Source organism: Lactuca sativa, chromosome 4 (genome assembly GCF_002870075.4).
Source record: "Lactuca sativa cultivar Salinas chromosome 4, Lsat_Salinas_v11, whole genome shotgun sequence".
Lineage (NCBI taxonomy): Eukaryota > Viridiplantae > Streptophyta > Magnoliopsida > Asterales > Asteraceae > Lactuca > Lactuca sativa.
In genome coordinates, this window is record NC_056626.2 from 211712546 (window position 1) to 212289261 (window position 576716).

General features: G+C 38.5%; 1 protein-coding gene and 1 long non-coding RNA gene across 5 annotated transcripts; both read right to left on the reverse strand.

The window, feature by feature from the left end:
* Positions 1–205326: 205326 nt before the first annotated feature.
* On the reverse strand, positions 205327–207579 carry LOC111902083 (uncharacterized). Of its 4 annotated transcripts, XR_002853672.2 has the most exons (4): positions 206690–207560; positions 206201–206236; positions 205684–205769; positions 205327–205618 (listed from the first exon to the last, which is right to left on the reverse strand). It is a non-coding gene; the product is annotated as an uncharacterized LOC111902083 (long non-coding RNA). The 4 variants fall into 4 exon arrangements; XR_002853671.3 differs by having other exon boundaries at positions 205684–206236; positions 206690–207565; XR_002853670.2 differs by having other exon boundaries at positions 205327–205769; positions 206690–207559.
* A 41214-nt stretch (positions 207580–248793) lies between these two features.
* Positions 248794–249869, reverse strand: LOC111902085 (protein SOB FIVE-LIKE 3). The gene is made up of 2 exons (XM_023897958.3): positions 249830–249869; positions 248794–249469 (listed from the first exon to the last, which is right to left on the reverse strand). The coding sequence occupies exons 1-2, from the start codon at positions 249838–249840 to the stop codon at positions 249010–249012; spliced, it is 471 nt and encodes a 156-aa protein (XP_023753726.1). The 5' UTR covers positions 249841–249869; the 3' UTR covers positions 248794–249009.
* Positions 249870–576716: the final 326847 nt, after the last annotated feature.

Below are 576716 nucleotides of genomic sequence, written 5' to 3' on the forward strand. Positions count from 1 at the left end.
AATGTGATTTTATGACGCACCCAAGGAGTGGTGCCACCCTCATTTTTTTTGTCAAAAACAAAAGATCATTTTATTGATTTTCTCAAACAATTTTTTTTTATATTATATTCCATATGTTATATTACACTCGTTTTAAAATGTTTAAAAAAGAAAAAAAAAAAAAACATATGACCAATCAACGGTCAATTGGAATGTCAATAGGAAGAGAGCAGCGCTCCTTTGGAGTGTCACAGTGCGGTCTCTGTCATAGCTATGAATTTGAAGCCTTCTAACATTTAACAATGATAAAAAATGTAAACCAACAATAGGAAAGCATGTAAGATGCTTATTCATTAACAACCAAATCTCAATCAAACACATCATACATGCACTGCAAATAGTCAACAAATAATTGAGAACCCTAGAAATCCTTGTTTAAATCCATTTTGGACTAGGATTTCCTTATTGGGCCCAATGGGCCAATAAGCTACCAATTGGACTATCTTGGGCTTAGAACTCTTGAATGGGCTCTAATTAGACCCACTTTCATTTATTTTAATATTTTGGGCCATATTGGGCCTAGAATGAAACAAAATATTTAAATGGACCGTATTGGGCTATAATTAACCTAATTTAGCTCTAATAGGTCATAAAAAAAAAATCATATTTATATTTATTTGGGCCAAACATCACTCAACATAACCATGAAATGGGCTTAAGCATACAAGGCCCAATCCTTTTCTTTTCCCCTCTCCATTCTCGACCCAAGCCCAACCAAAGAAGGAGAGTTGACTTTTCCTATGCCACCTCACATTTATCCATAGGTTTCCCATGCACCATCTCATGTTTTCATGCAAATTAACTCAAAAACCTTTCTTCTCTCCTTTCTCTTTTGCTCTCAGCCGAACCCAAGCACACACACACATTTCACTCACAATTCTCTCAAAAAAACTCTCTCCACTCCTCTCCATATTTTCGAGATTAAGGAAGCTTTCAAGGAGATTTAACCCATAAACACATCATCTAAGGTAAGTTGATGTTAGATCCATAATCTAGCTATTTCCTTTAATTCAAGAATCATCTCTTAATTCATTCAAACTCATGATCTTGCACCTTAGAAGCATCTAAGTTCGAGATCCTCCAAGAAAGGTTGCTAGGATCGAATTTTTCTTCATCTTCTCCACCAAAAACCGAAACCACACTCAAGGTGAGTTTCATACCCCTTCCTTTTTGGTTGTTATGAGTTTTATGGGGGAGAATACAAGTAAATGTGTAGATCTATGTGTAAATGTATGCTATGTGAGATTTGATGCATGTATGTGTGTGATATCATGTGTTTTGTAATGAATATGTTATCAAAAAGTGTGTAAAAACTGAGATCTAAGTCATGAGAAAGGAAATAAACATAACTTAAGTTATTATACACTAATCAAGTCAATAAAAATAGTTTATGAGGTTAGGATGAACACATCCTAACATAAAACACATTTTAGGACTTAAAATGTCAAAAATACAAAACTTAGGGTACAAACCGACAAATTTATAGTTTCTGTAGGGTCAAAAGGTTCCAAACAGTTTCTATAATAATTTTTCTGAACAACAACATTTTTAAGGGACTTAAAGTGTAAATTTTGAACCTAATGGGCTAGATTTGGGCTTTTCGGCCCAATAAGCCTCAAAATGCGAGATTTATAAGTTTGAGGGGCTGAAAATGCAATTTTCTGTAAAACAGGGGATTTGAAGTGAGATAAAACCATTTCAAAGGTCAAAAATGCTTTTCTAATTCAAAAAGGATCAAAAATGTAAACATTTTCTATTTTAGGCCAAGACTATAAAAGTTGCGAAACTGGGGATTTTAACCGAGAAAACATCATTCTAGAAGGGCTAAAGCTGTTTACAAAATAAATTTTGGGTTAAAAATGTCTTTTTAACAAGTTTATGATACAAAAGTGTCAAAAAAATGTTTTAAGGACTAAAAATGAAATTCTTTTATATAAAGGACTAAAAGTGTTATTTTTATAAAAGAAAGGTTGTGAAAAGGTAAAAATCTTACTTTTAAACAAATTAATTCATTAAGACGAAATACAAGATCCACGACTACCGACGAAACAGAAAAACAAATACACTCTCAACAACAAATATCGTTACAAAACGATTGATTCGGTCTTGAATCAATAACAAAACAAAAATCAATAACCCAAGTAATTCGTTAAACACGCGACAACTATGATGAGTCAACATACAAACTTTGGGCTTGAAAGTTTCAAATCGTGCTTGTTGGGCATTGCTAGCCCAATAACATGATTTTTGGGCCCGAAGGGAACGCGCTTATGTGTTAATGGGCCTCCTATGACCCAATTCCATGTAAAAGGACTTTCAATAGCTCTATTGTGCTATTGGGCCCTAGTGGTCCATTAGTACTGCTAGTGAGGTCGAGAAGTCAAATGCGAGCTGGGCCAAGTGTCTTTCGCATTCCCGATAGCCCGGAATAACTCATGGAAGTAAGAGAGGGCTTCGTACCCTCCTTTTCTCCTCGGTTGACCGGCTTATGAGAATTCAAGTACACAGATTCGTGGCGTTAATCAAGAGAAGTCAGGGTGGTTGGATTATGTGAGCAGTATGGACGACGCCTTAAGGATCGTTCGTAACCTGTAGTTATAAACTAGTCATTTTCATTAATGTGTGATTGTAACAACTCACAAACCCTAATTAATCCAATGTCACCTGGGTAATCAAAAACATTCGTCGTATCGGTATAAAAATAAACAAGTCATGTAATTTACGTATTGGGAAAACATCGGGTTTTCCCGGGAAGTTCAACATTTTCACCTATGTGATGTATACAAAGTTCAACAATTATACATGTTTTCAAAATCGACAAGCATATTTACGGATCTTCACACTTTTTATAAACAAATACTCTTTTCAGAAAATATCGGATTTTCTGGGTTTTTCAAACTTCACAAAAATCATTTTTCCATAACATTACTTATGAACTCACCAACATTTCATATGTTGACGTTTTTCAAAATAACTTGTATTCTCAGGTAACAGGTAAGCCGAAGAATAAGTATCATGAAATGTCATGGTGTTTTGCTTAAATTATCTATCAGACAGTTTTATGTTATGGAATTGTAATGTCTAAGGCAATGTACCGAATGTAAACAATATCAGTTGTAATATTCCAATGCATGGTGTTGAATTATGTTATGATTCATGTATATTCATTGTGATGGTATTCAATTCGAGTCACAAGAGCCCTCAGACGTTTCCACCGTCCGATTCGGGGGTGTGACAGTCTCTACCACACCAAAACGCAGGGAGGGGGCGATATTTCAAGCTGATGTGGCAAGGAAGTGCATCCTCTACTGCACCCACTCCCTCAAGCCTACTTCCAAAGTCAATTAAGAAAAGAATAGTCATTCACAAAGAAAATAACCCTAGCTGAACATCTGAGTCATGGAAAGTATTTTTTTTTATTTTTCTTTATTTGTGTTACATTCAGGGGTCTATTAGGTATGTAAGTAATGGTGATTGGTGAAACTAGTTATTTTGACATGAGTTGAGCATTAATTTTGTCAAAATGTCATCATATATTGTAACAACCCAAAATCACGACTAAAAATTTTCTTTTAAATCATTACTAAAACTGGATTTATAAAACGTATCATAAGTCAAACATAACTTTCGAGTATTAAATTCAAAACATAATATCATTATCAGAGTCAAACATTCCCAGGCTAACTGACTATGGTGTGTGCTCTGCAATCTTCCCGAGCTCCTCTAATGAAAACCGAGTACCTGAAACCAAAACTGAAAACCGTAAGCACGAAGCTTAGTGAGCTCCCCCAATCTACCACATATCACACAAAACATATAAAGCACATATTGGGCCTTGCCCACTGCATCGGACCGAAGTCCGGACTAACGGGGCCTTGCCCCCTACATCGAACCGAAGTCCGAAGCTGACATCGGACCGAAGTCCGAAGCTAACTGACTGGGGCCTTGCCCCCTCCATCGGACCGAAGTCCGAAGCTGACTATCTGGGACCTTGTCCCCTCCATCGGACCGAAGTCCGAAGCTGACATCGGACCGAAGTCCGAAGCTAACTGACCGGGGCCTTGCCCCCTCCATCGGACCGAAGTCCGAAGCTGACTATCTGGGACCTTGTCCCCTCCATCGGACCGAAGTCCGAAGCTAACTGACTACAGCATATCATATAAACTCACATATACTGCATGCTACATCGGGCCGTAGCCCGGAACACATAACACATAATTCCTGTTTGAGCCACGAAGGCATCAAACATACTAACTACTGTATCCGATCAACATCCGAAACTACTGCTAGCTAAACGGGTCGGCATTGTGGCCTTAGACCCGTTCCTACTGAAAGGAAACTCACCTGAACTGCTGAGCCCTGCTGATAAACCTCTGGCTGCAACTCGACAAACCCATGAACCGCTGTTCCTCCAGCTCTCCGAGCTATCAATATACATATAACACTTAGTCTGACAGTCAACTAAGTCAACTCTGGTCAAAGTCAACCTTCCAGGTCAACCCTACTCGCCGAGTCTTCCTAAAGACTCGCCGAGTTCACAAGCTTAGGGACTTTCTTATTCGCGACCCGACTCGCCGAGTCAGTCCATGACTCGCCGAGTCCAACTAGTTCCAAGTCCTGTCCTGCCCAACTCGCTGAGTCACCACCCGACTCACTGATTCGAGTCTCAACTCAAAAGGGTTTAGGGTTTCGCGACCTGACTCCCGAGTCCAAGAACAGACTCGCCGAGTCCAAGACAATCTTCAACCAACTCGTCGAGTTGTTCATCCAACTCGCCGAGTCCATGCCTAACTTCAACCGACTCGACGAGCTGTTCATCCTACTCGTCGAGTTCCTCCTCATCTTCAAGCTACTCGCCGAGTCCACTCGAAGGACTCGCCGAGTCTATCCAGTCCTCAATCCATGCAGTGGCTTTTCGAGCCAAACAGAACTTCCAACTCATAGATCCATACTTCTAGGGCCTATTTCCCACGTAAAGTGGCAAACTTTACGTGTAGGTTGAGAGATCTATGCTCAAAACACACTAAACTAGGGTTTATGGCAAACATGCTTCTTCAACATACCAAGGGCTGATACTTTAGGGGATTCAAGACCAAAACCAACATGGATCTGAGGTAGCAACCTCAGATCTGAACCTCCAACTCGAATTGGTTACAAATCATACCAATAATGACCAAAACTCACACATAAGAATAGATCTAGATGCAAAGGGAGTCCAATCAACAGCTTATTACCTCCAATGGATCTTAAATGTCTTCTCAATCTCGGATCTACAGCCCCTTCTTGCTCTTCCAAGGCTTTTCTTCCTTCTCCAAGCTTATAGCTCTCTCTTTGATGCAAAAATCTAGCTCAAAAACGGATATGGCGGCTAGGGTTGATGTTCTGGGGGTAAAGAGGCACTAAAGGAACCCTAGGAAAAAGAATGAGACGCTTAAATAGGCCCCAAGTCCCGGATTTAGGGTTTTCCTCATTCAGACCCAACTCGTCGAGTCTCCTTGGCCGACTCGCCGAGTCGGTCGCTAACACCTCACCCGGTTCCCGCTCGGACTCGCCGAGTCCCTCCTTGGACTCGCCGAGTCTTTCCTTAAAATTGAGGTCTTCTTTCTTTTCTTGACTTTCCAAACTTTGGGGTGTTACAACTCTCCCCCACTTAAACTAAACTTCGTCCTCGAAGTTTGCTGTGATCAACTGCCTGCGAACTGCCTCCAACTCATTGTCTGGAAAATCCCTCACCCTTTTGCCCATCACTCCGGCCACTCACAGTGCCGATCACTACCGATAGAACATACTAAATCCTTCTCTTTCCCATAATCTCCTCAACGTTACTTCCTCCGACTGAAAATCCTGCTGCCTCCCATCCGCCTATCGGATGTACTGAGACTACTCTGGTCTAACCAATCTCCCTCTATCTGAGTTACCGGACTCCCACCGGTCACTACACTCCATCGCAAACTCCTAGTCTCTTCCAGCGACTCCTAAAGATACTTCGATTATCTATAACTGTTCTATCCATCCTGCCGCTCATACTGAAACGATGCTGCTGGAACCAGCTTGCTTTTATCCCACCTGATTACTCATCTCCTACTTACTCGAGCCTTTCCTCCTGAATGAAAGCTACCTGCCTAGCCATCCCTACAAATCACTTATACTCGGCGAAAGGCTCAACTGATCCTGCTGAGAGGGACTTGCCAATTCCAAATCAACCAACTATACCGTCAGCACTTGCATTCCAACGCAAAAACAATATTGACCCAGAACCCTGAAACCTTCCAAACACTGAACTGCCTGCAATACTGAACATGCCTGAAACACTAAACTGCCTGAAACGCTGAACCGACTGAGACGCTGAACGGCCTGAAACACTGAACTGACTGAAACACTGAGCTACCTGAGACACTGAACTCCAACCCAACTGTGGAGTCAAGGGACTCCTCACTTAGTCGCTTCCACGACTTCTGAGTGAAATCTTCCTCTAGGACTAGTTTCCACTGGTTATCCTGTCACTGTGGCTCTAGCAACCTTCCGATCCAACCGATCGGATCCATACGTCACATCCTGACATCATCAATTCCCCGACAAAAAATCATGATGGCTCTCAGACTGACGGTAGCCCGCAACATACCCGAACCCCCAACGGTCCACTGCTACTCTGATCTCATAACTGATGTGACGATCTATAGCCCAAATTGCTGACTTAGCCATAACTGATCTATTTGGGAAATCCGAAATCTAACCCGTGGATTCCCATATCCTCACTGCTGCACCCGAACTGGTGAGTACTACTGCTTTCCCGCGTCTAACACGCGCTCATGCTACCTACAAATAAAAGACTGCGACTACGCTCGCGGACTTACAACTCTCTAATGCTACCTGGCTGCTAGTGAATGCTACGGCTACCCCCGCAGACTTACGACACCACTACTACCATCTGACTGCTAGTGAATGCTACGGCTACTCCCGCAGACTTACAACACTACTACTGCCATCTGACTGCTAGTGAATGCTACGGCTACCCCCGCAGACTTACAACACTACTACTGCTATCTGACTGCTAGTGAATGCTACGGCTACCCCCGCAGACTTACAACACTACTACTATTTCAAGAACATCCTGACTATCCCTAGTCCCGCTAGTGATTCCTCATCTCGATTTCTAAAAAAACAGTCCTTAGACTTTGAATTCTGCATCATCCTCGACACCTTATATCCTTGATATACTTAGCGCTTCGTCGAGGAATCCTTCGGCTTGGTTCCCAAACCAACCGTCCACCAATCCCGATACAAGAAGCTATTGTTGGGAAGTTTCCAACCTCCCAACTCCTGAATCTACGCAACCTGCATGCTGCCCCAGACACTGGCTACTAATACGAAAACATCTCTTGTTACCCGTTCTCAGGATCTTCATTCCGACTCTCATGCGTCCGACAGGTGGTCCTCCAATCCTGGATTCCCAGCCAGCTTCTAACCATCTCGATTACATGAACTAACTGCTGGGAAAAGTTCTCGAACTCCCAATTCTGAACTTCTCAATCCATCCATCACTGGGCTACTACCATTTCTTCTCAGAGGCCGCACACTCATTCTGAGTCTACGAGACTCTTATCCATGTATCCCCGGAGGGTTCTCCCCCACTTCGATCCTGCTTACCCCTTGCTGCTTCACACTCAAAAGAGATCCCGATCTTTGCTGCCATTCTATAATCATTCTGCTAAGGAGCCCAAGCCTGCCATAGCTAGGGATCTAACCAATCCATCCCAACACTAACCACTCCGAACTAGCGAAACGAACCATATCTCTCCCAACCATGCTATAGTTACTGCATCCTCCGAAACCTTCTCCATAAGAGCACATCCCCTAACTACCAACCAATTATCCGATGTAACACCGTGATTTCCAAAAACAAAATTTTCATTTAAATAATCAATTTAATATTAAAAACACTTGTTTAAAATCTTATTCACATTCGAATTACAAAACATAGTTTAATTTTCATTATAATAGAAGACCAGGATCCTCCAAAACACAACTCTTTCTTCGGTGTGTACAATCGAACCGTTGCCATCCCGCGTTACTGTAAGAACCTGAAACAACATAACATAACAATGTAAGCACGAAGCTTAGTGATTTTCCCCAATATACCTTACGCACATACGCCTTCCGGCCCGGACCTTTCGGTCCACATAACATTGCCTTCCGGCCCGGACCTTTCGGTCCACATAACATCGCCTTCCGGCCCGGACCTTTCAGTCCACAATATATATCGCCTTCCGGCCCATAAGATAATTGCCTTCCGGCCCATACACATATATAACACATAATACAAATACTCTAACACATAAAGCACATATATCATATATCATACCTGACCTTTTTGTCACATAATACCTTGCCTTCCGGCCCATATATAAGCATGTATATCACGCGTAGCAGCTAACTTTCCATTTATAGCATATAAACATAACACATAACACACTTGACCTTCCGGTCACACAATCAAACCCTTCCGGGTGAAGTATAGTGAGAAGACTCACCTCGCGGACACTGGAAGATAGCAACTCCTAAAATCCCTTGCACTTGATCCTCCGAGCTACAAGCTCCCTGTAACATCATATATCCCTTATTAATACTTCTATCTTCCACGTTAACTGACCCTAAGAAATCACACCAGTCAACTCTGGTCAACAGTCCATTGTCAGCTCGACTGGACTCGGCGAGTTCCCTGGCGACTCGGCGAGTCTGGTCGTCCTTCAATCCTCTAAGATTCCCCTTCTACTCGTCGAGTATCCTCTTTGACTCGACGAGTCACTCCTGGAAGAATCGCGGGGTCACCCCGACTCCACTCGCCGAGTCTGAAGAACAACTCGGCGAGTCCCAGTGAATCTTCAAGCTACTCGCCGAGTCTGATCATCCGACTCGGCGAGTCCACGCCATGCAGTCGATCAAACTGCTTCCTGAGATACATATTTTCCCGAATATACAAACATAGGACCTTCTGGACCTCTAAGGGTCCTAATACAGGGTTATAAACGCCGGATAACAACACAACAATCCATCTAATCTCCAAATGGGTTTCACAAACCCTAAATCCATGCACACATTCACATAACAGAAAATAATCCGAAAGGTTACCTGAATCATGCACTCTCAGTGTCCCCAAGCCTCAAAACGTGATTCCCTTGCTGTCCCAATAGCCAAAACCTTCTCCTTCTTGGACAATAACTTCCTCAAATCACCAATGATCTTCAATCCTTGTTCTGGATGCCCACAACCGATTTAGGGTCCTTCTCAGTCGGCCAAAAGGCGAACAATGGAGGCATAAGATCCCTTATATACGTCCCAAACTGAACGGCTAGGGTTTTCCACTGAACAGCGTCGACTCGCCAAGTCCATATCTGGACTCGTCGAGTCCAGTCGTGAACCCGCGACCAAATCTGCGACCCTACTCGGCGAGTCTGGCTCCAACTCGCCGAGTCTCCCCTTTAAAGCACCCCAAAATGCAATTTAACAATACTTGAGATTTTGGGCTGTTACAATTCTCCCCCACTAGAATTAGACTTCGCCCTCGAAGTCTCACTCTGAAAATAGTTCTGGATGCTGTTCCCGCATCACACGTTTCGGCTTCCCTAAACACTTCCGATATCTTCCGAGGTCGCTACTGAACCAATACCAGAGGTACCTCCTTGTTCCTCAGAACCTTGATCTTTCGATCTCCGACGGCCACTGGCCTCTCGACGTAACACAGGCTCGCATCCACCTAATCGTTATCTAGTAGAACCACTGCTGACTCATCCGCTATACACCTCTTCAACTGCGACACATACCAGTGTCATGGATCCGTCCCAATTCCGTTGACAGCTCCAAACGATAGGCCACCCTTCCTACCTTCGCACCTTCACGAAAAGACCCAACATACCGGGGCCCCCCATTTACCCCTCTTCCTAATCGAAGCACCCCGTCAGAAATACGAAGTCGCTGACCTGAATCACATACTCGTAACGGCGTCTGCCTGCATAACTTTCCTGTTAACTCTAGACGATCACTAACTCTCTTTAACCTGCTGAGTCTGCTTTGCCAACTAAAGTACGAACTCTGAACTGCTCATCACTCTCTGTAATCGGAAATTACCCAAGATACACTCTGCTCCAAATCTCAACGATCTCTCAATCCATAAGGGTTAGGAAACCCTGAACCACCGAATCCCCGATCCAAAGCCCACTTTGCCCATTCCGGACCGACTGAGAGATCCATTCTCCCTCTCAGATCAACTCTCACAAGTTCCCTCTTGCCATCACACACACACATACTGAACTAGTCCCAACATTCGCAGGTTGAAAAACCCGATACACTGATGATATCCTTGAACATCTCCCAAGACGAACCACTAATATCCGTCCTATACCCTGATCAGAATCACACTGAGAATTCAAGATTCTCTATTCCCTTGCATCCTTTCTGAGTCTCGTCCGTCACCCCAACCCGGATGGGTTCCTACTTCACTGCCGCAAACGCGATGCTCGAAACCATACTTGAAATACTCTAACCATAACTCTGCTCTGCAGCTTTCACTTTCGTGAACTTGCACCCCCTTCGGAGTTACATACCCTCCTATTTTCCTTTTCCACGGAACTCTCTTGAACATAATGTCACTCCAACCGGTGCCACGGTGCTCGCCCCAAGCGACACCACCCTTTTTGCGTAACTGCTATTCACATACTCTGGTTCTCATTGCAGGAGCTCTCAATCCCCATGCACTCTCTCCACTCATCAAAATCACTGCCTCCGCTAAACAAGATCAATAACCCGGGGCCAGACCTTCCAATGCAATCACACTGCAACATACGCGATCCGCAAATCTCAAACTAATCCAGCAATACCAACAGAGTCTCCAGTATGACTGGACCGACTCTCATAACACATACTAGCCACTCGAGGCTATATCTTTGTGGGTCCGTACACCCAAACTCTGCGAACCCTCAGGTTCTAACCCTGGGAACCTTCCGGTTCCAGCTCTAGAAACATGCACAACATAATCCCGTGGGATTAATGCAGTACAACCCATCTCGTACCTCAAACATACCAATACTCTGATCGCAAAATTCCGATTACTTACTCAAGCTTGATCCCGACCTCCTCTCAGGCCTCCACAATCAAATGCCCTAGGTCTGTATCTCGCCCCGCATACTCAACACTCGCTCTCGTCGGCCTATACTTTGCGCTGACAAACACTGCTGAATCCCAACAGCTAAGCACCCTTACATACTCATCGATCTCTCGGAGGATTTTACAATTCTCCCCCACTAAAGCACTGACTAACTGCCACCGATCGTCATTAACGACCTTTCAGAACCATCCTGCACAAAGAGAACATTTACCCACTGACTGCTTCCCACAAGCGTAAGCAACCCTCAGCAGAACACATCTCCTCCCTGATCAATCCGCTCAAAAGAATCCGATCTTTCAATTATCCACTCCACAACTGCAGATGCTACCCGTCATTCAACCCAGTGCCGCATCTCCACTACCAACCCCCACGAACGATGACCAATGGAATTCCCAAGCAATAACCCATAACCAAACTCACAATCTGCCCAAAGGATGAACACCACATTGAAAACCGCACAAGACTACTGACACTAAAACACCAATTATAACCATACCCAGCCATCAGGGAATAACGAATGCCAAAGCGAAAACCTGAAGCACCAATCCATAACCATGCCAGACCCGCGAAACAACGAATACCGCATCGAAATCCATACAAGATACCAGCACAAACAATACGCCAAATCAATGCCAGACAATTAAGACATCATGAAAGCATCATACCCGCAGCTGTCTCCGGCACTGCTCCGTCTCCCTCTGTCGCACGCAGATAAACACGACCCTGAGCCCTATGGGGCTCCGCTTCATCCTGTCCTCCTCAAATCCCGAATTGGCACTGACCGCCAACTATCCCGTGCACAGTGCCCCTCCTTTCCGCACTTGCGGCATGCACCACTGGGCCAACAAGCTCCGGTGCCATCTCTCTCACACTTCCCACAAGTGTGACCGCTCCGATCCCCCATTCTAACGTCTACGGTCATGGACCGTTTCGGCGCCGACTGCGACTGCATCGGGGCCTGCATCATCTCACGCTACTGCAACTCAACCTCTAACTCACGCCACATGGCGGCCTCCTGCGATACCAACACGGTCTCGCGTCTCTGCGCAGACACGAACTGTCTGATACCCCCCCTCTTGAGCATACTCGGATATCGGGACATCTGAGCCTGCTCCGAAGCGAACTCAGGGCAAAACATCGCCCTCTCAATAAACATCCCGGTGCTCTCAGTCACCGACTCCAAATCCTGCCTCAGCTTAAAGAACTTCCGAGCCAATTTCTCCTTTTCGTCCCGCGGAACATAGCGAGTACTGAACATCCCTCTGAATTGATCCCATGAAAACGCAGCCCTCTGCGCATCGGAAAATGACCTCGTGGTCAATCTCCACCAATCCTTCGCCCCGAGCCTCAACAGGTTCAGAGCACACCCCACCCTCTGATCAGCAGGGCATAAACTCGTGGAGAAACACCCCTCCATGTCTGATAACCATATCATAGCAACAATCGAGTCCTGAACTCCATCGAATGTGGGAGGCTTCGCATAATAGAAGTCCCGATACTGAAAACCCCGACTAGCCCCTTTCTTTTCCGTTGCTACAGCCGCTGTAACCGCCGCGGCAGCCGTCTCTGCGAAAGCCGCATATCGCTCATCAAACTACTTCAATCATAGTGGTCCTGATCGACCCAACCAATTCTGGCGACTCAGCCCGCAACAATGCAGCAACCTCATCACGCCGGATCTCGCGAATCCTCGCATCCCGCTCGCTCGCGCTCGTCCGATCGATAACCGGATAACAAGATAGCCACAAGCATCATCCACTACGAACCATGGTACTCATCCCATGACATCCCTCCTCAACATGCTTCGGTGTATGGTACCTGAACCATAGCACCACTCCTCAATCTGCTCCAATGTATAGCACTCGAACCACAACATCTATCTCAAACTGTTCCGATGTATGGTGCCCTGACCATAACATCACTCTGTATCCGTTCCGATGTATGGTATTCGAACCATAACATCACTCCTCAATCTGTTCCTTAGGACCTTCAGAATGCCCCCTGTATCAAGTATGGGTCCTCTGCTTTCAGTAGTACGGGCCCATACTACCTGCCACATCTACCTATACTTTCCACACGGACCATCCCAGAGTTCCTAAGTAGCTGATAAACCTGCTCTTTCACCCCATCTCATCGCGCGTGCTCGCTTTCCAGCGAAATTCTCTACTCTACCAGCGCACTCATCTGGCTAGGTTTACTCCCTAGTCCCTTCCGCTGTCCTCCCACTTCTTTGTTATCAGCTGCTGAAGAGTTCCTAATGATGCCAGCCCTCTACCTCCTGAGTATCGTCATACACACTTGGTAGCTGACTCCCATCATCGATAACTCCACAAAGCACAAAGCAAGCAGCATTCGAGCATTGAAGCATACATAGGACTCCCCATCTGTGGTAGCTCCACCTTCTCGGCTCATCCTCGGAAGTACCTCTGTACCCCGTAGCTTTACCCCTTGTGCGTTCTAACTAGATACCCTCACTCATCACATACACACAAAAGCATAACGCACATATAACAGCAAACCCTAGACTAAGGCATCACAAATCAGGCCACTCTAGTCCTAAGATGTGAAATACCTAGCCTGTCTCTAGCATGCAATAATGTCTCATAAAGTGCATAATAGACATTTCATAATACAAAAGTAAGGGTATTTTGGGAAATCACCGTTTGGCTCTGGCTGATTGTACACACTGCTCTTTCTTGCTTTCTCTTTGAACTCTTATTCACTTTTAGAAAACCATTTATTTGGAAAACTTTTTCTTACTTCCTCAGTTTGAGTCCAGATTTACCCGTAGGTGCGTCCGAATCCCTCAAACCAAGGCTCTGATACCAATTTGTAACACCGTGATTTCCAAAAACAAAATTTTCATTTAAATAATCAATTTAATATTAAAAACACTTGTTTAAAATCTTATTCACATTCGAATTACAAAACATAGTTTAATTTTCATTATAATAGAAGACCAGGATCCTCCAAAACACAACTCTTTCTTCGGTGTGTACAATCGAACCGTTGCCATCCCGCGTTACTGTAAGAACCTGAAACAACATAACATAACAACGTAAGCACGAAGCTTAGTGAGTTTCCCCAATATACCTTACGCACATACGCCTTCCGGCCCGGACCTTTCGGTCCACATAACATTGCCTTCCGGCCCGGACCTTTCGGTCCACATAACATCGCCTTCCGGCTCGGACCTTTCGGTCCACAATATATATCGCCTTCCGGCCCATAAGATAATTGCCTTCCGGCCCATACACATATATAACACATAATACAAATACTCTAACACATAAAGCACATATATCATATATCATACCTGACCTTTTTGTCACATAATACCTTGCCTTCCGGCCCATATATAAGCATGTATATCACGCGTAGCAGCTAACTTTCCATTTATAGCATATAAACATAACACATAACACACTTGACCTTCCGGTCACACAATCAAACCCTTCCGGGTGAAGTATAGTGAGAAGACTCACCTCGCGGACACTGGAAGATAGCAACTCCTAAAATCCCTTGCACTTGATCCTCCGAGCTACAAGCTCCCTGTAACATCATATATCCCTTATTAATACTTCTATCTTCCACGTTAACTGACCCTAAGAAATCACACCAGTCAACTCTGGTCAACAGTCCATTGTCAGCTCGACTGGACTCGGCGAGTTCCCTGGCGACTCGGCGAGTCTGGTCGTCCTTCAATCCTCTAAGATTCCCCTTCTACTCGTCGAGTATCCTCTTTGACTCGATGAGTCACTCCTGGAAGAATCGCGGGGTCACCCCGACTCCACTCGCCGAGTCTGAAGAACAACTCGGCGAGTCCCAGTGAATCTTCAAGCTACTCGCCGAGTCTGATCATCCGACTCGGCGAGTCCACGCCATGCAGTCGATCAAACTGCTTCCTGAGATACATATTTTCCCGAATATACAAACATAGGACCTTCTGGACCTCTAAGGGTCCTAATACAGGGTTATAAACGCCGGATAACAACACAACAATCCATCTAATCTCCAAATGGGTTTCACAAACCCTAAATCCATGCACACATTCACATAACAGAAAATAATCCGAAAGGTTACCTGAATCATGCACTCTCAGTGTCCCCAAGCCTCAAAACGTGATTCCCTTGCTGTCCCAATAGCCAAAACCTTCTCCTTCTTGGACAATAACTTCCTCAAATCACCAATGATCTTCAATCCTTGTTCTGGATGCCCACAACCGATTTAGGGTCCTTCTCAGTCGGCCAAAAGGCGAACAATGGAGGCATAAGATCCCTTATATACGTCCCAAACTGAACGGCTAGGGTTTTCCACTGAACAGCGTCGACTCGCCGAGTCCATATCTGGACTCGTCGAGTCCAGTCGTGAACCCGCGACCAAATCTGCGACCCTACTCGGCGAGTCTGGCTCCAACTCGCCGAGTCTCCCCTTTAAAGCACCCCAAAATGCAATTTAACAATACTTGAGATTTTGGGCTGTTACATCCGAGGTATGCAAATGGCATATAACATAATCACAAGCAAGCCACACTATAACACAATACTTATACCACAATTTGATGCAGAACCATAACAATATAATCATGACATAAGCTGACAGAAAAACAAAAGTTACGTACCTTCATTACTCAGTGCTGCTCGAATCCCTGTTGAAATCTACCGGAAAACTCGGCTCTGAGCCGTAGGCACCCTTGCCGGGCCTCGACAACTGCTGGCGGTACTCGAAGCCCCAAGGGCAGGAGCTGGCACCTGCTCTGCTGGATACAAACTCGGACAGTGGCCCTTCTTGTGGCCCCTCTGACTGCAATGGAAACATAACGGATCAAGCCCCTGGGCGATGGTAACAACACAGTCTCTGCTAAAATGACCAATCTGGCCGCACTTGAAACACCCAGCATCGCCACCACTCCTACGCCTACACACACCCATGTGCGTCCTTCCGCACTTCCCGCATCGACTGCGGCTCTGATAGTTCCTCGTCCTCAAATCTGGACCCTTGGGCCTCTTACCCGAACCTGTGGCTACCTGAGTCTCATCAATTTTCCTTTTCCCTTCTGACTCCCTGCCCGACTCTCGCTCCTGCGTTACCCCAACGGCAACGCCTGCTAACTGAACAACAGATGTCAGATCCTGAAGCCTCGCTATCAATCTATCAGTGATCCTCACGACCATGTCGGGCAGATCCTCGTGAATGGCTCGCGAAACTTCCTCAACTATCCAATCATGCAATGGTCTCTCTTGGAGACAAAATTCCCCACTCACCCCTGCCCCCTGATGGCAGGAACTAGAAATAGGATCTCCCTCCTTGATGGATCCCTGAACTCCATAAGATTCGGGACCTAGACGAGCCCCAATCTGTCCTGAAACTAACCCGGCCTTAAAGGCCTCAAGATGACTGTCCATGAGCTCCACAATGGCCTCTCTAACCGAACCGAAAATCACTGGAGTCTGATCAATGATGTTGCGCGTAATCTCTGCGGAAATGAAATCCCTCATTTGATCATCAAGCTGCCCGGCTCTGAAGCCCGAGCCAGACCCCTCCTCGACACCTGAACTGCTAACTGGTATCTCGCGCAACGTCACCATGCTGAAAATATAACAAAATCCTGATCAATTTACATACTACCGCTGAGGAATTTCTCACTCACTACCCCATTCCTGGTTTCGTCTTGGCCCCTCTTGAATCGAGTACGGATCCTCTGCTTTCAGTAGTATGGGCCCCTACTACCTTCCACATCTATCCATACTTTCCTCAAGAGTTACCTCAACTCCACACAGTCCCCTTTACTCTTCTACTGATCTCTGCTACTCTCATCCTAGGCTTGCCCTAGGGAACCTCTGACTCTACCCACACAGTCCTCAGCTGCTGAAGGCCTCCTAGTAATGCCAATTAGTCACCACCTGAATACCATCACATGTAACGAGGCTCAGATAATCCTTCAAGTAAAAGACTCGCCCCTACAACGGTTGGACTCAGACAAGAGCTGCGCAATAGGGCCAAATCCAACACTCTGAGATTATTCAACCCTGATCACATGTGATGCGATGTATTCACCTAATGGCTAACTCCCATCACTCAGAGTCCCACAAAGCACAAAGCAAGCAGCATTCGGATAAAGGAAACGTACTCAGGCAAAACAATTCTCATAACAAGAAACTGCACTAGCATACAATGCTAAGCTCATGCTATCAGGCATAACCTACACAGGCTATCCTACTGCTGTCTACTCAATACTAGCATGCAATTCTCATAAAGCTGAACACATAAAGCAGGCACATAAGGCATCATTCTAGATCCTTAGTCCTATTCTAGCATGCGGTTCTACTGAAGCTGGAACTGAAACTGAAACTGAAACTGTTACTGAAACTGATAATCATAATATAACTTGTATGGGTAAATTGGGAGTACTTACTTGAGCTCGGCTGATTGCATGCACCACACCCTATTCTCTTTTCAAAACTCTTTTTGCTTTTTCTAAAACTCTTTTCTTTACATTTTTCTAAAATTGTTTTCTTTTCTCAAAAATTCTTTTGTAGCTACGATTTTTCTTTTGAAAACTATATACCACTTCCTTAGTTTGAGTTCAGACACACTCGGGAGTGCGCCCGAATCCCTCAAACCAAGGCTCTGATACCAACTTGTAACAACCCAAAATCACGACTAAAAATTTTCTTTTAAATCATTACTAAAACTGGATTTATAAAACGTATCATAAGTCAAACATAACTTTCGAGTATTAAATTCAAAACGTAATATCATTATCAGAGTCAAACATTCCCAGGCTAACTGACTATGGTGTGTGCTCTGCAATCTTCCCGAGCTCCTCTAATGAAAACCGAGTACCTGAAACCAAAACTGAAAACCGTAAGCACGAAGCTTAGTGAGCTCCCCCAATCTACCACATATCACACAAAACATATAAAGCACATATTGGGCCTTGCCCACTGCATCGGACCGAAGTCCGGACTAACGGGGCCTTGCCCCCTACATCGAACCGAAGTCCGAAGCTGACATCGGACCGAAGTCCGAAGCTAACTGACTGGGGCCTTGCCCCCTCCATCGGACCGAAGTCCGAAGCTGACTATCTGGGACCTTGTCCCCTCCATCGGACCGAAGTCCGAAGCTGACATCGGACCGAAGTCCGAAGCTAACTGACCGGGGCCTTGCCCCCTCCATCGGACCGAAGTCCGAAGCGGACTATCTGGGACCTTGTCCCCTCCATCGGACCGAAGTCCGAAGCTAACTGACTACAGCATATCATATAAACTCACATATACTGCATGCTACATCGGGCCGTAGCCCGGAACACATAACACAAATTCCTGTTTGAGCCACGAAGGCATCAAACATACTAACTACTGTATCCGATCAACATCCGAAACTACTGCTAGCTAAACGGGCCGGCATTGTGGCCTTAGACCCGTTCCTACTGAAAGGAAACTCACCTGAACTGCTGAGCCCTGCTGATAAACCTCTGGCTGCAACTCGACAAACCCCTGAACCGCTGTTCCTCCAGCTCTCCGAGCTATCAATATACATATAACACTTAGTCTGACAGTCAACTAAGTCAACTCTGGTCAAAGTCAACCTTCCAGGTCAACCCTACTCGCCGAGTCTTCCTAAAGACTCGCCGAGTTCACAAGCTTAGGGACTTTCTTATTCGCGACCCGACTCGCCGAGTCAGTCCATGACTCGCCGAGTCCAACTAGTTCCAAGTCCTGTCCTGCCCAACTCGCTGAGTCACCACCCGACTCACTGATTCGAGTCTCAACTCAAAAGGGTTTAGGGTTTCGCGACCTGACTCGCCGAGTCCAAGAACAGACTCGCCAAGTCCAAGACAATCTTCAACCAACTCGTCGAGTTGTTCATCCAACTCGCCGAGTCCATGCCTAACTTCAACCGACTCGACGAGCTGTTCATCCTACTCGTCGAGTTCCTCCTCATCTTCAAGCTACTCGCCGAGTCCACTCGAAGGACTCGCCGAGTCTATCCAGTCCTCAATCCATGCAGTGGCTTTTCGAGCCAAACAGAACTTCCAACTCATAGATCCATACTTCTAGGGCCTATTTCCCACGTAAAGTGGCAAACTTTACGTGTAGGTTGAGAGATCTATGCTCAAAACACACTAAACTAGGGTTTATGGCAAACATGCTTCTTCAACATACCAAGGGCTGATACTTTAGGGGATTCAAGACCAAAACCAACATGGATCTGAGGTAGCAACCTCAGATCTGAACCTCCAACTCGAATTGGTTACAAATCATACCAATAATGACCAAAACTCACACATAAGAATAGATCTAGATGCAAAGGGAGTCCAATCAACAGCTTATTACCTCCAATGGATCTTAAATGTCTTCTCAATCTCGGATCTACAGCCCCTTCTTGCTCTTCCAAGGCTTTTCTTCCTTCTCCAAGCTTATAGCTCTCTCTTTGATGCAAAAATCTAGCTCAAAAACGGATATGGCGGCTAGGGTTGATGTTCTGGGGGTAAAGAGGCACTAAAGGAACCCTAGGAAAAAGAATGAGACGCTTAAATAGGCCCCAAGTCCCGGATTTAGGGTTTTCCTCATTCAGACCCAACTCGTCGAGTCTCCTTGGCCGACTCGCCGAGTCGGTCGCTAACACCTCACCCGGTTCCCGCTCGGACTCGCCGAGTCCCTCCTTGGACTCGCCGAGTCTTTCCTTAAAATTGAGGTCTTCTTTCTTTTCTTGACTTTCCAAACTTTGGGGTGTTACATATATTACTTCGTTTTTTTTAATTCTTAAGAAATTAGTTTTTTAATAATTGATTTGTTTTAGGGGGGGAATGACACAAATGCCTACAAAGTTTATAAGCTTGGTCAATTCAGTCCCTAAAGTTTTTGTCGGGCTTTATGGGGGTATAAACTAAGATACGACCGGCTATTTGAGTCTCTTTCAACCTGTAATAGTCGGTTCACCATGCGACATTGACCATTTAAACCAAAAAAAACTCACTCTAGGCCCATATAAAGCCAAAAAAAGTTTCGAGATCAAATATTTATGCCACAACATTGAAGTGATTTGGTAGCTTTACTTCACATGAGCAGGTCATCAAGAAATGCGGAGATGATCGGCCTCTTCACAACCCTAGAAGCCACAAGAAACGATATGATCCACAATGGAAGAATCCATAAGAACGCCACCTTCATAATATTCTCCCCTGAAATGCGTAAAATAACTTGAATCAGGAAAATTCACCACATCAAAGTTTATACATAGCCGATAAAATGATGATTGATTTTCCAATAGAGCGAGACGGGACTTCAGTTTTATCAATTATTTATTCACAATTCGCTCGAAGCTTCTTCTCCACATCCTATTCCGTTCTCCTAATCGAATTCGACAAAATTGAATCAAACAACAATTTTTCTTGGTCAGATTCATGTTCACACTGGTGATCCAAGTTCACAACACAAAAGCACAAATTTCAAATTGGAAAATGGAAACCTAAAATGCAGAACAAAATTTTTGTTATCGTTAATTCCATTATCAGGTTTCTTCTTCTCCCAAATCACTTCGATCTTGTGGCATAAACATTTGATCCGTGAACTTATTTTTTTGGCATTATAGTGGCACAATGTTAATTTTTTTGGTCTAAATGGTCACTATCACATGTGAACCGACTATTACAGGTTGAAAGGTTCTAAAAGAGCATGTCGTATCCTAGTTTATACCCCCATAAAGCCCGACAAAAACTTTAGGGTCTGAATCGGTCAACCCAAAAAACTTTGTAGGGCATTTGTGTCATTTCCCCTTTGTTTCACAATCAAATGTAACTGTTTATAAGCCCTTCAAATAATATTTGACTTGTTTTTTTTTATTATTGAGGTAATTACAAAACTAGCCAAAATCCTTAATTATTTATTAGTTTTTAGCCAAAAATTAGCATTTATCCAAAAAAAGGCCTATAACACCGTAAATGATTATATGGTCTATGGTCAATGGTCTGTTGACTACAGTCAACGGCTGGGTTGACTACTCTTTGTGCTCGTTGAGCTACTGTTTGGTGGGTCGTCTACTTGGTGGTTGTCGAGGCCAAAAAAATAAATAATCCTAAAGCTTTTACACTAAAATAGTGTATATTGGTAAATGGGTAAAGGGGTTGACTCCACAGAGATTTACGCAATGTAGCCTCTTTGTAAAAGTAAAATGGGGGTTTTAGTCTTTTGGTGTTTTTTTTAAAGAAACTAAAATTTCACTAAGATATGGGAATTGCAAGTAAACAAGTAAAGAGATTTATTTAAATCGAGAAGAGAAAGATGGTTGATATTGGCATTCACCACATGGACAACTAGTTAACTTATCATTAGATGCTATGATGCAATACTTGTGATTTCATTCAACTTAGATTTACTAATTTATAAACATAAATCACCTCAAATCTTCTTTGTTATTATAATGGCTAGAGAAGCTCATAACACATTTCCTTAATCAACGTCACAAATTTAATGTGTAACGCCCTGTTTCGAATCATTTCCCATTTCAGGGTGGTGATCAGGATTGGGTATTAGCAGGATTAGGACCCTTGAAGAATTGAGATTTGGGCTCATTTGGAGGTGGATGATGTAATTTGGACGATCCAGGTGTCCGGTTTGTGTTTTGGGGCCAAAGGGTATTTTGGTGATATGTCAACTCAGGATTTTATGGAAATTAGATGTTTGTTCAGGAAATGGTAAGGCAGTTTCGAGTTGATTAAAGCATAGAGCTTCTCATTACCTTTTTATGAATATATGGATCGTCGGAATCGGATTTATAACGAAGAATTTATGGCCTTTGGAGTGCTTAAGGGTTTAAGAGGAAACCCTAGTATGTGGGGCGTATCTAGGGAGTACACAGGGTGTACTGATGTGAAGGGTGGTACGTGAGGCATAATGCAGTGTACGCTTAACGTACTGCAAGGGTTGGATTAGGGGTGCGAGACCTCGTACGTTGGGCGTATGACGAGTACGCGGGGCGTACGAGGGGTAAATGAAAACCCTAATTTATGATGTTGTACCATATATAACCACATTAAGTCTTTTGGGTTGGCCTCTCTACCAGCCTCCAAGTCCCCAAAACCCTATAAATTGTTCCTTAGCGTCCATGGTGGTGTTTTTGAGCTCATTATGTGCATCTTGGTGTTTTTGGATCATTTTCAAGAAGATGGAGTTTGGTGAAAGGTTATGGATCAAGGAAGAGCTTATGGATCCTGATTCTCTACTTTATTTCCTGCTAGTTTGAGGTAAAAAGCTATGAATTTGTTCATTGTTGGCTTAGGTATATTATGTATGAGTTTTGGTTTATTTTGTCCCCAAGAATGAGATATAATGGTTTGGTACCACTCCAAGAGCTATGAGCTGCCACTCTTAGTGTTTCTAAGGTTCTAGATTCATAAAGTTGTCTCCTTTAGGGTTTGGAATCCCTCATGCATGAGATTGTATTCATTTGGTGAAAGTACAATGTTATATCTTGAAGTTGGGTTCTTTTGGGGCATGCAAAGTCACCAAGTCAGTGACTTTATGATTCTAGACACTTGTTTGGACACAGATCTATGGTTTGGACTTCTGGACTTAAGCAATAAGTGGTTAAGAAGGATTTTGGCTTAATGGATGAGTACGTTGGGCGTACAAGGCTGCACGTGCAGCGTACAAGCCAAATAGCATGTACGTTTAGCATACAACTGAGTACACCCCGCGTACTCTGTTAGGTGGGATCTTGCTTATTGGGCTTCGAGTTTGGGCTTGGGTGTTTGAGTTCTTAATGGGCCAACTGAGTACAAGTGTTTTGGACTAGAAAAAATGGTTGGACTTTAGGGTAAGAACCATGTAAGGGGTTTGGGCCCAATTTGGAAAATTGGGCCATATTTGGGCCTTTCAGATTGTGAGTTTGGGCCTTAGTCTTGGACCCAGCTAAGTTAGGTGTAAAATGGTCTTTTTACCCCAAGTATGGATTTATGGTTATAGATTGGGACCCAAATGTTAATTGGATGTTGTTTTGATATTGACCGTTCGGCGATTTGTCAGCCAACAGCCATGGATCATTTGTGTGATTCGGCAGTACGAGATGAGTCTCTTGATTGGTTTAGCGGGTCGAAGGTACCAATGTCGGCCCATGGATTTTATGTTAGAATGATAGATGTCCACGTAACTCTTGCATGCGTTATGAGATTGTATGCTTACCGGGCAAGGCCCGATGCTAGGCGAGGCCTGATGAGTATATTGTATGCTAGTTATTTGTATCTGTTTTATGCTTACCGAGTGAGGCCCAATACTGGGCGGGGCTCGATGAATGTATGGTATGTTATAGTTTTTATGATTATCGCATGGGCTAGTAAGGTTATATGTTGATATGATGATATGGTTATATCATTATGTGTGTATCGGGCGGGGCCTAATGTCAAGCGGGGCCTGGTGATTGCGAGATTTGTAATCCGAGTGGGCTTGATGTCGGGAGGGGCTCGAGGCTGAGTGGGACTCGTGACCAGGAAAGGCCCGATGGAGGGCGGGGGACCAATATGTGATTTATGTGTAATGACCCGGAAATCTTTTGTTAGCAACGTTAGACTTCATTTACTCAAATATTTGTTAAAGTAAAATAATTTCGATTTAGAAATAAGTTAAATAAAAATGGTGAATATGAATTAATTAATATTTTACAATTTATATAATTAAATTAAATTATATGAATCAAATGTTTAAATGTTTAATATAAGGGAGGGTTAGAATTAATTCAAACAAAATTAAAAGGAGTAATGTAAACAAAGGAGAAAAGATTAAGGGTATGTTTGGGTTAACTTTTTTATGTCAAAAGTGATTTTTAAGAAAAGTGCTTTATTAGCTTATGACTTTTAGAAAAAACTGGCTTTAAAAAGTGTTTGGATGCGAAAAGCTGCTTTTTCAGGAGTAAAATGGTTAAAAAGCTAAAAAGCTAGGATTTCCAGCTTTTTGAAAGCTTTACTTTTTTTTATCCAAAAAGGTTTTAAAAGACGCTTCTTAAATAGAAAAACAATTTTTTAGCTTATTAGCTTTTTAAAAAGCTAAAAAGCTAATAAGTTTTTTTTTTTAAAAAACTATCCCAAACACACACTAAGGATTAATATTGTAGTTTGGAATTTAAAATCAATTCAATGCTTCCGTTTCTTTACATATGTTTCCGTTAATATTGTAATATATGAACGTTTCCTTTACAATGAAAAAAAAAAGAAAAAATTGCAAAAATGGTACCTGTGGTTTGTCAATTTCTTTGGGTAAGATCCCTAAAAAAAGTTTATTAGCAAAAAAGGTCCCTATTTGATGGTTTTGTTATAGTTTTGGTCCCTACCTTGTTAAGTTTAACAACATAACTCTTAACTTTTGGCAAATCACTGATTTACCCCTAGGACCATTTCTACAGTTTTATCTTTTTACCAAACTAGAAGGACCAATTATGCAATTTTTCTTTTTCATTTTATTGAATATTAATTCTTTTAATTACTTTCTTTAAAACTTTTTTCTTATTGTATTATTTTTTTTATTGAATTATTATATATTAATAAATATTATTTTTAATATATTATATTTATATACAATAAATATTACTTTTTCTATTATTTTTTTAAATATTTTTTTTGAATTTCTTCTTTATTGCATTAATTCTTTTTTATTGGATTATTATATATTAATAAATATTTTTTTAGTATATAATATTTATCTATTAGTATGTATTACTTTATTGAATTATTAACTTCATTTAATTGATATTGCGTTAATTATTTTTATTGGATTATTAATTTCAATTTATTATTTTTTTATAATAAATAATATTATTTTTTTGTTTCTTTTAATTTCTTTCTTTATTGTTTTAAATAAAAATAGCAGGAAATCTCACCCACATCACATTTCCTAATTTATTTTAAATACTTGGAAAATAATATATTTTGGACAACATCACCACACCCACCCACCTTTCCTAATTTATTTTAAATATTTGGAAGATAACATATTTTGAACAACACCACCAACATCACTTAGTCACAACAAAACACTATTGGGGCGTCTCCAACCCTGTTACTATATATATATATATATATATATATATATATATATATATATATATATAGGGTTAGGTTATTTTGTTTTTACTATCTATTGTGTGCATGTATAATTGATTCTGGACCAATCATTTTAGTTATTTTAAGAAAATAATTAATGCATATTACATGTTGAAGATATAATGGATATCAATTACATCTTCAACATTTAATATGCATTAATTACTTTCTTAAAATAACTAAAATGATTAGTCTAGAATTAATTATACATGCACACAATAGATAGTGAAAACATTTAACCTAACTCTCTCTCTCTCTCTCTCTCTATATATATATATATATATATATATATATATATATATATATATATATATAGTAATTATTCACGAAGTGAGATCATTATGTGTATTTTAGTTTTTGTATATTCACATGTATCTAAATTTATTATATATTTCAATAAACTTATGATTTTGACATATATAATTTCCCTAAAACTATTTCTACATGAAATATGCAAAAGTGTCGCGTCCCATCATTGAAAATTGGTCGGACAACCGACAATAACCTTCATCGATTGTTCGACGAAAACCCCATCAACTTGTTACACGCAATGTCGCCTATAACCACCTAAGACAATCTCATAACAATCCGTCGAAATCTTCTATATCTGCCATTAAGCTGACTATATTCTGCTACAACCGCCAGGAGGTCCGATCCAAACACTCCTGGTCAACTCCTCCATTCGTTGCTTTTTACCACCTTGTGTTGTCGTATCATCTTGCTGGAAATCATCGATCATCGACTACAGTCAACCATTCTCGACGAAAACTACACCAATCGACTACCTACACAATGTGCACTATATCCCAGAAAGCATATAGTCGACCATTCATTACAGATACCACCATCGATAACGTTAATGTTAGATCGAGGGTTTTCAAACCACCATAACCACTACAGGTGGTGGCAAGGTTATAGAACTCGTTATTCGGTACTCGCTCGACCGACCGCAGAGTAGCGAATACTCAGATTTGGTAATTAATATTGAAATATTTTTAGGGAAATTCTGTATGTCAAAATCATAAGTTTATTGAAATAAATAACAAATTTAGATACATGTGAATACACAAAAACTAAAATACACACGATGATCTCACTTCGTTAATAATTACTGAAATTATATATATATATATATATATATATATATATATATATATATATATATATATATATATATATATATATATATATATATATATATATAGTAACAGGGATAGAGATGACCCGATAGTGTTTTGTTGTGACTGAGTGATGGTGGTGGTGTTGTCCAAAATATGTTATCTTCCAAATATTTAAAATAAATTAGGAAAGGTGGGGTGAGTGAGATTTTTTGGTATTTTTATTTAAAACAATAAAGAAAAAAATTAAAAGAAAATATAAATAATTAAAAAGAATATTATTTAATATAAATAAAAATAACAAATTTAAATTTATAATCCAATAGAAAGAATTAACGCAATAACAAATTAATTAAATCAAATTAATAATCCAATAAAGTAATACTTACTAATAGATAAATATTATATGTTAAAAATAATATTTATTAATATATAATAATCCAATAAAAAAGAATTAATACAATAAAGAAAAATTTTAAAAAAATTAATAATAAAAAAAGTAATATTATTAATATATAAATATAATATATTAAAAATAATATTTATTAATATATAATAATCCAATAAAAAAAATAATACAATAAGAAAAAAATTTAAAAAAAATAATTAAAAGAATTAATATACAACAATTCAATAAAATGAAAAAGAAAAACTGCATAATTAGTCCTTATAGTTTGGTAAAAAGATAAAACTGCAGAAATGGTCCTATGAGTAAATCTGTCATTTGCCAAAAGTTAACAGTAATGCTGTTAAACTTAACGAGGTAGGGACCAAAACCACACCAAGACCACCAAATAGGGATCTTTTTTGCTAAGAAAGTTTTTTTTGGACCTTACCCAAAAAAATTGACAAACCACAGGGACCATTTTTGCAATTTTATGCAAAAAAGATAAATTAATATTTAAAAGGCTTAAAGTAACAATGATACATAAATTACCCCCTTAATTTGTGGAATAATTAGCGAAAGTATAACTCTTACGAGTTTTTTAATGTGATAAGATATTATGCAAGATATACATGTAAAGGGGATAGAAATGATTCAATTAAAAGTAAAAGGGTACGTAGATTTTGAATAAGTGTCCTAGTTCAGGCACCAAAATTGTAATTTTATTAAAAGAAGTTATAAACTTATGTTAGAAACGTACGAAGCTCCGGTGTTTCATTTCGGCTTCCACCCAATCACGTAACGGCTTAATTATATCTACTTATGCGATTTCAGTAGGGCTTGAGAGGGGTTGGAGATGGACGACTAAACCATAAGTAGCATTGTGTATTCTGGAAATTTAAGTACCAAGTAAGGGAGAGGGTACTACATAAAGGAGAAAGGAGACGGTTGTGGTGGCTTAATGTGCGATGGAGAACAACAACGAGAAACTAACTCCGGTGAGAACGAACGTAGGTTTGTTAGGGTTTCGGCCGTTATTTTACACAAGTGACGTGAAGGGAAAAGAGCAATTAGATTTGTTGTCAAGAAGATGATTTATGCATGGTTCTAGTGGGGGTCGGGGCTGCGACTCCGTCGAGGTTGTTTTTCCGGCGGCTACCTGTGTATCCGATTAGCATCATCTTTTGTTGATTAGTCTTTGTGAATTGAGAAACAGTGGTTAGGGAGTGTTTCAACAAAGCTAATGTTCCGGTAGCAAGCTAGTGTTCCGGCAGGAGTCTTTAAGGCAGTGGATCTGAAGGGCTTTCCAGTAACACATCATTGGGGGGTTATGGGTTGTTATGGACTTATGGTAGCCAGATTAAAGATATGTACTGGTGGTGTTTTTAAATGGCATATTCAAGTATATATCCATACATTTAGATGGTAGTCATAATAGTGTTTAAATTGACTAGTTAAGTTACATATTATATGTATGGGTATCGTATATTGTCCTGTGTACAAATTAATGAGGATGAGATTTATTAGATGATTTCAATTGATAAGTAATTAACAACGATAAGAATAGTATAACTTCGGTGGGATGAAGTTTTAATGACTTTAGTAGCCTAAATTTATGTATGGTTTAAATTACGGCAAGAAATATTTTTAAATATAATAATAACGGCAAATCGTCGATCCTCAAACCCAAAACGTTTGAGACATCGCTCAAAAAGACGATAGGATTAGAAAGAAGTGTAATTGAATGAAAATCATAATAAAATCGAAACATACAACAACTTACCGAAATTTCTTACGCCACAGGGTACGGGCGGTGGAGACGTTGTTGGAGAAGATGATGTAATTTAGTGGTGGCGGACGAAACGTGCCTGAAATACGTCAACAGATTCTTCGAGTTGTCGGCAATCTTATGAAATCAAAACGATGTATGGGTTGCAGGAACGAAAACGGATTCTATGAGTTGCCGGCACTCTTATGGAATCAAAATGATGTAGGTGTTGCAGGAACGTCACGTTTGTAGGGAAAACAGGGACCACATGTTTAATATTATCGAAATGATGTGGTTGAAATCTAAATAGCATAAAAGATACTGTTCTTAAACACAATGCCTTTTAATATATAAGTATAATAATAAATTAAGTTTAGGTTATTAAATTATAATCACAAGACTTTGATTATGAATTTGGAATCACTTAGCGATATGTTGTATATGTGTTGTATTAGGGGAGGTCGTGATAAAAGCAAGTGTTTATGAGATTTGAAGTGTGGAAAGGGTGCTTGTTTGACAAAGGTGAGTCAATTTATGGTTTTAAAAATACATTGTTAGGAGTATCTCATATCTTAGATGGATTGAGATGAACCTAGTTATCTAGGATGCATGTGCCCCTTTTGATGATTGATTGTTATGCCATTAATATTAAAAAGTTTTATGTGTAATGATATCTAGGGTGTTGCATGCTAGACTCCTCCTTGTTTATTGTAAGATGTAAGTTAGGGTCATGCTAGATTAAGTGAAGTGTATGAACATTATGTGATGTGAGCATATTAATTCTTGTTTGAAAATATTTGTTTAAAAAGTTTTAGGACAAGCATGCTACTGTTGTATCAACTTCATTGATGTGTTGTGTATGGAAATAGTGTGTGATGTAAAATGTAATGACTTCATGAAATTACATGTTTGCATGAAAATAACCCTTAAGGAGGTAATATGTTAATAAAAGAATATTCATAATAATTACATGATTAATTGAAAGGGTAAAAGTGTAACTCCTTATTTAATTAATCATTATTAAATTAAAAAGGGGAACACATTAGCGGGGCGAAGGGTAGAAACCTAGACATAGGTATATACCCAATCCGGATATTATGATGGCCTAGTGGGTTGAAAGATACCTATAGGAAAAAGAGCTTAAGCCAACTTTGACGCCGATTGGTTTTTCTAGACAACCACTCGGGACATGGTCTTGGTGCACCTTGGTATATCGGGACTGGAGTGATGTTGGTCAAGCGGTGGGACCAGCACAAACATCACGTGGGATTTGGGAGGTGTATCTGTTGGTATTGGCACCGCTCGTACCAATCTTGAACGACAATGCATGTATACGTATGTGCACAGTAGTAGCGAATGCAACACACCAGGAGCAATGATTACAGGTGAGAGTCGCGCCTCACTTAGTGCATTGGGTCGTGCCGGTCACGTTAGTAGCGAACGGGGTCTTGCTTTGGGGGTTTTTTACGGTGAATAAATAGACCCTAAATAAGAGGTAATACTTTAATAATTATAGCGATGAGCGGTGAGTAATTATTAATGTAAAGCGGAGAAACATAATGTTATATAATAATATTCAAGTGGTGAATTGATAAGATTAAATTAGTCACAACGTGTTGAGGAGAGTAACTAATAAAATAAGCTTTAACTGAAGAACTAAAATAAACTGTGCTAAACCTGTGTTTGTTATGAGGTGTGATGTTGTATGTCTTGCTAGTGAGTCTTTGACTATGTGTGGATGTTTTGTGTGAATCTATCTATGATATGTGTGTTCCCTTGACACTGTACTATATTGAATCACTTAGCGTATGCTAACACTTGTTCTTTTCTTGTTGGTTTTTTGTGCATTGGAACATGTAGCTTGACATGATGACTTGGTGAGGATGGGAACTATTGGGTAGTTTTATTTAGTATCTATAGTTATGATACCATCTGGACATGTTGGTTTTCATCATTATGTTTTGTGAACTTTAATTTTAATGGGTTTGTTTTGACATGAAAGTAACATTTGTGATGTTTTTGAAATAATCTTAAAAGTCTTCCGCAATGTATTCTGTTAAATGAATGTTTTAAAAAATTAAAAATTTGGGTGAAAAATCACGATGTTACATTATATATGTGTGGTATGAGGTATCTTGGGGAACTCACTAAGCTTTATGGTTATGGTTTCTAGTTTATGTTTCAGGTACTTCAGTTTTCGAATGGAAGAGCTCAAGATGATTGTAGAGCACACACCACGTATTTCCGCATTTTGTGATTTACTTTGATTAGATGATGTTTTGATAAATATTTATGGCTTTGGTTTTATGGAAACAATATGTATTTATGATTTATTAATCTAAGAACGAAAATTTTATGCCATTATTTGTGGGACGTTGCAAGTTGGTATCAGAGCCTTGGCTTGAGGGATTCGGACATACTCTCGGGTGTATCTGAACTCAAACAGAGGATTTGGTATAAAATTTCAAAAATGAAAGAAAAATGATTTAAAAAGGGAAACACAACTTTTCTAATACAAGAAAAGGTGTGGTGCATGCAATCAGCCGAGCTCAAGATAGTTTTCCTAAATTACCTATACATGTTATCTGATATTATTTGATCTGTGAATCTGTGAATCGCATGCTAGATTGGGCTAAGGATCTGATCAATTTTTGCATGATAGAATGTTAGGATAAATGCCTTTGTATGCCTATTGTATAAGCTTGTAGACTTGCATGCTAGTTCTGATTAGCTAGTGATAGGTTGGATTGTATGTGATGCCTGAACTCAAACTGAGGATTTGGTAAAGCTTTTCAAAAATGAAAGAAAAATGATTTAAAAAGGGAAAAGCAAGTTTTCTAATACAAGAAAAGGTGTGGTACATGCAATCAGCCAAGCTCAACTAAGTTTTCCTAAGTTACCCATACATGTTATTTGATATTCTTTGATCTGTGAATTTATGAATCGCATGCTAGATAGGGCTAAGGATCTGATCAATTTTTGCACGATAAAATGTTAAGATAGATGCCTTTGTATGCCTATTATGTGAGCTTGTAGACTTGCATGCTAGTTCTGATTATTCAGTGATAGGTTGGCATGTATGTGATGCCTGGTAGCCTAAAAAGCATGGGATGTTAGATTGGGTATGATTTGTATGCGTAAGGAAATCAGTAGCGGGAGTGGGAGCTTCTAGTATGGGTTGTAGTATGTGGGATTGGATGCTTGTGGTTATTATGTGGATTGGAGTCTTACCACACGAATGTTGCTTGCTTTGTGCTTTGTGGAACTCATAAGTGATGTGAGTTAGCTATTAAGTGAATATGTCAATTCACATGTGGCAAAGGTTGGATAATCTTAGAGTGACAAATTTGACCCTATAGTGCAGCTCTTGTTTGAGTCTAACCGTTGTGGGGATGAGTCTGTTACTCGAAGGATTCTCTAAGCTTTGTTGCATGTGATTGTGTTCATGAGGTAGCTAACCGACATTATGAGGAGTTCTTCAGCAGCTGATGGCAGAGTGAGATCGGGAACCTAGGAAAGCCTAGGGATTGCTTCAGTGGGTTTTGTTGCGTTGGGCAGCGAGTGTTTGGTTTATGGATTTGAAAAGGTGACTTAGAGGATTTAGGAGGATTCTTGAGGAAAGTATGGATAGGTGTGGAAGGTAGTATTGGGCCCATACTACTAAAAGCCTAGGATCCATACTCGAATCGGGGAGAGTCTTGGAGAATCTAGGAAGCCTGTGGGATGATGATTCTTGGGTATATTCAGATCTTTTACATGTTGTTTCAGTATGGTGTTGAGCACTCGGGAATGGGGTTCAGGTGCTGGTTCCGGATCAGGAGCAGGTACTGAGCTGATCGATGCGCGGATGCGGGAGTTCATCTTATCGGAGATTACTTGCGGTATTTTTGAATGGACCCCGGTGGTCTGTGGTTCAGCCAAGGAAGTTTTTGGAGCTCTTGGATGGTCATCTCGGGGCCTTTCGGCCTGGGGCTGTAATAGGCAGTTTGGGGCTCATATGGAGCGCAAAGCTTGTGGATCCCTAGAATCCTTCAGGAAGGAGGAACCTATTGTTAGTTCTTGTTTTTTTGGGATCAGAATGGAGTTTTGCACCATGTCATCAGGATGTTTGGGGTAACTCTAGAGGAGGACGTCATGATTCCTTTTGAGGCTTTTGCGGGTATGTTATCTTCTGTTTTCTTTTGGGTTATCATGAATTTGTATTGCTTTGGATTTTTTCTTGGGTTTGGGTAATTTATATCTCGAGTTGGTTCTCTGCTATTGTATGGGTTATCAAGGATTGTTATATGCCATTCTACATGCCGAAAGTCTTCAATGAATCTTTAGAGGGTCGTATCTTGTTGAGCGGGTTTCAACATGTTCAGTTGTTGATCCGGGTCTTTATCGGGATCAATTCAAGGGTATTTCTTGGAGGATCTTTGGTTAGGGTTAGTGGGTTAGTTCTCCAATGAAGTTAGTGTAAGTCCCCAATCTGTTTGCGTATCAATCAGATCCGTTTGATGGTGCGGAATCCCAATCAAACGGATGATGCCAGATCAAAATAGAAGAGAAGGAGAAGAAGAATAACTTGAATCTATGATGTATTGAAGATATGAATGAAGCTCCTTACAATAGATTCACACACACACACACACTCTCTTCTTCTCTCTTGTTTCTCTCTCTAGAACACACCTTTGAATACACACACTTAAGCTCATTTTTCGTACACCCACATGCACTCCTTACCCTATGTATATGAGACATGGTCCGTGAACAGGTTCACGGCCGTAAACTTGTTCACGTCCTTAAACACAGCCGTAAACTCATAAAACATTACAGAAAAATACAATTGCCTATAAAAGCAAAGTATAAACCATAATTTTGACCCAACAATCTCCCCCTTGGTTTATAGCTTTCTTTTTTTATTGACCCAACAACCTCCCCCTAAAAAGTAGGTGGCTTTTCTTGTCAATCTTCATCAAGAGCTTTGCTTCAACATTAATCTTCAAATTATTCACAACTTCAAGATGAACTTGATGAATCTTCAACGAATGACTTCATCTTGAGCAGTTGGCATTTTCAAGATGAACTTGATGAATCACCACATATATATATATATATATATATATATATATATATATATATATATATATATATATATATATGGTGATGTAAAGAGACCAAATATGGATTCTACTCGGGGACAACCACCGGTGCTTCATCCTAACGATCGAAACATGATCAAGTATGATCCTCTCAGTGCATAGACTGCATGGTAAGAACATCCATTTCTATTGTATATCCTATAGTTGTTAGTATTGCATGCATAATTCTTCATGAAAACTAACCTGTCAATCATCACTTACCCCTTTAAGCTCCAACAGTTGATCCGAAGTATGAAGTCCTCAACCGTGGCCTAGTGGTCCCGGTTTGATGTGTGAGATAACAAACAAGATCCTGGACCAATAATGATACAATAAGTATGAACCTGTTCAATGACATCCAAGGGGGTGAGAAGAAAACAAATTACAAAAATGCATGCATGCTAACATCCTAATTAAATGTCATGCTAAATTAAAAGAAGAAAAGAAGTAAATAGATTTTTTTTAGAGTTTTATAAAAAATGAATGCAAATTAAAGACTCATAACGCCAGTGTTTCAGGTAATTTCCATTTTAGCATTTTTTCTTAAAAAGTTTGCAAAGTTGGTCCCTAGGCTGAGCGTACGGGTCAGGTACGTCGAGTGTAGGACTTTGCATGTGATTGTGGAATCTCTCACGTACGATGGGCATATGTTTGTGTATGCTGAGCGTATGCAAGTAGGGGAAAAACCCTAATTTTTAAGGTTTGGACCCTATTTAAAGATCCTTATTGTCTCTAACCTTCTTACCCATTAGCCTCCATCTCTCTTAGCCTCCATTTCAAACCCAAATCCTTTTATGTGAAGTTTTGAAGCTTTGGAGTAACGTTTAGTGTTCTTGGTGGTGAAGGAAGACCCTAGGAGTTGTGGTATTGATCTGAAGCTTGTTGGATCCATAATCTCCTCACCTTGGTGTATCATCTCGAGGTATAAAGTTCATACCTTGGAGCTTTCCTCCCTAGATCTTGTTTAAGCTTTGTTTTGTGTTCTTTTGGTACCAAAACCTTAATCTTTGTATGTCACACCCCAAAACCAGAACGGCGGAAACGTTCGGGGGTGGAGGACATCATGTCAAGTATCACGAGATATGTATATGGTAAGCAAGTAATGAACAACCATTTCATTTAGAAAGAAGGTGTTTACAATGTGTGTGTTCACAAAACATAGAAGTCATAAACAAATAACAAAACAAGACTTGAAGCTGGAATGCTCCATCTTCTAAATTCCCAGCACGAGCACCTGTCTAATAGTCTCCTGAGAATACAAGTTATTTGAAAGAGTTGATCAGCAATTAAGCTGGTGAGTTCATAAGATTTTAGTGATGTGAGTAAGCTGTAAAATGTGGTTGAAAATGTATATGCACAAGTGATGTAAGCTGTAAGTTCTGTTTTGAAATCTTCTCCAATTCCTCTAGAAAATCCTATATTTCTTACTTTAATGGAAGTTAAGTAAAATGACACTACAAGCCTTTCTATGCGTACTAAGTGGGTACAAGTTATATATACTTAGAGTAAATAAACAATTGATTGTGCGCATCTGCCCTAAACTCACAACCCAACGGGGAACAACAAGTAAGGCGGATAGCACACATTCCATTGGTTGTAAGATCGTTGTCATATATAACCTTGGTGTATTCACTTGTTACTCATGGAGTTATTTGTAATGGTTCCTTTATATCTAATGGAGAGTTCTTTTAAGAAAACCTATATTTCTTATAGTAAAATAATGACTACGATGATTACTTTTATAATAGCTTTGTTTATACTGCTATATATAATCTAATATCGGGTAGATAGTTAATTGGGGGAATCTGCCCTAAGCCCACATCCAACGGGAACAAGACGTCGGGGGAAAACACACATTTAGCTATCTATCGGATATTAGTTATATATATATATATATATATATATATATATATAAACATGATGTATAAACTAAGGTGTTATAGAGTTTACTCACTTAAAGTCTCTAAAATTGTACTGGCTTAATAAAATGGATTAAGCCTTTTTATGGGAAATCTCTAGTTTTGTCTACCAAATATACTGTCTTTGATAAGTAAGTTTTGTACTAGAATAACTGTGCGTTGACTCTGTGTCCTATGACCTGATCCATACCTGGTACCCTTATGATGACTTAATGTATACTAAGCATAGATAAATATAGATTCTGGCAGATAATAGATTGGGTGACCTCGGTGCAAGCCCACATCCAACGGGAATAGGAATTACAGCGAAGAGCACACATCCTATTAGCTGTTGGAATCTACTAGCATATATGTATCCTATAGCGTATACATTAAGGAATCATAAAGTTAGCATCATGATCCTAACCTTTAATCGTAGCCTTCTACCATGGCATCTTCTGTTCTGAGTTAAACCCAAATGTTCCTTTGTCAAATGTAGAAGTATATTCTCCCTAGTTTATAACTATCTCGACTAGAAAATAGATCAACTTTCAAGTGTTACCGACACTTTATGAAAGTAATAGGAGAAGTAAGTACACAGATTTCGTTTATAATGACCCGCGGATGTACTAATAACCTAAAAACATAATTGTTTTATTACGATCATAATGTGAAAGCTAGACCCTTACTAAATGCTCTCAATGTAAAGAGATTGATGGAACCAAACGCGACCCCATCAATTCCTTGCAAGCCGTCTAATTCACATTAATGTTATATGATCATGTATACCCAATATAACTATCACTAATGTGTTAGTGATTCATTGGTATAATTAGATCCTATCTGTGTGTTATCAAGCTATAGCAACCTAACTTGTTTGTTATGTTCTGTTCTGGTATTGTTTGATTCTCTTCACTGTTTGTTCTGTTATGGTATTGTTTGATTCTCTTCACTGTTTGTTCTGTTATGGTATTGTTTGATTCTCATCACTATTTGTTCTGTTGTGGTATTGTTTCTTTGTGTGCTTCATTGTACTAGAAGTAATTAATTGCATTCTCCTAAACTATACCTATAATATTTTACTAATGCTCTACTTGGACTGTTACTGAAATGACTCATCTCTCTACTAAGTTATGCTTTTACTTTAATAACGAAGCTTTGTATAACTATAAAGTAACATAACTTTAAAACGAGTTTGAAATGTGTTGACAACTTATAAATAACATAAGTAACATTTTGAAGGATGTTTAACAACAAATATTTACACAATTATCATCGTGTTCAACCTGTATTCCCCCTTAAAACAGTTAAAATAGTTAAATGATTCATTACGGGGTATGAACTCACCTGATGTGGGTGATTCAAACGGGTATGCGTGTAAGGATGAGAAGTTCCACGAATGAAGTCCCATGACACAATAAGTCCTAAATGATATATAATGACACATATTGGCATGAATATAGTGTTTATAACAACTATATGAAAGGTAACACCTACCGGGTCTAGGAAAGACCTTGACCAAGTGTTGGAATAACATGTGATTCAACATAGGAAGGTATAAAGGCACTCTCATGAGTTTACTACCATGGGTTTACGGACCAAGGGAGTTTACGGCCGTAAACTCATGGTTACTCATGTATGAATGCAAGTTTGAAGGCTAGGGAATGATTTAGGGACTTTAGCTCTACTCTAGGATGAGGAAGACCACCTTCTTTGGAGTTTTTGAGGAGTTCACGGCCCAAATGAGTTTACAACCGTAAAATCATGGCTATTTATGTTTATGAGGGTCCTAAAGGTCAAAATGAAGCATCCTAAATTCAATTCTAAGCCTTAGGAAGTGTTTGTGGCATCAAAACACCCCTAACTTGAGTTTACGGCCCATGGACCACTTTGACAAGTGTTTGCGGCCGTAAATGATGGGTTTTAGCCATATGAGCATTCCTATGTGCACATACAAACCCTAATGCTTGGATCTAGGTTTCTCTAATTGAACATGCATTGAATCCAAGACTTCTAATGACAATTCTAGTATAATAACATAAGAAATCAGATTCAGATGATTACCTTGAATCACTTGCTTGAATCTTCGTGTTCTTGGAGCTTTAGAGTCACAAGTGTCACTCCTCTAATGGCTTACAAACACCAACTTAGCAAGAGGATGATTAGAGAGAGAGGGGAGGGAGCTAGAAATCGGCCAGGGTTCTTCCAAAGGCAAGAGTGCCGATTTCATTGACCCCTTGGGTCTATTTATACTTGTAAGGCTCCTAGGGTTTCAACCTTAAACCATAATTGGATAACTTAAGCCCTAATCAATCCAATACCCTAATGATAAGCCTTGGACGATTTCAAGGTCTATCCTAAGCCCCAAAACCGTCCCCCTTATCCATAAGGGATTATAGCCCAAAGTACAACTATCATACAATTGACAGTTTTTGCCCTTCTATTTAATTAATCTCTTTAAGTCACCAAATTAATTCCTAATTAATTTATGACTTATATTAATGGAATAATAATATTATTATTCCTTATATTATTCTCATAATATATTAATAATATTTCTTCTCTCATTATAAATCATCCTGTCAAGTTGCTATGGTGAAGGCAACCCAAAAGGACCATGCTTAATCGGGTCAAATACTTTCCTAATATAGTTGCAGCCTTAGACACTATTCCAACAGTCTCCCACTTAGATAAGTCTAGTAACTATATACAAGTATAATCCGATTAGCAATCGTAGCTCTCAAAGACGCTGTCAAACTCTGATCTTATCAATATGTCCTTTAGATAAGGGATCGTACTATCCTCTGTTTAGATATCATGCTGACAATTCTATGGAACCAATTTGTCCAGCAATTGGTTTCTCGATCTTAGATTTATTCGACATAGAACTTAATCGAACACATCAATTTAGTTCTGTCTGGGCCCGACACATAAGTCAAATCAAATCATCGAGCGGCCGAGATATCGCTTTTACCCTCTTAGGATAAAAGTAACAGATAAACTTCGACTTATATGCATTTACTTATTCATTAATCAACTATACACAACAATGCGTTTTATAACATCAAGTTACTGATGCGGTTTCGCATTATCAATGTACAACCAATTAACAAATAACAAACCATATATCTAGGTTTTAAGACCACATGATATTATCGTCTTGCGATCACCCTTTTTTTTATCATATTCCATAAGGTGATTCTAGCAAGCGCGGGTTTGTTCCAATGCTCAAAACTAGTTCATAAGCACTCATGAATGTTGCAGCAAACTTTTGCTATGTTTAATACCATTTAGACAATCTACACACCAATTCATGACAATCTTCATTCATACCTACTCCCAGCATATGAACGATTGTGGACAATTTGAATAATTCGATTATTCTTAATAAATTCAATTATTCTGGAAGTCAAAACATGCAAAGTGAAACAATAGTTAAACAATTAACATAAGATAGTGACATTACTCATAAATAATACTCCTTTATTTAATCATCAAATGTTAATTACATTTATCTACTACACGTTTCTAATACCATGTAATCTATGCTAATATCATTCTTCAGCCCAATACTCCTAACATGCTGCAAGTGCTTAACCCTGCTCTGTCCCTTCGTAAGCGGATCTGCTGGGTTATCTTCTGATGATATCCTCTTAACCACGAGTTGTCATTCTTTTACTCGATGTCTAATAAAGTGATATTTTCTGTCGATATGTCGAGATCTACCATGATCCCTCGGTTCCTTGGTTAAGGCAACCGCTCCTTCATTATCACAGAAAATCTCCATGGGCTCCTTTATGGCGGGTACAACTCCAAGATCACCGATGAAGTTCTTCAACCATATTGCCTCTTTCGATGCTTTTCTCGCTGCAATGTACTCTGATTCGCACGTTGAATCAGCGAAGGTTTCTTGCTTGGAACTTTTCCAAGTCACTGCTCCTCCATTTAGGGTAAAGACCCAGCCCGACTGCGAACGGTAGTTGTCCCTGTCGGTCTAAAAGCTGGCGTCACTATACCCTCGCACCTTCAAGTCATCACTCCCTCCGAGGACTAAAAACCATTCCTTCGTCCTCCGAAGGTACTTAAGGATATTCTTGACCGTAATCCAATGGGCTCTGCCAGGGTTCCCTTGATATCTACTAACCATGCTCAAAGCAAAGGCTACATCAGGGCGAGTACATGTCATAACATACATGATTGAGCCAACTGCGGAAGCGTATGGAACTCGACTCATTTCTGCTATTTCAACTTCGGTACTCGGACTCTGAGTCTTACTCAACTTGCATTACTTTGTATCGTTAATTCTCCCTTCTTCGAGTTTTCCATACTAAAACGTCTCTTATTTCGTTCTCTCACTATCCTTATTCCTAGAATATAGGAAGCCTCTCCGAGGTCCTTCATAGCGAAGCACTTCCCAAGCCAGGACTTAACCTCCTGCATAGTCGGGACGTCATTTCCTATGAGTAGTATGTCATTGACATACAAAACGAGGAAGCTTACTATACTCCCACTGGCTTTGACATATACACATGATTCATCTTCGCTTCGTACAAATCCAAACTCTTTGACTTTCTCATCGAAGCAAAGATTCCATCTGCGAGACGCTTGCTTAAGTCCATAAATGGACTTCTCAAGCTTACACACTCTATTCGGATGCTTCGGATCAACAAAAACCTCTGGCTAAGCCATGTAAACATCCCCAACCAACTTCCCATTAAGGAAAGCGGTCTTGACATCCATTTGCCAAATCTCATAATCATGAAATGCGGCAATTGCTAGCATCACTCTAATAGATTTTATCTTCGCAACTGGTGAGAAGGTCTCATCATAGTCAACTCCGGGAGTTTGAGTAAAGACCTTCGCAACCAATTGCGCCTTATATGTGTGTACGTTTCCATCCACGTCGGTCTTCTTCTTGAAGATCCATTTGCACCCAACAGTATTACGTCCGGGCACATTATCAACCAAATTCCAAACTTGGTTGTCATACATGGATTGGATCTCGCTGTCCATTGCCTCTTTCCATTTCGCAGACTCTAGGCCTGCCATGGCTTCCTTATAGCTATTAGGTTCATCTAGATTTATTAGTGTACTATCACTAATATACGTGTCCCCTTTGGTAGTAATATGAAAACCATAAAACTGGGGTTGAACTCTAACTCTTTCGAAACGTCTAAGAGGTAATGACACGTCAATCGGTTCAACCGGAGTTTCCTCCTCGGGTTGAGTGCCAGTGGTAGAGGTTCCTTCATCAATCGACTCTTGAATCTCTTCAAGCTCGATTTGCCTCCCACTGTCTCCTTGGCTTATGAGTTCTCGCTCTCGGAAAAATCCTCTCCTCGCAACAAAGACAACATTGTCCTTCGGTCTATAGAAGAGATATCCAAAGGATTTCTGCGGGTAGCCGATGAAAATACATCGCTCAGTACGAGTTTTGAGCTTGTCGTGAGTATCTCGTCTTACGAAAGCCTCACAACCCCAAACCTTGATATGTGCTAACGAGGGAGCTTTCCCTGTCCACATCTCGTGAGGTGTTTTGGCAACCTTCTTAGTAGGGACTCGGTTAAGGATATGGGCGACAATCTCTAAGGTATACCCCCAGAACGAGATAGATAGTGAAGCACGACTCATCATAGAGCGGACCATGTCTAACAAGGTTCGATTACACCTTTCTGCCACACCATTCAATTGTGGTGTCCTAGGTGGCGTCAATTGTGAAACTATTCCACACTCCTTGAGATAGTCGTGGAATTCAAGACTTAGGTACTCTCCTCCTCGATCGGATCGAAGCATCTTGATTTTCCTGCCCAATTGATTCTCCACTTCATTCTTGAACTCTTTGAACTTTTCAAACGTTTTTGACTTTTGCTTGATTAAATAGATATACCCATATCTACTATAGTCATCGGTAAAAGTCACATAGAAGCGGTTCCCATCCTTTGTGGTTGATCTAAACGGTCCACATACATTGGTATGTATGAGGTCCAATAGACCCTCACCCCTCTCACATGTGCTAGTGAAGGGTGACTTGGTCATCTTTCCAAGTAAACAAGACTCGCATGTGTCATCTTCCCTAAGGTCGAATGACTCCAACACTCCATCCTTTTGGAGTTGGGCTATGCGCTTCTTGTTGACATGTCCAAGACGACAATGCCACAAGGATGCTCTATCCATACTATTGGAAGAATCCATGCATAAAACATCATTTCCTAGGTTATCTACAATCATAACAGTTTCATAAATTCAATTACATGGTATTGCTTCAAAATATAAGACACCATTTAGATAACCATAAATATAACCATTCTCATTATTAAAAGAAAATCTAAATCCTTGTCTAAACAAACCATGAAATGAAATGATGTTTCTTGCCATTTCTGGCGAATAGCAACAATTGTTCAAATCTAAACATAAACCATTCCTAAGCACTAGAGAATACACTCCAATCTTGGTCACAGGCGACGATCTTCTATTCCCCATGATTAGATTTATTCTTCCATGCTCCACATCCATATTTCTTTTTAGTCCCTGCAATTCAGAACAAATGTGGTAACCACACCCGGTATCTAGTACCCAAGAAATAGCATGAGATAAATCATTAGATTTAATTGTGTATATACCTACGAAAGATGGCTTGATCTTTCATTCCCTGATGGCTTGCAGGTATTCTGGGCAGCTTCTCTTCCAATGCCCTATTTTGTGGCAATGATGGCACTCTGCCTCCTTTGGGTTAGGGTTGGGCTTAGCGGGATCAACTTTAGTCCCACTAGAAGAGGAACCATCTCGGGACTTTCCCTTGCGGTGGCTCTTAGACGGAGCCTTCCTCTTCTTACCCCTACCTTGACCAATTGCTAAAACAGGACCAGCTGGTGGATTGGGAGTTGGTGCAACAGACTTGTCCTTGAGGTTGCTCTCAGCAACCCTAAGGAGACCTTGGAGCTTACTTAGGGTGATCTCTTCTTTGTTCATGTGGTAGGTCATCCTATATTGATTGTAACACAGAGGCAAGGAGTGAAGCACCATGTCGATAGGCAAGTCTTCCCTAAAGTCAACATTTAACTTGCGAAGACGATCGACATACCTTTGCATCTTTTGCTGGTGCACGGTTAGAGATTCTCCATGAACCATTTTAGCGGAGATCATGTTAGTGAAGATCTCGTAACGTTCCTGCCTCACGTTTTGGTGGTATCTCTCCAACAAGTCTTGGTGCATTTTGTACGGATACATGTCCTCGTAGGATTTTTGGAATTCGGTGTTCATTGTGGCTATCATGATGCAATGAACCTTCGTCGCATCACGTTCATGAGTCTCAAAAGCAGTCATTTCAGCCGGAGTAGTGATTTCTGGGTTGATCTTCTCGAGCTTCTCATCGAGGACATACTCCTTGTCCTCGTAGCGAGCAATCGTGCGAATGTATCTTATCCATTCGCTAAAGTTTGTCCCATCGAAAGTCACTTTTTGGCAAAGGCTCATCAATGTGAACGAGCTAGCAACAGCGTTGTTCGCGTTCGACATCTACAAATAGAAAGGACAAAGATATATTAGAATTTGAATCCCTAATTATCACCCAATAAGAAAAAATTAGGGCTAGGATCCAACAACAATCTTTACATATTAGAAAAGGGATGCCGTGATCTAACATGCAAACAATTTGAAGGTAAGTGAATGACGATTCACTAATTCTCCACCATGAAAACATAACTTTAAGTTCTAAATGTATTGAGAATTCCTAGGTTTCGATGAGATTCATTGAACTTTTCAATGGCATGTTTAAATCTCGATATGCCCCTCTTGTTTATGACTGGGATACCGAGGATCACAAAGTGGGTGTGAATTACCATGCAAATTCACATGGTGCCTTCATTGTAACAATCACCTATTCGATGTGCCGGTAAACCACACACGCTCCATCGAACTATGATAAACAATGAATCACCCTTTGCCACCTATGCTTAGAACCAATTAGTGTGCCGGTAAACCACACACGCTCCACTAACTTCTTAGCAAGGGTGCAAAGTGCAATTTCATGGGATTGCATCAATTCACTTTTCCTAAAGTAACTAGGATTGGGAATTTTTGAAAAAACATGTAGTTACTTTGTATTTCATATTATACTTTTAATGAGGAGATGAGGTTTCCCTATCCTACCCGTTCGGCTAACGACCCTCCACCGATCAAGCAAGCGGTGAGTGTGAGTGTACACCCATTAAGCGCCATTTTATAGGCCGCAACCTTATACCCACCTTATAGACCAGTTTCGTGAATGAGGCCTACTAACGGTAAGACTAACATTTTTAGTTATACATATATATACATATTAATCTTGTAATATTATATTAGTATAGGGTTGAATTTTAAACTTGTAAAATTCTAGGGTTTGAAATTTAAATTGTCTAAATTAAACTTTTAATCACAAAACATAAATTTCAAAACTTGAGGGCAAGTTTTAAACTTTTCAAAACATGGGGGATCAAATAACAAATAATCCAAATTAACATTTAATCACATAATTATCCATATTTGATTTATTTAATTATTTCTTGCAAAACAATTTACCAAATTAATTAAAATAATTAATCAATTATCACATAAGGAAATTAATATTTAATTAATTGATAAATATCTTCAATTAGGTCAAGAATATACTCAAATATATCATAAATCGGATTTATATTGACCTATTAAGATTATGGTAAGTATCCAAAAGATAAATAGCAAGAAATCCTAAAATTAGCTCTTTCTGACGCTCGAACTCGCCGAGTACCACAATAGACTCGCCGAGTTGAGGCCTACTCGCCGAGTCAACTATGGAACTCGCCGAGTTCATCAGGCAGAATGACAAAATTCAAATTTTGCAAGCAACAAACAAGCAACCAATGCATCAATTCAATAGAAACCAATCAAGGCTCTGATACCACTGATGGGTTTTAGCCATATGAGCATTCCTATGTGCACATACAAACCCTAATGCTTGGATCTAGGTTTCTCTAATTGAACATGCATTGAATCCAAGACTTCTAATGACAATTCTAGTATAATAACATAAGAAATCAGATTCAGATGATTACCTTGAATCACTTGCTTGAATCTTCGTGTTCTTGGAGCTTTAGAGTCACAAGTGTCACTCCTCTAATGGCTTACAAACACCAACTTAGCAAGAGGATGATTAGAGAGAGAGGGGAGGGAGCTAGAAATCGGCCAGGGTTCTTCCAAAGGCAAGAGTGCCGATTTCATTGACCCCTTGGGTCTATTTATACTTGTAAGGCTCCTAGGGTTTCACCCTTAAACCCTAATTGGATAACTTAAGCCCTAATCAATCCAATACCCTAATGATAAGCCTTGGACGATTTCAAGGTCTATCCTAAGCCCCAAAACCGCCCCCTTATCCATAAGGGATTATAGCCCAAAGTACAACTATCATACAATTGACAGTTTATGCCTTTCTATTTAATTAATCTGTTTAAGTCACCAAATTAATTCCTAATTAATTTATGACTTATATTAATCAAATAATAATATTATTATTCCTTATATTATTCTCATAATATATTAATAATATTTCTTCTCTCATTATTAATCATCCTGTCAAGTTGCTATGGTGAAGGTAACCCAAAAGGACCATGCTTAATCGGGTCAAATACTTTCCTAATATAGTTGCAGTCTTAGACACTATTCCAACAGTAAACACCTATGGGTGTTGGTATTTTGGTTGCTTTGAGTCCTAAACACATCAAGGTAAAGTGCTAGGCTAGTCTCTTGGCTTAAGGAAGGCATTTAGGGCATTTTAACACCATAAAATGGAGTTCACGGCCCAAGAACATCCTTGGCCGTGAACTCACTTCTAGCCCTTGTTTCTTAATGATTTTGAGGTTTAAACAATCATGGGTAGTCTCTAGGTTCAGCTCCAAGGTTTAGAGGGTCATTGGGCACACTTTGGCCCTCAAATTTAGTGTTCACGGTCCAAGAATATCTTGGACCGTGAACACTATTTCCTTGGTGTTTTTGGCTGATTTTCATGTTATCTAGGCATATATTACACTCTAATACACTCTAGGGTTGAAGTACTTACAATTGGGGGTGATCGGGTGAAGTTCCTTGAGAGAGAAATAGGCTTTTTCTCTAGTTGGAAATGTAACAAATGAATAAATATGGTTAAGAACCATATATATACCCCTAGGGTTTTTGGCAGAAAATAATTTATTCAGGCATTGAACTCTAATATCAACGAGTTTTGGAAAAACAGAGTTGCACAATACCGTAGTGCATCCTCTCTCCTGATGTCTCCTTAAGTGTAAATCCTGAAATACTCAAACTTATCCCAAAAGCTTGAAAGTTAGTAGAACGGATTTGACTTCGGTTGCTGTGGATGATTTTACAGAATGGAAACTTTTGGGTTGTCACATCATCCCCCCGTTAGAATGAATTTTATCCCGAAATTAGCTCTCTTAACATTACTACGGGGGTTGAGCTCTTCTGCTTTGTAGAATACTCACTCGTAGACTTGGCAACTTTGCCCTGGTTTTCTTGATTGGATTCATACTTGGTCCGTCTATCATTACCTCGTGTATACAAGCCATATATGATTAAGATTAGTAGGAATGTCGGATGTGCGAATCTGCCCCAGGTCCACAACTCGACGGGAAACAGGAGATAGGGCGGAAACACACATACTTGATCTGCGTAATCATACTCATATACTACTCTTGCGCATACATTCAAAAATAATAGGCGGTCTGTATTCGTCCATAGCCTCTATGCTCGAACTTGGTTTGCTGGACGAGTGGTATTTTGTGACGGTCTGCGGACGTCTGATGATAAGGCTTCGAAGGACAAAGTACTCTTCGCACGAGTACTTCGGGGGTTTAGAATGTCAAAGATAAAATTTTTGATTCAGGTCGGACTTTTGATATGAATGATGAAAGTTTTGAGAACTTGCCGATCGAGGCGATAAAAACATATGAACTCAGTATGGTGAGTACCACGCCAACTCATGATGAAAGAAAACAACGGACTCTATACCGAACAAAGTTTTGGTCAAATGAAAGAAATGTATGATAAAAGACGATGTATCCCTGGTATGCTTGGTACTATACTCCTAGTATGTTCAACAATGTACTCCTTGTAACTGTTCTCGAGTTTCCTATTTTCTATTTTGAAATTAACACTCCTATGTATCGTACCGCTATGTGCGCATACATACAAATAAAAGTGCTTTACTTACTGAAGGGATACTTTTATACCATGATCCCCCATGGTACCACTACCATTGTCCGTCATATACAAGTTGTGAATACTTAAGAAGAGCCAGGCAGTCGACTGAGCATCTCTGCCTCAAATTCTCGATCAATTAAGGAAAGGGGACCTAAACGGAGTCACTCACTCTAAGTCTGCAACATCTCAGTTGCGTACAACCCTGATGTATATGGTGAGTCATAATAGCTTCTCTAAGGGATCTTTTAGTTCTCTTGAATACTACGACCTATTTCAACATGTGAGTTGTTATAGTTACTTTTAAGTGTCATCCCCAAATTTTAATCTTATATGAATATAAATTAATTTTAAATGAAATTACTATTTTGAAAACGTACCACTACTCAACGACGACTCCGGGGTAGATTCTCATGCGGTGATCATCAGAATACGTCCATCCGCTCCTGAGTTCTTCATTATTGGGCAGTCCCTCTGATTGTGTCCATTCTCACCACAGCCATAACAGGCTTGGTTTTCTTCAGCTCCGAGGACTTGGGAGATTGGTTGAGCTGGTGCCTTGCAGTAACAGGCCGTGTGTCCCTTTCTGTGGCAGTTCGGGCACTGTATTTCCCGGCACACTCCAGTGTGGTGAAAGTTGCATTTTCCACACTTCGGAAGGTTTCCAGCATAACGACTGGCAGATGCTGAAACAGTAGGCGTCGTTGCGGCGTACATAGTACCCGCTTGTTGCTCTTGCGGGGTGTCTTGTGTTGTTCGCTTCTTCTTTCTCTTGTTCCCCGACTTCTGATTATAGTCCTCTGCCCTCGATGAATCGGGAATAGGGACTTTTATGCTGTGGCGGACTCCATGATCGACGAGTCGCTGAGCAAAGCATTTAGCACTATCGAACGTGGCTGGGTTAGAAGATAGCACATTTCTTTGGGTCGGAGCAGTTAGACCCCAAATGTACCTTTCTATCTTCTTGCTCTCCGAGGTAATCATCTCCGGGCATAGAGCTTCTAGTTCAATGAACGGTCCGTGTACGTCACTATGTCTGAGCCGACCATAGTGAGATCCCATAGCTCTTGTTCTAGCTTTTGAATCTCGCCTAATGGGCAATATTCTTCCCGCATTAACTCTTTTAGGCTTTCCCAACCTATTGAGTTTGCCACTGATAGGGTTAGTGACTTAACATGGCTGTTCCACCATGTTAGAGCCTTGCCATCGAAGGTGCAAGCAACAAACTTCACTTTGCTTCCTTCTGGGCATAAACAGATTTCAAAAACCGACTCTGTTTTCTCGAACCATTGCAGGAGGGCAATGACTCCTTCAGTCCCTTTAAAGGACAATGGTTGGCATCTGGTGAAGTCCTTGTAGGAGAACTCTCCCCAGCACACAGGGACCTCACCTTGAGTAGAATCAGTAGGCATTTCACCTCCACTTGTACTGGTGGGGTGATATTGAGCCATGGCTGTTGCCACAGCCGCGACCATTGCAGCGTACACAAGCCGAAAGCTAAAAAGACAAGGTTATCCTAATTCTGGATGTATCGGGTCCTGACTTCCACAGGGTTCTAGGAACAATTCATAAATGAGTCTATACCAAATAAACTCTATGAATTTGAAATAACTATCCTCGAATGAATATCTGTTTCCTGAATAACTGTTACCAGCTGCATGTAAGAAAATAATTCTAACACATGTAATGTGAGCAGTGTTTCTACTCGCTTGATAAATTAACCTAATTAATATTTATTTATGTGACGCGTAAGACGTTTTGGTTACTTCGGCTGATTTCCTTGAATTTGTCCTTGTTCCTCCTGAACTCTTCGGTTGTCTACTATGAGGAAGTGGTTACGTTTATCTGGGCTTGTCGTGCGAGAATGAAAGTGACTAAAGAATCTATGAGTTTTAAGGTGACTTTATGGGGTGATCCTTATGGAATCCTCCTATAATTATACAAGATACACCAATTTGTATTGTATATAATCGAAGATCAAATAGACCTTCGAATAATTGATCCCACCTCAACACTACTTCCTTAAGAGGAATGGATAGTGAAGCGTCGGTCACAAATTCTATGTCTACAAGATCTTGATTATATATAAAACTTTATGAATATACCCTGTAAGATTATAGACCTATCCGCAAGGGTCTTTTAAGTTATCACATATGTTATTTATCTGGACTAAACTACTCCTATAGTATCCTAACGTAATGTACTTGGTATGTTCTGAACTTGTTATCGCGCTATCGTATCATAGAATACTCCCATAGTACTCTAACTCTAACTGTACTTATTCTGGTGCTCTCTTGACTGGTGTTTCGGTAAGTTTTAACTCTGTTGCAACACCACATCATTCCCAAACACATGTCGGTCACATATCGAATGAATATAGTTGATCAGGCTATATTGATTCTAGCTATGATTACATAACTGTTCGGGTTGACGACAGTGCCCAACCTTTAAATACTTTTAGTTCTGTTCTCCTCGTGACCCTAGTTCTATTATGTACATGTATGAGCAAGTAGGTATATTTTTATAACTTGTAGTTATACTCTAAAATATATCATTATCCAGAGCACTCAAGCCCCATTGTATTTATAGACGTATATCTTTTATCGGTTGATATACTTAGTTCATTATAAACAATGCTCTGATACTAATCTGTCACACCACAAAACCGGAACGGCGGAAATGCTCGGGGGTGGAGGACGTCATGTCAAGTATCACGAGATATGTATATGGTAAGCAAGTAATGAACAACCATTTCATTTAGAAAGAAAGTGTTTACAATGTGTGTGCTCACAAAACATAGAAGTCATAAACAAATAACAAAACAAGACTTGAAGTTATAATGCTCCATCTTCTAAATTCCCAGCACGAGCACCTGTCTAATAGTCTCCTGAGAATACAAGTTATTTGAAAGAGTTGATCAACAATTAAGCTGGTGAGTTCATAAGATTTTAGTGATGTGAGTAAGCTATAAAATGTGGTTGAAAATGTATATACACAAGTGATGTAAGCTGTAAGTTCTGTTTTGAAATGTTCGCCTGTTCCTCTAGAAAATGCTATATTTCCTACTTTAATGGAAGTTAAGTAAAATGACACTACAAGCCTTTCTATGCGTACTAAGTGGGTACAAGTTATATATACTTACAGTAAATAAACAATCGATTGTGCGCATCTGCCCTAAACTCACAACCCAACGGGGAAGAGCAAGTAAGGCAGATAGCACACATTCCATTGGTTGTTAGATCGTTGTCATATATAACCTTGGTGTATTAACTTGTTACTCATGGAGTTATTTGTAATGATTCCTTTATATCTAATGGAGAGTTCTTTTAAGAAAACCTATATTTCTTATAGTAAAATAATGACTACGGTGATTACTTTTATAATAGCTTTGTTTATACTGCTATATATAATCTGATATCGGGTAGATAGTTAATTGGGGGAATCTGCCCTAAGCCCACATCCAACGGGAACAGGACGTCGGGGGAAAACACACATTTAGCTATCTATCGGATATTAGTTTTATATATAAACATGGTGTATAAACTAAGGTGTTATAGAGTTAACTCACTTAAAGTCTCTAAAACTGTACTGGCTTAATAAAATGGATTAAGCCTTTTTGTGGAAAATCTCTAGTTTTGTCTACCAAATATACTGTCTTTGATAAGTAAGTTTTGTACTAGAATAACTGTGCGTTGACTCTATGTCCTATGACCTGATCCATACCTGGTACCCTTATGATGACTTAATGTATACTAAGCATAGATAAATATAGATTCGGGTAGATAATAGATTGGGTGACCTCGGTGCAAGCCCACATCCAACGGGAACAGGAATTAAAGCGAAGAGCACACATCCTATTAGCTGTTGGAATCTACTAGCATATATGTATCCTATAGCGTATACATTAAGGAATCATAAAGTTAGAATCATGATCCTAACCTTTAATCGTAGCCTTCTACCAAGGCATCTTTTGTTCTGAGTTAAACCCGACTGTTCCTTTGTCAAATGTAGAAGTATATTCTCCCTAGTTTATAACTATCTCGACTAGAAAATAGATCAACTTTCAAGTGTTACCGACACTTTATGAAAGTAATAGGAGAAATAAGTACACAGATTTCGTTTATAATGACCTGCGGATGTACTAATAACCTAAAAACATAATTGTTTTATTACGGTCATAATGTGAAAGCTAGACCCTTACTAAACGCTCTCAATGTAAAGAGATTGATGGAACCAAACGCGACCCCAACAATTCCTTGCAAGCCGTGTAATTCACATTAATGTTATATGATCATGTATACCCAATATAACTATCACTAATGTGTTAGTGATTCATTGGTATAATTAGATCCTGTCTGTGTGTTATCAAGCTATAGCAACCTAACTTTTTTGTTATGTTATGTTCTGGTATTGTTTTATTCTCTTCACTATTTGTTATGTTATGGTATTGTTTGATTCTCTTCACTGTTTGTTCTGTTATGGTATTGTTTGATTCTCATCACTATTTGTTCTGTTGTGGTATTGTTTCTTTGTGTGCTTCATTGTACTAGAAGTAATTAATTGCATTCTCTTAAACTATACCTATAATATTTTACTAATGCTCTACTTGGACTGTTACTGAAATGACTCATCTCTCTACTAAGTTATGCTTTTACTTTAATAACGGAGCTTTGTATAACTATAAAGTAACATAACTTTAAAACGAGTTTGAAATGTGTTGACAACTTATAAATAACATAAGTAACATTTTGAAGGATGTTTAACAACAAATATTTACACAATTATCATTGTGTTCAACCTGTATTCCCCCTTAAAACAGTTAAAATAGTTAAATGATTCATTACGGGGTATGAACTCACCTGATGTGGGTGATTCAAACGGGTATGCGTGTAAGGATGAGAAGTTCCACGAATGAAGTCCCATGACACAATAAGTCCTAAATGATATATAATGACACATATTGGCATGAATATAGTGTTTATAACAACTATATGAAAGGTAACACCTTCCGGGTCTAGGAAAGACCTTGACCAAGTGTTGGAATAACATGTGATTCAACATAGGAAGGTATAAAGGCACTCTCATGAGTTTAGTACCATGGGTTTACGGACCAAGGGAGTTTATGGCCGTAAACTCATGGTTACTCATGTATGAATGCAAGTTTGAAGGCTAGGGAATGATTTAGGGACTTTAGCTCTACTCTAGGATGAGGAAGACCACCTTCTTTGGAGTTTTTGAGGAGTTCACGGCCCAAATGAGTTTACAACCGTAAACTCATGGCCATTTATGTTTATGAGGGTCCTAAAGGTCAAAATGAAGCATCCTAAATTCAAGTCTAAGCCTTAGGAAGTGTTTGTGGCATCAAAACACCCCTAACTTGAGTTTACGGCCCATGGACCACTTTGACAAGTGTTTGCGGCCGTAAAGACCTATGGGTGTTAGTATTTTGGTTGCTTTGAGTCCTAAGCACATCAAGGTAAAGTGCTAGGCTAGTCTCTTGGCTTAAGGAAGGCATTTAGGGCATTTTGGCACCATAAAATGGAGTTCACGGCCCATGAACATCCTTGGCCGTGAACTCACTTATAACCCTTGTTTCTTAATGATTTTGAGGTTTAAATAATCATGGGTAGTCTGTAGGTTCAGTTCCAAGGTTTGGAGGGTCATTGGGCACACTTTGGCCCTCAAATTTAATGTTCACGGTCTTAGAAGATCTTGGACCGTGAACACCATTTCCTTGGTGTTTTTGGCTGATTTTCATGTTATCTAGGCATATATTACACTCTAATACACTCTAGGGTTGAAGTACTTACAATTGGGGGTGATCGGGTGAAGATCCTTGAGAGAGAAATCGGCTTTTCTCTAGTTGGAAATGTAACAAATGAATAAATATGGTTAAGAACCATATATATACTCCTTGGGTTTTTGGCAGAAAATATTTTATTCAGGCATTGAAATCTAATATCAAGGAGTTTTGGAAAAATAGAGTTGCACAAAAACCCTAGTGCATCCTCTCTCTTGATATCTCCTTAAGTGTAAATCCTGAAATACTCAAACTTATCCCAAAAGTTTGAAAGTTAGCAGAACGGATTTGACTTCGGTTGTTGTGGATGATTTTACAGAATGGAAACTTTTGGGTTGTCACATTGTAAGTATGGAATACTCGAGAGCTTTTAAGCTGTCCTTTCATATGTTTTAGGGTGTGTTAGGTCATAAAAATCCAAGCTTGGACCTTGGTATTCTTCCACACAAGAGTTATGGTATCTTAGATGGCTAAAGGAGTTAGAGTTTTGTTGTTGGATTCATTGTAGCCATGAAAAAGCATAAAGGTTTCAACTTTATGGCTTTAGACGTCTTATTAGACTTGGATATGAAAATTTGACATTAGATCTTAAGGCATCAAGTCATCAAAAGAGGGTTTAGGTTTCAGGGCGTACTTTGGCATACACTGAGCGTAGTGGGCTGAGACCCTATAAACTCCCATTGCAAGGTCACACAATATGTTGGGTGTAGGGTGGGAACATCAGTCGTACTCCCAGAAACCCATTGGGCTATTTTGGGGCCTTGTGTCATTAGGAGTTTTGTGCTTGGATTAGATGGGTAATGTATGGAAGGGGGAAATGGTATTTTTCCCTTGATATGTTAAAGGATGATTAGACCGTTGATTTTGGATTAAAACCATGATTATTAATTAGGATTGTAATTGGGTTATGTTTAGTGTGAGGAGTCGTGTTAGTAGTAGCTCGAGTGAGCGATTCTATTATCTCCAGTTAGAGGTGAGTCTTCTTACCACACTAGTGGGTCGAATGCACCAAGGTCGGCCTATTGATTTGTATGTGTAGGATGTGTACAATTATGATTATTTGCTTATGTGATTGTATGATATATATACATGGAGCCAATTTGGGCTTGGATTCATTATGGACTCGGGGTTGAAACGGACCCGACATAACATTTGTGACACATAGGGTTGATACGAACCTGACATAGACACGTACTGTTATATTTGTGTGTCTTGTGTATGTGGTATTTTGGGGAAGCTTACTAAGCATTATGCTTAAAAATATGTTTTTGGTTTCAGGTACTTTCGGTACAAAATGGAAGATCCCAACTTGATGGCACAACATCATCTTCTCATGATTTACGCATTATATGATCTCTTCTACTTTGATATTTGTGATAAGTTGTATTTTGGATATTTTCGAGATATGTTTTGCTTGGATTGATGAACTGAAAAATGAATTTTTTACTTATGGTTTTTGGGTCGTTATAAGAATAATATGCAACCTAACTAAAAATGCATGAAAATGAAAGAGTAAAAGGAAATACCCCAACCCAAGCTTAAGAACAAGCATTGTCCTCAATGCTCTAGGTAAGGGTAAAAGTAACCTATATGGGAGGGTCGGGAGGATAAGAGGGGTGTTGATCAAAGTGCCCCTCCCTGTTCTGTCAGTCCCAAATTTATTGATTTTGAAGGCAAAGCTTATTAAAGTTTTCAAAAAAATCGACCGGGAAAGATTGTGGAAGCTATGAGGATGATGGTTTGACATCCATGGATACGCATTCATCATCAAATTCGGGATCGAAATCGTGTTGTAAAGGAGCTCTTATGTGCAACGTCTTGCGGTTGAAAGTGTCAAAATTTGCGAGCCTCTTATCGGTCGGAAGAATACAGTTCATGTTCGAATAGGTGGTGATCCAATAGTATTCATTGGCAAAGTGCGAAGTGATTTGGCATATCTTGGTTAAGCAAGGTATGTCTAACAAACAAGAACCTCGAAGCAGACAATAAGGTGGAGAAGTGATGTTGTGGTTAAGACCTTTTGCTAAAATGGTGACCATGCCACTGATGTAGATGTATCTTGCGATTTGTGCCCTAATCTCAAAGCATTTTTTGAAGAAATAAGATGAGAAGTTAGAACAGGGACCATCCCTTCTGGTTATACACCAAAGGAAAAATGAGTTCGGTTTTTTGTAATTTGGCTGACCTTCTATCGGGAAAAGATCCAGGAAACCAAAATTCGATGAGCGATCCAGATACAAGGATGTGTAATATTGTTCACTTGGTCTTGTCCCGAGGTGAAAGAATACCATCCCATGAGATCATGACAAAATTCATCCTCTTTAAACTCAGGTTGGTAAGGCGTGGTGCAAAAGTGAGTGCCCTATCTAGGAGTTCTCATAATGGTGTTCACCTTTTCAAAAGAGACCTCGAATGATTGGCCAAGATTCTAAAATTGGGTTGTTTTCTTGTCATTGTCACGATTCATGGAAGTAAGGAACTCACGAGTAGGGCACTCAAAGGTCTTGACTTAGAGAAATAGTAAGTCTCCCTAACTAATGTTTTCAAATAAGGCAGTGACACCATTTAATACCCCTAATGATAAATATATGTCATGACAAATGAATCTGGATGGTTTGATCTATCTTTATGAAAGGGCTTGATAGGCTTCATCATGTTTCTTGTTAGAGAATTTTGGGCCACTAGGTTCTTTTTTCCCGACTCTTTTTTTGTGTTAGGCACTAGGTGTTTTTGTGATTTCTACATGTGCAAAGGGTTTCTGAAAGAGATCTATACCAACCAAAACAAGCCTATGTATGATTCAAGACAAATAATCATATAGACAAGATATACTGAATTCCTAAGTTTTTGAAAAATTAAACACATATTCAAGATAAGAGAATGAAAAGGAATGGATGTGTCAACTCCATTGTGAGCTCGAATTTGGAATTCTGAAACTGGATCTGTCAAGTCGCTCAGAATCTGAAAAATGATCTGAAATCTACAACCCTATGCTTGAGTCTTACTTAAAGGTGCAACACAACGAATTCTCCGTTAAAAGCTGAGATTAGCGACGGTTCGTTTTTTGGTAAAAGATTTTGGTTAGTTTTCGGAAAACTTTTCAGTAAGGCTCGTAGAGGAATGTGAGTAGAGCACAACTCCGGTTTTGGAATTGGAAATGGTGGTCGGAATAGGCCAAAAAGTGTCCGAGAAGGAGGCGAAGGGGGATGGGTGACGATGGTAGCTCCTTTAATGGATCGGGGGTTTTTTGGCGGGGTTTTTAGAGGAAAAGAAAAAGAGAAGACTGGCAGTGGTTTCGTTGAAATCCGACTAGTAGAATTCCAGAAAAACGCGTTTTTCAGGCGAAATGGGTTGTGGAGGATGCTTTGGGAGAGAGAGAATAGAGGAGGATGGTAGGGCTAGCTGTGTTGTTCTAGCGGGGGGGGGGGGGGGGGGGGGGGCTTCATGAAATGATTAAGTTAAGTTAAGGCGGTCAATCTTGATCAAACTAATTAGTCAACTGAGTCCAAATTAGTCTAGCGTTGGTCAACACGGTCACATAACGCTCCGCGCGGTCTAGCATGACGTTAAACGGTCTTGTATGGGCTGACTTGGAATGATGCATGGTCTCATATGAGTCATTTCACAATTCCTCAAACTCTTGAGGTTGAAGCTTCCTATGTCTCCCCGCTTCATCAATGATGAAATTGCATTGTTTGACCACCGAAAATGAATGGTGCTGTAGTTCGATGGGAATATGACATGGCTTTCCAAAAACCAATCTAACTGGAGAAATGCCTATCAGGGTCTTTTAAGTGGTCCAGTAAGCCCATAAGGCATCATCAACTTAAACTCTAATCCTTTCTTGTTGGATTCACTGTTTTCTCGAGGATAGACTTGATTTCCCAGTTTGAAACCTCCGCTTGTCCATTCGTTTGGGATGATACATGGTAGAGATATGATGAGTCACATTGTACCTCTTCAATAGAGCCTTCATCCTCTTATTGAAAAAATGTGTCCCTCTATCACTAATTAAGGCCCCGAGCACACCAAATCTCACAAAGATATTATAATTTAAAAACTTGACAACCTTTTGGCATCACCCGGTCTTGTGGCTTTGGCTTCAACCCATTTAGAAATATAGTCAACTACGAGCAAGATGTAAATATTGCCAAATGGGATGGGAAACATGCCCATAAAATCAATCCCCCATACGTCAAGAACTTCACAAATAAGGTTGGATTTTGTGGCATTTGATTCTTTTGAGAAATATTCCTCGTCCTTTGGCACCGTTCACAACTTTTATAAAACAAATAGCAATCACATGTCATGGTTGACCAATATAAACCACATTCAATAACGTTTCTCAAAGTTCCATTAGGTCTAAAGTGTTCCCCACAAGCAAGTTCATGACAAAATTACACAATGGATTGATACTCTTGTTGGGTACACATCTCCTAATGATTTGATAAGGACAATGTTTCCACAAATAAGGTTCATCCTATATATAGTATTTTGCATCATTTTTCAAATTATCTTTTTGAGCACATGTAAATGTGTCGAGATACCTTTTTGTGACCAAAAAGCTAACGATATCAATATACCAAAGAATAGATTGAGTAAGGGAAAAAAGATGCTCATTTGGAAACTCATCTCGCAATGGGAAAGGAGTTTCACTTGAAATGATCCAACTTAGATGGTCGGCGACAAGGTTTTCGCATCTAATCTTGTCCAAAATCTCTAAATAAAATTCTTATAATAGTAAGATCCAACATATGAGTTTTGTCTTCACATCTTTCTTTGTTATCAATTACTTGAGAGCCGCATGATCTTAATACAATATAACTTTGGTACCAAGTAGATATTGCCTAAACTTCTCCAAAGTGAACACTATGGCCAATAGATCCTTCTTTGTGGTATAGTAGTTGCTTTGAGAATTGTCTAGTGTCCTTGATGCATAGTCGATCACATGAGAGGCTATTCCATTCTTTTCCCCCAAAACGGCGCCTATAACATAATTGCTTGCATCACACAGGATCTCAGAATGGAGATCCCAATTTGGTGCTTGTATGATGGAGAGGGATGTAATCAACTCTTTGAGCTTGTCAAAAGCCTCTTTGCACGCCTCATTGAACTCGCAACGAACTTCCTTTTGCAAGAGTTGGCACATTGGTCTTGTTATCTTTGACACAATGTGACCTAGAATGAGACCTTGAATCACCATAAAATGGCATTTTCAAATTTTAAAACCAAATTTGTTTCAATGCATCTTTTCAAAATCTTTGTGAGATTGTTTAAACACTCTTGAAAGGAGTTTTCGTATACCATACGATACAAACTTCAATTATGTTTTCGACATATTCCAAGAAAATGTTAAACATACAACATTAGAAAGTAGTCGGGGCATTAAATAATGCGCATGGCACTCTACGGTATGAAAAAGTGCCAAATAGACATGTAAATGTTGTCTTTTGTTGGTCTTCTAGTGCCACGGGGATTTGGTGAAAACTGGAATACCCATCTAGACAAAAATAATGATATTTCCCAGCCAACCTTTTTAACATTTTATCAATGAAGGGTAATGGAAAATGGTCTTTTCTCTTGCTTGCATTAAGCTTTCGGTAGTCAATACATACCCTACACCCATTTTACATACGAGTGGGGACCATAATACCTTTGTTGTTCTCGACCACCGTGATTCCCGTCTTCTTTGGTAACACTTACACTAGGCTCACTCACTTGTTATCCGAAATTGGATAGATCTTCCCCGCATCAAGAAGCTTCAGTATCTGTTTCTTCATAACTTCCATCATGGGTGGATTCAGTCTTCTTTGTGCATATCGGCTTGGCTTGCAATCATCCTCCATCAAAATTTTATGCATACAAGTGGAGAGACTCAATCCTTTGATATCTCAATCATCCAACCCATAACCTCTTTGTGTTACTTTAACACTTGGAGGAGTTAGTATTCTTCAAATTCGGTTAAAATTATAATCGAAAGAGTCTCGCTCTTTCCCAAATAAACATACTTCAAGTGTTAAGGTAAGACTTTTAATTCCAATTCTGATGGTTAAACAATGGAAGGTGGCAACTTCGTGTGAGTTTGGGGCAACTCAATGTCCTTGACATCGAATTGTGTAGTTTTCTTTACCTCCAAATTGTTAACCAACTTTTCAACTTTGGGATCTAGAAAATAGAGCTTCAATTTATTGGTTAGTTTCCCACAATGAAACCCTTTTCCTACAATCATCTCCAACATGTCACCATTTTTCAACTCAAATAATTCTTGGGTCAGTGGTTCAACAACATCAACAAAATATAAAGATGAGACATCACTAGGATATCTCATTGCATCATAAATATTAAATCTTATTGTTTCACCATCAAATTCCAATTTTAAATTACCCGCATACACATCAATTATGTCCTAGCTATTTTCAAAAATGGTCTTCCAAGCAAGATTAGAGCCGATTTGGAGGAAACTTGTTCCTCTAAATCAATCACATAGAAATCCTTCAGGAAGACCAATTGATTCACTTGCCCCAAAACATCTTCTAAGACACCCCTAAGAAAAACACTTAATTTATCCACAAGTGAAATTATGACACCATTTTCATTTAAAGGACCAACATTTAACGATTCGTATATCGAATAGGGCATGACATTAATAGAAGCACCAAGATCAAGCATGACACTACTAAAATTAACATCCGCTATCTTTAAAGTAATCGTAAGCATTCCCGGTTCTTTGCATTTAAGTGTGAGTTTTCCTTGTAAAATCGCAGATGCGTTTTCATTCATTGAAATCTTTTCATTCCCTTTCAATTTTCTTTTATTTGTGCAAAGTTCCTTCTAAAATTTTTCATATCTAGGGATTTGCTTGATTTCATCAAGTAATGGAATGTTTACCTCCACCTTTCAGAAGGTGTCCAGGATCTATTTTTCCTCTACATTCTTCTTTGAAGTAGCAAGTCGGTAGGAGAATGGTGGTTGAGTGGCTATTGGAGTGACTATAGGGGTAGTCTTCTTTGGAACACTAGGTTGTGCATCATTCTTGACAGTGGGATCTTCAATGGGAGTGATCTCTATTTCTTCCTCATCTACCCTTGAATTCTTCTTAGAGCTACTCTGTCCGTTTTGTTTACCACTCCTCAAGGTAACCACATTAACATTTTGGTCCTTTTCGGTTTGAGAAGGTAGTTTTCCAAGGGAATCCAACTTGATCAAGGATGTAACTATATCCCCACTTGTTCTTCAATGTTGGAGATACTAGTTCTTGTATCTTTTTGGAATTGTTGGGTGCTAGTGGCGAGAGACTTGGCAATATCTTCAAGAGACATTCTGAAGCTACTAGGTTGGAATTGAGGAGGTTGTTGGTGATGATGTCAGGGTGTGGTTTGGATTCATAATGGGGTTGTGGATGTTAATAATAGGGTTGTTGTGGTGGGTAGGAATGTCTAACCAATACATTTTGAGGCAATGGTCTTGGGTTGTTGCTCATATTAGTATTAGGCTTCTAACTTGAGTTATAAGCATTTTGATAACTGGGTGGCTAGTTGTGGTAGTTTTGAAATTCTCTCGTGGCATTTACCTGTTCCACATCTTCTTGAAGAATGAGACACATATGCGTGAGATGTCGCATTGTTGCACAAATTCCACATACCACCACTTGTGGAGTACCTCCTATGGCTAACTTTTGAACAACGAATGTCAAATCTTTAAGTTGTGCCTATAAAATTGATGTCATCACTTCATTAGACTTTTGATGTGTGTCTCTCTTCATGTCTTGGAGGGGTACAAAGTGTTAAGAATTTGTGGCTATAGTGTTGAAGAGTTGTCTTTGTAATGTCACACCTTATGATCTGATGAGTCAAACACTACGTTGACCATCAGTGCCAGTGCCAGTGTCAGTATGATCAGCGTCAGCGTGAACCCAATGATCGTAGTGATTTTTGTATATTAGGAAGTTATACATTATATATATATATATAATATTTGATTCGTAATCTTAGTGATTAGGATCAGACCTTTACTTAGATAGGTATACATCCCCTAAATAGTGGGATCTTTGTTATTTGTAATCATATATAATGTACTATTAGGGTCAAAGCCTAATAGATCTTTGTGCCGGCTTTGTGACATTGTTCTCTTTGTGAGAACCCTCTTTTTTAGTGAAAGTATATTTGTGATTATATGTGTTCTTTAGTTTTTTGTTTAATCTTTTATTTGTTTGTTTGTTCTTTGTTATTCACACTTGAGTGTATCCGATTAATACAAGCTTTCAATTGGTATCAGAGCTAGTTTACGATACGCTCAAGTTAGCATGTCGATATCTTTTAACCCCAAATCGTATGTTGTTGGAAATATCCCTCTTTTCGATGAACTCAACTTTGTTATGTGGAAATCAAAGGCTATGGATGTCCTTCAACTATGGACTATGATATGCTTGATGTCATTAACAAGGGTCTCATTGTCTTTATGCATCTATTCTCCAATGATAATGCATTTGGTAGTGGACCAAAGGAGAAGTCTCTGCTGGGATGCAACATATAAGAGACAATTTTTAAATCTCAATGTGAAGGCGAGGATTGCTATTAGAAATTCTCTTCTATATCATGTATATCGTTTGGTTCAAAATGGCTCAACTGCACAAGAGATGATGAACACCTTATCAGCCGCTTTCTACAGAGAAGGACTTTCTGATGATGAAGTTAGTAAAGGTAAGTGTCTCATGGCTCAAATCATCGAGTCTCATGCTGAAGAACTAAGGGACAACCTCGGTACTTTTGATGCTGATCTTTCTCTAGCCACTAAGGACTCTAAGTCTCAGGACTGGGACTCAACCTCCATGTATCAAGTAAAGAATTTTGTTAACTACTCCTCTACTGAAAAAACTGACATGTTTGATCATCTACGTTTTGATCTTTCTATTTCCAATAAAGAAAAATCTTCTCTCAAAATTGATTTGGAAAATCTTAAAGAAAAACTTTCTTTTTCTGAGAACTCCCTTTCTCTCTTAAAAAAGGAAAACTCTTGTATCTCACTAACCAATATTTTTTTGATGCTGAAAAAGAAAAAACTATCTATCATGCAAGAAGCATTAAGCTTATTTTAAGTAACTGGTCTTTTTCCCAATGTAATGTCTCGAGAATTATTAATGATCAAATTCCTGACCTATGTGAGAAAATCCTTGGTGGTGATATTGAAGGTATTATTTCCTTAAAAAAAGTTAAGACTAAACACACTTTTTATAACGCTGATAGTCTCGAGAAAGATTTTAAAACTAGAGTTTTGAGTACCTATTACATAAATCAAACTCTGATTGATACACGTTGTACTACCAACTCAAATGGCAATACCAAATGTATATCTCTTTTATCTGCTCTTCACCCTTCTATTCAACCTCCTCATCATGAGTATGTTTTGTCCTCCACTAAGATCTTGCTAAAATTTTCCATCTTCGATGTGAAGCTCATTCTATAAACGAAATTCTCAGCATGTTTCCTCAGTGCTTCGTTAGTAATTTTGAATATGTAGGCCAGTCAAAGCTCTCTACATTAGATGATTCATCCATCTCATATGTCCTATGAATAAGTGACATCTTAGCACACCATCGATGACACTCCTTGGCTGAGAACTAAAGCAAAAGTTTTCAAATATAATGATCAAAATTCCTCAAGTTCTATTCTCAAAAGAAATCAAAGCTCTAATGTTAAAAGAAAGAATTTTGGAACAAGAGTTTGTTATCGGTGTGGTGAGGCTTTTCACAGAGTCAACGAGTTTACATTTGAAGAATGCTCTGTTCGTGCTGAGCACATTATGACTCGAAATAATAAATGGATCAAAAGGTAAACTCATTAAATCGTCTCCCTGATGCCTGTTATCATATTTTCTCTTAAGTGACCTATTGCAAAATGGGCCAGTGTATACTAATTGTAAATTTTATTTTTTTAGGTTAAAAAACATATTTGGTACTTAGATAGTGGTAGGTTAAAACATATGAAAGGATTCAAGTCACTTCTGGATGAATTTCTATAAAAGGATGGTCTAACTGTTATATACAAAGACAATGGAAAGGGAGCTACAAAGGGACATGACAGTATTAAATGCAATTATGTTGTATTCAACTATGTTTCATATGTAAAAGGTCTTCAGTATAATCTCATCTCAATCAGCCAACTGTGTGATGTTGATTATGAAGTTCATTTCAACAAGAAGGAAAGAAAAGTTGTTGATTAAAAGAATGTCATTGTGCTAACAGCAAATTGATAGATTGGTATCTATGTTCTGGACATGTTTTATGCTGAAAACTCTCTTCGACGCTACTTCTTCTCTCATGCTCAATCTCATATGAACTGGTTGTGGCACAAGAGACTATCTCACTTGAGCTTCAAGAACATATCAAACATTTATGGGAATCAGCTTGTGCGAGGAATTCCTAAGATGCATTTTGTTAAAGATATACTCTGTACAACATGTGAAAAAGGAAAGAAAACCAAGTCATACTTGAGGCCAAAGTCCTGTTCCACCATCACCAAAACCTTTCATTTCCTCCATATGGATCTATTTGGACCGATCCCAATTAAGTCAAGATCTTGAAAGAAGTTAATCCTTGTCATCCTATATGAATATTCAAGATTTACATGGGTGATATTTTTGAGAAAGAAAGTCACGTTGTTGATGAAATCATATCACTCATCAAGCAGTGGGAAGTTCTTTATGACCATAAAGTCAAGCAATTATGTAGTGATTATGGCATCGAATTCAGAAATTCCTCCCTAGAAGAGTTTTGCTCAAATTCAGGAATTTCTCAAAATTTCTACTGTTAGAGCCCCCAACAAAAAGGCATTGCTTAAGGAAAAAATTGGAATCTCATTGAATTTGGGCGAACTATAGTTGTTGAAGTTGGTCTTCCTCTATCCTTTTGGGCTGAAGCTGTCAACACAACTTGTTACACTCAAAACTGTTCCATCATTATAAAGCGTCATGGGAAAACCGCCTATGAGATGCTTAAGGGGAGAAAACCTGACATTTCTTACTTTCCTGTGTTTGGATGTGTCTGCTACATTTTGAATCAAAGAGATCAGCGATAAAAGTTCAAAGCTAAAGTTAATGCAAGAGTGCTTCTTGGGTACTCTAGTGTGTCAAAGGCTTTCAAGGTATTCAATATTTCAAGGAAAACCATTGAGGAAAGTACTCATGTCACATTCAATGAAGATTTATTCATTCATGATCGAATTGATCACCCATCTTCCATTCTAAGTGAGCTCACTCTCAGTCCATCACACCATGTTCTTGAGTTTTTGCTAAATATCACTAAGCCCGGTGTTCCTAATATGGATCAAATTGTCAATTCCCATCCTGACTCTAAAAAAGATGAGCCATTCAACTCATTTTAGGAAGATTTAGTTTCGAATAATATGAATGAAAATACTAATCCTAGAATTCTTTGAGATCATCCTGAGTCTCAAATCATTTAAGATGCCAATTCTAGGATTCTCACTCGTAGTAGAGTCAACAGTTACTTTTGCATGTTTGTGAACCTTTTCTTGATAATTGAACCAAAGAATGTTGCTGATGCTCTCAAGGAAACTAAATGGATCAAAGCTATGCAAGATGAGTTGAATGAGTTTGAACGTCATCTGGTATGGACTGTAGTTCCTAGGCCTCAAGGAAGGACTATTATTGGTACTCTCTGGGTGTTAAGGAACAAGGTGGATGAAGATGTAATTGTTATTAGAAAGAAGGCAAGACTTGTGACCAAAGGATTGAGTTAGCTGGAAGGTTTGGACTATGACGAAACCTGCTCCCCTATTGCTAGACTTGAAGCAAATCGTTTGTTCCTATCTTTTTCTTCATTCATTCAAAGTCTATCAAATGGATGTAAAGACTGCCTTCTTATATGGGGATCTTCAAGAAGATTTTTTTTTCTAAAATAACCTCCACGGTTTGAAAGCGAAGAATTTCCCAATCATGTATATCGTCTTGATAAAGTTGTCTATGGTTTGAAGCAGACACATAGGCATGGTATGGCACACTGGCTAGTTACCTTCTAGAGAGTGGATACAAACAAGGAAAATGGACAACACTTTGTTCATCAAGTTGTAAGGATCTTACATAATCCTTGCTCAAGTGTATGTTGATGATATCATGTTTGGATTTGTTGATGAAAAGTTGAGTTATGACTTCTCTGAGGTTATGGCCAATAGACTTGAAATGAGTATGATGGGTAAACTAACTTTCATTTTAGGTTTGCAGGTCAAACAACTCACTAATGGAATCTTTTTCTGTCAAGCTAAATACACTGAAGAGATATTGAAGAAGTTTGGATTTTCTGATAGCAAACCGACGAAGACTCCAATGTCTTGATTAGCGTCTATCTCCGCTGATCCAACTGGTGCTGATGTCAATGTAACCCTGTATTGAAGAATGATAAGATAAGTGATCTATCTTACATCCATTCGCCCTGACGTTATGTTTGCCACCATATTGTGTGCTCGATATGAAGCCTATCCTAAGGAATCTCATCTTCTCTCTGTAAAAGGATCTTTCATTACTTGAAACATACACCCAATCTTGGGTTATGGTATCCTCGTTATTTTGAGTTGAAGATGGTAGGATACACTGACTTAGATCATGGTAGGTGTGGCATTGATCAATAAAGTACTTCAGGAGGAGCTCAAATTTTGGGAAATAGACTGTTGAGTTGGTCTAACATGAAGCAAACATTAGTGGCTTGTTCTACCGTTGAAGCTAAATATGTAGCTATTGGAAGATGTTGTGCTCAAATTCTTTGGATTCAAAACCAACTCTTAGATTATGGTTTCAATTTCTCAAAGACTCCCATTTGTTGTGACAACACCAATGCCATGCAAATGACAAAAAATTTGGTGCATCACTATAAAACCAAGCACATTGACATTCGTCATCACTTCATTAGGGACATAGTTAAGAAGGGCAAAGTGGAACTATTCTACATCCCATCCACTTATCAATTAGCTGACATTTTCACTAAGGAATTGGATGAGAAGACCCTGAATTAATTGATTGCTGATCTCGGGATGATTTCAATGACTTAAATTTTTTAGCTTGCTTTGAAACACCTTGCTTTTATTTTCTTTCTTAAATACTAAAACACAAAAACAAGTAATTTATTTATCTTGCTTTCAATAAAGAAGCATACATAGCTTGCTTACTTTTCGTATATAATGTTTACAAGTGCTCTCTTTTCTCTGTATTCTCTCTTTCAGGTTTATCAATATTTTATCTATAGTTGATCTGCATCTCTTCCTTCTGGATTTAGAAAGAGTTGGGTCGTTCATGATGTTCTGAATGCTCTGGTTGTTAAGGAGAATGTTCGCATCATGTATTTATCTCATTGATAATACCCTCTTTCTCCTCCACTCACTGTTATGGATGTAAAAAGCCACCATCAATACATTGAGTCATAGTTTCATCTACCGACTCATAATATGATAAAACCTCAAGTGCCCTTGTGTTGATCTTGTCAACTCGATGGTTACACATATTAGATCCCATTAACTTGTTGGTTACAAAGATTGGTTCTTATTCTTCTAGGTTGGAATCTATCTACAATACTTTAATGGTTAAAGGCGTGTTCTCTCTTTTCATGTTGTGAACTGTGTTTTTATGTAGATGTATTTGATCTTCCTAGTGTTTTCTTTTATATACAATTTTTAGGGGGGGGGGGATTTCTCGAAGAAAGGAAATTGTTCATGAGCTTGAAAATCAAAATCTTTTCTAGCATTAGTTTTATGATTCTCCTGAAACAGGCTATGTACTGGTCTTCTGAAAAAGTTGTTTATTCCTTTTTAACTAGTCATTTATTGACTATCCCTTACATTCTTATCCTTTTACCAATTTTTTTTGTCTTGTACCATATTAAATGAGTTGATAGTGAATTTGAAATTCTTGACTGAAACTTTACTTCATGATATAGAAGATGAACCACTTCTTGTTGATAAGTTTACATTGTTTATGATTCATGCTGATTTGACCTCAACGTGATTGAAACATTCCATTCTTTTCTTAGACACTTCTTGATAAAACTTAACGATTCACTGAGATATACCACCCATTGATAAACGTTTGAAACTCTGTGCCGATGGTTAGTCAATGTATCATAGCCCGTAGGTATCACATGCACTGATCCCTTCTTGCCATTTAATTCTTCTTAAAAGCATCATGATTCAACATAACATGCCATACGTTGATGAAATCTTGAAAAATTTGTGTCGAAGGTTAGACTATGTACCATAGCTTATCACACGCATCAATCCATTCTTGCCTTACTTTCTTCTTTAGAATTTTATGATTCAACATATGAAACTAGACGCTGATGATAATTCTAAAACTCTGTGCTAATGGGTATATCACGTCCCATGATGTATTACACGCACCTACCCATTCCCTCCTAATAAATCTTTTATTATAGGAGTTGATGATTCACTATATTAGCCATACACTTATAAAACTTCAACACTCAATGTCGATGGGTACATTCCATATTAGAATGTATTACATGCATCATCCCACTCTCTCCCTTGATTATTTTAATAAAAGAAGATGATGATTCAACGTATTAAACAATATGCTGATGATACTTCACAATAATATGTCAATGAATGATAGTTCAAACCCATGTTTTCAGGAGGCATCACGATCTCACTCCATTGACAGGTGCAATGTTGATTCGCTGATAGCATAACTTTGATACACTGATCATTTCTGCTAGTACAACAATGATGCTGATATCCAAAAGGGGGACAAATACTTGCATACCATATTCATATTCTCAAGGGTAGATACCCTAGATACCCTTCATTTGCTCAAGGAGAGATACTTTCATAACATATTCATATTCTCATGGGGAGATACCCTAGATATCCTTCGTTCTCTCAGGGGGGAGATATGCTCATTTGTTTCTAGGAAAATATCTCTAAATGAAGATTAGACTCTATTGTCAAATATAAGAAATTATATACAAGAAAGGAAGTTTTTATTTTTAGCAGGAGCAAATTTTGAAGAACTTTTTGAAGATTATTTTTGACATTATCAATTAGGGGGGGATTATAAGGTCACACCTTATAATATGATGAGTCAAACACTACACGTTGACCACCTGTGCCAGTGCCATCGTCAGCATGAACCCAATGATCTTAGTGATCTTTGTACATTAGGAAGTCATATATTGTATATATAAAATATATATCTAATCCGTAATCTAAGTAATTAGGATCAAACCTTTACTTAGATAGGTATACATCCCCTAAATAGTAGTATCTTCGTTATTTGTAATCGTATATAATGTACTATTAGGGCCAAATACTAATAGCACAAATGAAAAGGGGAATGCCCTTAATTTGATTTGGTCATCAGTTGACCCTTGTGGCTTCATGGTAGTACAAATGATGTGGGACATCTTTAAGCGTTTATATGTGTCTTTATTTTCCAATCCACGAAAAGTTGGAAGGTGATGAACTAAGCTTGACTTCAATTCTGAGCCTCCTTCCAAAACGGGGTAATTAATACGATTGGTGTTTGTGTGACATTGGTTTCCATCATTTGTCTCAAGGTTCTCTCAGGAGCTTCTTCTCCTTTCTCCATTGAATTTTGGTTTATGATAGGTGGATTTTGTTGTAGTGGTGGTGTTTCGGGAATCTCTTGGCGAGGGTCAGGGCTAGAATTGGGATCTACTTCGGTATCGGCGTCACTAAAGAAAGCAGTTTCAACCTCCAGGTCCACGTTAGGGTTAGAAGTTTGACCACGTGCTATTATCCTTTCCTTTTTCCGAACGCCTTGCTTCTTTTTCAATTTCTAGATTGTAAATCAAGTACCTGTACGTTGAGATTTGGGCATAGAGAAACAAATTGATTAAAAATAAACAAATCCACAGAAACGGCGCCAAAATTTGGTGGTCATCGAGGCCAAAATAATAAATAACCTTAAAGCTTGTACATTAAAATAGCGGATAATGGTTAAGGGGTCAAATTGTAATGCCCGCGTTTCCTGTAAAGATTAGTCATAGTCTGTAATCACTGTGGTCAACTATTATAACCTTTATATGAATGAATAAGAAAGGACTATTCACGTATTTATGTGCTTATGTCCTTTATATGATACTTTATGCAAATTGTATAAGTATTTATTAATAGTATAAATAAGATTAAAATACGTCTAAAAGATAAAAGATACTTAGGACAAATAATCTTAAGCTAGTTTTGATATATGTTATAAGGAATCCATAGATATAAGGAGCGTTCAAATCCGACTTCATATGAAGAAGTTATGCTTCTTCGAAGTTTCGTGATTAAGCCGACACGACTTTGCGTATCTTAAAAAGTGAAATTTTGATCAATCAATTTTTAGCTTAAGTAATCTAAACGAAAGTCGTAGTAGTCTTTCAACCAAGAGCGTGCATATAGAGAACCTCTAAATCTGACTTCGTGAGAGGAAGTTATGAGTTTTCTAAGATTCAGGATAACAATATTCAACTCAGAAATCAAATTTTAGATCGGTCGAGTTTTAGCCAAAACAATCTAAACAAGAGTTGAAGATCTCGTTAATTGGTGTCCAACGGGATAAATTCTATTGAAAACAGACACAATAAGAGAGAGTTATGCATTTTATAAGAGATTTAACTATCTAAGCCTGTCTGGAAAAAAAAAAGTCAAATTAACCGACAGATTCTAAATCAAAGTTGTATTATCGGGGATATAAAGAACGTCAAAAACATATTTTGTATGAAGAAGTTATGCAGTTTTAAAAATCTGAAATTTGAACGTGCGCGTACGTCGTGCATAGCTTGTGCCCGAAGCTAGCCACACCGCCCCACCCAAATCAGGAAGCGTATAAGCTAACCAGTGGGCTAACGTCAGCCTAGAGCGTGACGCACAAGCCTAGGGTGTGTGGTGCGTCGTTTTTCGCCTATAAATACTCCACTTTGTATATACTTTCATTTCCACACCCCTACACACTTTCTCTATCAAGAAATCTTAATTTTATAGCATTTATCCTTCATTTGTGTCCTGGCACGAAGCCATGCGACACCCCTAAATGAGTAGTATCCTTTGAGTAAGAGATCCCGAGTCAGTATTCTACCCTCTTAGCTCCTGGTTCTCATCAATTGTACTCTATAAGTAAGCAACATTTACACTGCTTTCGTATAAATTACGATTATAATTATAAGTTGTTGCTAGGAACTTATAATTAAGATTTATCAATGATCCAAAGTCGTTATACTAATTGATCTACTTAGGGGAGAGGTACCTAGAATGGTTATGTCAGCTTGGTAGTTAGATCCTTACTTGATAGATCTTGAACTAGACTTTGGCATTGTTGAGGAATCTAAATTCATAGGATAATAGTTCCATAAGATATGAATTAGACTAAGACCTTACGTTATATATATCTAGGTCTTTTGGAAAAGGTGTAAGGAAATGCTTTACCTGATTCACCAATCACCAGATACCTTGTCAGGTGAGTGTGTAGTTACCATCAATAACATAGTATTAAACTAAAAGTATTATTTAAGATACATTAAATTTTTACATGTATCATCTGTGTTAAGTGTTACTTGTATAAATATGATAATACTATTGGATTAGAAAATGTATTGGACATTGATTTCCCTTAGTATAAGTCTAGATTAGTTATATTAGACTTGTAAAAAGGTGTTTAGTTCCCAAGAAGTTGGACATTAGATAGGTTTCATTTTGGGTAGAGTGTATGATTATATAGCGGAGTGTTGTATTCCTCCTCTTTCTTGGATGACCAGAAATGGTGGGTCCAGATCAGACAACTGTCAAGTATGTATGGGTCATCGACCAGAGTAGATGACAACACTTGACTATTCTAGGTGGTCTAGTGAATTACATTGCTAGCATGGTCTTATAACCCATGGACATTGTTGGGATTAAAACCCTAATTGTGATTTGATGAACAAGATGCGGAAAATAAGAACAAACACAAATAATGAAGATTATGTCGAATGATCACTCGATTTATTGAAATATGAGGAATAAATTACACTTAAAGCATAGACTAAAGAATCTAACACTACATAAGAAACCTCACGTGGCGGCTACATTTTGCCTCACACTCTTAACCCTAATTGTGAATAATACATGACTATTTATAGGGAAAAGACAAGTCTTGGGCTTTTAACATATAATTCATCAAAGGGGCCCATTGACATCATACATGGAGTGCTTTGAAACCCTACAATCTCCCCCTCAAAGTATGGAATGGATGACAATGCTTTAACTTCCAAAACAAGCATCTAGCAAATAAAAAGATCTGCAACGAGGAATATATGAAGCAATCCACGAATCTTGATTCTTCAATAGTCTTCAAACATGAGCTCTAGGATATATAAATCAAGCACTGAAGTAATGTCTTTAAACTTCATTTTCGAATGTAATCCCAAAGAATCTTCATGAAAACCAAACCCGCCATAAAAACCCATTTCAGAACAAAGAAACTGAATCACTTCTTGTCTTTGAAGAGCTCCCCCTCCAAGTCACAACGATCTTCAAATAAGCTAATGATATAAGCCATCAAAAATATCATGTAACAACCCAAACTTTAAGATTCGTAACGCCACTTGATCGAGAAAATACAAGAAGTCGGAGATATAACAAGTCCTTAGCAGAGCTCGATGAAAAACTTCCGCTGTAAAGGATACTTCTCTGTAAAAGCTTTAGCAGAGCTCGATGAAGAACTTCTGCTGTAAAAGCTACCTTCATAATTCTACCACAAGCTTTATCAAAAATCTTCAACTTTGAAAAGTCACAAATCTAATTTCGAATGGCCATACCAAATTCTCCCCTGATTTATAATCAAAAACATGATTATAAAGCCTTCAAATGGTCATGAGAATGATCTTGAATGGATAAAAATTTACTAAGCTCCCCCGTGACAAAATGATATTAACGATGAAGTATAAAATCCGAAAAAGTCGTGAAAATTTGACGTTATCACGAAAAACGACTTTCCGAACCGCCAAGACTTGATGAAATCCATAATTTTCTGTTCACGAAAAAATATGTGCAATAAAAAAAATCCAAAATTGTTCACCAGCCCTTAAATTTGCAATATTGTCGAAAAAACAGGCTGAAACTATCACACTGCTGAAAGTCAGGGACTAAAAATGTAACTCTGCATCAATTTCTCTTTGATTTGTAACGGTTTCTGGAAATGGACCAAAACAGCCAAGGTGTAAAAACAACATGGACCAAAAGAGTCAAATCGTTGAATTTGCAGGGTCCAAAAATGAAACTTTAATATCTTCTTCCCAATTCATCATTGATTGAACGAACACAGTTCTTTTACCAAAACCGTCGAATCCAATCGATCTATAATAATGGTACCAATTACGAAACCTTCGCAGAAAAAAAATATTGTTCCAATCGTTTTCGTTCCGAACCCTTCGTAATTCTAAGCATCAGTTCGTTCCAAATCAATCCATCCATTTACACTTCCGATTGCGAGCCATATTACGATTGTGAATTCGATGATGCCAAACACCGAATCAATCATTCGTTCCGAGCACACCGGTACAAACACGAATCCAGGTCCAGATTTCCTGTGCGATCGCAAATCATCGTTGGTGAGATTGTTCGTACCATGAGATACACCATTTTAATTTTGACTTTTCATGGTTTGACCCTCCAAATCGAATACAATCCAGCTCAATTGACCACCATTCCGACTGAGTTTTCACCTAGATAGCGAAATCCTTCAACAATTATTGATTATAATAGATGCTGTTACACACCACAACCCTTAATCAATGATACCCCATATCATCTTTAATCTTAACAAAGCGATATAATCAGGAATCCAAATTGATATCCGATGAATGAATATACCGACGTAGATCGAACACAAAACCAGATAAATTCAAAATAGATCTTGATAAAGGGCTTGATTATGGGAATCGACTCAAGAACAGAAGAAAAAGGATTTTCAGGAACGAAAATCACAAAATCAATATTAGACGATAGCAGTGAGTAGATTCAAGAATGGGATATATGGGCTTAACCACTAGTTGAACAGTGCACAAAAATTTTAACTGACCCAAGTTACAGAAACAAGATTGGATTGGAATCAATATTGATAAAACGAAATAAGATTCGATTATATGGCCTCAAACGGGATCTATTGATCTCAAGACAAATTAATTAGATCGAAAGAACAGAAAAATACCACCATGAACAGCAGAATACACCATAAATCTTCATGAACAGTAGCTTGAACATAATTTTGATTCCAAAACTCAAAACACCAAAATCTTCAATAGCTTGTGCAGAAAAATCATCAAATCAAGAACCGATACTTCAAAAATCAACAGATCTTCAAAGACCCGCTCTGATACCACTTGTTGGGATTAAAACCCTAATTGTGATTTGATGAACAAGATGCGGAAAATAAGAACAAACACAAATAATGAAGATTATGTTGAATGATCACTCGATTTATTGAAATATGAGGAATAAATTACACTTAAAGCATAGACTAAAGAATCTAACACTACATAAGAAACCTCACGTGGCGGCTACATTTTGCCTCACACTCTTAACCCTAATTGTGAATAATACATGACTATTTATAGGGAAAAGACAAGTCTTGGGCTTTTAACCTAGAATTCATCAAAGGGGCCCATTGACATCATCCATGGAGTGCTTTGAAACCCTACAGACATAGATAAAAAGGGATACCATATTTATCAAATCTCTGAATATTGGTTGTCTTTATATGACTTACACAGACCAAGGACTCCTTTAGCAGTGTAGTTAAAGAGTTGCCTAAACGATTTACCAGGTTTGGTGATTCCTCCATATAATGGTTTCTTTAGGATATATGAGGATCGGTTGGGTTGGGTATTTGGCATTTGGTCAGATTATATATATATATATATATATATATATATATATATATATATATATATATATATATATAGGCTTAAGTTATTTTGTTTTTACTAAGTATTATGTGTTCCAGAATACACAGATCTGGACCAATGGATGAAATTAATCAATGGACATGATTTGAGAGTGTATGATATTACAATGAGATAACATGTACCATATAATCACACAAATTTTAGCAAAATGATATTTTGTACAATTAACTACATTTATAAAAGGAAATTTTCGGAGTTTTAGGGATAATTAATTCTCCTAATTTAAAAAATCTGAATTTTTTTAATTATTTCAATTTTAATTCTAACATAATTTGTAAACATAACCGATTTTCTTATGTCGGAATATTTTTTGTTAGAAAGATGTTCTTTTAGAATTTTATTCTATTAGAATATTATTGAAGAATAACAAAATTCTTGAATCCAAGGTTGAAAAATAACAACATTCTAATATATTCTTATACATCCGAACTTAAATACAAATTCATACATATTCTTAGAGACTAAAAGCCTTATACATTTTAATATAATTATACATATATTCTAAAAGAATATCAACAAAAATGAATAAAATTTATAAAAAATAACCACATTCTTAAATTGTGAGTATGATCAAACTTTATTCATTCTTCAAGTTATTCCTATTAGGTCTTCAACGCATTCTTCCGGCCATTCCTATCACAAATACAACAAAAACTAATAATGCTTAAAAACATGTTAGTTGCAATTAACTATCACTTTATATATTATGGTAGAATGTATAGAATATGATAGGATTCATAGAATACATTCTGGCAGAACACATAGATTTTATTCTGGCATAATACATTCTGACAGAATACATAGAATACATTCAAAAGTATCGTATTTACTGCTAGTATAATTTTAGATTCCAAATATACAATAACGAGTGACAATAGAAATTGGAATTCAAAATCACAAATTGAACCAAAATAATACACAGACAAATTAATTACCTTTTTAAACAATTACATTAAACATGTGTTGCTAGTAATTTTGACAGAATGCATACCATAAGGTTAAATTCTTTAGATTCTCTTTCAGGCATTTCTACAAACACTTGTTAGACATTATCATCAAACAAGCCAAATTTAGAACAATTAAGTATCTAGAACAAATGGAAAATCAAGAACAATCAAGTATCAAGAACAAATGAAAATCAAAAACAATCTATCATTATTTAAGTCAGATTCTAAATTACAAAGTCAACTTGAATGATGGATATTTAAAATTAAAGAATAAATGAGAGCACAGTGGGTATACTAGTGAAATTGGAAATCAACAGGAAGGATAATCAGAAATCAATGAATCGAAAATCAGTGAATAAATCAAATGGAAAATTCATGTGAAGAATCGTAAATCAGTAGAATTTAGAGGAAGAATTGCTAGCAATCAAGAAGTAAATGAATTAAAAATCAAAGAAACTTACGTTGGTGGTAGCGACCAACCTTCAAACCATCGATTCAGCAGTTGAACTTCACCAACAAATTACAAAGTGAACTTGAATGGTGGTTCAATTTTGATGTCAGTGGTGATTTTTGGAGCGTGAAGATGAATTCCATAGAAAGAGAAAAAGAATCGGCTAGGATTTTTTTCAACAAATTTTGACTTTGACATGCCATATTTAAAGGAATAATAAACATATTAATTATCGACCATAATTAAATATGCAAAGATTATTATAATACCCTTAAATGTTTTACTTAATTATTTATTTTTTTCCCTAAATTCCTATTAGTGCATTCATGCACACAATAGTTGCTAGAAACATTTGAACCTAGATCTCTCTCTCTCTCTCTCTCTCTCTATATATATATATATATATATATATATATATATATATATATATATACATTATTGTTTGCAGGAATGATATTAATTATTATCATTAAATTATTATGCGCTTGAAAACCCTATGCATCTCACCAGGTTTTCCTAAAACTGACCCACTCATTTTATGCCTCATAGGTAGCAGATGTAAGACTCTCGAAGTCTAGTTAGGATGTTGAGTGGAATAAAGATATGTGCTTGTAATAAGTAGTTTCAGGACCTTTTAATATTTAGACTGTAATATACGTTTGATATGAACGATGGCATCCTTAAAGTTTTTAATTAAATGAAATAGCTTCTGTTCTCTCACACATGTTTTGGTTAACTAGGAATTTCAGCATCTCAATTTATTAAAGCGTAAAGAAAATATTTTAGTTGGTTCAAAAATACCCTTAAATGATTTATTTAATTATTTATTTTTTTTCTAAATTCCTATTAGCGCATTCATGCACACAATAGTTGCTAGAAACATTTGAACCTAGCTCTCTCTCTCTCTCTCTCTCTCTCTCTCCTCTCTCTCTCTCTCTCTCTATATATATATATATATATATATATATATATATATATATACATATATATACACACACACACATTATTGTTTGCAGGAATGATATTAATTATTATCATTAAATTATTATGCGCTTGAAAACCCTATGCATCTTACCTGGTTTTCCTAAAACTGACCCACTCATTTTATGCATCATAGGTAGCAGATGTAAGACTCTCGAAGTCTAGTTAGGAAGTTGAGTGGAATAAAGATATGTGCTTGTAATAAGTAGTTTCAGGACCTTTTAATATTTACACTGTAATATATGTTTGATATGAACGATGGCATCCTTAATGTTTTTAATTAAATAAAATAGATTCTATTATCTCACAAATGTTTTGGTTAACTAGGAATTTCCGCATCTCAATTTATTAAAGCGTAAAGAAAATATTTTAATTGGTTCAAAAATGGGGGATGTCAAAGTTGGTATGAGAGCATTAGTTTAAGCAAACTAGAAATTTAGGAAAATTCTAGAGTTAAACTTAGAAGCTAAGTATGATTGGTGACGTGTGTGATAGATTACATTAGGATAGATACCTTAGTTTTTTAAGACTTTAGCATTAGCATATTATAGAAAGATGCTTTAACTGCTAAATATGTGCAAAATGTGTTTGTATGTGTGTGTGTGTGTGTGTATATATATATATATATATATATATATATATATATATATATATATATATATAAGTATATATCGGCGTATTAAAATACTCACCTCTATGACTATAAAACGTTATGATGATCACTAGGAGCGGATGAGTCTTCAATAACGAAGGAGGTCCAACACCTTAGAACATCGAAGCAACTGTTTTTCAAATCCCGATAAATGATGCTAGAGCAATGAAGCAAGAAATTCTATACAAGCAATGACGTGAGTTTAGGGATCTCTTAGCTCAAGAACTAACTAATGCTAGAGGATGAGCGCTAGTGATCAATGAGCTAGTAGTTGTTGTGCAAGTCAACACCATACAGATTCCTTCTGAACCAAAAATGGTTCAAGAAGGAAATAATGATGACTCAGAAAGTTATTAGAGACGAAAGCAACTAAAGGTCCAGAGAAATGATGAACCCAGAGGCTACTATAAGTATAAGGAGTTCACTACTTGCAAGGCATCATCATTGAACAGAAAAGGGGGTCTAGTGGGAGTAATGGACTGGATTTCAGAAATGGAGCTGGCGTTTATCAAATGTGGTTCTACAGGGAAGCTACAAAACACCTATACTGTAAGGCAATTCAAGGGTACAACACTTCATCGGGGGAATACATTGGAAATGATGTTGAATCCCAATAAGCCAATACAGCTGACATAGGACAAACTCTTAACCCACTTTAAGAGAAAGTTATGTTCGGCTGAGAGCATGTTGGAATTGAAGAATCAATTCCTGGCTTTAAATAAGGGAAGCATGAAGCTGGATGAATACACCAATTCTTTCATGAAGAAATGGAGTTTACAGTGTGTGTGGTCCTTAACGAGTTGACCGAGATTGATAGATATGCAAAGGGATTTCCATGTGAGTATACGGTGCTAGTTATACAGGGACGTACTTTCTAGGTGGCCGTCTGGGCTGCAAAATCTATGGAAGTAATGACTAAGAAAAGGTGAGATAGCAGAAGTCGGTGAAAAGAGGAAAGCAGAGGAAGCAACAACAACAAGAAGAAGTTCTCAAGGTCAATCAACAAGCCTGGAAGCAACCAAGAAGGGAAGTGGTGTGACCAGTGCAAGAGGCCCGGGCATATTTTTACAAATTTCCCAATCAAATGAAAGTTTGTTTTAATTATGGAGAGGAGGGGTGCATGAAGGCAGAGTGCCCAAAGGTTGAGAAACAAATCCCAAGGATCATGCCACCAAAGCCCAAGGGCCGAAGCTATCAGATGACCCTCAATGAAGCAAAAGAAGAGACCAATGTTACTTCAGGTACATTCTTAGATAATCAAATTCCTGCAAATATATTATTCAACTCTGGAGAAGATCATTCATTTATATCGCACAAATTTGGTAGGAAAATTAGGTCATCTCCACTTAGACTAAGTACCCCTATCTTAGTAGAAGTAGATGGTGGTAGGATTGTATATCTTAGCAATAGGTTAGAGGTCATAACCATTAACTTCGTAGGAAATGATTTTCATTAAGAGCTTTTGCCTTTTGAGTTGAGTGAGTTTGACGTAATTCTCGGCATTGATTGGTTGGGAGAAAACCTGACAGACATCTTATGTGGAAGGAGGATGGTACGTATTAATCCCACTTGGAGAAATCCATTCGTGGTTTATGGTGATAAGAGTAGATAGAGATCTGGAATCATCACGATGATGAAGGCCATAAGATGCCTATCCAAGGGATGTTCAACATTCTTGGCATACGTGATAGACGTAAAGAAGGAGAAGAGGGGGAGGACTGATATACCTGTGGTGCGAGATTTTCTTGAGTTTTTTCCAGATGAATTACAAAGATTTCCACCAGAGAGACATGTAGAATTGATAAGCGATTTATTGCCTGGTATGATGCCAATTGCGAAAGCACCATATATTTTAGCACCTACCGAGATGAAATAGTTAATGACAAAACTCTGGTAGTTGTTGGAAAAAGGTTTTATAAGACCTAGTTCATCACCCTATGGTGCTCTAGTACTCTTTGTAAAGAAGAAAGATGATATAATGAGAATGTGTATTGACTATAGAGAGTTAAATAAAGCTACAATAAAAAATAAGTATCCTTCACCTAGGATAGATGACTTGTTCGATCAATTGTGGGGTGCAACTGTCTTCTCCAATATTGAATTGAGGTCAGGCTATCATTAGTTGAAGATTAGGGAATAAGATATGGAGAAGACTGATGGGTTTTGAGCATTCTATCACTCCTATGATGTACATGCAACCCTAGAAACCTTGGATCTATGTTTGACTAAGATACATGCAAATAATTATTTTTCTAAGGTTCTTATCCTATCTAGCATGGCATGGGGAACTTGAATCATATAAAGCTAGTAGAATTACTTACCTTGTAGTTGTAGTTGAGTGCTTGGAGTTTTAGAGCCTAGCACCAATAGTGTGGATGAGTCAAATGGAAATCACAAATCACCACAAACTTTGGAACTTTGAGAGAATAGTAACAACCTTCTTGAAATCGGCCCTCTTAGTATACTCACCACAACTAGTGTCATTTCAAGAACCAAAGCCTCCTTTATATAGTGTGGTGGATTAGGGTTACATCCATGTAAACCCTAATACCCATGTCTTTTCATTTCCATGAGATCCATGGGTTGAAGCTCCATGGAGTATCCATGGACTTTCCATGCAAACCTAGCCCATTCCAAATAAGCATTAGCCCACACTATATAAATACAAGAGCCCATATTTAATTAGTCATACTTTTGATCTCTAAATTAATTCTAGATTAATTATAGATCAATACTAATTAAATAATATGATTTTATATTAATATATTAGAACTTATAATATATTAATAAATCATAACTTATACTATTCTCAAAAGATTATCCATAAATTGTTCGGGTGAAGTGCAACCCAGATGGACCATGCTGGGTCGGGTCAAGTACATACCAAATATAGTTATGGACTTAGACACTATATCCAACAGTCTCCTACTTGGATAAGTCTAATAACTATAGTTGCAAGTATGACTTCAAGAACCAATCATCAATCGTAGCTCTTTAAACTCTATTGAACTATGAAGCGCCATTTTAGATAAGTGATCATATAATCCTCTATTCTAGATATCAGCCGGACAAATACATGGAACATGGTCTTGCTTATTGTCCAGCATTTGTTTGCCGATTTCCGATTTGTTTGACATAGAACTTAACTGAACACATCAATTTAGTTCTAACCGGGCCCGATACAAAGGTCAAAACAAAATCATCGAAGGGACCATATATCGTTTCTAATCCTAGAAGGAACATATAAACTTCGACTCATATGTTTGCTCTACTACTTGTTAAATTACACAAAAAAGCACGATTTACAACATCGAGTTACCAATGCGTTTTCATGCAATCAATGCATAACCAACTCATATGTAACAGATCATATCTCTAGGTTTGAAGACTTATATGATATTACCGTGTCACGATCACTCGAGATAAATTCCATGAAGTGATACAAGTGAGCGTGGGTTGAATCCAATACTCAGAACTTATGAGCACTCATGAGTGTTGTAGCCCCGCTTTGTCCAACATCTTAGACCTCTACAAGCCAACCCATGACAATCTTGAGTCATATCTACTTCCAACATATGACTGACTGTGGAGAGTTTGTATGATATAAACCATAACATAATTATTCTGGAAGTCAAAACATGTAAAAAGAAATAATTGTAAACGATTGACAAGAGATAGCAACACTTAACTCATAAATAACAACTTTTATTTATCATCAAATGTCAATTACATTTTACAAATTTCAAGATTATCTAACTACTAAAACTAATATCATCCTTCAGCCCTATGCTCCGAGCATGCTGGTGATGCTTAACCCGAGTCAGTCCCTTCGTTAGGGGATCTGCTGGGTTCTCATCCGATGATACCCTCTTTGCCACGAGGATTCCTTTTTCTATTTGATGTCTAATGAAGTGATATTTTTTTTATCAATGTGTTTGGATCTCCCTTGATCTCTTGGTTCCTTGGCTAAGGCAACTGCACTATTGTTGTCACAGAAAATCTCCATAGGCTCCTTTATAGCTGGTACAACTCCAAGGTCTCCGATGAAGTTCTTTAGCCATATAGCCTCCTTTGCTGCCTCGCTTGCTGCTATATACTCTAAATCACAAGTGGAATCAGCCACTGTCTCCTACTTGGAACTTTTCCAAGTAATTTCTCCTCCGTTTAGGGTAAAGACCCAGTCTGACTGAGAGCGGAAATTATCCCTGTCAGTATGAAAGGTAGCATCACTATACCCTACAACTCTCAAGTCATCACTCCCACCAAGGGTAAGGAACCAGTCCTTAGTCCTTCACAGGTACTTGAGAATATTCTTTACCGCTGTCCAGTGAGCCTTGCCAGGATTTCCCTGATATCCGCTGACCATGCTTAAAGCAAAGGCAACATCAGGGCGAGTACAAGTCATAGCATACATGATCGAGCCTACAGCAGAGGCGTATGGTACTCGACTCATCTCAGCTATCTCAGTCTCTGTACTGGGACTATGAGTTTTACTCAGTCTGGCATTACACTGGATAGTTAACTCACCTTTCTTGGAGTTATGCATGTTGAACCTTTTCAACACTTTGTCCACATAGGTGCTTTGACTAAGTACAATTAGTCTTTTACTCCTGTTTCTTAAAATCCTTATCCATAGGATATATGCATCTTCTCCAAGGTCCTTCATAGCGAAACACTTCCCAAGCCAGGACTTTACTTCCTGTAAGATTGGGATGTCATTTCTGATGAGTAGTATGTCATCCACATACAATACCAAAAAGCTAAGTATACTCCCACTAGCCTTGACATATACACACGATTCATCCTCACTCCTCGAAAAGCCAAACTCTTTGACTTTCTCATCAAAGAAAAGATTCCATCTCTGTGGTGCTTGTTTCAATCCGTAGATAGATTTCTCAAGCTTACACACTCTATTAGGGTACTCTGTACTGACAAAACCCTCTTTCTGAACCATGTAAACATCTACATCCAACTTTCCATTAAGGAAAGCGGTTTTAACATCCATTTGCCATATTTCATAGTCATGGAATGCAGCAATGGCTAACAGAACCCTAATAGACTTAATGTTGGCCACTGGTGAAAAGGTCTCATCATAATAAACTCCCGGAGTTTGAAAATAACCATTTGCAACCAGTTGTGCCTTGTAAGTATGTACATTTCGATCCATGTCGGTCTTCTTCTTGAAGATCCATTTGCACCCAAATATCTTACGATCAGGTACATTGTCAACCAAGTTCAAAACTTGATTGTCATACAAGATCGTGTCTCGCTGTCCATAGAATCTTAGCATTTGGCAGCCTCAGGGCCTGCCATGGCTTTCGTGTAGCTGTTAGGCTCATCCAGATTTACCAATGTGTTATCACTGATAAGTGTTTCACCTTCTGCAGTAATATGGAAACCATAATAATGCTCCGATGCATTCCTAACTCTGGTGGAACGCCTCAGAGGTATAGATTCTTCAGTCGACTCAACAGGAGTTTCCTCCTCAGGTTAAGGGCTAAGGTTTGAGGTTGCTTCACCACTTAACTCTTGAATTTCCTCAATGTCAATTTGCCTCCCACTGTCTCCTTGGCTTATAAATTCTCTCTCTCGAAAGAATCCTCTTCTCCTACAAAGACCACATTATCACTGGGTTTGTAGAAGATGTAGCCAAAGGATTTCTGTGGGTAGCCGATGAAAATACACCTTTCGCTTCGGGGTTCGAGCTTATCATGAGTCTCGCGTCTCACAAAAGCCTCGCAACCCCAAATCTTGATGTGGTCTAGATTGGGAACTTTTCCAGTCCACACCTCGTGAGGTGTTATGGCAACCTTCTTTTTAAGGACTAGATTAAGGATATGGGCGACAGTATCTAAGGAATACCCCCAAAATGAGATTGGTAGCGAAGCTCGACTCATCATTGAATGAACCATGTCCAACAAGGTCCGATTGCGCCTCTCAGCTACACCATTCAACTGTGGTGTCCTAGGAGGTGTCAATTGTGAGACAATCCCAAATTCCTTAAGATAGTCAAGGAACTCAATACTAAGATACTCACCACCACGATCGTATTGAAGCATCTTAATGTTACTGCCCAACTGATTCTCCATTTCTTGCTTAAACTCTTTGAATTTCTCAAAGGTTTCTGACTTATGCTTGATTAAGTAAACATATCCATATCTACTAAAATCATCAGTAAAAGTCACATAGAAGCGATTAACATCTCTTGTGGTAGTTCTGAAGGGTCCACACACATCCGTGTGTATGAGGTCCAACAAAACTTCACCCCTAGCACAAGTCCCAGTAAAAGGTGACTTTTTCATTTTACCAAGCAAGTAAGATTCACAACTATCATCTGAGTTTAGGTCAAATGACTCCAAGACTCCATCCATTTGGAGTTGGCCTATGTGTTTCTTGCTTACATGTCCAAGACGACAATGCCATAAAGATGCTTTATCTAAGGTAGTGGAAGTGTCAATACACAATACATTATTTCCTAGATTATCTACAACATATATACAGTTTCATACACAGCATCACAAGGTAATGCTTTAAAATAAAGAACATTATTAAAGAAAGCATCAATACTACCATTAGTATTATCAAAATAAAAGGTAAAACCTTGTTTATACAATGCATGAAAGGAAATAACATTTCTTGCCATTTCTGGCGAATAATAACATTTATTCAAATCTAATGTAAACCCACTATTTAGCACCAAGGAATAAACTCCTATCTTGGTGACAGGTGAAGCTTTCCTGTTTCGCATGATCAAGTTTATCTTTCGCTGCTCCACATTCTCACTTCTTCTTAGTCCCTACAAATCAGAACATATGTGAATACCACAACCGATATCAAGGATCTCAAGACTTAGAATGAGGTGAGTTATTAGACAATATAGTGTATATACCTGCATGGTTGGGTTTTACTTTCCCATCCTTCAAATTTTGCTGGTACTTTGGGCAATTTCGCTTCCAGTGCGACTTTTCATGGCAATAGAAGCATTCAACCTCATTAGGGTTAGCAGAAGGAGTGACAAAACCTTTCTTGGTTTTGCTTGAAGAGGAGCCTTCAAGGGTCTTACCCTTGGTACCCTTAGAAGGGTTCTTTCTCTTCTTCCCTTTGCCATGCCCGATTGCCAAGACATTGGCCGAAGTTGGAGTAGGAGTAGGCGTGGTAACAACCGACTTACCCTTTAGACCACTTTCGGCGGTCTTCAAGAGTCCTTGAAGTTTTCTAAGGGTGACTTCTTCCTTGTTCATGTGATATGTCATGCGAAATTGATCATAACACGATGGTATGGAGTGCAAAATGATGTCTATTGCTAACTCCTTAGGGAAGTTCACAATCAGCTTCATTAGACGGTCCAAATACCTTTGCATTTTCCACATGTGGCCCGTGATAGGTTCACCATCCTTCATTCGGGTTGTCATTGTTGGATTAGTGTCTAAGTCCATAACTATTTTGGTATGTACTTGACCCGATGGTGCATGGTCCTTTTGGGTTGCCTTCATCAAAGCAACTTGATAGGATGAATAATGGAGAGAAAGGATTAAATATGATTTATTAATATATTATGAGAATAATATATTAAAGGAGAAATCATATTGCTTAATTAATATTAGTCAAGAATTAATAAGAATTAAGTTTGTGACTAAAAGACATTAATTAAACTAAGGGACTAGAACTGTCAATTGTATGATAGTTGAATATTGAGTTAATGGACTCCATATTAAAGGGGTGGACGAATTCTATGGGAAACCTATTAGAAATCGTTCCAAGACCTTTAAGGAAGGAGCCCATGGGTTGCTTAGGGCTTAAGCATCCAAATTAGGGTTTCCTAGTTAGATAACCGTAATAGCCTCACTATTTAAAGAACCCTTATGCCCCGAAAACGTGGACAAGCTTCTGATGGGTTTTAGCTATAACAACATCCTATGTGCTCATACAAACCCTAATGCTCGGTTCTAGGTTTCTCTATTGTACATGCAAGTTATCCAAGACTATAAACCCTAGATCTAGTATATGATAATCAATATAACATATAAATTAGGGTTTAGATCATACCTTGATTGTTATGTAGCAATAACAATCTCAAATCCTCCTTCTAATGACTTTAGAAAGCTTAGAGTCTCAAATGTCACTCCTCTAATGGTTCACAGACACCAAGAGCAAGAGGATGAAGAACAGAAGAGAAGGAGGCTGCCCAAAACGTGTGGAAACCCTAGAAGGAAACTTTTTCACGTTTTTGGGGCATAAGGGTTCTTTAAATAGTGAGGCTATTAGGGTTATCTAACAAGGAAACCCTAATTTGGATGCTTAAGCCCTAACCAACCCATGGGCTCCTTCCTTAAAGGCCTTGGAACGATTTCTAATGAGTTTCCCATAGAATTCGTCCACCCCTTTATTATGGAGTTCATTAGCTCAATATTCAACTATCATACAATTGACAGTTCTAGTCCCTTAGTTTAATTAATGTCTTTTAGTCACAAACTTAATTCTTATTAATTCTTGACTAATATTAATTAAACAATATGATTTCTCCTTTAATATATTATTCTCATAATATATTAATAAATCATATTTAATCCTTTCTCTCTATTATTCATCCTATCAAGTTGCTTTGGTGAAGGAAACCCAAAAGGCCCATGCACCATCGGGTCAAGTACATACCAAAATAGTTATGGACTTAGACACTAATCCAACAGTCTCCCACTTGGATAAGTCTAATAACTATTATGCGTGTGACTTCAGATCCTGATCCGCAATCGTAGCTTTCCAAAGCCGTTGTCAACTCTGTTCCTATCCGATACGCGTGTCCTTTAGATAAGGGATCATATAATCCTCCATTCTAGATATCGTATAAGACATGATTTCTAATTTTTATTTCTCTATTATTTCTCGACTTCTGATTTATGACGACTGACTAATTGAACAAATCAAATTAGCCCTAGCCCGGCCGAGCATTTACGTTTGTCATCACTAAATCATCGAGGGGCCCAAAGATATCGCTTTTATCCTACTTTGGATAAAAGGAAGGGATAAAGTTTGATTCAATGCTCGCTTGCACTCACTCACCGAATCACACACAACAATATGTTTTATGACACCAAGTTACTCGTGCGTTTACATATTATCAATGTGCAACCGATTTGCAAGATACAACTCACACATCTCGGTTTCAAGAATATAAGATGTTATCGTCTCACCAATCACTCGTGATACAATTCATGGAGTGATCCAAGTGAGCGTGGGTTTAATCCAATGCTCAAATCATATTCATAAGCACTCATGAACGTTGCAGCAAACATTTGCTTATGTCTAATACTCTTTAGACATTCCACACACCAATTCATGACAGTCTTCCTTCATACCTACTTCCAACATATGAACGACTGTGGCCTGTTCGAATAATTTGACTGTTCTCAACCAATTAAATTATTCAGGAAGTCAAAACATGCAAAGTGAAACACAAGAATAATACTAATCCCATATGGCCTCAAACCTTTGAGCATAAATAAAACACCTTTTATTTATCACCATATCGATTACTCATTATTTGTTGTTTCGGGTAATCAAATTCTTACTCGAATTATTACTACACTTGTCCCATGCTCCTAGCATGCACACAATGTATACCTATGGTTCTTACTTTGTGAAATATATCAAATTGAACACATTTCCATTCATACTCATTTCACAACTCCAAATCCTTTTCACAAGTGAAAGAATATCAAATTCTTGCCACTTATGGAATATGTTAGATTCTAACATTTTATGCAACGATCCTTTTGTAATGTCACTGCACTAAAGTCACAATGACTATTACCAATGAAATTACAAAGTCCTCTATCGGAGATTGTTACAATACAATTCCTTAGATATGATGTCTCTCACTCAAAGTACATTCCTTTGAACATCCTTTTGCATAAAAGTTTCTAATCTAGACATAGATTTTCAATATTCAATTCCCAATATGGACATGTTTCCATATTTTCCATATGACAACTCATTCTTAATAGAATCTTATCTATTCATAATAATGTCGATATGGTCCATCCAATACTATACTTCCAACTACTCACAAGCGACCAATCCTCGGCGAACTTTGGATTGTCCTTTGATAGTTGTTTAATTATCTTAGTCAAAACTGATTCTTGTCCTTTTTCCCTCTAAATGCGCCAGACATTTGGAAAATTTTAGAATGGTCAAATATTATAGCATTTGCAATCGATCCTATACCCGAAGCGTATGGTACACGATGCATAATGTCTTACATAAAGATTTGATACTTTATCAATCTTCTGCCATAATATTTTATGTGCTACGTTCTCAAAATTCGAACTATGAAGAGGATTGCCGTAATGATAATCGAAATTTGAGAACACACTATGTATGCTTGACTAAATTTATTAACATTCCACAACCTATGCCTTTAGATTTGAAATGAAGCATAATTTTCTCTCCCTTAATTATAGCAAAGCAACTATTCAACCCTTACAACTTTGCAAGGTATGACTCTTGTTGTCTACAATTAATATTGCTAACTTGCAATACTTGCCTTAATAATCATACAATCATAACATTTATGCTCCCACTATCAAGATGATTATTATAAACATAACACTTATGCTCCCACTAGCTTTAACATGTATTCAGAAACCATCTTAACTTCCAGAAAAACAATGCCTATTAAATTTCTTTAAGTTCATATTTCTAATACCCAATGCTTTGATAATCTTTTATCAAGGCTTCTTAAACTTATACACCTTTTCCATAGATAGCTCATATGTGTGTCGAAACAATTTAGACTAATTGTCAAATCTCACAATTCGAATCATGGAAAGGGATACCGTAACCATAATCGAATTCGAGAATACAATTTCACAATCACTATCTTCTTAAAATATTTATTGGTGAAAGAATTTCCTCACAGTCATTTTCATGAAGGAGGGAATCTTATGACACTTAGATTTTAATGGTGTATGTGTTCCTATCCATGTGAATTTGTTAAAACCAAAGTTTACGACAAATTCAAACTCATATGGATCGAACTTTCTTAATCTTGATTTCTTTGTCTTATGGTAACACAACTGCCCACCATGTCTTACAAGTAGTTACGCAGCTCACCTTTTCCTATCAATGTACTTTTCATTGATCAAGGTCCTTGCCTTTTATGCATTCGAATGAGAACTCATAGAACTCACATGCATAATTAACTTAATTGGAACGACACAGAAACAAAATAATGTCAACACGATAGGTTGTAAACCTCAACTCGTGTGCTAGTGATGATCGATAAGGTCTATTTCGATTTGTTCTTGAAACCTTTCAAGACAATTAAGACTCCCACTGATTCCTTGACATATAAGATTCTCTTGTCAATAAACATTTCTTGACAAACAAATATTCAAAAGTTAGTGTAGTTTTTATCAAAACACTTCATAAATTGGTCCTAGTTGGTCTTTGTCTTATCCGAGACATCACAACTTTCCATATTTGATGAATGTTATAAACCTTCCTAATACTTGTCACTCAATGTCACAATCTTAACTCTAAGACTTGTTTTGGAACGAAGTATGATTGACTTCTTGATTTTAACCATTTCTTCAATTCTTGATTCCTCTTCGTAGACATACAATTGCACTAAGACTCATTTAGAGGACCCATTGAGATATGGTTCTTAATCATTAAGACATATCATAAAGCATAAAAGGTACTCTCCCTTCTTCTTAGAATAGAGAAACTTTTATCTTTCTACCTACTTGATTCTTCTTATTCATTCTGCTATTGATTTAAACTCTTTCAATCAATTCAGAATTACGCTTAATCTTATAAGTATAATCATATTTACTAAACCTTCAGTAAATCACGACGAATATCTTTGTTATTCTTGTGGTGGAACCAGCACACAACTTTGTGTACTCGATCTCCTAGTCCTTCACTTGCACTTTGTCAATGAATTAGTCTAATTTCCAAATTTCTCATTCATCGTGCAACCAAGTTGCATGATTCCAAGTTTCTGTCCAATTGAAACTTGGGCGATGAGAAACCTTCCCTATTCGGTAAATTTTCGACATTTCCACAAATAACATAATTAAGAATCAAATCCATTATTGCTAATAATAGAAACATTCTAACATCAATTTTTCATACACGCCATTGCAAGGATAAATCAAAATTTATTTTATTGCGGAAAAAATTTGTCCTTACAATGCAATTCTTTGAAAAACTATGCTAATACATCTTTCTTAGCAATCTAATTCTAACTCTAAGTAGCAGCTCAAGAATCTAATCTTCATGTAATGCAATTGAAATCCATTCCTTCACGGTTAGATTCTGCTCACTTCTTCCCTTAAGCTTCCTCTCTTTTCTTCGATCCTACAAAACATCAATTGTAATCTTATCACATTATGTATTAAGAATCTAGAATAGGAGCTTAAAAGAGTTAGTTAATAGATTTTACCTAAAGCAGAGCCATACGTTTTGACTCTCCCATCTCTTAGATCTCTTAGGTAAATAGGGCAGCTTCGTCTCCAATGCCCCTTCTCTTGGCAATAAAAGCAAATTGACTCTTTTGGAACAGTACATGGAATTACTTCAGATATTGCCTTTCTCTTATGATCAAACTCTTTGATCATGGCATGTCTTTTGTTGCCATTAACTATATCCATAGAGGTCTGGAAGGCATATTCACCAATCAACTTTGCTTCTCCATTGCACCAAACCATTGCTGATTTAGCAGCAATAAGCAAATAAGTGAGATCTATAAGGGTCACGTCGTAGTTCATCATATAGTACTCTCTTACGAACTCACTATACAAGTTAGGAAGTGACTGAAGAACCCAGTCAACAGCCATCTCCTCACAGACAACGGATCCCAACATTCTTAACCTGTCAATGTGTGACTTCATCCCTAGGACGTGTGCACACACTGACTTTCCTTCTTTATGTTTACTTGCCAAAAGGGCTTGAGTGAGCTTGAACTTTTCAAGCCTTCGAACTTGTGGGTTAGGGAGAATTATGGGAGGAGGTGGAGGAAGTGAAGCATGATTTCTTGTTCCTCGATCGAATCGTGGAATATCCTCTTTATATGGAAAGCTTGTTCCACGAGATTTGGGAATACCATAGTTGTCATACTTTGACATCTACAAAACGGGAGAAAAATAAATTCAAGTCAGTTGATTGATTGAGTCCTTAATAAATCACCCAAATGAGATATTAAGGCTACGACCCAACACAATACGCTACAACCTAGAAAAGGGATGTCGTAACATAGTTGCAGAATATTTGAAGGTAAGTGAATGACGATTCACTAATTTCCACCATGAAAAACGAAAAAGAAATTTCAGTTTTGAATTTATGAAAACTCCTAGATCCTTTGAGATTCATTGAACATTCAATGGCATGTTTAAGTCTCGATATGCCCCTCTAGTTTGTGACTGGGATGCCGAGGATCACAAAGCGGGTGTGAATAAGCATGCAAACTTACATGGTGCCCTCACATGTTACAGTCACTTATTCGATGTGCCGGTAATCCACACACGCTCCACCGAACTATGACAAACATTGAGTCACCCTTTGCTACCTTTGCTTAGAACCATTTAGTGTGTCGGTAAACCACACACGCTCCACTAACATCTTCGCAAGGGTACAAAGTGTAATTTCATGGAATTGCATCAATTCACTTTTGCCTAAGTAACTAAGATTGAGAATTTTGTAAAACATTTAGTTACTTTTGTACTTCATTGTACTTATAATGGAAGGTTCTGTCCTATCCTACCCGTTCGGCTAACGACCCTCTACTAGTCAAGAGTGCGGTGGGTAAGAGTGGATACCCATTCAATTGCCATTTTATAGGTAATTTCCTTAAACACCCCTTATAGGCGAGCTTCGTGAATGAGGCCTACTAATGGTAAGACTAACTTTTACATACATATATATAATGTTAGACTTTTAATGTTATATATAGTATATGGTGTATTTTACACTTTTAAAACATTAGGTGGTCAAATTTAACAATTATACTTTTAATTCAATTAAATTTTAAACCAAAACTTTATGGATTTATTAAATCTCTTTTAATTATACACCTTAATTAATTAATAAAACCATAAGGGTGTGATTTGAACTTTTCAAAACAATACTAGGGTTTTAGAATTTGACATTCTTAAATTAAACCTTTTAATCAACTTTTAAATTCCAAAACATGAGGGCAAGTTTTGAAACATTTCAAAACATTAGGGTTTAGAATTTAAATATACATCAAAATCAAACTTTTAATCAAAATTTAAATTCTAAAACTTGAGGGCAAGTTTTGAAAACTTTTCAAAACATTAGGGTTTCAACTATTTAAATTTCAAAAAAAAAACCTTTTAGTTCAAATTTAAACTATAAAACCTAAAGGGGAAAATTGAAACCTTTTCATAACACAAGGATCAAATAACAAATAATATAAATTAAACCATTAATCTTATCATTATCTATATTTGACCTAATTTCAATTTCTCGCAAAATAAGTTACCCAATTAATACAAATAATCAAACTTTATCATATAAGGAAGTTATTATCTAATCAATTGGTAATTATCTTTTGTTTAATCAAGGATATACTCATAAATATGTATAAAATCGGATTTTAATGACCTAAAACAGATAAGGCAAGTATCCATGAGTAAAACAGCAAGAAATCCCGAAATCCCCTCTTTCTGACGCTCGAACTCGCCGAGTACCCCTATGGACTCGCCGAGTAGGGGCCTACTCGCCGAGTCCACAATGGGACTCGCCGAGTCCACAATGGGACTCGCCGAGTCCAACATGCAGGCTCACAAAAATCGAATTTTTCAAGTATGAATAATTAACAAGGCATCAATACAATAGAAACCAATCAAGGCTCTGATACCACTGATGGGTTTTAGCTATAAGAACATCCTATGTGCTCATACAAACCCTTATGCTTGGATCTAGGTTTTTCTATTGTACATGCAAGTTATCCAAGACTATAAACCCTAGATCTAGTATATGATAATCAATATAACATATAAATTAGGGTTTAGATCATACCTTGATTGTTATGTAGCAATAACAATCTCAAATCCTCCTTGTAATGACTTTAGAAAGCTTAGAGTCACAAATGTCACTCCTCAAATTCCTTCTAGGGTTTCCACACGTTTTGGGCAGCCTCCTTCTCTTCTCTTCTTCATCCTCTTGCTCTTGGTGTTTGTGAACCATTAGAGGATTGACATTTGTGACTCTAAGCTTTCTAAATTCATTACAAGGAAGATTTGAGATTGTTATTGCTACATAACAATCAAGGTATGATCTAAACCCTAATTAATATGTTATATTGATTATATAATGCTAGATCTAGGTTTTATAGTATTGGATAACTTGCATGTACAATAGAGAAACCTAGATCCAAGCATTAAGGTTTGTATGAGCACATAGGATGTTCTTATGATCAAAACCCATCAGTTATCATGGAGGAGATTATTGTTGGAATAGTGTCTAAGCCCGTAACTATATTTGGTATGTACTTGACCCGGTTGTGCATGGTCCTTTTGGGTTGCCTTCTCCAAAGCAACTTGACAAGGTAATTTAAGGAGAAAGAGAGAATATTATGATTTATTAATATATTATAAGAATAATATATTAAAGGAGAAATCATATTTATTTAATTAGTATTGGTCATAAATTAATTAGGAATTAATTTGGTGACCAAAAGAGATTAATTGAATAAAGGGGTATAAACTGTCAAATGTATGATAGTTGTGTTTTGGGTTAAGGAAACCTAATGGACTTAAGGGGAACAAAATTATGATGGGTATCCATCATATTTTCATCCAAGGCCTTATTCCAGAAGGTTCCTTGGGCTGCTTGGTGGCTAAGGTATCCATTAGGGTTTAGACTAAAACCCTAGTAGCCTGTAACTATAAATAAGACCCCTAGGGCATTGAAATCGGCTACCACTTGATTCTAAGAGAAACCTAGGCCGATTTCTAGCTTCTCTAACCCTTTCTCATATTACCTTATTGCTTGTGGGGTTTGTGAACCATTAGAGGAGTTGCATTTGTGACTCTAAGCTCAAGAGAAGAAGAGAAGAAGATCTAAGCCAACATTTGAAGAGGTAAACATCTAGATCTGATTCTATATGTTGTTTTTTTGTTATTTGTATGCTAGATTAGGGTTTGTAAGTCTTGGAATCAAAGCATGTTCAATAGAGAAACCTAGATCCAAGCATTAGGGTTTGTATGAGCACATAGGAATGTTCTTATGCATAAAACCCATCAGTGGTATCAGAGCCTTGATTGGTTTCAGTTGTATGTGATGCTTAACTGTTTTGTTTGCTAAAAATCGAGTTTTCTGCCTCTACCCGACTCAACTCGGCGAGTCAGTATCTGGACTCGGCAAGTTGGCCCCTACTCAGCGAGTTCAGTGCTGACTCGGCGAGTTCGAGCGTCAGACAGAGGGTATTTCAGGATTTAGCTGCTGTTTTGACTTGGATTTAATGCCTAATTCGTTTTTTGAAGTTAAAATCCGATTTTTATCTTAAATTAATGATTATCCTTGCCAAAACAATAGATAATTTCAAATCTTTTGAATATTGGTTATTTATATGATAAATATGGATTATTTTAAATTATTTGGTAATTATCTAATGACTAAAATAAGATTAGGTCAAATATAGATAATTATGAAATTAATTGTTTAATTGAATTATTTGTTATTTGATCCCTTATGTTTTGAAATGTTCAAAACTTGCCCTCAAGTTTTGAAATTTGAATTTTGTGATTAAAGGTTTAATTTTGAATAATTTAAATTTCAAACCCTTAGAATTTTACAAGTTTAAAATTCAACCCTATACTATTATATATAATTACAAGCTTAATATATATATATATATATATATATATATATATATATATATATATATATATATATGTATATATATATATATATACATATATATATATATATATATATATATATATATATATATATATAACTTAAAATGCTAGTCTTACCGTTAGTACGTCTCATTCACGAAGCCAGTCTATAAGGTGGGTATAAGGTTGCTGCCTATAAAATGGCGCTTAATGGGTGTACACTCACACCTACCGCTTGCTTGACTGGTGGAGGCTCGTTAGCCGAATGGGTAGGATAGGGCAACCCTCTCCTCATTAAAAGTATAATGTAAGATACAAAGTAACTACATGTTTTTCAAATTCCCAATCTTAGTTACTTTAGGGTAAAATGTGAAAATGATACTAATCCATGGAATTACACTTGGTACCCTTGTCAAACGCTGATGGAGCGCGTGTGGTTAACCGGCATGTCAATTTGGGGATGACATTGGTAGCGAAGGGTGACTCGATGTTTGTCATAGATCAATGGAGCGTGTGTGGTTTACCGGCACATTGATTAGGTGATAGAGACATTGAGTGCACCATGTTGATTCGTATGGTTATTCACAATTTGTTTGCGATCCTCGGTATCCCAGTCGCAAATTCGAAATGCATATCGAGATTTAAACATGTTATTGAAGAGTTCAATGAATCTCAAAGATCTAGGAGTTTTCAATACATTTAAAACCTAAATTGCTTTTTCGTTTTTCATGGTGAGAATTAGTGAATCGTAATTCACTTACCTTCAACTTGTTTACTTTTAGAGTACGGCATCCCTTTCTAAGTTGTAAATAACGTTGTTGGATCCTAGCCCTAATTTCTCATTTGGGTGTTTAATTAGGGATTCATTTCTAATCAAACTTTGTTCATTTCCTTTTTCAGATGTCTGCAAACAACAACAACAACAATGCTTATGGGTCATTCTCGTTGATGAACTTGTGTCAGAAAGTGACATTTGATGGTTCAAACTTCAATGAGTGGATGAGGTATATTTGCATGATCACACACTACGAGGACAAAAAATATGTCCTCGATGAAAAGCTTGAAAAGATCATCCCAGATGTTGCTACTCCTGAAGAGTTGGCTACCTTTGATGCCCACGAGCGTGATGCTATGAAAGTTCACTACATCATGCTGGCCACCATGAACCTCGAACTCCAAAAGTCCTATTAGGACATGTATCCATATGAAATGCATCAGGATTTGCTGGATAGGTATCACCAGAGTGCGAGGCAAGAGCGCTATGAGATCATTACTAACATGATCACTGCTAAGATGGGGAGTGGAGAATCCCTAACCTCTCATTTGCAGAAAATGTAGAGGTATGTTGATCGTCTTCTCAAACTTAATGTTAAGTTTGATGAGGATTTGGCTATCGGCATAATCTTCCACTCCTTGCCCTCCTGCTACAACCAGTTTACCACATGAACAAAGAGGAGGTCTCCCTGAGCAAGCTCCAAGGACTCTTGAGGACTGCTGAGAGCAACCTCAAGGACAAATCCGTTGCACCTTCCCCTGCTGTGGCCACTCCTGTGATGGCAATAGGTCAAGGAAAGGGTAAAAAGAGGAAGGCTCCATCTAAGAGCCACCATAAGGGAAAGCCCCAAGATGGTTCGTCCTCAAGTGGGACCAAAGCTAGCCCTGCTAAACCCTCTTCTGATCCCAAAGAAGCAGAGTGCTTCTATTGCCACCAAAAGGTCCACTGGAAGCGAAGCTGCCCACAATATCTGCAAGACATAAGAGATGGGAAGATTAAGCCCACCTTTGCAGGTATGTATTCTATTAAATCTAATAACTCAACATTTGCTACTTCATGGGTTCTTGATACAGGGTGTGGTTACCACATTTGTTCTGATATGCAGGGCCTAAAAAGAAGTAGGGAGGTGGAACATTGGAAGACGAACCTGATTATGGGAAACAGAAGATCGTCGCCTGTGACCAAAGTCGGTGTTTATTCTTTAGTGTTGAGTAATGGGTTAGGGATAGATTTAGACAATTGCTGTTATTCGCCAGATATGCCAAGAAACATTATTTCATTTGACGGGTTGTTTAGACAAGGTTTCAGACATTCTTTTGATAATAGTAATGGTTCTATTAACGTTTATTTCAATGGTGTCTTTTATTTCAATGCATTACCTTGTAATGGGATTTATGAATCTGTGATGATTGTTGATAATCTAAGAAATGTTTTGAATATTGATTCGTCTTCTAGTCTAGACAAAGCATGCTTGTGGCATTGTCGCCTTGGCCATGTCAACAAGGAACGCATAGCCCAACTCCAAAAGGATGGAGTGTTGGAGTCATTCGACCTTAGGGACGATGACACGTGTGAATCTTGTTTACTTGGGAAGATGACCAAGTCACCCTTTACTGGAACTTGTGAAAGAGGTGAGGGTTTATTGGATCTAATACACACCGATGTGTGTGGGCCCTTTAGATCCACTACAAAGGGATGCTTGCCGCTTCTACGTGACTTTTACAGATGATTATAGCAGATATGGATATATCTACTTAATCAAGCGAAAGTCGGAAACCTTTAAAAAGTTCAAAGATTTTAAGAATGAAGTGGAGAATCAGCTGGGCAGGAAAACCAAGATGCTTCAGTCAGACCGAGGAGGAGAGTACTTAAGTCTTGAGTTTCACGACTATCTAAAAGAATGCGGAATTGTTTCGCAATTGACGCCTCCGAGGACGCCACAATTGAATGGTTTGGCTGAGAGACATAATCGGACCTTGTTGGAAATTTTTTGTTCTATGATGAGTCAGGCTTCGTTACTAATAGCTTTCTGGGGGTATGCCTTAGAGACTACCGCCCATATCCTTAACTTAGTTCCCACCAAGAAGGTTTCCAAGACTCCTGACGAGATGTCGACAGGGAAGGCTCCCTCATTGGCACATATCAAGGTTTGGGGTTGTGAGGCTTTCGTATGACGAGAGACTCACAACAAGCTAGAACCTCGTAGTGAGACGTGTTATTTCATCGGCTATCCGCATAAGTCTTTTGGCTACCTTTTCTGTAGACCGAGTGACAATGTTGTCTTCGTTGCTAGAAGAGGAGTTTTCCGAGAAAGGGAATTGATAAGCCAAGAAGACAGTGGGAGGCAAATTGAACTTGAAGAGATTCAAGATCAAAGCGATGAAGGAGCCTCTAACTCTAGCACTCAACTTGAGGAGGAAACTCCTGTTGAACCTGTCGACGAGTCCTTACCTCTTCGACGTTCCACTAGGGCTAGTGTTCCACCCCAGTTGTACGGATTTCATATTACTACTGAAGGGGATACATTTATTAGTGATAGTACTGTTGGATTAATTTCTAAGTCCATAACTATAATTGGTAAGACTTGACCCGACCCGGCATGGTCCATTTGGGTTGCATGGCATCATGCATTTGGATAGACTATAATGAGAGAAATAACACTTAAAGTTTGTTAATATATTATAAGTTCTAATATATTAATAAGGTTATTTAATTAGTATTGATCAAGAATTAATTTGGAATTAATTAAGTGATCAAAAGTAAACTAATTAAATATATGGGTTGATTGTGTAAATCATTCATTCTTATATATGTGGGCTTGTGATCCAAGATTCCTTATGTTGGACTAAGTCCATGGGGTGACCCATGGATACTCCATGGAGGTTAAAATCCATGGATCATAAGGAATTGGTAAAGTCATGAGTTACATGGTGTAACCCTAATAGCCACCATATAAAAGGATCCCATGGCTCAAGAAATCTGCACTAGCGTGTGTGTGAGGGCTAAACGATTTCATGGAGTGTTCAAGTTTCTCTCAAGTTATTCCAAGTGTATTTGGTGTTGTGTGAACCATTTGAGGTGTCACACTTGAGGCACTTGGCACTCAAGCTTCATGAAGACTTTCTGCATGAAAGAGGTATGTATTCTATCTTGTTATATGCATTGTTTTGTATGCTAGATTAGGATAATACCTTGGATGTTCATATTTGCATTTATAATAGAGAAGACATAGATCCAAGGTATTTAGGGTTGCATGTACACTTAGGAGTGTTAGAATGCTCATAACCCAACAATGGTATCAGAGCCACGGGTTGTTTTCTGTTATATTGATGCAAATATTTTATTTTCAAAGTTGAAAAAAAAGGAAAAAAAACATGAAGTTTGTCAAATTTTAAGATAATTACTTGTTCATGTGAAAAACTAATTATTTGTGAAATTTGAATAATTTGATTTATGAGTTGAATTAGGTCAAATATAATAAAAGATAAAATGATATGATTATTTTATTAGTTTTAAAAGTTTGATCTAAAAAGTTTTATTTTTTGAAACCTCCATATGTTATGGATATGAAAAGGTTTTAAAAAAAATTGATTCAAAGTTTTTATGGAGTTACAAAATTTGGTGTTAATGTTGTAAAGGATTCCATAACTTAAGAATAAGTTATGGATCACCAAAAGTTTTTTGTGTTACCTTGTTTTATGAGTGAATTTAGATTAATGAATAAAATTATGTGATGGTTGGTTTTAATCCAAATTAATCTAAAAGAAGTTCATAAAATGTGTTTATATAATTTATAAGTCACATTTATGAATCTTAAAACTCATAAAACTTGCCATAGGTTACAAAATGAAGAGTCTTTTTCCTCATTAAATTGTTTTATGACTCCATAACTTGTCCTCAAGTTATGGATGTTCAAGAGTCACTTCATTAAAGTTTTTAAAACAATAATTAAACTCATAAGTTATGAAAATCCAAGAGTTTTGAATAGTTTCAAAACTTTCCCTCAAGTTTGGGAATTTGTAAACTTTTCCCCAAGAATACTTTAATTCCAAGTTAGCCCTTAGAATTTTAAAAGTTAAAATTCAACCCTTATACTTTATAATATTATAAGTTAATAATATTTATATATATGTATAAGAGTAAAGTCAGTCTTACCGTTAGTAGGCCTCATTCACGAAGCCGGTCTATAAGGGGGGTATAAGGTTACTGCCTATAAAATGGCAGTTTAATGGGTGTCCACTCTCACCCACCGCTTCCTTGACCGGTGGAGGGTCGTTAGCCGAACGGGTAGGACAAGGACTAGAATTCTCCCTTCATTAAAAGTATTAATAATAAATACTAAGTAACTAAACTCTTATTATAGGGCTGAAGTTTTATTTTGATGTTGCGTCTTTTGGGCTCGTTAGTTTAGCCTTGTATTCTCCGGTTTGGGCCTGTCCAACCGAGAGCCTTTTATGTATTGTATATAAGTTAAATGCTTGCATGCATATTAGGTTAAGATTAAGATTGTTGAGATTATCGACATAGCGATTCATCCAGAGTATAAAATTTTCTTTAATCGTACTTTTAATCTTCTAATCCTCTACAGTTGATGTTCTTAATCGAGCTCTTCTGAGGATTTTATTTAATCATTCGACACGTTTGATTCAAGCTGTTTTGTTCTTATTATTGCGTTCTTGTTGTTTTACATTCATATACTTGTTCAAGATCTAATCGATCTTCATAGATTAAAAGTTGTTTTTAATCCCTTCAATTGGTATCAGAGCAGGAGGCTGTGTAATCGATACACATCTTTTCTGTCAAAAAGATTTCCATTAGGGTTTTCCGCAATCATTGATATTTATTGAGCCGTCATCTTAATTGACGTATCTTAATATTTATTGTTTTCCCCTAATCTGTTTTATTACAAGTTTGATCTTTGAACAGGTTTTTACGATCATAATGGACGCAACGCAATCAAACCCTATTAATATTTCCAACAGCATCGGTTCGACGACAAAGATTCCAATCTTATACACCCATGACTATGAAGTATGGGTGCATCATTTTGAAGATTACGTGATTGGATCTGAGGACAATGGTTATCTCATCTGGGAAGCCATCATCAATGGACCGTTTTCTCATTCTGCAACATCAAGAATCATTAAGATGCAAAAAGAGTACAACGATCTGCTTAAGGACGTGAAGGATATTGCACAAGACGAGAAAGACAAATTCCAGTGTAATATTAAGGCGTTAAGGTTGATCAGATTCGCCCTTCAGTCCGACACATTCAGACTGGTCAGCTCATGTACTACGGCGAAGGAAGTATGGGATAGACTTCGCGAACTGTATTCCACAGACGAAGATCTTGAACATTCTATCCAAACCTTGCTTCTATCTGAGTTTGGAGAATTCAGGCAAGGGGCCGAAGAAACGGTGACCCAGACGTTTGATCGCTTCAATCATCTTCTCAGCAAGATGATCAAACACGACATTGAAAGGAAGCTCATCGAACAGAAGGTTACTTTCTTGAACGGACTGAGATCTGAATGGAGAGCAGTGGTTTCCACAGTCAAAGCCCATGAGCAGTTTAAATCATACTCTTTGGCGAAACTGGTGGGTATTCTAAAGTCCCAAGAGAAGATTGTGGTTCAAGAGAAGAACGTTGTTTCTAGTCTTGGTTCGTTGGCCCTCCTATCTAAAAGTAAAGTTGTGATGGAGGATGAAGAGCTCAACTTGGAGGAATATGACCTCACAACTGAGGATTATGCCATGATGGTATCTAATCCTAAGAGGTTCATAAAGAAGAGATTCCCCAGCAACAAAAACCGAAACTGGCAGGGGAGTTACAGCTCTGAAAAGGTGAACAATGAACCGAAGGCTGAGGAGCCCAAGAAGGAACCGAAGGCAGATGGAGATTCCGGAGTAAGCTGTTTCTACTGTGGTGGCAAGAACCACTATGCTAAGGACTGTGTTCTTAAGAAAATGGCTGAAAAGGACGATGAAAATGATGTGGAAGCCGTGCTGCAGAAGAGATTGGATGAGTTGAGAAAGAAGAAGTCTACCGCTAACCCTTCTATTAATGCTCTTATTGTGCAGGGTTCGGTTAATGACGATGAGTTCGGTAACACAGAAGTTTGGTCTACTGACTCAGAAGACGAAGAAGTGAGAAAGCCTACCCATGGAAAATCTTATGTGGCTAAGGAGGAAAGAAGTGGTGGAAAATGCTTCATGGTGACTGGCGTATCTCAAATGAGGGGATACAACACCGATGGAGGAAGCGATGGACCGAAGGTACAGGAGGATATGTGCTTTGCGGCCAAACCACTCAGCCAGCAGTTCAATGAGCTCGATGAACTGATAAAGAAGGTACAATCTGTTTTTATTTCATCTAAAGTACCACCATCCTCATATGAGAAAGAACTAAAAAATGTTAATACAAGAATTTCTCATTTAGATAGTAGCTTAACTCAAACTCGAGTCACCAATTCTAACCTGACTGATCAATTAAGCAGGGTGGCGTCGAAGAGTGAGGAGCGGCGAATGTGGATTGAGTTAAAAGAGTCGGAATTAGTTAAAGTTAAAGACGAAAACATTAATTTGCAGAGAGACAATTTGAAATTGTTAAAACAACGAAATGTTTTTTTGTTTAATAGCTAAACGTTTATATTCCAATATTACTCAACTTCACTTGGATTGTGAGATAGGCCAAAAGATCCATCGCATGATTTTGCCCTTCCTAGAATTTAAGGAGGATGAAATCGATGCCGAAGCCTACAATTGTGAGAGTGTGATATCGTCTGATGATGTCAATCCGACCTACATGTATGGACTGGACAAAATTGAGTCCTTCATTAAATCCAAAGACCACAAGGACATGCTCAAAAATCTTTTGGACGAAAATGACAGACTGAAACTGAGAACCGAAACCATGCAAAAATTTGACTCTCTAAACGCCAACGTAAGCTCAGAAAACAAAATTGATGTTGAAAATGCATCTGAGCTTAACGAGGACGAAAACATGAGTGAAATTTCTGTAGAGGACACAGTTGACTACTCAGAGTTTGTTAAAAGCGAAACTGAAAACCACAAAAACCTAATTTCTGAAAACTCTGTGGAGTTCGCTCGATTGTCCCAACAAAAGTCCCCGAAATTAATAGAAAAAGCAGTTGTGTATCAAAAGGTCAGGACCACTCCGAATCAAGTATACAAAGTGACTGGAGTAACCGAACATCAAACAGCTGAGCTCAAAGATATTGTAAACGAAGACAATGCAGATGGCTGTGATGAGTACTTCTGGGAAGCTCCAATAGATAATGGAAACGAAACCGTTGGTCTATCTGAAAGAACCTCCTGGATGAGAAAAGGGAGATACATACCTGAACCATTGAATAAGCCCGATAATTTCAGTGAGCCAAGCACCAGTGGTACGAAAGATATTCCTCAGGAGGATGGGAGATCAGCAAAAGAAGACACTCCTTCCACTTCCTCAGCTCAAAGTGAAATCTCTTTAGACATTCCTTCTACTCCCTCAGTGCAAACTGAATCTTTTTCGGATACTCCTTCTGCTACCTCGGCTCAAAGTAAAACTCCTAAAGTTCAAAAGGAACCAGCCAAGGAGACAACAAAAACGAAAGCGAATGTTCATCATCAACCTAAGCAGATGAGGGATAAGAAGATAGAAAGGAACCAAAGATACAGGAAAAACCTTTCTGAAAGGAAACAATTCTGGCATTCCCAGAATGCATACTACTCACACCAAGACAAGAATTTGAAGTATGAAAACAATCCTGTAAGAAAGCCTGAAAGTTCCAACAACCAAAAGCCAAGGTTCGGTTCACAAGAAAATACCAACCGAAAACCAAGGTTCGGTTCACAAGAAGATACCAACCGAAGGCAAAGGTTCGGTTCTGAAAAGGACTTCAATCGAAACCAAAGGTTCGGTTCCAAGAACAACTCCAACCGAACACAGAGGTTCGGCTCTGAAGTGAAGAGAGAACAAGACTCGAAGGTCTGCCCCTCCAATAATCAAAAGCAAAAGGGTCACCTAGAGTCGCCAGCCAGGATGTCCTCTCCATCCAAAACCTCTCATACTAACTCTTCTCGTTCTTCTAATTCTTCTACTTCCACCAATTCATCTCCATCGTGCTCTAAAGCTAATCCCGCTTGTTCTCAAAAACTTCATTCATCAGCTGAACAGAAGGGAAAGCAGAAGGTCGATGAATCCAAACCAGTGTCCAAAACGAACACACCCAATCCTAACAAAATAAAAGTCTTTACCATTAAAAAGAAAGATGAAACAACTCTAATAAAACGAACATATCTAGTTGACATCTCTCTTACTATTCCCGTTCCCATGAAAAGCTCACATGGACCCAAGAAACTTTGGGTTCCTAAATCTGCTTAATTTTTGCAGGTTATAAGTGACGAGCAGTTTGACGAAGAATGGTACATCGACAGTGGCTGCTCGCGTCACATGACAGGGAGGAAAGAGGAGCTCAGGGAATACAGATCTCTTGCAAATGGTGGCAACGTTAAGTTTGGAAATAACTCTTTCGGCACCATAAAGGGATACGGTAAGATAACGAATGGTGACTTTACAATAAGGAAGGTGGCTTATGTGGAAGGACTCCAACACAACCTCATCAGTGTATCTCAGCTTGTTGGAGGTACAGGTCTCAAAGTCTCATTCGATGATGAAGGTTCTGAAATCATAGAGAAAAAGACAAAGAAAGTGATTCTAAAGTCAGAGCGAAAGGGTGAAATGTTTCCTCTGAACATGAAACCCATCAAAGGAAACCCAGTCATATGTTTGCTATCAAAAGCTCAATCCGACGAAAGCTGGTTGTGGCACTGAAGACTCTCTCATCTCAATTTCAAAGATATCAACCGACTTGTCACTGGAGGTCATGTTAGAGGTCTTCCATTGCTCAAGTTCGACAGAGAGCATTTGTGTGCTGCATGCGAAATGGGAAAGCAGAGTCGTCAAAGTCACCCATCCATAATCAACACAAAAGTTGTTGAACCACTCGAATTGCTTCATATCGATTTGTGTGGTCCTTCATCTATCGAAAGCATCGGTGGTAGCAAGTATATTCTTGTCATCATTGATGACTTTTCACGATTTACATGGGTGTTCTTTCTAAAACTCAAATCTGAAGCGACTCAAAGCTGAAAGTGTTTATCAAGCAAATTGAAGTCCAGCTCAAGAAGGTCGTTCGCAACATCAGGAGCGACAATGGTCTTGAATTCAAGAACAGGGAGTTTGAAGAGTTTCTTGCAGAAAAGGGAATTAGTCATAATTTCTCAGCTCCCTACACACCACAACAGAACGACATAGTTGAAAGACGAAACCGATCCTTGTGTGAAGCTGCCCGAACTATGCTAAGTTTCGCTTCCTTACCTCTTTATTTTTGGGCTGACGCTATATCTGCTGCTTGTTTCACACAAAACAGGTCCTATCTCAACAAGCGATTCACACTCACACCATATGAGATAATAAACAACAGAAAGCCCAATGTGAAATTTTTCCATGTGTTTGGCTCAAGGTGTTTCATCTTTAACTCTAAAGAACACCACAACAAGTTTGATGTCAAAGCCGACGAGGGAATCTTTCTGGGTTACTCACTCACATCCAAGGTGTACAGGGTCCTAAACAAACGTTCAAGAAGGATTGAAGAGACATACTATGTGACCTTTGACGATAGCTATGTCAAGAAGCTACAAGCCATAGAAGAAACTGCCGGGGAAATCTTTCCTCAAACTGGTCAAGTCACAGTCTCAATCGCCAATTTATACGAGAATTTTCTGGACCTCTCTACGAACCGGAAAAAGCTTCTCTCTCAGAAGCAGGTGCATCTGACAACAAAGTTGATCATATGAAGCAAATTGTCGACGATGCTGCAAGTAGAATGCATGAAGGAGATTCGCCCACTGATGAATCTCCATCCAACAGTGCTTCAGTCGAGGGGGAGCCAAGTTCTCATGTCGAGGGGGAGCCAAGCTCACATGTCCAGGGGGAGCCAAGCTCTACAACTCCAACCGAAGGTGCCTCTCCAACCGAAGATACCCCTCCAAACGAAGGTGCTTCAACGCCTGAAAGTCCAGCACCACAAGAAACACCTGAACCTCATGTTTCTCAAAACTCATCAATTGAGGGGGAGCATGATGATATGACGCTTGATTACGATAGCCTATCTGAGACAGAAGAAATGATCAATGCTGAACTAGACCCAACCTTTGATCCGAATTACCCTCCTCTTACCAAATGGACCAGAGATCATCCTATCTCTCAAGTAGTTGGTGATGTATCTGAAAAGGTTCTGACCAGATCTCAACTGAAGGCAAAACAGACATCCTTATTTTCAAAGGTTGAGTTTTGTATGTTCAACTCATTCGTATCAAAAGTTGAACCGAAGATAGTGAACACTGCCCTCGATCACTCTGATTGGGTTCAAGCAATGCAAGACGAACTGAACGAGTTTGAAAGGAACCAAGTCTGGCGCCTCATTCCAACTCCTCCAGATGCTTCGGTTGTTGGTCTTAAATGGGTTTTTAGGAACAAGATGGACAAGGAAGGTAATGTCATAAGGAACAAGGCTCGTCTGGTGGTCAAGGGATACTGTTAGGAGGAAGGAATAGACTACGAAGAGACTTTCGCTCCAGTAGCTAGGCTAGAATCTGTTAGAATATTCCTGGCCTATGCTGCTCACAAAAACTTTGAGGTTTTCCAAATGGATGTCAAGTGTGCATTTCTCAATGGAGAACTCGAAGAAACTGTGTATGTGGAGCAACCTCCTGGGTTCGTGAACGAAAAGTATCCAAATCATTGCTATATTCTGGATAAAGCTGTGTACGGCCTCAAACAAGCTCCGAGAGCCTGGTATGAAACGCTTGCAAAATTTTTAAACATGTCTAAATTTAAACAAGGTTCGGTTGACCCAACCTTCTTTCGCAAAAAGGAAGGTAACCACCTTATGATAGTTCAAATTTATGTCGATGACATCCTCTTTGGCTCCACGAATCCCAGCTTAACAGCTGAATTCAGAAAGTTGATGGAGACTAAGTTTGAAATGAGCTCAATGGGTCCTATTAATTTTTTCCTTGGTTTAAACATAAGACAGGGACCCGAAGGCATCTTTATCAATCAGGAAGCTTACACAAAGACTCTCCTAGCGAAGTTTGTCATGATGGGAGACTCAAAAGTCAAAGTCCCAATGGCATTCGGCGCCAAGCTTACCCCTTCATTAGACAAACCGGCTGTCGATATCACGCTCTATCGTCAAATGATAGGCTCACTGATGTATCTAACAGCTAGCAGGCCTGATATCATGTTTTCTGTGTGTTATTGTTCTCGATTTCAGGCTAACCCACGCGAACCTCACATGCTGGCCGTGAAGAACATCCTACGCTATCTCAAGCGAACCACCTCCTTAGGTCTATGGTATCCATCCAACTCAGGCTTCTTCGTTCAAGCCTATTCTGATGCTGACCTTAGAGGACGTGGACTCGACAGAAAAAGCACAACTGGTGGCTGTCAATTCCTTGATGGGAAATTGGTCAGCTGGCAATCCAAGAAACAAACGTGTGTGTCGCTATCTACTGCCGAAGCGGAATACATTGCCGCTGCATCCTGCACATCCCAAGTGATTTGGATCCAGAGTCAACTTCGAGACTATGGACTCAATATGAAGAAGATCCCACTATATTGTGACTCTGAAAGTGCAATTAGGATCTGTCATAACCCAGTGCAACACTCTAAAACCAAACACATAGCACTGAGGTATCACTTCATCAAAGATCATGTGGAAGATGGAAATGTCGAAGTTCACTTCGTAAGAACCACTGATCAACTGGCTGACGTCTTTACCAAAGCTCTTCCAGAAGCATCATTCAATAAAATATTGCAAGGGATAGGAATGATGGAATCAGAGTCAGTACCTCACACTACCTCTCAACCTCAAACGTAAGAAGCGAAACCAACCGAACGTTCGGGTTCGGTTCAACCATCTGACTCGCTCATTACTTCAAAGGTAGTTTTTCTGTGTTGAATATTTCTTGTACAATTTTGTTTTCTTTGTGTTAAAAGTATTTATTTCTTGTATATCTAAATTCCTTCGTTTCTTAAATTTTCCAAAACCGAAACCTCCAGAAGGTTCGGGTTCGGTTTTCCAAAATTTTCCTGAACCGAAACCAACCGAAGGTTCGGGTTCGGTTATTCAAAATTTCGTGGAACCGAAACCAACCGAAGGTTCGTGTTCAGTTTTTCAAAATTTTCTAGAACTGAAACCAACCGAACGTTCGGGTTCGGTTTTTCATTTTTTTCTTCTTCCTAAGTTTTTTTTAGGTCTCATTTTTATTTTAACTTTTTTTTTATTTTCTTTTTATTTATTTTTATTATAAATTTCAAAAACTCCAAAAATATTTTTTTTTGTGCTCATTCGTTTATGGGGATATATTTGATGACTTACTTAAGTGTCGCTAGAAGCATGCTGCTGTATGTGTCCCAAGCCTCATAAGATTTTGAATAATAGCCTTCATGACCTGGTATACACAAACCTTGTTTTCCCAATAAGGCTAACTCCTTTATTCTAATCGTGAGCTACCTCACTCTCTTCTCACATGAGTTAAGAGTTTCCTGCTTGGTCCTTATTTTCGTAGCAGAGGTACTATGTTTTCTTACACCATCCCTATTTCACTTCTCCATTACATTCGTTTCATCACTGTAACCCTTGAGACTCTCAGAAACTACCACTGAGGTTTATGGTTACACAACATCTGTGTTTATGATCTCAGTTTCGTGCCACTACGAGCTGAGTGAAACCCAAAATTCAACACCAACGAATTGACGGTGACCAATTAATTTGATCAAGTTTTCACCAATAAATTGACGAATGTATCTTCAAGGAATCTCAAATTTTCTTTTGGGTGATTCCAATGAAATTGTTACTCACCATAACATTTCTTCCCAAGGGATCCAGTTTTAAATTTTTATCTGAGATTTCATATTAATCTAAGCCACTATAAAATCAACTCCTACCTACTTGTTCAACAGACTACACCGGTCTCACAAGTACTTTGTTCACTTTCGTTCTTATATCAAGAATTGAATTGATGACTCAAAGCGAAACCACCCTTTATAAGCCTAATTAAAAGAAGCCTTTCAACATTTATTAATAAATGTTTGATCGTAATTCAACGGGATTCCACACTAACACTTTAAGGTCTCTCTTGACCTTGAAGGAAGAGATTCGTGCCCGGGATCATAAGTTTTGTGTCATTATTGGCATCACAAAATATCCTTAAAAGAGTTGCTTTATTTCTTTTTCTTTTACACTCTTTGCACGAAAATCCTTGATTTTCCCAAATTCCGTTGCTAATTATTTACAGGCTGGATTCTACTTTCGTGGTTAATTAAGGAGCTGTGGTCAAAAACAATCCACGTGGCAATTTAATTCAAAAATGGCGTTTAAAAGGGATAAGACGAAAGGTTGCTGACGCGGCGGGAGATTAAAAGGATTGAATTTCAAACGACAGTAAAAAGTGGGCGCGTGTGAAGGTGAAACGGCCGCGCTTTTACTGACACTTATGGACGCGTGTGCGATTACCAAGCGTCCTCACTCTGGTATTAAAGGCGCGTGTGGAAATGGAAACGGTTTCTCTCTCTGAAACGGCGCTTGTTGGGTAGCGTGATCCTAGGAATCTGACACTCTCTCTCCTACGTGATCATCGCATAAAAGATATGAAACGATTTTTCTCTCTCTAATTCCTCACTATAAAAGGCAGTCTACAACACCATTTACCTTTTTACTGCCTCCAGATTTTCTAAAGAGCAAAAACCTCCAAAGCGCTTCACTGTTCTTCTTCTTCTCCAACCTGCAACAATGGCTGAATCTTCTTCCGTCCATGCTACTTCTCAGATTCTTCCCATTCGACCCCAACAATGCCTGGTCATTGATCTGAACCCACTGGCGTATGATTCCTATATGTCGCCGGTCATAGAATGCCTCAAGTACTCCCAGCTTGCTCCTGCATTGTCAAGAATTGAAACGGTGCCAATGGTGGCCTTATCTCAGGTCTATGCGACGGCTTACTACGACAAGGCCGTCGACCGGGTATTCTTTGAGGTGGAAGAACACAAGACTTCGATTTCTCGCCCCCGTTTCTGCACTATGTTAGGGTTTGCTGCTGACCCATCGAGAGTTCACCCGGAGATGATTCCGGTTGGGATGTTGTACAACATGTTTTACAACATGGGCTACACAGAGGTTCTCACCTCCGTCGCCAAGTTTAAGAAGTCCCGCCTACCGCCCCAGTGGAATGGGTTATTTACAGTTCTCTTCAAGGGACTGTCAGAGAGGAGCTCAGGATCTGACGGTGCAAGTCGTCTTTTCCTTTCGATAATGTATGGGGTGTACAACGGGATAAACCTGGATTATGGGTTTGTCCTATGGCAACAGCTGATTCAGAGCCTCTCTTCCTCATCCCGACACTCTGAGGTGTCGTTGGCCCGGTTCTGGATCTTGATCACAAGATGGTCCATGGACAAGTTCAATGTTCCAACAGCCGATGGTGCATCGATGTCTTCTATTGGTACGTTTCATACCAAGAAGATCATTGTATCCGATGCATCAAAATTCTCATTCATTGGCTCTATCGCGGAGTCGATGTATGCCGATGTGCCCGCCGATAGCAGACTGATCAGGACGATCAAGGAGTTTAGGCCAACTGGTCCGAGGGAACTGACACCGGACATGCTGCGATCGATTCATGATGCCGATAATGATGGGTTTTGAGCATTCTAACACTTCCTAAGTGTACATGCAACCCTAATAACCTTGGATCTATGTTTGTCTAATTTGTCATGCAAAGTTGAATTCCAAGGTTATATCCTATCTAGCATACATGGGGAACAATTTTAACATAAAGTATAGATAGAATAACTTACCTTGTTGTTGCTTGTGTTCCTTGAAACCTTGTGAGCCTAGCACCTCAAGTGGTGATGCCTCAAATGCTTCACACAACACCAAATGCTCTTGGAAGAACTTATGAGAGAATACACACTCTTCAAAATCGGCCAAGCCCCCTTATTCCTTAGTGTGTAACCGATTTGGGAGGAGATCATATTACTTATATAGTGTTGACACATCTAGGGTTAAACCCTAATGTGTCATGACTCTTCATTTCCATGACCCATGGGTTTGTAACTCCCATGGAGCATCCATGGAGCATCCTATGGGTGGAACCCAACTTGATGATCCATGGAGCCTTTTAGCCCACTATACAAGATATGGATGATTTACTTAATCAACCCATATATTTAATTAGTTATCTTTTGATCACTTAATTAATTCTAATTTAATTCTTGATCAAACTAATCAAATAATATTATTAATATATTAGAACTTATAATATATTAATAATCTCCAAACGTTATTTCTCTCATTTAGTTTATCCAATTGCATGGTGCCATGCAACCCAAATGGACCATGCCGGGTCGGGTCAAGTACATACCAGAAATAGTTATGGACTTAGACACCTTATCCAACAGTCTCCCACTTGGATAAGTCTAGTAACTATTACTGCAAGTATGACTTCAGGAACCGATCGACAATCGTAGCTCTTTACAAGGTTTCTCGAAACTTGAGAAGACGATGGTACGCCATTTAAGATAAGTGATCATATAATCCTCTGTTCTAGATATCAGTCGGACAAATACATGGAACAATGTCTTACTTATTGTCCAACATTTGTTTCCCGATTTCCGATTTGTTTGACAAAGAACTTTATTGAACACATCAATCTAGTTCTGACCGGGCCCGGTACATAGGTCAAAACAAAATCATCGAGGGGCCCAGATATCAGCTTCTAATCCAAGAAGGAACAGATAAACTTCGACTCATATGTTTGTTCTACTACTCATTGAATTACACATAAGAGCACGATTTTATAACATCGAGTTACCAATGCGTTTTTCGTACAATTAATGCATAACCAACTCATAAGTAACAAATCATATCTCTAGGTTTAAAGACTTATATGATATTACCGTCTCACGATCACTCGAGATAGAATTCCATGAAGTGATTCCAGTGAGCGTGGGTTGAGTCCAATGCTCAGAACTTATGAGCACTCATGATTGTCGTAGCCTTGTCCCAGACCTCTACAACCAAACATGACAGTCTTGATTCATACCTACTTCCGACATATGACCGACTGTGGAGGTTTGAATAATATGTTATACCAAACAAAATTATTCTGGAAGTCAAAACATGCAAAAGAAATATAGTAAACGATCGACAAGAGATAGCAACACTTTACTCATAAATAAAACACTTTTATTCATCATCAAATGTCAATTACACTTTACAAATTTCGAGATTATCTAACTACTAAATCTAATATCATCCTTCAGCCCTATACTCCGAGCATGCTGGAGACGCTTAACCCGAGTCAGTCCCTTCATGAGGGGATCTGCCGGATTCTCATCTGATGATACCCTCTTTGCCACGAGGAGTCCTTCTTCGATCCGGTGTCTGATGAAATGGTATTTTCTGTCGATGTGTCTGGATCTCCCGTGATCCCTTGGTTCCTTGGCTAAGGCAACAGCACTTTCACTATCACAGAAAATTTCCATCGGCTCTTTAATAGCTGGTACAACTCCAAGGTCTCCAATGAAGTTCCTCAGCCATAACGCCTCCTTTGCCGCTTCGCTAGCTGCAATATACTATGATTCACAAGTAGAATCTGCCACTGTCTCTTGCTTGGAACTCTTCCAAGAAATTGCTCCTCCATTTAGGGTAAAGACCCAGCCCGACTGAGAGCGGAAGTTATCCCTATCAGTCTGGAAGCTAGCATCACTATACCCTACAACTCTCAAGTCATCACTCCCACCGAGGGTAAGGACCCAGTCCTTAGTCCTTCGTAGGTACTTGAGAATATTCTTTACCGCAATCCAGTGTGCCTTGCCAGGGTTCCCCTGAAACCTGCTAACCATGCTCAAGGCAAAGGCTACATCAGGTCGAGTACACGTCATAGCATACATGATCGAACCTACAGCCGAAGCATAAGGTAATCGACTCATTTCTGCTATCTCAGCCTCAGTGCTAGGGCTTTGTGTCTTACTCAGCTTGGTGCTACTCTGGATGGGCAACTCTCCTTTCTTGGAGTTTTGCATTCTGAATCTCTTCAGAATCTTCTCCAAGTAGGTACTTTGACTAAGTCCAATTAATCTTTTACTCCGATCTCTCAAGATCCTTATCCCCAAAATATAGGCAGCTTCACCAAGGTCCTTCATAGCGAAACACTTTCCAAGCCAGGACTTTACTTCCTGCAAGGTTGGAATGTCGTTTCCTATGAGTAGTATGTCATCCACATACAATACCAAAAAGCTAACTATACTCCCACTAGCCTTGACATATACACAAGATTCATCTTCACTCCTAGAAAAGCCAAATTCCTTGACCTTTTCATCAAAGCAAAGATTCCATCTGCGAGGTGCTTGCTGTAATCCATAAATGGATTTCTCAAGCTTACACACTCTATTAGGGTACTCGTTACTGACAAAACCCTCTGGCTGACTCATGTAAACATCTTCAGCCAACTTTCCATTAAGGAAAGCGGTTTTGACATCCATTTGCCAAATTTCATAGTCATGAAATGCGGCTATAGCTAACAGAACCCGAATAGACTTAATCTTGGCTACCGGAGAAAAGGTCTCATCATAGTCCACTCCAGGAATTTGAGAAGCCCTTTGCAACCAGCCTAGCCTTATAAGTGTGTACTTTACCATCCATGTCGGTCTTCTTTTTGAAGACCCATTTGCACCCTACAGTCTTTCGACCTGGTACATTCTCAACCAAGTTCCAAACTTGATTGTCATACATGGATTGTATCTCGCTATCCATAGCCTCTTTCCATTTAGCAGACTCGGGGCCTGCCATGGCTTCCTCGTAGCTGTTAGGGTCATCTTGACTTACTAGTGTCTCATCACTAATAAGTGTCTCACCTTCTGCAGTAATATGGAATCCATAGTAATGCTCAGGTGCACTCCTAACTCTCGTGGAACGCCTCAGAGGTACAGATTCGTCAATTGGCTCAACAGGAGTTTCCTCCTCAAGTTGAGGGCTAGAGTTTGAAGTTCCTTCACCACTTGACTCTTGAATTTCTTCAAGATCAACTTGCCTCCCACTGTCTCCTTGGCTTATAAACTCTCTCTCTCGAAAGACTCCTCTTCTTGCTACAAAGACCACATTGTCACTAGGTCTGTAGAAGAGGTAACCAAAGGAATGTTGTGGGTAGCCGATGAAAATACACCTCTCGCTTCGGGGTTCGAGCTTATCATGAGTCTCGCGTCTCACGAAAGCCTCGCAGCCCCAAATCTTGATGTGGTCTAGTTTAGGTACTTTACCAGTCCACATCTCGTGAGGAGTTTTGGCAACTTTCTTTGTAGGGACTAGATTGAGGATATGGGCGGCAGTCTCTAAGGCATACCCCCAGAATGAGATTGGTAGCGAAGCTCGACTCATCATGGAACGAACCATGTCCAACAAGGTTCGATTACGCCTCTCAGCCACACCATTCAATTGCGGTGTCCTGGGAGGTGTCAATTGTGAGACAATCCCACATTCCTTTAGATAGTCGAGGAACTCTGAACTAAGATACTCACCACCTCGATCGGATCGAAGCGTCTTAATGTTCCTGCCCAATTGATTCTCGACTTCCTGTTTAAATTCCTTAAACTTCTCGAAAGTCTCTGACTTATGCTTGATTAAGTAGACATATCCATATCTACTGTAATCATCGGTAAAAGTCAAATAATAACGATTAGCATCTCTAGTGGCATGTTTGAATGGTCCACACACATCTGTGTGTATAAGGTCCAACAAACCTTCACCCCTTTCACATGAGCCTGTGAAGGGTGACTTTGTCATTTTTCCAAGTAAGCATGATTCGCAACTATCATTTGACTTTAGGTCAAACGACTCCAAGACTCCATCCTTTTGGAGTTGGCCTATGCGTTTCTTGCTTATATGTCCAAGACGACAATGCCATAATGATGCTTTATCCAAGTTATTATTATTAGAATCAATACACAAAACATTATTTCCTAAGTTATCTACAATAGATACAGCTTCATACACACCATCACAAGGTAATGCTTTAAAATAAAGTACATTATTAAAGAAAGCATTAATCGAACCAACTTCATTATCAAACGAAAAGGTGAAACCTTGTTTGTACAATGCATGAAAGGAAATAATATTTCTTGCCATTTCTGGCGAATAACAACATTTATTCAAATCTAAATTTAACCCACTACTTAGCGATAAAGTATAAACTCCAATCTTGGTGACAGGTGTAACTTTCCTATTCCCCATGATTAAGTTTATTCTTCCTTGCTCCACATTCTCACTTCTTCCTAGTCCCTGCAAGTCACAACAAATATGAATTCCGCAACCTGTATCAAGGACCCAAGATTTCGAATGGGGTGAGTTATTAGAAATGATAGTGTAAATACCTGCATGGTTGGGTTTGACTTTCCCATCCTTTACATCTTGCTGGTACTTTGGGCAGTTCCGCTTCCAATGAGCTTTTTCGTGACAATAGAAGCATTCAGCCTCTTTTGGGTCAGAAGAAGGAGTAATGAAACCTTTCTTGGTTCCACTTGAAGAAGAGCCATCAAGGGTCCGAGCCTTGGTACCCTTTGAAGATCTCTTTCTCTTCCTCCCCCGACTCTGCCCGATTGCCAAGACCGGAGTTGTTTCTGGAGTAGGAGTGATAGCAACTGACTTCCCCTTAAGACCTGTTTCTGCGGTCTTGAGAAGTCCCTGAAGTTTGCTGAGGGTGACCTCTTCCTTGTTCATGTGATATGTCATGCGGAATTGATCATAGCACGATGGTAAGGAGTGCAAAATGATATCTATTGCAAGCTCCTCAGGGAAGTTCACATTGAGCTTCAGCAACCGATCCACATACCTTTGCATTTTCTGCATGTGGCTCGTGACGGACTCTCCGTCCTTCATCATGGTCGTTATCATGGAGCAGATGACTCCGTACCTCTCTTGTCGTGCACTTTGATGGTATCTTTCCATCAAATCTTGGTGCATTTCATAAGGGTAGAAGTCTTCATAAGACTTTTGGAGTTCAGCTGTCATGGTGGCTAACATGATGCAAGCCACCTTGGTTGCATCTCTTTCATGAGTATGAAAGTCAGCGATCTCCTGGGGAGTTGCAGTGGACTCGTCAATTTCCTTAAGCTCCTTGTCAAGGACATATTCTTTGTCCTCGTAGCGGGTAATCATCCTGATGTTTCTGATCCACTTATTCAAGTTGGATCCATCAAAGGTGACTTTCCCACACAGACTCATAAGAGTAAAGGAGCCATTAGGATTCGAGCCAGAAGCATTAGTTGAAGACATCTGAAAAGAAGAACAAGTTTAGTTTAGATTTAAGAGAGTCCTTAATAAAACACCCAAATGTAATATTAAGGCTAGGATCCAATCACAATATAATATAACTTAGAAGAGGTATGCCGTAATCTAAGCTATACCATATTTGAAAGGTAGGTGAATGACGATTCACCAATTTCCACCACGAAAACCGAAATATTAAATATTTAGTTTTTATTGGTTTTAGAAATTCCTAGATTCTTTGAGATCCAATGAACTTTTCAAAGGCATGTTTCAATCTCGGGAGTGCCCTCCAGGTTTTGTGACTGGGATGCCGAGGATCACAAAACGAGGTGTGAAGTAACCATGCAAATCACTTGGTACCCTTAAAGTTTATCACTCAATCGATGTGCCGGTAAACCACACACGCTCCACCGATACTATAATAAACCTTAAGTCACCCTTTACCTACCTTGTTAAGTGCAAGTTAGTGTGCCGGTTAACCACACACGCTCCACCAACGACTCAGACAAAGTGTAAAGTGTAATTTCATGGATTAGCACCTTATTCACATTTTTCCTAAAGTAACTAAGATTGGGAATTTAATAAACATTTAGTTACTTTATATATTCATCATACTTTGAATGAGAATTTATAAGTCCTTGTCTTACCCGTTCGGCTAACGACCCTCCACCAGTCAAGCAAGCGGTGGGTGAGAATATACACCCATTAAGTCACCATTTTATAGGCAACAACCTTATACCCACCTTATAGACCGGCTTCGTGAATGAGGCGTACTAGCGGTAAGACGACTTGTTCTTATACATATATATATATATAATTATTAAATCATCATAATATAAGTATAAGGGTTGAATTTTAACTTTTAAAATTCTAGGGGTTGGAACTAAAGTTTTAACTTAACTTTACTTGTTCCAAAACTTGAGGGCAAGTTTTGTAACTTTCAAAACTTTTCATTTCTTGTAACTTATGAGTTTAATAGAGTCATAAAATGAAGACTCTTCATTTTTATAACTCTTGTGTTTTCTTAATGGTTTTAACTCAAGTGTGACTCTTGGTTTTCCATAACTTAAGGATAAGTTATGGACTCCATTAAAACACATTATGATCAAGAATTAAACTACCAAATAGGTTACAAATAATTCCTATGATCATCTAAAACATCATAAGAACAAGAACATGAATATGAACATAATCAAAAATTACATAAAACTTTGTAATTTTTGATAACTAGTTGTTGTAAATGAATTAGCAAAACATTACACCACCAAAAACAAGTTTATATTTACTAAAACAGTTTAGGGTAATGTTTCTAATTCATTTTCCAGCAACTGAATCGAAATTCTGCACTCATTCGACCCTACTCGCCGAGTGCATGAACATGACTCGCCGAGTTGGTTGAAGATACTCATGGACTCGACGAGTCCCCCCTATGGACTCGACGAGTCCGATCGCAGACAGCAAATTTTCGATCCTGTTTTCAACTTTTAAGCACAAATAAGAACAAACAAGCCTAGGCTCTGATACCACTGATGGGTTTTGAGCATTCTAACACTTCCTAAGTGTACATGCAACCCTAATAACCTTGGATCTATGTTTGTCTAATTTGTCATGCAAAGTTGAATTCCAAGGTTATATCCTATCTAGCATACATGGGGAACAATTTTAACATAAAGTATAGATAGAATAACTTACCTTGTTGTTGCTTGTGTTCCTTGAAACCTTGTGAGCCTAGCACCTCAAGTGGTGATGCCTCAAATGCTTCACACAACACCAAATGCTCTTGGAAGAACTTATGAGAGAATACACACTCTTCAAAATCGGCCAAGCCCCCTTATTCCTTAGTGTGTAACCGATTTGGGAGGAGATCATATTACTTATATAGTGTTGACACATCTAGGTTTAAACCCTAATGTGTCATGACTCTTCATTTCCATGACCCATGGGTTTGTAACTCCCATGGAGCATCCATGGAGCATCCTATGGGTGGAACCCAACTTGATGATCCATGGAGCCTTTTAGCCCACTATACAAGATATGGATGATTTACTTAATCAACCCATATATTTAATTAGTTATCTTTTGATCACTTAATTAATTCTAATTTAATTCTTGATCAAACTAATCAAATAATATTATTAATATATTAGAACTTATAATATATTAATAATCTCCAAACGTTATTTCTCTCATTTAGTTTATCCAATTGCATGGTGCCATGCAACCCAAATGGACCATGCCGGGTCGGGTCAAGTACATACCAGAAATAGTTATGGACTTAGACACCTTATCCAACAGATAAACCAGTGGCCAGGGGCAAAAAGGCAGAGAAGGGGAAGCAAGTGTCCAAAGCTCCAAAGGGACCTTCTCCCAAGAAGCGAAAACAACCGAAGGCTGCTTCACCCCCACAGCCGAAAAGGAGGAAGACCCAACAGAAGCGAAAGCTCTTTATTCCCTCCTCTTCAAGCGAATCCGAAGGTGGGAGTTCGGACTCTGAAGGATCACAAGGAGACGAATCTCCTCAACGAGGCAACACACCACCTCGGTCCCCAACCCCAGAGATGGAACTTCATCAATCTCCTATTCCTTCACCTCCACCAACAATTCCTATTTCCATTCCCACCATAAACCCCACTATTCCCCCAACCTCTATCCCTATACCTCCACCCATATTCACCACATCAACCGAAACACCACCAGTTACCGAAATCCCTTCAGTAACCGAACCTCCACAAACCGAAACTCAACCCCCACAAACTGAAACTAACCCCCCACCCACTCAACCTGAACCAACCAAACCAATAACACCCCCAGCTTCACCACCACCTCAATCTCCAGAAGACGCCTCCGATGGCGGTGATCAATACCTTGGTGGTGATCACATGAACTTCGATTCGGTCTACTATAGTCCGTTTCAAGTTCAGAGTGATGAGGAGGATGATGCTCCAGTGACAAGGAAGCATCTTTGCGAGCTTAACGAGAAGGTTGATCAACTTCTCGCCTCCTCTTCCAACCTGCAGTCATCTTTGTCTGAAGCTGCCCTTCAGAAGATCATTGACGCCTTCTCCAGGGCTCAACATGATTCCGTGGCCTCAGCAACTGCTGCTATCGATGCCTCCACCCGAGCCTGTGAGGCAGCAACCGAAAAAGTCGATAAACTATTTAATGACGCTACTGTCCTGCTGCAGTCTTTGCAGGAGAGCGCCGAAGCCACTAAGACAACTCTGGAACCAGTTGTTCAACAATTGGCCCAGTTTGTCTCGACGGAGCTGTCTTCGTTCGCTACTCTCAGACAACATCTTAGCGATGACAACTCGGCTCTACGAGCCTCCATCGATGCCCGCCTGGCAAAGCTACAAGAGGATCTTGCAGCTGAAAATTCTCTGATGGACGTCTTGGCGAGCAAGACTACTGCCCTAAAGGTCAAGAGCACGCAACTTTCCAAATCCGAACAACAATTGGAAGCTCTTCCATCCGAAAGGGAGGTCATAAAGACGTGTGTTTCGGATGTCAACGCAGCTCTATCAAACATCCTGGAAGCACACGACCCCATCCTTAACCACTCAGTGAGGCGCACCCTCGCTGAAAAGCTCTCTCCGGCCATGGACCTTTTAAGCAAGATTGAAGGCCTACCGAGTTTCGTGTCCATTCCGAAACAAGGGGGAGATGAGAAGAAAGGATCGAAACCACCTCCTTCCTCCAAAGCTACTCACACAACCGAACCAACCCCAACTGGTTATGCCTCGGGTTCGGGTGTGAAGAACAAGGGCAAAAACATAGCAGAGGGAGGAGATGAAGATGAAGATGAAGACAAGGAGACCATTGTGGACATGTTAAAAAGAAAGAACAGTCGCAATGCTGAAGACGATGCCAGTCGTGTGGCGCGTGAGGCTGAAGAAGCCGAACGAAAGCAAAAAGAAGCCCACGATCTCCTTGAGAGCCGAAAGTTGCTCTTCCCTGCCTGGACCAGGGATCGTTTGATAAAAGAGGCCATAGAGACTCCAAGCATACTATGGCTCGAGCCGGTTATATCATTCGACTGCAACAACTCTATCGATTCGCAGTTTGATATGCCGCTGACTCGAAAGGCGTTCATCTTCCACGTCTTCTCTAACATTTTTGAAGTCCCGCATCCGAACGATGAGCTTGACAGGGAGCTTATTGACTTCTACCTAGAGGCCGCTCGCCCTCAATACCTTACATGGAGCGCCCAGAAGATTGTTAATGTTCGGGTGTTGAAGCCTTATGTCGTGGGGAGATTCACAAACGTTAAGCTCAAGCTCATCCGAGGATCTGCAAGAACTGCCCACATCATCTCCCTGGCGGATCTGCCCAATCTGAATCCTCATGATTGGATTGTCTTGTACAATATGCTTTTGACTGATGAAACCGAATATGGTCCCATCATAGACCATGTCAAAAGGATGTTGGCCTGCTATATCATGGAGGTTGCCCAAATGGATCAGGAGGTCGCCACAGTTTTTAAGAAGAAACCGAAAGTCGCACCTGTGGGATCGGCCAGTGATCTAAATCAAATGCAAATGGGTAAGATAGATCCGAGGCGAAACTCAGTCATGTTCACTAGAGCCGAAGGACAGAAATGTCTGTTCGCTTTAGCTGACAAGCACCTTTACACCACAACTTGCTTGGAGCACGTCTTATCAATCATCAAGCGGTGTAAGGAGAATTCGGCTGATGACATCAAGTACTTCAATGATATGATCAATTGGTACATCCGGTTTAGACATACCATCCTCTCCATAACCAAGTGTCTGTTTAGCACCGTGAAGAAGAAGGTACCAGCTTCAGCTGCCGGCCCAAGTAAGAAGTGAAGGTCTCGCTCCAAATTGATGCAAAGGGGGAGATTGTAGGGCTGAAGTTTTATTTTGATGTTGCGTCTTTTGGGCTCGTTAGTTTAGCCTTGTATTCTCCGGTTTGGGCCTGTCCAACCGAGAGCCTTTTATGTATTGTATATAAGTTAAATGCTTGCATGCATATTAGGTTAAGATTAAGATTGCTGAGATTATCGACATAGCGATTCATCCAGAGTATAAAATTTTCTTTAATCGTACTTGTAATCTTCTAATCCTCTACAGTTGATGTTCTTAATCGAGCTCTTCTGAGGATTTTATTTAATCATTCGACACGTTTGATTCAAGCTGTTTTGTTCTTATTATTGCGTTCTTGTTGTTTTACATTCATATACTTGTTCAAGATCTAATCGATCTTCATAGATTAAAAGTTGTTTTTAATTCCTTCACTTATAAATACCCAATCTTAGTTACTTAGTAAAATGTGAATAAGGTGCTAATCCATGAAATTACGCTTTGCACTTTGTTTAAGTCGGTTAGTGGAGCGTGTGTGGTTAACCGGCACACTAACTCGTATTTAACAAGGTAGGCAAAGGGTAACTTAATGTTTATCATAGTATCGATGGAGCGTGTGTGGTTAACCGACACATCGATTGAGGGGTAAACACTTAAGGGTACCAAGTAATTTTCATGGTTATTTCACACCTTGTTTTGTGATCCTCGGCATCCCAGTCGCAAAACCTGAAGGGCACACTCGAGATTGAAACATGCCATTGAACAGTTCAATGAATCTCAAAGATCTAGGAGTTTCAAAACCAATTAAAACCTAATAATACATTTCATTTATCTTGGTGGAAATTGGTGAATCGTCATTCACCTACCTTCAAATATTTTATAACTTGGATTACGACATCCCTCTTCTAAGTTATAAAATAGTTTGTTGGATCCTAGCCTTAATATTTCATATTGGGTGTTATATTAAGGACTTTAGATCAACTATCATGGATATGTCCCCAAAAGATGTATGGTTTAGACATTTATGATCTTTCCAAATCTATTGAAACAAGCTTTCCTAAATGAAGATGATGTCCCATGGAAATCATACTTCTTTCACCTCCTCCAATTATTCTCCCTAACCCACAAGTTCAAGGTCACTCAAGCCCTATTGGCAAGGCAAGGTCTAGGTGTGATCATATCTTGGTGATGTAGTCACATATTAACAAGCCGGGAGAGTTGGGTGTCAAAGTCTTGAGAAAGTTGGTGGCTCAATCACTTTCTAAGTCACATAGTGACTTTCAGTGGAACTCCTATGAAACAACTATGACAAGACCCTTAATGATCTTATCTATTTGCTAAGATCAACTTCCTAAAACTTGATGGACATTGACAATGGTGACACCGGATATCCAGTAAAGCTCACTCTTCCCAATGGAAAGGGATCGGCCATAGTCAACTCGGTTGACCAAATGGTAAAGAGAAAGGCTAGGTCTGTGATAGTCCCATGTTCCATTACCAAAGCGTCCATATGTTGAATTGCCAAAGGAAAGGGCATTGGTTGCGAAGCTGGCAATTTACCTAAGGGTGTTAAAGTCAATAAGTTTGACTCTACTTAAGGTAAAGTCCACTATCTAACTCTGCTAAGTTTTTATTCTGAGATTCTTGATACATGATGTGACTTGGTCACATGTTGATGTTTTAAGAATCAACGAAAAGTAAAGAAACTTAAAGAAAGAATATGCTTAATCTGATCGCATAGATGGACTTCTATCGCATAGTTTGAAGATCGGATTCTTGGGCTACTTCTTAGGAGTTATGATATTTTGCTTAGGAATAGATAACAACAAGTTTTCATATGGATTGTAAGGATAAGTTTTTCCGCAAAGTTTTTAAAATAAAAGGAAATTTTAGATTTTATTTATTTTAAAATATCCTTACAATGGCATTTGGTGAAAATCTTTGTTGCTTATAAGATTTCATTAATAGCAAGAGTGGAAATACGAAATTGATTCTGTCATTTGTGGTAATGTCTAAATTTACCAAATAAGGAAAGATTCTCATCACCCAAGCTTCAATTGGACCGGAACTTGGAATCATGCAAGTTGTATAGCATGATGAATGAGAACTTTCGAGTATTGGAAAATTAAGACTAATTACTTGTTCACATGGATGTTGAGTCAAGTGAAGGACTAAGGGATTGAGTACACATTCTTGTGCACTGGTCAAGTCCACCACAAAAGATCGATAAGATTATTCGTCATAGTTTACTAAAGCTCAGTAAATATGATTATACTTACAAGCTTAAGTGTAAATTTGAGGCATTGGAAAAGGTTCCAATGTAAGGCAGAGCAAATAAGAAGAATCAACTTAGGCAGAAAGATAAAAGTTTCTCAAATATGAAAAGATGGGAGAGTACTTTAGTATCAGTTTTGTGATCATCTTAATGATTAATAAACCATAGCACAATTATTTCTCTAAGGGAATCTTAGTGCATTCTTATGACTAAGAAGAGGAACTTGAATTGTTGAAATGGTTAAATCAAGGAGATGAGTCATACTTCGTTCCAAAAAAAATTCTTAGAGTTATACTCTAAGATTGAACTTGAGTGACATGTCTTAGAGAAGGTTTAAAACACTTGTCAAATGTAAGAGTAAAAGTTTTCTACTCTTGTACATTTGAAATTGGTAAGTTGTGATGTTTTGGATAAAACAAAGTCCAACTAAGGCCAATTGTGTGAAGTGTTTGTCTTGATTAGAATCCACACTATCTCTTGAATATCTGACAAGAGAGTCTTATATGTCAAGAGGACAGTGAGATTCTTAAAGGTCTTGAAATTCTGAAGAACTAATCAAGAATAAAACTTGAAGTTCTTCACTAGCACACGACTTGAGGTTTATAAGCTATCATGTTGACATATTTTGTGCCCATTCCAGTTAAAGTTGGTTTTGCATAAGAGTTCTTAGATTTCTCAATTGGTTGCACAACAACTTGGAAGCAATGGCAGGCCCTTGAGCTGCCAGGTGGCAAGAAATTATGATTGAGTTCAATCCATATGAGTTTAGATTTGTCATTATCCTTGTTTTGTGATTATGGTTTTGACAAATTCATATGGGTAGGAACTCATACACCATAAAAATCTAAGTGTCATAAGGTTTCTCTCCGATTCATGAAAATGATGGTGAGGAAACACTTTCACTAAGTAGATTTTAGCTAGATAGCAATTGCGATATTTGCATTCTCAAAGTCGTTAGTGGAGCGTGTGTCGTTAACCGGCACACTAACCTGGACTTGTGAGAAGCGGCAAAAAGGTCTAACCATTATTATTATGGAATCCCTCTTCATAATTGTTTAGACACACCTATGAGCTATCTAAGGGAAGGTGTATAATTCTGATAAAGTTTTATCAAAACAATCTAGTATTAGGAATCTGAACTTTGGTAAGAAAGTCAATGAAGTATTGATTTCTAGAAGTCCAACTGATTTCTGAGTACATGTCAAAGCTAGTGGGAGCATAAGTGTTATGCTAATAATCATCATGTTAGTGGGAGCATGATAATTATGATAAGTATTGCAAGTTAGCAATGTTAATTATAGAAAACAAAAAGTTTCAATTGGGAAAAAGTTGTTTTGCTATAATTAAGGGAGAGGAAATTATACTTCATCTCAAATCTAAAAGCTTAGATTGAGGTTTTAATTGTATTTAGTCAAGGATATATATATATATATATATATATATATATATATATATATATATATATATATATATATATATATGAATTTCATGTTGGAATGGCTCAACATAAGGAAATTTTGTATATGGGTCCATTATTTGCGTTCTAAAATTCGATTATGCTTATGGCGTCCCTTTTCATAATTTGAATTATGAGAACTTGGCAAATAGAAATGGAAATGTTATAGCAAAAGACTAGTTTAGTCTTTATGTGAGACATCATGAATCGTGTCGCATATGCTTCGGAAATAGGATCGATTACATGTGCTATATTCATCCTTTCTAAAATTTTCCAAATGCCTGGGGCGTTTAGAAGGGAAAAGGTCTAGAATTGGATATGACTAAAAGGATTAATCAATCGTCGAGGACAATCTAAGTTTTACCAAAGATTGGGTGCTCAAGGACAGTTGGAAGTATAGTGATAATTCTGGAAGGACCATATTGACATAATCTGTAAGGAGGCAACTCTTGTTTAGAAGTGATAGTCAAAATGAATCTGGAAATGTTTCAAAGTTAAAATTATTCAATTTGTGTAAGATTAGGAAACTTAATGCAAGAAGGATGTTTCCAAGGAGCTGATCTCCTTTGGAATGCTCTGTAATGATTGTTGTCATGTCTTTCCAACTTTGTGCATAATCATTACAAGAAGATCAATGCATATAAGTTTAGAATCTAACAAATTTCAGTAAATGCCATGAATTTGGAATTCTTGCATTTGCAGTAAGGATTTGGGACTGTGAAAGAGGATCATTGGAGTTATGTTCAATTGATCTAATTCACAAAGTGAAGATCATAGACAAACATAGTATGCATAATTGGTGTATGGCATGACTAGTGTTTAGAAAACATAGTGTACATGCTTGGAGCATGGGACAACTATTGTTTAAAATTCAAGAATAAAGTTGATAGCTGAAACAGTATACAATGAATAATGTGTAATCATATGGTGATATATAAAAGGTGTTTTGTTTATGCTCATAGGTTTTGATACCATATTGGATTCAATTATTCTTGTGTTTCATTTTGCATGTTTTGACTTCCCGAATAAACTAGGTTATTCTTCCGGAATGACTAAGTTATTCAAACCATCCACAGTCGGTCATATGTTGGAACTAGATATGAATTAAGGCTGTTATGGGTTTGCTTGTAAAGGTCTAAGGTGTTGGACAAAGGGCTACAACACTCATGAGTGCTCATAAGTTCTGAGTATTGGATTCAACCCATGCTCATTGGAATCACTTCATGGATTTTATCACGGGTGATCATGAGACAATAATATCTTATATTCTTCAAACCTAGAGATATGAGTTGTTACTATGAGTTGATAGTACATTGATTGCATGAAAACGCATTGGTAACTCGATGTTATAAAACGTGCCTTTGTGTATGATTTAACAAGTAATAGAACAAGCCATATGAGTCGAAGTGTATCCATTCCTTTTACCTACGGGATAAAAGCGATATCTGTTGGCCCCTCGATGATTTGATGATTGCAAATGGAAGTGCTCGGCCAGGCCAGGACTGATTTGATTTGTTCAATTAGTCAGTCGTCATAAATCGGAAATCGGGAAACAACAAATGGACAGAGAGAATGATTATAATCCATGTCTCAGTCCATATGATATCTAGAATGGAGGAATATATGATCCCTTATCTAATGGAAAAGTTCATCTACAAGGTCAGAGTTCGACAGAAGCTTTTGAGAGCTACGATTGTTGATCGGTTCCTGAAGTCATACGCAATAATAGTTTTAGACTTATCAAAGTGGGAGACTGTTGGATTAATGTCTAAGTCCATAACTATAATTGGTAAGACTTGACCCGACCCGACATGGTCCATTTGGGTTGCATGACATCATGTATTTGGATAGACTATAATGAGAGAAATAACACTTAAAGTTTGTTAATATATTATAAGTTCTAATATATTAATAAGGTTATTTAATTAGTATTGATCAAGAATTAATTTGGAATTAATTAAGTGATCAAAAGGAAACTAATTAAATATATGGGTTCATTGTGTAAATCATTCATTCTTATATATGTGGGCATGTGATCCAAGATTCCTTATGTTGGACTAAGTCCATGGGGTGATCCATGGATACTCCATGGAGGTTAAAATCCATGGACCATAAGGAATTGGTAAAGTCATGAGTTACATGGTGTAACCCTAATAGCCACCATATAAAAGGATCCCATGGCTCAAGAAATCGTGCACTAGCGTGTGTGTGAGAGCTAAACGATTTCATGGAGTGTTCAAGTTTCTCTCAAGTTATTCCAAGTGTATTTGGTTTTGTGTGAACCATTTGAGGTGTCACACTTGAGGCACTTGGCAGTCAAGGTTCGTGAAGACTTTCTACATCAAATAGGTATGTATTCTATCTTGTTATATTCATTGTCTTGTATGCTAGATTAGGATAATACCTTGGATGTTCATATTTGCATGTATAATAGAGAAAACATAGATCCAAGGTAGTTAGGGTTGCATGTACACTTAGGAGTGTTAGAATGCTCATAACCCAACAAGTATACTAGTAAATTTGGATGAACCTAGCAACTATAAGGAAGCCATGGCAGGCCCGTAGTCTACTAAATGGAAAGAGGCGATGGACAGCGAGATTCAGTGCAAGTACGATAACCAAGTTTGGAATTTGGTTGATAATGTACCGGGTCGCAAGACAGTTGAGTGCAAGTGGATCTTCAAGAAGAAGACGGACATCGATGGGAAAGTGCATACTTATAAAGCGCGATAGCTGCGTTTCATGATTATGAAATACAGCAGATGGACGTGAAAACCGCTTTCCTTAATGGAAAGTTGGCTGAGGATGTTTACATGAATTAGCCAGAGGGTTTTGTCAATGTGAAGCATCCAAATAGAGTATGCAAGCTTGATAAATCCATTTATGGATTGAAACAAGCGTCTCGCAGATGGAATCTTTGTTTTGACGAGAAGGTTAAAGAGTTTGGATTTTTGCGAAGCAAAGATGAATCTTGTGGGTATGTCAAAGCCAGTGGGAGTATAGTGAGCTTCCTCGTATTGTATGTCGATGATATACTGCTCATAGGAAACGATGTCCCAACCTTGCAGGAGGTCAAGGCCTGGCTTGGGAAATGTTTCGCTATGAAGGACCTCAGAGAGGCTGCATATATTCTGGGAATAAGAATAGTAAGAAACAGGGAAAAGAGACTAATAGGAATCAGTCAGGATGCATACTTGGATAAGGTACTAAAGCGTTTTAGTATGGAAAATTCCAAGAAAGGGGAGTTGCCAATCCAAAGCAAAACCAAGTTGAGTAAGACTCAGAGGCCGAGTACAGAGGCAGAGATAGCTGATATGAGCCGAGTACCTTACGTTTCCGCGGTAGGCTCTATCATGTACACTATGACTTGTACTCACCCTGATGTGGCCTTCGCTTTGAGCATGGTCAACAGATATCAAGGGAACCCTAGTAGAGCTCATTGGATTGCAGTCAAGAATATTCTTAAGTACCTTCGGAGGACCAAGGAATGGTTTTTAGTCCTCGGTGGGAGTGATGAATTAAGGGTACAAGGGTACAATGACGCTAGTTTTCAGACGGATTGGGATAATTTTCGATCGCAGTCGGGCTGGGTCTTTACCCTAAATGGAGGAGCAGTGACTTGGAAAAGTTCCAAGCAAGAGGTCGTAGTTGATTCAATGTGTGAATCATAGTATATTGCGGCGAGTGAAGCGTCAAAGGAGGCTATATGGTTGAAGAACTTCATTTGAGACCTTGGAGTTGTGCCATCCATAAAGGAGCCGATGAAATTTTCTTTGATAATGAAGGGGCAGTTGCCTTGACCAAGGAACCGAGAGATCATGGTAGATCTCGACATATTGACAGAAAATACCATTTTATCAGACATTGGGTAGAAGAGGGACTCCTTGTTGTAAAGAGGGTATCATCAGAAGAAAACCCAGCAGATCCCCTTACGAAGGGACTGAGTAGGGTCAAACACTTGCAGCACGCTAGGAGCATTGGGCTGAAGGATGATATCAGTTTGGATTAGATAGGAAACGTGTAATAGATAGTTTGTACTTGACATTTGATGAATAAATAAAATTGTGTTATTTATGAGTAAAGCTACTATCTTGTGTTGGTTATTTATCTATTGTTTCCATTTTGCATGTTTTGACTTCCTGAATGATAGGATTGTAACAACCCGAAGTTGTTCATCATCGATAACCCGTACTACCCGTAAAGATTCGTCGTTTGTCAATCGTTCCGTTTTCATTTTGGGTTGAATAATTTAAATTTATATGTTTTTATAAATCCAATGAGTGTCCAAATCCTTTAGGAACTCATGAAATTAGCCCAAAATATTTATTTCATAAGTTTTAGAAACGTCCCCGCCGGGTGACGGAAACTTAATCGGGTGCGACCTAAAGCCCCGTTTAAGGTCGGTATCGGGTAGAATTCCATAGTGTCCAAGTTTTAGGACCTATATAAACGTGTTTAAACATTCATTTGAAGCTTTTTCTTCCTCTCTCTACTCTCTCTCTCTCTCTAACCTCTCTCCTAAATCCAAGTTTAAGGGTCCAAAACTCAATTTTAAGGCCTCAAATCTCTAAGGTACCTTTCTAAACTCATTGTATAGCATATTTGGCCTTCAAATTCGGGATTAATACATGAATTAAGACCATGTAGATGAGTTTACGGCCCTGGAAGGAGCTTGGGCCGTAAACACATATTTAGTGGGTTTTTATGCCTTTAAACCCCTCCTAAACAATTTTGGGACTTAGATATGGCTAGATGGCTTTAAGGAATGAACCTAGAATGCATTAAACTATCATTTAGAGACTTGTATAGGAGTTTACGGCCAAGGATGGTGTTTAGGCCGTAAACTCATAATAATAGGGTTTTTAAGCCCTTAAACCCTTCCTAAACCTCAACAAGACATGGATATGACTTCTAGATTAATTGCTTTAGCCTTGGAACACTTTAAACATAAATTTTGGGGGATTTATATGAGTTTGCGGCCAAGGCATGTGCTTGGGCCGTAAACTCCTCCAACTTGGGTGTAAATTCATTTTCAAGGAGTTAGAAAGCCATCCAACACCACCAAAAGCCTTGGAATAAATCATAGAACCAACCAAAAATAGTTTAGGGGCTTTAAACACAACCAAACTCATCATTTGAGAATTTATGGCCATAGCATGTGTTCCATGGCCGTAAACTCCTAAAAGCATGTCCAAAGTCCCTCAAAAATCCATACAAGACTAGGAAAAATCATTAGAATCACATGTGATTGATTAAAGGACCAAAACATTAAGGATTCTATGTATGGGGGAGTTTATGGCCGTAAACTCCATGTTTACAGCCGTAAACTCCAATAAATGGTCCCTATGTGTGTTATAATCTATTCCAAAGTCAAAAACCAAAGTCTAGCATTTTTCCCTAGTCATATGAAGCCATTTAACAACCATAAACCACCCACCATGAGTTTACGGCCGTAAACTCATGGGGAATGGGTGTTATGGCCGAAAACTCTTGTATGAGTTTATTCATGGGGAGTAAACTCAAGTTCCAAGTCCCTAGTGCCATTACACGTCCTTAAACGCCACCCGGGTCCCTCCAAACACTCGTAATGGAGTGTTTTCGTGACTAAAAGTGCTTGTCCCTAACAAATAATCAATATAAGTCCTAATTAGATACAAATGTGTATCTTTACATTATACTTAGGAACCTCGTGCGTTTGAAAGCCCCGGACCAACGTTTAACATCCGAAATCGTCACGTTTCTCGTTCGGTGAGTTCATACCCCTACGCTTTTTCCGTGTTTTTCAATGTTTTCAGGGGGGAGGGGGAATACAAGCAAACTATAACTATTTTCAAAACTTAACATTGATGTGTTTCAAATAATATCTGGCAAATTTATAAATACTTTTACTCCTTATGTATTATGCTAAGCATAAGGAATGATTTATCAACTACAACTAAATGAATTTTAGTTAAGGAAATAACCAAATTAATCAAATTATTATGGGAATAATTTGGGGTTCTTTAGTTCTCGTTTTATCATGTACTGATATGTCTATAAAGTTATTAGATAAACTATGTCTGATTCAGTTTATCTCTGTATCATTTGAATGTATTGCCAGATAGTTTCATTGTATGTATCTATATTCACTGTATTATGTTTCATAATCTTTTGTATGTTTGATATCGTATGAGAACCCTGTGAATAGTTTAGTACTAGTTGTGAGTTAGTCACTACCCTTTATGGATGATCAGTAAATCCCCCCCCCCCCCCCCGGAAGTGTAACCAGAGTCTCCTGGAGGGAGAGCGAGGAATTTGTGAATATATCTATTCGGGACTGACAATCCCACACCTTAACTGATAGCTACAGTTAGGTGGGCACGCCTGGGGTGACAAATTCTGGATATCGTCCGACGTCTGACAAACGTCAAGGAGGTCTCGTTGTCGTATCAGCATGGTTACCCGACTCACAATATGTATTAATATAAGTTTATTCACAACTTCGATTTTAGAATTTATATCTAGTCCGGGATGGTAGTCCCATGGTTTTCAGTCTATTGAACTTGTGCGGGATGGTAATCCCATGACTTTATCCAATTATCTTATATCTAGTTCGGGATAGTGATCTCATGGTTTTATCAAACAATCTTATATCTAGTTCGGGATAGTAGTCCCATGGGTTTTAATCTAAAAATTTCAAGTATATCAAACTATCTTGTAACTAGTTCGGGATGATAGTCCCAAGGTTTTCAAACTACTTTCTATCCATAATTCGTGTTTATTATAGTATTTCATATCTAATTCGGGATAGAAATCCCATGCTTCTTAATATATATTTTTGTGTATTAAACTATACTCTGTGTTATTAAATCAATCTTGCATTTAGGAAAATATGGGATTTTCCTGGATTGAACATATATCACGCAATTGAACTGTAACGAAAGATAACCAAACTAACTTTACATAAGAAAATATGAGATTTTCTTGGATAACAAACCTTTTCGGAAAACTAAAGGAATCCGATATATTTTCATAACACAAAACCGCTTATGAACTCACCAGCTTTATGCTGATTTTCAAACCGCTTGTATTCTCAGGTCCACATTAGACATGTACCCGGTGATCTCTTTTGGTGAAGACGGAGTGCGTAGAAGACTCGTCTCGTTTTGTTCATATGATATATGTATAACTCTTGTACAATTTACTTTTGAAACAAATGTAAACTTTCAAATATATCTAATGTAATGGTTGTTTACTATGACTACTATGTACATTGGATTTGATACTCAACGTGGAGTCAACCCCGGAAATGTTTCCGCCATTGGTTTTCGGGGTGTGACAAGGATTATTCAAAAATGTCCACAATCGGTCATATTTTGGAAGTAGATATGAATGAAGACTGTCATGAATTATTTGTAGACTGTCTAAAAGGTTTTGGACATAGCAAAGGTTTGATGCAAAGTTCATGAGTGCTTATGAGTATGATTTGAGCATTAGAATAAACCCGAGTATGTTGTATCACTTCGTGGTATTTTACCATTAAATGATGGCAAAGCGATAACATCATATAGTCTTAAAACTTAGAGATATGGTTGTTGTTTGCTGTTGGTTATACATTGATAATGTGTAAACGCATCATTAACTTGATGTTATAAAATGCATTATTGTGTGTGATCCAGTTAGTGAATAATGGATGCATACGAGTCGAAGTTGATATGTTCCTTTTGTTCTATAAGAATAAAAGTGATATCTTGGCCACTTGGTGATTTTTTTGACTTATGTGCCGGGCCCGGTCAGAATAAAGTTGATGTGTTCAACTAAATTCTATGTCAAACAAATCGGAAATCAAGGAACAAATGTTGGACAACAAGCATTGTCAGCATGATATCTAGAACAGAGGATTGTACGATCCCTTATCTAAAGGACAAGTTGATCAGAGTTGACAGTGAAGTATAAGAGCTACGATTGCTAATTGGATTCTGAAGTCGTATGTGAGATATAATCACTAGACTTATCCAAGTGGGAGACTGTTGGAATAGTGTCTAAGCCCGTAACTATATTTGGTATGTACTTGACCCGGTTATGCATGGTCCTTTTGGGTTGCCTTCTCCAAAGCAACTTGACAAGGTAATTTAAGGAGAAAGAGAGAATATTATGATTTATTAATATATTATAAGAATAATATATTAAAGGAGAAATCATATTTATTTAATTCGTATTGGTCATAAATTAATTAGGAATTAATTTGGTGACCAAAAGAGATTAATTGAATAAAGGGGTATAAACTGCCAAATGTATGATAGTTGAGTTTTGGGTTAAGGAAACCTAATGGACTTAAGGGGAACGAAATTATGATGGGTATCCATCATATTTTCGTCCAAGGCCTTAATCTAGAAGGTTCCATGGGCTGCTTGGTGGCTAAGCTGTCCATTAGGGTTTAAACTGAAACCCTAGTAGCCTGTAACTATAAATAAGACCCCTAGGGCATTGAAATCGGCTACCACTTGATTCTAAGAGAACCCTAGGCCAATTTCTAGCTTCTCTCACCCTCTCTCATATTACCTTCTTGCTTGTGGGGTTTGTGAACCATTAGAGGAGTTGCATTTGTGACTCTAAGCTCAAGAGAAGAAGAGAAGAAGATCTATGCCAACATTTGAAAAGGTAAACATCTAGATCTGATTCTATATGTTGTTTTTTTGTTATTTGTATGCTAGATTAGGGTTTGGAAGTCTTGGAATCAAAGCATGTTCAATAGAGAAACCTAGATCCAAGCATTAGGGTTTGTATGAGCACATAGGAATGTTCTTATACATAAAACCCATCAATTATTTCATATCGCTCTTGACGAGCACTTTGACGGTAGCGGTCCATCAAGTCCTGGTGCATCTCAAAAGGATAGTAGTCCTTATAGGACTTTTGGAGCTTAGCTGTCATTGTGGCCATCAGGATGCGTGCCACTTTTGTAGCATTTCTTTCATGTACCTCATATTCAACAAGCTCTTCAGGAGTAGCAGTTTGCTCAGGTACCTTCAGCTCCTTGTCGAGAACATATTCGTTGTTCTCATACCGAGTAACCATCCAGATGTTTCTAATCCAATCTATAAAGTTGGATCCATCAAAGATGACTCTCCCACAAAGATTCATGAGAGAGAAGGAGCCAGTAGGGTTTGAGCCAAAAGCATTGTTATTGGAAGACATCTGAAAGGAAGAGGGAATAGATTAGATTAGATATAGAGATAGTCCTTAATAAAACACCCAAATGTAATATTTAGGTTAGGACCCATAACAATATTTTATAACTTAGAGGAGGGATGTCGTAATCTAAGCTATAAGATATTTGAAGGTAGGTGAATGACGATTCACCAATTTCCACCATGAAAAACGAAATGTTTAATTAGGTTTTAATTGGTTTAGAAACTCCTAGATTCTTTGAGATTCATTGAACTTTCTTCAATGGCATGTTTCAATCTCGAGTGTGCCCTTCAAGTTTTGTGACTGGAATGCCGAGGATCACAAAACAAGGTGTGAAGTAACCATTCAAATTACTTGGTACCCTTAATGTATTACCCCTCAATCGATGTGCCGGATAACCACACACGCTCCATCGATACTATGATAAACATTAATTCACCCTTTGCCTACCTTGACAAGTACAAGTTAGTGTGCCGGTTAACCACACACGCTCCACTAACGACTTAATCAAAGTGCAAAGTGTAATTTCATGGAATAGCACCTTATTCACATTTTTCCTAAAGTAACTAAGATTGGGAATTTAACAAGGTTTAGTTACTTTAGTGTTATCATTATACTTTTAATTAGAATTTATAAGTCCTTGTCCTACGCATTCGGCTAACGACCTTCGACCAATCAAGGAAGCGGTGGGTGAGAGTGGACACCCATTAAGTTTCCATTTTATAGGCAACAACCTTATACCCCCCTTATAGACCGGCTTCGTGAATGAGGTGTACTAGTGGTAAGACGACTTGATCTTATACATACATACATATACATATATATATATATATATATATATATATATATATATATATATATATATATATATTATTAATTTATAATATTATAAAGTATAAGGGTTGAATTTAACTTTTAAAATTCTAGGGGTTGGAACTAAAGTTTTAATCATGACACTTTACTTGTTCCAAAACTTGAGGGAAAGTTTTCTAAACTTTCTAAACTTTTCATTTCTTATAACTTATGAATTTAATTGAGTATTAAAAATGATGACTCTTCATTTTTCTAACTCTTGTGTCCTTTTAATGATTTTTATTAAAGTATGACCTTTGGTTTTCCATAACTTGAGGACAAGTTATGGACTCCATTAAAACACATAATGACCATGAATTAAACTACCAAGTAGGTTACAAACAATTCCTATGATCATCTAATCTTCATAAGTTCAAGAACATGAATATGAACATTTCAAGAATCATAAATTACTCATAAAACTTGTAATTTAGATAATAGCCATTGTAAATGGATTAGCATAAACATTACACCATCTAAAACAAGTTTTATAACAAGTTTTAGGGTAATGTTTCTGGTCCATTTCCAGCAGCAAAACTCGAAAAACTGGACACTGCAGCCTCTACTCGTCGAGTGCATGAACATACTCAATGAGTAGCATGGATTTCTTCATGGACTCGTTGAGTCCCCCCATGGACTCGGCGAGTTCATACGAGCAGTGAGCAAAAAATTCGATTTTCAGGCTATTTGCATCAAGTATCAAGTAAACAAACTAGGCTATGATACCACTGATGGGTTATGAGCATTCTAACACTCCTACGGTGTACATGCAACCGTAGAAACCTTGGATCTATGTTTGACTAAGATACATGCAAATAATTATTTTTCCAACGTGCTTATCCTATCTAGCATGGCATGGGGAACTTGAATTACATAAAGCTAGTAGAATTACTTACCTTGTAGTTGGAGTTGATTGCTTGGAGTTTTAGAGCCTAAAACCAATAGTGTGGATGCCTCAAATGGAAATTACAAATCACCACAAACTTTGGAACTTTGAGAGAATAGTAACAACCTTCTTGAAATCGGCCCTCTTAGTATACTCACAACTAGTGTCATTTCAAGAACCAAAGCCTCCTTTATATAGTGTGGTGGATTAGGGTTACATCCATGTAAACCCTAGTACCCATGTCTTTTCATTTCCATGATATCCATGGGTTAAAGCTCCATGGAGTATCCATGGACTTTCCATGCAAGCCTAGCCCATTCCAAATAAGCATTAGCCCACACTATATAAATACAAGAGCCCATATTTAATTAGTCATACTTTTGATCTCTAAATTAATTCTAGATTAATTATAGATCAATACTAATTAAATAATATGATTTTATATTAATATATTAGAACTAATAATATATTAATAAATCATAACTTGTACTATTCTCAAAAGATTATCCATAAATTGTTCGGGTGAAGTGCAACCCAAATGGACCATGCCGGGTCGGGTCAAGTACATACCAAATATAGTTATGGACTTAGACACTATATCTAACAAAGACAACCTAGAACAAGGTATGGTCACTATGAATTCTTTGTTATGTTATTCGGGCTAACAAACACTTCATCGACATTCATGGATATGATGCATCGAGTTTGTAAACCTTTTCTCGATAAATCAGTAATAGTGTTCATTGATAATATCTTGATTTACTCCAAAAACAATCAAGATCATGGTAAACATCTCCAAGAGGTACTAGAAGTCTTAAAATGGGAGAATCGTTTTGCAAAATTTTCCAAGGGTGACTTTTGGATACGGGAGATACAATTCTTGTGTCATATAGTTAACCAGGAAGGCATTATTGTTGACCCAACAAAGATAGAGTTGTGATGAAATGGGAGACGCCAAAGAGTCTGATAGAAATTCATAGTTTTCTAGGATTGGCAAGCTACTATCGAAGATTCATCAAAAATTTCTCTTCTATCGAGACTCCATTGACATCTTTGACCAAAAAGGGAGTTTCCTATAATTGGAGCGAGAAGCAAGAAAAAGCTTTTGGTGAATTGAAGAAGAGGTTGTGTGAAGTACCAATCCTTGTCCTACCAGAAGGAACTAATAAATTTGCAGTTTTCATTGATGACCCTAATATTGGATTGGGATGTGTCCTTACCCAAAGAGATAAAGTGGTAGATTATGCCTCTAGACAATTGAAGCCTATGAGCAGAATTATCCAACTCATGATCTAAAGCTTGCAACAATGGATTTTCCCTAAAGATTTGGAGACGCTATCTTTACGGAACCAAATGTAAACTCTATACGGATCATAAAACCCTTCAATATCTATTTGGTTAGAAAGAATTAAACATGAGACAAAGGCGATTGATGGAGCTACTCATTGACTACAATTGTGAGATACTTTACCACCTATGTAAAGCAAATATCATAGATAAAGCCTTATGTGGCAACCGAGAGGTTTCTAGCACTGATCACTATTAGTAAAGAGTAGGAAAAAGATGTAATAGCTTAGTATTGTAATGTTAGATTTTAGAGATAATAAAAATCAAATGTGTCATTGCATTTATTGGTTAAAATGACTATTAGGATCAAAAATTAGTGTCTAAAGAGTTGTATCGTTTTCTAAGTTGGTTAACATATTTGGAAAGTACTCGTTAATGTGATCTCAAGGATATAAGATTCATAAAAATCCGACTCCAAAGGATAGAGTTATGAATTTTATAAAAATAAAATTCTACTGCATAATTAAAATTAATTATGTCAAAACGGTACTTAGAGATTGGTTGAGTTTTGACTAAAAGTTCAAAAAGGAGATTCGTAGTACTCCTTAAGATATACACTTTAAGACAAAGAGTTCCGAAAATGGGGTCCATATGAGAGAGATATGATTTTTGTAAAATGATTTCTTTTACTACCGTTAGGCACAAAAATGAAACTCAAAACTTGCTGAAGCAACCTAAAGTAAAGTTATAGCACCAATTGAGATCATCACATAGATATAAAGAGGGCTAAGATTAGAGCTCGCATGAAAAAGTTATGATTTTTGCAAAATCTTTTCGTGTGCCGAAGGTGAGCGTCTATGCCCATCGCGCACCTGACAACGGATTCGAGTAGAATACAAGTGACGTGCCCAATTTGAGAAGTGACATGCGACCTTCTCTGGATGGATCCACCGATGATCATGCACGACGTGCCCATATAATTATGGCGTACGCACCCCAAATCCATGACTATAAATAGAAGGCACTGTAAAGCTCATTTCTCACAACCTCTACAACTCTCTCTCTCTCTCTCTCTCTCTCTCTCTCTCTCTCTTTGCATATCGAAGTTGTTGCCGTTAGGAGCGGTCCTCGGAGTCCCGAGTCTGATTCAACCCAATACCAACGATCTCATGCAACTACGGTGAGTTCACAACCCCAATTTCACTATTTTAAATGTTTTACGGGAGAATACATGTTTATCAAATTATATTCATATATGTAAATATCAATCATTTTATAAAGCTTAAAACCTTAGGATAATGTAGCTTTAGATACTATACCTAGTTGTAAGCTATGATACTTTACCTAAGAGTTATGATGCCCTATGGTCTAGGAAGAGATAATACCTAGAGGTTATACTGACCAAATTCCCTACGATAACATAGTACCTAGAAGTAATATTGGTCAAATATAGGGATATGCACCGTACCTAATGGTTACTCTGCCCAAATATCATGTTTTCAAAATAACCTTAATTGGGTATATAGATATGTATTGCAATATATATATATATATATATATGTGTGTGTGTGTGTGTGTGTGTATGTGTGTGTGTATATATATATATATATATATATATATATATATATATATATATATATCACTGTTGTAAAAATCCTGACTAGGTGCCGTTTAATCTCCGATTAATCCCTAGGCGCTACTTGACCGATTAGAGGGCGCCTAGCGATTAATCTCTGCATACATAATGAGTGAAACATTATAAAACAATGAAATTTTAACACTTTGAAGAAGTTATCTCAATGGAAACTATTTGAGGCATGATTAGTGTTGTATTAATCATATTAACCTATTTTGTTATCAGATTAGTGGTATTTACGAACTTTGATATGGTATTAGTCGTATTTATTTTTTTAAAATTCAACAAATTAGAAATTAATGGTACCCAATTAATCCCCCGATTAATCTCCGCCTAGCCAATTAATCCCTTGACCCCAGTCTACCGACTAGCTAACGTCGAGCGTTTTTTGCAACCTTGATATATATAGACACACACAAAATAATTATGAGATCTAAAAGATATAATTATCAAATATAAAATTAAAAAGGGTGTATATTATGATAATTATAGGAAATCACTAAGATAAGAGATAAAAGATAAAAGATAAAAGATAAAAACACCTAAGGCTAATGCATTAGTGATGTGTTAATATCACCCTTAGCCTGATTAAATTCGGCTACCCCGATACCTATAATCGGTAATCTTGTAAGAGCTAGAAAGATATGTATAGATATATACAGAGAATGACACCCCCAATTGCGATTGCTAGCTACAATCCTGGCATAATAACTTTCTTATTAATCACTATTCAACATCCGATGAAGCACCGTGGTGGGGAAATCACTAGTCAAAGAACATCGATTATGGGGGCTCGTGGTAATACATTACAAACACCATAGAAATCAGACTACCATTAGGGATGCCTTAGAATGGTAGATAAAATACGTTAAAATTAGTTAGATATCCTACAAAGATGGTAAACTAGGATTAACAGAACATCCTAAAAGATAATAAGATATGATCGTTAGATATCCTACAAAGGTAGTATGCTAGGAGTGATAAAATACTTTAAGAAAGGTTATTCTAAAAGAAAAAGGATTCTTAAATTCATATACCCAAATAAACTATAAAATATGTGCACTCACCAACATTGTGTTGACGTTTTCAAAAATACATGTATTCTCAGTGAGATGAGTGTGAAGGATAGTCGTGCCAAGGAGGAGGTTTTCAAGGAAGCTTGTTGGAGTACTTTAGTTTTGTCTGTTTATCATCTCTAGTAATTTTTAGGATGTGTGCTTGACTTTAGAACAATATAATCCCAAATAATTTATAATAAATAATAATAATGTTTGCGATATACTTTTGTGTTATGTTATATATATATATATATATATATATATATATATATATATATATATATATATATATATATATATATGCCTCGATCCAATTTCCCCACATTCACACCACCTGAAGTTTCCGCCGCTGACTGGGGGTTTGGCACCTTAAGTAGAAAAATGATTTCAGAAGGGAAAAGAGCTAGACCGTTGAAGATTGAAGTGATCTCAATGAATGTGGAGAAGATCAAGGAATATCAGACAAGGACTTTAGCAGAAGTTGATAAGAAGGAAGAACTTCTATGCAAGATGTTTCTATTTGAACAAGATAAGAAAGGGTTGAAGACGCTTAAGAATCTCATTTGGGTGCCTAAGATGGGTGGTACACAAGATCCTCTTATGGAAGAATCTCATAAGACCATGTATTCCATACACTCAGTCAGCACCCAAATGTATTTGGATTTTAAACCTTATTATTGGTGGCCGAAAATGATGGTCGATATGGCAACTTATGTAACAGAGTCCATAACTCGTGCAAGAGTAAATACACAACATCAGAAGCCATGCGGGGATTGATTTGGAACCCGTACCGGAACCCACAGGGAAGCGGGATGATGTTACTATGAATTTTATAACAGAGTTGCAAAAAACAAAGATAGGTCATAACATGATCTGGGTTGTAGTAGCCTGATTTACGAAGAGTGCACATTTCATAGCCGCATGGGAGAATTGGTCTATAGAGATGTTGGAAGAGACCTATGAAGAGGAAATTTTGAGGATGCATGGAGTAACCTTATCTAACTGTCAAATAGGGTCAGTCAATTCACTTCCAGATTCTGGAAGAGTTTGCAGGAAGCAATGGGCACAAAGTTGTTCTTAAGTACTTCCTATCATCCATAAACGAACGGATAGAGTAAGAGAACAATCCAAACCTTGGAAGATATGTTGCAAGCATGTGCCTTAGAGTTTCCTGGTAGCTGCGACAACTACCCATCACTGGCCAAATTTTCCTACAATAATAGTTATCACTCATGCATCAAGATTCCTCCTTTATGAAGCATTGTAGGAAAGGAAGCTCCATAATCTTAACCTAGTTTTAGTACGCATTAAAAGGATTTCATAGATATAAGGAGCGTTCAAATCCGACTTCATATGAAGAAGTTATGCTTCTTTGAAGTTTCACAATTAAATCGGCACGGCTCTACGTATCGTAAAAAAGTGAAATTTTGATAAATCACTTTTTAGCTTAAGTAATCTAAACATCTTACTAGGCATTAAAACATGAGCATGCATATAGAGAACGTCTAAATCTGACTTCGTGAGAGGAAGTTATGATTTTTCTAAGATTCGGCGTAGCAGTATTCAGCTCAGAAATCGAATGTTAGGTCGGTCGATTTTCAGAAAAAACAATCTAAAGAAGAGTTAAAGATCTCGTTAATAGAAGTCCAACGATATAAATTCTGTCAAAAACAGACACCGTATGAGAGAGTTATCCATTTTATATGGGTTTTAACAGTTTAAGCATGTTTGGAAAAATAAAGTCCAAAATTATCCAACGAAGTCTAAACAAAAGTTATAGGTCTCATCGAGAGCTTTTCGGGGATATAATGAACATCAAAAATGGAGTTGGAATGAAGAAGTAATTCAATTTGAAAATCTGAAATTCGGCACGCACGCTCACGCCGCGTATAGCTTGCCCCCGAAGCTAGCCACATTACTTCACCCAAATTCGGACACGTGTCAGCTAACCAGTGCACCAATGTCAACCTAGTGCACTCCTCGCAAGCGTAGGGTGTGCGGATGTCACACCCCAAAACCGGAACAACGAAAACGTTCTGGGGCGGAGGATGTCATGTATAGTATCACAACAATGCATAATAGTAAACAAGCAACAACATCATACATTGTTATAATAGTATAATTTTAATACAAGTGTGTTCTATGTATAGTTTATAAGACAACAAAAATGAATAATCAAAATAAAGACGAGTCTTGAAAGCTCCGTCTTCTCAAAACCTGGTCGTCAGTACTTGTCTACTGGTGACCTGATAATACAAGTTATTTTGAAAGAGTAGATCATCATTAAAGTTGGTGAGTTCATGAGTATTATAGTTTCATTGATTGTATGAAAGTATTTGAAAATGTTTGATGTAAATGTTTGTAAGTGTTTGTAGTAAATGTTTGTATCTCCTAGAAAATCCTATATTTTCTACTAAAAAGTAGCCTTCTACCAAGGCCTGAATGTTTTGTATGTTGTTTGTTTGTAAAAGTGTGTATCTTTCCCAAGTGTGACTATCATTACCAAAATATAGTTTACATTACCGTTTATGTGAGAAGATCATAATGTGAATGCAATGGGAAAATAATGATGTACTGTAGTATTGTATATAAGTAACTACCAATGCACTAACTACCTTAAACCAGTTCGTTAATTAAGGTAAAATGTGATGAGGTTGTAACCATACTTGATTGACTAGTAAAATACGACGATCAAATACGTCGAAATGGTATGACATTCGTCACCCATAGACCTGCAGGTCCCACTGTAGCTAGCCACAAGGTGTAGGATGGTCAGTCCTGTATAGATCTATACACAAACTCATGCTCTCTGTTGAGCGAAGTTTTATTTGATGTTGCGTCTTTTGGGCTCGTTAGATTAGCCTTGTATTCTCTGGTTTGGGCCTGTCCAACCGAGAGCCTTTTATGTATAGTATTTAAGTTAATGCTTGCATGCATATTAGGTTAAGATTTAAGATTCAAGATTCTAGAGATTATCGATATAGCGATTGATCAAGAGTACAATATTTTTCTGTAATCGTTCTTGTAATCTTCTAATCCTTTACAGTTGATGTTCTTAATCGAGCTCTTCTAAGGATTTTATTTAATCATTCGACACGTTTGATTCAAGCTGTTTTGTTCTTATTATTGCGTTTTTGCTGTTTCATATTCATACACTTGTTCAAGATCTAATCGATCTTCATAGATTAAAAGTTGTTTTAATCCCATCAATTGGTATCAGAACAGGAGGCTGTGTAATCGATACACATCTTTTCTGTGAAAAAGATTTCCATTAGGGTTTTCCGCAATCATCGATATTTATTGAGCCGTCATCTTAATTGACGTATCTTAGTATTTATTGTTTTGCCCTAATCTGCTTTATTACAAGTCTGATCTTTGAACAGGTTATTACGATCATAATGGACGCGACGCAATCAAACCCTATTAATATTTCCAACAGCATCGGTTCGACGACAAAGATTCCAATCTTATACACCCATGACTATGAAGTATGGGCGCATCATTTTGAAGATTACGTGATTGGATCGGAGGACAATGGTTTTCTCATATGGGAAGCCATCATCAATGGACCATTTTCTCATTCTGCTACATCCAGAATAATTAAGACGCAAAAAGAGTACAACGATCTGCTCAAGGACGTGACGAATATTGCGCAAGATGAAAAAGATAAATTCCAGTGCAATATTAAGGCGCTAAGGTTGATCAGATTCGCCCTTCAGTCCGACACATTCAGACTGGTCAGTTCATGCACTACGGCGAAGGAAGTGTGGGATAGACTTCGCGAACTGTATTCCACAGACGAAGATCTTGAACATTCTATCCAAACCTTGCTTCTATCTGAGTTTGGAGAATTCAGGCAAGGGGCCGAAGAAACGGTGACCCAGACGTTTGATCGCTTCAATCATCTTCTCAGCAAGATGATCAAACACGACATTGAAAGGAAGCTCATCGAACAGAAGGTTACTTTCTTGAACGGACTGAGATCTGAATGGAGAGCAGTAGTTTCCACAGTCAAAGCCCATGAACAGTTTAAATCATACTCTTTGGCGAAACTGGTGGGTATTCTAAAGTCCCAAGAGAAGATTGTGGTTCAAGAGAAGAACGTTGTGTCTAGTCTTGGTTCGTTGGCCCTCCTATCTAAAAGTAAAGCCGTGATGGAGGATGAAGAGCTCAACTTGGAAGAATATGACCTCACAACTGAGGATTATGCCATGATGGTATCCAATCCTAAGAGGTTCATAAAGAAGAGATTCCCCAGCACCAAAAACCAAAACTGGCAGGGGAGTTACAGCTCTGAAAAAGCGAACAATGAACCAAAGGCTGAGGAGCCCAAGAAGGAACCGAAGGCAGATGGCGATTCCGGAGTAAGCTGTTTCTACTGTGGGGGCAAGAACCACTATGCTAAGGACTATGTTCTTAAGAAGATGGCTGAAAAGGACGATGGAAAGGATGAGGAAGCCGTGCTGCAGAAGAGATTGGATGAGTTGAGAAAGAAGAAGTCTACCGCTAACCCTTCTATTAATGCTCTTATTGTGCAGGGTTCGGTTAATGACGATGAGTTCGGTAGCACCGAAGTTTGGTCTACTGACTCAGAAGACGAAGAAGTGAGGAAGCCTACTCATGGAAAGGCTTATATGGCTAAGGAGGAAAGCAGTGGTGGAAAATGCTTCATGGTGTCTGGCATATCTCAAATGAGGGGATACAATACCGATGGAGGAAGCAATGGACCGAAGGTGCAGGAGGATATGTGCTTTACGGCCAAACCACTCAGCCAACAGTTCAATGAGCTCGATGAACTGATAAAGAAGGTACAATCTGTTTTTATTTCATCTAAAGTACCATCATCCTCATATGAGAAAGAACTAAAAAATGTTAATACAAGAATTTCTCATTTAGATAGTAGCTTAACTCAAACTCGAGTCACCAATTCTAACCTGACTGATCAATTAAGCAGGGTGGCGTCGAAGAGTGAGGAGCGGCGTATGTGGATTGAGTTAAAAGAGTCGGAATTAGTTAAAGTTAAAGACGAAAACATTTATTTGCAGAGAGACAATTTGAAATTGTTAAAACAACGAAATGTTTTTTGTTTAATAGCTAAACGTTTATATTCCAATATTACTCAACTTCACTTGGACTGTGAGATAGGCCAAAAGATCCATCGCATGATTTTGCCCTTCCTAGAATTTAAAGAGGATGAAATCGATGCCGAAGCCTACAATTGTGAGAGTGTGATATCGTCTGATGATGTCAACCCAACCTACAAAATTGGACTGGACAAAATTGAGTCCTTCATTAAATCCAAAGACCACAAGGACATGCTCAAAAATCTTTTGGATGAAAATGACAGACTTAAACTGAGAACCGAAACCATACAAAAGTTTGACTCTCTAAACGCCAAAGTAAACTCAGAAAATAAAATCGATGTTGAAAATGCATCTGAGCTTAACAAGGAAGAAAACATGAGTGAAATTTCTATAGAGGATACGGTTGACTGCTCAGAATTTGCTAAAAGCGAAACTGAAAACCACAAAAATCTTATTTCTAAAAATTCTGTGGAATTCGCTAGATTGTCCCAACAAAAGTCCCCGAAATTAGTTGAAAAAGCTGTTGTGTATCAAAAGGTCAGGACCACTCCGAATCAGGTATACAAGGTGACCGGAGTAACCGAACATCAAACAGCTGAACTCACGGCTATTGTTAACGAAGACAATGCTGATGGCTGTGATGAGTTCTTCTGGGAAGCTCCTATCGATAATGGAAACGAAACCGTTGGCCTATCTGAAAGAACCTCCTGGATGAAGAAAGGGAGATACATACCTGAACCCTTGAACAAACCTGATAATTTCAGTGAACCAAGTACAAGTGGTACAAAAGATATTCCTAAAGAGGTTGATAGTTCAGCAAAAGAAGACATTCCTTCAACGCCAACAGCTCGAAGTGAAACTTCATCAGATACTCCTTCCACTTCCTCAGGGCAAACTGAATCTTCTTCAGATATTCCCTCTGCTCCCACGGCTCAAAGAAAAACTCCTGAAGTTCAAAAGGAACCAGCCAAGGTGACATCAAAAACGAAAGCGAACGTTCATCATCAACCTAAGCAGATGAGGGATAAAAAGATAGAAAGGAACCTAAGATACAGGAAAAACCTTTCTGAAAGGAAACAATTCTGGCACTCCCAGAATGCATACTATTCACACAAAGACAAGAATCTGAAGTATGAAAACAACAACCGAAAGCCAAGGTTCGGTTCGTAAGAAAACAACAACCAAGAAAACAACAACTGAAAGTCAAGGTTCAGTTCACAAGAAGATACCAACCGAAAGTCAAGGTTCGGTTCACAAGAGGATTTCAACCGAAACCAAAGGTTCGGTTCCAAGAACAACTCCAACCGAACGCAGAGGTTCGGCTCTAAAGTCAAAAGAGAACAAGACTCGAAGGTCAGCCCCTCTAATGATCAAAAGCAAAAGGGTCACCTTGAATCATCAGCCAGGAAGTCCTCCCCATCCAAATTCTCTCGTTCTAATTCTTCTCGTTCTTCTACTTCTACTCATTCATCTCCATCTTGCTCTAAAGCTAATCCCGCTTTTCCTCAAAAACCTCATTCATCAGCTGAACAGAAGGGAAAGCAAAAGGTCGATGAATCCAAACCTGAGTCCAAAGCGAACAAACCCAATCTTAACAAAATAAAAGTCTTCACCATTAAAAAGAAAGATGAAACAACTCTAATTAAAAGAACATATCTAGTTGACATCTCTCTTACTATTCCCGTTCCCATGAAAACCTCACATGGACCCAAGAAACTTTGGGTTCCTAAATCTGCTTAATTTTTGCAGGTTATAAGTGACGAGCAGTTTGACGAAGAATGGTACATCGACAGTGGCTGCTCGCGTCACATGACAGGGAGGAAAGAGGAGCTCAGGGAATACAGATCTCTTGCAAATGGTGGTAACGTTAAGTTTGGAAATAACTCTTTCGGCACCATAAAGGGATATGGGATGATAACGAATGGTGATTTTACCGTAAGGAAGGTGGCCTATGTGGAAGGACTTCAACACAACCTCATCAGTGTATCTCAGCTTGTTGGAGGTACAGGTCTCAAAGTTTCATTCGATGATGAAGGTTCTGAAATCATAGAGAAAAAGACAAAGAAAGTGATTCTGAAGTCAGAGCGAAAGGGTGAAATGTTTCCTCTAAACATGAAACCCATCAAAGGAAACCCAGCCATATGTCTGCTATCAAAAGCTCAATCCGACGAAAGCTGGTTGTGGCACAGAAGACTCTCTCATCTCAATTTCAAAGATATCAACCGACTTGTCACTGGAGGTCATGTTAGGGGTCTTCCATTGCTCAAGTTTGACAGAGAGCATTTATGTGCTGCATGCGAAATGGGAAAGCAGAGTCGTCAAAGTCACCCATCCGTAATTAACAAAAAAGTTGTTGAACCACTCGAATTGCTTCATATCGATTTGTGTGGTCCTTCATCTATTGAAAGCATCGGTGGTAGCAAGTACATTCTTGTTATCGTTGATGACTTCTCTCGATTTACATGGGTGTTCTTTCTAAAGCTCAAATCTGAAGCGACTCAAAAGCTGAAAGTGTTTATCAAGCAAATTGAAGTCCAGCTCAAGAAGGTCGTTCGAAACATCAGGAGCGACAATGGTCTCGAATTCAAGAACAGGGAGTTTGAAGAGTTTCTTGCAGAAAAGGGAATTAGTCATAATTTCTCAGCTCCCTACACACCACAGCAGAACGGAATAGTCGAAAGACGAAACCGATCTCTGTGTGAAGCTGCCCGAACTATGTTAAGTTTCGCTTCCTTACCTCTTTATTTTTGGGCTGACGCTATTTCTGCTGCTTGTTATACACAAAACAGGTCCTATCTCAACAAGCGATTCACGCTCACACCATATGAGATATTAAACAACAGGAAGCCCAATGTGAAATTTTTCCATGTTTTTGGCTCAAGGTGTTTCATCTTTAACTCTAAAGAACACCGCAACAAGTTTGATGTCAAAGCCGACGAGGGAATTTTTCTGGGTTACTCACTCACATCCAAGGCATACAGGGTCCTAAACAAACTTTCAAGAAGGATTGAAGAGACATACTATGTGACCTTCGACGATAACTATATCAAGAAGCTACAGGCCATAGATGACACTGCTAGGGAAATCTTTCCTCAAACTGGCCAAGTCACAGTCTCAATCGCCAATTTGTACGAGAATTTTCTGGAACTCTTTGACGAACCGGAAAAAGCTTCTCTCTCAGAAGCAGGTGCAGCTGACAACAAAATAGATCATATGAAGCAAATTGTCGAAGATGCTGCAAGAAGAATGCATGAAGGAGAATCGTCCACTGCTGAATCTCCAACCAACAATGCTTCAGTCGAGGGGGAGCCAAGTTCTCATGTCGAGGGGGAGCCAAGCTCTACTACTTCAACCGAAGGTCCTTCACCAACCGAAGGTAACTCTCCAACCGAAGATGCCCCTCCAAACGAAGGTGCTTCAATGCCTGAAAGTCCAGCACCGCAAGAAACCCCTGAACCTCATGTTTCTCAAGACTCATCAATTGAGGGGGAGCATGATGATATGACGCTTGATTTCGATAGCCCATCTGAGCCAGAAGAGATGATCAACGCTGAACTAGATCCAACCTTCGATCCGATTTACCCTCCTCTTACCAAATGGACTAGAGATCATCCCATCTCTCAAGTAGTTGGTGATGTATCTGAAAAGGTTCTGACCCGCTCTCAACTGAAGGCAAAACAAACATCCTTATTTTCAAAGGTTGAGTTTTGTATGTTTAACTCATTCGTATCAAAAGTTGAACCGAAGACAGTGAACACTGCCCTCGATCACTCTGATTGGGTTCAAGCAATGCAAGACGAACTGAACGAATTTGAAAGAAACAAAGTCTGGCGCCTCATTCCAACTCCTCCAGATGCTTCGGTTGTTGGTCTTAAATGGGTTTTTAGAAACAAAATGGACAAGGAAGGTAATGTCATAAGGAACAAGGCTCGTCTGGTGGTCAAGGGATACTGTCAGGAGGAAGGAATAGATTACGAAGAGACATTCGCTCCAGTAGCTAGGCTAGAATCGGTTAGAATATTTCTGGCCTATGCTGCTCACAAAAACTTTGAGGTTTTCCAAATGGACGTCAAGTGCGCATTTCTAAATGGAGAACTTGAAGAAACTGTGTATGTGGAGCAACCTCCTGGGTTCGTGAACGAAAAGTATCCAAATCATTGCTATATTCTGGATAAAGCTGTGTACGGCCTTAAACAAGCTCCGAGAGCCTGGTATGAAACGCTTACAAAATTTTTAAAGATGTCCAAATTCAAACAAGGTTCGGTTGACCCAACCTTCTTTCACAAAAAGGAAGGTAACCACCTTATGATAGTTCAAATTTATGTCGATGACATCATCTTTGGCTCTACGAATCCCAGCTTAACCGCTGAATTCAGAAAGTTGATGGAGACTAAGTTTGAAATGAGCTCAATGGGTCCTATTAACTTTTTCCTTGGTTTAAATATAAGACAGGGACCCGAAGGCATCTTTATCAATCAGGAAGCTTACACGAAGACTCTCCTAGCGAAGTTTGGCATGATGGGAGACTCAAAAGTCAAAGTCCCAATGGCATTCGGCACCAAACTTACCCCTTCACTAGATAAACCGGCTGTCGACATCACGCTCTATCGTCAAATGAGAGGCTCATTGATGTATCTAACTGCTAGCAGGCCTGATATCATGTTTTCTGTGTGTTATTGTGCTCGATTTCAGGCTAACCCTCGTGAACCTCACATGCTGGCAGTGAAGAACATCCTACGCTATCTCAAGCGAACCGCCTCCTTAGGTCTATGGTATCCATCCAATTCAGGCTTCTTCGTTCAAGCCTATTCTGATGCTGACCTTGGAGGATGTGGACTCGACCGCAAAAGCACAACTGGTGGCTGTCAATTTCTTGATGGGAAGTTGGTCAGCTGGCAATCCAAGAAACAAACATGTGTGTCGCTGTCTACTGCCGAAGCGGAATACATTGCCGCTGCATCCTGCACATCACAAGTGATTTGGATCCAGAGTCAACTTCGAGACTATGGACTCAATATGAAGAAGATCCCTCTATATTGTGACTCTGAAAGTGCAATTAGGATCTGTCATAACCCAGTGCAACACTCTAAAACCAAACACATAGCACTGAGGTATCACTTCATCAAAGATCATGTGGAAGATGGAAATGTCGAAGTTCACTTCGTAAGAACCACTGATCAACTGGCTGACGTCTTCACCAAAGCTCTTCCAGAAGCATCGTTCAATAAAATATTGCAAGGGCTAGGAATGATGGAATCAGAGTCCGTACCTCACACTACCTCTCAACCTCAAACGTAAGAAGCGAAACCAACCGAACGTTCGGGTTCGGTTCAACCATCTCACTCGCTCATTACTTCAAAGGTAGTTTTTCTGTGTTGTATATTTCTTGTGCAAAATTTGTTTTTCTTTGTGTAAAAAGTTTTTCCATATTGCATATCTAAACTCCTTGGTTTCTTAAAAATTTTCCAAAACCGAAACCTCCAGAAGGTTCGGGTTCGGTTTTTCAAAATTTTCCAGAACCGAAACCAACCGAAGGTTCGGGTTCAGTTTTTCAACTTTTTCCAACCGAAACCAACCGAACGTTCGGGTTCGGTTTTTCAATTTTTCCAAAGTTTTTTTTAAATCGTATTTTTTTTTCTTTTCAATCTTTTATATTTTTTTAAGTGTTATTTTTTTATCTTCTTTTTATTTTTTTTAAAATATCAAAACTCCAAAAATAATTTTTTTTTTCCTTTTCGTGTGCTCATTTGTTTATGGGATTATATTTGATGAGTTACCTAAGTGTCCCTAGAAGCATGCTGCTGTATGTGTCCCAAGCCTCATAAGATTTTGAATAATAGCCTTCATGACCTGGTATACACAAACCTTGTCTTCCCAATAAGGCTAACTCATTTATTCTAATCGTGAGCTACCTCACTCTCTTCTCACATGAGTTCAGAGTCTCCTGCTTGGTCCTTATGTTCGCAGCAGAGGTACTATGTCTTCTTTCACCATCCACATTACACTTCTCCATAATGTTCGTTTCATCACTATAACCCTTGAGACTCTCAGAAACTACCACTGAGGTTTATGGTTACACAACATCTGTGTTTATGATCTTAGTTTCGTGCCACTACGAGCTGAGTGAAACCCAAAATTCAACACCAACGAATTGACGGTGACCAATTAACTTGATAAAGTTTTCACCAATGAATTGACGAATGTACCTTCATGAAATCTCAATTTTTTTTTCTTTTTGCGTGATTCCAATGAAATTGTTACACACCATAACATTTCTTCCCACGGGATCCAGTTTTAAATTTTTATCTGAGATTTCATATTAATCCAAGCCACTACAAAATCATCTCAAACCTACTTGTTCAACAGACTACACTGGTCTCACAAGTACTTTGTTCACGTTCGTTCTTATATCAAGAATTGACATGTTGAATCAAAGCGAAACCACCCTTAATTAGCCTTATTAAAAGAAGCCTATCAACATTTCTAAATAAATGTTTGATCGTCATTCAACGGGATTCCACACTAACACTTTGGGGTCTCTCTTGACCTTGAAGGAAGAGATTCGTGCCCGGGATCATCAGTTTCGTGTCATTATTGACATCACAGATAATCCTAAAAAGAGTTGCTTTATTTCTTTATTTTTTACACTCTTTGCACGAAAATCCTAGATTTTCAAAAATTCCGTTACTGATTATTTTACAGGCTGGATAATTACTGGATGGTTACAAATGAAGTTGTGGTCAAAAATTAGCCACGTGGATCATTAATTGGAAACAACCGTTTAAAAGGGGTAAAGACAAAAAGTTGCTGACTCGGCGGAAGTTAAATGGATAGAAATTCAAACGACGGTAAAAAGGAGGGCGCGTGAATTTGAAGCGGCCGGGCTTTTTCTGACACTTTTGGACGCGTGTGCAGTATTGAAGCGTCATCAATCTGGCATTAATGGCGCATATGGAAATGGAAACGGTTTTTCTCTCTGAACCGGCGCTTATTGGGCGGCGTGATCCTAGGAATCTGACACTCTCTCTCCTACGTGATCATCGCACGTCCCAACTGTCACCAATCAGTCACTCCAAAAACCCGTTTCGTATTTCCATAAGAGATTTGAAACGATTTTTCTCTCTCCTATCACCTACTATAAAAACCCATCAACACCACCTTTTACCTCTTTACTGCCCCCATAATTTCCAAAGCAAAAATACTTCCAAACTCTCTCCCGGTCATCTTCTTCTCCCAACCTGCAACAATGGCTGAATCTTCATCTGTTCATGCAACTTCTCAGATTCTTCCCATCCGACCTCAGCAACGCCTGGTGATTGATCTCAACCCACTGGCGTATGATTCCTATATGTCGCCGGTCATCGAGTGTCTCAAATACTCCCAGCTTGCTCCTGCACTGTCACGGATTGAAACGGTGCCAATGGTGGCCTTATCTCAGGTCTACGCAACGGCTTACTACGACAAGGCCGTCGACAGGGTATTCTTCGAAGTGGCGGAACACAAGACGTCGATTTCTCGCCCCCGCTTCTGCTCCATGCTTGGGTTTGCTGCTGACCCATCGCGAGTTCACCCGGAGACGATTCCGGTTGGTATGTTGTACAACATGTTCTACAACATGGGCTACACGGAAGTTCTCACCTCCGTTGCAAGGTTCAAGAAGTCCTGCCTACCGCCCCAGTGGAATGGGTTATTTACAGTTCTCTTCAAGGGACTGTCAGAGAGGAGCTCAGGATCGGACGGGGCCAGTCGTCTTTTCCTGTCGATTATGTATGGGGTGTACAACGGGATAAATCTGGACTATGGGTTTGTCCTTTGGCAACAACTGATTCAGAGCCTCTGTTCCTCTTCCCGACACTCTGAGGTGTCGCTGGCCCGGTTCTGGATCTTGATCACAAGATGGGCCATGGACAAGTTTAACGTTCCAACAGCCAACGGGGCACCGATGTCTTCTATTGGTACGTTTCATACCAAGAAGATCATCGTATCCGATGCTTCCAAATTTTCATTCATTGGCTCTATCCCGGAGTCGATGTATGCTGATGTGCCCGCTGATAGCAGATTGATCAGAACGATCAAGGAGTTTCGCCAAACTGGTCCGAGGGAACTGACACCGGACATGCTGCGATCAATTCATGATGCCGACAAACCGGTGGCCAGGGGCAAAAAGGCAGACAAGGGGAAGCAAGTGTCCAAAGCTCCAAAGGGACCTTCCCCAAAGAAGCGAAAACAACAGAAAGCTGCTTCATCTCCACAACCGAAAAGGAGGAAAACCTAACCGAAGCGAAGGCTCCTTATTCCCTCCTCTTCAAGCGAATCCGAAGGTGGGAGTTCGGACTCTGAGGGCTCACAAGGAGACGAATCTCCTCAACGAGGAAACACACCCCCTCGGTCCCCAACCCCGGAGATGGAACTTCACCAATCCCCAGTTCCTTCCCCTCCACCCACAATACCTATTTCCATTCCCACCATAAACCCCACTATACCCCCAACCTCATTCCCTATACCCCCACCCATATTCACCACATCAACCGAAACACCACCTGTAACCGAAACCCCTCCTGTAACCGAACCTCCACAAACCGAAACCCATACACCACCACCACCCGAAACTAACCCCCCACCCACTCAACCTGAACCAACCAAACCCATAACACCCCCAGCTTCACCACCACCTCAATCTCTAGAAGACGCCTCCGATGGCGATGATCAATATCTTGGTGGTGATCACATGAACTTTGATTCGGTCTACTATAGTCCGTTTCAAGTTCAGAGTGATGAGGAGGATGATGCTCCAGTGACAAAGAAGCATCTTCGCGAGCTTAACGAGAAGGTTGATCAACTTCTCACCTCCTCTCCCAACCAGCAGTCCTCTTTGTATGAAGCTGCCCTTCAGAAGATAGTTGATGCCTTCTCCAGGGCTCAACATGATTCAATGGCCTCAGCAACTGCTGCGATAGACGCCTCCACCCGAGCCTGTGAGGCAGCGACCGAAAAAGTTGATAAACTATTCTCCGACGCTTCTGACCTGCTGAAGTCTCTGCAGGAAAGCGCCGACGCCACAAAGACAACTCTGGAACCGATTGTTCAGCAATTGGCCAAGTTCGTCTCGACGGAGTTGACTTCGTTCGCTACCCTCCGACAAAATATCAGCGACGACAACTCGGCACTCCGTGCCTCCATCGATGTCCGTCTGGCAAAGCTACAAGAGAATCTTGCGGCAGAGAACTCTCTGATGGAGTTCTGGCGAGTAAAACAACTGCCCTAAAGGTCAAGAGCACGCAGCTTTCCAACTCTCAAGAACAATTGGAAGCTCTTCGATTCGAGAGGGAAGTCATAAAGACGTGTGTTTCGGATGTCCACGCCGCTCTATCCAACATCCTGGAAGCACACGACCCCATCCTTAATCATTCGGTGAGGCGCACCCTCGCTGAAAAGCTCTCCCCGGCCATGGACCTCTTAAGCAAGATTGAAGGCCTACCAAGTTTCGTGTCCATTCCGAAACAAGGGGGAGATGAGAAGAAAGGATCGAAACCACCTCCTTCCTCCAAAGCTACTCACACCACCGAACCACCCCCAACTGGTCATGCCTCGGGTTCGGGTGTGAAGAACAACGGCAAAAACATAGCAGAGGGAGGAGATGAAGATGAAGATGAAGATGAAGAAAAGGAGACCATTGCCGACTTGTTGAAACGGAAAAACAGTCGCAATGCTGAAGGCGATGCCAATCGTGTGGCGCGTGAGGCTGAAGAAGCTGAACGAAAGCAAAAAGAAGCCCACGATCTCCTTGTGAGCCGAAAGCTGCTCTTCCCTGCCTGGACCAGGGATCGTTTGATAAAAGAGGCCATAGAGACTCCAAGCATACTATGGCTCGAGCCGGTGATATCGTTCGACTGCAACAACACCATCGATTCGCAGTTCGATATGCCACTGAATCGAAAGGCGTTCATCTTCCACGCCTTCTCCAACATTTTTGAAGTCCCGCATCCGAACGATGAGCTTGACAGGGAGCTCATTGACTTCTACCTGGAGGCCGCTTGCCCTCAATACCTTACATGGAGCGCCCAGAAGATTGTCAATGTTCGGGTGATGAAGCCGTTTGCTGTGGGGAGATTTACAAACGTCAAGTTCAAGCTTATCCGAGGATCTGCAAGAACTGCTCACCTCATCACCCTGGCGGATCTACCGAATCTGAATCCTCATGACTGGATAGTCTTGTACAATATCCTGCTGACAAACGAAGCCGAATATGGTCCCATCTTAGACCATGTCAAAAGGATGTTGGCTTGCTACATCATGGAGGTTGCCCAAATGGATCAGGAGGTCGCCACGGTTTTCAAGAAGAAACCGAAAGTAGCACCAGTGGGATCGGCCAGTGATCTAAACACAATGCAAATGGGCAAGATAGATCCAAGGCGAAACTCTGTGATGTTCACCAGAGCCGAAGGACAGAAATATCTATTCGCTTTAGCAGACAAGCACCTTTACACCACAACCTGCTTGGAACACGTCTTATCAATCATCAAGCGGTGTAAAGACAATTCGGCTGATGACATCAAGTACTTCAATGATATGATCAATTGGTACATCCGGTTTAGACAGACCATCCTTTCAATAACCAAGTGTCAGTTTAGCACCGTGAAGAAGAAGGTACCAGCTTCAGCTGCCGGCCCAAGTAAGAAGTGAAGGTCTCGCTCCAAATTGACGCAAAGGGGGAGATTGTTAAGCTGAAGTCTTATTTGATGTTGCGTCTTTTGGGCTCGTTAGATTAGCCTTGTATTCTCCAGTTTGGTCCTGTCCAACCGAGAGCCTTTTATGTATAGTATTTAAGTTAATGCTTGCATGCATATTAGGTTAAGATTTAAGATTCAAGATTCTAGAGATTATCGATATAGCGATTGATCAAGAGTACAATATTTTTCTGTAATCGTTCTTGTAATCTTCTAATCCTTTACAGTTGATGTTCTTAATCGAGCTCTTCTAAGGATTTTATTTAATCATTCGACACGTTTGATTCAAGCTGTTTTGTTCTTATTATTGCGTTTTTGCTGTTTCATATTCATACACTTGTTCAAGATCTAATCGATCTTCATAGATTAAAAGTTGTTTTAATCCCATCACTCTCCCTCTAGGAGACTCTAGTTACAAAACATGCCACAACAGTAGATTGCCATGCCATGAAGTAGTGGCTCACATTAATGTTATACTATTCTAGTGTTTGTATAGTATGCTCTAGCGTATTGTATGTTCTCTCTGTTCTAGTGTATAGTACGTTCTCTTTGTATAGTGTAGTGTATGCTCTCTTAGTTTCTCATCATAGTATGTTCTTTCTGTTTCTCATAATAGTAAGTTTGTATTGACTCATGAATGAACTGACTCTTGTATGTATCATTGTACTAGAGTAGTGAGTAGTAAACCTATAAACTATACCTATTATAGTTTACTAGTAATGTTGTTTGAATAATTGAGTATGTTTGTACACCTTTGCCACCCAAGGGTGCTGAACTGATGTAAGAACTTTTATATCTATACATATATACATAATAAATAACTAAGATTCAAACGACACTCGGACAAACAACCGGATACGCTAAGTCCGCAACCAAACATTGAACATGAAATAAAGTGACTTATCAGTCCTAAGTCCTTTCAACCTTACTTATATAACTATATCCATATAGACCCGATTTTGACAATAAATTTAAGTTCAAAAGAGTTTAACATATAAAAGAGTTTTAACCATTTGAATGGTAACATATGACTTGATGTTAGTTTATAAAATGTTTTGAAGAGTTTGTTTGATAAAACATTTGAAGTATAAGAAAGTCCACTTGTTTGATAGTTATTAATCACATGTGATTGATATAACAACTATAATGTTATCAACTTGTATTCCCCACCCCCCCCCCCCCCCTAAAAGCATTTAAAATCATTTAAAAGGTAGATTAAGGGGTATGAACTCATCCGTAGTGAGTCATACGAATGTAAGTTCGATATAGGATGTTAAGTGTCAAGTGAAGCCTCGAGCACAAACGGATCCTATTAAGCATATAATGATACATATATCGATATAATTAGTGTTTATACAACTAATCATTCAAGAAAACCGCCCTAGGAACTAGGAAACACTTCGATTGAAGTGTTAGAAGTACCAAGGATTTCATAAAATGGGTTTATGGCCACACTAGTGTGTGTACGACCAAGTGGTGTACGACCACTTGTGTGTACAGCCACATGTGTGTATGGCCATGGAGTGTACGGCTGTACACTCCTTGAAGAACATGCCCAAATGGTGGTCTAAGGCTCTATCTAGCATCCTCTAAGTGTCCTTGATCTTGTGTTTGAAGTATAACATGAGTTTGAGGCCAAAAATACACTAAAAAGGGGGTGTACGGCCATATGATGGGTGTACGGTCGTACACTCTTTGTGTTGATACATTACAAGATGTTTTAAGGCTAAAAAAGAAGTGATTCACAAGCCTAACTAGAAGATGGAAGAGATGTTTTAAGGCTAGAAAAGAAGTGAAAAGTGATAAAAAAAAATTGCTAAGTCCCACATATATATGTGAGACTGTACGGCCGTACACCCATGTGTACGGCTGTACACTCCTCATGAAGGAGTGTTTGGCCCTTTTGAAATGTGTTGAACTTAAGGAACTCAATTCTAAACCCTAACTCTGAAGGTACTAGGCTTAGAACACTCAAACAGACTTCAAACAATGCTAAAAGATAGAAGAAACGAGTTTGACTTTGATTGAATTGAACGATTGTACAAGATAGAAGTTTCGGGTTGTCAGATCATCCCCCCATTAGAGAGATGTCCGTCTCGAAATTAGAGTTTAAATACTTAAGCTATTACAAATAACTAAACGAAAAGATGAGGATCTTTCAGTTTCATTTGGTCCTCGCGCTCCCAAGTGAATTCAGATCCTCGCTTGGCATTCCAACGAACCTTCACTATTGGGATATGGCTTTGCTTACTTTGCTTGACCTCTCGGTCCATGGTCTCTACTGGTTCTTCCACAAAGTTGAAGCTCTCGTTGATCTCGATCTCGTCGTGTGGGATTACAAGAGTCTCATCGGACAGACACTTTTTCAAGTTCGAGACGTGGAAGGTAGAATGTACGTTACTGAGTTCATGAGGTAGTTTGAGTTTGTAAGCTACATGGCCAATTATAGAGGGAATTTCGAAAGGTCCTATCTGTCTTGGATTTAGCTTTCCACTCTTTCCGAAGCATATCAAGCCCTTCCAGGGTGAGACTTTCAATAGAACGCGGTCTCCCACCTGGAATTCCAAAGGTTTCCTTTTCTTGTCTGCGTAGCTTTTCTGTCGGTCTCTAGAGGCTTTCAGTCGTTCACGAATCTGAACGATCTTCTCTGTCGTTTCCCGAATGATTTTCGGACCTGTGAGAGTGCTGTCAGGAACTCCTCCCTTTAGCTAACTGGGTGTTGCCCACCTCAGCCCATCACAGAAGGGATCTGCACTTACGGCCATAGAGGGCTTCAAATGGAGCAGCCTTTATACTCGTGTGATAACTATTATTGTAGGAGAACTCGACAAGGGTTAGATGAATATCCCATGGCTTTCCAAAGTCAATCACACATGCTCGCAACATATCTTCCAAAGTTTGAATAGGTCTCTCACTTTGTCTGTCAGTTTTCGGATGGTCGGCTATACTCATGTCCAACCTAGTCCCAAGGGAACTTTGTAGCGACTTCTAGAACCTCGAAGTGAATCTACTATCTCTATCAGAGATAATGGATATGGGAACACCATGCAGTCGTACGATCTCCCTAATGTATGTTCTAGTGAGTTTCTCCATCTTGTCAGTTTCTTTGATAGGCAGAAAGTGTGCGGACTTTTTTAACCTGTCTACGATCACCCATATGGTACCGAGACCACCCGTTGTCTTGGGCAACTTGGTTATGAAGTCCATTGTGATCCACTCCTACTTTTGTTCATGTATCTGTAGTTGTTGAAGTAACCCTGGTGGTTTCTGGTATTCAACCTTAACCTTGGCACAAGTTTGGCACTTGCTCACGAAGGTAGCAATCTTTGCTTTCATGTTAGGCCACCAGTATAACTTTTTAAGATCCAGATACATCTTATATGAACCTGGATGGACGGAATATCAAGTGTTGTGAGCCTCAGTCATGACCAAGTCTCTGACACCACCGTGTTTCGGTGTCTAGATCCGATCCATGAGATATAAGGCTCTGCCACCCTTGACTTCCAAGTTCCTATCCATCCCTCTCGGGGATTCACCCGCCACATTTTTAGGTTTTAAGGCTTCGAGTTGAGCCTCCCTAATTTGTGTTGATAGATGTGAATGGATAGTCGTGGTCAATGATTTGACTCTACGACCAGAGTATTTTTCTGACTTAAGGCATCAGCTACTATGTTGGCTTTACCGGGATGATAACGAATTTCGCATTCATAGTCATTGAGTAGTTCGACCCACCATCTTTGTCTCATATTGAGCTCCTTCTGGTCTAATATATGTTGAAGGCTTTTGTGGTCTATATAGATAGTGCTTTTCGTACCGTACAGGTAGTATCTCCAGATCTTCAGAGAAAACACCACCGCTCCTAACTCAAGATCATGTGTGGTATAGTTGACCTCGTGTGTCTTTAGCTGTCTTGAGGAATAGGCAATGACCTTACCTCATTGCATCAGAACACAGCCAAACCCTTGGTTGGATGCATCGCAATACACCACGAAGTCTTCTATCCCTTCTGAGAGGGATAGTATCGGTGTGGTGCATAAGGCTCGTTTTAGCATTTGAAATGCCTTATCTTGTTTCTCTTCCCAGTCAAAGGCCACGCCCTTCTGGTTCAAGGTTGCAAGCGGTTTCGCAATCCGAGAGAAGTTCTGAATGAACCTGTGTTAGTAGCCAGCGAACCCTAGAAATTGACGAATTTATGTAGGCGTCTTCGGTGCTGACCAGTTCTCAATGGCTTTGATTTTGGAAGGGTCCACGTGAATTTGCTCTTCACTAACAACGTGACCCAAGAACTCAACTCTTTGAAACCAAAACTCGCATTTAGAGAACTTAGCATAAAGCTTCTCTGATCGCAGTGTTTCTAAGACCTAACTTAGATGTTGACTATGCTCCTCCTTACTACGAGAGTAGATAAGTATGTCATCGATGAATACAATGACGAACTGATCTAAGTATGGACGGAACACCCTATTCATTAAGTCTATGAATTCTGCAGGCACAATGGTTAATCCGAACGACATCACTACAAACTCATAGTGTCCATAATGAGTTTGGAAGGCAGTCTTCGGAACATCCTCCTCAAGCACTTGTAATTGGTGATATCCGGATCTCAGATCTATCTTTAAAAAGTAATTCGCCCCTTGTAGTTGGTTGAACAAATCGTCTATGCGAACGGTTAGCTTGTTTAGTTCTCTATAGTCGATGAACATATGAAATGATCCGTCTTTCTTCTTCATGAACAAGACCGGTGCTCCCTAGGGTGAGAAGCTCGGTCTAATAAAGCTCTTGCTGAGAAGCTCGTTAAGTTGACCGGATAGTTCTTGCATCTCTGCTGGTGCTAGACGATAGGGCGATTTGGCTACTGGGGTAGCCCCTGGAACTAAGTCGATTCTGAACTCGACTTGACGCTGTGGAGGTAATCCTGGTAGTTCTTATGGAAAGATGTCGGGAAAATCACGTACCACTCGGATGTTCTTTATTTCCTTCGCCTCTTGGCTTGTATTTACAAATGAGCAAGAATGCATGACATTCCTTTCGGAATTTCTTCCGGGCTTGAATACTCGAAATGATACAAAGCTTCGTGCCAGGTTTTTCACCTTAGACAACTAGAGTTTTGCTAGACCGCAGATTAAGGCAAACGGCCTTTTCATAACACATGATGTCGTCACGATGTAGACTCAACCAATCCATGCCGATAATGACATTGAAAATTTTAATTGAGACCGGCATGAGGTCGATTGAAAATGATTGGTTATCTAGAGTTAGACTACATCCTATGTATATACTGCTAGTGCTCTCAGTCTTTCCGTTAGCCATTTCTACAGTGAACAGTTCTTTAAGTGCACGTGATTGTTGCTTAAGTAAGTGAGTAAATTTTTGGCTAACGAAACTCCTCTCCGCTCCACTATCAAACAATATGCATGCATATGAGTTATCGAGGAGAAATGTACCAGCGACCACTATGGGGTCGGCAACCGCTTCCTCGTGGCCTGTAGCCAAAACCCTTCCCACTCCGCCAGCGTTCCCTGCCTTCGGGCAATTCCTTTTGTAGTGACCCACCTCGCCACATCCGTAGCAAGCCTGACCTACACCAACATTGGGGACTTGGGTTATTGGACTTACCGGAGCCTTGCAGAAATGGACATTGTGCCCTTTCCTGTTGCAGTTAGTGCACTGCATTTCCCAGTAGGTTCCGTTATGATGGAAGTTGCACTTGTTGCACTTGGGCAAGCTCCCAGCTAACTGCTTCATCGGCGCAGTAGCAGTAGATGTTATCGCATCATTAACAGCCTCGATTTGCTGCTTTTAGGCAGAGTTCTGCGCCGCATTTTTCTCATTATTACCCCAAAACTTCCGCTTGTTGTCAGCGACTTTGGAGGGTTCTGGGATGGACAGGGTTGTTGTTGTAGTTGGGGTGCGGACTCCATGATCAATGAGCCGCTATGCCCGTCGCTTGGCACTATCGAAGGTAGTGGGGTTTGAAGCTAGGCCATTCCCCTGAAATGGAGGCACCAACCCCCAAATATACCTCTCAACTTTCTTTCCTTCAGTAGGGACCATTCCTGGACATAGTGCTACCAGATCGCTGAATCTGGCAGTATAGGACACTATGTCGGAGCCCTTCATGGTCAGGCTCCAAAGTTCTTGTTCAAGCTTCTGAACTTCGCCCCTCAGGTAGTATTCCTCGATCGTGAGATCCTTAAGAGCTTCCCATCCCATGACATTTGCCACTATTAGAGTTAGTGACTTGACATGGCTATTCCACCATGTCAAGGCTCGGTCCGCGAAGGTGCAAACAACAAATTTAACTTTGTTCCCTTTCGGACAGGAATAGATCTCAAAGATCGATTCCGTTTTCTCGAACCATTGCGAGAGGGCAATGATTCTGCCAGTCCCATTGAAAGACCTAGGATTGCAATTAGTGAAGTCCTTATACGAGCACTCCCTAGAGCGCACTGGAGCATCATCTTGATTGGAATGCACAGTTGTTCCACTCCTGCTAGTTCCACTAGAACTAAACTGAGCTAGGGCTGTAATAACAGCCGCATTCACCGCAGCTTGGATTGCTGCCGGGTTGTATTGTGGAGGAGGTGGAGGTTGTGTAGAAGTTATCGAAGGATTACGCCTTGTCACTCTTCGAGGAGGCATAGTTCGACTAAAATTTTACAAAGCTGAAGATGATAGTAAGAATCAATTGCAAGTATAATGAGAGTGGTTCATGGACTAACTCTCCATAGTCCAACAAAACAAATGAGAGTCTGATTGATATAAAGATTTAGTAATAGGAACATTGAAGTACTTGGATATGGATTTCCTACAAGATCAGATGACTATCAATAATATTGGCATTAATGATGTAACAAGTTTGGGAAGAAATGACCTAGAAGTAGGTCTTACATCAACCAAAAATAGGTAAATTTTGACAGTAGAGAGACCTAACAACAGTACTAGAAAGTAAGGAATATCACAGGGAAGAGTGCTACATAGAGCATAGTTACGAAAGCTATTCCTTAAACCAAAAGAAAGGACGAGTAAAGCATCTTCTACCGACGACGGGTACCCCTCGGGCGAATCCTCAAGTCAGCCAGCTGATGCCATACATCAAGGAGGTGTCGCTCATAAACCCTTTGCGTACCTGGAGCTCTATGACTTCAGCCCGAGTTGCAGCCAGTTCCAGTTGCAGAACCTCATTGTCTCTCTCAGATCTCTCACGAGCATCTTCCAGATAAAGAAAGCTGATTGTATTAATTGGCGCATTGGTATCAAACTCCATGATTCGGTTGATGGTTGTCCTACCCTGCTCTTCATTATGAGTAACCCTGCGGACCAGAATGGGCAGGATTCTGTCGGTTGAGCCTCCCTCTCTCAGGTTGTAGAAGCTTCGGTCTCCATTGTATGGCATAGGCTAACTCTGCTCCTAACTCCAAGCACCCAAGTATTCTGCCCACAGAGGCATCGGACCTTGAAAAGCCAGATGAGGGTTAGGATTTGGGATTGGAGCCACCAGAGGCAAATCATTGACTTCTGGCTTGGAGTCAGAATCCACAGGAAAGTTCTTTGCGAAGTCATCATCCAAGGGGATTGGATGATTCTCTCCTGGCTCGTTATCGAGCCATTCATCATTGCCTTGGTTGGGGAAGTACGGGTCGCCAGGGAGATTGAATCCATCCATGATATCTAAGCGAGAAAAGGGATGAAAGAGATAGTTCAATACTTGCATACTTGCATAGTGCATGCCAGTTACATGAAAGTAAAATAGGATAGACCTTCGAATAAGTGACCCTAACTCCAAATCCACAACCAAACAAGGAATAGGAAATAAAGCAAAGATCACATATTCTAAGTATATGACACCTTAGTCACATATAACCTTAGCATATCCACCAAGCAACTATTTGCCTACTAATAAAGACCTTTAGTTCTCAAATAAGTAATTAAATTAACACAAAATACTCCTATAGTATTTTAATCTAATGTTTTCATTGTAGTAGTGTTAGTAAGTTTTTAGACTTATTGCAACACCACAACCACTCCTAAGCACATGCTAATCCCTTCTCGGAAAGATATAGTTGATCGGGCTATATCACTCCCAGCTCTGAATATATGTCCGCAAGCCTACTCGTGCTGTCCAACAACCGCAACACTTTTATTCTGTCCTAGTGACATTGATTTTAGTATGAATGCAGGTGTGTATACTTCGGTTAAATATTTTATTATTAAAAAGTATAACTCTTGGTCAGAGTATTTTAATCCCGTTGTGTTTAGAGTTTGTATATCTTTTATGGGTTGATATACTCAATTCACTATAAACAAATCTCTGATACCAATCTGTCACACCCCAAAACCGGAACGGTGGAAACGTTCTGGGGCGGAGGACGTCATGTATAGTATCACAACAATTCATAATAGTAAACAAGCAACAACATCATCCATTGTTATAATAGTATAATTTTAATACAAGTGTTGTCACACCCCAAAACCATGAACGGAGGAAACGTTCTGGGGTGGAGGACATCATGTACGGTATCACAACAATGAATAGTAGTAAACAAGCAACAAAATCATCCATTGCATTAATAATATAATTTCATACATGTGTGTTATGTCAAGTTATATAGACACCAAAATATACATATCAAAATAAAAGATGAGTCTTGAACGAACTCCATCTTCTCAAAAGCCTGGCACCTGTACCTGTCTATTGGTGACCTGAGAATACAAGCTATTTTGAAAGCGAGTATCAGCTTAAAGCTAGTGAGATCATAAGTATATTAATGCCTGTGTTTGTATGAAAGCATTTGTAAGATATTTTGTATAATGTTTTGTAAAATGTTTGAACTCTCCTAGAAAACCCTATGCTTCCTACTAATGGTAGCCTTCTACCAAGGCATCTAGTGTCTGTGTGTATGTCTCTTGTAAGAGCGTGTATTTTCCCAAATCTGACTATCATTAACCAAAAATATAGTTTTTGCATTACCGTGCATCGTGTGAATATTCACGAAGTGAATGTAATGGGAATAATATCATAGTACTGTAGTATTTGTAATAAGTGACCACTGTTGTACTAACTACCTTAAAAACAAAAGGTGTTCAAAGAAACATATGATCGACATGTATCCTGCTACCGACTCTAGTAAAACGACGATGTAAGACGCCGTAAGAAATGACATTCGGCACCCGTAGACTTGCAAGTCCCACTGTAGCGAGCAACAAGGTGTAGGATAGTCAATCCAGTATAGATCTATACGCAAACTCATACGCTCCCCAATTAAGGAGATTCGGGATAAAAAACGGTCATGGCAGGAAGTGCCATGACCCATCTAATGGTTCACATAACTCCATGAATGTACATGTAATGAATGTGCTAACTGAAAAGTGTACTCTTTCTCTGTCTAGCCTATATGTACTGAAATGTTCTGCGTGTGCTAGCTGTAATGTATGTTCTCTCTCTATCTAGCATGTATAGTAATGTATTGACTCATGAATGAACTGACTCATTGTATGTTTTCATTGTTCTAGTAATAGTATTAGTATCCTCCTGTGCTACCCCTATGGTAGCTTACTAGTGATATAACTGGTACGTATGAACATGGAAGTATACCCTTGCTACCCAAGGGTATTGAATGGACTGGAAGAACCTTTATGTCTATATATATGTATACATAATATATAACAAATATTCAGACGACCTTCGGATGGATAACCGATGCCCTACAACCACATCCCAACGAGGAAAAGGAGATAAAGCGAGTTGGCCTTCCTAAGCCCTTTAAACATTGCTTATATAACTATACATACATAGTCATGCACTTGATAATAAGTATAACAGAGTTTAAGTAATAGTATTTGATAAGTAAAAGAGTTTGTAAAACAGTTTGAAGCAAAACAGTTTGATAAACAGTTTGAACAATAAGAAAACCACTAGCTTTGTAGTTATTAAACACATGTGATTAATGTAATAACTATAAGTATTTCACTTGTATTCCCCTCCCCCCCCCCCCCCCATAAAAGCATTTTAAAAACATTTAAACCATTGATTAGGGGTATGAACTCACCTGTAGTGAGTGGTACGGATGAACTGAAGATGTAGGATTGCTAGTTAACATATAATATCACACTCTATGATCCTAGTTAACATATAATATCACATATATATATATATATCCAATTAGTGTTTAAACAAGTAATAAACAAATTCAAGACACCCTAGGACATGCTAAACACCTTATACAAGTGTTATAAGTCCCAAGGATTGCATCTAAGTGTTGTAGGGAAAGGCTAGTGTGTTTGGGGTTCAAGGAAAATCCATTAGGGAGTTTACGGTTTTGTGGTCATAACCAAAAGGGTTTACAGTCGTAAACCCTTAGGTTTACGGTCGTAATATCACCCACTTGTTGACCATTTGATGTTTGAAGCTTTAAGAGTCCCTAGAAGCTTTTCTACTTGATGTATGTGACCATGCTACGTACTAGGGCACCATTTCACTCCTAATTGGAGTTTACGGTCCCTATACCATTTTCCTTTGGGTTTACTACCGTAAACCCACAAGGTTTATGGTATTTGGGGCTTTTCAAGTCCTTAGCTCATCAAGGTAATAGTCTAGGTTAGATTCTAGGCATAAGGAATAAATATGAGACATTTATACACCTTTTGGGGTGTTTACGGTTTTGGGAGATCCCCAAACCGTAAACACATATAAATGAGTGATTTTTGTGCTTTTTGTGTGATAAACTCATCAAGGAAGGATCTAGACAAGTCCCTAAGGAATTGTGAAGCATCTAGGCACCCTAAGGCACCCTTTGGCACCATAACTTGGCGTTTACGGTTCAAGAACTTCTTGAACCGTGAACACCTTGTTCTTGGTGTTCTAGGGACATTTCCTAGATATTAAGATGTATATCAAGCTTTAAAAGACTCTAGTATAGAAGTACTTACTTTGTGGAAGCTTGAAATGAGCTAAAAGTCCAAGAACACTAGTGCGTGCTTGGTGTTCTTGGTGAAAAGGAAGAATCAACCTTTTTGGAATGATTTCATGGTTCGAAGTGTTTTAAAACACTAGATCTAAGCATATAATCACTTAAGGAAGCTAGAAACACTTACTAGATTGAAGATCTTGAAAATCTTTTGGATGATACTTGAGAGAGAATGGGTTTTGGATCTTGAGAAGTTTTGGAAAAAGTGAAAATAATGACAAGATCATATATATATATATATATATATATATATATATATATATATATATACTCTCAGATTTAGGGTTTTTGTCAGAAAATATTTTATTCAAGCAGTAAACTCTAATTTCTTAGAGTTTTCGAATAACTGCATTGAACAATAACCCTAGTGCATCCTCTCTCCTGTTATCACTAAAGTGTGAAATCCTGAAATACTCAAACTTACTCTAAAAAGTCTGAAAATTGACAGCAACTCTTCTGACTTCTATTGACTTGATATGTTTGTACAAAATAGAAATTTCGGGTTGTCACAAGTGTGTTCTGTGTATATTTTATAAGATACCAAAAATGAATAATCAAAATAAAGACGAGTCTTGAAAGCTCCGTCTTCTCAAAATCTGGTCCTCAGTACCGGTCTACTGGTGACCTGATAATACAAGTTATTTTGAAAGAGTAGATTAGCATTAAAGTTGGTGAGTTCAAAAGTATTTTAGTGTCATTGATTGTATGAAAGTGTTTGAAAATGTTTGATGTAAATGTTTGTAAGTGTTTGTAGTGAATGTTTGTACCTCCTAGAAAATCCTATATTTTCTACTAAAAAGCAGCCTTCTACCAAGGCCCAAATGTTCTCTATGTTGTTTGTTTGTAAAAGTGTGAATCTTTCCCAAGTATGAATATCATTACCAAAATATAGTTTACATTACCGTTTATGTGAGAAGATCATAATGTGTATGTAATGGGAAAATAACGATGAACTGTAGTATTGTATATAACTAACTACCAATGCACTAACTATCTTAAACCAGTTCGTTAATTAAGGTAAAATGTGATGATGTTGGAACCATACTTGATTAACTAGTAAAACACGACGATCAAAGACGTCGAAATGGTTTGACATTCGTCACTCGTAGACCTGCAGGTCCCACTGTAGCTAGCAGCAAGGTGTAGGATGCTCAGTCCTGTATAGATCTATACACAAACTCACGCTCTCCCTCTAGGAGACTCTGGTTACAAAACGTGCCACAACAGTAGATTGACATGCCATGAAGTAGTGGCTCACATTAATGTTATAGTATTCTAGTGTTTATATAGTATGTTCTAGTGTATTGTATGTTCTCTCTGTTCTAGTGTATAGTATGTTCTCTTTGTATAATGTAGTGTATGTTCTCTTAGTTTCTCATCATAGTATCTTCTTTCTGTTTCTCATAATAGTAAGTTTGTATTGACTCATGAATGAACTGACTCTTGTATGTATCATTGTACTAGAAGTAGTGAGTACTAAACCTATAAAATATACCTATTATAGTTTACTAGTAATGTTGTTTGAATGACTGAGTATGTTTGTACACCTTTGCTACCCAAGGGTGCTGAACTGATGTAAGAACTTTTATATCTATACATATATACATAATATATAACTAAGATTCAAACGACACTCAGACAAACAACCGGATACCCTAAGTCCACAACCTAACATGGAACAAGAAATAAAGTGAGTTATCAGTCCTAAGTCCATTCAACCTTACTTATATAACTATATATATAAATATATATATATATATATATATATATATATATATATATATATATATAGAGAGAGAGAGAGAGAGACCTGAGTTTTATAATATATATAAGTACAAAAGAGTTTAATAAAGAGTTTAACATATAAAAGAGTTTTAACCATTTGAATGGTAACAAATGACTTGATGTCAGTTTATAAAATGCTTTGAAGAGTTTGTTTGATAAAACAGTTGAAGTATAAGAAAGTCCACTTGTTTGATAGTTATTAATCACATGTGATTGATATAACAACTATAATGTTATCAAGTTGTATCCCCCCCCCCCCATAAAAGCATTTAAAATCATTCAAAAGGTAGATTAAGGGGTATGAACTCACCTGTAGTGAGTGATATGAATGTAAGTTCGATATAGGATGCTAAGTGTCAAGTGAAGCCTCGAGCACAAACGGATCCTATTAAGCATATAATGATATATATATGGATATAATTAGTGTTTATACAAGTAATCATGCAAGAAAACCACCCTAGGAACTAGGAAACACTTAGATTGAAGTGTTAGAAGTACCAAGGATTGCATAAAATGGGTTTATGGCCACACTAGTGTGTGTACGGCCAAGTGGTGTACGACCACTTGTGTGTACAGCCACATGTGTGTGTGGCCATGGAGTGTACGGCTATAAACTCCTTGAAGAACATGCCCAAAAGGTGGTCTAAGGCTCTATCTAGCATCCTCTAAGTGTCCTTGATCTTGTGTTTGAAGTATAACATGAGTTTGAGGCCAAAAATACACTAAACAAGGGGTGTATGACCATATGATGGGTGTACGGCCATACACTCTTTGTGTTGATGCATTACAAGATGTTTTAAGGCTACAAAAGAAGTGATTCACAAGCTTAACTAGAAGATGGAAGAGATACTTACGAATTAGAAGCCTTTAGGGGTGTTTAAGGTCGAAGAACTACTGTTTGTTCTTAGTGTTCTTGGTGTTCTTGAAGATCTAACCAAAAGAATTAATTTCAAGGATGAAATCATGGATCTTCACTAGATAGTGTAATGAATCAACTAATCAATGGAAGTAACACTAACATTTTGAAGATCTAGGTGAAAAACCCGCTGATAGTTGAGAGAGAATCAATTTCTTGGCTTGAATGAGTGAAAAGTAATTAAAATGGCTAAGTCCCACATATATATGTGAGAGTGTACGGCCAGAAGGGGGGTGTACGGATGTACACTCCTCATGAAGGAGTGTTTGGTCCTTTTGAAATGTGTTGAACTTAAGGAACTCAATTCTAAACCCTAACTTTGAAGGTACTAGGCTTAGAACACTCAAACAGACTTCAAACATTGCTAAAAGATAGCAGAAACGAGTCTGACTTTGATTGAATTGAACGGTTGTACAAGATAGAAATTTTGGGTTGTCACAGCGGAGCACATCTTTTTTCGCCTATAAATACTCCGCTTCTTATATGTATTCACATCCACACCCTACTCACTTTCTCTCTCGAGAAATCTTACCTTTTTGCCATTTTCCTTCTTTTCTAGCATGCGTCAAAGCCCTAAGGTACCTCTAAGTACTTAACTAAGTAGTAGCCTTCGAGTAGGAGATCCTTAGTCAGTATTCTGCCCATTTAGATCCTGGTTCTCATGAATAGTACTCTGTAAGTGAGCTACACTTACTTTGCTTCCGTATAAATTACGTTTATAATTATAAGTTGTTTCTAGGAACTTATAATTAAGATTTATTAATGATAAAAGTTGTTATATTGATTGATATACTTACGAGAGAGGTGCCTAGATTGGTCACGTTGACTTGGTTTTTGGATTTCAGAAAGGCTATATGCCAAAATGGTCCTACCTCCCAATTGTCCTTCATGGCAGATAGCAGTGCAAATGAGTCAAGCTACTAGTGAGCTACTCGGGATCGGCTCGTTAAAAGCTCGAGTGAAAACCAATATTAATTGAGCCCGAGCCGAGCTCAAGCTTAATATTAAGCTCACTTATTAAACGAGCTCGAGCTTAAGCCAATGTAATGTAACATCCCAAGTTCGGAAGCAAGAGTTTAGGGGTGTAATGTATAAATGGAAAAGTAGACTCGGCGAGTTGGAGCTTTAACTCGTCGAGTCGGAACGTGTGTTGGACACGTGATACGTGACCTGAATCGCCGAGTCGGTGGTTGGACTCAATGAGTCAGTGTTGGGAAGATAAAACCCTAAATCTTAGGGTTTGCACCCTATTTAAAGGACCTTATGTCCTCCCCTCAGCCTCCTTGTTACCCTTGAGAGTCAGTAAACCCTAAAATCGAGTGTGAGCCATTAGTGAGAGTTTTGGAGCTTTGGAAGGTGATTCTAGTTAAGGAAACTTGTAGATCAAGAGGCTAGCATCAAGGAAATCGTGTAGATCCAGAATCTACTTCATCTTGGGCACATTTCTGAGGTAACAAGTCGTTACCTTGAGCTTTACCCTTCTAGATATTTTCATGGATGATGATTTCGGGTTTTTTAGCATGTTTGGAATCCATTTCGGGTTTTGGGACTAGATCTGGGGTTGCAACTTGAGATCTAGACTTACCTTGGTCCATGGAGGCATAAAGTATCAGCCTTTTTGCTCATTTGAGAGCATTCTTGTCTTGAACCTTCTTTCTAGCTTGTGTTGAGCATATATTGACTTGCATGCACGTAAAGTTGGAAACTTTACTTGTGAAATTAGCCCTAGGAGTCCAGATCTATGAGTTGGAAGCAGTGAGATGGTCTGAAATTATCTAAATAGGGATGACTTAAGTAGACTTGGCGAGTCTGTTCTTGGAATAGACGAGTTGGGTCGTAAACCATAACCCATCTGGTTATAATGCGGATCAGAGAGTTGAGTCGAATCAGTGAGTTGGACAGGCTAGGACTCGAATTGAAGGGTTCGACGAGTCATGGAGTGACTCAGTGAGTCGAGTCGCAAATTGTGGGGTTTCTGAGTTCATGAACTCGGCGAGTCCCTAGGTTGACTCAGCGAGTAGGGTCAACCAGGAAGGTTGACTTTGATCAGGACTGTGACTTTGACCGAGAGTTGACCAGTTTGACTTCAAAGGGTATTTTGGTAACTTGGGCTCTGATGGTTATGGTTTCAATGAAGTTTTATGCGGTGGTGTTCGTGACGGTGGTCGGGAGTTTTGATCTCATCACTTCAGATCGACATTTCTAGGTGAGTTATCCTCACTATATCGACAGGGTCTAAGGCACCAAGGCCGGCCCTTTTCTCGGATTGTGTACTGGTACTTGCTTGCTACGTTTATTGATCTTTTAGATCTGCTTCCTGGTAGTTAGGGCGGTATTGTGTTGAGTGACTTGGTTTAGGTCGGTTTCCTGGTATATAGGATGATGCTATGTTTAATGACCTGGTTTAGGTCGGTATCCTGGTTAGGATGTTGTTATGCTATATGATCTGTTAGATCGGTTTGTTTATATTTGGACTGTTACATGATTATCTGTTATGTGCACATGATTGATTGGTATGGGCTTGGGTTGTGGTAGGCCCTACTTCGTGCTGTAGGCCAACATACCTAGGGCGGACCGGGTAGACTGTAGACCCAGAAGGGTACATAGTCAGGTCGAAGGCCCGACAAGCGGTCCGGATAGGCTGAAGGCCCCGCGAGGGTGGTCCAGACGTGTCGAGCCTTGGAGGGTGGGCAGATAGACTGAAGGCCTGGTGCGGGCGGTCTAGTCATATTGAAGACTCAAAGAGTGGACTAGGTGGACTAAAGGCCTGGTGTGGGCGGACCAGTCACTCTGTAGACTCTAGATGCATGGTTGTTCTATGTTTTTTTATGATATGTTATGGTTATATGTGGTTGGTATTTTGGGGGTAACTCACTAAGCTTTCGAGCTTACATTTATCGATTATTGTTTCAGGTTCGGCGGATGACCGCGAGAAGGCGAAGGAGTGATCATACACTTCCCTCGATTTATGATTATGATGTCTGGGAACTCTAATATGAAACTATTTTGGAAACCTTTTGTAATAACTATTGGTATTTTACATGTTTTTGAAAGGTAGTATGGGCCCGTACTACTGAAAGCACAGGACCCATACGCGTAGCAAGGTAGTCACAACCCCTAGGGTTTTTGGTTGGGAGTTTTTTCTCAGATTGTTTAAGGAGTATCTGATGTTTTCGACATGTTTTCAGTATGGTGGTTACACGAAAATTTGTGACTGGATCTGGATCTAGATCAGGATCAGGAAAGGGCAGTCAGGAGGTACCAACGGCGCCCGAGACTATCGGCCAGATGAGATAGATGCCAGGATCTGGTAAATCCTGCATGATAAGTGTAACAACCCAATATTTCGACTCTATGTAATGACCTAAAAAGTCAAGTATTGTAGCTACTTTTGAAATAATGAAATTAACTTCAAAAATAAAATGTGCAAAAGTCTCTATATGGATGTCTATTATGCTAGATAATGTGTCAAGGTTTATAGAAATACTAAGAACACTAAAATCCGAGTTATAACGAAGAAGTTATGACCATTCTAAGATTTCCGACAAAATCGGCAACACCGATTAAACGAAAAACATGAAGTTTCAATACAATAGTTTTTAGCCTTAAGTATCTAAATGAAAGTTGTCGATAACATTAAACCGTGAGCGTACATAAAAAGAACGTCCAAATCTTACTTCGTATGAGGAAATTATGATTTTTCCTAGATTCGGATATAGCAGTAGACAACTAAAAACTCGAAATAGATCTCAAGAGACTTTTGACCGAAACAACCTAAATGAGAATCGAAGGTCTCAACAATAGTAGCGCAACGGCTAAAGTCTGACGAAAACGGACATCGGATGAAGAAGTTATGGAGTTTACACGGACTTTTTGTGTCCCGGCCCGTTAAAAATAAATAATTAAAAAATAAAGTCAAAATTTGCCGATGAAGTCTAAATGAGATTTGTAGATCATATTTTCAGTTACGCGTGCATATAAAGATCGTCGAAAACGGAGCTCGTACGCCAAAGTTATGGAGTTCGGGGTCCAAAATCCGAGGCTGTCAGGCCTGCCACGACGTGGCACAGTTTGTCGCGACCTGGTGAGTGACTGAGGGCGTCTAATCAATGGAATGGATAAGACTTGACCACCACGACGTGGCCAACCCTTTGCCACGACGTGGCACCCAAAAATCCACCCTATAAATAGAACTCCTGGGGTGCCGGGTTTAGGTGCTCCATTCTTCCATCTGTCATGCTGAAACTCTGCGGTTAAGCTCCCGAAGCCCCGGTTTTCACACCCAAGTTCTGAAGGAAGGTTCTACACTCCCGAGACTCCCGAGATTCCCGAGATTCCCGAGAATCCCAAGAAAATCGACTTTCACAAGCCGAAGTTCTGCTCGATTTTCATCTCGTTTTCTCCAATCAATCAATTGAGTTCATACCCCTATAAACTACACTTTCAAATGTTTATCAATGCTTTTTATACACTTTTAGGGGGGGGGGGAATACAAGTAAACACACGGTTATTATCGTGTGTAACATAAAGTTTCACTATATACTCTTTTCTATCAAGTGAATCATATGTGATTCATAACTACTACATGAGAACTTTTTTATCAATATATATTAACGACAACATCTTGTCTTTTGGAAATAAAACATGTTTATATATATATATATATATATATATATATATATATATATATATATATATATATGCGAATCAAACCCTTTATTTATACTTTAAGTATATGCGATCATTTATGTCACCTTAATTGTTATACTTTACATAACAAATGAGCATTACACTAGGATTTACTATATGAACGAAACACACACTTTGAATAACTATAATAGGTATAGTTTACGAGGAAATCATGAACATTTACATATAGAAACACTATATCAAAGAGATACTTTCATATACAAGAACAAATGGACATTTTCATACGTAAATCTGTTTTATACTAAGTTTTGTGAGACATTTCATGTACTTTCGAGTATGCATTTTAAGTCCTGTATTATATACCATAATCCTTTGTAGGGGGAGCGTGATACTTGTGTATAGATCTATACGGGATTGACAATCCCGCACCTAAGCTGTTAGCTACAGCTATGTCGGCAGGCCTGAGGTGACAAACGTCATAACATTTCAACACCTGAAGAACGTTGTTACAGGCAGTCTGGGTCATTAGTATGGTTATAAAATTCACATGGAGTATTAAGAACTTATTGATTTACAGGGTTATCAAATGCCTTAGTGATTTTATACTTACACAAATCTACTACTCTAGGCATGAAAAACACGATTGCATTTCAATTTTGGAACTTTTAAACTACCACACACTTATGAATGGACATTGGATTTATAAAGGCAAACCTTCAAAACAGTCGAGTCTTTGAGGAAGACTACTTTTATACTAGTAGGATATATTGGATTTTCTAGGAGTTTTTCGAACATCTATAAACAAATTTCATTTGATTTTATCCAAACATTGTCACTAAATACTTATGAACTCACCAGCTTAAATGTTGACCTACTCTTTCAAAACTACTTGTATTTCTCGGGGATTCAGTAATACAGGTAAACTATTGCTTTTTGAAGAAGGGACGTTGTGGCGTTAGTTTATTTTCATTTTGACAACATATTGTAATTGATATTTTGGAACATGTAATACCTACAGATGATGTAACTTTTTCAATTATATATATGTTGGTTGTGTTTGCTTTCTTTACTATCTATTCAACTGTTTCGATACGACATGAAGTCATCCGCCCTCGAATGATTCCGCCATTCTGGTTTGGGGATGTGACAGATTGGTATCAGAGCATTGTTTATAGTGAACTAAGTATATCGAACCACATAAGATATACAAACTATAAATGCAAAGGGACTCGAAGTCTCTGACAAAACGTTTTTACACATAAAACCTTGTTTCATTTAATTTAGATTGTTTTGGGTCGTAAAAGTACAATTACATGCATACAACAATAGTTTAATCGACATGCTTAGTTTTACATTTTTCATCGACATGCTTAGTTTTACATGTTAAATACTATAGGAGTATTTGGTACATGCAATAGTTTAATCAACATGCTTAGTTTTACATGTTTCAAGTTTTGTTCAATTCCTATAACCCTATTCTCGTATACTCAAATGGCTGGATTCATTCCACACGGAGACCCCTACTATCTCAACCAAGGTAACGGGGGATGGGTCGAAGAAGATCCCGAAGAGTATGAAGAACCTATAGAATTGGATGAAGGGGATGACTCTGGGACAGACTCAGAACCAGAGGTAATCAACCCAACAGCCGCTCAACCTCCTGCTGTTAGGAGAAACTTTCAGGGACCGACTCCCGTTTGGGGAAGTCACCTCCACCATTGGAGCCAGCAATAAGGGATATGTCCTCCTTATGACGTGTGTCGAGAATTCTACGATGTCCGCGGTGGAGGTTCAGCCGATCGATCACTCCCAGTCATGGTGGGCAAGCTAGCCAACAAGTCCTATCAATCCGGGGTTCAAGCGAGCTGGATTCATGAGGTCAACGTGGAAGTACAGGTGCACACTTCCGACATCCGCCGACTGGATAGGTTGCAGGATGACACCCAACTCCGCTCCGACACATTCCAAGCACAAATGATTGCAGCCCTCTCTGAGATGAGGGAACAGCAAGCCGCCTTCAATAGGCGTCTTATGGAGGCAAAGCAATCAGATGCGGAGTCAAGCTCCAAGCGCAACCTACGTCCCAAGTAGTGCTTGCTGACTCCCAAAATATTGATATAGAATAGGACCATCGGCTAAAAGTCTTACTTTCATTAATTTCCTGTAATCGGAGACCTTTAGAAAGGTCAAAATTTTCTAACTTCTGATGTAACGCAACCATATGTTTAATATATATATATATAGGGCATATCTCTTTCATGTGTTAAATCTGTGCATTTCAGTCGAGTTCATGAGTTTGTTTAGTTATTTTTTTAACTCCATTGGTAAATCAAACTCAAGCCCTGCATTGGTCAAACCAAATTCTCGAACTATTAAAGATAGTTAACTCATTGTCATTCAACTCTCAACCACCAAAACTTATGATCTTTTATTTTAATTCCTTATCAGCACAATGCCGCCCCGTAGATCTACACGTCGTGTCAACAATGAACCACCTCCACCACCACCCCCTCCCACGACGGAAAATGTCACTTTGATAGCTGCTGTAACGGCTGCAGTAACAGCGGCAATGGCCCAAATAAGTAACAATGGTTCTGGTGGGGGAGTAAATATTTCTACGAATGGCCAACGTCCAGGTCGTTCGGGGGATTGTACATACAAGGATTTCATGAATAGCAAACCCATTTCTTTTAATGGGACTGGAGGGATAATGGCTCTATCACAGTGGATAGAGAAAACTCAAGCAGTTTTCGAGATTTGTTCTTGTCCGGAAGGGAATAAAGTGAAGTTCGATGCCTTTACTTTCTCTGAGAGAGCTCTGACATGGTGGAATGGCCATGTCAATTCACTAACACTAGTAGTGGCTAACTCTATGGGCTGGGAGAATCTAAAACAAATATTACTGCAAGAGTACTGTCCACGGGGAGAATTACAAAAGCTCGAACAGGAACTTTGGGGCCTTACTATGGTAGGCTCGGACATCACGACCTATACCAATAGGTATAGTGATTTGGCAATCCTTTGCCCAGGGATGGTTGCTCTAGAGAGCAAGAAAATCGAAAGATACATCTGGAGACTGTCACCCCAGATTCGAGGAAGTGTTCTAGCTTCCAAACCAATCACCTTCGATAGCGCCAAGCAGTTGGCACAAGCTCTCGTGTACCATGGGGTCTGCCAAAACTTCGCAACCACCGCACCGGAGCAACCTAGAGGAAGCAACAACAACAAAGACAATACCAACAACAACAACAAGAAGAAGAGGTTCTGGAACAAAAGGAAGAGTCAACCTTCACAAGAACCTTCCAAGAAACAACAGATTGTGGCAATCCATGCCGCTACTGCCCCCACTGCTGCTCCTGTTACCCCCACACCAGTAAAGCGATATGTTGGGAACTTCCCGAAGTACAGCAAGTGCAATTTCCACCACAATGGAAATTGTCGGGAGATGCACTACAACAACTGCAACCAGAAGGGGCACACTGCCCGTTTCTGTAAGGCACCGGCACGACCAATCACCCAAGTCCCTGGGGTCGGTGTGGGCCAGACGTGTTATGGTTGTGGTGAGACTGGACACTACAAGAGGGACTGTCCTAAGGCAAGGAATGCTGGCGGCATGGGACGAGTGCTGGCAATAGGGCAGAACGAAGCGATAGCTGATCCCACGGTGGTTACGGGTACGTTTCTTCTCAATAAAGTTTATGCATGCATACTCTTTGATTGTGGTGCGGAGAGGAGTTTCGTGAGTCATAAATTCAAGCACGTACTAAAACAGAACCCTAAAACACTCAATAAGATATTTACAGCAGAAATGGCAAACGGTAGAACAGAAAGCACGAACAATATGTACATAGGCTGCACACTAACTCTAAACGAACACTCATTTCAAATCGATCTAATGTCGATCACTATAAAGAGCTTTGATGTCATCATCGGTATGGATTGGTTAAGCCTACACCATGCTGATATACTTTGTCACGAAAGGGCCGTTCGCCTAAATCTGCCAAACGTCGAAACTCTTGTCATTTATGGTGACAAACCCAGTACCAATTTACAAATCATCTCTTGCGTCAAAACCCAAAAATACCTACGTAAAGAGTACCATGCCTTCTTAGCCTACATGGTAGATAAGGAAAAAGAAACGAAAGGCATCAGAGACATTCCAGAAGTCTGCAATTTTCCCGATGTCTTCCCTAAAGATCTTCCTGGAGTTCCACCAAAACGTCAAGTCGAGTTCGGAATTGAATTAATTCCCGGAGCTACACCAGTAGCCAAGTCGCCATACCGTCTAGCACCGGCAGAGATGCAAGAGCTATCCAGCCAACTAAGCGAACTACTCAACAAAGGGTTCATCAGGCCGAGCTTCTCACCTTGGGGATCACCAGTCTTGTTCGTAAAGAAGAAGGATGGATCTTTCCGCATGTGCATCGATTACCGGGAACTCAACAAGCTCACTATCAAGAACCGATATCCGTTACCACACATTGACGACTTATTCGACCAACTCCAAGGAGAGAGTTATTTCTCAAAGATCGACTTAAGATCCGGGTACCACCAACTACGAGTCTTGGAAGGAGATGTTCCCAAAACAGCTTTTCGAACTCGTTATGGTCACTACGAGTTTTTAGTGATTCCCTTTGGATTAACAAATGCACCGGCGGTGTTCATGGACTTAATGAACCGAGTATGTCGTTCATTCTTGGACAAGTTGGTGATCGTATTCATCGGCGATATACTCATTTTTTCAAAGACTAAAGAGGATCATGGTCAACACCTCTGACAAGTCTTGGAAACGTTAAGAAAAGAGAAGCTATACCCAAAATTCTCCAAGTGCGAATTTTGGATTTGGAAGGTAGATTTCCTAGGTCACGTGGTTAGCAAAGAGGGAATACACGTGGACCCTTCCAAAATCAAAGCAATCGAGAACTAGTCAGCTCCAAGAACCCCAACAGAAATTCGACAATTCTTGGGCCTTGCTGGCTACTACCGAAGGTTCATACAGAACTTCTCGAAGATTGCGAAACCACTTACCACCCTGACCCAAAAGGGTGTTACTTTCGATTGGAAAGAAAGACAAGACGCTGCATTCCAAACACTGAAGCAAGCTCTATGCAGCGCACCTATTTTGTCCTTGCCAGAAGCAACAGAAGACTTCGTGGTCTACTGTGATGCATCTAATCAAGGTCTTGGATGCGTACTAATGCAACGAGGTAAGTTCATAGCTTACGCCTCAAGACAACTCAAGACACACGAAGTCAACTACACTACCCATGATCTTGAACTAGGAGCAATCGTTTTCGCGCTAAAGATCTGGAGACACTATCTTTATGGCACGAAATGCACGATCTTCACCGATCATAAAAGCCTCCAGCACATTCTCAACCAAAAAGAACTCAACATGAGGCAGAGATGATGGGTTGAACTACTGAATGACTATGAATGCTATATTCACTATCACCCAGAAAAAGCGAATGTAGTAGCTGATGCTCTTAGTCAAAAAGAATACTTAGTTCACCGAGTGAAATCCTTAACCATGACGATCCATTCACATCTATCCACACAAATCAAGGAAGCTCAGAGGGAAGCCTTGAAAACAGAGAATATGGCAGGTGAAGCCCTAAGAGGAATGGACAAGAATCTTGAAGTCAAGGGTGACGGAGTTCGTTACTTCATGGATCGAATCTGGACACTGAACTTTGGTGGCTTCAGAGATGTGGTCATGAACGAGGCGCATAAGACTCGATACTCCGTGCATCCAGGTTCGGACAAGATGTATCTGGACCTCAAGAAACTGTATTGGTGGCCGAACATGAAAGCAGAGATAGCTACCTATGTGGGCAAGTGTCTGACTTGCGCCAAAGTCAAAGTAGAGTACCAAAAACCATCAGGATTACTACAACAACCCGAAATACCCAAGTGGAAGTGGGAACGGATAACCATGGATTTCATAACCAAATTACCCAAAACAGCAGGTGAGCTAGACACCATCTGGGTAATTGTCGATAGGTTAACAAAATTTGCACACTTTCTACCCATAAAGGAAACCAATAAGATGGAGAAGCTAACTCGAACTTACATCCGAGAGATTGTACGACTGCACGGTGTACCAATATCCATTATCTCCGACACAGATAGTAGGTTCACCTCACGATTCTAGCAATCGTTACAAAAATCCCTAGGAATGAGGCTCAACATGAGTACTGCTTACCATCCACAAACTGACGGTCAAAGTGAGAGGACCATACAAACCCTAGAAGATATGCTAAGAGCTTGTGTAATCGATTTTGGTAAAGCATGGGATACCCATTTACCACTAATTGAATTTTCGTACAACAATAGCAAAGAGAGGACCTGAATAAACCTGGGAACGCGAGGTGGAATGCAAAGCGAGGACCTGAATACACCTGGGAACTTTTCGTGTCCCGGCCCGTTAAAAATAAATAATTCAAAATAAATTCAAAATTTTCCAATGAAGTCTAAACGAGAGTTGTAGATCATATTTTCAGCTACGCGTGCATATAAAGAATGTCGAAAACGGAGCTCGTACCCAAACGTTATGGATTTTACAAGTTCGGGGTCCAAAATCTGAGGTTGTCAGGCCTGCCACGACGTGGCACAGTTTGCCGCGACCCAGTGAGTGACTGAGGGCGTCTAATCAATAGAAGGAATAAGACTTGACCACCATGATGTGGCCAACCCTTTGCCACGACGTGGCACCTAAAATTCCACCCTATAAATAGAACTCTTGGGGTGTCGGGTTTAGGTGCTCCATTCTTCCATCTCTCGTGCTGAAACTCTGCGGTTAAGCTCCCGAAGCCCCGGTTTTCACACTCAAGTTCCGAAGGAAGGTTCTACACTCCCGAGACTCCCGATATTCCCGAGATTACCGAGAATCCCGAGAAAATCGACTTTCACAAGCCGAAGTTCTGCTCGATTTTCATCTCGTTTTCTCCAATCAATCAAGTGAGTTCATACCCCTACAAACTACACTTTCAAATGTTTATCAATGATTTTTATACACTTTTAAGGGGGGGAAATAGAAGTAAACACACGGTTATTATCGTGTGTAACATAAAGTTTCACTATATACTCTTTTCTATCAAGTGAATCATATGTGATTCATAACTACTACGTGAGAACTTTTGTATGCAATATATATTCACGATAACATCTTGTCTTTTGGAAATAAAACATGTTTATATATATATATATATATATATATATATATATATATATATATATATATATATATATATATATATATATATGCGAATCAAACCCTTTATTTATACTTTAAGTATATGTGATCATTTATGCCACCTTAAATGTTATACTTTACATAACAAATGAGCATTACACTAGGATTTACTATATGAACGAAACACACACTTTGAATAACTATAATAGGTATAGTTTACGAGGAAATCATGAACATTTACATACTAAAAACACTATATCAAAGAGATACTTTCATATACAAGAACAAATGGACATTTTCATACGTAAATCTGTTTTATACTAAGTTTTGTGAGACATTTCACGTACTTTCGAGTATGCATTTTAAGTCATGTATTATATACCATAATCCCTTGTAGGGGAAGCGTGATACTTGTGTATAGATCTATACGGGATTGACAATCCCGCACCTAAGCTGTTAGCTACAGCTAGGCCAGCAGGCCTGAGGTGACAAACGTCATAACATTTCAACGCCTGAAGAACGTTGTTACAGGCAGTCTGGGTCATTAGTATGGTTATAAAACTCACATGGAATATTAAAAACTTATTGATTTACAGGGTTATCAAATGCGTTAGTGACTTTATACTTACTCAAATCTAATACTCTAGGCATGAAAAACACGATTGCATTTCAGTTTTGGAACTTTTAAACTACCACACACTTATGAATGGACATTTGATTTCTAAAGGCAAACCTTCAAAATAGTTGAGTCTTTGCGGAAGACTACTTTTATACTAGTTGGAAATATTGGATTTTCTAGGAGTTTTCCGAACATCTAAAAACAAATTTCATTTGATTTTATCCAAACAATGTCACTAAATACTTATGAACTCACCAGCTTAAATGCTGACCTAGTCTTTCAAAACTACTTGTATTTCTCAGGGATTCAGTAATACACGTAAACTACTGCTTTTTGAAGAAGGGACGTTGTGGCGTTAGTTTATTTTCATTTTGACAACATATTGTAATTGATATTTTGGAGCATGTAATACCTACAAATGATGTAACTTTTTCAATTATGTATATGTTGGTTGTGTTTGCTTTCTTTACTATGTATTCAACTGTTTCGATGCTACATGAAGTCATCCGCCCTCGAACGATTCTGCCGTTCTGGTTTGGGGGTGTGACAATAAGGTTGCTGCTATGTTCCGGGCTCAGTTGTCAGAGATGTTTGGGTCTATCAAGACCGCTATGGTGGAGTATTTAGATGATCGTTATGCAGCCCTTACTGAGGCGGCTGTCGTGGCAGCCACAACAGCTGTATCAGCGGCAGGGTTGGGATCTGGCCGAGTTTTTCAGTATCGATATTTCGAAAACATGAAGCCCCCGACATTTGATGGTACCCAGGATCCGATCTTGGCCATGAGGTGGCTATCTGACATGGAGGGATGTTTCTTCACATGTTCTTGTATCGCTGACCAGAAGGTCAGGTGTGCTCTGAACCTGCTGAGGTCTGAAGCAAAGGATTGGTGGACGTTCATTACTGGATCATATTCGGATGAGCGGCATGTTGGGGTTACTTGGGATCGATTTCGGGATATGTTCTGTACCCGTTACGTCCCGTAAGTTGAGTGGGAGAGGCTAGCGCAAAAGTTCTTGTATCTGTATCAGGATTCAGAGTCGGTCAAAGAGATCACTCGCATGTTTACTGAGAGGGCGATGTTCTACCTCGAGTTTGCTTCAGAGCAGGCTCAGATGACCCGATATCTGAGTATGATCACGATAGATATTAGGCAGTTCGTGTCCATGCAGAGATGTGATACCTTGCTGAAGTTGCAGGAGGCCGCCAGGCTGCGTGAACTAGAGTTTGAGTTACAGTTGCGAGAGCAGAGACAGGCACCAGTGCAGTCACAGTCAGCACCAAAGCGGTCCACGACCGTGGATTCTATGGTTGGAGGACAGAGCGGCCACACTTGTGAGAAGTGTGGGAAGGGTCATACCGGAGTTTGTAAGTCCGGAAGCGCATGCCGCAAGTGTGGGAAGGAGGGGCACTATGCGAGGGATTGTCGCCAAGTGGCCCCGATTCAGGACATGAGGATTTGTTATCATTGCCATCAGGTTGGTCATATGAGGACCAACTGTCCACAGCTGGTTACAAGACTGGTGTAGGATCCAGCGCCGGCTACATTGAGGATTACTGGCGGGGGTCAGGGTGGAGCAGAGCCTCCGAGGGCTCAGGGACGTGCCTTCCAGCTTACAGCAGTGGAGACCAGGACAACACCGAATGGGACTGCTGGTATGTTTCCATCTTTTATCTTATTGATTATGATGATATTGTGAATTCTCTTCCATCCCTTTATGCATATGTCATAGCAACATAGGAGAGTTGAGGAATTTAGGATCGAGGGGTTATAGACAGTTAGTATCCAAGGGTGTTGGTGATCGGAAGTTAGGATCTCTATTCCAAGGCTAGTAGTTGTAAATTGGAGATACAAAAGAGTTCAGATGATATTTGGGTTTCTTTTGAAGATCGGTTGCACCATGTTAGAAAAGTTGTTTTGCGGAGGTTGTTGTTAATCGATCCATAGATAAGGATGATAATACCCAGTATGGACGGATAAGTTGTGTTGATTTCTCCATCAGCAGGTGGTAGCTAATGTCCCAAGTGGGGGAGAATTGGAAATTCTCGGATGAAGTAATAGTCATTGAAGGTTTTGTCAGCTTCTGGAGGATATATATATATATATATATATATATATATATATATATATATATATATATATAGTACTTTGGATATGCATGCTGGTTGCTTAGCACATATGGTAGATGCACGGGTTAGGGTTGGATTGCGGATGCTTGGGTAGGTGGACAATCGTCATGAGGCCTAGGGTTAGGCCGAGGTTATGGTCCGCGGAATGGATTCGAAGTTCGGAACCCTAAGTGGGTGAGAACAGCTTGCTTGGTCAGGGTCACCGAGAAGGGGTGGGCCCAGGGTGATGCTCAATAGTTCAAAGCGGTCCCGATAGACTGAGGGCCGGTGGGGCGTACCAGTCAGGCCGAAGGCTCGGAGAATGATCCAGACAGGCTGAAGGCCCGGAGAGGCGATCCAGACATGTTGAAGGTTCTGAGAGTGGTCCAGATAGGATGAAGGCCTGGTAAGGCGGTCCAGTCATAGTGAAGACTGTGTATGTGTTGGTAAACATGTATGCGGTGGTTGAGTATGCTGCTATGCTATAACAATCAGTAGGTCTGACCCCAAGTATCGATCATGGTAATGGAGTTTGCTGAAGGCTGTGTATGGGCTTTGTTATTTGTATGATCGGATTCTGAGTATATATGTGTTATGAGGTAGCAACATGTTCCGTAAATGGATGGCATGGGGTGAGGTTTCAGCACTATGAGACTGGATGGTGTTTGGTTAGGCCTTTTAGGGCAATGGATGAGGTAAGTATCTCCAGGATGAAGTGTTGGACATCGGGAGTGTCGACAGCGGTGTCGATAGGTTATCAGAAGCATTTTAGTTAGGGGCAGTGGGCATTAAGATTATGATAGTTATGTCCCTTTTAGGAGTACATTCGGTTGGATGTCTGTTGAAATTGTGGAAATATTCTCGGTTGTGTCGAATCAGAGGAGTTTGAAGGAGATGCAAGGATAGATCCTTGGATTCCAAGTATGGTTGTAGACATAGGTTATGTATGTAGTGGTATTCCAATCTAGGGCATTCCATCATGAGGATGACTAGACCCTATGATTGATTGGACCTGATGTGTTTGGTATTCCAGCCCGAGGCTGATTGGGCCAAGTATGAGTGTTTATGTGAATAAGTTGGTTGTTCATGAGAGTTGTTCGGAAGCTGAAGGATGTGTCATCCTGTCAGCACGGAAAGGATTAGATTCAGTAGGAGAACTGGATGAGTTTCCAATAATGCAAGTTAGCCGAGTTGTCGTCAGTTTTGACAGGAGAAAGATAGCTTAGTGCTATGGCAGAGCCCAGTGGGTTATAGTAGTATTCACCTCTCGCAATTCCAAAAGTATGTGTGTGTCGGTAAGGTGACAGTATCATCGGGTGGTACTTAGACCGAGGTGTGCGGTTATTAATGAGACGCGGCCGGTGGACGGTTTGCAGTGACAGGTAGGAATCCTGCATAGAAAGGTGTTGCTGTAGAAAAGACGCGGTAGTAGTGCCCGAAGAGAATTAGGACTGTTGAGAGAGCGGAGGCTGCAATGTAGGAGTGATATCCGAAATTGTGTGTTACACCAGGCTTCGAGGACGAAGCCTAATTTAAGTGGGGGAATTGTAATATCCCAAGTTCGGAAGCAAGAGTTCAGGGGTGTAACGTGTAAATGGAAACATAGACTCGGCGAGTTGGAGCTTTAACTCGTCGAGTCGGAACGTGTGTTGGGTATGTGATACGTGACCTGACTCGTCGAGTCGGCGGCTGGACTCGATGAGTCAGTGTTGGGAAGAGAAAACCCTAAATCTTAGGGTTTGCACCCTATTTAAAGGACCTTATGTCCTCCCCTCAGCCTCCTTGTTACCCTTGAGAATCAGTAAACCCTAAAATCGAGTGTGAGCAATTTGGTGAGAGTTTTTAAGCTTTGGAAGGTGATTCTAGTAAAGGAAACTTGTAGATCCAGAGGCTAGCGTCAAGGAACTCGTGTAGATCCAGAATCTACTTCATCTTGGGCACATTTCTGAGGTAACAAGTTGTTACCTTGAGCTTTACCCTTCTAGACATTTTCATGGATGATGATTTGGGGTTTTTTTAGCATGTTTGGAATCCATTTCGGGTTTTGAGACTAGATCTGGGGTTGCAACTTCAGATCTAGACTTATCTTGGTCCATGGAGGCATAAAGTATTAGCCTTTTTGCTCATTTTGAGAGCATTCTTGTCTTGAACCATCTTTCTAGCTTTTGTTTAGCCTATATTGCCTTGCATGCAAGTAAAGTTGGAAACTTTACGTGTGAAACTAGCCCTAGGAGTCCAGATCTATGAGTTGGAAGCAGTGAGATGGTTTGAAATCATCTGAATATGGATGACTTAAGTAGACTCAGCGATTCAATTCTTGGACTCGACGAGTTGGGTCGCAAACCCTAACCTATCTGGTTATAATGCGGATCAGAGAGTTGAGTGGACTCAGTGAGTTGGATAGCCTAGGACTCGGATTGAAGGGCTCGACGAGTCATGGGGTGACTCGGCGAGTCCCTAGGTTGACTCGGCGAGTAGGGTCAACCAGGAAGGTTGACTTTGACCAGGACTGTGACTTTGACCGACAGTTGACCTGTTTGACTTCAAAGGGTATGTTGGTAACTTGGGCTCTGATGGTTATGGTTTTAATGAAGTTTTAGGCGGTGGTGTTCGTGGTGGTGGTCGGGAGTTTTGATCTCATCTCTTCATATCAGCATTTCGAGGTGAGTTATCCTCACTATATCGACAAGGTCTAAGGCACCAAGGCTGGCCCTTTTCTCAGATTGTGTACTGGTACTTTCTTGCTATGCTTATTGATCTTTTATATCTGCGTCCTGGTAGTTAGGGCGATATTGTGTTGAGTGACCTAGTTTAGGTCGGTATCTTGGTATATAGGATGATGCTATGTTTAGTGACCCGGTTTAGGTCGGTATCCTGGTTAGGATGTTGTTATGCTATATGATCTGTTAGATCGTTTTGTTTATATATGGATTATTATATGATTATCTGTTATGTAATCATGATAGATTGGTATGGGGGTTGGGTTGAGGCAGATCCTGCTTCGTGCTATAGGCCAACATACCCAGGGCGGACCGGGTAGACTACAGACCCAGAAGGGTACATAGTTAGGGCGAAGGACCGACGAGTGGTATGGATAGGCTGAAGGCCCCGCAAGGGTGGTCTAGACGTGCCGAGGCTCAGAGAGTGGGCCAGATAGACTAAAGGCCCGGTGCGGGCGGTCTAGTCATACTGAAGACTCAGAGAGTGGACCAGGTGGACTGAAGACCCAGTGCGGGCGGACAAGTCACTCTGTAAACTCTAGATGCATGGTTGTTCTATGTTTTTTGTATGATATGTTATGGTTATATGTGGTTGGTATTTTGGGGGTAACTCACTAAGCTTTCGAGCTTACATTTATCGATTATTGTTTCAGGTTCGGCGAATGACCGCGAGAAGGCAAAGGAGTGATCGTACACTTCCCTCGATTTATGATTATGATGTCTGGGAACTCTGATATGAAACTATTTTGGAAACCTTTTGTAATAACTATTGGTATTTTACATGTTTTTGAAAGTTTAAATTTTGTATGAATTTTATGGGTGTTACATGTAACTACAATCGATTAGGCTTGCAAGCCTAAACAAACTTTTATATAATATAATTTATTATTATTTTTATAAATTAAAATAAAAAACATATTTGGGGAACTATGAATTTACGATATTAATAAACAAGCTTTTTAACGAGCTCTAGCCGAGCTTAAGCTTATTTAGGCACGTCGAACAAAAAACAAGTCGAGCCCGAGCTGTAGCCGAGCTTGTATAATTATTTACGAGCTCGAGTCGAGCTCAGTACAAGAAAGCTCGAATCGAGCCTAAATTGAGCCTCGTATAACTTAAACAAGCCCGAGCCAAGCCTGACCAAGCTCGGGCTCGGCTCGGCTCATTTTTACCCCTACTGGCTGATCCTTATTTGATAGATCTTGAAGTAGACTTTAGGGTTGTTGAGGAATCTAAACCCCTAGGATAATAGTTCCATTAAATATAAAATTAGACTAATACTTAGCGTTAGCGTTATATATATTTACACACACACACACACACACACACACACATATATATATATATATATATATATATATATATATATATATATACATATATATGGTCTTTTAGAAAAGGTGTAAGGCGAAGCTCTGCCTGATTCACCAATCACCAGACACCTTGTCAGGTGAGTACGTAGTTACTATCAAGAACATAATATTAAATTAAAAGTATTATTTTAGCGACATTAAATGTTTAGATGTATTATCAGTGTTAAGTGCTACTTGTATAAATATGATAGTACTATTGGATTAGGATGTATATTAGACATAAATTGCCTCTAGTATAAGTCTATATTAGTTATATTAGACTTGAAAAAAGGTGTTTATTTCCCAATATGTTGGACATTAGATAGGTATGAAGGGTATAGTGTGAGATAAGATAATGGAGTGTCGTATTCCTCTTCTTTCTTTGGGTTCAGATCATACAACTAGCAATTATGTTTGGGTCATCGACCAAAGTAGAAGACAACACTTGATTATTCTAGGCAGACTAGTGAATTACGTTGCTAGCATGGACTTATAACCCATGGACGTAGATAAAATGGGATACCATATTTATCTAATCTCTGAACATTGGTTGCCTTTATATGACTTACAATGACCAAGGACTCCCCTAGCAATGTAGTAAAACAGTTGCCCGAACGATTTATCTGGTTGGGTGATTCCTCTTGATAATCATTGTTTTAGGATCTGTGAGGATCGGTTGTTTTGGGTATTTTGTCTTAGTTCAGGTTATATATATATATATATATATATATATATATATATATATATATATATATATATAATTTGACATCATTGTTTGTAGGAATGATATTAATTATTATCATTAAATTATTATGGGCTTGAAAACCCTATGCATCTCACCAGGTTTTCCTAAACCTGACCCACTCATTTTATGCATCATAGGTAGCAGATATAAGGTTGTCAAAGTCTAGTTAAGATGTTGAGTGGAATAAAGAGATGTGTCTGTAATAAGTAGTTTTAGGACCTTTTAATATTTACACTATAATATATGTTATGATATTAATGATGGTCTCTTCAAAATATTTAAATAAATGAAATAACTTTTGTTATCTCACAAATATTTTGCTTAACTGAGAATTTCCGCAACTTAATTTATTAAAGCATAAGTAAAAATGTTTTAATTGGTTCTGAATCATGGGGGATGTCACCCAAATCCATGAAGATTGGTTCAATTTGTTACTCAATTTAAACATCTTTGTAAAAGACTTGTAAAATGACAATAAATGTGAAATGGGGGTTGTAGTCTTTTGTGTTTTAAAGAAACTAAAATTACACTAAGATATCGGATTGGAAAGCAAACAAGTAAAGAGTTTAATTTTAATCAAGAAGAGAAAGATGGTTGATATTGGCATTTACCACATAGACAACTAGTTAACTTATCATTAGATGTTATGATGCAATACTTATGATTTTATTTAACTTAGCTATTGCAATTTATAGGCATAAATCACCTTAACTCTTCTTTGTTATTAAAATGGCTAGAGAAGCTAACACATTTCCTTAATCAAAGTCACAAATTTAATGAAGCATGTGATTTTGTGAAAATCAATTAGCATTAAGTTTTAAGAGTGACCAAGTCCAAAAGGTAATCAAATGCTTACATTACCATTGTGGAGTAATTATTTCCATGGCCTATTTGAAATGAAAACAAACACATAAACCATTTTTTGCTTGCTAATTAGAAGATCTATTGCTTAACCAAAAATTTAGCCAACTAATTAATCATTCATTCATCAAAATTCATGATTAAAGATAAACAAACATAAAAAAATGTTTAACTAGAAAATACTTCCATAAACTTCAAGCACAAGTTCATAAAAAATCTTCAAAATAACTAATCATCCATGGATTAAACCACATCAACCAAAATGAACATAGCCTAACATGGCTAAGCTTAAACAAAAGAAAAAGAGTTTAGAAGGACCAAACATTCAATAAGAATCTAGATGAAAATATGATGTTTTCTTCATGTTCTTTCCACCTTTATGAGCTCAAAAAATCCAGAGAAAAAGATCAAATATCTTATCCAATAATGCTCCACAATCTCCCACCAAACTACCTTGAAATACCCAAAAAAGTTGAAAACCCAAAAATGCCCCTGTAGAAGCCAAGCGGCCGGGTGAGCTGCAATATAAAATCTCACGCATCCTCGTTAGATGTGTTAATCAAGAAAACTTTGCTTGTCTCCCTTTGTCTTTAGTCTTCTTTGTCATTTTGTTTTGACTTCTTTGACTGATCCTAGAGGCCCATTTACATCATTAAGTAGCCTAAAACAAGTATAATGTATTTTTATTACCATCAAAAGCCCAAATAAAACAACCATAACCAATAATCCATAATCTATAAATCTTCATCTTTCAATCATCCAAGGCCCAAGCTTCTTGCATATAATCTTCAAAGCAAACTCCAATGACATCAACCTTCAATCCAACTCTCCTGGATAAGCTCCAACAATCCCGATCATTCGCTTGAACTTCTTTCGTTTTTCGAATCTCCATGTATGCTTCGCTCCATTTCTCCAAATATATGCAATAAAGCTAAAAAACTAGAAAGTGCCCGATATAGATATAAAATAGTGAAAAAGAAACAAATGAATGAAGATTAACGAAAAATAAAATAAAATATGCTGAAACAAACTATAAAAAAGTAAATAAAATGAAACTATCACTACTTTTTCAGGCCCATCCGCCCAGATATATAATATCGTAATTTTTAGTATTTTTCATTTTGTGTGTGTGTGTTTTAAGTTTGAAATTCTCTCTTAGTGGAGCCTTCAAAAAACAACCACGTACTACTCAGAAATCATGACCTTTTCTTTGTTTTCTTGTTTAGTATGAAAATTAGTAGATGCATCTTTTTTTTGGAAAAAAAAACAAAAATAAATAAATTAAATAAAATTTTAGGTTCCTAGAAAACCTACAGTGTACAAGCTTTCAATCCAGAAAACATGCATTAAATACTTGTACACCTTAGATTTCTTTTGAACCTACGTATTTTGTAATTGTTGCTGTTTTTTTTTTTTTTTTTGTAGCTTGTAAAAATGTCATATACAATGCATTGTTGTAATTTTTGTTACAAAAAAAAAAGGTAACCATAGGTTTCTTAAAAGCCTACGGTTTACAAGCAATCAATGCACACTTTATGCATTGAGTGCTTGTATACAGTAGACCATTTAGGCTAAAGAGTAGACCATTTATTTTTATTTATTTATTTATTTTGAAACAAAAAATCTAATCTTTTTCTAAACTACTCCTTAAGTCCACATATGTCCACGACGGGATTTGAACCCTTAACCTCAAGGAGGGGAAGGAAACACCGGATACCGTTGGCCTAGAAGCCCTTTGGTGAGTAGACAATTTATGGTCTACGGTTTGGGAAAGAGTAGACGAGTCAGAGGATACCATAGACCATTGTTCTACGGTTTTGTTTTGCAAAATGAAAAAAAAATCTTAAAGATATATCTCAAAACCCTAGACCATTTAGTCGGAAAAGTAGAAAAATTTATTGGCATACGGGTTTGATGGCTATTTCGGGCTAAGTCTTAAATTTTGGCTAAAAATAGAACAATCATTAGAGAATTTAGCTAGATTAGTAATTGCCCCTTGATTATTTATGTTAAAGATCAGCGGATGCAGGGTTTCATACTAGGTGTGACAAAGAAAAACAATCGCCTAAAGTGACATAATTTCTATTATGTAGTTGCACATTTTTTTAAGTGCTGACACAATAGTAGGAAAAAAATTTCAAATTTTTTTACACTACGTACACGGAAACCAAGTGTTACCGGAGCCACCGTAAGATCATAGGAGTGTACAAACTTTCTTATGGACTTGTGGGTAAAAGTTGTCACCTTTTTGTTCAATTAAATTTTTTATCTTTTAATTTTTTTTAATCTATATAAATTCTTAGGTATTATGGTTTTGAGTTGTGGTGATTCGTGTTAAAAGATATTTGACAGAATTTCGTTGGCTTTCATTTTAGGAAGTCACGTGTGGTAGAAAATAGCAGCATCGGTGCATGTTATATATATATATATATATATATATATATATATATATATATATATATATATATATATATATATATAGTTTCCCTAGAACCCGTAAACCAAACGAGGGCCATTAGATTAAAATAATAGAAGGCTGAGATGTTTTGCGGCATTGTTGTAAATATATGAAAAGAATTAAACACGGGGGTATGATACAGAAATTAATCTAAGGGCATTTATGGTACTGAAAATCATTCCCCCCAAATCAATCGATTCCCTCTTTCTCTCCCAAATCCCCTGATCATCTCAACATCCCTATTTCTCTCATAACTTCATCGTTGTTTGTTCCCCAATCCAGAACCAGTGTCCGATTTATCAATGGTCTTATCTGTCTACCATCTCCCTTATTAATTGAATCGAGGAAGGTGAACGTCAAAGCTCTCTCTCTCTCTCTCTCTCTCTCTCTCTCTCTCTCTCTCTCTCTCTCTCTCTCTCTCTCTCTCCAAAACCAACATTGCATCTTCGTATTATCAATGATCTCTTCCTTTTCTCCTTCTATAATGCCTTCTAATCCCGACAAAATTCTGGTGGCGTGGGCAAACTAGACGATGCTTCTAAGATAGGCATGTGTTCAGAGATCTATAATTGATCTATAATTGAGGAAAAAGTGGTCCAATCTGTTGCATGTATAGTCCTAGTTTTTATATCCGAGATCAGTTTCCTAAGTCAAATCGACTTGATTAAGAATGTCGATCTCCTGAGTTCTTTGACGAAATCATTCTACCAGTTTATGGAATCATGTCGTTGTAAAAATGGTCAAATCTATTGCGTACACGGTTCTTTGATTTTACAAGGGAGGAGTTAACGGTAGAAGCTCGTGAAGCTGCAATGTGGTTTAAGACTGTTGAAAGCTATCTGCCTTTGCGTAAGTTGTTTAAATTTGTATATATTTTTGTTTTCTATTTTTGCTCCTTTTTTGTGCCTGATTGTTAGTAGTAATTATAGTTTTTAGGTGATGTTTACACCAATAGATCATAATCATTATTGGAGATGTTTAATTTTTTTTTATAAGTATCATCTATAGGAGATTCTCAATGTTCATGATTATTGGAGATCTCTAGACGACTCTTTCATTGCATTTGTTAAAAACAATCACCTCTGTCATATAGACCTTTTTAATCTATAGGCAGGTGGCTGGTTGGAGCTTTTATTATTCTTTTATTTGAGCTCTTCACCTTGATGGATTTTCAACTGTTCAGAGTTGGAAAATATCTTTTTTTTTAGAACACAACGTGTTTGTTGAAATGCTTCAAAGGATGTTTTCACCCTTTACCTTTGTTAATTGTGCTTCTGTATTGGTAATTTCATCCCACTGACTATGGTTCTTGTGACCTACCACATGAGGATATTTCCAAACCAAATGATTGGCAAGATTTTGCTAACCAGCTAATCACTAAAGATGATGCTACAACGCCAAATTAGGGAAATATTTGTTAACTATTAGAAGTTAACTTGGAAATCCACATTTACTTTCTCTGTTAAGTCGTGCTTTATGTCATAAGTAAAGAAGAACTGGTTTGTAAGATAGTTTAGGAAGATTAAATATATAGCTTAATGTTTGATTTTGGAATATGAATCTTTTGGCACAAAAACTAAATGTAAAAAACCATTCATTGCTTTTGTATAACTTTAGCTCAATGTTTAAATTTGTTCATTTGTTCTTAACAGGAACTAGTGAAACACAAGATGGAAATAGCACACTGAAAAGAAAGAGGGGAAGACCGCAAAACTTACAATTTCAAACACCAAATGGTTCATTATAAGGTGTTATTAAACTTGTTATTCTCTTTTTAGAGCTTTAATCATCTAGCAAACAAAAATATTTTTTGGCTGGTTGGAGCTTTTATTATTCTTTTATTTGAGCTCTTCACCTTGATGGATTTTCAACCGTCCGGAGTTGGAAAATATCTTTTGTTTTTTTAGAACACAACGTGTTTGTTGAAATGCTTTAGAGGATGTTTTCACCCTTTACCTTTGTTAATTGTGCTTCTGTATTGCTAATTTCATCCCACTGACTATGGTTCTTGTGACCTGCCACCTGAGGATATTTCCAAACCAAGTGATTGGCAAGATTTTGCTAACTAGCTAATCACTAAAGATGATGCTACAACGCAAAATTAGGGAAATATTTGTTAACTATTAGAAGTTAACATGGAAATCCATGTTTACTTTCTCTGTTAAGTCGTGCTTTATGTCATAAGTAAAGAAGAAGTGGTTTGTAAGATAGTTCAGGAAGATTAAATATATAGCTTAATGTTTGATTTTGGAATCTGATTCTTTTGGCACAAAAACTAAATGTAAAAAAATTGATTGATTCTGTATAACTTTAGCTCAATTTTTAAATTTGTTCATTTGTTCTTAACAGGAACTAGTGAAACACAAGATGGAAATAGCACACTGAAAAGAAAGAGGGGAAGACCACAAAACTTACAATTTTCAAACGCCAAATGGTTCATTAGAAGGTGTGATTAAACTTGTTATTCTCTTTTTAGAGCTTTAATCATCTAGCAAACAAAAATATTTATGATGCTTTATTGGGCTTAATGGGAATGCGACTTAATCTGGTAAACATTATATGAGTATTTCTTTTATACTTAATGTAGAAAGAGGTTATAATAAAGAAAATTCGGTAAAGGAGGCTTTCCACTTTAAGTCCCCAATGTTTTATGAATTTCGCCTTATTACTGTTTCCTTTATTTTTGCGTTTAATTTCCCCAATATAGTCCTCTTTTGGCACATAGACTTTTTTATCTAGCATTATATGGTTATAAATGAGAGTATTTGGATGGATTACAAGGTGTGTATTCTGATATAGCTCGAGATTTTGATTGTGCATTTGATTTTTGTTACCAGGTAGCTTGTGGGATTCATGTTTTAGAATTGTTATGTTAGCAGCCAGGAAGCATCAACTCTTGTAGCTTAATTTCCATGGCTATTTGTAAGTCTCACTTTTCTTTATGTTATTGCATTAGAAATTACAAAATTAAGTGATTTTATTTTTCTAGATATAGAAAAATAAGTGAGATATCAAATATTTTATAGAGATAAATCCACCTAAAATTCTTATTTTTATATATTCAAATATTGTATATTCACATGTGAATATAATGTGGTATATTCACATGTTAACCTAAAATTATTATTTTTACTACCAGAGCTATATGTTTGATTGCTTTATTGAAACAATCATCTTGTTTCCTGTTTGCTCATAGTAAGTTACTTATTTGATCATCTTTAAAAGCACTAAATTTTAGTTTATATGTAAATCACACTTGAATCATATATGAATTACATGTGATTCACATGTAAATAACATGTAATTCACATATGAATTACATGTGATTCACATGTAATTCACATATGAATATCACATGTAAATTACATGTAATTCACATATGAATCACATGTAAATCACGAGTGAGCACATATGAATTACATGTTATTCACATGTAACTCGTATATGAATCACATGTGATTCACATGTAAATCACATGTAATTCACATATGAATTACATGTGATTCACATGTAAATTACATGTAATTCACATGTAAATCATGAGTGAACACATATGAATTACATGTGATTCACATGTAATTCACATATGAATTACATGTGATTCACATGTAATTTACATATGAATTACATGTGATTCACATGTAAGTCACATGTAATTCACATATGATTGACATGTAAATCACAAGTGAATCACATATGAATTAGAAAGGATTCACATGTAAATTACAAGTGAATCACATATGAATTACGTCTATATGCACACATGCATTTTGTGTGGGCGTTCTTTGCTAATTTTTTAATTTTTTTTGTGAATTTCACATTTGAATCTTACAAGATACAGTCACATGTAAATATCACATTATATAATCACATGTGAATCTTACATAATATATACATAATATATATATATATATATATATATATATGTGTGTGTGTGTGTGTGTGTGTGTTCTTGCATTAATCAGTTTTTTTATTTTCTTGTAGATTTGAAAGAATTTATGAAAAATATTGAAGAGGTGAAAAGTGATAAATTGAAGAAAATATATAAATATTCACACGAAGAAATGAAAAGGCTTTGAAACTTTGTAGCATTTTTTGTTTTCTATATTTAATTTTGTATCGAATAAAATACTTGTATAATTGTGTTTATAGATTAGTAATAAAAAAGATTTTTTTATGATTTAGTTATGAATATTATAGTATAAGAAATATGCATATATGCACTTGAAAATATATGTATATACACCTAAAATGTTGATTTTTTTGGTTAAAAAAATTATATTTGTTTTTTTTTTTTTTGAAATTATCTAGGTTTTCTTTTTCTCTTTTTTTATAATTTACTTTTTTAAAAACATTGCAGTTTTTTAAAAAATAAAATAAAATTTTTAAAGTTTTTTTTTTAAATTCATGTTTTTTAAAAAAAATTTAAAAATCTGCATTTAAAAAAATACGAAAATTACTATTTTTTTTTTAAAAAAAATCCAAAAATTAAATTACTTATGTTAAATTTTAGATATTTTTATTAATATCCCTTAATGAGTTAATTTTGATTTAACGCTACACCTTTAGTTCTTGGGTTCTCGTGAAATTATGAGTTCTCAACGGATATATATATATATATATATATATATATATATATATATATATATATATATATATATATATATATATATATATATATATATATATATATATATATATATATATATATATATATATATATATATATATATATATATATATATATATAAACTACTAAGGAACCAACCAGTCAAGAAATGAACTGAAATATAACAAACACATGGCGTGCATGTCATACATATCCCAAATCTCTATTCCTAATAAAAAAAACTCCTATAGATGTCACATGACTATTTTCTATGCCTCTATTTTGACGCATGACAGCGTCTCCTAAACCCTCCCTCTAATTCACACTAATTCCTTCCTCCATTCACTTCAATTGGTTCCTACTAAATAAATCAAAATTCGATAAAGGTTAATTGTAGCCCTGATTTTTTTTTTATCAAATTATTGGATTGTGCTATTTGAAATAACATTCAAATTTCATGTTTTTTTTTTGGAAAAATTAGTAATTTCCGTTCAAATTGTTTGGAAACAATAGCAATTGTCGTTCAAGTTGTTTGGTTACTAATCTTATTTTGAATCTTTTCAAGATTTCAATAAATCCCAAAAAATCATCATTCTAAAATCAAAATTCTAAAAATAAATATTTGTGAGTACATTTATATTTCATATCAGTAACACGTCTTCGTTCTAATTGTCGGATTTTATTATGCTTTCTTATCTTCAAGAATACGATTTCTGCAGAGGAGACATCATAACAAATCGGGGTAGTTCATCTTCATAAACGAATAATTATAAGCTTTTTTTGAAATTAAACTCAACATTTCTGCTTATTAGTAGTTTTTCTTATCTGTTTATTTAAACACATTCTACTTGACTCAATAGATATCGACTTCAGTTTCTTGATAAATAAAGTCATGAGAAGATCCTACATTGAATCCATAACTCCTTTTTCTACAAAATTTAAGAAAGTAAGATGCTTTTAAAACAAAAAATTAAAGTTGAAGTATATGTTTCAATAATGTGTATGACACTAACTATAAAATGTAAATATGATGTAGAAAACAAATTGAATGTAAAAGAACTTACTTATGTTTTATATTTGTTCGTGTAAACTGAATGTATAAAGGGTAAAACTGTAATTTGCATATGTTTATGTTATTGTGTATGTATATGTTTCTGTTTTTGGTATATGTATCCCACTATTATACCATTTTGTTACTAAATGAATAGATTTAGTAGTAACGGTATAACTTTCAAAGTTTTTTTTTAAATATTCATTTTTTAACATCGTACTTTCATACAAAAGCTATATTTTTATAGTGTTTCAATACACAAGGAGATCGATGAAATCATTCAATTTAGAGAAAAGTTGGTTATTTTTTTTTTAAATATACTCCAACTTTGGAAATGGGTAAAATTAGCAACCTACTTTGGAAAGCATCTTAATAAAACATATTTACAAATTTTAACCAAACTACGTTGCTGTTTTTAGGTTTATTTTCTTACTTTTCTTAAAAAAATATTCATTTTTATTTTATCTTTTGGTTATTTTTTCGGTTACATATAATAGTTAAATGACATTAGTATAATATTCATATGCTTATATTGTAGCGTTATATTAATTTTTAACCTTTTATATACGTATTTCTAACTACAACCTTATAGCTTTTATAACATATTAAAAGGAATCGTACCTAAATCTCCGTACTTTGTTGAGTACATTTCCAAACTTGCAACACTTGACTCAATAAACATAATCAACCAATATTATTACGTAGTTTTCCACCGAGTTTTTGACTTAAATGGTGTTTTTTAAAATTTTATTTACCAAATAGGTAGTTTTAAAAATATTTACCAAATGGGTATATTTTTAAAATTTTATATTTTTTAATTATTCAGTTTTTACTGTTTTATTTTAATACATATATTTTTAATTTTTTTTAAAACATTTTGCTATTATTGATTATCAAATATTTTTACAAACACTTATATTCTTATCTTTTCAATCTCGTCTCGTATTATAATAACCACCATTCTACCATGTCTTTTTGTGATTATAACCATCATGCTACCGTGTCTTCTATCATAATATATATAGGCATACAAGTTGCAACAAATAGATTGTTTATCTAAAAAGTTCAAAATCCATATAGATTTCCAGAAACAAAGAACAAATAATGAAATGTTTTTTTATTATTCTTTTTACTATAAATCACAAAACTCATACATTTTATACATATTTTGCACTTGATACAAATCTATAAACAATTGTACAAACACTGAACACTCAAAACTCTTGTACAATACTATAATACATTCATCATATAACCTCAAGACATTCCAATCACTCAAACATAAAATATATATGATCCAACAGGATTAGCTGCAACAATCATGTTAGTTCCCATATGCTTCACCCCAAAGATTTCAGAAGTGATTGTAGACATCAAAGACCACTGTGATCCATAACAAATCCCTACAACCACTGAATTGAAGTGATTCCATCTTCTTCTTCTTTTGCTATCAACAGACTCGCGAAAACAAAAAACACAATAATAGACTTCAGACTAGTTCCACTACTCATCCAAATCCTCAGCTCTAATACATGAACCAAACTAAGTTTCAAACAACCCCAATTTGATTTTCTTTTTGTATAGAATGCACATTCTCATGACCCAATTTTAGCATGAAAAACGATGTAAATTTTGGCAAAAAAAACATTGCAAAATTTAGCAATAAGAAGTGTTCCAAGGCTGTTCTTCGACTCCAGAAGGCCATTCAAAAGCACATTCTCATGATCCAAGCAAAAAAACGAAGTTAAAGATTAAGTAACTAACCCGATCAGAATTTCGTATTCTGAAATCCGTTATAATCAGAAGCCCGTTATAATCAGAAACTCGTATTCAGATGGATTGAAGATGAAAGTTCCAAAATTCGTATTCAATAAACCTAATCAAGTCAGAATATATATAAACTTCAAAAATCGAACCTGAAAAGTAAAAAATCGAACCTAAAATCAGAAAATCCAACCCTGTGGCCGAAGGTGGAGTGCCGGCATCGATGTGGCTAAAGGTTGACTCGTCGGCATCGCCTTCATATGGTGTGGCCGGCTGGAGCAGTGGCCGTAGATGGAGGTGCGGCCAAAGATGAGGCGCTTTTCGTCAGTACCTTCCCGTTTTGCAACGTCGTTAGGTAAGAGAGTATAAGGCACGATAGGTTTTTTTAAATTAAATGGCTAAATCACCCCTTTTGGTAAATATGTTGAAAACTATACCTGGGTAATTATTTTTTTCAAAAACACCTTCCTGGTCAAAAACTCGTTTTCCACCCTAAAAACAATAAAAATAGAGTTTTGTCATATTGATTGTTTCCTGTAAAAACTTATGAGTATACATCGTATAAAAATTTATGAGTTTACATTGTTATCCAATAAAACTTCATGGTTAAGGCAGATGAGAAAAGTGGTAATTGCAATTGTGTTGATGACTACACATGCAACCACTAGATGTAACTGGATATCATATGTTTAACCATTAATATAACTAATGTTTCTCAATGATCCAATAAAATCTATGATTATGTTCTATGATGCACATACATATTTGTACATAGCACATGGAATCGTACCTGATTCTCTATACTTTGTTAAATGCATTTCCAAACTTGCTCCACTTGAGTAAATAACCGTAATCAACCAATATGATTATGCAACTTTCCTCCCTAAAAAACAACAAAAAATAGAGATGAGTTGTTGTGTCACTAATTGTTTCCTGTAAAAACTTATGAGTATACATTATCATATAAAAACTTATGAGTTTTCATTGTTATCCAATAAAACTCCATGGTTACCAAAGATGAGAAAACTGGTAGTTGCAAATGTGGTGATGATTGCACATGCAACCACTAGATGTAACTAGACATCATATCCAAAAACTCTATAGTTATATTTTATGATGTCGATATATATATATGTACATGACTCATGGAGTAATAGTATACATGAGAGCAATTACTGTTTTGGTCCTTATTTCATAATAATAACATTAACTATATATTGTTGAAAATAACAAAACATTTCAGATCGCCCTTTGTAACAAAACATTTCAATTTTTATAGAATTGAACTTTAAACTAACACCTAGATTAAATTTGTATCGATTCTAAGTAATCACTCCAAGAATGTAACATTGTTGAAATAAAAAAAGAGGAAACCTATTGAAAATGAAATTAAATAAGGAGAGAATCTCTAAATCTTCTACAAAAAAGCAAAAAACAAATGATTTTACCTTTTATCATTTTGCCCAAACTTCATAAGTTCGATAATATGTCATGTGTACCGCAACTTCAAAGCAAAATCACAATAACAACAACGCCATCTCCACCATTTTATCTTCGTAAAAAATTCGATAGCCTTATGTTGCTTTATCTAGAGTAAAGAGAGGATAAAGATTGAAGTTATTGATTTTAATTAAGGATTGTTATTTGACAAATAAAACTTCCAATGTTGTTTACAAAGAAGTATTTCAAAATCTATGTTATAACATTATGTTTATTTTACTTATCAAATTAATTTATGATTACGTACAATTGAGAATCCAATGCTTTTTTTTTACAATTGTTACTTTTTTTCTATATAAATTTTTTAATCATATCCACCGTGGTTTTTATGGGTTATAACCTAGTATGAATTATAACCAACTAAACAGGAAGGACACAATCATATATTGAAACCATATATATGGGCAATGCATAGACATATGAATAGAAAATAAGCCTTCAGTAAGCATGGAGACTTACATGATTTGTTGGAGAAAATGAGTGATGGGGTTTATGAGAGTTTTGTCGCTTTCCACTAACAATGGCGGTGAACAAAGAAGGCACAATAGGATGGTGATGATGGGGAGCGATGACAGACAATTTTAATGACTAGGAAGAGTAGATGACGTGAAACAGAGGCGGTAGGGGAGACATTGGTTAAGGGGAAAGTAGGAAAACTAAAAAGCAAATGAACAATCGCACAAACATAGTAAAAGTTTCTCACAAACCACATTTGCAATTTAATATATATATATATATATATATATATATATATATATATATATATATATATATATATATATATATAGAGAGAGAGAGAGAGAGAGAGAGAGAGAGAGTTAGGTTTATATATAAACCTTAATTATTAATTATTGTGTGAATGTGTGAACCAATGAGAATTTAGAAAAACAATAAATGATTAATTAAATAAGTAAAAGGTAATTTTGGAAGTTTAAATATAATTATTTACTAACCAAAAAATGAAGTCATATATTTTCGTTAAATCATGGTTTCGGTTACAAGCATGCAAGAATACTAATTACTTTTTTGTTATTTATTAACTACTGTTTTTTATTGTATAGACCATGTTAAATTATTCTTCAAACCATTTGCAGTTAATTTTTTTTCTAGAATGTTAATATTATTCTTAAAGAATATTAGTTGTGGTCACTGTTAATGGATATTGATCCAAAAAAGTTGAAACATAAAGAATTTTAGGCCTTGTATTCTTCAAGAATTATTGAATTCTCAAAGAATTCTTCAATTATAACAAATTAATCATGTTACAGACTTTTTTATTCAAACTATTATTTTCCATAATATATGTTGTACTATACCTTATTCCTTAAGAATACACAAACACTAATAAACAAAATTGAAATACAAGAACGAAGGTAGCACTCATTATAAAAGAATATACTCCAATTGATGGTATTAAAAAAATTAATCATGCTAAATGATGAAATTATTCTTAAAGAATTTAAATATGCAGAATATATTATATCGTATTTTTAAAGAACGCATGGATAATATTAAACTTCTCTTTTTACAAAAATTAAATGTGGTTGCAATCGGTTACAGAAATTCATTTAATACATTCCTTATTGAGAATTAATCAAAATATAAATTATGTCTTTATTATAATTATTTTTAATTTCTTATTAAAAAGAAATGTTTATGTGTGTTGTGTTCCATTGTAATTATGGTATACCATATAATCTTAGCCATATACACATCTAAATCTAATGGTCCAAAATTTGTCATACACTCACACAATATATATCATTCACATTTAATCCTAACCCTATATATATATATATATATATATATATATATATATATATATATATATATATATATATATATATATATATATGTATATATGGCTAGGTTATAATATGGATGATAAGTATTGTGTGGATATAGGGATTAATGTGGACCAATAGTTTAAAATACGTATTCTAATAGAATACATATTCTGATTGAATGAACATTTTGAAAAATAACAAAATTTTGAACCGTGAGTTGAAGAATAATAACAAAAATTACATTAATTCTATAGAATACGGGTAATAATTATTAAGAATTAAATTTATTGTTAAAGAATAAAACTAAAAAAACTTTCAAAATCCGGAAAGAAAACATCAAAATCTAACAAAGACACTAATCCGTTCTAAAAGAATAATGTTGCTTAGAATCACTTTGAATTTTGTGGTCCGTTCTTCAAGCATCAACTTCTGTGAAAACAAAACCAAATTGTAGTTTAGAATCCAATAATGCATTAGCAAATGAAAAATTAAAAAACTAAATTCCTTTGGAAAAATATGCAGACTTGTGAATTGCACCTAAACCAATAACCAAGTATTGTAGAACATGCATAAATCAATAAGAAAATATCCATATTCCATTCCAATAGAATTGAAATTCGTGATTCCATTCCAATAGAATTGAAATTCAAGATTCAATTGCCGTATCCATTCTGTTGGAATTAACTCATAAGTTTTACTTCACCTGATCATTATGTAAAACAAAATTCAAATATTTAATTACCTCACCTCATATTATTCATACAGTAGTATAGATTCTACAAACAAATCCATTATCACATTACCAGTTGTCAATTAAGCTTGCAAAAGGTAAAAACCAATAAATCATATAACATATTACTCAAAAAAACAATAAGGCTTCAAGTATATGAAGCTAAGACTTTCAGCGAATAATTCAAATATCAATATATTGAATGGTCAAAAGAACAATACAGTTTTATTACCTTAATCTAAGAAGTTTCCGGTAAAAAGGCAGTGCATCCTCAAAATTGAAGTAATTTGAAATTGATTGTTATGAGAATCAAAAGTGGACGTGGTGGTGGAATTGTAAAAAGAAAAAAAAGATTTCTATTAATCTATACTTTGTGCGTCAATGTCTTGTTCCCAATATAACAATTGAAACACCATAAATCAATTTCAAACTAAACTCATACAAACACAATCGAAACTAAGATTTTAATTGAAATCCAGGCAGAACTTCAAAGGAACACTTACCGTATCCAATCAAAACCCAGAAGTAGAGCAATGCCAATATAAATTGATATTCCTTTCAATAAACATGTAAATCCAATCAACGCAAATATAAATTGCAAAAACCATATTGTTCAACCTTGATTGCGGCCTTGCAGGTCACAATCTTTGAGGGAAATCGATGACATATATGATGGTGTTGACGAACGTTAGTAGGCTATTCGGGATCGGAAAAGGGGTAGAACTCATTGATCGATAGTTACAGAAGAACAATTTGTGAATTGAATTCACAAATCAAGAACCTTGAATTGAAATCCTTAAGAAATCGTCTTAGATTCAGTCTCGATTCAGAGTTTCAAGATTGTCGATGTAATATTTCTTTTCCATAAGGTCGGTCGATCGAAGCAGGAGGGATATGACCGAAGGTTTGATAGGGTTTTAAATAAAGTAATTTGCCTAAATTAAAGGGTAGATGATTTAATTAAATACTTAATTAAATTAAATAATATTTGGCCCATATTAATCCCTACATCCACACAATATTTGTTCATCCACATTTGAACCTACCGCACTCTCTCTCTCTCTCTCTCTCTCTCTCTCTCTCTCTCTATATATATATATATATATATATATATATATATATATATATATATATATATATATACTAGTCATTTACCCGTGCAAAGCAGTGGACGACAAATAGTTTGTTTCGACGATTAGTTTATACACTAACCATGATCACTGTCTTATCACTCTAGTAATGTACATGTGCGATGCGGTAGCCATTTATAATATCTTTTGGCGATTAGTTTTCATGCATCGAGTAGATTTCTTTTAAGGCATATATTGAGTTAGAAAACAAAGTACTTGTTGTATGGGTTAAGTTAATACTTTGTGGTTTTTTTGGTAAAATAAGAATATGTTGTGTTTTAGGCAAAAAAAAAACACTTTTATCATTGTATTTCGTGTTTTTTTGTGATCACAATCCAAATAAGAAAAAATGGTTTTTATAATCGCATAATTCGGTTTTTTTTGTGTTTTGAAAAAATAAAAAGTTTATTTCTGAATTAAAAAAAGATGAATGACATGGACCATTTGCTATTCATATATATTTTTAATGGCATGGTTTTTAGGTTAAAATATATGTTTTTTTAACCTCCTAGAAATGTACCATTTTTTTAGGGTGATCATAATACCTAGAAAATTCAAACCAAAAACAAATCTAATGGTTACCATAATAACCAGAAAATCCGAACCAAAACAAATTTAATGGTTACAACCGGCTCATTATAACAAAACCGTCGTTTAAACTAGGGATGAGATTTAGAACCGGAACAGGAATCGGACCGGAACCGGAACCGTTAGAACCGGAATATGTAGAACTGGGTCCGGTTCCGGGTTTAAAAATTGGCTTTATCCGGGTTCCGGGTAATCCGGGTTTGGGTCCATCGGGTCCGGGTAAACCGGGTCTAAAAACCGGAACCGATTTTTGGAACCAGAACCACTTTTAGGGCCGGAACCGGTTTTTGTGAAACGTTTAAAAGATGCATATCTTATTTGTTTCAACTCCAATTGACATAAGGTTTTTTCCAACATGTAGTTTAGAGTTTGTACATGATTCTAGACTATAAATTTTTCATTTTTAGTTTTATATTCGTTGACTTATAGTCCTCCAAAGTCGAGATATCAAAGCTGGAAGTTTTTAGTTTTTCAGTTTTTTTATATTCGGTGAAAGTTTTAACACATACATATATAATTCGTTTGAAGTCGGATTGACATGTGGTTCCAACTTCTAGTTTACAGTTTGTACATGAGTTTAGACTATAATTTTGTCATTTTTGGTTTAATATTCAATGATTTATAGTCCTCCGAAGTCGGGATATCAAAACTGAAAATTTTCAACTTTTCAGCTATTTGTTTTTGTACTTTGTATTATGTGAAAATATTAATACAAACATATCTCATTCGTTTTAAAGTCGGATTGACATGCAGGTTTTACTAGAGTGTATTTTAGAGTTTGTACATAATTTTAGACTATAATTTTGTTAATTTTGGTTTCGTATTCAATGAGTTACAGTCCCCCAAAGTTGGTATATCAATATGAAAATTTTTAAAGTTCAACCCACTAAGTAGTAAGTAATTACCAAAAAATTCTGGTTTTTCCGGGTTTTCCGGTTCTAAACCCACTTTATCCGGTTCCAACCTACCCACTTTGATGTTTCCGAGTTTTCCGGTTCTAAACCCACTTTACCCGGAACCATACCCGGAACCGAACAGGAACCGGTTCCTATATACTGGTCCGGTTTCCAGTTCTATAAAATCCCGTTAACCGGTTCCAGGTTTTCCGGGTCCGGGTCATCCGGTCCGGGTTTGGACCCACTTTCATCCCTAGTTTAAACTGACAATTTTGTTTCTCTTTTTGTTAATTGATATGTAATAGTTCAGTTACGATTTTATTAGGAATCCGAACCATTATAAATCAAACCAATAAAATTGACATTTAACATACGACTACAATTAACATACGAACCACTATAAACCGAACCAATAAAATTGCTTATATATAAAAAGTTATTAGGGTCTAGTCCAATTAAAAATTTACAAATAATCCACTGGTGTCCGTGAGTAACATACGACTACAATTGACATTTGACACTTTGTCGGCACACTGTAGATAAATTTACTTCAAATATATTTCTTCAAAGTTTCAAGAGTTGTTTTAAACTTTTCATATAATTCACAATTAGTGTTTGCCACTTTTCCTTATTCATTGAATGAGAAGAAATTAGAAGGAATTATTCAAGAATTGTTCCTTATTCATGATTCAAGAATATTTACTCTTTAATTTTGAGATTGGGTGCAAGTGGTTGCTTCAATCAGATTGAAGTACATTTTGCATTTTTTTCTAAACATTTATGTTATTTTTCAAAGTTATCAACTATGTAGAATTTTCATATTTTTGGAAAGCACCAGTTTCATTCATAGCAACATAGTGAACATACTTGGTAAAGACTAAAGTGCATCCAATATGCACCTGATGCAGTTGGGTATTTGGGTATTTGGATCAAAGGGGCATCTGTAATACTGGGGACAAAAAATTAATTTGTAAATCAACTTCTAAGAGGCTATTTATCAGAAAAAAGAAAAAAAAAAAAACTTGTCACCTAAATTTTAAAATCTTAAACCTTGTTTTTTTTTCTCACAATATACAATCACTCATTCCAGTCCAATCCATTTTTGCACAATATCACACCCAATTGATTATGATATTCACACACATACATATCCAAACATACACTCACATACTTTACAACACATTGACTTCACATTTAAGTGTTATGTTTTCATCTTTAGAAGGGGATTATCTCTCTATCTTGCATGACTCAATCAACTCCAGAACTTGCCCAAACACCACAAGCCTTAGTGTCAACCATGGTGTCTATAGAAGAAAGAAATAAATGTTACAGGTTTATATATGTTATAGAATGATGCCCGCTTTCATACCTTGACTGTGCTTCTAAAGAATTGACTTCCATTTTTATTTTATATTGTAGTCTCCATGCCATCAAATTCTTATTTAAAATCAATCACTGCAATGGTAAGGTAGAATTAATGACTATTGGTTTCAAAGAGCATGTTCAAACTGCATTTGTTTCATTCCTAAAGCTTGATACGTCGCCATTACTAACGGTACAAAAGAATGGCTTGTAGATGTTACACATTAGCTTTGTTGAATTTTAATTAAATCTTGATAAATATCAAGACCCTAGAAATATTGAATCAACAAATTTTGAACTAATCCTAATAAGATTTAGTTCATATAAATGGTTAAGAAACCCAAATATATTCATAAATATGTCAAGGGTTCCATTTAACGGTTTTACATATTCTTTTATCCTAACCAATAACCCATCTACAACTCAAAAAAAAAAAAATAGACCTGATTCCATCATTTGTGTACATACCTTTTTTTCTTGTGTATAACAAGAATCTTAAATAACAAAAAATAATAATAATGTACCTCCTAAATTATATTCAAGGCTTTCATTGCAACAACCTGAAACAACAAAAAAGGAATGGTGAATATAATATACCATTGTTAGAAACATTGTTAATGATAGCAAGTTGTAAGTATCAGGATATACATCCCCATGGTAATTTGTTGGGATCCCAGTCATGTCATAATAAATAGAACTGGCTTTGTGAAATATCATCAGCAGCAAATCAAAACATTAACTTCAATTGATTCCATAATAAAAAAACAAACAAATCCTAAAAAGAAAGTACAAAACTTAAACCAGTATAAAGGGGATATGAAGAATCTAAGAGAGGAGAAGTGGTTGGGTACAACGGCTTCTGATTGATTGTAGTGAGTGATGGTGGTGGTGTAGAGGAGAAGGGGATACGAATACGATGAGTTTTAGGGGAAGAAACCCTATGTATCTACCTAACAATCAAAATATTTCAACCTCTAGGTTAAGGATCTAGAAGCTCTCGGAAGTCAGATAACCTGAATATTTGCATTTGAATAGTCGATCCCAACTAAAGTTTGTTTCTATCTTGTAATCTCACAAATACACCCAAATCTGTTATAAGATGCTTCAAGTTTCCTGTTATTTAATAAAAAGTGAAAATATAAAGGTAATAATAAAAATCATCAATACTTCTTTTACATAACAACTAAGAATACATTTCATATTTAAATTGATTGCATATGAAAAGGAAAGGGAAAATGGGGGTTTAACCTGCATCTGTTGGAGACGAACATGATTCAGGAAATAATGAAAAGGGGATAAAATGGAGGAAATAGCAACTCACAACAGATTGGCGATGGTGGCGACAAATGCTTTCTCCAACTCCATCTCTCTTGATTTATCTTCTCTGCGATCGAATGAGAGAGAAGAGAAGGAGGGTGATTCTAGATCCACCAATGGGGTTGGGTTGACGGTGGATGGTGGTGATGGTTATGGCGGAAACACCAACACTACCTCACATACCTAAGAATCCAAAGAAGAGAGAAACAGGGTAAAGGTTGACAAGGGATAGTGGTGGTGAATGGTTTTGATGGTCGTGGTGGCTAGCGGTTGTGAGGGTTTTTGGAGAGTAGCAATTGGAAGAGATGAAGGTCGTGACAGTGATTGTGGATTGTGGAGACGTTGAAGGAGGTGGTGGATTGTGGCGACCCATGGAGATTGTGTGTGTGAAATTAGGGAGAGGAAGATCAGAGGTGGTGTGTTGAGGCTAGGGTTTATTAGATTGAAGATGAGAATTTGGAGAGATAGAGGGTTTTCGATTTTGAAATTGAGATCCAAGAATGAAGAAAACGGAAAGGTTGGATGTACGGATATTTGGCGAGATCTCGGTAGTCAAACAGACTCGATCAGGGGATTAAGGGATTGGGTCAAAATATGCATTAGGTAATTGTATATTAGGCTTACTAAGTTTAAAACTTGTGGAAACCACGATTAAGAAAGAAAAATAATATATATAATTCAAAATCTTAAGGGCTAATCAAATATTTAAAAAAATTATTCACTATAAAGATAGAAACTTTGTTAGTTAGTTTATAATTTTGTTTTAAAATAAATATATACACCGTTATGAATATCCAATTTACGTTTTGCAAGTGTCGATATTTCATAAAAGCACGAGTTTGTATGATACAATATATATATATTTTTGTATACTGACGTATTTTGTGGAATCTATTATTTAATACTAATATTTAACAAATTCCACAAAATACGTCAGTATACAAAAATATATATCTAATAGATTCCACAAAATACGTCAGTATACAAAAATATATATCGTATCATACAAACTCATGCTTTTTGTATAGTGATGTATTTGAAAGTTTAGTTTGATGTATTTTTGTATACTGATGTATTTTAGGGACATTGATTGAAAATTTTGTTTATCTAAAAACTCTAAAAAGATATAATGAAAAATAAAACCAAGAAACCTGCGTAATTTATTTTATTTTTTATTTTTCTTGCAATATGATGTATTAAAACTCTAAAAAATATATAATGAAAAATAATTGCTTAAACTTGTGTTGGTTGTGTTGGTTTGGTTAGGTTATAGAAGCACAATCTAAATACCCAAATAAACAATTTGGTAGTCATAACTCATAAGTAGGCGAGTTTCTCAATTACAAATTATAAATGTCTATTTGATATTAGGATCCAATAGGATTTTATAATATAACGAATAAAAAAACTCAATTACTTTTTTTAGGCACGTTGATACAAAAATATTAAAATTCTTAGAGTCTAGATGCCAAAAATTTGTTTCAAAAATTAATAAATTAAATTTACACAATATATATATATATATATATATATATATATATATATATATATATATATATATATATATATGGTTACAGAAGTTGGATAAATTACTCATTTTTTAAGTTTTACTACTTTTTCCACTATCTTCATAACAAAAAGGCTAAACCTTTGTGGTCTAGTAAAATTCAATTGAATAGTTGCAAAGCCATGAAAGTAGACTGAAAATTTTATTGGATCATTAAATAAACATATAGACTATCGGTTCCCGGTGCCTCCATTTTGAATTTTAGAACTTCATTCGATCAGTCTACTTTCAAAAGCTATAGTTTCAGCAAGAACTTTGAGCCACTTTTAATATGCCCCAGTAAGCAGGTAGCTTGACAACCAGACACAAAAGAGCTATCCCCCAAGTGTAATAACTTTAATTGTGATGTCAAACTATGGTTGTTTAAAGATTCTAAGACCCATAAACAAAATACCACAAGTTAGATAATGAAAACCATAGAGATCTTAAAAGCACAAACTAAACTTTCAAATATAAGGTTAAATGTAAGAAATGACAACACTGTTTCATTTACATGTATTCAAACATCTTAATTTTAGATCTTTATATGCCATTGGATGTAATTAAGGAAACATAGTAGCATGTCTTATCAGGAAGCTTTTTTGACCGGATACGAACGTATATTGCTATTTCTTGGAAAAACTTGCCAATATTTTACTGTTACTCTTACGAATATTATTCTGGACTTCCAGAACTCAATAAAAAGTTGGTAACAAACTAAAATATGGTTATAAAAATAAAAATAAAAAATGATTTTGATTATAAAATAGATAAAAAAAAATCATCTCATCACATAGATAACTCATTACCTTTTTGCATGAAATGTCAATGTACTTTTCGTATTCTACCAAAATAGGCAATGTACTTGTTTAGCAACATGAAATATAGTTGACAAAGTAAACTAATATTAAAACTTTAGAAAACATAAAAAAAATCATAGAAATATGAAAATCATTGCAACCACCAATATGAGGATACTTGCAACGCTTGTCCTCCAAACCACAACCTCCTTGTTTTTTCACAACTTACCATCTGGTCAACTCTGTCATGTCGTCAATATGTTTGACATTAGAAGTAAAACCAGACAAAATGCAAATTAGAAGCAAAATTTGGTAATTGATAATAAAACAAACAGACAAATTGACAATTTCATGACATGAGATGCTATAACAACCAACTTTTTAAGGGTAATTTTTATTTTTAGAATGACAACAAGTTATAAAAAAAAACCTCCCATATTCAAATAGGAGACAACCTCTCATATTCAAACAACACCAATAAGAGCTCCTAAAACTAAGCACAGTAAGACAAAACAAACCCCCAAAGTGTAAAATGGACGAAACAATTAGACCAAAGATGAAACTCTAGAAATCAGAGCACCATCGGATGAATTTTTTTGTGAGGATTAAACATACCGGAAAATCTCCAAAAAATAGAAACATCTATAAAAATCTTAGCCATGATATCTAAAAGTAACAGAGTATATAAGTTCCATAAGAATGACCTCCTTTTTGGCCATATGTTCTATGACAAAAATACCCCTGATGCTCAAAAAATATTTAAAAATAAGTCCAGATGAGACTTCAAATAGTCATATCCATCTAAACTATTCATTAAAAATAACCAATAGTATCAATAAAGATAATAAAAAATATTTTTTTTTTTTGGAAATTGTCATTTGTAAGGTCAGTTTTTGTCCCTCCCATTTTGTCAAACCTTAAGATCTAACAGAAATAACCATCATAGACACATGTATAAATTAAGAGACACAAATGATGAAAACATGAGAGTTAATATATGGTAGCAGTCTTGAACACAGGAAAATGAAAGCATAGTTTAATGATGCTTACAGACTTAAACCTCAATAACACAAGTGAGCAAGAAATTCCTTACTAAATAAATAGTTACTTGATAAGGGACATTCTTTTCATCTCAATGATTAGTTTTCTGAACATATGCTACTTTGCTATTCTTGGAATGAAGCATTCCTCATCATATGCAATAGCTACATTGAAATAAAGAAATAAATTATTTTGTTGTACAGAAAAACCCCTAAGTTTTCATCCTTCTAACTCAATGAAATCAATGTAGATGAATTGCTTTCATCTCAATAAAATCAAAACTAAAAAATTTAAAACAGAGTAAACTAAACTCACCAAAATTAGAAGAGAATGATTTATATTGCCACTCTGTTGCATCAAGAACCTGTATAAATAGAAAAAAAAAGATTTTCTTATGCTGTTGATTTCCAAGATCAGATTAGCTTTTCAAATAAATAATTTTATCACAGAACAATACATATAATGTTTAAATGTTCTTAAAATGGACAAATCCTATTACCCATCTCGTTGTTTCCCATTGTACAGATTAATCAAAAAACTGATTATAAATTTACAATAGACAAATGAGATGATGATTTATATATTCTTTAAGAATCAAATTTTAATACCTTTGTATACGGCTTTTTAACATACATCTTTCCCAACCAAGTTCTTTCAAATACTATGCATACTTGACAATCAATTCAGTGAATTCACCCACCGAACCTATACATCATTAAAAGAGCAGTAAAATCGCAAACCCAAAATCTTGGAATTTCATAGACTCATATTCAATGATTAAAGCAATATGAATATAGAATCAAAAAACTAAATAAGAATGGAACATGATTATGTAAAACACATCTACACCGAAAGAAAAAATAGGAAAAAATATAACAAATGAAACACACTTCAATCGATCTCAATCAGACTCTCTGTAACCATTCAGTGATTCCAAAAAACGAAACCTTTAATTGGATTCTATATGACCATTCACCCAGAAAAAAAAAACAAACTTTCATGAAATCAGTTCGTGTGGGAGTTAGATATCCAGACAAACCTTTACTCCTTGTGTAAACTTGCAAAAAAGGTGAAAAAAAAAGTTGCGACTGCCTGAGCTCTTTGGGTTGAGAAAGATAGAAACCTGGAGATATAGAGAAAGGGAGAGGAAATAGCTGAGGGTGGTTGTGGAGGAGAAGGCAGCGGCCATCAAAAGCAATAACTGGCACAATAGCTCTCGATTTAGATAGAAACCTGGTGGATTTGAAAGGGATTGCAGAGATTTTTGGGTGAGCATTCGATTTCGATCGATAGACATCGAAGAGAATCAAACCTTGAAATGTGATTAGGTTTTCATGTGTGAGTAAATTGTGGAGATATTAGGGAACCATTTTAAAGTAGCGAATCTATGATTAATTATTGCTGTAAAATCGAAAACTGTTTTAAATAGATGAATGGATAATCAATACAAGGATTTGAATATCTTTATTGAATTCAAAATAGAGTTTGATTTTTTTTTGCAGATCATGATCCTTTGAGCAGTGGTATTTTCGAAATTTCACTTAGACATTTGAGCGGGAAAAATTGATTGGGGAAGGCTAATAGATTGACACCGGCAATTTGATACTTATTTATTAGATTAGGGGTTAAGCTCGACTTAAAATTTATTATTATTTTATTTATAATTAATTGTAATTTAGGCTTTGAGACTTGAACGTCTTAAAAGAATATTATTATTATTATGAATTTATTTATAGAAATAGTCAGATTTCTTTTATAAGATAGTAAAGATATATATAAAGTTAGCATTTTTCCTTGAACCTCATGCATTTGAAACTCCCAAGACATCACATTCATTTGAAACTCCCATGACTTTTTAATTTCTTTCTAATAATGATTATAAGTTGGTTAATAATGTTTAATAAATATCAAACTTAAAGTGTAATCATATATAAACTAAATTTCAATATTAACATAATATCTTTAATTTTATTTATAAAGTTATGTCTTTAACTTTTAACATATTATACTTTATTTATTAATTTTAAAATGTTGTTGTATGTAAACGATTATCATTTTAATGCTATAACTTTTGAATAGTTTGTATAAAATACTTAAATAGTTAATTTAAATATAACATTACATGGTCAACTTAAATATAAATTTTAGTTCAACTTAAACAACGCAAAGAATATTTTATAAATAGTTAAATGTGACAAATTGTAGTGTCTTTCTAATAATGATTATAAGTTGGTTAATAAAGATAAATAAATATCAAACCTAAAGCATAATCAGAAATAAACTAAATTTTAATATTAAAATAATATCTTTACTTCTACTTATAAAGTTATATCTTTTATTTGTAACATATTATACATTATTTATTAGATTTATTATGTTGTTATATGTAAACCATTATTATTTTAAAACTACAACTTTTGAACAGTTTGGATAAAATACTTAAATTGTTAATTTAAATATAACATTACATGGACAACTTAAAAATAAATTTCAGTTTCACTTAAAAAACCCAAGTAATATTTTGTTAATAGTTAAAAGTGATAAATTGTAGTGCTAAATGCAAAAAACTAAATTGTAATCTCAATTTAACTAAAATATTTCCTAAAGATATTTTTATAATCATTTAAATTTTCAAATAAATAGCTTAAAATAACTTAGAATAACAATAGTTAAAACTAACTTTATATAAACGATTTATTGTTACCTTTAAAACAAAAAACAATTTTTAATGTTTTAAATAATTACAATGATAGAAATTAAAACATTAAACAAATACATTTAAACCATATATTTTTTTTATTTTCATTTATGAGTAACCCGCGAGTAGTGGTCTTTCAAACGATTGAGATTATGTAGTTTTAATAGATGTATATATTATAATATACTTCAAAATAATCATATATTATATCAATTTCGTATACGAATTATTATATCAAATTTAACAACGTTATTGTTATATTTAAGAAAACATATATTTATAAAGATTTTAACTATACATATGTTTCTGCGCAACGTGTGGTTCACATAGTATATATATATGGGGGGGGGGGGGGGGGGGGGTGATTCTTCCACAGATAAATTTTTATTCATCCACTGATAATTATACTTATTGACAATTATACCCTCATTAAATAATACCTTCATTATAATTGCACCTTTTTTTGTTACCAAACCTGCGTCTACTCACCTTTCTCCGTCTCTTTCCTGGCTGTATTGAGGCTCTAAACCTATGGCTTGATCAGACCCTGTTGCAGTGTTGCTGGGTAATTTAGGTGGTTGTTAGGGTGAATTTGCGTTTGTTGGACAATATTACCCTCAAGAAATAAATCTATGATTTGCAAAGGTCGATATAGCACTAGTGTTGTTTGGATCTTGGAAGCCTGGTTTTGCTTGGAAGTCTTTCATATAAATCAATTAACTGTGTGACTTTTTGGTGAAGCTACCTTTCTACACTGCTATTTGATGTTTAGCAATCGAACTTGGTTGTCTTTTTGGGTGTTCCTCCTAAGATAATTGGGTTGTATTTTTTGTTTCGGTTAATTTGTTTGGTTCCCGTTAGGGTTTGCTTTATATTAAATCAAATTTTGCTGTTAAAAAAATAAAATAGATTATACTCCATTGCGGTGATGGTTTGATCGAAGAAGTGTTTACAAAGAAATTCATATGGGTTTTCCATGGCTTAAAGAAAACCAATAACATCTTCAAATCGTGAAGGGTAGAGGTAACCGATTTGAGAGTCTTTTTAGTTTTTGTTGTTTGGTAGAATAAGAGAATGTTACATAACCTGATGGAGAAGAGATCCATGTGCGTGAGAGAGGGGGGAGAGGGGAAGGGGGGTTGTGAGTGGACGTAGGTTTTGGAAACAAAAAATGGCTCATTCTCTTTCTTCAATAATTATAATTAAAACAGAGAATTAACACAAGGGTATACTCGTCAATGTATATAAACTTCAATGGATGTATAAAAATTTGTCTGTGGAAAAATCACCTATGGATGAGTTCAATATAAAACCATATTTTCACCATTAGATATATTTAAGACCATAAGGGCATGATGGTAAACTAAAAAATTAATTTTAAAAAACAAATAACAGTTTATTAATGATACTCTTAAATTATAGCATTTAATTTAATCTATCACAACAAAATAGGAATAACAAATTCAAGCATCAATCATTAAAAGAAATGTAATTGAATGAATCAACAAAATGTAAGCATCCAACATAAAAAAAATTTATGATACGACTAAACATTGACTATTAATGTTCATAGATAAACATTAGAAATATATAAGTATTCATTAATGTTCATATATATATATATATATATATATATATATATATATATATATATATATATATATATATATATATATATATATATATATATATATATATATATATATATATATATATATATATATATGTGTGTGTGTGTGTGTGTTATGATCTGATATGAATAAATTTTCAGTACCAAAGATGTATTAACTTATGATGTTAGATATGAATAAATGTCCATAAATTGGCAATGTTCATAAGTGAACATGTATGAATATCAACTATATATATTTTCTCATGTTATGTTCACTCTCTAAACCATTGAAACTAAAAATTAAAAATTCAAACTTGAAAATATCTACTATGCAAAACGGCCTCATTAATACCCCCCCTATAAACAGCAAATCATATATGTTCATAAATGAACAATAAAAAAAAACATAAATCAGATGAAGAAATCAATTACTCTTTTAAAATAGAACATAAACAAGCATATTAACATGAGTAGGCTACCAAACGTTAATAAATGAGCATGAACATATGCCCATAGTTTGCTGCGTTTTCTTGTCGTTGGGTTGGCAAGGGAGGTTAACAGCTCCAAAGGTGTTTCTTTTCATTTAAATCAATGTTTTTCTTTTAGGTTTTTCCCTGTTTTTTTGCTGCCCGTTCGATCAATGTTCTGCTTCGTTTTTTTGTTTGTGGCTGGAATAAGGGGGGTTTTGTGAATTCCTATGAAATTAAATTATGTAGTTATTTTTCAACCAAAAGTTACTGGAATTGAATTCTAATTTTGGTAAAAAAGAACCAAAATCCTCAGCCCATTAAAGCTCAAATTGGGTGGCACCTACATAATTAAGTACAAATGCATTCTATTATAATCTACGTAGTGTACAATAAAAAAAATATAGTTGATGTTAGGGAAAGTCCAAAAAATCGCAATGTTTATTGAATGGATCACATGGAGATATTGACAAAATTTAATAATTGACAATATCAAGAAAAATCAAGGGGTTGAATGATTTTACATAGAAAGATTTTTCTGTTGGTTTCATTCCACCAATATGTTCCTTTTGCTTTAAATCAACAAAATCCAAGTTTGAAGTTTGAAAATATAGATTCATATATTTTAAAAGATTTACCTGCTTGATGAATTGACTAACAGGAAGTCAAACGGAACCACAAAAAACATAAGTTACAAATTAATGAAATAAAAATAAAATTTAAAAGCACAGTAACAGGAAAAAATCACATAAAAAAAACCATGAAGGGTAAATCGGTCCAAAAAATTAGTTTGATTTGGGCCAGCAATTGGGTCACTTGCCACCTAACTTAGTCATTGCTATTCCGCAAAATATTTTGGGCTGTTTATTTTTGGACATGTTGCCACAATGTAGAAAAATAAGAAATTGTAGACTTACAACTTTTACATATAAGTATATTAGGTGTGAGGGTATTTAAAAAAAATTAAATATAAACTTTTAAATATTTGAATATATATATATATATATATATATATATATATATATATATATATATATATATATATATATATATAATAGGCGTGAAACCCATGTATTATATGAGTTTATTTACAAAAAATAAATATAAAATTTTAAACATTTGACAAGTTTGAATTTATAAAAAAATGAGAAAAAAATATATAATTATGAAAATTAAAGTATTTTTTATTATAAATTTAAATAAATAAACAAATGAAACTAATAAGGTTTTAATTTAGTAGTTTTAAAATTAGAAGGAAAGTCTATTAATAAAATTAATATGTATTTATAATTATATTTTAATATTATGTGGAATTTCATAAAATAAAGAAACCATAAAATGACATATGGAAAAATAAAATAAAATGAAAATAATAAGAAAAAACAATATGACATAATGCATTAGAAGATGACAAGTGGCAAAATTATTTTTATTTATTAGATAGAATGATTCAACATTTTTTTTTTCATTTTTTCTTTTAATGTAATACTAGACGTGAGACTCGTGTAGTAAATAGCAAATCATACTTATCATTTCTGTGTTAATGCAAGGAATGAATTCATAATCTACTCTACGGATATAAATAATAATAATAAAAGATTTATATAACGTAAATACTAATTAACTATAGTATGAAATAAAAATATAGATGAGCTACATATCTTACAACCAAGGTTGCAAAAAACGTTCGACGTTAGCTAGTCGGTGGACTTGGGTCAATGGATTAATCGGCTAGGCGGAGATTAATCGGGGGATTAATCGGGTACCGTTAATAGCTAATTTGTTGAATTTTAAAAAAAATAAATATGACTAATATCATATCAAAGTTCATAAATACCACTAATATGATAACAATATAGGTTAATATGATTAATACAACACTAATCATGCCTCAAATAATTTCCATTGAGATAAAACTACTTCAAAATGTTAAAATTTCATCGTTTTATAATGTTTCACTTATTATGTATGTAGAGATTAATCGCTAGACGCTCTCTAATCGGTCGAGTAGCGCCTAGGGATTAATCGGGATTTTTACAACAGTGCTTACAACTAAAGATGTATGCATAATAATTAATAGCCCCGTCTATATATACACATCAAATAAACTAATGGGATGAATAAGTGATAAATATATGAAAGATTAAACAATAAGCATGTTTAAAGTGAAATTCCAAAATAAATACGGTTGAAATGACGAACAAGTAATTATACCTATAATAATAAAAATTTATTGAGATATTTTAAATAATTTTCTTGAATCACAAATTCATAAAAACTTTTGTTAATACAACATTATATATCCTACTGATAAGTTTATCGTAATAGTCAAAAATTAATATTTTAATTCAATCTCTCTTAATCAAATTGCAAGGTTATAACATGTGTACTATATCCTCACTGATAAATAAATAACTTTTTTGCCACATGACATGTTCTCCTTCAATTTGACAAATGTCAATTTATGGTAATTTTGAATTAATTTTTTCCACATGTCATTTTATGAGTTTTTCTATTTTATTAAATTCCTTATAATATTTTAATATAATAATTGCAACAAATATAGTAATAAATGGATATATCAATTATATTAATGAACTTACCTTCTAATTTCAAATAATTTAAATTAAAGTTTATTGGTTTCTTTTGTTTATTCATTTAAATTATTTGTTTAAATTTAAAAGATAAAAAAACATTTCAATTTTAATAATTCATTATTTTTCTTATTTTTCTTATATAGTCAAAGTTCTCAATTATTTATACCTTCATATTTAACCATTTAAAAAAAACACATGTAATACATGGGGTCTCACAACTAATAGTTTATAAAGTAAAATAACATAGACTATAAAAATCATAATAAATAATCATAAATTTACGAACAATAATAAATTTTAACACACATATTTTAAAGATTATTACATAAACATTAAAAATAATAAAAATATTGTTTTGAAAGAAGAATATTCAATTAATTATAAAAAGACATATATAAATATATATTTCAAAACCAAGGACAAACAGTAAATAAGTTTATAAATACTATCCTTCAACTATGTTATTATATAAAATAAATAAAAGAAAAAAGTGGTGATTATAACTTAGTTGGAGCATCCGAAAGAAAAGAAAATGATTTTGATAAATTGCAAATAATTATAAATCAAGTATTAATAACATAAAAAAAATGGCATTTAATTATTAATTTTTGTTTTGAATAGTATATTAGTTTGAATGAAAAAAATTGATTTTGAGTAAGTAATTATCGCCTTGGATGTCAATTTAACAACATCTATTTTGAACCTATAAGGAAAGTGATTTTAAAACTGAAAGATATTTATTACATTTACATTTATTTACATGAATAATAAACAAAATGATATCAATAACAATAAAATGATACGTGCGAAAAATTTAATTGAATTTAATTAAAAAAAGAAAAAAAAATCATAAATGGTCATTGTGATTACCTAAAATACGAAGTTTAGTCCCCGTGGTTTAAAAACCTCATAGATGGTCCCCGTGTTTTCAAAACTTTTGATGTTTGGTCCTTTTTGTTAACTCCGTTAGATTTCTACCGTTAAATGAAGGGTATTTCCGTCATTTAACTATCCAGGGACCTTTTATGAGGGTTTTTTTTAAATAATAAAATTTAATATCCAATGGTTCTCTCTCTCTCTCTCTCAATTATACATGCTTCAGGTCACGTTTTGAAGCTCGATCAAACCCAATAAAACCAAAAATAGTTTGTACAAAAGCAGAACATCGAATGTAAATCGATATCTCAAGCCAAAACTAAATTTGAAATCAAGTTTGTCAAATCTAGCTTCAACTTAAGAATGAATCTAGTTTGCAAAAATAGTTCTTGGAAATACTAAAAAAATCGATTTTGCTGACATATTCTTCATCTCTAACCTGTGGAATATTTGTTTCATCTCCAAAATCTTGTTCTCCATATAGAAACATATTGCATCTATTTTTCATCTCCAAAAACATGTTCTCTATATCCAAAACTAGTTTCCAATTAAGTTGCAGACCAAATACACATGACCCCTTACCTTTGAATTTAAGATATGAAACAAACCCATTTGAGACACTTAGAGAAAAAGACAAGACGATTGAGGGTCTGGTGTCGTCTCAAGCTTTAATGTCGGTTACAGTGAAGATCTCAGAGCCCGCAACGGAGCCAGGTCCAAGGTAAATTAGATCAAACCACATGAGACACTTTCGCATCTTGTTTTTGCACTATTTCTTGAGCTCAATGATTTCAGTGACATCGGTGGATCGAACAGGACAGAGGAAAATCGTCATCATTGTAGTTCTAAAAGCTTAATTACACACCGGAGCCACCGTCTTGGGTTCTGAAACCCTAAATCGGAGTCACATAGACATTGAAGATAATAGGTCTTAAAGAAGAAGCTACACTAAAATGAAAACCTAAATCAGAATTGGAATATGAAGAGAGTCGTGTGATGTTGAAATTGGCGATGATAACCTACTTGAGGCGGTGGTTGGCATATTGTGGTGGATGGAGAAAAAGAAATTAAGTAGAGAGAGTAGATGGGAAAGGATTTCAACGGGAAGCAATGGCAAAACGAGAGAGAGAGAGAGAGAGAGAGAGAGAGATATCAATTGGATATTAAATTTAATTATTTTTTCTTTTTAAATAAAATAAAATAAAAGATAACCTCATAAAAGGTCCCTGGATAGTTAAAGGACGGAAATACCCTTCATTTAACGGTAGAAAGCTAACAGAGTTAGCAAAAAGGACTAAACATCAAAAGTTTTGAAAACACAAGGACCATCTATGAGGTTTTTAAACCACAGGGACTAAACTTTAGATTTTGGGTAACCACATGGACCATTTATGATGTTTTTTCTTAAAAATAACATTTGACGAAATCAATAACAATAAAACATGTGACAATAAGATTTTCATTCACTAGTATAGATGTGTCACATAGTATCCTATATATGTTTATAATTTTTAGAGATTTTTATTTTTATATTTTGGGTTATATATATATATATATATATATATATATATATATATATATATATATATATATATATATATATATATATATATATATATATATTCATGATTGCTAATTTTATGGAAAATTAAATTTAAAAGCTTTTGATTTTTTATAGAAAAGGAAAAAAAAAGTTATGGTTTAAAAATGAAATGGGCAAGAAAATAAACTAAACAACCAATAATATTAAGACACATGGCTAAAAAAAGGAGGGGGGGGGGGGGGGTAGGGGAGGGTTGATATCTCTTAGAGCGAACGATGTGGGCAACCCCCACCTTCGTTTTTGTCGCGTGGCTTGACACAAATGTCGTGGTCACGGCTAAACACCGCCCCTATATTGTTTTCGTCCGTTGATTTAGTTGCCCTCCATTGCCCACATAATGACATGTAATGCCGGTGAATGGTCAAAAATATGACTGTTGGTGAATGGTCATTAGGTAAAAAAATAACTTATTATTTATTTATTTATTTATTATTTTAGATATAATTTTCTCTCATTTTACACATAATTTTTAAACACACAATCTTCTCTCATCTTCATACTTCTTTCAACTTAAAAAAATCACTTTTCCATTTAACCAAATATTAAGCAAAACCTAAACACCCCGCCTCCAAACACAAACACATTCGTCCCAGGGTTCACACAATACGAGAGTTATATGAACCTACTCAACTCAAACTCACCACAAATACTGCTTCAAGGGAACTTTCTTAATCCTAACTCACCCAATGCAATTTCCTACATCCCTTACATGCAACAAAAACCAAATATTCAACAAAACCTTTTCAGTGGTTTCTCTTCCATGTAACTAATAACCACACAAGCGCCACCCACACAACCAACACCAGAAATTGTTCCTGAAACACAAGCGGGAGGTTGCCGCAAAATGGATAGGGAAAACGAAAGGGAAGGCAGCCTCCGAAAGTGAAAAAGAACCTCACTTATGGTGGACACCGGAGGAGGAGTACGCGTTGGCGGTGGTGTGGTGTGGGACTTCAAAGAGTTCAACCGTAGGAAATGATATGTGAAGATTTGGGTTTTGAGAATTTATGCTTTTGAGTTTGAAAAAATATGAGAGATTATCAGGCAAGACCCAAAATGGAATAAAGTGCTAACAGCATCAGATGTACAATCAAAGAGGTCTCACAATTCTAGTTCGTTTGACGTTTCTATCGCACGAACTAACACCGAACTCAACGCTGACACAGATGACATCCCCGACGACATCGAAGAGATCTCGCCCATGCCGACCTATCTGGCATCACAAAGCAAATCATGTTTAACGTCACGCTTACGAAACTGGTAGAAGGGCATAAGTGTTGGCGGAAATGAATCCAAAGTTCGATGTAACACCCTGCTTTTATATGTGTCAGTGGTATTGGGCTTCTCGTTGCCCTCGCATGAATGTGAAGTAATTTGGGAGCGGGTTTAGATTAGAAGAGTTGAGGTGTTGTGAAGTTGAACGTTGTTCATAGCCCTTTTGTGTAATGAGAAGGAGATGGCCCCATGCATGCATGGCATGCATGCAAGATGTTGTCTTTGAAAGGTGGTTGGGTACGCCCAACGTAAGTTGGACGTACGCCCAGCGTAAGAGTAGGATTGGCCGAGTGAGTACGCCCCGCGTACCAGGGAGGTACGCCCCGCGTACTCACAGAAATCCCAAACCCTATTTTTAGGGTCAGCCACTATATAAGGAATAAGATGGTTCACCCCTCAGCCTCCTTACACTCATCTTCAACCTCAGAGAAACCCTAAATCTCTTATTTCCTCCATATTTGAGTGTGTTTGATCTTGGAAAGCTCTTATTGGCAAAAGAAAGGCTTGAAGGAGAAAAGGGAAGTTGTCAAGGAAGGAGAGGGACGATTGGAGCTTGTAGATCTGAAGAGATACCATCCTTTGGAGCTTGTCTGAGGTATAAAGCTTCTTGCTTGACCTTCATATTGTATAGATCTATGTATTTTGAAGCTTTATCTCCATTCTTGTCCTAAAAGTCTTCATCTTGTTGCATAGTCCGATTTGGTCAAGTGTAGATGTCCTTTTAGACCTTTGGAGAGGTCTTGAGTGATAAAAATGAGGTCCCAAGGGCTGTAGTTATTTCATGTATGAGTTATGTGGGTCTTAATGGATTAAGACCTTGGATTAAGAGCTTAATGACGTCCCAAGTGATAAAGTCTGAGACTTTATGAGTTCCAATCATGTTTGGCCTATGGATCTGGAGTTTGGGCTTAAGAGCTTAAGCCATTAAGCCATTATGTGGATTTGTTGAGCATAAGGGTTACGCCCCACGTAGCCTTAGAGTACGCCCCGCGTAGCGGGCCGATGCCCCGTTTCCCCTTGCGAGTCGTTGTTGTACGCGCCGCGTACCAAGGAGGGTACGCCCAACGTACTCCTCCTGTTGGACTTTCATATTTGGGCTTCGAGTTTGGGCCGTTAGTGGACAGTTGGGTGTTGGGCCATGTCTAGGAATTTATGGACAAAGTGTTTTGGGCCCAATTATTTTTATGGACCTTGGTTCTAGGCCCATTTGGTGAAGTGGGCCCAATTTGGTAAATTGGGCCAATGTTGGACTTAGAATGAGGATTTGGATTTTGGTCTTGGTCCGATATGTGGAAGCATGCTTGACCTAATGTTTAATTGTTATGATGGTTAGTTCGGGATTTGCGGTGAGTTGGTGGTTCAAGAGTCTGCTTCCTCAGTTTAGAGTATCGGCATTCGCGAGGTGAGTTATCCTCACTATATCGACAGGGTCTACGGCACCAAGGACGGCCCTTTATCGGCTTGAGATCCGGGTATTTGTTGTTATGTTGTTATTGCTATGTTTGCATCCTGGTAGTTAGGATGGTATGTGTTAGAGACCTGGGTGAGGTCGGTATTCTATGCTATAGGGAGGTGCTATGCTAGTGACCGTTTAGGTCGGTGTTCCTGGTTAGAGGGGTTGATATGTTATGTGATATGCTTGATCAGTTTGTTGACTGTTATCTGTTATATGCCTGTATGTTATGTGCACATGGTTGTTTGGATTGGAGATGGGTTGAGGCGGGTCCTGCTTTGTGCTGTAGGCCAAGATACCTAGGGCGGACCGGTTGTCCCGAAGGCCCAGCGAGCGGTCTGGATAGGTTGTAGGCCCCAAGAGGGCGGACCAGACGTGCCGAGGCTCGGAGAGTGGACCAGATAGACTGAAGGCCCGGTGCGGGCGGACCAGTCACACTGTAGACTCAGAGAGTGGACCAGGTGGATTGAAGGCCCGGTGCGGGCGGACCAACCACACTGCAGACTGGATGTACACGGCTAGACACGGAGGGTAGACTGAAGGCCGATACGGCGGGCCAGTCATACAGTAGACCCGATATGCATGGTTGTTCTATGTTTGTTATGTTATGTGTGATATTCATGGACCGGAAGGCAATATGTTCTGGACCGGAAGGTCGTAGCCTGGAAGGGCGTATAGGGGGTTGGTATTTTGGGGGTAACTCACTAAGCTTTCGGGCTTACAGTTGTGGTTTTATGCTTTTCAGGTTCTTCAGGAGACCGTGGCAAGGCGAAGGCGTGATCGTACCGCTCCTCATGTTTTTGGTCATGATGTGATTCTGGGAATACTTTAATTAATTTGTATTGAAAACCTTTTTGTAGTGATTTTAATGAAATCGAATTGTTTTGAAAAATTTAAAATTGGTTGTATTTTTCGGTCGTTACAAGTTGGTATTAGAGCCTTGGTTTCAGTGAATTGGAGGAACATTCGTGTGACTCCAGTCTCAAATCGAGGAGAGTTTTCAAAAGAGTATTTAAAATGGTTTTCAAAATGAGTAAGGGAGGACGCAGAGGTACGATCAGCCGGAGCCAGTAAGTAACCCCAAAATACCATGCATATTAATTGTTTTTGAGCTTTGATAGAACAGCATGCTAGTGATAGGCTAGGGATCTTCAGGAATTCATGATAATGTTGCCTGATTTGTGATGCCTGTAGCCTAGGGTTCCTTATGGGAGATTTTCAGTGTTCCTCTAGTGGTGAGGGTTGAGCGTTGTTATGCATGTTCTCTAGGGTGTTGTGGTAGTACTTCATACAAATATGGGTAGGTGTAGAAGGTAGTATGGGCCCGTACTACTGAAAGCACAGGACCCATACGCGTATCAGGGAAACCATGATCTTTAGGGTTGGGTGGAGAGAGTTGGATCCCAGAATGGTGGGAAGAGTCTGAGATTTTGTGTGGTGTTTCTTTTCAGTATGGAGATTCCGAGGCATGATGAGAGTGGATCCGGGTCAGGATCGGGAGCTGGAGAGAGAGTTTCGGGCGGATCGGTGCCGCCCGAGGTTATACGTCAGATGAGCACGAGCGAGTTGGATGCGAGGATTCGTGAGATCCTGCGTGATGAGATTGTTGAGTTGTTCCGGGCGGAGTTGCCAGAGTTGTTTGGGTCGATTAAGACCGCCATGGTTGAGTATTTTGATGAGCGCTATGTGGCTCTCGCAGAGACGGCTGCCGCGGCAGCTACAGCGGCTGTAGCAGCGGCAGGGGGAGGAGCTAGTCGCGGTTTTCAGTATCGGGACTTTGATAAGACGAAGCCTCCCACATTCGATGGAGTTCAGGATCCGATTGTTTCTATGAGGTGGTTGTCAGATGTGGATGGGTGTTTCTTCACGTGTTCATACCCTGCTGATCAGAGGGTGAGGTGTGCTCTGAACCTGTTGAGGCTCGGGGCGAAGGATTGGTGGAGATTGACCACGGGGTCATATTCGGATGCGCAGAGGGCTGCGGTTTCGTGGGATCAGTTCAGAGAAATGTTCAGCACTCGTTATGTTCCGCAAGTTGAGAGGGAGAGATTGGCTCATGAGTTCCTTGAGCTGAAGCAGGATTCGGAGTCAGTGACTGAGATCACCAGGATGTTCACTGAGAGGGCGATGTTTTTCCCTGAGTTTGCTTCGGAGCAGGCTCAGATGTATCGATATCTAAGTATGCTCAAGAGGGATATCAGACAGTTTGTGTCTACCCAAAGGTGCGAGACCTTGTTGGAGTTGCAGGAGGCCGCTAGGCGGCGTGAGTTAGAGATTGAGTTGCAGTTACGTGAGCTGAGGCAGGCTCCGATGCAGTCGCAGTCGGCGCCGAAACGGTCCAAGACCGTTGATGTTAGGGTGGGGGACCTGAGCAACCACACTTGTGGAAAGTGTGGGAGGAGTCACGCCGGAGTTTGTAGGTCCGGTGGTGCATGCCGCAAGTGCGGAAAGGAGGGGCATTATGCGAGGGATTGTCGGCAGTCAGCGCCAGTTCGGGATTTGAGGATTTGCTATCTTTTTCATCAGGTTGGACATTTGAGGGCCAACTGTCCACAACTTGCTGCAGGATCGGTGCAGGCTCCAGCACCGGCCACTTTGAGGATCACAGGTGGAGGCCAGGGTGGAGCGGAGCCCCCAAGGGCTCAGGGTCGTTCTTTTCAGCTTGTAGCAGAGTAGGTCGGGGTAGTGTCAGAGACAGCTGCGGGTATGTTTCTTTCTTGATGTCTTGTTATCTTGTGATTATAGTGGTGTATAGTTTTGTGCTGGTATTAGTGTGGTTTTCGATGCGGTATTCGTCACTTTGCGGGTTGTGGTTTTGGTTATGGGTTATTGTTTTGGGAATTCGTCGATTGTCTTCTATGAGAGTTTTAGTGGGAATTCGTCAGGTTGGACATTTGAGGGTCAACTGTCCACAGCTTTCTGCAGGACCGGTGCAGGCTCCAGCACCGGCCACTTTGAGAATTTCAGGTGAGGGTCAGGGTGTAGCGGAGCCCCTAGGGGCTCAGGGTCGTGCTTATCAGCTTGCGGCAGAGGAGGTCAGAGCAGTGCCGGATGCAGCTGCGGGTATGTTTCTTTCTTGATGTCTTGTTATCTTGCGATTATTGCGGTGTATTGTTTGTGCTGGTATCTTTGTGTGGATTTCGATGTGGTATTCGTCGTTTTGCGGGTTTGGCATGGTTATGGATTCGTGTTTCGGGTTTTTGTCTTGGTATCCGTTGTTCCCTGAGGGTTTGGTATGATTATAGTTTGGTGTTTTGTGCTATCGTTGGTTATCGTTCGTGAGGGTTATTAGTGGAGATGCGGCATTGGATTGAATGTCGGGTAGCATCTACATTTGTGGAAGGGATAATTGGAGATCGGAGTCTTTTTGGAGCGGATTGATCAGTGAGGAGATGTGTTTTGTTGAGGGTTGCTTATGCTTGTGGGAAGCAGTCAGTGTGTAAGTGTTCTCTTTGTGCGGGGTTGTTCTGGAAGGTCGTTAATGGCGACCGGTGGTTGTTAGTCAGTGCTTTAAGTGGGGGAGAATTGGAGAATTCTCCGGGAGATCGATGAGTATTTGAGGGTGCTTAGCTGTTGGAATTCAGCAGTGTTTTGTCAGCCCAGAGTATAGGCTGATAGGAGCGAGTGTCGGGCATGCGGGGCGGGATGCAAACCTAGGGCATTTGTTTGTGGAGGCCTGGAAGCAGGCCGGGATCAAGTTTGAGTAGGTAACCGAGGTCATGTGATCAGAGTATTTGTATGCTTTATGTACGTGATGTGTTGTACTGCATTAATTCTATGGGATTTATGTTGTGCATGTTTATAGAGTTGGAACCGGAAGGTTCCCAGAGTTAGAACCTGAGGGTTCACAGAGTTTGGGTGTACGGACCCATAGAGATATAGCCTCGAGTGGCTAATATGTGTTATGTGAGTCGGTCCAGTCATACTGGAGACTCTGCTGGTATTGTTGGATCAGTTTGAGATTGCGGATTGTGTGTGTGCAGTGTGATTGCATTAGAAGGTTTGGCCCCGGGTAGTGATCTTGTTTAGTTGAGGTAGTGCATGGGCTTGAGGGTCCCTGCGAGGAGAGTCAGAGTAAGTGTGTTGGATGGATAGCGGACAAGCTAAGAGTGGTGTAGCGTCGGGCGAGCGTCGTGGCATTTGTCGGAGTGACATCGTGGCCGGGTGGATTCCTCGGTAATGGAAGAGGGAGAGGTATGAGGCGTGTAACTCCGAGAGGGAGTGCAAGTTCACGGAAGTGAAAGCGGCAGAGCAGAGTTATGATTAGAGCAATTCGAGTATGGTTATTGAGTAGCATGTTTGCGGCAGTGGATTAGAAACTCATCCGGTTTGGAATGTCTGCTGAGGTCGCGGAGGGAAATCCGCAAGTGTAGAGCCAAGAGGCTCGGAAGGGATGCAGGGAGAGAGAGAGTCTTGAACTCTCAGTGTGATGCTGATCAGGGTATGGGGTGTATATTAGTGGTTCATCCTGGGGGATGTTTGAGGGTATTATCAGTGTATCAGGTTTTCCCAACCTGAGGGTGTTAGAGCTAGTTCAGCATGTGTATGGGGTTGCATGGGGAGAACTCGTGAGAGTTGCTCTGAGATTGAGAATGGGTCTCTCAGTCGTCCCGGAATGGATAGAGTGGGATTTGGATCGGGGATCCGATGGTTCATGGATTTCTAACCCTTATGGGTCGAGTGATTGTTGAGATTTGGAGCAGAGTTGCATCTTGGGTAATTCTCAGTTATTGAGAATGATGATCAGGGGTACAGTCGGTGCCCGGTTCGAGACGGTGGTCAGGACATCGTGAAGGAGGGGAAAGTGTGTTTGAGCTTCGATAAGTATGCCTTGAGGGACCTGGTTCGGTTAAGGCCAGGTGGAGCGTTGTGGGAGTATCCTTGGAGTTGAGTTGCTGTAGGCTTCGAGGGCGAAGCCTAATATAAGTAGGGGAGAATTGTAACATCCCGAAATATCAAGGGTAGAGTGAAGGGCTAAAAGAGTAAGTTTGTGGAAGAGTGAATCGGCGAGTAGAGTCGCGGCTGGGACGCGTGTTAAGTAGCCGACTCGGCGAGTCGGTAAGGAGGACTCGGCGAGTAGGCGCTGAGTGGAGAAAACCCTAATTCCCGGGGCTGAGCCCTATATAAAGAACATAACAGCCCACTCTCAGCCTCCTTATTCATCTCCAAGTCCAGAAACCCTTAGCCTTCGTGTGTGAGTGATCATATCTCAATTGGGAGCTTGAAGGAGATGATTATTGAAGGAATTTTGAGAGATTGAAGGCTTGGAGCAAGGGGCTTTGCTTGGATTCGAGTTACATTGCAGTTGGGGCGTCCATTGGAGGTAATATCTCGTTCTTGGGCTATTGTTATGTTGTTTCTTCATTTTGGGGTTTGTGGGATCTTGCCTATGGATGTAATTGGAAGTCTAGAGGTTAGATCTGAGGTTGCTACCTCAGATCTGGAATGGAGAAGAATCAGAGAGCATGAAAGTCCCTGTGTTGGAGTGTTTAGTGAAGCTTACATGTCCCAAACCCTTAACCAAAGTGCAAAAAGCCTAGATCTCGTTGGATTCACGTAAATTTTGCCATTTTACGTGATGAAGGGGTTGTAGGAAGATAGATCTATGTTTTGGATCAATTGCATGGCTTGGAGTGCTTCTATATGGATTCAGACCGGTGGAACTCGGCGAGTCACATGGGTGTACTCAACGAGTTGTTTGAAGATAAGCTGGGACTCGGCGAGTTGGAAGAACAACTCGGCGAGTTGGATGAAGATGGCCTGGAACTCGGCGAGTTGTATGAACAACTCGGCGAGTAGGTTGAAGATAGCCATAGACTCGGCGAGTCTGTTCTTGGACTCGGTGAGTCTTGTCGAAGACTTCCGATATTCTTTGGTTGAGTCGAGAATCGGTGAGTTGTGTGCGAGAGGATTCAGAAGTTGTGGGACTCGGCGAGTCTCGGGGTGACTCGGCGAGTTAGGTCACGGATTGAGTGAAGTTCTGAGTAAGGGAACTTGGCGAGTCATCGGGTTGACTCGGCGAGTAGGGTCAGTTAGGGGTTGACTTTGACCTTGTATTTGACCAAGGGTTGACCAGTAGTTTCCAGGGGTATTTTGGTAATTGTTGATTATTGTTTGAGTTCAGTGCATTGGAGACTGTCCAGAGGTGGAGATAGTATCAGTGATCGGAGCAGCTTGAGTTATCTGTTCAGTCGGCAGTTTCGAGGTGAGTTATCCTCACTATATCGACAGGGTCTACGACACCAAGGCCGACCCTTTATCGGATGGAAATCCGGGTAGTGTTTGTTGTTATAATATTGCGAAATATGGGCCGGAAGGCATTACGTTATGGGCCGGAAGGCATTATATGTTGTGGGCCGGAAGGCATTGCGATATGGACCGGAAGGTCATGGCCTGGAAAGGCGTATGTGTGTAATTAGTATGTTGACTGATTCGTAGGGCGATGTTATGCTAGTGACCGGTTAGGCCGGTATCTTGGTTAGGGTAATGATATGTTATGTGATCTGTTGATCGAATTGCTGACTGTGATATGTTGTATGATTATATGTTATGTGCACAGTTGCTTGGTCTGGGGTTTGACCCAATATGTATGGCTGTTCTATGATCTGTTATGTTATGTGGGCATTTTATGTTATGGGCCGGAAGGCGATGTGTTATGGACCGGAAGGCAATATGTTATGGGCCGGAAGGCGATATGTTTTGGACCGGAAGGTCGTGGCCTGGAAGGGCGTATTTGTGGTTGGTATTTTTGGGGGTATCTCACTAAGCTTTCGGGCTTACAGTTGTGGTTTTATGTTTTCAGGTTCTCAGGAGTCTGTGGCAAGGCAAAGGCGTGATCGTACCGTTCCCCGCGTTGGTGTTTTATGATTTGAACCTGGGAAAAATACTCTGTTAAATAATGTATTGAAAACCTTTTTGTAACAACGTTATTAAAATGGGTGGTTTTTGAAAAGTTTTAATTGTTTTGAAATTTTGGTCGTTACAAGTTGGTATCAGAGCCTTGGTTTGAGTGAATTGGAGGAACACTCGTGTAACTCCAGTCTCAAATCGAGGAAGGTTTTAAAAGAGAAATTAAAATGGTTTTCAAATTAAGTAAAAGGGGGACGTGGAGGTACGATCAGCCGGAGCCAGTAAGTAACCCCTAATTTACCATTCATGACACTTGTTTTATTGAGCTTTGATAGAACAGCATGCTAGAGTTAGGCTAGGGATCTTCAGGATTTCATGATAATGTTGCCTGATTTGTGATGCCTGTAGCCTAGGGTCCCTTAGGGGAGATTCTCAGTGTTCCTCTAGTGGTGAGGGTTGATCGTTGTTATGCATGTTCTCTAGGGTATTGTGGTAGTACTTCATACAAATATGGGTAGGTGTGGAAGGTAGTATGGGCCCGTACTACTGAAAGCACAGGACCCATATGCGTATCAGGGAAACCATGATCTCTAGGGTGGGTTGAGAGAGTTGGATCCCAGGTTTGTGGGATGAGTCTGAGATTTGGTATGGTGTTTTTCAGTATGGAGATTCCGAGGCATGATGAGAGTGGATCCGGATCAGGATCGGGAGCTGGAGAGAGAGTTCCGGGTGGATCGGTGCCGTCTGAGGTTATCGATCAGATGAGCACGAGCGAGTTGGATGCGAGGATTCATGAGATCCTGCGTGATGAGATTGCTGAGTTGTTCCGGGCTGAGTTGCCGGAGTTGTTTGGGTCGATCAAGACCGCCATGGTTGAGTATTTTGATGAGCGCTATGCGACTCTCACAGAGACGGCTGCCGCGGCGGCTACATCGGCTGTAGCATCGGCAGGGGGAGGAGCTAGTCAGGGTTTTCAGTATCAGGACTTCTATTATACGAAGCCTCCCACATTCGATGGAGTTCAGGACCCGATTGTTGCTATGAGATGGTTATCAGACGTGGAGGGGTGTTTCTTCACGTGTTTATGCCCTGCTGATCAGAGGGTGAGGTGTGCTCTGAACCTGTTGAGGCTCGGGGCGAAGGATTGGTGGAGGTTGACCACGGGGTCATATTCAGATGTGCAGAGGGCTGCGATATCATGGGATCAGTTCAGAGAGATGTTCAGCACTCGCTATGTTCTGCAGGGTGAGAGGGAGAGATTGGCTCAGGAGTTCCTTGAGCTGAAGCAGGATTCGGAGTCGGTAACTGAGATCACCAGGATGTTCACTGAGGGGGCGATGTTTTGCCCTAAGTTTGCTTCGGAGCAGGCTCAGATGTCCCGATATCTGAGTATGCTCAAGGGGGATAACAGACAGTTCGTGTCTGTGCAGAGGTGCGAGACCTTGTTGGAGTTGCAGGAGGCCGCCAGGCGGCGTGAGTTAGAGGTTGAGTTGCAGTTGCGTGAGCTGAGGCAGGCTCCGATGCAGTCGCAGCCGGCGTCGAAACGGTCCAAGACCGTTGATGTTAGAGTGGGGGATCGGAGCGGCCACACTTGTGGGAAGTGTGGGAGGGGTCACACCGGAGTTTGTTGGTTCGGTGGTGCATGCCGCAAGTGCGGAAATGAGGGGAACTATGCTCGGGATTGTCGGCAATCAGTGCCGGTTCGGGATTTGAGGATTTGTTATCATAGTCGTCAGGTTGGACATTTGAGGGTCAACTGTCCACAGCTTTCTGCAGGACCGGTGCAGGCTCCAGCACCGACCACTTTGAGAATTTCAGGTGAGGTTCAGGGTGTAGCGGAGCCCCTAGGGGCTCAGGGTCGCGCTTATCAGCTTGCGGCAGAGGAGGTCAGAGCAGTGCCGGATGCAGCTGCAGGTATGTTTCCCTTTTTGTTACGAAAGAAGGTTGGGTCAACCGAACCTTGTTTAAATTTGGACATTTTTAAGAATCGAGTATGGGTTTCATACCATGCTCTGGGAGCCTGCTTCAGGACATATACTGCCTTGTCCAAAATGTAGCAGTGATCTGGATACTTCTTGTTCACGAAGCCTGGCGGTTGCTTTACATACACCGTTTCTTCAAGTTCTCAATATAGAAAGGCACACTTCACCTCCATCTGATAAACTTCGAAATTTTTGTGTGCAACATAAGCAAGAAAGATTTGACCTGATTCTAATCTTGCAACTAGAGCGAAGGTCTCTTCATAATCTATGCCTTCTTTTTGATAGTAGCCTTTCACAACCAACCGATCCTTGTTGCGAATCACGTTTCCTTCCTTGTCCATCTTATTCCTGAAAACCCACTTGAGACCGACAACTGAAGCATCCTTTGGAGATGGAATTAGTCGCCAAACTTTGTTTCTTTCAAACTCGTTCAGCTCATCTTGCATGGCTTGAACCCGATCAGAGTGATCAAGAGCTGTATTCACCGTTTTTGGTTCAACTTTGGAGACGAAGGAGTTGAACATGTAAAATTCTACTTGAGAGAATAATGCAGCTTGTTTTGCTTTCAGCTGTGATTGATTTAAGATCTTTTCAGATGATTCTCCAATAATTTGACTTTTAGGATGATCTTTGGTCCATTTGATGAGAAGAGGGTAATTTGGATCACAAGAGGGATCCAGTTATGTATTTATTTCTTCTTCAAGTTCTGATAGAATCATCATTAGTATTTGCATTCTCCCCCTCGAACGATGATGATGATGATGGATTCTCCCCCTGGAATGATGAATCTTGATTATTTGGAGGAGATGAACCCTCCCCCTGGATATAAGGACTATCACTGGAAGGTTCGCTTGAGTCAGGCTGTTTGGCTGCTTTCAGTTGTTCTTCCGCCATCTTCTTTGCAGCATCGTCAATGATTCACTTCAGATTGTCGACCTGGTTATCTTTAGCCTTGGATTCGGAATTAAAAGCTCTCTCTGGTTCATCGAAAAGCAGCATGTATTGCTCGAAAAGATTTGAAATAGGCACCGCCACTTGACCGGACTTTGGAAAGATTTCTTGCATAACACCTTCAGTTGCCTTCAATTTCTTGACATAGTTGTCGTTGAAAGTGACATAGTAGGTTTCTTCAATTTTCTTTGAACGTTTATTCAGAACCCTATATGCCTTTAAGTTCAAGGAGTAGCCCAAAAATATCCCTTCATCAGCCTTGGCATCACACTTGTTTCAGTTCTCCTTTGAGTTGAAGATGAAGCATCTTGAACTGAACACGTGAAAGAACTTCACATTTGGCTTTCGATTGTTCAAGATTTCATAATGAGTGATTGAGAAGCGCTTGTTAAGATATGATCTATTATGCGTGTAGCAAGTAGCAGCAATAGCATCAGCCCAGAAATACAAAGGTAAGGAAGCGAAGTTCAGCATAGTTCGGGCTGCTTCGCACAGAGAACGATTTCGCCTTTCAACGATTCCTTTCTGTTGTGGAGTATATAGAGCAGAAAAGTTGTGACTTGTTCCCTTCTCTACTAGAAAGTCTTCAAAATCCTTGTTCTTGAATTCCAAGCCATTTTCGCTTCTCACGTTACGAACCACTTTTTGTAATTGAACCTCTACTTGCTTTATAAAGAGTTTGAGCTTGGGAGTGGCCTCTGATTTATGCTTCAAGAAAAATACCCATGTGAAGCGAGAGAAATCGTCTACAATAACCAATGCTTTCGATTGAGGAAGGACCACACAAATCGATGTGTAGTAGCTCTAGTGGTTCTATCACCTTTGTGTTGATTATAGAAGGATGAGTTTGTCGACTTTGCTTTCCCATTTCACAAGTTGCACACAGATGTTCTTTGTCAAATATGAGTACTGGAAGACCTCGAATGTGATCTCCAAGCACTAGCTTGTTGATATCTTTGAAATTGAGATGTGAGATCCTTCGATGCCATAACCAGCTTTCGTCTGAGTGTGCCTTCGTTAGCAGGCAAATAGCTGGTTTCCCTCGAATTGGATTGAGATTTAGAGGGTACATTTCTCCCTTTCGCTTCGACTTCAGTAGAATATTATTTGACTCTTTTTCAACAATTTATGAGCCTTCGTCATCAAAGGAGACTTTCAGTCCGGTACCAACCACCAGTTGTGAGACACTAATTAGGTTGTGCTGCAATCCTTCAACGTATGCTACCTTTCTTATTGAGAAATCACCATTTGTAATCATACCATAGCCTTTGATTATTCCAAACGAATTATTGGCATATTTCATCGTTCCACCATCCTTGAGGGACCGAAACTCCCTCAGTTCTTGCCTTCTTCCTATCATGTGACGCGAGCAACCACTGTTAATGTACCGTTCTTCATCGAACTGCTCGTCACGAATAACCTGCAAAATATCAAGCAGATTTAGGGACCCAAAGCTTCTTGGGTCCTTGTGAGCATTTTACAGTACTGGGAATAGTAAGAGAAACATCAACCATATAAGTTTTTTTTATTAGTGTTGTTTCATCTTTTCTTTTTATAGTAAAAACTTTGATTTTATTTGACTTGGACTCATTTGATTTAGATGAAGGATTTGTGGTTTTGACGTCTGCATGCTTTCGGGTCTCTTTCGGGCGTCTTTCGTGTTCTGGACAGAGCTTTCCTTTCCCTTTTGAATCTTTTGTTGAGTGAGAACGAGAATAAGAAGAAGGAGATTTAGAGGCAAAGTTAGACCTTTGGTTATTGCTCTTCCTTGGTTGAGAAAGGAAACTGCTTTCTCTTCGATTCTTCAGACAAGTGGACTTGGGACCGAACCCATCCTTTTGGTTGCTTACATGTTGAGGACCGAAAACGTCCTTTCGGCTGTCATTGCCGCGGGGACCGAAATTACCCTGTCAGTCTGTTTTACTATGGGGACTGAAAGTGCCCTTTCGGTTGTTGATCACCTGATGCCCGAAACTTTTCTTTCGGTTGTTGTGACTTTGTGAACCGAACCTTTTCCTTTGGTTGTTTTCGTAGTAGTAGCCAAAATCCTTGTTTCAGTTGTTGTTGCCATGTAAGGGAGATTGTTTTCGTGAAGTGGAATTGGCTCTTGTTTCTTCTTGCGACTTGTTTGTCTTTTCATACCCAACGTAATGAGGATTCTGTAATTGCCAAAATTGTTTCCACTTTGTGAGATTCTTCTTGTATCTCAAGTTACGTTTGTGCTTTCGTTCTGCCACTTGTTTTGGATTTTGTGAATGTTGGCCTTTTTCTTTGGTACTTGAGCATGACTTTCGCTCTTTAGCAAACATGTCTCAGTTGATGACATGACTGGTTCGCCTGAAGATGTTTTGGTACCACTTGTACTTGGCACATCGAATCGTGTAGGTTCATTAAGTGGTTCTGCCACATACCTACTCTTCACTCTCCATGATGTTTTCTGAGAAAGACCTTCTGTTTCATTGGCGTTACCAATCGGTGCCGACCAGAAAAACTCATCACATCCATCAGCATTATCTTCGTTAACTAACGCTGTGAGTTCGGCTGTTTGATGTTCAGTTACTCCAATAACTTTATAGAACTGATTAGGAGTAGTTTGGACCTTTTGAAATACAACTGCTTTTTCGTTAAGCACGTTGGCCTTTTCTTTGGATATACGAGCAAACTCATCTGAATTTTCAGAAATGAAATTTTTATTAGTTTCGGGTTCGCTCTTGACAAATTCAGAACAATCCACCTCATCCTCTACAGAGATTTCACTCATGTCATCATCCTCATTAAGTTCAGATGCATTTTCAAAATCAATTTTATTTTCTGAACTTAACTTGGCATTCGACGAGTCAAATTTCTGTACAGTTTCGGTTCTCAGTTTTAGTTTGTCGTTTTCATCCAACAGATTTTTGAGCATGTCCTTATGGTCTTTTGACTTTATGTAGGACTCTCTTTTGTCAAGACCAATTTTGTAGGCAGGAGATATTTCATCAGAAGATATAACATTTTCACAGTTGTAAGCTTCGGTATCGACTTCATCCTGCTTTAACTCAAGCAAGGGTAAAATCATGCGATGTATATTCTTTCCTATTTCACAATCGAGATGTAACTGAGTGATATTAAAATATAGTCTTTTAGCAATCAAACAAAAAACATTTCGTTGTTTTAAAAGCTTAAGATTGTCTCGTTGCAAATAGATTGACTCATCCCTAGACTTAATTAATTCCTTCTCCTTTTACTTAATCCATATTCTCCTTTCCTCACTCTTCGACGATACCCTGCTAATTTGAATAGTCAGGTTAGAGTTTGTGACACGAGTTTGGGTAAGACTACTAATTAAACTAGTAAATTTAGATTTTAATCCATTTAGTTCCTTTTCATAGTTTGTAATGGGTATTTTCGGAGAAATGAGAATATTTTGTACCTTCTTGATCAACTCATCACATTCGTTGATCTGTGCACTAACATGTTTCGCAGCGAAACATCTGTCCTCTCGCTCCTTCTCGTCATCCAGTCCACCATCTGTTGTGTATCCTCGCATTTGTGACACACCATCTGTCACCATCAAACATCTTCCCGCAACCTTTTCTTCTTTCACCAGCAGAGCCTTACCATGAGTGGGTTTTGTTCTCCTCTGTGAGAGCATCGAAACATTGTATATTTTATCTAGGCTCGGATACCACTGATGGGTTTTGAGCACTATAACAATCCTATGGTGCACATACAACCCCAATGCTTTGGATCTATGTTTTCTCAAGTTATACATGAAATTTTCATTTATCCATAGCATGAACCCTAACTATCATACAATTTAGAGATTTACGTCATAAAACAAGTTAGATGAATACCTCTTGGTTATAGCTTGTAGAATTTGGCCTTTCAAGAGCTTAGTACCTCAAATGTGATACCTCAAATAAGTCATAAACACCAAGAACAATGGAGGATTATGAGAGAGAGTTTAGGAGGCACCAAAATCGGCTAGGGTTGCTTCTTGGAAGTCTTGGCCGATTTTAGGAGTGTTAGGGGTTACATTTATGGTGTGTAATTCCTAGGGTTTCAACTTGTAAACCCTAATTCATTCACTTAGGCCTTTAATACAATAACTCATTTGATAGCCTTTTGGACTAACTCTTCATGGACTCTCACATAGATTTAGTCCATCCCTAATCAACATGGATCATTAGCCCAAACTCTATGTATCAATGATTTACTTAATCAATCCTCATTAATATAATCAGTCTCTTTTGATCACTAAATTAATTCCAAATTAATTCCTGACCAATAGCAATTAAGTAGTATGACTTCTCAATTAATATATTATTCTTATAATATATTAATAAATCACAAATAACCTCTTTCTCAAATATCCATCCTATCAAATTGCTCTCGTAAAGGCAACCCAAAAGGACCATGTTACTAACGGGTCAAGTGCATACCAATTATAGTTATGGGCTTAGACGCCTAATCCAACAATGTTATATCTGTTTTATATATAAAGTTTCGTTTGTAGTTCTAGTTATCTGTTTGAATAATATTTTCTGAATGACTGTAAAAATTAGAACATCAACTCATCCCCTTGTTGTGAACGAGAATGATACCACTCCTGCGCCAAACATCATGGCTAATCATGCTAAGAGACCAGAGAAGTTTTCGGGTCTTAACTTCAACATATGGCGACATAATATGTTTTTCTAATTAACCACACGTAACTTGGCTTGGTTCCTTATAGAAATGCTCCCCAAGTTGCTTAGGGAGAAGCCAATGCTCAATTTGTGAGCATAGTGGACGCTTGGAAGCACTTCAAATTTATATGATGCAACTACATGTTGAATGGGCAAACTGATGCACTTTACAATGTCTACTGAAAAGTTACAATGACTATGGAGTTATGGGAATCTTTATAATGAATGTATAAGACTACAGATGTTGGAACCAAGAAGCATGTTGTTCCAAAATTCTTGGAATTCAAAATGATTGATTCAAAATCTGTTATGAGTGATGTCCAAGATCTTCAAGAAATTATACATGATAAGATTTCAGATGGGATGGTTCTTAATGAGTCTTTCCAAGTTGCATCGATAATCGAAATGCTTCCTCCCAGGTGGATAAACTTTAAGAACTAACTTAAGCATAAATGAAAGGATTTGATCCTAAAGAAGGTTGTGGTGCGTCTTCGCATTGAAGAAGACAATCAGATGGCCTTGAAGTAAGGTGGTGGTGTTGAATCTTCAAAGGTTCATGTTGTGGAAGTTGCTCAAGCTTCCAAGAACAAAGGCAAGGGAGCAAACAATGGAAAGGGAAAGGGTAAAAACATAGGCCCTAAATCTGGAAACTTCAAGAAGAAGTTCAAGTGCTACAAGTATGGCCAAATGGTCACAAAGCTTTAGAATGCCCACAAACTAAGCGGGATAATCCTCATCAAGAAAACATGGTGAAATATGATATGCAATTGGTAGCCATGATTATGGATCTTACAACCATGGTCTCGAAGGTGAAAATGTTGCACAAATTAATATAATGGTGGATCGATATTAGAGCTACTAGTCATGTGTGTCATGACAAGATCAATTTCAACACATACAAGGATGTTGATAATGATGAGAAGCTCTACATGGGAAATGCAGCCAACACATATATCAAAGGTGATGTCGATGTTGTTCTAAAAATGTTATCCGGGAAAAGTTAAAGCTTAGGGATGTTTTGGATGTTCCAGAACTTTGTAAGCATCTCGTGTCGGGATGGTTATTCAATATGTTTGGTTTTAAAATTTTGTTTGACTTGGACTAGTTTGATTTGTCCAAAAGTCATATGTTTGTGGGAAAAGGATATGCCATGAATCACATGTTCAAATTAAATGTAATGGTGACAAACAAAATGAATGAAGCGGTTACTAGTTATACTTATATGCTTGAGTTTTCAAATGTTTGGAAAGGCCATTTAGGACATGTAAATTGTAATTCTATTCGTCATTTGGTTAAACTAATCTACATACCAAAATTTGACATTGATTTAATAACAAATGTCCCATATGTGTTGAAGCCAAACTTACCGGATCATCTTTCCAAACGGTTGAAAGAAACAATGAACCTCTTGATTTAATTCATACTGCTATGTGTGATTTATATCCTATTCCTACTATAGTTGGCAACAAATAATTCATCATATTCATCGATGATAGCACAACATATTGCTACATATAATTACTTAAGAGTGAATATGAAGCAATTGACAAGTTTGTCTTGTATAAAAATGAAGTTCAGAATCAACTCAACAAGAAAAGCAAGGTGGTTAAAAGTGACAGGGGTGGAGAATATGTTTCTTCATTTGTTAAATTTTGTTCTCAAAATGGAATTTGTAATGATTTCAAAGCACCCTATTCACCTCAACAAAATGGTATTGTTGAGAAAATAATTGTACCTTGAAATGGTGAATGTCATGCTAATTAGTTCTTGTTTAATCCAGAACATGCGAGAGAAGCAATTTTGTGTTCTAACTATCTTTTGAATAAGATACATTGAAAGGAAAAGAATGAAACACCATATGAATTTTGGGTGGGAAGGAAACCATCATATAAATACTTACGATTATGGGGGTTCCTAGCTAAAGTTGTTGTACCACCACCTAAGGTACAAAATCAAGGACCTAAAATAGTGGATTGCGTATTCATTACGTATGCACAAAATAGTAGTGCTTATTGATTACTTGTGCATGATTCTAAGAATCCTGAAATACACAAGAATATAATAATGGAATCAAGGAGTGCTTCATTCTTTGAAAATGTGTTTCCTTGTTTGTATAAGGAGGCTGAAAATACATCTTCACTGGATAAGGATGTTGTTCAATAAGATTAGCTAGTTTAACACGATGAGGAAGAAATAGAACCTAGAAGAAGTAAATGGGCTAGAGTTGAAAAATCATTTGGTCAGGAATTCTACACATCTATATTTGAAAGTGAACACAAAATCTATCATTAGGGCAATCAATTATTCTCAGGGACCAGATTGGAAAGAAGCCATCAAAAGTGAGATAGATTCTATCTTACAAAACCATACGTGGGAACGAGAGGATTACCTCCAGGTTGTAAGCCACTTGGTTACCGTTGGATCATTAAGAGAAAGATGAAAGCTAATGGTAGTATTGATAAATACAAGGAAAGGTTGGTAATCAAAGGATATAGAAAAAAAGGAAAGTCTAAACTAAGTTGATGCATATTCTCTAGTAACACAAATAACATCCGTTAGATTGGTGCTTGCCATTGCAACTATTAAAAATCTGCAAGTTCACCAAATGGATGTGCAAATTGCTTTTTCTAAAAGGAGATTTAGACGAAGAAATCTAAATGGAGCAACCTAAAAGATTTGTTGTCTCAAGAAAAAGAATTAAAATGTTTATAAAGTTGTTAAGTCTTTGTATGGCTTAAAGCAATCTCCAGAGCAGTGACATCAAAATTTGACCAAGCCATGTTGGAAATTAGATTTAGAATAAATGAGTGTGACAAGTGTGTCTATGTGAAAAACACTAGTCATGGTTATGTCATCGTATGTTTATATGCTGATGATATGCTCATCATTGTAATTGACAATAAGATAATAATATAAACTAAGGATATGTTCAGATCTATGTTTGACGTGAAAGACAGGGTTATAGCTAATGCGATTCATGGATTCAAGATCACAAGAACACTAGATGACGTGATATTAAGTCAAACACATTATATGGTTAAGATTCTAAAAATTGAAGGGAGAGTGTTGTACAAGTGGAATTTTCAAGAATAATTTGTAGTCTGATGTATCTAATGATATATACTATACTTGACTTTGCATATGCTATATGTAGGCTAAGTAGATATCTTTGTAACGTCCCAAAAATACCAACAAAAATTTTCATTTTTAAAACATCAAATCCATACAACCATTTGTTCAAATCCAATCAATGAAAAATGTATTTTTCAAACATCAGAGTAATACAATAACAATCAGTGCGAACGGAGAAGCCATCAGGGAACGCTGTGCAATTAAGTCGGTCTCTTCCCTATTGAACTGGATGTATCAAGAAATGTTTAAACCACAAAAACATAAGCACAAAGTTAGCGAGTTCCCCAAAATACCACAGGCCATACATATCAGTATACCCAACCCTAACGGATGTTATGATCTAACCATAATTTTACAATCATTCCAAGATTATAGCCCGACCATAACCTTTTTGCCATGATCCAACCATGGTCTTCCATGCAAGTCACAAAGACAAACAAGTGTTGTGATCTAACCAAAGTCTTTATACAAGTGTTGTGATCCAACCACAATCTTTCGTATAGATGTAATCCAACCATAGTATTTCATACAAGTGTTGTGATTCAACCACACACTTTCATACAAGTGATGTGATGCAACCACAGTCTTTCATGCGAGAGTCACAGAGACAATCTAGCAATCTACATAATATAGTGAGAAGACTCACCTTGTCGACACAGTCCCTAGCTAAAATCTTTCATAGCCAATGATTGGGTGCTAAACATTTCAAAGGTCCAAAATATGCTTAAGAGAATGATGAGGAGGTTTCCTTGCTTGCTTAAAACACTAGAACACCTTCTTCTTCTTCTTCTTCTTCTTCAATCTACTAAAAGTACCAAAATGAGCCAATAATCACCAAGAGGGATTAAGGTTAGGGTTTCAGAGGTTTGAGAGTCATGGAGGTTGAGGAGGATGCGCTAATCCCTGGGGCATGTTGCAAAAATATAAGAGAAACCCTAAAATCATGGGTTTTGTCTAGAACAAGTGCCACACCGTGGTACTCATCGGATAGAAGCGTTTCATTTAAGTCATGCCATGTCGTGGGTATCCATCCACCATGTTGTGGCATGGAGTTTTTTTCCCAAAAACTCTATCTTTGATCCTGGTAAGTCTTAAGTTAAACAACTACGGAAAACGGGTGTGTGACAACCGTCAATTTTCGGCCAAGTCAAAGTCAACAAAAGTCAACAAGTCAAACCGGTCAACCCAATTTGTCGTGAGTACTAGAGTTTACGTTGCATAACTTCTAAACAACTCTCTATTCTAATGAGAGATCATAAATCGAAAAGTGCGTTCACCTAAATCTCCTTAACCTAAAACGGTGGTACGTGGAGAGCCAAACCGATAAAACAATGTTACATACTCACCGGGAGTATGCAAGATCCCTAATCAAGGCTTAACGGGGTTTAAAGACCTTGCAGTGCGTAGCCGGACACTCAAAAAGGTCACCAATGAAATCTCTCCCACATATCTCTAAGTATGTGAAACCTCTCCCACATATCTCTAAGTATGTGAAACCTCTCCCACATATCTCTAAGTATGTGAAACCTCTCCCACATATCTCTAAGTATGTGAAACCTCTCCCACATATCTCTAAGTATGTGAAACCTCTCCCACATATCTCTAAGTATGTGAAACCTCTCCCACATATCTCTAAGTATGTGAAACCTCTCCCACATATCTCTAAGTATGTGAAACCTCTCCCACATATCTCTAAGTATGTGAAATCTCTCCCAAATCTCCCTAAGTATGTGAAATCTCTCCCAAATCTCTCTCCGTATGTGAAATCTCTCCCAAATCTCTCTCTGTATGTGAAATCTCTCCAAGTATGTCAAATCTCTCCCAAATCTCCCTAAGTATGTGAAATCTCTCCCAAATCTCCCTAAGTATGTGAAATCTCTCCCAAATCTCTCTCCGTATGTGAAATCTCTCCCAAATCTCTCTCTGTATGTGAAATCTCTCCAAGTATGTCAAATCTCTCCCAAATCTCCCTAAGTATGTGAAATCTCTCCCAAATCTCCCTAAGTATGTGAAATCTCTCCCAAATCTCTCTCCGTATGTGAAATCTCTCCCAAATCTCTCTCTGTATGTGAAATCTCTCCAAGTATGTCAAATCTCTCCCAAATCTCTCTAAGTATGTGAAATCTCTCTCACGTATCTCTTTGTATGTGAAATCTCTCCAAGTACGTCAAATCTCTCCCAAATCTCTCTGAGAACGAGGAATCTCTCTCAAATCTCTCTCGAAATCTCTCCCCGACTTTCTATAATCACTCGGGGCATCCCGACCCTCGAAATTGGCGAAAAATAGCCCAAAAACGGAAGTCTACGCGAAAAACGGACCTTAGGAACCGAAACCCCTCTTAAAGAACCGAAAGTACTATTCATGAGGGTCTGAACCGAAAGTACTGTTCATGAGCCGAACCGAAGCTGCTGACCCATGAAACGAACCGAAACCACTGTTCATCCGAGCCGAACCGCGCATAGAAGGAAGGTCCGAACCGATCGTCGCATGAGAGGAAGAACCGAACCCGAAGGTACTGTTCATTACTGTTCACAACAGTACCTTCGGTTCTAGCCTGACCTCGGACCGAACCTTGCCTTCGCGTCGGACTGCCTCCCTTCGGACCGAACCCTCGCTTCCCTTCTCGCTTCCGGTTCAGCCTCTCGCTTCCGACTCAGCAGCAGCAAGGACCGAGCCTCGGCCTAGGGACCGAACCTCGGCCTAGGACCGAGAGGTCTCGCTGGGAAGCACTTTTCTCCCGGTTTTCAACCAAATTTGCGTTTTAAGCCCGTTTTTAATTATTTTAACGCGGGATTTTCACCCAAAATCATAATTTAACATAATAAACCCTAAATATTCACAATTTAATCATAAATTCATAAAAATCCCTATTTAAATAATAAAAGCAAGTGGGTAAAAGTACAAAGAGGTGGAGTGTTGACTTTGCTTTACTTTATGACACAAGCAACCACTCCCACACCCACTCTATGACCAGCCATACCTCCCCACCATACCTTGTACCTTTTACTCCCTTTCACAAGTAACTCCCACGTTTTTGAGAGCTGGATATTCATCCTCTCTCCTCATTTTCTCTCATTTGTTCTCATTTCACAAGAAGATCAAACTCCTTTCTCTCTCACTTTCTCTCTCTAGAAACCCGAGATTCAAGGGCTGATCTTGAGAGTTTCCTCCACCTTTGGTAAGCATAATCCATTTCCTTTAAGATTATCTCAATTATTTCCACTCAAATCATGGGTATCTTACACAAACTCCATTATATTTGTGTTAGAGCTTCGAATCTTCAAGCGATTCTTCAAGTGTTCTTGGGTTGAACACTTCTCTTCTTCAATATTTATCTACTGAAATCCCACAAGGTGAGTTCATACCCCTACATTCTCATGTTTTCTCAAGTTTTTAGGGGGGGAATACAAGTTAAAACATTAAGAACATAACTACATCTTTCTAACAGCTTTCATCAGAAAAGTTCAACTCCATTCACGGACTGTTTTGGACATCTTAAACATTTTTGTTTTCAAAACTGTTTTAGGTGCATATAGTTCCACTTCTTAGCTTTAAAATGACTACTTGCACATCTCCATAAGATTTTTCTACAATTTATGGTGATTTTTACAAAACTGCCTATCATTTCAAACACCAATCCGGACCAGTCTGTGATTATGGACTTTTTCACCTAAGTTACAGGTCATTAAAAATCATGATAAAAATTATGAGTAAACTAGACACATTTTTGGGACTCCCAGAATTTACGGATTTAGTTTTCGACTTCGTATGATTTTTCTATGAATTTTCAAAAACAGTGTAGAAAGGCTGAAAATTTGTTAACAGCTTGTAATTTTTATAACACTTTGTATTATGTTGAGCAAAGTGAATAATGTCAAGTTCTAAATATTGAATGTGTTACCTTGTTAGTATATCATCATACTGAAGTATAGGCATATATGATAAGATTATTCATTTATTTGGAACAAGTACATTAAACCATAATGAGCATAGTTTATGAATTTATAACATTAAAGCATTCATAGAAGAATTTTTACATATTACAAACGTTTTGGATAAACTATAATAGGTATAGTTTATGTACCATTACCTCTTAAACTTATTTATCAAAGGTTTTCCGTTTAGTTCACGTAAATCTGTTAATGAATAAATTTGTGAGTCATTCCCTTCGGGTTACTTCCAAAGTAACCAATTTATAAGTCCTGTATTGTAACCAGAGTCTCCAGGAGGGAGAGCGTGACAGTTGTATATAGATCTATATTGGGTTTGACACCCCACACCTTGCTGCTAGCTACAGTTGGACCTGCAGGTCTACGGGTGACAAGTGTCATTTCAGTTCTACGACGCCTGAAGAACGTCGTTTTCAGGCCATCTAGGTCATAGTATGGTTATGATAGCTCACATGTGGTATTAACAATCATAAGATTTACGGGTTCTAACTTTAAATCAGCGAGTTATAGCTATTTAGCTCACTGAAATTACTTTAAGTATAGAAAAATACTTGTACGCCTTCATATCAAAAAGGGTTTTATGCCGATTTAAAATCGCTTTTATATCTTTAAGTATGACATATAGTTGTTCATTTTCGGTCCTGGTATTTAGGACTACATAACTTTTGTAAGGAAAATATTGGATTTTCTTGGTATCATACATCTCTTTACAAAGATCGATTTTCAAACTCTTACTGTCAAAAGCTTATGAACTCACCAACCTTTGTGTTGACACTTTTCAAAACTACTTGTATTCTCAGGAATTCAGTGAAAACAGGAAACCAACAACGTTTTGAGGATGGGACGATAAATCGTCGAACAGTTCACTTTGTATCGTAATGTAATTGATTTGAATCATGTAAACATATACTTTGGTGAAACTTTTTCAATTATATTTATGATGGTTGTATTTACTTTGAGCACTATTATACTCGTTGTTGTGATACTTTACATGAAGTCCTCCACCCCCGGACGTTTCCGCCATCCTTGGTTTGGGGGTGTGACAGGGTGTTACAACTCTCCCCCACTTAAACTAGATTGTGTAACATCATGATGTTATGGTATTTCTAATTTTGACTCAATAATTTTATTTATGCTACATTTTTGGTCCCTAAGTTAAGAAAGAGTGAAAAAGGGGGCCCAAAGTGGCATTTTGGTGAAAATTGAGATGGGATGAGTACGATGTGCATAGATGTGTGTACAATAAACGTACTAAGGTGTGCCTTAGTACGCTAGTCGTATACTTCGGACGTAGGGCATACGTGGAATGCATGAAAACCCTAAGTTTAGGTCTTTGGATCATATTTAAGCAACCTTATGGACTCATATCCTCTTCTTACCTAGCCTCTATCTGTGATAACCACCTTCAAGCAACCCTAGAGCAAGAGAGAGCAATTTTGAGCATTTAAGAGAGTTTTGCAGTGGTTTTGAAGAGAGAAGAAGATTGTGAGAAGATCTTGGAGTTGAGAGCACCTTGATTTCTACTTAGTTTGCAATATCTTGAATGCATAAAGCTTGCATATTAACACTCCATCTTGTAGATTTAGGTTTTTGCTCTTTAATGACACTTTTTGGTCCCAAAATGATGATTCATGAACATAGCATGTTCTTGACCCATTGAGTTGTCCTTTCAGACCCTTAGAAGGGTCTTGAGTCATAAAAATGGAACCCAAGTGGTTGGTTTTGCTCCATGCATAATTTAGAAGGTGTTAATGGATTAAGAAGTTGAGATAAGCACTTAATGAACATGCAAAGTCATAAATTTGGAAAGTTTATGACTCTTGAGAGTATTTTAGCCACATATCTGAACAATGGGCATGAGTGCTTAAGCCATTAAGCACTTACTGAGTTTTAGCACTTTTGGGAGTATGCCCCGCGTATTTGGAGTACGCCTTGCGTACGAGGTCAACCACCTCGATGGTGGTCAACATGTGAGTACGCCCAACGTACCTTTAGAGTACGCCTCGCGTACTCATTCTGTGGTGACTCGGGCGGGTTAACTGAGCTGACTCAGTTGGTTTGACCAGTTTGACTTTGACTTTGACCAAGTTTGATTATGTTCGACTTAGGGGTATTTTGGGAACTTTGTGCTTTTGAGTGATATTGGTGATTTGGATGGTATCATAGCCATAACACAAGTCGATATGTTCGATAGAGATGTTGAACCCCATAAATGGGGGGGGGGGGGGGGGAGGGAGGGGGGTTAGAACAGTTACCCTCGTTGAATGGAAATGAGAACTAAGAATTCACCTATTAAGAGGTGTAGATACCTTCTGTAACACAACATGTTTTAAGTTTGTGAGGAAAAAATATCCCATGATAACTCTACATTTAAAGAGGCCAAACAATTTCAGGATGGGTGACCCTATTGTGAAGTCTTTCTGCTGATATGCAAAAAAGGACAATATTGTTGTACATGTAGTAGGGTATGTTACAAATGTTAGCAAAGCTAATGCACGAGTCAATTTGTCGATGATAATATCAAATACTGCAATGGGTAGGTCGAAGGTGGGGGACTACATACACATCTCGGTTGAAAATGAGAACTAAGCAATTCTTATAAGACTGGGTTATCTTTTATATGAAGCAATGTGTTTTAAAGCCTTGAGGGAAACATATCACATGAGAACTATATTGTTAAGGAGGCACGAACGAAGCAATTTCAAGATGGGTAAGATGACCCTCTAGAATGTTTTCTTGCCGATTGGCTTGAGCTGATAATATAATGATATGTGCCTTGTGGGAAGTTACATAAATAACTAAAAAATTAGGTGTACACATAAATTTAATTAAAACTCCATGTCGACATAAAACAGTCCAACAACCTAATGATAAACATTTAAAGAAAATATCGTATCAATAATTACATTAATACTTTAGCTTTTTAAAACATTAGATATATATCCTGCCGTCCTAAATAATTCAATGATTTTAATATTTTCATATCAATTATAATCGTCCATATAATAAAATACATAGATTAGATGGAGGAAATGAAGTATAGACCACAAGATATAGCCAAAATTAAAGCGTTTAATTAGTCTAAACAATATCTTGTTTTTATTTTTTTGTTTGCATTATTACGACAAGCATCGTACCATGTTACCAAAATTTCTTTTGATAAAATATAAATAATATAAAGCACTTACACACATGCATACATTGTACTTAGTGGCATGAGAAAAGATTTTCCTGAAATAATTTCTTTTTAATAAAACTAAATACATCTCATAATTCTATCCATTACTTAGCGCATACAAATATTTAAATATGAAATCACAAAAATAGTTTCATGAATATATAAAAAAGACATTAACTTTAAGTAGAACTTATCATCATTACAGAAATCATACATATACGATTCCATGACATGGTTCTGGAATTTAGGTTCATTTATATAACAATTTTTTGTTTCAAGAACATCCAAATCAACATTAGATTGTCTATGTGGGTCTCATTACATATAAACAGATAACAGTTACGTACACGTATACAGTAAAATGTTAGATTAATTAACGATCTTATAAATCACAAAATTGGATTAGCAAACAATATAAATTAGGGGAAATTAAGGAATGGAGCATGTGCAGCCGTCATGTGTAATCTATCTGTGAAGTTGGGTGTTTGAGCTGTGGCTATGGTGGCTTATAATTAGACCTTTCCTTCTTCCTTCCTCCTCCTTCCTTCGTGTCATGTGCTTTTACCAACTTTACAAGTGTTCCATTCTACTAACTCACGTTTCTCTAATTGTAAGGTACAACTCATTGATGCATATGTTAGATTCTCCAAACGAAAACAACGAAAACGATATATATCTTCTTCGTTTTTCTTTTTGAGAAGATAAAACTATAAATGGGAGCTTAATCATAATAAAGTATGACACGTTTTTAAGTTATTATAAATATGCTTCAACTATATATAGGATAATCTATTTTTTGTGAATATATCAAGACTCCTTAATTGAAGGTATCGCTTTTAAAGTTGATGTGATATTCGTTTGAATAATGATCATTTGACATGTAGGTTAGAATTAAGTAAACTTAATGAGTGGACCATGTTGATGTTCTTCCATCAACGAATCATTTTTTGGTAATCCAAGTTTCAATTCGTATTTAAGATTTAATTTGGATTTTATGATGTAACTCCATTCATGCACATGTGAGCAAAATATATGTACATTTTGTTTTATATGATTTTGAAAAGAAACATATATAAGTGGTATACACAAATAAAACATGAAATGAAATGAATAAGAAAATAATTAAACATACGACATATGATGGATATTTCATTAGATGTACAGAAACCATACACACAAAAAATAACAGTATGATTCCCTGGTATTAATCGATTCTTTCTAGAACAACTTCATTTCAAAAGCTTTAACTAGCTACCTGCCGGTGGTTACCACCGCCAACCACCACCACCACCAACCACAAAAGAACGAAAACAAGATCGGAAAACTGTGTTTTCTTTACTTTCTTTTACTCATAAACCAAGCCCTATTGCCACTTTGAACAGTAGTAATCACACCTCTCTTTTCATTCTCGTCTTTTTTCCTGGTTTCTTCATACCCACCTTTCTTCTTCCCTGCTGATTTCTTGTTCTTCTTGCTTGAACCCTTGTAGTTTTCTTGTTTATGATTCTCGTCACCTTCATCTTCCTGTGCATCCCATGGTTGTTGAAGGTGCAGATGACTTGGGCCAGATGAAGCATCGGAAGTCATTGAATCATCTGTATCTTCATCTTCTATCTTCACAGTACCCTTCTTCCTGCCACCACAAGTACCACGTGCATCATACACAGCACCACCGTCACCACCGTCGTCGTCATCCATGGAGGAACCAATGTACATTGTCCACCCAGATTCACTGCTCTGACATTCTTCTGTTCCATCTCCATATATTTTGGAAGATGACTCCATTTTTCTCTCCCTGTTAATTTCAACAATATAGTCAACCCAATAGATTAACCAACAAAGACAGAAGAGAAAGAAAGAAAGAAAAAAAAAGAAAGAACACTAAGATAACAAGAGTTTATTCTCATCTATACATCATTATATATAAGTACAAACCAATTAGCTGGATCTTAGCCACCCCCAACCCCACCCACCTCCCACACACACAAAGAACAAAGAACAGACATACCTTTATGAAGTTGGATAAAAAACCCTAGTAAATAATAGCAAGCTTTATAGTTTAATTTCCTCTATTTTATTGTCAAATAATATTAAATTCCAACTCCTAAACCTATCTAGCAATCTAAATAAGGTCATAATTCCTCTGAAATTTTACCTGTTTACCATCGCCAGAGACAGCTACAAGCTGTCAAAAAAAAAAAAAAATCTTCAATAATATATATATATATATATATATATATATATATATATATATATATATATATATATATATTAAAAAGAAAAGCAAAAGGCACAATTAACACAAGTTTCTTGAATCTTGATAGAAGAGGGAGGTGGGTTGTTCAGTGAATATCCAATCATCTTTACTATTACCCTGCATTTTCATTTAATACAAAGGTGAAAGCTAGCTTTTTTATGACTAAATAAATGCATATACAGATGAACATCATGTATACATACAGACTCTATGTGTTTTGATGTGACAAAGAGTATGTGCATGTGACCCTTTTAAAAAACTTTCTTCTTAAATGTCTTTGAGAACGACGTCTTTCATTAATTATCCTTCATGGGTTCCAAAACGGATGCAAGACACATTATTATTTGGATTTAAAGTATACCATTCACGTAATTAATTTTATTGTGAATCCCTCTCATACATACCAATATAAACGTGTATGTATGTAATTTTCTACGTATATAACTATCTCGATGACTAACAATATGTGTTAGGCATCTTTTATGCGATCTAAGCATATATAGGTCATCAAAATGCTATATAATATATGTAGAATGTGACCGCAATATATATAACCAAAATAAAACAAAATATGCATTTCAGCAGGGATAAAGGGTCAAATTAGGCATTGTGATATTAAGGGACCAAAAGAAGCGTGATAGTACATGGGAAAAGCGACAAAAGAAATTATCATCGTATGTATATATCTTCTTCTCTCATTTATGGTTCTACAAATTTTCTGAATCAAAAAAATAATATTAAAAGAAAATACTCAGACACATCGAGTAGTATTTTTTTTCCCAAGGTCAGTGTGAACGTATACAAAAAGAGTAGGCAATAAACATGGCTAAGACACATGTAGACAATACCAAATTACTAATATATACGTGTTGTTTTTTTGTCATCTTCGTCTTATTACAAGTAATAACTATCAACTCTTCTTGCACATTGCTTGAAATTTGTTTATTTTTACTTATTTCGTCACCTCATTCCGCGTTACACATCATATCTTCAATAGTTCCAATGCTGTAAACAAATAACTGTTCTATATCAGAAATATTATTTGGCATGGTAGAAATTGAATGAGAGAGGAGGTAGTTTCAAGTGGAAGATATTAGAGCATAGCTAAGAGGAGAAGACTCACTCTGTCTTTTCCCTCTGCATCCTTCATCATGTCTCTTTCCAAAGAATTTAATGAAGACAGCTCCCTTTTACCTTTGTTTCGACTTCAAAAGTAATTTCTTAAAAAACCCTTATCCAAGTATTCTTAAATTGTTTATATATATATATATATATATATATATATATATATATATATATATATATATATATATATATATATATATAAAGAGAGAGAGAGAGAGGTTACATGATATTTTCAAAAAAATCTTAAGATTCAAAGCTAACCACATATTTATGATTTGCCACTCTAAACGTCTAACGTTTCGACACAAAGAGAGATTTTGTAATCATATATGATTATGTAGCACTGTAGACTCCTTTTTCGCCTACCATCTACCCCACCGCCACAAATGCTAGAGCTACCATCATCACCTCTGCCACCCAACCGACACCACCACTGCTATCTTCGTCACTTATATCACCATCACCACTGCTACTACCACCTCCTCTGCCACAAACCACCATAATCATATATGATTAATCACTTTGTGAACAAACATATATGTGTAATCATTTATCATTAGGCATATATTGTAACATTCCGTTTTCAGTTATAAATTATGATGCTTAAAACTTGTGGAATTTTGTGGCCATGATGTGGTGGCGAGGATCACCATGACAAGACAACCAGTTTTGGTCCGCGAACATTTTAAGTAGCCACGATGTAGCGTCATACCTGACACAAATCCTAATGCTTCAGACCCTATTTAAAGGATTTGATTGCTAGGGGTTGTCCACCCTCGGCCTCCAACACTTCTCTATATGCATAAGATCAAACCTTAGCCTTCTTTCAAGATTTTAAGCTCACTTTGATGTTTTGGTGACCTTTGAAGGCAGAAGAATAAGATTTCTCGTGCAAGGATCCATCAAGCAACTCATCTCCACGTTTGTGATCATTTTCTGCACCATTGTAAGTCTTCAAGACTTAATCTTTATGGTTCATTTCTAGTAGATCTAAGAAAGTTAGCATATACTAGTTTATTGTTGATTTTTGAATGGATAGGTGTAATAAAGTTAGCAACTTTATGATTCACCAAGGTTGCTAGAGTATAATATCTTCTGGATCTAGAAGCTGAAAGTGTTTTGAAAGCCATGCATAAGTTTTAGGTAATTTTAATTATTATTTGACCTTGTTGGAGTGGAGGACATGCATGGGTCATGCATGTTCATAAAGTTTGGGTTTGTATGAACTTTTAGGGTCCAAAGAATCTTTTTGGAAAGCTTCAACAAAGGGCTTAGCAGATTAAGAGCTTAATCAAATATGTCCTCTTCAGCCAGAAAGAACGATGTGGCATGTTGCTCCCCACAACGTGGTGAGGAGAGTTTCACAACTGTTTGTTTAAGTATCTGAAACGACCCAAAATACGACCCAAAATTTTTTGTTTTTAATATAATCAAAACTGTAATCAGAGCATCATATAATAAAACCATGCGTGATGTATTCCAAAACAAAATAAAATACTGTGCGGAAAACTGTATCATACTACATCAGATCAAACAACTAAATCAATCCCAGGCTAAACCTGAGGCGGTGGTGTGTGCGATGCCATCATCCCGAGCTCTTCCCTTTGCTTGCGGAAGTACCTGAAACCAAAACTGAAACTGTAAGCACGAAGCTTAGTGAGCTCCCCCAAAATACCACATACCATACAATAGCATATAACACATATTGGGCCTTGCCCACTGCATCGGGCCGAAGCCCGGAAACTGCATCGGACCGAAATCCGGAACTGACTGGGACCTTGTCCCCTGCATCGGACCAAAGTCCGGAACTAACTGCATCGGACCGAAGTCCGGAACTAACTGCATCGGACCGAAGTCCGGAACTAACTGGGATCTTGTCCCCTGCATCGGACCGGAGTCCGGAACTAACTGACTGAACATATCATAGCATATCAACTAGCATGAACACATATTCTGCATACTACATCGAGCCGTAGCCCGGAACACATAACACGTAACACATAAAACATAGCACATAAATCCTGTCTGAGCCACGAAGGCATCAAACATACTAGCTGCTACATCGGACCGAAGTCCGGAAACTACTGCTAACTGGACGGGCCGACATTGCGGCCTTAGACCCGTCCCTACTTGAAGGAAACTCACCTCGTAAACTGGCGGCTGAGTGTGTGTCTCTGAAAGCTACCGGCTGCTGCTCCTGAATCTCCTCGGCTACAAGCCCATGAACACACTCAATCAAATACTAAACACTGCACTTGGGGTAAAATGACTCTTTTACCCTTGGTCAAAGTCAACTTACTTTTGGGGCTGACTCGCCGAGTTGGGTCACCCAACTCGCCGAGTCCTACTCTCACTTCTCAGTTCTACCCGCTGCTACTCGTCGAGTGTGGCATCGACTCGACGAGAACCCTCTTGATCCAAGAACTCAGACAATCTTCATCCGACTCGCCGAGCCGTATGAACAAACTCGACGAGTTGTTCATGATCCTAAGAAGATTGCCTTGGACTCGCCGAGTTGCATGAACAACTCGCCGAGTCCCTCCATTACTGAGTCTACCTCAACTCGCTGAGTCCACTCTCTAACTTACTGGATTCACTCGACACTGATCAAAATGAAGGACTCGGGAACTCGCGACCCAACTCGCCGAGTCGTTCTTCCCGACTCGCCGAGTTGCCGCCATGCAACTGATTTTTACTCGATTTTGTTTGAATCCAACGCATACAATTGATAGATCTGAGTCCAATAAGCTGATTTACCACGTAAAGTTTCCAACTTTACGTGCACAACCTCATGAATAAGGGAAATAAGGCTAAAAGATGCATAAAATGGGTAGATCTATGATTAATATGCAAAGTAACTCCAAAAAGACAGAAGATATGGGCTCTACAACACCCCAACATTCAGATCCAAAGGTATTTCGACTTATTAAGACATTCATGCAAACATAAGGCTTGGAACAAACATCAAATAGCTCTTAGAAGAGCTCTAATGGAAGTTTAAAGCATATAACAAGAAGGGAACTCCGAAAATACCTCAATAAACTCAGATTTGCCCTTGGATCTTTGCACTACAACTCGTTTCCTTGCTTCTTTCTTCTTCTCCTTCTTCACACCTTCACAAAATGGCACCAAATCACTTATAAGCTCTCAAGGGAGGATTAGGGTTTTCTCACTGTGTTCTCAGGGTGAGGGAGGCGAGAATGGGGCTATAAGGTGGTTTAAATAGTGGGCAACCCGGGGATTTAGGGTTTCACCCAGACGGATGGACTCGCCGAGTCCAGAATATGGACTCGCCGAGTCCCCGGCTCACGCGTGCTCGTAGCCGCGACCCTACTCGGCGAGTCAGGCTATGAACTCGCCGAGTTCCTCTTGCAAAACTCACAACAATTACCAATAAATGAACATACCGGGAACGGGTCGTTACAATTCTCCCCCACTTGACTCAGACTTCGTCCTCGAAGTCTGCTACGGCTGGATGTGCAAATAACTCAGGGTAGTGCTCTCTCATCTCCTCCTCAGCCTCCCACGTCCACTCAGACCCCTTCCGGTGCTGCCACTGCACCTTTACTAACTGAATTTCCTTGTTCCTCAAGGTCTTGGTCTTCCGGTCCAGAATCGCGACCGGTCTCTCAATATAATTCAGGCTACTATCAACCTGAATATCCTCTAGGGGAACGACTGCTGATTCATCCACCAAACACTTCCTCAACTGGGACACATGGAAAGTGTTGTGGATCTGACTAAGCTCTTCAGGAAGATCTAACCGATAAGCAACCCGACCCACCCGGGCCAAAACCCTGAAAGGACCAATAAATCTGGGGCCCAACTTGCCCCTCTTCCGGAACCTGATGACACCCTTCCAAGGTGAGACTTTCAGAAGGACCATATCTCCCACCTGGAACTCCAAGTCCGAACGCCTCCTATCGGCGTAGCTCTTCTGCCGACTCTGAGCAGTTTGCAGTCTACTACGGACCTGCTGGATCAACTCAGTCGTCTTGAGCACCACCTCTGTGCTCCCAATGACTCGCTGACCGACCTCGCCCCAACAAATCGGGGTCCTACACTTCCTCCCATACAGCATCTCAAAGGGAGGTCGGTCAATGCTCGCATGGTAACTGTTGTTATAAGAGAATTCCGCTAACGGAAGATACGTATCCCAACTGCCACCGAAATCTAGGACACATGCCCTGAGCATGTCCTCTAGAGTCTGAATCGTCCTCTCGCTCTGCCCGTCTGTCTGAGGGTGGAAAGCGGTGCTGAAATGGAGACGAGTACCCATCTCGTCGTGAAACCGCTTCCAAAATCTGGATGTGAAACGGACATCTCGGTCAGACACCACTGATACCGGCACTCCATGACGTGCCACGATCTCACGCACATAGATATCGGCTAACTTCTCCGCCGATATACTCTCCTGGATCGGGATAAAATGGGCACTCTTCGTCAACCGATCCACTACTACCCATATCGAGTCCACTCCACGTGCGGTCCGGGGAAGCTTGGTGACAAAATCCATGGTAATGTCCTCCCATTTCCACACGGGAATGTCTAACGGCTGCATCCTGCCGTGAGGTCTCTGGTGCTCCGCCTTGACCTTCCGGCAGGTCAGGCATCTCTCGACGTACCAGGCGACGTCCCGCTTCATGCAGGGCCACCAATACTCAGGTCGAAGATCTCGATACATCTTTGTCGCTCCTGGGTGGATAGAAAATCGAGACTTATGAGCCTCGTCCATCAATACTGCCGTACCCCACCCCAGTACGGTACCCATACCCTACCATGAAGCGTCAACAAACCCCGACCGTCGTACTCAAATGAAGCTACTCGGCCTACTATCCTTTCACACTTCTGCCTCTCCTCCTTGAGGCCCTCCATCTGAGCCTCCTTGATCCGCTCCAACAGTGGAGTGATCACTGTCATCCTCATACACAGGTCCCTGATAGGGGCCGCTGACACCTTGCGGCTTAGGGCGTCGGCCACCACGTTGGCCTTCCTTGGATGATAAAGGATCTCACAGTCATAGTCCTTCAGCACGTCCAACCACCTCCTTTGCCTCATATTCAAACTCGGCTGATCCATAAGATACCTCAAACTCTTATGATCTGTGTATATAGTACAACGGACCCCATAAAGGTAATGCCTCCAAATCTTGAGGGCAAACACAACTGCCCCCAGCTCCAAATCATGGGTAGGATAATTAGCCTCGCGAGGCTTCAACTGTCTCGAGGCATAAGCTATCACATGGCCTCGCTGCATCAGAACTGCTCCCAAACCTGTGATCGAGGCATCACAATAGACTACAAAGTCCTCTACTCCCTCTGGCAAGGTAAGGATCGGAGCCTCGCACAATCTCTGCCTGAGGGTCTCGAATGCTGTCTGCTGCTCCGGACCCCAACGAAATACCACTGATTTCTTGGTCAGTCGGGTGAGCGGCATTGCTATCTTGGACAAATCCTGAATAAATCTCCGATAATACCCTGCCAACCCTAGGAAGCTCCGAATCTCAGATGGAGACTTCGGGACTTCCCACTGCATCACGGCCTCTATCTTGGCCGGATCTACCAGAATACCCTTCTGGTTTACGAGGTGACCAAGGAACTGCACCTCGCGCAACCAGAACTCACATTTGGAGAACTTTGCGAAAAGTCTCTCCCTCCTCAAAACCTCTAGCACCTCCCGCAGGTGCTCCTCGTGCTGCTCCTGCGTCTTGGAATACACCAAGATGTCATCTATGAACACTATCACTGACCGATCCAGCATCGGCCTACACACGCGGTTCATGAGATCCATGAACGCGGCTGGGGCATTGGTGAGCCCAAATGGCATCACCACAAACTCGTAATGACCATACCTGGTCCTGAAAGCAGTCTTCTGCACATCCTCATCTCTAACCCGCATCTGATGATATCCGGAGCGTAGATCGATCTTGGAGAACCAAGACGCTCCCTGAAGCTGATCAAACAAATCATCTATCCTCGGGAGTGGGTAACGGTTCTTCACCGTTACCTTATTCAGCTCCCGATAATCAATACACATACGATGCGACCCATCCTTCTTTCTCACAAACAGGATTGGCGCTCCCCAAGGCGAACTGCTCGGCCGAATGAAACCCTTGTCTAACAGCTCCTGCAGCTGTGTAGACAACTCCTGCATCTCAGGGGGGGCTAGTCGATACGGTGCCTTGGCTATCGGAGCCGCACCAGGGACGAGGTCGATCCGGAACTCGACCTGTCTCTCAGGAGGTATCCCCGGCAAATCCTCAGGAAACACATCCGGGTAGTCTCGAACAATAGGAACATCATCCACTGTCGACTTGCCCTTCTCCCGGGCATCCAAAATGTAGGCTACAAAACCGGCGCAACCCTGCTGAACATAGCGCCTCGCCCTAGCGGCGGAACAAAAGGTCGGTCCTCGCTGTGGCCTCTCGCCCTGAATCACCAACTCTCCCCCACTGGGAGTGCGAACCCTCACTAACTGAAGCTCGCAATCAATCACCGCCCCATTGGGGCTTAGCCAATCCATACCCACAATAACCTTATTCCCTCGCAGGGGAATAGGTACCAAATCCACCGAAAACTGCTCATCAAATAACTGAAGAGAACACCCTCTGTGCACTCTGCCGACCCTCACGGTCCTATCATCCGCTATCTCAACCTCTAATGGACAATCCAGCTCCCCTGGAGCTCTACTGAACCTCTTGCTAAGCGCAAGAGATACGAATGATCGGGTAGCCCCCGAATCGAATAATACCAAAGCAGAAATGCCGTTCACAGAGAACGACCCTGAATAAAACATACAACCATAAGCAACATTTAATCAATAATAATAAAGAGATAAAAGGGAAGATACATACCCGTCACCACATCAGGAGTCGCTCGCGCCTCCTCTGCTGTCATCTGAAACGCCCTACTCTTCGCCACTGGCGCATCAGCTCGGCCCTGCCGGCCATCTGTAATCCTCAAGGTAGCAGGGGCAGGTGCAGCCACCTTCCCTGCTGAAGCTAAACTCGGACACTGGGACTTTTTATGTCCCCTCTGATTGCACTGAAAGCAAATCAGATCTGATGCTGCGACGGCAGTAGCAGGGGCCGTACAATCCCTACTCAAGTGCCCAATCCGACCGCACTTGTAGCAGCCGGAACTCCCTGCCTTGCACGCTCCCTCGTGCAATCTCCCACACTTGCCACATCGACCGTGGCTCTGCTGACTCCTAGATCTGTGATCCGAAACCTTGGGCTTTTTGCCCGAACTGCCTGAACCCGAAACCGCCTCCGGTTTCCTCTTCTTCTCCATCTCAAGATCAATCTCCCTCTCCCGAGCTCTAGCAATCATATCTTCCAGCGTTTTACAGCTGGACCGGCTCACAAACTGGCGGATATCGCTCCGCAACATCTCATGATAACGGGCCTTCTTCATTTCGTCATCAGCTACATACTGAGGAACGAGAAGAGCCCTCTCCCTGAACTTGGCGGTGATCTCCGCCATTGTCTCTGTAGTCTGGGTGAGGTCCTGAAACTCCCTAGCTAGCTGTTGCACCTCAATGACCGGTGCAAACTCCGCCCTGAACCTGGTAGAGAAATCAGCCCAGGTCATGGCGTCCAATGCTGCATCATCCCCAATGGCATGCCCGACCTCCTCCCACCAATCTCGTGCCCTGTCCTTCAGAAGACAGGATGCCAATCTGACCTTGTCCCCCTCGGGACATCTGCTAGTACGGAAAGCGTTGGCCACATCTGCCAACCATCTGGTGCTCGCTATGGGGTCCCGCGCCCCATGATAGTCCGGGGCTCCACATGCCCTGAACTCCCTGAAGGTAAGGGTGCGCGACCCCATCATGGCCGCCACCTCGGCACGGAAGGTGCCCAGTCTCTCATCCATCAGCTCTAGAATCCCCTCCTTGATCGAACCGAAGATCACAGGAGTCTGCTCTATAATGATGCGCGTAATCTCCGAAGAAAGAAACTCTCGGGTCTGCTCATCCATGCGCTCATTCCCCGAGCCTGAACCTGATCCCTCCCCGGCACCTCCGCTGCCGGCTGCTGGTCTCGAACGCAAAACCACCATTCTGAAACACATCACAATTACATCAGAAAACAGAAATATCTTGAGGGATCATTGATACTACAACTAGCTCTCTGGTCTTGTCTCAGCCTTTCTTGATTCGAGTACGGATCCTCTGCTTCCAGTAGTACGGGCCCATACTACCTTCCACATCTATCCGTACTTTCTTCAAGAACTGCCATGACTCCACCAAGTCACTTCTACTACTACTGATCTCTGCTACTCTCGTCCTAGGCTTGCCCCAGGGAAACCTCAGACTTAACTCAACTAGTCCTCAGCTGCTGCAGGTCTCCTTATAATGCTAATTAACCATCACCTGAACACCATCACATGTGACGAAGATCAGATAATCCTTCAAGTAAAAGACCCGTCCCTATAACGGTTGGACTCAAACAAGAGCTGCGCAATAGGGTCAGTTCCAGCACTCTGGGATTATTTAACCCTGATCACATATGGTGTAACGTGTTCACTTAATGGTTAACTTCCATCACTCAGAACTCCCACAAAGCATGAAGCAAGCAGCATTCGGAATAAGGGAACATACTTAGGCAAAACTATTCTCAAAACGAGAAACTGATCTAGCATAAGATGCTAAGCTCCTGCTATCAGGCATAACCTAATCAGGCTATCCTACTGCTGTCTACTCAGTACTAGCATGCAATACTCATAAAGCTGTAACACATAAGCAGGCACATAAGGCATTCTCCTAAATCCTTAGTCCTATACTAGCATGCTGTTCTACTAAAACTGAAATTGAACAAATAACTTGTATGGGTAATTTGGGAGTACTTACTTGAGCTCGGCTGATCGCATGCACCACACCCTTATCTTGTTTAAAAATTTCTTTCTTTTTAAGTGCTTTCATAATTCTTTTAGAAAACATTTTACTTTTAGAAATCTTTTTTTTTCCCTTAGTTTGAGTTCAGATACACCCGGAAGTGTATCCGAATCCCTCAAACCAGGGCTCTGATACCAACTTGAAACGACCCAAAATACGACCCAAAAATTTTTGTTTTTAATATAATCAAAACTGTAATCAGAGCATCATATAATAAAACCGTGCGTGATGTACTCCAAAACATAATAAAATACTGTGCGGAAAACTGTATCATACTACATCAGATCAAACAACTAAATCAATCCCAGGCTAAAGCTGAGGCGGTGGTGTGTGCGATGCCATCATCCCGAGCTCTTCCCTTTGCTTGCGGAAGTACCTGAAACCAAAACTGAAACTGTAAGCACGAAGCTTAGTGAGCTCCCCCAAAATACCACATACCATACAATAGCATATAACACATATTGGGCCTTGCCCACTGCATCGGGCCGAAGCCCGGAAACTGCATCGGACCGAAATCCGGAACTGACTGGGACCTTGTCCCCTGCATCGGACCGAAGTCCGAAACTAACTGCATCGGACCGAAGTCCGGAACTAACTGCATCGGACCGAAGTCCGGAACTAACTGGGACCTTGTCCCCTGCATCGGACCGGAGTCCGGAAATAACTGACTGAACATATCATAGCATATCAACTAGCATGAACACATATTCTGCATACTACATCGAGCCGTAGCCCGGAACACATAACACGTAACACATAAAACATAGCACATAAATCCTGTCTGAGCCACGAAGGCATCAAACATACTAGCTGCTACATCGGACCGAAGTCCGGAAACTACTGCTAACTGGACGGGCCGGCATTGCGGCCTTAGACCCGTCCCTACTTGAAGGAAACTCACCTCGTAAACTGGCGGCTGAGTGTGTGTCTCTGAAAGCTACCGGCTGCTGCTCCTGAATCTCCTCGGCTACAAACCCATGAACACACTCAATCAAATACTAAACACTGCACTTGGGGTAAAATGACTCTTTTACCCTTGGTCAAAGTCAACTTACTTTTGGGGCTGACTCGCCGAGTTGGGTCACCCAACTCGCCGAGTCCTACTCTCACTTCTCAGTTCTACCCGCTGCTACTCGTCGAGTGTGGCATCGACTCGACAAGTACCCTCTTGATCCAAGAACTCAGACAATCTTCATCCGACTCGCCGAGCCGTATGAACAAACTCGACGAGTTGTTCATGATCCTAAGAAGATTGCCTTGGACTCGCCGAGTTGCATGAACAACTCGCCGAGTCCCTCCATTACTGAGTCTACCCTCAACTCGCTGAGTCCACTCTCTAACTTACTGGATTCACTCGACACTGATCAAAATGAAGGACTCGGGAACTCGCGACCCAACTCGCCGAGTCGTTCTTCCCGACTCGCCGAGTTGCCGCCATGCAACTGATTTTTACTCGATTTTGTTTGAATCCAACGCATACAATTGATAGATCTGAGTCCAATAAGCTGATTTACCACGTAAAGTTTCCAACTTTACGTGCACAACCTCATGAATAAGGGAAATAAGGCTAAAAGATGCATAAAATGGGTAGATCTATGATTAATATGCAAAGTAACTCCAAAAAGACAGAAGATATGGGCTCTACAACACCCCAACATTCAGATCCAAAGGTATTTCGACTTATTAAGACATTCATGCAAACATAAGGCTTGGAACAAACATCAAATAGCTCTTAGAAGAGCTCTAATGGAAGTTTAAAGCATATAACAAGAAGGGAACTCCGAAAATACCTCAATAAACTCAGATTTGCCCTTGGATCTTTGCACTACAACTCGTTTCCTTGCTTCTTTCTTCTTCTCCTTCTTCACACCTTCACAAAATGGCACCAAATCACTTATAAGCTCTCAAGGGAGGATTAGGGTTTTCTCACTGTGTTCTCAGGGTGAGGGAGGCGAGAATGGGGCTATAAGGTGGTTTAAATAGTGGGCAACCCGGGGATTTAGGGTTTCACCCAGACGGATGGACTCGCCGAGTCCAGAATATGGACTCGCCGAGTCCCCGGCTCACGCGTGCTCGCAGCCGCGACCCTACTCGGCGAGTCAGGCTATGAACTCGCCGAGTTCCTCTTGCAAAACTCACAACAATTACCAATAAATGAACATACTGGGAACGGGTCGTTACAGTATCTCTCACGGTGTGGTTGTATGTTTTCCACGACATGGTGGTGGAGTTGGTCGCGAATGTGTTGAAAAGCTACGATGTGGCCGGTGGTTGGCCACGACGTGATGACCGTTGACCGTTGAATTTTTTACCTGAGTGACGCTTAGTCAAATCACTCGTTTTAGACAGTAGACTAAGGTTTTGGCTTTAGGTGTTTCATTAGGTAGTGTGTAGCACCAGTGTCTTGAAGGTAAGATCTTTGGTTTTGTCAACTTCGAGTGTGAGATGAATCTTCTCAATATACTATATATGATGCTAGTTGTCTTGTGACTTTTGAATAAAATACTAGGATACGACCCCCTTACAAATGTATAAACAACCAGGATTTAGACCTTGGCAATTGCATGGAAGAACAAGATCTGGCCTCTAGCACTTGCATGAATGACCATGATTTAGCCCATGGTAGGAAGTGATTGTAATACTACGATTTGGCCCACAACATTCACTTGGGGTTGGAATAGACCCGTGATATCATATATGACATGTCGTTTTTTGGGGAACTCAATAAGATTTCTACTTACCATTTTATATTAAAATATTTCAGATACTTCTGGTTCCAAAGGAAAAGGTTCTGCTTGATCACTGTATCACCTAGAAATTTCTATTCTATCTATTTTTATGACTTACTATGATGTTTTGAGAATACTTTATACTCATATTATCTTTTGGAATAATTAAATGAATTATTTTGGTTGATGAAAAAATGAAAATTTTATCTTGTATTTTTGGGACATTACACACACACACAAACGCACACACACACACACACACACACATATATATATATGTATATATATATATATATATATATATATATATATATATATATACCTTACGGACATACAATAATTTATGATTACATATTATCTTGTCGCGACGGTATGCTGAAGTGTTAAAGCGACAATGATAAATATATGGTTGAGCTTGAATCACAAGATCTATACTTTATTTTAAATCCTAATGAAACCGTCCCATATATATATATATATATATATATATATATATATATATATATATATATATATATATATATATATACTACTTTAAAATCTCATTAATACATGGTTTCCAAATCTATAAAACATATGATAGAAAAAATTATAGTTAATAATTAACCATATTTAAATACTTGGATTTACGGTGGTAAGTATGTGATTGTTATATATATATATATATATATATATATATATATATATATATATATATATATATATATATATATGTTACATGATACAGTTACAAATAAAAAAGATTATTATTTCATTCATGATTATTAGGAATGCATGTGTGACATCCCCAACTTTTCAAAGCCAAACCGAAGTTTTTTTCGATGCTTTCAAAACCATGGTGTCTTAGTTAGTGGAAAGTCTTGATTAATAAATCATTTTTTAGTGTTGATCTTGTTTTAAGATAACTAAACCTTAAGGATATCATAATCAATACATAACATAATAAAATATAAAGTTACATCGGTATTGATTTAAGGTGGTAAGTATGTGATTGTTATATATATTTGTTACATGATACGGTTACAAATAAAAAAGATTATTATTTAATTCATGATTATTAGGAATGCATGTGTGACATCCCCAACTTTTCAAAGCCAAATCGAAGTTTTTTTTTTATGCTTTCAAAACCTTGGTGTCTTAGTTAGTGGAAAGTCTTGTTTAATAAATCCTTTTTTAGTGCTGATGTTGTTTTAAGATAACTAAACCTTAAGGATGTCGTATTCAATACACAACATAATAAAATATAAAATTACATCGGTATTAAATCTTTAATAACTCATTATTTCTCTTCAAGTTCCAGTAACCTTAGTTGTTTTACATGCGATGCATATAAATTGAGTATGTCAACTTTGGGAGGTTTGTGAGACACATAGGTAAACCTAGCAATGGAGCATGTTTTAAACCTGATGTGATGCAAACCTGTAAAAAATATATGTGTTTGGAGCATAGTTTTTGATTTGTTTATCCGTTAACGATCCATACCCGCTAGCCCTTTTATTTGAAATGGATGGGTATGGATTATCATCGATCTGCTCCATTTATCACCCACCCCATATATATATATATATATATATATATATATATATATATATATATATATATATATATATATATATATATATAGTTAACGATCCATACCCGCTAGCCCTTTTATTTGAAATGCATGAGTATGGATTATCATCGATTTGCTCCATTTATCACCCACCCCATATATATATATATATATATATATATATATATATATATATATATATATATATATATATATATATATATATATATAATGTCGCTTAACATTTAATTTTAATTCCAATCGAAATTCCAAAGACAAAATTGCTTTTACACAAGACTTGAGGGGTCGATTTCTAGATTTTCAGTATGCTACCAAGAATCATGATATAATTTCATTTATATTTAATCAAGCATTCACCAATTTCATTTATAAATCGATAAAGTCATTTATCAATTGGAAGAAAGTTTGCAAATTTTATTCTCTATCATTGCAATCAAGAGTCTAAAATCAATCGGAAATTGCTACAATAGTGATTTAAAATTCTACTTGAAAGCTCTTGAATACGTAATGCATTTTCTAAATCTATCATTTATTTTATTTAACAATAGTTATTTTAAATATTAGGCTATAATAGACATTTTTATTTAAGAGTTGTAATTTTAAGAATTAAGTAAAATGTGTTTGATTATTAAAAAAACCTATTGGTTATAGGGTAGGTTTCGATATCTATTGGTTTGGTGACTATTGAATGAAATACTAGGATAAGACCCCCTTATAACTGTATAAACAACCAGGATTTGGACCTTGGCAATTGCATGGAAGAACAAGATCTGGCGTCTAGCACTTGCATGAATGACCATGATTTAGCCCATGGTAGGAAGTGATTGTAAGACTACGATTTGGCCCACAACATTCACTTGGGGTTGGAATACACCCGTGATATCATATATGACATGTCGTTTTTTGGGGAACTTAATAAGATTTGTACTTACCATTTTATATTCAAATATTTCAGATACTTCTAGTTCCAAAGGAAAAGTTCCTGCTTGATCACTGTATCGCCTAGAAATTTCTATTCTATCTATTTTTATGACTTACTATGATGTTTTGAGAATACTTTATACTCTTATTATCTTATGGAATAATTAAATGAATTATTTTGGTTGATGAAAAAATGAAATTTTTATCTTGTATTTTTGGGACATTACACACACACACAAACACACACACACACAGACACACACACACACACACACACATATATATATATATATATATATATATATAATTATACCTACCTTTCGGACATATTATAATTTATGATTACATATTATCTTATCGCGACGGTATGCTAAAGTGTTAAAGCGACAATGATAAATATATGGTTGAGCTTGAATCACAAGATCTATACTTTATTTTAAATCCTAATGAAACCGTCCCATATATATATATATATATATATATATATATATATATATATATATATATATATATATATATATATATATATATATATATATATATATATATATACTACTTTAAAGTCTCATTAATACATGGTTTCCAAATCTATAAAACATATGATAGAAAAAATTATAGTTAATAATTAACCATATTTACATACTTGGATTTACAGTGGCAAATATGTGATTGTTATATATATTTGTTATATGATACAGTTACAAATAAAAAAGATTATTATTTAATTCATGATTATTAGGAATGCATGTGTGACATCCCCAACTTTTCAAACTCAAATCGAAGTTTCTTTTGATGCTTTCATAACCATGGTGTCTTAGTTAGTGGAACGTCGTGTTTAATAAATCCTTTTTTAGTGTTGATGTTGTTTTAAGATAACTAAACCTTAAGGATGTCATAGTCAATACATAACATAATAAAATATAAAGTTACATCGGTATTGATTTACGGTGGTAAGTATGTGATTGTTATATATATTTGTTACATGATACGGTTACAAATAAAAAAGATTATTATTTAATTCATGATTATTAGGAATGCATGTGTGACATCCCCAACTTTTCAAAGCCAAATCAAAGTTTTTTTTGATGCTTTCAAAAGCATGGTGTCTTAGTTAGTGGAAAGTCATGTTTAATAAATCCTTTTTTAGTCCTGATGTTGTTTTAAGATAACTAAACCTTAAGGATGTCGTAATCAATACATAACATAATAAAATATAAAGTTATATCGGTATTGTATCTTTAATAACTCATTATTTCTCTTCAAGTTCAAGTAACCTTAGTTGTTTTACATGCGATGCATATAAATTGAGTATGTCAACTTTGGGAACTTTGTGAGACACATAGGTAAACCTAGAAATGGAGCAGGTTTTATCCCTGATGCGATGCAAACCTATAAAAAATATATGGGTTTGGAGCATAGTTTTTGATTTGTTTACCTGTTAACGACCCATACCCGTTAGCCCTTTTATTTGAAATGGATGGGTATGGATTATCATCGATCTGCTCCATTTATCACCCACCACATATATATATATATATATATATATATATATATATATATATATATATATATATTATGTCGCTTAACATTTTATTTTAATCCAATCGAAATTCCAAAGAGAAAACTGTTTTTACACAAGACTTGAGGGGTCGATTTCTAGATTTTCAGTATGCTACCAAGAATCATGATATAATTTGATTTATATTTCATCAAGCATTCACCAATTTCATTTATAAATCGATAAAGTCATTTATCAATCGGAAGAAAGTTTGCAAATTTTATTCTCTATCACTGCAATCAAGAGTCTAAAATCAATCGGAAGTTGCTACAATAGTGATTTTTAATTCTACTTAAAAGCTCTCGAATACGTAATGCATTTTCTAAATCTGTCATTTATTTTATTTAACAATAGTTATTTTAAATATTTGGCTATAATAGACATTTTTCTTTAAGAGTTGTAATTTTAAGAATTAAGTAAAATGTGTTTGATTATTAAAAAAACCTACTGGTTATAGGGTAGGTTTCAATATCTATTGATTCGGTGGATAAGGGTATTGTTTTGTTATTCAAAACCTTGTAGGTTAGGGAGGGTTTTTGGATCAGATTTTCAAATTTATTAAAAAGTTTTGGATCATTGTTGATTCACTCCAAACCCATCCCCATTGCCAGTTCTACACATGAGTTTGTCAATCCCATGATATTATTATGTTAAAAATACATAAATAGTAATCATGCAAAACCAACTGTTACAAAAAAATAGAGATACATCATACACCATAGATATTTATAAGATACTATAACCCTGTTACCCGTTCCGTTGATTCTCACATGTTGATCCTAAAACAATGATCATATGGGATTTATCCTGATGAATCACTATAAGAAACAAGTAGACCATACTTCTTTAAAGATTTCTTGGAAAGTATAAGTCATTAAAGGAAAACCTTTTGGAGGATAGAATACAAAAACATTGACGTGAATGAATATACCAAAAGGAAAATAGTGGTTGTCATCTTACTCCGGAAGATGACCCAAACATACCTACTGGTTGCTTGATACAGACCTACCATTTCTGGTTGTATAAAGGAATACAAATGTAGTACTCCAGTATGTAACTCGTACCTCAACGAGTAATAGTTCCATAAAAAAAAGCTTTACTATTTGTTCCAAATCTGACACACACCTCTAGTATGATACTACCAACTTATTTAACTTACTTTGAAGTAAGAATCCTTTATAATTCTTAGCACAAAAACAAACAGTAAGCATTCAGTAATCATTTAATCTTTTAAGTAGTCAATACATTTGTTTTGATTATGTTCATGAAACTAATGATACATTCACATGCAAGGTATACATTTAATCTTTTAAATATTCAATACTTGTATTAAGATTATGATAATGAAAGTAGTCATGCAATCACTCTACAAGCTATATATATATATATATATATATATATATATATATATATATATATATATATATATATATATATATATATATATATATATATATATATATATATATATATAGCACATAATACAACTAGTAAGCTTGCAACATATATTTAATCTTTTAAATAATAGATACTTTTATTAAAAGCATGCTCTTGAAATTAACTACGCACTCACTTGATTAAAGATGGAAGATTTATTTTTATGTTAACTCCCCGCATAAAATTTTTGTTTTTCCTTTAAATTGACCTAAATATAAATATTACAAAGTCTAAGCATTTGTTTTTATTACATAGACTATATTAAGAATATATTAGATTCCTCATTAATCCCAATGAATACTAAGTTCTATAAAATAAGGAATGACCAGATAAAATCATATTGAAGGTAGGATTCCTTTGGTATATATATATATATATATATATATATATATATATATATATATATATATATATATATATATAGTTTGGAAATCCACTTTAAATATGTAACGCCCTATTCTGCATCGTTTCCTATTGCAGGGTGGTGACCAAAGACCGAGTATCATCCAGCTTAGGGCCATTGAGGTAAGGAGATTTAGAACCATTTGGGTGTGCATAATTTAATTTGGATGATCTGGGAGCTCGATTTGTGTTTTGGAGCCAAGGGGTATTTCGGTAAAGTGCCAGTTTGGGCTTTTATTGAATTTGGATTTTGTTTGTGAAGTTTTAAGGAAAGTATGAGTTAATAGAAGTGTAGATCTTCCCATTACCTCTTCGTGGATATAAGGATCATCGAAAACAGACTTATAACGAAGAAGTTATGGCCTTCCGAAGTTTGGTGATTTTGGGGTTTAATCGAGTACACGGGGCGTACTAGTGAGAAGACTAGTATGCTGGGTATAAATGGTGTATGATGGGAATAATGAGTAGTATCATCGTGGGTGCTCTAGGAAGGACGTTGGGCGTACCAAAAGTATGTTGGGCATACTCCAGTCTGACCCAAACCCTAATTTAGGGTCTTGGACCCTATTTAAGCTCCTTAACTCATCGCCATACCCTATTATCTTTTGCCTCGATCCCTCTAAACCCTATAAATGAAACCATAGCCCCCATTTGAGCAGTTTTTGAGCTTTTAGTGGTATTTCATGCATTTTAGAGATCTTTAAAGAAGAAGGAGCTTATTGGAGAAGTGTGGGATTGCTTAAAGCTTTTTGATCTAGGCTTGTTGCATCTTGATCTACATTTTGGAGGTATAAAATATCTATCTTGATGACTTTAGGTGTTAGATCTAGTTTAAGGAGTAATTTGGGTTCTTTTTGGTCCTCAGAGTCATCCTTGTAAGTATAAGCTACTTCAAAAGTTTACAATGAGCGATGTTGGCCTTTGGGATGTCCCTTGTTCATAAAAATGTCATCTTGATGAGTTATTGTGAGGCATGCATGAGTTTGGTTCATTATTATGGATTTTATTAAGGTTTTGCTCCCATTAAGCCTTGAAAAGGAGTAAAGTTGCCAACTTTACGGGTTAATACATCTCATTAGGGTCATATCCAAGTTTGGAAGTCATTGTCTTAGCCACTAAGAGCTTATTTTGAATTTTTGGACCCTGGAGGAGTATGTTTAGCGTACGCAAGTGTACTGTAAGGTCCCTAAACGGATCTTTACCAATGATCAAGCAATCACACAACCAAATAGAATAATAAACAAGGTAGAAACAGAATTGAAACAAGCTTGCACACGCTTATATTGCATAAAACGTCTGGTACAACTTGCTCTCTATGATCGTGAACTCTTGTGGCATCAACAACCATTAATGACCTAAAAACCCCTATATATAGTGGACTTGGTCCGAACACTGGGTTTACGGACATAAACAGGCTGACGGTCGTAAACTCACTAATGGGTCGTAAACTAACAAACATTCTACCAAAACTGCATAAAGATTCAAAAGAACTTATTACAATGAAACCCTAGACCAAACCACTAACTAGAACCTTCAATCTCCCCTTTGGTTTGGTGCTAGCTTGAGCTCAGTCTTTTTCGACCACCAGTACATCCGACTTCCCCATCGCTCCATTCCCTATCCGTTTGTTAAAGATCTACACAACAATAGCTGTAAAGTCTTTGGCAGCTAGCTCAAAGATGTCTTCTGCAACTTTAATATGATGATGGCTCAGCTGATGTATATCCCACTTTGCAAACTGAAGCATGTCTCTTTTATCGTACAATCGGATGCATCCCTTCTCAATTTTGATGACAGCAGATGCAGTGGTTTCATCAAACACCCAGTACAACATAGTTCGCAGAGATCCATCTGGATGATCCTGAAGGATAGGAATCTGCTTCACTTGCTTGGTAGCTACCCACATCACATCTCGAAGAGGTTGATTGGTTTTAGGATCAATCATACTTGGGTATACTTTAATAATAGACTCTCCAGTCTTCATTGAAGGAAAATCCTTGAGTACTTGATCCTCCAAGAAATGTTTGAACTGTGTAGCCTGGGGATTTTGACAGGGATTGGCAAAAGGAGCCTGTGACAATTCTGAAAGATCAACCTTGGTCCTGGAGTTGAAGTCATGATCATCTTTATATAGTTCAGTGGTCCCACTCTTTCGTCTCACGAGCCACATGTTTAAGGTGTCGTGAAATCCCCATGAGATGAACCCTGACCTATCATCATAAACATTCTTGAAGAGATTCTCTCCAATATCTGTAAAGGTGATGGTGGGCTGATCCGCAGGAGCATTCTGATCCGAGCTCCTTTTAAACAAGTATTGACCTTTCTCAGCAGATTTATCTAGTTTGGCACGTTTTAAGGCCATAACACTTGGAGCTTGAGCTGGCTCTTCTTCAAACCTATCAACAATATGTGATGTTGGAGCAGATGTCACAATGTGATGAGCTTGGATGTGCAGATTGATCCGTAACTCATCAGCGGATGTCTTGAACTTGTCACCAAGTTCCTCTTCTAACTTCTTCTTCTTCAAATCAAAGTAACTTGAAGTCAGGAGATTAAAATGCTCTTGTAAGTCAGAAATCTGCTTGGTCTTCAAAGCTTTATCCTCTTCAAGATCAGAAACTTGAATCTTCATATTTATATTCTCGCTCAAAAGATCATTAACTTGGATACCGAGCTCTATGTTCTTTTGATCAAGCAAATTCACCCTTTTCTGAAGCTCATCAATGACTGGATTATCTTCTACTGAATGACCTTCTCTAAAAGAAATTCCTTTAGCTCTAGAAGAAGGTATTGAAGTTTGTTCCTGAGCTAGATGCATGGCGAGCCGTACAGAGGCATCATCAACCTCAAAGGTGGTGCTTGAGCAGAAGAGCCACCAACCTCAAAGGTGGTGCTTGCACCTTCACTAAAAGGTTTTGATGAGACAATAGTAGGGGTAGTTGTTGGTGTAATTGGCAACCCTTGAGATAGATCAGAATCCAGAAGTCCATGTCTTCTTCTCTTTAAAGGAGGTCGTAAGGTCTGGATTGTTGCATCACTCTAAAGTGGTTCAGTGGTAGGTGAAACAACATCAAGGGGTGGAATCCCTGACACTGTCACCATTGGAGTTGTCGTATCAACCACTTGATTGGTAGTAATAGGTGTTGACTCAAGAATGTCATCGGAGTCCCTTGTCTTCGTTGCTGGATGAGCAACATCATTGATGTTGTCAAGTGGCGTGTTGAGATTGACATTTGACAAAAAGTCTTCATTACTTCCAAAATTTGTCGGAATCTCATCTTTATTAAAGCTTGTAAGATCAAGGTCTTCATACAGACCAGTCTCAGTCATGATCTTTGAAGACCGTTCATTATAGTCACTTTGGACTTAGACTGATTACAGATCATGCTACTTAGGTACAGAAACATTGGGAGCAACTATCTCTTCTCTTTCCTGATCTGACACAGTGATCACATCGTTTTTTGAAATCACTTTTTCTGAGGAAGTAGGCTCAGAGGATATTTTGTTAGAGGATCCATGAGACTCGGATGCCTCATTTGGCTCAACAAATCTTCGGAATTTTACAAGCGAATAGAGTCCTTGGAAGACGACTTTTCCCTTGCGATTTTCCATGATGCGCCCAACAGTGTGAGGACCTAAGGACTTCATGTCAAGGGTATCTCCTTCCTTGACCATCTCAGGAAATTGTCTGTTGATGAATAACTGAATGAACCTGGGATATACCAAGAAAGTATCCCGGGTTATAGCGTTGATGTTGACCACGAACTCGTCCAGGATAAACCTCAAAAGTTTAACCCTATCCCTGCATCAAGAGAAACGATGGCTCCAGTGTTTGTCAAATAGATTTCATCCACACCAGACCTCCTGCCAGAAATGCAGCTCACGAACACATGAGCCAGGAACCTCCAGTATGGTGGCAAAAGCTTCTTCATAGTAGGAGGGGAGTCACCTTCATACCCCCATCTTCTTCAGAATCTTCTAGGCGTCCTCTATCTCGATCTCGGTGGGAAAACTAGGTAAATCATTGATTTGCAATGTTTCTCTAACGAACTGCACAGTGATCACAACCTTGCATCCCTTAATAATCGCATCCACAGTGACTGCTCCATCGTCATCTCTTTTCATCTTAGCAGTCTGCCAGAACTCCTTTATGATGTTCTAATAGACCACAATGTTCATGGTGATAGCAGAGGCTAGGCAGCATTGTCTCAGATCGTGAAGCATTGGCCTGAATTCTCCATGTGCAACTGCGAGACCTGCCAAAACAATCACCAAGTTGTGAATGTCTGCGAATTTTAAGCTTACCATTTGATCTGCACTAAAACAGGCCAAGTAAGAAAATAAAGATATTTGAGCAAATAATATTTCAATCGATTAAAATTTAGCCGAAAAGAAAATTAATTATTTTGTCCAAACTTGAGTTCACGGTCAACCAGGAGTGTACGGTCAACCTGGAGTTTAGGACCATAAACCCGTGGCAGTAAGCTTAGGGCCGCAAACGGAGTTTACGGCCGTAAACTCCTTGGGCATAAGCTTGGGCCGTAAGCTCCGACGGACCAAATTTTCGTCGATTTTAGGCTCAAAACTCAACGATTTCGTGAAACAAATACATATCCATGGTCAGAATCTTACTACCTTTGAGATGAACCGAACAATTTCACAGAAAAAACAAATTTTTTTCGAAGATGAGAGAAAAAGAGAGAGGATTTGCGGCCGGAAGCTGAAAAATGAAGAATAGAAAGGATTTCCGGCTGTAAACTCTCTTTTATACCCTTGACAATTTTACCTGCTGTCCACACAGTGTAAGACACAATCCAAATTTCAAATATTTTTCAAAAATAAAACTTTGAGGGTTTAAAAATTAAAAGTAACACTAAAATTAAAAAAAATAAAAATTTCTAAAAATTTAAAAATTTAAGAACTTTGACAATTTAAAAATATAATAAAAATTAAAATTAAGATTAAAAAAATTAACATAGACAAAAATAAAAATAATAAATAAAAAATAAAAATAACAAATAAAATTAAATAAAATAAAATTAAAATAAAATAATTTCCAAAATTTAAAAATTAAAATTTTGATAATTATAAAATAAAATTAAAATGAAATAAAAACAAAAATAAAAGAAAATAAAATTAAAATAAAATAAACTAAACTCATCTGAACAATCACCGAATATAATTTTCTGACGTACATGTCTATGTCTGGTCGATCGCCGATATTGTGGTCCACTTAAACATAATATTTTTTGATAAAATTTGAACAAGCTAATAAAGACAAGACCTTTTTGATTCTATATTCTTAAATAAATTTCCTAGGGACCATTTATCTAACGACGACCAGAGATATTGTTGTCCACCTAAATTGAGCAGCGAGATCCACAGACAATCTGTAAGTGTTCAGTTTTAATTGTACTAAAACATGTTTCCTGTTTCCTGATATGCTCCAGTAATCAAGAACTTCCAGAATACTCCTTACATCGGGTTAGCAAACAATTATTAAGAGAGATGATAGATTTAGAATGCATATGCGATACACCCAGGTCGGATCTCTTCTAATCACGCAGAGGATGAAACATATGACATACTGAAGTTTTAGAGGGATTGAGAAAAAGAATGATGCATATACTATGTACCAGGTCGGATTGTAAGTCACACAAAGGAGACAGTGTATGGCTAACAGAAAGAAAAAATTGCATAGAGAGAAGATGCAGAGAGATAGAATTGCATATGTTACAGTCCAGGTCGTATCTCTCGATCACGCAGAGGATCCAACATATGACTAACAGACAGAAAGAAAGAAAATAACCTTCTACAAACCTAATTTATCGGAATTCCCCAATCACCCCATAAATACCGGAATTAAGGACAAAATCCACACATCAAGGAAAAGTTAATCCACAGTTCTAGATACGGGTTCTTTTAATGTGACCAGTAGATTTCCATGTATATCTCCCTGCTCAACCTATTCGAGTTTCGTATTGTCAGGCTAAACGGATCTAAGTAGTTCAAGATTTGTCAAGTCCTTGAATTCCTTAAGTTCAAATCTTCCTAGTGAAGTCCATTTAAAATCTTTCGTGCCTACCAGCGCATCGAACACAGAGCGTAGACAATTTAATTTTGGTACGTTATGTAGATTCAGATTGCCTGTTATCACTTGATAATATCACTTCCCAACACATCACCTACGAACAAGACTATCATTAACATATTCTTGATTTTCTGATTTTTATTGTTTTTGGATATTTTGAAATTTTCAATTTTTGTTTGGTTTTTGTTTATTCCCCCCCCCTAAATTTGTGCATGGGTGAGAATGAAATCACTAAAATACGCAAATTTAAACTAATCTAGCCAAAAAATAGAAGATAAGAATAAAGAAAATAAAAATAAAAAACTTAAAATAAGTAAAAATGGAAAAATAAAATTAATCCTCAAAACGAATCATTTTCAAAAATCCCACAAGCACATCGAATAGAGCTTTGTTAAAAGGCTTGGTGAACAGATCCGCCACATTATTAGCAGTGGGAACATGTTCCAGCCGGATGAGTGAACGTTCATAACAGTCTCTGATAAAATGAATTTTGATATCAGTGTGCTTGGTTTTGGAATGTTGGACAAGATTTTTAGCAATTTGAATCGCAACCTCATTATCACAGTAAATAGGGGTTTCTAAATAATTCAAACCGTAATCCAACAGTTGATGTTGGATCCGGATAACTTGAGAGTAACAAGCAGACGCAGCAACATATTCCGCTTCAGTTGTTGAAGTTGAGATGGTGTGTTGCTTCTTGCATTGCCACGACACCAGCCTATCTCCAAGATATTAACACCCTCTTAAAGTAGATTTCAAGTCAAGCTCACAGCCTCCATAATTACTGTCAGCAAAAGCATATAAATAAAATTCTGAATTTTTCAGATACCAAAGACCCAATTTTGGGCTGCCTTTGATATATCGAAAAATTCTTTTGACACCAATAAGATGTGAAAATTTAGGATTAGCCTGATAACGTGCGCATTGACAAACGGCAAGCATGATGTCTGGATGGCTTGCAGTAAGATACATCAACGATCCGATCATCGATCTATAGTGTGTCTGATCTACGGATTCGCCATCAGTATCTGGAGTCAGCAGAGGTCTTTCGGCGTTGGCGTCGATGCAGGTTTAGCGTCTTGAAACCTGAACTTCTCAAGAATATCCTCCACATACTTAGCTTGATGTAGTAGAATTCAGGTTGAACTTTGTTTGACCGGAAGCCCCAGAAACATGGTCATCTCATTCAACGAACTCATCTCAAACCTCTTCTTCATGACGCCTTCAAAGTCTTTGCATAGCTGCGGACTGGTAGACCCGAAGATAATGTCGTCAACATAGATCTGAACAAGAATCTGATCATTACCAACATGATTGATAAACAAACTTTGATTGATAGTGCCACGAGAGTATCCATGCTCGACAAATGCTTTGTGAGAGTTGCATACCATGCTCGAGGAGCTTTATGCAACCTATACAATGCTTTGTCCAACTTGTAGACATGATTAGGAAACTTCAAGTTAACGAACCCAGGGGGCTAATCAACGTAGATTTCTTCCTTCACTTTGCCATACAAGAAAGCTGTCTTGACGTCCATTTGATAAACTGTGAAGTTCATGTACAAAGCATATGCAAGGAAGATACGAATAGCCTCCAAGCGAGCTACTGGAGCATAAAACTCAGTATAATAAAGACCCTCGACTTGTCGTAACCGCGAACCACCAATCTAGCTTTATTTGGCACTATAACCCAAAAATCATCCTGCTTGTTTCGATAGACCCAACGTGTGTCAAGAGACTTTTGCCCTTTGGTAACTCAACTAATTTCCAAACCCCAAGCTTTTCAAATTGATTTAGCTCTTCATGCATAACATCTACCTAGCTGGCTTCATTTAGAGCCATTTCAACATTCTTGGGCTCTATTTGTGAAATAAAGTAAGAATAGAGACATGTATTGACATCTCCACTCTGACTTCTGGTTTTAACTCCATCGCCCAGCTGACCAATGATGTTCTCGATCGGATGACTTGTTGAATTCTTGAGGGTATCTCCTGGCTGATATCATTAAGTGAGATGGGAAGATTGTGAATATTAACACCTCCATCATTTGCTAATTGTTCCACATTAGATGACTCTGCTACAAACTCATTAGAAATGTATTTAGGAAAGAGTAGTTCCATAAAAGTTGGAAGTGACATAGGAAGCATCTCTAGACATGAACTCTCTTTCAATAGGAGTAAGAGGTGTAGCATTAGCATTAAGAGTATCATTTTGAACTGGAGTTTTTACTCTATCAGGTGGTACAGATGACTCCCCCTTAGGTGAAGCAGAGGACTCCCCCTCAAATGGTGAAGAGGATACCGTTAGGGGTCTGTAGACAACTTCTTCGTCTTCATCTTTAGAAACATTCTTCGAACCAGAGGAAGACCCAGATAAACTAACTGAAGACACATTTATAGACTTGAAAAGCAATGTGTAATCAAATAACTAGTCCGGACCCACTCGAGCATCCGTTTCATCTCCTCCAACCAGTACACATCATAGGATTCCACAATCTGCTTCGTCTTCTTATTGTAGACCCTATATGTGGTGCGTGCAACATACCCTATGAAGTAACAATCATCGGCTTTGGCATTAAACTTTGGGTTGGACTCTAGGTGAAGAAGGGTGCAAGGGCAGTCATATACATGGAAATGACTGACTGATGGCTTGTGACCATATAGAATCTCATACGGTGTCTTCATATGAGCTTTGTTGATAAACACACGATTCTGAACGTAGCAAGCAGTGTTAATCGCCTTAGCCCAAAAGAAAACCAGTAACTAGGAGTTACACAGCATCGTCCTTGCAGCGTCTTTTAAAGTTCTATTTCACCTTTCAGCAACACCATGTTGTTGAGCTGTGTGAGTGGAGCTGTATTGATGCATAATCCCTTTTTCTATGCAAAAATGATTTGGAATAGAATTCTTGAGCTCTGTTCCGTTTTTGGTACGAAGCGCCTTCACTCGATTATTGGTTTGGTTCTCAATCAACACTATGAACTTCTTTATTAGATATGCAACCACAAATTTGTTGGATAAGAAGAAAACCTACATAAAACGAGAGAAATCATCAATCCGAACCAGTCAGTACTAACTTCTGTTGACGCTTAGGACGTTGATTGGGCAGAACAAGTCCATATGCAATAATTAGAGCACATGACTGATTGAGTTAACCTGTTTTGGCAGGTGTGCTTTTCTATGATGTTTACACTAGGCACATGACACACACTTCTCAAACGTTATAAAATCACTAATAGTTAAACCACAGACCATCTCATTCTTTGCAAGACGATTTAGGTTTTTGGTGTTAGCATGACCGAGTCTTCGGTGCCACAGCATTGTGTTTTGTTCTAAGACCTGTGAAAAGAGGCAAGTAACTTGTTTGAGAATGTTGCTATTCATATCAATAATGTAAGCATTTCCATCCCTCTTAGATTTGACAAGAATCCATTATTCCGGGATGACAATTCCTGGCTTGAGAATCATACATTCCTTTTCAGTGAAATGTGTAGAATAACCTTTGTCGCATATCTGAGACACACCCAACAAACTATGCTTTAACTCGGGAGCAAAGTTGACATTCTTGGAACTTAACACTCCATTTGTAACGGTTCCCCTCTGAATGATCTTCCACCTTCTCCACCCGCAAAGGAAACATATCCCCCATTAAAAGATTGAATGTTGTTCAGTTGGGAGATGTCTCCTGTCATATGCCTGGAGCAGCTGCTGTCGAGAACCAAGGTTTGACGACATTCCTCCGCAACTGTCCCTGCAAATTGTGTGGGATCATTCATATTTGGGAACCCAGGTCATCACTTTCCCAAGTTCATCCTTCACTTTTTCAGATTTATCATTATTGACTAACTTTTCAGAGGATGTCGATGATGGATTGGAATTTATTTTAGGCATCCATTGGTAATTAGGTTTCCTAACAGTCACCGATGGTTTTGAAATAGGTTTCTTATCAGTTTGCATTGAACACTTGGGTTTTCTACCAGAAGTGGTTGAAGACCGAGAGCTGGTCCTTGACGAAACCGATCTTGGCGGAGCCGAGTTCGGTTTTGGCAAACTGTTTGGGACTTTGTTATGAAAAACCTTTTTATTATTTTGAAAACTGCCCTTTTTCTACTACAATCATCCTTCCAATCATCATTCCGAGACCAAACTCTAGAGGACTTTCTAGTTAAAGACCTTCCTCTAAATTCATTCTCTCCTCTTTGTGACGTATAATGTACCAACATTCTATTTAGATAATTCCTAGCTATATGACCACCAATACCACAATTAAAACAAATTTGTTTGTTATTATTAAAACTTGTACAACCTTTTTCAGATTTATTTTCCATACCGACACCCTTACTTTTCTCACATGAACATGAACAAGAAGCAGGTTGTGAGATAAGTGAGGGTGTATCAGATGGAGTGACTTGTGGAAATGGGGAGTTTTTATTAGAATCATTACAAGCATCAGAATTATCAAACATCTCATCAAACACTTCGAAACAATTCAAACCAATATCAGCAGGTGCAAAAAAATCACAAAAAACATTGTCACTTTTAACATCAGAAAAAATAAAGTCTTTATTTAAAACTAAAACCTCAGGTTCATATTCAGTTGTGATTGAAAGGAAGAGGCACTTTAGCGTTGCCTTGCCATAAACCATGAAAGATTCATTGGCAATCTCCTCATCAGAGACAAGGTGATACTGATAATTTTGACTGAAAGGAGGAGGCACTTTATCGTATCCCAAACCCTTTTTCTGGTTTTGTTTAAACTGCAGGAAATGGTCAATCATGTTGGCAACTACCTCGCTTGATACATCATATTTTTTAAAATCAAAGTTTTCATTATCAAATTTATTTTTTAATGTATCAATCCCAACAATTAACTCAACATTCTGTCTCTTGATATAATCATAGTTTTCACATTTATTACTGTAGTCTTCCTGAAGTCTCCTAAAGTCCATTATTTTTGTCTCTAATCGGGCTTTTAAGGGTTTTTATCCTTTTCTATGTTGAAAACCCTCATATCTAAGGTCCTCTACTTCTCTACGTAATGATTCTATTTCCTCACGAAGAATTTTAACGTAATCAATACAAGCTTGAGAACAAGAAGGAAAACTTACCTCATTTTTCTTCAGTTAAGAAGTAGAAGATACCATCAACGCAAACTGAAGCTCCATCAACTTTTCTTAGGCAGCAACACTGTTCACTGAAGCTTCATCCTTAACTTGGGCCAATTGAGCATTTTCAGGTTTTGAAATGTTCAGGGCCTGAATCTGGTCCTCCCAGTCAAATGACTGAGCAACCATAGCTTTCTCACTGTTGACCTGAGCACCTCCCCGATTGTTTCCCACTGCAGCCATTGTCCGGTCAGTGTTTAATCTTCTATCCGGCTTCGCGCACTCACAAGCAAAATGACCTGGCTCGTGACAGTTGAAACAATGCAACTTCCCCTTGCTAAACCCCGCCTTTTTATTAGCACTCATCCCCTAGTTATTCTTCCCTGTCTTCTTAGCAAACTGCTTTGCCCTGAACACTGCCATGGCAATTTTCCATGTAATATCCATTTCTTCCACATCTTCTGGATGAATCTGATCTAGATCAGCAAATGACAATTGTGGTTAAAGATCTCCAGCTATAAGAGCATTGTAGCAATTAACAAGTCCTGTGGCGAGAGCAAGATTTTCATCCCTTTCTTTAGAATTTGAAGAAGAATCCACATTTGAGGAAGGAGCAACTTGAGGAGCAACAGACGATTGGTTCTAAGAAAAAGGCATGGATGATGTAGCAGGAATTGAAGTAGCTGATGAAGTGGAAAAAGGTTGAGTCTGAGCTGGTTGAGCAGCAAAAGATTGACCTGGAGAGGAAAAGGTGAGAGATGAATGAGCATTGTTAGAGGAAATCCCAAGATTTGCAGTTGAATACGAATTCACATGGTTAATCTCTCGCTGTTTATCATCAATATCACAAGCCTTGATGATTGCCATTTATTTCAGCAAGAGTAAGGCGATTTACATCCTTGGTCTTCTTAATGACAGCTACATTCATGTCCCATGACTTTGGAAGAGCATTCAGTAGCTTTTTATTTATTTCGGACATGGTCAAGAAAGATCCCGGCTATACTAATCTCAGTGGTGAGAGTTGTGAATCGCTGCAACTGTGCCTCTAGGGTTTCTCCAGGAATATAGTTGAACATGTAAAACCTTTGACGCATCATATCCTGGCGGCTTTCCTTCATGTCTTCATTACCTTCTTATACCTCAATCAGGGCTTCCCACAAAGACTTAGCTGAAGTATACTCTCTGAAACCTTGAGCTATATCAGGAGATAAATCCATGGTTAGAGTGGCCAAAGCCCTTCCCTGTTCTTCCACTTTTTCAAAATCTTCATCTGTGTAGTTTTCAACTGCTTTGTCAATTACTTTCCCTACAATAGTGGTGGTTATTCTGACAGGATTCTTGATGATGCTTCTCATAATCTTGAAGTCCTTCATTTTAATATATTTTTCAATCCGGTATTTGCATTTAGGAAAACCATCTACAGACAACAGTCTTGGAATGCGTGTAGCGGTGCCCATGACAGAATCTAGCTCATGATGATGTGTTTGGCTTTGAGAATCCATTGATTATAAAAATTTTAAAGCAAAAAATTTAAAACAAAACTTATCAAAATTGAGTTTCCGGTCAACACTTGAGTTTACGGTCGAAGTAGGGTTTACAGCCGAAAACTCAATTTACGGTCGAGAGTTTACGGTCTGGATTTTTACGGCCGTAAACTCAGTTTACGTTCGGGAGTTTTCAGTTTTTGAGGTTTAGATTACAGTTATTGAATATGCTTCGTTTACATTCTAAGAACAATGTTTACGGTCTAAGAATGCTCTTGAGTTTGCGGCCGTAAACAAAGTTTCATGTCGTAATCTCTTGGCAGTAAGCTCCCAGAAGTTCACGAAAACACGTTTTTGGATTAGACTTGATTCCCTTTAGCAGTAAAACACCAATTCCAATCTCAAACAGTGAGGAATACGGCCAAAAACTCGATTGCAAGATGCTTTGACACTGGTCCTTGCTCTGATACCAATTGTAAGGTCCTGAAACGGATCTTTACTAATGATCAAGCAATCACACAATCAAATAGAATAAGAAACAAGGTAGAAATAGAATTGAAACAAGCTTGCACACGCTTATATTGCATAAAACATCTGGTACAACTTGCTCTCTCTGACCGTGAACTCTTGTGGCATCATCAACCATTAATTATCTAAACAACCCCTATAAATAGTGGACTTGGGCCGGACATTGGGTTTACGGCCGTAAATAGGCTTACGACCGTAAACTCACTAATGGGCCGTAAACTAACAAACAACCTACCAAAACTGCATAAAGACTCGAAAGAACTTATTACAATGAAAGCCTAGAGCAAACCATTAACTAGACACTTCATGTACGCTCAACGTCATGCTATTTTTGTGCATCAGGGACTTGTACCCTGTGCTTATAGGGTGAGTACGCAGGACATACCATTATGGTACGTGGGGCATACTCCGCAGCTAGTCAATTTGGGCTTCTTGAGGTTTGGGTCTTGTTGGTCCATTGGGCTTCTGACATTGTGCTATGGATGGACTTAGGGTTTTCTTGGAAGTAGGTCCTGTAAGACCCAAAATAGTTTGCTTAATCATATATCAATCAAACTATCTAAAGAATGTGGAATATAAATCAAATAGTGATCCAAGAACACACAAATAACTGTTAATGCACACAATTTTATTGAAAGAAACCGTCTGGTACACAAGAATACTCTTAACAGCCGAATATCACAAATATTGAACAACAAGAACATGTAAATAGCTGAAAACTATGTACATATCAAGTACAAAGCCTTAACAACCCGAAGCCTAATCTGACCGAAATCACCATAGTGATTTCGGTCCCAAAAACCGAAAACCCAATAAACCTACTAACATAAATATTTCTAATCCCAAACACAATAATAAACAATAAGCCCAACATAAACCATTCAAATATGACCCAACAATATCCCTTTGTTTTATTGCTGGCTGACTTCAAGGCTTCTCCACTGGATGCACGTCCGCATGATCATACGCCCCAGCCCATAGCTTCCGGTGAATGCTTTTGCGACAACTTTAAATAATTTGTAATGCCCGTGTTTCTAGACTATGCATTAATATTGATGTAATAGTCTAGGTTAACCTTTATAACTTATTTTGGAATAATAGAAATGCATTATTTGAGTATTATGTGTTTTATGTTTAATTATTGTGACTTAATTGAATTAAGGATAAAATAAGCGTTAAATTAAAATATTAGATAAACCTAGTATCTATGAAGGAAGTTGTAGTGGTCGTAACAAGGGTTCCAGATATATAAAGAATGTCGAAATCCGAGTTAAAACGAAGAAGTTATGACCTGTCGAAGTTTCGCGACAGAACCGGTACGACACTGCGTGACATAGATAGTGAATTTACGATAGAATGGTTTTTAGCCTTAATATCTAAACAAAAGTCGTAGAATAAGTTAAACCGAGAGCGTGCATAAAAAGAAAGTCTAAATATGACTTAGTATGAGGAAGTTATGATTTTTCTAAGTTTCGACTTAGCGGCATGCAACTCGAATCTCGAAATTGAGATTGAGTGAATTTTGGCCGAAACAATCTGAACAAGAATCGAAGATCTCATCAATCGTAATGCAACGGTAAAAAGACAGACGAAAACGTACATCAGATGAAGAAGTTATGAATTTCTAACGGAGTTTTCATGTCCCGGCCTACTAAAAATATAATATTAAAGATAAAGTCAAAATTAGCCGACGGAGTCTAAATGAAAGTTGTAGAGTATTGCCTCACCTACGCGTGGATATAAAGAACTGATGGGTTTTGAGCATTCTAACACTTCCTAAGTATACATGCAACCCTAATAACCTTGGATCTATGTTTGTCTAATTATCATGCAAAGTTGATTTCCAAGGCTATGATCCTATCTAGCATACATGGGGAACAATTTTAACTTAAATAATAGATAGAATTACATACCTTGTTGTTGTAAATGTTCCTTGAAACCTTGTGAGCCTAGCACCCCAAGTGTGATGCCTCAAAGGCTTCACACAACACCAAATGCTATGGAGTAAACTTGGAGAGAAAGTGTAACACACTAAAATCGGCTCTAGCCCTCTTGTTTCTTGTCTAACCGATTTTGGGAGAACACATGAGCTTCATATAGTGTTGACACATCTAGGGTTACACCATGTAAACCCTAATGTGTCATGACTCTTCATTTCCATGACCCATGGGTTTGTAACTCCCATGGAGCATCTAATGGGTTTAACCCAACTTGATTATCCATGGATCCTCTTAGCCCACTATATAAGTTATGGATGATTTACATAATCAACCCATATATTTAATTAGTTATCTTTTTGATCACTTAATTAATTCTAAAATTAATTCTTGATCAAACTAATTAAATAATATTATTAATATATTAGAACTTATAATATATTAATAACCACAAGTGTTATTTCTCTCATTTAGTCTATCCAATTGCATGGTGCCATGCAACCCAAATGGACCATGTCGGGTCGGGTCAAGTACATACCAGAAATAGTTATGGACTTAGACACCTTATCCAACAGTCTCCCACTTGGATAAGTCTAATAACTATAACTGCAAGTATGACTTCAGGAACCGATCGGCAATCATAGCTCTTTTCAAGGTTTCTCGGAACTGAGAAGATGATGGTACGCCATTTCAGATAAGGGATCATATAATCCTCTTTTCTAGATATCAACCGGACAAATACATGGAACATAGTCTTGCTATTGCCCAACTCTTTGTTTCCCGATTTCTGATTTGTTTGACATAGAACTTAATTGAACACATCAACTTAGTTCTGACCGGGCCCGGTACGTGGGTCAAAACAAAATCATGGAGGGGCCCAGATATCAGCTTCTAATCCAAGAAGGAACAGATAAACTTCGAGTCATATGCTTGTTCTACTACTTGTTAAATTACACACAAACACACGTTTTATAACATCGAGTTACCAATGCGGTTTCGCACGTTCAATGTATAGCTAACTCATAGTTAACAAGTCATATCTCTAGGTTTTAAGACTTATATGATATTACCGTCTCACGATCACTCGAGATAAATTCCATGAAGTGATACCAGCGAGTGTGGGCTGAATCCAATACTCAAAACTTATGAGCACTCATGAGTGTTGAGGCCATGTCCAACATCTTAGACCTCTACAACCAACTCATGACAGTCTTATTTCATATCTACTTCCAACATATGACTGACTGTGGATAATTTGAATAATATGTAAAACAACATAAGTATTATGGAAGTCAAAACATGCAAAAGAAATAATAGTAAACGATTGACAAAAGATAGTAACACTTTACTCATAAATGAACACAACTTTTATTCATCATCGAATGTCAATTACATTTTACAAATTTCAAAATTATCTAACTACTAAGACTAATATCATCCTTCAGCCCTAAGCTCCTAGCATGCTGGAGATGCTTAACCCTACCCAGTCCCTTCGTGAGGGGATCTGCCGGGTTCTCATCCGATGATACCCTCTTTGCCACGAGAAGTCCTTCTTCTATACAATGTCTGATGAAATGATATTTTCTGTCAATGTGTCTGGATCTCCCGTGATCCCTTGGTTCCTTTGCTAAGGCAACTGCACTTTCACTGTCATAGAAAATCTCTATAGGCTTCGATATAGCTGGTACAACTCCAAGGTCTCCAATGAAGTTCTTTAGCCACATAGCCTCTTTTGCCGCTTCGCTTGCTGCTATATACTCTGATTCGCAAGTTGAATCAGCCATTGTCTCCTGCACGGAATTGCTCCTCCGTTTAAGGTAAAGACCCAGCCCGACTGAGAGCAGAAATTATCCCTATCAGTCTGGAAGCTAGCATCACTATACCCTACAACTCTCAAGTCACTACTTCCACCGAGGGTAAGGACCCAGTCCTTAGTCCTCCGTAGGTACTTGAGAATGTTCTTTACCGCTGTCCAATGAGCCTTACTAGGATTCCCCTAATACCTGCTAACCATGCTTAAAGCAAAGGCTACATCAGGACGAGTACAGGTCATAGCATACATGATCGAGCCTACTGCCGAAGCACAAGGTATCCGACTCATTTCTGCTATCTCATCCTCAGTATCCAGGCTCTGAGTCTTACTCAGTCTAGTGTTACTCTGGATGGGTAACTCTCCTTTCTTGTAATCTTGCATGCTGAATCTCTTTAGTACCTTATCCAAGTATGTACTCTGACTAAGTCCAATTATTCTTTTACTCTGGTTTCTCAAGATCCTTATCCCTAGAATATAGGCAACTTCTCCTAGGTCCTTCATAGCAAAACACTTCCCAAGCCAGGACTTAACTTCCTCCAGAGTTGGGATGTCATTTCCTATGAGTAGTATGTCATCCACATACAAAACCAAAAAACTAACTATACTCCCACTAGCCTTGACATATACACAAGATTCATCTTCACTCATAGAGAAGCCAAACTCTTTGACCTTCTCATCAAATCAAAGATTCCATCTGCGAGGTGCTTTCTTTAATCCATAGATGGATTTCTCAAGCTTACACACTATATTAGGGTACTCAGTGCTGACAAAACCCTCTGGCTGATTTATGTAAACATCCTTAGCCAACTTTCCGTTAAGGAAAGTGGTTTTGACATCCATTTTCCATATTTCATAGTCATGAAATGCAACTATGGCTAGCAATACCCTAATAGACTTAATCTTGGCTACTGGTGAAAAGGTCTCATCATAATCAACTCCTGGAGTTTGAGAAAAGCTCTTTGCAACCAGTCGTGCCTTATAAGTGTGTACATTACCATCCATGTCGGTCTTCTTCTTGAAGATCCATTTGCACCTTACAGTCTTACGACCTGGTACATTCTCAACCAAGTTCCAAACTTGATTGTCATACATGGATTGTATCTCGCTATCCATTCCCTCTTTCCATTTAGCAGACTCAGGGCCTTCCATGGCTTCCGCATAGCTGTTAGGTTCATCCAGACCTACTAGTGTCTCATCACTAATAAGTGTCTCACCTTCTGCAGTAATATGGAAACCATAGTAATGCTCAGGTACACTCCTAACCCTTGTGGAACGCCTCAGAGGTGCATCTGGAGGTATAATTGGATCAACAGGAGGTTCCTCCTCTTGTTGACTGCTAGGTTTTGAGGTTCCTTCACCACTTGACTCTTGAAGTTCTTCAAGGTCAATTAGCCTCCCACTGTCTCCTTGGCTTATGAACTTTCTCTCTCTCTCGAATGACAACCCTCCTTGCTACAAAGACCACATTCTCATTAGGTCTGTAGAAGAGGTAACCAAAGGATTTTTGTGGGTAGCCGATGAAAATACACTGCTCACTTCGAGGTTCGAGCTTGTCATGAGTCTCACGTCTCACGAAAGTCTCGCAACCCCAAACTTTGATGTGGGCTAGACTAGGAACTTTTCCAGTCCACATCTCGTGAGGTGTTTTGGCAACCTTCTTTGTAGGGACCAGATTTAGGATATGGGTGGCAGTCTCTAAGGCATACCCCAAAATGAGATTGGTAGCGTAGCTCGACTCATCATGGAACGAACCATGTCCAACAAGGTTCGATTACGCCTCTCAGCTACACCATTCAACTGTGGTGTCCTGGGAGGTGTCAATTGTGAGACAATCCCACATTCCCTAAGATAGTTGAGGAACTCTGAACTAAGATACTCACCACCTCGATCGGATCAAAGCATCTTAATGTTCCTGCCCAATTGATTCTCGACTTCCTGTTTAAATTCCTTAAAATTTTCGAATGTCTCTGACTTATGCTTGATTAAGTAGACATATCCATATCTACTATAATCATCCGTAAAAGTCACGTAATAACGATTAGCATCCCTTGTGGCATGTTTGAAGGGTCCACACACATCCGTGTGAACAAGATCCAACAAACCTTCACCCCTCTCACACGAACCAGTGAAGGGTGACTTTGTCATTTTTCCAAGCAAGCATGATTCACAACTATCATCTGACCATAAGTCAAATGACTCCAAGACTCCATCCTTTTAGAGTTGGCCTATGCGTTTGTTGCTTATATGCCCAAGACAACAATTCCATAATGATGCTTTATCCAAGTTATTACTATTAGAAGAATCAATACACAATACATTATTTCCTAGGTTATCGAAAACAGACACAGCTTCATACACACCATCACAAGGTAATGCTTTAAAATAAAACACATTATTAAAGAAAGCATTTATTCCACCAGTTTCAATATCAAAAGAAAAGGTAAAACCTTTTTTTATAAAAAGCATGAAGGGAAATACCATTTCTTGCCATTTCTGGCGAGTAACAACATTTATTCAAATCTAAAGTAAATGCACTACTAAGCAACAAATTATAAACTCCAATCTTGGTGACAGGTGAAACTTTCCTATTCCCCATGATTAAGTTTATCTTTCCATGCTCCACATTCTCACTTCTTCTTAGTCCCTGCATTTTAGAACAAATATGAATACCGCAATTGGTATCAAGGACCCAAGAGTTAGAATAGAGTGAATTATTAGATGAGATAGTGTAAATACCTGCATGGTTGGGTTTAACTTTCCCATCCTTCAAATCTTGCTGGTACTTTGGGTAGTTACGCTTCCAGTGTGCCTTTTCGTAGCAGTAGAAGCATTCAACCTCTTTGGGATCAGAAGAAGGTGTAACGAAACCTTTCTTGGTTCCGCTAGAAGAGGAGCCATCAAGGGTCTTACCCTTGGTACCCTTCGAAGGGTTCTTTCTCTTCTTCCCTCTACCTTTCCCGATTGCCAGGACAAGTGCTGAGTTTGGAGTAGTAGCAAGAGTGGTCCCAACCGACTTACCTTTAAGACCTGATTCTGCGGTCTTTAGGAGTCCCTGAAGTTTGCTAAGTGGAACTTCCTCCTTATTCATGTGGTATGTCATGCGGAATTGATCATAACATGAAGGTAAGGAGTGCAAAATAATATCTATTGCTAACTCCTCAGGGAAGTTCACATTCAACTTCATCAATCGATCCACATACCTTTGCATTTTCTTCATGTGGCTTGTGATGGGTTCGCCATCTTTCATTCGGGTTGTGATCATAGAGGAGATGATTTCATATCGCTTTTGACGAGCACTTTGATGGTAGCGGTTCATCAAATCCTGGTGCATCTCAAAAGGATAGTAGTCCTCATAGGACTTTTGGAGCTCGGCTGTCATGGTGGCCATCATGATACATGCCACTTTGGTAGCATCTCTTTCATGTGCCTCATATTCAGCAAACTCCTCAGGAGTAGCAGTTGGCTCAGGCACCTTGAGTTCCTTGTCAAGAACATATTCCTTGTTCTCGTAACGAGTGACCATCTTGATGTTTCTGATCCAATCAGTAAAGTTAGATCCATCAAAGATGACTCTCCCATAAAGGTTCATGAGAGAGAAGGATCTTGTAGGGTTTGAGCCAGGAGTAGCATTGTTGGAAGACATCTGAAAAGAAGGAAAAATTTTAGTTTAGATATTGGGATAGTCCTTAATAAAACACCCAAATGTAGGATTAAGGCTAGGATCCAATCACAATATATTATAACCTAGAAGAGGGATGCCGTAATCCAAGTTATAACATATATGAAAGGTAGGTGAATGACGATTCACCAATTTCCACCATAAAAACGAAATATAAATTATTCGGTTTTATTTGGCTTTTAGAAATTCCTAGATTCTTTGAGATTCATTGAACTTTTCAATGGCATGTTTCAATCTCGAGTGTGCCCTTCATGTTTTGTGACTGGGATACCGAGGATCACAAAACAAGGTGTGAAGTAACCATGCAAATTACTTGGTACCCTTAATGTTTTTTCACTTAATCGTAGTGCCGGTAAACCACACGCGCTCCTTCCGACCTCATGAAAAATTTAAGTCACCCTTTGCGTTCCTTGTTAAGTCCAAGTTAGTGTGCCGGTAAACCACACACGCTCCACCAATGACTTAGACGAGGTGCAAAGTGTAATTTCATGGATTATCACCTTATTCACATTTTCCTAAAGTAACTAAGATTGAGAATTTATAAAACATTTAGTTACTTTATAATAATCATTATACTTTTAATGAGAATTTTTAAGTCCTTGTCTTACCCGTTCGGCTAACGACCCTCCACCAGTCAAGCAAGCGGTGGGTGAGAGTGGACACCCGTTAAGTTGCCATTTTATAGGCAACAACCTTATACCCACCTTATAGACCGACTTCGTGAATGAGGCGTACTAGCGGTAAGACGACTTTGATCTTATACATACATATATATATATATATATATATATATATATATATATTATTAATAACTTTATAATATTATAAGTATAAGGGTAGAATTTTAACTTTTAAAAATCTAAGGGTTGGAACTAAAGTTTTAATCAAGACTTTACTTGTTCCAAAACTTGAGGGCAAGTTTTGTAAACTTTCAAAACTTTTCATTTCTTGTAACTTATGAGTTAAATAGAGTAATAAAAATGAAGACTCTTCATTTTTCTAACTCTTGTGTTCTTTTAATGGTTTTAATTCAAGTGCGACTCTTGGTTTTTCATAACTTGCGGACAAGTTATGGACTCCATTAAAACACATTATGATCAAGAATTAAACTACCAAGTAGGTTACAAGTAATTCCTATGATCATCTAAATTCATAAGATCAAGAACATGAATGTTCATATCAAAGTTTCAAGATCATATGAACACATATAATCATGAAAAATTGATATTAGGCATTGTAAATGGATTAGAACAAACATTACTCCATCTAAAACAAGTTTTATAACACCAAAACAATTTAGGGTAATGTTTCTAGTCCATTTCCAACAGCAAAAGTCGAAAATCTGCACTCTGTCGCTCCTACTCTCCGAGTGCATGAACCTACTCGGCGAGTAGGTTGAAGATACACGTGAACTCGGCGAGTCCCCCAATGGACTCGGCGAGTTCATCAGGTAGACAACAAGTTTTTCGACTTTTTTTCAACTTTTTAGCACAAATAACAAACAAAAAAGCCTAGGCTCTGATACCACTGATGGGTTTTGAGCATTTTAACACTTCCTAAGTGTACATGCAACCCTAATAACCTTGGATCTATGTTTGTCTAATTATCATGCAAAGTTGATTTCCAAGGCTATGATGCTATCTAGCATACATGGGGAACAATTTTAACTTAAATAATAGATAGAATTACATACCTTATTGTTGTAAATGTTCCTTGAAACCTTGTGAGCTTAGCACCCCAAGTGAGATGCCTCAAATACTTCACACAACACCAAATGCTATGCAGTAAACTTGGAGAGAAAGTGTAACACACCAAAATCAGCTCTAGCCCTCTTGTTTCTTGTCTAACCGATTTTGGGAGAACACATGAGCTTTATATAGTGTTGACACATCTAGGGTTACACCGTTTAAACGCTAATGTGTCATGACTCTTCATTTCCATGACCCATGGGTTTGTAACTCCCATGGAGCCTCCATGGAGCATCCAATGGGTTTAACCCAACTTGATTATCCATGGATACTCTTAGCCCACTATATAAGTTATGGATGATATACACCCATACATTTAATTAGTTATCTTTTTGATCACTTAATTAATTCTAAAATTAATTCTTGATCAAACTAATTAAATAATATTATTAATATATTAGAACTTATAATATATTAATAACCACAAGTGTTATTTCTCTCATTTAGTCTATCCAATTGCATGGTGACATGCAACCCAAATGGACCATGCCGGGTCGGGTCAAGTACATACCAGAAATAGTTATGGACTTAGACACCTTATCCAACAAGAACGTCAAAAGCGGAGCTCATATGCGGAAGTTACGTATTTTGAAATTTGACAAATTGGAGTACGCCCAACATACAGGAGTACGCGTAGCGTACCCGTGTTCATGGGCTGAGTTGGGCCATGTCACCCTACTCCATCACTTGAGTGCCTTGGTGTGACAAACCGAAATTTTCTATCATGTACAGTCAAATACTTTATTAAAAGTCAAACTTATTGCTGTTATCTTTTAGCATAATTAGGAGTTTATTTGAGCGTTATGAGCCTTGTACACTTAAGGGATAAGTGTCGGGGTTTATTTGCTGAAGCAATAGCCCAAAGATCGAGCCTTAAACCACTTGTTAAGGATTTCACAGCCACCTCAATGGAGTTTACGACTGTAAACTCCATAAGGGCCATAAACTCCTCCTATAAGGTGAAGTTCTGACCATTTGTTTCATTCCTCGCTTTTCCTTGGCTGAAATCCTCTCTACTATCATCCCGATCTTCGTCCCCGATCTTCAAATCTCGTAAGTTTTTTGTCTTAACAAGTGATATCTTACATTAACTAGTAGTCTTACATGATTTCATCCATGAAATCATTCCATTTGTGTAGATTCAAGTTTCACCAAGAACACCAAGAACACACTAGTGTTCTTGGCCAAAAACGACCATTCAAGCTCCTAGATCATAAATACTCTTGTTCTAACTCATTGTACACTAGGTTTAACATTTTTAGGGCTTAGAAATCATAAGAAAACACATGATTCAGGGATTTTACGGCCAAGGCATGTTCTTGGGCCGTAAACCCCTTTTAAGGGTACAAATGACACCCTAACACCTTAGTAAGCCTTAGAACTTAGCATAGAACCTTACACCATTGAACTAGGAACTTCAATACACGAAATGGTACTTCAAGCCATGAGTTTACGGCCGTAAACTCATGCGGAAGTGGTCCCCAGGCCATAAGCACCATACAAGGCCATTCTTGGACCTTAAACCCACCCAACCTCTTGTTTAAGCCTTTAAACACTTAACCACTTAAGTCATTATATCTTTGAGCCTCATTTGGAGACCTAATTTAGAGTTTACGGCCAGGAGTAAACTCCCCTGGGCCGTAAACTCCAACAATCATGGTCTATGGACCATAAACTCCCTTATAAGGCCTTGCACTCCTTTGTTGCAACCCAATAGCCGCCTAACACTTTAACCAAAGTGTTTTCCACACATTAGGATGCTTATACTTGTCTAAATAGTCTTTAAATCACTGATTATATATACATATGTCTTCATATGTTATTAGGATCATTGTGTGTGTTTAAGTCTTCACTTGACACCAAGCACTTGTCCGACACTACCATCCGATCCACTCACTTCAGGTGAGTTCATACCCCTTTAATTAACTTTTTTAAATGTTTCTAAATGTTTATAAATGATTTATGGGGGATGAGGGATACAAGTTGAATCATGCTAGTTGTTATATCAATCGCATGTGATTAATAACTAGCATGCAAATGGATTTACTATACGTTAACTGTTTTACCAAACAAATTTATTCAAATGACTTTCATAAATGTTTTTACATGTGAAAACTCTTTATCAAACTGCTTTACATACTGTATGTTTCCTTTCAAACTTTGTTACAAATGTGTTTCAAACAAAGGTTTTCCTTATACTTAAACCATCTTATCGAATAAAATACTTTCAAATCGTTTTATAAACTGACATCAAGTCATCGTTTCTTAGTATTAAAATTTTCAAAGGTTTTACAAAACTTCTTTTATACTTTTATATTGTCAAATGCATGCCTAGATATTTATAGTTATATAAATAATGTTTAAAGGACTTAGGACGGCTAGCTCGCTTTATTTCCTTTTCCTCGTTGGGATGTGGTTTTAGGGCATCGATTGCTCGTCCGAATGTCATCTAAATATTAGTTATATATCATGTATAAATATATAGACATAAAAGTTCCCTCAGTCAGTTCAGTACCTTTGGGTAGCAAAGGCATACTTCCGGTTATACACGTACATTACTAGTAACTATAATAGGCATAGTTATGAGATACTACTTACCATTCCAAGTACAAGGAATCACACAAGAGTTAGTTCATTGATGAGTCTATACTAATACATTACATGTTACATGAATACGTTTACATAGATACGCTTACATGAATACGTTTACATATATACGCTTACATGAATACGTTTAGATAGATACACTTACATGAATACGTTTACATAGATACGCTTACATGAATACGTTTACATAGATACGCTTACATGAATATGTTTACATATATAAGCTTACATGAATACATTTACCTAGATACGCTTACATGAATACGCTTACATAAATACGATTACAATACACCATAACATAACATACATAACAAGGTACTATAGCATGGAACAATTTCAGGATCTAACTATACCAATGAATCACTAATGCATTGTGATAGTTATATTGGGTATACATGATCATAGTAATGTGGATGTTCGCGGATTGCAGTCATTGCAGGGGTCGCGTGTGGTTCCCATAATCTCTTGACAAGGGAGCGTTTAGTATGGGATCTAGCCATCACATTATGCCTTAACCCTCAATTAAGGCAAAATTAGTACAATAGTAGTCACTTATTACAAATACTACAGTAATTACACTGTATATACGACAAATACAAAAGGATGTAAAACTCCAGTTAATATATTATTAATACCTTTACTATGTGTCATATTCACATAATTGATGAGGTAGATTATATTTGAATAATAATAGTCGCACACTCGGGTCTTGGTAGAAGGCTACTAAACAGTCGGGTCTTGGTAGAAGGCTACTTTCAAAACAGTTAGTTCTTGGTAGAAGGCTACTTTTTTATACTAGTAGGAAATATGGAATTTTTCTAGGGTTTTCAAACGTTTACAATTACTTACAAACATTTTCACACTTATACAAACTTTTCTCCAAATGTTTACAAGTCTTTACTTTGTAGTTTTACAAATCAAAGACACATAAATACTTATGAATTCACCAGATTATTGGCTGATACTCGCTTTCAAAATAACTTGTATTCTCAGGTCATAAATAGACAGGTACGATGACCAGGTTTTGTGAAGACGGAGCAGTCGGGACTCGTCTTTTATTTTGAACATTCATTATGTTGTTTATGATATGAAAGAACACACATGTATTTAAAATTATACTATTAATGTAATGGATGATGTTGTTGCTTGTTTACTACATTACATTGTTGTGATACATTACATGACGTCCTCCGCCCTCGAACGTTTCCGCCGTTCTCAGTTTTGGGGTGTGACACTCGGGTCCGAAGCTTTGATGTATCCGATCTGATCCACTTCATACGCCCAACGTACCTGTCTACAAAGCAGTACGCCCAACATACCTGGTGTATGCCCCGCGTACATGTCGACGAGCCAGTACGCCAGCATACGAGGATGTGCGCCCAACATAAATCGAGGGTTCAACCCCTATAAATAGAACTCGAGGGCTGTCGGATTTTGTTGCTAATTTTCATTTGCCTTACCCCATAAACTTTCTTTCTACGTGCAAGTTATACCCCTCAAGCCCCGATATTTTCCCGACACTCGAAGCAAGTCCCGACGCTCCGAAGATCCCGAGAAGAAAAGAATTTCCTAGCCAAAGATCTGCCCACGAGAAGCCCGGTGTGTGAAGATATGCCGGATTCATCAAAGAGTATTACGATAAGAGCTGTAGTGTTGTCCGATAATCGTCTTATCAGGTGAGTGCATAGTCTCTTTCGTAAACACGATTTTAATACAAGTATTGTTTGAATGTATTAAGTATATGTCTTGAGTGAGTGTATATTCATTTTTCTTCTAACACATAAATACAAAGTATTCTATATAAAATACGTGCTATGTGTTTATATATTATTTGTTTATTTGAGATAAGTGTTGAATGAATGTTTTATACATGTTTTAAGCTATATATGTATTTTTATCTACAAATATGTTAGGTGAAACATGGGTAGATAGTTGATGTGTGATTAAATAAAATGATGAGAGGCCTCGATGTTTTTGCAGATTCAGTCATCTAGCGGAGCTTAGACGACGACCACAGACTTTTCTAGACAGTCTAGTGGAACGTTGGCAGGCTTGCCACCTATAGGTGTTAATGAACATGAGTGTTCATTTGCTATACTCCATCCCTCACATGGTTGCCTTGTTTGACATATATTGCTGAGGAACCCCCGCAACATGTGTTGTCGCCCCGATGAAAACCCTTACGCTAGGTCCCTTATGATAGTTGTTTTAGGGACGTAAAGTGAGGATAACGAGAATGGGTAATCGGGTTATTGTTGTTTGATGAAATTAATAAATTTATTTATTGTGGGTTTAAATCCCTATATGCTCACCAGGATCCCAAGCCTGACCCACTCAGTTTTCTTCGTATTACAGGTAATGGCACCCGAGTGTAAGTTGGATGACTTATCAAGAAATTTTGGTAAATCTTATTGTATCATATTTCATTTTGGGAACAAATTCCACAACTCTTTTAATCAAATGATTACTCTGAAATTATTTTAAAAGCATAAATTAAACCGGTCTTTTTTGGCCGTGAATTTGGGTGTTGAGAGAAAAACTTTGAGACACACTTGAACAAACGTTAGAACAAGTATATTGTAGAATAGTTAATCTCAAAGGATCAAAAGCTCAACAATAATATTAAGAATTAGAAGTTAGAGAGTTAATTGCGAAAAAGTAAGGAATTGTAAATGACAACAATTGTTATATAAGGTATACACATAAGCAGATTCATAATGAGGGATGCATTCAAACCAAGTTAATAAGTGAGATCAAAATTAGTGATTAAGTCACAATAGACATGCTCCGAAGAGATATGATGATTGATTATGTTAGTAACAAGATTGAATAAGTAAGATAGAAAGAGAATTTAGAGATGTTTATTAAAAATAGATGAAATGTTTTCTATATGTCGTCGTGTTCGAATTACATGAGAATATGCTCTATTTATAAAGACTCAAAAGATAGCAGATTTACAACTGTAAGAGTAGCCATGCAAGGCATACGGGACAATAGAGTGTTTTACTATAAAGACAATATAATCTAAGTAAAGATAATGACTGTGGTGCTTGAAGACTTAGGATGATGATTGACGAAGAGACTGCTTGACTGCGGTGGCTTGGAGGCTGTGGTAGCTGATGTTCAAGAGGGTCACTTATTTTTTGCTTCAACAATTTCCCCCTAAGTGACATCTTTAACTTTGATCAGCTATCAAGTTTAAGGAACTTGATCAAGATCCACCAAAATTTCCTGATGTTCTCCAACCAGTTAATTCTTCTAAGTATTTCAAACTTGACCTCTGCGGTGGTATGCTTGGATTTTTCCACTGCGTTTTTGCAGATCTCATGTTGCTTTCTGGTGAGACGATGCATGGCAGTCATAGAGATGAAGTATTTGACATTTTCTGTATTTGCCTTGAAAATGACTCCTAGATCAGGATAATTGGTTGCACCCAAAGTTCTTTCTTCAAAGCCTTCGGTAGGCATCGATGTGGGATCAAGCGGTGGCAGATCGACAATCATGGAGATGGTGGGGTGAATGTCTGCGTCGATCTTGGCAAAGTCACAGACTGTTTCCTTAAGAAAGGTACTAGCCCTTTCAAGTGCAATCTTCATCTTCGGATGATTCTCTGACTTGTGCCGAAACACCTTGGCGATGAGAAAAATTTCTTCAGGGTTCATGCATGGAAAATCAGCCTGGGTGCGGATGTAGTCGTGTTCCCTCCTGGTTACGGTGTACTGGATGAACTTAGCCTTCCTGAACTTCCGGATCTTGTAATTTTTAACAGCGAATGGTCTATCGTTAGACCATATATGTTCGACGGGAGAGGCATGCTTAGCATAGAATTGGCTAAGTCTCTCAAATTCCATCGGAAGTCTTTTCTCGTCAGGAAGGCTATGGTCGAACTGCTCAAATACAGTGAAGTATCTGGCATTTGGTGAGATTGGGACATCCCAGTAACCATCTGAGGGGGTTTCCACATAGGTAAGATGAGGGACGTAGTCATCATCAAGTAGTCTTCTATGGGATTGACCCAAGAGTTTATTAAGGATTCATCTATGACCGTGTCGAATCCACAAAGTCTCCATACTTCTTTAGCAAGATTGGCTACTCTTCAATCACTTTTTCTTTGAGCAGTGGCAGGAGAGTCGTTTGTGCTAGGAGAAGACATATACTCCTCGAGATTTTTGAAGTGTGGGGAGTCTCTAGTTTTTCACGGGTATTTTCAATATGAGCAGGGGAGTTGTGAGGTGGAGTGTGATGAGATGGTTGCGGTGAGGGTTGTTTTTCTTGTTGCGGTGAGGGTTGAGGTGTGGGAATTTTTCCAGTAGAGACTGGGGGAGTTTGATGGTGTGAGATGGATTGGTTGGAATGGACTTCTTCACTTCCCCCTCTTGAGGAGTTCAGACCCGGAGCCTCCTCAAGCCATTGACGAAGGCCATCTGCCTTGTCGAACACCATTTGAAATTGTGCTTCGAGGGCTTCTGCCAAATGTTAATTATTGAGAATGGAGGGATTGAAGAGTAGTTTATGGATCTCCTTGGTGAGTTGGAGAATCTTCGGACCATGGAAGTTGGCAGATAGTGATCGTTGCATTCTGTTGATCGTTGTGTGGAGAACGGAGATTGCGGACTCATAAGCAGTATGAGTTTCAGCAATCAACTTCTCTGAGTGTGATGCTTGATCCGCAATGGCTGATTGAAGATCGGTTTTGATTGTAGTAACATCAGAAATGAGCCGTTCCGCAGCAGCCATGAATTCCTTATGTTCAGCTTATTGATTATTGTCAAGTGGTCTGATCCCTATTTCGACTTTCAGATAGATACGCTCAGCAGCTAATCTCTCTTTGGTTTCCAGTCTTTCTATTCTTTCCATCTAGGACTGCGGTCCAGGAAGGTCTTCTGGTTGCGGTTGATTTGGCTTGACCGCAGCTAAGATTTGATCAACCTTAGCCTAAAGACTGAGAAATTCCTTCCTTTTCACTACTTGCTTCTTCTTCTTCTTCTTTTCCTTTGGCTTAGTAGTGGAGTGATGAGAACCATTGGATTCTTCATCTTAATCAAACATCATCAGATCGTCATCAGAAGGAGAGGGCTTGTTTACCTCTTGTGGTTCACCATAATCGAAGCCAAAAATGGGAGCAGAGCTCACTTCGATTTCAGGTTCGTCATCTTGTGAACCTGCAGCAGTGGGAGAGGGGGGGAGGTGGAGCTTGAGAAGCAAGTTGAGCAACAACAGCTTCCTTGGCTTTCTGAACTGTTCCGACCATTACAGTCATCCAGTCAGGAACCTTGAGTATGGTGGCTACGGTATTGGCATTGTTAATAGCATCTGCCCAATACTTGGCTACAACTTGAGTCTCTTGTTCTTTGAGCTGTTGTTGCTTAACTTGCTGATCCTTGCGAGCTTGAAATGCCCTACGAAAAGCAGCACATTTCTTGGCTCCAGCCTCGTTAGAGGGTTGATGTTTGCTCCAAGAATCATTCGAATCTTCACCGTCAATTCCTGTAAATCGCACCAAGGTGTACCTTGGGTTCACGGATCCTTACACATTTATGCTAACTGTGCCTAAAACACCTGATTGTAATGAAATCAGAGTAGGATTTTCTGAGCATCCTCGGTCTCCTTGACGCGTAGTCAAGTTTGGCCTCGGCTCAGTTCTTGCATGGGCGGAAGAAGTGCCCTGCAGATGGGAGTGTGTTTGTAGTGTTTGGGTAACGTTCAACAGGGTGGAGTTCAACTCCTCAGGTGAACAAACATGCAGTTGGGAAGCCCTAGAGACTTTAGGGTGAGGACTAGTATCATCCCTTTGGGAATCTACTAGGGGGGAGTCTCCTCTTTGCTGTGATTCAGACTCACTTTCTGAGTCTGAAACGAAAAAGATAGTGGTGTTGAATGGATGTGCAGGCATCCCAAGGACTACCGGAGCCTGTGGAGAAGCTGAGGTATCGGTCCGGTCATGCATTTGGCTAGTGGGATCAGGTTTTCATTTCGTGAGGATAGAGATAGGTTGGTTATCCTCTTCAGAGTCACTGCTAGAGTCATGGTGACTTGGTTCAACAGTTTTGGCTGCGGGTGGAGTTTTTCTTTTCTTTAAGGGTTTGGAGGTTTTGGGAGCATCCTTTTTAGGAGTTCCAGATTTCTTTGAATGGCGGGGGCCATGAAGGGAAGGGAACCTTGGTTTTATGTCTTTGAGAGTGAGAGACGTTTGAGAGAGTTGTTGAAGAAGGGACTATGGAACCTTCAGTGTTTAAGGCTGCGAAGTGGAGGGGTAGGAAGGTATGGGTTAACACCTTCCGTAGCCTCTATGTGACCTGAGACATCAGTATTCTCGAGACCAAGGGTAGAAAGAATGTGTGTAGGGAGTCTACGGATGGGACCAAAAATAATTTGATTAGAGGAAGGGTTGTAACTTTTTAGATCTTTGGTGACGAAGATGTTAATGTCATCACCCATGTCGATCTTTGCATCCGCATGCAAATCAGATATGCAGAGAAACCAAAATCTGGCAAAAGTAAGCTCGGATGGATTTTGCCTTGGGCTTTCCTTGGGAATGTATTGCGGAAAGTGATCCCAAAGAATCTGATCGTAGTTCACATCGTGGCATGTGTAGATGCTCTAAACCAGTTCCAAAAGTTTTAGGCCCATGTTATTCGTGCCTCCGGTTCTGTCGCACAGACTGCGGATGATAAAAATAACAGACAAACTACCAGACCGCAGGCAGTTGATTCTTCTTGAACTCACCAATGCCTTTGATCGGCTTTTGATAGCCCATCTGATATAGCGCTGAGGTGATGTCCGCCATTAATGGTGTGAAAAACTTGACGAAGGGATGAATCAGAAGGTTAATGGCTGAAAGAAACTTTTCTTTGGATAGAATGACCAAATAATCGTTAATGAGATTTAGATGAACCTCTTGAGGGTTATCAATTGGTAGATAGGTAGAGAAAGCACATTTATAAAGAGTGGAGAGTGGAACAATGTCTGCGAATGCATCGAATAGTCTAAATAGAGGATGATTGTTCAAGAACTTGATCATCATTTTGTTGGAGCATTGTATGTGGGTTGATCATCGAAAACAACTCTAAAATTGCTCGAGGCAACTATGGGAGAATCTGAACCAGTTGGGTTCACTGATCCAGAGGCTTTTGTTGTTTCTTGGAAGCGCCGGATTTCACCATTGTTGAGTTGATAAGAGCTTGAAGAATGCAGTGAGGGATTAACGGTTTTGAGAGCGTAAAAGGTTCTTTGTGGAGAAGAAAAGGGTTTTATAGTGGTTTATTGGAGCGGGAAACGTTTACGTTTTTGACCTAAGTGAAATTGGGTAAAAACGTTTGGGTTTAACTTTGGATGAGCATCTTTAATCTTAACCACAAATTGACAAAAAGGGATAAAGATTGAAATTGGGATTAACCAGAAAAAGAACTGCATTTAATGAAATGTTAGATGTTGAATCACGTCTTGAGAAATTGTGGAGGGGGTGAGAAAAATCTATTGGATAAAGTAGAAGTTGTAACGGATGTGATGGTTTCGGGTAAGAAGAAAAGACATTTTAGAGGATTTGATTTGGAAAATCATTTATCTTGTCATCATACCTAAAATAGGTCTGACACAAGGTATTTGGAAGAAAAGAATGTGACAGTTTCTCAAAGGAATGTTTTTTATTTAATGTTCATTAAATAGCACATTATATTTTTTGTTTTTCAAAAAGAAATGAACTGTCTGTAAAACAATGAATGTGACTGCGGATGAACACATCATTGCGGATGGTTTCTTTGGCATTGCGAATGACTGCAGTGGGAGAAACTGAGAAGAGCACTTATACAAAAGTTAGTAACAATAAACAATAAAGACCCATGAAAGGTAGATATAACATATGGTTGTAGTACATTGACTGCGGTACACACGATGTACCAAAACCATCTGTTATAACTGTCTTTCATCCAGAACCATAATGGAGACCAAGAAGATCTGCGGTACCTATCAATTCAATAAGAATTGGAGGTCCGGATTCATCATCCCTAACATTTGTAAGAACGCATTGAGTTTGGTAGAGTCGAGTGCTTTTGTAAAGACATCATCAATCTCTTCATGAGTAGGGACAAAGATGAGTTCGACGTTACCTTTCAGAATGTGGTCTTCGATTAAATCATACTGTAGTTCAATATGTTTCGTCTTGGAGTGTTGAATAGGATTATGAGAAATTGCTATGACACTTTGAGAATCACAGTAGATTGGTATCCACACATTCTGTATCCATAGTCTAATAGTTGTGTCTTCATCCATAGAACTTGAGAACCACAACTGGATGTTGCCAAATATTCTGCTTCTGCGGTAGACAAAGAAACACAACTTTGTTTTCTTGAGGACCAGCTGACAAGTCTACCTCCCAAAAATTGACATCCACCAGATGTAATTTTTCGATCATGTTTGCATCCAGCATGATCCGCATCGGTAAAAGCTTGCAGACTGAAATCATTGTCTACGGGGTACCATAAACCAAGAGATTTGCTTCCTTTCAGGTACCGGAGAATTTGTTTGGCTGCGGTCATGTGTGACACTTTTGGGTCAGCCTGATACCTTGCACATACACCAGTAGCAAAGACAATGTCCGGTCGGCTTGCGGTGAGGTACATAAGAGAGCTAATGATACCTCTATAAGTCTTGTGATCCACATATTTGCCAGAGGGATCAGCAGAGATCTTATATCCGAAGGCCATAGGGACCTTAGCCGAGGAGCAATTGTCCATAGAGTATTTCATCAAAAGTTCAGTGGTGTACTTCTCTTGATGAATGAAAATCCCTTGCTGAATTTGCTTGACTTGAAGGCCTAGAAAGAAGTTAATCTCTCTATTCATGCTCATTTGAAATTTGTTTGTCATGGGCTTAGCAAAATCAGTCACCATTCCTTGATTAGAAGATCCAAAGATGATATCATCCACGTATATTTGTACAAGCATAAGGTGGTCACCGTTTTCTTTTCTAAACAACGTGGGATCAATCACTCCTCTTTTGTAGCCTGAAGAGACTAAAAATTCAGAAAGAGTCTCGTACCAAGCTCTTGGAGCTTGCTTTAGACCGTAGACTGCCTTTTGAGGCTTGTAGCAGTGGTCAGGGAATTCAATGTTTTCAAAACTGGAAGGTTGTTGAAAATAGACATCTTCTTTCAATTCCCCATTGAGAAAGGCACTTTTAACATCCATTTGGTGTACCTTGATGTTTTTGTGGGCAACATATGCTAAAAAGATTCGAATTTCTTCTATTCTAGCCACCGGGGAATATGTTTCATCGTAGTCAACACCTTCCAGTTGACTATACCCTTTTGCAACTAGTCTTGCCTTATTTATGATAACCGCACCAAATTCATCTAACTTGTTCTTGAACACCCATCTTGTTCCAAAAATAGTATGGCCTTGCGATATGGGAACAAGTTGCCATACTTTGTTTCTTTCGAATTCTTCCAGTTCTTCTTGCAATGCAAAAATCCAATCAGGTTCTAATAATGCTTCTTTGATCGATCGTGGCTCGACTACGGACATAAAAGCTGCGTAGTGACAATCGTCAGATAAGTCTTTGGCAGATCGAGTCTGGATACCTACGGATGGGTTGTTAATTATTTGACCTGGTGGGTGGTCCTTTGTCCATATGTGAAGACGAGGCATCAGATGGTCATCGGCTGCGGTAGAAGGAATGTTTTCAATATCATAGGTTTCTTCGGATGGGGAGGGCAGTTCCCCCTGGATTTGAGAACATCCTGCATAGTTATCTTGGCTTGTTGGAGCGAGAATGAAATTTTGAGCAGCTTGGAGAGGTTCCCCCTGGATTGCTGACGGGAGTTCCTTTGGAACCTGAGAAGGTTCCCCCTGGACTGCTGATGGGAGAGAAATGATTCTTGAATCGGTTCGAGTGTCATTGGTCTCTATGATTTCATCATCCGAATCCAAAGATACGTTTGATGGTAGTGATCTTTTAGGGAGAGGAGCTTGAGAATCATCAAATATTGGAACCTCGATGGTTGTTGCTTGATCCGGAGTAGAGCTTTCGCCCTTAGCCGGAGAGGTGAAAGTATGGAGAGATGCTACTTCGGATAGAGATGGTCCAGAAAAATCAGCATGTTGTTGTTGAGCAGTCGGTGACACAAGAACTTCGGATTGTTTAGCAGTTTCAACAAGGTCGAAAAGATCATCATAATTGACTTCAACCAGGTTTAGAGGACCTGTAGAAGCAAGAATATCACTTTCCATGATGGCAGGGGTTTCAATAGATGGAGGGTGTTGCGGATGTAAGAGTCATCAAACTTCACATCAAAACTTTCAATGATAAGCCTCATACGTCTGATAAGAACCCGATAAACAACCTTGTTTGTTGAGTAGCCAAGAAAAATGCCTTCATCGGACTTCGGTGCAAATTTGTTAAGCTGATCTCTGTTATTGATCACAAAACATCTACACCCAAAGATGTGAAAGAAACGAACATTTGGTTTCCGGTTGTTGAGACCCTCATATGGTGTTTTATTAAGGCGTTTGTACACAATGCTTCGGTTTTGAACAAAGCATGTAGTTGCTACGGCTTCAGCCCAGAAGTAAAGAGGAAGGTGTGCGGAGTTGATCATGGATCTAGCAGCTTCAACTAGAGTACGGTTTCTTCTTTGTACTATGCCATTTTGCTGAGGTGTATAAGGAGCTGAAAAATTATGGGAGATACCTTTTGACACCAAGAAGTTGTTGAGAGGATGGTTAGTGAATTCAGTGCCATTATCACCATGGATGCATCTTACAGGCAGTTTAATTTGAAGTTCTATCTCTTTGATGAAGTTGATGAGAATCTGTGGTGTTTCTAATTTGAGTATGATGAAGAATACCCAAGTGAAGCGAGTGAAGTCATCAACTATAACCAGTATGTACTTTTTATGATGAAGACTGGCTATGGTTGATGGACCGTAGAGATCAATGTGTAGAAGTTCAAGTGGTTCAGATATTGAAGAGTCAATCACCATGGGATGACTTGCTTTGGACTGCTTACCACATTCACAAGTAGGACATAGAGTGTCATTGCTGTACTTGAGAATGGGTAATCCTCTGACCAGCTCTCCAGTAACCAAGGTGTTGATATACTTGTAGTTGAGATGAGCGAGCTTGCGGTGCCATAACCAGCTAACTTCGGATACATATTTGGAGAGAAAACACAACTGTTGTTTTCCGATGATAACAGAGACATCCAGAGGATACATGGTACCCTCGGATCGTGACTTGATCAAGCAGGTACTTCTATCACTCGTCATAACGTAACAGAATTGATCATCAAACTCAACTCGACGGCCTGCCTTACATAGTTGGCCAACACTGATGAGATTGTGTTTAAGGATTTCTACATAAGCAAACTTCTAAATTGAAAAGTTCCCCATAGTGAGTACGTCGTAACCTTAGATGATTCCATTCGCATTGTTGCCAAATGTAACATTTCCACCATTGCATATAGGCCGGAAATCCCGAAGGTATTCTAACCTTCCGGTCATGTGTAAGGAGCAGGCACTGTCGATCAACCATTCTTCTTCTTGATCCTCCTTGCACAAAGCCTACAAAATTTAAGTGGTTAATTTGGGTACCCAAGCGAGTTTGGAGCCCATAGTAGCTCAAGAAGTTTCAAAAGATGCATGATGTGAGGTTGTAGGGACAGGTTTCAAGTCAACTTTCAAGCCTAGTCCTGGGTGTTTGAGATTTTTTGGAGTTTTGTGTGATTGAGGATAGCTACGAGTCTTTTGAAAACGATTAGATTTGTCATGAGAGAAGATCTTTTGACACTGACATTGACACGTGAACTTTGTATCATTTACCCTGACATTTGGCTTGATCTGTGGATTTGAGGATGAAACATGCTTTCGTGCAGTCCGAGGATTGTAAGATTTGACCTTTTTGTTTGTGTGTTTTGAAAAGGTGTTTTTTGCAGGTCTTGCAGGTGTGTAAGCACATGCAGGCATTTTGTGATGTGATTTCTTAGGCTCTTGAAGTGACCTTTTGAGTGTCGGAGTTGGCAAAATTCCTTTCCAATTTTGAGTGTTTGAAAATGACTTTAGAAGGATTGGAGTAGGTAGAATACATTTCCATTTTGGATTATGTAATGAATAGACCTAAAAACCATTTGATCGAAAAGACTTATCCTTTGAGTCAGGTGATTTCTGAACAATTTTTAAAACAATGAACTCCTTCCTTTTTGTTTTCATGGAAATAGTTGATTTGAAGTGATAATTTGAGAAAACAAGTTTTTCTGGACTGTTTGACATGGTACATTTAGCAAATTTCTTTTGTTTTGAATAAATTTCTCGTTGCTTGCCTTGGGAACGAAATTCTTCTTTTAAAACTCTTTTTGCTTCGGTTTTAGGAGAACCGCAGTTAGTGACATTCAGTTGCGGTTTCCTTAAATCCTTTGAAAATTTCGAAAAACAGGGACTAGATTCATCCGAACTGGAGAAATCAGGGCTTTGAGAGCATTGACCAACTTCAAAATTTTCGTTTGGAAATTCATGATTAATTGGTTCAATAGTCACAGAAATTTTGACTATGGTCTGCGGTGTATTGCTTTGAACAACCACAAAGTTAGTCTTGGTGGACACGTTTGTGGCACATTTGATACTAGGTAATGGGACAAATTGAGGTTCATGACTGCGGTTAGGAGTACTGCGCTCAGACTGAAGGGATGGAAAGTCCAATGTGACTTCAAGACTTTCTACAACAATTTCCTCATCAGCTACGGTTGATGTTTGAGAATTTGAGTGAATTATGTTATCATCATCATTAGAAAATTCTAGAAGAATTTCCTCGATAACACAGTTATTACTCAGATCATGAAGTTTACCAAAATGAGTTGGATATCTTCAGGAAAAGTTTTGTCATTGACCGGAAACAAAAAGTTGTGGTCTGGAGGGACGTAGGGACGTTCCGGGGTGAACCGGGGTGAGGAGTACGTTACGGTTGGATATCCATTGGACCAACACCAATTGAAAGTGTTATCAACATTCCCAATATTAACTAGATTCTCAATGGCCTCAATTTCATTAAAAAGCTTTTCAATTAAAATATTTAAGCGTACAATTTCACTCTGTGTTAAATCTCTCTGATTTAAAGCTATCTCTAGTTGTGTTTCACTTAACATTCTACCATCTTTTTCTAGCATAAAGTCCTTCTCTATTGTTGCTATTTTGAGTCTCTTATTATCCAAACGTCCTCTAACATGGAACATGTCCTGCGAAGTGATGTTCTTCTTATCTAAGGCTTTATTGTAGTCTGTAAGGATGGCTGCACATGTGTCATTGAGTGTGTCCAAGTAAGGTTGACAGTCATGCATGCTATAATTTAAAGTTTGAATCATAAGTTTTACCTGTTCCACAATGCTGAGAGTTCCATCATTCCCCATATAGCAATGGTTCTTCTTTAGCATGGTTGAGCAGTCTTCACCAACAGTTGCCATCATACAGATCTTTCCTTCTCCTTTACTGTGGTCGTCTTCATCTTCGTCTCCGGATGACCACACTTGATGATTCCTTTTCAGTTGAGCAACATAAGCTTTTCCCTTTTCTTTGTCTTCCAGTTCTTGAGCCATTCTGAGATAAAAGGCTCTATCTTTCACTACGTTCGCCTTGTAGTCCTTGGAAAAATGGTTTTCCTTGTTACACTTGTGACATATAACAATATCACTTTTGTCTTCTAAAGAAGTACCGGAGTCAGTTGATTGAGACTGCGGTGGTACATCTTTAGACTGTGTTTGCTGAGACTACGGAGGGAGCGGATTCTTGGTGGAACGAAGGTGATTGTTTTGAAAGTTGCCGTTAAAAGGTGGTCGGTTGTACTGTTGATTTTTACGAAATGAAGGTGGTAAGCGATTAAATTTTTGACTGACAAGGGAAATGGCATTCTGAAACTCTTCTTCATCGTCATATTCTGAATCTGCTTCATATGACTGCAGTGGTGAGTCATACGAGGTGGGATATGTTTGAGTGTGAGGTGATTGTGCTACAAGAGTAAGTGGACCTCCGAAGTCTGAACAGTCCTTGAGAACAGTGGACTCTTGAGCTTGCAATTCTCCATAGAGCTTATAGAGAGACAACGAGTGAATCTTCCTATCTCCCTAAACAATCATTTTGGCTGTCGTCCAATGTCCTCCTAATCCATTAAGGAACTGTAGATTTGTTTCATGATTGCTGTGGACAGTGTCAACATTGGACAGTTTTGTGACAATCAAGTTGAATCTTTTAAAGGAGTCTTACAAACTTTCACCGGTGTGAGCTTTGAACTTGTTGAACTCACTGAGTGCAATTGTAAGCTTCTTGTCTTGAGCTTGCTCTGAGCCTTCATACAAGTTTTTGAGAACATCACAGATCTCTTTTGCTGATTTTCAATTTATGATGATGTCGAAGTTGTTAGGAGCAACTCCACATGAGATTTCATAAAAGGCAATGGCATCATTTTCCATCTTGTCGAGATCATCCTTGGTGGGACAGTTCAAGGCTGGTTGACCTCCTCCTAGCCTTGCTATGGCTCCGTTAGTTAGTACTGGTGTAAGGACTGGGACATGTGGTCCTTCTTCAATAGATCGCCTTACATCTCTGCCAAGTCTTCTGAGATATCTTTCCATCCTTTATGACCAGTGATGATATTCATTTGCAACCAGTATTAGGGCTCGATTTGAACCACCAACACTGTTGGAAACATTCAGTGATAACTATTGTGCCATGTTTTGAAGTTTTTTTTGTTGATATTTTTTAATAAATGAGCTTCATTGGTATTGAAGGCTCTTCGACAAATCAGAGTTCCGATTTTCAAAAAGCAACCACTATGGCTCCGATACCAATTGTTGAGAGAAAAACTTTGAGACACACTTGAACAAACGTTAGAACAAGTATATAGCGGAATAGTTAATCTCGAAGGATCAAAAGCTCAATAATAATATTAAGAATTAGAAGTTAGAGAGTTAGTTGCGGAAAAGTAAAGAAATGTAAATGACAACAATTGTTATATCAAGTATACACATAAGCAGATTCATAACGAGGAATGCATTCAAACCAAGTTAATAAGTGAGATCAAACTTAGTGATTAAGTCACAATAGACTTGCTCCGAAGAGATATGATGATTAATTATGTGAGTAAGAAGATTGGATAAGTAAGATTGAAAAAGAATTCAGAGATGTGTATTAGAAAATAGATGAGATGTTTTTTGTATCTCACCGTGTTTGAATTACATGAGAATGTGCTCTATTTATAGATACTCAAAAGATAGTAGATTTACAACTCTAAGAGTAGCCATGCAAGTCATACTGGACAATAGAGTGTTTTACTATAAAGACAATATAATCTAAGTAAAGATAGTGACTGCGGTGCTTGAAGACTTCGGATGATGATTGATGAAGAGACTGCTTGACTGCGGTGGGTTGGAGGCTGCGGTAGCTAAAGTTCTAGAGGGTCACTTATTTTTTGCTTCAACATTGGGGATGTCACAGTTCGTTTCAGAGCATTAGTTTAAGCGAACTAGGAATTTGTAGGATTTTTGGACTTAAACTTAGAATGCTAAGTGAAGATTAAGAGATAAGTGTCTGTCATATTTTAGACACGAGCATTAGTTTATTTTAGGAAAGATGCCTAAAATGGTTTTGTGTGCTAAATGTTATATGTTTGCCATATATGATATTATTTTTTCAGATCTACGGTTTGTTGCCAACCGGATCTGGAGACCTTATGTGCTTAGGATTCTAAGCATATGATTATAGTATTAGAACTAGCATGTAAATGTTTCGAAGTGATAAGGAAGATTTAATTATGTATCGTGACTGAGGATCTAAATTCACCTTATTCGGTCTATAGATCAAAAATGTCAAGAACTAGAAGTTGAGTTGGAAACGCAAATGGAAACAAGAATCAACCACCTATGATTGAGCAAGTGGCTGTTGCAGCAGCAACACCTGAGCCAATGACAATGGTTGGGGTACAAGCGATGATCCATATGATGTTGGATCGTCAAATGGAAGAAACTAGACGTCCGATTCAGCTGAATCGTGAAGAAATTTCAATTCCGATTGAACAGCCTGAGTTAAATGGTGGGCAGTAGGAAGGAGGTAAGTTTAGTGGGATTGTTGGTCAAGCCAACCCACCATTAGTTAGACAAAACAACCAAGAGGGAGTAATTGATGGATTTGGATGAAAGTACAAATATTTTCTGACTTGCAAACCATCGACCTTCACTGGAAAGGAAGATTCGATCGGAGTCATGGATTCCTCCCTCTAACAGCTATGGGAGTCTTTTGAGAGACTCCAACATCTGCCTTGTTTCACTTTTTTCCATGGGTAAGGGGTAAGATTTAATTTATTTCTTTTGAAAATGTCTCCAGAATCCAAAGGCTCATTAAAACTGTCATCAACTACGTAAACCGATGGATCATGATCCTTGGATGGAGAAGGTTGAATTCGATGAGTGGACTCTATGGTTGTGACTTTTCTCTTCCTTAAAGCACCAACGCCCTTTGATACAACATTTGAGGGAGTTTATTTGATAGCTAGGGATTTAACCCTTTTTGGCTTGGGCTACGGGGCTTGGACTTTGGTTAGATGTGGGGGGCTTAGCGGGGTAGAGCGGTATGGGGCAATACCACTCGTATGCACAATATGGTAAACCAACAGAAGAGTAGTGAGTCTAATAGACTCAAGAATGTCCTTGAGAAGACGTCGAATGGGACCAAAGAAAGATTGATCTTTAGAAGGATTTTACCTTTTGAGATCTCTTGCAGAGAAGAGATTAGTGTCATTGCCAAGGCTGAGGTATGCATCTTTGTGAAGATCGACCAAATACAGGGACCAAAATCTTGTAGATGTTAGTTCCATCATCCCTTCCTTTGGGGTCCCCTTGCTGAGTTATTGGAGAAAATCCTCCCAGAGAATGTTGCCACAGTTTACCAGGTTTCTAGTGAAGATGCTCCACACTATGTCGAGAAGTGGCTTGCCCATGTTGTCTGTACCACCTGTCCTTTTGGACAGACACCTGATCATATACTGGCAAACGTTTTGCCAAATAGCAGGCAATCTTCTTTTCTTGAATGCAGCTACCCCTTTCAGTTTAGCTTGATAACCCATCTGGTATAAGGATGTGAAGATATCGTTGGTGCTGGGAGAGTAGAACTTAGTTTATGGTAGAACTATTATATTGATGGCTTCTAGAATTTTTTCCTTGGTTAGAACATCCAGGGAATCATTAATCAAATGAAGATGAACTTCTTGCAGTTTGTTCAAAGGCCTAAATGCAGAGAAGGCACATTTGGACAAGATTGCGTGGGGAAAGACTTCTGTGAAGGAGTCAAACGCAGAAAACAGTGGGTGAGTGGGAAGTAACTTGATCATAATCCTAATAAAGTCTTTATAGCTTTCACGATCATCAAAAATGCCTTTGTAGTTCCCTGCTGCGAGGCAAGGAGTGTGATCCTTGATAGTTGATCCAAATCTGCTAGGTTTAGTAGAGCAAGAAGCTTTAGATTGTTTCTTTGAGACTCTGATTTCACCATTGTTTCTAAAAGGTTTTGAAGAACTTGTACGAAAAGGGTTTTTGTTGGCAGATGAAGAAGAAGAATATCGTCGGTGAGAGTTTAGAAGGTGTAAAGCTTTCTTGGGGAAGAAAAAGGGTTTTTATACTTCCGGATATCAAAAGTGATTAATACTAGTTTAATTATAGCTGTTGAAAAACCGTTGGGTTTTTATCTTTATCGGTTAAAAAATAAATCAAAAATGTTTACTGGGAAAAGAGGAAACATTAACTGCTATTGCAGTGCATGATGATGCATCCGACAATCGTGGGGTGAAAATGGTTTCATCCGTTGAATAAAGTGGGGGAGTGGAACAGATGTGACCTCAAATAGTTTCTTAATGGGTTAGGCTAAGGAAAATGGGATTTTCATAAAATATTTCTTTTTAAGGAAAATCAACATGTTTATCCTATACCCAAAAATAGGCCTGATTAAGAAAAGTCACTTGAAGAGAAAACGTTTTTATGTGCGACAAATTAAATGAAGAATAAAACATTTTTCTTTTGAAATATTGAAGTTCCAGATTCATTAAATAGCACATAATGAAACTTAATATGTCTGATTCAAGATGGCTTTAGGTTGTGGGATGAGTCTGCGAGAGATGATACTTTAGAGCATCTAGAACACAAAGGTTAGAAATACAAATAATAAATAGACCAGAGGAGTAAACAGATCATAAAGGGTCTTTGGTATACAGAGCATACTGAGGAGCAACTTATGAAGTATGCACTACATCAGTTATTCTACAAATAGATAAGGTAAGTAAAATGCTTCAAAAGTTTTGTTTAAAAGAAAAGAAGCCAATTTAATTAAACCCGAAGATCATGAGATCTTCATTCGTTATCCATTCAATAAGAATTGATGTTCTGGATTCATCATTCCTAACATTTCTTAAAATTAATTAACATTTGTGGTTTTAAGTGCTTTTATGAAAACATCACCTATTTCCTCGTGAGATGGAACGAAGATTAGTTCAATATTCCCTTTGAGGATGTGGTCCTTGATGAAGTGATAACATAGTATTATGTGTTTCATCTTTGAGTGATTAATAGGATTGTGTGAAATGGCTATTGCATTTTCTGAATCACAATAGATGGGTACGCATAACATCCATACTCAGAGTCCATAAGCCGAGTTTTCATCTAGAGGTCCTAAGGGTAGTAACTAGCTGCAGCAACATATTCAGCCTCTATGGTGGAGAGTGGAACACAATTTCATTTCCTTTAAGACCAACTCACTAATATTCCACCTAGAAATTGGCATCCTCCCAATGTGCTCTTTCTATCATATTTGCACATTGCATAGTCTCTATTAGTGAAACCCTTCAGACTGATGTCGTTTCCTATTGTATACAAGAGACGTAAGGCTTTGATCAGTTTAAGATATCTGAATATCTACTTGACTGATTTCAAGTTTGATTCTTTGGGATCAACTTGGTATCTAGCACATAAGCCCATGCCGATGACTAAATCTAGTCTACATGCGGTGAGGTACATCAATGAACCAATTATTACTCGGTATATTTTATGATCAACTGAGTCTCTAGTAGGGTCAGCTGAGATCTTATCTAAAGGCCATGGGGACCTTTGCTAAGGAGCAGTTGTCCATTTATAATTTCCTCGAATTTCAATCATATATTTTCTTGATGGATGAAGATTCCTAGAGAGACCAACTTGAATTGAAGACTTAGAAAGAAATTAATCTCTTAATTGATATTCATTTGAAATTTGTTGGTCATAAGCATTGCAAAATCATCCACCATTCCTTGATTAGTTGAGCCGAAGATAATATCATCCACAGAGAGTTGCATGAGCATTAGGTGTTTGCGATTTAATCTTCTGAAAAGAGTGGTATCAATTACACTTTTTTTGTACCCGTAGTCGACAAGAAACTCTAAAAGAGTCTCATACCAAGCTCTTGGTGCCTATTTTAAACCGCAGACCACCTTCTCCAGCTTATAACAATGGTTGGGAAAATCTAAATTTTCGAAGCTTAGAGGTTGCTGAAGATACACTTATTCTAATTCTCCATTGAGGAAAGAAATTTTCACATCCATTTGATGAACTTTGATGTCCTTATGAGCTACATACACAAGAAAAATATGTATGGCCTCCATCCCAGCAACCGTGCATATGTTTAATCATAATCAACACCATGAAGTTGACTATATCCTTTGGCAACCATACGAGCTTTGTTACAGATCACCACACCCGATTCATCAAGTTTTTCTTGTAGACCCATCGGGTCCCAACTATAGTATGGCCTTTGGGCTTTGGTACCAGTTTCCAAACCTTGTTCCTTTCAAACTCTGCCAGTTCCTCTTGCATTTCCATAATCCAGTCCAGCTACAGAGGAGCTTCTTCCATGGTTTTGGGCTTGGTTGATGACATAAACTTTGCATAGTGACAAAGATTAGTTAAATTGGAAGAAAACCAATTAGTATACCTTCAGATGGAATCTAGATGATCTGGCCGTGTGGGTGGTCTTTTGTCTAGATATGTAGATGAGATTATTGATGTTCAAAAGCTGCCTTAGAGGGAATATCCTCTACTTCAGCGAGTCTTCGTGTCTGTTTGTTGAAGGTTGTTTCCCCTCAGTTTGTGAGCATCCTGCAGATGAGTCTTGGACTGTTAGGATTGGTTCACTAGCTAAATTGGAAGGTTATGGGTTTTGAGCATCTAACATCCTTAAGGTGCACATACAACCCTAGAAGCCATCGAACTAAGTTTTCTCTATTATACATGCAAAATGATTTCCAAAGCTTTAACATATCTAGCATGCAATCCTAGGTACATGAATAACAAAAATTCTAGATAGAATTACATACCTTTTCGTTGTAATGAGTAGCTTGGAGTTTATGAGCCCAACACCAATAATGTGGATGCCTCATGTGGTGTCACAAATCACCAAAAGTAGTTGGAAGCTCTTGAGAGAATTAGAACACTATAGAAATCGGCTCACCCTTATGCTCACACACACTAGTGCAAATTCTTGAACCAAAGGCTCCTTTATCTATGGATGATTAGGGTTACATGCATGCAAACCCTAATACCTATGACTCTTCATTTACATGGGTTAAAAGCTCCATGGACTATCTATAGACCTCATATACTCTTAGCCCATCCTAAATAAATCTAAGCCCAATCCATATATATATATATATATATATATATATATATATATATATATATATATATATATATATATATATATAAGTCCATATTTAAGTAGCTCCATTTTGATCACTAAATTAATTCTTGATCAATACTAATTTAATAATTATTATTTCATATTAATATATTATCACTAATAATATATTAATGTATCATAAACATCTTATTCTCAAAAGCATAACCATACAAGTTGTTAGGAAAAGTGGAACCCAAATGGACCAGGCCGGGTCGGGTCAAGTTGATAGCAAATACAATTACGGACTTAGAAACTTTATCCAACAGAAAGTTCCCCTGGACTGATAATGGATCTCCTGGGACTGATGACGGTTCTCCCTAAATCGAAGATTGAGTTGCTATCCTTGGATTCTCTTCGGTATCAATATTTTCAACTTTTTCATCCTTTGAATCTTTGGAGATGGTAGACTGATTGGTCACTTTGTAGACAAGTACTAGAGCAACATCTTCAAGTGCTAGAACCTCGATGGTTTCGATTTCTAAAGGATTTGATTTTTCCCCCTGAACCGGCGAGGTGGAAGTATTGAATAAGGATCCTTTAGAAGTGGTTGGTCCAAATACTTCTAAATGTTGTTGTTGTGCTACTGGAGACACTAATATCTCTGAAATACGTGAAGTCTCTACGGGCTCAAACATGTCGTCATAGTTACTTCAACTAAGTTTAAGGGTCCTGATGATGGCGGGATATGATTTTCCAAGAAGATGCATCCATCAGATTGTGGTGCAAATTTGTTGAGATGATCCTTATTGTTGACCACAAAACACCTGCAACCAAAACTTTGAAAGAAATGTACATTGGGTTTTCTGTCGTTAAGACCTTCATATGGAGTTTTGTTGAGGCTTGCAAATGATACTTCGATGTTGAACAAAACATGCAGTTGACACAACTTCAACCCAAAAGTAGCGAGGTTAGTTGGCATTGTTGAACATTGATTTTCCAACTTCGACCAACATTCTATTCCTCCTCTTCAATACTCCATTTTATTGTGGTGTGTATGGTGTCGAGAAGTTATGGCTAATTCCTTTTGATACTAAAAAGCTATTCAACAACTCATTAGTGAACTCAATACCATTGTGACTTCTTATCCGTTTGACAGGAAACTTGATCTATAACTCTATCTCTTTGATGAAGTCGCCTAGAATCTATAGTGTGTTTGACTTTAGTTTCATGAAGAATACCTAAGTGAAAAGAGTGTAGTCATCAACTATAACCATAATGTAATTTTTATGATGAAGATTGGATAATGTTGAAGGACCGCAAAGGTCTGTATGAAGAAGCTCCAAAGGTTGAACAATTAAAGAATCAACTATCAGAGGATGACTTCCTTTGGTTTTTTTACCACACTCACATGATGGGCACAAAGTATCATTGTTGAATTTTAGAATCGGTAGTCCTCGGACTAGCTCTCCAGTCACCAAATTGTTGATGTATCTGAAATTGAGATGTGCAAGCTTTCGATGCCATAACCAACTGAACTCTGACACAACTTCTGAAAAGAAACATAAATGTGGTTTGATGATGATTAGAAAAACATCTAGTAGGTACAATGTCCCTTGAGCTCCAGACTTGATCAAGAACTTATTTTTGTCATATGTGATGATGGAGCACTACTTATTGTCAAAGTCTACCTGGTAACCAACTTTACACAATCGACCAACACTGATTAGCTTGTGTTTTGAACCCTCTACATAAGCTACTCATTAAATATAGAAGCGACCAGTAGTTAACACACCATATCCCCTTATTATGCCATTTGCATTATTCCCAAAGGTGACATGTCTGGCACCACTAATCGGCCTGAAGTCACGAAGGTAGTCTAAGTTTCCTGTCATGTGTAAGGAGAAGGCACTATCAATTAACCATTATTCCTCAAGGTCCTCCTTGCACATTTCCGACATCACTAGTTGGTTAGTTTGGGAACACAAACTAGTTTCGGGCCCGAGGTAACAAGTGAAATGTTCTTAACAAAAGTCGGCATGTGGGAATGATGAAGAGATTTCTTTTTCCATATTTGTTTGTGTCCATGATGTTTTACATTCTTTTTGACACTTTGATTTGGGATTGAAGGTGTATCTTTTGATATTGGATAGAAACAATAGGTGAGGTTCTTTTCATTAATCCACAGACCATACTTGGTCAATGATCTGGAGGGTGTGGATTGGTTCGTTTGACTGGTCCTTAGGTTGTGCTTTACAGAAGTGTCCGATGTGATTGAAGAGGACTTATTAAAGGACCTAGAGATAGGTTTTGACTTCCTAATTGATTGATGGGATTTTGAAGAGTGTGGAGTGTTCAAAATACATTTCCTTTTTGGTTCTTTTTAGGAAGTTTGTGACAAGGATTTGACCTTGTTGTGAGTGGGTACAATGTAGTTGTTTTCGAAGTATTTAGTCACTGAACATGTTTTTTGACAAGATCCATTGATTGTGGTGTCATTTTAAATTTTTTTTTGCAGTGGTAAATTTTTCGAAATTCCATTTGTTTGAAAATTTGGCCTGAGTGTTGAAAGATTTGTTTCAAGACTCAGCTTCCTGCTTTTCTAGTCGAGATCTGACTTCATTCTTCAGAGCCAATTTTGCCTCAAATTTTGGTGTGACAACATCATAAGCATTTACTTGGGTTTTTTTTAAAGTTCTTTGATCTAGGCATTGACCCGGGGTTTGAATCATCAAAACTATAGAGTTCATGATTTTGGGAGCACTGCCCAAACTCAACATAGTTAATGGGCAGTTCGTGTATGAATGACTGAAGAGTTGATGTGGACTTGAATGGGGTCTGTGGGATGTCATTAGTTGTTTATAAGGGATGAAGTACCACATAGTAGGTTAATAGAAGATCTTTGTTGGGACTAGTCTTGGTTTTAGGTTCTTCCATAACTATTTCCTCGTCCACTACAAAGCTGCACTGAGAACTGGGACTAATCCTACTGATGACAAGAAAGAAAATTTCAGAGTTTTGCAAGGATTCTGGATGAATTTCCTTGATCACAAAATTGTTACTGAGGTCATGAAGTCTAACGAACTGGCATTGAATGTCTCCCGGAATAGTCTTGTCATTGACTGGATAATGAAAGGCCCAGTCTGGTGGGACCAAAGGACGTTCGACATCAAATTGAGGAAGAGAGTTCTATTTGGTAAAGTACCCATTTGACCATCCCCAATTATATGTGTTATCAACAGTCCCATTATTAACTAAGTTTTCAGTGACCTCACTTTCATTAAACAACTTTTCAATTAAACGATTCAGACATAAAATTTATTTACAGGCTAAATCCCATTGATTGAAAGCAACTTCTAACTGAGTCTCACTAAGTAACCTAACATCCTTTTCTAACAACAAATCTCTTTCAAACATTATGACCTTCAACTTCTTGTCTTCTAGTCTTCCTCTCATTTGATACAACTCTTGGGTTGCTAAGTTATTTTCATCAAAGGCTTTGTTGTAGCCTATAAGGATGGAAACACACGTTTTGTTATGTCTTTCTAGTTGAGGTTCACAATGATGCATGCTAAAATTATTAGACCGAATCATAAGTTTTACCTGTTCAATGATGTTGAGGGTCCCTTCCCTTGCCATGTAGAAGTAATTCTACTTCAGGTTCGTTGATCCATGTTCTTCACTTGATACCAGCATGCATATCTTTCCTCTCTTCCTTTTGTTGTCAGTTTCCTTGCCTTCATCACCCAAATACCATGCCTGATGATCCCTACGAACTTGAGCTACACATACTTTTGCTTTTTCTTTCTCCTATTTTCCATCTCCTGAGTTGTTCTAAGATAGAAAGCTTTGACTTTCACCACATTGGATTTATAGTCTCTTGCAAAGTGATTTTCTCTGTGGCATTTGTGGAAGACAAGAACTCCATCTTTGTTGTCTTTGGTAGTAATACTAGAGTCTGGTGATTTGTTAGTCTGCGATATTTCCTTATGATTGGAAATTATTTGAGAAGCATTCTGAGGCTGAGGTTGGTGATGAGGGTTTCTGGCATACCGTTGATGATTTTTCTGTGGGTTGAAGTTTCATTTAAAAGGTGGTTTAGTGAACTGTTGGTTTTTATGAAAAGTTGGTGGTGGGAGTCGATTAAATTGTTGAGTGACAAGGGCTATGGCATTTTGGAATTCTTCCTCATTATATAGTTCTACATATGCTTCATTGATTGTAGAGAGTTTTCATATGGATGCTGATATTATTCTCAGGGATAGGGATGCTGATGTGCTTGGAGGGCATACTGAGGAGTTTGAGCCTTTCAAGCTAGTGATCCACCCATATTTGAACATTATTTTAACACCATGGATCCTTGAGCCTGAAGTTCACCGTAGAGTTTGAACAATGAAAGAGTCTGGATCTTCCTATCTCCTTGAACTATTATTTTTGCAGTCGTCCAATGTCTTCCTAACCTATTTAGAAACTGCATTTTGATTTTGTGGTTGCTTCTAACGGTACCAGTATTTGAGGGTTTGGTGATTATGAGGTTGAATGTCTTATAGGAGTCATCCAGACTTTCAACACATAGAGCTTTGAAGTTGGTGAACCTGTTGGGAGTAGTAGTGAGCTTCTTGTCTTGAGCTTGTTTAGACATTTGGTAGAGATTTTTTAGTACATCCTAAATCTCTTTGGCAGATTCACATTTGATGATGATGTCAAAGTTGTCTAGAGAAATGCTACATGAAATTTCATAGAAGGTAATTGCATCTTTCTCCAACCTTTCAAGATCATCCTTGGTAGGTCTGTTCATGGCCGCTGGATCACGTCCAAGTCTTGTCGGGGCACCATCAGCTGCAATGGGAGTGCGAAAAGGGACATTAGGTCCTCATTCTATAGATCTCCAAACAGCTCTTCCAATTCTCTTTAAATATCTTTCGATTCCTTAGGACCAATGATGATATTCAATTGCAACAGGTATTGGAGCTCTATTACAACCTCACCCACGGTTTGAAATGTTTAAAGAATAAGCTTATGCCATTGTTCCTTGTTTTAATGAGCTTTAGTGGTATAGAAGGCCTTTTAAATCAGAGTTTTTAAAGAAAATGCTTCGAATTTTCTGAAAGTAGTTAAAAGGAAACCACTTTGTCTCTGAAACCAATTGTTGAGAGAAGAACTTAATAAAAGTTAGTAACAGGATAATATATTGCGGAATAATAAGTTAATCTCAATGGATCTTTGTTAGCTCAACAATAATAGTTAGATTGTAGGAAAGTAAGGAAAGTAAATAGCAACAAGTGTCACACCCCAAAACCGGAACGACGGAAACGTTCTGGGGTGGATGGCGTCATGTCAAGTATCACAACATATGTAGTATAGTAAATCAAAGTACAACAACCATTGATGGTAACGCTCAACATCCGAAGACTTTTATTCTTGTTCTTCTTGTGATACTTGTGTTTGAGTGTTTAGGTTCTGGATGTTCTTATACATTGGTAAAATATGGTTATATTTTAAAGTAAAATTCTTGGTCAGAGTGTTTTATCCCTATGTATTTATAGGCTGTATATCTTTTATGAATTGATATACTTAGCTCACTATAAAAAATGCTTTGATACCAATCTGTTACACCCCAAAACCGGAACGACAGAAACGTTCTGGGGTGGATGACGTCATGTCAAGTATCACAACATATGTAGTATAGTAAATCAAAGTACAACAACTATTGCATTAATAGTAATAGTTTTACATGGTTTACATTACAATACATCAAAGTAATACAAGTAATAGTCTATGTGCAGCTTGGTACTAAGCTATCTTCATCAAAGGCTCCTGAGATGTACCTGTCTAATGCTGACCTGAGAATACAAGTTATTTGAAAAGCGAGTATCAACATTTTTACAAATACTGGTGAGTTCATAAGCATTTAGTGACATTTTATACAAATAACTTTATATAAGTAGTAGCTTTCAAGTATACAGTGAAATAGAGTCCTTTCCAGAAAATCCTATATTTTCTAATTAAAAAGCAGTCTTCTACCAAGACTGGTCAGAGTTATGTGGTAAAAAGTAGTTTTCCCTTAAACACTTTCATTATCCAAATACGGGATTTGCTTTTTAAGAAAGTCGGAGAATATCAGGGAAAATAACATACGCCTCAGCAATGAGGACTGCTGACTAAGGCAAAAAGAATCATAGACTCCAGGAGAGTATCGAATGAACGGTATGCCTGGCTTAGTCTAACAAAAGGAGACACAGACCCCAGACAATATCAAATGAAAGATACATCTAGCAGGGTCTAAAAACAGTGAACACAGACCCCAACCAGTATCAAATGAAAGATACAGCTAGCACGGTCTAAAACAGTGAATACAGACCCTAGCCAGTATCAAATGATAGATATAGCTTGTAAGGCCCAATATAGTGGAGATAGACCCTAGACAGTATCAAATGAAAGATACAGCTAGTAAGGTCCAATACAGTAGAGACAGACCCTAGACAGTATCAAATGAAAGATACAGCTAGTAAGGTCCAATACAGTGAACACAGTGTATATAGTAAATACTGTGTATAAAACCCGTTACCTTAAAGCCATGAATTATAAGGTAACCCCAAGATACTCGTAACCATACTGATAGACACTAGATAATCTTGACGCCGTGCAAGCGTTGATATAAATATGACATTTTTCACCCCTTGGCTTGATAGGCCGTGGACTGTAGCTAGCAGTCAGGGTGCAGGGGTGTCAATCCCGTATAGATCTATACAAACAATGTCCGCTCTCCCTACAAGAGACTTTGGATACCAACTCGACAACGGAGAAGGCCGTGTACTGAGGATGTATCTCGTGTAGTGAGATTTAATGTAAAATACTGGACTAACGATAGAGACTCACAACTGAACTGACTAATGTAAACCTATATGTCTATGCTTGTATACATAATATATAGCTAATGATCAAACGATCTTCAGACGGACATCCGATCCCCACAGACCACATCTCAACGAAGAAAAGGAAATAGGGCGAACAAACCTTCCTAAGTCCTTTAAACATTATATATATATATATATATATATATATATATATATATATATATATATATATATATATATATATATATATATATCTATAAAAGCACAGGCATACCTTTAACAAATAGGAACGTATCGTGAAGTAGAAGCGTATCGTGAAGTATAAGCGGATCGTGAAGTAAAAGCGTTTCGTTAAGTATAAGCGTATCGTGAAGTAAAAGCGTATCGTGAAGTATAAGCGTATCATGAAGTATAAGTGTATCGTGAAGTATAAGCGTATCGTGAAGTAGGAGTGTTAACAAGTATAAGTGAAGTAGAAGCGTTACAAGTATAAGTGAAGTATAAGCGTTAGAAGTATAAGTGAAGTAAAAGTGATAACAAGTATAAGCGTATCACGAAGTGAAAGCGTTATCAAGTAGGAGTTTAAACTAAGTAGAAGTGAAGCAGTGGTATCTTAGCCAAGTAGGAGTATAAAAACATAGACGAAAACGTTGGAAAACCTTTATACATTAAGAAAATCACGACTTGGTATTCCTTTGTAAAATAAGTTTGAAAATATTTAAAAATCCTTTGAAAACCTTTCATAAACGAGTTTAAAATGAAACTTTGATTTAACATTATAAGTAAAAGCTGAGCAAGTAACGATGTTTTAGAAAAACATTTTCAGTATCACTCTCGGCAAAACAGTTAACAGTGTAGTAAATCCTTGTGCATGCGGGTTATCAATCACATGTGATTGATACGATAACTGGCATGTTTAACTTGTATTCCCCCTATAAAACTTGTAAAAACATTTAAAAGGTTCATTCAGGGATATGAACTCACCTGGTGTAAGTGGATCCGTCGAAGGTGCCGGTTGGGTGCTCGGTGTCAAGTAAAGACTTGAACACAATTAGTGACCTATTAACATATGACAACATATGTTTACATACAATTAGTATATATAATACAAATTAAACAAGTATACGCATCCTAAAGTGTGGAAAACACTTTGATTAAGTGTTTGGGGTGTCCTGGGTAACATCTAAGGGCTTGAATGGCTTAGGAATGGAGTTTACTCTCCAAGAGTAAACACTATATATAGAGTTCACGGCCCTGGGACAATCCCCCATGAGTTTACGGTCGTAAACTATGGTGAGGGTGTTCTAGGATGCTTAAACGCCTTATATAAACTGTGGAATTTTGCTAGGTCCAAATTTAAAGTGTATGAATGGATTTAAGGCACCTAAATGGACCAAATGGGAGTTTACAGCCCTAAACAAGGGAGTTTACGGCCATAAGCTCCTATGGACATATTCCTTGGGTGTTTTAAGGGCTTAAATGATAGAGGGTAAATTCCTAAGCATTTTTCCAAGTCAAATGGGGAGTTTAGGGCACCATTTAACCCCTTTATAGGAGTTTACGACCCAAGTACCATTTCATGAGGGGTTTACGGCCGTGAATTCCGTATGGAGTTGTTTTAATCATGCTTAAGGCCCCTAACTTGTTGGTGGTTGATTCTAGAATTCAATCTAAGGCTATTGGTGTGTTTAAGTGGCTTTTAAACACTCAAATATGAGTTTACTCCCCATAAAGAGGAGTTTACGGCCCAAGTATATTCTTGGGCAGTAAACTCATGTTTACTCCCCAAAATGCTAGTTCAAGGTGTTCTAAATCCGATTCCATAAGCCTACAAGTGATATCTAAGCCTTAGGGACACTTTGGAGGGGTTTTGGGGCTTAAAAACCCCATTAAACGGTGTTCACGGTCCAAGAGTGTTCTTGGGCCGTAAACACATGATTTTGTCCCTATTTTATGTTTTAAACACGAATTTGCATGCCAGATAAGCTATACTACAAGTTAGGATAGTTTACCTACTCGTTTGGGGCTCGAAACTGACGATTTTGGCTCGAAAACTAAGTTGTAGAGAGAGAGAGAGTATAGAGAGAGAGTGAAAAGGGTGGAATTGAAGTCCACTCCCCTCTTATATAGGGGTTTGAGTTGGGCTCAGTGGAAATCTACCTGATACTACCGTTAAACAGGGCTTTTTGGTCGCGCCCGATTAAACGGTCAAATTTTGACTTGGTTGTAACTGAACATTTTTAAGGGCATGTTGTGGGTGTTTCTAATTTGTTTTAACCCTTACCAAGTCATTATAAAAGTCTTAAATTAATTAACCTCTTCCAATAGGTTTAACGGACGAATAAATAAGCGAGGCTTATTAACGGAAGGAGGTTAAAAATGACGGAATAAATTTCGGGTTGTCACAACAAGTTATATCGATAAGCATTAAACAAGTAGACACTTAGTTGAATCGTAACATGGTTTGCATGCAAACACAAGTTAGTAAATGATGAACAACATAAGTGAATAGGTACTCGGATATAGTATCAATAAGATAACTTTAGATAGTATAGAGATGAATATATTTTCTATTGATAAGCTCAGAATTGGTAGGTAAACGTGAAGTGGAACACTCTATTTATAGAGGCCTAAATGTTACACGAAAATAATAAACAATTACAAAGCAGCTGAATTCGGTGACCCTTAAGAGTACATTGGATAATACTAAGTTTACAAGAAAAGTCGGTAAATGTAACTTGTTGCAGTCTTCATGTTACATACGTCTACGAGTTTTCTTCTTGTCTCCGGGCTTCCATAAGATAACAAACAGTCTTCAGTATCCACCTCTCCAGTTCACACGAGCATTTGTGTCTTCAGGTTCATTTTAGCTTCTGAGGATTACTTTCTTGTATCAACAAGGTTAGCTCATCGTCTAACACTTTTGTTTTCCTTTAAACCAACCAAAATGAAAATATTAGTAAGTGTTAGCATTTGTGTGTATTATTAGATACTATATTAACAATTTATTAGATTCCTCATTAATCCCAAGGAATACCAAGTCCTATCAAATAAGTAATGACCAGTTAAGATCATATTGGAGTTAGGATCCATTTGATATGTATATATATATATATATATATATATATATATATATATATATACACACACACACACACACACACACTTTTTAGAAATCTAATTTGAACACGTCACTAAGATATTCTGTAGACACAAATCCTATAATTAGATTAATCAATACTATAACTTCAATTAGTGATGAGAATCTTATTTATAGGTTCATCACAATGAAAATGAACAAAATATAAGTTACACTTAAAAGAATAGTTATTGCGAGTCAACATACAAGGTTTTCTAGCGAAAATTCAAAAACTTTGCAAGGAGAAATTTGATGTTGAATGCTTCTTTTGTCGAGCTTTTGAACTCTATAATGTCTAGCTATTGTTAGGGCCAGGATCGTTGAAATATTCAGGATCCTCAGCCACCTCTGGATCTCGTATATCACCGTTATTATTTTTATTAATATTTATAGCAATCATATTTCATCCATAACTAGCACGTGTGCAAAAGTAGTCAAGGGAAGACCAATTCTCAACAAAGAATCATCTCAACTATGCTAAAGACCCGGAATGCTTGGTCAAATAATGTTCGTGAAGCTGGTCATAGAGGATCCCATAAATATCGGACATCTTGTTGGCTAGTTTAGAGTATAAATTGACACTTGTAGCCTGCACACAACACACTGTTTTTTTACTAGAAGCTTACTCTACGAGATTAATCACATGTTCATACTCAAATATTATCTATAAAAAATATTTTACATCAATAAAATCATCAAGGCAGGTGATCATTATCACTTCTCAAGGTTTTATACCGGAGATCCTAGCAAGGATCAAGGGATTTCCTTGTAAACCATTGTGTCACTTTCTTTTATCATTTGCTATTATATAATCTGAACATCATAGCCTCTCATTCATTTTGGTTGATTATTACTTGTGTAATTTTTCACCACAACAATTTGGTGCCCACCGTGGGGCCGTGGTGTTCAAAATCTTCGAAAAAATGTTGTCTACACAGCCGATCGTCTCTTCGTCCTCTGCTCCTTCCATTCCAAAAAAAAAGCTACCACCTCCTCCCAGTGGCCCCCCTACTCAGAGGAAAATGCCCGACACTTCCAAGAAAAGAACCCCCTCGATCGCCAATCTAGAAATTTTAGGATCCTCATGGGTCCACGATCTGACTGCCACAGTCACTGCAGTTGAGCTTTTCGCTATGATGAGGAAAATGACACAGCAGGTGACCCAATAGCAGGAGGAAAATAGAGGGCTGGTAAAAAAGTGGAGAGGATGAAGGTGGAATTTCAGAAATCCCAGGAAACAACTCCCACAGTTGTGCAACTAAGGATCCTAGACTTCAATAATGTAGGATCCTCAGAAAATCGCCAAAAGAACACAGTTCCTACCACTATGGCATCACCCTGGGGGACAACTACGGACAGGGGAGGTCCTAGTAACTTCTTAAACAACAATATTATTAATACTAACTATACTAACGTTGATGCAGGAATAAACCCAAACATGGCCAGGGAACTTCAGCAGTTGAGACAAATGATCTCAAGTGTACCCGGGGAGGTCCAACGTGTACTGGAAGCGTCTCCAACAAGTCAAAATATATCTAGATTCTCCCCCGCAATAGCCGGTACTGAAGTTCCTAAGTGCTTCTGAACTCCTAGCATGAAGCCATACGATGGAACTACGGATCCTGAGGAGCACATAGCGCAATATCGAGAAAGGATGGACATCATTCCTATCCCAGGACACTATAAGCAACCTTGCCTATGCAAAGGATTTGCTTCAAACCATACAAGATCAACTCTCAAATGGATGCTAAACGTTCGCCCATACTCTATTACTTCTTTTGCACACTTACTCAACATTTTCAAAAAGCAGTTTTGTTGCAGCAGAACCATCAAAAAGATGACTAGTGATCTCTATCTAGTGGTCCAAGATCCTAAGGAAAGACTTAGGGATTTCGTTAACAGGTTAGGCCGGGAAGCTCTAAGCATCCCTAACATCGACATGGCTACTGCTGTAGACGCATTCAAGATGAGACTAAGGAAGGACTTACCCTTCTATGAAGACCTTGTGATGACCCCATGCAAAATATTATACGAAGTCAGGTGCTGAGTGTTAAGGTTCATAAGGATCGAAGAGGACAAATAAATACATAAGAGAAGCAACCCCTAAAGTTAATATGAGAACCCCAACAGGAAAGCCAAATCCTCAAACCAAAGATCTTACAAATTGAGGCCATATTCCATACCGGATCATCACAGGGTTAATGCCCTTGATGATGATGAAGAAGAGAAGTTTCCAAAGATCAATGACTATTGTTTTTTTGTGGATGTTTCAAGTGTAATTTATGTTATGAAGGATCTTGGAGACAAAGAAAGCTGTCCAACGAGGGACAACAAGTCCACCACTTGGAAAGACAAGTCCAAATGGTGTGCTTACCACGAAGACTTTGCCCACATGATGAAAGAATGCATAGCCCTTAGAAAAGAAATCAGCTACCTCCTTAGTAAGGGACACCTCAAAGAGATGCTCCGAAGAAAAAAAAGAAAGATCAAAGGAGAACAGGTATGATGGTCACAGGATCCTTGAGAAACCAGGATCTCTACCCTCTAACGCTAAGATAATTAACGTTATCTTAGGCGGATCTAACATCTGTGGTACTTCTTATTCGTAGGCGAAAAGACACATCAAGGTCTCTAAAATAGAAGAGGATGATAGACCACAGAAGAATCCTTGTTGACAGACTCGTGATAACACTATACATGGCTAAACATTTTGTCAGAAGGATCCTTGTTGACGGAGGATCCTTGGTCAATATCATACTGCTAGACGCACTAAAAAGGATGAACATCCCACAATCAGAAATAATCAAGAGATCCTCATTCCTCATTGTATTTAGTGGGGAAACAAAACACACGATTGGGGAAATGAAGCTACCAATATACATAGAAGGGGTAATCTCTATAAAAATTTATGTGTTACTGACACCTTATCATTTTATAATGTGATACTAGGTAGACCATGGATCCACGAGATGAAAGCGGTTACATCAACATGCCATCGGTGTGTAAAGTTTCCTACTCCATGTGGAACAGTGAAGATCATGGGAGATCAACAAGAATAGAAAGAATGTTATAAGACCTCTATGAAATTTATGACCAAACTTCAACAAGCATAGTAATTCAGGTAGGGGGAACAACACATCCTGGAAATGAAGGAACAAAATGTGAAGGAAGTGACCTTGGGCATCGAGGATCCTGAAGCTAAAATCCTCATAGGGTGCTCGTTTCCTAAGCAGATCAAGCAGGATCTATTGAATTTCCTAATAACCAGAAGCAATACATTCGCATGGAAACACGAAGATATGATAGGTATAGACAAGAGTGTTATCACTCACAAACTTAATATTGATCCTTCTTTCAGACCAATACATCAAAAGAGAAGGAAGTGTGCACCTGAAAGGAATCAGATCATCCAAAAAGAAGTAGAGGAGCTCCTAGAGATAGGAATGATCAAGGAGTTAAAGTTCCCAAGGTGGTTAGCTAACAAGGTTGTCGTATAAAAGAAAAACGGAAATGGAGAGTGTGTGTAGACTACATAGATCTTAACAAGTCTTTTCCTAAGGATCCTTTCCCTCTACCACATATTGACTCTATGATAGATGCGACAGCTTGCCATGAACTCCTGACCTTCATGGATGCTTCAACAGGATTCCAAAAAATCCAAATGGAACCATCAGACCAAGAAGATACAATGCTCATAAGACTAACATGTATATATTGTTACTCCACAATGCCTTTTGGTTTGAAAAATCTAGGTGAAACATATCAAAGTTTGGTGAATCGGATGTTTAAAGACAAGCTGGGGGACATCATGGAATTCTATATCGATGACATGGTGGTGAAGTTAATGAAAGATGAAGATCATCTCAGAGATCTTAAACAAGCATTTGGCTTCCTAGAAGAATACAATATGAAGTTAAATCCACTCAAATGCCACTTGGGAATGAAGTGGGGAAAGTTCCTTGGGTATGTGGTAACCAAGAGAGGAATTGAAGCAAACCCGAAACAGATCAAATCGATCATTGAGCTAAAATCCCCATCTTCAACATAAGACATCCAACTGCTATCTGGAAGGGTAGCGGTACTCAACAAGTTTATCTCAATATGCTAAGAAATATGTAAACTCTTCTACGACATCTTGAAGAAAAACAAAAGGTTCAAATGGACAGAAGATCACGAAAACGCCTTTCAGGAGCTCAAAAAATGCTTGAGTTCCACATCATTACTGGTAATGCCCATAGACGGGGAACCACTCTTCCTCTACCTCTCGATATCCTTAAACACAGTAAGTGCTATCTTGGCTAAGGATCTTAACGGAGACCTACATCCTATCTACTATGTAAGTAAAAGTCTCCTGGATCCTGAAACCAAGTACTCTCACCTGGAAAAATTAATTCTTGCCGTAGTAACTGCTTCTTCTAAATTAAGACTTTATTTCAAAACATACAATATACATGTAAAAACTAATTATCCTGTTAAGAATGTCATGAGAAAACCAGAAATGTAAGGATGGATGGAAAAATGGACGGTGAAGTTACGCACGTTTGACATCAGATATGGACCAAGATCTGCCATAAAACCACAAGCATTAATAGACTTTGTGGCTGACTTTAGTAATGATCTTTAAAAAGAATTAGACATGGAATCTAAGCAAATCCTAGAAGATGAACACCTAAGAAAATGGACATTGTTCACATACGGAGCTTCTAATAAAAAAGGAATAGGGCTAGAGATCATACTAAAGTCGGCACAGGGGGACATCATACCCCAGGCAGTTAGTTGTGAATTCAACACTACAAATAATGAAGCAGAATACGAAACACTCATCATGGGACTACAATTAGCTAAGGATCTTCAAATCAGGGATCCTCAGGTATTTGTTGTTTCTTTATTACTAGCCTGCAACATTAATGGATCTGATGCAGTGAAAGGTGAAAGATTAGCAATATATCTACAGATCATCAAAAAATTTGCTTCTAATTTCGAAAACATTAGCATATCCCAAGTTCCCAGAGAATAAAACACAAAAGCAGATGCATTTTCCAATTTAGGATCCTCCCTTAGAATCCCACCAGAGACGAAGATTCCTATAACCCATATAATAACTCGAGCCACATAAACCCTCTCCGAAAAATCAGAAGATCCTAAACATCCGAAAAGTGTAGCAGCTATTGAAGATCCTGACCCTATGATTCCTCCTCAAAGGGACCTCGATGAATAGGATCCTTGAAGAAGTCTGTGATCTTCGACCCAACCCATTATGGAGTATCTCCCAAATGGTACGATCTCGATAGAAGAAAAAAGTTAAAGAGCTTTCAGGACGAGAGTCTCAAGATTCGTGTTAATCCTAGGTAAACTTTACAAAAAATCTATGGCAGGTCCATACCTTAGATGCTTGGAAGACCCTAAAGCTGCAGAAAGGATATACATGAATGAGATTGTGGCAATCACAACGGGGGCAAATCCTTATGCTCCATATTACTAAGAAAAGGATAATACTGGCAAACCATGAAGAAAGATTCCTTTCTACATGCTCAACAGTGTGATGGGGGATGGATATAGTAGGAAAATTACATGTGGCCCCGATAGGAAAAGCCTTCGTGCTGGTAATGACTGATTACCTCTCCAAATGCATCAAAGATGAAGCCTTCGTTCAAGTAAGAGACAACGAGGTAGTATCATTTATTAAACGTAATATCTTGACCAGGTTCAGGATCCCGACTAAAGTCATATGCGAAAATGGATACCAATTATAAGAAAAAGGACAAGAGACTTTTGCACAAGCTAGGGAATGAAAATGATAATGTCCATTCATGTTCATCCCCAAGCTAATGGCCAAGTGGAATCTAGCAACAAAATCATAGTAAAAAATTTGAAGAAAAGGCTAGACCACTTCCAAAGTAGCCACAGGTTAGACCCCCTATTCGTTGGTGTTTGGGACAACAGTAGTAATCCCTACTGAAGTAGTGATCGCAACAACAAGATAGTTGTTGCAACACCAAGAGATTAACGACAGGATCCTAGCACTGGATCTTGACACTATTGACCAACTTAAGGATCTTGCCAAAATACGCATTGATGCTCATCAACAAAGGATTACCAAGGCTTACAACAAGAACACAAGAATAAGAAGGTTTAAAATAGGAGACTTGGTATTAAGGAAAACATTCCAAAACACCAAGGATCCTAGTGCAGAAAAATTAGCTCCTAAATGGGAAGAACCACATCTTATTGATTTTGAAGCAGGAAAGGAGCATATTGGCTAGAAACAATTGAAGGAGACATTCTGCGAAGATCCTAGAAATATGTACACCTCAAACCATACTACATGTAAGTAGGGGCGACTAATCCACAACAACACCAAGGTACACAATCTCTTTACCTTAAAATTTTCTTCTTTACTTATTTTATCCTCGAATACATCACTAACTTAAGGATCAGAGGGGCATTAGCTAGACTAATGCCCACCCTAGCTGACGTTTGCTATGCAGAACAACATACAATTAAGGATCCTTAACACTGAAGATCCTGAAACATAAGGATCCTTCAGATTGAATACACTGATACACAAGGATCTTGACACGTGAATATCTTAACACCATAATACTTGATAAACTCCATTATATTTAACAGTGTAATCTACAGACTATCATATACACAGGCTAGAGACTGATCATCTCTCCTACGCTTAAGGGTACTTAATCCCCTCTACGGTTTAAAGAGGTAATTACGTATTTCGCACTAAATAAGGTTTTTATACCTCGCTTGGACGCATGATATCTGACTGTGGGATGCAGGTAAAGCGATCATTTCATGATTCAGTGGCTTGGAAATCCTTTTATCTTTGAACATAATTTGAGATCCTTAAGGTTTATACAATTTTTATGTTATAAAAAAATTGGGATCCTACCCCAGCGATAACTTAAGGTTTATAACATTTTCATGTTATCAAAAAATTAGGATCTTGCCCCAGAAGCTATAGAAGGCCTATAACATCTTCATGTTATCACACATTAGGAATTTTCCCCAGAGAATACACTTGAATCATAAAATTTTCATGTTATCATAAGGCATAAACTATATCACAAGCTAGGATCCTCCCCACATATATAATATTAATGTGTTATCTATTGAACCTATGGTGTTGCACGATAATTTTGTCAGAATCTATAACCTAAACAGGTTATCCTAAGGAGGTATTTTCCTTGTATGATCTAGGATTCTCATCTTTAAGAATCCTCGTGCTTAAGGATCGTTGCCCTTAAGGATCCTCATCGACCCTCATTAGTAAAGAGCCTCATTATGAGCAATGAACCAAAGTTCTCTCCTAAGCTGAGATTTATCCTCAGATAATTTCAAGACTTACAAAGCATAAGAAAAAACTTGGAGATAATCAGGTTCCATCTATCCTTATTCTCTAAGAAATTTAGATAAATTTTAAGCGTCATGAACCTTCCAGAATCCTAATTATTTAAGGATTTTAATATCATAACAGCCGTGTAGAGAAATCATGAGTGGTATATAAAAGGTAAATGCTACCATACCATTCAAAAGAAGAATGGGTTGACTATCAACCCATCCAAAAGGTTAATTGTCTTACATCACTAACAAAAATAAAAACTATTTAAACCAAATTTTTGCAGGCCTAGACCTTAGTATGGTCATCATCATCCGCGTTCTTCGGTCAACAACAACATAGGATCCTGATTGGAAATAACAAGCTTATCGGTCAGTTTAGCCAATGCCTCGAGCCATTCGTCCACGTCCCAGGAACTTGCGGTTTCTAGATCCTCAACCAGCTTAATCTTAGCCTACAGAATTGCTACCACATCACTTTTGTTTGCATCAACAATCACCTCCTCAAGATTCGCGAGATGCTCTTCCTCCTTTTCGACTTTCTGTATACTTAACGACTCTACCCTATTGAGAAGATCCCCATTGCTGACACTCTACGTCTTCTCCTGCTCCTTTAGAAAAAACTCGACTTTATCTACATGGACCCTGAGGTCGTTGGTGACGTGGGAAACATGAGCGAAGATCTGAAAGAAACATAAACATCAACATGAAAGAAAAGAACACGTATCATAGATTAATATAAATTATTCCTATGCGCAGAACACTTACAGCTTGGGACAATGAGTACAACTTCCCGAGAGTATCCTCGATGATGAGGTTCTCTAGGATGAAGTCTATAGCCTCATAAGTCTTTCATTTTCAGGATCCTGAAGCCTTAACATTAAGATCTTTATGATATCTCTTGGGAAGAGGAAGAATAGCACCTTTTTCCTATTTGACTTTAATCGAACCACTGGTCATATCATCTTCAAGATATCCTAAACCACAGAGGGCCTTGGATCGAGTAGTCTTAGAACCTGCCAGAGATCCCTGTTAAATTAGGATCCTCTAAAAGACACATCCACGAAAAATAATATTACCAGTGGCCATAGAAGTAGTAGTGGAGGAACCTTCTGGAAGACTGGAGTATTCAAGCTTGAACGACCACTAAAGTGCAGGAAGTGTATGAAATTTGGAAATCTTATTCTCAGAGTCACCAACGACAATAATAAGCTCCTCAAACCTGAACGCTGCATCAAAACCAACAAAATAAGTGAAGTAAATTTTAGGATCCTTGAAATATAATTTATTTCCTACCCTTTTAATCCATGTTTTTGGCAGGGAATCCCCATCAGGAATCGAGTCACGTCTCACGAAGAAATATTTTTCTTTCCAAGCGCCATCATTTTGCTACGATTTCAGAATGAGGTGGGGTTTGTTTGTCTTAACTCTTAATAGGAAACAGGAAGAACCGAAAGTAGAGAGATCATAGATGGAGGCCAACTCAGGTAAACCACTATTCATATTCTTGGACTGATTCAAGAGATTATCCAAAAGAGGATCCTCCAAACTACGATCATAGTTTGGATATAGGAGATTTGGGTATACAGAAAAAATCATGAATATTACTAGTAAAAGGATAAGTTAAACCTAGAGTGAATGGGTATTCAGGAAAACAAACCCACGATAAAGACACGAAATCAGGTTGAACGATAGCCTCAAAAGGACAAAAAACCACATCAGAAAGAAAATCCCCAATGGCTTTCAAAAATTCCATGTCTTCATTGTCAAAGGAGAAAAATTCATCATATGTTAAGATTGCATGATCACTTAAATCATTCTCGGAGGATGTGACAATACTGACTCGAGAGAAACTAGTTTTCTTAGCCATCACAAGGAAAATCGAAACAATAGCAGAAAAATTAAAATGAAAAAGGATCACCTTCACAATGAGATGATGGCGACTTGGAAGAGTAAAAACAGGAGTTACCGGAAGCCCTCATTTAAACCCACGTTGTAATTCACCAAGTTTGGTCCTTATAGACCATTTTGCTATTAAAAGAATATTGACTACAAAATCAATTTTTGATATTTCAAGGATAAAATCTCAATGTACATTCTCTCTCTAACTCTAACCATTTATTTACAACCAGTCACAACTCTTAATTCTTTTCCACTACTAATATTTCTCTTACTACTATCCATAATTGTTAATAGCATTTTTTTATCCTCAACTAATAGTATTTCTCTTACACTTAGTCATAACTATAAGCTATCAATACTCACTCCTTTTAACTCATCATCCACTCATTAATCACATAATTCAAAATTTTACTCTAAAATAACTCAATACAATATTGTTTTACAATACTAATAATAACTACAACATATATCAATTAAATAAACTCTCAACTCTTAACTGAACTTTGTATATACAAGAAATAATGTATTATATGATAATTAATAATTTTTTGATTCATAATGATATCAACCTTCTGATGATATCATATCTTCATCAATTAACTCACATAGGTTTTTAACTCATTTTTCTTTATACTCTACCAAATGCTCGTCTTCTTTCAATATGCATGGCTCTTCCTTCAATTTTATATCTTACATCATTTCATTCAGTCTATTTATTACTCTAGTTGTATTTCCCATACTAAATTCAACTTACTCTTTCTTAAATATTTTTCTTGTCTCTTACAAGTTTAAACAGCCCACATATTTATATTTAGACACCTCATGTGTCTTAATTCATCTAACTCTTTGGTAGTGACCGACTTTAAAAACTAAGGAAAAAGGTCCCGAAAATTAAAAATCGATACTTCTCTTTTAAAGTGTGGTCACTTCACCACTTCTAATTTAATATATCTACTCATTCAATAACTCTAACTCTAACTCAATTATATCTATTTCTTCTTTTGGTGGCTTTATCTCTAGCAACCAAAAATTTCTTATCTCATTTCCATTTAACATGTTTAATACATGCTTCTCAATTCTATTAAACACTATAAATTATTAGTTATACTAATTAGAAACAAGTCATCTCGTATTTAATCTGTATATACTATAATCACACAATACATAAAAATATTATAAATAATAAGTTATTTCACTCATTCAAAGATATCAGAGGTGTCACGAGGCAACTCTATTTGTGTCACGATGTACTAAATATCTTGCAACATATAACTCTACTATTACAATTGTACTCTTTACAGTTTAATCTCGTTATCCAAATAAATTTTAGATATCTACAACATTGTAACACCCCAAATTTCAAGGCCGAAAATTTCATTTTTAAATAAATTATAACATAAAAACCAACATTATAAAAACATTCATAATGATATCTCATGTCGCAACCAATGTCTCAATAATCCAAGACATGTCACCATAAAAACCATTTTGTCAAAAGTGAAATAAACCAAAGTACATTCCCAGGAAACACCATGCGTAAAACATGTGTGTGTGTAATGCACTGCTATACCGCCGACTGCTTCCCTTAGACGAAGAGGTACCTGAAACCAAAACTGAAACTGTAAGCACAAAGCTTAGTGAGTTCCCCCATCATACCCATATCACATAATCATTAGTATCTTTCAACTGGTAACCGGGAACTACCCTCCCCTACGGTATCTTTCAACCGGTAGCTGGGAGCTACCCTCCCCTTCGGTATCTTTCAACCGGTAACCGGGAACTATCCTCCCTTTAGTATCTTTCAACCGGTAACTCGGAGCTACTCTCCCCATCGGTATCTTTCAACCGGTATCCGGGAACAAACCTCCCCTTCGGTATCTTTCAACCGGTACCTGGGGACTATTTCACCCCTATCCCTATCACATATTACAGGTCATAAACATATTGGTTTCATAATAACATACATAAGCATACTGAGTCACATAATTACATATCATTATCGTACTACTATACATACATGGGTTTAATCCACCCCTTCGATATCTTTGAATCGGTAATCATCCTCAGTATCTTTCAACCGGTAACTACGGCTAGTTTACCCTACTACTACTTAACACATACTCAACACATATATAACAACCAGACAATTATCACATAGATAACCGTCTCGACCATAATCACCTACTGGTGGGCCAACATTGGTGCCTTAGACCCACCCCTACTAGAAGGTAACTCACCTCGTAAGGCTGACTGCTGAAAAGTTGATCCACAGATGTCTGACTGTTGCTCCGGTGATCCTCTAGCTATAATCCCCATAAAACACTTAGTCAGGCATTGATAACTGTTCCTAGGGTAAAATGACTATTTTACCGGTGACCAAGTCAAAGTCAAAGTCAACTTCCAGTTGACCTAACTCGCCGAGTTGGGCCTCCAACTCGTCGAGTCCTTACCCTTCATCTATCCTTCTTCACGCCTCTACTCGTCGAGTTTAGCAATGACTCAATGAGTTCTCCTTCTAAAACAACCTTGAATGAACCTTCATCCGACTCGCCGAGTTGTATGAACAACTCATCGAGTTCATCCTCGTTCTACAAACAAGTGTTGTCCTTGACTCGTCAAGTTGTATGAACAAATCGTCGAGCTCATCTTCAATAGTTGGGAGATTGCCTTGGACTCGCCGAGTCTGCTCATGCTCTCGTCGAATCCTATGAACTCCAGGTCTATGGCTAAGTCCAATGCGTTGGGTCACTCCTCGGACCCTTCTAAGGCCATTCTAACACTCATTGGGTTCCTTTGAAGCATAACAGAAAAAGGAAGTCAAGCCTCAGACTCGCTGAGTCCCAAGAACAACTCGCCGAGTCGAGGTTGTCCAACTCTCATTTCTCGATTTCTGATGTACAACATTGGTCCAAATGATAGATCTAGGCTCCTAAGACCGATCTATCATGTAAAGTTACGAACTTCACGTGCATGCATGGGATTATGAGCTAAAAGGACCCTAAAAGATGCTCTTGAGTTGCCTCGGGCTTCCCATGGGTGCAAAGGCAGTCCCTTTCTGCCTTCTAACCCTTTAATGAGCCTAGATATGAAAACTTAACCCCCACCATGCTTCCAATCATGGTTGGTCACCAAGAATGGCTTATAAACGCCCTAAATCTCCCCAAAAAGGGATCTAATACAAGAAGGAGCAACGTGACAACTTTATACCTTCCAAGGACTGTAGATGATGCACAAGTTTGACTCCTCTGGCCAATCTCTTGGTTCCTCAAGCTTCTCCTTCCTTCTTGCCACCACAAACCACTAAGTATCACTAAAAAGGCCTTAGATCTTCACCATGGACGATTAGGGTTTGATGTGGGGGGGGGGGGTTCTGAGAACATAAGTGGTGAGAGAGGATGAATAAGACGTTTAAATAGGGTGCAAACCCTTGGATTAGGGTTTTCTCCATCCATAGTCTGCTCGTCGAATCATGCAGCCAACTCGACGAGTCTGCCACTTAACCCCTGGGTCCAAGTCGCTACTACCGGACGAGTTGGGCAATCAACTCGCCGAATCTTAGTCCAAATTATGAAAAATACTTGAACGAAATACATACCAGGAACCGGGTGCTACAAACATATTCTCACTAATGTTATTTTATGGATATCAAAATTTATTCACACATTCATGGAAATGACTAAATCAAATTTTTAGTCATATTTGTCTCTCAATGTGACTAACACATAAAATTCACATAATAGTAAGCAACAACTTTATAATGTTGATAACTCATTTATAATGATAATAGTTTGAACTACTCATGCCATCATTCTAAATTAACAAAATTCATAAGTGGGTTTACAACCACTATAGGTACCATTATAATCATCACGAGATACCCATTATGTGACATCAATTCTCTCGTTACTCAATATAAAAAGAAACTCAACATGTGATATATTTAATAACTCTACACCATTATATACAATCTCGACTCTTTATTATCAATATATATATATATATATATATATATATATATATATATATATATATATATATATATATATATATATATATATATATATAAGAACAATACTTAACTCTTTACACTATATAGCTATAATATAGTTATTTTACACTTACTCAAAAATATTTTACCATAAAATATTCTTTATATGGTTTACCATACTCATTCTTTCTATTAACAAAATATTGTCAGAAGGAGCTTGTATTGTGACTCACCATACTCAATTATATTTTTAGTTAAAGAAACTCTCACTCTTATTACTCAACTCTTAACTTCATGAAATCATTTACTAATAATTTAACACATGATCACTTCAAAATTCTCTATTTACACATTAACTTAAACTCGAATACATGCCCTGGCCTGATCCTAGCTGTGCTAAGATCTTCTCGCCATAATTAATCATATAACAATCTACTTTCAATTCACGTCGTGGAAAACTGCATCCCATAGTGATAGTTCAAAGTACGTTACCCTATTTACTCACTATTTTTAACAACGTTGTGGTATACTCATAACCGTGTCTTGGTAATCCAGTTAAATTGCGGTATCATTCTCTCCATGTATTGATTTCTAAAACACAACTATAACATCCTATTTATGACCACATCATGATCACTTTCCTTTCATGTTGTCGTTAGCAATCTACATTGCTATTTTTCAATTAAACCACACCGTGTACCTCTGGTCACTGCTCCATGTATCCATAGTCAGCGCTCCACGTATCTTTAGTTACAATGCCATATATACCACTGTAGATCTCGCAATCATGCTATGCAATCTTTCTCCATAATGCTCCATGAGATTATTTATAAGGAAATATATATATATATACATATATATATATATATATGTATGTATGAATGTATGTATGTATGTATGTATGTATGTATATATCTGAGTTCCCTATATGTCAATTAATTGGTTAACTCATACTTATCAGTTTAGATCAATTATCATCTCTACTTTATGGTTTAGGATTAGAAATTTAGTATAAGAACCTAATTCTTTTAAACCACAGCTCTGATACCAACTTGTTACACCTGAATTCTTAAAGCATCGTACACCAAAAAAGTTTCACTTTTTATTTAATGAAAGACATTTGTGTACTCTTACATTAACAATCCAATACAAGTAGTTATCAACAAGTTCAAAGAAAATAAATACAATGATCCGAGTCGGATATTCCAATCTGTTTATTTTTGTGCTGGCTTATATAAATTTTCCTGCAAAACACACATCAAAAAGAGGATAACCTACAAAGAGCTTATTGAGTAATAATTATAACTTAACTATTTTCTTTAATTATAGTATAAAATACGATGATCCGAGTACCTTTTCAATCTAAATTATATATATATATATATATATATATATATATATATATATATATATATATATATATATATATATATGAGTATAAATTTATTTAAATAAAACTTTAGCTCTTTTGTATTATGTTTAGCAAAAGGGTATCTTTCCCTAATATTTTATTACTGTTTATACAAAATATTGCATAACATAGGTTTTCATTACATACAGAACATACATATAAACTATAATAGGTATAGTTTAGGGAACTTACATACTATTTTACTAAATCAGATAACAGTACGAGAACAAACATATAAACTATAATAGGTGTTGTTTATGGAACATATATACATGGTTTTCACTATGGAAAGGATAACTCGTACGATTTATCATTACTAAATGGATTTTGATTATTCTAAATGTAAGAGTCAATATAGCTTTGTGAGACATACCTTCATGTACTTATCTAAGTGCCAACGAAAGATCTGATTTTTTTACCAGAGTCTCCTGAAGGTAGAGCTTGAATTTGTGTATATATCTATATGGGACTGACAATCATGCACCTAAACTTTTAGCTTCAATTTGGCCAGTTGGCCTGGGGTGAAAAATGTCATAACTATTCCGATGCATGATGAACGTCGTATCCGGCCATCATAGGTCATCAGACATGGTTATAAAAGCTCATAATTTGGTATTAACAATACGATTAGTGTATGAGTACATAAACGACGGTACGTAGTTTATATAATAATAAAAATACAATACAAGACTTTACAGTACAACTGGTGAATCCAGGAACATACCTTCGAACTAGTAAGAAATCATGGACCCTTATTGCTAATTCTATGATATATTAGTTTATACATCAAATTTATACATAAATAATATCATATAGGAAGCGGAATGTGTGATTCCACCTCATTTCCTGTTCGTTGTTTGGTTGTGGGCTTAGGGTAGAATCACAAAATCGATTGTCTATTCGATCTTTTTTATATATAACTTGTATACACTAAGTAATCATAGGAGGAACATATATGAGTGATACTACTGATGAAGTGATAATCGAGTTTTAAACAAATCAGACTAACAGAAATGTAATAAGAACAGAAGAAGTAAATATAATCTAGTTTCAGCTCAATTATAATTTCAACTGTTTACAGAGAGAAAAATAGACAAGTTCTGTAAAGACTCTTATCTAACTCTAAGTAATGTCCTTATTTATAAGAGATGTGAAAGTATACAAAAATACTAAGGCATAGTGTCACACCCCCAAACCTGAACGCCGGAAACGTTCGGGGGCGGATGACTTCATGTGGTAACGTAACAAATGAATACATAATAAAGAAATCAATACAACCATCATATATATAATTGAAAGTTTACATTTGTCAAAAGTTACATGTTCAAAACTCAATTACAATATGATGTCAAAAATACGAGATTAAACTGGCGCCGCAGCATCTCTTCTTCAAAAGTATATTAATACCTGAAATTACTGAATCCCTGGGACATACAAGAAATTTTGAAAGAGTAGATCAGCATTTAAGCTGGTGAATTTCATAAGTATTTAAGTGACAATGTTTGAATGAGATGAAATGTTTTATCTTTGTTTATTTGTGTTTAGAAAATCCTATATTTTCTACTAGTATAAAAGTAGTCTTCACTCAAGACCAATGTTTGTTTCCAAAATGTATGTATATGTAAAATAACCAATGAGTTTGAAAACCTTGTAAATCAATGCATTTTTAATACCCCTTGTGAGTTTTATAACCATACTATTGACTCTGAATGCCTATACACAACGTTCTTCAGGCGTTGGAATGTTATGACGTTTGTCACCCCAAACGGTGGACTGCAGCTAACAGTCAGGGCGCGGGTTTGTCAAGCCCGTATAGATCTATACACAAACACCATGCTCCCCCTCCAAGGGATTCTGGTATATAATACAGGACTTGAAATGTGTACTCGAACGTACATGAAGTTAGTGTCTCACAAATCCGTGGTATAAAAACAGATCTACTTGTTAAAATGTTACATTTGTTCTTGTACACGAAAGTGAACTTCTTGAAATATGTGATTCTACTACATAAGAGTTAGAAATTTGTTTCGTAAAACTATACCTATTATAGTTTCCAAAAAGCATGTCTTGTTTGTTTAGAAACATTGAGAAAAGGAATCGCTTGTTTATGAAAGTATAGATTTTTGGGTGTAGAGTCTAGGATAGACAAGAAAAATCTAAGAATAGTTTAGTTTATACATGCATTACAACAACATTATATTTTTAAAAGGTAAAATGCTATGGTGACATATGTTATATATATACATATACACATATATATATAAGTTCCTTTAAATGTTTATAAATCGCATGTGATTTGAATATATAACAGTATATAAAAGAATTTCTTTATGTAACGCACGATAATACTCGTGTGTTTTACTTGTAATCCCCCCCTTGAAAGCATATAAAAGTATTTAGAATAATTAAAAAGGTTGATTAAGGGGTCTGAAACTCACTTGAAAGTTTGAAGATAGCGAGATGGAAAACCGGGGAGAGTTTCGTCTCGGGAAACGGATTTTCCTCGGGATTCTCGGGAATCTCGGGAGTAGAATCGACCTTCGGGACTTGAGCCAAAAAGACCAGAGCTTCGGGTTTGAACGGACACGGAAAACGAGGCAAAGTTGAGAGAGAGAGAAGAGAAATGAACCCTTTCTTTGGAAACCCTCGCATCCTATTTATAGTAAGGCTGGTCTGCCTCGGTACGCGGGGCGTACGCTCGTACGCGCTGCGTACGCGCACGTCATGCATGACCGATGCCTCGACTGCCTCGGTTCGGATGGGACGGGTTGTTGGGTTCTCGGGTCGGATGGGACGGGTTGCTGGGGAGGTGGGTCGGATGGGACGTCGGGTCGGACGGGTCGGATGGATCGGATTCCTCGGATATGGCGACGTGGACGATCCGAGGCCAAGCCTTACGAGTACGCAGGTCGTACAGAGGTACGCGGCGCGTACCCGGATGAGGAAGCGGACTCCCCTTCGGATAATGTCCGAATTTTGAATTAAATAATTAACTAATTTATTTAATAGACTTCCAAAATTCATATCTTCTTCATACAAACTCCGTTTTCGATGGTCTTTATATCCCCACGTAGGTGAGACTACGCTCTACAACTTTCGTTTAGACTCCGTCGGCAAATTCCAAAATTTTATTTTTATTATTTATTAAAAATCCATCGTGTTTAAGGAATTTCTTAGAAAATTCATAACTTCTTTATCTGATGTCGGTTTTTGCCAGACTTTTTACCGCTGGAATACCATTGTCGAGATTTTCGATTCTCGTTTAGGTCATTCCGGCCAAAAGTCGCTCGATCTCCGATTCGAGTTTTTAGCTGTCTGTTGCTAAGCCGAACTTGGAAAAATCACATCTTCGCTATATGAAGTCGGATTTGGGCGTTCTTTTCACGTACGATTATGTTTCAAAGATATTTAAACATAGAAGGAAATTAAACAGAACTATTTGTACGTTTTAATATGAAAGTAAATTTTTATTACTTAGAAGTGGTTACAATACTTGACCCATTTTGGTCCTTACAAGGAGTTGAAATATCGGGTCGTCACATCATCCCCCCGTTAGAGAGAATTTCGTCCCGAAATTAAAAGTAGTAAAGATACTAGTGAACATGAAAGAGATGAGGGTACTTTTGCTTCATCTGATCTTCGCGTTCCCATGTGAATTCAGGTCCCTGCTTGGCGTTCCAGCGAACCTTCACGATGGGTATGCGACTTTGTTTTGTTTGTTTGACCTCTCGATCCATGATTTCTACTGGTTCTTCCACAAAGTTGAGGCTCTCGTTGATCTCGATCTCGTCGAGTGGAATAACAAGAGTCTCGTCGGACAGACACTTTTTCAAGTTTGAGACGTGGAAGGTTGGATGGATGTTACTAAGTTCGCGCGGTAGGTTAAGCTTGTAAGCCACAGGGCCGATTCTGGCAAGAATCTCGAAAGGCCCTATGTATCTTGGATTTAGTTTCCCACGCTTTCCAAATCGTATTAAACCCTTCCACGGTGAGACCTTTACTAAGACGTGGTCTCCTACCTGGAATTCTAAAGGTTTCCTCCTTTGGTCAGCGTAGCTTTTCTGTCGGTCTCTTAAGGCCTTCAATCGTTCACGAATCTGAACGATCTTCTCTGTTGTTTCACGTATGATCTCCGGACCTGTGAGTGTGCTTTCAGGAACTCTTCCTCTAGCTAACTGGGTATCGCCAACTTCAGTCCAGCACAGAGGGGATCTGCACTTTCGACCATAGAGGGCTTCAAACGGAGCAGCCTTTATGCTTGTATGATAACTATTGTTGTATGAAAATTCGACAAGGGGTAAATGAATATCCCATGCCTTACCAAAGTCAATCACGCAGGCTCTCAGCATGTCTTCTAAAGTTTGTATTGTTCTCTCACTTTGTCCGTCTGTCTGTGGGTGGTAGGCTGTACTCATGTCTAGCCTAGTTCCCAGGGAACTTTGTAGTGACTGCCAGAATCTTGAAGTGAATCTACTATCTCGATCGGAGATAATGGATATTGGAACACCATGCAGTCGCACTACTTCCCTTAAGTAAGTTCTTGTAAGCTTCTCCATTTTGTCAGTCTCTTTGATGGGTAGGAAATGTGCGGATTTGGTCAATCTGTCGACAATGACCCATATGGTATCGAGTCCACCTGTCGTCTTGGGTAACTTGGTTATGAAGTCCATAGTAATCCGCTCCCATTTCCATTCCGGTATCTCTGGTTGTTGTACTAGTCCTGGCGGTTTCTGATACTCGACCTTAACCTTAGCGCAAGTAAGACATTTACTCACGAAGGTAGCAATTTCTGCTTTCATGTTAGGCTACCAGTATAGTTTCTTAAGATCCAGATACATTTTATCTGAACCCGGGTGAACGGAATATCTTGAATTGTGAGCCTCGGTCATGACTACGTTTCTGAAACCACCATGATTTGGGGTCCAGATTCGGTCCATGAGATAGTAGGCTCCGCCACCCTTGACTTCTAAATTCTTCTCCATTCCTCACAGGGATTCACCCGCCACATTTTCAGGTTGCAAAGCTTCCATTTGTGCTTCTTTAATTTGTGTGGATAGGTGGGAATGGATAGTCATGGTCAGAGATTTGACCCTCCGACCAGTGTATTCCTTTCGACTGAGGGCGTCGGCTACTACGTTGGCCTTGCCAGGATGATAACGAATTTCGCATTCGTAGTCATTCAGTAACTCAACCCATCGTCGTTGTCGCATGTTGAGTTCCTTCTGATCGAAAATGTGTTGAAGGCTCTTGTGATCGGTGAATATAGTACTCTTTGTTCCGTATAAGTAGTGCCTCCAGATCTTCAGAGCAAATACCACTGCTCCTAACTCGAGGTCGTGTGTCGTATAGTTCACTTCGTGTGTCTTAAGCTGTCGGGAGGCATAAGCGATAACCTTCCCTCTCTGCATAAGAACACAACCAAGTCCTTGATTTGAAGCATCGCAATACACTACGAAGTCTTCTATCCCTTCGGGGAGGGATAGTATCGGTGCGGTGCACAAGGCCTGTTTTAGTGTCTGGAATGCCTTCTCTTGTTTCGCTTCCCAGTCAAAGGCCACTCCTTTTTGGGTTAATGAAGTAAGAGGTTTCGCAATGCTCGAAAAGTTCTTTATGAATCTGCGATAGTAGCCAGCTAGACCTAGAAATTGACGAATTTTTGTAGGTGTCTTTGGTGCCAACCAGTTCTCAATAGCCTTAATTTTGGAAGGGTCCACGTGTATACCTTTCTCGCTAACAACGTGACCTAAAAATTCGACTCTTCGAATCCAAAATTCGCATTTAGAGAACTTCGCATAGAGTTTCTCCGTTCGCAGTGTTTCTAGGACTTTCCGTAGGTGTTGACTATGCTCTTCCTCACTTCGAGAGTAGATAAGTATATCATCGATAAAGACGATGACGAACTGATCCAAGTAAGGGCGGCATACCCTATTCATTAGGTCCATAAATACTGCTGGTGCATTGGTTAATCCGAACGGCATCACCACGAATTCGTAGTGTCCATAACGAGTTCGGAAGGCTGTCTTTGGAATGTCCCCCTCTAGAACTCGTAATTGGTGATATCCGGATCGCAGGTCTATTTTGGAGAAGTAGTTCGCCCCTTGAAGTTGATCGAATAGGTCGTCGATACGGGGTAGAGGATAGCGGTTCTTGACAGTAAGTTTGTTCAGCTCTCTGTAGTCGATGCACATACGGAACGATCCGTCTTTCTTCTTTACAAACAAGACCGGTGCTCCCCAAGGTGAGAAACTTGGTCTTATGAATCCTTTGTGAAGGAGTTCATTAAGTTGACAGGAAAGTTCCTGCATCTCTGCTGGTGCAAGACGATAAGGCGACTTCGCTACTGGGGTAGCTCCTGGAATTAAGTCGATTCTAAACTCGACTTGGCGTTGCGGTGGTAATCCTGGCAGTTCTTCTGGAAAGATATCGGGAAAGTCGCGTACTATCGAGATGCTCTTGATGTCCTTCAGTTCTTGACTTGTATCGACGATGTGCGCTAGGAATGCTCGACAATCCTTCCGCAAGCACTTTCGAGCTTGGATGCACGAAATGATGCGAAGGTTTGTACTAGATTTGTCGCCGTAGACAACTAATGTTTCGTTGTTAGGGAGGTTAAGACGGACTGCTTTCTCAAAGCACATGATGTCGGCGCGAAGAAGACTCAACCAATCCATGCCGATGATGACGTCGAAACTTTTAATTTGAACCGGCATGAGATTGATTGGGAAAGAATGGCCGTCTAATGTTAACGTACAGCCCATGTATATGCAATTTGTGTTTTCGGTTTTTCCATTGGCCATCTCTACAGTGAATGATTTTTCTAACTTGCTAGGTTTAGGTTTAAGTAAATGAATAAAGTTTTGACTCACGAAGCTTCTCTCCGCTCCACTATCGAATAATATGCATGCGTATGAATTATCGAGAAGGAACGTACCAGCAACTATAGTTGGGTCAGCTACAGCTTCGTCGTGGCCTATTGCCAAAACTCGTCCCACACCTCCGGTGCCTGCTGCCTTAGGACAGTTTCTCTTGTAGTGGCCCACCTCGCCACAACCGTAGCAAGCCTGCCCTACACCCGCACCGGGAACTTGAGTGATCGGCTTCGCGGGTTCCTTGCAGAAACGGGCTGTGTGTCCTTTCCTGCTGCAGTTGGCGCACTGCATATCTCGACAAGGTCCATGGTGGTGGTAATTGCATTTGGTGCATTTTGGGAGGTTGCCTATATAGGGCTTTGTTGGATAGGTGTTTGTAGGGGCTGTAGCAGGTACAGTGGCAGCATTTACTGACACCAGCTGTTTCTTTGCGGATTCTTGGGAAGACCCACCCTTCCCTTTAATCCATGCTCTCTTCCTGCCATTGTTGTTGTTGTTGCTGTTGTTGTTGTTGTTGTAGTTGTTGTTGTTGTTTCCTTTCTGTGGTGCTGGTGCAGCAGTGGTTGAGTTCTGATGACCTCCGTAGTCGATCAGAGATTGTGCCAGTTCCTTAGCACTTTCAAAGGTGTCAGGTTTAGAAGCTAACACGCTTGATCGCATTTGGGGCGTCAGTCCCCAGATGTACCTTTCTATCTTCTTGCTCTCAGGAGCAATCATATCTGGACAAAGGATTGCCAGCTCGCAGAATCTATTGGTATAAGTAGCGATGTCGGTACCCACCATTCCGAGAGTCCATAGCTCGTGTTCAAGCTTTTGAATTTCCCCCCGTGGGCAGTATTCTCTCATCATCATGGCCTTCAAGCTCTCCCAGCTTATGGAGTTTGCCACGATTAGGGTAAGTACTTTAACGTGGCCATTCCACCAAGTTAAAGCTTTATCGAGAAGGGTGAAAGTTGCAAATTTGACCTTGCTGTGCTCGGGGCAGGAGCAGATTTCAAAGACTGCCTCCGTCCTTTCAATCCACTGCCTCAGGGCCATCACACCACCAGTACCATAAAACATTCGGGGCTTGGCATTAGTGAAGTCCTTATAAGTGCATTCTCGAGGTGGTCCATGACTCTCGCCATGGTTGGATAGGTGTGTGCCAGATCCCGAGCCATTAGTACTCGAGTTATTGATCTGTGACATGGCAGCTGCCACCGCTGCGGTAACTGCTGCTTGAAACATTACAGCATCAAATTGGGGTGGTGGAGGTGGTGGTTGTATAGGTGCTTCCTCACCGTTGTTTCGCCTTGGATTCCTACGCGGAGGCATCCTTCAACTATAGATTGAAAAGACAAGGATAAGAATTTCATAGAATGGAAAAATGTATGTGTCTCATGAACTAAATCGCTATAGATCAACAATAGATGATAGTATGAGTCTTCAAATAGAAGAATGAAGGTTATTTGTAAGACTGAAGGTATGAAACAAGTATTTGGGTTCACAAAGACTATTCAAGGTTCAAACGAAATACTCAACATAGTAGTAATAGTGCCACTTATATTAATATAAAAGTTGTTACAACGATCATGAAAATTTGACCCCTATAAGGGTCTCCGATTACAAAGTTCGAGAAATTTAAAGACTTTTAGCCGAGGTCCTAAGCTATAACAAAATTTGAGTCCTTGACAAGCACTACTTGCGTCGAAGGTTGCGCTTGGAGCTTGACTCCGCATCTGATTGCTTTGACACCATTAGACGCCTATCGAAAGCGGCTTGTTGTTCCCTTAGTTCGGCGAGGGCTGCAATCATTTGCGCTTGAAACGCTTCGGTTTGGAATTGAGCGTTGTCTTGCATCTTGTCCAGCCTACGGATGTTAGAAGTGTGAAACTGCACTTCCACGTTGATATCCCGGAGTCGGCTAGCTTGTACTCCAGACTGATAGGACTGATTGGCTAACTTACCCACCATTACCGGGAGTGCTCGATCAGCCGAACCTCCGCCGCGGACATCATAGAAGTCCCGGCACATGCCGTAGGGAGGGCGTAGGTTTTGCTGTTGGCTCCAGTGGTGGAGGTGACTTCCCCAAACGGGAGTCGGTCCTTGAAAGTTCCTTACGAAGGCGGGAGGTTGAATGGGTGGTGGATCGATAACTTCCGGCTCTGAGTCGGTACCGGAGTCATCACCCACTTCTATGGGTTCCTCGTCCTCTTCGGGATCATCTTCGATCCATCCTCCGTTGCCTTGGTTGGGAAAGTAGGGGTCGCCAGGGTGGTGAAATCCAGCCATTTGACTGTACGAGAAATAGGGTTATAAGAATTGAGTAAAGCCGGAACATGTAAAACATGTAAGTTAAAATAGTTTAGATAGCAAATACTCCTATAGTATTTAAGTGCTTGTGTTTGATTCTTGTAATGGTTTGGTAAGTTTTGACTTGTTGCTTACTACGATCATTCCTCGATATACGTTGGTCCAATCTTGGGCAAATATAGTTGATCACGCTATATTTCTCCAAAATCTGATTACATATATCGAGTCCCAATCGTAGTGTCAACTTGTCTAAATACTTGTATAGTTGTATAACATGAAAATAGTTCATGGTATGCATGTATTTGTACTTAAATGAACTACCAATTTAAGTTGAACGAAATGCTGCTTAAGTGTAAAAAAAGAAAATTTGTTTTGTCAGAGAGTATTAGTCCCTTAAGCATTTATAGTTTGTATATCTTATGTGGTTCGATATACTTAGTTCACTATAAACATTGCTCTGATACCAATCTGTCACACCCCCAAACCTGAACGGCGGAAACGTTCGGGGGCGGATGACTTCATGTGGTAACGTAACAAATGAATACATAGTAAAGAAAGCAATACAACCATCATATATATAATTGAAAGTTTACATTTGTCAAAAGTTACATGTTCAAAACTCAATTACAATATGATGTCAAAAATACGAGATTAAACTGGCGCCGCAGCATCTCTTCTTCAAAAGTATATTAGTACCTGAAATTACTGAATCCCTGGGACATACAATAAATTTTGAAAGAGTAGATCAGCATTTAAGCTGGTGAATTTCATAAGTATTTAAGTGAAAATGTTTGAATGAGATGAAATGTTTTATCTTTGTTTATTTGTGTTTAGAAAATCCTATATTTTCTACTAGTATAAAAGTAGTCTTCACTCAAGACCAATGTTTGTTTCCAAAATGTATGTATATGTAAAATAACCAATGAGTTTGAAAACCTTGTAAATCAATGGATTTTTAATACCCCTTGTGAGTTTTATAACCATACTATTGACTCTGAATGCCTATACACAACGTTCTTCAGGCGTTGGAATGTTATGACGTTTGTCACCCCAAACGGTGGACTGCAGCTAACAGTCAGGGCGCGGGTTTGTCAAGCCCGTATAGATCTATACACAAACACCATGCTCCCCCTCCAAGGGATTTTGGTATATAATACAGGACTTGAAATGTGTACTCGAACGTACATGAAGTTAGTGTCTCACAAATCCGTGGTATAAAAACAGATCTACTTGTTAAAATGTTACGTTTGTTCTTGTACACGAAAGTGAACTTCTTGAAATATGTGATTCTACTACATAGGAGTTAGAAATTTGTTTCGTAAAACTATACCTATTATAGTTTCCAAAAAGCGTGTCTTGTTTGTTTAGAAACATTGAGAAAAGGAATCGCTTGTTTATGAAAGTATAGATTTTTGGGTGTAGAGTCTAGGATAGACAAGAAAAATCTAAGAATAGTTTAGTTTATACATGCATTACAACAACATTATATTTTTAAAAGGTAAAATGCTATGGTGACATATGTTATATATATACATATACACATATATATATATATATATATATATATATATATATATATATATATATATATATATATATATATATATATATATATATATAAGTTCCTTTAAATGTTTATAAATCGCATGTGATTTGAATATATAACAGTATATAAAAGAATTTCTTTATGTAACGCACGATAATACTCGTGTGTTTTACTTGTAATCCCCCCCTTGAAAGCATATAAAAGTATTTAGAATAATTAAAAAGGTTGATTAAGGGGTATGAAACTCACTTGAAAGTTTGAAGATAGCGAGATGGAAAACCGGGCAGAGTTTCGTCTCGGGAAACGGATTTTCCTCGGGATTCTCGGGAATCTCGGGAGTAGAATCGACCTTCGGGACTTGAGCCAAAAAGACCAGAGCTTCGGGTTTGAACGGACACGGAAAATGAGGCAAAGTTGAGAGAGAGAGAAGAGAAATGAACCCTTTCTTTGGAAACCCTCGCATCCTATTTATAGTAAGGCTGGTCTGCCTCGGTACGCGGGGCGTACGCTCGTACGCGCTGCGTACGCGCACGTCATGCATGACCGAAGCCTCGACTGCCTTGGTTCGGATGGGACGGGTTGTTGGGTTCTCGGGTCGGATGGGACGGGTTGCTGGGGAGGTGGGTCGGATGGGACGTCGGGTCGGACGGGTCGGATGGATCGGATTCCTCGGATATGGCGACGTGGACGATCCGAGGCCAAGCCTTACGAGTACGCAGGGCGTACAGAGGTACGCGGCGCGTACCCGGATGAGGAAGCGGACTCCCCTTCGGATAATGTCCGAATTTTGAATTAAATAATTAACTAATTTATTTAATAGACTTCCAAAATTCATATCTTCTTCATACAAACTCCGTTTTCGATGGTCTTTATATCCCCACGTAGGTGAGACTACGCTCTACAACTTTCGTTTAGACTCTGTCGGCAAATTCCAAAATTTTATTTTTATTATTTATTAAAAATCCATCGTGTTTAAGGAATTTCTTAGAAAATTCATAACTTCTTTATCTGATGTCGGTTTTTGCCAGACTTTTTACCGCTGGAATACCATTGTCGAGACTTTCGATTCTCGTTTAGGTCATTCCGGCCAAAAGTCGCTCGATCTCTGATTCGAGTTTTTAGCTGTCTGTTGCTAAGCCGAACTTGGAAAAATCACATCTTCGCTATATGAAGTCGGATTTGGGCGTTCTTTTCACGTACGATTATGTTTCAAAGATATTTAAACATAGAAGGAAATTAAATAGAACTATTTGTACGTTTTAATATGAAAGTAAATTTTTATTACTTAGAAGTGGTTACAATACTTGACCCATTTTGGTGCTTACAAGGAGTTGAAATATCGGGTCGTCACACATAGGCATTAGGCTTCATACAAAAGACACCTTAGCAAATATATTACAAAATATATGAAGGGAATGATAAACATACTTCGACTCTTTACAACATTTCGACCCTAACAATCCCCCCCTTTGTAAACAAGTCGAATCCTCTCAGTTCGTGAGTATTTGTATAGCAAACATCATCACACTTTGTATTTCCGTGTACCGAGAAATAATTTTCATTAACTCCTTCGTATCCTTTTCATTATTCTTCTTGCAGTTATTCATACGAACTATAAAGTTTGTATACTGGGACGTTGTGTACCTTTCTACTTCACAGGCTTGGAACAAAAACCATTTAGCCTTCCCACTCTTATCTTTTCCTACAAAGACCATTCCAAAAGGATTTAAGCAGATCTCCCCATCTGCATACTTCTTCAACTCTGATTGAGACTTAGTTGGCTCCATGGGAGCTTTCACTTCTAAACCCTTCGCAGAAGCTAACACAACATCAGTAAGTGCTAAACACTCATAATAATTGTCTATGAATATCTTGATTTAAGCAACTCCAAGTCCAAAAACCTCTAGATCAGTTTCTCGAAGATACAAAGCATTTTTGTCTTTTAAGAGCAATGAACTTGTATAAACTCATACAAGTTCATCAATGGAAAGTCAGCCACAGAAAAATCACAAACTTGCCCATTTGTTCATGCCACATAAAACCTAAGATTCTGCATTGTGTCTTCGAATAGAACATCCTTCTTGATGTTGATAACCTTCTTTATTTTTATCAAGGACCATATTTGCTTAGAAGCTTTCCCAAGAACAACATGCAATCGAAGTTTCATGTACTTATATTCATTTTTATTCTTCAACTTCTCTGAAATCTTGAACTGAGGCATGAAGAACATCATTTCGTTAATTGGGAAATCAAGTTGGCGCATATCTGCATTGTAGGGTTTCAAAGCACTCCATGGATGATGGCAATGGGCCCATTTGATGAATTCTAGGTTAAAAGCCCAAGACTTGTCTTTTCCCTATAAATAGTCATGTATTATTCACAATTAGGGTTAAGAGTGAGGCAAAATGTAGCTGCCACGTGAGGTTTTTTATGTAGTGTTAGATTCTTTAGTCTATGCTGAAAGTGTAATTTATTCCTCATATTTGAATAAATCGAGTGATCATTTGACCTAATCTTCATATTTGTATTTGTTCTTATTTTCCGCATCTTGTTCATCAAATCTTAATTAGGGTTTTAATCCCAACAAGTGGTATCAGAGCAGGTCTTTGAAGATCTATTGATTTTTGAAGTATCGGTTCTTGATTTGATGTTTTTCTAAACAAGATTTTGAAGATTTTTGATGTTTTGGCGGTATGGAATCAACATTTTTGTTCGATCTACTGTTCATGGGGATTTATGTTGTTCATCTACTGTTCATCTGGTATTTTTTTTAATTTGATTCATTTTTCTGTTCATATTTGATCAGATCGTTTGCTAAATCCCAAATCAATTGATCTTATTCCTTTATTTTAAATCGGATCAGTTTCGTATTCAATTTTGTTTTGTCCCAATAATTCATCCATCACTGTTCATGAAGCGTGATAATCCAGTTTTCATTCTTTGGCCCTTATGTTATATCGGGTTTCTGTACGCTTGAATTCTTGTTTATCAAATCCGATAATCGACGATTTCTCAGAGAGTATGGCTTATCGTCATTTATAAATCAACGATTCCCATTTTCTTTTACTGTTCTTCAACGGTGGTTTTGTCCCTTTGTCATGTTCTTTGTAATCGTGGATTGCAGTCAATAAAGCTTATCTATAATTGTCAAAACTATTGCTCATCCATTCCAAAGTCGATTACCGTGAATAAAGCCATTATCGAGATCAATTTTTATTTATCAATTGATTCCATGATTTCATAAAGGTCGAATCTTGTTTCCAATTAAACTTGACATGAAGGGTTCATTATTAAGAATCAATTCTGGGAAGCTGCTGATTCGTTATCAGGTTTCAAGATCTGAGAACGAACCACTTGGATGTTAATGGGAAGACGGTTTGGTCTGATTGCGACTGGGAAGGACTTCAATTGGGAAGAAGTTTGATGGATTGTAGTTGGTGTAATGGTCCTGCAAGCAGAATGGTTTTTGCGTATCTGTTCGCTTTTGCAGGTCAATTCTCAAGGTCGAAATTGGTATTGCAAACACTTTGGTGCAAGCAAACTCACTGAGAACGAAAGAAATCGGAATTGGTATTCAATTGGGATGAACAATGGTCATTGAAAAGTCAAAATTGACTGTGAACGGGGTTGAACTTTCTTTGAATCTCACTGTGCTTTCCACGAAAAACGAACCTGTGACGAACGTTCGCTTTCGGATGTGTAATGTGAACGAATGAATTGCAAATCAAAATTCAACCAGGGGGAATATGATTGTGTACTTGCTCGCAATTGGATCTCAAAATCAAAAAGTCAAAATTTGACTGCAATTCGCATCGGGGTCGTGAACGACTGATTTGGAACGAATGTTCTTACCTGCAAAAATTATCGGATTCATAGCTCCCTCAAACATCAGAAAAAGCAAACCTGGAACGAACTTGAGGTCGTTTATTAGTGGTTGGAGCGAACGAAGGAAGGACCGAAAGCGAAAGGTGATTCGCCTGATGAAGCTCGGAACGAACCTGAGATTCACTTTCGGTCCGTGTCCATTTGAAATTAGAGCGAAAGGAACGAATCTGCATTCACTTTGGGCTGTATTCGACCGAATCGGAAGCGAACCTATGATTGGGTTCGTTTATTAGCCTTGGAACAAAAGAGGGGAAAGCGAACCTGTGATTCGGTTTGGCTAAGGTTTCGCTTTTGTCATGAAATTGGATTCTGATGCTCGGAACGAAAGTGTAAATTCGGGGGTTATTGATTTCTTGGGTTTGTTATTTGATCGTGGGTTGTGTCGTTGTGCTCTTTCATCTACGTCTAAATGGGGAAGAAGATAGTAAAGTTTAATTTTTGGTCCCTGCAACTTTAGCGCATTGGCACTTTTGGTCCCTGTTATTTTCACAGCTTGGTGATTATGGACCATTTTCAGATTTCGTCACAAATAAAGGGGGTATTGATGCAGAATTACATTTTCAGTCCCAGAATTTCTACAAAGTGACAATTTCAGCCATGTATTCCGAAAAGTTTACAAATTTAAGGGCAGGTGAACAGTTTTGAATTCTTTAACGCACACATTTCTTCGTGAACAGAAAAATAAAGATTCCATCAAGTCTTGGCGGTTCGGAAAGTCGTTTTTCGTGATAACGTCAAACTTTCACGATTTTTTTCGGATTTTATACATTATTGTGTATATCATTTTGTCACGGGGGAGCATGGTAAACTTTTATCCATTCAAGATCATTCTCATGACCATTTGAAGGCTTTATAATCATGTTTTTGATTATAAATCGGGGGAGAATTCGGTATGACCATTCGAAATTGGATTTGTGACTTTTCAAAGTTGAAGTTTTTTTTGATAAAGCTTGTGGTAGAATCATGAAGGTAGCTTTTACAGCAGAAGTTCTTCATCGAGCTCTGCTAAAGCTTTTACAGAGAAGTATCCTTTACAGCGGAAGTTCTTTATCGAGCTCTGCTAAGGACTTGTTATATCTCCGACTTCTTGTATTTTCTCGATCAAGTGGCGTTACGAATCTTATAGTTTGGGTTGTTACATGATATTTTTTGATGGCTTATATCATTAGCTTATTTGAAGATCATTGTGACTTGGAGGGGGAGCTCTTCAAAGACAAGAAGTGATTCGGTTTCTTTGTTCTGAAATGGGTTTTTATGGCGGGTTTGGTTTTCATGAAGATTCTTTGGGATTACATTCGAAAATGAAGTTTAAAGACATTACTTCAGTGCTTGATTTATATATCCTAGAGCCCGTGTTTGAAGACTATTGAAGAATCAAGATTCGTGGATTGCTTCATATATTCCTCGTTGCAGATCTTTTTATTTGCTAGATGCTTGTTTTGGAAGTTAAAGCATTGTCATCCATTCCATACTTTGAGGGGGAGATTGTAGGGTTTCAAAGCACTCCATGGATGATGGCAATGGGCCCATTTGATGAATTCTAGGTTAAAAGCCCAAGACTTGTCTTTTCCCTATAAATAGTCATGTATTATTCACAATTAGGGTTAAGAGTGAGGCAAAATGTAGCCGCCACGTGAGATTTTTTATGTAGTGTTAGATTGTTTAGTCTATGCTGAAAGTGTAATTTATTCCTCATATTTGAATAAATCGAGTGATCATTCGACCTAATCTTCATATTTGTATTTGTTCTTATTTTCTGCATCTTGTTCATCAAATCTTAATTAGGGTTTTAATCCCAACATGCATTCGTAACCATGTAGCTTTGCTTTGGTTTCTTCTCAAAAGCATACATGGGGTTATACGCCACTTTCGCTTCAATGGTCTCATAGTTATAATGTTTCGTGGGATCTGATTTGTTCATTCCATGAGGATCATTTGCACGTTGCCTCATAATGCTTTGAACAACTCTTAATTTCTCAATTTCAGCTTCAACTTAAACTTTCTTCTCCTCTTTTGGTTTTTCAACCTCAATTGTTTTCCCTTTGTTAGAAGAAATATTAATGGCTTCCTTTTTCTTTTCCTTCGAAATGCTACCACCTTCAACAGAAGAACCAATCACAATTCCTTTTGAAATTGTCCTTGTTATTGGCATTGAGGTTACAACAGTTGAAGTAGCTGGCCCTGCAGATGAAATGATCGGTTTTGTTGATGGAAGTTTTGAATAAATAATTTTTCCAATAACCTTAGCATCTTCATGCGAAGCTTCAGCACCATCCTTCGCATGCGAATATTCACCAACCTTCTTCTCTCCCCCTTGCACCCCTCTAAAAATAGGAGGGGAATTGGTTGGTAATAAAATTGAAATCCATGATAAAGGAGCTAACTGTTTGTGAAGGATTGCTTCGAATTGAGTGAACCTTTGTGACAAAAACTCATAAATGATTAACGAAGAAGAGCTTGACTTCGTGAGGAACCCTTTCAACTCGATTAACTGAGAAGTGATCTCAATTAAATTTTTCGCTTCTTGAGTTTGACAAGTTAGTAAGCTGAGGACTAATGGCTTCGTATAATGTCACATATTTTGTTACAACATCAACAATTATGTCAACTTTTTGATGTAACGAAGCATTGTATTTTTGCACCCCCTCAATCTCCTTAGCCATTTCTGCACGAAGTTCCTGAAGTTTAAAATTAACATCTTCTCTGACTTTCTTAACATCAAGAACGAACAACGTATGTCTTTCTTTTGCCACATTCTTCAAGTATTCGACAACCCCCACAAACATCGAACCAAAAGAATTCATCCGCAACTCACTATTTTGATCTGTATGGTCCACTTTCTCTAAGATTCGTGACTCTGAATCTTTTATTCTACCAGACACTTTACGCACCATTCTAGCATCAAACGCTTTGAACAAACCATCAATTCCCAACCCTGAAACATAACTACTTCCCCCCATATCGGCTTGAGACTAAATAATAGAATTTAACCTTTTATTCAGAATTTTAAATTGCTTCATCGACATAAGCATATGGTCAGGAAAGTTTCCTTCGTCCTCATCAAATTCTAAAGTTTTGAAAGTTCCTCCAAAACCTCCGTCTTCATTCTCAGATTCTTCCATGGGTTTTGATGAATAAGTTGATTAGGATAACAAACTAGTGGTGAAAGGTTGATTGAGATTGTTTTCAAAAGTAGGTGACTCAATGGATGAAGTATTGGGTATGATATATGAAAGTAAAGAAATAAGGGCACTAGTGACAGTTTCGATAGGAAAGACAATAGGAGTACCTTGGGAAGATTTTGTTGCTTCTTGATGCAAATCTCCTTCACCCATGTTGACATTTACATCCGTACTAGATACGTGTGTAGCAATGTCTGAAGTTCGTACCTCCTCATGAAATGACTTGGCAGACGCATGTTTGGGTGGTATGACTGTAGTCTTCTTAGGAGATGAAGTTTTCATAACTAGAGTTGCTTCGGGAGTTTCAGGCACTTCGAATTCTTCAGAAGACTCTGTTGGTATAACAAGATTTCTTGGATTAGTCTTCTTCTTATTCTTCTTCTTAGAAATTTGTTTTGCCGTGTCTTCAACTTTTCGTTTCTTAGATGAAGGGGAAATAGGAACTGGAACTTCACGGATAAGAACTCCTTGATGATTAATATGAGGTTTTCGAATAACATTGGAAGTTGGAGATCTTTGCGAACCACTATATCTCTTCTTAAGTCTTCGAAAAACACCAAACTTGTATGGAATAGTGAATAGAGCTTGTTTAACATCAACAGGTTCAACTGGCTATATCAAAACATTCGAAACTTGATCTTTTGGCTTCGCATGTTCCTTTGGGGACTTTGTTTTCTTTGGTTCGTGAACTGCTTTCTCAGGAATAATGGTGACATTCTTCTTTGACTTTCTGGATTTCTTTGAGGAACCTGCATCTTCTTTGTTCAAGAACATCCCAATTACAATCCTAGAATCAACAGTCTTCATATATTCCATTAACACAGAATTTGTCAAATCAACATGCTTTAACATTGCATCAGGAATTCTTGCAATGTGTGTAAATATTTCAGCATCATCGGAAACCTCCTTAGGAAAACGATATTTCATAAATTCAGCAGTTTCATCATCAGCAGACACCTGAATCCCTTCTTTATCATAGAAATACCAAAGAATGAGGCTCCAATACCTTGCACACGAAATACCTTTCACAACTTAACATTCGTGTTTTCTACACCCTTCTAAAATTCCTTCCGCAACTGTGTAGAGTAGTCCACAGGAATATCGTAGTAGACACCTGCTACCATGGCATACACTTCCATCCTTCCTTTTTCAAGACCAAAACTGCGACCAGTAAAACAGCATAAAAAGATTCAAAATAGAAAATTCTAGATCGTTGGAAGACCAGACTTCTTAAAATCACTTCTCTTGGTGAGTGGGGGTTGATGACCCATCTCATTAAACATATGGTTGACTTGGTCAAAAGAAAGAGCAATATATGGTGGTGAGTTAGGAATTTCCAGAATCTGACAAAACAATTTGTTCGTCAAATGAACCTTCTTGTCATTCACTAGATTAAATGCAATGACATCTAGGGATTTCCTATAGGTTGCAGTGGATCCTGCTTGTGAAAGCCAGTATAGAGGAATTGCAAAAGAGTTGAACATGGCTGTTGAAAGAACACAACTTTTAAGAGCAACCACCAACATCTTCAAATCATCAGAATAAAGTGATACGTCTTCTTTGACCTAATAGTTGGTTCCTTGGATCTTCATGATCGGTTGAGAAGTAATGTCTTCTGTGGTTTGGGATGGTACATCAACATCAATAGGATTAGCCATGATTAGGGTTTTGAAAGCTTCTGAAGCACAAATTGATTTTGCAGAGAGAATTTGGGAATTTTTCTTTTGAAAGTGTAAACTGATAAACAACCCTTGAATCCCCTTTTATATGTAACCTTGAAGTTTGAATTTGAAGCGGGATATGCATTAATGAAATACAACGTGGCACCTTGAAACTCACACCATATGCCGATAAAGTAGCCATGCGTGAAAAAGTAACTGTCACTTCTCCTTGAGTACCAGAAAGAATACGAGACCTCACATCAAACAACTTGTTTATTTCTCCCAATAGAACTTTAATCGACACCAACCTTTGGATAGAGGTAATGCTCTTTCACTTTTGGGATTTAAAGCGAAGTCATGTGCCAGACTTTTGAAATCATCAGCCTGAGTTTGTATTACTCAGAACCTCAAGGATTTCTTGAGTGCAGTGTGCCAAAAAGAATAAGATAGGAATCTAATTAACGAAAATTTTGGATTCGGTGATGTCGAAAAAATAAAATTTCGACACAAAGGCAGTATAACCCCGGGTAAAGGTTGCTTCGTTAATAATCAAAAGAGATGAACAACAGCTTGTGTAGTTTCCCTTGAATTACAATAGAATACTTATCAAGAAGTATCGAAGGGCTTCTTTTTCAAGGCTTCGTGGTTGGCTTTACAAAGTTCGTTACATTTCAACCTAAACATAAGGTGAGTAATTGAAACATAAATCACTTATTTGATCAGTGTAATCAGTGACAAGTACGCTTTGGATTGATTTTGAAAGTGACTCAGAAATCAAATGAAACTCACACGGAAATCATATTCATGAAAAAAAAATTATGCTGGATCCTGTTGGTTAACAAATATCGTGGGTTTCGATAATTTGATCAACATCACTCATAAGAAATGAATATGATTTTGAGTTTCGAAAATGGGTATTGAAACAAATGTTTCTTTAAAATCTGGAACATAGTTCCCCATCAATTCTTTAAAAGGATCAATTTTGGATTTCACTTTCATCACGGCCTCATGATGTTAGATCATTAACAGGAATTTTTAACATGTCTAGATCTTGACGGGTTGTATCAAAGACCTCTTGGACACATGTCTTCGTGTGTGTAAGTATAAGAAATTTGTAGAAGAAAAAGATTGGTTTGAGAAATGACTTGTACCTTTGTTATGTTCTGACATGCAGGAACATGCTTCTAGGGACGCCCTAACTAGTGTAAAGTTTTCGAAAATTTACCTGGCCCTAGAACTGCAAGCATCTATCCAATACAAATCATCATTGATATATGCCATAAAACAGTAAAACAAACAAAGAAAAATATTTTTGTTGATTTTGAATTTTTCTAAATTCAAAGACAAAACAAATGAAAATATTTTTGTAGTTTTTTAATTTTTCTAAAATAAAAGACAAAACAAATGAAAATATTTTTGTGGTTGAATTTTTCAAAAAAAATTTACAGACTAATGAAATATTGTTACAAACACACGAAAAGTATGACAAACTAATTAAATTTTGACAAACTAACGAAACTTTTGTCAAATTAACAAAATTTTGTCAACTAATGAAATGTTACATATTGTCAAATGCTAAGGAGGTTACCTCTATTCGCTGAATGAAATCCCTTTGTTATTTTATTCAGCACCTCTGAATCGACACCTTTTAACCCTTATACCTTGTTCCTGGAACAAAATTGTTGAGATTAAAACCTTTAATCGAAGATCGATTAGATCTTGAACAAGTATATGAATATAAAACAGTAAGAACACAATGATAAGAACAAGAAAAGATTGAATCAAACGTGTCAAATGATTAAACAAAATCCTCAGAAGAGCTCGATTAAGAACATCAACTGTAGAGGATTGGAAGATTACAAGAACGATTAAAGAAAACTGTTGTACTCTAGATGAATTGCTATATCGATAATCTCTATAATCGTTAACCTAATATGCATGCAAGCATTAACTTATATACGATACATAAAAGGATCACGGTTGGACAGGCCCAAACCGGATTGTACAAGGCTAAACTAACGAGCCCAAAAGACGCAACATCAAAATAATCTTCAGCCCAACAATCTCCCCCTTTGCGTCAATTTGGAGCGAGACCTTCACTTTTTACTTGGGCCGGCAGCTGAAGCTGGTACCTTCTTCTTCACGGTGTTAAACAGACATTTGGTTATGGAAAGAATGGTCTGTCTAAACCGGATGTACCAATTGATCATATCATTGAAGTACTTGATGTCATCAGCCGAGTTCTCTTTACACCGCTTGATAATTGATAAGACGTGCTCCAAGCAAGCTGTGGTGTAAAGATGCTTGTCAGCTAAAGCGAAGAGACATTTCTGTCCTTCGGCTCTAGTGAACATTACAGAGTTTCGCCTCGGATCAATCTTGCCCATTTGCATTTGCTTTAGATCACTGGCCGATCCCACAGGTGCTATCTTCGGTTTCTTCTTAAAAACTATGGCGACCTCCTGATCCATTAGGGCAACCTCCATGATGTAGCAGGCCAACATCCTTTTGACATGGTCTATGATGGGACCATATTCGGCTTCATCTGTCAGAAGGATATTGTACAGAACAATCCAGTCATGAGGATTCAGATTCGGCAGATCCGCCAGGGAGATAAGATGAGCAGTTCTTGCTGATCCACGAATGAGCTTGAACTTAACGTTTGTGAATCTCCCCACGGCATAAGGCTTCAGCACCCGAACGTTAACAATCTTCTGGGCGCTCCAGGTGAGGTATTGAGGGCGAGCAGCCTCCAAATAGAAGTCAATGAGCTCCCTATCAAGCTCATCGTTCGGATGCGGGACTTCGAATATGTTAGAGAAGGCGTGGAAGATGAACGCCTTTCGAGTCAGCGGCATATCAAATTGCGAATCGACAGTGTTGTTGCAGTCGAATGATATAACCGGCTCGAGCCATAATATGCTTGGAGTTTCTATGGCCTCTTTAATCATACGTTCCCTGGTCCAGGCAGGGAAGAGCGTCTTTCGGCTCTCAAGGAGATCGTGGGCTTCCTTTTGTTTGCGTTCGGCTTCTTCAGCCTCTCGCGCCACACGACTGGCATCATCGTCAGCATTACGACTGTTCTTTCACTTTAACATGTCAGCAATGGTCTCCTTGTCTTCATCTTCATCTTCATCATCATCTCCTCCCTCAGCTATGTTTTTGCCCTTGTTCTTCACACCCGAACCCGAAGAATGGCCAGTTGGAGGTGGTTCGGTTGTGTGAGTAGCTTTGGAGGAAGGAGGTGGTTTCAATCCGGTTTGCTCATCTCCCCCTTGTTTCGGAATGGACACGAAACTCGGTAGGCCTTCGATTTTGCTGAGAAGGTCCATGGCCGGAGAGAGCTTTTCAGCGAGGGTACGCCTCACCGAATGGTTTAGGATGGGGTCGTGTGCTTCCAGGAGGTTTGATAATACTGCGTGGACATCCGAAACACACGTTTTGATCACTTCCCGTTCGGATCGAAGAGCTTCCAGTTGTTCTTGAGAATTGGATAGTTGTGTGCTCTTGACCTTTAGGGTGGTTGTTTTACTCGCCAAGACGTCCATCAGAGAGTTCTCAGCTGCAAGATCCTCTTGTAGCTTAGCCAGGCGGGCATCGATGGAGGCACGAAGTGCCGAGTTGTCATCGCTTATATGTTGGCGGAGGGTAGCGAACGAAGTCAACTCCGTTGAGACGAACTTGGCCAATTGTTGAACAATTGGTTCCAGAGTTGTCTTGGTGGCGTCGGCGCTTTCCTGCAAGGACTTCAGCAGGACAGAAGCGTCGGAGAATAGTTTATCGACTTTTTTGGTCGCAGCCTCACAGGCTCTGGTGGAGGCATCAATCGCAGCAGTTGCTGAGGCCACCGAATCGTGTTGAGCCCTGGAGAAGGCGTCAACAATTTTCTGAAGGGCAGCTTCAGAAAGAGAGGACTGCTGGTTGGAAGAGGAGGCGAGAAGTAGATCAACCTTCTCGTTAAGCTCTTTGAGATGCTTCTTCGTCACTGGAGCATCATCCTCCTCATCACTCTGAACTTGAAACGAACTATAGTAGACCGAATCGAAGTTCATGTGATCACCACCAAGGTATTGGTTTTCGCCATCGGAGGCGTCCTCTGGAGATGGAGGGGGTGGTGAAGCTGGGGGTGTTGTGGGGTTTGTAGGTTCAGGTTGTGTGGGTGTGGGATTAGTTTCGGGTGGTGGTTGAGTATGGGTAGGTTCGGTTGTATGGGTTTCAGTTTGTGGTTCGGTTACAGGTGGGGTTTCGGTAACTGGTGGTGTTTCGGTTGATGTGGTGAAAATGGGTGGTGGTATAGGGAAAGAGGTTGGGGGAATAGTGGTGTTGGGGATTATGGTCGGAATGGAAGTAGGAATAGTTGGTGGAGGGGAAGAAACCGGGGATTGGTGAAGTTCCATCTCTGGGGTTGGGGATCGAGGTGGTGTGTTGCCTCGTTGAGGAGATTCGTCTCCTTGAGAGTCTCCAAAATCAGAACTCCCTCCCTCAGAGTCGCTGGAAGAAGAGGGAATAGTAAGCTTTCGCTTCGGTTGTGTCTTCCTCCTCTTTGGCTGTAGGGACGGAGCAGCCTTCGGTTGTTTCCTCTTTTTGGGAGAAGGTCCCTTTGGAGCTTTGGACACTTGCTTCCCTTTGTCACCCTTTTTGCCCCTGTTGGTCAGTTTGTCAGCATCATGGATCGATCTGAGCATATCCGGTGTCAGTTCCCTGGGACCAGTTGGCCTGAACTCCTTGATCGTTCGGATCAGTCTGCTGTCAGAGGGCACGTCTGCATACATTGTCTCCGGGATGGAGCCAATGAAGGAAAATTTCGATGCATCTGAGACGACGATCTTCTTGGTATGGAACGTACCAACAGAAGACATCGATGCACCATCAGCAGTGGGAACATTGAACTTGTCCATGGCCCATCTTGTAATCAAGATCCAGAACCGGGCCAACGACACCTCAGAGTGTCGTGATGATGAAGAGAGGCTCTGGATGAGCTGTTGCCATAGGACCAACCCATAATACAGGTTAATCCCGTTGTAGACCCCGTACATTATCGATAGGAAAAGACGACTGGCACCGTCAGACCCTGAGCTCCTTTCCGACAAGCCCTTGAAAAGGACTGTAAAGAGGCCATTCCATTGTGGCGGCAGGCAAGACTTCTTAAACTTAGCGACAGAGGTGAGAGCCTCTGTGTATCCCATGTTGTAAAATATAGTATACAGAAAACCAACCGGAATAGTCTCCGGGTTAAGTCTCGATGGGTCAGCAGCAAACCCTAGCATAGTGTAGAAACGGGGGCGAGATATGGAAGTCTTGTGTTCTGCAACTTCGAAGAACACCCGGTCGACTGCCTTGTCGTAGTAAGCAGTCGCATAAACCTGCGATAGAGCCACCATCGGCACGGTTTCAATTCTGGAAAGTGCTGGAGCAAGTTGAGAGTACTTCAAACATTCGATGACCGGCGACATATAGGAGTCGTACGCCAGTGAGTTAAGATCAATGACCAGACATTGCTGAGGACGGATGGGGAGGATCTGAGAAGTAGCATGAACGGAAGAAGATTCAGCCATTGTTGCAGGTTGGAGAAGAGGATGAACAGTAGACGGTTGATGAGTTTTTGCTCTTGAGAAATTTCGGAGGCAGTAAAGAGGTAAAAGGTTTTGTGGACTGCCTTTTATAGTGAGGGATTGGAGAGAGAAAGATCGTTTCAAATCTTCTATGCAATGATCACGTAGGAGAGAGATTGTCAGAATCCTAGGATCAAGCTACCCAACAAGCACCGTTTCAGAAGAAAATCGCTTCAAATCCGCACGCGCCATTAATTGCCACAGAGATGACGCTTGGATTTCGCACACGCGTCCATAAGTGTCAGTAAAAGCGCGGCCGTTTCAAATTCACACGCGCCTTCCTTTTTACCGTCGTTTCAATTTCTATCCCTTTAACTCCCGCCGAGTCAGCAACCTTTCGTCTTATCCTTTTTAAACGGCATCTTTTTGAATTAAACGCCCACGTGGATTATTTCTGACCACAGCACCATAATTACAGCCTGTAAATAATTAGTAACGGATTTTTGGAAAATCAAGGATTTTCGTGCAAAGAGTGTAAAAGAAAAGGAAATAAAGCAACTCTTTTAAGGATAGTCTGTGATGTCAATAATGACACGAAACTGATGATCCCGGGCATGAATCGCTTCCTTCAAGGTCAAGAGAGACCTCAAAGTGTTAGTGTGGAATCCCGTTGAATTACGATCAAACACTTGTTAATAAATGTTGAAAGGCTTCTTTTTAATTAGGCTAATTAATGGTGGTTTCGCTTTGATTCATCAATTCTATTCTTGAAATAAGAAAGAAAGTGAACAAAGTACTTGTGAGACCGGTGTAGTCTGTTGAACAAGTAGGTAGGAATTTATTTTGTATTGGCTTGGAGTAATATAAAATCTCAAAAAAAAATTGGATCCCTTGGGAAGAAATGTTATGGTGTGTAACAATTTCATAGGAATCACGCAAAAGAAAATTTGAGATTTTATAAGGGTACATTCGTTAATTCTTTGGTGAAAGCTTGAGCAAATTAATTGTTCACCGTCAATTCTTTGGTGTTGAATTTTGGGTTTCACTCAGCTCGTAGTGGCACGAAACTAAGATCATAAACACAGATGTTGTGTAACCATAAACCTCAGTGGTAGTTTCTGAGAGTCTCAAGGGTTACGTTGATGAAACGAATGTAATGGAGAAGTGTAATGGGGATGGTGTAAGAAAACATGGTACCTCTGCTGCGAAAATAAGGACCAAGCAGGAAACTCTTAACTCATGTGAGAAGAGAGTGAGGTAGCTCGCGATTAGAATAAATGTGTTAGCCTTATTGGGAAGACAAGGTTTGTGTATACCAGGTCATGAAGGCTATTATTCAAAATCTTATGAGGCTTGGGACGCATACAGCAGCATGCTTCTAGGGACACTTAAGTAATTCATCAATGATATCCCCATAATCAAACAAACACACAAGAAAAAGTAACTAAAAAAATATTTTTGGTGTTTTTGAAATATGAAAGAAATTAAAAAAAATTAAAAGAAGTTAAAAACAAGTAGAAAGAAAGAGAAAAAAAACGTATAAAAAACTTTGGGAAAAAATTGAAAAACCGAACCCGAACGTTCGGTTGGTCTCGGTTCCAGAAAATTTTGAAAAAAAAAAACGAACCCGAGCGTTCGGTTGGTTTCGGTTCAGGAAAATTTTGAAAAATCGAACCCGAGCATTCGGTTGGTTTCGGTTCAGGAAAATTTTGAAAAACCGAACCCGAACCTTCGGTTGGTTTCGGTTCAATAAAATTTTGGAAAACCGAACCCGAACCTTCGTTAGGTTTCGGTTTTGAAAAATTTTAAGAAACCAAGAACTTTCGACACGCAAATTGGAAAAAGTTTTTACACAAAGAAAAACAATTTTGTACAAGAAATATACAACAGAGAAAAACTACCTTTGAAGTAATGAGCGAGTCAGATGGTTGAACCGAACCTGAACGTTCGGTTGGTTTCGCTTCTTACATTTGAAGTTGAGAGGTAGTGTGAGGTACTGACTCTGATTCCATCATACCTAGCCCTTGCAAGATTTTATTGAATGATGCTTCAGGAAGAGCTTTGGTAAAGACGTCAGCCAGTTGATCAGTGGTTCTTACGAAGTGAACTTCGACATTACCATCTTCCACATGATCTTTGATGAAATGATACCTTAGTGCTATGTGTTTGGTTTTAGAGTGTTGCACTGGGTTATGACAGATCCTAATTGCACTTTCAGAGTCACAATATAGTGGGATCTTCTTCATATTGAGTCCATAGTCTCGAAGTTGACTTTGGATCCAAATCACTTGTGATGTGCAGGATGCAGCGGCTATGTATTCCGCTTCGGCAGTAGACAACGACACACACGTTTGTTTCTTGGATTGCCAGCTGACCAACTTCCCGTCAAGGAATTGACAGCCACCAGTTGTGCTTTTTCTGTCAAGTCCACATCCTCCAAGGTCAGCATTAGAATAGGCTTGAACGAAGAAGCCTGAGCTGGATGGATACCATAGACCTAAGGAGGTGGTTCGCTTGAGATAGCGTAAGATGTTCTTTACTGCCAGCATGTGAGGTTCGCGTGGGTTAGCCTGAAATCGAGCACAATAACACACAGAAAACATGATATCAGGCCTGCTAGTAGTTAGATACATCAGTGAGCCTATCATTTGACGATAGAGCGTGATATCGACAGCCAGTTTGTCTAGAGAAGGGGTAAGCTTGGTGCCAAATGCCATTGGGACTTTGACTCTTGAGTCTCGCATCATTCCAAACTTCGTTAGGAGAGTCTTCGTGTAAGCTTCCTGATTGATAAAGATGCCTTCGGGTCCCTATCTTATCTTTAAACCAAGGAAAAAGTTAATAGGACCCATTGAGCTCATTTCAAACTTAGTCTCCATCAACTTTCTGAATTCAGCTGTTAAGCTGGGATTCGTGCAGCCAAAGATGATGTCATCGACATAAATTTGAACTATCATAAGGTGGTTACCTTCCTTTTTGCGAAAGAAGGTTGGGTCATCCGAACCTTGTTTAAATTTGGACATCTTTAAAAATTTTGTAAGCGTTTCATACCAGGCCCTCGGAGCTTGTTTGAGGCCGTACACAGCTTTATCCAGAATATAGCAATGATTTGGATACTTTTCGTTCACGAACCCCGGTGGTTGCTCCACATACACAGTTTCTTCGAGTTCTCGATTGAGAAATGCACACTTGACGTCCATTTGGAAAACCTCAAAGTTTTTGTGAGCAGCATAGGCCAGAAATATTCTAACAGATTTTAGCCTAGCTACTGGAGCGAACGTATCTTCGTAATCTATCCCTTCCTCCTGACAGTATCCCTTTACAACCAGACGAGCCTTGTTCCTTATTACATTACCTTCCTTATCCATTTTGTTCCTGAAGACCCACTTGAGACCAACAACCAAAGCATCTGGTGGAGTTGGAATGAGGCGCCAGACTTGGTTCCTTTCAAATTCGTTCAGTTCGTCTTGCATTGCTTGAACCCAATCTGAGTGATCGAGGGCAGTGTTAACTGTCTTCGGTTCAACTTTTGATACGAATGAGTTAAACATACAAAACTCAACCTTTGAAAATAAGGATGTATGTTTTGCCTTCAGTTGTGATCGGGTCAGAACCTTTTCTGATACTTCACCAACTACTTGATAGATAGGATGATCTCTGGTCCATTTTGTAAGAGGAGGGTAATTCGGATCAAAGGTTGGATCTAGTTCAACATTGATCATCTCCTCTGGTTCAGATTGGCTATCGTAATCAAGCGTCATATCATCATGCTCCCCCTCAATTGATGAGCTTTGAGAAACATGAGGTTCAGGGGTTTCTTGTGGTGCTGGACATTCAGGCGTTGAAGGACCTTCGGTTAGAGAGGTACCTTCGGTTGGAGAAGCACCTTCGGTTGGAGAAGCACCTTCGGTTGGCTCCCCCTGGACTTGTGAGCTTGGCTCCCCCTCGACATGAGAACTTGGCTCCCCCTCGACGAAAGCATTGTTGGATGGAGAGTCATTGGTGGGCGATTCTCCTTCATGCATTCTTCTTGCAGCATCTTCGACAATTCGCTTCATATGATCAACTTTGTTGTCAGCTGCACTTGGTTCTGAGAGAGAAGCTTTTGCCAGTTCATCAAAGAGTTCCAGAAATTTCTCATACAAATTGGCGATCAAGACTGTGACTTGACCAGTTTGAGGAAAGATTTCCCCGGCAGTGTCTTCTTTGGCTTGTAGCTTCTTGACATAGTTATCGTCAAAGGTCACATAGTATGTCTCTTCAATCTTTCTCGAACGATTGTTTAGGACCCTGTACGCCTTGGATGTGAGCGAGTAACCCAGAAAAATTCCCTCGTCGGCTTTGACATCAAACTTGTTGCGGTGTTCTTTAGAGTTAAAGATAAAACACCTTGAGCCGAACACATGGAAAAATTTCACGTTGGGCTTTCTGTTGTTTAGAATCTCATATGGTGTGAGCGTGAATCGCTTATTGAGATAGGACCTGTTCTGTGTAAAACAAGCAGCAGAAATAGCGTCAACGCAAAAATAAAGTGGTAAGGAAGCGAAACTTAGCATAGTTCGGGCAGCTTCACACAACGATCGGTTTCGTCTTTCGACTATTCCGTTCTGTTGTGGTGTGTAGGGAGCTGAGAAATTGTGACTAATTCCCTTTTCTGCAAGAAACTCTTCAAACTCCCTATTCTTGAATTCAAGACCATTGTCGCTCCTGATGTTGCGAACAACCTTCTTGAGCTGTACTTCAATTTGCTTGATAAACACTTTCAACTTTTGAGTCGCTTCAGATTTGAGATTTAGAAAGAACACCCATGTAAATCGTGAAAAGTCATCAACAATAACAAGAATATACTTGCTACCACCGATGCTTTCGATAGATGAAGGACCACACAAATCGATATGAAGTAATTCGAGTGGTTCAACAACTTTTGTGTTGATTACAGATGGGTGACTTTGACGATGCTGCTTCCCCATTTCGCATGCAGCACACAAATGCTCTCTGTCGAACTTGAGCAATGGAAGGCCCCTAACGTGACCTCCAGTGACAAGTCGGTTGATATCTTTAAAGTTGAGATGAGAGAGTCTTCGGTGCCACAACCAGCTTTCGTCGGATTGAGCTTTAGATAACAGGCATATGGCTGGGTTTCCTTTTATAGGTTTCATGTTTAGAGGAAACATTTCACCCTTTCGCTCTGACTTAAGAATCACTTTCTTTGTCTTTTTCTCTATGATTTCAGAACCTTCATCATCGAATGAGACTTTGAGACCTGTACCTCCAACAAGCTGAGATACACTGATGAGGTTGTGTTATAGTCCTTCCACATAGGCAACCTTCCTTATTGTAAAGTCACCATTTGTTATCATCCCGTATCCCTTTATGGTGCCGAAAGAATTATTTCCAAACTTGAGTTGCCACCATTTGCAAGATATCTATATTCCCTAAGCTACTCTTTCCTCCCTGTCATATGACGTGAGCAGCCACTAGCGATGTACCATTCTTCGTCGAACTGCTCGTCACTTATAACCTGCAAAAATTAAGCAGATTTAGGAACCCAAAGTTTCTTGGGTCCACGTGAGCTTTTCATGGGAACAGGAATAGTAAGAGTGATGTCAACTAGATATGTTCGTTTTATAAGAGTTGTTTCATCTTTCCTTTTAATTGTAAACACTTTTATCTTATTAGGATTGGATGTGTTTGGTTTGGACTCTGGTTTAGATTCATTGATCTTCTGTTTGCACTTTTGTTCAGCGGATGGATGAGATTTTTGAGAACGAACAGAATTAGCTTTAGAGCTAGATGGAGAAGAATTGGTGGAAGTAGAAGAATCAGAAGAATTAGAAGAAGATGGTTCAGTTGATGAATTGGAAGAAGTAGAAAAAGTGGGTTTAGATGAAGAAGACTTCTTGGCTGCAGACTCTAGGTGATCCTTTTGCTTTTGATCGTTGGAAGGACTGACCTTAGAGTTTTGATCATTTTTGACTTCAGAACCAAGCCTTTGCTTTCGGTTGGAATCGTCTTGTGAACCGAACCTTGGCTTTCGGTTGAAGTCTTTCTCAGAACCGAACGTTTGCTTTCGGTTGGTGTTTGCTTGTGAACCGAACCTTGGCTTTCGGTTATTGTGATTTTCAGGCTTTCCAACAGGATTGTTTTCATACTTCAGATTTTTATCTTGGTGTGAGAAGTATGCATTCTGGGATTGCCAGAATTGTTTCCTTTCAGAGAGGTTCTTCCTGTATCTTTGGTTCCTTTCTCTCTTCTTATTCCTCATCTGCTTTGGTTGATGATGAACGTTAGCTTTCGTTTTCAGTTTCTCCTTGGCTGGTTCCTTTTGAACTGAAGGACTTTCACTTTGTGCCGAAGGAGCAGAGGGAGTGTATGAAGGAGTGTCACTTTGAGATGAGGGAGTAGAGGGAGCGTCTTCTTTTGTCGAACTTTCATCCCCTTGAGGAATATCTTTCGTACCACTGGTGCTAGGGTCATTGAAGTTATCCGGCTTATTCAAGGGTTCAGGTATGTATCTTCCTTTACTCATCCAGGAGGTTCTTTCAGATAAGCCAACAGTTTCGTTTGCATTATCTATTGGAGCTTCCCAGAAGTACTCATCACAGCCATCAGCATTGTCTTCGTTCACAATAGCTGTGAGTTCGACTGTTTGATGTTCGGTTACTCCAATCACCTTGTATACTTGATTCGGAGTGGTCCTGACCTTTTGATACACAACGGCTTTCTCTACTAGTTTCGGGGACTTTTGCTGGGACAATCGAGCGAACTCCATAGAATTTTCAAAAATGAGTTTTTTGTGGTTTTCAGGTTCGCTTTTAACAAATTCTGAGCAGTCAACCGTGTCCTCTACAGAAATTTCACTCATGTTGTCGTCCTCGTTAAGCTCAGATGAATTTTCAACATTGATTTTGTTTTCTGAGCTTACGTTGGCGTTTAAAGAGTCAAATTTTTGCATGGTTTCGGTTCTCAGTTTGAGTCTGTCATTTTCATCTAAAAGATTTTTGAGCATGTCCTTGTGGTCCTTGGATTTAATGAAGGACTCAATTTTGTCCAGTCCATACATATAGGTCGGATTGACATCATCAAACGATATTACACTCTTACAATTGTAGGCTTCTGCATCGATTTCATCCTCCTTAAACTCTAGGAATGGCAAAATCATGCGATGGATCTTTTGGCCTATTTCACAATCTAGGTGAAGCTGAGTAATATTAGAATACAGACGTTTAGCAATTAAACAAAAAACATTCCGTTGTTTCAACAATTTTAAATTGTCTCTTTGCAAATAAATGTTTTCGTCTTTAACTTTAACTAATTCCGACTCTTTTAACTCGATCCATATTCTCCGCTCCTCACTCTTCGACGCCACCCTGCTTAATTGATCAGTTAGGTTAGAATTGGTGACTCGAGTTTGAGTTAAGCTACTATCTAAATGAGAAATTCTTGTATTAACGTTTTTTAGTTCTTTCTCATATGAGGATGGTGGCACTTTAGATGAAATAAAAACCGATTGTACCTTCTTTATCAGTTCGTCGAGCTCATTGAACTGCTGGCTGAGGGGTTTGGCCGTAAAGCACATGTCTTCCTGCACCTTCGGTCCATCGCTTCCACCATCGGTGTTGTATCCTCTCATTTGAGATACGTCAGTCACCATGAAGCATTTTCCTCCACTGCTTTCCTCCTTAGCCACATAAGCCTTTCCATGGGTAGGCTTCCTCACTTCATCGTCTTCTGAGTCAGTAGACCAAACTTCAGTGCTACCGAACTCGTCATCATTAACCGAACCCTGCACAATAAGAGCATTAATAGAAGGGTTAGCGGTAGACTTCTTCTTTCTCAACTCATCCAGTCTCTTCTGCAACACAGCTTCCTCATCATTTCCATTGTCCTTTTCAGCCATCTTCTTAAGAACACAGTCCTTAGCATAGTGGTTCTTCCCACCACAGTAGAAACAGCTTACTCCGGAATCGCCATCCACCTTCGGTTCCTTTTTGGGCTCCTCAGCCTTCGGTTCATTGTTCACCTTTTCAGAGCTGTAACTCCCCTGCCAGTTTCGGTTTTTGTTGCTGGGGAATCTCTTCTTTATGAATCTCTTAGGATTGGACACCATCATGGCATAATCCTCAGACGTGAGGTCATACTCCTCCAGGTTGAGGTCTTCATCCTCCATCACAACTTTACTTTTGGATAGGAGGGCCAACGAACCTAGACTAGAAACGAAATCCTTCTCTTGTACCACGATCTTCTCTTGGGACTTTAGAATACCCACCAGTTTCACCAAAGAGTATGATTTAAACTGCTCATGGGCTTTGACTGTGGAAACCACTGCTCTCCATTCTGACCTTAGTCCATTCAAGAAAGTAACCTTCTGTTCGATAAGCTTCCTTTCAATATCGTGTTTGATCATCTTGCTGAGAAGATGATTGAAGCGATCAAACGTCTGGGTCACCGTTTCTTCGGTCCCTTGCCTAAATTCTCCAAACTCAGATATAAGCAAAGTTTGAATAGAATGTTCAAGATCTTCGTCTGTAGAATACAGTTCGCGAAGTCTATCCCAAACTTCCTTCGCCGTCGTGCATGAGCTGACCAATCTGAATGTGTCGGATTGAAGGGCGAATCTGAATAACCTTAACGCCTTAATATTGCACTGGAATTTGTCTTTTTCATCTTGTGCAATGTCTTTCACGTCCTTTAACAGATCATTGTACTCCTTTTGTGTCTTAATGATTCTAGACGTAGCAGAATGAGAAAACGGTCCATTGATGATGGCTTCCCATATGAGGTACCCATTATCCTCCGATCCAATCACGTAGTCTTCAAAATGATGCGCCCATACTTCATAGTCATGGGTGTATAAGATTGGAATCTTTGTCGTCGAACCGATGCTGTTGGAAATATTAATAGGGTTTGATTGCGTCGTGTCCATTATGATCGTAAAAACTTGTTCAAAGATCAGACTTGTAATAAAGCAAATTAGGGCAAAACAATAAATATCAAGATACGTCAATAATGAGATGACGGCTCAATAAATATCGATAGTTGCGGAAAAACCCTAATGGAAATCTTTTTCACAGAAAAGATGTGTATCGATTACACAGCCTCCTGCTCTGATACCAATTGTTGAGATTAAAACCTTTAATCTATGAAGATCGATTAGATCTTGAACAAGTATATGAATATAAAACAGTAAGAACACAATGATAAGAACAAGAAAAGATTGAATCAAACGTGTCGAATGATTAAACAAAATCCTCAGAAGAGCTCGATTAAGAACATCAACTGTAGATGGATTGGAAGATTACAAGAACGATTAAAGAAAACTGTTGTACTCTAGATGAATCGCTATATCGATAATCTCTATAATCGTTAACCTAATATGCATGCAAGCATTAACTTATATACGATACATAAAAGGATCACGGTTAGACCGGCCCAAACCGGATTGTACAAGGCTAAACTAACGAGCCCAAAAGACGCAACATCAAAATAATCTTCAGCCCAACAAGAATTCCCTTCGATCATTCCAAGTCCTCCTAAAATTCTCATAGGTGATTTTTCATCTAATGGTTTCGTGAAAATATCAACCAGTTGATCAATACTTTTTACGAAATGCACTTCAATATTTCCATCCTCCACATGATCTTTTATAAAATGATAACGAAGAGCAATGTGCTTGGTCTGCGAATGTTGCACTGGATTATTACAAATACGTATTGCACTTTGAGAATCACAATACAATGGAAATTTCTTCATATTAATTGCATAATCACACAATTGACTTTGAATCCAAATTATTTATGATGTGCAAGCTGTAGCCGCAACATATTCTGCTTCTGCTGTGGAAATCAAAACACCAGTTTTCTTTTCGATTGCATGCTCACCAATTTTCCATCAAGTAATTGACATCCTCCACTTGTGCTTTTTCGATCCAGATTGCAACCTTCGAAATCAGCATCTCAGAAATCTTGAATGATGAAACCAGTTTTCGAAGGATGCCCCAATTTCCTAATGAAATTGAGCCTTTGAGATAACAAAAAATATTCTTAACTACAGTGAGATGTGGTTCTTGTGGATTTGCCTGGTACCTGGCACAATTACAAACAAAGAACATAATATCAGGTTAACTTACCATGAGGTAAAGTAACGAACCTATCAGGCTTCTGTAAAGAGTTAAATCAATAGCAGGTTTATCTAACGAAGGTGTAAGCCTTTTTTCTGTTTCCATTGGTACTCGTAAATTTGTGCAATTCATCAATCCAAACTTTTCCAGCTGATTCTTTGTATATTTTTCTTGATTGATAAAAATTCCTTCTCTGCTTTAACGAATATTTAGACCAAGAAAATTATTAATTTTTCCCATCATACTCATCTCAAATTTGCTTTTCATCGGATTTTCGAATTCATTTGATAACGCAAAGTCAGTAGAGCCAAAAATAATATCATCGACATAAATTTAAACAAGCATCAGATGATTCCCAACTTTCTTTCAAAATAATGTGGCGTCAACTGATCCTTGTTTAAACTTTGACTGTTTTAAGAAAGACATAAGTGTTGCCTACCAGGCTGTTGGTGCTTGTTTTAACCCATAAACTGCTTTATCTAAAATATAAACATGATTAGGATATTTTTCATTTATAAAACCTGGAAGTTGTTCAACATACATTGTTTCTTTGAGTTCGCCATTCAAAAAAGCACACTTCACTTCCATTTGATAAACATCGAAATCTTTGTGAGCTGCATAAGCTAAAAATATTCGAACAGCCTCGAGTCTTGCGACAGGGGCAAAGGTTTCTTCATGATCGATACCTTCTTGTTGCGAATAACCTTTAAAGACTAATCGTGCCTTATTCCGTACAAGCTTTCCATCCTTTTCGGTTTTATTTTTGAAAATTCATTTTAACCCGGCAATTGAAACATCTTCAGGTTTAGGAATTAATCTCCAAACCTTGTTTCGTTTAAACTCAACCAATTCAGATTGCAGTGCAACAACCCAATCAGAGTGTTCCATTGCATCCTTAACTGTCTTTGGTTCAAATTTAGAAATAAAAACATTGAACATACAATATTCTTGATGAGTATTCAGTACTTCATTCTTTGCACGAAGTCGAGCTCTTGTTAAGACTCCATCTTGTGGATTCCAAATAACTTGTTCCTTCGGATGATCTCTTGTCCATTTTTCGAGTGGTGGATATGCTGGATCAAAATACAAATGTGCATATTTGTATAATTCTTCATTTTCAGATCCTGCAACAAAAAAATTATCATTAATTTCATGAAATATATCATTTTGATCAAGACTGATCGTATCATTGTCATTATGATTTTGTTGCAACCCTTCAACTGGATGCTCCCCCTAAACATCTTCATTCATTCTTCCATTCTCCCCTTGAAAGAATCCTTCCCCTGAATCTGAGTATTCGAATCCAAGTGCTCCCCCTCCACTTGATTATTAAGCATACTTTCGCCAATTCTTTAGCATTCATAGTCCTATCAGGAACACCAAAAATTAAATCATAATACAAATCAGATGAACTCACAATTTCATACTCATCATTTGATTCATTAATAATCAGCTTTTGTTCAAAACGTTTGTCAACTTGCTTGACATAAAAGTCATCAAAAGTAAGATTGAATGTCTCTTCGACTTTTCGTGTGCGCTGATTTAACACTCTGTAGGCAACCGAATTTTGTGAATATCCCAAAAATATTCCTTCGTCAGCCTTAGCTTGAAATTTCGAAAGATTATCCTTGAGATTCATGATAAAGCACCTACAACTAAACACATGAAATAATTAACATTTGGTTTTTTATTATTAATAAGTTCATATGGGGTGATGTTAAAATGTCTATGAAGAAAAGAACAATCCTGAGTAAAACATGCTTTTGACACTACTTTGGCCCAAAAATATTGAGGAAGATTCGCATGTGTCAACATTGTTTTGGCTGCTTCGCAAAGTGACCTATTCCTTCATTCAACTACACCATTTTGTTGTGGTGTATATGGTGATGAAAAATTATGCAAAATTCCTTTCTTAACTAAGTACGAATCCAACATTTTATTTTTGAACTCAGAGCCATTATCACTTTTGACTTTTCAAACATTCTTTTTCAAACAGTTCTCAATTTTCTTGATAAAATCAATCATTGTTTGAGCAACTTCAGATTTTAATATGAGAAAATACACCTAAGTAAATTGAGAAAAATCATCAACAATAACCAAAATGTACCGTTTCATATTGAATGTTTCAATAGTTGATGGTCCACAAAGTTCAATATGAAGTAATTCCAATGGTTCCGCAATTTTCGAATCGATCACAATTGGATGTCCTTTCCGATGTTGTTTCCCTTGTTCACAAGCTGCACATAAGGTATCATTATAAAATTTTAAAACTGGTAAGCCTCGAACAAGATCATCAATTACCAACTTATTTAAATTTCAAAAATTTAAATGTGATAAATGACGATGCCATAACTAGCTAAAATTAGATGTAGCATTCGAAAGTAAACAAATTGATGGTTTCCCAACAATCGGTTTCATATCAATAGTAAACATGTCGCCAAAGCGTTTTGATTTTAGTAACACTTCGTTCATTTCAATCTTTGAGATTATACTTCCTTCTTCGTTAAACACAACTTGATTGCCAGTGCGCACATCAAGTTGTGAAACACTTATCAAATTATGTTTAAGACCTTTGACATAAGCAACACGATTTACAATGAATTTTCCATTCGTTACTTTATTGTATCCTTTGACTTGACATTTGTGATTGTTTCTGAACTTCGTAACTCTAGCATTTTCCAAACTTCGAAAATCTCTCAAATTTTCCTTTCGACCAGTCATGTGACGTGAGCAAACACTATTGATATACCATTTCTCATCATATTGCTCGTCACATAGAACCTGCGATCAATGAAAGAATTTAGGTACCCAAAACTGTTTGGGTCCTTGGAAATTAGTTGTAAAAATATAATGAAATGCAAAACTTTTAACCCAATCACAAACTTTAGTTTTGAGACCATCAATTAAGTCCACATCACTAGGCAAAGGAACCGAAACATAAGTTTTCGATAGTTTGGGATTGTTACTGACATAAGCCTTCGTCTTCTTAGGTTGTGTCTCAACATGCTTTTCTTTCAAAACCGGTTTCCAAGTCTTTACTGAAACATTCGAATCTTTTGACGATGAACTTTCAATTGACGAAGTATTCAGATACTTCTCATACGCTTCTTCGATTTGTTGTTGAGAGTAATTCTTTGATTGATACATTCGTCCTTTTCCTTCAAGCCAATGATCAATGTTTTTCTCTCGAGACAACCCTTATGTGTATGAAACTTTTAAGGTTGGTTTAATCGAACGATTTGGAAAATTCGATTTTTGTGGAATAAAATAAACATTGGATTTTGGAGGAAATGTTTGAGCATCTTTACCATCAACCTCGTTTTTATCATTTGTACTTGGAAAATGTTATTTTGAAAACGTTTTGATTGATTTGGAAATGATTTTGGTTTTAAGTTCTGATTTTGAGAAAATCTTTGTTGCGGATGATATGAAAAACAATTTCCAACATTTTGATTTTGAAATTTCTTTGAAGAATTATTAACATTTGAAGAAAATAACGTCTTTTGAACTTTTAAAAACTTTTTTTGTGAATTGAATTCAGACTTTGATTTCTTTCTTTGAGTTGAATTTTTCTTGTTGTCTGAATAGTATGATAATACGAATACTTGTTCTTCACAAATTTAGTGTTTGTGTTTGCAGATGTTTTCGATGTCAAATCTTTTTGTTTCATTCGAGACTCAATGGGTTGCCAGAAAATCTTCTTTCGCGCTTGTCTTTTTGAAATTTTATTTTGTTTTGTAACCTTGTCAATTTGTTCTTTAAATTCTTGTGAATTTAATTTGACAACTGGTTCAGTCTCCACAATAACCTCTTTTGTAACTACTTTCACAACCCACTTTCGTTGAGGTTTTTGTCTTTGAAAAACGTACAAATTCTTTGTTAATGTGTTTTCGATAGTGTTTTGATTTGCAAAGAATCCTTCTTCTGTTGTTTTCTTATTGTCTTCTTCAACTAATTTCTTGAACTCCAGTTTGAGATTCTCAACATTTCCAGTAGTAACAAATACTTGATTTGGGAATATAACATCATCAGTGCACTTTATATTTGGATACATCACAGTGTTTGTTTCCAGAAAATGAGCACCTTTTTTTGACAGCACTTTGTCGAATTTTTCTCTATCCCCATACACTTGATCTACACTATATGTGGAAGTACATTTCCTTTTTAATCTTTGATTGAAGAGATGTTTTTGTACAAATTGTCTTTATCATTTTTCAGTGTCAATCTTAACATTCGAATCCTTACATATTTCTTTTCCTTTAGATTTTGATGCAACATTAATGACAGACAACTGAGAACAGTCAACATCCTCAATATCGCTAATTTCACTAATATTATCAGAAATATCTTCAATATCAGCAGAATTAGAATGAGAATCAGATGTCAAATTCTTAGTCTTTTTCAAAATTTTGATTTGTTCACATTTAGTCAAAGTTTCATTTACAATGTTAACTAATTCATTTGTATCAAGACATTCATCAATTTTGAGAATTCCATATGCATATCTATCATCAAGAACTTTGTCAAACTCAACAATATTTTTCTCACAATCATACGAAAGATTCTTAACATTCTCTATTTCATATGCTAGAAAAGGCAATAATTTTCTATGTTGTTTCTTGCTAATTTCACACAAATGATGTAATGCAGTTAATTTGCCATAAAGTCTTTTAGCAGAATTACAGTAAATATTACGTTGAGCTAACAATAGTTTTACATGACTAGTAAGAGAATCCCTATCACACATGATTCTTGCAACCTGCAATTCTAAACAAGCTATCTTGGCAATTTTCGTATCTAACTACTTTAGAGTCTCTAACAACTGTGTGCTTAATTTCTTAACTTCGTTACAAGCAGACACCACAAGTGAATCAAAGTAAGCAATAGTATCATCAAAAGCAACAATTTGTGAATCATATGCACTCAAAGGAAATTTAAAAGATTCAATTATAGAACATACCTTAGTTGTCATTGGAGACTTAATAGCAGATTTTGATGCAAAACATCGACTCATCAAATCTTCGTCCGAATCTTTCTCTAGCTTCGCATACATGGCACCACGCGTAGGATTATGCATTTCTTCATCATCTGATCCCGAAGACCACATCTGATAAGTGTCATCATCGTCCTGTTCACCTCTAGCCACCAAATACATATTCTTCGCCTTAACTCTCACTTCCTCTAGTCTCCCAGTATAGTACTCTTCATCCTTCACTTTGTTCTTTCTTTCATCATTCTTACGAAGAATGCAATCATTTGCTAGAAGATTTGCTCCATTGCAGTAATGGCAATCCACACTCAAATCTCATTTCCATTTCCTCTCATTCTTATCCTCAACTACTTTTCCATCATTCTTCTCAAACTTCTTTTTCTCTTCTACAACATTTTTTTTCACCAAACTTCCTTTTCCCTCACTTTGTTTCACTTTTGAATTAAACGGTTTCTTGAAAAACTTTTTGACTCGGTTTTTCGAGTAAAATGCTATTGCCTCATCATCCGAATTTATGATAAACCCCTCTTTATCATCAGAATCACCTTTTCAGATACCTTACAGACAAGAGCTAGTGGACCTCCCAGACCGTGCTTCGACTCTTCAGCTATTTCATTCACCTCATTTTCGTGTGTTTTTAATTGATTGTACAAATCGTTTAAAGAAGATGTGTAGAAACTCGGTTGATTTTTTCACCGTCATGCTAGGAATCCTCCACTCCTTACAATGTCCCATAATAAATGTAAGATTGAACTCCATAGCAGACCATGTGATTCCATATCGATTGCACCGATAAATCAGCTCATTTAGGCGAGCATAGTAAACTTCAATTGTTACACTCTACTTTTGTCTGAATTCTTTCAGTTCCACAAGTCATTGCTTTACTGAATTGATTTTCATCTTCTTGTTTCCCTCATATTTCTCGTTGAGAGTATTCCAGATTTCCTTTGCACTATTACACCCACGCACGTAATTGTAAACCACAGGATGTGTTATACATATCAATTCTCTCATACTACACTTTTCGATTTTTTTAAACTTGTGGATTGTTCATCAACAGTAGCAGTGGAATTTGAAGATTCGATGTTTTGAACATTCAATGGAGGTTGAGCAGTTCCTAAAATACAATTCCAGAGTTCTTCATCCAAGCCATTCAGATAATCCTCCACGCGATCAGCCAATCGGTCATAATACTCCCGAATTAACGTAGGAATCTTTGTGGAAGATCCTAAAAACTGAGAGAAAGAAGTAATTGTGTTCATGTTGAAGTTTGCCATTATTGTACTGATGAGAATTTTTCTGAAAACTTGAAGAAATTTGAATATGATTGAATGAATTGAACAGAATGTCAAAATCAAACACTCGATTATGCAAATCAAATGCAAAATCAAATCAAAACTGATGATCAGAGATTATTTTCTGAATTTAATAGTGCGGGAACTTTTGAATCAAACTTTACGATTCAAAAATAAAAGATTCAACTGAAAATCAGGCCGCAGTTATACCAATTGATGAAGTGATAATCGATATTTAAACAAATCAAAGTAACATAAATATAATAAGAGCACGTGAAGTAAATATAATCTGGTTTCCACTCAATTATACTTTCAACTATTTTATAGAGAGAAAAATAGACAAGTTCTGTAAAGACTCTTATCTAACTCTAAGTAATGTCCCTATTTAGAGGTGTCGTGAAAGTATACAAAAATACTAATGCATAGACATTAGGCTTCGTACAAAAGACACCTTAACAAATATATTACAAAAGATACGAATGGAATGATAAACATACTTCGTCTCTTTACAACATTTCGACCCTAACAACTACTACGTACTGGTATAGGACACTATTTTCTAACACAGAATTTCGAATTCCAAGAAACATTAATTTTATGGTTTTATGTGGGTTAAAACTACATCATACTGTTTCAGTGTACAATAACATTTACACAATTGGGTCTTTAGATATTAAGACTACAATACATTTACAACATGAAATATAGGATTTTATGGAGGAACACACTAATGTATTCAAAGAACAAAGAACATATCTTCTCATATAAAATACTTATGAACTCACTAAATTAAATTTTGTTACACTTTCAAAATCACTTGGATTCTCAGGAAACCAGTAGACAGTTACACTCGCAGGTTTTGAGAAGACGGAGCATCATACTGACATATCTTATAGTTTTTTCTTTATAGTACCAACGTAATGGTGGTTGCTTTGATTACTCTAGTTCAATTGTTGTGATATTGTACATGACGTCATCTGCCCCCGAACGTTTCCGCTATTCCAATTTGGGTGTGTGACAAATTGGTATCAGTGGATTGTTTATAGTGAACTATGTATATCAACCTATATAAGATATAAAACAATAAGTACAATGGGGATAAAAACACTCTTACCAGGATATATGCTTTTAAAATATAACAATATTTTTATAAAAGTATACACACATACATACTAGAGCAGTATCACAAGAAGAACAATGCAAAAGTATTTAAAAAGTTGAACAACACGAGTAGGCCTAGAGATATATAATTAGTTCTGGAAAGAATATAGCATGATCAGCTATGTTTATCCGAGAGGTGATTAACAAATGCCAATGAATGGTCGTGGTGTTGCAACAGGTCTAAAACTTTCCAACTCTACATGCAAAGGAACACTACAACCAAACATAAAATTTAAAATACTATAGGAGTATTTTACGATACTATACAATAACAAGTCTAAAAACTTATTGACTTCGTATACCAAGAAAATGCTAGAATCAAACATAAAGTTAAAATACAATAAGAGTATTTTCAGGTACTATAAATAACTTATGTTAAAAGTAAAAGACCCTTACTGGTAGTTCTATAATTGTTGAGTGGATACGCTAAGGTTATACATAATTAAGATTTTATAGACTTATAATTTGTGATTTTTGCTCTACTCCTGTTGATTGTTTGGTTGTGGTCCTAGAGTAGGATCACTTATTTGAAGATCTACTTGATCTTAATTATATATAACTGGTATGCACTACGTAATTATAGGAGGACCCAATAAGGAGCTCCCCATAAAAATTTATTTTTTTTATTAGAAATGTTTTATTAATCTCATAGATTGTTTAGACACCCCTACTCTCGTGTAAACAACCTATTTCGATATCAAAACCCCACTACAACAATCAGTGGAAGATTTGAGGAAGAAACAGAAAGGGTTAATGAGGAGGATTCTAAGGAGGGATCAAACGAAGAGAAAGGAACATGAGATATTGTTAATGAACCTTACCCCACTGGGAGCAAACTAGAGAGCCCGCTCGGACATTTGGGTCCAGATTAGAGCAATCATAGGAACGATAACACCATAGGAATTCCAGGAGAAAACCAATCTTTACAATTGAAACTAGGGCAATCATAGCCAAGACAAAGAGTAGAAGAGACTATTCGCGAATCATGTGAGGAGGCCGAGTTCCTTATACGTCACACTAATAACTAATCAACTAATATAACCTAGTGAGTTAGTGATTACGCTACTCACACTATGTGTTAGGCTTATTGCCTTTTTCGTAACAATGAATACTAGTAAAACAAGTCACATGATTTCATTAAAGGTGGTCACTATTAAAAATTCATAAGTTTATTTTATATAGACCTTTGTTATTAATTTTTTGCAAAACACTATAAAAGTCGAAACATGATACGCACAGAACCAAGATAACAGAGTTCGATAGACACTCGACTTATAGCCACTACTAAAAGACTTACCACAATTTCATCTTTTAAACCATATAGCAGAAAGATGTCGCCTCATAGATATATCAGGCATAACAACAACACGTCAACAAATCCACCACCGCCTTCACCACCACAGTACGATCTTGCTGTCTTTCAAGTTGATGTAACAACCATAGTAACATTCACCGTGACTCAAATCGACACAAGTGGTACCAGTGGGACGGGTAGAGGTGCCAACCCATCTAACCATGGAGGAATCCACGGACACCCGAGGGAGTGTACCTAAAAAGACTTCAATAACTGCAAACCTAAATACTTTAATGGTAGCGGGGGAGTCATTGATCTAATGTAATGGTTCGAGAAAACGGAGTCAGTTTTTTAGATTTGCTCATGCCCAAAAGGGAGCCAGATAAAGTTTGTTGCATGTACCTTCTTTGACAGAGCCCTTACATGGTGGATGTAACAATGTAAATTTTCAAAACAATTTTTCATTTTTAAAACATACACATACTCATAAAGTATTGTCAAAACATATTGTATCAATTGTTTTCATCACAAAACTGTTGGGTTTTGAGCAATCTAACACTTCCTAAGTGTGCATGCAACCCTAATAAACCTTGGATCTATGTTTTCTACTAAAATACATGCAAATAATAACTTCCAAGGTTTCTTCCTAACTAGCATAGCATAAGGATTATGAATCATAAAAGTACTAGTAGAAATACATACCTTTTGATGGTGGTTGATTGCTTGGAGTTTAAGAGCCTAGCACCAATAATGTGAATGCCTCAAATGGAATCACAAATGACGACAAACACTTGGAAAACTTTGAGAGAGTAGTATACTTTCTTATGAAATCGGCCACCACTAAGTCTCACACAACTAGTGCCACTAGTGGCTATTTCATGCAACATAAGCATGCTTATATAGTGTACATGATTAGGGTGAAACCCTAATAACCCATGACCTTTCCTTTTCCAAGGATCCATGGATTAAAAGCTCCATGGATCATCCATGGACTTCCATACAAGTCTAGCCCATTAACAAATGAGTGTTAGCCCACACTATATAAAACAAATAGCCCACAATCTAATTAGTCTTCCTTTTAATCTCTAAATTAATTCATAATTAATTTAAGACTAAGACTAATTTAAATAACATGACTTCATATTAATATATTATAACTTATAATATATTAATAAATCGTAAGTATACAATTCTCATAAAATTATCCATAAATCGTTTGGGTGAAGTGCAACCCAAATGGACCATGCCGGGTCGGGTCAAGTATGTACCAAATAAGTTATGGACTTAGACACCTTATCCAACAGACTCCCACTTGGATAAGTCTAATAACTATATTTGCGTATGTTTCTTCAGGAACCAACCAGCAATCGTAGCTCTCGAAAACTCTGTTGAACTATGAAGCGCCATTTTAGATAAGTGATCGTATAATCCTCTGTTATCATGATATCAGCCGGACAAATACATGGAACAACGTCGTACTTATTGTCCAGCAGTTTGTTTCCCGATTTTCGATTTGTTTGACAAAGAACTTAATCGAACACATCAATTTAGTTCTGACCGGCCGGTACGTAGGTCACAACAAAATCATCGAGGGGCCCAAATATCGCTTCTATTTCTAGAAGGAACAGATAAACATCGACTCATCTGCTTGTTCTACTACTTGTTGAATTGCACACAAAGGCACGTTTTATAACATCAAGTTACTGATGCGTTTACGTGCAATCAATGCACAACCAACTCATAGGTAACCACTCATATCTCTAGGTTTGAAGATTTATATGATATTACCGTCTCACGATCACTTGAGATAAATTCCATGAAGTGATACAAGTGAGCGTGGGTTTATTGCAATACTCATAACTTATGAGCACTCATGAATGTTGTAGCAACCATTGCTATGACTAAACCCATTTAGCCATCTACAAACTCGATTCATGACAGTCTTGATTCATACCTACTTCCAACATATGAACGACTGTGGAGTGTTTAAATAACTTAGTCATTCGGAAAGAATAACCTAGCTATTTTGGAAGTCAAAACATGCAAAGTGAAACACAATAATAATCGAATCCAATATGGTCTCAGAACCCTTTTGAATATAAATAGAACCACCTTTTATTTATCACCATATTGATTACACATTATTCATTGTATAATGTTTCAAACAATCAACTTACGACTCGAATAAAAAACAACAGTCGTCCCATGCTCCTAGCATGTACACTTTGTTTTTCTAAACAATAGTTATGCCATACTCCAAGTATGCACACTATGTTTGTCTATGATCCTTACATTGTGATGTAGATCAATTAAACATGATTCCAATGATACTCATTTCACAATCCCAAATCCTTATTGTAAATGTGAGAATCCCTGATTCCTATCATTTACCAAAAAATCTGTTAGATTTTAAAGTTTTATGCAATGTTCCTCTTGTAATGATTATGCACAAAGTCACCAAAACCTTGTCACCAGTCATTACAGAGTATTCCAAAGAAGGTCAACTTCTATGGAATGGAAGTCTCATATTCAAAGTACATTGCTTTGCACATCCTTCTTGCATTAAGGTTTTCTAATCTTACATAAATTGAATAACTTCCACCTATGGAGACATTTCCATAGTCCCATTTTGAATATCACTTCCGAACAAGAGTTACTTCTTTTCAGAATATGTCAATATGGTCCTTTCCGACAACTTACATCATACTTCCAACTTTCCCTGAGCAACCAATCTTTGGCGAACCTCAGATTGTCCTCGACAATTGCTTAATCACTTTAGTCATATCCAGTTCTAGACTTTTCCCTTCTCAATGCCTTAAGCATTTGGAAAATTTAGAAAAGATGAATATTATAGCACATGCAATCGATCCTATATCCGAAGCATATGGGACATGATTCATGATGTTTGACATAAAGACATGATACTAGACAAGTCTTTTGCTACAATATTTTTTTATTTGCCATATTTTCAAAATTTAACTATGAAGAGGGATGTTGTAGTCATAATTGAATTTTGAGAGCGCAATATATATAGAATTTCTTCAAGTTGAACCATTCAGACATAAAATTCATATATATATGTCCTTGACTAAATATGATTAAAATCTCAATCTAAGCTTCTAGAATTGAAATGAAGTATAATTTCCTCTCCCTTAATTATAGCAAAACAACTTTTCAACCCCTGCAACTTCACGAATTGAAACTTTGTTTTCTATAATTAACATTGCTAACTTGTAACACTAAACGTAATAATCATGCTCCCACTAACATGATGATTATCAGCATAACACTTATGCTCCCACTAGCTCTGACATATTTCTAGAAATTTGCTAGACTTCTGAAATTTAGATTCATACACGCTTTCTTAGATAGCTCACATGTGTGTCTAAACAATTTTCAGAACTATGAAAAGGGATGCCGTAATCATAGTCTCAATTTCTTAGGCATTTGCCATTTCTCACAAGTCCATTTTAGTGTGCCAGTGAACCACACGCGCTCCACTAACGACTTTTGAAAATGCAAATAACATAATTGATATTTATGTAAAATCTACTTAGTGAAAGCGTTTCCTCACCATCATTTTCATGAATCGGAGAGAAACCTTATGACACTTAGATTTTATAGTGTATGAGTTCCTATCCATGTGAATTTGTCAAAACCATAATCACAAGATAAGGTTAGTGACAAATTCAGCCTTACATGGATTAAACTTGTTCAGTCTTAGTTTCTTGTCACCTTGGTAGCACAAGGCCCACCAATGGTTCCAAGTTGAACTCTGATAACTCACATGCAAATTCAACTTATTTGAAGTAGGTACAGAAATAAGAATTATGTCAACACGATAGGTTGCAAACCTTAAGTTGTGTGCTAGTGATAAATTACAGGTTTTACTCTTGATTAAATCTTGAAACTTTTTCAGGATCTTTAAGGCTCCCACTGTCCCCTTGACATATAAGTTTCCCCAGTCAAGAACCATTCCTTGACAAAACAAATATTCAAGTGACAATGCGGATTCTTATCAAGACTAACACTTCACACAATTGGTCTTATTTGGTCCTTGTCTCATCCAAGACATCACAACTTACCAATCTCAAATGTACAAGAGTAGAAAACATTTTACTCTTACATTTGACTAGTGTTAATAAATCTTCCTTTATGTCACTCTAAGAATTGTTTTGGAACGAAGTATGACTCATCTTCTCGATCTTAACCAATCCAACAATTCATGACCTCTCTTCTTAGCCATAACAATGCACTAAGACGTCCTTAGAGTATGAATTTGTGATATGGTTTCATAATCATTAAGATGATCATGAAATACGATACTAAAGTACTCTCCCATCCTTTCAGATTTGAGAAACTTTTATCTTTCTGCCTAATTTGATTCTTCACATTTGTTTTGTCATACATTGTAATCTTTCCAATGTTATAGAATTATACTTAACCTCATAAGTATAATCATATTTACTAATCTTTAGTAAGTCATGACAAATCAATCTTTGTGGAGGACCTTGACCAGCGCACACCCAGTGTACCTAATTCCTTAGTCCTTCAATTGACTTACATATACATGTGATCAAAGAATTAGTCTTAATTTTCAAAGATGAAAATTCTCATTCATCATACAATACAACTTGTATGATTTCAAGTTTCTATCCAATTGAAACTTGGGTGATGAAAAACATTCTTCATTTGGTAAATTCGGACACTACCACAAATGAAAGAATCAAATCCATTTTCTAATATTGCCATTACTGGAAACATATAAGCAACAATTTTCCACAGATGCCATTGTAAGGATATTTTTAAAATAAATAACATTAAAACCCTTTTTTTATTTTAAAACTTTGCGGAAAAACTTATCCTTACAATCCACATTAAAACCTTGTTGTTATCTATTCATAAGCAATATATTATAACTCTTAAGCAGCAGCTCAAAATTCTGATTGCCGAACCATGCGATCGAAACACACCTTTGCAATCAGAATCAACATATACTTACTTTAAGCATCCTATTTGATTCTTAAAAACATCAACATGTGACCAATTCACATTATGTAATAAGAATCTCCAAATAGTAACTTAATAGAGTTAGACAGTGGACTTTACCCGAAGTAGAGTCAAACCTCTTGACTTGATCAACCTTCTGACCTTTTAGGCAGCTTCGCAACCAATGCCCCTTCCTTTGGCAACAAAACACATGGACCCTTTGGTAATGGCACATGAGACTATCTCAGAATTTGCCTTTCTCTTTACTATTTGGTCAACCGAGTTGACTATAGCCGATCCCTTTCCATTGGGAAGAGAAATCTTTTTCTAGATATCCAACGCTACCTTTGTCAATGTCCATGTAGACTTGGGAAGTTGTTCTTGTAATAAAATGTGCTTAACTGGTGCTCCAAATCATTGTTGATTCCACAACACCAAGCAAATAGCTAACATCATTAAGGGTCATGTCATAGTCTGCCTCATAGTAGTCCCAAAGAGACTCACTATGTTACTAAGAAGGTGATTGAACATCCAACTTTCACGAGACTTTGACACCCAACTCTCCCGGCTTGTCAATATGTGGCTTTATCTCCAAGATGTGAGCACACATATACTATGCTTGCCAATAGGGATTGAGTGACTTTAAACTTTTCAAGAACTTGTGGGTGAGGGAGAATAATTGGAGGAGGTGGAGGAAGTGAAGCATGATGTTGAGGGTCACCATCTTCAAGAGATTTGGGAAGATCATAGTTGTCTGAACCAGACATCTATAATGGGAGAAAATCAAGTTAGTTGATTCAAAGTCCTTAATATAACACCCAATATGAAATATTAAGGCTAGGACCCAACACAATATTTTATAATTTGGAAGAGGGATGCCGTAATCCAAGGTATAAAATATTTGAAGGTAGGCGAATGACGATTCACCAATTTCCACCATGAAAAACGAAATAATTTATTAGGTTTTAATTGGATTTGAAATTCCTAGATCTTTTGAGATTCATTGAACTTTTCAATGGCATGTTTCAATCTCGAGTGTGCCCTCTCAAATTTTGGGACTGGGATGCCGAGGATCACAAAACAAGGTGTGAATAACCATACCAATTCACTTGGTACCCTTAATATTATCACCCAATCAATGTGCCGGTTAACCACACACGCTCCATTGATCTATGACAAACATTAAGTCACCCTTCGTGATCCTTACTAGTCCAAGTTAGTGTGCCGGTTAACCACACACGCTCCACCAACGACTTGGTAAGGTACAAAGTGTGAATTCCATGGGCTAGCACCAAATTCACATTTTTCCTAAAGTAACTAAGATTGGGAATTAAATAAAAATATTTAGTTACTTTATAATAATCATTATACTTTTAATGAGAATTTAAAGTCATTGTCCTACCCGTTCGGCTAACGACCCTCCACCGATCAAGCAAGCGGTGGGTGAGAGTGGACACCCATTAAGTCACCATTTTATAGGCAACAACCTTATACCCGACTTATAGACCGACTTCATGAATGAGGCCTACTAACGGTAAAACGACTTGTTCTTATACATATATATATAATAATTAACCATTAATCTTATAATACTATAAGGGTAGAATTTTAACATTTAAAACTTCTAGGGTGTGGAATTAAAGTTTGTGTGAGACTTTACAAATTCCTAAACTTGAGTGCAAGTTTTGAACAATTCATAAACTTTTGGATATTCATAACTTATGTGTTTTAATTAAGTGTTTAAAACTTTTAATGAAGAGTCTCTTGGAAATCCATAACTTGAGGACAAGTTATGGAGTCCATAAAACATTTATGGGAAAAACTCTTCAAGAAAATGTAACCTACAACTTCTTAAAAAACATTTAAAAGAAAACCTCTTGGAATTCCATAACTTGAGGACAAATTATGAATTCCATTGAAACACATTAAGATCAAGAATTAACTAACATACAATTTGCAAATAATTCCTATGATCTAACAAAACTCATATGAACATGAACATCCACATCAACAATTTCAAGAATAATATGAACACATATAAACTTGAAATTTTGATTATAACTTTGAAATTGGTCCACCATGTAACGCCTGTGTTTCCGGGCTTGCCATTTTTAGCAATGTAATAGTCTAGGTTGACCTTTGTAACCCGTTTTGAAATAATAATAATGTATTATTTGAGTATTATGTGTTTTGTGCTTAATTGCTTAATTATGTGGTTTGATTAATTAAGAATAAAAATAAGCATCGAAATTTAAGTTTAAAATAAACTTGATATCATTGGATAAAGTTGTAGTGGTCGAAACGAGGATTCCGAAGATATAAAGAATGCCGAAATCCGAGTCATAACGAAGAAGTTACGGCAAAACCGGCACGACACCGGGAAGCGTAAATAGTGAATTTAAGATAGAGCGAGATTTAGCCTTATCAATCTAAACAAAAGTTGTAGAATATGTTAAGATAAGAGCGTCAATAAAAAGAACGCCCAAATCTGACTTCGTATGAGGAAGTTATGATTTTTCTAAGATTCGGCTTAGCAGTGCACGGCCCGAAACTTGAATTTTAGTTCGAGCGGTTTTTGGCTTACGCGACCTAAATGAGAGTTGAAGGTCTCATTAATAGGAACTCAACGGTAAAAATATGGACGAAAACGGAGTTCGTATGAAGGAGTTACGAATTCTTCGCGGTCGTTTAACAGTCTAAACTCCTCCTACTGTTAAATTTGAGATCGGTCAAGATTTAGCCGACGGAGTCTAAACGAAAGTTGTAGATCTTGATTTTACCTACGCGTGGATATAAAGAACGTCAAAAACGGAGCTCGTATGCGAAAGTTATGATTTTTCTAAGTTCGAAGGCTAACACGCGATAGGGGTGACGTGGCTCCACCCAGAGTTTGACACGTGGCACCAGCAGAAAGCCGCCACATGGGCCAACTCGGCGAGTAGGTGTTCCCTACTCGGCGAGTAGGGGCCAACTCGGCGAGTAGGTGTCCCCTACTCGGCGAGTCCATCAGATATTTTCACTATAAATAGGATGCGAGGGTTCAGGGTTTATTTGCTCATTTCTTCTCGTCTTTGCGCCGAAGCTCTGCATTTTTACACCCCGAAGCCCCGGTATCATACTCTAGCCCCGAGGCAAGTCCCGAGATCCCGAAGATCCCGAGAAGCGCGGTTTCCGAGTCGAAGCTCTGCCCGCGAGAAGTCGATTTTTGTGAAGATCTTCCAGATCTGCTGAGGAATACTACTCCTATAAGCCGTAGTGCTGTCCGATCATCTTCTGATCAAGTGAGTGTGTAGTTATTTTCTTCTAATGCAATAATACGAAGTATTTTATATAAAAATACGTGCTATGTGTATATATTTGGTTGTGTTATGTGTGAATGAGTATTCACTCTCTTCTATCTTATAGATCTGCTTATTTCTTTATGAGATACGTGTTATGTGTGTGTGTGCCTCATCTGTTATGTGATATATGTGTTGATTAAAGCATGCTATACAGGTTTTCTTTAAACTATGTATACAAATGTATATTTTTATCTACTAATATGTTGGGTAGAACATGGGTAGACAGTTGGTGTGTAATAAACAGATGAGAGGCCTCGTTGTTGTTTGATTGAGTCATCTAGCGGAGTTTAGATGACGACCACTGGCTATTCTAGACAGTCTTGTGGAAACATTAGCAGGTTCGCCACCTGTAGGTGTTAATGAACTTGGGTGTTCATTCGCTGTACTCCATCCCCCTCATGGTTGCCTTATTTGACTTATATTGCTGAGGTACCCCCGAAGCATGTGTTGTCGCCCCGATGAAATATTCTTAGACTAGGTCCCTTATGTTAGTTGTTTTAGGGACATTAAAGTGAGAATAACGGGAATGGGTAATTGGGTTATTGTTGGTTGGTGAAAATTAAATATGATTATTTATTGTGGGTTGAAAACCCTATATGCTCACCAGGCTCCCAAGCCTGACCCACTCAGTTTTAAATTGTATTACAGGTAGTGGCGGAAGGGCATGAGATGGATGAACCATCAAGTTGTTTTGTTTACAAGTCTGCATATGTTTATATTTGTTATATGACTTGTAATGTATTCGTTTATGCTTATTGGTCTGTATCGGAACATGACACCCCGAGTTTTGATTATAATGAAAATACATTTCTTTTATGAAATGCTTCGATAAACAATGTTTTATCATGTTTTGTTTTTGGGAACAAATTCCGCAACTCTTTCAAATCAAAAGGATTTACTCTGAAAATATTTAAAAGCATAAATTAAAATCGGTCTTTTCTGGCCGAGATTTTGGGGATGTCACAGTTGGTATCAGAGCATTAGTTTAAGCGAACTAGGAATTTGTTGGATTTCTAGACTTAAACTTAGAATGCTAAGTGAAGTTTTGAGATGTGTGTCTGTTGTGATTTAGACACGAGCACTAGTTTATTTTAGGAAAGTTGCCTAAAATGCTTTATGTGCTAAATGTTATATGTTGCCAGATATGATATTATTTGTTCGGATCTATGGTCTGTTGCCGACCGGATCTAGAAACCTTATGTGTGTAGGATTCTAAGCGTACGTCTACGATATTAGAACTAGCATGTAAACGTTTCAGAGTGATAAGGATGATTTGATTATCTACCATGATTGAGGATCTAATTTCACCTTATTCGGTGTGTAGATCAAAATGGTGAGAACAAGAAGTGGAGTTGGAAATGCTGACGAAAACAGGAATCAACCACCAGTGATTGAGCCAATACCTGTCGTAGCAGCAGCACCTGAGCCAATAACCATGGCTGGTGTGCAATTGATGATTCAGACGATGTTGGATCGTCAGATGGATGAAACTAGACGGTTGCTTCAACAAAATCGTGAAGAACTGTCGATTCGTGTGGAAGAGCCTGAATTAAATGAAGGGCACTCGGAAGGTGGAAACTTCAGTGGGTCTATTGGTCAAGCCAACCCACCGATAGTTAGGCAAGATAACCATGAAGGAAGGAATGATGGAATGGGATGCAAGTACAAGGACTTTTTGACTTGCAAACCATCGACCTTCAATGGAAAGGAGGATCCGATTGGGGTTATGGATTGGATCTCCGAAATGGAGTTAGCCTTTATGACATGTGGCTGTAGAGGCAAGTTGCAGACTATCTATGCCGTGCGACAATTCCGAGGTGGAGCTGTTCGATAGTGGAACACTCTAGGGAAGACCTTAAGCCCTAACGAGCCACTGCAATTGTCATGGGCAGAGTTCTTGGTGCAGTTTAAGCGCAAGTTCTGCTCGGCTCAAAATCTGTTGGAGTTGGAGAATAAGTTTTTGACATTGACGAAAGGTAGCATGTCAGTTGATGAGTACACCAATAACTTCACCGATAAGATGGAGTTTGCCTTGCGTATCGTTCCAGACGAGTTGACAAAGGTGGACCGGTATGCGAAGGGACTTCCATGGGAGTATGAGGTGCCAGTACGTCAGGCACTTACTCTAGAGGCAGCTATCTGGGCTGCCAAGTCTGTGGAGAACATGATCAAAGGGAGAACCACCGTCAAGGTTGAGGTTGGTGAGAAAAGGAAGTTTGAAGGAACATCTGGTTCCAGTAAGAAGAGTAAATTTTCGAAATTTGATTCGAAAAAGTTTGGAGGAAAAGGAGGCGAAGCAAAGTGGTGTGATAAGTGTAAGAAAAAGCACTTTGGGAAATGTAGCGAGGATGTGACCTGCTACAAGTGTGGAAATGTTGGACATTTTGCCAATGAATGTCCAAACAACAAAAGGATGTGTTTTGGTTGTAATGAAGAGGGGCATATTTTGAAAGACTGTCCGAAGAAGAAGGAGGCAGCAAAGCCCAACATTCCACCAAAGCCGAAGGCGAGGGCCTTCCAGATGACACTTGAGGCTGCTAAAGATGAAGCTGATGTCGCTTCACGTACCTTTCTCGTAAACGAATTACCTGCTCATATATTGTTTGATTCTGGAGCCAACTACTCCTTTATTTCGCATGAGTTTGGTAGAAAGCTAGCTTTGCCTATTGATAGACTAGATGATGCTTTATTAGTCGAAGTAGCTAGTGGCAAGTTTGTACCTGTTAGTCATCGTATGAAAAGAATCTTAATTGATCTGAATGGGAATAAGTTTCACGAGGCGTTATTGCCTATCGAACTTAATGGTTTCGACATCGTCTTGGGAATGGATTGGCTTAGCGCCAATGATGCCGAAATTTTGTGCAAAAAGAAGATAGTTAAAGTAAACCCGCCTGGAAAAGATTCGTTTATGGTGTATGGGGACAAACGCAGAGTGAATTCTGGAATCATTTCTCTAATGAAAGCCAGAAAGTGTTTGACCAAGGGATGTACATCATATTTAGCATTTGTGATTGATGCTAAGAAGGAAAAGAAGGTGATGCAGAGCATTCCAGTGGTGTGTGATTTTCCAGAAGTGTTCCCCGAGGATCTTCCTGGATTACCACCTGATAGACAAGTGGAGTTCAGAATAGACTTGTTACCAGGAACCACGCCAATTGCAAAAGCACCTTATCGATTAGCACCGACGGAGATGAAGGAGCTGATGATGCAACTTCAGGAGTTGTTGGACAAAGGTTTCATTAGACCTAGTTCATCGCCCTGGGGAGCTCCGGTGTTATTTGTAAAGAAGAAAGATGGAAGTATGAGAATGTGCATCGATTACAGAGAGCTGAACAAGGCAACAATAAAGAATAGATATTCGTTGCCAAGGATTGATGACCTGTTTGATCAATTGCAAGGTTCGAGCTATTTCTCGAAGATCGATCTTAGGTCAGGATATCATCAGCTAAAGGTAAGAGAGCAAGATATCGAGAAGACTGCGTTCAGAACTAGATATGGACACTACGAGTTCTTGGTTATGTCGTTTGGACTAACCAATGCTCCAGCAGCGTTCATGGATTTGATGAATAGGGTTTGTAATCCTTTCCTTGATAAATCCGTGATAGTGTTCATAGACGACATTCTGATCTACTCGAAAAGCCAGGAGGAGCATGGCAGGCACTTGCGAGAAGTGTTAGAAGTTTTAAAGAAGGAGAAGCTTTATGCGAAGTTCTCCAAATGTGATTTTTGGATTCGTGAGGTCCAATTCTTGGGTCACGTGGTCAACCAAGAAGGGATAATGGTTGATCCAGCGAAGATCGAAGCTGTGACGAAGTGGGAACAACCGAAAAGTCCCACGGAGATTCGAAGCTTTTTAGGATTAGCCGGATATTACCGAAGGTTTATCCAAGGTTTTTCTTCGATTGCTACTCCATTAACAGCTTTGACCCACAAAGGAGCTACTTATGCTTGGAGTGAGAAGCATAAAGAAGCATTCGAGAAGTTAAAGAAGAAGCTATGCGAGGCACCGATACTTTCTCTACCCGATGGAGTTGAAGACTTCGCTGTTTATAGCGACGCGTCTGGTGTTGGATTGGGTTGTGTTTTGACCCAAAGAGAAAAGGTGATAGCATATGCGTCTCGACAGTTGAAAGAGCATGAAAAGAATTACCCGACTCATGATTTGGAGTTGGCAGCGGTAGTTTTCGCTCTGAAGATATGGAGGCATTACCTCTATGGCACGAAGTGCAAACTTTTCACTGATCATAAGAGTCTCCAATACCTCTTTAATCAGAAAGAATTGAATATGAGGCAACGACGCTGGCTAGAATTACTTAAAGACTACGACTGCGAGATACTTTACCACCCCGGTAAAGCTAATGTTGTTGCTGATGCCCTCAGTCGGAAGGTCAATCTTGAAAGGAAAAGGCCAAGAGCGTTGAAAATTGAAGTTGTCTCGACTATTGTGGAAAGTATAAGGAAAGCTCAAGAGGAGGCTTCTGAGAAAAATGACCGAAAGGAGGAACGTTTGGGTAAAACGTTGGTGTTTGGTACTAACGGTCATGGACTGAAGGTATTCCAAGATCGTATTTGGGTACCTAAGTCAGGAGGAATCAGAGATCTTCTGATGGAAGAAGCTCACAAAACCATGTACTCAATTCATCCGGGTAGCACTAAAATGTATAGGGACCTGAAACCCTACTACTGGTGGCCGACGATGAAGCTTGATGTTGCAAAGTATGTGGCCGAGTGTGTGACTTGTGCGAGAGTCAAGACACAACATCAGAAACCGTACGGGAGTTTAGAACCTTTGCCTGTGCCTATGGGTAAGTGGGAAGACATTGCTATGGATTTTGTCACTAAACTGCCCAGAACAAAGAATGGTCACGACATGATTTGGGTGGTCGTTGATCGATTCACTAAGAGTGCGCATTTCATAGCGGCCAGGGAGAAATGGTCTATGGAAAAGCTTGCGAATTCTTACGTAAAGGAAATTGTGAGGCTTCATGGTGTTCCGTTAACGATTGTATCTGATCGTGATAGCCGTTTCACCTCAAGGTTTTGGAAAAGTCTACAAGAGGAAATGGGTACCAAGTTATGTTTAAGCACAGCTTACCATCCGCAGACTGATGGTCAGAGTGAAAGAACAATACAAACACTTGAAGATATGCTGAGAGCATGTACCTTGGAATTCCTAGGTAATTGGGATGAACATTTACCGTTGGTAGAATTTTCCTATAATAATAGTTTTCACTCGAGCATTAAGATGGCACCGTACCAAGCTTTGTATGGACAGAAGTGTCGTACGCCGTCTTGTTGGCTTGAGGCTGGGGAAAAGCAGTTTATGGGACCGGAGTTGGTTCATCAAACTGCTGAAAAGTTGAAAATAATTAGGGAAAGAATGTTAGCGGCTCAGGATCGTCAAAAGAGCTATGCTGACAAGAAGCGAAGACCGATGACTTTTGAGGTTGGAGATTCGGTTTTGCTTAAAGTCTCGCCGTGGAAGGGACTTATAAGATTTGGTAAGAGGGGAAAGTTGAGTCCAAGGTTTATTGGACCGTTTAAAGTCCTTCAGAGGATTGGGAACCAAGCTTACAAGCTCGAATTACCCGAAGAACTGAGTGGAATTCACAACACCTTTCATGTGTGTTATTTGAGGAAGTTCACGGGAGAAGTTCCCGATATAATTCCAATTTCGGAATTGAGAATTGATGAGAACAAAAGGTTGATTGAAGAACCAGAGGCAATTGTTGACCGAAAGACTAAGAAGTTGCGACGCAAAATGGTTGGGTTAGTGCTTGTCCGATGGAAACACACGAACGGGCCGAATCTCACCTGGGAGACGGAGAGTGACATGTTGAGTCGCTATCCGCATTTGTTTGTTGATGTGTGATTCCGGGGACGGAATCATTCTAAGGTGGAGAGAATTGTAACGCCTGTGTTTCCGGGCTTGCCATTTTTAGCAATGTAATAGTCTAGGTTGACCTTTGTAACCCGTTTTGAAATAATAATAATGTATTATTTGAGTATTATGTGTTTTGTGCTTAATTGCTTAATTATGTGGTTTGATTAATTAAGAATAAAAATAAGCATCGAAATTTAAGTTTAAAATAAACTTGATATCATTGGATAAAGTTGTAGTGGTCGAAACGAGGATTCCGAAGATATAAAGAATGCTGAAATCCGAGTCATAACGAAGAAGTTATGACCTGTCGAAGTTTTACGGCAAAACCGGCACGACACCGGGAAGCGTAAATAGTGAATTTAAGATAGAGCGAGATTTAGCCTTATCAATCTAAACAAAAGTTGTAGAATATGTTAAGATAAGAGCGTCAATAAAAAGAACGCCCAAATCTGACTTCGTATGAGGAAGTTATGATTTTTCTAAGATTCGGCTTAGCAGTGCACGGCCCGAAACTTGAATTTTAGTTCGAGCGGTTTTTGGCTTACGCGACCTAAATGAGAGTTGAAGGTCTCATTAATAGGAACTCAACGGTAAAAATATGGACGAAAACGGAGTTCGTATGAAGGAGTTACGAATTCTTCGCGGTCGTTTAACAGTCTAAACTCCTCCTACTGTTAAATTTGAGATCGGTCAAGATTTAGCCGACGGAGTCTAAACGAAAGTTGTAGATCTTGATTTTACCTACGCGTGGATATAAAGAACGTCAAAAACGGAGCTCGTATGCGAAAGTTATGATTTTTCTAAGTTCGAAGGCTAACGCGCGATAGGGGTGACGTGGCTCCACCCAGAGTTTGACACGTGGCACCAGCAGAAAGCCGCCACATGGGCCAACTCGGCGAGTAGGTGTTCCCTACTCGGCGAGTAGGGGCCAACTCGGCGAGTAGGTGTCCCCTACTCGGCGAGTCCAACAGATATTTTCACTATAAATAGGATGCGAGGGTTCAGGGTTTATTTGCTCATTTCTTCTCGTCTTTGCGCCGAAGCTCTGCATTTTTACACCCCGAAGCCCCGGTATCATACTCTAGCCCCGAGGCAAGTCCCGAGATCCCGAAGATCCCGAGAAGCGCGGTTTCCGAGTCGAAGCTCTGCCCGCGAGAAGTCGATTTTTGTGAAGATCTTCCAGATCTGCTGAGGAATACTACTCCTATAAGCCGTAGTGCTGTCCGATCATCTTCTGATCAAGTGAGTGTGTAGTTATTTTCTTCTAATGCAATAATACGAAGTATTTTATATAAAAATACGTGCTATGTGTATATATTTGGTTGTGTTATGTGTGAATGAGTATTCACTCTCTTCTATCTTATAGATCTGCTTATTTCTTTATGAGATACGTGTTATGTGTGTGTGTGCCTCATCTGTTATGTGATATATGTGTTGATTAAAGCATGCTATACAGGTTTTCTTTAAACTATGTATACAAATGTATATTTTTATCTACTAATATGTTGGGTAGAACATGGGTAGACAGTTGGTGTGTAATAAACAGATGAGAGGCCTCGTTGTTGTTTGATTGAGTCATCTAGCGGAGTTTAGATGACGACCACTGGCTATTCTAGACAGTCTTGTGGAAACATTAGCAGGTTCGCCACCTGTAGGTGTTAATGAACTTGGGTGTTCATTCGCTGTACTCCATCCCCCTCATGGTTGCCTTATTTGACTTATATTGCTGAGGTACCCCCGAAGCATGTGTTGTCGCCCCGATGAAATATTCTTAGACTAGGTCCCTTATGTTAGTTGTTTTAGGGACATTAAAGTGAGAATAACGGGAATGGGTAATTGGGTTATTGTTGGTTGGTGAAAATTAAATATGATTATTTATTGTGGGTTGAAAACCCTATATGCTCACCAGGCTCCCAAGCCTGACCCACTCAGTTTTAAATTGTATTACAGGTAGTGGCGGAAGGGCATGAGATGGATGAACCATCAAGTTGTTTTGTTTACAAGTCTGCATATGTTTATATTTGTTATATGACTTGTAATGTATTCGTTTATGCTTATTGGTCTGTATCGGAACATGACACCCCGAGTTTTGATTATAATGAAAATACATTTCTTTTATGAAATGCTTCGATAAACAATGTTTTATCATGTTTTGTTTTTGGGAACAAATTCCGCAACTCTTTCAAATCAAAAGGATTTACTCTGAAAATATTTAAAAGCATAAATGAAAATCGGTCTTTTCTGGCCGAGATTTTGGGGATGTCACACACCATCATCATTACCACATCAAAAACAGGTTTTATGAGTCCAAAACAGTTTAAGGTAATGATTCTAGACCAATTCCAGCACCAAAACTCGAAGATATGCTGTCTGGGGGTCCAACTCGTCGAGTGCATGAACCAACTCGTCGAGTTGGATGAGTTTTGCCTTGGACTCGGCGAGTCAGCTGTGCAGACAGCATAAAATCTTCGATTTTCAGCACTTTGCATCAAGTATTCAAATAAGCAAGCCTAGTCTCTGATACCACTGTTGGGTTTTGAGCAATCTAACACTTCCTAAGTGTGCATGCAACCCTAATAAACCTTGGATCTATGTTTTCTTCTAAAATAGCATAAGGATTATGAATCATAAAAGTACTAGTAGAAATACATACCTTTTGATGGTGGTTGATTGCTTGGAGTTTAAGAGCCTAACACCAATAATGTGAATGCCTCAAATGGAATCACAAATCACCACAAACACTTGGAAAACTTTCAGAGAGTAGTATACTTTCTTATGAAATCGGCCACCACTAAGTCTCACACAACTAGTGCCACTAGTGGCTATTTCATGCAACATAAGCATGCTTATATAGTGTACATGACTAGGGTGAAACCCTAATAACCCATGACCTTTCCTTTTGCAAGGATCCATGGGTTAAAAGCTCCATGGATCATCCATGGACTTCCATACAAGTCTAGCCCATTAACAAATGAGTGTTAGCCCACAATATATAAAACCAATAGCCCACAATCTAATTAGTCTTCCTTTTAATCTCTAAATTAATTCATAATTAATTAAATACTAAGATTAATTTAAATAACATGACTTCATATTAATATATTATAACTTAAAATATATTAATAAATCGTAAGTATACAATTCTTATAAAACTATCCATAAATCGTTTGGGTGAAGTGCAACCCAAATGGACTATGCCGGGTCGGGTCAAGTATGTACCAAATAAGTTATGGACTTAGACACCTTATCCAACAGACTCCCACTTGGATAAGTCTAATAACTATATTTGCGTATGTTTCTTCAGGAACCAACCAGCAATCGTAGCTCTCGAAAACTCTGTTGAACTATGAAGCGCCATTTTAGATAAGTGATCGTATAATCCTCTGTTATCATGATATCAGCCGGACAAATACATGGAACAACGTCGTACTTATTGTCCAGCAGTTTGTTTCCCGATTTTCGATTTGTTTGACAAAGAACTTAATCGAACACATCAATTTAGTTCTGACCGGCCGGTACGTAGGTCACAACAAAATCATCGAGGGGCCCAAATATCGCTTCTATTTCTAGAAGGAACGGATAAACATCGACTCATCTGCTTGTTCTACTACTTGTTGAATTGCACACAAAGGCACGTTTTATAACATCAAGTTACTGATGCGTTTACGTGCAATCAATGCACAACCAACTCATAGGTAACCACTCATATCTCTAGGTTTGAAGATTTATATGATATTACCGTCTCACGATCACTTGAGATAAATTCCATGAAGTGATACAAGTGAGCGTGGGTTTATTGCAATACTCATAACTTATGAGCACTCATGAATGTTGTAGCAACCATTGCTATGACTAAACCCATTTAGCCATCTACAAACTCGATTCATGACAATCTTGATTCATACCTACTTCCAACATATGAACGACTGTGGAGTGTTTAAATAACTTAGTCATTCGGAAAGAATAACCTAGCTATTTTGGAAGTCAAAACATGCAAAGTGAAACACAATAATAATCGAATCCAATATGGTCTCAGAACCCTTTTGAATATAAATAGAACCACCTTTTATTTATCACCATATTGATTACACATTATTCATTGTATAATGTTTCAAACAATCAACTTACGACTCGAATAAAAAACAACAGTCGTCCCATGCTCCTAGCATGTACACTTTGTTTTTCTAAACAATAGTTATGCCATACTCCAAGTATGCACACTATGTTTGTCTATGATCCTTACATTGTGATGTAGATCAATTGAACATGATTCCAATGATACTCATTTCACAATCCCAAATCCTTATTGTAAATGTGAGAATCCCTGATTCCTATCATTTACCAAAAAATCTGTTAGATTTTAAAGTTTTATGCAATGTTCCTCTTGTAATGATTATGCACAAAGTCACCAAAACCTTGTCACCAGTCATTACAGAGTATTCCAAAGAAGGTCAACTTCTATGGAATGGAAGTCTCATATTCAAAGTACATTGCTTTGCACATCCTTCTTGCATTAAGGTTTTCTAATCTTACATAAATTGAATAACTTCCACCTATGGAGACATTTCCATAGTCCCATTTTGAATATCACTTCCGAACAAGAGTTACTTCTTTTCAGAATATGTCAATATAGTCCTTTCCGACAACTTACATCATACTTCCAACTTTCCCTGAGCAACCAATCTTTGGCGAACCTCAGATTGTCCTCGACAATTGCTTAATCACTTTAGTCATATCCAGTTCTAGACTTTTCCCTTCTCAATGCCTTAAGCATTTGGAAAATTTAGAAAAGATGAATATTATAGCACAAGCAATCGATCCTATATCCGATGCATATGGGACACTATTCATGATGTTTGACATAAAGACATGATACTAGACAAGTCTTTTGCTACAATATTTTTTATTTGCCATGTTTTCAAAATTTAACTATGAAGAGGGATGCCGTAATCATAATCGAATTTTGAAAACACAATATATATAGAATTTCTTCAAGTAGAACCATTCCAACATAAAATTCATATATATATTCTTGACTAAATATGATTAAAATCTCAATCTAAGCTTTAGAATTGGAATGAAGTATAATTTCCTCTCCCTTAATTATAGCAAAACAAATTTTCAACCCTTGCAACTTCACGAATTGAAACTTTGTTTTCTATAATTAACATTGCTAACTTGCAACACTAAACGTAATAATCATGCTCCCACTAACATGATGATTATCAGTATAACACTTATGCTCCCACTAGCTCTGACATATTTCCAGAAATTTGCTGGACTTCTGAAATTTAGATTCATACACCCTTTCTTAGATAGCTCACATGTGTGTCTAAACAATTTTCAGAACTATGAAAAGGGATACCGTAATCATAGTCTTAATTGTTTAGACCGTTGCCATTTCTCACAAGTCCATGTTAGTGTGCCGGTGAACCACACGCGCTCCACTAACGACTTTTGAAAAGGAAAATAACACAATTGCTATCTACTTAAAATCTACTTAGTGAAAGCATTTCCTCACCATCATTTTCATGAATCAGAGAGAAACCTTATGACAGTTCGATTTTATAGTGTATGAGTTCTTATCCATGTGAATTTGTCAAAACCATAATCACAAGATAAGGTCAGTGACAAATTCAGCCTTACATGGATTAAACTTGTTCAATTTTAGTTTCTAGTCTACTTGGTAGCACAAGGCCCACCAATGCTTCCAAGTTGAACTCTGATAACTCACATGCAAATTCAACTTATTTGAAGTAGGTACAGAAATAAGAATTATGTCAACACGATAGGTTGCAAACCTTAAGTCGTGTGCTAGTGATAAATTATAGGTTTTACTCTTGATTAAATCTTGAAACTCTTTCAGGATCTTTAAGGCTCCCACTGTCCCCTTGACATATAAGTTTCCCTAGTCAAGAACCATTCCTTGATAAAACAAATATTCAAAGAATAGTGTGGATTCTTATCAAGACTAACACTTCACACAATTGGTCTTAGTTCGTCTTTGTCTCATCCAAGACATCACAACTTACCAATCTCAAATGTACAAGAATAGAAAACATTTTACTCTTACATTTGACTAGTGTTAATAAATCTTCCTTTATGTCACTCAAAGTTACAATCTTGGAGTATGACTCTAAGAATTGTTTTGGAACGAAGTATGACTCATCTTCTCGATCTTAACCAATCCAACAATTCATGACCTCTCTTCTTAGCCATAACAATGCACTAAGATGTCCTTAGAGTATGAATTTGTGATATGGTTTCATAATCATTAAGATGATCATGAAATACGATACTAAAGTACTCTCCTATCCTTTCAGATTTGAGAAACTTTTATCTTTCTGCCTAATTTGATTCTTCTCATTTGTTTTGTCATACATTGTAACCTTTCCAATGTTATACAATTATACTTAACCTCATAAGTATAATCATATTTACTAATCTTTAGTAAATCATGACAAATCAATCTTTGTGGTGGACCTTGACCAGAGCACACCCAGTGTACGTAATTCCTTAGTCCTTCAATTGACTCACATATACATGTGATCAAAGAATTAGTCTTAATTTTGAAAGATGAAAATTTTCATTCATCATACAATACAACTTGTATGATTCCAAGTTTCTGTCTAATTGAAACTTGGGTGATGAAAAACTTTCTTCATTTGGTAAATTCAGACACTACCACAAATGAAAGAATCAAATCCACTTTCCAATATTGCTATTACTGGAAACATATAAGCAACAATTTTCCACAGATGCCATTGTAAGGATATTTTTAAAATAAATAAAATTAAAACCCTTTTTTTCTTTTATTTTAAAACTTTGCAGAAAAACTTATCCTTACAATCCACATGAAAACCTTGTTGTTATCTATTCATAAGCAATATATTATAACTCTTAAGCAACAGCTCAAAAATTCTGATTACTGAACCATGCGACCGAAACCCACCTTCGCAATCAGAATCAACATATACTTACTTTAAGCTTCCTATCTTTTCTTTGATTCTTAAAAACATCAGCATGTGACCCATTCACATTATGTAATAAGAATCTCCAAATAGGAACTTAATAGAGTTAGATAGTGGACTTTACCCGAAGTAGAGTCAAACCTCTTGACTTGATCAACCTTATGACCTTTCAAGTGAATAGGGCAGCTTCGCAACCAATGCCCCTTCCTTTGGCAACAAAACACATGGACCCTTTGGTAATGGCACATGAGACTATCTCAGACTTAGTCTTTCTCTTTACCATTTGGTCAACCGATTGACTATGGCCGATCCCTTTCCATTGGGAAGAGAAATCCTTTTCTAGATATCCAATGCTACCATTGTCAATATCCATTTAAGACTTGGGAAGTTGTTCTTTTAATCAAATTTGCTTTACTGGTGTTCCAAATCAATGCTGATTCCACAACACCAAGCAAATAGATAACATCATTAAGGGTCATGTCATAGTCTGTCTCATAGTAGTCCCAAAGAGACTCACTATGTTACTAAGAAAGTGATTGAACATCCAACTTTCACGAGACTTTGACACCCAAATCTCCCAGCTTGTCAATATGTGACTTTATCTACAAGATGTGAGCACACATAGACTATGCTTGCCAATAGGGATTGAGAGACTTTAAACTTTTCAAGAACTTGTGGGTCAGGGAGAATAATTGGAGGAGGTGGAGGAAGTGAAGCATGATGTTGAGGGACACCATCTTCAAGAGATTTGGGAAGAGCATAGTTGTCTGAACCAGACATCTATAATGGGAGAAAATCAAGTTAGTTGATTCAAAGTCCTTAACATAACACCCAATATGAAATATTAAGGCTAGGACCCAACACAATATTTTATAATTTGGAAGAGGGATGCCGTAATCCAAGGTATAAAATATTTGAAGGTAGGCGAATGACGATTCACCAATTTCCACCATGAAAAACGAAATGATTTATTAGGTTTTAATTGGATTTGAAATTCCTAGATCTTTTGAGATTCATTGAACTTTTCAATGGCATGTTTCAATCTCGAGTGTGCCCTCTCAAATTTTGTGATTGGGATGCCGAGGATCACAAAACAAGGTGTGAATAACCATACCAATTCACTTGGTACCCTTAATATTATCACCCAATCAATGTGCCGGTTAACCACACACGCTCCATTGATCTATGAAAAACATTAAGTCACCCTTCGTGATCCTTACTAGTCCAAGTTAGTGTGCCGGTTAACCACACACGCTCCACCAACGACTTGGTAAGGTACAAAGTGTGAATTCCATAGGCTAGCACCAAATTCACAGTTTTCCTAAAGTAACTAAGATTGGGAATTAAATAAAACATTTAGTTACTTTATAATAATCATTATACTTTTAATGAGAATTTAAAGTCATTGTCCTACCCGTTCGGCTAACGACCCCCCACCAGTCAAGCAAGCGGTGGATGAGAGTGGACACCCATTAAGTTGCCATTTTATAGGCAACAACCTTATACCCACCTTATAGACCGACTTCGTGAATGAGGCCTACTAACGGTAAAACGACTTGTTCTTATACATACATACATACATATATATATATATATATATATATATATATATATATATAATAATTAACCATTAATGTTATAAATAGTATAAGTGTTGAATTTTAACTATTAAAATTCTAAGGGTTGGAATTAAAGTTTATTAAAGTGTGTGAAACTTTACAAATTCCAAAACTTGAGGGCAAGTTTTGTAACTATCCAAAACTTTTCATTTCATAACTTATGATTTAAAGGTTCATAAAAATGAAGACTCTTCATTTTCATGTAACTTATGTGTTTTAAGTGTGTGTTAAAGAAAAGTGACCTTTGGATATCCATAACTTGAGGACAAATTATGGACTCCATTAAAACACATAAATGATCAAGAATTAATTCTAAACAATTCAACAAATAATTCCTATCATCTTCTAAATTCATAAGAACATGAACATGATTATCAAAGTTTCAATAATTATATGAACACATACAAAGCATGAAATTTTGATATATGCTATTGTAAATGGATTAGAACAACCATTACACCAACTAAAATAATTTTTAAAACATCAAAACAGTTTAGGGTAAAGTTTCAAGTCCATTTCCAACAGCAAAAGTCGAAAATCTACATTCTGAACCTTCTACTCACCGAGTGCACGAACCTACTCGGCGAGTAGGATGAATTTTGCCTTGGACTCGTCGAGTCCCTTCATGGACTCGGCGAGTCAGCTGTGCAGACAGCATAAAATCTTCGATTTTCAGCAATTTGCATCAAGTATTCAAACAAGCAAGCCTAGTCTCTGATACCACTGTTGGGTTTTGAGCAATCTAACACTTCCTAAGTGTGCATGCAACCCTAATAAACCTTGGATCTATGTTTGTCTAAATACATGCAAAATAATAATTTTCCAAGGTTCATAACCTATCTAACATGGCATCCGGTACTTTTAAACATAAAAGAATTAGATGAGATTTCATACATTTTGATGATGAGTTTGATTTCTAGGGAGTTTGAGGGCCAAGCACCAATAGTGTGAATGCCTCAAATGGAATCACAAATCACCACAAACTCTTGGAAAACTTTGAGAGAGTGTATACACACATATAAAGTCGGCCAGTCACAAAGTCTCACACAACTAGTGCCACTAGAGGCTATTTCATGCAACATAAGCATGCTTATATAGTGTGCATGGTTAGGGTGAAACCCTAATAACCCATGACCTTTCCTTTTCCAAGGATCCATGGGTTAAAAGATCCATGGATCATCCATGGACTTCCATACAAGCCTAACCCATTAAAAAATGAGTGTTAGCCCACACCATATAAAACCAATAGCCCACAATCTAATTAGTCTTCCTTTTAATCTCTAAATTAATTCATAATTAATTTAAGACTAAGACCAATTAAATAACATGACTTCATATTAATATCTTATAACTTATAATATATTAATAATCATATGTGTATAACTCTCATAAAATTATCCATCAATAGTTTGGATGAAATGCAACCCAAATGGACCATGCTGGGTCGGGTCAACTATATACCAAATAAGTTATGGTCTTAGACACCTTATCCAGCAAGAAGACCCGGAGGAAGACCCAGAGGAAATCGAAGAGGAGGTCGACGAAGAACTCGAAGGGGAAATCGAAGAAGAATTCGAAGTCGAAGTCGGTGAGGAATTCGAAGTCGACGAAGAGGTCGAGGAAATTACTAGTGGAACAGATTCCGAGCCGGAAGTAATCGACCATCCCATCCCTCATCCTCCCGAAATCAGACCATATCAACCAGTACCCATTCCCATGTGGGGAAGTCACCTCTACTACTGGAGCCGCCAGCAAGGTGTACGCCCTCCCTTCGGCATGTGTTGAAATTTTTACAATGTCAGTGGGGGAGGCTCAGCTGATCGAGCACTTCCTGTTATTGTTGGCGCCATAGCTACCAAGAAGTACCAGACGGACAAGCATGCAACCAGAGTTCGCGAGATCAATGCTGTTACTCAAGGTAACGCCGCAGACATCCGCCGTTTGGATGGACTACATGAGAATACCCAAATCTACATAGGGACGCTTCAGAACCAAATGATAACGGCACTAGCAGAAATAAGAGAGATGAAGGAACAACAAGCAGATCTCGAGAGGCGCCTGATGGGAGTGAAACAGTCGGATGCCGAATCTAGCTCCAAACATGCAACACTCCGCAAGTAGAGCTTGCTAAAACCCCCAACAATTTTGTTATAAATAGGACTTCGGATAAAAGTTTTTCCCTTATTTCCTTTTGTATCTGTAATCGGAGACCTCTAGGTAGGTCAAATTTTCGAAACAAGAAGCGTAATGTAACACACCTCAGGTGTGACCTATATATATGAATATGAAGTACTACTTTGTATACCTCTCGGAACTTATGGGATTAACTAAAAATTTCTATACTTACCTTGAAACCATAAACTAAAGTCAAAACAAATTACAAGTTACAACTAACACACGATTGTCAAAACATTAGAAACTTATGGTATTCATTCTTATTTTCTCTACTAGAACATGCCTCCTCGTAGATCAACACGTAGAAACTCAACTTCAACACCACCTCCACCACCTCCTCCAATTATGGATGACGTTATGTTCCAAACTGCTGTAACCGTTGCTGTAACCGCAGTGATGGCTCAAATGAGAAACAACGGATCGGGAGGAGGAACAAACAGCTTTACAAATGGCCAAGGTCAAGGCCGTTCAAGGGTATGCACTTACAAAGACTTCACCAACGGAAAACCTATTCCTTTTTATGGGACTGGGGGAGTATTGGCTCTATTTCAATGGATAGAGAAAACAAAAGTTGTAATCGAAATTTGTGCATGCCCTTGAGAAAGCAAAGTAAAGTTTGCTGATTTTACTTTCTCTGAACGAGCCCTGACATGGTGGAATGGCCACGTCAACACACTAACCCTAGTGGTGGCGAACTCCATGGGTTGGGAAAACTTGAAACGAATGCTCCTTCGAGAATACTGCCCAAGAGGCGAGAAAGTATGATCTTCCCAACCCATGAAAGAATCAAATCCACTTTCCAATATTGCTATTACTGGAAACATATAAGCAACAATTTTGCATAGATGCCATTGTAAGGATATTTTTAAAATAAATAAAATTAAAACCCTTTTTTTTCTTTTATTTTAAAAATTTGCGGAAAAACTTATCCTTACAATCCACATGAAAACCTTTTTGTTATCTATTCATAAGCAATATATTATAACTCTTAAGCAACAACTCAAAAATTCTGATTACCAAACCATGTGACCGAAACCCACCTTCGCAATCAGAATCAACATATACTTACTTTAAGCTTCCTATCTTTTCTTTGATTCTTAAAAACATCAGCATGTGACCCATTCACATTATGTAATAAGAATCTCCAAATAGGAACTTAATAGAGTTAGATAGTGGACTTTACCCGAAGTAGAGTCAAACCTCTTGACTTGATCAACCTTATGACCTTTCAGGTGAATAGGGCAGCTTCGCAACCAACGCCCCTTCCTTTGGCAACAAAACACATGGACCCTTTGGTAATGGCACATGAGACTATCTCAGACTTAGTCTTTCTCTTTACCATTTGGTCAACCGAGTTGACTATAGCCGATCCCTTTCCATTGGGAAGAGAAATCCTTTTCTAGATATCCAATGCTACCATTGTCAATGTCCATTTAAGACTTGGGAAGTTGTTCTTTTAATCAAAGTTTCTTTACTGGTGTTCCAAATCATTGCTAGTTCCACAACACCAAGCAAATAGATAACATCATTAAGGGTCATGTCATAGTCTGTCTCATGGTAGTCCCAAAGAGACTCACTATGTTACTAAGAAAGTGATTGAACATCCAACTTTCACGAGACTTTGACACCCAACTCTCCCAGCTTGTCAATATGTGACTTTATCTCCAAGATGTGAGGACACATAGACTATGCTTGCCAATAGGGATTGAGTGACTTTAAACTTTTCAAGAACTTGTGGGTCAGGGAGAATAATTGGAGGATGTGGAGGAAGTGAAGCATGATGTTGAGGGACTCCATCTTCAAGAGATTTGGGAAGATCATAGTTGTCTGAACCAGACATCTTTAATGGGAGAAAATCAAGTTAGTTGATTCAAAGTCCTTAACATAACACCCAATATGAAATATTAAGGCAAGGACCCAACACAATATTTTATAATTTGGAAGAGGGATGCCGTAATCCAAGGTATAAAATATTTGAAGGTAGGCGAATGACGATTCACCAATTTCCACCATGAAAAACGAAATGATTTATTAGGTTTTAATTGGATTTGAAATTCCTAGATCTTTTGAGATTCATTGAACTTTTCAATGGCATGTTTCAATCTCGAGTGTGCCCTCTCAAATTTTGTGATTGGGATGCCGAGGATCACAAAACAAGGTGTGAATAACCATACCAATTCACTTGGTACCCTTAATATTATCACCCAATCAATGTGCCGGTTAACCACACACGCTCCATTGATCTATGAAAAACATTAAGTCACCCTTCGTGATCCTTACTAGTCCAAGTTAGTGTGCCGGTTAACCACACACGCTCCACCAACGACTTGGTAAGGTACAAAGTGTGAATTTCATAGGCTAGCACCAAATTCACATTTTTCCTAAAGTAACTATGATTGGGAATTAAATAAAACATTTAGTTACTTTATAATAATCATTATACTTTTAATGAGAATTTAAATTCATTGTCCTACCCGTTCGGTTAACAACCCTCCACCAGTCAAGCAAACGGTGGGTGAGAGTGGACACCTATTAAGTTGCCATTTTATAGGCAACAACCTTATACCCACCATATCGACCGGCTTCGTGAATGAGGCCTACTAACGGTAAAACGACTTGTTCTTATACATATATATATATATATATATATATATATATATATATATATATATATATATATATAATAATAATAATAATAATAATTAACCATTAATGTTATAAATAGTATAAGTGTTGAATTTTAACTATTAAAATTCTAAGGGTTGGAATTAAAGTTTATTAAAGTGTGTGAAACTTTACAAATTCCAAAACTTGAGGGCAAGTTTTGTAACTATCCAAAACTTTTCATTTCATAACTTATGATTTAAAGGTTCATAAAAATGAAGACTCTTCATTTTCATGTAACTTATGTGTTTTAAGTGTGTGTTAAAGAAAAGTGACCTTTGGATATCCATAACTTGAGGACAAATTATGGACTCCATTAAAACACATAAATGATCAAGAATTAATTCTAAACAATTCAACAAATAATTCCTATCATCTTCTAAATTCATAAGAACATGAACATGATTATCAAAGTTTCAATAATTATATGAACACATACAAAGCATGAAATTTTGATATATGCTATTGTAAATGGATTAGAACAACCATTACACCAACTAAAATAATTTTTAAAACATCAAAACAGTTTAGGGTAAAGTTTCAAGTCCATTTCCAACAGCAAAAGTCGAAAATCTACATTCTGAACCTTCTACTCACCGAGTGCACGAACCTACTCGGCGAGTAGGATGAATTTTGCCTTGGACTCGTCGAGTCCCTTCATGGACTCGGCGAGTCAGCTGTGCAGACAGCATAAAATCTTCGATTTTCAGCAATTTGCATCAAGTATTCAAACAAGCAAGCCTAGTCTCTGATACCACTGTTGGGTTTTGAGCAATCTAACACTTCCTAAGTGTGCATGCAACCCTAATAAACCTTGGATCTATGTTTGTCTAAATACATGCAAAATAATAATTTTCCAAGGTTCATAACCTATCTAACATGGCATCGGGTACTTTTAAACATAAAAGAATTAGATGAGATTTCATACATTTTGATGATGAGTTTGATTTCTAGGGAGTTTTGAGGGCCAAGCACCAATAGTGTGAATGCCTCAAATGGAATCACAAATCACCACAAACTCTTGGAAAACTTTGAGAGAGTGTATACACACATATAAAGTCGGCCAGTCACAAAGTCTCACACAACTAGTGCCACTAGAGGCTATTTCATGCAACATAAGCATGCTTATATAGTGTGCATGGTTAGGGTGAAACCCTAATAACCCATGACCTTTCCTTTTCCAAGGATCCATGGGTTAAAAGATCCATGGATCATCCATGGACTTTCATACAAGCCTAACCCATTAAAAAATGAGTGTTAGCCCACACCATATAAAACCAATAGCCCACAATCTAATTAGTCTTCCTTTTAATCTCTAAATTAATTCATAATTAATTTAAGACTAAGACCAATTAAATAACATGACTTCATATTAATATATTATAACTTATAATATATTAATAATCATATGTGTATAACTCTCATAAAATTATCCATAAATAGTTTGGATGAAATGCAACCTAAATGGACCATGCCGGGTCGGGTCAACTATATACCAAATAAGTTATGGACTTAGACACCTTATCCAACACGAAGACCCGGAGGAAGACCCAGAGGAAATCGAAGAGGAGGTCGACGAAGAACTCGAAGGGGAAATCGAAGAAGAATTCGAAGTCGACGAAGAGGTCGAGGAAATTGCAAGTGGAACAGACTCCGAGCCGGAAGTAATCGACCATCACATCCCTCATCCTCCCGAAATCAGACCATATCAACTGGGACCCATTCCCATGTGGGGAAGTCACCTCTACTAATGGAGCCGCCAGCAAGGTGTACGCCCTCCCTTCGGCATGTGTCGAGATTTTTACAATGTCAGTGGGGGAGGCTCAGCTGATCGAGCACTTCCTGTTATTGTGGGCGCCATAGCTACCAAGAAGTACCAGACGGACAAGCATGTAACTAGAGTTCACGAGATCAATGCTGCTACTCAAGGTAATGCCGCAGACATCCGCCGTTTGGAAGGACTACATGAGAATACCCAAATCTACATAGGGACGCTTCAGAACCAAATGATAACGGCACTAGTAGAAATAAGAGAGATGAAGGAACAACAAGCAGATCTCGAGAGGCGCCTGATAGGAGTGAAACAGTCGGATGTCGAATCTAGCTCCAAACATGCAACACACCGCAAGTAGAGCTTGCTCAAACCCCAACAATTTTGTTATAAAATAGGACATCGGATAAAAGTTTTCCCCTTATTTCCTTTTGTATCTGTAATTGGAGACCTCTAGGTAGGTTAAATTTTCCAAACAAGAAACGTAATGTAACACACCTCAGGTGTGACCTATATATATGAATATGAAGTACTACTTTGTATACCTCTCAGAACTTATGGGATTAACTAAAAATTTCTATACTTACCTTGAAACCATAAACTAAAGTCAAAACAAATTACAAGATACAACTAACACACGATTGTCAAAACATTAGAAACTTATAGTATTCATTCTTATTTTCTCTACCAGAACATGCCTCCTCGTAGATCAACACGTAGAAACTCAACTTCAACACCACCTCCTCCAATTATGGATGACGTTATGTTCCAAACTGCTGTAACCGCTGCTGTAACCGCAACGATGGCTCAAATGAGCAACAACGGATCAGGAGGAGGAACAAACAGCTTTACAAATGGCCAAGGTCAAGGCCGTTCACGGGTATGCACTTACAAAGACTTCACCAACGGAAAACCTATTCCCTTTTATGGGACTGGGGGAGTATTGGCTCTATTTCAATGGATAGAGAAAACAAAAGCTGTAATCGAAAGTTGCGCATGCCCTGAAGAAAGCAAAGTAAAGTTTGCTACTTTTACCTTCTCTAAACGAGCCCTGACATGGTGGAATGGCCACATCAGGACACTAACCCTAGTGGTGGTGAACTCCATGGGTTGGGAAAACTTGAAACAAATGCTCCTTCGAGAATACTGCCCAAGAGGCGAGATTCAGAAGCTTGAACAGGAACTGTGGAGCCTTTCGATGGTAGGCTCGGACATCGCAGGTTACACCAACAGATTCAGTGACTTAATAACACTTTGCCCAGGAATATTGATCATGGAAAGCCAAAAGGTCGAGAGATATATCTAGGGACTATCACCCCAACTTCGAGGAAGTGCGTTAGCTTCCAAACCCATGACCTTCGACAGTGCCAAGGAACTGGCGCAATCTCTCGTTGATCATGGTGTCTGTCAAGGAGTCACAGCTATCATGGCTGAACCAACCAAAGGGAACATCAACAACGAGATCAATTCCATCAACAACAACAAGAAGAAATTCTGGAACAAGAGAACCTTCAAAGAAACAAATGGTTGCGGTTCATGCTACTATTGCTCCCACCACAACTCTTGCTACCCCTGCGCCAAGAAAACCATATGCAGGGAACCTGCCCAAGTGCAGCAAATGCAACTACCATCACCACGATATTTGCTGCGAGATGCACTATAAGAACTGCGACAGGAAAGGGCACACAGCCCGTTTCTGTAAAGCACCAGCACGACCAGTCACTCAAGTTCCTGGTACTGGGTTAAGTCAGGCATGTTACGGGTGTGGAGAAACTGGGCACTTCATGAACGACTGCCCCAAGACGAGGAATGTTGGCGGTGTTGGGAGTGTACTAGCAATAGGTCAAAATGAAGCAATAGCCGACCCAACGGTGGTTACGGGTTTGTTTATCCTCAACAACATTTATGCATGCATACTCTTTGACTGCGGTGCGGAGAGAAGTTTTATGGGTCATAAATTCAAACACTTACTTAATCAAAGACCCCAACCACTCAATAAAATATTCACTGTAGAAATGGCTAACGGTAAAACGGAAAGCACAAGCGATATGTACGTAGGGTGCACATTAAATTTAGATGAACACTTATTTCAAATCGACCTAATGCCCATTTCGATAAGAAGTTTCGATGTCATCATCGGTATGGACGGGTTGAGCCTTCACCATGCCGATATACTTTTTCACGAAAGGGTCGTTCGCCTCAATCTGCCAAACGGCCAAAACTCTTGTTATTTAAGGTGACAAACCTAGTTCAAGTTTACAAATCATCTCCTGTGTTAAGGCACAAAATTAACTTCGCAATGAATACCATGCCTTTCTAGCCCATGTAGTAGACCAGATACAAGAACCAAAGAACATTAAAGACATTCCGGAAGTCTGCAACTTTCCAGATATTTTCCCAGAAGATCTTCCAGGAATTCCACCAGAGCGCCAAGTTGAGTTCAGAATCGACTTAATCCCCGGAGCTACCCCAGTAGCAAAGTCGCCTTACCGTTTAGCCCCAGCCGAGATGCAGGAACTGTCCAGTCAATTAAACGAGCTGCTGAGTAAGGGATTCATCAGACCGAGCTTCTCACCATGGGGAGCACCAGTCCTATTCATGAAAAAGAAGGATGGATCCTTTCACATGTGCATCGATTATCGGGAGCTGAACAAACTCACGATCAAGAACCGATATCCCCTACCGCGCATAGACGATCTGTTCGACCAACTACAGGGAGCAAGCTTCTTCTCAAAGATCGATCTAAGATCTGGTTATCACAAACTGCGAGTGTTGGAGGGAGACATCCCCAAAACGGCTTTCCGAACACGTTATGGTCACTACGAGTTTGTAGTAATGCCCTTCGGTTTGGCAAATGCTCCAGCGGTGTTCATGGACTTGATGAACCGAGTATGTCGTCCCTTCCTGGATAAATTTGTGATCGTGTTCATAGATGATATACTCATCTATTCTAGAAGCCAGGAAGAACACTGCCAACACCTCTGCCAAGTCTTGGAAACGTTGAGGACAGAGAAGCTTTACGCAAAATTTTCCAAGTGCGAATTTTGGATTCAGAAAGTGGATTTCCTATGACATGTAGTAAGCAAGGACGACATACACATGGATCCTTCTAAGATCAAGGCAATAGAACGTTGGACGACACCAAGGACCCCTACAGAAATCCGGCAATTTTTGGAACTCGCCGGGTATTACCGAAGGTTCATACAGAACTTTTCGAAGATTGCCAAAACACTTACCACCCTAACTCAGAAGAGTGTGACCTTCGACTGGGGAGAAAAACAAGACGCCGCGTTTCAAACGCTAAAGCGAGCCTTATGTAGTGCGCCCATCCTAACCTTGCCAGAAGGAACGGAGGACTTCGTGCTCTGTTATTGTGCATCAAACCAAGGACTTGGGTGGGTCCTGATGCAACGAGGGAAGGTCATCGCCTACGCCTCAAGGCAACTATATACGCACGAAGTGAACTACACAACACACGATCTTGAGTTAGGAGCAGTCATCTTCGCTCTAAAGATATGGAGGCACTATGTCTACGGCACGAAATGTATGATCTTCACCGACCATAAAAGCCTCCAACATATCCTCAAACAGAAAGAACTCAACATGAGACAAAGACGGTGGGTAGAACTACTAAATGATTATGAATGCGAGATTCGATATCATCCCAGAAAGGCTAACGTGGTGGCTGATGCACTCAGCCGGAAGGAATACTCGGGCCGCAGAGTAAAGTCTTTAACCATGACAATCCATTCACACCTGTCCACACAAATCAAGGAAGCCCAGATAGAAGCCTTAACATCTGGAAATGTGGCAGGAGAAGCCTTAAGGGGAATGGATAAGAAGTTTGAGGTCAAGAATGATGGAGGTCATTACTTCATGGATCGGATCTGGACGCCGAAGTTTGGCGGATTCAGAGATGTCGTCATGAACGAAGCCCATAAAACACGATACTCCATACACCCTGGCTCCGATAAGATGTATCTCGACCTCAAGAAATTGTACTGGTGGCCGAACATGAAGGCCGAAATTGCTACCTACGTGAGTAAATGTCTGACGTGCGCTAAGGTCAAGGTAGAATACCAAAACCCTCGGGATTATTGCAACAACCAAAAATACTCGAATGGAAGTGGGAACGTATAACCATGGATTTCATAACCAAACTATCCAGAACGGCAAGCGGACTCGACACTATCTGAGTGATTGTCGACAGGTTAACTAAATCAACGCACTTCCTACCGATCAAAGAGACGGATAAATTAGAGAAGCTAACTAGGACATACCTCAAATAAATTGTACGACTATATTGTGTGCCCATATCCATTATCTCAGACCGAGATAGTAGGTTCACCTCAAGGTTCTGGCAGGCACTACAAAAATCTCTAGGGACAAGATTGGACATGAGTACTGCTTATCACCCACAAACCGACTGCTAGAGTGAGAGAACCATACAAACCCTAGAAGATATGTTGAGGTCTTGTGTAATCGATTTTGGTAAGGCATGGGACACACATCTACCTTTGGTCGAGTTCTCGTACAATAATAGCTACCACACCAGTATCAAAGCTGCCCCGTTCGAAGCCCTCTATGGCCGCAAATGCAGGTCGCCTCTGTGTTGGGCCGAAGTGGGGGACACACAGCTAGCAAAAGGACAAGCAACAGACAACGCACTCACTGGACCAGAAATCATAAGAGAAACTACGGAGAAGATTGTTCAGATCTGGGAACGTCTAAAAGCATCAAGAGATAGACAAAAGAGCTACGCGGATAAACGACGGAAACGCTTGGAATTCCAGGTCGGAGATCGAGTTCTACTAAAGGTCTCGCCCTGGAAGGGATTAATACGCTTCGGGAAGCGCGGGAAACTGAACCCAAGATACATCAGACCATTCGAGATCCTTGCCAAGATCGGCCCAGTGGCTTAGAAACTTAGATTACCTCAGGAGCTCCACAACGTACACCCTACCTTTCACGTATCAAACCTAAAGAAGTGCTTGTCCGATGAGACCCTTGTCATCCCTCTAGACGAAATTGCAATAAATGAAAATCTCCACTTTGTAGAGGAACCAGTATACATCATGGATCGGGAAATAAAAAGGACTAAACAAAGCCGCATACCTATTGTAAAGGTCCGTTGGAACGCCAAGCGAGGACCTGAATACACCTGGGAACGCGAGGATCAGATGAAACAAAAGTACCCGCATCTTTTACCTAACCGGTAAACTCTATCTTAGATTAAATTTCGCGACGAAATTCCCTTAACAGGGGGATGATGTGACAACCCTATATTTTTCCAAAAGCAGTGTAACGCTCAAAAGTCTAAAACAACGAAAACTATTTGGAATCAACTAAATTAACCCCAAAAATAAAGTGTTCAAATATCTAAGTTGGGATGCATCAAATATTAGATATCGTGCCAAGGTTTCCAAAAACGTAAAGAACGTTCAAAACCTGGTTATATTGAAGAAATTATAACCAATCGTATATTTACGACACACCGTTAAAACGCTATTTAACGTAAAAAGTGAAATTTCAATAAAATGCTTTTTTGCCTTAAGTATCTAAACAAAAGATGTAGAGTTCGTTAATCTATAAACATACATAAAAAGATCGCCCAAATTGGACCTCGTATGAAGAAGTTACGAATTTCCTATGTTTCGTAACAGTAGTAGAGGGCTAAAAACTCAAATTGAAGATTGAGTGTTATTTAGCTATTGCCACCTAAACGGAAGTTGAACATCTCCACAATTGTAATAAAATGATAAAAAGACAAACGAAAACCGACGTCGAATAAAGAAACTATGAATTTTTAACGGACTTTATTAGTCCCGGCCTATTAAATCTATATCACTAAAAATAAAGTCAAAACTAGCTGCCGGAGTCTAAATGAAAGTTGTAGAGCATAATCTCAGCTGCGCGTGGATATGTAGAACGCAAAAAACGGAGCCTGTACGCGAAAGTTACGGAATTTAGGAAATGGAAGACTGGACTACGCCCTGCGTAATCCAAAATTATGCCCTGCGTAATCCAAAATTACGCCCCGCGTACTAGACCCAGAGTGGAGTCCCATCGGCTGCAACTCTACACTTAGCTAGATCGGAGTCGTAAGCCGTGATGCATTTCTACGCCCCGCGTAACCGAAGTACGCCCCGCGTACCGAGTACGCCCTGCGTACGCCGGTAGTACACCCCGCATACGCGAATCCTCCAGCCTATAAATAGAAGGTGTGAGCCACGAGTTTTTGCACACATTCTCAAACTCTCAGTCACTCCCTCATACTTTCAAGCTTCAGAGACCATCCCGACACCCTCGGTTTCCGTACCTGAGCCCTCGATGAAAGATCTACACTACCGAGACCCCCAAAGAGCCTGAAGGCGCAACTTTCTGCGGTCGAAGTTCTGCTCAACTCTAGCCTCTCTCTCTTCAAACCAAACGAGCGAGTTCATACCCCTACTTTTCAATTCTTTTGATGTTTTAGGGGGGGAATACAAGTACATTAAAAGTCAAAATATCGTTTTATAAACATAATTATAATATCTATCTTATAGAGTATCGATACAAACATCTTTATGTTTAAAGGGCTATTATGTCATCAAGTTATTCTTACTAAATGGAAACATACTTTTTGAGAAACTATAATGAGTATAGTTAACAAGTTATTCATACATTTTACATATACATCTTGACAAACGAAATACTTTCAAATGAAGTAAAGTCTTTCTTATCGTAAAACTGTTTATACCAAGTAATGTGAGATATTCAAACTTCAATGTAGTCGTATGTATGCATTTCAAATCCTGCATTATATACCATAATCTCTTGGAGGGAGAGCGTGATACTTGTGTATAGATCTATATGGGATTGACAACCCCGCACCTAAACTATTAGCTATAGTTAGATCGGCAGGTTTGGGGTGACAAATGTCATAAGACTACAACACCTGAAGAATGTTGTTACAGGCTGTCAGTGTCAATAGTATGGTTATAAAACTCACATAAAAGTATAAAAACAAGTTTGATTTACGAGATTCATATATGCATTCAGTTTTCCACATCGTTTTTAGCACAAAGTTTATCATTATTATTCAAGTATGGAACATACTAATGCACTCCAACTCTAGAAACTTTTCAAACCATTTATAGAAAATATTGGATTTTCTGAAAACCTCGTTGATCGATTTACTACTAAAAGGACATAATTTTCAATGAAAAACACTTATGAACTCACCATCTTAATTGTTGACACTTTTTCGAAACCACTTGTATTTCTCAGGGAATCAGTAATACAGGTAACTACCAGCTTTTGAAGAAGGAACGCTAAGGACGTTTTATTATTGAACATTTATCATCATATTGTAATATTCTTTTGCTAATATGTATAACGCAACAATATACGTTTTCATTATATATATGATGGTTGTGTTACTTTCTTTACAATATTCAATTGTTTTGATACTACGTGAAGTCAACCACCTTCGAATGTTTCCGCCATTCTGGTTTGGGGGTTTGACAGATTGGTATCAGAGCATTGTTTATAATGAACTAAGTATATCGAACCACATAAGATATACAAAACTATAAATGCAAAGGGGACCAAAAACCCTCTGACAAAACATTTTCATGAACAGTATATTTTCTTTTAAAAATATACATCTTTACTCGCATGTATTAGTCTCGTCTCATGACAAGTTTTCTACAGAGTATTAAGGCAAGTTGCGACACTACGATTGGGCCTCGGGGTATGTAATCAGGTCGAGAATAAATATAGCCTGATCAACTATATTTATCCTAGATTTGACCAACGTACGTCGAGGAATGGTCGTAGTGGACAACAAGCCAAAAACTTACCAAATAGAAATTATTTTAGTTTCGCCAATTTGAAATACTATAGGAGTATTGTTAAAAATAATTATACAATGAAACACTTGCGCCCCGTAAGGATATAGTTAAACATAGGGAGTCGTTAAATAGAAATTTCTTTTCTTATGAAATTCTCATACCTCTAACCTAGTACAGACAAATGGCCGGATTCCATTTACCGGGAGATCCCCACTACCCAAACCAAGGCAACGGCGGCTGGATAGAAGAAGACCCAGAGGAAGACCCAGAGGAAATCGAAGAGGAGGTTGAGGAAGAACTCGAAGGGGAAATCGAAGAAGAATTCGATGTCGAAGTCGGAGAAGAATTCAAAGTCAACGAAGAGGTCGAGGAAATTACTAGTGGAACAGACTCCGAGCCGGAAGTAATCGACCCTCCCATCCCTCATCCTCTCGAAATCAGACCATATCAACTGGGACCCATTCCCATGAGGGGAAGCCACCTCTACTACTGGAGCCGCCAACAAGGTGTATGCCCTCCCTTCGGCATGTGTCGAGATTTTTACAATGTCAGTGGGGGAGGCTCAGCTGATCAAGCACTTCCTGTTATTGTGGGCGCCATAGCTACCCAGAACTACCAGACGGACAAGCACGCAGCCAGAGTTCGCGAGATCAATGCTGCTACTCAAGGTAACGCCGCAGACATCCGCCGTTTGGAAGGACTACATGAGAATACCCAAATCTACACAGGGACGCATCAGAACCAAATGATAACGGCACTAGCAGAAATAAGAGAGATGAAGGAACAACAAGCAGATCTCGAGAGGCGCCGGATGGGAGTCAAACAGTCGGATGCCAATCTTGCTCCAAACGTGCAACACGCCGCAAGTAGAGCTTCCTCATACCCCATCAATTTTGTTATAAAATAGGACTTAGGATAAAAGTTTTTCCCTTATTTCCTTTTGTATCTGTAATCGGAGACCTCTAGGTAGGTCAAATTTTCCAAACAAGAAGCGTAATGTAACACACCTCAGGTGTGACCTACATATATGAATATGAAGTACTACTTTGTATACCTCTCGGAACTTATGGGATTAACTTAAAATTTCTATACTTACCTTGAAACCATAAACTAAAGTCAAAACAAATTACAAGATACAACTAACACACGATTGTCAAAACATTAGAAACTTATAGTATTCATTCTTATTTTCTCTACTAGAACATGCCTCCTCGTAGATCAACACATAGAAACTCAACTTCAACACCACCTCCTCCAATTATGGATGCCGTTATGTTCCAAATTGTTGTAACCGCAACGATGTCTCAAATGAGCAACAACGGATCGGGAGGAGGAAGAAACAGCTTTACAAATGGCCAAGGTCAAGGCCGTTCAGGGGTATGCACTTACAAAGACTTCACCAACGGAAACGTTATTCCCTTTTATGGGACTAGGGGAGTATTGGCTCTATTTCAATGGATAGAGAAAACAGAAGCTGTAATCGAAATTTGTGCATGCCCTGAAGAAAGCAAAGTAAAGTTTGCTGCTTCTACTTTCTCTGAACGAGCCCTGACATGGTGGAACGGCCACGTCAAGACACTAACGCTAGTGGTGGCGAACTCCATGGGTTGGGAAAACTTAAGACGAATGCTCCTTCGAGAATACTGCCCAAGAGGCGAGATTCAGAAGCTTGAACAGGAACTGTGGAGCCTTTCGATGGTAGGCTCGGACATCGCAGGTTACACCAACAGATTCAGTGATTTAATAACACTTTGCCCAGGAATATTGATCCTGGATTGCCAAAAGGTCAAGAGATACATCTGGGGACTATCACCCCAACTTCGAGGAAGTGTGTTAGCTTCCAAACCCATGACCTTCGACAGCGCCAAGGACCTGACGCAATCTCTCGTTGATCATGGTGTCTGTCAAGGAGTCACGACTATCATGGATGAACCAACCAAAGGGAACAGCAACAACAAGATCAATGCCAACAACAACAACAAAAAGAAATTCTGGAACAAGAGAAAGGGGCAAACTTCGCAAGAACCTTCAAAGAAACAAATGGTTGCGATTCATGCTGCTACTACTCCCACCACAACTCCTGCTACCCCTGCGCCAACAAAACCATATGCAGGGAACCTGCCCAAGTGCAGCAAATGCAACTACCATCACCACGGTATTTGCCACGAGATGCACTGTAAGAACTGCGATAGGAAAGGGCACACAGCCCATTTCTGTAAGGCACCAGCAGGACCAGTCACTCAAGTTCCTGGTACTGGGATAAGCCAGGCATGTTATGGCTGTAGAGAAACTGGGCACTTCAAGAGGGACTGCCTCAAGACGAGGAATGTTGGAGGTGTTGGGAGAGTACTAGCAATAGGTCAAAATGAAGCAATAGCCGACCCAAAGGTGGTTACGGGTACGTTTCTCCTCAACAACATTTATGCATGCATACTCTTTGACTGCGGTGCGGAGAGAAGTTTTGTGAGTCATAAACTCAAACACTTACTTAATAAAGTATTCATTATAGAAATGGCTAATGGTAAAACGGAGAGCACAAGTGATATGTACGTAGGGTGCACATTAAATTTAGACAAAAACTTATTTCAAATCGACCTAATGCCCATTTCGATAAGATGTTTCGATGTCATCATCGGTATGGACTGGTTGAGACTTCACCATGCCGATATACTTTGTCACGAAATGGTCGTTCGCCTCAATCTGCCAAACGGCGAAACTCTTGTCATTTATGGTGACAAACCTAGTTCAAGTTTACAAATCATCTCCTGTGTTAAGCCACAAAAATATCTTCGCATGGAATACCATGCCTTTCTAGCCCATGTAGTAGACTAGAAACAAGAACCAAAGAACATTAAAGACATTCCGAAAGTCTGCAACTTCCTAGATATTTTCCCAGAAGATCTTCCAGGAATTCCACCAGAGCGCCAAGTTGAGTTCAGAATTGACTTAATCCCCGGAGCTACCCTAGTAGCAAAGTCGCCTTACCGTTTAGCCCAGCCGAGATGCAGGAACTATCCACTGAATTAAACGAGCTGCTGAGCAAGGGATTCATCAGAACGAGCTTCTCACCATGGGGAGCACCAGTCCTATTCGTGAAAAAGAAGGACGGATCCTTTCGCATGTGCATCAATTATCGGGAGCTGAACAAACTCACGATCAAGAACCGATATCCCCTACCGCGCATAGACGATCTGTTCGACCAACTACAGGGAGCAAGCTTCTTCTCAAAGATCGATCTAAGATTTGGTTATCACCAACTGCGAGTGCTGGAGGGAGACATCCCCAAAATGGCTTTCCGAACACGTTATGGTCACTACGAGTTTGTAGTAATGCCCTTCGGTTTGACAAATGCTCCAGCGGTGTTCATGGACTTGATGAACCGAGTATGTCGTCCCTTCCTGGATAAATTTGTGATCGTGTTCATAGATGATATACTCATCTATTCTAGAAGCCAGTAAGAACACTGCCAACACCTCCGCCAAGTCTTGGAAATGTTGAGGACAGAGAAACTTTACGCAAAATTTTCCAAGTGCGAATTTTTGATTCGGAAAGTGGATTTCGTAGGACATGTAGTAAGCAAGGAGGGGATACACGTGGATCCTTCTAAGATCAAGGCAATAGAAAGTTACACGACACCAAGGACCCCTACAGAAATCCGGCAATTTTTGGGACTCGCCGGGTATTACCTAAGGTTCATACATAACTTTTCGAAGATTGCCAAAACACTTACCACCCTAACTCAGAAGAGTGTGACCTTCGACTGGGGAGAAAAACAAGACGCCGCGTTTCAAACGCTAAAGCGAGCCTTATGTAGTGCGCCCATCCTAACCTTGGCAGAAGGAACGGAGGACTTCGTGGCCTATTGTGATGCATCAAACCAAGGACTTGGGTGTGTCCTGATGCAACGAGGGAAGGTCATCGCCTACGCCTCAAGGCAACTAAAGATGCACGAAGTGAACTACACAACGCACGATCATGAGCAAGGAGCAGTCATCTTCGCTCTAAAGATATGGAGGCACTATCTCTACGGCATGAAATGTACGATCTTCACCGACCATAAAAGCCTCCAACATATCCTCAACCAGAAAGAACTCAACATGAGACAAAGACGGTGGATAGAACTACTAAATGATTATGAATGCCAGATTCGATATCATCCCGGAAAGGATAACGTGGTGGCCGATGCACTCAGCCGGAAGGAATACTCGAGTCGCAGAGTAAAGTCTTTAACCATGACAATCCATTCACACCTGTCCACACAAATCAAGGAAGCACAGATAGAAGCCTTAACATCTAGAAATGTGGCAGGAGAAGCCTAAAGGGGAATGGATAAGAAGTTTGAGGTCAAGAATGATGGAGTTCATTACTTCATGGATCGGATTTGGACGCCGAAGTTTGGCGGATTCAGAGATGTCGTCATGAACGAAGCCCAGAAAACAGGATACTCCATACACCCCGAATCCGATAAGATGTATCTCGACCTCAAGAAATTGTATTGGTGGCCGAACATGAAGGCCGAAATTGCTACCTACATGAGTAAATGTCTGACGTGCGCCAAGGTCAAGGTAGAATACCAAAAACCCTCGGGATTATTGCAACAACCAAAAATACTCGAATGGAAGTGGGAACGTATAACCATGGATTTCATAACCAAACTACCCAGAAAGGCAAGCGGACTCGACACTATCTGAGTGATTGTCGACAGGTTAACTAAATCAGCGCACTTCCTACCGATCAAAGAGAGGGATAAATTAGAGAAGATAACTAGGACATACCTAAGAGAAATTGTACGACTACATGGTGTGCCCATATTCATTATCTCAGACCGAGATAGTAGGTTCACCTCAAGGTTCTGGCAGGCACTACAAAAATCTCTAGGGACAAGATTGAACATGAGTACTGCTTATCACCCACAAACCGACGGCCAGAGTGAGAGAACCATACAAACCCTAGAAGATATGTTGAGGTCTTGTGTAATCGATTTTGGTAAGGCATGGGACACACATGTACCTTTGGTCGAGTTCTCGTACAATAATAGCTACCACACCAGTATCAAAGCTGCCCCGTTCGAAGCCCTCTATGGCCGCAAATGCAGGTCGCCTCTGTGTTGGGCCGAAGTGGGGGACACACAGCTAGCAAAAGGACAAGCAACAGACAACGCGCTCACTGGACCAGAAATCATAAGAGAAACTACGGAGAAGATTGTTCAGATCCGGGAACGTCTAAAAGCATCAAGAGACAGACAAAAGAGTTACGCGGATAAAAGACGAAAACCCTTGGAATTCCAGGTCGGAGATCGAGTTCTACTAAAGGTCTTGCCCTGGAAGGGATTAATACGCTTCGGGAAGTGCGGGAAATTGAACCCAAGATACATCGGACCATTCGAGATCCTTGCCAAGATCGGCCCAGTGGCTTACAAACTTAGATTACCTCAGGAGCTCCACAATGTACACCGTACCTTTCACATATCAAACCTAAAGAAGTGCTTGTCCGATGAGACCCTTGTCATCCCTCTAGACGAAATTGCAATAAATGCAAATCTCCACTTTGTAGAGGAACCAATAGAGATCATGGATCAGCAAATAAAAAGGACTAAACAAAGCCGCATACCTATTGTAAAGGTCCGCTGGAACGCCAAGCGAGGTCCTGAATACACCTGGGAACGCGAGGATCAGATGAAACAAAAGTACCCGCATCTTTTTCCTAACATGTAAACTCTATCTTAGATTAAATTTCGGGACGAAATTCCTTTAACAGGGGATGATGTGACAACCCTATATTTTTCCAAAAGCAATGTAACGCTCAAAAGTCAAAAACAACGAAAACTATTTGGAATCAACTAAATTAACCTCAAAAATAAAGTGTTCAACTATCTAAGTTGGGATGCATCAAATATTAAATATCGTGCCAAGGTTTCCAAAAACGTAAAGAACGTTCAAAACCGGGTTATATTGAAGAAATTATAAGCAATCGTATATTTACGACACACCGTTAAAACGCTATTTAACGTAAAAAGTGAAATTTCAATAAAATGCATTTTTGCCTTAAGTATCTAAATAAAAGATATAGAGTTCGTTAATCTATAAACATACATAAAAAGATCGCCCAAATTGGATCTCGTATGAAGAAGTTACGAATTTCCTAAGTTTCGTAACAGTAGTAGAGGGCTAAAAACTCAAATTGAAGATTGAGTGTTATTTAGCAATTGCCACCTAAACGTAAGTTGAGGATCTCCACAATTGTAATAAAATGATAAAAAGACAAACGAAAACCGACGTCGAATAAAGAAACTATGAATTTTTAACGGACTTTAGTAGTCCTGGCCTATTAAAAATATATCACTAAAAATAAAGTCAAAACTAGCCGACGAAGTCTAAATGAAAGTTGTAGAGCATAATCTCACCTGCGTGTGGATATAAAGAACGCGAAAAACGGAGCCCTTACGCGAAAGTTATGGAATTTAGAAAATGGAAGACTGGATTACGCCCTGTGTAATCCAAAATTACGCCCCGCGTACTAGACCCAGAGTCGAGTCCCATCGGCTGCAACTCTATGCTTAGCTAGAACGGAGTCATAAGCCGTGACGCATTTCTATGACCCGCGTAACCGAAGTACACCCCGCGTACCGAGTACGCCCTGCGTACGCCGGTAGTACGCCCCGCGTACACGGATCCTCCAGCCTATAAATAGAAGGTGTGAGCCACGGGTTTTTGCACACATTCTCAAACTCTCAGTCACTCTCTCATACTTTCAAGCTTCACCATCCCGACGCCCTCGGTTTCCGTTCCCAAGCCCCCGACGAAAGATCTACGTTACCGAGACCCCCGAAGAGCCCGAAGGCGCAACTTTCCGCGGTTGAAGTTCTGCTCAACTCTAGCCTTTCTCTCTTCAAACCAAACGAGTGAGTTCATACCCCTACTTTTCAATTCTTTTGATGTTTTAGGGGGAATACAAGTACATTACAGGTCAAAGTATTGTTTTATAAACATAATTATAATATCTATCTTATAGAGTATCGATACAAACAACTTTATGTTTAAAGGGCTATTATATCACCAAGTCATTCTTACTAAATGGAAACATACCTTTTGAGAAACTATAATGAGTATAGTTAACAAGTTATTCATACATTTTACATATATATCTTGAAAAACGAAATACTTTCAAATGAAGTAATGTCTTTCTTATCGTAAATCTGTTTATACCAAGTAATGTGAGATATTCAAACTTCAACGTACTCGTATGTATGCATTTCAAGTCCTGTATTATATACCATAATCTCTTGGAGGGAGAGCGTGATACTTGTGTATAGATCTATATGGGATTGACAACCTCGCACCTAAACTATTAGCTATAGCTAGACCGGCAGGTCTGGGGTGACAAATGTCATAACACTACAACACCTGAAGAATGTTGTTATAGGCAGTCAGTGTCAGTAGTATGGTTATAAAACTCACATAAAACTATAAAAACAAGTTTGATTTACGAGATTCATATATGCATTCAGTTTTCCACTTCCTTTTTAGCACAAATTTTATTATTATTATTCAAGTATGGAACATACTAATGCACTCCAACTTTGGAAACTTTTCAAACCATTTATAGAAAATATTGGATTTTCTGAAAACCTCGTTCATCGATTTACTACTAAAAGGACATACTTTTCAATGTAAAACACTTATGAACTCACCAACTTAATTGTTGACACTTTTTCGAAACCACTTGTATTTCTCAGTGAATCTGTAATACAGGTAACTACCAGCTTTTGAAGAAGGAACGCTAAGGATGTTTTATTATTGAACATTTTATCATCATATTGTAATATTCTTTTGCTAATATGTATAACGCAACAATATACGTTTTCATTATATATATGATGGTTGTGTTACTTTCTTTACAATATTCAATTGTTGTGATACTACGTGAAGTCATCCACCATCGAATGTTTCCGCCATTCTGGTTTGGGGGTGTGACACATGGCGAACTACTCGGCCGGATAAACCCCTTCCCCAACAGCTCTTGAAGCTGCGAGGATAACTCCTGCATCTCCGGAGGTGCAAGGCGATATGGTGCCTTGGCGATAGGCGCAACTCCGGGAACTAATCCGATTTCGAACTCTACCTGCCTCTCTGGAGGCACACCCGACAACTCCTCTGGAAACACATCCAGAAACTCACGCACTATCGGGACCTCATCAACTGACTTCGGTCTTTCTGAATCAACCCTCGCATCCATCACATATGCCACAAATCCCCTACATCCCTGTTGTAGACTCTGTCTCGCTCTGGTGGCCGAACAAAATGCTGACCCCGAGCGTGTACCCTCGTCGTACACCGTAAGAACTCCCCCACTAGGGTCTCGAATCGTCACCAATTGACGCTTGCAATCTATCATAGCTCCATATCGGCTCAGCCAATCCATACCCACTATAACACACACGTCCCCTATCGCGATCGGACCTGATCTATCGGAAACTCCACACCGAAGATCTCAAGGACACATCCCCGAATCAGATCCGAAGCATACACTGATCGCTCATTAGCTATGGAAACTCACAGAGGCCGATCCATTGCCTCTTTACGGATACTAATATGCTGACTAAATGCTACGGAAACAAACGAGCGACTCGCACCCGAGTCAAATAATACCAACGCAGGCACAAAACTCACAAGAAAAGTACCTACGCATACCATCATATAAGCATAAAACTCAACTCAAATAAATGATGGAAAGAGAATACATACCAGCCACAACATCGGGCGCCACGCGGACCTCCTCCGCAGTCAACTGGAATGCTCTCCCACGAGCCTTCGGGGCCTCGACCTTCACCGGCCAAACCTCGGTAATCCTAGCAGCAGGGGCAGATCCCTGTGTTGATCCCTGAAGAAGTTGCGGGCACTCGGCCTTCTGATGGCCGGTCTGGCTGCAATGAAACAAACCAAAAATCCCTTTGGGAAATCCCTCGCGATATGCTCCTCCTTCCCACACTTGTAGCATACCCTAGCCCTGCACGTCCCCTCGTGACTCTTACCGCACTTCCCACAAGTGTGGACCTTCGCGCCCCCAGATCTCGAATCAGCGGGACTAGCCCACTTGGCTTCCGGCTGAGACTGAGCCGGCCGCCGATCCACCCTCAGTGACTCGGCTCCTCCATGGCCTGAGTCTCCAACTCGCTCTCCCTCTTCCGGGCATTTCCTTGGAGCTCAACAAATTTCTGATAAGTCGAGTTCACGACGATCTCCCGAATATCTCTCCTCAGCACACTCAGATAGCGGCTCATACGAGCCTGCTCAGATGACACCTGCTCAGGGAAAAACAACCCCCTCTCATGAAACTTCCTGGTGATCACTGTTATAGAATCAGTACCCTGCTTGAGGGTCAAGAACTCCTGAATCAACCGTTCCCTCTCTACTGGGGGAACATACTCCTCTCTAAACATAGCGGTGAACCTCTCCCAGGTCACCTTGGAAATTTCAGTCAAAGTGAAGTTCGCCGTCACGAACTTCCATCAATCCTTCGCCCCCAGGCGGAGCTTGTTCAAGGCGAACCGAACCCTCAAGTGCTGTGGACAAGAGCACGTATAGAAACATCCCTCGATGTCAGAGATCCACCTCATAGCGGCATTTGGATCCTCCGTCCCGCCGAAATCTGGTGGTTCGTGTTGCTGAACTCCCGGAAAAACAACGAGTCACCTCCCTGAGGTCTGGCAGCAGCCACAGCAGCAATAGCTGCAGCTGCAGCAGCCTCAGTCAACGTTGCATACCGCTCATCAAAAGTCTCAATCAACGTGGTCATGATGTCCCCAAACATCTCAAGAATCTCAGTCCGGATGGCAGCAGCCACCTCCGCATGAATCAATCGACGGATCTCCTCGTCGCTGACACCACTGCTCTCAGGTGTGTGTCGGGTCCCAACCATGATGCCTCTAAAATACAATAAAATTATCAGAGACCCGACCGAGCACACACAAACATGATGACGCAAACCTACTTGTCCTCCGTTGTCCAAAAGATTCTTACCAGGAATGCCCACTGATCTGTTGTCTTCAGTAGTACGCTCCCAATACTACTGACCACACTGCATCAGCATTCACTCCAAGTACTCCTCCTTGGATATTGGATTACAAGTACTCTATCTTCATGAGTTCCTAACTGATATCTACTCACTCACGAAGCATCTCAGCAGCAAAAATCTCCTGGGCTAAGGCATCACAAATCAAGCCACTCTAGTCCTAATATGTATACCTAGCCTACTTTAGCATGCAAACATAACATATCTCATAACACATAATGTAAGGGTACTTTTGGGGCATTCACTGTTCGGGCGCTGGCTGATCATACACACGGCTCTGCTCTGTTTGTCTCAAAACTCTTTTTATTCTTTTCAAAAATTTTACTTTATTATCAAAATTTTCCTCAAATCCTCAGTTTGAGTTCAGATACGCCCGAAGATGCATCCGAATCCGTCAAACCAAGGATCTTATAACAACTTGTAACAACATAAATTTTCAAAACAATTTTTCATTTTTAAAACATACACACACTCATAAAATATTGTCAAAACATATTGTATCAATTGTTATCATCACAAAACATCTCCCTAGAATCTCAAACATAAACTTCATAAGTGTGTACGAATCATGTCGGCGCCTTTCCACGCTCAACACTAGTACCTGAAACACATAACAAACAACTGCAAGCATAAATGCTTAGTGAGTTCCCCAAAATACCACATACGACATATACACCACTCGAGGCTATAATACGACCTTCTGGTCGATGTGTCTCAGCGGTACCCTCCAGTCCCGTAGATTTGTTGGGCCCTCCAGCCCGGTCTAAATCATTAGACCCTCTGGTCCGGTCTGTATCGTTGGACCTTTCGGTCCGGTCAACACAATCATATAGCATACAAATATCACATAGCACATAGATTCACATAGTCTTATAGATAACACTTAAGACCCTCCGATCCACATAAATACCACTCTAGGTAATGTATAATGAGAAGGCTCACCTCGAATAGCTCGGTAACTTGCAATCTCTGAAATCTCGGACTCCGTGGGATAAGGCCTAGCCTCCGCCTAATCATATGAAATAAGTACTCGATATCAACACATTTCCCAAGGGTAGACCATCCCTTCTCTTAATACTCTTATGAGGGTAAAAGACCATTTTACCCTTCACATGGCTCAAATACCCTAATGTTGACCAAACCCTAAAAGTCAATAAACGTCAACCCTTCGAGTTACAATGCACGCACCAAACATGTAGACTGGGCGTAACCGATAACATCAGAGGATCGGGGTGTGCCACCCCCTACGCTGCGCGTAGTGGAATTACGCCCGGCGTAATACCCAGTTTCAGTCCTTCAGCTCTTGGGGTCTTAAATAGTTAAGAGCCACGTCCAACTTTTAGATCTGACAATATCTAACCCTCCAAAACCATAAAGTAGATGACTTTAAGCCCTTGCATGGCTGAATAAGTCACTAGAACCCAAAACATCTCATTATCTAACCCTAGAAGGCATAGAACTCAAGTATGACCTCATATCATCGACATAAATGGGGACTTTATGGATCTAGACCACAAATACTATAGAAAAGGGACAGATCTTGGACCATGGAGCACCTTACACTCATAAAGTGTCCACCTTTGGGGGTTTTAATCCTAGAAATGGCACATGCAACCACAACCAAAAAGAAGAGGAAAGTTTTGAACTTTATACCTCTAAATGCAACTCCTTTCAATGTAGATTTTAGATCCAAGCTTACACTTCAAGCTTTTAGTCTCCACAAGCACCTTTCTTCCTTCTTCAATAACACACCAAGGCACTATTAGCTCCAAGAACACACACACTCACTAAGGATGATGAAAGGCTCTCTCTTAGGGTTTTACTCATTGATATGGAGGCTGAGGAATGAGCCTTAGCCTCCTTTAAATAGTGCACAAGACTTAATAGGGTTTTTCATATGGGGTGGGTATGCCCGGCATAACTATGGGTACGTCCAACGTGTTGGATATAATGTCTAAGTGCATAACTTTATTTGGTATGTACTTGACCCGACCCGACATGGTCCATTTGGGTTGCATGGCATTGCAATACTTGGATAGACTAAATGATAGAATATGGCACTTATGATTATTAATATATTATAAGTTCTAATATATTAATAATAGTGTTATTTAATTAGTATTGATCAAGTATTAATCTAGTATTAATTTGGTGATCAAAGTGAGACTAATTAAATATATAGGGTTGATTATGACAATCATCAATTCTTTTATGGTGGATTAATGATCCATGGTTTATGGGTTATGGATGTAACCATTTGGAGCTCCATGGATAGTCCATGGGAGTTACAAACCCATGGGTCATGAGAAATGAAGAGTCATGACAATTATGGGTCTTCTTAATGAAACCCTAATTGTGACACCACTATAAAAGGAACCCTTTGGCTAGCAAAATGGTGACCTAGTGTTACTAGAGAGGGCATAACCGATTTTGAGTGCTAGAAGTATTCTCTCAAGTTATTCCTAGTTTTGTGGTGTTGTGTGAAGCATTTGAGGCACAACATTTGGGGTGCTAGGCTCAAAAAGTCTTGAAGGAATCCAAGCAACATCAAAGTATGTATTTCTACTAGTTTTATATTTTATTTATTCCCCATGCCATGCTAGTTAGAAAATAACCTTGAAAAATAAATTTGCATGTATATAGAGAAAACATAGATTCAAGGTTATTAGGGTTGCATGTACACTTAGGAAGTGTTAGAATGCTCATAACCCGTCAGTGGTATCAGAGCCTAGGATTGTTTTCTGTATACTTGATGCAAAACTGCTTGAAAATCGAAAATTCTGCTCACTGTCGACTAGACTCGCCGAGTTCATGGGAAGGACTCGCCGAGTCCATGAACAAATTCATCCTGCTCGTCGAGTAGGATCATGCACTCGACGAGTAGGAGCGTGCTGGGCAGTCTTTTCGTGTTTTGTTACTGAAAGTGGATTAAAATCATTATCCCAATCTATTTTGGACTTGTAAAATATGTTTTTCAAAATGATAATGATTATGTTAATCCATTTTACATGACTTTTATTAATTTTCAAGTATTGTATATGTTTATATGATTTCTTGAAATTCCTTGACATGAATTTGTGTTCTTATGAGTTTTTAGAAGATCATAGGAATTATGTGTAAGCTCCATGTATGTTTAATTCATGATCTTAATGACAATGATGGTGTTCATAACTTGTCCTCAAGGTATGGAGAACCAAAATTCACTTCTTTAAATTATGATTAAAGAACTAAAGAGGTTTCATAAAATGAAGAGTATTCATTTTTATGAACCATTAAAACTCATAAGTTACAAATTGAAGAGACTTGGAATAGTTTCAATTCTTGCCCTCAAGTTTTGGAATTTGCAAAGTCTTACACTTTAATACTTTAATTCCAAATTAAACCTTAGATTTTTAAAAAGTTTAAAAATCAACACTTATACTATTATTATAAGTTTATTATATAGATATGTACAAGAATATGTCATTCTTACCGTTAGTAGGCCTCACTCACGAAGCCGGTCTATAAAGGTGGTATAAGGTTGTTGCCTATAAAATGGTGACTTAATGGGTGTCCACTCTCACCCACCGCTTCCTTGATCGGTGGAGGGTCGTTAGCCGAACGGGTAGGGTACGACTTTGAATTCTCATTAAAAGTATAATGAATTATAAAGTAACTATACGTTATAAATTCCCAATCTTAGTTACTTTAGGAAGATGTGAATTTGGTGCAAGCCCATAAAATTACACTTTGTACCTTACCAAGTCGTTAGTGGAGCGTATGTTTTTTAATCGGAACACTAACATGGACTAGTAAGAGTGGCAAAAGGTAACTTGACTTTATTATAGATCAGTGGAGCATGTGTGGTTAACCGGCACATCGATTAGGTAATATTGTTAAGGGTACCAAGTCAATTTGTATGGTTATTCACACCTTGTTTGTGATCCTCGGCATCCCAGTCACAAACTTGAGAGGGCACATTCGAGATTCAAACATGCCATTGAAAAGTTCAATGTATCTCAAAAGATCTAGGAGTTTCAAAAGCAGTAAGACCTAATAATAAAATATTTTGTTCTTGTGGTGGAAATTGGTAAATCGTCATTTACCTACCTTCAAATATTTTATAGTGTGGATTACAGCATCCCTCTTCCACCTATAAATAGTTTGTTGGATCCTAGCCTTAATATTTCATTTGGGTGACTTATTAAGGACTCTTAATCTAATGAAACTTATCTTCCTTTTATTCCAGATGTCTTCCAATAACGCTGTTGGCTCAAACCCGACGGGCTCCTTTTCCCTAATGAACTTGTGTGGTAAGCTCATCTTTGATGGATCCAACTTTAATGAGTGGATCAGAAACATCAAGATGATTACCCGCTATGAGGACAAAGAATATGTCCTTGACAGGGAGCTTAAGGTTGTTAATGAAGCCACTGCTACACCAGAAGAGCTTACGGAGTTCATTGCACATGAAAAGGATGCCACCAAGGTGTCCTGCATCATGATGGACACAATGACTCCGGAACTCCAAAATCTTATGAAGATTTCTACCCCTATGAGATGCACCTAGATCAGATGGAAAGGTACCATCAGAGCACGCGTCAAGAGAGGTATGAAATCATTTCCTCCATGATAACTGCAAGGATGAAGGATGGTGAACCCATCACCGGTCACTTGCAGAAGATGCAGAGGTTCATTGACCGGTTGCTAAAGCTCAATGTTGACTTCCCTGAGGAATTGGCGATTGACATCATTCTCCATTCCTTACCTCCAAGTTATGATCAGTTTTGTATGACTTATCATATGAACAAGGAGGAAGTCACACTTAGCAAACTTCAAGGACTCTTAAGGACAACTGAAAATGGCCTTAAGGGTCAAGCGGTTGCTACTTCTACTCCTTTAACAACCACTGTTCTGGCTATTTGGCAGGGAAAGAGTAAGAAGAGGAAAAGCCCTTCGAAGGGTACCAAGGGTAAGACTCTTGATGGTTCCTCTTCAAGTGGGATAAAGAAAGGTCCCATTACTCCTTCTTCAAACCTAAAGGAAGCACAGTGCTTCTATTGCCAGGATAAGGGACACGTCAAGCGAAGCTGCGCCAAATATCTGCAAGATGTAAAGGATGGGAAGGTTAAACCCACCCATGCAGGTATTTACACAATATTGTCTAACAACTCATCTAATGCTAATTCTTGGGTGCTTGATACAGGGTGTGGTATTCACATTTGTACTGATTTGCAGGCACTAAGAAGATGTGAGCAAGTGGAGCACGGGAAGATAAACTTAGTCATGGGCAACAGGAAAGCATCACATGTTACCAAGATAGGAGTTTATTCTTTATTGCTTAATAATGGGTTAATGTTAGATTTGAATAAGTGTTGTTACTCGCCCGAAATGGCGAGAAATATTATTTCTTTTCATGGCTTGTACAAACAAGGTTTTACATTTTCATTTGATAATAAAAATGGTGCTATTAATGTTTATTACAATGACGTATTTTACTTTAAAGCAATAGCTTATGATGGTGTATATGAAGCTGTGAATGTTGTAGACAATTTAGGAAATAATGTGTTGTATATTGATTCCTCTGATAGCTTGGACAAAGGATCCTTGTGGCATTATCGTTTTGGACATGTTAACAAGAAGCGCATAGGCCAACTCCAAAAGGCTGGAGTCTTGGAATCATTAGACCTCAAGTCAGATGATAGTTGCCAGTCTTGTTTACTTGGAAAAATGACAAAGTCACCCTTCACAGGTACTTTTGATAGGGGTGAAGGTTTGTTGGACCTTGTACACACGGATGTATGTGGGCCCTTCAGAGTTGCTACAAGGGATGCTAATTGTTATTATGTGACTTTTACTGATGATTACTGTAGATATGGATATATTTACTTAATCAAGCATAAGTCAGAAACCTTTGAAAAGTTCAAAGAAAGCAGGAAGTTGAGAATCAATTGGGCAGGAACATCAAGATGCTCCGATCCGATCGGGGAGGAGAGTATCTTAGCATTGAGGTCCTTGACTATCTTAAGGAATGTGGGATTGTCTCACAATTGACACCTCCAGGAAACCACAGTTGAATGGTGTAGCTGAGAGGCGCAATCGAACCCTGTTAGATATGGTTCATTCCATGATGAGTGGAGCTTCGTTACCAATCTCTTGCTGGGGGTATGCCTTAGAGACTGCCGCCCATATCCTTAATCTAGTCCCTACTAAAAAGGTTGCCAAAACACCTCACGAGATGTGGACTGGGAAAGTGCCCAATTTGGACCACATTAAGATTTGGGGTTGTGAAGCTTTTGTGAGGCGTGAGACTCATGGCAAGCTTGAGCCCCGAAGCGAGATGTGTATTTTCATCGACTACCCACAGAGATCCTTTGGTTACCTCTTCTACAGACCCAGTAATAATGTGGTCTTTGGAGCAAGAAGAGGAGTCTTTCGTGAGAGAGAATTCATAAGCTAAGGGGACAGTGGGAGGCAAATTGACCTTGAAGAGCTTCAAGAGTCAAGTGTTGAAGGAACCTCAAATGCTGTCAGCCAACTTGAGGAGGAAACTCCTGTTGAGCCGATAGATGAGTCTGTACCTCCAAGACATTCCACTAGGGTGAGGAACACACCTGAATTTTATTATGGTTATCACATCACCACTGAAGGTGATATATTTATCAGTGATAGTACACTGATAGATTTGGATGAACCTAATAATTATAAGGAAGCCATGGCAGGCCCTAAGTCTGCGAAATGGAAAGTGGCTATGGATAGCGAGATTCAGTCCATGTATGACAATCAAGTTTGAAACTTGGTTGACAATGTACCAGGTCGTAAGACAGTTGCACGCAAATGGATCTTCAAGAAGAAGACCGACATGGATGGGAAAGTGCACACTTATAAAGCGCGACTGGTTGCGAAGGGCTTTACTCAAACTCCGGGAGTTGACTATGATGAGACCTTCTCACCAGTATCTAAGATTAGGTCTATTAGAGTTTTATTAGCCATAGTTGCATTTCATGATTATGAAATATGGCAAATGGATGTCAAAACCGCTTTCCTTAATGGGAAGTTGGTTGAGGATGTTTACATGGCTAAGCCAGAGGGTTTTGTCGATCCAAAATACCCTAATAGAGTGTGTAAGCTTGAAAAATCCATTTATGTATTGAAACAAGCATCTCGCAGGTGGAATCTTTGCTTTGATGAGAAAGTCAAAGAGTTTGGCTTTTCTAGGAATGAGGATGAGTCTTTTGTGTATGTCAGGGCTAGTGGGAGCATAGTTAGCTTCTTGGTGTTGTATGTGGATGACATACTACTCATAGGAAACGACATCCCAACTTTGCAGGAGGTTAAGGCCTGGCTTGGGAAGTGTTTTGCTATGAAGGACCTTAGGGAAGCTGCCTATATCCTAGGGATAAGGATATTGAGAGATAGAGTAAGAGACTAATTGGACTTAGTCAAAGTACTTATGTGGATAAGGTACTAAAGAGGTTCAATATGTAAGATTCTAAGAAAGGAGAATTACCAATCCAGAGTAATGCGAAGCTAAGTAAGACTCAGAGTCCGAGCACAGAGGCTGAGATAGCTGAAATGAGTCATATACCATATGCTTCTGATGTGGGCTCGATCATGTATGCTATGACTTGTACTTGCCCTGATGTGGCCTTTTCTTTGAGCATGGTCAGTAGATATCAAGAGAACCCTGGCAAGGCACACTAGACAGCGGTAAAGAACATTCTCAAGTATTTTCGGAGGACTAAGGACTGGGTCCTTACCCTCGGAGGTAGTGATGACTTGAGAGTGGAAGGATATAATGATCCTAGCTTTCAAACTGATAGGGATAATTTCCGCTCTCAGTCAGGCTGGGTCTTTATCCTAAATGGAGGAGCAATTACTTGGAAAAGTTCCAAGCAGGAGACAGTAGCTGATTCGACTTGTGAATCAGAGTACATAGCAGCAAGGGAGGCAGCAAAAGAGGCGATATGGCTAACTAACTTCATTGGAGACCTTGGAGTTGTACCAGCTATAAAGGAGCCAGTGGAAATTTTCTATGACAGTGAAATTACGGTTGCTTTGGCTAAAGAACCAAGAGATCATGGGAGATCTAGGCACATTGATAGAAAATACCATTTCATCAGACATAGAATAGAAGGACTCCTCGTTGCAAAGAGGGTATCATCAGATGAGAACCCGGCAGATCCCCTCATGAAGGGACTGAGCAGGGTTAAGCATTTACAGCATGCGAGGCGCATTGGGCTGAAGGATGATATTAGTTTCAATAATTAGATTCCTGAAACTTGTAAAATGTAATTGACATTTGATGATAAATAAAAGTTGTTATTTATTTATGAGTAAGGTGTTACTATCTTGTGTTGATTGTTTACTATGTTTCAATTTTGTATGTTTCTACTTCCAGAATAATCATGTTATTAGTCAAACCATCCACAGTCAGTCAAACTTTGGAAGTAAGTATTGATTTAAGACTGTCATGAATTTGGCTTGTATGATTTGTCTAAAGTGCTTTAGACAATGCAATGGTTGCTACAACATTCATGAGTACTCATAAGGGCTGAGTATTGGATTCAACCCACACTCACTTGCATCACTTCATGGAATCTATCTCGAGTCATCGTGAGACAGTAATATCATATAAATCTTCAAACCTAGAGATATGAGTTGTTGACCATGAGTTGGTTATTCATTGATTGTACGAAAACGCATTGGTAACTCGATGTTATAAAACGTGCCTTTGTGAGTAATTCAACAAGTAGTTAGTATAAGCATATCAGTTGAAGTTTATCTGTTCCATCTAGAAATAGAAGCGATATCTAGGCCCCTCGATGATTTGGTTTTAACCTGTGTTCCGGGCCCGGTCAGAACCTAATTGATGTGTTCAATTTAGTTCTATTTCGAAACAAATCGGAGATCGAGAAACAAATGTTGGACAATAAGTAAGACCATGTTCCATGTGTTTGTCCAGCTGATATCATGAGAGAAAAGGATTGTATGATCACTTATCTTAAATGGCGTATCATCAACATCTTAGTTCCGAGAGACTTTGAAAGAGCTACGATTTCTAGTCAGATATTGAAGTCATATTTGCAAATATAGTTATTAGACTTATCCAAGTGGGAGACTGTTGGATATAGTGTCTAAGTCCATAACTTTATTTGGTATGTACTTGACCCGACCCGGCATGGTCCATTTGGGTTGCATGGCATTGCAATACTTGGATAGACTAAATGAGAGAATATGGCACTTATGATTATTAATATACTATAAGTTCTAATATATTAATAATAGTGTTATTTAAGTAGTATTGATCAAGTATTAATTTGGTGATCAAAGTGAGACTAATTAAATCTAGAGGGTTGATTATGACAATCATCAATTCTTTTACGGTGGATTAATGATCCATGGTTTATGGGTTATGGATGTAACCATTTGGAGCTCCATGGATAGTTCATGGGAGTTACAAAACCATGGGTCATGAGAAATGATGAGTCATGACAATTATAGGTCTTCTTAATGAAACCCTAATTGTGACACCACTATAAAAGGAACCCTTTGGCTAGCAAAATGGTGACCTAGTGTTACTGGAGAGGGCATAACCGATTTTGAGTGCTAGAAGTATTCTCTCAAGTTATTCCAAGTTTTGTGGTGTTGTGTGAAGCATTTGAGGCACAACATTTGGGGTGCTAGGCTCCCAAAGTCTTGAAGGAATCCAAGCAACATCAAGGTATGTATTTCTACTAGTTTTATATTTTATTATTCCCCATGCCATGCTAGTTAGGAAATAACATTGAAAAAGAAATTTGCATGTATATAGAGGAAACATAGATTCAAGTTTATTAGAGTTGCATGTACACTTAGGAAGTGTTAGAATGCTCAAAACCCGTCACAGCGTACCTAGCGACTCCGCGTCCAAAATAAGCGCATGAGTACGCACAGCGTACCCCTCTGGTATGCCTAGCGTACTCACTTGCAAGGTTTTCTCCACTCAAGGACCCAATCATGAACAATTGACAAAAAACAAGGGTGAAAGAAATGCACCTGAATCTCCGGGTGTTACAGTGGAATGGCCATGTCAAGTAACTAACACTTACAATGGCTAACTTAATGGGCTGGGAGAACCTATAAGCACCGATGATGGAGGAGTACTGCCCAAGGGATGAAGTAAAAAAGCTAGAACAAGAGCTTTGGAGCCTTATCATGACATGCTCTAACATCGTGGCCTACACTAATAGATTTAGTCACCTAGCAACACTATGCCCCGGGATGGTCACCCCGGAAAGTTAGAAAGTGGAAACGTACATCTGGGGACTATCTCCTCAGAACCAAGGAAACGTGATACTACAGGTCCACCCACTTTCGATAGTGCCAAGCATCTGGCTCAAACGCTCATGGACCATGGAGTCCTCCAAGGCATGATGGCCCCTGTTCCTGAGACATCCAAAGGGAGTGAATATAAGAGAAAGTCTTGGAGCAAGAAAAAGGGACATCCAACACAACAACCCTAGAAGAAACAACAGGTTGTTGGTGTTCATGTTGCCACGACCCCTGTCACTTCGGCACCCGCTAGTCGTTACTCTGGAAACGTTTCAAAGTGAAACAAGTGTAACTTCCATCACACCGGAGTTTGTCGAGACATGCATTGCAGAAATTACAACAGGAAAGGGCTCACTGCCCGTTTCTATAGGGCACTGGCGCAACCCCTCACCCAAGTCCCCGGCATTGGAGTAAACCCGGCTTGTTACATGTGCGGTGAAACATGACACTTCAAGAGATATTGTCCAAGAGCAAGGAATATTCGTAGTGATGGAAGTGTACTGATGATCACCGCAGGAGAGACTCTCGTGAACCCGCCTGTGAATAATGGTACGGTTTCAAATAAAATTATTTAAAGCTTAAATGTTACTAAAACTGGTGACAATTAAATCGTAAGCATAAATTTACTCCCATCCGAATAAATTGCATCGTTGATAAAAAAACTAAGAATCCTGGCAGGTGGTCTATGATGGCTTAGTGTAAACATTAGGGTCATATATAATTATGATTCTACAGGCTTAGAGTGAGTGATTCCGCCTTATCTCCTGTTCCTTGTCTGGTTGTGGATTTAGTGTGGAGTAAGTCAGTCGATTGTCTTCTCAATCTTAATTATATACGACTTGTATACACTAAGCGATTATAGAGGGACTTGGTAGGGATCATATTACAATATTTCATCACTAATTATCAGAACACTCTTACTGTTTGGGCTCACTAAATGCGGTACAAAATCATTCGCAGTAGTAACTATAAGGGTAGAACGAAAGGCACTAAAAACATATACATAGAATACACCATCACTCTAAACAATCACTCCTTCCAAATCGACTTAACACCTTTTACCATAAGAAGATCCGACATCATCATTTGACATGGATTGGCTTGGTCCTCACCACACCAATATCGTGTGCTTCGAAAAGACCCTTCGCCTTAACCGGCCAACTAACAAAATCCTTTCAATCTATAACGACAAACCCGACACAAACCTTTGTATCATCTCTCGCTTCAAAACTCATAGGTACCCATGGAAGGGGTACCATTCCTTCCTATCCCACTCCGTAGACAACAAAATTGAAGCGAAAAACATCGAGGATGTTTCAGATGTTTTTGTAACCTTCCTGAAGTATTCCCAGCAGACCTCACGGGAATATCGCTCATACAGCAAGTCAAGTTCAGGATTAGAGACTAAGGACCCATGCAACTAACCTTTCACCACTAGGTGTATACGCGAGGGTGGTATATAATTAAGATTCTACGGACTTAGGATGTGTGATTTCGCCCTACCTCCTATTCTTTGTCTGGTTGTGGACTTGGAGTAGAGCCATGTTGAGTCTAGTGGATTGCATCATGGGCTCGGTTCATAGCCTAGTTTAGTTGCCGGTATTAGGCCTGTCCAGCCGTGCATAATTTTGTATTAGGGTTTAAGTATATAAGCTGCATGCATGCAGACTTAGTAAGTAGCGCTTTCCTTGTTTTTGTATTCATTAATTTCGTAAACCCTAGCTCGCCTCTACAGCGGAAGTTCTTCATCGAGCTCTGCTGAGGCGTGACTCATTTTTGAATCATAAGCTCTTATTTGATTCTGATCTGTGCTCGTTTATAATTTATTCTTGTCTTTTATAATTCTTTTATCGTACTTGTGAAAGATATAAACGATCTAAGAGTTTTGAACTCATCAATTGGTATCAGAGCAGGAGACTGTGTAATCCATACACACCTCTTCTGTCGAAGAAGTTCATAGGGTTTTTATTCCGCATTGATTGATATTTATTGAGCCATCATTCCTTATTGGCGTATCTCATTAATTGTTAATCTAACCCTAATCGATATATTACAAATTTGATCTTTTATAGGTTTTCGATCAAAAGTACTCACAATGTCTATGGACGATTCTCAAACCAATCCGATAAATATCTCAAACAGCATAGGGTCTACAACAAGAATACCGATCTTGTATACGCAAGACTATGAAGTCTGGATGCATCACTTTGAAGACTACATGATTGGATCGGAGGATAATGGGTATCTAATCTGGGAAGCTATCACTTCAGGCCCATTCGCTCATTCTAGCACGTCAAAGATTGTTAAAACGCAGAAAGAATACAATCAGCTTGTTAATGACGTCAAAGACATCCCTCAGGATGAAAAAGAGATGTTCCAATAGAATATCAAAGCTCTCAGGATGATACGGTTTGTGCTACAATCGGATACATTTCGATTGGTAAGTTCCTGTGCTACAGCCAAGGAGATCTGAGATAGATTGAAGGAATTGTATTCCAGTGATGAAGATCTGGAACACTCTATTCAAACCCTCTTGTTGTCAGAGTTTGGTGATTTTAAGAAAAAGCCTGAAGAAAAAGCTTATCCAAACTTTCGATCGTTTCAATCATCTTTTGAGCAAGATGATAAAGCATGGTATTGAAAGAAAAGTGATTGAACAAAACGTCACTTTCATGAATAGTCTCGGACCTGAATGGATGGCCGTTGTGTCAACTGTCAAAGCTCATGAACAGTTCAAGTCGTACTCTTTGGAAAAACTTGTGGGTATTTTAAAATCCCATGAGAATGCCTTATCAAAGGAAACGAATGTTGTTTCGGGTCTTGGTTCTATGGCTCTTGTCTCCAAAGGAAAGAGCTCGATTGAAGAAGAAGAGGAATTAGATCTTGCTGACTTTGATCTAACCGGCGAAGAATATGCAATGATGGTGTCAAACCCCAGAAAATTCATTAAGAAGAAATTCCCCTCCAACAAAAACCGAAATTGGCTCGGAAGTTATAACGTTGAACGGGTCAAGGAGGAACCGAAGATGGGATCAAAATCTAAAGAGTCTATGAAGGAAGCTAAAATTGGAGGCGACTCAGGATTTGATTGCCATTACTCTGGAGGCAAAAATCATTTTGCGAAAGACTGCATGCTGAGAAAGAAGGAATAGAAGACAGGAGAAGATGATGAGGAAGCGAGCCTCCTGAGAAGATTGGAGGAAATAAAGAAAAGAAAGTCTGATGTTAATAACTCTACTATGAATGCTTTAATTGTGCAGGGTTCAACCAACAGTGATGAGTTTGGAGGTGTGGAAGTCTGTTCTACAGACTCTGAGGATGATGAAGTTAGGAAGCCAACTCATGGAAAAGCAATGATAGCAAAATCAGAACAGTCAATGGGAAGATGTTTTGCAGTGACCGAGGGTGTGTCCCAAATGAGAGGATACACAATAGATGGGGGAGTTGAAGAAGAAAGAGAGCGAGAGGACAGATGTTTCGCTGCCAAGCCTGTAGTGCTCAGATCAATGAATGCGATGAGTTGATCAAAATGGTACAAGATATTCTTGCTTCTCTAAAATTACCTGCTAATAATTATGAAAAGGAATTAAATAATTTGAAGTCGAAATTCTCTAGCATAAGTAGCAGTCTCACCCAAACCCGTGTCACCAATTCTAACCTAACTGATCAAATCAGTAGGATTTCTTCAAAGAGTGAAGAACAAAGAATGTGGATCGAGCAAAAGGAAAAGGAATTAATTAGATCAAACGATGATTCTATTTATTTGCAAAGAGACAATCTTAAACTTCTCAAACAAAGAAACATTTTTTGTTTAATTGCTAAGAGGCTTTATTTTAACATTACTCAGTTGCATCTTGATTGTAAAATAGGGAAGAAAATTCATCGTATGATTTTACCTTTCCTTGAATTAAAGGAGGATGAAATCGATGCAGAAGCATACAACTGTGAAAGTGTTGTGTCCTCTAACGAAGTGTCTCTAGCATATAAGATTGGTCTGGACAAAATTTAATCTTACATAAAGTCCAAGGACCACAAGGACATGCTCAAAAATCTACTAGATGAAAATGACAAATTGAAACTGAGAGCCGAAACTATACAAAAATTTGACTCATTGAATGCCAATTTAAGTTTAGATAACAAAATTGATATTGAAAATACATCTGAACTTAATGAGGTCGATGATATGAGTGAAATTTCTGTAGAAGATTTGGTAGATTGTTCCGAATTAGCCAAGAATGAACCAAAGTCCATTAAAAACCTCATTTCTGAAAACTCTGTTGAGTTTGCTCGTTCCACTACCGACAAGTCCAAAACTCTCAAAGCTAAAGCTGTGGTGTACCAAAAGGTTCAAACTACTCCAAATCAGGTTTACACTGTGTCGGTGGTCACTCCACAACAAACTGCAGAGTTCACTACGATGGTAGAAGAAGACAATGTTAGTGGATGTGATGAATACTTTTGGTCTGCCCCAATCGACAACGCAGACAAGACGAAGGGTCTCTCTCAGAAAACCTCATGGAGAGTGAAAGGTAGATATATACCCGAACCACTGAATGAGCCAACAAAGTATGATGTGCCTAGGACAAGTGGAACTAAACCATATGTGGATGAACCGACGCAAACTACGAGTGACACTAAAAGAAAGGCCAACATTCATAGAAATCCCAAACAGGTCGCCGATCGAAAGCATCAATGTAACGTAAGATACAAGAAGAATCTCTCCGAAAGAAAACCATTTTGGAATTCTCAAAATCCTGACTTTGTAAGGATTGAAAGAAAGTCTAAACTGGAGGAAAACTCAAAGAACCAGAAGCGCAGTTACGACAGGAACCAAAAGAGCAGCTTCGGTCCTTCAAGAGATTGGAACCAAAAGGGTGGTTTCGGTCCATCACCCATCAACAACCGAAAGGGTGGCTTTGGTCCATCACCCATCAACAACCGAAAGGGGGTTTCGGTCCATCACCCATCAACAACCGAAAAGGTGGTTTCGATCCATCACCCATTCACAACCGAAGGGGTGGTTTCGGTTCATCTTCCAACAACAACCGAAGGGAGAGTTTCGGTCCCTCATCCTTGGACAACCGAAAGGGAAGTTTCGGTTCCCCATCCAACTCCAACCGAAAGAAAAGTTTTAGTCCTCAAGCCTACAAGCCAGATCTTAATAATCAAGAACCTAACGTCGCTCCTAATTCTAAATATCTAAATTCTAGTCCTTCTGTCAAAAACTCTTGTTCTCCTAAGTCGACAAAAATTAAAGTTTTCACCATTAAAAGAAAAGATGAAACCACTTTAATTAAACGCACATATATGGTTGACATTTCTCTTACTATACCATGTCCTGTAAAAGGCTCACAAGGACCCATGAAACTTTGGGTTCCTAAATCTGCTTAATCTTTTGCAGGTTATACGTGACGATCAGTTTGACGAAGAATGGTACATTGACAGTGGCTGCTCATGTCACATTAAAGGAAGAAAGGAGGAACTAAGGGAGTTTCGCTCTTTAAAAGATGGTGGCATTGTAAAGTATGGCAACAACTCATTTGGACCTATTAAAGGCCATGGAATGATCACTAATGGCGAATTCTCCATAAGGAAGGTAGCATACGTTGAAGGACTTCAACACAATCTAATCAGTGTATCACAGCTGGTGGTTGGTACCGGGTTGAAAGTATCTTTCGACGATGAAGGCTCAGAAATTTTCGAGAAGAAGTCAAGCAACGTTCTATTAAGATCCAAGCGAAAAGGAGAAATGTATCCAGTGAACCTCAATCCAATACGAGGTAAACCTGCAATCTGCTTACTCTCAAAGGCACACTCCGACAAAAGTTGGCTATGGCACAGAAGACTCTCACACCTGAACTTCAAGGACATCAACAAATTAGTTTTCGGTGATCATGTTCGAGGTCTGCCAGTTCCGAAATTCAATAAAGAACATCTTTGTGCAACATGTGAAATGGGAAAGCAGAGTCGACAGAGCCATCCCTCAATAATCAACACCAAAGTAATAGAACGATTGGAGTTACTGCATATTTATCTATGTGGTCCATCATCCATCGAAAGCATTGGAGGAAACAAATATATTCTGGTTATAGTAGACGATTTCTCAAGATTCACATGGACCATCTTTCTCAAGCAAAAGTCTGAAGCTGTAACAAAGCTCAAGCTCTTCATTAAACTGATTGAAACGCAATTCAGAAAGATTGTTCGAAATGTAAGGAGCGATAAAGGCCTAGAATTCAAAAACAAAGATTTTGAAAGTTTTCTTGCTGGAAAGGGGACAACTTGCAATTTCTCAACCCCCTATACTCCACAACAAAACAACATTGTTGAAAGGAGAAATCAATCCTTGTGTGAAGCTGTTCGTACCATATTTTGCTTCGCATCCTTGCCATTATACTTCTGGGCTGATGCAATTGCGGCTGCATGCTCTGCCCATAATCGATCTTACTTGAATAAACGGTTCTCCATTACTCCTTATGAGATTTTGAACAATTGAAAACCAAACGTGAAATTTTTTCATGTGTTCGGTTCTAGATGCTTCATTTTCAACTCCAAGGAGAATCGAAACAAGCTCGATGCCAAGGCAGATGAAGGAATTTTCTTAGGCTACTCCTTGAACTCCAAGGCATATAGACTTCTCAATAAACGCTCGAAGAAAATTGAAGAAACATACTATGTCACCTTTGACGATAGTTATGTTAAGAAGTTAAGAGCAACCAAAGATGCATCACAAGACATATTTCCAAAGATGGTCAGGTTACTATTTCCATCTCAAATCTTTTCAATCAATTCATGCTCTTGTTTGATGAGCCTCAGAAAACAATTGACTTAGAATCAACTGCAAAAGACAACAAAGTTGACAACTTAAAACAAGTTGTAGATGATGCTGCTAGAAAAATGGAAGATGATCAATCCAAAGGAACCAAAAGTACGGATGGAAGCAAACCTTCTGGTGACCATCCTACTGTCGAGGGGGAGGGTTCTTCTCCTCATCATGATCAAGGTTCTTCGTTCCAAGGGGAGAACTCATCGCCAAATACAACAGCCTCCACTTAAATTCCAACCAATGAAGGAGGTACAAATGCTTGTCCTGAACAGGAATCATTCTTCGAGGGAGAGAAAACAATTAGTGAAGATGACAACTTGTCTGAACTCAAAGAAGAAATCAATGCTGAATTGGATCCCATCTATGATTCAAAGTTTCCTCCACTTGTGAAATGGACCAAAGATCATCCCCAGACTCAAATTATTGGGCAATCCTCTGAAAAGGTGTTGACACGATCTCAAATCAAAGCGAAACAGGCTGCTCTATTTTCAAAGGTCGAGTTTTGTATGTTCAATTCATTCGTGTCCAAAATCGAGCCAAAGACTGTTAATTCGGCTCTTGATCATTCAGATCGGGTTTAAGCCATGCAGGATGAGCTAAATGAGTTTGAAAGAAACAAGGTATGGCGTCTTATTCCAACACCAAAGGATGCTTCGGTTTTCGGTCTCAAATGGGTGTTCAGAAACAAGATGGACAAAGAAGGAAATGTTATTCGTAATAAAGCTAGGCTAGTAGTCAAAGGATATTGTCAGGAAGAGGGAATCGATAATGAAGAAACCTTCGCTCCAGTAGACCCGATATCTTGTTCTCTGTCTGTTATTATGCTCGATTTCAGGCCAACCAATGAGAACCTCATCTTCAAGCAGTGAAGAACATCTTTCGCAATCTAAAGCGAACTTCCTCTCTAGGTCTATGGTATCCAGCCAACTCTGGATTCTTCATGCAAGCATTTTCAGATGCTGATCTGGGTGGCTGTGGATTGGATCGAAAAAGTACCACAGGAGGATGCCAATTTCTAGATGGAAAATTAGTCAGTTGGAAATCAAAGAAACAAACTTGTGTTTCGTTATCCATTGCAGAAGCCGAATACATTGTTGCGACTTCTTGTACATCTCAAGTAGTATGGATACAGAGTCAACTTCGGGATTATGGCTTATACATGAAAAAAAATCCCCCTATACTGTGACTCTGAAAGCACAATTAGAATTTGTCACAACCCAGGGCAACATTCGAAGACAAAGCATATCGCATTGAGATACCATTTCATCAAGGATCACGTCGAAGATGGCAATGTAGAAATGCACTTCGTAAGAACGACTGATCAACTGGCAGACATTTTCACAAAGGCTTTACTTGAAGCAAGCTTCAATAAAATCTTACAAGGCCTAGGAATGATGCAAGTCTAGTCAGTACCAAAATCGCCTTCGCTCTCTTAAAGGTAACAAGCGAAATAGAGCGAACCTATATGAACCGAAATGAACCGAGCGTTCGGTCTATTTAGGGTTCGATCCATTTCGGGTTCGGTCTATTTCGGGTGAAGTTGGTCCATGAACCGAAATGAACCGAGCGTTCGGTCTATTTCGGGTTCGGTCCTTCTGAACTTGTTCATTTTTTAGGCATTTTCAAGTGTTTACTTATGTACATCTTTTCTCTATTTTTTTTCTCTCTTATAAAATTCCTAAAATATTTTTTCTTTAAAAACTCTTAAGAAATCCAAAAAAAAATATTTTTTTTTTTATCTCAATGGCATTGCTAAGACAAGCAAATAGTTTTCCTAGTTAGGAGTCCCTAGAAGCATGTTGTTGTATGTTGACTAAAGCCTCGATAGATTTTGAGTGAAGCCTTAATAACATGATATATACCAATCATGTTTTCCCAATCCAGACTATGTGATTCACTCTAATCATGAGCTACCTTACTCTACTCACATTGAGCTTAGAGTTTTCTACTTGGTCCTTCTTTTCTTTAATACAGAGGTACTTTCTCTTCTTCTACCATCTCTATCATCTTCTCCATTATAATTCGTTTCATCAATATAACCCTTGAGACTCTCAGTCTTAGCCACTGAGGTTTATGGTTATACAAAATCTGCGTTCATGATCTTAGTTTCATGCCACTATGTACTAAGTGAAACCCAAAATTCAACACTATTAACGAATTGACGGTGAATTCAATAATTCAAGATATTACTTGTTACCCAATGAAATCTCTTTTTCCTTTTGAGTAATCTTTATGAGATTGCCTTTCACCAAGGTGTCTCTAACCCTAAAAGATACAGTTTATTTTTTTTTTTGAGATTTCTTAAACTCAGTTGTCACTATAAATTATTTCTCATCTACTTGTTCAACAGGTCACAATGATCTCACAAGTACTTCGTTCTATTTTGATCTTATGTTAAGTATCAAAATTATGAAATGAAGTGAAAGACACCCACTTTACCCCTTAAAAAGAAGCCTTTCAAAACTTCTGAACAAGTTATTGATAGTTATTTCATTGGAAACCAAGCAAGCACTTCAATGTCTCTCTTGACTTTGAAGGAAGTGATTTTTGCCCAGAATCAATTGCTTTATGTCTATACACGACATCACAGTCAATCACCAAATACTTGTTCTATTTCTTTATCTTTTACACTCAATTTTCCAGAATTCTAAGTTTTACACAGATTATCAAGATACAACTACTCAAGCGTTATCTGGTGAAACAATTAGGTTGAAATGGTCGCTGACTCAGTAGAAATTCAAACGGTTTGGCGATTTGAAAAAGGTGAGTTTTTATCAAAAGGCGTGAAAAAGGGGAAACGTTTTTCTCTCTCCTGCATCACCTTTGGCATGCCAACTGTTCCCACATCAAGCCAGGCGCGTTTTTAGAGATAATCCAGGATTTCAGCCGGATTCTTCTCTCTCAACCCTGTACGTATAAAAGGAATTGGAACGGTACTCTCTCAACCTTTATCACTTCCAAAAAGCTCTCAAAGAAACCCGACTATTTTCTTCACTCTTCATCAACATTCCCATGCTTCTACAATGGCAGAATCTTCATTTGTTCTTGATACCTCAGTTCGTCAACCCCTCCTCACAATAAAACCCCAACAAAACCTAATCATCGATCTCACTCCCTTCGTTTATGAGCCGTATATGCTTTATGTGGTTGAGTGTCTTAAATACTCACCTCTTGTAGATGCCCTGACAAAGGTTGAAATTGTGCCAATGTCGTTCTTATCTCGTGTCTACTCCACGGCGTTCTACGATAAAGCCAATGAGCGTATCCACTTCGAGCTTCACAATGTGAAGTTCTCTATCTCCAAAAGCAGATTATGTGCCCTAATCGGTCTCTCACAAGACCCGTCTCTGGTAAACCCTGACTCCATTACCACTGGCCAACTGTTCACCATGTTTTATCAGATGGGGTATACTGAAACCCTAACAACCGTCACAAAGTTCAAGAAGTCCTGGCTTCCTCCTCAATGGAATGGCCTACTCACACTCTTGTTCAAGGGTTCATCTGAGCGAAGTGCTGGTACTGACGGTGCTAGCAAGGCCTTCATGACGGTGTTGTATGGGTTGTACAGCGGGCTTAATCTTGACTATGGGTCTATCATTTGGCAGCAACTGGTTCAAAGTTTACTTTCTTCATCAAAGCACTCCGAAATTTCTTGTGGGCATTTCTGGACCATTATCGCCAAGTGGGCAATGCATCGCAATCCCGTCCCAATAATGGTGGATTCCTTACTTTATTCGATCGCCAACTTTCATACGACGAAGATCATCGTCACTGACCCCACAAAGTTCTCATACATCGGTTCCATTCCTGAAAGAATGCTTAATTCAATCTCAACATCAAGCAATCTTCTTCAGCAGTACCGGAAACGCAAGTCTGTTGGTCCGCGTGAGCTTATTCCTACAATGCTTCGTTCTATTGAAGAAGTCGATAAACCAGCCAAAAGGGGCAACAAACCTGAATCACAAAAGGAGGGACCGGTAGCAAAACCATCCAAGGGGCAGACTCCCAAGAAGTGGAAAACTGGTCAAGCAGCTGCTTCTCAACCACAACCCAAAAAGCAGAAGAAGCCTGCCAGGAAACTTATTCTTCAATCCTCCAGCGACTCGGATTCAGAATACTTTCCTCCTAACCAGAAGAAAGCTCTGTCATCAGACTATGAAGACGAAAGTTCAGATGAAGAGGCTTCGAGCCGAGGGGATACTCCCCATTGCTCCCTAACTCCAGAAATTCCGGTTCGTTCATTGCCTCCTTCACCTCCACCTGTTACCATTCCTGCTTCTATCCCTCCTATCTCTCAAACAACCACCTCTCAAACTTTCACTTCAATACCTATTCCCACTCCCATCCTCACAGACACAACCTCTACCACCACTACAAAACCTACCTTCACTATTCCCAACCTACCTGTAACCGAAGCTACTCAAACAACCGAACCTCCTAAAACAACCGAACCTCCACCTTCCTCAAAACCCTTATTGCCAACACCTTCTACAGAAACAAACCCAATTTTGGGCGGTAAGGACTTGGAGTTTGACTCTACATACTTCAGTCCTTGTCGATTACGGAGTGAGGATGATGACGACGAGCCTATCACCAAACGTCATCTCAAAGATGTAAACGAAAAACTGGATCAAATGCTTTCCTCCTCTTCCTCATGCGCTTATTCAGATGTGGCATTTAAGGCTCTCTTCTCTTCAGTTCTTGCTGAACATTCAACCTCCTTAACTGCTGCAGCCAAGGCTATTGAAGCCTCCACTTCTCAGTGTCAACAGGCCTCTAAAGTTGTTCATGCATCTACAAAAGAATGCAAGGATGCGACCGCAAAAGTCGATAAACTAGTTTCTCAGGCTCATATCTTTTTAGATTCTTTGCAGGCTGCTGCTGCCAAGAATGCTGCTACAGTTACTGTTGGGTTTTGAGCAATCTAACACTTCCTAAGTGTGCATGCAACCCTAATAAACCTTGGATCTATGTTTTCTTCTAAAATACATGCAAATAATAACTTCCAAGGTTTCTTCCTAACTAGCATAGCATAAGGATTAAGAATCATAAAAGTACTAGTAGAAATACATACCTTTTGATGATGGTTGATTGTTTGGAGTTTGAGAGCCAAGCACCAATAGTGTGAATGCCTCAAATGGAATCACAAATCACCACAAACACTTGGAAAACTTTGAGAGAGTGTATACACACATAGAAAATCGGCCACACACACAAAACCACACTAGTGTCACTAGTGGCTATTTCATGCAACATAAGCATGCTTATATAGTGTACATGATTAGGGTGAAACCCTAATAACCCATGACCTTTCCTTTCCCAAGGATCCAAGGGTTAAAAGCTCCATGGATCATCCATGGACTTCCATATAAGCCTAGCCCATTAACAAATGAGTGTTAGCCCACACTATATAAAACCAATAGCCCACAATCTAATTAGTCTTCCTTTTAATCTCTAAATTAATTCATCATTAATTTAAGACTAAGACTAATTAAATAACATGACTTCATATTAATATATTATAACTTATAATATATTAATAAACATATGTGTATAACTCTCATAAAATTATCCATAAATAGTTCGGGTGAAGTGCAACCCAAATGGACCATGCCGGGTCGGGTCAAGTATGTACCAAATAAGTTATGGACTTAGACACCTTATCCAACAGGCTCCCACTTGGATAAGTCTAATAACTATATTTGTGTATGTTACTTCAAGGAACCAACCAACAATCGTAGCTCTCGAAAACTCTGTTGAACTATGAAGCGCCATTTTAGATAAGTGATCATATAATCCTCTGTTCTCATGATATCAGGCGGACAAATACATGGAACAACGTCGTACTTATTGTCCAGCAGTTTGTTTCCCGATTTTCGATTTGTTTGAAAAAGAACTTAATCGAACACATCAATTTAGTTCTGACCGGCCGGTACATAGGTCACAACAAAATCATCGAGGGGCCCAGATATCGCTTCTATTTCTAGAAGGAACAGATAAACTTCGACTCATATGCTTGTTCTACTACTTGTTGAATTGTACACAAAGGCACGTTTTATAACATCAAGTTACTGATGCATTTACGTGCAATCAATGCACAACCAACTCATTGGTAACAACTCATATCTCTAGGTTTGAAGATTTATATGATATTACCGTCTCACAATCACTCGAGATAAATTCCATGAAGTGATACAAGTGACCGTGGGTTTATTCCAATACTCATAACTTATGAGCACTCATGAATGTTGTAGCAACCATTGCTATGACTAAACCCATTTAGCCATCTACAAACTCGATTCATGACAGTCTTGATTCATACCTACTTCCAACATATGAACGACTGTGGAGTGTTTAAATAACTTAGTCATTCGGAAAGAATAACCTAGCTATTTAGGAAGTCAAAACATGCAAAGTGAAACACAATAATAATCGAATCCAATATGGTCTCAGAACCCTTTTGAATATAAATAGAACCACCTTTTATTTATCACCATATTGATTACACATTATTCATTGTATAATGTTTCAAACAATCAACTTAAGACTTGAATAAAAACAACAGTTGTCCCATGCTCCTAGCATGTAGACTTTGTTTTTCTAAACAATAGTTATGCCATACTCCAAGTATGCACACTATGTTTGTCTATGATCCTTACATTGTGATGTAGATCAATTGAACATGATTTTAATGATACTCATTTCACAATCCCAAATCCTTATTGTAAATGTGAGAATCCCCGATTCCTATCATTTACCAAAAAATATGTTAGATTTTAAACATTTATGCAATGTTCCTCTTGTAATGATTATGCACAAAGTCACCATACCCTTGTCACCAGTCATTACAGAGCATTCCAAAGAAGGTCAACTTCTATGGAACGAAAGTCTCATATTCAAAGTACATTGCTTTGAACATCCTTCTTGCATTAACATTTTCTAATCTTACACAGATTGAATAACTTCCACCTATGGAGACATTTCCATAGTCCCATTTTGACTATCACTTCCGAACAAGAGTTACTTCTTTTCAGAATATGTCAATATGGTCCTTTTCGACAACTTACTTCCAACTTTCCCTGAGCAACCAATCTTTGGCGAACCTTAGATTGTCCTCGAAAATTGCTAAATCACTTTAGTCATATCTAGTTCTAGACTTTTCCCTTCTCAATGCCTTCAGCATTTGGAAAATTTAGAAAAGATGAATATTATAGCACATGCAATCGATCCTATATCCGAAGCATATGGGACACGATTCATGATGTTTGACATAAAGACATGATACTAGACAAGTCTTTTGCTACAATATTTTTTATTTGCCATGTTTTCAAAATTTAACTATGAAGAGGGATGCCGTAATCATAATCGAATTTTGAAAACGCAATATATATAGAATTTCTTCAAGTTGAACCATTCCAACATAAAATTCATGTATATATTCTTGACTAAAGATGATTAAAATCTCAATCTAAGCTTTAGCATTGAAATGAAGTATAATTTCCTCTCCCTTAATTATAGCAAAACAACTTTTCAACCTCTGCAACTTCACGAATTGAAACTTTGTTTTCTATAATTAACATTGCTAACTTGCAACACTAAATGTAATAATCATGCTCCCACTAACATGATGATTATCAGCATAACACTTATGCTCCCACTAGCTCTGACATATTTCCAGAAATTTGCTGGACTTCTGAAATTTAGATTCATACACCCTTTCTTAGATAGCTCACATGTGTGTCTAAACAATTTTCAGGACTATGAAAAGGGATGTCGTAATCATAGTCTCAATTGCTTAGGCATTTGCCATTTCTCACAAGTCCATGTTAGTGTGCCGGTTAACCACACGCGCTCCACTAACGACTTTTGAAAATGCAAATAACACAATTGATATCTACGTAAAATCTACTTAGTGAAAGCGTTTCCTCACCATCATTTTCATGAATCGGAGAGAAACCTTATGACACTTAGATTTTATAGTGTATCAGTTCCTATCCATGTGAATTTATCAAAACCATAATCACAAGATAAGGTTAGTGACAAATTCAGCCTTACATGGATTAAACTTGTTCAATCTTAGTTTCTTGTCACCTTGGTAGCACAAGGCCCACCAATTCTTCCAAGTTGAACTCTGATAACTCACATGCAAATTCAACTTATTTGAAGTAGGTACAGAAATCAGAATTATGTCAACAACATAGGTTGCAAACCTTAAGTCGTGTGCTAGTGATAAATTACAGGTTTTACTCTTGATTAAATCTTGAAACTCTTTCAGGATCTTTAAGGCTCCCACTGTCCCCTTGACATATAAGTTTCCCCAGTCAAGAACCATTCCTTGAGAAAACAAATATTCAAGGGATAGTGCGGATTCTTATCAAGACTAACACTTCACACAATTGGTCTTAGTTGGTCTTTTTCTCATCCAAGACATCACAACTTACCAATCTCAAATGTACAAGAGTAGAAAACATTTTACTCTTACATTTGACTAGTGTTAATAAATCTTCCTTTATGTCACTCAAAGTTACAATGTTGGAGTATGACTCTAAGAATTGTTTTGGAACGAAGTATGACTCAGCTTCTTGATTTTAACCAATCCAACAATTCATGACCTCTCTTCTTAGCCATAACAATGCACTAAGACGTCCTTAGAGTATGAATTTGTGATATGGTTTCATAATCATTAAGATGATCATGAAATATGATACTAAAGTACTCTCCCATCCTTTCAGATTTGAGAAAATTTTATCTTTCTGCCTAATTTGATTCTTCTCATTTGTTTTGTCATACATTGTAACCTTTCCAATGTTACAGAATTATACTTAACCTCATAAGTATAATCATATTTACTAATCTTTAGTAAATCATGACAAATCAATCTTTGTGGTGGACCTTGACCGGCGCACACCCAGTGTACCTAATTCTTTAGTCCTTCAATTGACTCACATATACATGTGATCAAAGAATTAGTCTTAATTTTCAAAGATGAAAATTCTCATTCATCATACAATACAACTTGTATGATTCCAAGTTTCTGTCCAATTGAAACTTGGGTGATGAAAAACTTTCTTCATTCGGTAAATTTAGACACTACCACAAATGAAGGAATCAAATCCACTTTCCAATATTGCTATTACTGGAGACATATAAGCAACAATTTCCACAGATGCCATTGTAAGGATATTTTTAAAATAAATAAAATTAAAACCCTTTTTTTTAAAACTTTGCGGAAAAACTTATCCTTACAATCCACATGAAAACCTTGTTGTTATCTATTCATAAGCAATATATTATAACTCTTAAGCAACAGCTCAAAATTTTGATTACCGAACCATGCGATCGAAACCCACCTTCGCAATCAGAATCAACATATACTTACTTTAAGCTTCCTATTTGATTCTTAAAACATCAGCATGTGACCCATTCACATTATGTAATAAGAATCTCCAAATAGGAACGTAATAGAGTTAGACAGTGGACTTTACCCGAAGTAGAGTCAAACTTTTTGACTTGATCAATCTTATGATATTTCAAGTAAATAGGGCAGCTTCGCAACCAATGCCCCTTCCTTTGGCAACAAAACACATGGACCCTTTGGTAATGGCACATGAGACTATCTCAGACTTAGCCTTTCTCTTTACCATTTGGTCAACCGAGTTGACTATGGCCGATCCCTTTCCATTGGGAAGAGAAATCCTTTTCTAGATATCCAATGCTACCATTATCAATGTCCATTTCAGACTTGGAAAGTTGTTATTTTAATCAAATTTGCTTTACCGGTGTTCCAAATCATTGCTGATTCCACAACACCAAGCAAATAGATAACATCATTAAGGGTCATGTCATAGTCTGTCTCATAGTAGTCCCAAAGAGACTCACTATGTTACTAAGAAAGTGATTGAACATCCAACCTTCACGAGACTTTGACACCCAACTCTCCCGGCTTGTCAATATGTGACTTTATCTCCAAGATGTGAGTACACATAGACTATGCTTGCCAATAGGGATTGAGTGACTTTAAACTTTTCAAGAACTTGTGGGTGAGGGAGAATAATTGGAGGAGGTGGAGGAAGTGAAGCATGATGTTGAGGGACACCATCTTCAAGAGATTTGGGAAGATCATAGTTGTCTGAACCAGACATCTATAATGGGAGAAAATCAAGTTAGTTGATTCAAAGTCCTTAACATAACACCCAATATGAAATATTAAGGCTAGGACCCAACACAATATTTTATAATTTGGAAGAGGGATGCCGTAATCCAAGCTATAAAATATTTGAAGGTAGGTGAATGACGATTCACCAATTTCCACCATGAAAAACGAAATAATTTATTAGGTTTTAATTGGATTTGAAATTCCTAGATCTTTTGAGATTCATTGAACTTTTCAATGGCATGTTTCAATCTCGAGTGTGCCCTCTCAAATTTTGTGACTGGGATGCCGAGTATAACAAAACAAGGTGTGAATAACCATACCAATTCACTTGGTACCCTTAATATTATCACCCAATCAATGTGCCGGTTAACCACACACGCTCCATTGATATATGACAAACATTAAGTCACCCTTCGTGATCCTTACTAGTCCAAGTTAGTGTGTTGGTTAACCACACACGCTCCACCAACGACTTGGTAAGGTACAAAGTGTGAATTCCATGGACTAGCACCAAATTCACATTTTTCCTAAAGTAACTAAGATTTTGAATTAAATAAAACATTTAGTTACTTTATAATAATCATTATACTTTTAATGAGAATTTAAAGTCATTGTCCTACCCGTTCGGCTAACGACCCTCCACCAGTCAAGCAAGCAGTGGGTGAGAGTGGACACCCATTAAGTTGCCATTTTATAGGCAACAACCTTTTACCCACCTTATAGACCGGCTTCGTGAATGAGGCCTACTAACGGTAAAACGACTTGTTCTTATACATATATATATATATATATAATAATTAACCATTAATGTTATAAATAGTATAAGTGTAGAATTTTAACTTTTAAAACTTCTAGGGTATGGAATTAAAGTTTATGTGAGACTTTACAAATTCCAAAACTTGAGGGCAAGTTTTGAACAATTCATAAACTTTTGGATATTCATAACTTATGAGTTTTAATTAAGTGTTTAATACTTTTAATGAAGAGTCTCTTGGAAATCCATAACTTGAGGACAAGTTATGGAGTCCATAAAACATTTATGAGAAAAAGTCTTCAAGAAAATGTAATCTACAACTTCTTAAAAAAAATTTAAAAGAAAAAACTTTTGGAATTCCATAACTTGAGGACAAATTATGAATTCCATTAAAACACATTAAGATCAAGAATTAACTAACAAACAATTTGCAAATAATTCCTATGATCTAATAAAACTCATATGAACATGAACATCCACATCAACAATTTCAAGAATCATATGAACACATATAAAATTGAAATTTGATTATAACTTTGAAATTGGTCCACCATCATCATTACCACATCAAAAACAGGTTTTATGAGTCCAAAACAGTTTAAGGTAATTATTCTAGACCAATTCCAGCACCAAAACTCGAAAATCTGCACTCAGGCCTGCCAACTCGTCAAGTGCATGAGCTGACTCAGCGAGTTGGTTGAATATACACATGGACTCGGCGAGTACCATGAATGGACTCGGCGAGTCTGCTGTGCAGAATGCAGTTTTTCAACATTTTTCAGCAATTTGCATCAAGTATTCAAGAAAACAAGCCTAGTCTCTGATACCACTGTTGGGTTTTGAGCAATCTAACACTTCCTAAGTGTGCATGCAACCCTAATAAACCTTGGATCTATGTTTTCTTCTAAAATACATGCAAATAATAACTTCCAAGGTTTCTTCCTAACTAGCATAGCATAAGGATTAAGAATCATAAAAGTACTAGTAGAAATACATACCTTTTGATGATGGTTGATTGTTTGGAGTTTGAGAGCCAAGCACCAATAGTGTGAATGCCTCAAATGGAATCACAAATCACCACAAACACTTGGAAAACTTTGAGAGAGTGTATACACACATAGAAAATCGGCCACACACACAAAACCACACTAGTGTCACTAGTGGCTATTTCATGCAACATAAGCATGCTTATATAGTGTACATGATTAGGGTGAAACCCTAATAACCCATGACCTTTCCTTTCCCAAGGATCCATGGGTTAAAAGCTCCATGGATCATCCATAGACTTCCATATAAGCCTAGCCCATTAACAAATGAGTGTTAGCCCACACTATATAAAACCAATAGCCCACAATCTAATTAGTCTTTCTTTTAATCTCTAAATTAATTCATAATTAATTTAAGACTAAGACTAATTAAATAACATGACTTCATATTAATATATTATAACTTATAATATATTAATAAACATATGTGTATAACTCTCATAAAATTATCCATAAATAATTCGGGTGAAGTGCAACCCAAATGGACCATGCCGGGTCGGGTCAAGTATGTACCAAATAAGTTATGGACTTAGACACCTTATCCAACAGTTACTGCTTCTGTAGAAACTCTTCAACAAACTCTTCAGTCTGAGTGCTCGAAGGTTGAAGCAGCACGCCATGCTATTGAACAGGCGAATGAAGCGTTCCATGCTAATGTTAACGAAATCTTATCTCAACTACAAGAAGACTTAGCTATGGAGAATGGGCTTATAGATGAGCTTCCCAGACGCACAAATCAGCTTAAATTGCGAACACACAAGCTGCGATCTGCTCATGCTGAGATTGATGACCTCAAATCAGAGAGAGAAGTTATAAGGAGTTCAGATGTCGACGTTCACTCCATTCTTCTTCATCTCATTGAAGGTCATGATCCCCTTCTCACTATCACCACCCGACGGCAATTAGCAGACAAGCTCCGACCGACTCTAAACGTCCTCAGTCGTATCGAGGGTGTTCCGGTGACTGGGGTCCGACCGCAACAAGGGGTAGAGAAAGAGTTCAAGCAAGAGAAACAAAAGGTGAACCAACCTCCTCCATCTAGCTCCAAGCCAGCTGTTGAACTGAAGGTTAATGAAGCTTCGGTCAGTAACAACGAAAATAAAAAGAAGAAAATCGGTGAAGATGATACCGACAACGAAGATGATGTCTACGTTGATGTGACATCCCCATATTTCTCGTCCAGAAAAGACCGATTTAATTTATGCTTTTTAAAATAAAATTAGAGAAATCTTTTTATAAGATGTTGCGGAATTGGTCCCCAAACAACATATGATAAAAGTTTATCAAAATCCTTCATTAAGAAGGTATATATTTTCCATATATATATATATATATATATATATATATATATATATATATATATATATATATATATATATATATATATATATATATATATATATATATATATATATCAACACCTCGGGATGCCATGTTCCGATACAGATCAAAAGCATAAACAAGACATTATAAGCCTTTCAACAGTTATTTACAACTACTGACCTATAATCCAAAAATCTCTAGTCATCCTCCGACTATGCTCGGGGTCCACTATATGTAATCATAAAACTTAGTGGGTCAGGCTTGGGAGCCTGGTGAGCATATAGGGTTTTCAACCCACAATAATAATATACTTATTAAGTTCACCAATCAAGAATAACCCTGATTACCCATTCCCGTTGTCCTCACTTTACGTCCCTAAAAACCTATCACAAGGGACCTAGCCTAAGGATTTTCATCGGGATAGACACTACTGCTAACGGGTTTCCTCAGCCATACATGTCCTTAAGGCAACCATGAGGGGGATGAAGTACGCCAATGGACATTTAATTCATCAACACCTACAAGTTGTGAACCTGCTAGTGTTCCACTTGGAGTATCTAGAAAGTTTGTGGTCGTCATCTATACTCCGCTAGATGACTACAACAACAACATCGAGGCCTCTCACCATTTTAACACACATCAACTATTTCATCTACCCATGTTCTACCCAATATATTTTGTAGATAAAAACATATATAGTTTAAAACTTGTATAAAACATCAATTCAAGAGTCACCTCGAATAAACAATTAGCATATTTACACATAACACGTATTTCAAGGTAAATACTTCATATCTATGTGTAAATTGAAAGTAACTACACACTCACTTATTTTGGTGAAAATCGGGGTAGCAATTCGTTTCCTAAAACGATCGTTTCTAATAAAACCGGGAGTTTTATTGAGAAACCAGGCTCTACAAAAGTCGGGCTTCGAAACCGAAAAGATAAATTTTCCGGGCTTCTCGGGCACTTCGTGGTGTATTCCGGGCTTTACAATGGATATCGGGGCTTTACGGGATGTTAAAATGAAGAAAATATGGGTTTAGGGGTTAAAAATGACAAAATTCCAAAATTACCCGGGAGGTCTCGCACCCTTCTATTTATAGGGGCGAGGCTTCTGATCGGATGGTCAGGAGGGAGACACGCGTCGCAGATCCGAAGCTCGCAGAGGGGGATGGCTCAGACATGGCTCGCACATGGTCTACGCATGCGAGGGCTCGCTGGCAGCTTCCGATTGGACCGCGGCTTACTGGTGCACCTGCGAGGTTCGAAGTTGGGTGTGAGGCTTGGAGCTAGGCTATGCGAGGCTCGGACACACGCGGCAGCAGGGCGAAGCTTCGGCTGGGGAGCTGGCTGCTTCGGATTGGGCCTCCTCCTCGGTCGAATCAGAAGAGGACACCTGGCTTCACATGACTCAGCAGTTTCGGTGACTCAGCAGCCTGGTGACTCAGCAGGACACGTGTCACATTCTAAGCGAGGGTGACGTTGCAAAGTGTGACTATGCGAAATTTCTCGGTTTTCGCGCCAAAACTTCTAAAATCCATAACTTTCGCATACGAGCTCCGTTTTTGATGTTCTTTATATGCACGCGTAACTAAAATTACGCTCTACAATTTCCGTTTAGACTTCGTTGGCTAATTTTGAATTTAAATTTTATATTATTATTTTTAACACACCGGGACAGGAAATCAGTTAAAAATTCATAACTTCTTCATCCGACGTCCGTTTTCGTCAGACTTTTTACCGTTGTGGACCTAATGACGAGACCTTCAATTCTCATTTAGGTTGTGTCGGCTAAAAATCGCTCGATCTAAAATTCGAGTTTTTAGCTGTCTACTCCTACGCTGAAACTTCGAAAAATCATAACTTCTTCATACGAAGTCAAATTTGGGCGTTCTTTTTATCGAACTTCTCGGTTTAACGAATACTACGACTTTCGTTTAGATTACTAAGGCTAAAAAGTAGTTTATCAAAAACTCACTTTTTACGACATTCAGCACCGTGCCGGTTTTGTCGCGAAACTTCGACATGTCATAACTTCTTCGTTATAACTCGGATTTTGGTTTTCTTTATATCCCCGAAATCCTTGTTTCGACCACTACAACTTTATGTAAAGATATCGGGCTTATCTCACACTTTAATTTTGACGCTTATTTTTATTCTTAATTAATTAAGCCCTAATAATTAAGCATAAAACACATAATTCACGTAATTCCTTTTCATTTCTTCAAAATGAGTTACAAAGGTTAACCTAGACTATCAACTCAATATAAATGCCTAGGCTAGAAACACGAGTGTTACAGTAGAAGTTCCAAGAAAGCCTGTCCCAAAGGTTGCTCCTTCACAAAAACAAACTGGAGAAATTTCAATGCAGGAGCGAGCTGAGCTAGAACAGAAGCGAAAGGATGCGGAGCTCCTTGAAAAGAAAAAGGCCATGTTCCCTGAATGGACAAAAAACTCACTTCAAAGGTGTGCGATTGACGAGCCAACTATTCTATGGCTTGAGCCAATAATGTCTTACAGCCTTGACAACTCCAGGGATGCGCAGTTCGACATGCCAATCACCAGAAAGGCATTCGTCTTCCATTGTTTCAACTCAACTGCTGCCATTCCATCTCCAGACCCGAAGGTAGATAGGGATCTCTTAGAATTTTACCTAGAGTTTGCTCAACCTCAATATCAGACATGGAGTTCAAAGAAGATAACCACCGTCAAGGTGATGAAACCCTATTCAGCAAGGAAATTCATTAATGTCAAGTTTAGGGTGACTAGAGGAACCGAAGGCTCCGTTCACCACTTTTCCATTGCTGATCTACCGAAACTCAACCCCCATGATTGGATACTCCTCAACAACATACTTCTGTCTAATCCTCAGGAGTATCAGCCGATTATTGATCATGTCAAGCGTATGCTTGTATGCTACATACACGAGGTAGCAAAGATGGACCAGGAAATTGCATCTGCTATACACAAGCAACCAACGATCAAACCGATGGGCAGATCTGGCAATGTTAACTCCATGATCAAGGGGAAGATTGATTCCAAGTATCACACAGTAATGTTTCTCAGGGGCGAAGGTCAAAAGTGCATGTTCGCTCTTGTTGACAAACACCTTTTCTTGACGTCTTGTCTTGAGCATATCTTGGAGATTATACAAAGGTGCGACCAGAACAGTGCAACAGATAAAAAGTTGTTCGTCGACATGCTGAGGTGGTACATTCTATTCTGACAGACTCTTCTCACCATTATTCATAAATTGTTTAAAGTTATCAAGACGGTGAGGCCTGCTCAAAAGAAATAATATCTCGCCTCATTTGACGCAAAGGGGGAGATTGTTGAGTCTAGTGGATTGCATCATGGGCTCGGTTCATAGCCTAGTTTAGTTGCCGGTATTGGGCCTGTCCAGCCGTGCATAATTTTGTATTAGGGTTTAAGTATATAAGTTGCATGCATGCAGACTTAGTAAGTAGCGCTTTCATTGTTTTCGTATTCATTAATTTTGTAAACCCTAGCTCACCTCTACAGCGGAAGTTCTTCATCGATCTCTGCTAAGGCGTGACTCAGTTTTGAATCATAAGCTCTTATTTGATTCCGATCTGTGCTCATTCATAATTTATTCTTGTCTGTTATAATTCTTTTATCGTACTTGTGAAAGATCTAAACGATCTAAGAGTCTTGAACTCATCAAGCCACCCATCTGACAGCCTTTGAATCTCAATTATATACGACTTGTATACACGAGGTGATGATAGATGAACCAAGTATGAGTCCTATCATGAACTTTAGGATAAAGCTACCCAAGACTATGAGTGGACATGCTATCATTCGAGTGAACGTAGACAAGTAAACCAAACCCACACCTCTTTTCCGTAACCCTTAAGGTACCACCCTAGAACGAATTTCGGGAGAAAATTCCCTCTAGTTAGGGGATAATGTCACAACTGGGAAATTTTAGACCCAACAAAGTCTAAACCCTAACCAAGTATAAGTAAAACCATATTACAATCTAGGTTAAACTGTATCATCTATAGCCTTAGGGGCATGTCTATAAGCTAGTAACTAACCATGGATTGAGACCTAAGTTAATTTAGGTTAGTATAAGTTAACATTTTGCAAAAGGTTAAGCATAAAACCATAAAGTAATACCCTATATAGGGTTATCATTCCAAAGATTCTAGAAACCTGCAGATTTTTGTTTGCGGAATCTAATGAAAATGAGTTTTCGGTTGCATAATTCAAGGAACATTAGGTTTTCGGTCATGTATGATGGAAATCACCACCTTTGAGATCGAAATCAACTATTCAAGCCCATTAAGGACCAATATCTCAAACAGTAAGGCCCTTTAAGGCCAAAACCACTTTGCTGTATAGATATGTTTAGCCGCAAACTCAATTCATTTCTCAATTCTGAAACTAATATAATTCTCAATTTGCTCTCAAAACTCATTTGAACCTTCATATCTTTATAATACTTTATCCAGATTCCTTCATATCTTCATAAAGTTATCAAGAACATTGATAAGGATCTTCAAAACTCCTTATTTTCACCCAAGAACACCAGTAACATCTTCAAATAATTTCTAAGGCTTTTGTAAGTATTTCTTACATGATTGGGTGTTATTTAACATTTTAAATTATTATTTAAATTAATATTTCATTAATTTAAATACGATATCATGTATAATTATTATTAAGATATGACTACTCGTACATGTTTTAACCCGAGGATCATCGCTACCACTTCGTATCCAAACAAGAATGCACATTCGAGCTGAGTTCATACCCCTACATTTTCACTATTTTTCAATGTTTTTAAGAGAGGGGGGGGGGGGGGGAATACCAGTAAAACACAAGGAATTTTGTGTTAACATTTCAATGATTTAACACTATTTCAATTGGTTCAAACTATTTTAAAAAATTTCATACTACTTCAATTATTTCAATTGTTGTTTTTCACAAAATATATATATTTATATATGTGTTAATATATAATTAAGATTTAGCAAGCTTAGGACTGGTGTTTCTGCCTTAACTCCTATTCCTTGTTTGGTTGTGGGCTTAAGGAAGAGTCACTTGTCCGATTGGCTTTTCAATCTAAATTATATATGTCTAATATATATATATATATATATATATATATATATATATATATATATATATATATATATATATATATATATATATGAGTATAAACTTATTTAAATAAAACTTTAAACCATTTGTATTATGTGGAGGAAAAGGGTATCATTCTCAAATATTTCACTACTGTTTATGCAAAATATTACATATCAAAGGTTTTCATTACATACAGAACATACATATAAACTATAATAGGTATAGTTTATGGAACTTACATAGTATTTTACTAAATCGGATAAAAATACGAGAACAGACATATAAACTATAACAGGTGCAGTTTATGGAACATACATACGTGGTTTCTACTATGGAAAGGATACTGCATACAATTTATCATTACTACTTATATTTTCATTATTCTACACGTAACCGTCGATATAGCTTTGTGAGACATACCTTCAAGTACTTATCTAAGTGCCAACAAAAGCCCTGATTTTATAACCAAATTCTCTTAAAGGGAGAGTGTGAATTTGTCTATAGATCTATATAGGACTTATAATCCTAGACGTAAACTGTTAGCTACATTTAGGCCGACAGGCCTGGGGTGACGAATGTCATAACTATTCTGACGCCTGAAGAACGTCGTATAAGGCTATCCTAGGTCATCAAGCATGGTTATAAAAACTCATAATTTGGTATTAACAACACAATTAGTGTATGAATACATAAAAAACGGTACATAGTTTTATATAGTAATGTAACTACAGTATAAGACATTATAGTACAACTGGTGAATCCAGGAACACACATTCGTACGAGTAAGACATAAAGGACCCTTATTGCTAATTCTATGATTTCATAGTTTATACATTAGATTTATACATAATACTATCCGATATGCAGTGGAATGTGTGATTCTACCTCATTTCCTGTTCCATGTTTGGTTGTGGGCTTAGGACAGAATCATACAATCGACTGTCCCTTCGATCTAGATTATATATAACTTGTATACACTAAATCATCATAGGAGGAATACATATGGGTCATACTACTATATAAAAGTACAGTACACTATTTTCTAACATAGAAATTTATATTTCAGGAAACATTTATTTTATGATTTTATGTGGGTTAAAACTCCATCATACTGTTTTAGAGTACAATAACAATTACACGTTTTGGTCTTTGGATATTAACAATACAATACATTTACAACAGAATATATAGGATTTTCTGGAGGAACACACTAACGTTTTCAAAGAACAAAAAACATATCTTTTCATATAAAATACTTATGAACTCACCAACTTAAATGTTGATACAGTTTCAAAATCACTTGTATTCTCATAAACCAGTAGACAGGTACACTTGCAAGTTTTGAGAAGACGAAGCATCATAGTGTTCCGTCTTATAGTTTTTGCTATACACTTTTGGTGTTATACAAACAATGATATAAACACAATGTAAACTTTATATTATCAATGTAATGGTTGTTGCATTGATCACTATTACTCAATTTTTGTGATACTATACACGACGTCATCCGCCCCCGAACGTTTATGTCGTTCTAGTTTGGGGTGTGACATTATGAAATCCCGTAACACATACTCGGGATTAAAGACTATTTACTTATATTTGTAATTTTTTAACTCGATTAATTCAAGAGTTCTATTCATAATGAATGAGGCTAGCTAGCTACCTCTAGTTACTTTGGTTACTTCGTTTCCCTCTTTCCTTTATGTGTGTACCACTACCGAATTTCCAACTAATCTTGAATTAGGCAACATCAGCAATGAAGAGGGGATAGAAGATTTTATTTTGAACATTTCGAAGGGTATTCACTGGATTAATAAATTTTCCTATCGCATTAGGGCTCTTGTACCTCTATTGTTGTAAAAGAGCTAGAGTGTTGAGAGGGTAGTGAAGGACTTAAAGGTACTCAATCAAGATACAAGGCCCTAGAGGAGGAGAATTTGTAGTTTTCATGTGATCAGATGATTTAACTGAGATAAGTAAGAGTACATGTCAACGAGAAGAACTGTGCAATTTGAACAAAGATTTAGAAATCAAAACTGAAGAAATTATCGAACGACACCCATTAAGAAAAAGTTTATAGGAGTCTACTCGAAAGCTTGAGGGTTCAAGGCTTTGTTTATAGAGAAGGTTTCAAATATTGACATTTATTGTTTGGATAAAGATATAGGAATCAAGTTTCACTGAGATGAGGCTAATTCAAAAAAAGTTGTTGTTGAGAGTAAGAATGTTCGTATTCAGAATCTTGAGGGAGAGTAGCCATCGCCAATTAGAAGGTGTTACTCAAAAGAAGTCCAAACACATTTTATTGATATTTGTTAGCCTTTATGAAGGGGATACCATCATTGGCTCCTTCCCTGTTTAACTCAAGAGATTTTGGCACATCGAATGGATATCTACAAAATACTTCTATTCATTTGTGGTTGCATCAGGCTTGTGTGGAGATGAAAGAGAAATTTTATGAATAACTTTCTAGGAAAGGACCTTTGTTTTCTTATACTAGTGTCGAGGAGTTAGTGATGTAGTGTCTTTAGAACTTGGTAGGTCATGGTTACGTGTTTCTATAGACACTGAAGGCCGGTGAGGTGGATGTGGAGTTGCTGAAGAAGCGTCTAGAAAGGTTAATCCAGGATGAATTAGGGTAGAAGAAGTTGGTTCTTGTAATTGATGTTTTTTTTTCAAGATGCGCGCTTTTGCACTTGTCTTTTGTATTTTCTAGTCATATAGATCAATGTAGTCCTTGCTTTGAGTGATGGTGTTATTTTGTAATCAGTTGATTATCGACTACTGTGTTCCATTGTCTGATGGCTTTCATATTATTACATTAAGGGTCTTATTGAATCCTTATTATTATGTTTGAAACAAGAAATTTTTCCAAATTTCTTATTTATTTCTCGTTTCTTTCATTATTTCATCCTTTGATCGCTTTAGCTATACTTTTCATTGAGAGTTGGTTAAGTAAGTAGCTAGCTTACTTTTACCCAAAATTATTAAGGAACAACTTGAAATTTTCTTCATGATTTATTTTTGGTTTTATCATTACTTGCTATCATTGTTTCGAGTCGTGTGCACCAAACGACAATTTTGCCAATTTATGCTTGGTATATTCGTTTTGACTTATGTATGTTACCTGATCAATTTATAAGTGCCTCCACTTGCATATTCCATACTATGATAATCGATGCAATGTTATATTATTTGTGACAACAGTCAAGACTCGGGATATTACCCAACATGAACACCACAAATTTCGTATGTAGAGACAACTTAGTAATCACATGGACTTGTGTATGCTTCAACTTAGGTATTGTTTGTTTTATTAGAAAACCTCTTCAAACCACTTTTTGATGTGCAGCGCAACACTTGACTTCCCTCTTCAAGCTTCTTTGACATTCATTTTTTCCAAGTGTTTTTTTTAGAATTTTGGTATAACTTTTTTTTTTTGAAAACTTTTATTTTTTTTTTTAAAAAAACATTGATTTTTTTAATTTTTTTTATCATTTCTATTAACAGTATTTTCAGTTTCAGTTGCATCTTTTTTAACGTGTGTAATTTTTTACGAATTCCGTAGACATTGTCTGCAGTACTTTCTTAAATTTTTTTTATTATTTTTTTATGTTTTTTAAAATTAGTTTTTTTAGAATAAAACTGTTATTTTCTTTTATATTTTTTAATGTTATTTTTTTAAAAAATATATATTTTTGTTTTTTTGCATGTTCTTTTTAGGATTCTTTCAATGTTTTAATACTAGAATTATTAAAATTTTGGTGTTTAAACTATTTTCAGTTTATAAAATTAGTTAATTTAAATTTTAGTTTACTGCAGCAGTCTGCAGAGGTTAAAAAACAAACAAGTTTCTTATTATAGGTTGCAGTCGTTTGTTCCACCTCTTCTGCTATAGAGTATTGCAGAGGTGGTCCGCAGACTTCATGAATTTTCTCTTCGAAAAAACAAACAACACCGAAGACTAGAGTACCAAAAATGTATACTTGATGACAATTCACAAACAAAGTTTATCCAGTTGTCGATTTTGGATAAAAATAACACTTTGCATATTTAATACATGATTCAAAAACTACATAAGAATCCTTATACTTTATAAAGCTGTAAAGGATTTTTATAAAAATTAACAACTAACTTTTATAAAGGTTACCAATTACAAAGGAATCATTCTTTCTACCTCCCCTCTCTCTCTCTCTCTCTCTCTCTCTCTCTCCTTCTCCCATCCTAAAATTCATGCATACTTCCTTGGTTAACACTACTCTTTTAAAATTTCATGTCTCCACTCAATTACATATTTCTCCACTTAAACTCTTCTTCCGTCTTCCAAGAAATCTTTCTCACTCAAAAACTTCTCAAGTTCATCCGCAAAACAACTATTTTCCGCCATACATCCATGAAACCAGGATGTTCTTGGGTGTTCTTGAAGCTCAAAATCGAAAACTTGGTTGCATTCTATGCCCCTTTTCTTTCTAAACTTGGATTCTATATGCCTTCTACGGCTAGAATATTTACATGCATCATAGTATTTGTAGATTTCCACCATAACAAATCGCATATGTTTAAAATGTTGAAAATCTGGGATCAAACCAGGGATAAAATCAAAGGAAACCTTGCATGTGACACCCCCAAACCAGACGATAGAAATGTCCGGGGGCTTGGGTGACTTCATTTTTGTAGTATCATCAAAGTGTATATAATTGAAACAAAACATCATCATCATCACTCATGCAATAATACAACTGTCATTATTTACATCAAGTATTATATTTCAATAGTACATGTCAAAATATCCAAAATATGGTGATACCAAAATACAACAAAATATTTAGGTATTCTTGTTGACCAACCTGCTCAACGATTTCCTTAGAATACAAGTTAATTTGCAAAGGTCAACATATATAATGTTAGTGAGTTCATAAGCATGTTTGAGTAAAATATTTTGTATTAATTTGTAAACACCAGAAAATCCGATATTTCTGAAAAACGGGTTGTAGTGTTTGTGTCAGATATTGTATTAATGCATGTGTGTGAATGCTTGTGAGTGTATGAAGTGAATGATCCTAGAAAAACCGATGTTGTCTATATATATGAAAAACGTTGTGATTTCAGCACCCTAAAACTGATTACTAATGTGTGTATGTTCCCGTGTTATCAATAGATGTTGTATTCTTTAAATTCTTATAATGGTGTTATAACCATACTTGATAATGACAATTCCGCCTGTCAAGACGTTTTTCGGACACCAATGTCTTTAAGGTAAGGTTTGTCACCTTAGACTGGCCTAGTCTAACTGTAGCGAATAGCTCAGGTGTGGAGTGTCACCCCCATATAGATCTATACACAAATTCTCGATCTCCCTTCAGGAGACTCTGGTTATAACTACAAGCTACGGTGTACACTCGATAGGTGCCAAACGAAATGTCTCATAAGATCCTTAACCAAATTTACGCGAATATGAAATTGCACAATGTATATTGTTTGTGTGTAAGGATTTAGTTTTCAAAGCCCAACGTGTGCGTAGGTGCATGTGTGAAGTCAACAAGCATGTAGACGGACCACGAATGCCCAATAAACATGTAAGGAATATTCCAAGCCCAACAAACATGTAAAAGGACAACTAAGGCCCACTAAACAAGTAAATTATATTCCCAACCCAATAAACATGTAAAAGGACAACTAAGACCCTATAAACATGTAAATTATTTTCCAGGCCCAATAAGCATGTAAAAGGACAACTAAGGCCCACTAAACATGAAAATTATATTCCAGGCCCCAATAAACATGTAAAAGGACAACTAAGGCCCAACAAGCATGTAAATTGTATTCCAGACCCAATAAGCAAAAAAATGACATAATTGATTCGTTTGTTGTTGTGTTAGTTGCTTACCAAAATGACATAAAACAGTCCAATTTTTGTAAAAAGTCATTTTTGGTCCTTAAAAACAAAATTTTTAATTAAGGCACATTTTTGGTAAAAATGACACTTTAGGTCCTTTAAGACCAAAAGTTTACATTTAAGGCTATTTTTAAGTAAAAACAACATTTTTAACCCACTTTTGTCAAAAATATCATTTTTGGCCTCAATTTGATGAAAATTGACATTGTCGACCCAATTGTGAATAAATTTATCTTTTTGGTCCAAGATTTAATAAATTTTCATTATCATCCCTTTTTATCAAAAAATTACATTTTTGCCTCGAATTTGTTTAAAATGACACTTAAGCCCGCAAAAGCACAAAAATTTACAATTTTGGCCCAAAAGTCATGAAAGCCCAAAATGAGGCCCATTTGTGATAATCTACACTTTTAGCCCTATTAAAATCTCAAATACCCTAAAGATTCATATTTATCAAAAATAAATCCTTTTTGGTCTCTTAAAACAGTGAGTTATGTATAATAACCTCACTTTTGATTATTTTGTCATTGTTGGCTCTATCATGCAATTTTCTTAATTTTAAACAACTTTGAAGTGTTTTAAACGTCTTCTTTTCATAATAAGTTGTAATAAGTGTTATGTTCTACAAATATCAACATATTTTAGCAGATTTTCAAGTTTATGAAGTTTATAACACATAATCACACTTATATCATGAAAAACACACATAATCATGCATATACACATTAATCTACACAAAACAGTTTGTATTCTCCCCCAAAACATAGTAAATACCAAAAATAGGGGGTATGAACTTAGATTGGTTTGATGATTTTGGTTGTAGTGAGAAAAAATGTAGAGATCTCGGCCCTAGTAAGCTTTCTTGAGTAGATCTCGAACCTAAGATGGATCTAAGAGCATGGATCATGAAATGATGTATTAAGGAGTGAAGATTATCATAAACATTGAGTATTATATAGTGCGTCATTGGGCCTGTTTTGTTTAGACCGTTTGTATAAACGAGTTAGGCATGTCTACTCGTATTTATTGTTAGGGTTAGAGTATATAAGGTGCATGCATGCATCATACTTAGAAAAACTATGATATTATCTTTGTAACGCTATTTTTACGCCTCTACAGAAGAAATTCTTCATCGAGTTCTTCTGAGCATGGCAGTTAATCATTCAGCACCAGTTTGATCAATATTGTGTTCTTATTCTTTACCTGTTTGAATCTATTAGATCTTTAAGGTTTTAATCTTATCAATTGGTATAAGGGCAGGAGACTGTGTAATCTATACGCATCTCTTTTGTTTATAGAATTTTAGGGTTTCCATTAATATAGGATCTAACTCAGTCTACATCATTCTGACGGCTTAAAGAGATCTTGATATTACCCTATAAACAATCTTTGTTTACATGTCTGATTCTTTACAGGTATTAAAAGGTTTTTCACCATGCAGCATGACGATTCCAACATCAACTCCTTGAGTATCTCAAGCAACATTGGATCAACAACCATGATCCCGATTCTTTTTCCTCATGATATGAAGTCTGGGCACTCCACCTTGAAGACTATGTTCTAGGCTCAGATGATAATGGTTATCTGATTTGGGAGGCAATCACTCTAGGTCCGTTTGTTCATATAGACACCAAAAGAAAAATCAAAACCCAGAAAGAGTACAATAAACGGCTCCTTGATGTGAAGGACGTGCCTCATGACATGAAAGAAAAACACATAAATAATGAGAACCATCAGATTCGCTTTACAAGCAGACACTTTTCGTCTCGTGAGTTCTGGTGACACAACGAACACCATTTGGGATAGGTTGAAAGAGCTCTACTCCACATAGCAGATCTAGAGCATTCGACTCAAACTCTCTTGTTATCCGAGTTTGGAAAATTCATTCAAAATCCTGAAGAAACATTGAGTGCCACGTTCAATCGATATAATCATCTTCTCAACAAAATGATGAAGCATGGGACTGGACGTGAAACCGATTGAGCAAAAGGTCACGTTCATGAACAGACTGTGATCAGAGTGGTAGGCAGTAGTGTCAACTATTAAAGCGCACGAACAGTTCAAGAACTATACTGTTGCGAAGCTTGTGGGTATTCTGAAGGCAAGAGTGTGTGAAGTGACGAACAAAGTGAAGGTGATTTCTGGGATGGTTTCCTTAGACTTGGTTGCGAAGGGCAAGAAAATTGTGGATGACAGATTTGGATCAAGTCACTCTGAGTATGAGCTCTCAAACGAATATTTCTCTTTGATGGTGTCAAACCCTAAGCGATTTGCTATGAAGAATTTTCCCTCCAGCAAAAATAAAAATTGGAGGGGAAGCTATAGCTCGGAGAAAGTGAAAGAGGAGAATAGGAGTGCTTCTCAGAAAGAGGAAGAGAAGAAGGAGAGAAAGGTAGTTGGTGACTCTGGATATGATTGTAACTATTGTCATGGCAAAAACCATCTTGCTAAGGAGTGTATGTTGCGAAGGTAGAATGAGAAGAATGAAGGAGAGGATGAGGAAGCTTACCATCTGAGAAAGCTAAAGGATATCTAGAGGAAGAAAACTAATGATAAATCTATGCCTGTCTTGACTATATAGGAAAATATAGCTAAAGGCGAGTTTGGAGGAGTAAAAGTTTGGTCGACACACTCAGAAGATGACTAGGTTCGCAAGCCCATAGATGGATGGGTGCTCGTAGCGAAAGTAACAAGTTCGTAGTTATCAGGAAGATGTTTGATGGTAACTGGTGGAGGTTCGCAAATGCAGGAGATTGTTAGTGGAAGTGATGAAAGTTTTTTTGCCGCACGACCTGTTCCTAAACAAATCAATGAGTGCGAACAACTGATCAATAAAGTAAATTCCATTCTCGAGTCTCTTAATATTCTTGTATCTAGATATGAAACTGAGTTAAGAGACTTAAAATTGACATTTTCAAGTATAAGAGATAGTCTAAAGCAAACCCGGTTGACAAACTCTAACTTGACATATCAATTGAGCAACGCTACATCCAAGAGTGACGAGAGGCGTATGTGGATTCAGAAGATCGAGTCGGATTTGTCTAAGTCTAGGATGAATCTATTCATTTGCAAAGAGATAATCTTATGCTTTTGAAACAGCGCAACACTTTTTGTTTTATTGCAAAATGGCTTTACTTCAATATTACTCAACTACACATTGATCGTGAAATTAGTAAGAAAATCCCCAAGATGATTTTGCCGTTTCTCGATTTAAAGGAAGACGAAGTAGACGCAGACTACTACAAATGCGAATCCATCATTTCATCTGAAGAAACTTCTGATGCGTGCCAATATGGACTTGAACGAATTGAAAATTACATTAAGTCTAAGGATCATAAAATTATGTTGAAACAAATTTTGGATGAGAATGATAAAAAACAAATTAAATATGGTATTGTGCAGAAATTTGACTCATTAAATGTCAAGTTGAGTTTGTAAAAGAAATTAAATGTTGAAAACACTTTTGAATTCGATGAGGATAGTGATATGAGTGAAATATCTATAGATGGTGAGGTTAACTGCTCGTAATTTGTTAAAAACGAACCTCAACCTGCGAAAGCTCTTATATCTGAAAATTTAGTTGGATTAAAGTCCATTATAGATGAGGATAAGGCAACAGTTTTTCCAAAGGTCCAAACTACTCCCAATCAAGTTTTTAAAGTTAATGGAGTGACACAAACTCAAACCATCGAATTAAAGTCCATTATAGATGAGGATAAGAAGGATGGTTGCGATGAGCACTTCTGGTCAGCTCCAATAGATAGTGTTGACGAAACGGTTGGATTATCTAAAAGGACCTCATCTAAAGTGAAGGTAAGATACGTGACTGAACCAATAAACCATTGCTCGACATTTGCAAAAGTTGGCCCAAGTGGTACCAAGGAAGTTTGCAGCAAACCCAAACCAGTGAAGAGCAAATCTGATGAGAGAAAAGCAAAACCAAATGTGAACATTCACAAGTCATCTAAACAACCTGCAGATCAAAAAAGACAAAGAAATGAGAGATATAAAAGAAATCTCATTGAAAAGAAGCAATTTTGGCAATCCCAAAATTCTGACTACGTTCGCAACAAAAGAAGGATTAATCACAATGCAAAAGCTCCTTCGTAGGTAAATCACAGTCAATGTTCACATTGCTGCTCTCTCAAGCCAAGACACTCTCAGCATAAGGCTACTCCAAAACCCTTATTCACAAAGAAACCAATGGAGAAACCAAAGCCTTATTACTCTCAATCCACGAAGGCTACACCTAAGGACATCGAAGGCAAGGGAAAGCTAGTTTCAGAGCCGAAAGTTACAACCAAGAAAAAAAAATGCTAACCGTAAAGAAGCTGAGAAGAAGTCCATTAAGAATCAAGTTAATAACAAGAAAAAATCTTCTGATTCTAAAGAAACAAACTTAAAAAATAACAAAATCAATGTTTTTTCCATCAAACGAAAAGATGAAACCACACTCATAAAACGAACATATATGGTTAATCTTGACATTAGTTTTCCTCTTTCTGTGAAAGGCTCACAAGGACCCAAGAAACTTTAGGTTCCTATATCTACTTAATTTTTGCAGGTACTTCGCAAAGAACAGTTCGACGCTGAATGGTACATTGACAGTGGTTGTTCGCGTCACATGACAAGAAAGAAGGAGGAGCTACTAGAGTTCAGGTCTCTTAAGGATGGTAGTAATGTAAAGTATGGGAATAATTCTTTTGGAAGAATAAAAGGCTATGAAATGATAACTAATGGAGATTTCTCAATTCGTAGATTAGCTTATGCTGAAGGCTTATAGCACAACCTTATTAGTGATTCACAATTGGTTGTGGGAACTGGGTTGAAGGTGTAGTTTGATGACGAAGGATCAGAAATCATTGAAAACAAGACAAAGACTGTTCTCTTAAAGTCACAACTAAAAGGTGAAATGTATACATTGAATTTGAACCAAATACGAGGGAAGTCGGCCATTTGCTTGCTTACAAAATCACATTCAGATGAAAGCTGGTTATGGCATAGAAGACTCTCACAGTTAAATTTCAAACATCAACAAGCTCGTTCTTGGTGATCATGTGCCAGTACTTCCTTTGTTGAAATTTGACAGAGATCATTTATGTGCAACTTGTGAGATGGGAAAGCAAAGTAGAAAAAGTCATCCAACTATCGTAAACACAAAACACATCGAACCTTTGGAGCTTTTACACATTGACCTTTGCGGGCCTTTTGCTATTGAAAGCGTTGGTGGTATTAAATATATTCTTGTAATTGTTGATGATTTTTCTCATTTCACTTGGGTATTCTTTCTTTGATGGAAATTTGAAGCAACGCCAAAGCTCAAATATTTTATCAAGCAAATCGAGCTTTAACTGCGAAAGTTGGTTCGCAATGTTCGTAGCGACAACGGACTAGAATTCAAAAACCAAGCGTATGAAGAATTTCTTACTGAAAAGGAGTCAAACATACGTTTTCTGCTCCTTACACTCCACAATATAATGGCGTAGTTGAAAGACGACACCATTCCTTGTGTGAAGCTGCGTGAACCATGCTAACGTTTGTAGATCTACCACTCTACTTCTGGGCAGATGCGATTATGTAACATCCCAGAATTCAGGTTTATCTCTTTGATCCTTTCTTTCCTCAAGTTATCACATTCAGTCCTTGAAAATATTTTATGCAAATTGAGTACGCTGGGCATACTGGAGGGTATGTTGCGCGTACTCATGAGCGTGTTCTTGACTCGGAGGCTACCCTGTACGCTGGGTGTACCATAGTGTACGATGCACGTACTAGGTTAAGATTGAAACCCTAATTGTGGGGGTGAGGCCTATTAAAGGAACATATTGGCCTCACTATTAGCCACCATTTCCAGAGAGTAAAACCCTAAGAGTGCTAAACCCTCGTTCTAGAGCTTGTATGTGTGTGTGTTTGAGCATGATAGTGTTCTTGTGTGCCTTGAAGAGAAGAAGGTGCCATTGAAGAAGCCAGAGTTGGAGTGAAAGCCTTGGATCTGAGCTTTTCAGAGGTTGGAGCATCAGTTGGAGGTAAAAAGCTCAATGCTTTCTTAACCTTTTTGCATTTGTGCATTATGGACCATTTTTAGGGTTTTTGTCCGAAAGGTGGAGACTTGATGAGTGAAGGAGATCCATAGAGCTTGATCTGCCCCTTTTCAGTGTATATTGTGTTTTAGATCCATAAAAATCCAATCTTGGACGTTAAGAGTGAACCATGTATGAGTTATCGACTTCTTAAGGAAGGAAGTGGTGTTATTTGGGTGATGGTGACCTTTACAACCATGCAATGGCTTAAAGTCACCAACTTTATAGATTGAGATGCTTTAGAGTGACCAGATATGGGTTTTGAGCTCATGTCTTAACCAATTAAGAGCAAAATCATGAAGTTGATGAAAATGGGGCGTACGATGGGCGTAATCCCAGTATGTGCAGTGTAGGGGTCGAGTGTCCCTGATTCTGTATAGCATTAGAGTAAGCCCAACATACAGAGCTTGTATGCGCCGCGTACTCCTTAGGGTTGACATTCATTGACATTTAGGGTTTAGTCAACAAGTGGACCTTGGGACAATTTGAGGGGTAGAATGGTCTTTTACCCTTCTGAGTTATTATAGGAAGGGACTAGTCTAGCCTTTCAGAAGCGTTTTTTATTAGAAGTGTATTATGTATTTGTTTAGGCGGAGGCTAGATCAGTGTTTTGAGTTCAAGATCATCCGAGTTTACCCAAGATAAGTCTTCTCAGTATACATTACCTTGGGCGGTTTCTATGTGTAGACCGGAAGGTCATGCGTGTTTGCTTGAGATTATATGTTTTGTGATAATGTATGCTATGTGCCATTCTGACCGGACCGGAGGGTCCAATGATTTACGAGGCCGAAGGGTCCTCAACCAGACCGGACCAGAGGGTCCAACAAGCTAGAACGGACTAGAGGGTCCAACGAGCTACTAGACTGGAGGTTCCCGCCGAGACATATTGACCAGAGGATCGTACTGAGTATAGCCTTGAGTGGCAAATTGTTGTATGTAGTTTTTTGGGGAACTAACTAAGCATTTGTGCTTACCGTGTTATGTGTTATGTGTTTCAGGATACCTCAGAGGATCGCGGGAAGGCACCCGCGTGATTGTACACACACTTTTGATTTGGAGTTGTATTTGTGGATCCTGGAATTGAACAATTATTTTGAAAACTTGTTGATTGGGTTTTGGGGATTTAATGTTGAGACATATGTTTTATGAATATTAACAATGAAAATTTTGGTTTGAAATTTCTTGTTGTTACAAGTTGGAATCAAAGCCTTGGTTTGAGGGATTCGGATACACCTTCGGGCATATCTGGACTCAAACTGAGGATTTGAGAAAAGTTTTCAAAATGAAACAATTTTTCTAAAAAGAGAAAAGGATTTCCAAAAAGAGCGGAAAAGAGTAGTGTGTACAATCAGCCAGCGCCCGAACGGTGATTTCCCAAAATACCCTTACGTTATGTGTTATGATATTATGAGATGTATTACGCATGCTAGAGTAGGCTAGGTAATTCATATCTTAGGACTAGAGTGGCCTGATATATGATGCCTTAGCCTAGGAGTTTCTGCTGCTGTGAGTTGCTTTGAGTGCATGTAGGTAGAAGAGAGTAGCTTGTGAGAAGTCTGCTAGAGAGTAGGTTGTATTCAGGGTGGTATAGAGTACTTGCGAATTAGGATCCTATGAGGAGGACTTGGTGTGGATACGGATACGGTGTGGAAGGTAGTATTGGGCCTGTACTACTAAAAGCACTGGATTGGTAAGCATTCCAATTAAGAATCCTTAGGGTGCTAAGGAACAAGTAGGAACGGTTGATCGAGTGTGTGTGATATCGGTCGAGCCTCTGATTATTTTATGTCGTATTTCATAGGCATCATGGTGGGTACGTGCCACAACCTAGGAGGCAGTGGTACTAGTGATGAGGAAATTCGTTGGTTGATTCACGAGGAGGTGGCTGCAGCCATTCGAGCTGAGATACTGGAGATGTTTGGGTCTATCAAGACCATGCTAATTGAGACATTCGATGATCAATATGTTGCTCTGTCCAAGGCTATTGTTGTTGCAGCCACCGCAGCTATCGCTGCTGCTAGGCCGCAGGGGGATGGCTTGCTGTTGTACCGAGAGTTCAGTAACACGAAGCCACCAGAGTTTAATGGGACACATGAACCGATTGATACTATGAGATGGATCTTTGATATTAAGGGGTGTTTCTACACTTGTTCTTGCATGGAACATTTGAGGGTGTGGTTGGCGCTGAACTAGCTTCGCTTGGGAGCGAAGGACTGGTGGAAGTTTGTGATAGCTAACTTTTCTACTGTAGAGCTTACTGTGGTGACTTGGGAGAGGTTCACCACTATGTTTCGAGATGAGTACGTTTCCCCGGTGGAGAGGGAGCGATTGGCCCAGGAGTTCTTGTCCTTCAAGCAGGGGACATAGTCTATGACTGTGATCACATGGATGTTTCATGAGAGGGCGTTATTTTGCCCTGAGCACTTGTCTACTGAGCAGGCACGTATGATCCGATATCTGAGCATACTGAGGAGAGACATTCGTGAGATGGTGGCAAACTCGACATACCGGAAATTTTTTGAGCTCTGGGCGAATGCTCGGAAGTGGGAGATTCAGCTAGAGACTTACGCTAGGGAGGAGGCGGAGTCTCAGAAGAGGGATAGGTGACTGAGGCAGTCTCAGCCGGCGGCCAAGCGGGCCAAGCCCGCTAATTCGAGATCGGGAGGTCATAAGGGCCGCACTTGTGGGAAGTGCGGCAAGAGCCATGATGGGATGTGTAGAGAAGGTGTGTGTTACAAGTGCGGGAAGGAGGGGCATATCGCCAAGGATTTCCCCAAGGGATTTTCTGTTTGCTTTCATTGCAACCAGACTTGCCATAGGAAGGCCGAGTGCCCGCAGTTGCTTTAGGGATCAGCGCAGGGATCTATGCCTTCTGTTGTTCGAGCTACAGAGAGTCGGCCAGTGAAGGCTGATGCACCGAAGGCTCGCGGTAGAGCCTTCCAGTTGACTGCAGAGGAGGTCCGTGCCGCACTCGACGTTTTGGCTGGTATGTGATTTTTTTGCTTATTGTTATGTTATATATATGGTGTTTATTGTGTTGTTCTTAGGTACTTTTATTGTGAGTTATGTACCTTCTTTAGTGTTGTTTGACTCGAGTGCGAGTCGGTCCTTTGTATCATTAGCATTTAGCCATCACATCAGTATACGGCGAGAGGCGTTGAGTCGACCCTTGAGAGTTTATATAGCTATTGAGCATGCTATTTTTGCGACTAACATGATCCGGAGATATGTGCTTGAGATTTTTGGAGTGGAGTTTTCGATAGATTTGGTACCTATCGCGATGGGGGATGTCTGTGTCATTGTAGGCATGGATTGGTTGAGTCGATTCGGAGAATTGATTGGCTGTAAGCATCAGCTGGTAACCATCTGAAACCCTAATGGGGGAGTACTTACAGTGTTCGGCGACGGTACCTGGTCTGGGTCAGGATTTTGTTCGGCTGCGCGAGCGAGGCAGAGCTTGCAGCAGGGTTGCATGGGTTTTCTAGCATATGTGGCGGATACACATGATGTTACGGGGAGACCGAGTTCTGTCGCTGAGGATCCGATAGTGAGTGAGTTTTCGGACGTTTTCCCCGAGGAGTTACCAATTGTGCCTCCCGAGAGGCAGGTGGAGTTTCGTATTGATTTACTTCAGGGGGTAGCACCTATCGCCAAAGAACTCTATCGCCTTGCACTGCTAGAGATGCAGGAGTTATTCTCGCAGCTATATGAGCTGTTGGGAAAGGGATTTATCCGGCCGAGTAGCTCGCCGTGGGGAGCACCGATCCTTTTTGTCAAGTAAAAGGACGGTTCACACCGGATGTGCATTGGTTATCGGGAGTTGTACAAGTTGATGGTCAAGAACCGTTATCCCCTCCTGAGGATCAACTATCTATTCGATCAGTTGCAGGGTGCATCTTGGTTTTCCAAGATCGATTTGAGGTCTGGTTATCATCAGATGAGGGTTCGTGAAGAGGACATTCATAAGACAACATTCAGAACTTGTTATGGGCATTACGAGTTCGTGGTGATGCCTTTCGGGCTCACCAATGCACCAGCAACGTTCATGAATCTCATGAACCGGGTATGCATGCCTATGTTGGATCGTTCGGTGATCCTGTTCATCGATGATATTTTGGTGTATTCGAGGTCTAGAGAGCAGCATGACGAACATTTAAGAGAAGTCCTTGGAGTATTGAGATCGGAGAGGCTTTTTTCCAAATTCTCCATGTGTGATTTCTGGTTATGAGAGATCCAGTTCTTGGGACACCTCGTTAATTAGAATGGGATTTTGGTCGACCCGGCCAAGATTGAGGTGGTTATGAGTTGGGAGGTGCCGAGATCTCCTACCAAGATCATGCGTTTTTTTAGGGTTGGCCGCCTGCTATCGGAGATTTATTAGAGAATACTCCATGATCGTCGTTCCTCTCACCTAGTTGACCCGGAAGGGTGTTGCTTTTACTTGGGGTCCTGAGCAACAGACCTCGTTCGAGACTCTTCACCAGAGATTGTGCGAAGCTCAAGTGTTGGCTCTTCCAGATGGAATGGAGGAATTTGTGGCTTACTACGATGCGTCTACATCAGGGTTAGGTGCAGTGCTTATGCTGAGAGGGCACATGATAGCATATGCATCGAGGCAGCTGAAGCCTCATGAGTCGAGGTATCCCACCGATGATTTAGAGTTGGGGGTAGTAGTGTTCGCCCTCAAGATTTGGAGCCCTTACTTGTATGAGGTTCGGTCTAACATATACACAGACCACAAGATCTTGAAGTATCTGATGGACCAGCCCAACCTGAATATACGCCAGTGAAGGTGTTTGGGCATGGTAAAAGATTATGATTGTGAGATTATGTATTACCCGATCAAGGCTAACGTGGTAGCTCTAGTGTTGGATACCATTCAAAATGCCCAGGAGGAGGCCGTGATACCGGAGAACCGCAACAAGGAGCGGGTAATTGGGCAGGTATCCGAGTTTGTGACGGATAGTCGGGGACTTATGACCTTTCGAGGTCGGGTTTGGGTGCCTTATACGGGCAAAGCTCATAGCGTTTTCATGGAGGAGGTGCATAGATCGAGATTTTCGATCCATCTCGTGGCCACTAAGATGTATTTGGATCTGAAGAGGGACTATTGGTGGCCTTGTATGAAGAGGGATGTGGCTTGGGTGGTCGAGAGGTGCTTGACCTGTAGCCGAGTCAAGGTCTAGCATCAACGTCCGCATGGCAAGTTGCAGCCGTGGCTTGGCATGGAGTGCCGACCTCCATAGTGTCAGATTGGGATGTGCGTTTCACTTCCAGGTTTTTGGAAGAAATTCCATGAGGAGTTGGGCACGCGTCTACACTTCAGCACTGCGTATCACCCCCAAATGGATGGGCAGAGCAACCGGATGATTCAGACGCTCGGGGACATGTTGCGTGCATGTGTCCTGGACTTCGGAGGAAGTTGGGACACCTACATACCATTGGCTGAGTTTTCTTATAACAACAACCATCATTCGAGTATTGGTATGCTACCTTTCGAACTCCTGTATGGGAGAAGGTGTGGAACCCCTATTTGTTAGGGTCGAGGTGGGACAGAGGGTGATAGGCAAAACGGAGATAGTGTTGAAGATGATCGAGCAAATTCAGAAAGTCAGACAGAGCTTAATTACGGCCCTAAGAGTGCCAATCCCTCGTTTTAGAGCTTGTGTGTGTGTGTTTGTTTGAGTTTGATAACGTTCTTTTGTGCCTTTGAAGAGAAGAAGGTGCCATTGAAGAAGCTATAGTTGGAGTGCAACCCTTGGATCTGATTTTTTCAGAAGTTGGAGTATCAGTTGGAGGTAAAAAGCTCAAAGCTTTCTTAACCTTTTTTGGATTAGTGCATTATGGACCATTTTAGGGTTTTTGTCCCAAAGTTGGAGACATGATGAATAAAGGATCTCCATAGACCTTGATCTGCCCCTTTTCAGTGTATATTGTGTTTTAGATCCATAAAAATCCAATCTTGGACGTTAAGAGTGAACCATGCATGAGTTATGGTCTTCTTAAGGAAGGAAGTGGTGTGGTTTTGGTGTTGGTGACCTTTACAGCCATGCAAAGGCTTAAAGTCACCGACTTTAAGGATTGAGATGCTTGAAAGTGACCAGATCTTGGATTTGAACTAATGTCTTAACCGATTAAGAGCAAAATCTTAAAGTTGGTGAAACTAGGGCGTACGCTGTGGGTAATCCCAGTACGCACAACGTAGGGGTCGAGTGTCCCCAATTTTGTATAGCATCAGAGTACGCCCAACGTACAGAGCTTGTGCGCGCCGCATACTCCTTAGGTTTGACTTTTGTTGACTTTTAGGGTTTAGTCAACAAGTGGACCTTTGGACCATTGGAAGGGTAGAATGGTCTTTTACCCTTCTAAGTGAGTATAGGAAGCGACTAGTCTAACCTTTGAGAGTCATTTTGAATTAGAAGTGAAATTTGTATGTGTTTAGGAGGAGACTAGATTAGTGTTTTCAGTTCGAGATCATCCAAGTTTACCCAAGGTGAGTCTTCTCACTATACATTACCTAGGGTGGCATATATGTGTGGACCGGAAGGTCATGTGTATTCGCTTGAGAATATCTGTTTTGTGATTATGTAGGTTATGTGCTATTCTGACCAGACCGGGGGGTCTAACGATTCATGAGGCCAGAGGGTCCTCAACCAGACCGAACTGGAGGGTCCAAGGAGCTAGACCGGACCAGAGGGTCCAACAAGTTACGGGACTTGAGGGTCCCGCTGAGACACATTGACCAGAGGTTTGTACTGAGTATAGCCTCGAGTGGCAAATTTTTGTATGTTGTATTTTGGGGAACTCACTAAGCATTCGTGCTTACCGTGTCATGTGTTATGTGTTTTAGGTAACTCAGAGGATCGCGGTAAGGCACCAGTGTGATTGTACACACACTTTTGATTTGGAACTATATTTGTGGATCATGGAATTGAACAATTGTTTTGAAAACTTGTTGATTAGTTTTTGGAGATTTGATGTTGAGACATGTGTTGTATGAATATTAACAATGAAAAATTTGGGTTGAAATTTCTTGTTGTTACAGATTGCTACCGCCAGCTTTACTAAAAACAGTTCCATCTTGAATATGCGATTTTCAATTACTCCATATGAAAGTTTAAATAATCGCATACCTAATGTCAAGTTTTTCCACATCTTTGGTTCCAGGTGTTTTATTTACAACTCTAAGGAACAACAGAACAAGTTCGATGTGAAAGATGACGAGGGTATATTCTTGGGATATTCACTGACCTCTAAGGCATATAGGGTTCTCAACAAATGGTCAAAGAAAATCGAAGAAACCTATTATGTCACGTTTGATGACAACTATCTAAAGAGGATTCAGACAATCGAAAGCCAAATACAGGAAATCTTTCATAATCCTAGTGTTGTCGTTATTCCTATTTCCAACCTATATGAGGAGTTCATGTTACTGTTTGCTGAACCTGAGAAAACCATCACATCTGAAGCCAAGGCAGTTGATAACAATGTAAACGAACTTAAGAATATCATTGATCATGTTTCTAAGGACATGCAACAACATCCATCTACTGCGAACATCCCTCAAAGCACAAACACTACTCTCCAGGGAGAGAATTCTGAATCTAATACAAATTTCCAGGGGGATGATGCCACACCTCAAAGCACGAATACTCCACTACAGGGGGAGTGTTTCGCCTCACCTATTCCTTCTGAGCCTACCTTTGATATAGATTGTTTATCTCCTTCAATGACTCATGAACCTCCGTTAGCAAGCGATGATTCGATTCCTGAAGTTAATGAGTTCGCATCATTCGAGGGGGGGGGGGGGAATAAGGAAACAAAGGATGATTCGGGCGCTCAATGCGTTCAATCAGAATTTGAGGAAATTAATGTTGAAATAAATCCATCCATAGATCCCAATTATCCACCTATGACTAAATGGACCAGAGATCACCCAAAAGCTCAAGTCAATTATGAATCTTCTTCCGATGTCCTTACACGATCCCACTTAAAAGCAAAGCAAACTGCATTATCTCAAAAGTAGAATTTTGTATATTTAATTTGATTGTATCCAAGATAGAGCCCAAAACCATTAACATTGCTCTTGATCACTCTGATTGGGTGTAAGCGATGCAGGATGAACTCAATGAGTTTGAACGTAACATGGTTTTGGGATTAATTCCAACTCCACCAGATGCATCAGTTTTTGGTTTGAAATGGGTATTTCGCAACAAGATGGATAAAGAAGGGAATGTGATCACGAACAAAACAAGACTTGTGGTCAAAGCTTCTTGTCAAGAAGAAGGTATCGACTACGAAGAAACCTTCGCACCAGTTGCAAGGTTGGAATTCGTTCGCATATTCTTGGCATATGCGGCACATAAGAACCTGGAAGTTTTTCAAATGGATGTGAAGTGTGCGTTTCTAAATGGCGAACTGGAAGAGACAATTTACATGGAGCGACCACATGGGTTCGTGAATGAAAAGTATCCCAACCACTGCTATATTCTCGAGATGACAGTTTATGGTCTAAAGCAAGCTCCAAGAGCCTAGTATGAAACACTAACTCATTTTCTCAAAATGTCCAAATTCAAACAAGGTTTGGTTGACCCAACCTTCTTTCACAAGAAAGAGGGTGACCACTTAATGATTTTCCAAATTTATGTTGATGACATGATCTTCGGATATACTAATCCCAGCCTAACAACTGAGTTATGAAAGTTGATGGAAACTAAATTTGAGATGAGCTCAATGGGTCCAATTAACTTTTTCCTTGGACTAAACATTAGACAGGGACAGGAGGGAATTTTTATTAATCATGAAGCTTACAAAAAGACATTACTTGCTATGTTTGGAATGGTGGGAGACTCAAAGGCGAAGGTTCCAATGGCATTTGGAATGAAACCGAATCCTTCACTGGATAAACCTGCTGCAGTGATGACCCTTTATCGTCAGATGATAGGTTCACTAATGTATCTAACAGCTAGTAGACTAGATATTATGTTTTTAGTTTTTTATTGTGCTAGGTTCCAAGCCAACCCACACGAACCTCATATGGTTGCAGTCTATTTTATGGATGCGAATCGGCGCGAACTCTCGTCGTATTTCACAGCCCACTGTTCATTTGTGGCTTGATTTTACAGATATCCTTTTGTACTTTTTGTATATTATTGCTTTTCTTTACTTTTTATTTTGTGTTTATTTTTTTACAAAGCATCAAAATTCCCAAAAACAATAGATTCACATCAAGATCATAGAAGAAGATGTTCGCAACATCTATCAATTCGTGTGATGGGGCAAGTATAACTCTCTTTACTTATGTATTAGCTAAGTGTCCTTAGAAGCATGCTGCTGCATGTTGACTTAAACATCAACGACTCGAATGAGAAGCCTTAATGAGTTGATACTACCAATCAATTCTTCCAAATCATGCTGCTAATTCACATCAGTCATGAGCTACCTTACTCTTCTTACATTGAGTTAAGAGTTATCTGCATCATCTCTTTCACATTGCAAAGGTACTTTCTCTTTCTAATAACCATCTTTACATTCTCCATTACTCTCGAATTCATACTTGTAACCCTTGAGACTCTCAGATCTTACCACTGAGGTTTATGGTTACACAACATCTGTGTTCATGATGTTAGTTTCGTAAACCACGAACTAAGTGAAACCCAAAATTCAATACATTTCATGAATTAACGGTGAACAATGAAACATTCAAGTATTTTCACCAATGACTTAATGAAAGTCCACTTTCATGGTCTGTACCAGGATATCTCTTTTTTTGTGTGATCCTAATGAAATATTCTAGTCCTAAGATATTTCATCCCAATGGATCCAGTTTTTTTTTTTTTTTTTTTTTTTTTTTTTTTTTTTTTGAAATTTCTATTATTCTCCAAGTCACTAAAACTCTTTCAAACCTACCCATTCAACTGACTACACTGGTCACACGAGTACTTCTTCCAACTTTCACACTTTTGTGATGTTCGTGGATCGATAGAAGACTGAACCACCCTTTATAAGCTATATCAAATGAAACCTTTCAATGTTTCTCATCAAACATTTGATCGTTATTCAACGAGAAACCACATAGACACTTCCTAGTCTCTCCTGACTTTGAAGGAAGCGATCTATGCCCGGGATCAATAGTTTCATGTCTTTGTTTTGGCGTCACTAAAATACCACATAAATGCTTAGATTTATTTCTTTATCTTTGACACTCTTACACGAAGATCCCTATGGTTTTCAAAAGGTTTGGCTAGTGGTTACTAATGGTATTTCAGGTTCGCAGTTGTATCCATGCTCGTCGAACTAAATGTTTGTAGCATATAGATTCATAATGCTACCTCACTGCAAAAAGGGAATAAGGTGTCGTTGCATATGTTAAGAGATAAGAATTCAAATGGGCATGTGAAAAGATAAACGGATAACTATTCATACGCTGCATGACGCACACGTGTAACACATCACAGTTGTCAAATCATGCTTTTTCAGGAGACGGTTCAGCAACCGATAAACTCTCTCTCCGGATGTTACTCACCAAATCGAATCGTATATAAGGATTTTGACTATTCAATATCTCATTACTACTTTAAAAATCTCTAAGAGATTTTCATCGATAAAAAGGCTCTTCACTGTTCATCTTCTTCCTCAAGTTCATCAATGGCGGCTTCATCTGACAATCTTTCCGTTCAAGACCACACTGTTGAATCAGCACTCCTGTCCATCAAGCAACACCAAAACCTCATCAACGATCTCGGCCAATGTAAGTATGATGCGTTTATGATTCCGTTGATCGAGTGCCTGAAATACTCCCCTCTGATAACCAATCTGTCTCAACTAGAGAATGTTCCAATGTCGATTCTCTCCAAGGCGTACACATCATCCAACTATGTTCAGAATGAACAACGGATCAACATCGAGGATGATGATCACCTTGGCGAATTCACTTAAAGTCCTTTTCAAATATGGACTGAAAGTGAAGATGAAGCCACTGTGTCACAAGGGCAGCTTAAGTCTCTTTACGAGAAGATCAATCAACTACTTCTCGCTTCAAAGGCCTCTTTTTCTGAGGCATACTCAAAATTAGTAGTTGAGTCTATTTTAGAGCAACTCACGAAGGAGCATGTTGCTAATGCTATGACAATGTCCAAAGCGATATCTGATTTAGCTAAAGTGTGCAAATCAACGACCGAAAAAGTCGATAAACTACTTATTGACACCATTAAGTTTATGGAGGATTACAAGACTACTTATAACTCCAACACTACCACTACGAATCAAGCCATTCAGAATGTGGGTGCTTTGTTCAAAGCTGAAAAGGCCGACTTTGTTGAAATTTGCAAGGGCTTTCAGACTGATCAAGAAGCTTTCCAATCTTCCGTCCTTGAGAAAATCACAAAGCTGCAGGACGACTTGGCGATGGAAAAAAAATAATGGATTCTCTCGCCCTTAAAGAATAAAAATGCAAAGTGTTGAATCTAAAGCTTCAGAAAGCTAAAAAAAGTCGATGATTTTCTTTCAGAGAGGGAAGTGGTGCGAAGTTGTGTGATCGATGTCACTGGACTGCTCTCTGATATCATTGAGATATGGGACTCCATGATCTCTATCATTGTTAAGAACCATTTGAGTAAGAAACACAGACCGGTTTTGGAAATGCTACACCGTTTGAAGGGTATTTCGAAAATTGAATATTTTTCGAAACAAGGGGGAGAAGGTGGCTCCATTGCTCAAAAGAACAAACCTCCCAAATCCCTAGTAAAACCCGTCGTGTAGAATGAGCCCAAGGGGAAAGAAAAATTGTCTAAAAATGAACCCGTTATTGGCAATGACGATGAAGACGAAGAGCCTGATGAAAACGAGCTCAAAAGTCGAAAGGCTCGCGAAGAAGATATAGATGAACATGCTCGCATCGTCAGGGAGTTAGAAGAAATGGAAAGGGGTGAAAAGGAAGTTCAGGCCATTCTCAAGAGCAGAATGACGTTATTCCCTAAATGGACCCTGAATCGTATTCAAAACGATGTTGTGGGTTTACCAAGCCAATATTCTTTGGAGCCAGTACCATCCTTTGATATCCAAAACACTCAGGATTCGCAATTGGATCTTCCACTGAATCATAACGCTTTCAGGTTCCGTGCCTTGGTGAAGGTTGCGAATACACCTTTCATTGACAGCGGAGCGAATCAAATGTTGTTTTCTTTCTACTTAAAGAACACGAAGCCCCAGTATGAAACTTGGAGTGCACATAAGATTGTCGTTGTGAAGGTCACTAGGCCGATCGAGACTGAAAGTTTTCCTAATGCGAAGTTTAAAGTTACGAGAGGATCAGCTTGTGAATCCTACGAATTCACCCTCGCAGATCTGCCTTGTTTCAACCCCAATGAATGGATGGTAGTTTTCAACATGTTGCAGAAAGAGAAAGCGAAGTACGAACCTGTGATGTCCCATCTCCAACTTATGATCAAGTCATATATTCAAGAAGTTGGATTGTTGGATCTAGATATTGCCACCCATTTAAAGAAAAAGCCAAACGTTGTTCCAAAGGAAGCTCCGAAGGACTTTGAAAATTTAAAGCCAGGAAGGATCTACAAGGAATGATGGTTCGTAGTATACATGTCTAAAGATTTTCCAGGAGCAGATCGTGGTAGGTCATACTTCTATCTCGAAGACAATCATTTGTATTCTACTTCATTTCTGGAGTTTGTTTTGGATCTGGTTATGAAGTTCAAAGGCAACCACAAGGATGATGTCAATTGTTTCACGGATACGATCATATGGTATATTCATGATCGCAACCTGCTGTTATGCTTCATTCCAAAGATCTATGAAGCGCAGAAGCGAATCTCTAATTAATGGATCGTGCTCTCAATTGACGCAAACGGGGAGATTGTTGAGTATTATGTATTGCGTCATTGGGCCAATTTTGTTTAGTCCATTTGTATAAATGAGTTGGGTCTGTCCACTTGTATTTATTGCTAGGGTTAGAATATATAAGGTGCATGCATGCATCGTACTTAGATCAACTCTGATATTATCTTTGTAAACCTATTTTTATGCCTGTACAGAAGTAATTTTTGATCGAGTTCTTCTGAGGCATGACAGTTAATCATTCAGCACCAGTTTGATCAATATTGTGTTCTTATTCTTTACCTGTTTGAATCTATTCGATCTTTAAGGTTTTAATCCTATTATTAAAATGAAGTTAATCATCAAAGTTAGAGAGTAGCTTACCAACTGAGTAGATTTTTGGTGGAGTATCCTTGGATTTACACTCTAGCACAGACGAATTTCGGGAGACGAAGATGAAAGAATTTTAGATGGCATTGAGAGGAGTTTTGTAATGATGGAAGTTTAAATGGTGAGTGGTGAGTGAAGAGAAACTTGGCCGAGAATAAGAAGGAGAAGGAGAGTGATTAGAAATGAGGTTATTACATGAAGGTTTAGAGTCCTAAAAACATGAGATTTGTTGCTTGGTTAACCTCTAAACATTAGTGTGGCGGCAACTCCCTTATTATCCTATTGTTCTTTTTTTGTTATATATCCGTGAATGAGGGGGAAAGAAAAGAGAATGAAGAGTTTCGGCCATGTATTGTTATATTCGAAATTATGTTGCCCAAATTGAAAGTTTTCGGCCAATTGGACCCATATGAGGGTTTACGGCCCAATAATGACAAAGAAATGGAGTTTACATCCCAATATGGTTCAACAAACCATTTACGGCCCATTAAGGCCCATGACCACAAAGTGAGACATTTTAGGCCCAATAAGGCCATGAGAAGTCTTATGGCCCAAAATGCTATTGTTTATTGAATGTGGGTCCAATTAGGGCCCAATTGAATATTCTTAGCTTAAAAGAATCAATTTGAGGGTTTATTGGTCCATTAGGCCCAATAATGATTCTTAGCCCATTAAAATGTTTGAACTGGGATATTAGGGTTTTCAAACCCACAGTTGAGTGTATGAGATGTATTAAATTTGGTTTTGAACTTCACTCATGAGTTTTGATTCAAATGGTTGATTTTTAGTGAGCATAATACATAACATCAACATAGATTACAAGTTATACAAGAGTTGATTTACATGAAGACATAATTTCCTAGCCAAAAATGCTAGTTGTGACATTGCATGTGCTTCTAAAAACCATATTTTCTTCTTCTTCTTCTTCTTCTTCATCTTAGTTTGTTTACTTATGGTTAAAGTAAATTCTTGAAAATGTTGAATGTGAAAGATCTTTATGCCCAATAGTCATCATGCAATGATATTTATTAATGAAATATGATCCTATAGGGTCACACCTTATAGCAAGTTACTACTTATTGATTATTTATTAAAGTAATTTGATTACTAATAACTATAATCAACACTTGTATTTAATTGAAATATTATTATTTTATGCAAGTAAAATTTTCTACAACTAATTGGGAAATTATTACTTTTTGAAATAATACTTTTTAGAAGAGAAAATAACTAGTAAAACATAAAGTATGTTTTAGATGTTCTGTAAAAAAATTTGGACTAATAGAAGTTCATAACTTTAAAAAATATACTTTTAAGAATAATTAGGTAAGTGTAACACAATCTTAGTCCTCATTTTGTTCCTTATGGCCAAAAATTAGGATGAGTTTGATGGGTGCTTGTTTGACTTAAATAAAACACCCACACCTTCTTACATGACCATTATTGCACACTTAATAAATGTATGACTATTGCATCGTGTGTACTAGTGTATAAGAGAGAGTATGGACTTGCTAATGGCTATCTTTTTCCATTTCTTTATCTCTTCTTTCTTCTCTAAATTTTCAATGAAAAAATGTTTTTCTCACTCAATCTCTTTCAATTTAGTGCCTGTTCTTGGATGATTAAGTTGCTTCTTTTTTGAAGGTTTATTTGGTATAAACTTCTAAGGAACAATTGAAAACACGTGAAGACTAGCATATTGAAGTAGTTGATCCTTTCTTGTTGGATACTTGTATAGGAACCATCGTTTGTGCTCTTTTTCCATATTCATTAACTTTCAACCTCCTGATAAGAATCAAAGTCTTCAAAGGTTGTAGTTGTTTCTTCATATGGTTGTGTTAATCTTTTCATGCTTTGTAGAATAATTCCTGGTGGGTTAAAAAGAGATTCAACTTTGTTACATTTTGAAGCTTCTGTTTCTATTTTAGTGTTTTTAGGAAATCAATTTTAAATAAAACCTAATAATTGGTATGTGAGCCATTTTCACAAGCTTGGCTACATTATTAGATTATTTGGTATAATTTTTGTTTTTGAAAAACAAGGATGGTTTTCTTTGTAATAAAATTAATACATATTTTTCATGACGACACTATAATTGATATTTTTTGTGACAAAAGCTTACACGCATATTTTGACACAAAATTATCTTAGAAAAACAAAGTACTTTTTTACGTATGTCTTGGGATGAGTACTTTTCATTAAGATCGTGTAAAGGAAATGAAAATGAGATTTTAAACATCAAAAATGGTACATTGAAACAAGTGTCTCATAGAATCTTGAAGAATAGATGCTCACCGTCAATTGATTAAGTTTTGGTTATTTGTGTTTGACCTTCGTCAGGGAAAAATCATTTAGGATCCTAAAAACAAATTTGTGACATACCTATATCTTCGTTGGTTTCCACTGGAGATGTCTTGGGAACGTGTCATTGTCTGTGATCGTTTTAGAAAATTTTCGTGAAATATATTTGATGCAAAAATTCATTGTACCTTTGCGAACAATTAGACATAACATAAATCTCTTTACTCAATATAAGAAGAGAAAGGTAGTTCGTCGACTATTGTGAGTACAACCTAATTGGGAATAAACTTTCATAAGAAAATTTTCATTAAGGCTATGTATACAAATAGTTTGTGAGGCTTGTGGACAACATGATGCAACAAGATTTTAGGGACACTTCACTAGTACATAAGATTCATATCATACCATCTCCCTATGGATCTTCATATTAGGCAGGCGAAAGTGCAACACGTTGTTACAGTGAAGTTATCCAATCTCAAAAGAAAGTAAGGAAAATATATTTTTGAAAATGAAAATTCAATGAAAACAAAAATATTTTTGGATTTTTTATTTTTATATGGAAAAGACAAAAATAAGAAAATGTTTTTTGATTTTTGAATTTTATAATGAGAAGAGGAAAATAAGAAAAATCTTTTTGGATTTTTGAGTTTTATAAAGAAAAGATGAAAATAAGAAGATCTTTTTGGATTTTTTAATTTTATAAAGAAAGGACGAAAATAAGAAAATGATATCATCAACATTTGTTATTTGTTATTGAAAACACATATTTCACACGAGAACCAATTCTTTCCCATCTCCAACGAGATATCCCATAAACAAACGCTCACCATAGGTATGTATTTCCCATCGAGTGAGTAATTCCATGCTCTAGTTGTGAATTTGCGTTGAACGAATCACAAAGAAGTCGAACGTGAAGCCAGTCAAATGCATTTTGTGAATAGTAACGATTGAACGAGAATTGGACAAGTAACGAAAGTTAGTACAACAAACGAAAGTAATTCCAAATAGCGAAAGTTAGGTCAACTAGCGAAAATTAGTCCAACTAGCGAAAGTTAGTTCAATTAGAAAAAGTTAGTTCATCTAGAGAAAGTTAGTCCAACAATTTTGCATATCAAATCCAAGAAGAATTATGTAGAATTAGGAACATAACAAGCTTCCATAATTCCAAACCATTTAAAATTCTTAAAAATGATTTTTTGTCCAATGGTTTTGTAAAAATATCGGCAAGCAGATCAGTTGTTTTAAAAAACTGAAATTTAATATTCCCATCTTCAACATGATATTTGATGAAGTGGTTTTGAAGTGCAATGTGCTTTGTTTTTCAATGTTGAACTGGCTTATGAAATATGCAAATTGCGCTTTCCGAATTGCAATATAACGGAATTTTCCTCATGTTAATTACATAGCCACGTAGATGGATTTAGATCCAGATCACTTGAGACGTACAAGCCACAACAACAATGTATTTAGCCTCATCTATCGAAATCAATACACACGTCTTCTTTTTCGACTGCCAACTCACAAGTTTCCCATCTAGGAATTGACATTATCTGGTAGTGCTTTTTCGATCTAATTGAAATCCTCCTAGATCAACATATGAGAAAGCTTGGAAAAAGAAAAATGTCTTCGATGGATACAACAGTCCAAAAGTCTTTGTAGGATGAAGATAGTGAAGGATATTTTTCACCGCTATAAGATGATTTTCTCTTGGATTCTCTTATTACCTGGCACAATTACACACAAAAAACAATATATTAGGTCGACTTACAATTATATACAAAACCGAACAGATCATGCGTCTATATGTTTTAAGATCAACAACATAAGGGTAAATTACACCAATCGTCCCTCGTGTATATGCCAAAAAGCGTGTTTAGTCCCTATTTTCAAAAATTAACTCGGATCGTCCCGATATTATGTTTTTTTCACTCGGGCAGTCCCTGAAGACATAAAATGACTATTTTACCCTTAGTAATTTCTTTTTTTATATTTTTATTATTTGTTTATCATTTTTTAGAATTAAAAAAGGAATATAATAAAATAAATACCCCCCCCCCCTTAATTACACGTTCAACCCTACATTTCCCTTCAGTTTCCCGACATCCCCTTTCACCTTTGCCGGCCACCAGGAGGAGTGTAGATGAGAGCACACAAGTGGCAATGACGACTTCATCTCCGTCAATCTTCTAACAACCACCAACCTTAATTTCCGTCTCTTTTTCCCTCTCTCTCGTACCATCACACATAAAATCCCCAAATAGAGCTCCAATTTTACATAGACGGTGGTTCCGACACCCTATGTCGCGATTCTTTATCTCACATTGATGGGGGTATTTCAGAAATCGAGATTGAGTCATTTGAAATCAAAGAAAGGAGCGTATGGTTCTTTTATTCAAACTCGTTTAAGACGGTGGTGGCATATATAGATATCGATAGGGAAGAAGATGATGATGGTGGCAACAAACAAGGTCTCGTTGAAGCCTTACCAGAGACAATCCAGCAGTAATCAGATTTGCATCACCGTCGTTCATCTCCTCCTCCTCCATCTCTGCCGCCGCCTGCTTTCAGGTTAAGAACCCTAAATCCTTTCTTGATTTCGAATTTAACATTGTCGTACCCTGATTCTTCCTTCATGATCTGCCTTGATTATTCTTTCCTAATTTGTTGATGGATTTACCGATGGAGGCTGCTGGTGGTGTTAACAGTAAATGTGGATGGGTCAATGGTGGTTTGAGTGAAACACTTGCTTTGAACGGAGGAGTGGATGGGATGAAGTGAGGGGTGGTAGTGATACTCTATTTTCCGGTGAGGGTTAGTGATGGTGCTATAATTTCCGAAGGTGGTGTAGATTACATGTGGTGGTGGTGGTCATGTCTTCAACAAAACAGAAAAATAATTAAAATAAAACTTAATAATTAAAAATGTCAAAAATGTTAAAAATAAATGAAAAGGTAAAGGAAAAGGGCATTTTAGTCTTTTTATGTGTCATAAGGGATTAAACGTGCAAATTTAAAATAACGAGGGATCAAACGTGCAACTTTTAACGATACGAGGGACGGTCCGAGTTAATTTTTAAAAATAGGGACTAAACACGCTTTCTAGCATATGCACGAGGGACTATTGGTGTAATTTACCCACAACATAATTATCCAACGAAGGAGTGTCGACTTCGATAGGAACATTAGCTTTCATGCAATTCGTCATTCAAAATCTTTCAAGAAGCATTCGTGTATAACTTTATTTATTAACAAAAAAATTTTCCCTACTCAAAAAAATATTAAAAACCAAGAAATGGTTGATATTCCCTATCATGCTGATTTCATATTGACTCTTCCTTAGCTCCTCAAATTCCTTTGATAATGAAGGGTCAGTTGAACCCAATATAATTTAATTAACATAAACTTGAACAAGCATAGGTGATCCTCTACTTTCTTACGAAATATAGTGGGTTCGACGAATCCTTTCTTGAATTTAGTGATTTCAAAAAATTGGTAAGCATTGCATACCAAGCACGAGGTGTTTGGTTTAACCCATACACATCTTTGTTAAGAATGTAGTAATGATCAGGATACTTATTATTAATGAATCTAAGTGGCTGTTCGACATAGACCGTATCTTCAGGAATATAATTATGGAATGTGCACTTTACATCCATTTGGTAGACTTCAACATTCTTATAAGCTGCATAAGCCATAAATATTTGTATAACCTTGATGCTTGGGACAGGGGAAAAGATTTCTTCATAATCAATTCCCTCTTGTTGACAATAACGTTTTATGACTAATCTAGCTTTGTTTCGTACAATATTTTCTTCTTTGTGCATTTATTTTTTAAAAGCCCTTTTGTGACTGACAATCAAAACATCATCAGGTTTGGGAATTAGTTTCCAAACCTTCTTTTAGTCGAACTCAACCAACTCAGACTGCATCGCATCTACCCAATCGGGATGTTGTAATGCATTCTTGACTGTTTTTGGTTCGATTTTTGAATTAAATATTATAAAGATAAATAATTCTTGGGGAAAATTTAGAGCCTAATTCTTGGCTCGAACATGTGCTCCTATTAAAACTCCCAAACTTGGATCACCTAGAATTTGTCCTTTAGGATGATCCTTTGTCCATTTCTCCATTGGAGGAAAGGCAGGATCAAACCCCAAATATGCATCCTCAAATGTTGCTTTTTCTTTTGAGAACTAATATGAAATATAGATATTATCAATAAGATCAAGAAATATTTTACCTTGAATATCATTATCATCATTATTCGTTCCACTTGGATCCCCTTAACTAATAGATTCGTCGTCTGGTGCTCCCCTTAACACCAGTGTGACTAGTCAACAACCCCCCTCAACATCTGCATACAAATTTGATAAATCTCCCTCAACATCAGAATTTGAATTTCTTATTTCTATATGAGGTGAATAAATCAAGTGCACCCCCTCTACATGACAATAAACTGAAGTTTGTGTTCTTTCGACATTGTCTCTTGAGGTTGAGGATGAATGTTCTTCATTTTCTTCATTAGTGACGATATAATTATCTGAGTGTTTCTACGCCTCTGGAAAATGATTATCTTCAATAATGAACTCAACATCAATTTCCATGTTAGGTATACCAAAAATTAAATCATGGTCAACATCGAAAGTAAGCATTTTCTCATATTCTTCATTTGTTTCAGAAATTATACGTTTCTTCGGAAATTCTTGTTCAACTCTCTTGACATATTAATCATCAAATGTGAGATTGAATGTGTCATCAAAATTTTGAGTTCTCTTATTCAAGACCCTATAGGCAACAAAGTTGTGTGAATATCCCAATAAAATTCCCTCACTAGCTTTCGTCTGAAATTTTGAGAGGTTATCTATGAGATTCGTTATGAAACATCTGCAACCAAAAACATGGAAAAATTTAACATTGTGTTTCCTTTTGTTAATGATTTCCTAAGGTATGATTTTAATACAAGACAAATAAATGAATGATTTTGCATAAAGAAAGTTGTTGAAATGGCTTCCACCCAAAAGTAATTAGGTAAATTCGCATATCTGAGCATCGTTCTCGCCGCTTCACACAAAGAATGATTTCTCTTCTCAACAACACCATTTTGTTATGGTGTGTAGGAGATGAAAATTTATGTGAAATTCCCAGTTAAGTGAAAAAGGAATCCAAATTCCATTTTTGAACACATACCCATTGTCGCTCTTTATCTTGCAAACATTCTTCTTCAAACTTAGTTCAAAGTTTTTGATAAAATCAATCATTCCCTTAGGTGTTTCATACTTTTTCTAAAAAATAAAACCCAAGTAAATCGCAAAAAAATCATCAACAATAACAAGTATGTACTTCTTCTTATTGAAAGACTCAACAATCGAGGACGACACTAGTCAATGTGTAGAAGTTCTAGCGGTTCGCTGATCTTTCAATAGTGGTTGGATGACCTTGATGATATTATTTACCCTGTTTAGAAGTTACGTATAATGCATCATTGTCAAAATGTAACAGAGGAAACCAAGAACAAGATCATTAAGAAATAGTTTGTTCAGATTTTTTGCAGTTAAGATGTGAAAGTCTTTGATGTGACAACCAACTGAGGTCAGATGTTGTTTTTTATTGAAAGCACACAGAAGGTAAACCCACTATAGTTTTCATGTCCAGAGTGAACATATCACCTTTCCTCCTTGACTTCAACAAAACTTCCTTTGTTCCTTTGATCGAAATTATGCTTCTTTCGTCATCTTGGTTCCTAATTCCTAACGAGAAGTTCAGATACACTTATGAGATTATGCGTTAACCCTTCGACATAAGTGACAATTTTCAATGTGAACTTTGCATTACTTAATTTCCCATATCCTTTAACTTTTCACTTTTTTTGTTCCCAAACTTTACAACTCCATCATTTTCTAACTTGTGCAAATCTCCATACTTCTCATTCCTTCCAGTCATCACATAATATCTGCAATCAGTTAGAGAGATTTAGATCCATAAGTATAACACCCAATTTGAGGTATTTTTATTTTGACCCTTAGTATGTTAATACTTTGTAGATTTTGCCCGTAGGGGGCAGTTTTGTCATTTCCGACAAAACTTCTTGTATGCAGGGCGTACTCCTTGTACGTTGGGTGTACGCATGTAGAGGACAAACCCTAAAATTTTAGGGTTTGAAACTTATTTAAACAACATTATGACCTTTTATTCTCACATTTCATAGACACCATTTCCATTAGAGTGCCGTTTCGAAACCCTAGCCCCTTTTTATGAGATTTGACCCCTATTGTGTGTGTTTTAGTGTGTGTTGGTGATATTTTAAGAAGAACTTAGAAGAAGGAGCCTTGATCAAATGAGGGCTTGCAGGTCCAGATATCTCACATCATTTCCAACTTCATTGATGTTTAAAGCTTGAAGTTGCTCCTTGATTGCTTAGATATAGTCTTTATGTAGTTTTGGTCCCTTTTTTGTTGTTGTGGATCAACCATGCATGTGTCTAGGTCATTATGGTGAATGTATAATTCTAAAAGTGAGGTTTGGGTGTCACACCCCAAAACCGGAACGGCGGAAACGTTCTGGGGTGGATGACATCATGCAAGTATCAGAAAACATGCATTATAGTAATCAAAGTACAACAAAACATTGCATTAATAGTAATAGTTTGACATGGTTTACATTACAATACATCAAAGTAATACAAGTAAATAGAATAAGTACATCATGGTACTAAGCTATCTTCATCAACAGCTCTGGAGATGTACCTGTCTAATGTTCACCTGAGAATACAAGTTATTTGAAAAGCGAGTATCAGCATTTTTTACAAATGCTAGTGAGTTCATAAGTATTTACTGTCATTTTATTCAAATAACTTAATAAAAGTGGTAGTTTTTAGAGTATCCAATAAATTAGAGTCCTTTCCAGAAAATCCTATATTTTCTTTAGTCACAGCAGTCTTCTACCAAGACTGGACGAAGTTCTATGGTGAAACGGTAGTTTTCCCTTAATCGTTATCATTATCAAAATACAAAATTTGATTATTAAACAAAACAAGAGAAATCAGGGAAATAACATATGCCTCAACAGTGAAGACTGCTGACTAACGCAACGGAATCATAGACTCCAGGAGAGTATCGAAGAAACGACACGCCTAGCTCAGTTTAACAAAGAGAGACACAGACCCCAGATGGTACCAAATGAAAGGTACGGCTAGTAAGGTCTAAAAACAGAGGATACACACCCCAGACAGTATCAAATGAAAGATACAACTAGTAAGGTCTAAAAACAGTGAATATAGACCCCAGACAGTATCAAATGAAAGATACAACTAGCAAGGTCTAAAAATAGTGTGACTCTGAGAGTGAGTTTCCAGCATACAGTGTAAATTGCTTGTAAAATACCGTTACCTTAAGGCCATGAATTATAAGATAACATGGGATACTCATAACCATACTAACCGACACTAGAGTACCTGACACCCTACAAGCGTCTATAAAATGTGACATTTGTCACCCCTTGGCTTGGTAGGCCGTGGATTGTAGCTAGCAGTCAGGGTGCGGGGGTGTCAATCACGTATAGATCTATACACACAATGTCCGCTCTCCATACAGGAGACTCTGGTTACCAACTAGACGATGGAGAAGGCCGTGTCCCGAAGATGCATCCCAAATAGTGGGTAGTGGGTTTCCAATATCAGTGCTGAACTAGAGGTAGAGACTCATAACTGAACTGACTAGAGTAAACCTATATGGCCATGCTCGTATACATAATATATAACTAACGAATCAAACGACCTTCGGATGGACATCCGATCCCACCAGACCACATCTCAACAGAAAAGGAAATAAGGCGGACAAGCCTTCCTAAGCCCTTCAATCATTATTTATATGCATCTATACAAGCACATACATACATCTAACTACGTTTGAGTGCGTAACAAGTGAAAACATATCGTGAAGTATAACTAAATCGTGTGGAATAACCGAATCGTGAAGTAAAAGCGTACAGTGTGGAATAACCGAATCATGAAGTATAAGTGTATGGTGAGGAATAATCGAATTGTGAAGTATAAGCGTTACCAAATATAAGTGTATCACGAAGTAGAAGCGACAACAAGTGAAGTAAGAGCGTATAATAGGCATAAGCGACTACAAGTATAAGCGAAATAGAGGCAATAACTAGTATAAATGCATCACGAAGTGAAAGAGTTATCAAGTAGGAGTTTAAACTAAGAGGGAGTACCAAAACATGGAAGAAAACCTTTATACTTGAGAAAATCACAACTTGGTGTTCTTTGGTAAAATAAATTTGCAAACCTTTAGAAATTCTTTGGAAACTTTTCATTACCAGTTTAAAATGAACTTTGATAAAACAGTATGAGTAAGAGTTTTGAACAAGTGAAATCCTTTTCGAAAACCATTTATAGTATCTTACTTGGTAAAACAGTTTACAGTGTAGTAAATCCTTGTGCATGCGGGTTATCAATCATTCCGGGGTATGAACTCACCTATTGTAAGTGGATCCGACGAAGGTGCCGGTTGGGTGCCAAGTGTCAAGTTAGGACTTGACTACACACGCAAATCCTATTTAACATGTAATCATACATTTATGTATCTAATTAGTCATTTAATAACTAATTAAGCAAGTAAGGATGTCTTACGACATAAAAACACTTTGCTACAAGTGCTAAAAGTGTCCCGGGTTGCATAGAAGGTTAGTATGGACTCACATTGGAGTTTACTCCTCAAATAAAGGCCCTTATGGGTGTTTACGGTTTCAAGCCCATTTCCCCCATGAGTCTACGGCCGTAAACTCATGGTAGTAGTGTCATGAGATGCTTAAAGGTCTTAACTCACTCATGGAGTCATGCTAGAGTGGAATCAAGGGCTAAGGAAGTGATTGGGGCTCAAAATGGGCACAAAGTGGAGTTTACGGTCCAATGTTTACTCCTTGAGGTGTTTACGGCCATAAACACATGATTTTACGGTCGTAAACTCATGTTGTCCCATTCCTTTGGTTGTTTGGTCGTTCTAACTCTTGTATACAACATTCTAGTGGGTTTTAGATGCATCGGAAGGTGTTTAGGGCACTTAAACACCTTGGAAAGGTGTTTACAGTCTAAGGAGATACACTTCGGGAGTTTACTACCTTACACACATTATTTTATGGCAGTAAACTCATGTTAGACCCCCAAATCACGTGTTTTTGTGGTTGTAGGTCAAGCATACGAAGTTCTAGGTCAGATTCCAAGCCATACAAAGTGTTAGAGTCACTTTAACACCCTTTGGGGTGTTTCTGGTCTAAGATTAGGTGTTTACAGTCCAAGAACCTTCTTGGGCCGTAAACTCATGTGTGACACGATTTTTGTATGCTTTGGTGCATAAAATGAAGGAAAATAAGGTTCTATGCACACTAGGATGTTCATGGAAGCCCTTGGAGGTGTTTGAGGGGTAGTTTGACACCATAAAAGGTGTTTATGGTCCATGAACATGGTTTTACGGTCCAAGAACATTCTTAGACCATAAACTCATGTTTACTCCCCTTTTTGCCAGATTTTGGTGTTCTAAGTCCTTTCAGGTAAGCATCTAATCCATTGCTAAGCATGAGAAGTGGTTTGGAAGGGTTTTTGAGTATACAAACCCCTTTATGAGTGTTTACGGTCCATAAAGGTGTTCATGGGCCGTAAACTCATGTTCTTGGTGTCTCGGGATGGTTAAGTCACGAATTTGCAAGCTAGGTAAGTTAGATAACAAGCTAGGAAGGTTAACTTACCAATTTGGAGCTTGAATGGGCGATTTTTTTACCAAAACCCGTTTGTAGAGAGAGAGAGTGTGTGTATAAGGTGGTAAAAAGGTGGGAGTGAATCCCACTCCTCCCTTATATAGGGTGGGGCTTATGGCCTTGCTGGGGTTCTCCTGACACCAACTGCGAACGGGTTTTTCACCATTTCCTTAATTACGGAAAATTTTAAAATTATACTGCCTTAATTTTTGTTCGCTTGACGAATATTATTTAAAATATTCCAACGGATTTAATTCCGGTCAAAAATATTTTCGGGATAAATTTAGCTAATATTTGACGTAACAAATTTCGACGTTAATTTTGGACATTAACTTCGACGTTAAAACTAACGGAAATTTTTGGGTTGTCACATCATCCCCCCGTTAGAGGGAATTTCGTCTCGAAATTCAGGTTTAGGCAAGGAAGTAGGTATGAATGATCCAGTAGAGGTATGAGGATACTTCCTGTTTGGTTCATCTACGAAGTAAGGGTTCTCAATGGTTTCTATCCAGATGAGTGGGGCACAAAGAGTGACGTCGGGCAAAGACTTATCAAGGCTAGAGATTTGTGGAATATCCTGAAGTAGTAGCGGTCTGAAAAGGGTTGGACCAATCTCCGTAAAGGATCTCGGATGGTCCAAAGCTCTCAGAAGGGTAGAGCTTTTTAGTACTTAGAACATAGTGTACTTCTATGGCGAGATCATCACTGGCGTGATCGCCATTCTGAAATTCCAAACGTTCTCTCATACTGGGAGTGTAGTCCTTCAGGTTGGTTCTTAGGAAGCTCGGGTTCAATAGATGGACTGTGTGTCTATGGTATCTTTTTGTTGTAGAGTGTCTATCTCAATCTTGTGCAAAATGGACCTGCACTAATGAATCTTGAGATATTCCTAACGGAAACCCTCAGGGTCGGGGAGATAGGGTTTCACCAGACGAGTGTTGGACTATCTCGGGAGGTGGTTCTACTATTTCTGCGAGAGATAGTATCCGTGGAACACCTAATAGTCCAATGAATCTCTAAGACTTTGGTTTATTCTAGTGCAGAAAGCACATGCTCCTGCATAACCCCTCGACTAACACCAAGCCTGGTGTTAAGTCTATAATCTCTTCGTGATTTGGGTCATGAGTCTTATCACAACTACTTTCGGACTCTAATCAAGTATTCTTGGCAGCGGAGGTTATCCTTTGGTTCTCGGTATTCTATTGTTTACTTCGGAGAATGAAGTCTACCACCTACAGGGCGACGACGATTTCCTCCATGCGAGAGGGCGGAGGTTGATAGGCACTACTCGTCTGTAACAGGGTGGACGAAGTGCCTGAGTAGTGCGAGCATCTACTGCAACTACTCTTCCGATGGTTCTGAGTTTTCCCGGTCTAGGTCAAATCTAGTGAGTATAGGTTCCCATCATTTGGAACTTTAATCTCTTTACTAACTAAGGGTGTTAGCTATCAACTAAGCTTAACCGGTATGACAACAAATTTTGGATTTGTGGTCATTAAGGTAGCTCAACCCGCAGTGGCTCTCTTGACTCCAGCTCCTATTTTATGGAATAGGATGAAGGGCTTTACCATGAGGTTTGTGGTAGAGCTCATACTTGGCTTAACCACTAATACTTAGTGTATGCAGGCCGTAGATAATGGAGGTCGGCAAGTTGTTCAGTTGTGCGCCTCCACCCTAGACCCACAACCCAACGAGGAATAAGGAGTAGGGAGGAAGCACACATCTTAAATCTTTTTGATCTCAACTATGTACCACCTTTATGCATATACCTGGTTATACCGGTCAGTCCCATGAGTTCTATCCTCTGGGTTCATGAATCTCATGTGCGAGGTGCGAAGGGTCTTTCTGGGGAATCTACGAAGTACGCTTCGGATGGTTATCGTCTTCTGGAGTATCTCGTAGTGTCTTTCGCTTCGGTTTCCATATGAATAAGAGGGGTCGGTCAACAGCGCGCGGTACCCTTCTCCTAGGTACTTCGGAAGGTTTGAAATAAGAGTCGTGACTGACAGATTGCATTAGTCTTTATTATTTTTATTTTGCCTAGGTTCGGAAGAACCTTTATCTGTCGAATGGCTATGGAGAAAGTTCTTTTTACACAAAACTAAGGATTTACACATGGTTGCATGAATTCAAACCATGATCGATAGAGGCATCAAATTTGGCATACTTCTACATGTTATAGAATGAGGGTCGATAGAGACATGTGCTAAATGGGCACACATGTTCTAGGCGTCTCGAATTTCGTCCCGTGTATCATTGTCACATATACTTGGACCGATAGAGTCGACGTGGAACTGTAGAGAGTCCTAAGTCTTTCCGAGTAGAGTACCTTTTCATGAATGGATTCTGTGACAATCCGAAATTTTCCATTCAAATCAAACCACATCAATCCAATAGAAGTAGAGCAGTTTCAGTGAGAATTCAAACTTTTGGAATAAGTTTGGCAGTTTTAGGGTTTTACCCCTAAGGAGTTATTAGGAGAGTGGTTGCACTAGGATTTTGTGCAACACTGTAAATCCATTACTCTAAGTCATTAGAATCCATTCCGAGAATAGAAATATTTTCTGCCAAAAATCTCTGGACTATAAATAGAATTCTGAACCAAATTGGTTCATTATTTGATTTCCAATTAGAGAAAAGCCAAATACTCTCTCACGGATCTTCGGGTTTTCATCCCAGATTGTGAGTCTACTTCCCTAAATGTGTTTTAATACTTGTTATATGCTTTATAACATTGATTTCATGTCCAAAACACAAGATCCGGGAGTTTACCGCCCAAGAACGTTCTTGGGGAGTAAACTCCAAAATCAAGCCTAAAGGCCACATAGTCCCATTTCCGTGTTAGGCATCTAACTAGGGACTTTATGAATGATCATTAGAGGCTAGAAGCAAAGCAAAATCACTTAGTTTGAGGAGTTTACGGCCAAGGAACAACCTCTTGGGCCGTAAACTCCAAGTAAAGGGCACAAATGAGTGCCTTGTGATCCCTAGCCTTAGAACAAACACCTAGAAGCTTTACACTCATGATTTATGCCATCAAAACCCTTAGAAATCATTTCTATAAGGGAGTTTACGGCCAAGAAACTCCTTGGGCCGTAAACTCCAAGTTTTAGGTTCCAAAATGCCTTTAAAGACTTCCTAAGGCTTAGTATTCATTTTTTGGCATGTACCTTAATGTGTTTAGGACCTAGAAAACACATAAAAAGCATAAGTGTTTTAGAGTTTACGGCCAAGAGTATTTCTTGGGCCGTAAAGTCCTTAAATGGGGTCAAAGGGCACCCTAAACACTTCCTTAGGCCAAGAAACTTTTAGGGCAAGTACTTAGAGGAGATATGGACTAGTTAAAATTCTTAGGACCTCATGTGTGAGGGAGTTTACGGCCCAAAGAGTTCTATGGCCGTAAACTCCATCAAATGGTCCCATTTAGTGCCTTAAACCTCCCTTAATCCAAGTATTGAAGCCTAGATTTGTTCCTAGAATTGTTAGACACTTGAAAAGACAATAAGAACCCTCCCAAGGGAGTTTACGGCCGTAAACTCCAAGGGAAAAGGGTCTTTGGGCCGTAAACTCCCCTTAGGAGTCAATATGGTGGCTTAAACTCTTGCCTAGCCTTGAAACAATTCCCCTCTAAAGTTGTAGTACTTCTAAACTCCATTTCATGGCTTGTTTGAGAGTTTACGGCCAGGAGCTTACTCCCCTGGGCCGTAAACTCTAATGATTATGGTCTTTTGACCTTAAACTTCCATTAGGGGCATTGCACTCCTTTATTGCAACCCATTTGCCTCCTAGCACTTGACCAAAAGTGTTGTCCTCGCGCTTAAATGTTATTACTTGTATAATTAGTGTTATAGTCACTAATTATTTATATACATATGTCTTCATATGTAATTAGGATCATTGTGTGTGTCTAAGTCATCACTTGACACCAAACACTTGTCCGATCCTTCCGTACGATAACAGCCCGTTCATTTCCAGTCGCATACTGCAGGTGAGTTCATACCCCTTAACTAATGTTTTAAACTATTTGAAATGTTTTATGGGGGGGGGGGGGGATACAAGTAGAATCATGCTACTTATTACATCAATCACATGTGATTAATATACAGCATTCAAAAGATTTGGCTACTCATTAGCCGTTTTACCAAATAGTTTTCCTTCAAAAGATTTTTATAAACATTTTATATGTTTTCAACTACTTATTACACTGTACTTCTTACTCTGTCATCATATTACAAACTCATTTACAACTGTGTTTTCAAACAAGTGTTCTTTGTACTTATTCTGTTTTATCAAACAAATGTTCTTTATACTCAAAACTATTTTATTATACTTATTCCTTCAAATTGCTTTATGGATTGACATCAAGTCGATCTTTCTTTAGACTAATATTTATATTTCAAATGTTACTAAATTTATTTATGCTTTGATATTATAAAATTGCATGACTTTATATGTATAGTTATATAAGGAATGTTTAAAAGGCTTAGGAAGGCTATCCACCCTATTTCCTTTTCGCGCTTGAGATGTGGTCTGGTGGGATATCGGATACTCGTCCGAAAGTCGTTTAAATATTTGTTATATATCATGTGTACGTATAAAGTCATAAAAGGTCCTTCCATTTCATCCTATGCCCTTGGGTAGCAAGGGTATACATCCACGTCCATACGTACCACTCAGATCATTAGTAAGCTACCATATGGGTAGTTCAGGAAGATACTAGAACCAGTACTAGAACGCGATATCATACAAGGAGTCAGTTCATTCATGAGTCAATACTTTCTAGAAACAATACATATACAGATATACTAGAAACAATACATATACAGATATACTAGAAACAATACATATACATATATACTAGGACGCTTACGTAACAATACTTGCTAGATAGAGAGAACACATATTTCAGCTAGCACACGTAGAACTTTTCAGTACACCAGTGTACAATTTCATGATCACACTTACATGAATACGCTTACATATACATATACATATACATATACATATACATATACATATACATAGAACAGACGTCACTAGGGGCTATAGCTCAGAACCAGTTCAGGATCTAACTATACTGATAAATCACACTACAATTGTGATGGGTATATCGAGTATACATGATCATAGTAATGTGGATGCTCACGGCTTGCATTCATGTAGGGGTCGTGTGTAGGTCCTAAAATCCCTTTGATAGGGGAGCGAAACAGTCTGGGATCTAGACATCACATTATACCTTATCCCTCAAATAAGGCAAGTTGAGTATCAGTGTACTGATATATATACTCATATATATATATATATATCCAAATACTGTGGTACATGGAAATATTACCCTAGACTTAAGGTAATAGGTACGGTTGTAGTTCGACACTACACCATAGTACCATTTCTTCCTATTACATTCACTTAGTGAATTCTTCATAGGAAGCACAGTAATGTAGTTTTTATCTGTTGATAAATAGTAGCCCTTTTAGAGCTACGATTTAGTACTATGTTAATTTTTTCAGTACATATTTTAGTGAGGACCTCACTTAAACAAAATTGTACAACTATATTTTTGGATAATGATAGTTATACTTTGGAAAAATACTTACTCTTACAAGAGACACACACACGCAGAACAGTTAAGTCTTGGTAGAAGACTCCTTTTGTTACTAATAGGAATCATAGGGATTTCTAAGGATTTTCAAACATTTACAGTTGAGCTACAAACATTTTCATACTTATACTAGCTTTCTTTCAAAGTAATGTCATGTCTTAGAAATTATAAGTTTTCACAAATTAAGATACATTAATACTTATGATCTCACCAGCTTTATAGCTGATACTCGCTTTCAAAATTACTTGTATCCTCAGGTCATCATAGACAGGTACCGATGCAAGAAGAAAGGAAGATGAAGCTTATTCAAGACTTATCTTTCATTTTGATTTATGCTTTAGTGTTTATCAAAATTTGACAGAATACAATTGTATAATAATTATTTTATTAATGCAATGGATGATGTTGTTGCTTGTTTACTACTTTACATTGTTGTTGATATTAAACATGACGTCCTCCGCCCCAGAACGTTTCCGCCGTTCTTGGTTTTGGGGTGTGACAGATTCTCATGAGGCATTTCTATAATCACCTAACATATACTAGTCATGTATAATTAAGGTGGGGAGGACTGTTGACTGAGCGACTCTGCCCTAAATCCACAACCAATCAAGGAACAGGAAATGAGGCGGCATTCACTCACTCTAGGTTTATCCATCTTAACTATACATGACCGTAACGTATATGTTTAGCCATTATAGTTTTATCTGATGCATTTTAAATTTTATAACAGTGTTGTGACTGTCGCCTTATTGGGGAAGTATTTACATTCTAATTAGCCTTTTAATGTTTTCAGTTTAGTTATCCGAGATCGAGAGATGTACCAAAATCTTCCGGGTTCCTTGATGCTTCTCCCTAAGCAGTAGAGTTAGGCTCCTCCTGTGTCCTTGTTGTTTCCTTCAGTTGGGCAATCTCTTTTGAAGTGTCCAATCTCACCACATAGTCGGAAAACTGGATTGGCCGTCACATTGGTGATTGATGCAATACGCTCCACCGGAGTTCTGCATACACGAGCAGTATGCCCCTTCATGTTACACCTAGTATATATGAGTTCTCGGCAGACACCATGATGATGGTAGTTGCACTTGCTGTAGTGGGGGAGGTTTCCTAGGTATGGTATTCTTGAAGTCAGGAGGGGAGGATTGACAGGGGTATTGACTGCCTCAGCTCGCATCCCTTCAGAAGGTCCTTGAGCCGAGGTACCTCCATCCTCGATCTTGAGTTTTCTCTTTAGTGGATTCGATTGAGGTTCTTGGGTGGCTGGGTATGCAAGGTTTGGTTGTTGCTGTCCATTTCTAGGATCAGAATTTCTGACAGGGCTCTTGCTAACATTGGCGTTGTTAGCACTCAGTTGAGCCATCACAGCTGCTACGGCTGCTGAGACTGCAGCTTGGATCGTAGCTTCATCGAATAAGAGAGTAGGTTTCTTGCTTGCGGAATCGTTGCGTTTCTTTGGAGGCATGGTTTTTCCTACATGGGAAGGAATACAAGATAATGAGAGACGATGGATAACCCTGGACATATGTGTCCTGACTATATTAGGCCTAAATTTTTCCCGTGCCTCGGGTACTAGTTGTCTGAGTGTCGACCTACATCCCTATGATGTAGTCCTGGTGTACAAGGTAGGATTATGAGTATCGGAAAAAGGCCATAAGGTGCGAGTCGTTCCTACTACGTTACCTTTATACTGGGAAAGGTTTCACTCTCTGGCCTGGAAAGATTTGAGAACAGTTCAGAACGAAACCGCGGAAAGAGAGGCTTATGAAGACTTATGGCTAAATACTCACAATAGTGGTGCGGGGATTCTCTCTGATCGTGTAACTGGCAACAGGAAGCGACGATTTACCTAACACATAGCGTGAGTAGTGTAACCACTAACTCACCATATTGTATTATTTTTGGGTGTATTAGCGTGACGAACACGAGGAAAAGACAATTCTCGGGTTCCATGTACTGGCTCCCTCTATCTGCCTCGTATCTTTGACTGGAATCGGCGTTGGATTCCTTCGGCTAGTTACCTAGGGTTCTCTCCTCGTATGGACATATTGTATCTCTACTCCGCCTTCCTTCTGATTTCAACTCCAGGTGTCATCACTTCATGATGGATGACTGGGAACCTCGGAAGTTTAGGCGAGTTTCTCACCGATGCCCCTAAAGAGATATAGGCACTAGGTGATTTCAATAGTCCATACCCAGTTCATTTATTTCCGAACTGGAATCTTCCCAATGAACTTCTTCGGGGTCGGAATCAACTCTTCTGTCAAGCACTGAAGTGGATAGGCTTGTCTACAGGGTTCGTGCGAGAATGGAAATGTCTAAAGAATCCTAAAATATTATTAACATTTCACTGGATGATCCATATCGAGTCCTGATACAATTACACAGGGTATACAAATCATATATAGCTTAGATCCGATAGGCTTTCGAATATGCGATACTACTCTATATCCACATCCCAACGAGGAAAAGGAAGTAGAGCGAAACCACACATTCTTAGCCTATGGGATCCTTATTATATATAACCTTGGGAGTACATTCTCTGTAATTGTAGGTATATCAATAAGGATCATTTTAGTTCTTCACACAAGGTTAGCTATGGATCCTAAAATACCCCTATGGTATTTTAATTTCTTGTTGGGTTCTTATCTTCTGAATATGGTTCTGGGATTAGTGTGAATCTTTTAGTGTTCCAAAATACTCCTATAGTATTTTTAACTTTATGTTTGGCTCTAGCATTCCTAGTTGGTAAGTTTCAGACCTGTTGCAACACCACTATCACTCTCAAGCAAACGTTCATCGCATCTCGAATAAATGTAGTTGATCAGGTTACGTTTACTCCAGCTTACGATTACATAACTACCTAGGTTTGACGGTAATGTTCAACATCCGAAGACTTTTATTATTGTTCTTCTTGTGATACTTGTGTTTAAGTGTTTAGGTTCTGGATGTTCTTATACTTTGGTAAAATATGGTTATATTTTAAAGTATAATTCTTGGTCAGAGTGTTTTATCCCTTTGTATTTATAGGATGTATATCTTTTATGAATTGATATACTTAGCTCACTATAAACAATGCTCTGATACCAATCTGTGACATCCCAAAACCGGAACGACGGAAACGTTCTGGGGTGGATGACGTCATGTCAAGTATCAGAACACATGCATTATAGTAATCAAAGTACAACAAAACATTGCATTAATAGTAATAGTTTTACATGGTTTACATTACAATACATCAAAGTAATACAAGTAAATATAATAAGTATAGCGTGGTACTAAGCTATCTTCATCAACAGCTCCGGGGCTATACCTGTCTAATGCTGACCTGAGAATACAAGTTATTTGAAAAACGAGTATCAGCATTTTTACAAATGCTGGTGAGTTCATAAGTATGTAGTGTCATTTTATTCAAATAACTTAATAAAAGTGGTAGTTTTTAGAGTATCCAATAAATTAGAGTCCTTTCCAGAAAATACTATATTTTCTTTAATCAAAGCAGTCTTCTACCAAGACTGGACGGAGTTCTGTGGTGAAAAGGTAGTTTTCCCTTAATCGCTATCATTATCAAAATACAGAATTTGATTATTAAAGAGAACAATAGAAATCAGGGAAATAACATATGCCTCAGCAGTGAAGACTGCTGACTAAGGCAACAAAATCATAGACTCCAGGAGAGTATCGATCAAACGACACGCCTGGCTCAGTCTAACAAAGAGAGACACAGACCCCATACGGTACCAAATGAAAGGTACGGCTAGTAAGGTCTAAAAACAGAGGACACAGACCCCAGACTGTATCAAATCAGAGATACAGCTAGTAAGGTCTAAAAACAGTGAATACAGACCCCAGACAGTATCAAATGAAACATACAGCTAGCAAGGTCTAAAAATAGTGTGACTCTGAGAGTGAGTTTCCAGCATACAGTGTAAATTGCTTGTAAAATACCGTTACCTTAAGGCCATGAATTATAAGGTAACATGGGATACTCGTAACCATACTAACCGACACTAGAGTACATGACACCCTACAAGCGTCTATAAAATGTGACATTTGTCACCCCTTGGCTTGGTAGGCCGTGGATTGTAGCTAGCATTCAGGGTGCGGGGGTGTCAATCCCGTATAGATCTATACACACAATGTCCCCTCTCCATACAGGAGACTCTGGTTACCAACTAGACGATGGAGAAGGTCGTGTGCCGAAGATGCATCCCAAATAGTGGGTAGTGGGTTTCCAATATAAGTGCTGAACTAGAGGTAGAGACTCATAACTGAACTGACTAGAGTAAACCTATATGGCAATGCTCTTATGCATAATATATAAATAATGAATCAAACGACCTTCGGATGGACATCCGATCCCACCAGACAACATCTCAACGAAGAAAAGGAAATAGGGCGGACAAGCCTTCCTAAGTCCTTCAATCATTATTTATATGCATCTATACAAGCACATACATACATTTAACTACGTTTGAGTGTGTAACAAGTGGAAACATATCATGAAGTATAACCAAATCGTGTGGAATAACCGAATCGTGAAGTATAAGCGTACAGTATGGAATAATCGAATCGTGAAGTATAAGTGTACAGTGAGGAATAACCGAAATTGTGAAGTATAAGCGTTACAAAATATAAGTGTATCACGAAGTAGAAGCGACAACAAGTGAAGTAAGAGCGTCTACTAGGCATAAGCGACTACAAGTATAAGCGAAATAGAGGCAATAACAAGTATAAACGCATGACGAAGTGAAAGCGTTATCAAGTAGGAGTTTAAACTAAGAGGGTGTGTCAAAACATGGAAGAAAACCTTTATACTTGAGAAAATCACAACTTGGTGTTCTTTGGTAAAATAAGTTTGAAAACCTTTAGAAATTATGTGGAAACTTTTGATAAACCAGTTTAAAATGAACTTTGATAAAATAGTATGAGTAAGAGTTTTAAACAAGTGAAATCCTTTTGGAAAACCACTTATGGTATCCTACTTGGTAAAACAGTTTACAGTATGGTAAATCCTTGTGCATGCGGGTTATCAATCACATGTGATTGATATGATAACTGGCATGTTTTACTTATATTCCCCCCCCCCCCCCGTATAAAACATGTAAAAAACATTTAAAAGGTTCATTCAGGGGTATGAACTCACCAGTTGTAAGTGGATCCGACGAAGGTGTCGATTGGGTGCCAAGTGTCAAGTGAGGACTTGACCACATACGCGAATCCTATTTAACATGTAATGATACATTTAAGTATCTAATTAGTCATTTAATAACTAATTAAGCAAGTAAGGATGTCTTACGACATAAAAACACTTTGCTGCAAGTGCTAAAAGTTTACTGGGTTGCATAGAACGTGAGTATGGACTCACATTGGAGTTTACTCCTCAAATAAAGGCCCTTATGGGTGTTTACAGTTTCAAGACCCTTTCCCCCATGAGTTTACGGCCGTAAACTCATGGTAGTAGTGTTATGGGATGCTTAAAGGTCTTAACTCACTCATGGAGTCATGCTAGAGTCGAATCAAGGGCTAAGGAAGTGATTGGGACTCAAAATGGGCACAAAGTGAAGTTTACGGTCCAATTTTTACTCCTTGAGGAGTTTACGGCTGTAAACACATGAGTTTACGGTCCTAAACACATGTTGGCCCATTCGTTTGGTTGTTTGGTGGTTCTAACTCTTGTATACAAGGTTCTAGTAGCTTTTAGAGGCATCGGAAGGTGTTTAGGGCACTTGAACACCTTGGAAAGGTATGGTCTAAGGAGATACAATTGGGGAGTTTAATACCTTAAACACATGAGTTCATGGCAGTAATCTCATGTTAGTCCACAAATCATGCGTTTTTGTGGTTGTTGGTCAAGCATACGAAGTTCTAGGTCAGATTCCAAGCCATACAAAGTGTTAGAGTCACTTTAACACCCTTTGTGGGTGTTTACGGTCTAAGATTGGGTGTTTACGGTCCGAGAACCTTCTTGGGCCGTATACTCTGTGACATGATTTTTGTATGCTTTGGTGCATAAAATGAAGGAAAATAAGGTTCTATGCACCCTAGGAAGTTCATGGAATCCCTTGGAGGTGTCTGAGGGGTAGTTTGACACCATAAAAGGTGTTTATGGTCCATGAACATGGGTTTACGGTCCAAGAACATTCTTAGATTGTAAAACTCATGTTTACACCCCTTTTTGCCCGATTTTGGTGTTCTAAGTCCTTTCGTTTAAGCATCTAATCCATTGCTAAGCATGAGAAGTGGTTTGGAAGGGTTTTTGAGCATACAAACCCCTTTATGAGTGTTTACGGTCCATAAAGGTGTTCATGGGCTGTAAGCTCATGTTCTTGGTGTCTCCGGATGGTTAAGTCACGAATTTGCAAGCTAGGTAAGTTAGATAACAAGCTAGGAAGGTTAACTTACCGATTTGGAGCTTGAATGGGCGATTTTTGACCAAAACCCGTTTGTAGAGAGAGGAAGTAGAGAGAGAGAGAATGTCTAAGGTGGTAAAAAGGTGGGAGTGAATCCCACTCCTTGCTTATATAGGGTGGGGCATATGGCCTGGCTGGGGTTCTCCTGACACTAACCGCAAACGGGTTTTTCACCATTTCCTTGATTACGGCAAATTTTAAAATTATACTGCCTTAATTTTTGTTTTCTTGACGAATATTATTTAAAATCTTCCAACGGGTTTAATTCTGGTCAAAAATATTTTTGGGATAAATTTGGCTAATATTTGATGTAACAAATTTCGACGTTAATTTTTGACGTTAACTTCGACGTTAAAACTAACGGAAATTTTTGGGTTGTAACATCATCCCCCAGTTAGAGGGAATTTCATCTCGAAATTCAAGTTTAGACAAGGAAGTAGGTATGAATGATCGAGTAGAGGTATGAGGATACTTCCTGTTTGGTTCATCTACGAAGTTAGGGTTCTCAATGGCTTCTATCCAGATGAGTGGGGCACAAAGAGTGACGTCGGGCAAAGACTTATCAAGTCCAGAGATTTTTGGAATATCCGGAAGTAGTAGCGGTCTGAAAAGGGTTGGACCAATCTCCGTAAAGGATCTCGGATGGTCCAAAGCTCTCGGAAGGGTAGAGCTTTTCAGTACTTAGAACATAGTGTACTTCTATGGCGAGATCATCACTGGCGTGATCGCCATTCCGAAGTTCCAAATGTTCTCTCATACTGGGAGTGTAGTCCTTCAGGTTGGTTCTTAGGAAACTCGGGTTGTCCTTGGTTTCGCGTTTCCCGTCAATTGGCTTTTAGAGACTTTCTAATCATCAGATGGGCTGTGTGTCTACGGTATCTTTTTGGTTGTACAGTGGCTATCTCAATCTTGTGCAAAATGGACCTGCACTAATGAATCTTGAGATATTCCTAACGGAAACCCTCAGGGTCGGGGAGATAGGGTTTCACCAGACGAGTGTTGGACTATCTCGGGAGGTGGTTCTACTATTTCTGCGAGAGATAGTATCCATGGAACACCTAATAGTCCATTGAATCTCTAAGACTTTGATTTATTCAAGTGCGGAAAGCGCATGCTCCTGCATAACCCCTCAACTAAAACCAAGGCTGGTGTTAAGTATATAATCTCTTCGGGATCTGGGTCATGAAGCTTAACGCAACTACTTTCGCACTCTGATCAAGTAGTCTTGGCTGCGGAGGTTATCCTATGGTTCTCGGTATTCTAGTGTTTACTTCGGAGAATGAAGTCTACCGCCTACAGGGCGACAACAATTTCTTCGATGCAAGAGGGCGGAGGATGATAGGCACTACTCGTCTGTAACAGGGTGGACAAAGTGCCTGAGTAGTGCGAGCATCTACTGCAACTACTCTTCCGAAGGTTCTGAGTTTTTCCGGTCTAGGTCAAATCTAGTGAGTATAGGTTCCCATCACTCAGAAATTTAATCTCTTTACTAACTGAGGGTGTTATCTATCAACTGAGCTTAAACGGTATTACAACAAATTTCGGATTTGTGGTCATTAAGGTAGCTCAACCCACAGTGGTTCTCTTGACTCCAGCTCCTATTTTATGGAATAGGATGAAGGGCTTTACCATGAGGTTCGTGGTAGAGCTCATACTTGGCCTAACCACTAATACTTGGTGTATGCAGGCCGTAGATAATTGTGGTCGGCAGGTTGTTCAGTTGTGCGCCTCCACCCCAGACCCACAACCCAACAAGGAACAGGGAGTAGGGAGGAAGCACACATCTTAAATCTTTTTGATCTCAACTATGTACCACCTTTATGCATATACCTGGTTATAGTGGTCAGTCCCATGAGTTCTATCCTCTGGGTTCATGAATCTCATGTGCGAGGTGCGAAGGGTCTTTCTGGGGAATCTACGAAGTATGCTTCGGATGGTTATCGTCTTCTGGAGTATTTCGTAGTGTCTTTCGCTTCGGGTTCCATACGAATAAGAGGGGTCGGTCAACAACGCTCGGTACCCTTCTCCTGGGTACTTCGGAAGGTTTGAAATAAGAGTCGCCACTGACGGATTGCATTAGTCTTTATTATTTTTATTTTGCCTAGGTTCGGAAGAACCATTATCTGCCGAATGGCTATGGAGAAAATTCTTTTTACACAGCACTAAGGATTTACACATGGTTACACGAAGTCAAACCATGATCGATAGAGGCGTCAAAGTTGGCATACTTCGACATGATCTAGAATGAGGGTCGATAGAGTCATTTGCCGAATGGGCACACAAGTTTTCGGTGTCTCGGGTTTTGTCCCGTGTATCACTGTCGCGGATACTTGGACCGATAGACTCGACGCGGAACTATAGAGAGTCCTAAGTGTTTCCGATTAGAGTACCTTTTAATGAATGGATTCTCACGAGGTATTTCTATAATCGCCTAACATATACTAGTCATGTATAATTAAGGTGGGGAGGACTGTTGACTGATTGAATCCGCCCTAAATCCACAACCAAACGAGGAACAGGAAATGAGGCGGCATTCACTCACTCTAGGTCTATCCATCTTAACTATACATAACCGTAACGTATATGTTTAGCCATTATAGTTTTACCTGATGCATTTTAAATTTTATAACAGTGTTGTGACTTTCGCCTTATTGGGGAAGTATTTACATTTGATTTAGCCTTTTAATGTTTTCAGTTTAGTTATCCGAGATCGAGAGACGTACCAAAATCTTCCGGGTTCCTTGATGCTTCTCCCTAAGCAGTAGAATTAGGCTCCTCCTGTGTCCTTGTTGTTTCCTTACCCTGGGCAATCTCTTTTGAAGTGTCCAGTCTCACCACATAGTTAGCAAACTGGATTGGCCGTCACATTGGTGATTGATGCAATACGCTCCATCAGAGTTCTGCATACACGAGCAGTATGCCCCTTCATGTTGCACCTAGCACATATGAGTTCCCGGCAGACACCATGATGATGGTAGTTGCACTTGCTGCAGTGGGGGAGGTTTCCCAGGTATGGTCTTCTTGAAGTCAGGAGGGGAGGATTGACAGGGGTATTGACTGCCTCAGCTCGCGGCCCTTCAGAAGGTCCTTGAGCCGAGGTACCTCCCTCTTCGATCTTGAGTTTTCTCTTTAGTGGATACGATTGAGGCTCTTGGGTGGCTGGGTATGCAGGGGTTGGTTGTTGCTGTCCATGTCTAGGATCAGAATTTCCGATAGGGCTCTTGCTAACAATGGCATTGTTAGCACTCAGTTGAGCCATCACAGCTGCTACGGCTGCTGAGACTGCAGCTTGTATCGTAGCTTCATCGAATAAGAGAGTAGGTTTCTTGCTTGCGGACTGGTTGCGTTTCTTTGGAGGCATGGTTTTTCCTACACGAGAAGGAATACTAGATAATGAGAGACGATGGATAACCCTGGACATATCTGTCCTGACTATATTAGGCATAAATTTTTCTCGTGCCTCGGGTACTAGTTGTCTGAGTGTCGACCTACATCCCTATGATGTAGTCCTGGTGTACAAGGTAGGAGTATGAGTATTGGAAAACAGCCATAAGGTGCGAGTCATTCCTAATACGTTACCTTTATACTGGGAAAGGTTTCACTCTCTGGCCTAGAAAGATTTGAGACTAGTTCAGAACGAAACCGCGGAAAGAGAGGCATATGAAGACTTATGGCTAAATACTCACAATAGTGGTGCGGGGATTCGCTCTGATCGTGTAACTGGCAACAGGAAATGACGATTTACCTAACACATAGCGTGAGTAGTGTAACCACTAACTCACCATATTGTAATATTTTATGGGTGTATTAGCGTGACGAACACGAGGAAAAGACAATTCTCGGGTTCCATGTACTGGCTCCCTCTGTCTGCCTCGTATCTTTGACTGGAATCGGCGTTGGTTTCCTTCGGGTAGTTACCTAGGGTTCTCTCCACGTATGGACATATTGAATCTCTACTCCGCCTTCCTTCTGATTCTGACTCCGGGTATCATCACTTCATGATGGATGACTGGAAACCTCGGAAGTTTAGGCAAGTTTCTCACCGATGCCCCTAAAGAGATATAGGCACTTGGTGATTTCAATAGTCCAGACCCAGTTCATTTATTTCCGAACTGGAATCTTCTCAATGAACTTCTTCGGGGTCAGAATCAACTCTTATGTCAAGCACTGAAGTGGATAGGGTCTTCTATAGGGTTCGTGCGAGAACGGAAATGTCTAAAGAATCCTAAAAGATTATTAACATTTCACTGGATGATCCATATCGAGTCCTGCTACGATTACACAGGGTATAGAAATCATATATAGCTTAGATTCGATAGGCTTTCGAATATGTGATACTACTCTATATCCACATCCCAACGAGGAAAAGGAAGTAGAGTGAAACCACACATTCTTAGCCTATGGGATCCTTATTATATATAACCTTGGGAGTACACTCTCTGTAATTGTAGGTATATCAATAAGGATCTTTTTAGTTCTTCACACAAGGTTAGTTATGGATCCTAAAATACCCCTATGGTATTTTAATTTCTTGTTTGGTTCTTATCTTCTGAATATGGTTCTGGGATTGGTGTGAATCTTTTATTGTTCTAAAATACTCCTATAGTATTTTAACTTTATGTTTGGCTCTAGCATTCCTAGTTGGTAAGTTTCAGACCTGTTGCAACACCATTATCACTCTCAAGCAAACGTTCATCGCATCTCGAATAAATGTTGTTGATCAGGTTACATTTATTCCAGCTTACGATTACGTAACTGCCCAGGTTTGACGGTAATGTTCAACATCTGAAGACTTTTATTATTGTTCTTCTTGTGATACTTGTGTTCGAGTGTTTAGGTTCTGGATGTTCTTATACTTTGGTAAAATATGGTTATATTTTAAAGTATAATTCTTGGTCAGAGTGTTTTATCCCTTTGTATTTATAGGCTGTATATCTTTTATGAATTGATATACTTAGCTCACCATAAACAATGCTCTGATACCAATCTGTCACACCCCAAAACCGGAACGGCGGAAACATTCTGGGGTGGATGACGTCATGTGAAGTATCACAACACATGCATTATAGTAATCAAAGTACAACAAAACATTGCATTAATAGCAATAGTTTTACATGGTTTACATTACAATACATCAAAGTAATACAAGTAAATATAATAAGTACAGCATGGTACTAAGCTATCTTCATCAACAGGTCCAGGGATGTACCTGTCTAATGCTGACCTGAGACTACAAGTTATTTGAAAAGCGAGTATTAGCATTTTTACAAATGCTGGTGAGTTCATAAGTATTTAGTGTCATTTTATTCAAATAACTTAATAAAAGTGGAAAATTTTACACTATCCAATAAATTAGTGTCCTTTCCATAAATTCCTATATTTTCTTTAATCAAAGCAGTCTTCTACCAAGACTGGACGGAGTTCTGTGTTGAAAAGCTAGTTCTCCGTTAATCTCTATCATTATCAAAATACAGAATTTGATTATTAAAGAAAACAAGAGAAATCAGGGAAATAACATATGCCTCAAGAGTGAAGACTGCTGACTAAGGCAACGGAATCATAGACTCCAGGAGAGTATCGAACAAACGACATGCCTGGCTCAGTCTAACAAAGAGAGACACAGACCCCAGATGGTACCAAATGAAAGGTACGACTAGTAAGGTATAAAAAGAGAGGATACAGACCCCAGACAGTATCAAATGAAAGATACAACTAGTAAGGTTTAAAAATACTGAATACAGACCGTAGACAGTATGAATTAAAAGATACAGCTAGCAAGGTCTAAAAATAGTGTGACTCTGAGAGTGGGTTTCCAGCATACAGTGTAAATTGCTGGTAACATACCGTTACCTTAAGGACATGAATTATAAGGTAACCTGGGATACACGTAACCATACTAACCGACACTAGAGTACCTGACGCCCTACAAGCATCTATAAAATGTGACATTTGTCACCCCTTGGCTTGGTAGGCCGTGGACTGTAGCTAGCAGTTAGGGTGCGAGGGTGTCAATCCCGTATAGATCTATACACACAATGTCCGCTCTCCCTACAGGAGACTCTGGTTACCAACTAGACGACGGAGAAGGCCGTGTCCCGAAGATGCATCCCAAATAGTGAGTAGTGGGTTTCCAATATAAGTGCTGAACTAGAGGTAGAGACTCATAACTGAACTGACTAGAGTAAACCTATATGGCCATGCTCGTATACATAATATATAACTAATGAATCAAACGACCTTTGGATGGACATCTGATCCCACCAGACCACATCTCAACGAAGAAAAGGAAATAGGGCGGACAAGCCTTCCTAAGTCCTTCAATCATTATTTATATGCATCTATACAAGCACAGACATACATCTAACTACGTTTGAGTGCGTAACAAGGGGAAACATATCGTGAAGTATAACCAAATCGTGTGGAATAACCAAATCGTGAAGTATAAGTGTACACTGTGGAATAACCGAATCGTGAAGTATAAGTGTATAGTGAGGAATAACCAAATTGTGAAGTATAAGCATTACTAAATATAAGTGTATCACGAAGTAGAAGCGAAAACAAGTGAAGTAAGAGCGTCTAATATGCATAAGCGACTACAAGTATAAGCGAAATAGAGGCAATAACAAGTATAAACACATCACGAAGTGAAAGCGTTATCAAGTAAGAGTTTAAACTAAGAGGGAGTATCAAAACATGGAAGAAAACCTTTATACTTGAGAAAATCACAACTTGGTGTTCTTTGGTAAAATAAGTTTGAAAACCTTTAGAAATTCTTTGGAAACTTTTCATAAACCAGTTTAAAATGAACTTTGATAAAATAGTATAAGTAAGAGTTTTAAACAAGTGAAATCCTTTTGGAAAACCATTTATTGTATCCTACATGGTAAAACAGTTTACAGTGGGGTAAATCCTTGTGCATGTGGGTTATCAATCACATGTGATTGATATGATAACTGGCATGATTAAATTATATTCCCCCCTACAAAACATGTAAAAACATTTAAAAGGTTCATTCAGGGGTATGAACTCACCTGTTGTAAGTGGATCCGATGAAGGTGTCGGTTGGGTGTCAAGTGTCAAGTGAGGACTTGACCACACACGCGAATCCTATTTAACATGTAATGATACATTTAAGTATCTAATTAGTCATTTAATAACTAATTAAGCAAGTAAGGATATCTTACGACATAAAAACACTTTGCTACAAGTGCTAAAAGTGTCCTGGGTTGCATAGAAGGTGAGTATGGACTCACATTGGAGTTTACTCCTCAAATAAAGGCCCTTATGGGTGCTTACGGTTTCAAGACCCTTTCCCCCATGAGTTTACGGCTGTAAACTCATGGTAGTAGTGTCATGGGATGCTTAAAGGTCTTAACTCACTCATGGAGTCATGCTAGAGTTGAATCAAGGGCTAAGGAAGTTATTGGGGCTCAAAATGGGCACAAAGTGGAGTTTACGGTCCAATGTTTACTCCTTGAGGAGTTTACGGCCGTAAACACATGAGTTTTGTCACACCCCGAAACCGAAGGCGGAAACGTCTCGGGGCGGAGGTGACTTCATGTGAATCATAACCAATGTACATAGTAAGCGAAGTAAAACACAAAACATTACATTACATAGATTTCATTACATCAGTGTAAAAGTAAAGTAGTACAAGTTTCATAGATATATAGTTTAAACAAAAGAAAGACGTGACTTCCATTCGCTCCGTCTTCTGCAAAAGAACGCGGGATACCTGTCTTAGGAAAACCTGAGAATACAAGCGGTTTGAAAATCAGCATAAAGCTGGTGAGTTCATAAGCGGTTTATTTTATGAAAAGAACGAGTCCTTTAGTTTCCTGAAAAAGTGGTTAACCAAGAAAATCCGATATTTTCTTAAGTGTTGGATACCAAATCCAAATTGTAATGTAAAAGATGTACAATGAAAACATGATTGTTCTTATGATTTGTAAAGTTTAGTTATTTAACTTATTACACTTATCTGTTTACAAACTACTGTTACTCAGGAAAATCCTATACTTTCCTATATGTGTAAGTGTGAACTATTACTGGTTCTGTGTGAGCTAACTGATACTGATTCCGATTATGTTCATTATTATCCATAGGAAAACCCTATGTTTTCCTGAATGTGTGTGTGTGTACTATTACCAATTCTCTGTATGCTAACTGTTACCGATTCTGATTATGTTCATTGTTATCCATAGGAAAAACCCATGTTTTCCTAAATGTGTGTGTGTACTATTACCAATTCTGTGTATGCTAACTGTTACGGATTCTGATTATGTTCATTGTTATCCATAGGAAAACCCCATGTTTTCCTAAATGTGTATGCTGATAGTCGGATTATCCCTAAATGTACATTAGCTTTACTACATACATAAAGCTAGTAAATGAGTCTACAGCGTTAATAATCTAGATTGCGAGTCCTTAACCATACTCAGACTAGATATGACTCGACTCATGGCCAGTATCCTTTTTATGACTTTCGCCACCCTTGAACCTTTCGGTTCGGCTGTAGCTAGCAGCCAGGTGTGGGATTGTCAGTCCCGTATAGATCTATACACTCAAGCCACGCTCTCCTACATTCATAGATTCTGGTTACAGGGGTAGTCCTCCACTCTCGTGCCACGGGACGTGTTACAAAGGACGTGTCTTCAATCTTTAAGATTACTCATTACTTTTCGCCTAGGAGAAGTAGTATCAATGACTAACTAGGTTCTAACGTACCTGTCCTTTACACTCGGGCCTAGGTGTTATTATTAAGCACATTACAAATGTTCTATGTTTTCTAATGACGACTATCCATTTACACTCGAGCCGAGGTGCATTATTAAAGACATTACAATGTTCTATATTATCAAATGATTGTTGTCCTTTACACTCGAGCCTAGGTGTATTATTAACGACATACCGAAGTTTTATGTTTTGTTTATGGTCTCTGACTTTTATACTCGTGCCTATGCTATTTTATTACAGAATTTACAATGTTTTATGTTTTCTATCAATTTAAGTATGAACAATCAAATGTGAAGTATACAATATGACAGTAGATAATAAGAATTGAAAATCGGTTTTTAAACAAATAACTCTGCAAGTTAAAACAGTTTGTTAAAAGGGCTTTCAATCCTTAAAAATGTACAAGTATGAAACCATTTAACTAAAATCATAAGTTTAAGTACAAGATATTCTTGTACTCTTGCTTGTATTCCCCCCCTGAAAACATTGAAAAACCATTGAAAAAGGGTAGGGGTATGAACTCACCGGACGCGAAAATGTGTCGAATGGGATGCTAGACGTCGGATCAAGGCTTGAAAACATGTGAGGTTCCTATGTAATGTTAAATGATACACAAAGGTATCTAATTAGAATTTAAAACACTAATCAGATACGATTTTACACTCCCAGACACAAAAACACTTCAAATTAAGTGTTTGGAGTGATCCGAGTGGCGTTTCATGACATGAATGGCTAGGATATGGATTTTACTCTCCAAGAGTAAACTCTAGGGAGTGTTCACGGCCTTAAACACCACATCCCCATGAGTTTACGGCCGTAAACTCATGGTGGGTGTTTTTATGAGATAAATGGCCTTAAATCAATTAAGCGGTGTTACTAGGTTTGGTTTTTTGGACATTTGAAAGGGACAAAATCATTATATGAATTAATAGAAGAGTTTAGGGTAGTAAACTATGAGTTTACGGCCGTAAACTCTCACCCACATCCAACTTAATTATTTTGAAGGCCAAGGATTAATCACAAGTGATTCAACTAATTTTTACAAGGCTTAAGGTGAGTTTAAGGCTTCAAATGGCGTCCATCTAGGAGTTTACGGCCCTGGAGCATATGATCTGGCCGTAAACTCTCAATTAGAGTGTTTATGATGAGTTTAAGGCCCCTAAATGATTTTTGGTTGGTTCCATAATTTATTCCAAAGCCTAAGGGGTGTGTAAGTTGCATTTTAACACCCAAAAGAGGAGTTTACCACCCATTTATATGAGTTTACGGCCCAAGCATATTCTTAGGCATTAAACTCATGTTTACTCCTCAAAATGACATTCAAGGTGTTCCAAGTCCATTCCAATAATTCCTTAAGCCTTATCTAAGCTCCTATGGTGATTTGGAAGGGTTTTAAGGCTCGAAAACCCCAATTACATGTGTTCACGGCCTAAGGCTGATCCAGGGCCGTAAAAACATGTTTATGGTCCTAACACAGGATTTAAACATGAAATTGAAAGCTAAGGATGTTATACTAGGAGCTAGGATGCTTACCTTGGTGTTTAAGGCTTGAAATGCTTGATTTTGTCTTAACAAGTTGGATTTGAGGAGAGAGGTTAGAGAGAGAGTGAAAAAGCTTCAAATGAGGCTTAATCCACCTTAAATATGGTTTGACTTGGATACACGGTGGAATTTTACCCGATACCGATGTTAATCGATGCTTTGGGTCGCACCCGATTAAGTTGTCGTTACCCGATATGGTCGAAACTATAATTTTTCAAATTACTAGTTCGGGACGTTTTCGCATGTTTCCAACATGTTTGGATACTTACCAAGTCAAAATAAAGGTTTTGACTTAATTGACCTAGATCAGGACGAAATCGGAACAATTCGCTTAAGACGAGTTTTGACGGAACGGTTAGGGCGAGGAAGCAATGTTTCGGGTTGTTACATTATCCCCCCATTAGAGGGAATTTCGTCCCGAAATTTAAGAATTTACATACAAAATTATGGACAAAGGGTGCGGATGTGTCTGCTGTATCGGGACTTCGCGCTCCCATGCGAATTCATGTTCTCGCTTGGAACCTTCACTAACGGGACGTGGCTCGGTTTCATATGCTTGATTACTTGGTCTATGAGCTTAGTTTGCTCGTCCAGAGAGTTTGGGTATATCAAGGTTCTTGTTCACACTAGAATGGATTTTTGTGGTTTTATCAGGCAGGTATTCATTATGGATAGAGGTGCAAGGTACAGGATGAACGTTGCTAATTACTAAAGGTGTTTCGGAGCTGAAGGCTAAGGAATCAATCCGAATGGGGATCTCAAAGGGTCTAATGTACCACAGACTAAGTTTTCCATGCCTTATCAAGTTTACTATGGGTGTCTTTGGTGCCGAACAATTATCTATTGCTTCGATCTTAGGAGGATCTACACGTACGTCTTCATCATCTACTACATGACCGGAAAGAAAATGGTTTGACCGAAGGGTATCAATGCGAACTCTCAGTTATCATATCTAATCCTGAATGTTGTCTTTGAAACATGAACTCATAGCTGGTGGTGTCTCGACCTGAGGCATATCTTCGAGGAGTAGTTGGCTCCCTAAAGTTATCGAAGAAATCGTCTGTTCAGAAAAGAGAATATCGGTTTTGACGGTCAACTCATTAAGCCGATTGGATAACTCCTGCATTTCTGCTGGAGCAAAGCGATACGGAGATTTGGCTATGGGGATAGATCCAGGGATTAAGTTGATACGAAACTCAACTTGGCGTTCGGTAGGAATTCTCGGGATCTATTCGGAAAGATATCAGGAACATTATAGTCCTCGAGGACGTTCTTGGGGTCTTTAACTCCTTGTTTCTCGCTGATCACATGGACTAGGAATACTTGACACTTCTTTCGCAGGAACTTTCGAGTTTTGACGCATTGAATGAAGCGAGGATTTGGGCTAAACTCGCCACCATGAATTATGAGGGTCTGATCAGAAGGAAGATTGAGACGAATAGCTTTCTATAACGAGGTGTATCAACACAGTCGGGGCTCAATCGATACACCATAAGGATAACATCAAAGCTCTTACTGAAACTGACATCGAGTTAATGAGAAATGAATGATTACTCAAGGTAAGGACACAATGTAGAGATAAGTCGTTTATACACTCATTCTCACTGACAACTATCTTGATGGTAAATGTTTTTGGTTGTCAAACGAGGACTATGTTTAACAAGATAATTGAATGAATGACTAATTGAACTTTCTTGGCACTAGATTCAAAGAGGATGCGAGCATAAGGATAGTCAGAAAGAAATATACCCGTGACGTTAGTGGGATTGGCGGCTGCCTCCTCCTGCTTCAAAGATAAGACCATTCCGGCGTTGTTGACATTGTTGGGGGTTGTTGCTTTTGGGCAGTTTCGCTTGAAATGCCCAATTTCTCCACAACTGTAGCAGACCTGTTCGATACTTGATTCAGAAGTTTGTTCGAGGTGTTGGACTAGTGTTCTGCAGCTTCTAGCAAGATGACCTTTCTTGCCACAACGTTTACAAATCATCTTGCGACACGGGCCAGGAATATAATGATGATAACTACACCTGCTGCACCAATGGAGATTACCAGCATACCCAGTGACAGGTGCTTGAGCCTTAGACGAAATAACAGGAGTAGTGGTAGCTTGAACTATAGGAACAGCGGCAGGATTGGTAGCAACTTGGACTGCCACATTTTTGAACTTCTTGGAGGATCCTTGGGAACTCTGACCCTTTCGCTTTTTCCAGATAACCTTATTACTCTCATCAAACTCATTTTGATGCTCCTGAACATTTTCACGGTTTTGGGGGTAGGGGTTATATCCTGGACCAATGGACTTGTTAGGGTTCAAGATCGTCATTCCAGCCGTCACTGCAGCAAAAACAGCCAGCTGGAACATCACAGGATCGAAGCGAGATGAGGGTGGAGACGAAGGGTCATTGTTCTTCAAGCTAGGTTCTTTCCTTGAAGACATCTCGATCTAAAAGTTTAGGAAAAATGGATAATAAGTCCTCTAAATTGAATCAAGAGATATGAAACAAAGGATATCTCTTTATGACAGACATAAAATTCTATTAAGCGAATAAGCAGGAATGAATTATCAAAGCAGACATTTATCGCTAACGGAATGATCGAGGGGCAATGCTTGAATGAGGAATTTCTACTACAAGGTTGGATCCAGAAATACTCCCATAGTATTTCACGATTCACCGCAACGACGATTCGTTGTTTATGGTATTTGGGTAAGTTTTAGGTATGCCGCATTCCACAGTCACTCCCAAGCACATGTTGGCCGTGTCTCGAATGAATATAGTTGATCAGGCTATATTGATGCTAGACACGACTACATAACTGCCTAGGTTTAACTGTAGCATACAACACCCATTTACTTATGTTCTATTCTACTTATAGATACGATTCTCGACGGCTAGGATACTTGTATACTTTTTGAAAATACTTATATTTGAGATATACTTTTAGTTCAGAGCACTTAGGCCCCTTAATGTTTATAGTCTTATACCATGTAAAGTTTGGTATACTTAGTTCACTATAAACAAGGGCTATGATACCAATCTGTCACACCCCGAAACCGAAGGCGGAAACGTCTCGGGGTGGAGGTGACTTTATGTGAATCATAACCAATGTACATAGTAACCGAAGTAAAACACAAAACATTGCATTACATAGATTTCATTACATCAGTTGAAAAGTAAAGTAGTACAAGTTTCATAGATATATAGTTTAAACAAAAGAAAGACGTGACTTCCATTTGCTCCGTCTTCTGCAAAAAGAACGCGGGATACCTGTCTAAGGAAAAACTGAGAATACAAGCGGTTTGAAAATCAGCATAAAGTTGGTGAGTTCATAAGCGGTTTATTTTATGAAAACAACGAGTTCCTTTAGTTTCCTGAAAAAGTGGTTAACCAAGAACATCCCATATTTTCTAAAGTGTTAGATACCCAATCCAAATTGTAATGTAAAAGATGTACAATGAAAACATGATTGTTCTTATGATTTGTAAAGTTTAGCTATTTAACTTATTACACTTATCTGGTTACAAACTACTGTTACTCACGAAAATCCTATACTTTCCTATATGTGTAAGTGTGTACTATTACTGGTTCTGTGTGAGCTAACTGATACTGATTCCGATTATGTTCATTATTATCCATAGGAAAACCCCATGTTTTCCTAAATGTGTGTGTGTACTATTACCAATTCTGTGTATGCTAACTGTTACCGATTCTGATTATGTTCATTGTTATCCATAGGAAAACCCCATGTTTTCATGAATGTGTGTGTGTACTATTACCAATTCTGTGTATGCTAACTGTTACCGATTATGATTATGTTCATTGGTATCCATAGGAAAACCCCATGTTTTCCTGAATGTGTATGTTGATAGTCTGATTATCCCTAAATGTACATTAGCTTTACTACGTACATAAAGCTAGTAAATGAGTCTAAAGCGTTAATAATCTAGATTGCGAGTCCTTAACCATACTCAGACTAGATATGACTCAAGTCGTGGCCAATATCCTTTTTATGACTTTCGTCACCCTTGAACCTTTCGGTTCGGCTGTAGCTAGTAGCCAGGTGCGGGATTGTCAGTCCCGTATAGATCTATACACTCAAGTGATGCTCTCCAACGTTCGGAGATTCTGGTTACAGGGGTAGTCCTCCACTCTCGTGCCCCGGGACGTGTTACAAAGGACGTGTCTCCAATCTTTAAGATTACTCATTACTTTTCGCCTAGGAGAAGTAGTAGCAATGACTAATTAGGTTCTAACGTACCTGTCCTTTACACTCGGGCCTAGGTGTTATTGTTAAGGACATTACATATGTTCTATGTTTTCTAATGACGACTATCCATTTACACTCAAGCCGAGGTGCATTATTAAAGACATTACAATGTTCTATATTATCAAATGACTGTTGTCCTTTACACTCGAGCCTAGGTGTATTATTAATGACATACCGAAGTTTTATGTTTTCTTTAAGGTGTCTGACTTTTATACTCGTGCCTATGGTATTTTATTACAGACTTTACAATGTTTTATGTTTTCTATCAATATAAGTGTCAACAATCAAATGTGAAGTATACAATATGACGGTATATAATAAGAATTGAAAATCGGTTTTTAAACAAATAATTCTGCAAGTTAAAACAGTTTGTTAAAAGGGTTTTCAATCCTTAAAAATGTACAAGTATAAAACCATTTAACTAAAATCGTAAGTTTAAGTACAAGATATTCTTGTACTCTTGCTTGTATTCCCCCACTGAAAACATTGAGAAACCATTGAAAAAGGGTAGGGGTATGAACTCACCGGACGCGGAAATGTGTCGAATGGGATGCTAGACGTCGTATCAAGGCTTGAAAACGTGCAAGGTTCCTATGTAATGTTAAATGATACACAAAGGTATCTAATTAGAATTTAAAACACTAATCAGATACGATTTTACACTCCCAGACGCGAAAACACTTCAAATTAAGTGTTTAGAGTGACCAGGGTGGCGTTTCAGGAGATGAATGGCTAGGATATGGAGTTTACTCTCCAAGAGTAAACTCTAGGGAGTGTTCACGGCCTTAAACACTACATCCCCATGATTTTACGGCCGTAAACTCATGGTGGGTGTTTTTATGAGATAAATGGCCTTAAATCAATTAAGAGGTGTTGCTAGGTTTGGTTTTTTGGACATTTGAAAGGGACAAAATCATTATATGAATTAATAGAAGAGTTTAGGGCAGTAAACTAAGAGTTTACAGCCGTAAACTCTCACCCACATCCAACTTAATTATTTTGAAGGCCAAGGATTAATCACAAGTGATTCAACTAATTTTTACAAGGCTTAGGGTGAGTTTAAGGCTTCAAATGGCATCCATCTAGGAGTTTACGGCCCTGGAGCATATGCTCTGTCCGTAAACTCTCAATTAGAGTGTTTATGATGAGTTTAAGGCCCCTAAATGATTTTTGATTGGTTCCATAATTTATTCCAAAGCCTAAGGGGTGTGTAAGTTGCATTTTAACACCCAAAAGAGGAGTTTACCACCCATTTATATGAGTTTACTGCCCAAGCATATTCTTGGCAGTAAAATCATGTTTACTCCTCAAAATGACATTCAAGGTGTTCCAAGTCCATTCCAATAATTCCTTAAGCCTTATCTAAGCTCCTATGGTGATTTGGAAGGGTTTTAAGGCTCAAAAACCCCAATGACATGTGTTCACGGCCTAAGGCTGATCCAGGGCCGTAACATGTTTATGGTCCTAACACATGATTTAAACACGAAATTGAAAGCTAAGGATGTTATACTAGGAGCTAGGATGCTTACCTTGGTGTTTTAAGGCTTGAAATGGTTGATTTTGGATTAACATGATGGATTTGAGGAGAGAGGTTAGAGAGAGAGAGTGAAAAAGCTTCAAATGAGGCTTAATCCACTTTAAATATGGTTTGACTTGGATACACAGTGGCATTTTACCCGATACCGACGTTAACCGATGCTATGGGTCACACCCAATTAAGTTGTCGTTACCCGATATGGTCGAAACTATAATTTTTCAAATTACTAGTTCGGGACGTTTTCGCATGTTTCCAACATGTTTGGATACTTACCAAGTCAAAATAAAGGTTTTGACTTAATTGACCTAGATCAGGATAAAATCGGAACAATTCGCGTAAGACGAGTTTTGACGGAACGGTTACGGCGAGGAAGCAAAGTTTCGGGTTGTTACAAGTTTACGGTCGTAAACTCGTGTTGGCCCATTCCTTTGGTTGTTTGGTGGTTCTAACTCTTGTATACAAGGTTCTAGTGGCTTTTAGAGGCATCGGAAAGTGTTTAGGGCACTTAAACACCTTAGAAAGGTGTTTACGGTCTAAGGAGATACACTTGGGGAGTTTACAACCTTAAACACATTATTTTATGGCAGTAAACTCATGTTAGTCCCCAAATCATGCGTTTTTGTGGTTGTAGGTCAAGCATACAAAGTTCTAGGTCAGATTCCAAGCCATACAAAGTGTTAGAGTCACTTTAACAGCCTTTGGGGGTGTTTATGGTCCAAGATTGGGTGTTTACGGTCCAAGAACCTTCTTGGGCTGTAAACTCATGTGTGACATGATTTTTGTATGCTTTGGTGCATAAAATGAAGGAAAATAAGGTTCTATGCACCATAGGAAGTTCATGGAAGCCCTTGGAGGTGTTTGAGGGGTAGTTTGACACCATAAAAGGTGTTTATGGTCCATGAACATTGGTTTACGGTCAAAGAACATTCTTAGACCGTAAACTCATGTTTACTCCCCTTTTTGCCCGATTTGGGTGTTCTAAGTCCTTTTGGGTAAGCATCTAAGACATTGCTAAGAATGAGAAGTGGTTTGGAAGGGTTTTTGAGCATACAAACCCCTTTATGAGTGTTTCCGGTCCATGAAGGTGTTCATGGGCCGTAAACTCATGTTCTTGGTGTCTCCAGATGGTTAAGTCACGAATTTGCAAGCTAGGTAAGTTAGATAACAAGCTAGGAAGGTTAACTTACCGATTTGGAGCTTGAATGGGCGATTTTTGACCAAAACCCGTTTGTAGAGAGAGAAAGTAGAGAGAGTGTCTAAGGTGGTAAAAAGGTGGGAGTGAATCCCACTCCTCCCTTATATAGGGTGGGGCTTATGGCCTGGCTGGGGTTCTCCTGACACCAACCGCGAACGGGTTTTTCACCATTTCCTTAATTACGACAAATTTTAGAATTATATTGCCTTAATTTTTGTTCGCTTGACGAATATTATTTAAAATATTCCAACGGGTTTAATTCTGGTGAAAAGTATTTTTGGGATAAATTTGGCTAATATTTGACGTAACAAATTTCGACGTTAATTTTTGACGTTAACTTCGACGTTAAAACTAACGGAAATTTTTGGGTTGTCACATTGGGTCCTTTTGAGCCATGCAAAGGTTCCAATTTCACGAATTTATGGATTAAGACATCCATTTAGACTTAGATTTGAAATTTGGATGTTAGAATGCAAGTATTAAGCACTTAAGGATGAAGTGATTAATAGGCGTGTATGTTGGGCATACTCAAGGGTAAGATGTTTGTACACACCCATGTCTTTAATATACATGTAACCTAGTATACTAGGAGTACATCTAATACCGATAACGTACCAGGCCTGGATTGAACTTTTGCAACGTTGGGCCATATGCGGACTAGGACAGTTTAAGCCATGATGGACCATCGGCCCTTCTGACTTTAAGCCATTGTTGGGCTTTAGGCCTTCTTGTGTTTGGGCCAATAATGGGTTTTGGGAATCTTTTAGAGTTATGAACCATATTAGGCTTTTTGGTGCTATTGGATTGTGCCTTAGTTTTGTGCCTAGTTAAGAAGGGGTAAAATACTCTTTTACCCTAAGTACTGGACAGTTTGACTAGATCCCAGTTATGGGTTGTAACCCAATTATTGATTGGATATTATTTGATGGTGTTAGCACAAAGATTTTCTAGAACAATAGTCCAAGTATTATCTAAGAGATTCAACAGCTTGAGGTGAATAACTTCACTGTGCTTGACGGGTCGAACGCACTAATGTTGGCCCATGGTTTGTTCTCATTAGGATGCTAGTTGCCTGCGCGACTCCTGCATGTGTTATGTGTTTATATGTATATTGGGCAGGGCCGATGCTAGACATGGCTATATGACTACATTTTTTTGTTATTTATCTTTGTGATTCGTGCATGTGTTTATGTGTTTGTATATATATATATATATATATATATATATATATATATATATATATATATATATATATATATATATATATATATATATATATATATCGGGTGAGACCAAATGCGAAGTAGGGCCTGATGAATGTAATGTGGTGGGCGCATCTTATATTACTGTCATATCTATTCTGAGTGGGGCCTGATGACGGGCCGGGCCCATTATATATTTGATGTGTATGGTATGTGGTGTTTTGGGGAAGTCAGTAAGCTTCATGCTTATGGTTTTCAGTTTATGTTTCAGGTACTTTCAGATCCAAGGGGAATAGCTTGGGGTGATCGCATTGCACACACCACATTGTTCCGTATTTTACTTTACTCCTATGTGAATGGGATATTTTAATCAAAATTGATTCTATTATGGTTATATGAACATGTTTTGAATGGTGGTTTGATTATAATTAAAAAGAATTTTTTGCCTTAATTTTTAGGACGTTACAAGTTGGTATCAGAGCCTTTGTTTGAGAGATTCATGCATACTCTCGGGTGTGTTTGAACTCAAACTGAGGATTTGGTAAATTTTGCAAAAAGAAAATGTTTTATAAAAAGGAATTTCTGATAAATGAAAGGGGTGTGGTGCATGCAATCGACCGACCTCAAGTAAGTTTTCCCAAAATACACATTCATGTTATGTTATACTTTGAATTGTGAATCTAAATCGCACGCTAGATTAGGGCTAAGGGTCTGCTCTAGATTGCATGATAAAATGATAAGAGAGATGTCTTTGTATTCATCTTATATGAGCTTGTAGACTTACATGCTAGTACTACTAATTAAGTGATATGATCACCTGTTCAGGTTATTCTTGATTCTGATTACTCATTGCTTGAATGCTGGTTGCTTTGTACTTTTTAGCAGTTCTCATTAACTTCAGCTAACTAGTAAGCAAATATGATAAGTTACATATTATTGAGACTAAATAATTTTAGAAGGTTAGTTTTAAGTCTATTGTGCAACTCTTGTTTGAGTCCAACCATTTTAGTGTGAGACCTTTCATCAAAGAATTATCTGGTGTCGGTAATATTTAATTGTATTCGTGAACTAGTTAGAGGGTGTTAGAGGGGTTTCATTCTGTTGTTGATGGCGGTGACTGGTGTGGTGATTGCCCTAGGATAGCCTAGGAAGAGATTTAGTACATGGAGCCTTATGTTTGTGAGGGTTGTATATATTGATAAGGGTGTGATTGGCAGGATTCAAAGCGATCCTTCAGGAAAATACAGAGAGGTATGGAAGGTAGTATAGGCTCATATTACTGCAAGCAGAGGATCCATACTCGAGTCAGGGAAAGTTGTGATGATACCGAGAAGCTTGTAGGGTATGGGATTCCTCGATGTATATATATATTTGTCTATTCTGATGGTTCAAATGGTATATTTTTAGTATGATGGTCACTTAAGGGATACATGGTAGTGGTTCTGGTGCTGGTGAGGGTTCATTCTTGCGTTCTAGAGCCTGGCAGTTGGATGATCAGATGCGGGAGTTCATTTCAATAGAGATTACCCACAACATATTCAAGAAGACTCATGTGATATTTGGTACGATCAAGTAGGGTGTCATGGAGATTTTAAAGGATTGCTTTGGCTCATTCTATTTTGAGATGGTAGCGATGATGAGAGCTTGCACTTTGACTTTCCGTGAGTTCTTGTCTTGTGTGACCACAGAGTTAGTTAGTAGATGTCGCTAATGCCTTCCGCACTAGCAGTTGTCCTGATGAGGCAAAGGTCAAACTTTCTTCTTGTCTGCTAAAAGACAGAGCTCGAGACTTATGGGAGGACGTAGGACATGCCTTGGGAGGCGAGGCGATTGAGTCCATGACATGGAAGGATTTAATGACGAGATTTAGAGCTAAGTTTGCACCTGTGATTAAGGCCCAACATTTGGCGCAAGAGTTTCAGGATCTCTGCCAGACTACTAAGACGGTGGCTGAGATCAACTCTATGTTTTGCGAGAGGGCTTTGATAGTTCCATGGTATGTGGTAGATGATGAGATGAAGAATGTGAGATACCATGAGAGGCTGAGGAGTGATATAGGATAGTTGTGAGTTCATCTAGTTGTAGGACAATAGATGATATGATTGAGAGAGAGAGAGAGAGAGAGAGGAAGAGGAAGCCAAATCAGACTCAGGGTTCAGAGGGTTCGGGAAAGAAGCCCAAGGTTTTTGATTCGAAATCGAGAGGCTAGCAGGGTTGGATCTGTTGTGGCAAGTACGACAAGACGCATGATGGAGCATGCAAAGCGGGTGGTTCTGGTTGATTCAAGTGCAGCATGACGAGATATATTAGTAGCGATTGCACTACTACCACCACCAACACCTAGACATCTGACCTGATTTGCTTTCATTTTAATTAGAGGGGCCATAACAAGGCCAATTTCCTAATTTTGTCAGCAGCAATATTAGTGGTAGCACCCGCTCCAGCGGCTCTTCAGATTACTAATGACCACTAAGATATGGTGGATACGCCTGTTGCGAGGAGCAGGACATTTCACTTGACAACCGAGGAGGCTCGTGCAACACCTAATGTGGTTATGGGTATGTATACTCTCTTTATCTCTATATTTATTTTGATTTTCAGCTTATATTTGTGTGTTTTGTTTTAGGATCGTTCCTTGTGAACGAGCTCTCTACGTTGGTATTGTTTGATTCGAGGGCTACCTGATCTTTTTTATATCTTGCACTCCTCAAGAGGTTAATTGGTGCTCCGGGAGAGTTGGATTGTCCACTAGAGGTTGATATTGTGGACGATCGACCTGTTCAGGTATAGAGGGTTCATAAGGTTGTGTTCTAGAGATTTTCAGTGAGCGGTATCTGATCGATTTGGTTCCTATTCCTTTACACGGGGACAAGGTTATTGTTGGGATGGACTGTTTGAGATAGAATGGGGCAGTGATTGATTACGAGCATTATATGGTATGTATTCGGACCCCAAGTAGTAGAGAGTTAGCAGTTTAGGGAGAGAGTGCTCAGCGTGGGCCGATTCTATGTCCAACAGCTAGGGTCAGGCGCTATCTTCATCAAGTTATTGTTCTAGATGTGTCACATAGGTTGTGGATACCTGGTAGAAGGGTAAGGCGATTGTGGATGATGTGTCGGTTGTTCGGGAATACATGGATGTGTTCCTAGAGGACTTTCCTGGAATCCCTTCAAAGATGCAGTTGGAGTTTAGGATTTACTTGTTCCTGATGCGGCTCTAATAGCCAAAGCATCGTATCAGTTAGCTCCTCTAGAAATGCATGAGTCATCTACCCAAATAAAGGAGTTGTTAGACAAGGGGTTTATTTGACCAAGCAGTTTGCCGTGGGGAGTACTGATCTGGTTCGTGAAGAAGAAAAATAGGTTGCATCGGATGTCTATTGACTACCGGGATCTGAATAAGCTAACGGTGAAGAACCATTATCCACTCCCAAGGACTGATGATTTGTTTGACCAACTTCAGGGTACATCTTGGTTTTCCAAAAGTGATTTACCTTTGGGATATCATCTGATGAGTTTCATAATTTCCTTCGGTTGCAAGGTTACTACCGGTGGTTCATTTAGGATTTCTCCAAGATAGTGGTTCCTCTAATGCGGTTAACGAAGAAGACTTTCACTTTCGTTGGAGGGCATGAGCACAAGACATCTTTTGAGACCGTGAGACAGAGACTATGTGAGGCACCGATTCATACCCTAAGTGAGAGCATTATGAATTTTGTGGTTTATTATGATGATTCGATCACAAGTTTGGGTACAGTTCTGATATATAGATGGGTCATGTCATTGTTTACGCTTCGAGGCAACTAAAGCCTCATGAGGCGAATTATCCTACACATGATTTGGAGCTGGGGGTTGTGGTGTTCGCCATAAAGATTTGGCGGCATTAATACTGTAATTTTGTTGTACTATTCACATGGATCACAAGATTCTGAGGTATTTGATGAATCAACCGAATCCGAACATGAGGCAACGTAGGTGGTTATGTTGATATGCGCATATTTAATCATAAAATTCATGCATTATGTTAATACCTTATGTTGATTTTAGCCTAAATAATGAACAAAAGGTTCGTAATTACTTTAAAATATCATTTTTAGTAATAAAGACATGCTTGGATGTGAAAGGAAGTTGATCTAGCAATTGGAAGCTTTGAAATTGGATTTTGAAGAAAGAAGACAAAAATGAAGAACTCGTTGAGTGTGGTGTTTCAACCCGACGAGTAGAGATGAAAATTCCCTATAAATTAGTGCCTTGCCATGCACGTGTATTAAGTAAAAAACTCGGCGCGTTTGTTCATAAAACTCGACGAGTTGGAGCTGATTTTTGGAATCTATGCATAGAACGTTTTCATTCGAAACCTTAACTTATGTTAGATGCTTTTAGTGACTGTTGGAGTCCATAAAGGTTCTTATAAGTAGTGGTTTTCGATATTCAACTAGAGGCATGGAATTGCCGAGTTCTAAAGGCATAATCACTAGTAAATTACTCAATTCTCTTGTTTACATTATGTCTACATTGATGAATTTCGTTTTTAATGTGTTATTTGCTGAAGTTATGGGCTAAAACTCCATACTTCTATTTAGACTAGATGATCTTATGAATATGGTTTGATTAGTGGCTTTGGATTATATTAATTTGGTCATTTATCATGTTAATCTTGTTAAAAGATCCTTATGTGTTAATGATAATTATTTTCTTTAAATAACTAAGTTAATTGTGTTTCATGAACATCTACTTAATTGCTTGAATCTTATAATTTTTTGAAACAAGATTGTATGCCTAGTATTAGTGAACATGAACCTAGGGTTAACTAGAAAATACGTAAGTTAATGTGTGAGCATGTATGATGACTAACCACATATGAGTTAACTAAATCAACCAATTTAATTAACTAATATTACAAGTCTTACTTTTCGAACTGAACATAAGGAAACTTGTTAGTTTAATCACTTGTTTACTGTTTGAATTAACCTGTTTGCTAAATGATTAGTAATAGTGAACATGAACATAATCAAATTACAAATCAGTTACCATTGATATATTAATCCATTGCACTTGCCTCGAATTCAACCACATGAATAAGTGAATCGAATCGACATGGAAGTCTCTTTCATTTTATTGAATCTAGATTTCTTTGGTTTCTCTTTTAGTTCTTAATTGTCCTTTGTTTAAGTCCTTAGTAATTGCTTAAGTTTCTATTATTGCAAAACTAGAGAAAACCCCTTGTTAAATTTATATTATTTTATTTATATAATATTAGTATTAATTTTAATTGTTTACCGTTCCCTGAGTTCGATACCCTACTTTCCTGAACTTTACTGCTAATCCATAGGTACACTGCCTTTCGTGTGCTTATATTTGTGTTTAAAGTTTGTAGGATTAAAACTAGTACATTCTACAGGTATCAAGTTTTTGATGTCGATGTCGGGGAACGGTTCTAAATAGTTAATTTTATTTGCTAGTGTTATCGATCCTTTGTGTGAAATTTATCTCACATAAAGTTACTAGTTTTCCTGTTTTAATTTTCGTTTTAATTTTTTTCTATTTTAGTTCTGAACTTGACGAGTTCATCGTGTTTCGAGTTTCGTTTTTTTTTTCGTTTTACACGTGATTTTTGGTTTTTTTTTTTCAGGAAGTTTGTGACCAGGAACTCTAGTTCTACATTAGTGCCACCTGTGGAAGATCCAAAATCGATTATTCGCAAAAAGAAGGACAAAGAAATCGGGGAATCAAGTGGTAAAAACGAGAAGGTGTTAGATTTCGAGCCAAAAACAACTGAATTTGAAGAAGATATTGAAACTGAGCAAGAAGAATAAATGGAAAACATTGCAGACATACCCATGGGCGAATACAAAAGGAGGATGTGTGACGATACCAGGCTAGGACTTGTGCAACCCACGATTCTAGCAATAGAAAACTTTGAGCTGAAAGGTCACATTCTCACCCAACTGAAGGACATCCTATTCTAAGGAAAATATCATGAAATCACGTTCAAGCATATTGATGAGGTCAAAGACATTGCCGACTACTTCAACATCCATAATGTGCCTCGCGAGACAGCTCTAGTTAGGATGCTCTCGATTACATTCAAGGCGGTCGCAAAAAGATTGGTTGAAATCACTCCCACAGGATCCATTACGACATGGAAAAAGATGCGCGAAGAATTCATAGATTAGTTTCATCCACTGTCCAAAGTAGCAAAGTCAAAGAATTCCATTACAAAATTTGAATAACAAGGAGGCAAGTCACTCTATGAGGCATGGGAGAATTACAAAGGCTTGGTGAGGAACTGCCCTCAAAATGACCTAAATGTTCAACAAGAAGTCTCATAATTTATGGAGTGAATGTTACAACTAGGCAGTTACTCGACTCACAAGGACCACTCACGAAGAAGGCACGTGCGGTGATAAAAGAGTTGATTAAAGATTTTTATAAACATTCTAGAGAATATCATAACCCAATAAATGAATCAACTAAAGGAGTGGTGAACTCAGTTTCTGATGACATGGCGGCAGTGATGGCTAAGTTAGAGAGCATGGATCGTAGGATGATAAAGACGGGCCAATCCATCCACGCCATCCGGGTGGGTTGTGAAAGTTGTAACAGGCCTCACCTTACTAATGATTGTGACTTGGATGAGAATGGTAACCGTAAAGCTCAAGCTTGTTACTCGAGCAGGGATAGGTACGATGAAGATTGGAAAAAACCTAAAAAGGAGTGGCTAACCTATGAATAATATAGGAAGCATAAGGAGGAGAAATATAGACAAAAGGTGAGTGCTTTTTACCAAAAACAAGAGCATCTCCAAGAAAATAAGATGGATTTTGAGGATATGCTCACATGCTTTGCATCTGCATCCGAGAAGAGACACGATGAAATCGATGTGGAAATACATGAGCAACAAGCAATAATTAAAGGGCAGTAACCATTAATGAGGAATCAACAAGCCTCGATCCTCAACATCGAGAAGCAACTAGGGCTTGTTGCAAGGCAAATCAATGAGCGGTCGCCGGTCGGACTTCCATGCAATACCGAGCAAAACCCGAAAGTAACTCATGTAAAAACGGCAAAGTATGAGAAGAGTTTCACACCTATGACACCAGTCTTGAACGAGTATCAAAAACTGCTGCAGGAAATAAATAAAGAAAGCCAAGAATCTCAAACAGACGAATAAACTGGACAAGTTCAGAAACGGAACTCGACGAGTTTTATAGCTGATGAGAAAAAAGATCCTCCATTAAAACTATACTAGCCACCCTTGCCATTCCCACGTCGACCCATACAAGATAGACAAAATGAAGATTACCATAAGTTTTTAAAGCACATAAAGGCCCTCCAAGTTAACATTCTGTTCATTGAAGCGATAACAAAACTGTTCAATTATGCAAGGTTCCTTAATGAAATCCTCACAAATAGAAGTAAGGTGGAGGATGTATTAGAGATAGTTTTAAATAAATTTGTTTAGCCGCTATGATGAACAAACTACAAGAAAATATAGGAGATCCAAGCAGTATAACTTTACCATGCCAATTTGGAAACTTGACAACTACTTATGTATTGGCTTATTCGTGGGCTAGTGTAAACCTAATGCCATATTGATTCTTCAAGGGGTTAACCCTTCTAAAAAAAACCCATCCATATGGCGATCCATCTAGCTAACAACACGATAACATATCCAAGGAGGAACTGCAAAGATCTTTTGGTCAAGGTCGATAAATTGGTATTTCCCGCCGACTTTATAGTACTAGATATGGAAGAGGACCATAAAATCCCAATTATTCTTGGAAGACCATTTCTAAACACCGTTTTCACTATAGTGGATATGCGAGAGTTTAAACTTATTCTCCGGGTGGGAGATGAGTCGGTCACTTTTGGATTCGATAAAGCGATAAAGCATTCATGGTCTAGTGATGATGCAATTTCCTCGGTGGATACATTTGATGAATTGTAGAAAAAGAACTAGCACTTTGGCAAGAAAACAATTCAAAGGAATTCACATTATATTCCGAGGAGGACTTTGATGCAAAAAAGAGAACTACAAGAATTGGAGAAACTAATTGAAGAAAGTGTAAGTGAAGAAGATACAAAAAGTTTTGAAATTGAAACTCGTCGAGCTTATGAAACAAACTCGGCGTGTTCAAACCAACATTCGTGACATGGTGAATAAAATAAAGACAACAAGGTGGAAGTTACTTTTTATCCTAACCCAAACAATAACACCATGGTTTGCAATGAAAGGAAGAATAGTAAACCTTTCATTGAATTGCACACCATTGATCAGGAAATGGAAGAAATTCAGTCAATAAAAGTAAAACGAACCATGCCTTGCGTTGTAGTATCTACTACTTTTGAAGTCTTTACCTCTCAACCACCCGATTATCAAGAAAGTGAGACACAAAATGTGATTTCAAGTGATGATGAGGGGATACATGAAAAGGAAATAGGGATAGATTAGATGGAAATGGTAAAGGTGGGACAACAAAACGAAGAAGAGAAGGCCATGCTTATTAAAAGAGGGAAAGGAGCAAAGCGTAAGTATGGAGAAAAGTCCACTGGAAAGAAAATGGAAGACTTGAAAAAAGCATGTACAAAAGAAAGTTTAAGCTTTCAAAAGAAGATGGAAAGAGCAAAGATTGAAGATGGTAGTTTCGTTCGAATCCGCCACAATGTAGAGCGGGAAGGAGTCCAACTAAAGACTCCTCAAAAAGAAGCGCTTGTAGGAGGCAACCCGTCGTTTGAGTTTGCTTTCTTTTTCTTTTTTTATTTTCTTTTTTTATTTATATTTTTAGTCTTTTATTACCATTATTTCTTTATGTTTTTGTTAGGCTTTTCACACTTAGTCTTCTAATATTTTTTTAAATGTTGCTTGTGATGGGTTTTATGCATAAGAACAATCATATGTGCTCATACAAACCCTAATGCTTGGATCTAGGTTTCTCTATTGTACATGCAATGAATCCAAGACTAATAAACTTAGATCTAACATATTATAAAACTGAATTAGGGTTTAGAGAATTACCTTTGATTGTTATATATCAATAACAATCAATTCCTTGCTTGGATTGGCTTCAAAGCTTAGTGCCTCAAGTGTTTAATCTCTAATGGAGTCACAAACACCATATGCAACTTGGATGAAGAAGAGGAGAAAGGAGGTTGCCCAAAACGACTAGAAACCCTATAGAATTAGTTGCCCACGTTTTTGGGGCCTAAGGGGTGCTTTATATACTTGTGTGGGCTGCTAGGGTTTCAGTCAAAACCCTAATGGACAACTTAAACTCTAAGCAGCCCATGGAACCTTCTGGATAAGGTCGTGGACGAAAATATGATGGGCTCCCATCATAATTTCGTTCACCCCTTGTTCCTTTAACATTCCTTAGCCCAATAACTCAATTATCCAATAATTGCAGTCCAGTCTCCTAAATTTAATTAATCTCTTTTAGCCACAAAATTAATTCTTAATTAATTCTTGACTAATATTAATTAAACAATATGATTTCTCCTTTAATATATTATTCTCATAATATATTAATAAATCATATTTAAACCTTTCTCTCCTTAATTCATCCTACATATTGCTATGGTGAAGGCAACCCAAAAGGACCATGCTCACAATCGGGTCAAGTACATACCAAAATAGTTATGGACTTAGACACTAATCCAACAGTCTCCCACTTGGATAAGTCTAATAACTATTTTCCGTATGACTTCAGAACCCGATCAACAATCGTAGCTTTCAAAAGCCGCTGTCAACTCTGATCTTACCAGATAGCATGTCCTTTAGATAAGGGATTATATATTCCTCCATTCTCAAGATATCGTATAGAAAAAAGACATGAATTTCAATCATTCTCTCCATACTGTTTCCTGAATTTCGATTTATAACGACTGATAACAGACTACAATTGAACACATCAACTTAGTCCCGGCTTGGCCAAGCGCTTAGGTGTCATCACTAAATCATCGAGAGTCCCACATATATCGCTTTTATCCCACTTTGGGTAAAAGGAATGGATAAACTTCGACTCAAATGCTCGCTTGCATTTACTGATCGAATCACACACAACAATAAGTTTTATAACACCAAGTTACTGGTGCGTTAACTTATTATCAATGTGCAACCGACCAACGAATAACAACTCACACGTCTCGGTTTTAAGAATATATAATATTATCATATCACTAATCACTTGTGATAAAACCATGAAGTGATCCAAGTGAGCGTGAGTTTAATCCAATACTCTAATCTTATCAAAGCACTCATGAACTCTGCAGCAAACTTGTGATATGTCTAAACCTTTCAGACAATCTACAGACTCTTCATGACAGTCTTCCTTCATACTTACTTCCAACGTATGACCGACTGTGGATGTTTGAATAAACTAGTTATTCAGGAAGTCAAAACATGCAAACTGAAACATAACAATAATAATTAATCCTATATGGCCCCAAACTTGTGAGAGTAAATAAAACAATTCTATTTATCCACCATATTGATTACTCGTTATTTATCATTTAATGTTTCGGATAATCAACTTGTTACTTGAATGACAAAAACAATTGTCCCATGCTCTAAGCATGCACACTTTGTTTCCTATGGTCCATGCTTTGTGAAATAGATCAATTGAAAACTTTTCCAATGATTCTCATTTCAGAATTCCTTAATCCCCATTGTTAGTGTAAAAACACAAGGTTCTTGCCACTACTAGAATATGCTAGATTCTAACATTTTACGCAACGATCCTTTCGTAAAGTCATATCATAAAAGTCACCAAGACTTGGCTAATGAAATTACAAAGTACTTTCTTAGAAATTGTTACAAGACAATTCCATAGACGTGAAGTCTCACATTCAAAGTATATTCCTTTGAACATCCTTCTTGCATAAAAGTTTCTAATCTAGACATAGATTCTCAATATCCAACTCCCAATATGGAAACATTTCCTCATTTTCCATATGACAACTCATTCTTAATAGAATCTTATCTATTAATAATAATGTCAATATGGTCCATCCAATACCATACTTCCAACTAATCACAAGCGACCAATCCTCAGCGAACTTTGGATCGTCCTTTGATAGTTGTTTAATTATTTTAGTCAAAACCAATTCTATTCCTTTTTCCCTCTTAATGCGCTAGACATTTGGAAAATTTTAGAATGGTAAAATATTATAGCATTTGCAATCGATCCTATACCCGAAGCGTATGGGACACAATGCATAATGTCTTAAATAAAGATATGATACTTTACCAATCTTTTGCCATAATATTTTATGTGTCATGTTCTCACAATTCGAACTATGAAGAGGGATGCCGTAATCATAATCGAAATTTGAGAACACACAATGTATCCTTTGACTAGAAAATATCAAAATTTCTCAATCTAAGCTTTAGATTTTGAAACGAAGTATAATATTCTCTCCCTTAATTATAGCAAAACAATTTTTCAACCCATGCAAATTTGCAAATTGAATCTTTGTTTTTCTATAATTAATCTTGCTAACTTGCAATACTCGCCATAATAATCATACAAGCGTAACACTTATGCTCCCACTATCATGATTATCGTATAATCATAGCACTTATGCTCCCACTAGCTTTGACATGTATTTAGAAAACAAATGAACTTCTAGAAAACAATACCTATTGAATTTCTGAAATTCATATTTCTAATACTAAATGCTTCGATAAGCATTTATCTAAGCTTCTTAAACTTATACACCTTTTCCTTAGATAGCTCATATGTGTTCTTAAACAATTTAGAACTTATGTTACTAAGTTCAAAATGTTCAAACTAATTGCCAAATCTCACAATTCGAACTATGGAAAGGGATGCCGTAACCATAATCGAATTTGAGAATACAATTTTCACAATTGCTATCTTCTTAAGATCTCTCTTAGTGAAAGCATTTCCTGATAGTCATTTTCATGAAGGAGGGAATCTTATGACACTTAGATCTCATGGTGTATGAGTTCCTATCCATGTGAATTTGCCAAAACCAAAGCTTGCGACAAATCCAAACTCATATGGACCGAACTTTCTTAATCTTGATTTCTTGCCTTATGGTAACACGAGTGCCCACCATGTCTTCCAAGTAGTTTAGTAACTTGTCCTTACATATCAATGTACTTTCCATCGACTAAGGCGCTAGTATGCATTCAAATGAGAACTCATAGAACTCACATAAACAATTAACTCAATTGGAATGGCAAAGAAACAAAATAATGTCAACACGATAGGTTGTAAACCTCAAGTCGCGTGCTAGTGATGATCGATAAGGTTTATTCTTGGTTTGTTCTTGAAACCTTCCAAGACCATTGAGACTCCCACTGACTCCTTCAGATATAAGATTCTCTTGTCAAGAAAAATTTCTTGACAAAGCAAATATTCAAGAGTTAGTGTAGTTCTTATCAAGACAAAACACTTCACATAATTGGTACTAGTTGGTCTTTGTCTTATCCAAGACAGCACAACTTACCAATTTCAAATGTGCAAGAATAAGAAAACTTTTCCAAATTCCACATTTGATGAGTGTTACAAACCTACTTAAGACTTTTCACTCAATGTCACAATCTTGACTTTAAGACTTGATATTGGAACGAAGTATGATTGACTTCTTGATATAACCTTTTCTATAATTCTCAATTCCTCTTCTTAGACATGCAATTGCACTAAGACTCACTTAGAGGATCAATTGAGACATGGTTCTTAATCATTAAGACTTATCATAAAACACAATAAAAGATACTCTCCCTTCTTCTTAGAATAGAGAAACTTTTATCTTTCTGCCTACTAGATTCTTCTTTATTCTTTCTACTAGTCATTGAAACTCTTTCAATCAACTCGGAATTACACTTAATCTTATAAGTATAATCATATTTACTAAACTTTAGTAAATCATGACGAATATCTTTGTCACTCTTGTGGTGGACTTGATCAACGCACAACCTAGTGTACTCGATCTCCTAGTCCATCAATTGACACTTTGTCAAAGAATTAGTCTAAGTTTCCCAAATGTGAAAGTTTTTCATTAATCATACAATACACATTGCATGATTCCAGGTTTCTTTCCAATTGAAACTTGTGCGATGAGAAACTCTCCCTATTTGGTAAACTTTTGACATTTCCACAAATAACATAATGAAGAATCGAATCCATTGTTGCTAATAATAGAAACATTCAAACATCAATTTTTTCATACATGCCATCGCAAGGATAAATAAATAAGATAAAATCAAAATTCATTTTATTGTGGAAAAAATTTATCCTTACAATGCAATTCAATTGAAAAACTATGTTATTACATATTTCTTAACAATCTATTCTAACTCCAAGTAGTAACTCAAGAATCCATTCTTCAAGTAATGCGATCGAAATCGATTTCTTCATGATTAGATTCAGCTCACTTCTTCCCTCAAGCTTCCTCTCTTTTCTTCGATCCTACAAAACATCAAAATTTAATCTTATCACATCATGTATTAAGAATCTAGAATAGGAACTCAAAAGAGTTAGATAATGGATTTTAACTGAAGTAGAGCCATACATCTTGACTCTCCCATCTCTTAGATCTCTCAGGTAGTTAGGACAACTTCGTCTCCAATGCCCCTTCTCTTGGCAATAAAAGCAAATGGACTACTTTGGCACAGCACATCAGAAAATCACAGACTTAGTTCTTTCGGGACTTCCAATGTTGCCAGTGTCCATTGAAGTTTGGGAGTTTAATTCACCAGACAAATTTGCTTGACCAACACACCAAATCATTGCTGATTCAGCAGGTATAAGCAAATAGGTGAGATTAATGAGGGTCACGTCATGATCCATCATATAGTACTCTCTAACGAACTCACTATATGATTTAGGAAGTAACTAAAGAACCCAGTCAGCAGCCAACTAGCTTGAAATCTCGACACCCAACATGCTTAACCTATCAATGTGTGACTTCATCTCTAAGACGTGTGCACACACAGGTTTCCCATCTTCGTGTTTACTTGCCAAAAGGGCTTGAGTGAGCTTGAAATTTTCAAGCCTTTAAACTTGTGGGTCAGGGAGAACAATTGGAGGAGGTGGAGGAAGTGAAGCATGACTCTCATTTCCTTGATCGCATCTTGGAATGTCATCTTCATTTGGAAAGCTTGTTCCAAAGGATTTAGGAAGACCATTGTAAGATTCAGACATCTACAAAACGGGAGAAAATTCAAGTTATGTTGATTAGAATTCTTGATGTAACACCCAAATGTAACATCAAGCTAGGATCCAACACAATACTCTACAACCTAGAAGAGGGATGTCGTAATCTAGTTGCAGAATATTTGAAGGTAGGTAAATGACGATTTACGAATTTCCACCATGAAAAAAGAAAAGGAAGTTTAAGTTTTAAATGAATTGAAACTCCTAGATCTTTTGAGATTCATTGAACTTTTCAATGGCATGTTTAATCTTGATTATGCCCTTCTATTTGTGACATGAATGCCGAGGATCACAAATAAGGTGTGAATAACCATACGAATCACGTGGTGCACCCAATGCTACTATTACCTTAATCAATGTGCTGGTTAGCCACACACTGTGACGACCCGATATTTCAACTCCTTGTAAGGACCAAAATGGGTCAAGTATTGTAACCACTTCTAAGTAATAAAAATTTACTTTCATATTAAAACGTACAAATAGTTCTGTTTAATTTCCTTCTGTGTTTAAATATCTTTGAAACATAATCGTACGTGAAAAGAACGCCCAAATCCGACTTCATATAGCGAAGATGTGATTTTTCCAAGTTCGGCTTAGCAACAGACAGCTAAAAACTCGAATCGGAGATCGAGCGACTTTTGGCCGGAATGACCTAAACGAGAATCGAAAGTCTCGACAATGGTATTCCAGCGGTAAAAAGTCTGGCAAAAACCGACATCAGATAAAGAAGTTATGAATTTTCTAAGAAATTCCTTAAACACGATGGATTTTTAATAAATAATAAAAATAAAATTTTGGAATTTGCCGACGGAGTCTAAACGAAAGTTGTAGAGCGTAGTCTCACCAACGTGGGGATATAAAGACCATCGAAAAAGGAGTTTGTATGAAGAAGATATGAATTTTGGAAGTCTATTAAATAAATTAGTTAATTATTTAATTCAAAATTCGGACATTATCCGAAGGGGAGTCCGCTTCCTCATCCGGGTACGCGCCGCGTACCTCTGTACGCCCTGCGTACTCGTAAGGCTTGGCCTCAGATCGTCCACGTCGCCATATCCGAGGAATCCGATCCATCCGACCCGCCCGACCCGTCCGACCCGACGTCCCATCCGACCCGGCGTCCCATCCGACCCACCTCCCCAGCAACCCGTCCCATCCGACCCGAGAACCCAACAACCTGTCCCATCCGAACCGAGGCAGTCGAGGCTTCGGTCATGCATGACGTGCGCGTACGCAGCGCGTACGAGCGTACGCCCCACGTACCGAGGCAGACCAGCCTTACTATAAATAGGATGCGAGGGTTTCCAAAGAAAGGGTTCATTTCTCTTCTCTCTCTCTCAACTTTGCCTCGTTTTCCGTGTCCGTTCAAACCCGAAGCTCTGGTCTTTTTGGCTCAAGTCCCGAAGGTCGATTCTACTCCCGAGATTCCCGAGAATCCCGAAGAAAATCCGTTTCCCGAGACGAAACTCTGCCCGGTTTTCCATCTCGCTATCTTCAAACTTTCAAGTGAGTTTCATACCCCTTAATCAACCTTTTTAATTATTCTAAATACTTTTATATGCTTTCAAGGGGGGGATTACAAGTAAAACACACGAGTATTATCGTGCGTTACATAAAGAAATTCTTTTATATACTGTTATATATTCAAATCACATGCGATTTATAAACATTTAAAGGAACTTATATATATATATATATATATATATATATATATATATATATATGTATATATGTATATATATAACATATGTCACAATAGCATTTTACCTTTTAACATATAATGTTGTTGTAATGCATGTATAAACTAAACTATTCTTAGATTTTTCTTGTCTATCCTAGACTCTACACCCAAAAATCTATACTTTCATAAACAAGCGATTCCTTTTCTCAATGTTTCTAAACAAACAAGACACGCTTTTTGGAAACTATAATAGGTATAGTTTTACGAAACAAATTTCTAACTCTTATGTAGTAGAATCACATATTTCAAGAAGTTCACTTTCGTGTACAAGAACAAACGTAACATTTTAACAAGTAGATCTGTTTTTATACCACGGATTTGTGAGACACTAACTTCATGTACGTTCGAGTACACATTTCAAGTCCTGTATTATATACCAGAATCCCTTGGAGGAGGAGCATGGTGTTTGTGTATAGATCTATACGGGCTTGACAAACCCGCGCCCTGACCGTTAGCTGCAGTCCACCGTTTGGGGTGACAAACGTCATAACATTCCAACGCCTGAAGAACGTTGTGTATAGGCATTCAGAGTCAATAGTATGGTTATAAAACTCACAAGGGGTATTAAAAATGCATTGATTTACAAGGTTTTCAAACTCATTGGTTATTTTACATATACATACATTTTGGAAACAAACATTGGTCTTGAGTGAAGACTACTTTTATACTAGTAGAAAATATAGGATTTTCTAAACACAAATAAACAAAGATAAAACATTTCATCTCATTCAAACATTGTCACTTAAATACTTATGAAATTCACCAGCTTGAATGCTGATCTACTCTTTCAAAATTTCTTGTATGTCCCAGGGATTCAGTAATTTCAGGTACTAATATGCTTTTGAAGAAGAGATGCTGCGGCGCCAGTTTAATCTCGTATTTTTGACATCAGATTGTAATTGAGTTTTGAACATGTAACTTTTGACAAATGTAAACTTTCAATTATATATATGATGGTTGTATTGCTTTCTTTACTATGTATTCATTTGTTACGTTACCACATGAAGTCATCCGCTCCCGAACGTTTCCGCCGTTCAGGTTTGGGGGTGTGACACACACGCTCCATTGATCTATGACAAACATCGAGTCACCCTTCGCTACCAATGTCATCCCCAAATTAGTGTGCCAGTTAACCACACACGCTCCAATAACGTTTGACAAGGGTACGAAGTGTAATTCTATGGATTAGCATATAATTTCACATTTTTTCTAAAGTAACTATGATCTAGGAATTTGAAAAAGCATTTAGTTACTTTGTACTTCATTATACTTATAATGGAAGGTTTCTGTGCTATCCTACCCGTTCGGCTAATGACCCTCCACTAGTCAAGAGTGCGGTGGCTAAGAGTGGATACCCATTCAATCGCCATTTTATAGGCAATTTCCTTAAACACCCCTTATAGACCAGCTTCGTGAATGAGGCCTATTAACGGTAAGACTGACTGTTTACTCATACATATATAATATTAGACTTTTAATGTTATATATAGTATAGAGTGTATTTTACACTTTTAAAATACTAGGTGGTTTAATTTAGTAAATTATACTTTTAATTTAATTAAATGTAAACCAAAACTTTATGGGTTTGTTAAATCACTTTTAATTATACACTTTAATTAATTAACAAAACCATAAGGGTGTGATTTTAACTTTTCAAATTACTTGGGTTTTAGAATTTAACATTTCAAAATTAAACTTTTAATCAACTTTTAAATTCCAAAACTTGAGGGCAAGTTTTGAAACATTTCAAACCATTAGGGATCAAATAACAAATAATTCAAATTAAACAATTAATTTCATAGTTATCTATATTTGACCTAATCTTATTTTAGCCACTAGATAATTACCAAATAATTTGAAATAATCCATATTTATCATATAAACAACCAATATTTAAAATGATTTGAAATTATCTATCACTAATTTAAGATAAAAATCGGATTTTAACTTCAAAAAACGAATTAGGCATTAAATCCAAGTCAAAAATAGCAGTTAAATCCCGAAATACCGTCTGTCTGACGCTCGAACTCGCCGAGTCAGCTCTGGACTCGCTGAGTAGGGGCCAACTCGCCGAGTCGAGTTGGGCAGAGGACAAAAAAACGAATTGTAGCAAACAAAACAGTTAAGCATCACATACAACTGAAACCAATCCAGGATCTGATACCACTGATGAGTTTTATGCATAAAAACAATCATATGTGCTCATACAAACCCTAATGCTTGGATCTAGGTTTCTCTATTGTACATGCAATGAATCCAAGACTAATAAACTTAGATCTAACATATGATAAAGCTGAATTAGGGTTTAGAGAATTACCTTTGATTATTATATATCAATAACAATCAATTCCTTGCTTGGATTGGCTTCAAAAGCTTAGTGCCTCAAGTGTTGCACCTCTAATGGAGTCAGAAACACCATATGCAACTTGGATGAAGAAGAGGAGAAAGGAGGCTGCCCAAAATGTCTAGAAATCCTAGAGAATCAGTTACCCACGTTTTTGGGGCCTAAGGGGTCCTTTATATACTTGTGTGGGCTGCTAGGGTTTCAGTCAAAACCCTAATGGACAGCTTAAACTCTAAGCTGCCCATGGAGCCTTCTGGATAAGGCCATGGATGAAAATATGATGGGCTCCCATTATAATTTCGTTCATCCCTTTTTCCTTTAGCATTCCTTAGCCCAATAATTCAATTATCCAATAATTGCAGTCCAGTCCCCTATATTTAATTAATCTCTTTTAGCCCCAAAATTAATTCTTAATTAATTCTTGACTAATATTAATTAAACAATATGATTTCTCCTTTAATTTATTATTCTCATAATATATTAATAAATCATATTTACACCTTTCTCTCCTTAATTCATCCTACATATTGCTATGGTGAAGGCAACCCAAAAGGACCATGCTCACAATCGGGTCAAGTACATACCAAAATAGTTATGGACTTAGACACTAATCCAACAGCTTGAGGGCAAGAAATGTTTGAGTGTTGGGTGTGGTGAATTTTTTGTGAGAAAAACTTAAATTGTTTTAAACAGAGCCTTAAACTCAATGAGTTCCAATTGTGCACTCGACGAGTTCGTTAGATTTTTCGCGACTTTTGTTCAGAACCCATCTCTACTCGACGAGTTAGGATCCGCCAACTCGACGAGTTAACATTTATTACCGAAAACAAAAAAAAAAGGTTTTTATAATCAGTAAAACAGGGTTTTAACCCTAAAAGTCAAAATTCGACAGTTTTCAACATCACACTCCAAGAACTCGCCGTGTTCTCTCTCATGTGCAACAAATTTTCAAATCCTTGCGGATTCCACTCCAAATTCTCAACAAAGGTTAGATTTTTCACACATAATTCGGTTAAACTGTAGATTTTTTATGTGTTTATGTTTGATTTAGTTGAAAGAACAACTGATTTTGATCTTGGCATAAATTCTAGGGATTCAGTTTTGAGTAAATTAGGTTGTTTTAGTTAGTTTTTCTTGTGACTTAATACATGGTTTGGTACGCTAAACAAACCCTTGGAATGATTTTGAGATAATATGGCCAAATCTATTTGAATCAGAAAAATGTTTTGGATTGTTCATCGGACTCCCCGAGTAGTTCATACAACTTGACGATTTGATTTTCCAGAAAGCCCAATTTCGACTAAAATATTAATTTTGACCTCTTTTTTTTGTTTGTTTGGTCTCCTATGTTGTTTGTTTTACACAAATATAAGGAGGTGTAACAGAGGGCAACAAATCCTAAGAGACCAAGGGGATTTCCCTTGGTTTAACATTCCTCAAGTGGTATCAAAAACAACAATGGTTGAATTGAACAAAAAGATAGAGACATTGAAGAAGAAAAATTCTACTAGGAAAACGACGTGAATTGCTCATGGTTAGAACAAGTTGGATTGGTGGATACGATGAATCCGTATCTAATGAAATTTTTTCTACATGAAAAGGTTAACGTGAAATGTTTTGGGTAGAGGAGAATATTTCCATTGCAAGAACCCGTCTATAGGGAATTATGCTTTGAGTTCTAAGTAACGATGAATTTTTTTTGGGGGGAGGGGGTGACGATTACATTAACACACACACACTTTGAGTTCTTGTCTTGGTCGAGAGTATGGGGAGTGTAGCATGGTTGAAATTGCTTGGAGGATGGATTTGTAAAACTGATCCGAGGCTATGAAAAAAGCATTTGGTGTGTTTTTAGATAATTGTCATAGAGGGTTCCCAAATGAGTTTAACGGTGCAAATTGGTGGAGTTCAATTGCCCAAGGGGTTTATATTCCGTTGGCAACGCAAAAAGGGGATATTAGGTCACCGATCCACAGGATCATACATAGATTCATCTCCAATACAATTAACATGCGGAAAGATGACGATAAGGTCCCAAGACTTGATTTGTGCTATTTGTGGAGCATCCTTACCCAAACACTTTCTCCAACAAACCTTATTGTTTGGCGAAATATCTAGTGGAGGGGGAGTCAAGGAAAGAAAGAACTGAAGGATTTATGGGGGGATGTTACTAACTAGATTGGCAAGGTCGTATGGTATTTTTGAAAATGGAGCCGAAAATTTACTTACCATGGTAAATGGAAAGCCGTTTTCTAATACCCGAGATTTTTCAGGTATTATGTTGCTTTCTATTAGAATTATGATATGTTGAAATTTTTGGGGTGAAGCGTATGTTGGGCGTACAAGGTCTACGCATGGCGTACATATATGAGGCACGGAGCGGGGAGCCCCCATGCCTACGTGGTCGTACCCATGCATACGTTGGGCGTATGGTGACCAGATATAAACCCTAAAATTTAGGCTTTGAACCCTATTTAAACAACTTATAACCCTCCAAACCCTTATCTTCTAAGCCTCCCTTGTCCTTGCAGTGCCCAACTCGAATCTTAACTCCATTGTATGTATCTTGAGCTTACTTCGAGCATTTGGGTGTTGTTTTCGTGGTTTTGAAGAGCTAGGAGTTTGAATAAGGAGCATGGACTTGAAGAGAGCTTGTTGATCCAGAAGTTTTGCATATTTTCATACTTGTTTGAGGTATCAAGTTCCAACCTTGACCATTACATGCTTAAATGTATTTTTGGGGTGTTTTATGTCACATTTTGGTCCCATACTTGAGGTCCTTTGAGTTTTGGTAGAATATATCCATACGATTTGTCATTTTGAGCTCATGGAAACATTTAGGACCACAAAGTGAGCTTATGGACTTTATGGCTGTCTTAATAACTTGCCATGCATGCAAAAGCATTAAGTTCATAACTTTATGCTTAAGGATGTTGTTAGGACACTAGATTTATGTTTTAGATGATGGGACTTAATGGGTTAAGTAAAAAAAAAGGACTTCAGGGTGACTGGCAGGAACGTTGGGTATACACGCCTAGTACATTGCAAGTTCCAGGTCAGTTTCGCGCTTTTGGCCAAGGTTAGCGTACGCCAAACATACGTGCCAGGTACCCTGTGCATACGCATATAGAGTGGTTAAGATGAATTTATGGGCCTTGGGAGATTGGGCCTAGATTTGTTGGGCCTCATGGCTGTGACAACCCGATATTTCAACTCTTTGTAACGACCAAAATGGGTCAAGTATTGTAACCACTTCTGAATAATAAAAAGTTACTTTCATAATAACATGTATAAATAAGTTCTACTTAATTTCCTTCTATGATTAAATGTCTTTGAACCATGTTCGTACGTGAAAAGAGCGCCCAAACCCGACTTCACATAGCGAAGTTATGAATTTTCCAAGTTCGGCTTAGCAACAGACAGCTAAAAACTCGAATCGGAGATCGAGCGACTTTTGGCCGGAATGACCTAAACGAGAATCGAAGGTCTCGACAATGGTATTCCAGCGGTAAAAAGTCTGGCAAAAACCAACATCAGATAAAGAAGTTATGAATTTTCTAAGAAATTCCTTAAAAACGATGGATTTTTAATAAATAATAAAAATATAATTTTCGAATTTGCCGACGGAGTCTAAACGAAAGTTGTAGAGCGTAGTCTCACCTACGTGGGGATATAAAGACCGTCGAAATCGGAGTTTGTATGAAGAAGATATGAATTTTGGAAGTTTATTAAATAAATTAGTTAATTATTTAATTCAAAATTCGGACATTATCCGAAGGGGAGTCCGCTTCCTCATCCGGGTACGCGCCGCGTACCTCTGTACGCCCTGCGTACTCGTAAGACTTGGCCTCGGATCGTCCACGTCGCCATATCCGAGGAATCCGATCCATCCGACCCGCCCGACCCGTCCGACCCGACGTCCCATCCGACCCACCTCCCCAGCAACCCGTCCCATCCGACCCGAGAACCCAACAACCCGTCCCATCCGAACCGAGGCAGTCGAGGCTTCGGTCATGCATGACGTGCGCGTACGCAGCGCGTACGAGCGTACGCCCCGCGTACCGAGGCAGACCAGCCTTCCTATAAATAGAATGCGAGGGTTTCCAAAGAAAGGGTTCATTTCTCTTCTCTCTCTCTCAACATTTCCTCGTTTTCGGTGTCCGTTCAAACCCGAAGCTCTGGTCTTTTTGGCTCAAGTCCCGAAGGTCGATTTTGCTCCCGAGATTTCCGAGAATCCCGAGGAAAATCCGTTTCCCGAGACGAAACTCTGCCCGGTTTTCCATCTCGCTATCTCCAAAACTTTCAAGTGAGTTTCATACCCCTTAATCAACCATTTTAATTATTCTAAATACTTTTATATGCTTTCAAGGGGGGGATTACAAGTAAAACACACGAGTATTATCGTGTGTTACATAAAGAAACTCTTTTATATACTGTTATATATTCAAATCACATGCGATTTATAAACATTTAAAGGAACTTTTATATATATATATAAAACATATGTCACAATAGCATTTTACCTTTTAAAATATAATGTTGTTGTAATACATGTATAAACTAAACTGTTCTTAGATTCTCTTGTATATCCTAGACTCTACCCCAAAAATCTATACTTTCATAAACAAGTGATTCCTTTTCTCAATATTTCTAAACAAACAAGACACGCTTTTTGAAAAACTATAATAGGTATAGTTTTACGAACAGATTTCTAACTCTTATGTACTAGAAACATACATTTCAAGAAGTTTACTTTCGTATACAAGAACAAACGTAACATTTTAACAAGTAGATCTGTTTTTATACCACGAATTTGTGAGACACTAACTTCATGTACGTTCGAGTACACATTTCAAGTCCTGTATTATATACCAGAATCCCTTGGAGGGGGAGCATGGTGTTTGTGTATAGATCTATACGGGCTTGACAAACCCGCGCCCTGACTGTTAGCTGCAGTCCACCGTTTGGGGTGACAAACGTCATAACATTCCAACGCCTGAAGAACGTTGTGTATAGGCATTCAGAGTCAATAGTATGGTTATAAAACTCACAAGGGGTATTAAAATGCATTGATTTACAAGGTTTTCAAATTCATTGGTTATTTTACATTTACATACATTTTAGAAACAAACATTGGTCTTGAGTGAAGGCTACTTTTATACTAGTAGAAAATATTGGATTTTCTAACCACAAACAAACGAAGATAAAACATTTCAGTTCATTCAAACATTGTCACTTAAATACTTATGAAATTCACCAGCTTAAATGCTGATCTACTCTTTCAAAATTACTTGTATGTCCCAGGAAATCAGTAATTTCAGGTATTCATTTCGCTTTTGATGAAGGGATGCTGCGGCGCCAGTTTAATCTCGTATTTTGACATCATATTGTAATTGAGTTTTGAACATGTAACTTTTGACAAATGTAAACTTTCAATTATATATATGATGGTTGTATTGCTTTCTTTACTATGTATTCATTTGTTACGTTACCACATGAAGTCATCCGCCTCCGAACGTTTCCGCCGTTCAGGTTTGGGGGTGTGACAGATTGGTATCAGAGCAATGTTTATAGTGAACTAAGTATATCGAACCACATAAGATATACAAACTATAAATGCTTAAGGGACTAATACTCTCTGACAAAACAAATTTTCTTTTTACACTTAAGCAGCATTTCGTTCAACTTAAATTGGTAGTTCATTTAAGTACAAATACATGCATACCACGAACTATTTTCATGTTATACAACTATACAAGTATTTAGACAAGTTGACACTACGATTGAGACTCGATATATGTAATCAGATTTTGGACAAATATAGCGTGATCAACTATATTTGCCCAAGATTGGACCAACGTATATCGAGGAATGATCGTAGTAAGCAACAAGTCAAAACTTACCAAACCATTACAAGAATCAAACACAAGCACTTAAATACTATAGGAGTATTTGCTATCTAAACTAGTTTAACTTACATGTTTTACATGTTCCGGCTTTACTCAATTCTTATAACCCTATTTCTCGTACAGTCAAATGGCTGGATTTCACCACCCTGGCGACCCCTATTTTCCCAACCAAGGCAACGTAGGATGGATCGAAGATGATCCCGAAGAGGACGAGGAACCCATAGAAGTGGGTGATGACTCCGGTACCGACTCAGAGCCGGAAGTTATCGATCCACCACCCATTCAACCTCCCGTCTTCGTAAGGAACTTTCAAGGACCGACTCCCGTCTGGGGAAGTCACCTCCACCATTGGAGCCAACAGCAAAACCTACGCCCTCCCTACGGCATGTGTCGGGACTTCTATGATGTCCGCGGCGGAGGTTCGGCTGATCGAGCACTCCCGGTAATGGTGGGTAAGTTAGCAAATCAATCCTATCAGTCTGGAGTTCAAGCTAGTCGACTCCGGGATATCAACGTGGAAGTGCAGGTTCACACTTCTGACATCCGTAGGCTGGACAAGATGCAAGACAATGCTCAATTTCAAACCGAAGTGTTTCAAGCGCAAATGATTGCAGCCCTCGCCGAACTAAGGGAACAACAAGCCGCTTTCGATAGGCGTCTAATGGTGTCAAAGCAATCAGATGCGGAGTCAAGCTCCAAGCGCAACCTGCAACGCAAGTAGTGCTTGCCTAGGACTCAAATTTTGTTATAGCTTAGGACCTCGGCTAAAAGTCTTTAAATTTCTCGAACTTTGTAATCGAAGACCCTTATAGGGGTCAAATTTTCATGATCGTTGTAACAACTTTTATATTAATATAAGTGGCACTATTACTACTATGTTGAGTATTTCGTTCGAACCTTGAATGGTCCTTGTGAACCCAAATACTCGTTTCATACCTTCAGTCTTACAAATAACTTTCATTCTTCTACTTTAAGACTCATACTTTCATCTGTTATTGAACTATAGCGATTTAGTTCATGAGACACATACATTTTTCCATTCTATGAGATTCTTATCCTTGTCTTTTCAATCTATAGTTGAAGGATGCCTCCGCGTAGGAATCCAAGGCGAAACAACGGTGAGGAAGCACCTATACCACCACCACCTCCACCACCCCAATTTGATGCTGTAATGTTTCAAGCAGCAGTCACCGCAGCGGTGGCAGCTGCCATGTCACAGATCAATAACTCGAGTACTAATGGCTCGGGATCTGGCACACACCTATCCAACCATGGCGAGAGTCATGGACCACCTCGGGAATGCACCTATAAGGACTTCACTAATGCCAAGCCCCGAATGTTTTATGGTACTGGTAGTGTGATGGCCCTGAGGCAGTGGATCGAAAGGACGGAGGCAGTCTTTGAAATCTGCTCCTGCCCCGAGCACAGTAAGGTCAAATTTGCAACATTCACCCTTCTCGATAAAGCTTTAACTTGGTGGAATGGCCACGTTAAAGTACTTACCCTAATCGTGGCGAACTCCATAAGCTGGGAGAGCCTGAAGACCATGATGATGAGAGAATACTGCCCACGGGGGGAGATTCAAAAGCTTGAACACGAGCTATGGACTCTCGGAATGGTTGGTACCGACATCGCTACTTATACCAACAGATTTTGCGAACTGGCAATCCTTTGTCCAGATATGATTGCTCCCGAGAGCAAGAAGATAGAAAGGTACATCTGGGGACTGACGCCCCAAATACGATCAAGCGTGTTAGCTTCTAAACCTGACACCTTTGAAAGTGCTAAGGAACTGGCACAATCTCTGATCGACTACGGAGGTCATCAGAACTCAACCACTTCTGCACCAGCACCACAGAAAGCAAACAACAACTACAACAACTACAACAACAACAACAACAATGGCAGGAAGAGAGCATGGATTAAAGGGAAGGGTGGATCTCCCCAAGAATCCGCGAAGAAACAACTAGTGTCAGTAAATGCTGCCATTGTACCTACTACAGCCCCTATAAATACCTACCCAACAAAGCCTTATATAGGCAACCTCCCAAAATGCACCAAATGCAATTACCACCACCATGGACCTTGTCGAGCTATGCAGTGCGCCAACTGCAGCCAGAAAGGGCACACAGCCCGTTTCTGCAAGGAACCCGCAAAGCCGATCACTCAAGTTCCCGGTGCGGGTGTAGGGCAGGCTTGCTACGGTTGTGGCGAGGTGGGCCACTACCAGAGAAACTGTCCTAAGGCAGCAGGCACCAGAGGTGTTAGACGAGTTTTGGCAATAGGCCACGACGAAGCTGTAGCTGACCCAACTATAGTTGCTGGTACGTTCCTTCTCGATAATTCATACGCATGCATATTATTCGATAGTGGAGCGGAGAGAAGCTTCGTGAGTCAAAATTTTATTCATTTACTTAAACCTAAACCTAGCAAGTTAGAAAATTCATTCACTATAGAGATGGCCAATGGAAAAACCGAAAACACAAATTGCATATACATGGGCTGTACGTTAACATTAGACGGCCATTCTTTCCCAATCAATCTCATGCCGGTTCAAATTAAAAGTTTCGACGTCATAGTCGGCATGGATTGGTTGAGCCTTCTTCGCGCCGACATCATGTGCTTTGAGAAAGCAGTCCGTCTTAACCTCCCAAACAACGAAACATTAGTTATCTACGGCGACAAATCTAGTGCAAGCCTTCGCATCATTTCGTGCATCCAAGCTCGAAAGTGCTTGCGGAAGGATTGTCGAGCATTCCTAGCGCACATCGTCGATACAAGTCAAGAACTGAAGGACATCAAGAGCATCTCGGTAGTACGCGACTTTCCCGATATCTTTCCAGAAGAACTGCCAGGATTACCACCACAACGCCAAGTCGAGTTCAGAATCGACTTAATTCCAGGAGCTACCCCAGTAGCGAAGTCGCCTTATCGTCTTGCACCAGCAGAGATGCAGGAACTTTCCAGTCAACTTAATGAACTCCTTCACAAAGGATTCATAAGACCAAGTTTCTCACCTTGGGGAGCACCGGTCTTGTTTGTAAAGAAGAAAGACGGATCGTTCCGTATGTGCATCGACTACAGAGAGCTGAACAAACTTACTGTCAAGAACCGCTATCCTCTACCCCGTATCGACGACCTATTCGATCAACTTCAAGGGGCGAACTACTTCTCCAAAATAGACCTGCGATCCGGATATCATCAATTACGAGTTCTAGAGGGGGACATTCCAAAGACAGCCTTCCGAACTCGTTATGGACACTACGAATTCGTAGTGATGCCGTTCGGATTAACCAATGCACCAGCAGTATTTATGGACCTAATGAATAGGGTATGTCGCCCTTACTTGGATCAGTTCGTCATCGTCTTTATCGATGATATACTTATCTACTCTCGAAGTGAGGAAGAGCATAGTCAACACCTACCAAAAGTCCTAGAAACACTGCGAACAGAGAAACTCTATGCGAAGTTCTCTAAATGCGAATTTTGGATTCGAAGAGTCGAATTTTTAGGTCACGTTGTTAGCGAGAAAGGTATACACGTGGACCCCTCCAAAATTAAGGCTATTGAGAACTGGTCGGCACCAAAGACACCTACAGAAATTCGTCAATTTCTAGGTCTAGCTGGCTACTATCGTAGATTCATAAAGAACTTTTCGAGCATTGCGAAACCTCTTACTTCATTAACCCAGAAAGGTGTGGCCTTTGACTGGGAAGCGAAACAAGAGAAGGCATTCCAGACACTAAAGCAGGCCTTGTGCACCGCACCGATACTATCCCTCCCCGAAGGGATAGAAGACTTCGTGGTGTATTGCGATGCTTCAAATCAAGGACTTGGTTGTGTTCTTATGCAGAGAGGGAAGGTTATCGCTTATGCCTCCCGACAGCTTAAGACACACGAAGTGAACTATACGACACACGACCTCGAGTTAGGAGCAGTGGTATTTGCTCTGAAGATCTGGAGGCACTACTTATACGGAACAAAGAGTACTATATTCACCGATCACAAGAGCCTTCAACACATTTTCGATCAGAAGGAACTCAACATGCGACAACGACGATGGGTTGAATTACTGAATGACTACGAATGCGAAATTCGTTATCATCCTGGCAAGGCCAACGTAGTAGCCGACGCCCTCAGTCGAAAGGAATACACTAGTCGGAGGGTCAAATCTCTGACCATGACTATCCATTCCCACCTATCCACACAAATTAAGGAAGCACAAATGGAAGCTTTGCAACCTGAAAATGTGGCGGGTGAATCCCTGCGAGGAATGGAGAAGAATTTAGAAGTCAAGGGTGGCGGAGCCTACTATCTCATGGACCGAATCTGGACCCCAAAACATGGTGGTTTCAGAAACGTAGTCATGACCGAGGCTCACAACTCAAGATATTCCGTTCACCCGGGTTCAGATAAAATGTATCTGGATCTTAAGAAACTGTACTGGTGGCCTAACATGAAAGCAGAAATTGCTACCTTCGTGAGTAAATGTCTTACTTGCGCTAAGGTTAAGGTCGAGTATCAGAAACCGTCAGGACTACTACAACAACCAGAGATACCGGAATGGAAATGGGAGCGGATTACTATGGACTTCATAACCAAGTTACCCAAGACGACAAGTGGACTCGATACCATATGGGTCATTGTCGACAGATTGACCAAATCCGCACATTTCCTACCCATCAAAGAGACTGACAAGGTGGAGAAGCTTACAAGAAATTACTTAAGGGAAGTAGTGCGACTGCATGGTATTCCAATATCCATTATCTCCGATCGAGATAGTAGATTCACTTCAAGATTCTGGCAGTCACTACAAAGTTCCCTGGGAACTAGGCTAGACATGAGTACAGCCTACCACCCACAGACAGACGGACAAAGTGAGAGGACAATACAAACTTTAGAAGACATGCTGAGAGCCTGCGTGATTGATTTTGGTAAGGCATGGGATATTCATTTACCCCTTGTCGAATTTTCATACAACAATAGTTATCATACAAGCATAAAGGCTGCTCCGTTTGAAGCCCTCTATGGTCGAAAGTGCAGATCCCCTCTGTGCTGGACTGAAGTTGGCGATACCCAGTTAGCTAGAGGAAGAGTTCCTGAAAGCACTCTCACAGGTCCGGAGATCATACGTGAAACAACAGAGAAAATTGTTCAGATTCGTGAACGATTGAAAGCCTCAAGAGACCGACAGAAAAGCTACGCTGACCAAAGGAGGAAACCTTTGGAATTCCAGGTAGGAGACCACGTCTTATTAAAGGTCTCACCGTGGAAGGGTTTAATACGATTTGGAAAGCGTGGGAAACTAAATCCAAGATACATAGGGCCTTTCGAGATTCTTGCCAGAATCGGCCCAGTGGCTTACAAGCTTAACCTACCGCGCGAACTTAGTAACATCCATCCAACCTTCCACGTCTCAAACTTGAAAAAGTGCCTTTCCGACGAGACTCTTGTTATTCCACTCGACGAGATCGAGATCAACGAGAGCCTCAACTTTGTGGAAGAACCAGTAGAAATCATGGACCGAGAGGTCAAACAAACAAAACAAAGTCGCATACCCATCGTGAAGGTTCGCTGGAACGCCAAGCGGGGACCCGAATTCACATGGGAACGCGAAGATCAGATGAAACAAAAGTACCCTCATCTCTTTCATGTTCTCTAGTATCTTTACTACTTTAAATTTCGGGACGAAATTCTCTCTAACGGGGGGATGATGTGACAACCCGATATTTCAACTCTTTGTAACGACCAAAATGGGTCAAGTATTGTAACCACTTCTGAATAATAAAAAGTTACTTTCATAATAACATGTATAAATAAGTTCTACTTAATTTCCTTCTATGATTAAATGTCTTTGAACCATGTTCGTACGTGAAAAGAGCGCCCAAACCCGACTTCACATAGCGAAGTTATGAATTTTCCAAGTTCGGCTTAGCAACAAACAGCTAAAAACTCGAATCGGAGATCGAGCGACTTTTGGCCGGAATGACCTAAACGAGAATCGAAGGTCTCGACAATGGTATTCCAGCGGTAAAAAGTCTGGCAAAAACCGACATCAGATAAAGAAGTTATGAATTTTCTAAGAAATTCCTTAAAAACGATGGATTTTTAATAAATAATAAAAATATAATTTTGGAATTTGCCGACGGAGTCTAAACGAAAGTTGTAGAGCGTAGTCTCACCTACGTGGGGATATAAAGACCGTCGAAATCGGAGTTTGTATGAAGAAGATATGAATTTTGGAAGTTTATTAAATAAATTAGTTAATTATTTAATTCAAAATTCGGACATTATCCGAAGGGGAGTCCGCTTCCTCATCCGGGTACGCGCTGCGTACCTCTGTACGCCCTGCGTACTCGTAAGACTTGGCCTCGGATCGTCCACGTCGCCATATTCGAGGAATCCGATCCATCCGACCCGCCCGACCCGTCCGACCCGACGTCCCATCCGACCCACCTCCCCAGCAACCCGTCCCATCCGACCCGAGAACCCAACAACCCGTCCCATCCGAACCGAGGCAGTCGAGGCTTCGGTCATGCATGACGTGCGCGTACGCAGCGCGTACGAGCGTACGCCCCGCGTACCGAGGCAGACCAGCCTTCCTATAAATAGAATGCGAGGGTTTCCAAAGAAAGGGTTCATTTCTCTTCTCTCTCTCTCAACATTTCCTCGTTTTCCGTGTCCGTTCAAACCCGAAGCTCTGGTCTTTTTGGCTCAAGTCCTGAAGGTCGATTTTGCTCCCGAGATTTCCGAGAATCCCGAGGAAAATCCGTTTCCCGAGACGAAACTCTGCCCGGTTTTCCATCTCGCTATCTCCAAAACTTTCAAGTGAGTTTCATACCCCTTAATCAACCATTTTAATTATTCTAAATACTTTTATATGCTTTCAAGGGGGGGATTACAAGTAAAACACACGAGTATTATCGTGTGTTACATAAAGAAACTCTTTTATATACTGTTATATATTCAAATCACATGCGATTTATAAACATTTAAAGGAACTTTTATATATATATATAAAACATATGTCACAATAGCATTTTACCTTTTAAAATATAATGTTGTTGTAATACATGTATAAACTAAACTGTTCTTAGATTCTCTTGTATATCCTAGACTCTACCCCAAAAATCTATACTTTCATAAACAAGTGATTCCTTTTCTCAATATTTCTAAACAAACAAGACACGCTTTTTGAAAAACTATAATAGGTATAGTTTTACGAACAGATTTCTAACTCTTATGTACTAGAAACATACATTTCAAGAAGTTTACTTTCGTATACAAGAACAAACGTAACATTTTAACAAGTAGATCTGTTTTTATACCACGAATTTGTGAGACACTAACTTCATGTACGTTCGAGTACACATTTCAAGTCCTGTATTATATACCAGAATCCCTTGGAGGGGGAGCATGGTGTTTGTGTATAGATCTATACGGGCTTGACAAACCCGCGCCCTGACTGTTAGCTGCAGTCCACCGTTTGGGGTGACAAACGTCATAACATTCCAACGCCTGAAGAACGTTGTGTATAGGCATTCAGAGTCAATAGTATGGTTATAAAACTCACAAGGGGTATTAAAATGCATTGATTTACAAGATTTTCAAATTCATTGGTTATTTTACATTTACATACATTTTAGAAACAAACATTGGTCTTGAGTGAAGGCTACTTTTATACTAGTAGAAAATATTGGATTTTCTAACCACAAACAAACGAAGATAAAACATTTCAGTTCATTCAAACATTGTCACTTAAATACTTATGAAATTCACCAGCTTAAATGCTGATCTACTCTTTCAAAATTACTTGTATGTCCCAGGAAATCAGTAATTTCAGGTATTCATTTTGCTTTTGATGAAGGGATGCTGCGGCGCCAGTTTAATCTCGTATTTTGACATCATATTGTAATTGAGTTTTGAACATGTAACTTTTGACAAATGTAAACTTTCAATTATATATATGATGGTTGTATTGCTTTCTTTACTATGTATTCATTTGTTACGTTACCACATGAAGTCATCCGCCTCCGAACGTTTCCGCCGTTCAGGTTTGGGGGTGTGACAATGGCCCACTATGGAGGAACGCCTCTGAGCCTAGGTCTAGGATTTATGGTATTGGCCCTTTTTGGACCTTATTGGGCTTTAAAGCTTAAAGGAATGGTTTTAGGCGTTAAAGTGATTATGGGTTGGACACTGGGGGGGAAAACGCCCATTAGGGCAAGGAGTAGGGGACCTTGCCTTGGGACATGAATTAGAAGTTGGGTCATAAAGGATTCATACTTGGGCTCAATAACTAATTAAGGGTCTTGTTATGCTTTACGGAGAGGCAGTATGTTTATTGTATGGTATGTGGTATGATGGGGGAACTCACTAAGCTTCGTGCTTACGGTTTTTAGTTTTGGTTTCATGTACTTCTTCTTCGAATGGAAAGGAGTCGGCATGATCCCAGCATGTGACAACCCGAAATTTCCAATTGTATGAACATCATCTATTCAATAGAAGATAGTTCAGTTTCAGTGATTTTCAAGCTTTTCCGAACAAGTTTGTGTACATTAGGGTTTATGTTTAGATGATATCAGGAGAGTGGATACTCCTGGTTTTGTGAAACTTGGGCATTTCAAGTTTCAAAATGTTACAGTCCAACGCCAGGAATAAAAATATTTTATGTCAAAATATTCCAGGACTATAAATAGTTTTCTGAATTAAATTAATTCATTATTCACAATTCCAAATAGAGAAAAGCCATATTCTCTCTGACGGATCTTCGGGTTTTCATCCCAGATTGTGAGTCTACTTTTCTATATGCGTTTCAATACTTGTTTAATGCATATTAACAACAATAACTTGTCTAGATATCAAGATCCGGGCGTTTACCGCCCAAGAACGTTCTTGGGGAGTAAACTCCAAAATGGAACTTTAATGCTTTCTAGACCCATTCCTATGTTAGAGGACTTGTAAAGGACTTAGTGTATGAGCTTTGTAGCCTAGAAATCATCCAAGAAACACAAGTTCTAGGAGTTTACGGCCAAGGAACTCCCTTGGGCCGTAAACCCCTTTTCAAGGGCTTAAATGCCCTAAAACTTTCCCCAAATGCTTAAGGACTTTAACCACTAGTGCTTGTGCTTGTGTAGAACATCAAAAGGCCATAAAAACCATAAGTTTCTAGGAGTTTACGGCCAAGGAACTCCCTTGGGCCGTAAACCCCTTTTTGTGGGACAAAAATCATTCCAAGCTACCCTTAAGCCTTTAGACAATTTACCTTGCACCTTTGGGACTAGAATGGAGAGTAGAACACATAGAAACCACTCCTTGAAAGGAGTTTACGGCCAAGGAACATGACTTGGGCCGTAAACTCCAAGTGAAGGCACCAAAGTGTGCCTCTTGTCCCCATTAGCCTTAGATAAATTCATGGATGCCATTCTTGATGTTTAAGTGCCTCAAATCAATTAAATTCCTAGAGTTTACGGCCGTAAACTCTAAGGTGAAGGACCTTAGGCCGTAAACTCCCTTATGGAGTGTTCTAGAGCCTTAAAACTACTTCAAGTATTATTCCAACAAAGCTAGGAGTGTTCTAGAAGCAAGATAGCACCACAAAACACCCAAAACCACCCTTTTAGGAGTTCACGGCCATAAACCTATGAGTTTACGGCCGTAAACTCCAAGGTGTGGGGTTGTTGGGTGGTGAACTCCTATACAAGGCCCTTTGATGTTTCAAACCCTTTTGCCTTGTCCCGTAGCAACATAGATGCAACCATTTGAACCTTAAACACTCATAAAAGTGTGTAAATGTTTTCTAAGTGTCTTAACTTATTTATTTAAGTTATTATTTGTCCAATTAGTTATATATATGCTTATTATATGATAACTAGGCTCGTGCGTGTAAACCAGTCTCTGTTTGTCACCTAGCACGGTAGCCGACACTGCAATTCAAACGACTCACCACAAGTGAGTTCATACCCCTTGAATCAACCTTTGAAATGATTTTAAATGTTTTATAACACTTTATGGGGGGGAATACAAGTCAAATACTTATAATTTATTACTTCAATCACATGTGATTGTGTTTAATCACATGTGATTAATAACTAGGAAAACAACGATTTTCACACTGTTCAAACTGTTTTTCAACTGCTTTACTATCGAAATGTTTTACAAACTGTTTTACTATCCAAACTTACTTATAGACTGTGATTCAATCAAATGCTTCTTATATAATTAAACTGTTTTATCAACTTATGCTTTCAAAATGATTTATAGCTCGACATCAAGCCAATCTTCTCTTGAAATTATAGTTATGCTTCAGAATGTTTTATGAAAACCTATTTATGCTTTATATATACAATTGCATGCCCATATATGTATAGATATATAAATAATGTTCAAAAGGCTTAGGAATGCCATCCGCCCTATTTCCTTTTCCTCGATTTGGATGTGGTCTGGTGGGATTTCGGGTGACCATCCGAAGGTCGTTTCCATATTACTTATATATCATATATACATGTATAGACATAAAAGTACATCCATATTCATGCTCATCAGTACATCATTAGCTGGTTACCATCGGGGTAACGCAGAAACAATACATATACAGATATACTAGAAACAATACATATACAGATATACTAGAAACAATACATATACAGATATACGAGAAACAATACATATACATAAATACGTAATAATTGTGATCCACTGTATCGGGCATGCCTTAAATGTCATGGCCCGAGTTGTAGCCAGAATTCTCTTGGAGGGAGAGCGTGAGTTTGCGTATAGATCTATACTGGATTGACTATCCTACACCTTGCTGCTAGCTAAAGCCGGACCTGCAGGTCTGCGGGTGCCAAACGTCATTTCTTATTACGACCATTCATTATGTCGTTGTTACCAGTCGATAGCATGGTGCAATTTATCACATTATGCCTTAATATAAATCCGGTTTAAGTTAGTAGTATTTAGTACAGCAGTAGTCTTATTATACAAAGCTACAGTACTACAATGATTTACCCATTACATATTTTAGTGATAATCTCACTTAAGCATTAGTGTACAAACTATATTTTTAACAAATGATAGTTATACTTGGGTAATTACATACTTTTACAACAGACAAGTTTACAAAACAGTTTAGCCTTGGTAGAAGGTTACTTTTATAGAAAATATAGGATTTTCTGAGAGATTCAAACTTTTACAAACACTTTCAAACATTTGCTTACATTTTTACAAACTTATACATTGAGACAGGTTCAAACGTTTTTACAAGAAACATTGACACTAAAATACTTATGAACTCACCAGCTTAATGCTGATAAACTCTTTCAAAATAACTTGTATTCTCAGGTCATTAGTAGACAGGTACAGAGGCCAGCTTTTGAGAAGATGGAGTGCATTCAAGACTCATCTCATATTATTTTGTGTTTCATTATTTTTGGTGTCTATAACTGTACAGAACCCACTTGTATTAAAATTATATATTTAATGCAATGGATGATGTTGTTTGCTTATTTACATTTACTGTGTTGTGATACTATACATGACGTCCTCCGCCCCAGAACGTTTCCGCCGTTCTTGGTTTTGGGGTGTGAAAAGTGGGTTAGATCTGATCCCACATCGACTGGGAAGGAGAACTAAGCATTCCTTATAAGGGGTGTGGATACCTTCCCTAACACAACGCGTTTTAAAGCCGTGAGGGCAGCAGATCCCATAAGAACTCTGCAGTTAAGCGTGCTCGGGCGGGAGTAGTACCAGGATGGGTGACCCCCTGGGAAGTCCTCGTGCCGAGTGGCCCAAAGCGGACAATGACAAGGACAAAAGTATTAGGATTGTTGAATATCACAAGTGAGCTCGGGGATGTATGGTAAGTCCTGAGAATGGCATAGCCTGATCAACTATGCTGGTCCTAGGAGTGATTAGCATATGCCCTAGAATGGTTGTGATATGTTAACAAGTCTAAAAACTTACCAACAATACCACAAGAAGATCAGTAGAGCTTAGAACTTAAAATACTATAGGAGTATTTTGTGCTATTAGTTACACGTATACTACATTCTTATACCTCCCTTCTCGCGTAGATCTAAATGGCTGGATTTCATCATGGCGACCCGTACTTCCCCATTGAAGGCAATGCCGGGTGGATCGATGAAGAGCCCGAAGATGATCATCCAATCCCTTTGGATGATCACCTCGCAGAAGGTTTTTCAGATGGATCTGACTCCGAGCCTGAAGTCAACAACCTACCGCTAGTAGGTCAAGCCCCGAACAACAACCCTCGACCAGCGTTTCCAGGTCCTACACCCATGTGGGCAAACAATCTGAATCGCTGGAGTGATGAGCAGGGTCAGCCCTTACCATACTTTGGGGACCGAACCTTTTACAATGTTAGCGATGGTGGCTCTGCTGATAGAGCTCTGCCGGTAATCATCCGCAGAATAGCTCGTAATGTCGAGCAAGGTCGAGCAGCCATCGACCGGGTCATGGAGATTGATGCCAATTCAGGTGTCAATACCGTCCGCATTCGCCGTCTTGAAGAAGACATGGAACGGACCCGGAGAACCAACGAAACTCTACAACAACAGCTGGCTGCCTCCCGTGCTGAAGTCTTAGAACTTCGAGCTCGTCAGAGAGCTCAGGACCGACACCTTCAAGAGGTGTTTCACCAAGTGTCCTACCTCAAGGATTGCCCGAGGAATTCCCATCGCCATTAGATGATGTCTAGTACATCTCTGTCTTTTGATTTAGGGATAGCCTTGAACTTATGTGCACTAAGTGGCACTTGTCTGTAAAATATTCCTAACTTTCAGTACTCTAATTAGGAATCTAGGACTGTCAGTATTGTCCTTATGGTATGATGTAAGACCTACTGTTAGGTCGATTTTCCTTGAACTTATTGCATCAGTAATACCTGTACTATTGAAATCTATTGTGTGGGAAAAATTTGTACACTTGTGTATTCCTACTAATATTCCTTATTGTGATTTCAAACACTCATTCAACTGTTGGGCTATGGGTAATTAGTCCATAGGTCACTCTCACATTGCTTACGAATTGATTCTTATCATCCTTCTTGTTTTTATAAACTTTTAGCTGAAGGATGCCTCCTCGCAAGTCTCCCAGAAATAGGAATAATCCTGTACCTCCACCGCCTCCACCACCTGCGGTCATCGATACTGCAGCCCTGAATGCTGCCGTAGCTGCAGCAGTGGCAACTGCCATGGCTCAGTATCACTCATCGGATGCTAGCAGAGGTGGAACCCCTGTTGAATCTATCCCAGTTGAAATCCCAGTGCGCTCCAGGGAGTGCTCTTTCAAGGATTTCACAAACTGCAAGCCGAAGCCTTTCTATGGCACCGGTGGAGTCATTGCTCTCTCGCAATGGTTCGAGAAGACTGAATCAGTCTTCGAAATCTGTTCGTGCCCTGCAGCATTCAAGGTGAAATATGCCGCATGCACCTTCGAGGATAAAGCCCTAACGTGGTGGAACGGCCACGTCAAAGCCCTAACTATCGTCGTGGCTAACGACATGGGCTGGGCAACGATGAAGGACCTCATGACTGAGGAATATTGCCCGAGGGGCGAAGTCCAAAAGTTGGAACATGAACTCTGGAATCTGACAATGAAGGGCACCAACGTGATCGCTTACACTGCCCGCTTTAGCGAACTGGTGGCCCTATGCCCCAATATGGTTCCCACTGAAGGGAAAAAGATTGAACGGTATGTATGGGGGCTAGTACCTCCGTACCAGGGGAATGTCTTAGCATCCAACCCTGCTACCTTCGACAGTGCCAAGCGATTGGCACAAAGACTTATTGACCACGGAGTCAAGACCCCTGCAACAACAACCACCCTAACCATCCCGGAACCCTCTAAAACCGCTGGCAACAAGCGGAAGTTCTGGGACGAGAAGAAGAAGCAGCGTGCTTCAAAGAAACAGCAAATCGTAGCAGTACATGTTGCGGTAGCCCCTACTGCTGTTACTGCTCCGGGGAAGCAGTATTCTGGAAGTTTGCCGAAGTGCAACAAGTGCAACTTCCACCACAACGGCGCCTGCCGTGAAATACAGTGTACTAACTGCCACAGGAAAGGACACACCGTCCGATTCTGTAGGTTCCCGGCGCAACCGATCTCCCAAGTTCCTGGCTCTGGCATGAGCCCAACTTGCTATGGATGTGGCGAAACAGGCCACTTTAAAAGGGACTGCCCTAAGGCGAGGAATGTTGGGGGAGCAGGGAGAGTACTAGCAATAGGCCACGGGGAAGCAGTTGCTGACCCGACAGTGGTGACTGGTACGTTCCTCCTTGATAACTCCTATGCATGCATTCTGTTCGATAGTGGAGCGGAGCGAAGCTTCGTAAACCACAAATTTGCTCGCATGCTTAAGCAACAACCACACGCACTTAATGAACAATTCACAGTAGAAATGGCCAATGGGAAAACTGAAAGTACTAATAGCATATACATAGGTTGTCTTCTAACCTTAGATAACCATTCATTCCCAATCGACCTTATGTCGGTCTCGATAAAAAGTTTCGACGTTATTATCGGCATGGATTGGTTAAGTCTTCATCGTGCCGACATCATGTGCTACGAGAAAGCAGTCCGACTAAACCTCCCATCTAACGAAACTCTTATAGTCTATGGCGACAAACCTGGTGCGAGTCTTCGCATTATATCTAGTATTCAAGCACAGAAATATCTACGCAAAGAATACCACGCATTCCTTACTCACGTCGTCGACATGAACCTAGAAACGAAAGAACTAAAGAACCTCCCAGTAGTGAGCGACTTCCCCGACATTTTCCCAGAAGAACTACCCGGGTTACCTCCGCAACGACAAGTCGAGTTCAGAATAGACTTAGTCCCAGGAGCTACCCCAGTAGCCAAGTTGCCCTACCGTTTAGCACCAGCCGAGATGCAAGAACTCTCTGGTCAACTTAACGAACTGCTCAGCAAGGGCTTTATAAGACAAAGTTTCTCTCCTTGGGGAGCACCGGTCTTGTTCGTTAAGAAGAAAGACGGATCATTCCGTATGTGTATTGACTACAGAGAACTCAACAAATTGACGATAAAGAATCGTTACCCTCTGCCACGCATAGATGATCTATTCGATCAACTGCAAGGGGCGAACTATTTTTCCAAAATTGATCTGAGATCCGGATATCACCAGTTACGAGTGCTTGAGGAGGATGTGCCGAAGACAGCCTTCCGAACTCGTTACGGACACTACGAGTTCGTGGTGATGCCATTCGGATTGACCAATGCGCCCGCAGTCTTCATGGATCTGATGAATAGAGTATGCCGACCTTACTTAGATCAGTTCGTCATCGTTTTCATTGACGACATCCTGATCTACTCCCGAAGTAAGAAGGAGCATGGTGATCACCTACGACAAGTTCTAGAGACACTACGAAAGGAGAACCTTTATGCGAAGTTCTCGAAATGTGAATTTTGGATCCGAAGAGTCGAATTCTTAGGACACGTGGTTAGCGAGGAAGGAATCCACGTGGACCCATCCAAAATAAAAGCCATTGAGAACTGGTCAGCACCAAAGACACCTACAGAAATTCGCCAATTTCTAGGTCTCGCTGGCTACTACCGCAGGTTCATTCAGAACTTCTCCCGAATAGCGAAGCCTCTTACGACCCTGACCCAGAAAGGCGTGGCCTTTGACTGGGAAGAGAAGCAAGAAAGAGCGTTCCAAACGCTCAAACGAGCCTTGTGCACCGCACCAATACTATCCCTTCCAGAAGGAATAGAAGACTTCGTTGTCTATTGCGATGCATCCAATCAAGGAGTCGGATGTGTTCTGATGCAGCGAGGTAAGGTCATCGCCTACGCCTTGAGACAGTTGAAGACACATGAGGTTAACTACACGACCCACGATCTTGAACTAGGAGCAGTAGTGTTTGCTCTGAAGATCTGGAGACATTACCTGTATGGAACGAAGAGCACTATCTTTACCGACCACAAGAGTTTACAACACATTTTCGATCAGAAGGAGCTCAACATGAGACAACGACAGTGGGTCGAACTACTCAGTGACTACGAATGCGATATTCGTTATCATCCGGGTAAAGCCAACGTAGTAGCAGACGCCCTAAGTCGGAAAGAATATTCTGGTCGCAAGGTCAAGTCATTATCAATAACCATCCATTCACACTTGACTAAGCAAATTCAGGCGGCTCAGCTTGAGGCCATGAAACCTGAAAATGTGTCGAGTGAATCCCTTAGGGGAATGGACAAGAACTTCGAAGCCAAGGGTGACGGAGCTTTATATTTCATGAACCGGATCTGGACACCGAAACACGGTGGTTTCCGAGACTTGGTCATGACCGAGGCGCACAACACTCGGTATTCCGTCCACCCAGGCTCAGATAAGATGTATCTGGATCTTAAAAAGCTATACTGGTGGCCTAATATGAAAGCAGGGATTGCTACCTTTGTGAGTAAATGCCTTACTTGCGCGAAGGTTAAGGTCGAGTACCAGAAGCCCTCTGGTTTACTGCAATAACCAGAGATCCCAGAGTGGAAGTGGGAGCGGATCACTATGGACTTCATAACCAAGTTGCCCAAGACAATGGGTGGACTTGACACCATATGGGTCATCGTTGATAGATTGACTAAGTCTGCATACTTCCTGCCTATCAAAGAAACCGACAAGATGGAGAAACTTACGAGAACATACATTAGGGAAATTGTACGGTTGCATGGTGTACCTATTTCCATTATCTCCGATAGAGATAGTAGGTTCACTTCAAGATTTTGGCAATCCCTACAACGTTCCCTAGGAACAAGGCTGGACATGAGCACAGCCTACCATCCACAGACCGACGGACAGAGTGAGAGGACCATTCAAACATTGGAAGACATGTTGCGAGCCTGTGTGATTGATTTTGGGAAAGCATGGGATACTCATTTACCCCTTGTCGAATTTTCCTATAATAACAGTTATCACACGAGCATAAAGGCTGCTCCATTCGAAGCTCTCTACGGCCGTAGGTGCAGATCCCCTCTGTGCTGGGCTGAGGTTGGTGATACCCAATTAGCAAGAGGGCAAGCTTCCGACAGTACTCTCACTGGTCCAGAAATCATCCGGGAAACGACAGAGAAAATCGTTCAAATCCGAGAACGATTGAAAGCCTCTAGAGACCGACAGAAGAGCTACGCCGACAAACGAAGAAAACCTATGGAGTTTCAGGTGGGAGACCGAGTCCTTCTCAAAGTCTCACCCTGGAAAGGCTTGATACGCTTCGGCAAGCGTGGAAAGCTAAATCCGAGGTACATAGGGCCTTTCGAGATTCTTGCCAGAGTCGGCCCCGTAACTTACAAACTTGATCTACCCGACACACTTCGTAACGTACATTCTACATTCCACGTATCTAACTTGAAAAAGTGTCTGTCTGACGAGACTCTCGTAATCCCACTCGACAAGATCGAGATCAACGAGAGCCTCAACTTCGTGGAAGAACCTGTAGAGATCATGGACCGTGAGGTCAAGCAGACGAAACAAAGCCGTATCCCTATCGTGAAGGTTCGCTGGAACGCTAAGCGAGGACCGGAATTCACTTGGGAACGCGAGGATCAGATGAAGTTGAAATACCCTCATCTTTTCGCTTAATTGTTTGTAACTTTTATTTGCTTAAATTCTAATTTCGGGACGAAATTCCCTCTAACAGGGGGATGATGTGACAACCCGAAATTTCCAATTGTATGAACATCATCTATTCAATAGAAGCTAGTTCAGTTTCAGTGATTTTCAAGCTTTTCCGAACAAGTTTGTGTACATTAGGGTTTATGTTTAGATGATATCAGGAGAGTGGATACTCCTGGTTTTGTGAAACTTGGGCATTTCAAGTTTCAAAATGTTACAGTCCAACTCCAGGAATAAAAATTTTTTCTGTCAAAATATTCCAGGACTATAAATAGTTTTCTGAATTAAATTAATTCATTATTCACAATTCCAAATAGAGAAAAGCCATATTCTCTCTGACGGATCTTCGGGTTTTCATCCCAGATTGTGAGTCTACTTTTCTATATGCGTTTCAATACTTGTTTAATGCATATTAACAACAATAACTTGTCTAGATATCAAGATCCGGGCGTTTACCGCCCAAGAACGTTCTTGGGGAGTAAACTCCAAAATGGAACTTTAATGCTTTCTAGACCCATTCCTATGTTAGAGGACTTGTAAAGGACTTAGTGTATGAGCTTTGTAGCCTAGAAATCATCCAAGAAACACAAGTTCTAGGAGTTTACGGCCAAGGAACTCCCTTGGGCCGTAAACCCCTTTTCAAGGGCTTAAATGCCCTAAAACTTTCCCCAAATGCTTAAGGAATTTAACCACTAGTGCTTGTGCTTGTGTAGAACATCAAAAGGCCATAAAAACCATAAGTTTCTAGGAGTTTACGGCCAAGGAACTCCCTTGGGCCGTAAACCCCTTTTTGTGGGACAAAAATCATTCCAAGCTACCCTTAAGCCTTTAGACAATTTACCTTGCACCTTTGGGACTAGAATGGAGAGTAGAACACATAGAAACCACTCCTTGAAAGGAGTTTACGGCCAAGGAACATGACTTGGGCCGTAAACTCCAAGTGAAGGCACCAAAGTGTGCCTCTTGTCCCCATTAGCCTTAGATAAATTCATGGATGCCATTCTTGATGTTTAAGTGCCTCAAATCAATTAAATTCCTAGAGTTTACGGCCGTAAACTCTAAGGTGAAGGACCTTAGGCCGTAAACTCCCTTATGGAGTGTTCTAGAGCCTTAAAACTACTTCAAGTATTATTCCAACAAAGCTAGGAGTGTTCTAGAAGCAAGATAGCACCACAAAACACCCAAAACCACCCTTTTAGGAGTTCACGGCCATAAACCTATGAGTTTACGGCCGTAAACTCCAAGGTGTGGGGTTGTTGGGTGGTGAACTCCTATACAAGGCCCTTTGATGTTTCAAACCCTTTTGCCTTGTCCCGTAGCAACATAGATGCAACCATTTGAACCTTAAACACTCATAAAAGTGTTTAAATGTTTTCTAAGTGTCTTAACTTATTTATTTAAGTTATTATTTGTCCAATTAGTTATATATATGCTTATTATATGATAACTAGGCTCGTGCGTGTAAACCAGTCTCTGTTTGTCACCTAGCACGGTAGCCGACACTGCAATTCAAACGACTCACCACAAGTGAGTTCATACCCCTTGAATCAACCTTTGAAATGATTTTAAATGTTTTATAACACTT